The sequence below is a fragment of the Nomascus leucogenys genome, chromosome 6, assembly GCF_006542625.1.
Source record: "Nomascus leucogenys isolate Asia chromosome 6, Asia_NLE_v1, whole genome shotgun sequence".
Taxonomy (NCBI): domain Eukaryota; kingdom Metazoa; phylum Chordata; class Mammalia; order Primates; family Hylobatidae; genus Nomascus; species Nomascus leucogenys.
The window spans coordinates 14,573,677-15,150,392 of NC_044386.1; the positions used below are offsets into that span (position 1 = coordinate 14,573,677).

The 576,716-nt window shown below is 40.0% G+C and overlaps 1 protein-coding gene and 1 long non-coding RNA gene across 2 annotated transcripts; one reads left to right on the forward strand and one right to left on the reverse strand.

The window, feature by feature from the left end:
• The first annotated feature begins 16,525 nt into the window (after positions 1-16,525).
• On the forward strand, positions 16,526-454,892 carry FBXL7 (F-box and leucine rich repeat protein 7). The gene is made up of 4 exons (XM_003263173.2): positions 16,526-17,060; positions 133,039-133,128; positions 443,423-444,034; positions 451,538-454,892. Exons 1-4 carry the CDS (start codon positions 17,024-17,026, stop codon positions 452,272-452,274), a joined length of 1,476 nt encoding a protein of 491 aa, XP_003263221.1. The 5' UTR covers positions 16,526-17,023; the 3' UTR covers positions 452,275-454,892.
• Positions 119,396-132,067, reverse strand: LOC105738696. The gene is made up of 3 exons (XR_001114542.2): positions 132,041-132,067; positions 124,217-124,403; positions 119,396-119,566 (listed from the first exon to the last, which is right to left on the reverse strand). It is a non-coding gene; the product is annotated as an uncharacterized LOC105738696 (long non-coding RNA).
• Positions 454,893-576,716: the final 121,824 nt, after the last annotated feature.

A 576,716-nucleotide genomic window follows, 5' to 3' on the forward strand; every position in this document is an offset into this window, starting at 1 on the left:
ACAAGCACAGTGACGCACAAGCAATTGGGCAGGACAACGAAGTTAGCTTAACTGGCTTTGTCTTCTGCTGCTGCTGCTGGTATTGCTGCCTCCCTTCTTACTCTGGGACAACTCTGGTTTACCAGAGGAGTAAGATCTGTATTCTCAGGGACACACAACCAAATTGTAGGGTGGTTTTACTTATTGGATCAGCCGTCACATATTTTATTTATCTATTATTTTGTTAATTTTTTCTTTTCTGAGATAGGGTCTCACTCTGGTTGCCCAGGGTGGGGTACAGTGGCATGATTTCAGCTCACTGAAGACTTGACCTCCTGGGCTCAGGTGATTCTCCCACCTCCGCCTCCCAAGTGGCTGGGACTACAGGCACACACCACCACACTCAGCTAATTTTTTTGTATTTTTAGTGGAGATGGCATTTCGCCATGTTGGCCAGACTGGTCTCAAACTCTTAGATTCAAACAATCTGCCTGCCTTGGCCTCCCAGAGTGTTGGGATTACAGGCGTGAGCCAGCACACCTGGCCTTTTATCTATCTTTTAGAAACCTAGGAATAATATTGGGGGACTGGATGATTGAGACAGTAATTTACAAATCTTTGGAACCCAAAATACATTACAATGTAAGGGGTTCCTAAGAATTGTATTACCACTTTTAACCTCGTAGATGTGAATATCCAGGAGGTATTCTGCCCCTGGAGTTTGCAGGTCTGTGGGAAGATGTGACAGATGATCCAATAAATAAAATCGCCCTACAATTTGATGTTTGTCCCTGGGAATACAGATCTTCCTGCCCTGGTAAACCAGGATTGTCCCAGAGTAAGAGGAAGGCAGTAACACCAGCAACAGAAGGAGAAGACAAAGTTAAAAGTATAGGTAGAGAGGACAGGGGATGACAACCCCCCCTAAGTCATAGAGGCCAAAAACACCACTTCTGGAAGATGGAAGATGCATAAAGGCACAAAGGAAGAGGGTGACCCAAACAAGAAAATGGACAAGTCATGGAAGATGTGGTACTGGGGAGAAGCAGTTGGGGTCTGGGTACCCTGGGCCTGGGGAAGTGAGCAGTGCAGAGTCTGTGAGAGTCAAGAACCCAGGCTGGGAGCCTGGGAGCAAAGCAGGTAAGAAGTCCATACTGAATAGCAGGAAGAGTGGGCAAATATAGAAATGGCAATTTAAAGAACTTTGGCTGTTATTCTGAGTGAGATGGGAAGACAAGAGCTTAGGACAGTGAAGGGACATGGCCTGACTTGCTTAAAAACGATCATTCTGGCTGCCATTTTAAGGGAATTCATGCTGAAAAATGTATATCAAATGTCAGAAGCAGAGGGACAAGTAAGGAAGCTATGGTGATCATCCTGGTGCAAGATGATTGTGGCTTGGACCAGATAGCAGAGGTGGGCATGATAACAAGAGACTACATTCTTGACATGTTTGAAGGTAGAGCTGGTATAATATTCTGACAAACTGAGAAAAAGAGAGAGTGGGGGAGAAGATGACAATAAAATATTAGTCTAAGCAAATATGACGTTGGAGTTGCTGTTTACTGAGAATATGAGAGAAAAAACAAATTTGTTTATGGATATTCCAAGTTTAGGATATTTATTAGACTTCCAAGTGGCAACACCTAGGAGACAACAAGATACACTGATCAGGAAGTCAAGAGAGAGATTTGAGCTGGAGATGTAATTTTGGAAATAATTATTTTGTAACTAAAACAGTATAACTGGATTGTTTGAAACAAAAAGAATAAATGCTTGCAGTGATGGGTACTCTATTTACCCTGATGTGATTATTACGCATTGCATGCCTGTATCAAAATATCTCAGGTATCCTATAAATACATATATCTACTATATACCTACAAAAATTAACAATTAAAAAAAGAAAATAACCTATTTTGTAGGTGGTATTTAAATCTATGAAAATGAGTGAGATCACTAAGAGAATAAGCAAAGATAAAGAAGATGAAAAAAACAACACAACAAAGACTGAAGCTTGGACTAAGTATCCTAATGCTTAGAGGCTGAGGGATAAGTAAGAACTCACAGATGAAATGGAGAAAGAACTGCCATTAAGGTAGTTGGAAAATAAAGACTCCGTGGGGTTCTGGACTTGAAGAGAAGAAAGAACCTCAAAAAGATGGGGCAGATCAGTGAGTTGACTGGAGTTAACAGGATGAGTGAGAGGAGGCCTGAGCCTGACGGTCAGTGAGCAGGAAGGACACTGACCAGAACAGTGATGGTGGAAGAGTGGAGGGTGAACCCGGCTGGGGAGAAGTCAAGAGAGAATGGGAAGAGAGAAATGGAAAACAGAAATACATGAAACTCCTTCTTGAGGGTTCTGGATGTAACCAGATATAAGGAAAATTATGCAAAATATTTAGGAGATCATGATAAAATTAAGTGAGAATAATTGATGTATTCATTAAGGATTCTCAAGAAACAGGCCCTGAAACAAAGGTTTGAGTGCAAAGTAACTTATTTGGTAAGTGTAGAAAACACCAAAGGCAGGTGGAGTGGGAAAAGCAAAAGCTTGCATTGTTAAGCTAGCTACTACTGTGTATCCCTGGAGCTTAATCCTATGGGCAAATGCTGGGAACCAATATAAAACACACTTCAGAATGGCCCCACCCAGACACAGGAGCAGGGGTATTTATGCATAATTTCCCATTTGTCGTTGGTTGAGGGCTGCTGGGGGTGAGGGAGTGTTAATACCCAGCCAGTGTTCATACTCAGCCTGCCAAATGTGAGGGTAAAGTGGTCTTTCCATTTTGGGAGAAAGACTTCAAGCACAGATGCTTGCTGGCAGTTGGAAATCAACCAAAATACATCAGTGGTAACTGTCAAGGCAGGCACTCCCAGCATCTACTACAATTGATAGTGGAAGAGAAAGAGGCATGACAGTTGTAGCCATGCAGGTCAATGGGAATGTTATCTAGTGTGCAACTGGGAGGGCTGGCCTCAGATAGGAGCAGGGAGAGAACAAGAGGCACAAATGCATGTGAATAAGTCATGATGTGAGCCTGGAAATTTCTCTTTTGTTTGCTTCTGTTTTCTCAGCAGAGTAAAAAAATAAAATCATCAGCTAAAAATGAGGATTGGGGGAACTGGTATAGGTACAGGAGAGAGAAGAAGGTATGAGAGGTCCTCTAGGAGAGGGATAATAACGTGGAGAGAGGCATGGAGCAGGGTTGCCAGGAATCAACAAAGGCCCAGTTCAGGTTAGTAGGCGTGGTCGGGGGCTTGTGTACTTTATGCCAGCCATGTTCAGCTGAAGTAGGTGCAATATTTAAGTAAACAGAGAGTTAGTTTTCTGGGTTACAGTTTAGCCAATTAAGTACAATGACACAAGAGCTGTGCACAGAAGTGAAAATGATTTTTAATACTGCAGGGAAGTAAGGATATCTGGGCAGTTTGAGACACTGCAACGTTGGTCAAATCACTGGACTGTGAGTTCTCAGTGGCGAGCATTGTCAGACTTCAGTGGTGTGAGGTGAGGAAAAATCCAGTTAAGGTGTGGTAATACAGGAAGCGAGCTATAAAGACAAGATGTTACTGGAAATGTGATCTTGAGGTTGAGTTTATAGTGGGTGTCTTAGCCTATTTTTTGTTGCTTATAACAGAATATCTGAAACTGGGTAATTTATAAAGAAAAGGAATTTATGTCACATAGCGTTGGAGGCAGAGAAGTCCAACGTCAACAGGCTGCATCTGGTGAGGGTCTTTCCTGTTGGTGGAGACCTTCTGCAGATTCTTGAGGCATACAGGGCATCATATGGTGAGAGGGATGAGCATGCTAGCTCAGGTCTTTCTTCCTCTTTTTATAAAGCCATTTCAATTCCCATGATTGCCCACTACTCCATTAACCCCTTAACTGATTAACCCATGAATGGATTTCTCCATTCATGAGGACAAAGTTCTCATGACCCAATCTCCTCTCAAAGGCCCCACTTCTCAATACTGCCATATTGGGGATTAAATTTCAACGTGAGGTGTGGAGGGGACACATATTCGAACCACAGTGATGTGTTTAAGTGATAGGTAATGATAAACTCTTGGGAATGCTGATGGGTGAAGTTGGGAAGTTGAACTTGGGAACGTTGGGATGAAGTTGGGCAGAGAACACAAAGGAGATTATGCAATTGAGTGGCTAGGGAGAGGGATCATCTGCTTGTATATTGAAATCACTGCTGATATTGATACAAATGAATGCATGCAGGAGGGTCAGTGAGTATTATCATCTGATGATGTAGGATTCAGAACTGGAAGTTTAAGGAGGGTGGGATAAACAATTCAGAAAGTTTTGCAAAATGGGTGCCATTGAGGATCTTGATAACAGCCACTTAAGGGGATGGTTTGGACAAAACCCAACAGGGGAAAATGGGAAGTGGCAAAGTAAAAACAGTGAATATAGATATGTTTTCAATAATGTTTGAAATAAAAGTGAGAAGAGAAATAGAGCAAGAGGTGGAAGACAACATATGACAAGGGATTTTTAAGAGGCATCATGGAGCAGGTTCCCTAGAAGCTATATCAAGATTGGTATTTGTTTATAGGTGGTTTCTTAGGAAGTTCTCTTAGCAGCAATTACTGTATGGAGGGACAGGAAGGAGAATTGGGCAGAGGGAGAATTTGGGTGGTAATGTAGCTACAACAGCAACTGAAGCAGATCAAAGAGCTCTGAGGCTACGATTCATCTCCAGATACATTTCAAATTGAGGCAAGAAAGTCAGGCATTTGTGTGCTGAATTGACCAGTCATTGGATGTGGGCAGATCTTCAGCTCTTTCTGCCCTCCAGCTGAAGGAGATAAGTTGTGGTTACATTCTATCAAAGACGTGGTGTCTAAATTTGTGATCAGTCGCTCTCAGCCTTTTATTATCTTTCTCCAAGTATCAAAATCCTCTAGTGTCAACTAACTGATTTCATAGACCTTGTAATTATGACTTCCAACTTCTCAAACACCTGAGCTATTGCCCAAGCCAGTTCATCCTCTTCCAGCTGTTTCTCATGCCAGTCCACCACTAATAAAGTTTTTGGACAGTTTTACTAATGCGATATGTCACAGTCTATTGGTACTCTATCCATCAGTAATGGGACTCAGCTGGCTGGTGGGTGATCCAACTCAAACATTTTTAGAGACTGCTTCTTAGGACCACTGTCAAGGTTGAGTTCCCAGAAAGAAAATCAAGATGGAGATATGTGTCCAGTTTGCAAGGGAATTATGAAAACAGGATTGAATAGAGGGAGGTGTTGAACTGAGATTAATTTGTGACAGAGCCTTCAGTTAATCCCAGAAAGAGCTCTGCAACTGTGATACTCTTTAAACCAGTAGATTTCAACTTTCTGTGGTTTCCTTTTCTAGGGGACCTGTGGAAATGTCTGGAGACAATTTTGATTGGTGTAAGTGGAGAGGGGTGCTGCTGGTACCCAGTGAGGGAGGCCAGAGATGCTCCTGAGCATTCTCAGTGTACAGGGCAGCCCCTCCCAACAAAGAATTATCCAGCCCTAAATGCTGATACTGTTGAGTTGGAGAAACTCTGATTTATAGACGTCTCTAATCAAAGCAAGGACCAGAGCCTCTGTACACTTTCAGTGGTTTTGGGTTGGCCCCAGGGAGAGGTAAAATGTTGGACAAGGCAGCTCTCTCACCCTTATTGAAATTTCCAGAGCAAGATGCTTCTGTGAGTGTGGGCAGCCTCTGCTCCTGGCAGTTAGGGGAATGAGGAACTCAGCCTCAAAGGGAAAGATCAGAGTGCATCATCTACTACATGATGATCATATGCTAATGGAATGATTTTTCTGTATCTATTTCTACCAGTTGCTGAGGGAGCCAGAAAGAACATGACCTCAGGTCTGGATTATAGAGCATAAACAAAGCTGAAGATTGCTGAACAGCCAAACAGGTTCAAAGTTAATTGTACTTGCGATGTTTGGCTCTCCCCTGAGCGGAGCAGTTGGCCAGACCTTCTATAGGCTTTGATGATACTGCTCTGTACCAGCTGAGCTCTGGGAAGCAACCCCTGCTGCAATTCTTACCAGACTTTCTTGCTGGGCCAGCAAACAGGCAGCCAATCTCGGTTGGGTGGAACAGTAGGAGTCCCAGGCAGGGATGATAAGCATGCCCTTCTGGCATTGTGCCTGGCTACCGAGCTTGCATATTCCAAGGCATCGTGTGGTAGGTGCTTAGGAAGGTAACTGGATGAGCACAGCCTCCCTTTTCTCCGCCAGACCCACCAACTTACCTGCATCTGATTCCAGAGCCTACCTTCCCTCTGTTTTGATGAAGCACCTATTCTTGCTCCTAATTAAGACCAGTCCTTTCGCTTGTGTTTTAGGTTCCAATCCTTCTCTTCAACTCAAGTATTTTGTTTCTATACTATTATATTTTCCTTTCTACTGGACTATTCCCGTTAATATACAAGAATCACCGAATAGAGCCTGCCCATCCAAAAAGCAAAAAACAACACAAACCTGTCTCTTTCTCCTCAATGCACTCCAGTCTTGTCCATACTACTACACCGAAATGGCTTATGATGGGTCTCCTAGCAGCTCACCATTCACACCTGCTGCCAAACCCATGGTCTACTCATTGAACTTGAACAGTTGGTAGCATTTGACACACTGGGCTGCTTCTTCCTTCCTGAAGCATTTTCCTCTTGTCTTTTCTAAAATTCCATTCGTCTATGTTTTTTCACGCCTTATTAGCCGCTCCTTGCTCCTTCTCAATCTCCTTTGCCAGTTCCCTCTCCTCTGTGAGATGGCTAAATGCTGACACTTATTGGGGTCTGTCCTTATCTTTCTATAATATCTACATTTCATTTCTAATTTCTCTTATCTTGGGCCATAGCATTAAATACGGCCTTTGAGCTGAAGACTCTCAAATTGATACGGCTAGCAACATTCCCTCTTGATACCCAAATCATCAACTCAACTGCTGACTAAACAGCTCCATTTTGTATCTGATGGCTCTCTCAATGTTAGCAGTCCCAAACAGAGTCTGGACACAAAAATCCCTTCCAGACAACAACCCTACGGTGCTTCTCCTTCATCTTCCCAGCTAATTTCTACCCTTTGCTCAAGCAAAAAAACCTAAACATAATCTTAGATTTTCCACTTTTCTTTTCTTTTTTTTTTTTTTAGAGACAAGGTCTTACTCTCTTGCCCAGGCTGGAGGGCAGAGGTGTGATCATAGCTCACTGCAGCCTCAACTTTCTGGGCTCAAGTGACCTGCCTCAACCTCCAGAGTAGCTGGGACTACAGGCACATGCCACCATGCCAGGCTCATTTTTTAAAGTTTTTGCTAAGATGGGGTCTTGCTATGTTGTCCAGGCTGGCCTCAAGCCTCCCCAATGCTGAGATTATAGGCTTGAGCCACCACACTTGTCTGATTTTCCTCTTTTCTCCTACAACACAACCAGGTGAGTTTTGTTTATTCTACCCCCCAAATGCATCTTTAATCTGATCATGTTTTACTTGTCTACTGCTATTATTGTGTTAATTGGAGTCAAACATCGTTCATGTATTCTACTAGCATGGAGATTTCTTAGCAGGTCTCTGGCTTTCCAAGAGTCTCCCCATTCTCCACACTAAATCTTGCTGATCTTTTAAAAATATCAACCAGATCAAATAACTTCCCTACTAAAAATCTCCCTATTTTGTATTGTAATTACAATAAAATTCAGAATGAATTTTTTCATTCTCACAAAACACTGTATAATCTGGCCATTGCGCCTTCTTACACAAATCTGTAAAGTTTCCATTTACTCACAACATTCTGGACATGCTGGCTACAGTGAATTAGAATATGTTTCTTAATTTTTCACTTCCTCCTTCTGTCATGTGACCTTGCAATGCACAAAAGTGGGCCAAGCATCTCCCTCCTCCATTGGATTTGCGTTTGGCCGTGTGTCTTTATTTTGTTTGTGATGCTTGTGGAATTTTCAAATGTGCTTATGAGGGTTGGCTTGGCCTCTGTTAGCTCTAAGGCCAGCCATGGAAGGTCATGCTGTAGGGAGCATTATCCCCTTTAGCCTGGGCTCCAGAAGGACTTGTGGGGGAAACCTAACCTGAATTCTAGGCCAAGCACAGATCATCCATAAGCCTGAATTAAAGCGGCGCCAAGTGATCTACAGAATTGTGAGCAAATACAAAAAGAATTACAATTGCTTGTATCTTAAGTCACTGAGTTGTGGGACAATCTGTTACATAACATTATAGCAGTAGCTGACTGATACCCTGGTCCCCTTTCTTGCCTTGGAATATGCCTAGCTCATTCTAGTCTCAGGAACTTTGTATTTTCTTTTCTCTGGAATATTGTGCCCCCCAAAGTTCCACTTAGCTATATCCTCTTCATTGTTCAAGTCTCAGCACAAATTTCATATCCACAGAAATATATTCTCTGATCATCCCAGCTAACGTAGCCACTGCCAGAAAACTCAGCTCCTGTACACCATTATCTTGATTTATTTTCTTCCTAGCTTTTGTCACTACCTGAAACTATTTATTTGTATATGAACCTACTTATTGTCTGTCTCTACTTATGATGATTCTATCTCCGTGAGAGGAAGGGCTGCATCTACTTTATTCACTGCTGTATCTTTAGGGCTTGAAAGAGTGTTGAACAGACAAACGCATTCTGATGTGTGTACTGCACCAGGCTTCACCATATGCAGGTGATCTGTAAGTACCAGTGATGAGATCCACTGGCTTTTGTCCTGGTGTGGAGTCATGGCTGGAAGATAGCCAACTAGCCAGAGACTACATTTCTGAGACTCCTTTGCATCCAGATGCGGCCACTGAATTTGTTCTCACCAGTGGAATGTGAGCAGATGTTATATGGTATGACCATCCCATTCATGTTTTGTGCCTTCTGCTACTGTGTGTGAATGATGTTATGGTTGGTGGAGGTATATATTTTAAGAAGCCGGGCCGGGCGCGGTGGCTCACTCTTATAATCCTAGCACTCTGGGAGGCCGAGGCGGGCGGATCACGAGGTCAGGAGATCAAGACCACGGTGAAACCCCGTCTCTACTAAAAATACAAAAAATTAGCCGGGCGTGGTGGCGGGCGCCTGTAGTCCCAGCTACTCGGAGAGGCTGAGGCAGGAGAATGGCGTGAACCCGGGAGGCGGAGCTTGCAGTGAGCCGAGATTGCGCCACTGCACTCCAGCCTGGGTGACAGAGTGAGACTCTGTCTCAAAAAAAAAAAAAAAAAAAAAAAGAAGCCTGGATCCCTGAATTACTTTGAGGATAATAATCTCTAACGAACTAATAGCATGTGTTTGGACTATTTTATGAGCCAGGAATAAATTTCTGTTGTGTGAAGCCAGGTCACTAAAATTTGGAGTGTTTTTTGTTACAGGAGTTGACTTTACTTCAACTAAGCCAATGATATGGTTTGGATCTGTGTCCACACCCAAATCACATGTCAAAATGTAATCCCCAATGCTGGAGCTGGGGCCTGGTGGGAGGTGATTGCATCATGGGGGTGGTTTCTAATGGCTTATCGCCATCCCCCTAGTGCTGTTCTCATGATAGAGTTCTCATGAAATCTGTTCATTTAAAAGCATGTGGCACCTCCGCGGCAACCCCCTCTTCCTTCTGCTCTGACCATGTGAAGCTGTTCCTGCTTCCCCTTCACCTTCTGCCATGATTCTAAGTTTCCTGAGGCCTCCCCAGCCCTGCTTCCTGTACAGCTTGCAGAACTAGGAGCCAATTAAACCTCATTTCTTTATAAATTACTCAGTCTCAGGTATTTCTTTATAGCAGTGTGAGAACAGACTATTACAGGCAATAACCCATGCTTACATCACCCCAGACTCATTTGTTTCTTGTTTATGTTTATGCAGATTTTCCATCATCTTTGTAGAGATTTTTCTCATCCCTCTCCCTATTAGGCAACCAGCAGGAACTTCTTATAGCTTCTCAGATATCTTGAGCAATACTCCTAATGCCTTGCTTCTAATTTGCTATGTTCTAAGAATCCAGATAGTTAAGCATATTACGAGTCTGAATACATGCTATCACGCTCTGAGCTAAGTACACAAATTTTGCGATGCTGATTTGGGCTATTATGGGATATTGGGTGGTTTATTCTCTGATAAAGGATAATTGCCTGATAAAGGAGGGATAATAAAAAGATGTGGAATTATGTGTTAAATGTAGAGTTACGGCCGATGTGCAACTGTTTGGAAAGTGTATGGCTACTGCAATATTTAAAAGTAGAGCAAACGGCTACTTTTTCCCCAGAGCTTGGAAGGAACCTTGGTGAGGAGACAAAATTTCAAAAAACTTAGCTATATGTCCTTTCTTTCTGTCTATCTATCTCACGTTTGCTATCTATCTAATCATCTATCTCACGTTTGCTATCTATCATCTATGTATCTAATTTATCATCTATCTCACATTTGCTGTGCTGTAAGCACTGCACATGCTTATATACTTACATATGTACCCATTCTACTACATTATCTATTTGTGTTATACTTATTAAAATGTTTACATTAAATATCTAGCCATTCATTATGACAATAATAAAGATTTATGCTGCATAATAAATGTTTGTTTTGAAATCTAGTTCAGTTTCACAGATGTCAAAAGATGTTTCACTCTCTATTAAATATATACGCTCTCCACTGAAAGCTGGGTTTGGTCCAAAACCAGGGTAGTATGTGAAGGCATGATATTGGTGATAGAAAGTAGTGAGAAATATCAGAAGCTTTACAAACAGACCTGCTTCCAATCTTGCTGTGCATCAGTATTGAATTTACTCAACTTCTCTGAGCTTTGATATCCTCATCCATAAAACGGAGTCTAGAAGTGCTGCCTGATAAAGTTATGAGCATCAAATGAGACATGCAAAGTGCTTAATTCAAAACAGCAAAGAGGTGATAATAAAATAAAATCAGACTGTGTTTTTTATTCTTCTTTATTCTTACATATTAATTAATAATATACAGAATCAGTGTTTGGTATGCGGGATATAATTTATACCTTTATTTTTTGTTTGCTATAAATATTAATTTTGCCCAGAATTCAACTTTATATTTTGATAATAAATCTGTGTTGATTAAAAACAGTATTTCTTCTTTTAGATGATAACATGCATGCATTTAAACACAACTCTACAACTGGGTTGCTATTTTCCACTTTAATTGCAGTAACAGAATATGCAAATTAACCATATTCTGAAATATAAAAATAACCAAAGATAAGCAGGTGATTCAGATTTTTGAAGACAACTCAAGAGAGAAGAAAGTCAAAATAAATGTGAAGAAGCTAAAAGCAGAAGCTCTTATCATACAATGATCTGGTTCATTTTTTCCTTTTACAAACTAATATTTCTTCTTAATTTTTTTTTTTGTACTTTTGTTAAACCACGGATTCCAGCTTTGAATGTTTCCCAAGATGTGTTTCACAGGAGAGTTTATTTTGTCTACAGCATCCCCAAGGAAGCTTGTGGTTAATGATGTGCTCCTGCGTGCGCCTGGCAGCCAAGGGGACCAGAAGAAGAGAATAGGTGCCCTGATTGGCTCCTGGGATTACGGCTTTATTAATGCGCTCTGACAGCCTGTCTGTCACCAGCGCCAAGCGCAGAACATTAACTTGAACCTGACAGCTCCACCCCCAGAGAAAATGGGGGCCTGATGTGTTATAAATCAAGCTGGCTTTTGAAATCAATATTCCTAAAAAAATACTACTGGAAGAAAACACATTCCTATTACTCAGAGTGTTGACATATTTATTAAAGTAGCATAAAGGCCACTGAGTTAGTCACCAAAAAATAGAAATGAAAATGTGACTATCAATTGAAACTTAGACTTTTCTACCTTTATGTTTCTCTCTCTCTCTTTTTTTTTTTTTTTTTTTTTTTTTTTTTTTCCTGTATCAGGTTCACACATTGCAAAGTAAATGGGAGCTATTTAGCAAATGGCCAGTTCCTTTCATCAATGGAGTATGAAATTCTGGTAGCTCAAAGCTCAAGGTTTTGAATAGGCACCATTTTTGGCTGACTACTTTGCCTAAATCATGCAGTGCTCAATAGACCTGAATGTAGATAGACTGTACGCTAAGAAATCAGTTCTCCTGAAGACGTTTGTTCTCCCAGGTGAATGTATGTGTGTGAAGTGCAAACGGGAGGTACAGCAAATAATAGCAGAAAAAGAATATGTAGAAATAGTTCTGATGGAGAGAAAGAAGTTTCTTTCTTCAAAAGAAACTTTATGTTTTGAGATAATTGTAGATTTCACATGCACTTGTAAGAAATAATGCAGTTACCCAGTTTCCTCCAATGGTAACATCTTGCAAAACTGTAGTGCAACATCCGGACCAGGAGATTGACATTGATAACGTCAAGATAAGAGCATTTCCATCACCACAAAGACATCTCATGTGGCCCTTTTATAACAACATCCATTTTCCTCTAGCCTCCAAATTAACCCTTGAGAATCACTAATCTTTCTCTACTTTTATAATTTTCTTATTTTAAGAATTTGGGAAGTTATTAGCCGGTATTTCTTCAAGTACATTTTCAGCTCTTCCCTCTTTCTTCTCTCTTTCTGAAATTCTGGTGACACGAATGTTAGATCTTTTATTATAGTTCCACATGTCCCTGAGGCTCTATTCATGTTTTTCAGTCTATTTTCTCCTTGTTCAGATGGATAATATCTATTGATTTATCCTCCAATTCAATGATTTGTTCCTGTGTCTCTTCCATTCTGGTATTCAGCCCATTCACTGAGCATTTTATTTCAGTTCTATTTTTCAGCTCTGAAGTGCCCATTTGGTTGTTGCTCATATCTTCTATTTCTTTGCTGAAGCTTTCTGTTTTTTCATTTTTTATAAGCATGTGTGTAATTTACTCATAGAATAAATGTTTGTACCATGCTTGAAATATTTTTCATAGCTGCTGCAAAATCCTTGCCAGATAATTCTCACATCTCTGTCATCTTGGTGTTGCCATTTATTAACTTTTTTATTTAATTCGAAATATTCCTGGTTCTTGGTATAATGTGTGATTTTTAATTCAAACCTGGACACTTCCATATCATGTTAGTAGACTCTGGATCTTATTGAAAGCTTTTAACTATCTTTTTCTGATACTGCTCTGCCAATGAAAGGAGGGAGGTCACCTTGTAATTGCCAGGTGGAGGTGGAACCCCAGAATCCCCCTTGATCGCTGTTGTTCCCTGACCTGAGGGGGTTCCTCCTTACTGTTAGATGTCCACTGTGAAAGTTCCAACTTCCCACGTGGTCTCCACTGACAGTGCGGTGGGGATGACACTGCTACCCTTGAGTGATGGTGAAACTCCTGACTCTCCACCAGGTCTCCCCTGACACCCTCTAGCAGGGAAGCAGAGAAGCACTTGCTTCTGTCCTTATAGCCAGGTGGGGGTGGGTGTTGGACTGAGTCAGCCTGGCCCTTACCAGTACAGGAAGTTTACCACCATTACCACGATTGACAAGCTTTCACAGGAAGCCCATGGTTGAAATTTGTATGAAACAGTTTCCCAAAGTACAGGAGCTGGTGTTACCAGACTTCCTTACAGGAAAAGGTCCTGGGTGGAAAAAAACATGAGATACCTAGTATATTCTTATTCAGTTTAGGTAATTTTGAATGTTTATTTAAAAAAATCCTTGTAGTGATTGTGGCCTCTTTAAAAAGGCAATGACAGAGAAGGTAGAATAACATTCAAGTCACATCATCTCTTTGTTCAACATTCACTCATTCTGCTAGTGTTTACTGAGTGAGTACTTTGTATTAGCAGCTGTGCTAGGTATTGGAAACATACTGGTGAAAAACATACCACCCTTGTCTCAAGGAGATTGCCATACTGTATTGAAAGTTGTGAGTTAGGTTTGGAAGCTAGGTAAAAAGCTTGGAATTTTGGGTTAAGACATTGGTACAATATCTTAATTTTGAAAATTAAAATATATAAACATTAATAGGCCTGTATTTGTAGCTGGAATAGTGCTTTTCTTTTTGTTTTGCTTAATTGTGTGTGGCTCTTATAGTGAATAGGACAACATGCATTTTTATCAACTTCTATGATCAGAAGGATGTTTAAAAATCAAGTATTTTTTCTATTTTGTTTTAAGCTGGAATTTCATAAAATGGGTTATCTCCATTTCCCATTAGAGTAGGCAATAAAGCTTTGAAGAATATTTACAGAATTTAATTTCAAGAAAGATACATGTAGCTGGTCACCATAATTTACTTTTCACTGTTGGCTTTAATTTGATATTAAAGACTCTGAAAAGAGACCCAATCGAAAAGGGAGGACAGTGACTCCCAGTTGAATAATGGCCAGGTCCAGAGAGGCAGTGGCGTGGAGAGGAGAGAAAGTGAGAAACTGAATCAATCTGGCACTTACCATCTGGGTGACTCCAGACATTTAACTCTTCAAGCCTCAGTTTCTGCTGTTCGTTTTCCGATTTGTAAATTGCAAGGGAGAGACTGAGACCATCAGGGAAATAATAGCATAAAAAAAGCAAATTGTCAACTGTACATCAAACTTCAAGAAGAGCTTCCTTTTCTACTACTTTACACCCAGTTTATTTTCAAATATGCCTCCAAAATGATCAGATCCAGGGTAAGTTCCCTGCACGGTGACAGAAGAATCACAAAGACCATGCTATACTTTGAATATTTGTCTGCTCCAAAACTCATGTTGAGATTTAATCCCCAATGTGGCAATTTTGAGAGGTGGGACCTTTAAGAGGGGATTGGGTCATGAGGGCTCTGCCTCCTGAATGTATGAATCCATTCATGGATTAATGGATTAATGGGTTAATGGATTTACGGGTTATCACCGGAGTGGGGCTGGTGGCTTTAGAAGAAGAGGAAGAGAGACCTGAGCTAGCACGCTCAGCCACCTCACTGTGTGGTGCCCCATGTGCTGCCTCCACCAGCAGGAAGGCTCCCGCCAGATGTGCCCCTTGAGCTTGGATCTTTCAGCCTCCAAAAAAAAAATTTTTTTTTCTTTGTAAATTACCCAGTTTCAGGAATTCTGTTATAAGCTACAGAAAACTAATACAGACCAGGTGAGCAGAAATTCGCTTTTGCATGAAGATAAAGTACATGTCAGCTCCTTTCTCGATTGGATTTATGCTTTCAGGTAGAATCTGAGATAACTCACTCTTCCAAATTTTTGATATCTCTACCTAATTCTTTAGGGCCTATGACACAGGTTTTAGATATAATTCGACAGACATGTAGGAAGCACATATTATTGGCCACTGTGCTGGATTCTAGATATTAAAAGATGAATTAAAATACAGTCTTTCATCTCTTTGGACCGGGACAGTGGAAACATCAGCACAATACAAAACATTTGATCCTATTCTTGAAAACATTATTATTTTTTCTTTCAATACATGATATCTAGATTTAAAAATCTTGAAACATGATGTTTTATCCCATTGTTACAAAGGAAAATTGTAGCAAATAAAGGAAATTACCCAAATAGAATCTATAAGAAGTTAAATCACTAACAATTTCTGCATGTGGTCACAAGCCTTTTAAGAAATACGTAATTACAAAACGCCTGGTTCTGTATTCACGCATCATATGCATATATCTATTATGTATATCTCTATATACGCATATTTATGTATGTATGCATCAATATACACATTTAATTTAATTTGCAACATCTAACATCTATAAGGAAAAACTGCTGTATGCTTGCCTCACTACAAAGAAATTTGCACGGTGAGTGCCCTGCTCTTTATTAGGATGTAATGTTATAAAATTCTAGGTATTTACATGAAAAGGGAATAAAACATTAAGGAGAATTTCCTTTTTCTGTTTAATGCAGGGAACACCAAAGGGCCTTTTTAAAGCTCTAGAAGTGCCAAATAAATTTCCAAAAGACGTTATAATGTTTTAAACAAAGGATAACACCAACCACAAGAAAAAAAAAAAATCACAGAAACAAGGAGAAAATACATTTCCTGGCTCTGAAGCTGCTAAACATTCTGAGCCAGGAAACCTCCTTCACCGGGGCGGGGCAGGGAATGTCTGGCTCTCCTAGGACCGATTCCCTGCTAAGTCGCCCCAAGTTTTCCCTCCCTCTCTCCTCCATTCTCCGCCCCAGTCTCCAAACAGGGAAGTCACAGGAGAATGCCAACGCATACACCTGAAAGGTGTCAGAATCAGACACGGATGCGTGTTTATTTTAAATGCCCACGCACTTAAAATAGGCTGTACTTGCAGACAAACCCAAAGGATTCCAAACGACGCCTGGAAGTTCATCTTATAGACTGGGGGCCAAGCCTGTAAAAGAACAACAGTAAAACAGAGCCAGCAGGACGTTGCTTCGCTCCGAAGGGTTCGCGCGTGGCGCGCAGAGCCGATGCCCAGGCTGGGGCCAGGAGCCGGAGCCTCGAAAAGGCGCGCTGCCCCTTTAAAAGGCCGCGCATCTCCGGGCCGGCCTTCCTCCCCGGGGCTCCAGCTGTGATTGACGCTGGGCAGCGAGAGGAGGCGCCTGGCGCTAACAAAAGTCCGGCCCGCGGGCGAGCTGCGCCGGGCCGTCAGTGTTCGCTGGCTCCGGGCACCCGCAACAAGTGGCCGCCGCGCCCTCCCCGGGGAAGCCGCGGGCGCGCAGGGGCAGCCGAAGGAGGCGGCCGAGCCGCGGAGCCCAGCGGCCCGCCCGGCTCAGCGCCCACCGGAGGGAATCGGGGCGGGCGGATGGGGACCCGGCGGCGGCGGCGCGGCGAGCCTCTGGGCGGCCCCGGGGCGCGGGCTGTGCGCGGCGCTGCGCCCGCCGGCCCCCAGCGCGGATTCTAAGTGCTGCGGCTGTGCCCGGCCCCGCCTGGAGCCACCCGGGGTGCCAGGAGGGGACGCAGCACCCCCTCCCACTGGAGTGCGGGGACCTCCCCAGGCCGGAGGTCGGCCCCGGAGCGTGGGGGGGGATGTGCAGTTAACTGTCCCGTCGGGCGGGCTTTCCTCGGGCCGAGCGCGCAGGAGGTGCGCCGCAGCTATGGAGTGTCCCGGGAGACGGCGGGCATGACGGCTACAGGATGGGCGCGAACAATGGCAAACAGTACGGCAGTGAGGGTGAGTGGGCCGCCCGTCCTCAGACTCCCGGATCGCGTCCCTCCTCCCCTTTCCCTCGCCCTCCGGGCTGGGAAGGGAGGTTCTCGCCCGCGGCCGTGACGCACCCCATTTGGCACCCTGTCTGGGTCACCACCTTCGCCTTTGGCAGTGAGTGACCAATGAGTAGGTCAGGCGCCCCGAGGATGCTTTTCCGCCGTGGGGGTCTCTTTAAGCAGCTTCCCAGTTTGTCTTTGGGAAGGCTCAAGTTGCATCTCTGCTGTTTCTGAGCACATGTGCCTCAACCTTGCTTCACTGGGCATCTGGGGTTTAGGAGATGATGGTTTGGCAGATGGCGGAAGACGTTTTTGAAAAATAACTCAGTGAAAACTTTCCCGGGCCTTTGTGCTCCAGCCCCCTGGACTCTACTGTAGCAGAAAAAACTTCTGAAAGGAGAAGTTAAGTTTCCATTCTTTGCTCGCTGCCCCTGCTCTGACAGCTTCATGAAACTAAGCACCTATCAGTCCTGCGAGGCGTGGAATGGCTGGGGGCTTTGTCTGGGCTCTTTCGGGGCTGGAGATGGGCAAAGGACCATCTGTTACGTGGGGCTGGAAATTGCACAGAAATATTGCCTGTCAAGTGGGAACTTGGAAGTTGGGGAAACTTTAAACTCCACCTACTCCTAAAAGGATGATGGATGTCTGGGTTGGCTTCTCCCTCCTCTCTCCTACCTCCTCCCACTCTGCATAAAACCTTAGCGTTGTATCCGAATTAACAGCCCCTTATACGCATAAGGCAAAGGCATTTTTCTGCAGTTCAAAAGTTAAGAAGGTTTGTGTCTAGTGGTCTTGGCTGAAGAGGAGTAGAAGAGACTGGGTCAGTTTTACAGCCCGCCCCCAGGGGACAGTTGGTTACAAAGGAGGGGCCAGCGCTTGCAGACTGGTAGGAATGCAGGCTAGCTATTCAGCCTGTGGCCTGGAGGAGACTCTTATCACTCTGTTCGAAACTTTGAGGTGTGGCCACAGAATGTGGGTGTCTGTCCTCGTTTCTCAGCAGTTTTGTGAAATTACAGCAGAAACCGACCCTACAAAAACCATATCCACAAGAACCTTTTGTTTAAGTCATTCTTTTTTCCAGATCATCATGTTTTGACTTCCATTTGTGCGTGTGTGTGTGTGTGTGTGTGTGTGTGTGTGTGTGTGTGTGTGTATATTTCCTTGTCTTAGGCAGTGATTTGAGTTTTTTTTTTTTTTGAAAATTTTTTTTTAAAGTTAAAGCCTGCCTTTTTAGATAGCAAATGTGAAAATATGCCAAAAAAGATTATTGGGGAATCTGGGCCACTCCCCAAAACGTCTCAGAGTTAATATTATAAAAATGTGTGGAAAAGTAAGTGATTAAGCCTTCTTACTGAGTTATTAAAAAGGTTTCAGGATATAATTGCAGCATGTGCTTGTAAATTCTGGGTGTATGCTAGTTGAACACTGTCAGGGGAAAAAGACAGCCCAAGAGGTACATAGAATCACTGCTATGAGTTCTTTCTCGAACAGTCCCCTGCCCCCACCCCACCCCCTCCCGCCCCAGCCCTTCTAATCCTCTGCAACTTGTTCTTCTATCCCAGCATTCTCGTATTGTGCAGTGTGTGGTATATGACGACTTCCTGTCTGAACAGCAGAATTTTCAACCCTTGGGAGAGAAAAGGAGAGACAGGGAACTAATGTTCTCCAGCTGTTATCCTTAAATGCTACCTCTGCATTTTCACTTCAGCCGAAGTGAAATTTCACTGGGATCAGATTTAGATGCACTGTGGACTTTTTATAGGAAAAACCTCTTGTGCTCAGCTGATTCAAGAGGACCAATAGGAAGCTTTACAAGGTAACTGTGAGTTTTGGCTAGAGGTACACACTGTGTTTAGTTTTCATCAACTTTCTTCAAATGCATCGAGATTCCTCTGTTACAGGTGAGGAAAACAGAAATAGAAGTAACATGACCTTCTTTTTTCTTCTCTAACTCCCAGCTATACTGTGGCTCCTCCCAAATAGGGATGTAATATATGTAATGGGTTATGGTCAACTTTGTTATTCCATGGTAGACTGCAAATAACCTGCTGGGCTCAGGTGTGGCAGTACCATCTTTCTTATCTACAATGTTACATTTCAAAGAAAGTAAAAGCAGCCCCTAGACATAGTATCTTTATTATCAAAGCTGACTGAAAATTAAGACAGTTTTATAGAGTTAGTGGATTTTCTGTATGGTATATCTCAGACATAAGGAGGAAATTATCCATGAATGCATAACAATAAAATACAGTGAGAGATTTATTAAAGTAAAATAAATATGGCTTGAGAAGTACTCTGTACTTCTATATTTGAGTCCTTGTGGATGAACTGCAACCTAACTTAATACGTAGGCAAGATTGAAAACCTAACTTAGGCGTATGTACCTGTAACAATAGCTGAGGTCGGGCGCGGTGGCCCACACCTGTAATCCCACCAATTTGGGAGGCCGAGGCGGGCAGATTACTTGAGGTCAGGAGTTCAAGACCAGGCTGGCCAACATGGTGAAACCCTGTCTCTACTAAAAATACAAAAAGTATCCGGGCGTGGTGGCGCATGCCTGTAATCCCACCTACCCGGAAAGCTGAGGCAGGAGAATCGCCTGAACCCGGGAGGCGGAGGTTGCAGTGAGCTGAGATCATGCAACTGCACTCTAGCCTGGGCAACAGGACGAGACTCCGTGTCAAAAAACAAAACAAAAGAAAACAAAACAAAAGCTGAGTCTTGGCCAATCCCAGCAGCCATATTCAACCAGTCATACACTGCTGAGTGTTCAAACTGTGTTTAAATAAGGCAGACGCCAGCCTGTAACCAATCCAGCTGTTTCTGTACCTTACTTCCGATTTTTGTATGCCATTTTCCTTTTTTTGTCTATAAATCTTCTTCCACCACGTGGATGTGCTGGAGTCTCTCTGAATCCACTGTGATTCTGGGGGCTGCCTGATTTGCAAATTGTTCATTGCTCAATTAAATTCTTTAAATCCAATTCGGCTGAAGTTTTTCTTTTAATAGGTAGCTCGACTATAAAATATTAGTGTTTACGTATGTTTCAAAAATCTGCAACTGAAGTATATTTTACTTAATGACAGTTGACATCGCTGTGCAAATGTTTGTTGAATATTACAAATATTGTTGAATTATTAGAACTTTTAACACGTCAGTATTCTGTTGGTAATCTCATTTTCTTCTGCTCTTGGAAAATACCTTTTCATTAAAAACAATTATTCACGAGGCTTACCTTAGCAGATGTAATGGGGCAGAGGCTTCCAACTCAGTGTATTCCAAGGACTAGCGCTGTCCGCTTCACCTGGGAGCTTGTCAAAAATGCAAAACTACTCCATCATTTATCACATGCATGTTAAAGTTGAGAGAACTTATAGTGTAGAGTACAGAGCATTGACTTGGGAGTCTAAAAATTTAATTTCGGCATCAACTCCAGGGTGTTTGTTCTCTAAAGTGAAGAGATAAATTTCTTATTGAAATTACTTGTTATTATCTATTCCTTGAATGTGTAGTCATTCATTTCATTTTGCTCTTATAATGCTGTAAGGGACCACTTCATAGAGATTAAATGTGGAAAGACATAACTAACAGGGAAGTTAAGACTGTTATTGCCAAGAAATCAGTAAATATTCCTCCCACTTTTGTCATCCTTTTTGATCTTTCGTGTCTGTCTTACTCATGAACTCCCGCCTCCTCTTCTAATTCAACCAGTCCTGAAATCCTTGCTTTTCTCCATAGATCAAAGGTATGTGTGAATCTATAATGAGTGTTTCCAAAGCGTTTTGTTTTCCTAAATTGTTAGTGAATATTCAGGTTATTGGTCTAATTTGCAGCCCCATCTTCTAATGCTATTAGAGAGACTTGGATTTTACTCCAGGGATAAAGCTAATGTCTACGTGATTAGTATGGTCTGGTAAATTCTTTTACGGAGGGATTTTTTTGTGTGTGTATATCTTTTCTTTCATAAAGTGTAAGTCCATGTGTAGAAATCTGAAGAATAAGTTGGGGTGCTTCAAAGTCATTAGAACCATTAGCTTTGACTCCAGTTAAGCCAAATAAATCTCAGTTCAAGTAGGAAAAGAGAAGTTGCTCTCCCTGCCTTTTAAGGTTTCTGAGCCTCACCATCACTTACTTAGTGGTTTCAATGTTTTGTTTATTCTGCTTCAGCAGGTCAGAGGCAGTACCACTTGCACTGTTAACAGCTTCTTTGCAAAGCCGAGGACATTGTTGAATTGGGGCTGATGAGAGACCACAGGGAAGGGGCGAGATCCTTGGTAACTGCTGCTCTCCCAAGGGCAGTGAATTCCTTTCACCATCTCAGATCGGTGCTGTCAGATATGAGGAGAGCTAGTTGCCTGAGAGCATAAATCTTCACAAATCCATTGCCACCTCAGGAAACATATCTTGAAATTATAATAACAATGGCAGCTAACATTCAGTGAAAGCTTTCTATGTCCGGGCATAATTCTAAGGACTTGCCATGCAGCGACCCACTTCATCCTCGCAAGGATCTTATGGGGTAGTTACTTGTAGATTCCACATTTTACTAATGAGGAAACATAGGACCAGAGAGGATGATCATTTTCCCAAGGTCATTCAGTGAGTGTAGGCTGAATGGGGACCCAGGGCCAGCTCTATCTAAGCCCAGAGTCATTTATTCATTCATTCAATTTAAATATATGTTAACTTTTTACTTCCCGCTATGGGCCCGGGACTCTTAGATTCTTAGGGTAAGTCAGTAAACAGATGAAGGTCCTATCCTTGTCATTCATAAATGCTTGTGTGTATGTGAGCTTATGTGTTGGGAGGAAGGGGAACTAGGACGGCGAACACCCACACACAGTAATTCAGTAAACCATGTGGTACACTATAAGGGGCTAAGATCCCTGAATAAAGAAAATTGTCAGATTAAGATGATTGGGAATATGGGCGGAGGGTATTACATTTTAATTAGAGCAGGCACCATGAGCCTTACTGAAAAGTTGGCATTTAGATCAAGACTTGAAGGATGTGATGGGCTGAGCTTTGAGGATCCAGGTAGCATGCTGGCTGCTACTTTTAATCACTGTGATAAACTGAGGGGCATACAAGTGTCCCCCACATCCGCTGGCGATGAATTCTAAAAACCCCAGTGGATGCCTAAAACTTGGAGAATACCGAACCTGATTGCAGTCATCGGAACGTTTCTGTCCATTTCTTCCACCCGCAAATTTAATTCCGTCTTAATTAAGCACTTATCATGCATGGTGGCTCTCACTTTTACAGTTTGAGGTAAGACAGCAAAGCTAGCAGGAATTTCTTTTTCCTTGTTCACATTTTATGGATAGAATATTCATTCTTACTGTAGATCTTAGCAGCCTCAGCATACGATTTTTTTTTTTTTCCTGAAGAACTTTCAACTTTTCACTTAAAGGAAGCCCTTTATGACTTCTTGGCATATTTTAATTGCCAGCATCATTCCTCTTGCACTTTGGGGCCATTATGAAGTAGAATAAGGGTGACTTAGACACAAGCACTGCAATCCCTCCACAGTCAGTTTGATCACTGAGATGGCTATTCCATGACTCCAGGGCAGGAAGTGTCTACACTATGGAGGTACTGGACCTCCCAAGATGGTGTGAGATTTCATCGCGCTACTTGGAAATAACTCAAAATTTAAAACTTAGGAATTGTCTGTTTCTGGAAATGTTTATTTACTACTTTTGAAATACAACCATGGGTTGCTGAAACTGAACAGTAAAACTATGGATAAGGGGGGCTTCTGCACAGTTTATGCTTGTCTTAGACAGTTCAAGCTGCTATAACAAAGTGCCATGACCAGGTGACTTATTAACAACAGAAATTTGTTTCTTACAGTTCTAGAGGCTAGAATTCTGAGATTGGGGTTCCAGCATGGACAGGTTCTGGTGAGGGCCCTCTTCTGAGTTGCAGATTGCCATCTTCTCATTGTATTCTTTCATGGCTGTGAGGGAAAAAGAGCAAGCTAACTCTCTGGCCTCTTCTTTTAAGGGCACTAATCTCATTCATCAGGGTTCTACCCTTGTAACCTAATTACCTCCTACAGGCCCCACCTCCAAATGCTATCACATTGGGATTAGAGATTCAGCATATGAATTTTGGGAGGGCACAATCATTCACTCCTTTGCAAAGTGTGAGGGCATAAATTTATCATTTTGCACAAAGTATAACATTATCCGTCTTCTATAGTCAGCTATTAATACAATGCAACAGGGTCAGTCTAGCCACTGGGCATCCTAGATTCTTTGCTAATATGTTTCATCCATGTATAACACATAATTTGTGACTTCATTCAAGGGAAGGGAGGAGAAGGCCCAGGGCGTGCTCTTCAAAGGTAATATCCTATTATTGCTTTGACTACTGAATGCTGCCTGACTTATTGGATATACGCATATTGGCCTAAGATATCTCAAAAAATCACCCTGGTTCTGAGTAGAGTTAGGTGTTCATCTTTTGCCTCTAGTGACTAATTTCATTCTGATGCAAGTCAGAGATAAGTGATACTGTTCCACTATTAGTTTCAAATAAAAGCATTAGTGCAGCTAACAATACTATCTTTGGTCTAACAATGAGAAGATATTTTTCGAGATTTGGGGAATCTTTTTGTACATTTAAAACAAAACAGAAAATAGAGGTAGCTTTTCTTTTCACGTGGAAATCAACTCACATAAGCTGTCTTAACTCTCTTTGCCTTTTGAAACAATGAATTCTGGATTGATTTTGAGTATTAAGATTCACTTTTGTCCTAAGGCCATGTCCACTGGTGTCTCTGAAAGCTGCTTAGATAACTTTGCCTGGCTTTTTGGTAGAACTTTCTAGGTATTATGCATTTTAAGATGGCCTTAGGGATGTAATAAAACATGTGACAGCATCTGGAATAAAATCTAGAGTGAATAAATTTCTTGAATGGATGAAGGGAATAAATAAAGTTTAGATACTTATATACAGATGCTCCTTGACTTATGACAGGCTTATGTCCCAATAAAAAAAGTCTTAAGTCAGGTGGGGCACGGAGGCTCACTCCTATAATCCCAACACTTTGGGAGGTCAAGGCAGGGGATCACCTGAGGTCAGGAGTTCGAGACCAGCATGGCCAACATGGTGAAACCCTGTCTCTACTAAAAGTACAAAAATTAGCCAGGTGTGGTGACGGGTGCCTGTAATCCCAGCTACTCAGGAGGCTGAGGCAGGAGAATCACTTGAACCTGGGAGGTGGAGGTTGCAGTGAGCCGAGATTACACCATTGCCCTCCAACCTGGGCGACAAGAGCAAGACTCTATCTCAAAAAACATATATATCTTAAGTCAAAAATGCATTTAATACACTTAACCCACCCAACAGCATAGCTTAGCCTAGCCTACTTTAAATATTCTCAGAAGACTTACATTAGTCTTCGCTTGGGTAAAACATCTAACATCAAGCCTGTTTTATAATGAAGTACTGAATATCTTCTGTAATTTATTGAATGCTGTACTGAAAATGAAAAACAGAGTGGTTGTATGAGTACTCACAGTACAGGTTCTACTCAATGCATGGGCTTCTGCACTATGGTAAAGTTAAAAAAATCGTAAGTTGGGACATTATCTGTACCTTAGAAAATGACATTTGAAGAGCTATCATGAAGAAAATTAGACTTCAGAGTGCTGAACAAAGAATATATGTAAGTTACAAGAAGTTATATTTGGCTCCGTCTAAGGAAGATCTGTCTAGTGATTAGAGCTGCCCAAATCGTAGCTGGGCTCCCTAAGGAAAGAGTGAGCCCTCTCAAATGGGAAGGTGGTAATCACAGTGGAGGAGGTTGTGCTAGAGGTTTCTGCATTGAGTAAGGGGATGAGCTATCTGACCCTGAACCATGTTCCCTAGGAAACGTTCTATCACATGTGATTATGTTTGACGAAGGGTTATTAGTTCTAAGTCAGGCTGCTACTTTTTCTCGTCAGTACTTCTTTCTCTGTCATATTAGTTACTGATTAGAAAATACTTCCCTCACTTTTTCTGGGCTAATTATGCATGTGAGTGTATTATACATATGTGTTTATATCTATCTAAATATATTTAGATATTAATTTTGAAAATCTACCAATTTTCTTTATTTCCTTGCCTTTGGTGGGAGATAACCTGCACCAAAAATTGGATTTGATAAATGATTTCCTATTTTCAGTGCAGTAATGGATACCAACTAAACTTACAGTGTTATTGTTACTTTTATTGCTGCCCTAAAACACGTAGATCTACTAAACTTGAAGCAAGACCCTTAATTGTGTTTATGGTGAATGACTTGAATAAATTTTTTCACTTCAAGATAAGACTTTTAATTGATGTTATTGGTCAGTGATATTTGATCAGAAGCTACAGACTAGAACCATACAAAAAGGCCATCTTCCTCAGGGAGCTCTGAGGCACTTCTGTATAGCACAGGGTCTGCTGGGAGGGGCAGAGTGGCAGTTCTTCCTCCTGGTAATAAAATCAGTGTTGGCGGAACTTCCTCAGAATGTAGCTTCTTTTTTTTTTTTTTTTTCTTTTTTTTTAATTCCTGCTGTAGCTACAGAAATTCAGATCTCCTCTTTCATCTCTTCCTGCATTAATCTCTAGATACAATAAGATGTACTCTAAGGAAGTTCAGAGTCTAATTGAGAAGCTAGGCATGGAGGCCAGTGATTTCCAAACAAGATAATCTTCCTGATTCACAGAAAGACTCTACTTCCCCAGTGTGCTAAATGTGGACATGAGTGAGAAGTGGGAAGTGTGCCTAAGGATTGAGTTACCCTCTAAATAATGACAACCTTGGACAACGTCTTTAATTCCTGAAATGTCTAAAAGATATGCCTGTTTTCTAAAAACAAAACCCCAAAACCAAAAAAAAAAAAAAAAAAAGTGAGTAGCTGGGAGGAAGTAGAGTGTAGGCTCTTGGGAGAAGCTAAATATTTTGGTTAGAGATTCTCCCTGGTTATCCTCAAAATCATCATATTCCATTTCTCATATGGCTTGGTTCATGGAAGGTAATTCCTGTGGGTTCCGTGTAAGTGAGGACCATGGTGTGCTTCAGCAAAGGGGCAGAAAAACCTGGCCTGCCTGCCTGGGTGCTTCCCCAGCCTGTGTACTGCAGAGAATAATAGTGGAAGCTGGTGGGCAGCTACTTCTAAAATGTGCTAGTTAATACCCCAGAGAGGGACAGCTTTAAAACTTTTGACATGAATAATCACTGACCATCTCTGAATTTTCCTGGGTAATGAAAAACAAGCACATGGTCAGCATTTTCCCTGTTCCATAGTTGAAGAAGTGTAGACTGTTTCTGGAACTGCAAATCTCTATTACGTTGTGAATTACATGTATTCATGCTATCAATTCCTCTTTAAATTCTTAAACCAGTAACAAAATGAAAAACAGTTGTTAGCACTGCATGAACTCATAATTGTAACTGTAGAAGCCTTGAGCAATGTGTAGAAATGTTATTAAAACATTTTTTGTTTGCTACCCTTTCTGTGGTAAATTCCTTTGCTGCAGTTTCCGTGCAGATGTAGCAGTGGAAAGGGAGTCAAAATTTCTAGAGAAAAATTTCAGGAATTTCTCTGATATTTGTGGATTGGCCCTTTTGCTGCAAGTAAGCCACTTTTTGGCAAGGTGGAGAAGTCAGGAAAAGTCTACTTATATGTGAAGCTGAACCTTTTGGTTCCGTTGAGTACTGGGGTCAAGTAGTGGAAGCATCTTGGTTAAGTCCAAGACCAAGGGCAGGTCTTACACATTCCAGCTGTCAGTGGTAACTCAGACCCCGGGAAGAAGAAGAAGGTATGCAGCTGAGGGAGGGGAGGAAGAAAGAGCATAAAAATAAGGCGAGGAGAGAAGAGGACAAATTCAGGGAGATTGGGAATTAGAGCATCAATTGCCCTCTAATGTAAAAAGAACAAAATCAATGTTCTACTTAACTCTCTTTTCTTAAAAAGAAAACTTAGGGGACAAAAATGATTATTAATGGGTATTTGGTAAGCTTGGCTGTTGCCGTTTATTCCATTTTCAATCATTTTAATAATCATAGCTAGCAGTTATTGAGCACTTACTAGGTGCCACTTGCTCCCAGAGCACCTTAAGTCATTGAGGTAGTGCTAAAGACAGCCAATGAGGCTGGCACTGATGATTGATCCCACTTTACAGTTACCCACACAGAAGCTTAGATGCCGACTCCCTACCCAGGGCACAAGCTGGTGTGTGACTGAGTCACACCGGATTTCCCTATGTTTGCTCCGGAGACCACGCCCCTCCTCACCCTGCCCATCACCCTCATTTTGGTTGCAGCCCAAATCTTTCCCAATCTTTGTTTTGTTTGTGTGTTTAAAAGAGTTGCAGCGACTGAGAAGTGGCTCCCTCCAAATGACAGTTTTATGGGCTAGGTGATCAAAAAATGAAAGGCATCTTCTGAGGGAAACTTTTAACTCATTTCGCTCCCTTTCCAGAAGAAAAATTAACTGCTCATTAGGAAACAGTCTGCTGACAAATTGGCAAGTTATCCGGTGTCTGTAATAACTTTAGCATATAAAATGATGAGCATATCCTTCAGAGTTCACAGAGTGAGAGTAGAGCTGAGAGGCTGTTCTCTAGGTTCTCCAGGACATTAGTAACTTTTAATTGATCTTTGCGCTGGAACAGCCCTTTACCTGGGGTAGCCTTTGTGCCTACACACAAGCAAAAGCTCATGGAGGGCTGAGAAGAGTGTACACATTTAACTTCTATTCTAAATAGCTGAGAGTTTATACCTTATATTTTCCTCTGGTTTCAAAGCTACAAATTTAGAACAGCAGATGCTGTGGGGAATTATCTCAACATATATAGGAGAATTTGCCCTTCTTTCTCACCAGTCCCTGGCCCAGGCTTCTCCATGATTATGTCTGTGAAATTGCTTTGTAAATTATAAGGCATTTCAGGAATTAATCTCATTTATCATCACAGGAATGGTGGGAGGGGCATCTATCATTATCGTCAGTTTATAGGTGAGGAAACTGAGGTCTTGGCAGATGAAAATAGGGACCTGCAAAGAACAATGGGGATCCTTTCATCACTTTTGCAGCTCTATTAGGAATAGAGAAGTCTGGGTCCTTATTGGTCATCTCAAAATACAGGGCCACAACCCAGAAGTGCAGCTTTGAAGTGGTAAATTATTATGAGAATGCAGAGTGACTTACTATAAGACAAAAGATCATGACAAAATGACATTATTCATTAGAGTACACTTCCTGGTTAAAACAACTCAGCAGGGGCTCCCTCCTCTGCAAAACTCTGTTTGGGACATTAAGAGAAAGTTATTTTACTATTGGGAATATCAGAGAATCAGCTCTAAAACTGGGGACCCTCAGCATCACCGGAGTCTTTATTCTCTTCAGTCTTCTCCTATCCTTTGTTGTTGAATAACTGCATTTCACAGAGGTCTTTGGAAGTGTTTAGGTCCTGGGGTAAGCCCTTTAGGATGAGTTGATATCAGAACTCATTGCTTTTCTATCACTGTTGAATAGAAATCCATCTTACTCATTTGGTCTTTAATTGCTTTACTTTCCATTCACTATCCTCTAGTTTAATCTCTATTTCTTTTACTGTTTTCTATTCTTTTGTGTTTATTCATAGCTCATCCTTCCATATATGCATACTCATGTGATTATGACCCTCCTCACACTGTAGGTCTTCAATATAGTTTTGTTAAACGAATAAATAAGGATGGATCTATAGCCACGATCTTTATTGAGTCTAGGAAAAAACCCTATGAATAGTCGCGTCATATTTTCTGGGAACCTTTCTTAAACTTGGACATTTTATCCTCGTAAAAAGAAGTTTCTCTGGACATATGTCTTTTTCTGAGGATATTCTAGTTTGGAACTTTATTTTTATCAACATAATTACATCCTCTTATAGATGAAAATAGTTTTGCTTGTATATTTAAGGAAAAATGAATTATGTGTTTTTAAGAATTGCTGAAGACAGTTGCTGAAGACTCTTCAGCCTCACCCATTTGCAGTATTGTTGACCTAACTATTTTCAATGATCAGTATTGAGTAGAATCTACTATGTATTTTTTATTGAAAATTATGTTGTTTTGTAGTATTTGTTTTATCTGACTTGGAAATTGGGTTTATATGGAAACTTCAGTCAATCATTAATCTAGAAAAGATTTGTTCTTTAAATTAATAAAATATTTCTTTGTCTTAATGTTCTTTCTCTGTGTTAAGGAGTCTTAGGCTTATGAATCCTTTTAGATTCATATTGATCAAATGTGGCTTTGCAGCTCTAGTTTTATCCTTTTGTTTTACAAAACACAGAAAAATATTGTGTGTGTCTGGTGTGATTGGAATGATGTCTAGTAGATCTGCCTCTAGCTGCAGCTGCACACATTGCTAAAATCAGAAGCAAAATAACTAATGTAAGAAAAAAAAGAAACAATATTGACCTGTAATATGTATGGACACGCACACATACATGAGAATAAATTTAAATAACCCTTTCCTAGAAATTGAGCAAACTCCGTTGTTTTCATTTTTTTTTTCTATCTGTGGTAAGAAGTACAGTATCTTTCTAAAAGGAATTTAAGAAGTACAATTAAAGTGAAAGTGTTATTTGTGTCTTTAATAACATGATATCCATTAGAGAAACAGCTTCAGATAAAGGATCACCATAATAATCAAGCTAGAGAAGAAGAAAATAGCCCAAAATGTGAGCCTTTGGAGTTGGAACTTGAGGTGAAGGCAACTGCCTTGTGAACAGAGGACTTGGAATGGCTGCATTGAAGGAATCATTCTGTGATGTGGTGTCTGCCTGCAGCTGTATGTTTTAGTTTGTTTCCTGCATGTATGTTCAGATCAGATGGATGGATGTGATGTCTCATTGGTGGAGGGGATTTTACTCTGCATGACACAAGCCTGGGTGACCTTCATTTTGAAGTGCCAGATGTCAGTGCAGATTCATAGGCAACATTCATATTTGTTTTTTTAGTTTTTATTTTTAAAGATCAACAGCTGCTCCACTGGTCAAAAAGATTTATGTAGCCTCATTTGGATAATGTATATTGTGCATACAGCTCTGAAATAAATTTCAAGAAATGACATTTCTGTTCCGAATAACATACTTTTCACATTTTATTTTGCATCCACTTTGCTTATTTAATTATATTTTAATACTTTTCTCTCGGTTTTTTTTCTCTCTCTTGAAAGACCTCTCCTGTTGATTACCCTGCAAGCCTGTTTGGAGAGGCAGTATTTCCTTGGGGAGTCTTTCTGCACTCCTAAAGCCATAAGGACATGAACTGAGCAATAAAAAACCAATTCTCTCCCTTTGGTTGTGCTTCAAATAGTCATTTCTTTGATACTGACTAATAAAAACAGGAAAAGGATCATTTGAAAATGCTTTGGTTGGGGTTGCCTTACTTCCAATAAGGAAAATTGCCTCACAAGGGGGAGCATGGGTAATAAAGATACAAGTAACTGAATAATTGTATTCAATCTAATGTTGAAATTCCCAAGTTGCTGCCTGCAAATCTAATTTAATCTTGGGATAGCTGTGCGTTCACTGTAGTGTGTAGATTTAAATTTTGCTGTCGCTGAAGATCATCTCTGCGTTCAACAAAGATGAACTTACAAATGCTACTGGAGATTTTTGATGGCCCTCCCCTGTTAGGAATACTTGTAAGCTTTGTGGTAGGTAACAAAATGGGACATTGACCAAGAATGAAATACTGAGTAGAATTATGGATGTTATAGTGGTGAAGATGACCTTAGAGCACCTTCCAGACAAAGAGGTTGAGGCGCAAAGAAATAAAACAGCTTTGCTAAGGTCATACAGATAGCAAGGCTTTGGGATACTAAAATTGATTTTCTTAGTCTAGCTGTGTTTCATTGTAATCCATTTCTCTCTTCCCCATAATACTTCTCCCATTTTTTTCCTTACTTCCAGAAGATTTGAGATGAATAGAGTGGCTGCCCTACTTGTCTGTACAGATGGCCCCTTCAGGACTGACATGTCCCTGCCCCCGGCTGCACTGTGTTAGCCACTGAAGGTTTACAGCCCAGTCCCTCTCCAGAAATTACTCTCATCCAAGACAGGGAGGTTGAGGGAGTGGGGAGCCACATGCAGTGATTAGTTTAGGCAGGGGTACAATTTGGGACAATTCTGAAGGGTCATTTTGGGTCCAGAGCGCCCCATGGAGTTTGCAGAGTCCCGTGTTGCAACTACATCATACACCACCTTCTCTCTGTCCAGTTTGCCTTCTCTCCTTGCCTTTCATAAGGTGATCTCAAGGGTGTTTTCCAATCAACCACCTGCACTCAGACCATCTCAGAGGCTGTTTGCAAGGAACCCAACATAAGACAGCAAAGAAATTGGAACAGGATGCCGTTTTGGCAGTGGCCACGGATGGACAGGATGCCACTGTTAAGCAAGTCATCTTCTTCCTGGGAATCTCAGCCATTCTTAAAGGGGAGCCTTCAGCTGACAGTTAAGAGACATGCACTGGTTTTCTGTTAGGGGACCTAGTCTAATTCTTTCATCTTATAGATGAGGAAATCAAATTCTGTGCACTAAAGTGACTTGACCAATAGCACACAGCTAGTTGGCAAAAGAACAAAAAACAAGATTACAGTTCCTGGCTGCTGCCATTGGTGCTGTTTTTGAAGAGCCATCATGGAGTTTTTTCAGAGTTGTTCTGCTACTATAACTCAGAATTGACTGCAGATGGGTCTAGAGACCATTTGCCTGATCCGTTTGCTCAACTCTGGTGTGGAAAACAGATATCTCAATCATTCCTCCATGGTCCTGTTTTACTGATTGTCTGCTGTGCTTTGAAGAATGATCTCTGAAGCTCACAATAGTCGGTGAGTATTCAGTAGAATATGGAAGAAAAAATAGTGAAGAAGCAGCAGATGGTTATACTTGTTATTGTCTGAAATCAGCATTTCGTGTTGCTGGTTATTAAGAGTATTGGGGAATATGCAATGCTTATTAAATGAGGGACCAATGGCAAGTACAGATTCATTAGGTGGAGGAAACATGCAGGAGTGAGTTGAATCATAAGCAAGATGAAAAATGACTACAAATTAATATGTACTCTCATGATTATACTAGTTTGTTAGTCATTTTATTACACTCAAATAACATTCCACTGAGATTATCAAATTACTATAAGCTCAGAATCACTATGATACTGAGAAATTTGGAATTAATTGAAAAACAGATGATTAGCTTATTATTATCACTACTACAGGGATCCAGGTTTTATATAGTTTCCTTGGCATAATTAACCAGCTACTACTTTAGAAAACCTTCTTAGACTTCCATTGTAAATTAACTCAAAATTGTCTGTAAATTAACTCAAAATTTATTTTATTTGATACACAGAGTTCTGTGTGCCAGATTCTCTTTCTTTCAGTCTGCTCTTCTATATTTACTCTATACTCAGGCCAAACAAGGAAACTCATTGTTCCCTAAACATACCTTTTATTTTCCTAAATTTGTGTTTTGTATCATGCTGTATTTTTTCTTGGAATATTCTTTCCATGTGATTACCCATCATGGTATACTCGATTCAAACTCAATTCAATGTTAACACTTTAAAATGAGATTTTCTTTGGTTTCCCTTAGATATGTCTGTTTAAAATACTAAACTTCGTACTTTGAGAAAATATATCAGGTGGTCCTAACTGCATTCACTATGTCTTCCCTCTGAACTACCATGGCAGTTTATTTGTATGGGATTTTTATGTCTTACTTTGCATATAGTTACTTGCATGTCTTTAATTCAATATATTTGTAGATATCCATGTGCCAGAGTCTATTCTAGATTGATATGGTTTGGCTGTGACCCCACCCAAATTTCATCTTGAATTGTAGTTCCCATAATCCTCCCACATGTGGTGGGAGGGACCTCGTGGGAGGTGATTGAATCGTGTGGGTGGTTACCCTCATGCTGCTGTTCTCGTGACAGTGAGTGAGTTCTCACGAGATCTGACGGTTTTATAAGGAGCTTTTGCCCCTTTTCGCCGGCATTTCTGCTTGCTGCTGCCACGTGAGGAAGGACACATTTGCTTCCTCTTCTGCCATGATTGTGAGTTTCCTGAGGCCTCCCCAGCTATGCTGAACTGTGAGTCAGTTAAACCTCTTTCCTTTATAAATTACCTAGTCTTGGGTATGTCTTTATTAGCAGTGTGAGAACGGACTAATACATAGATATTGGGTTTTTTATTTTTTATTTTTATTTTTATTTTTATTTTTTGAGGCAGAGTCTCGCTCTGTCGCCCAGGCTGGAGTGCAGTGGCGTGATCTTGGCTCACTGCAAGCTCTGCCTCCCGGGTTCACGCCATTCTCCTGCCTCAGCCTTCTGAATAGCTGGGACCACAGTCGCCTGCCACCACACCCGGCTAACGTTTTGTATTTTTAGTAGAGATGGGGTTTCACTGTGTTAGCCAGGATGGTCTCGATCATATTGGGGGTTTTATAAAATAAGGAGTTGTTTTTGACTTAAGGGGCCCACAGTCTGGTGGGTAGAAACTAATAAAGTACTGGAGGAACCATAGATGGTAAACTAAAGCATTCAGTGAGAGACACCAGCCTGGCCGTGGTGAGCTTTGGCTGTGGGTGTTTACAAGGACTTTCTATCTGACTGTACCTAGAACTGAATCTGGGAAGAGTAAGAGCTTGCCAGGTGAGGCTGGGAAGGCAGTGGGGGAACAACATGAGGTGAGACAAGGAGGTGGGAACCAGTCATAGGCTCTTTGGGGAGGAAAGGGTGATGTGAGCTGAGCGTCACACCTGGAGAGGCAGACAGGTTCAAGTGATGATGAAGGCAAAATGAAGGCAGGTGGATGGTAGGAGAGTCCGTGGCAAATGTTTAGCAAGGGGAGCCTTGAATAGATTTAGAAAGGTCACTGAAGAGGCATGTGGATTACAGAAGTTATGGGGGACCCTTCTCCACTCCTTATATTTACTTCCACATGAAGGACCATCATTAATTTAACTCACAGCCTGGAGTACTTACCTCATTTGTGAATTTGGGAGGAAAAAAATTGATATCTCAGCTTTATCCTGTTTTCCTCTTGGGAGGGAGCTCCCCATGGGGGAGCTCTTCTGCCCATGGGTAGACTAGCGTTGGCGTCTTGCTACTGACAGGTTCAGTTTTTGTGTGTGTGTGTTTGTTTTTGTTGTTGTTGTTGTTCTTTTTGAGACAAGGCCTCGCTCTGTCACCCAGGTTGGAATGCAGTGGCGTGATCTCGGCTCGCTGCAACCTCTGCCTCCTGAGTTTAAGTGATTCTCCTGCCTCAGCCCCCTGAGTAGCTGGGATTACAGGCCCGCACCACCATGCCTGGCTAATTTTTGTATTTTTAGTAGAGACGGGGTTTCACCATGTTGGCCAGGCTAGTCTGGAGCTCTTGACCTCAAGTGATCCACCTGCCTCGGCCTCCCAAAGTGCTGGTATTACAGACATGAGCCACCATGCCCAGCCACAGGTTCAGTTTTAGCTACTTTGCTGTAGACCTAAAACCACAACCTTCATACTAGACTCACCAGAAGTGAAGGTACTATTTTCCTTTCTACCTGCCACTTCTTTTTATTATTTCCTCAGTTTGTTTTGGATCTGGCAGGGGAAGGGGGATGCTATTCGTGAGCCCCCTCGACACCCTTGTAGCGATGTGCAATGGGAGGTAGGAAGGGCAGCTCACGGGGAGCAAGAGAACGCTTGAATTGTGGCTGGGATATAATGCCTGAAGAGGAGGGTGAGGCTTTCAGGGAAGAAATGAAGGTAGAAGCTACAGGACTTGGTAACGAATTGGCTGAAGGGATTGAGAAGATGGAAAATTCTAGAGGTCTGCATCCTCCTGTAGAGGACTTTGGCTTGGGCAATTAGGTGCCACATTGGCTCCTGCACCTGAACTATCTGTTTGACCTGAGTTTCCCTTGAGTTGGTTGTCGAGGCTGGGAGAGTGAATCAGGCCCTTCATCTCTCCTTGAGACATCCCACCCAGGATCTGAGAGGATTTTTCAGGGACCGATACACTTGGGCATTTGTTCATCTAAATTGTTCATTCCTTTCTTAATTCCTTTGGCTTGCACATATTTATTAATGTCCTTCTATGTGTCAGCACTTGTTTGGCCCGCCCACGAGAAACAGTGACGAATGAGACGTTTACTTGTTCCTAGGAACTTGCAGTCCGGTGAGGAAGCCAGAAGAGCATACAGTGGGAGTTGCTGTTTAAACAACTTCAGAGCCAACCAGCATGAGTTAGAATCTGGGCCCTGCAGCGGAGCGCGGTGGCTCATGCCTGTAATCCTGGCACTTTGGGAGGCTGAGGTGGGCAGATCACCTGAGGTCAGGAGTTCAAGACCTGCTTGGCCAACATAGTGAAACCCTGTCTCTACTAAAAATGCAAAAATTACCTGGGCGTGGTGGCGTGTGCCTGTAATTCCAGCTACCTGAGAGGCTGAGGCCAGAGAATCGCTGGAACCTGGGAGGTGGAAGCTGCAGTGAGCCGAGATCGTGCCACTGCACTCCAGCCTGGGTGACAGAGCAAGACTCCATCTCAAAAAAAAAAAAAAAAAAAAAAAAAAAGAATCTGGGCCCTGCTACTTCCAAGACTGGCTGTCTCACCAAAGTCTCCTTTGTAAAGTAGTGAAGTTGGTATCAACCTCAAATTCTTACTTTGCACTATTTTTAAATTCTCCTGATGTGGTCCAGTAAACTAGTGAGTTGGCTTATGAACATATTCTGCCAGAGACTTAGAAAACTGAAAAAAAAAAAGAATCCTTGTTGAAATTAATTTTTGAGACAGGAACTTCCTGTCTATAGCTCAAAGAAGTTGTCACAGGAGAGCAAAGTTATGCTCTATTTCTTCCTCTTTTGGAGAATCCCTTCAGATCACCATTTGACGGAAGGAAGTTAGAATGTGACTTATTTTTTGTGAAGTTTTCCTTTGTGGGTACTAATTGCATGAAAGATCTGAGAAAGTTTGAGCTACCCTTATGGCAAATTTGGACATTCCTAGAAGGAGGAGAAATAGTGTATTGGTGTAATTTGAAGACAGACCTGGTGGTAATGGAAGTAGCACTCTGGTTAGTAGTTTCCTATTCCCATTTTGTTACAGGAAAGGAGTCCGGATCCAGACCCTAAGAGAAGGTTCTTGGATCTCGCACAAGAAAGAATTCAGGGCAAGTCCATACATTAAAGTGAAAGCAAGTTTATTAAGAAAGTAGATGAGTAAAAGAATGGTACTCCATAGACAGGGCAGCCCTGAGGACTCCTGGTTGCCTATTTTTATGGTTATTTCTTGATGATATGCTAAACAAGTGGTGGATTATTCATGCCTCCCCTTTTTAGTCCATATAGGGTAACTTCTTGTTGTTGCCATGGCATTTGTAAACTGTCCTGGTTGGGGGAGTGTAGCATAGCTGGTGGGAGTGTAGCAGTGAGAACAACCAGAGGTCACTCTTGTGGCCATCTTGGTTTTGGTGGGTTTTGGCCGGCTTCCTTACTGCAACCTATTTTATCAGTAAGGTCTTTGTGACCTGTATCTTGTGCTGACCTCCTGTCTCATCCTGTGACTTAGAATGCCTTAACCGTCTGGGAGTGCAGCCCAGTAGGGTTCAGCCTTGTTTTACCCAGCTCCTATTCAAGATGGAGTTGCCCTGGTTCACACGCCTCTAACAGTTTCATACCGTAATGAACTTTTTAATAGTTCTAAAGTTGGTGGGGGAGAATTTCATTGTTCTGGGAGTCCTCAATTCAGTGGGAAATAGAATTGTATTTATATTGTGGGTTTGTGTGTGTATGGTTTATATGTACATGTGCACTATTTCAGTAGTCACAAGATCAAATTACATGCTATATGCCAGATTCTGGCACATTTATATCCTGTAGTTTTAGTTAGTTCACTAAATCCAACACTTCCAAAATCGAAAAAGCCGAATTAAAAGGTGGTACATAAGTAGTGATCAAGTTTCCTAATGGGAAATATTTCCGATATTTGCTTTATTTAAAATTACCTTTATTTAGCAAAGAACAAAAATGCCTCAGTTTTTTCCTACCAGTTATGTTTTTTCTGTAAATTGAAAGAAATACAATATCCTTCTGCAAGGAATTTAAAAAATACAATTAAAATTAAAGTGTCATTTGTTTATTTAATAATCTGGTCCTGTCCTCCAGGGGTTGTGGCATGCTTTCATTTGTATCAGAGAAACCTAAGTTTTAAAGCAGGACAGACATCTATAAATGACCTAGTTCAGTACTCTTGTTTTGGGGACTAACAAGAAGCCCAGGTACCGAAGGCATGAAAGAGTTTTGCAAAATCCCGTATGAGTTACAACAGACAGCGTAGTTGATAAGAGCAGACTTGGATGCCAGACTTCCCAGGATTCAAACTAGCTGGACTGATTGCTAGTTGCCCGATCTTATGCAAGTTTCTTAACCTGTCTGTGCCTCAATTTTTGCATCTGGAAAAGGGAGTCAAAAGCAGTTCTTCCCTCTAAGAGTTGTCAGGGGGGTGAATTGAATTAGTAAATACAAAGTTATAATGCCTGGCACATAACAAACACTGCTTATTGGTTTACTGTGATCTGCAATTCAGCAAATCTAAGATGCTTTGATGCTGTTGCTTTCTTGATCTTAGAAGCATGACTGGAAGGTTTCACACATTATAGCAGAATTCTCATAGTGATTGTAAGATTATTGATTGTAAAATGAAAGTATTAAATAAGCAATGAGAGATGGTGGAGCTTGGTGTTGATTAAATAGGATGTTACTGGTATTGTCATGATTTAACTTCTGTCAGAGTTGGAACTGGAAGCTGCATTGTCTGGTCTAGCCCTTGTCCATTACTCTGCATTGTGTATTTGGGCGGTGGTTGTATAGATTTAGATGCTTTTTGGGAAACAGAAACTTTAGCTGTCTATTATGAGAATACAGCGCCTACTCCTCTTTGGATTATACCATTTAACTTAAAACTGTCGAGACATTGAAGTGTTTAGATCCAAGACGTGAAGATGAGTAAGTGCAATGCTCTCATTGGAAAAAGAAGGATAAAGAAACTCCCAAATTCCCTTGGAAGAATGTGCCTCTTCTCCTGCGTGTACTTACAGCCTAAGGGGGATGATGGGGCTGCATTTATTTTCCTCGATTTGTTCTTGCTTTATGTTGGATAAATTAAATCCTTAAACAACTATACATTTCTTTGTACTGAGCAAAGATGCAGATTCATCTGAAGCTTTTTAATAGTAATTAGAAAATACCGTTTTCATTGCTGTTATATTTCATCCAAAAATGGAGGCTGGGGTGTCCATTTGTTAAGATTACGAATACACTCACTCTGGGGCAAGTGCCATGTAAATTTTATACATGTCTATGTAAATCCCCCATGGGAATGCCTAAATGAGGGCTTTTGTGAATACATTTAAAACTTTGGGCATGACTTCTCAGTTTGATTGGTTCCTTCATTATTATTTTATTATTCTTCCAGCTCTAGTGGGTCTCTCCTGCCTCTCCCTCGCTCTCACCATAGTTCCCCCTTCTCCCTTTTCCTTATCCTCCCTGTTAGTCCCCTTTTGTCCCCCACAACCCCTGCCCCACCATCTTCTGTCTGCCTCCAAAATCTGTATGTATTTGATGGGTGTTTCTGGGCAGTGTGCCCAGTTTGGTTTATTTGTTTCTCATAATTGTATTCAGAGCTTCCGTTACATGTTTCAGATCAATGCTCCAAATGACATTTGTCTCCCTTCTAACACAAGAGGTTTCCTGGAATTTTGTAGTGTTTTAAAATGCAAATGCACACTTGACCTCTCTAATGTGAAGTTTTACAAAAGGAGCCCCCAAACTGTTCAGAAAATATTCCAGATATCCCTGACTTAGGTTTTACTGCCCCAGGTCTCTGTGTAATGGAATAAAAATGGTAACTTATTAGTTAGCCTGTTCGCTGCTGGCTGTGTTGCATTGATCTCTTCAACAAAAGCAATCTGCTGAGTATAGTTTTATGATGATCATGTGAAAGAACCCCAGGTGTTCTTGTTGAAATATAAGCTACTGTCAGCTTTAAAATGCCAGTGCAACTCTAAACACTTCATACTTTAGTCTCAGCCCAAAGTCTCTTTCTACTTTGAGTCAATTTTGTATAATTCTTACAACATTCTAGCCAAAACTCTAAGGTATGAAATATGGATGTTTCAGTGACAATAGTGGGTCTTCATAGTTGTTTGACATTCATAATTTTAGATGTTTTAGACACTACAATGTCCCATACGGTGGCAACTAGCAACTAGCTACATGTGGCTTTTAAATTTAAGTTAGTTATGTGTAAATGAAATTTAACTTTGGATTCTCCAGGACACTGGCTACATTTCAAGGGCTCTGCTACCACATGTGACCACCTGATGGGTGGCACAGATAGGACATTTCCATCATTGAGAAAGTCCTATTGGACCACACGGTTACAGAGGATTTAAGTTAGGGTAAATGGCACTAACTAATGCCAGATTTCACTGAGTTTATTAGTTAGAGTAAAACAGCTGCTTTAACAAGAGACCATAGAAATACAGTGAATGAAAGGATTTTTAAAAATTCACATAGTAGCCTGGGCGCAGTGGCTCACGCCTGTCATCCCAGCACTTCGGGAGGCCAAGGCGGGTGGATCACGAGGTCAGGAGATCGAGACCATCCTGGCTAACACAGTGAAATCCCGTCTCTACTAAAAATACAAAAAAATTAGCTGGGTGTGGTGGCGGACGCCTATAGTCCCAGCTACTCGAGAGGCTGAGGCAGGAGAATGGCGTGAACCTGGGAGGTGGAGCTTGCAGTGAGCCATGATTGCACCACTGCACTCCAGCCTGGGCGACAGAGTGAGACTCTGTCTCAAAAAAAAAAAAAAAAAAATCACATAGTAGCTTGGAGGTGAGCAGTCCGGATTTCACGTGGGGGTCCTCTCTGTAAGTCATCCAGGGTGAAGGCTGCTTCTGTCTTGGCCGGTTACCCTCCATGGCGCCTTCTGCACATATGTATCCCAGTTTACAGGGAGAACAAAAGAACTCCAGTGCTGGTGGCTTGCTTATAGGTTGACAGTGACCCAGACGTAGACATCATTTCCATTCACATCTTCTTGCCCCAGACGGAGTTGCGTGCCCACACCCAGCTGCAGTTGAGTCTGGGAAATGCGGCCTTCTGCTGGCAGCATGTGTGCAGCTTAAACTAGCCTTGTGGAAGAGGGGAGAATGGATTTTGCAGAAGAATCAGAAGTTTTACAGTATGAGCTAATGTTGCATATAGAGATGTGATCTTTAAGATGACAGTTCATTTGCCGTAGTTAATTTGGGTGTTAGGGGAGATGATATAGGGGTTTAATTTAGATAGTATCTAGCTTTTATTATGTTGTCATCTAACCAAATAAGGACATAAAATGCCACTAAATAACAATAGAAAATTTTATGCACTTTTTTTCCCATCTGTCCACTAAGAAGCCTGTGTGTATAGTGGCTCAGTTTGGATACCGCAGGGCTGTGACTCCCCTGAATGCTTTCTAGTTTTAGATAGACTTTAGGATTGATGACATTGACAATCTCCCTACTCAAAGAACAAAACTTGACGAAAGCAGCCAGGTATACTTTAAAGGAACGGATTTTATCTTCCGTTTGTGTGAGTAAATGACACTTACTTCTTGGGGGGGCTGAAGGGCTCATTTCTAGAATAAACAGACCTCTTCCAAAGAAACCTAAGACATTCATTTCAAATTAGTGGAATTCTATTTTACATTTCCTTTTTCTCTTTTGAATCAAAATGGTAACTGTCATTGCATACCTGTGTGTGTAATTTCTCGGCTACTTCCTGCTGCTGACCCTGACTTCTCTTAGCACAAACTTAGTAGGATTGCAAAGAGTTGGGATACACTTTACAGAGTTAGTTTTTTATTCATTGATGATAGCTTGGAACAATAAATCATGCTGTTACATTAATTGCTGTGGGTCAGTAAGTTCCCTCTTTTTCTTATTGTTACTGACACATTGAATTTTATCTCTTCTTAGATAGCGTGTTAGACTCCATTTTATCCATTTATCGTAGGAGATTAAATTATAATGTGAGTAACCCACAACTTGCCTACATTAATCTTTCTGCAGCTATTGTACATTGAAACATAATGTCCTGTCCCATGCTGAAGGAACAAGGAGTGGGCTCTGGCCGGTGGAAAGAGAAGATGCTCTGCTAAGATGATTGGTGGACCCATGCTGATGGCTGCACCTGTTCCCATTCATCATCCACCCCACTAGGTTCAAAGTTCCCAGGGCGTCCACAGAAGCCTCTCTCCATCACATGTGTTTATCATTGCAGAGTCAGAATCCTGGCTTTGTCACTTATGAGCGATGTGACCTTGAGCCAGAGCACTAACCTCCCTGTGCCTCAGTTTCCCCATCTTTAAAATGAGAAGAGTGCCTAGCTCGTAGGGCAATGGTGAGATTTTTAAATGGATTAAACATTCCCAAAGTGAATTTAAAGTTCCTGGCACCTCCTAAGTTTTATAAGTGTTAACAATTCTTTATTTTTATTCATTTTCGTACACCTTTATGTCAAAAAGTCGTGGAACTATTTCTCTTGGACAATACTGGGAAGGCATCTCTCTTAAAATCTTTTTCTTTTTCATATAGTTATTAATGAATACGAATCTAAACTTTTCCATTTAAAAAATCCCTAACAGTGGTTTCGTTTTATTGTGATACCTTAGTCCTGGACTCTACCTTCTCTAGGATGTCTTGGTCATGTTTTTCTGTTTTGCAAATGAAGACCTTGAAGCTGGAGAAGTGCAATCACCTATGCACGAGTACACAGGTTAAGTGATTGAGTTGTACCTTAGCCAACTAATCTTGCTTTCCAGGATAGGGCTTTTTCCTCCACATGTCTGCATTGCTGTGTGTGTGTGTGTGTGTGTGTGTGTGTGTGTGGAGGGGGGTGGTATAAATACACATATACATATCCATACATACATATACACACAGGCATGCATCTGTAGCCAATGACTCTATTGTATGAGAGAAGGGGATATTCTTATATTTAAGAGGAGTCCGCAAAATGTGATAAGAGACTTTTGAACAATTTGAGCTTTGTCAATATGGATCCCACGTTAAAGATTCCAGCCTATGGCATCTCTCTGACTCACCTCTGAAAATGAGCAGCCTCTTCCCTGCAAAGTATTGCACAAGATTATTTGAAATATTATACAAGTACTACATATGCCTCCTGCTGTTAAAGAGCTCTTGGTTTTCAGAGGACACACACACATACACAGAGATGGGGACCAGTTCTGAGCATGAAGTCACCCACCAGAAAGTAAAATACTGTTCTGTGTCCTTGTTGAAAATGATGTGGGAGTGATGAAAGACACGGGCGGAATGAATGAGGTCATCTGCAATGGTAGGGTGGGGTGAAAGAGGGACTTCTGCGAGGGGAGCCTGGGTTTTGAGTTAATGTGTGAGGTCAGAGGGACTTTGGCTTGGCAGAGAGGATGAGCAACATTTCCTGCCAGGGGGACGCAATGTGTGATGCGGGAGACTGGGTGGGGGGTAAGTTCCAATTGTAGGGAATGGCCGGCAGGGTTGGTGGGCTGGCGCAGTGATCCTGGGCATGGAGGATATGAGAAGAGTCCACACAGATTACCTCACTCGCTTCTCAACAGAAACCCTCCTGAGGATTCTGTGTCAGGGTAGCTCATTCACATACACCTTGTCTGGGAAGAAAAGGAGAGTTCTGTTTGTGGGGAACAAGAATTCCAAAGGCGTCTTTTGGTTGCCCTTAAAGCTTTGGTTAGCATCCAGTCCTGGGAGCAATGATCAAGAAGCCATTTAATCAGTGTACAACAATGAGTATCTCATGTCAGAATCTCAAAACAATTAGAGCCCTTATTCAAAACAGACTGGGGGTACTCATAGGAACATGGCAAGTGCTTGCTGTTCCGCTAGAGGGAAGCCTGCTGAAAAAAAGAAATCCACAAATAGAAGAGGAAAGTGCCTGTGTAAAAGGAAACTCCAGCTAAATGAAGCGAGTATGAGCACATCATCCTCTGGAAGGGGAAGCCTCATAATCATTAAACCTGGACGGAGACAATTAAGGAGTCTAAAAGTTTATACCTCATTTTAGACTGTCCTGAGCACAACTTGTTGCTTCCTGGTGCCTGTGAGGATCATCTATGCCAAGGATGGATTTTGGCCTTCCTAGAAAGTCCTTGAAACTGTTGTAAACTTCCTGGAGTGCTTACAATGCTGGGGTCTCCGTGTCGTTCATGGGTTTATTTCAAAATGAATCTCCATTCTTTCAAGGTTGGGTGGAGTTGGCCTAAGTCTTGCTAACTGTTCACATTGTAGTAGTTCAGTTGGTTTATGGACCTTCACCCATGGTGACTTGTCCTTTTAGACCAGTACACCTAGAATAGAAAACGTACACTGTTTTGTTTCTCTCCATTTTCAGCTTTTGTTTTGTTTTGCTTTTAAGCTAACTTGAGCTTAAAGTAACTAAACGTGAAGTGAAATTCTTGCTAAGTAAGCATTCGTCAGTAATGTCAGGTATAATAAGGCTATTAGGTCTTTTCACTGTCCTACATTTAATTATTATAGTCGAGTATCACAATCCCTAAATTTAATTTAAAACAGCTGAAAGAGTCAACTGAGGAAGAAAATGAAGTTATCTGTGATGGTGATTTTTTTCTTATTATTAGCTTGACAAATGATAAAATATTTGTCTCCAAGAGTTAGCATATACCAGAAATTACCTTTTCAATATTATTATGCCATGATGACTTTTAAATTCAGTTCATCAGAGATTAAAACTAATGTGTTTTTAAAGACTTGTGGCTTATCTACAGCCAACTGGTGGAGTATATGGAGACACAATTTCTCCTTTTACTTTAAAGAGTTTTCTCTAAAATGTTCTAAAATATTTACTGTAAAACATTTAGAGGACGTAGGTGAGCCAAAAGTATAAAACTATAATCCCTGTAATCTCACTACCCAGTAATAATCACTGTCAACATCTTAATCCATTTCCTTCCAATTATATGGTTCATAAGCTTTACTCATAGAATTGCTTTTAGGACATATTAAAAAGAAGTGTCATAGGATCATAAAGTCACAGGGAACTGTAGGTCATCTGGTACAACCTCTTATCCAAGGAGTATTTTCCATAATACTGCCTTAACTGAACATACCCAATATCTGGACTCTCATATTTCTCCTGTTTCAAGATGCTTCCTATGTCAGAACAGACCTCTTTTAAGGGTGGAATGTTTTTTAATTCTTCAAGTATTCTTCACTGAGATAAAAGCTGTTCTCTTGACATTTCACCAGTTGACCATCAGAAACAATATCTAACATGTTTATAATTTTCATATATTACAAGTCCTAATTATTTGAATACGCATTTCAAGTTTCTACTTGGTTCCTTCTTCGAGTAAGTGTTTCCCTTTCCTCTTCTTTGTTCCTGTATCCTCTTTCTGGCTTCGAAGCCCCAGAATGCATGGCAGACATTGGATAGGAAGAGTATCAGGGACCCTCCCTAATCTACTAAGATTATCTACAGGGAAACTTCTCTTATGGACCCAGGAGTTTCTCTTCTGCTCATTTACATAGGATATAAGTCCCTTTAGCTTTTATTTTCCCCAGAATATCTTATGGCCTAGTTTGGTGGAATCTAGTAGGACATTTATGACTTGACTTCTTACCTTTCCTCACATCTTGGTTCTCACATTCTGTATTGGTCCATTTTCATGCCGCTGATAAAGACATACTAGAGACTGGGTAACTTATAAAGAAAAATAGGTTTAATGGACTCACACAGTTCCATGTGGCTGAGGTGGCCTCACAATCATGGCAGAAGGTAAAAGGCACTACTTACGTGGCGGCAGGCAAAAGAGAATGAGAGCCAAATGAAAGGGTAAACCCCTTATAAAATTGTCAGATCTTATTAGACTTATTCACTACCACAAGAACAGTATGGGGGAAACTGCTCCCATTATTCAGTTACCTCCCGCTGGGTCCCTCCCACATCACATGGTAATTATGAGCTACAATTCAAGATGAGATTTGGGTGGAGACACAGCCAAACCGTATCACATTCTTAACTGGAAATATTGAAGTCTGAAGGCTGTTTTTTTAAAAATTATTTATTCATTTAGTCTTTAATTGACAACATTGTATATATTTGTTGCATACAGCATGTTTTGAAATATGTGTAAGTTGTGGAATGGCTAAATCAAGCTAATTAACGTGCATGACCTCAAATACTTATTTTTCTGTTATAAGAACATAAAATCTACTATCTTAGCAATTAAGTATATAATACATTATTATTAACTGTGGTCACCATGTTGTACACTAGACCTCTTAAATGTATTCCACATTTCTAACTGAAATTTTGTGTGCTCTGACCAGCATCTCCCCCATCCTTCTACCCCCAGCCCCTGGTAGCCACCATTCTACTCTCTACTTCTATGAGTTAAAATTTTCTAGATTCCACATGTAAGTGAGGTCATGCAATATTTGTCTTTATGTGCCTGGCTTATCGCCCTTAACATAATATTCTCCAAGTTTATTCGTGTTGTCACAAATGACAGGATTGCATTCTTTTGAAAGGCTGAAGAGTATTCCATTGTGTATATGCCACATTTTCTTTACTTGTCCACCCAATGATAGAAAACTGGGTTGATTCCATATCTGGCTATTGTGAATAATGAAAGCTAAGTGTTGTAACCTAACTTCTTACAGTTTTTTAAAGGCATAGTTGCAAGAATATTATCTTTCTTTTATGTTTTTATTGCCTTCCTTCTTAATGCTCAGTTTCTTCTTTTTCTTAACTTGCACTAGTATGTTGAAGTATCCCTTCCACAGATGGTGTTGTGTATACTCTTGTTGACTACAACATCCATATCCCCTGCCATCTTGCTAGAAGAAACCCAAATTGGGGTGGTAGTTTGCCAAGTAAAATCGTTTCCCCATAACTAGGGGTGGCTTCACAGCAGCTGTAACCAAGGAAGTGTATATTGATATCTGTGTGAGTTCTGGGAAAGCTTAGCTGACATTGCAGTGTTTGGAACTGTAGCAGGCATTTTGTATCTCTTAGATAATACCCTTGATGATGAAATCTGGCATGCTGGAGAAGATACAGCAGAATGATAGAAACAACTTTGTTTCCTGTGGTAACATTGAGTAGTTGAACTAATGTCAACAATTCCTTACCTCCATACTTTACATTAAGTGAGAAAAATTAACTTGTTAGTTTGAGTCATTTTTCGTGAGGTTTGCCTTTGTATTCTGACTGATGCAGATGGTTTAAAAAACTATCAACCATCCTGGTTACCCTTCTCTATACAAACTCCATATTGTTAAAGTCCTTGGAATACAAAGATAGAATAAGACACCATTTATTATTAGTGGCTGGTACATAATGAGGCGTAGTACGTATTTGTCTAATGAATTAATAAATGAGCCTTAGTTGTTCATTAAGGGATCCTAGATCTTGTTCTTAGTATGGTGCATAATTAGATTATATTGGAGTTTTGGTCAACTAAAGCTTACAGATTCCAAGATAAGTAGATATGTTAGGGGTCCCTAAGACCACCCTAATGTTTGGTGATTCACTAGAAAGACTCATAGGACTCAGAAAAGCTGTTATGGTTATGGTTTATTGTAGTGAAAAGACACAGATTAAAATCAGCAAAGGGAAACGTGTATGGGACAAAGTTCAGGAGAAATGAGGTACAAGCTTCTGGGTGACCTCTTCCAGTGGAGTTGCATGGGAAAAATGTGTTTAATTCCCTAAACAATGATGTGTGACAACATGTACAAAGTATTGGCAACCGGGAAAACAACCCATGCTTTGGGGCCAGCTGGGGAAGCCCCATGACTCTGCGTTTTTTTTGCAGGTCTGTCATGCAGGCATGTAGCACCCGTAGAACTGATCTTAGCTACTTAGATTGCAGTCCCCCAAAGAAAACACTGGCATTGACCATAAATCACATTCTTAGAATAAACTTACCTGATCACAGTGAGACAGGATAGCTTAAGGTCTTAGGCACAGATATGCCATAGATCTATAAAACATTTACACATTGGAAAAGAATCAAAAGCAAGTGCATGAAAATATTATCAAGAGCTATCCCTGATTCAAACGTGGCTGCTAGCAAAGCTTCAAACAATATATATGTCCAAAAAAGAAAGAATTGATAAATTCAGTATAGTATAGTATTGTATAGTATAGTATACTATAGTATAGTATAGTATAGTATACTATAGGATACTATTGTATAGTATAGTATACTATAGGATAGTATACTAGTATAGTATACTATAGGATAGGATACTAGTATAGTATAGTATACTATAGTATAGTATACTAGTATAGTATCCTATAGTATAGTATAGTATACTATACTATAGTATGGTATGGTATAGTACAGTATAGTATGGTATAGTATAGTATACTATAGTATGGTATAGTATAGTATACTATGGTATAGTATAGTATACTATAGTATAGTTTAGTAATACCATGGAAGACAATAGAGAGATTAAAATGAATAAACCAGATCTGTTTGTAAAAACAAACATACAAACACACAAATAGAGCTACCTCTGAGTAGTGAGATAGGTGATTTACATTTTCTTCATCATGCTTTTTATAATGTTTCAAAAATTCTCAATAAAATAAAGGACTTGTAATAAAAAAGATTATTATGTGTAATGTAGGATGATATAGAGACTTTATATTTACATGAAAGACAACTCTAAAATTTAATGTCAAAGTTTGCTAATAGAACCCCTGAGAGACAGCAAGCTGAGTGTTTCAGGAATGGATGGTTCTTTGGTCTGGCTATATGGCCTGACCAACTGGCATTGGAGCAGGCTGACTCTGACCATAAGAGGGCATATTGAAGATGCAGCTGGTCAGGTGTCAGTAAATCCTATGACTCTGAGTGGTGGTTTCTTATAATGTAATTTTAATTTCAGTTTTGTAAAAGTTTCACTCAGGATTTTACCCCATTTAACCTAATTTCCTTTAATTACACATTCAGCTTAGTCATAGTTTAATGAAGCCTACTGTGTACCTGGCACTAAATCCATCCTTGTACACTGCCATTTTTCTCTCCCTCCCCTGCCTTTTCTAGGACATGAACTATATCCAGTTTAATTTATATGCTTCCTCTTCTTGCCGTTCCTCTGCAGTGTGGGTTTATGCTTAAAGAAACCCTTTGCTGGTTCAGGGTTAAGAGTGTGTGATCACTGATGAATTACTAACCTCTCTAAACCATAGTATCTTCAGCTATAAAATGGAGGTAATTTTAGTGAGAATAATTACCTATGGAATTCTCATAGGCTTCTGTGATGGTGTCACATGTTATGTATAAAATGTTAACACCATGCTTGGTACACATTGTGAGTGCTGAATAAAAGTTATCTGTTGTTGTTAATGAAATGAAACCATGTCTGCCTGAATATATTTTTACCAAATGTCTGTCATTAACTATGTAGTCATTTACATCTTCTGGCAGTGTCTATTTCTCATATACACTAGAAATGGAGAACCTTGATTCCCTGAATATGCTTAGCCTATAATGGCGTTCCCATTTTAATTTTTAATAATATTGCCCTATGCCCTTTAAAAACTATTTTGAAGTGAAAATTAATACTTCCCAAATAACCTGGACCCGATATTGGTTGTTAAGAGGAAGAAGCTGTGACTGACAGCTCTTTCAGCTGCATCTGTTATTCTGAATCTAGCACTTGGAAAAGGACCACATTTCTAAGATGATTCCATGAGATTGTATTCTGAGGGACAAATTATTGTCTGTCTGTATTCATCAGATTATTTCCTTGGCTAAGTTGAAAGGTAAAACAATTTAATTAAGGTTAGATAGAAATCATCCCTTCAAAAACTTTACTGACCAACTGGGACCAAAGCTGCCGGTGGCCAGAAATAAAATGTCAGTGACCAACATCCTGCCTTAAGGACTCTGTTTCTAGCATCATCCCTCAGCATCTGCTCTGATCTTTGGCTGTACCTTCTAGATCCCTAGCCAGAGAACAGAGAACTTTGGCTTCCGTGACTTTAAGGAGGAAAATCCGAGTGAAAGAACACTGATTTCACATCAGTGCCATGAATCCTGTGCAGCCCGAGCAGTGGCTGTAGTGGTGGATGTATTCAAGAACCACTAGGGCTTCACATTGGCAGAGCTTTGCTGACAAATGGGATATCAGGATGATCAGGATGAAGATGTGGAAGAGTCAAAGATGCCTCCCACATTTTTGATGTGGTTGAATGGTGAGTGGAGTTGCCAGCCACTGAGAGAGGAAATGCAGGGAGAGGATCAAGATTTGGGGCAGGCTAATGTGTTGCAGACTTGTTGAGTTTGGGGTGACTGTGGGAGACCCGAATGGGGATATCTAGTGGACATTCAAGTCTGAAGCTTGGGGAGAAATCTGGGCCAGAGAGGTTTGGGAGCATCATCTTGTTGGAAATCACTAGATTACATGACACTGGCCAAAGGGAGCATTTCCTGGTGAATCACACTGTGTGTCTAATCAAACCACACTCTTCTCTTAATGCTCTGCGTACTGTGGCTGTTCCATAAATATTTGGTAAAAATGATGAAAAACTGATTGACTCGTGGGGGCAAATTGTTTTCTTATTTTGGCTTCATAGAAACGACAAAACATTTTTGTGGTAGGATAAAGAGGGCATGGCGTGTGGTTATGAGTGATATTAAGCATTGTTTACTTGGTGGGGAGCTGAAGGGATTTATGAATGAGTTTCAGAGAGCACACAGAGACTTGAAATTAGATACAGAAATGGGTAAAGGAGACATAATTTTCATCAGATTGTCAAAGAGAGTCAGGACACTTTATAAAAAAAGAACTGATTGAATCAATGCCTGTTATCCTGAAGGCAAATAAGGGGAACAAAAATCACATCAGAATAATGGAGAAAGCCAGAAAAATCGCCTAAACAATGAGGGATCCCAGTTCCTGCGGGCTCTGCTTTTCCTCCCTGTGCCAGTATTGTATAAGATGGGAAGAATTTGGGGTCAAGAGTTTCATAGTGTGGCTTGGCAGAATCAAAGGCCAAAATATGATTAATGCTTGATGTGGATAATCTTGGAAGGATAAGGAATATAGGGAGGATTAGGGTTTTTTCCTAAATCTGGCTACTTTCGAAGCCAGTAGGTTCACTTTCTTGTACACTACAGATAATGAGGCAAAGAAGGATGCTTTGGGGAGTACTGAACAAAACATTCCTAGTTACTTAAAGTAGGAACAGCACCCTTTTTCCCCCTTTTTTGTTTCTTTATTATTAAGTCTGTTTATTACTTAAATCTATTTATGATTTAAGTAGTCTTTAAATTTTAGAGCAGTTTTAGGTTAACAGCAAAATTGAGCAGAAGGTACAGCGTTTCTGTATACTCTAGTCCCCATACGGGCACAGCGTCCTACACTGTCAACACACCCCCACCAGAGTGGTATGTTTGTTACAGTCAGTAAACCTACATTGACACATCATTATCACCCAAAGTCCATAGTTTATATTAGGGTTCACTCTTGGCGATATACATTCTGTGTGTCTTGACAAATGTGTAGTGACATGAATCCACCATTAGAGTATCCTACAGAATAGTTTCCCTGCCCTAAAAGTCCTCTGTGCTCTGCCTATTCTCTCCCTAACTCGTTGGCAACCACCAGTCTTTCTGCCCTCTCCATTGTTTTGCCTTTTTCTGAGTGTCAGGTAGTTGAAATCATGTAGTATGTAGCCTTTTCAGATTGGCTTCTTTCACTTAATAGTATGCATTTAACGTTTCTTCATGTCTTTTCATGATTTGATAGCACATTTCTTTTTAGATTTGAATAATATTCCAATATCTGGAAGTACCACAATTTATTTATTAATTCATCTACTGAAGGAAATCTCAGTTGCTTCCACGTATTGGCAATTATGAATAAAGCGGTTATAAAGTCTGTGTGCAGATTTTTGTGTAGACTTGACTTTTCAACTCCTTTAGGTAAATACCAAGGAGTATTATTTCTGGATTGTATAGAGTATACTTAGTTTTGTAAAAAACTGCAAAACTGCCCTCCAAGTAGCTGTACCATTTTGCATTTCCACCATAAGTGAATGAGAGTTCTTGTTGCTCTACATCCTTGCCAGTTTTTGGTGTTGTCAGTGTTCTGGATGTGGCCATTCTAATAGGTGTCTGGTTGTGATATGGTTTGGCTCTGTGGCCCCACCCAAATGTCATCTTGAATTGTAATCCCTACATGTCAGGGGAGGGACCTGGTGGGAAGTGACTGGATCATGAGGGCAGTTTCACTCATGCTGTTTTCCTGATAGTGAGTTCTCATGAGATCTGATAGTTTAAAAGTGTTTGGCAGTTAACCCATTACTCTCTCTCCCTATCCTTGCTGTGGCCATGTAAGATGTGCCTTGCTTCCCCTTTGCCTTCTGCCATGATTGTAAGTTTCCTGAGGCTTCCCAAGCCATGCAGAACTGTGAGTCAATTAACCTCTTTTGTTTATAAACTACCTAGTCTCAGGTATTCTTTATAGCAGTGAAGAAAACGAAAAAATACAGAAAATTGGTACAAGGAATGGGGTACTGCTATAAAGATAACCAGAAAATGTGGAAGTAACATTGGAACTGGGTAATGTGCAGAGGTTGGAACAGTTTGGAGGGCTCAGAAGAAGACAGGAAAATGTGGGAAAGTTTGGAATTTCCTAGAGACTTGTTGAATGATTTTGACCAAAATGCTAATAGTGACGTAGACAGTGAAGTCCAGGCTGAGATGGTCTCAGATGGAGATGAGGAACTTATTGTGAACTGGAGTAAAGGTAATTCTTGCAATGCTTTAGCAAAGAGACTGGCAGCATTTTGCCCCCGCCCTAGTGATCTGTGGAAGTTTGAGCTTGAGAGAAATGATTTAGGGCATCTGGTGGAAGAAATTTCTAAGGAGCAGAAATTTCTAAGCAGCAAAGCATTCAAGAGGTGATCTGGCTATTTCTAAAGTAGTATGCTCATATGTGTTCACAAAGAGATAATCTGAAATTGGACCTTCTGTTTAAGAGGGAAGCAGAACATAGAAGTTTGAAAAATTGAAGCCTATGTAATAGAAAAGAAAAACCCATTTTCTGGGGAGAAATTCAAGCCAGCTGCAGAAATTTGCGTAAAGTAATGAGGAGTTGAATGTTAATTGCCAAGATGATGGGGAAAATGTCTCCAGGACATTTCAGATCTCTTCAAGGCAGCCCCTCCTATCACAAGCCCAGATGCCTAGAGGGGAAAAATGGTTCTGTGCGCCGGGCCCAGGGCCTTGCTGCTCTGTGCAGCCTTGGGACTGGGCATCTTACCTCCCACCTGCTCCAGCTCAGGCCGTGGCTTCAGAGGGTGCAAGCCCCAAGCCCTGGCAGCTTCCACATGGTGTTGGGCCTGCAGGTGTGCAGAAGCTAAGAGTTGAGGTGTGGGAACCTCCACCTAGATTTCAGAGTATGTATGCAAACATCTGGATGTCCAGGCAGAAGTCTGCTGTGGAGCCCTCTTGGAGAGCCTCTGCTAGGGCAATGCGGAAGGGAAATGTGGGGTTGGAGCCTGCACGTAGAATCCCCCTGGGGCACTGTCTAATGGAGCTGTGAGAACAGGGACACCATCCTCCAGACCCCAGAATGGTATATCCACCAACAGCTTGCACTGTGCACTTGGAAAAGCTGCAAGCACTCAGTGCCAGCCTATGAAAGCTTTTGTGGTGGCTGTGCCCTACAGAGCAACAGGGGCAGAGATGCCCAAGGCCTTCAGAGCCCATATCTTGCATCAGTGTGCCCTGGATGTGAGACATGGAGTCAAAGGAGATCATTTTGGAGCTTTAAGATTTAACGGCTGCCCTGCTGGGTTTTGGACTTTCATGGAGCCTGTAGCCCCTTTGTTTTGCCCAGTTTCTCCTATTTGGGATGGGAGCATCTAACCAATGCCTGTACCCTCATTGTATCTTGGAAGTAACTAACTTGCTTTTGATTTTACAGCCTCATAGGCGGAAGGGACTTGCCTTGTCTCAGATGAGACCTTGGTCTTGGACTTTTGGGTTAATGATGGAATGAGTTTAGATTTTGGGGGACTGTTGGGAAGGCATGATTGTGTTTTGAAATATGAGAGGGATACGAGATTTAGGAGAGGCCAAGGGCAGAGTGATATGGTTTGGCTCTGTGTGTCCACCCAAATCTCATCTTGAATTATAATCCCATGTGTTGAGGGAGGGACCTGGTGGGAAGTGATTGAATCATGGGGGTGATTTCTCCCATGCTGTTCTTGTGATAGTGAGTGAGTTCTCCTGAGATCTGATGGTTTAAAAGTGTTTGGCAGTTCCTCTCTGTCTCCCTCCTCCTGCCTTGTTAAGTCGTGCCTTGCTTCTCCTTCATTTTCTGCCATCATGAGAAGTTTCCTGAGGACTTCCCAGCCATGTGGAACTATGAGTCAATTAAACCTCTTCTGTTTATAAATTACCCAGTCTCATCTGTTCTTTATAGCAGTGTGAAAATGGACTGATATGAGTCGTATCTCAGTTTTGTTTTTATTTTGTGTTTTCCTAATGGCATAGGAAGTGAAATATGTTTTCATATGCTTATTTTCCATCTGTATATCTTCTTTGGAGGAGCAGCATTTTTAAGAAGAAGTTTTTGTCTGAGGCATGAAAACATAGTAGATAGGACACACCAAGACTCCAGACCAAATACAAAGTTTTTAATGAAATTTGAAAAGCCAGTTTTATATAAACCCTTAAACCATTCGCTGCATAGTAGCTAAAAAGGATTGCATTATTGAAGATTAAAAGAGAGAGTACGAAAGTGGATATTCTTAGCAAGAGCTGTTCTTCCCCATCCGCTAGAGGATGGGGTTGGTGAGGCAAGAGAGTATGCACATGCCTCTCCTTTCCCTCAAGGCCATTGAGAAGGCTCCAACACGGCCAATTGTTGTGTTCCCCAAAGGGGGAGGGCTCATAGAAGTATGGGGTTTATTCCCTAGCTGTAAATCTCCTTTCTGGCTAGCTACTTCAGTGTGCAAAGCAAAGGAGAGAGTGTGTGGCAAAAAGGTGTTGATTATTTCTCAAAGACCTGATGTAAGTCTCTCAAGAGCAGGAGCAAGGGGCCACTGGTTTTAGATGGTGTCAGATAGGTTCGCCTGGGTTTGACCAGCTCTCATCAGAGAAAAGCTGGTGGTATCATTGGATCTTTGGGTCATGGAAAGAGTTAGTGGCCAGCTAGAGAAAAGGGCCTCATTTGCATCAAGACAGCTGTCATGAAAGCTCCTGAGCTATGGGGAGGATGGGTACCCCAGATAATCCAGAAAAGTGCCTTAAATATCATCTAGACCCAGGTTTCATCAGTACTAGTCAAATCAGATCTCTTCTGCACATCTTGTTTCTCTTCCTTGTGGGACTTAGTTCCTTGAATTTTTATCCAGGAGCAGGAGATAAATTCTCCCCTATTAAACACATTCTAAGGGGATAGTGGAGGACCAAAATAAATTACACTTTGTGAGTCCTGCTTATTCAGTATGCCAGCTACACGTTGAAATGGTGACCCAATGAGAAAAAGTTTGAAGTTTATAACGACCTACAGGAAAAAATTCCTGATCCCATTTAATACTGAGAACATGATTTTCTTTTGGAAATAAGTAACTGATGTGATACTATTCTTCATCTGCTAACAGTGAGTAGAAATAGCTCAAATTTTGCTTTTCAGTGGTTTGTTATTAGAATATTCAAGGGAGGACTGTTATCTTCAGGGGGTGAACAGAAAATGCCAATAAACCCCTTTCTGTGTCTTGTACACAACACAATTGTATTGGTAGGACTGGAGGAGGTAGAATAATTGTTTTTTTGCTAAATGTTAGGACAGAAATCAACAGATTTAAGTTGACATTGGAAATCAAATTTTCAAGAAGTTACTGGCATTCATGAGCTCAGAATATTAATGGCAAATGTGCTTTGGGAACCTGATACTCTGTCTTCCTTGTCTCCTGGCAGAGCCTTCTATTTAAAAGCTATTTAAATGCATCTGTTCTGATTATGAAAGGCCCTGCTCAGGCCTGTGTGCACTTGGAGGGCTGGTGGGTAGCAGTGGATCAATGGAATTGTTTTGGTGTGATTCCAGCCAAAATGTGGGAGAAATCAGTTTGTTTGCTTATTTTGAGATTTATACAAACTCAGAAAGCATGTCTGGGTAATTCTTCTGTACAGCTTTAGAGACAGCATCTATTAGAGGAGCCTGTGAAATAATGTAGATGGAGGAGAAAATAAAAATCTATTGTGATGAGTGGCAGACAGAAGAAAAAACTTCTAGAAGATAAATAGGAGAAAAAACACATGCACTTTTTATTAGCTTACAGAACCAAAATGATTTGCAGATGGTTGGCTGACTGTTTCACATAAAACATACTTATATACCTGAGCTTTTTTTCAGTTCACTTATTTTAATAGCTGAAGCATCCTTCTCTTGTGAACAGTTTATTCTAATGGCAATAAAAATGCCACAGTACCATCTCCTTATGCCCAACAGCAAATGACTTAGACGGCATCTTAGCTTGGTTTGTAGGGTTAAGCTCCGATGGCTGCAGGAATGACGTCAATAGGGAGTCATAGTTAAATGGCACATCTTTTAAAATGGGACTGTGCTTTCAAGTTTCTCCTCACCTATACGTAAACAGAAAGCCCAGGTTGAGGATGCTGGAAAATCTTAGATTTCACACAAGGGCTTTCCAAGACTGAGTAACCCTTAATGGTCTACACTGTACTTGGCTTACTTGCTTCCTCTTTTTAAGCCGATTGTAAGTCATCTGTGAGTTGTCCATTTGGGCTGTGTTGCTTTTTAGCTTGTTTTGTCTTCAGTAGAAGCTTCTACTGATGATGGAGGCAGACTGAGGACTCACTTGGTCCCCTAGAAGAGAGATTTTACTAGATACTCTACAACATTATTTTAAGAGGGTGTGGGCTGAATATTCCTCCCATAGTTCACACTGCTGTGTCCCTCCTGAGGGGCATTTGTGAAAGGAGCCACTTTTCCAGCTAAATCTCTTGGGCTTTTTTTTCCCCCAATTAAAAAATATTGTACAAATAATACTGTAATTATTTATTACAGTGGCACTCTGCATTTAACTCAGGATTATTCTTCTAAAAACTCTTTTTAAAGATGACACAATTGTTTATAAGAATCCTGCATTTTATTCTGTTTATGGATTTTTAGGAAATACAAAGTTGGGCGAAAACCTGCTTTCCTGGTTGTATTTCTCATTATTTTATGATAATGCCTTTTTCAAAATGACTTTATTCTCCATTTTTCACATGTAAAGATATAAAATAAGTAATTCTGCCCGATTTGACAGTGGTCACTGGAGTAGGATGTAGGACAGTTTTGGGGTGATGCAAATCCCAGGGTAGAAGTACCTTCAGCTTCATCAACAAGGAAAATATCACTCAAAAGCTCATGAATCAGGGTCATGGTTAACCTTCTGTTCTTGGCCCTCTAATCAAATATTTGTTTAAATGAATAAAATACTCAAGGTGTATATCACTGATCAGTTATGTTATTCTTTTGTAGTACAATTTGGTATTGTCCATCAGAATTTTAAATTCGCATGTCTTTTACTCAGCCACTTTACTAGGAATCTGACCTGCAGGAAGACTTGTTCTGAATTTGTTTGTTCATTCTTCTAAGACAAAGTCCACAGGTGTCTTTTTAGATTTAAAATCTCTACAACCCAATTTCATATCTCAAGGTACGAACTCCTACCTGCCTCTCTAACTTCTTGCCCCCGCCATCTCCTACCAATGAGGCCAGCAAGTCCCCAGAAGTTCTTCTAAGCTTGGGGTAAAATTCAGTGGTAGAAGAAAAAGAATAAAGGTAAAATTATTTTTGATGGTGTTCACCTGGTATCTTAGTCCATTCAAGATGCTACAACAAAGTACCATACCCTGGGTGGCTCATAAAGAACAGACATTTATTTCTCACAGTTCTGGAGGCTGAACGTCTAAGATCAGGGAACCAGCGTGGTCAGGTTCTGCTGAGAGCCCTCTGCCAGGTTGCAGATTGCTATTTTCTCCTTGTATCTGCACGTGGTGGAAATAGGATGAGAGAGAGCTCTCTGGGTCCCTTTTATAAGGGCACTGATCCCATTCATGAGGGCTCCACCATCATGAGCTAATTAAATCCTAGGGACCCCATCTTCTGATAGTATCACTTTCAGGGTTAGGATTTTGACAAATGAATTTTGGAAAGATACAAACCTTCAGACCATTGACCCTAGGTTTATTATGTTTTAAGATGTTCTTTCATTTACTTTATCTTTCTTTTCCCTCCCTAGCCATATATGTGTATGTGTGGGAATGTGTGTGTGTGTGTGCGCATATATGTGTGCACATAGGAGTATGTATGTGCATATACATTTTCTTTTGGCTAAACTATTTGCAGGTGAGTTGCACATATAATGATGCCTCACTCCCAAATCCTCCAGCATGAATCTCTTAAGAATGAGACATTCCTATAAATCATCACAATACAAGTATCCCATCCAGTACTGCTTACATTCAAAGATGGAGTTTATTTTTTCTCCTCATTTTGTTCTAATTTAAGTGTATTTTTGAATATGAGAAACACATGGTTCAAAAGTAAAAACTATATATATACACACACACACATACACACATATGTATATGTGTATATATGTGTATATATGTATATTGTATGTGTATATGTGTATATATGTATATGTGTATATGTGTATATATGTATATATGTATATGTGTGTATATATGTGTGTGTATATATATAAAGGTGTAGCCACAGAAGTATTGTTCCCATCTTATCCCCACCCCTATTTACACTCACTCACTCTTTTTTTTTTTTGAGACAGAATCTCACTCTGTTTTCCAGGCTGAAGTACAGTGGTGTGATCTTGGTTTACTGCAACCTCTGCCTTCCAGGTTTAAGCAATTCTCGTACCTCAGTCTCCCAAGTAGCTGGGATTACAGGCGCCTGCCACCACGCTTGGCTGATTTTTGTATTCTTAGTAGAGACGGGGTTTCACCATGTTGGCCAGGCTGGTCTTGAACTCCTGGCCTCAAGTGGTCCGCCTGCCTTGGCGTCCCAAAGTGCTGAGATTACAGGCATGAGTCACCATGCCTGGCCGCCACTCACCTCTCTTGGTGGCCCTTGTCATTACTTTCTAGTTTACCTTACTTAACCCCTGTTTCTTTTTGTAACAATACATGTGTAAAGTGTGGATTCCTTTTCTCCTTTTTTTTTTTAATTGCACAAAAGGACCATGTTATACACACTCTTTAGATGGAGCTTTTTATTTTTATTTTTATTTTCTCCTGAATATCACTTTCTGTCAGTTCCTGGAGATCTTTCTCTAAATGAAGACTCATTTGGTGTCAGATAATACTCTTTAAGAAATAGTATATTTGAGTCAGAAACCAGAGTCAATGTATTATTATACTTTATACCGTGATGTGTCACTGAAAGTTTTTTTTTAAAATACCAATTCATTTAAATGTTTATTTTCAGTTAGTAATAAAACATTTTGGTTCTTTATTTCCAAATAACTGTCTTGCAGATTTGTTTCATTTGCTTTTCACATAATTCTACATGTGATACAGTGTGAGTATGCACATATCAAAATTTTCTTGGTTATCCCATTTTAGCTGATGAATGAATGGAGGTACAGATGCATAGGAGATTTTTTTTTGCCAACACCCATCAGACTTTCCTGTGAGCATTCTTCTATAAGCCTACAATAACAAATGATTTTCAGTCATAAGTGGTCACACATTCTATAATTTCATATTTTTTTCCAGTATATTTACTATAACTATCTACTAGGTTCATATGATCTTCTGTACCTTACAGGTATAACTGTCATTATTCCTTTGGCACAATTTCAACATGTGGGAAGAGCCAGAAATTCCAAACTTCTAATTTTGTATTCCCTAAATCACAAATGACCTTTTGTCATGTCAGTAGACATGGAGTGGAGAGATAAACATCAGAATCTATAAGACCTTTTGCATGTTTTGACTGAGACAAATCTAAAGCATTCTAAATGGGAAATTCCTTTCCTTCTTTTAAAATCATAAGATACACTAAAACATGAACAAGGTTACTCTGTTTTATACTGATGTCCCTATGATTTTTATGCCACTTTACACAAACAAGAGCAGAGTTTTGCTTTCAGAGTACAGAAGAGCTGGTTTCCTGAGCTAAAAGCAGGTTGGGGAATTGGGCAGGCAATGGGGTGATCCACCAGTTGCCCTTTCCATGCTGAAAGGAAATTTAAGGTTCCTGAGTAGTGAAATTACAAATATAGATTTAATAGATGTCCATTTGTAATACAGAAAGTTGTCGTCCTTGGAAGAAAGTAATTTTCTTCCACATTTCCAAAAGAAGGTCAGTGTACAAATCTGTTCTCATGCTACTAATGAAGACATACCTGAGACTGAGTAATTTATAAAGAAAAGAGGTTTAATGGACTCATGGTTCCACATGGCTGGGGAGGCCTCACAATCATGGCAGAAGGCAAAGGAGAAGCAAAGGTGTGTCTTACATGGTGGCAGACAAGAGGGCATGTGCAGGGAACTCCCCTTTATAAAACCATCATATCTGTGAGACTTATTCACTACTACCGGAATGGTATGGGGGAACCACCCCCATGATTCAGTTGTGTCCACCTGGCTCCACCCTTGACACTTGGGGATTATTACAATTCAAGGTGAGATTTGGGTGAGATTTTGGCCGGGCCATATCAATTGGCAACCCCAGTTTTGTTCAACAATCATGTATGCTGTTGTTGATACACAGCAGGCTTCAAGCTAGGCATGGGAATGGACATTCCCTACTCCTAAGAGTAGTCCAGCAAGGGCTAAATTATGCACTCAAATGTGTGTCTCCATGATACTGGAAACATGCAGGGAGAAACTGCTGGTTGATGAATGGGAATTTGACAAGTCAGGGTCTGGTTATCAGTCGCATGCGCTAAACACTAAAAATTAGCTAAGGATCAAGCCAACCTCAGAATAAAGGGCATCGGGTAGCAACAGTTGTTGGGCCATTGAACTATAGATGTTATATGCATTTCTTTTAAAGTCTTCCAACTGTTTTGAAATGGTTCTCAAAGCTAAATAGGCCCGGGAAATAAATGTCCTGTTCTGCCAAATTTGCATTTTCTCTGTGCTCTGTCAGCAGTTGATGAGGTAGGAGGCAAGACTCAACTCCGGAGTTGGGACTGGGGCACCATACCAAATTTAGGACCAGCTAAAACAGGGCGGGAGGTGGGGAAGCAGTTTTCTGTAAGACACGCCAACTGGTGTGCCATGTCATTTTACCATTGCCATGGCAACATCCAGAAGTTACTGCCCCTTTCCATGGTAAGGACCTGACAAGCTGGAAGTTACCACCCATTTCCTAGAAATTTCTGCATAAGCTACCCCTTAATTTGCATGTAATTAAAAGTAGGTATAAATATGAGTGCAGAACTGCCTCTGAGAACCTACTCTGGACACATTGCCTACAGGGTAGCCCTGCTCTAGCAGAGCCTCTGCTGCTGCTGCTCTAACACTGCTCCTTCAATAAAAGTTGCTGTCTAACACAACCAACGCTCCCTTGAATTCTTTTCTGGGCAAAGCCAAGAACCCACCTGGGCTAAGCCCCACTTCTGGGGCTCACCTGTCCTGTATCAGTTAGATTGCCCTTGCTTATCCATCCAGGCTTCTCCCTGGAACCTCACATGAGAACTCACTGGAAATACAACTGGCACAGTGTTATGTGATGGTCAAAGGCGTCCTTTTTAAGGATCATTATTTCATATGGCCATTTTGACAATTACTGTTTTTCTTTGTCTGGTTTGATTTTGCAGTTGCTGTATGTCACTGAGATATCTGGTAATGCAGGCTCACCCATTTTTAGGGTAGCCTGTACATTACACACACACACACACACACACACACACACACACACACACGCACACACGTCCTCCAACCCACCACACATGCTACCAAATAGAAATAGAAAAGAAGGAAAAATAGATTATATTAACTTTAAGTTTTGGGCGTAGGCTGATGCTCATGATTAACCTCAGAGTAGAGTGTGGATACAGAGTTTGCTTGTGAGTAGGGAGATTAAGCAGCCCAGTGGAGGACATTTCTAGCCTGGGAACGTTCATTGTGGCCCTTATTGTTTGGGAGCATAGAATAGTATCCTGTTGACTGCTCAGTACAGTTTGGCTTACTCCATGAATTATGTGAATTTCATCTTCATCTGACTTCATTCTTTTTAGCCCTCTTATTCATTGAGTTTTGGATCAGCAGATCAGCAGATCATTACATATCTCCTTTAGCATACCAAGGTAAGACCTTCTAACATTTTACTTGAAGGTTTCTTGGCATTCTCTATATACAGAGAAAAAAAGAAATGAATCTTTCTAGAGGCAAAGATCCCATATTCTGCACTTTGTTTACAAGTAGAGGTGCTGTCTCCCTGCCTTATTGTTTCTGATCCATGGGAATCTCCTTAGAACAATTAGGAAGACTTAAGTTTATTTCTTCTAACTCCATTCTCAATGCTCACACTGGACCCCTATTTCCCAACACATATATCATGCTTATTTTTTATCATTGGGATTCACATCCCAGATCTGTCTGGTACCAATTCAGATAAAAAACCTTAATTGAGTATTGGCTCTGTGCCAGACACTTTACTAGTTCTTCTCCTAAGTTAACATAAGACTATCTTAGAGGTGGTCTGATATTTTATTAGCATATCTATTTGCTTATGATTTAGAAAAGGAAATTAGGAGCAATGGAGTAAAGAGACTGAATGCACCATGAGCTGAGGATTCAACATGAACAAGACAGACAATCCCTCCTGGACACCACGGTCTACTGGGTGACTTTGCTAAATAATCAGAGAACAACTAAAGGTGTGATAGAGAGCTTCTGCTGAATGTGTCATTTTTATTCAAGTTATTATCTCTAGTTTTCCTCTAGAGTTATTCCTTCATGTTTGGTGAGGATTGCAGGCACAGTTTTACTATGACAGCATTTGAAACTTACACACACTAAAAATACAGGTGAAATTGAATAATAGTGACATTTGGAATGACAATGATATATTTTCATATAGATGATTATTTTCTTCAACTGAATGGCACTGTGTCTTTACTTATTACAGATTTTAATGATTTCAGCGTCACTTTCCCCCTTTCTTTAATACTGACATGTAATTTATTGGTTTATTGATTTGTCATCAAAAAATTAGTTTATTGAATGGATATATCTGGCATCATAATAGATATGCTGGGGACAAAACAGATGTTGGTCTTTATGTGTTTGTAGCCTGGTTGTGAAGACAAAATTTATAGTCATGAAATACATGGAATTAGCTAATTGTGCAACAGTGTGTTTGGTTGTCAAGTTAATGGCAATTCAAAGAAGGAAAAGATGTATAAGGGCAACAAAAACTAGTGAAACTTTCTGGCAGAGTGGAAGAGTTGAGCTACTCTTTGAATGTTGGGTAGAGTTGACATTTGCACTGACCACTATGGTAACTGCTAGCCACAGGTGGCTACTGAACATTTGAGATGTGCCTAATTAGAATCAAGATGTGCTGTAAGTGTAATACACTGGATTTTCAAAACATAGTATGAAAAAGGCAATGTAAAATATCTTCTTAATATTTTTATATTGATTACATTAAAATTATAGCATGCATGTGTTAAATGATATATATTATAATTCAATTTACCCTTTTATACTTTTAAAATATTGTTTATAGGACAGATGCAGTGACTCACACCTGTAATCCCAGCACTTTGGGAGGCTGAGGCAGGCAGATTACCTGAGGTCAGGAATTGAGACCATTCTGACCAACATGGTGAAACCCCATCTCTACTGAAAATACAGAAGTTTTGGCCAGGCACGGTGGCTCACGCCTGTAATCCCAGCACTTTGGGAGGCTGAGGCGGGTGGATCACCTGAGGTCAGGAGTTTGACACCAGCCTGGCCAACATGGTGAAACCCCATCTCTACTAAAAATACAAAAGTCAGCCAGGCGTGGTGGCGGGTGCCTGTAATCCCAGCTAGTCAGGAGGCTGAGGCAGGAGAAATGCTTGAACCGGGGATGTGGAGGTTGCAGTGAGCTGAGATGGTGCCATTGCACTCCAGCCTAGGTGACAGAGTGAGACTCAGTCTCCAAAAAAAACAAAACCCCAAAAATTAGCTGGGTGTGGTGGCAGGCACCTATAATTCCAGCTACTGAGGAGGCTGAGGCAGGAGAATCGCTTGAACCTATGAGGTGGAAGTTGCAGTGAGTTGAGATCACATCACTGCACTCCAGCCTGGGCTACAGAGCGAGACCCTGTCTCAAAAACAAACAAAAAAAATATTGCTTCTAGAAAACTTAAAATTACATATGGGTCTCACATTCTTTGCTCACATCATATTTCTGTTGGATAGATACATATGCAGACAAGATGGGGCATTGCAAATTAATTGGGTGGAGGGACACATAAGGTAGGGGAGAGTGGATAGAGGCCTGTGGTATGGGGATGTAATCACAAAACAAATTGAAAGTCGGGAAGAAGAAGCTTTTTGAGCACATCGTAGTTGATACACCAATGTTTAATAGCTAGGTGGATATTTCCAACAGGGCCATGGTTGAGCAGAATACCCATGTCCTTGATTCAGAGGTGAGACCTGGGTCAGAGGTATGGATTTGGGAGTTGTGATTTTTACAATTAAAGTTCTGGAGTGCATTTGAGGTTGCCCAAGGAGAGGTGCCTTGGAGTAGACCTATAGTGCTCTCGGTTTGTGAGCTCCTTCCCAGGAGGTTTGCATCTGCATACCTGTGCCTCCTGTTCTGCTTATGTTTGCAATCTTGGGGATACCCCCTAAGTGTTTAGAGAAAATGAAGAAAACTGATTACCTCTTGGGAAAATTTCCCTTTCATCTTAGCAGACGACTAAGCTGGTGTCTGGGGAGCCATGCCTAGCAGCTGTGGATGTGAAGAGCCGGAGTCCATGACAGGTGAATGAAGGGACCAGTGTGCAGCAGTGTAAGGTGTGTGAAACAGTTTCATTGTGCACTGATTACTGACTTGTCTGAGTCTGGTGAGACAGGACACCCCCACACACAAGTTACTTGAAGCAGTTTATTAGTGAGAGAGAGGCAGCCAGGAATGGCAGATGCCTGGGATTCACTGTGAGCTGGTTGCTCCAGAAAGGGGCCTGGACTGAATAGAGTCTCATCTGCACACACTCCACTTCCACTGCTGCTCAGGGACCTTAGAAAGCAGCCTGCCCTTGATTTTATACCCCAGGGTAATTGGGCCTGCTGGGCTAAAGCACTGAAGGACATCCTGTTTCCAGAGGGAGACTAGAAAGAGCCCAGGATGTTCTGGCCAGTCCCTCCTTGCCTCAGGATGGTGCATCCCCAGCACATCCTACAGTTATTCTTGTCAACTACAAGTAAAGAAGGGGGTGGAACTAAGTCCAAGGTTACCTAGAGGATTGTGCTTTACTGGGGGAACTTGAAGTTGGCAACATGAGTGATACCACCTGCAGGCATGGTTAGTTTCCTGACCTGGGCTGTCTAGCACTGCAGAAAGATGAGAATGGGGATGATCCCAGGTAAGATGTAGGTGGCAGATCCTGAAATTGGGAAACATCCTCCACTGGCATTTTAATTTCCCATTTACATGAAAGGATACTAGAAGCTCTTCTTTTCCCAAGTCAACAATAGACTATCTTAGGAGTGCTCTAATATTTCATTAACTGATCTATTACCTTATAATTTACAAAGGGAAATTGGGAGCAATGGAGTAATGAGATCAAAAGCCCTCCGTGGAGTTCATAGACCATAGCTTTGAAGGGTAAAACCAAGAGCGTTTTGAACAATGATGCTTTATTTGGAATGCACAAAGCCTTCCAAGGTAAACTCCTTTGAAGGACAAAATTCATTTTGATGTTTATGTTCTGGAATGTACATTAAAATTCATCCTAACTACTTAATTGACGTACCTCATTAACAAGAATAAAATGATAATAGTTAACATTCATCAAACACTTCATACAGGTCCTGGGGAGTAAGGAGGTGCTCTCAGTCTGTCTCTTTCTGTACCTAGGTATTTACCCAGGAGCATTTTGCTTAGCCTCACTGTTCCTCAGTCTCCTCATCTATAAAATGGGGACAAAAACGGTACCTTGTTTGTAGAAATGTATTGACCACTGTCAATAGAGAAAAATCACAAGGCAAGTCTCAATCATTTTAGAAGGTTTATTTGCCAAAGTTAAGGACGTGTGCCCAGGAGACAGGTCTATGCCTCTCTCCAAAGGAGATTTTGAGGGCTCCAAATTTAAAGTGGAAAGGGCAAGATATTGAGAAGTGTACAATTTTCATGTAAGAGGTAGGTAGGGAAAAATAGTCATTTATTTGTTTGGCTCAGAGAATCTGCTTTTTTTTTTTTTTTTTTTTTTTTTTTAAACAAAAGATGACATAGACAAATGGGGCAGAGGAAAAATGCAGAGAATCTGCATTTTTACATAAGATAACAGAGGAAACAGGATAGGGGAACAATCGGATATGTATTTGTGTTTGGTGGGCAGGGGGGTGACTGCACCTGTAAAGATAAGCTATCAATTTACATTGCCATGGTGAAATCTTAGGGTGAAAGCAGAAACACCTTAGGGTAAAGATCTTGCAGGTCACTAGGAATTTCCTTGTGGGCAAAATATGGGGGAGACTTGTAGCGTTTCATCTTGTAGCCATGTTATTTAGGAACCAAAAAGGGGAGGCAAGTTTGTGTGACCCTGTTCCAAGCTTGACTTTTCCCTTTGGCTTAATTTAGATTTAAGATTTAATTTCCTTTCACATCACTAAACAAGCTAATACATGAGGCATAGCATATTCTACACATAGCATAGAATAATTCCCAGCACAATGTAGGAGTTCAATGAATGTTGGTCATTCATTTGTGGAACATGTACAGTTGGCCTCTTTGGAAACAGGAGAAAAGTATATCTTGGAGAAGTGAAGTCAGAAGCTGGCAGATGAGTTGTAGCACTCACATAAACCCAAGCATAGCTAGAATCTCAAGCTTGTGACCGAAACCACCCTGATTTAGTAAATTACATCACGTGGGCCAAATCCTGCCCCTTGCCTTTCTTTGTAAGGCCAGGGAGCTAAAAATGTTTCTTTGCAAGAACATTAAGATCATATTGATGAGAGGAAACACTGATTTTGAATCTCCATTAAGGAAAATGTTATCCCCTCACCAAAAAATATTCACATCTCTCATTAGTCAACTTGTAATTACAAGCAGTTTTAGTCAGTCATTATTGTATTTGAATTTTATGAATACAAATGTAGGAACTTGTTTTCTCTCTTGTTATGTAAGTAGCTACATAATATCCTTGATTCTGACTCCAGGCCCGCAAAGACTAAAATACTCTCTGGCTCTTTCAAAAAATTTTTGCGTGATGCCACTCTAACCACCCTGCATATTGCCTCCATTTCTGTAAGATGCTAGGGTGGTCCCTATTGGAGAACCTTTTGAAACCAGAAATCTTGCCACTGCAGTTGGGGTGCAGGGGACAGAAACTGGATAGCCACGGTGGGTGGAAGGGAATGCTTAGAAACGTAGGCCTGCGGGCAGTCATGGTACTGCTGCATGCAAGGTACCTGCAGAGATTTGGGTAGAAACCTGAGCCCAGCAGAAACTTCTGTACAAAAAGGCTTCAGAGAGTATGTTGCCGAAGACTTGTTGTGCTAGAGAATATTGGCTAACTGTTGAAATACTAACATTCTCCCAGGTTACACTTTTCTTTCCACCTCTCAGGGGTGCTCTAAATAAAAAAGTCCTTGAAGAATGTAAGCCTAGAAACTTGGCAGGACTTTTCGAAGGCAACTTTAAGTATTTTTATTTTCCCTTGAAGGAGGCTTGGAAAACTCATTTATATCACTAAGCTGTTGGGAGACAGCTGGTGGCTGGAATGAAAATCATGTCACAAATGGCTTCTGGGACATACTTAACAGGCTCAGGTAGCTGAGATGGTGTGATTGGTAGCTGAGACGGTGTGATGGGTGACAAGGAACCATGGAGATTTTGATTGTTGCCGAATAAAAATAGGCCAAAGGATAGACTTCTGGAAGGCGCTGTTGGGAAGGTGCTATTGAGGCACCCAAAACTTAGGCCTGAAAAGAACCAAGGAGAACTGCAGGCTGTGTCATCTTCTTTTCTTTCACAGATGGAAAGATGGGGACTCCCCATCTCTTGCCAAGCTGCTGAATAGCCAGAGGTAGACCCAGGTTCTTTGCAAACTTTCTTATTTACATAGCCATCAAACTGCTTTAAACCTTTGTGTTTCTAAAACTGACTTAACAAGTTAAAACAAGTTCAGATCTCTTTGTGGCAACCCAAGTTCTCCCAAACTCTTGGCTGAAAATGCCTTGCTCATTTGGGGACTGCCTAAAGGTAATGAGACCTCTGTCATCTCATCCCTCACTTGTTCCTGACTCCAGTGTGAGTCCTGAGTCCACTGGGCCATGGGCCTGTCCACTCCCCTTATTTCTGACCTCCCCTTTGGAGCAGCTGAAACAGTTCAAGACTTGACTTAAACAGTAGCATATGAGCAAATGTTGAAATCTAAATCTGGGCTTTTGGCCATGCAAAACAGGGTGGGAGTTATTATTTTTTGCCAATTTGAAGTAAATGAAAATCCACTTTTTTTTGGATTGGGTGAATGAGGCAAAAAACCTCCTATTAGGAAGATCCTTCCTTTTGCCCCTCATTGTTTGTGTTGCACTCAGCCCTGCCACAGAATTGTCATGTTATGACATGACAAGGGCTTTATTAGAGAAAACACTGCCTATGTAGGTCCCTGTTGGTTTGTGCCCATGGGTTTGTGTTCTTTACATGCCCCTTGCTTTCTCAGAACGTGTACTTGACCCGGAGTGTCTACGTTGCCATGGAACTCCTTTACTTTAGCTGTTAGGCAGCAACGTTTGAATAGTTCCCCTTTCAAGGCAGAAAGCCTCTGTTCTGTGCAAAGTTCTTTCTACAAAGAATTGGAACACTGCGTTATTTCTGCATAATTATCCAACTGGTAGTCAAACTGGGGGTCTGTAGTGTATTTATTATGTGGGATATAGTCAAGAGCAAGAATTTTCCTCTTTCAGACTTGCAAGGGATTTTTAGCAGGCACAAGAGGAAACCAGTCCTTGGCGTCATTCAGTGACAGCCTGTCTCACACTGTGCCATCACGGCAGCATGGAGTTGGACACTCCTGGTTGGGACTCCTGTGGATCTTTATTCATTTATTTAAATAATTTTAACTGTTTTTGATATGGGATAAACCTTTAGAAATTTATAAAACATATTAAGGAAGTTTTTCAAAAAAATCCGTTTTATGCCTCTTCATTGTTTCTGTATCTGGAAGTGGTGTTATATTTTTGTGTATATCTGTTTCTGAATATGTGCGTGGATACAGTGCTTTTGATCTCTGCTTCTGTCATAGGCTGACACTGGGAGAAGCTCGCAAGTCCAATTTACTCTTGACTTATGTCTCCAGGAAACACCCTTCTTACTTTCAAAGAGTCCCTTTCCTTCCATTCTCCTCTGTCTTCTTGTTCTTATATGGTCTTGTATATTTCATGGTTTTGGAGGAATTTATAAACATAAAACAATGCATCCTGTTTTCCAAAGGGAAGAAGGATTCCTACTTGCATTTGTTGAAGGTCTTATCAGGCACTCTGACATACAGATTGTTTAGTTTGATGTTCACAAAAGTTTGTGAGCCATTAATAACAGTAATCACCGTTTTTTGGGGGTATACTACAGTATGCTATATATTGTCTTAGAGGAGTTTTGTCAGATATTCAGTTTAATTTCATCATTTATCATCTCATTTGATGAATGCTATTGGCCACTTCTTCCTGTCCTGGTAGAAATACTTTTATCCTCTGGCCCATGACACAACAGTCTCCTGGTCTTGCCTCTGCCTGTCTTGTGGCTCATACTCCTCTGTGCCAGTCACTGACCACTGGACACCCTTTTCTTCTCATGCCATCATCTCTCCCTTGACAAACTCACCTGTTCTCATGTCTTTCAGGAAGGCTACAAATTGGTCTCATTGATTCACACATTTGTATCCACGGCCTAGATTTCCCCGATGGGTTTTATCCTCATACGCTCAAGATATCAGTCTCATCCTGGCCATTTCAGAGACAACTCACTCAATACATGCTAAATCAGACTCATATTTTTCTCCTCTGTATCTGGCCTTCAGGCCCTGGGCTATTGCAGCCACCTTCTGCCTGATCCACCCATCTCCACTCTTGCCTCCCACAGTTCATTTTCCACACTGTGGCAGGCATGACGTTTTCAAAGGCAGATCTAACAGTGACATCTTCTTATTTAAAACTCATCACCGATCTTAGGATAAGTACCATAACGATCAAAATAATCAATCCTGGCCAGGCGCAATGGCTCACGCCTATAATCCCAGCACTTTGGGAGGCTGAGGCGGGAAGATCACGAGGCCAAGAGATGGAGACCATCCTGGCCAACATGGTGAAACCCTATCTGTACTAAAAATACAAAAATTAGCCAGACATGATGGCACACACCTACAGTCCCAGCTACTCAGGAGGCTGAGGCAGGAGAATCGCTAGAACCTGGAGGTGGAGGTTGCAGTGAGCCGAGATCGTGCCACTGCACTCCAGCCTGGGGACAGAGTGAGACTCCGTGTCAAAAACAAAACAAAAGAAAACCAACCAAATTAAAAAACCCCAAAAAACAAAATAATCAAGCCTGACCCACACAGCCGTGGTCATTTTGACCCCAGCCCTCTTGTCCAGCTTCATTGCCTATCGTGGTTTCCCTTCTCTCTTCAACACCCTGGCCCACTTATTTACCACGTGCCTTCTCTCCTAGGAGTCTTTGCAAATGATCCACTCTTTGCAGAGAATGCTTTTTCTCTTCCCTCTTTGCCTTTTTGGCCTCTACTTAGATTCCCTCTTAGACTTAATGTTAAGTCATTACCTCTTGAATATTTCGTATTGTATCTTCAACTTATCCAGTTACTTACCCAAGTTGTAATTTTACATTCTTAGGATTAATTTCTTCATTAAGGCTTATATCTTCTACTCGACCAGAAGCTCCAGGAAGGTAGGGATACTATCAGGAATTGCTAACCAGTGTTTTCCTACTATCTAGCTAATGCTGTGCAAATAGCAAGCACTCAGTAGGTCTTTATTAACAAATGAATAAATCTCTGTTTTACAGCTGAGCAAGCTGAGGCTTAAAGAGGTTCACTCAACACTCAGGTTTCTTAGACATGCATTGTTGTAAATATAAAAAATCCAAAGCAAAGGAAAAAAAAAGGTACACAGGGTAATTATGCAGAATGCAAGGGGAGGAATTATAGCTAAGCCTTACAAAGGACTTGAACCAAGATGAAAAATCTCTCAGCCACCTGGAGGGAGGCTTAGTGTGTCTCTTTCTGTCCTTTCCCTCTGCTTCTGTTCTTCAGCTCTCTCTCTTCCTCAGTGGGTGAGACTCTCATCTTTGTTGCTTTGTCTTCACAATTCTGCTTGGTTGAAATGGCCTTAAAGCCCAATTACGTTCAAAGGAGCCACTGATCCAAGAGTCACCAGGAAAAGTGCAGAAAAGTTATCGTCCGATTCAATTGCTGGGAGAGAGAGACAATTGGCTTGATATTGCCTCTGAATCATTTCTGCCTATTAGGTGTCCATCCCAGACCCACTCCATATCCAGTCTGCCCTGAGGGGCCCTGAGCCTCCTGGTTCCCATCTTGAGAATGGGTTTGTTGAGGTGGTAGGCATGGGTGAGCAGCCATCCCTGAGGCATATTCTGTCTCAAGGTCATGGGGTTCTTAGGTGGCAGAGCTGGAATGGGAAGTCCATGGTCTTTATATCCTTCCTCACTATATGTCTCCCCAATTCAAGCAGATCCCTGTCTAATTCACTGGTGAACATTGAAGTCCCCAGTAAAAGTTGTGCTTCGATTTAGAACAGTCGTAACTACCAATTGTAAACACTCCTTATTTGCCAGTCATTCTAAATGTATTTAAATGCTTTCTGTCATTAGACTTCAAAACAGCCCATTGAAGTGTGGGTACTGTTCTGTTTCTATATCCCTTTTGTCAGATGAGAAAACTGAGAATAAAAGAAAGATAATTTGCTGAAAAAATTTGGCTAACTCTAAACATTGTAGTTGCAAATAAAATGTCTTCCTTGCCTTAGAGTTCTTTACAAAGGGAGCGCCTCAGACCCCACCTGAGAACAAGTGGGTCAGAATCAGCATTTCTGCCAGATCTCCAGCTGATCCGTCTGCATATTCAGACGGTGGAAGAGCACTGGGTTAGAATTCCTGGGATCAGATTCTGATTGTGATCTGAGTGAGACTGTCATGGGGAAGATGTTTGACATCATATCGTCCCCTTTCACTCATCTGTAGAAAGGTGATAAAGAGGAATATGAACAAATGCATGCAAAAGTATCTGGTGCCTAGCATGTGTTCTTAAAGGGGAAGTTGAGTCAGTAAAGCACATTTAGAAAAAAAGTCAGAGTCACGCTGTGAAATATTTAAGTCCTTGGTGAAATGAATATTGTTTTAGCTTAAATATGTCTCAAAGCAATTGGACAGCATAGGCATTTCAAAATATATTCTCCTCGTATTCTTGCTTTTGAGGGTGTCAGACTCTGGAATATTGACAACAGAATGTTTTCCATTCATCCAAATTTAACTTATAGTAAATAAACTTTCCACTGGTTCTTCTGGAAGTTAAACACACAAACTCACACGTGTGTGCACACACAGTCACACATACAGACAGACAGACACACACACACCCCACAGAACATCCAGTTAAAGGAAAAATACCAGTTTCTTACTTCTGATACAGAGGCTTCTCCTGTTTCTTAGAAATCAAAGGCCTGTGTTGTAGGTCCCGCCATACAGCAAAAGCACAGCTGTCTAATGGTGTGGGTGTGTGGGTAGCAGTCATCAAAGCTGGTAGCTGTGGAACAGGTGGGATCACTTTGGCTACAAGCAGTAGTTGGGCTCACAGTCTTTAACACAGTGGGGCTTTTCTGGGGATCTTACCTGACATCCTGGGTTGGGCAGTGGCAGCACAATTGTTGCCTAGCTGAAGGTATAGGTCCCTCCATGATTTTCTTGGCTTTGCCCCTTAGACACAGTTGTTGTCACACAATTGTGTTCAGGAGAGAGTCAGGAAAGGAAATTTTAGGCTTTTTTTCAAGAAGAAAATATTGTTCCCCAAACCCTGCACCTCCATTCTCCTTTGTCCCATTGCAGTCCTCTGGTTAGGTCTGTCACAGTCTTAAGATAAGAGCTATCTACTGGTACCTGACAAAATTGGGGATTGGTTAGTGGAGAAGGGTAGATGAGATAGATAGGTGATAGACAGATGAAAGATAGACACAACAGCACCCACAGAAAGGGAGATGCCTTTGTACTTGATATAATGTAATCTCTAGGCATTTTAGTCAGGGTTCTCCAGAGAAACAACCAGTAGGATCCATCTATCTGTCATCTGTCTAACTATCATCTGTCTATCATCTATCTATAATCTATTTATCATCTGTCTATCATCTATTATCTATCAGTCTATCATCTATTATCATCTATCTATAATCTATTATTTATCATCTATTATCTATCATCTATTATCTGTCATTATCTATCTTCTATCTATCTATCTATCTATCTATCGATCCACTGATGGACATATGGAAGGAGCTTTACTCTGAGGTATTGGCTCATGTGACTATGGAGGCTGGGAAGTCTCACAATCTGCTATCTGGGAGTTGGAGGCCCCAGAAAGCTGGCTGTATAAGTCAAAGGCCTGAGAAACAGGACTCCTAATGGTGTAACTCCCAGTCCAAGGGCAGGAGAAGACATGTGTGTCTGAGCCCAAGCAGCCAGGCATAGAGTGAGAATTCAATTCAGTTTTCTCCCTTTTGTTCGTTTCAGGCCCTCCCCCAGTTGGATGGCACCCACCCACATGAGGAGGGTCACCTGCTTTACTCCGTCACCAATTCAAATGCTGATCTTTTCCAGGAACACCCTCACAGACATGCCCAGAAATAAAGTTTTACCAGTTATCTGGGTATCCTGTGGTCCAGTCAAGTTGATCATAGAATTAACTATAACACGAGGTTTGGGATGAATCTAGAATAGTAGAACAGAAAGGATAATTAATGCTGTATTTACTACTGTCATAACGTATGGGAGTACTCAGAACAGAATTAATCATTTGTATTTAATTCCATCAATTTTTAGACTCTTCTTCATCTTCTATTTTCATGACTGTGCCAGTTTCTTAATAAATCATAAGCTGAGAATATTGGCATTTTTTGACTGTGGCAAATAAAAAAGGAAGTAAGGCATATTTATTAACCTGGTTTTGGAACTTTCTCTGATCTTGATGATATCAAGGAACAGCCACTATCTTTTTTGTTTAGAGCTAGAGTTTAAGTGGTGTTTTAAAGCCAGAGCCAATAATCAAGGTAAGAAGTGACTAAAGGAGCCAGACTGTGTTTTTTTGTTTGTTTTTTGTTTTTTTTTTTTGAGATGGAGCCTTGCTCTGTCGCCCAGGCTGGAGTGCAGTGGCACGATCTCGGCTCACTGCAAGCTCTGCCTCCTGGGTTCACGCCATTCTCCTGCCTCAGCCTCCCAAGTAGCTGGGACTACAGGCACCCGCCACCACGCCTGGCTAATTTTTTTGTATTTTTAGTAGAGATGGGGTTTCACCATGTTAGCCAGGATGGTCTCGATCTCCTGACCTCGTGATCCCCCCGCCTTGGCCTCCCAAAGTGCTGGGATTACAGGCGTGAGCCACCATGCCCGGTGGAGCTAGATTGTTAATTCAACCTGAAATATATTCATGCGCAAGGACCTTGTATTTATTAGGCTTTATTGGCCTTGCTGCTAAGCCCTACAAAAATGTTAAATACAGAAGTGAGACTGTAATATTATAATTAATAAATGTTTAATTAAGAGTCTCCAAACTGTATCCTCAACTCATCATATAGTAAAATTTGTATATAATTATATTTAAAGTGAGCCGTGCATCATTTTAATATGATATCCTATGGCATAAGCCTTCTAAAAGTAAGATGTGTAAGGCTAATGAAGATGTTACAATGACCCGATTATACTGTTTCATAAAAAAGAGCCTTATTTTACTTGATATTAGCTGCTCCATTAGTGCTTTGGACGTAAGAGTTGTTTGGCCTGCTTTGCGAAGAGTAAGGAGGCCTGAAGACTGTGGAGATAAATGACGGAAAGTTGCCAGAGAGCCTTGTATTTCAGCCTAGTGGAGCAGGCTCTTGGGATTGCTCTTACTGTTGGATCAGTGGAAACCCAGGGACCCCTGGGGGGGGTGAGATGACTTCCTGGTGGTAAGGCAGTGGGAGAGAACTGGGGTCTTCCTCAGTTCTCACTGCTCTCTGACCACCTGGTGAATAGTGCTTGTATTTAATTGTGTTATGAATAAATTATCATAAAAATCTTAATGTGACACAAATTGTATGGTTTCACTTCTAGGAATAACCTAAAATAGGCAAATTCATAGAGACAAAAAGTAGATACAAGTTTCCAGGGGCTAAGTGGAGGGGGAGAAGGAAAGTTATTGGTTTACAGATATAGAGCTTCTGTTTGGGGTGACGGCAAATTTTGGAAATGGTGGTGATCTTGCATAATTTTGTGAATGTAATGAATACCACTGGATTCTACACATAAAAATGGCTAGAATCACATGTTTTGTTATATATATTTTACCAAAATTTTTAAAAGAAAGAAATACAAAGGAAAAGAAACCACAGTGGAATATTTTACTCAGCGATGATCTTATTAACAGCCCCATGAGCGGTTTGCAGGGCCTGAGCTGTTCTCCTATGGAGCCAGAGAGGATTGGGTTGATTTTTCCTTTGCTTTCCAAGAGGATTAATCTTCACTTCCCTTTTCTTTAACACAGAAAGAATCGTCACTCAAGCCCAATTTCTCTTTCAAACCTTAGAGCACAGGGTATGGATTCTGGCTCATGCCTGTCATTTATTGCTGCTGGGCCAAGGGGAACCAGCCAAAGGAATCACACAGGTGCCAGGCCACATTTGACTCTAAATGGCATATGTGGTTTCTGAGTACCCAGCTCACTGTTCCCAAGGGATTTACTTTGGAAATAGGCAGTTCTCTGCCTCTAGATTCAAAAATAAACCTGAGGTTCCTAAATAAACTGGAGCGGTGCTTCAAAATCCAAGCAATGGCAACTTCTTGTAGGTGAGGCCACATATGAAGCCTTTTGGGTATTTGAAATTAAACCCACATTGAATAGTGTCCAAGTAAGATTCATTTTATAGAGAATTATTTTCTCCTCTCATACTGAGGTTGCTTGTCTATTTTATGGAGTCACATACATGAATCAAATTTGTGTGTGCCCATGAAAGCATCCAGAGTTCTGGCAGCTGTCATGGTAAGCCAGGAGCATGCACTCTGTAGCTGGGCTGTTATTGTCAAATCCCAGGTGCTTTCTGTGGGAGCCATGTGATCTCCATAAGGTACTTAACTCGTCATGGGTCATGACAGGAATCAAATGAGTTAATACAAGTAATGTACCCAAGACGGTGCCTGGCAGAGAGTAAGTACACAATCAATATGAACCATTATTACCACTAACAGTAGTAGTATGTTTGTTTAGACACTGTATAAGAAGCAAGTTGCATTTTGGGGAGAAGAATGCACAGGAACATGAAAGATGGAAACTAAGGACATATCAGGAAGACACGAAGCATTTTCTAGAGACTGTCGAGAGGAGACACATGTCTGAAATAACTGGAAACTCTTCAACCAATTCCATTCAGTTTAAAGTCAGATTGTGAAAGAGTTATGGTCTCATTCAGATAACATAACCATTTGAAGCCTAAGAGTCATGGAGCTCACAATGAAAAATAATAATGTGATAGAATCTCACAACTGTGTGCATATATATGGATGTGCACATGTATCTGTGTGTGTGTGTTTTGTTTAAAAAGGTCCCTGAACATGTAGTATAATTTCCTTATACTACGTTTATAATTTATAAATGGAGATATGGCATCAGAGAACTGATGTGACTTGCCCTGAGTATTATTCTCTAAAAACGATCCTAAAATCTCTCATAGAAGACCATTTTCACTATTCTATGGACTGATTTTCCACATGTTCGATGAACAAGGGACAAAAAAAGTTATTTTGCCAAGTTCCTAATAGATGAGAATATACCTAATATTTAATGAAGCAAAACATCTGTAAAACAAACAAGAAGACAAAGAAGATTAGTGGAGTTAGGGCAAAGATTTGTAGCATGTGTGTAATTGCTTTGGCAATAAAATGCCTGGAGGCATTGTTGATTACTCTATGCATTGATGTTAAGAATCAGAATCAGTACTGAATAGTGTAATGCAAGGCACCATTTAGCAATGCACATTAAGTGTTTTGTGTTTCTTTTTACTTTGCTTGGGAATGAACTATCTCTACTCGTTGTGAATTCATGCAGAATCCAGTTACACGCAATCACTTTCATTGTTTGAAGGTATCCCTGGCACCTACACTTACGGCATGATTGTTAGGTACATGCCTCAACACTAGCATTATAAGCACATTGAAGGCATCTTACAAATATTTGTACCTTCCCTTGGACCTAGACAATATCTTGCGTATTGTTTTTACTCAATAATATTTTGTGAATGCATAATGAATGAACATGCAGTAAACTTTGAGAACAGATTGATCCATGCAGTTATAGGCAGTTGATCCTTAATAGCATCTACCCAAATGACCTTAATAATACTTAATATTTCTTCTTGTCCGTGCTGATTCCTCCTGACCTTACTGATTCTGCTTAAGTAGGGTGAGATTTCTTTTAACAATGCTATAATAGTTAAAATGCTTATCTTGATAATTGACAGTAGCCAGTGAACCATAAGTTAAAAAATACATAAATCAAGTGATGCTTGGAAACCAGTTCCCTCAACCACTGCAAAAAGGAGGAAGCATTCAGGACTACAAATGATTCCAGATTGACCAGCCTCCTGGGCTCCCAACAGCTCATGCAGGTATCTCTGTCTCAGAGTTCTTTCCTACGTGCTGAATTAATCTCTTTTCAGGTGCAACATCCCGACCAGATAATGGACTCCTTAAGTGAATTATGAAATTCAGAAGCATGTTTATTACACATATCAAGTATGAGGAATAATAATAAAATGCAAAACTCTATGCCCATGACCCAGCTTAAAGAATGGAATGTTACCAGTCTCTTTCAACTTCCCTCTGTTCTTCTGCAATTTCATTGTCCCCGCTGGGATGTCTCCATTGTGATTTTGTTGTGCTCATTCCAGTTTTGCTACTTACATATGTATTATAATATTAATGTTGCAGGTTTGCAGTCTAATGCAAATTGACTCATACTGTCTTTTTGGTTATCAAAGAATTTTATATATATTTCAGGTGTACATTGTGATGTTTTATTATATGTGTATACATGGTGTAGTGATTACTAGGGTCAAGTAAATTAACATATCCATCATCTCACATATTTCTCTTTTTTGTGGAATTTCTAAAGCAAAGAGTTTTAAAGTAAAAAGATAAGAGATCTAAGGAGTTCTGAAGTAAAGAGTTTCTTAGCAGTTTCAGTATACAATATTATTAACTGTAGTCCACATACTGTGGTTAGATCTCTAGACTTGATCTGCTATAACTGCATCTTTGTACCTCTTGACCTCTATCTATTCCTTCTTCCTCCACTTTTGTTAACCATGTTTCTACTCTGTGTTGCTATGTATTATTATTTTTAAGATTCCACATATAAGTGAGATCATGCAGTATTTGTCTTTCTCTGTATGGGTTATTTCATTTAAATAATGTCCTCTGGATTCACACATGTTGTTGCAAATGTCAGGATCTCCTTTTTTAAGGCTGAATCGTATTCCATTGTATAAATGCATACCACATCTTTATGCATTCATCCATTGATGGATATTTAGGTTGTTTCCATATCTTGGCTATTGTCAATAATGCTGCAGTGAACATAGGAATGCAAATATCTTTACTAGGAGGTGATTTCATTTCCTTCGGGTATATACCCAGCAGGGGCTACTGTGTCATGTAATAGTCCTATTTTTAATTTCTTTAGGAATCACCATGCAATTTTTTACAGTGGCTGCACCAATCTGTATTCCCACCAAGGCTGTACAGAGGTTCCCTTTACTTCTCATCCTCACCAACACTTATACCTTTTTGATAACAGCCATCCTAACAGGTATGAGATGGTATCTCATTGCAGTTTTGATTTGCATTTGACTGATCACAAAAGATCCCAAGTAGCCAAAACAATGTTGAGAAAGAAAAATAAAGTTGGAGGCATCCCATTTCTTGATTTCAAATTGTATTACAAAGCAAAAGTAATCAAAACAGTATGGTACTAGCATAAAAGCAGATACATAAGCCAATGGAATATAATAGAGCCTAGAAATAAATCCAAGCCTAACCAGTCAACTAATCTTGGATAAGGCCACCAGGAAAATATAATGCAGATAAGAATCGTCTCTTCAATAAATGGTACTGGGAAAACTGGATATTAACCTGCAAAAGATGAATCTGGGCCTTATCTTACACCATACATCAGTTCAGAATGGATTAAAGACTTAAATTTAAGATGCAAAAATGTAACGTCCTTAGAATAAAATATAGGGAAAATCTCCTTGATACTGGCTCCAGCAATGATTTCATGGATATGACTCCCAAAGCACAGGCAATAAAAGGAAGAATAAATAGTGAGGTTACATCAAACTAAAAAGCTGTGCACACCAAAGGAAGCAGTCAACAAAAGGAGAAGACGGCCAATGGAAAGGGAGAAAATATTTGCAGACATTATGTCAGATAAAGGATTGATACCCAAAATATATAAGGAACTTATGTAACTCAATGGCAAAAAAAAAACCTGATTATAAAATCAGCAAGTGACCTAAACATTTGTCCAAAGAAAACAGAAAAATGGCCAGAGAAATATGAAAAGGTGCTCAATATCATGATGTATTATTTTATACCTCACTTTTTTTAGTTGGCATTATATTCATGAGAATTGCCCATGTTGAAGCCTGTAGCTATAGTTCTTTCATTTTCATTACTTTTCTTGCTTGTCTGTCTTCTTCCCTCCCTGTATCTCTCTCCCTCAGTTTCTCTCTCCATCCCTTCTTCTGCTCCACTCTTCCTCTCTCCCTTCATCCCTTTCCCCTCCTCCTTCCCTCTTCCTTTCACACATATTCATTGCATTCTTTCCATGTGCCAGACACTGTTCTAGGTTCTGAGGACAGACACAGCAGTAAATAAAACAAGGTGAAAATCCCTGCCTTAATGGGACTTAAGTTCCAGATGGAGATACAGATGTTAAACAAAATTATTACAATATTCATACATTAGCCATTATGAATTGTTATGCAGAAAGTAAGAGTGAAAAGGGATTAGTGGAGCCTGGTATACAGAGATGGCTTTCAACATTAGAAAGGATGGTTGGGGAATACAGCAGAATTTATTTATCTTTTCTTCTGCTGATAGACGCTTAGTTGTTTCCTTCTGGGGCTATAATGAACAATGCTTTCATGTGTCTTCTGCTGGAAAGGTGCAGAAGTATCTCTGAGGTGTATGTTCCTAGGAGTGGAATTTTTGAATTTCCTAGAAAAATGCAAGTTGTTTTTCAGTGATAATGATTTATTCCTCTTTGTATCTTCAGTTCTTAGTATAGTGCTTGGCACCAAGTTGGGCTAACACTTGCTTGAGCAAGTGGAACTTTGTTGTAGAAACGAGAATAGAGGCTGGCACTCCATACCTACTTCATCACGTTAATTGTGCTCTGCAATTTATACGTTGACCTTGCATGGAAAGCAGAGACCAGACTTTCCTTTATTTTCTGTGCGAAAGTTCTCTTAGGAAATGCCTTCTGACATTTGTTGAGTTCATGCTGGCTGCAACCACTGGGGCTGCTAAAGCGTCTTTCACAGTAGAGGAACACTGGAGGTAGAGTCTAGCTGTTTATTGCAAGTATTTCTCACTCTCCTGTTTGAAACAATCCTCAAGGAAGCCAAGTTCTCTTTAGAGGATGTCATCCCTCTTTTCTTCTCTGCTCCTGGCTCCTAATGCTTGCCTGAAGAGCTTGCTCTTTCCAGCTTCCTCTATAGAGTCAGAAGTCTCCACTTGAACTTGCCCCTTTGAAAGTTCCTGTTGGGCTGATGTTTTGGCAAGCAGAATGTTGCACTTAAAATTGATCCTTCCTTGCTTGTAGAAAATGCATCTAAGGTACGTAGGGAATTATTTGGGCTTGGGAAGGCTTGATGCCTCGTGAAATGAAGCTCTGGGCTGAAATACTGTTGAAATATGTCAAGCTCCAGAGTTGTGCCTTTACTTTCTAAATATTTCAAAAAAAAAAAATGGGTGCTTATATCCAGTCACTTTGTGTATGAGTGTCTCACCAGGTTTTCAGTGTCCAGCCTCAGCATTTAAAATAAATTCATGTCTTACGAAGCCCTTTTATCATTGGAAACCATTATTCCTGGTTCATACATGTAACAGATGATTTGTGAATGTGTTTTCTGCAGTCCTTTCTGGTATATACTGAACCATTTAGTTACCAGCTAACTTTATTAAAAATTAGGATAAAATATTCTGCCTATCAAAGGGCCCTGGAGTGTCTGAGATTCCTATTTCCCTTTCTCCTCCATTATTAAAAAATTCATAATTTACATTGGTGTCATATTAATGGAAAACAACAGGTTTTATGATTTTTGCCATTTTAGTATAGTCATTCTTACATTTTGTTTCCAGCTTTTAAAAATAATTTTTGCCATCAGTTGAGTGAATAGGACAATTATGATGTCAGTAATAGCTGTGCGTGTGTGTGTATGTGTATACAATATGTTTAGTCAACCCCATTCTAGATTTTCTCAAACAAGACAGTAAAACTAAACGGCAGTGTTCATGGGATTTATTGAGTAAATATATTTTAAGTGGATATACACGCCCAATATTAGCAATAGCAGGAAATGAAAAAGGAGTAAAAAAGAAAAAAACCAACAAAACCTTGGACTGCAGTTCAGTAAAGAAAGAAAATCTTATTTATTATTTAACTGCTCTGTGATTTCAGTTTCTTCTTCTCTCCTTTTAGTTTGAATCTGGTCCAGTATCCTGGATGCCAAATGACTTTCAGGAAGGTTTCCGACACTAAATCCACAGAAGTCCATTTAGCCAGAGTTGTGTGGATGGATATACAATTTTGTGCACAATATGGTTGAAATACATTCAAAATGTTATGAGGTTTGCTATTTTGGCTCCTGCGCTAATGATGCACAGCACTGATACTAAAAGCTCCACTAACAGTTATGTGGTTTTTATTTTAAAATAAATAAAACATTTTAAATCTTTCAGCTAGTAAAAATGCTACAATGTATTTGTGTCTTTTTTTAATATAAAGATAAGGTTTTAGAATAGTAAATAAAACCAAACATTTATAGGTGTTTTCAATATGCTGCTATTAAAATAACAGTAATAAAAGTAGATTTTCCTGTTTTAGAAAAAGGCATATGATCATTCCCACTAAAATGAATGGCAGTTGGCTGCATTTTCCTGTCTTTTTGATACAATTTTTCCATGCCATAAAAATATGATTAACTTGTGCTTAAAAAAAGTTTGTCAAGTCTCCATGAAGAAAATATCCATCGAAACCTAGACTGTTTCTAACATAACACCATGTTTTTACAGTAAAAATGTGAGGAAAGGAAATACTCAAATGAAAGGAAACCTTCATCCTCATTCAGCCAAACTAACTCACGGTTGGGTTCTAAGTATTTGTTAAAGGAGTAAAGAGAAAATGGAGTCTTTGTTAGAGACCCTCCAGATCATGTTGTATTAGTCAGGTTCTCTGGAGAAACAGAACCAATAGGAGATATATGTATATAAATTATATATATAATAAAACCAGAATATATGTAATCCTCTATATATTCTTAATTATAATCTTTATATAAATTCATAATCGTGCCAATTTCTTACAATAAATCTTGTTCTCTCTCTATATATATGTATATATATTGCACAGTCATGGAGGCTAAGTCCCAATATCTACAGTCAGCAAGCCTGAAACCCGGGAGAGCTGGTAGTTTTAGTTGGAAGGCCAACAGGCTTGAGACCCAGGAAAAGCCACTGTTTCAGTTCAAGTGTGAAGGCATGAAAGAACTGGTGTCTCAGTTTCAGATAGTCAAGCAAGAGGAGTTTCTTTTACTAACAGGAAGCTCAGTCTTTGTCTTCTATTCCGGCCTTCAACTAATTGGATGAGGGTGACCCCTATGAGGGAGGTCAATCTACTTTACTCAGTCTACTGATTCAAATGTGAATCTTATCCAAAAACATCCTCACAGGAACGTCCACATAATGTCTGACCAAACGTCAGGGCACTCCATGGCCCAACATGTGACATAAAGTGAATCATCACACATGTAAAAAAAAGCTTTTTTTGTAAGGATAGGAAGAATAAAATATAGATGGCAGGAGATTAATGACATTTACAGGAGTCTGTCTTGGAAAATTCACATCTCTTGTATGTCCTGTATTGAAAATAGATAAAAGATGGAGGAAAATGCTTTAGAGATGAGACACTTTTAGGTTTTAGAGAGAGAAGAGGGTGGGGTTCAAGCTTGCTGTTGTCTTGAAAGACAATTTGGATGGGCATAGGACTGAAATTGAGTGGGCTTTCCCCGGCCTGTGCTCTGCTGCCTTTTTTATTGGAGCTTAAGTAGTAAAACTGGACAACCTGCCTTTCAATTATAAGTTCAGTTGGCAGAGAAGCACTGTCTTCTTCTGTTTTATTTAGGCAAGCCAACTTAAGAATACCAAACAATAGTTGAGTAATTTTCCCCAAGGATGTCTGTAAAGCATTTAATTCAGTTCAGTCAACTTGAGTAACTATCATGTGCAGTGCAGTGCACTGAGCTAGGCGTGATTAAAGGGGGCATGACTCAGAGCAGACACTGGGAGAAAAGGACCTTGTCTTTTTTAATGTGAAACTGAATTTTGGGGCCTAAACTCCATTTCCAACATCATAAATTACACATTTCATACAAGAAGCAACTTTTTGAGAAGCATATTTTATCGCAAATGAATAAATAGTACTAAAAGCATTTGGAAAAGCAAATGATTACTTTTCTGCAACCTTTGAAAGATTCAGATGGCACAGACTTCTTAACCTGAGTTGTGTGAAATGCAGGGTACTACATTGTATTTAATGCCTTTCTGGACCTATTTGTGGTGACTTGCCTTCCTGTTGGGGACTTGCAAATCACTTTTGAAATAAAATGTTGCATTTGTACCTGTAGAAAGATTGTCAGTGAAGGTTTATTGCAGAGCCATTTATTCCTCCCAGTTAGACAGTGAGTCACACAGGGTTCTTTCAGTGGGGGATCTGAGAGAACAATCATTTTTGTCAAAGGGATGTGCATCTATTACTGCTCATCTGCTTCATTTGATCTTACCACACTAACAACAATTCTGGACCTGTTGCACCGGGAGGGCAACAGCACCCTGAATTTTAACTCTTCTAGCAGCTCATCAACATCATTTACTGGAGTTTTTTTCCTATAGACCAAAAGACATTTTTAGACATATTTCATTCATATTTGGGCAAACCACCTAATTTTCCTGGCCCCTGTTTCCTGATGTGTAAGATGAAGGGAGTTATTTTAGTACTCATTAACTTTCCTTCCAATCCTATGTTATGATTTTATAGATAATTAATGACAGCTGTACTTCTAGATTTCTACTTAGGTCATAAATTTTAGCAGTATAAAAAGATACTTGTTTTTTCTTCCAAGCTATAGAGTAGAATATTAAATATTTTGAAATCTTGCATTTCGCTTTATTCTTCTTCACAGTGAAACAATGTGAGTTGAATTAATAATTGGAAGAGTGGGTGTCTGCTTGCACATCAGCATTCAGTGACCATTACTTGGGAATCTAGATAATTTTCACTGAGAACCTTTTGCCCTTAAGTCCGTCTCTTCTTCTTTTTTTTTTTATTATACTTTTAGGGTACATGTGCACAATTTGCAGGTTAGTTACATACCTGTACATGTGCCATGTTGGTGTGCTGCACCCATTAACTCATTTAACATTAGGTATACCTCCCAATGCTATCCCTCCCCCCTCCCCCCACCCCACAACAGGCCCCGGTGTGTGACGTTCCCCTTCCTGTGTCCATGTGTTCACATTGTTCAATTCCCACCTATGAGTGAGAACATGCAGTGTTTGGTTTTCTGTCCTTGTGATAGTTTGCTGGGAATGATGGTTTCCAGCTTCATCCATGTCCCTACAAAGGACATGAACTCATCATTTTTTATGGCTGCGTAGTATTCCATGGTGTATATGTGCCACATTTTCTTAATCCAGTCTATCGTTGGACATTTGGGTTGGTTCCAAGTCTTTGCTATTGTGAATAGTGCCACAATAAACATACGTGTGCATGTGTCTTTATAGCAGCATGATTTATAATCCTTTGGGTATATACCCAGTAATGGGATGGCTGGGTCAAATGGTATTTCTAGTTCTAGATCCCTGAGGAATTGCCACACTGACTTCCACAATGGTTGAACTAGTTTACAGTCCCACCAACAGTGTAAAAGTGTTCCTATTTCTGCACATCCTCTCCAGCACCTGTTGTTTCCTGACTTTTTAATGATGGCCATTCTAACTGGTGTGAGATAGTATCTCATTGTGGTTTCGATTTGCATTTCTATGATGACCAGTGATGATGAGCATTTTTTCATGTGTCTGTTGGCTGCATAAATGTCTTCTTTTGAGAAGTATCTGTTCATATCCTTTGCCCACTTTTTGATGGGGTTGTTTGTTTCTCGTAAATTTGTTTGAGTTCATTGTAGATTCTGGATATTAGCCCCTTGTCAGATGAGTAGATTGCAAAAATTTTCTCCCATTCTGTGGGTTGCCTGTTGACTCTGATGGTAGTTTCTTTTGCTGTGCAGAAGCTCTTTAGTTTAATTAGATCCCATTTGTCAATTTTGGCTTTTGTTGCCATTGCTTTTGGTGTTTTAGACATGAAGTCCTTGCCCATGCCTGTGTCCTGAATGGTATTGCCTAGGTTTTCTTCTAGGGTTTTTATGGTTTCAGGTCTAACATTGAAGTCTTATTAATACATCTTGAATTAATTTTTGTATAAGGTGTAAGGAAGGGATCCAGTTTCAGCTTTCTACCTATGGCTAGCCAGTTTTCCCAGCACCATTTATTAAATAGGGAATCCTTTCCCCATTGCTTGTTTTTGTCAGGTTTGTCAAAGACCAGATGGTTGTTGATATGCAGCATTATATCTGAGGGCTCTGTTCTGTTCCATTGGTCTATCTATGTATTTTGGTACCAGTACCGTGCTGTTTTGGTTACTGTAGCCTTGTAGTATAGTTTGAAGTCAGGTAGGGTGATGCCTCCAGCTTTGTTCTTTTGGCTTAGGATTGACTTGGCAATGCAGGCTCTTTTCTGATTCCATATGATCTTTAAAGTAGTTTTTTCCAATTCTGTGAAGAAAGTCATTGTTAGCTTGATGGGGATGGCATTGAATCTATAAATTACCTTGGGCATTATGGCCATTTTCACAATATTGATTCTTTCTACCCATGAGCTTGGAATGTTCTTCCATTTGTTTGTATCCTCTTTTATTTCATTGAGCAGTGGTTTGTAGTTCTCCTTGAAGAGGTCCTTCACATCCCTTATAAGTTGGATTCCTAGGTATTTTATTCTCTTTGAAGCAGTTGTGAATGGGAGTTCACTCATGATTTGGCTCTCTGTTTGTCTGTTATTGGTGTATAAGAATGCTTGTGATTTTTGCACATTGATTTTGTATCCTGAGACTTTGCTGAAGTTGCCTATCAGCTTAAGGAGATTTTGGGCTGAGGCAATGGGGTTTTCTAGGTATACAATCATGTCATCTGTAAACAGGGACAATTTGACTTCCTCTTTTCCTAATTGAATACCCTTTATTTCCTTCTCCTGCCTGATTGCCCTGACCAGAACTTCCAACACTATGTTGAATAGGAGTGGTGAGAGAGGACATCCCTGTCTTGTGCCAGTTTTCAAAGGGAATGCTTCCAGTTTTTGCCCATTCAGTATGATATTGGCTGTGGGTTTTTCATAGATAGCTCTTATTTTGAGATACGTCCCATCAATACCTAATTTATTGAGAGTTTTTAACATAAAGAGTTGTTGAATTTTGTCAAAGGTCTTTTCTGCATCTATTGAGATAATCATATGGTTTTTGTCTTTGGTTCTGTTTGTATGCTGGATTACATTTATTGATTTGCGTATGTGGAACCAGCCTTGCATCCCAGGGATGAAGCCCACTTGATCATGGTGGATAAGCTTTTTGATGTGCTGCTGGATTCGGTTCGCCAGTATTTTATTGAGGATTTTTGCATCGATGTTCATCAGGGATATTGGTCTAAAATTCTCTTTTTTCGTTGTATCTCTGCCAGGCTTTGGTATCAGGATGATGCTGGCCTCATAAAATGAGTTAGGGAGTATTCCCTCTTTTTCTTCCTATTGACTGGAATAGTTTCAGAAGGAATGGTACTGGCTCCTCCTTGTACCTCTGGTAGAATTCGGCTGTGAATCCATCTGGTCCTGGACTTTTTTTGGTTGGTAAGCTATTAATTATTGCCTCAATTTCAGAGCCTGTTATTGGTCTATTCAGAGATTCAACTTCTTCCTGGTTTAGTCTTGGGAGGGTGTATTTGTCGAGGAATTTATCCATTTCTTCTAGATTTTCTAGTTTATTTGCATAGAGGTGTTTATAGTATTCTCTGATGGTAGTTTGTATTTCTGTGGGATCGGTGGTGATATCCCCTTTATCATTTTTTATTGCGTCTATTTGATTCTTCTTTCTTCTTTGTCTTGCTGTCTCTTTCTTCTTATTGTTAGAATTGTGCTTTTCTGCTGAATGTACAATGAGCAAGTCTGAGATAAAGGAGGTGGCCAGGGTCTTTGACTGCTCAGCTCTACGCAAGGTACAGACCTGAGCTGCCTCATCCTGTAGCAGCCCGTGTGTGTGCTAGCAGTAACAGAAGTACCTCCCAGGGTGGTTTTCTGCAGGTCCACACACGTCTCAGCCTGGACTTGGGAGACCAGTTGCCCCTCAGCTGACTGAACTGTGTGTGCTGGTTCCTCTTCTGGTTTATAACTGTGCTTTAATTTTTGTGAATTGAAACTGTGTCTCATGCCTGTAATCCCAGCACTTTGGGAGGCCAGGGCAGGCAGATCACCTGAGGTCGGGAGTTCAAGATCAGCCTGACCAACATGGAGAAAACCCGTCTCTACCAAAAATACAAAATTAGCAGGGTGTGCTGGCACGTGCCTATAATCCCAGCTACTTGGGAGGCTGAGGCAGAAAAATTGTTTGAACCTGGGAGGCAGACTTTGCAGTGAGCTGAGATCGTGCCATTGCACTTCAGCCTGGGCAGCAGAGCAAGATTCTGTCTTAAAAAAAAAAAAAAAAAGAAACTTTAAAATGTCAATGTTTGAGCAGCTAAACATCCTTGTTCTACAAGCGGATTCTGAAATCATAAGACCTAACCAAGAGTTTGACTCTGCCACTTAAGTCAATGGCCTTTAATTTTTTTTTCTTTTCTAAACAATGCCGCTTCACTAGCAGAATAGAAACTGTGATAAATGGTCTCAGTTAGTCATCCTTTCTTTAAAATTATACTAGCAACAATGAAAGGGGCTTTTGTTGGGAATCTCCAAAAACTTCTAAACCTTGACCCTCCAGGGTCCTGGGAAAATGAAGAGATGTAGGATGTCAAAAGATGAAGGTGTTTGCTTTAAGATAGTCAGGTGGAAATAGGGTTAGAGAAAGTGATTTGGATCCAGTGGCTTTTCCCCTTTACAAATGTGTAAACTAAAACGATTTGACCAGGTGAGAGGCATTTTTTGGGAAATATTTTCCCAAGAAAATATCACTGTTTAATGAATTTAAATCAGTGTTTAAATTCATTCACAGTGATTTAAATTCATATGAGTTGGTAGCCTGGCATTGTTAAGCAGATGACATTTCGACAGAGTTGCTGTGGGTGGGTCTGGAGTTGCCCTGGGTCCACCTCAATGCCATAAGGGAAGAGTGCTTGCAGCCTTTTGGGTGAGGTATTGTCAGTCACTGGTGGACGTGTGCCTTCTCCATGGTGCTTGCTCCCATTGCGGAGGGGTTCAGACGTGCCGTCACAGATACCAGTGCCCTCAGGGAGGGCAGATAAAGTGACTGGGTACATCATCTGGGGTGGCAGTGGGGTGGTTCAGACTGTGGCAAACTAGCCCGCACATGCCCCGTCTCTTACCCGGTTATTAACGCAGAGAATTAGCCCAGAATTATCAGAGCTTCCAGGTTCCGATTTTTCAAGCAGGTCTATTAATGTGTATTTGTATGTGAAATATCTAACCTTTAAATATTTAACTTCTTAAAAGACATCCATTGGGCTTAACCAAAAATGTCTCTAAGTCACCAGGTTTATGACTTTGGGTATCAGAGTGTCTGGGTCCATCCAAAAGCCATGAACTTTTACTATCTGAGTATATTTGGCATAGTCATTTAATCTTCCTGAGGCTTAGTTTTTATTTTTCAGAGTTGAAATAATGATACTTGCTCTAGAAAATTATGAGGATAAAGTCAGAGAGGAAAATGGAAATGATTTGTAATTGCAAAGTCTTTTGGTGGTTTAAAATGTTACATGCAAGGACAAATCATGCTCAGGTATGGAGGAGCTTTAGCAGAAACATCCATCTGGTTTCTGCTAAAAAAACAACAACAACAACAAAAAACTCTTGTTCAGGGTTCTTGTTACATACTTCACAGATGTGTTCCACTGACCGAAAGGTACACTGCGCTCAAATGTGCAGGAACCCACCTAGCTCCTCCACTGAAATATCAAGCTGAGGCTACTCACCAGCAGCTCCTGTCATCTTTGACTTTGAAAAAGCAGGTTGTGTCTAGATTGTGGACCAGCAGGCATAAGGGCCTGTGTGTGCCTCTGTGTGGGAATTTAGAGCCATGGCTCCAGTTCTGGGCTTTGATGGGGTGGAGATGGGCCCATGTCATGCTGGCTTTCTATTGTGGAACATTGACTCAGAAAGCAGGTTGCTTAAAGAAGGATTAGGAAGAGGACCTGGAGGCTGCAACCTATAGTCTGTCTTCTCCCTTCATGCCCGTGGCCAAGCAGCGTAAACCATAAACTCTCCCACTGCCCCATACACCCCCAAGACACCAGTGTATACCTCACCCTTTGTGACTGCTTTTCCACAGTTAAAGGAAGACCTCTCTTGCTTTATGTTGAACCAAGTTTACCCCTGTAAGTGTAGAATTTTTCTTGTTGGGAGGAGAATCAGGAAGGTTTGCACGGAATATGTCTCACTCTGGATTTTAGAGAAGCCCTGCCAGATCCCAAACTCATCAGGCAAGGTTAGTCACCTCCCCTTCCCCCAAATTGTGTCCCGAAGTATCTGGACACATCTCTGTGATTTCACTTTTTTGTTTACTGCAGGTGTTTGTCATCCATAATAGACTGTAAAATCTTCAAAGGGAGACAGTACAAATGTTATTTATTTTTAATTCTGTGGCCTAGTAAGCAGCTCAATAAATGCTGGCTCAGTTGCACTGAGAGATGCTGAGTCTTCCATGTCTTTGAGTCTCAGGAGAATGTAGAGTGTCTACAAAATCATGTGCATTCCTGTTTAGAGAACTAGAGAGAGTAGGAGGCAAGGAATATTACAGCACAAAGTTTCAAAGAATCTTGCCAATAAGATGGTCAAACCAGCTCAAAAAAATAGATTTTTCCCTTTTTTAATGAACTTTTGAATCACAAGGAAATGATAGGTTTAATTTGGTAAAATAAAAGAAGGGGGAAGCTATAAGAAGTCTTTTTAATGATGGTGCTGTTGGCCGAAGAAGGGATTTTTATGGGAGGCATCACTCAGTTTTACAAAGGAAGGCAGTGTAGAAGTCACAGTTTGGAATTTTCTTTGTCTTCCTCAGGAAAAAAGATGTTCTTGTTAAGCAGTGACTTCTGCGAACGTCAAGCAGATAGTTTCTGTTGTTAGGGAATGCTCGGGTCACCTAATCAGATACTCTGCTTCAGCCAGTCAGTACTCAGGAGTAATGTCAGTGTGCCTTAGATCTCTGCAGAGCATGAATGTGAGGTCATCGGTACAAATTAATAGTTTATCACGAGGTCCTTGACTTATACTATCATAAATGTAGATAAATGTTAATGAACATCTGTACCACTTCCCTCAGCTCCCCCACTGAAAACAAAAAAGGTAATAGCTGGAAACTTCTGAGTCATATAAACATATCATAAAGTTGATATATAGAACTGAGCATTGTTCTTACATTCAGTATATTGCTGAGCCAGAACAAAACCTGTAAGTTCTTCTTACTTAACTCTTTAAGACTTCTGAATGCAATTCATTTTCCCAGAAGTCCTTTGGTAGCTTTCTATTGTCTATACCTGTCATTATTATTAATTCAAAACCATTACAAATATCCAGCAACTCTTGCAGGTGCAAAATCTGTAATAATATATGTTTTCTAAAATTCAGAAATACTTTATGAATGAATAAACTCTGCCGTCTCCAGAATGGTTTATCATGTAACAGTTTTGACTTAAAAATAAACTTTAATGCCTCCACCATAAAACTACAAATAGATAAAATATGCTTTAACAATAGAAATGCTTATTAACCAGGAATTTACCAGGTTCTATAAAATAACTCGGGTTCAACCTAATATTCAATGTGAGAGAAAGATATTTTTTAGGATGAAATAAATGCAAATCCTAGCAGACTTTGGATATGTACTTTATTATTTTATGTAGAAATTTACAGATAGTAGGCGCAAATATTTCTGCACTATTGAAATTAGATTAAGACTAAAAATAGACCATTTTTAAACATTCATAAACAGTGAAGAACTGAAATAAGCCAGTAGCTTCATTATTCATGGGTATACTGGACATTTATACATGAATATAGTTCTGTTTGCTTCAAGGTAACATTTCACTCTATGCTGGTATTTAGTATGTAATGGAGAGAGTGAGAGAGTAAGCCTGCCTGAGTGAGGTGCTTGGAAGCCTGTATTAAGTATTACCTTGGGCTTTGGGCTGGAATGTTCTGGTAGCTACCAACCTTAGGTCATTTGCTTTAAATGAAATACTAATGCTTGTTGATGTAGGAATTGGAATTATGGAAAGTAAGAAAACAACATAAAAATGAAATCGATCTATTGGAAGCATGATGGGTCCTCAACTAGTTGCTCATATCTCTTAGCCATTCTGACTTGAAATCTTTGTAGTCATTTTCAATTCTTGGCATTAGTTCTCAACCAGTGCAGTTTTGCCTTCCAGGGGACATCTGGTTATCTGGAGACATTTTTTGTTTTCAAAATTGCGGGAGAAAAAGCGGGGAGTGCTGCTGGCATCTGGCATCTAGTGAGTAGAAGTCAGGGATGATACTAAACATCCTAAAATACACAAGACAGCATCCACAACAAAGAATCATCCAGTCTAAAATGTTACAGCTGGGAGTCCCTGGATTAGAAAAAGCCAGCTCCAAGAAATCACATTTTGTTTCTTTCAACCTGAATTACAGAGTAGTCCAGGTTTGTCTTTAACTTATTCTGCCATGGAGATGTGTTTTCATATAAACTTATCTCTTTTTGTGGACTTATTTATTTACATTTATCATTTGTGTTTGCTTGCTTTGTCTTTTCCTGTAAATGTGAAACAAATCTACAGTTTGATTCTTTGATGAGCCCAACAGGGAATTGAAAATCCCACAAACAAGAGTGTTTTCTTGGTTGTTTTTGGTTATAATAGCTTTCTGTTTTTAGTGATCAGAAAAGACAGATCCCCATGAGTTCTGTTGTGTTAGAGGCATAAATGGATGGCCATATTATTTTAGATTAGTTGTTCCCATTCTGGTGGCTTCATATTATAAGTCTGTGATAATAAGTGAGTGTTCCTTTACCTTAAAACATGTTTTTGTTTCTTTGTGCTTGGTTTTTGGACTGCTTAGCAGAACATTTCAGTTGGTAACTGTAGCTTTTTCTTACATCTTATACTTCAACTATTTTCAAACTGGCATGCAATAACATAAGCAGAATGAAATGTATTAAATGTGTGTTTATGTCTATTGGGAAATATGGTGTAATCTGTAGCTACTTACTCCTTCTTGTTTTAGCACAATATGTCTGTCTCTTTGTACACTGTTCTAGGGAGCAAATAACTGTAGTTTCCACAAAGAACAAAGAACCTATCAACATAGAGGTAAATTATTGGCAATTGACATTCCTGGCCTTCAAAAATACATTCTCCATTCCATGCTTTAGTCTGCACTGTGTTTTTTTGTGTTTGATTTATATTTGTAAATGGTAAGTGAGTTTAGTGATTCATTAAATAATGTCAAGAGTAATGGTTGCCAGAGAATCTCTTTTTTTTTTTTTTTTTTGAGATGGAGTTTTGCTCTTGTCGCCCAGGCTGGAGTGCAGTGGCGTGATCTCGGCTCCCTGCAACCTCCACCTCCTGGGTTCAAGCGATTCTCCTGCCTCAGCCTCCTGAGTAGCTGAGATTACAGGCATGAGCCACCATGCCCAGCTAATTTTTTGTAATTTTAGTAGAGGCGGGGTTTCTCCATGTTGGTCTGGCTGGTCTCAAACTCCTGACCTCAGGTGATCCGCCCATCTTGGCCTCCCAAACTGCTGGGATTATGGGCATGAGCCACTGTGCCCGGCCGAGAATCTCATTCTTAATGTTGTATCATTTTAGCATTAGGCTGAGTTTATCCTGAACCACTTTCACAGAATATGAAGGGAGGTGCCTTATGAATCTGAGAAAAGTTTTACAGTAGAATGATAATATTCAAGTAGCTAGAGTTTATTAATGAGCAAGAAGCTATATCTTTGGAAAGTAAGAATAATATTTATGTTGTTAGTGTTCAGCATGTGGCAAAATTCACCAAGCAAAGAAGCAGTGGATATTAAAGGTTTGCTTAACTGAACGGCTGGTGTGGATCACTGACATTGAAGATACCTTTAAAAAGATTGAATTTTTTTTTTTTTTGGTCCTTAATAACTTGATGAAAGCATAAAGTTTAGATGAGGTAGTTGGCCGCCTGAGGTTTGGGTCATTAGCTTGAATGATCATTCCCAGGTGTTTATACATCTCATTACAACAGTCATCCACCATTTTTCTGCTACTCTGATTATCTATTTATCTGTCTGTCTTTCCCATTATTTTGTAGCTGCTCTAAGGGAGGAGACATTTTCTGATCATCTTTGTATCCTGGGCATTCCCTAACACAGTGGTGTGAATATAGCAAAGATTAAATTTTTTTTTAAAGTAAAAGCTGAGTTGAATTGAAAGAAAATAGTATCAATTCTTTTGCCATAAAGGCTTTATTAAACATGAAGATTCCAGCGTCCTGAGATTTTATGTGAAATCTGAGAAGCAGCCTGGATAACAATGGCTCCTAGGAGCCTGGCTTCATTTTAAACTGCCTACCATGAAACGACTTCTGACAGGCGTGGCTCACTCGCTCATTCTTTATGGTCCGGTAACTAGCTGTGTCCCTTCCTGAGACCTCCGGGTCAGCGTGGCCTCTGACAATGTCATCCACATCCACGTGGTGTTAATTATCTACACCATGGTATCTGGGTTCTTCAGAGATTGGCCTCCATTGTCCCCAGGGGCAGGGGGGGAATTTATTTTCTTCCCCATGTGAGTGTGAGCTTCCTGTGAGTGCCACTGTCTTATCAGAAAAGTCAGGTAATTATGGAAAGTGTCTATGTGACAGAGAGTGACCGCTGCTTTCTATTTAGCTAGCTGCATTGCATCATTGTTCATTGCGGCTTCTGGAAGGGATATGCTCTGGGGGACACAATCATTTTTAAGTAAATTAAAATATATTCTAGTTGTTTTTGTTCAGATTCCTATAATGAATCCTTACTGTTACTATGTAATGCATTGTGTGTGTGTGTGTGTGTGTGTGTGTGTGTGTGTGTGTCTATTTATAGATTAAGGAAATAGTACTTTGGAGGCCTTGAGGTCTAAAGATACCTTTTGATCAAATTTGTGTTCTAAAGTTGTTAAGAAAAATGAACCCAGAGGGTCTGGGTAAATATTTTGCAAATGCATTCCATTGTATTTGTCTGCCACTGTCCGTCTCCAAGGAACTCTGCCTTCCTGCTTTAATCTGTGGTCATGTTTCATCCAAACCCCATACATTATAAAAATAATCATAGGTTATTGGGGTTGATGTCCATGTTTCCTACCCATAATTATACCCTTGTAATCTTGTTTGTTATGAAAAGATTGTTGCATATTGCAGATTGACATGGAGCTGTTCTTCTGCAGCACCTGTGGGCTTTGTTCTTTGGATTCTGGGTCCTTGTTTATGGGATGTGTGGTCGTGGATGTAACACGGGAACACAGGGCTATGCAGGTGTTTCCCTTGGCTGATAGGAAGGCTGCAGTTCGTCCAGAGAAATATAGATGTTAACTGGCCATCACCCGTAACATAAAATGCTTCTTTATTATACTGGGAAAGTGCCTAGAGACATTCTTGGGAGAATAGAGAAATTTCTGCAACTTTCTGCCAAAAACAATCTTATACAAAAGAGAGGAGTGGAGAACAGTATGTGGTTCATGTTTTGAAATAACGAATGGATTTCTTGAGATGAGACATAGCAATGTATTGAAAAAAAATCCCCTTTGGGCAACAATTAGGATGTCGTTCCCAAGAGGGAGAGACATGATCTCAAAGAAAAACAGTGGTGCTTGTATCATGGCACCAAATAGCAAAAAGACACTGGGAGTCTGATAGGTAAGCCTTGTGGTTTTGTATCAGCCTGGTGGATTTTGAAACTTTTGAATTTCCTTAGAGAAAGTCTCAACACACTAACCCATAGATATGGCCTCAGGTGTGGTTCTGGAATGTGAGTGCACTAAGTGTCTGCATCATCCAGTGTGTTTAGTATTGGATCCCTCATGAGATTTTCATGACTGCCCGTGATGCTACAAGGGATCCAAAACACTTTCATAACTTGAGCAGGAAATAGCCCAATCACCATGTGTTTAAAAGGAAAGTTGACGCAATTCCAGTCCCTTCTGAAGGAAACACAGGTGTACTAATTCTGCAAAATAAAAATGTTAAACTTCTCCTGTCTCAACCCATGTCCCTCCAAAATAAAAAGATTTGGTGGCTAAATTAACTTGAGATGGAATATCTTTGGATTGGTAAGTGTTTATATATGGTTTTGTCATCTATGACTGGAACATCTTGATGAAAAATAAGTTATTTGACTGTTTTAGTCTTTCATGGATTCCAAGTGAGCCTGCATGTTTGCCATCAAATAGATACATTTAGATATACAGCCTTTGCCAACATGCATTGCTTTTTGGTGGACATTAATGTGCTATTTGGGTGAGATTTAACAGTGTCACGTTCTTTAACTTTCATCTTTCCAGATCTCTTGGTCTCAATGCCTTTAGACTTACAGGTTCCTAAACACAGGTGGGAGGTTGACAAGGTGAGGGAGGAAAGCAGTGCTGTTTCTTACCTTCATGGAAACATGTAGGAAGAGGTTTTCTACCTTCTTGCTTATGTGTAACCACATTTAAGACTTACTCCCCCAGGCAGTATTTGGCCATAGACAGTGTGGGAAGTGGATTTCTGCAGGGGAATTTGAATGTATTACTGTTGGGCTCTGTGAATAATTGGCATCCTAGAGGGACCTGGGACGCCAGATGCTGCTTCTCCCACAGGCCATAATTTGTCCATGAGTATGTGGCTTTAGAATATAGTCCATAATTCCTTATCCAGAAAATCAGTATGTCTGAGATGAAATAATGAAAGTTACGAAACACAGATGCTTCCCTCAACTAAACAATACTGCTTTACAAAAGTGCAAGAAATCATCTTTCCAAATAAGACGATTCTGGTCTGTTTATCATTGTGTGGCAGCATGTTCTAGTTACTTTTGCCACATTCCAGACAACCTCAAAAGTTAGTGACTTAAGCAACAGCCATTGTTTTATGATCTCTTTCAGTTCTTGTGGGTCAAGAATTTGGGAAGGTCTTGATGGAGTAGATCTGGGGCCAGTCAGTGGCTGGAGCTGAAAATGCCAGAACTGGACAGGACCAGCTTTCCCTCTCTTTTGTCCTCCCTGTCCCTCTCTTCGTAGGGTGTCAGGCCTCTCTGTGTGGTCTTTCTGCGTGAGCTACTTGGGCTTCCTCACAGAATTACTGTCTCAGGGCAGCCAAGCTGCTTACATGGCAGGAGAAGCTTTCAAGAGTTGCTTATTCCAGGGAAGCAGCATTGGCTTTTATGACAGCCTGGGAGGTCATGCAGTGTTACTTCTGGGCATTTTGTTGGTTCCACTAGACTGAATGGTTGTGTCCCCCCAATTCATGTGTTTAAGCTCTAACCACCAAGAGGGTAATAATAGGAGGTGGGGTCTTTGGGAGGTAATTAGTGTTAAAAAAGCTCATGCGAGTGTAGCCCCCATGATGGAATCAGTGTCCTTATGAGGAGACCAGAGCTCCCCTCTCTCTGCCGTGTGAGGATACAGCAAGAAGATGGGCCTCTGTAAACCAGGAGGAGGGCTCTCACTAAGAACCTAACCCTACTGGCACCCTAATCTTTAGCTTCCAACCTCCAGTACTGCAAGAAATAAATGTTTGTTGTTTAAGTCCCCCAGTCTATGGTATTTTGTTATAGCCCAAGTGAAATAAAGAGGCAAGTTAAAAGTGAGTGAGGAGCCTGCCTGGATCCAGGGAGGAGAATCAGACTCCCTCTCTGGATGGGGGCATGGCAAGGTCTAGGGGCTATGTGATCGTGTGTGGTCATCTTTGGTCAATATGCCATACATTGGTTTATAATTACTTAAAAACAGAGTTTTAGTCTCTGTTCCTGGATAAGCAAACCAAGAAGCCACTGTCTTTTAGTCTTTAAACAAATCTTGCACTATTTGACTCCTTTCTTTTGTAATAGGCAGATCCACAAGCCATGCTTGCCTGGGAGAAAATATCAAAGGCAACATGAAAATTAACCTCTGGGTCCAGGAGTGCCAAAGGTGCCAGAACAGGAAGGGAGGTGGTGAGCCTGAAGATCTCACAAGCTTCCCTCCTGGTGTGTGTTTCCAGACCGTGAAGGGTCCTGGCTGCTCATGGTCTATCTCAGTTGCCCAGGTGAGCAGAGTCATGGGCCTGGAGACTATCCCAGCGACACTAGTTGATGCATGGCTGGAAGGGACATGGAAGACAGAAGGTTGGAATCCTGCAATCCACTCTTAGCTAGCCGGTTGACCCAACAGAGGCGTTTCTCTAGATCCGGGGATTAGGAGTTAGGCCAACACTAGTCATGGTTAATAGGTTCTAGTACCTGGGGACAGATGCTGCTAGCTGGTGAGCGGAGCCCACTTGCTTCCTTACATATAATTGAGGTCACACTTAAATATTTGGGCATCATATTTGAACAGTTCACAAAAGTCATATTGGAAGCCAGTTCAATATATTGATCCATTTTACCTCGAAGCCTACTGAGTATCACATTAGGCATGTCAAGTATCATTTTTAATGATCAGCAATTCAACCACTGACAGATTCATTGGCTATTTTTTATTATGTCATTAAAAAAATCAACTTATTTTAAATTAAACCCTTTCCCAGGAACTTGAAACTGCATGAAAGACTAAATTCAAATAACCACTGGCTGATGCCTACCACCCATCCTCCACCTCCCCACCCTTCACCCCCGGGCTGTGCCACAGTCAGCCTAGTCCTGCCTTAGCCTGGTGCTGCTGCCATATAGTGCTGCTAATGTTGGCTAGTGGGACCCTCCACTTTTCCTCTGTGATGTGTTCAGCATGCTGCCTTTCAGAGAGAAAACGGCCATTAGGGTCAACTGGAACCATAGCAATGGGGGAAAATTGTAGCAGATTTTGCTTGTTTTATGGAATCTTCTCTCTTTGCTGTGGAAAGTTCTCCCAGAGTTGAAACACTTAAGTCCTACTCAGCAGACTATCCTGATGCAGCTGCAAGATTCTCAGACTTCGGTCTTATAAGTTAGACTCTCTTGTCTTTTGGTCTGTCTCCTTCTTTCCCACTGCTTGTTTATGTGCTTGTGCAAGCATTAGTGGGTGCCACACAGTTGTGTGTGAATTTGTGGGGTAGGGGATATGGATGAGAGGTGGGAAAACAAGCTAGTTTCTGTCAGACACCCGGCTCCCTCCCAGAAGTCCAGACCCCATAATCTGGACATGGGCTTGCTCTGACCATACTCTTTGAGCTAAAATACATTCCAGATAGATGATTTTTTTATTTGAAACAGCATCGTGTTCTGTGTCCCAGGCTGGAGTGCAGTGGCATGATCTTAGCTCATTGCAACCTCCATCTCCCAGGTTCAAGCGATTCTCCTGCCTCAGCCTCCCAAGTAGCTGGGATTACAGGCATGTGCCACCATGCCTGGCTAATTTTTGTGTTTTTAGTAGAGATGGGGCTTTGCCACGTTGGCCAGGCTGGTGTCAAACTCCTGACCTCAAGTGATCCACCCACCTCGGCCTCCCAGAGTGCTGGGATTAAAGGTGTGAGCCACCACGCCCAGCCCAAATAGGTGAAAGGTTGAAATGCATGCACTGAAAATTGAAGAGGTACTAGAAGAACATAAGCAGAGACTTTTTTCTACTCTGGATAAGAGAAATCAGCTTAATATTAGGATATGCTGAATCCTAGGAAGCGATGGATCAATTTGATCTTCTCTGTTCTTGTATGATGGAAAAAAGGAAAGAGAAATCTCCTGTATATTCATACAAGGGTAACTACATATATGCCACTCCATACATGTGGAGTTATCCCATCTGTGACCTCGTTTCATTCAGTGGTTTCATAGACAACATTGCCATGCCAATGAGAGCATCAGGACTTCCTCAAGATGTCAGTGACAGTTTACTTGACCAATTCCATGTTATTTTTCCTCATTTCTTCACTCATATAAATGATTAGATAAACAGCTTTGAGTATAACAACTTTAGAATGTGTGCAGTTTCTTAGGCTAAATTCTGGGAAGTCTTAGGTGAAAAACTCTGCTGGATTTACATTCAATACATGATGTGCAATTGCCCTTCATTTCCATGCTACTAGAGGCTACCAGGTGCTTTAGCCCCCTCACCCCACTAATGAAGTTTCAATCTTTCCAAATCTTTTATAGTCTCACTGACAAAACAATTTCCTTTTATATTCATTGTTATCATCAAGACAGAATATTGGCGACTCACCTAATCCTGTCCTTGACTCATTTTTTTTTTTTGTGGGGATGTTGTATCAGTCTATTTTCATACTGCTATAAAGAACTTCCCTGAGACTGGATAATTTACAAAGGAAAGAGGTTTAATTGACTCACACTTCAGTATGGCTGGAGAGGCCTCAGGAAACTTTACAGTCATGGCAGAAGGGGAAGCAGGCACGTCTTACATGGTGGCAGGCAGGAGAGAGCAGGGGAAACTGCCACTTATGAAACTATCAGATCTCACTCATTATCACGAGAACAACATGGGGGAAACTGCTCACATGATCCAGTCACCTCCCAGTAGGTCTCTCCCTCAACACCTGGGGATTACAATTTGCGATGAGATTTGGGTGGGGACACAGAACCAAACCATATCATTCTGCTCCTGGCCCCTACCAAATCTCTTTCCAACATTCCCCCAAAGTCTTAACCCATTTCAGCATTAACTCAAAAGTCCACAATCCAAAGTCTCATCTGAGACAAGGAAAGTGCCTTCTACCTACGAGCTGGTAAAATAAAACACAAGTTAGTTCCTTCCAAGATACAATGGGGGTGTAGACATTGGGTAAACATACTGGTTCCAAATGGGAGAAATTGGCCAAAACAAAGGGGCTATGGTCCCCATGCAAGTCCAAAATCCAGCAGGGGAGTCATTAAATCTTAAAGCTCCAAAATGATCTCCTTTGACTCTATGTCTCACATCTGGGGCATGCTTATGCAAGGGATGGGCTCCCACGGCCTTGGGCAGCTGCTTCACAGGCTTGTTGTTGAATGCCTGCAGCATTTCCTGGCACATGATGCAAGCTGTTGGTGGATCTACGATTCTGAGCTCTGGAGGATGATGGTCCTCTTCTCACAGCTCCACTAGGCAGTACCCCAGTGGGGACTCTGTGTGGGGGTTCTGACTCCACATTTCCCTTTCACACTGCCCTAGCAGAGGTTCTCCATGAGGGCTTCAACCCTACAGCAAACTTCTCTCTGGACATCCAAGCATTTCCATACATCCTCTGAAATCTAAGCAGAGGATCCCAAACCTCTCTTCCTGGCTTCTGTGCACTGACAGGCTCAGTATTGTGTGGAAGCCAACAAGGCTTGGGGCTTGCACTCTCTGAAGCAGTGGCTTGAGCTGTACCTTGACCCCTTTTAGCCACAGCTGAAGCTGGAGCAGCTGGGATGCAGGGCACCAAGTCTTGGGGCTGCACAGAGCAGCTGGGCCCTGGGCCTGGTCCACAAAATAATATTTTCCTCCTAGTCCTCCAGGCCTGTGATGGGAGGGACTGCTGTGAAAGTCCTTGACATGCTCTGGAGACATTTTCCCCATTGTCTTGGAGATTAATATTTGACTCCTTGTTATTTATTAATTTCTTCCCCAGAAAATGGGTTTTTCTTTTCTACTGCATGGCCAGGCTGCAAATTTTCCAAACTTTTATGCTCTGCTTCCCTTTTAAACATAAGTTCCAATTTCAGACCATTTCTCTCAAGTTCAAAGTTCCACAGATCTCTAGGGCAGGGGCAAAGTGCCACCAGTCTCTTTGCTGAACCATAGCAAGCATGACCTTTGCTCTAGTTTCCAGTAAGCTCTCATCTTCATCGGAGACCACCTCAGCCAGGACTTCATTGTCTACATCACTGTCAGCATTTTGGTCAAAACCATTCAAGTCTCTAGCAAGTTCCACACATGACCACATCTTTCTTTCTCTTTCTGGGCCCTCCAAACTGTCCCAACCCTCTGCCCATTACCCAATTTCAAAGGTACTTCCACATTTTCAGGTTACCTTTATAAAAGTACCCCACTCCTGGTACCAGTTTACTGTATTAGTCCATTTTCACACTGCTATAAAGAAATTCCCTGAGGCTGGGTAATTTACAAAGGAAAGAGTTTTAATTGACTCACACTTCGGTATGGCTATAGAGGCCTCAGGAAACTGACAGTCATGACGGAAGGGTAAGCAGGCATGTCTTACATGGCAGCAGGCAAGAGAGAGCAGGGGAAATTGCCAATCACATACTACTAGTACAAATTAGTTTTGTGGAGTTAACACAGGTGCAGCAAAGCTTCAGTTGGGATCCCTTTCAACTACTCTGCTGCCTGGTAATGCAGATAATTTATGATTTATAATTTATAATTAATAAGAATTAAAATTTATGTTAACTTCTCCTTAACTTAAAATGCAGATCTGTTTAAGCAGTGCAGTTTGGGAGATAGAAGTATTGCTCTCTGTGAAGTTTGAGAGCCTCCAACACATTCTATAAGAAGGGGACACATTTGTAGTTTGCATTAGATGAAAGGAAAGACAGAAATGTATACTGAGACCAAACCATGAACCTAATTGTAATGCAGGGTGACTCATTGTCCATGCTTGTAGGGAGAGAGGAATCCAATTAAATGAGTCATATAAAAGATAAGATTTAGAAATGGTGACAAATAAGAGTCATGTTTGTTCCAGGGAGAGAAGAGGTACCTGCTTACGTGGAAAATTCATCACCTTAACACACCTCAAAGGTATTTTGCAGAGCAAAGAGAATGAACTGTTCAAAATTAAAAGTTAAATTTCAAAAGTGCCAACAGTCATCATTAGCTAACTCACTTTACTATAAACATAGTAAATTACATTTTCAATTGCATTTTTCTTTGGGGTTTTAGTAGAGAAGCTCATGATTGTATGCCTGAGCTATGTTTATAGGAAGAAGGGAAATTTATACTCATTTTTCTTCTATCCAAGGCTCAGATACCATTAACTCTAACTCTATCAAGTTGCTAGCTGTGCCTAATCCTTATGCCTTGTTAAAAGTGATACAGTTTTATGTTAGAGTTGTATCATATTAAATATTTTTTCAGACCCATTGGTATGCGTTACACATGAGCATGTATCTTATTAAACGCAAATCAAATTCTTGTTCAAGGCTAGTCACACAAATGTGATCTTGTTTTTAATTGTTAAATGCCAGTGAATGGCTATTTCTGGAGGAAGCCTCCCTTTGGCTTATTTTAAAGTAGATGATGTAAAAATGATTAACTTAGGAATATGTGAAACTACAAGGCCTGGAGCCAGTCTCCTTAGTAAGATCCCAATAAGCTTAAAAATATGTGCTGTCATTGCAAAGCTCATTTTTCCAAGTTGGGCTCCAATATTTGGCTAAGAACTTTCTTTTCTTTCCATGTTTGCTCTACACAGAATCTGGGGGGTATTAAGATTGATGAGGGAATCAGAGCTTGAGGTTTGGGAGCCAGCGTTAGCACTTCTGGGTGATGACAAATCATGTCTTAACTCCCTCCCTTTTTAAAATTTTCTCCCCTCCCCTCCCCTCCCCCTTGTCCTCTCTCTCTCCCCCCTCACCTCCCCCTCCACCTCCCTCTCCATCTCTCTCTTTCTCCCTCTCTGTTTCTCTTCCCCTCCCTTTCTCAATCTCTTTCTCAATATCTCTTGCCTCCTCCTTTTCTTTCCCAAAGCACAAAGTGATGGGTTGGAATGGAAACATAACTTCATGAAGTGTTCCCTAGTTTAACCTCTGGGTGGAAAGCTGAAAACAAGGTTATTACTTTTGGACACTTTACCAAGAAGCTGTGATGGAGAAACCTCTTATTACTACCCCTGGTTGAACCAGATCTCTAGCTCATGTTTCAAAAAAACTATTCAGAGTTCCATCTAAAGTGAAAACAATGAAGAATTGTCCACAGTCCAGGGATAGCACCATTACACATATTGAATTTACTTTCTAAATAACTGAGTCTTGCAGCTCTCAATCTAAACTACACGTAGAAGTCAGGCTAAACTGTCAAATCAGTTCATGACTGTAAATCATCCTGGTAAACACACTTTAAAAATTTCATGAAGAGAGCTAACTGGAGAATTTTAATAGAATAGAGACCGTTTAAATTTTCTTTTCAGTCGTTTATCTGGTTAATGTTTACGCCTGAGAATAGGTTGCCAAGACAGACCTTTAGGGAGATTTCGAGAGGTATGTCAAGTTCTATCTGTTTCTGTCCATCTCCACAGTGGTTACCTGTGCCAAGCCACCATCATCTCCCACTGGAATGGCTTCTTTCACCTCCCTGATATTTCCTTCTGAACTTCAGTGGTCTGTTCATTACTCAGCAGCTAGCTTCATCTTTCAGAACTAAAACCTGCCATTTGTCCTGCTGGAAAATCAGCCTGTAACTTCTACATTCATGTGGACTACAGACACAATCTCTGTTGCTCCTTTTGGGTCTTGCATGATTCATCCCTTCGCAGTATCTCCCCACTTACTGGAATGCACCCGGCTGATGGTAAGGTCAGGGCCTTTGTGTATTTCAAATCCTTGGCCTAGAATGGGCTTGCTTCTTCACTCTGCCAGGCTGACTGCTCATTCCTTAGGTCTCAGCCCAAAGGTCCACAACTCAGCAAAGCCTTTTACTATGACCCCTTTATCTAAGGAGGCCTCTCTTTCATTGAGTATATCCTATGCATTTTCTCCAGGCACCAGGCAGGATTTGAAATTCCATTTTATTTATTTATTTTTCCTAATTATGTATTCTGTGTCTCTGAAGGTGGAAATCTGGTTTCCTTTGCTCATTATTGCAAACCTCAGCTTGGGCATTGTGTTTGAGACAGAATATGTGTAGTTATCATTGAAGTGTCCTGTGAGTTATGTATGAGTCTTGTCCCCCCTTTATAGATGAAGAAACTAAGGTACCTCAAATTTAAATAATTTTTTTAGGGTCCCAAAGCTATTAAGAGATGAAAACACTATTTTTTAAACATAGATTGGATGAAACAATGAATGAATTGATGAATGTATTTTTATTCATCCAACATTTGCCCTCTAGAGATAATAGTTTTAAAGATTAAAAAAGAAAATCTTAAAATGGGTCAAATAAAAGAAAAAGTCATTAAATAGGATATTTTTCTAGCTAAGGTGAAAGCTCTTCACATCCTTTAATTTCTCCTTCCCCAGCTGTTTAGCATATGTTTTTGTTTTTCAAACTTTTTTTTTGGTTGTTGTTCCCAAAAACTCTCTGAATTCTGGGATCCTTGACAAAGCCTCACTGTTACGCCAGCTTGAAACTCAGCCACCCTTATTTGCTCATTTTGCATCAGATTTACTGTCCAGCAGAGGCAAAACTGAGGGCACTGAGGTAAAACTAGACTTTTTACTTTACAGCATTATGTCTGGTGTACACTTGAATCCAAAGATTTATTGCTCAATGATGGTTGATTGTGGAGACACTGTCTGGTGATTTATTTACTGTCAGAACTGAATGGTCACGTTTTTAACATGAATGCTGTTATTCCCAAAATAAGCTATCACTTTGAAATATTTTAGGCTGATTTTACTGCACATTGTAAATTATTGATGTGTAGATCAGTGACTTCGCTCATCACACAGAGAAACTGTGGCACATGACAAAAGCTATGCTTCGCTCATCACACAGAGAAACTGTGGCACATGACAAAAGCTATGTTGTAATTTTTTTTTTTTTTTTTTTTTGAGACGGAGTTTCACTCTTCATTGCCCAGGCTGGAGTGCAGTGGTGCGATCTTGGGTCACTGCAACCTCTGCCTCCCAGGTTCAAGCAATTCTCCTGTCTCAGCCTCCCGAGTAGCTGGGATTACAGGCTCCTGCCACCACGTCCGGCTAATTTTTGTATTTTTAGTAGAGACAGAGTTTCACCATGTTGGCCAGGCTGGTCTCGAACCCCTGACCTCAAGGGATCCACCCACCTCGGCTTCCCAAAGTGCTGGGATTACAGGCGTGAGCCACCACGCCCGGCTGCCATGTTGTAATTTTGACTCATTAACAGGTTGCATGAAATCGGAATATTTGTATTTAACTTTCTTCCCAATTGTAATGTGTATCTCTGACTTCTCTAGATGATCTGTTTCCATGCAGGTTATGGTAAAATTATTAAACTGAGTTTTTTAAGGTCTATACAATTAGATCCTTACTTTGTTCAAACTGTGAAGATTTTATTCCAACCTCTTTCTTTTTTTAAAACTCAACTCATTTTTGTGTTCCTTCTGACACAACTAATCTGTTTTCTTTATATAGAAATCAGTGAGCTACTGTGGATCACAGAAGCCCTTTTCCTGAGAAATTTCAGATGATTTCTTGTTGTTGTAACTAATAGAATGACCTACAAAGTATATTGACTGAGAAAGAAAGGTGGATGTACAAGAGGAAGAATAGCAAGAAACTCCATGCTCCTGACCCAGCGTCTAGTAACCTTGGGTATTAGTAAGCAAACCATTTGTTGTCTGTATTTCTGCCTGGACACTGTGGATGCAGTGAGGAGTACATCATGCTGTGTATTTGATATGGTTTGGATTTCTGTCCCCGCCCAAATCTCATGTTGATTTGTAATCCCCAATGTTGGAGGAGGAGCCTTGTGGTAGGTGATTGAATCTTGGGGGCAGATTTCCCCCGGCTTTTCTCATGATAGCGAGTTCTTACAAGATCTGGTTGTTTAAAAGTGTGTAGTGGCTCCTCCTTCTCTCTATTCCTCTTTCTCCAGCCATGCAAGTTGTGCCTGCTTCCCCTTTGCCTTCCGCCATAATTGTAAGTTTCCTGAGGCTTCCCCGGCTATGCTTCCTATACAGCCTACAGAACTGTGAACCCATTAAACCTCTTTTTTTTTTTTTTATAAATTACCCAGCTTCAAGTATTTCTTTATAGTAGCGCGAGAAAGGACTAATACAGTATTTGTACATAAAAAGGCTTGATGATTTGCATGATTTATTTTCCTATTAGTTCTTCAAATCAGAAGAAAAGGCTTTGGAAGTTATTATCTTAAGAAGCCTGAAAGAGAGGGTACCTTGGTGAGGTAACATCAGGCCAATGCATGGCCCGAGTAGCTGTCTTTGTTTTCTGGATTTCCCTGTTGGTTTCCCAATCCAGCCATGGCATAGCCAGTGTGTCCTCAATGTCATCATCAGAGGTGATGATGCACAAATGAGATTCAAGCAGTGGCTGTGGAACACAGTGGGTCCACATGCTTCAGTGGCTTCTCCATGTGCTCTGCAGATAATGAATGTTGCTATGAATAATTGCCTTCACTTGATCCTCTGTGTTTCCAAAAACAATGAAGATTGGGACTTCATTCACCATCCCATGTTCCTACCATGTTTTTTCTTAAAAGAATGATCTTTGTTTTCAACCTCTCTTAAGATATCTTTGACCTTGGGAGTAAATGGTGTTAGGAAGATATGCTTGGAAGGGGGAAGAGCTGTGGAGTAATGGACAGACTGGGCCACATTTACTCCTTTGAACACTTGAGAAAGTCATCCTAGGTGCCACCTGGAATTTCTCTGCTGCCTCATCTGTCCAATCACAGATTCCTTGTGTTTCTACTGGATTTACATCTCTTGGATTTATTGATTTATTTTCAACCATTATCGCTACCTCCATAACGGCTTTCTAACCAGACTCACTGCCTCTACTTTTACTACCTCCAGTCTATTCTCTAAGCTCGACCTAGCTTTCTGCAATCTGATATGCCAGTCTGCTTGTTATAATCCCTCAAAGGTTCCTCACTGCTCTCTGGATAGAGTTCAAGTTCCCTACCATGGTCTGCAAGACTTTAGGTTTCACCTCTACCTCCCACCTCCTTTTTCTCTTTTATCTGTCTTCTCTAGCCCTAGTAAATAATCTGTGGTTGTTGAATGCTCCATGTTCCCTTTTGCTTCTGGGACTCTCATTCTCCTTGGGATGCACATTTTCCATTGTGTAACTTTCCAGATCACCTTACTGCCCCTAACCAGGTCTGAGCAACTTGCCTTTATAGCCACTGTAGTGGTGATTACCGTGATCAGATTAGTCCTCCCCTGGAGTGTGGATGTGTTGAGAGGTGTTGAGAGCAGAGATGATGCCACTGTTAGGTTCCCAGCTCCTAAGTCCTGCTCGATAAAGCAGGAACCAGATCAATATAAATTACTGAGTCACATAGCTTTATTGGGGAAAATGCTTCTAGTTAACCTAAAAGTTGTATTATTATTTTATGTTCTGTCTCTTTTTCCTTTTTATTATTATAGGATAAAGAATTCTTTATAAAGAAAGCAGATTTTTAATTGTGTAAATAACAAGTCTAGGACCACAAGGACCATAGCTTGCCCTTTTGATTCCCGTAGTATTTCATAAATTCAGATCTGGTTTTCCTGGGGCCTAGCATTTCCTCAGACTTGAATGATTATAATTCCATTTTGCCCATGGGTGGTAGCAGATTGTGACAGTTTTTCATTAAGACTGGAGAATTTAGGCTGGGCGCAGTGGCTCACACCTGTAATCCCAGCACTTTGGGAGGCCGAGGTGGGTGGATCACTAGGTCAGGAGATCGAGACCATCCTGGCTAACATGGTGAAACCCTGTCTCTACTAAAAATACAAAAAATTAGCCAGGCGTGGTGGCAGACGCCTGTAGTCCCAGCTTCTCGGGAGGCTGAGGCAGGAGAATGGGGTGAACCTGGGAGGTGGAGTTTGCAGTGAGCTGAGACTGCGCCACTGCACTCCTGCCTGGGCGAGAAAGCGAGACTCTGTCTCAAAAAAAAAAAAAAAAAAAAAAAAAAAGACTAGAGAATTTTACAGACCATGGGGCTAGGCATTCAAGTAGAAATTGCACCTTATAAAATGAAAATAATATTCTTGTTAAGGGCTTGGGCACCTAGGAAGGCTGAGGGTAAATGGCCTATGACCAAAGCCCGTGTCGAGAAGTGGCAGCTTCCGTTTTTCTCCCGCACTTGGCAGGGACAGGAGCTCAAATAACATCAGTCCTCTCTGCCCCAGATCTTGTGATGTGAGTCTTGAAATTTGCAAAGAATAAGGTTCGCCTCTTATTTATTTATTTATTTATTTATTTATTTTTGAGACGAGTCTTGCTCTGTCACCAGGCTGGAGTGCAGTGGCATGATCTTGGCTCACTGCAACCTCCACCTCCCGGGTTCAAGCGATTCTCCTGCCTCAGCCTCTCCGAGTAGCTGGGACTACAGGCGCCCACCACCACACCCAGCTAATTCTTTGTATTTTTAGTAGAGATGGGGTTTCACCATATTGGCCAGGATGGTCTCAATCTCTTGACCTTGTGATCTGCCCACCTCGGCCACCCGAAGTGCTGGGATTACAGGTGTGAGCCACCGTGCCCGAGGTTGGCCACATCTTTAGCCATCTGGCTACTGTGGTAGAAGGGTCATTCTAAAGCCCACTACACTGAAGCATCTCAGAGACACATAATAATCTTTGAGCTCAACAAGTCTACATTGGACACCTACTATGTTCATGCTCTGAGGAAATGAGGCTCAGAGAACTTAAGTCTCTTACCTGAAAAATTCTAGAACATGGCCTAGAATTTAGGCCTTCTGTCTGTCCATCTTCTGCCCCAGTTTTGTATTCTTCACCCACAAACTTGGTAGGTCATCTGTTTAACTTTTGATGGAACAGCATCGGCATGGAGATGAGTTTTGGAGTGAGATGGACCTGGCTCTGGGATACAGTTGCCCACTGATCATGGGCAGTTTAAATTCCTGTGCTCCAGTTCTCTCACCTTGAAAATAGAGGTAATAATGCTTAGCCCATAAGCTCATTGTGAAGATTAAATGTCAGATTATATATATAAAGTGCCAACTACACAGCTTGACGCCATCACAAATATTCTTTTTTTCTATAGAGTGCCCGAAACCTACACTATTTTGCAGTTTAAGTTCAGGCTCTCCATTTAAAATGTGAGTACCGCTGAGAGCCTCATGAAAAAGTTGTGCCATTTATCCCTAAGTGTGTTTTATAATAACAGATTTGAAGACCCGGCTTATCAGAGGGAGGAGGAGATTTGTCTACACATCTAGTCCAGACCTTTAGTTTTTGGAGTTGTTTGTTTTCTATATAAATTAAAAATGGAAAATTATGCTCCTAACCTTTAGGTCACAGAGAGAAAAGAAATTTTATTAGTGAGAGGTCATTATTTGTAGTGTATAATGGATAGTCTGTTTACCTCAGATTTTAGCCTCGAGCTAAAATTTTGTTTGTACTTGTAAATGAAAACCAAAAAGAGTAGTGATGGAAGACAGAGTCCAGGATAAGATGCATATCACACACAAGGGAAGTGTGATCAGCTGTAGGCTGCTGTATGGTTAGGCATTTGGTTGAATACTGGGAAATACTTCAGGCGAGGCAGTAAAACCATTCTCCTGATAGAGTACCAGTCCTAGAAAACATTTGAAATTTTAGAGCCTTTAAAGTGAAAAGTGGACAGACTGAAGCCAGTTAACTTTACAGGGATCAGCTGGTGAATATTTGCTTGCCATTTTGTTCCCTGCATGCCCCTTCCTCCCTCTCACTTCCTCTGGATTGTTTCTGCTAGCTGCCTCTCCTTTAGAAATAAGCAGACCTGGGCAGGGCGTGGTGGCTCACACCTATAATCCCAGCACTTTGGGAGGCCGAGGCAGGTGGATCACCTGAGGTCAGGAGTTCAAGACCTGCCTGGCCAACATTGTGAGACTCTGTCTCTACTAAAAATACGAAAATTAGCCAGGTGTGGTGGTGGGTACCTGTAATCCCAGCTTCTAGGGAGGCTGAGGCAGGAGAATTGCTTGAACCCAGGAGGCGGAGGCTGCAGTGATCTAAGATTGCCCCACCGCACTCCAGTCTGGGCGACAGAGGTAGACTCCATCTCAAAAAAGAAATAAGCAGGTCTTATAGTCTTTCTCTGCTTGGTGTGGAATTCTCATTAAGTTTTCTGGTGCAAAGATTTAGATTAGCACTTAATAGCTGATTTTCCTAGCTTTTATAAAAAGCTAAATAGTTTAAGAGATAGACTTAAAAATGTACATTTTTTTTTGTTTTGAATTTGTTTAATTTGTGTAACAAATATTTTTTATCCCTTTTTGGAGTTGGTGAATTTGTTCTCTTTAGGCTGAATATATGCTATTTCTCCAAATATGCTAATTGGCAACTCACTATGGATGGCATTATATACTCTAGAGAAAAATTCAGTGTATGTAACTACATCTTGGGCACTATCCAATGAAGTTTAGTTATTTTCATACTCAATACCAACCTTGGAAGGTAACCCCAAAGAAATGTTTATAATTAGTTTGAACCATATGACAGTGTTGATTCTGAACCTTTTTAACCTATGAAAATGGCAATTTCTTATGGTTCGACATTATACTAAAGATTCATTCTACTCATTTCTTCCCTTAGACTAAATGACTTTGTCCAGTGCTCACAATATGTTCTATATACATTAGACACTTAGTATTTTTTTGTTGGTGGAGTTTATTTGAGTGATTAATTGGGCAAGTTTTTAAAGCATTTGTCTCCACTGCTGCACCATGCAATGAAAGGGAAATATTGTCCTTTTGAATGAGGTTGAGAAGGCTAAACAGGAGGTTTCACATCTTGGTTTTCCAGGCTTTTCATTGAACGTGGAGGGCGGACACATGGTGGGTCAGAGAGGTCAAGAATTTGGTAAGGCATTTGAAAAGTAAACAGTTGAAAAGGTTAAAAGTTATCTGTTCTGATCTTGGGCGGTCCAGGCCAGAAAACTACTCTTTGAAATGGTGTTTCCATTTCTTACACGGTGGTAAGGGAGGTATGTTTTGTGTGAGTGATGGGAGTACCCATTGGCATCTCACCAGACAGTCTGAATTCCTGATGTGTGTCGCCCAGGGCTAGGAACAGGAGCGTGATTGCTACTACCAGCTCACACTGGGGATGGAGGTGGGAGACAGTGGGCTTGTCCTTGGTATTGGAGCTGCAGTACGGCTTCAGGGAACTGAAGAGGCTGCTGCTAGAGAAGGGGCCAGTCCAAAATAGAGACTCACAGACTGCTCTGGAAATGTTCCGGGAATCAGGTTTTCAGAGTTATAGACTGGCTCTTTGCATATAACCTGTACTAGTGACATATACTCTAGCTATTGCTGACAACAATATCAGAACAACCTCTCTTCTTTGCATGCTACAAAAGTTCCTGATTGCAGGAGAAATGCTGTCTCCTCTGATTCTCTGTGTGTCCATTCCCATTGCTAAGTTTAGTTGCCTTGCTATGATCCTCTGTGCATCTGTCATAGTGATGTGGAATCCTAGTCAGCCTTACATTTAAAAATAAATACCTGTATGTGACAAGAGGTTCACCCTGACCTTTTTGCTTTTGTTTCCCAGTATCTAGAACATTGCCATCAGCATCAGTAAACTTCTCCCATGGGCTCCACGCGTAGTCTTTTCGCCAGCTGCAGTGTGTACAAGACTATGATCCCAGGGCATGTAAGAAGATAGGAATGCAGTGCAGTGAGAAAATATACATAAAAACAAATTAGTATAATCCCAAGAGTACTATAAGTGTCAGTTGTGATTATTACTACGTTAAGTGCCAAATGACTGTAAATGGTACAACATTCCAAGTGGGGAAGGGATCTCAGAGACCCAGAAAGGCTGCTGTGGAGGAGTTGAAAATGGATCGGGAGGGGAAGAGATGTCATTCTAAGCAGGGGTATGAAGCAGTGCTGCATGTGACGAGTGTGGGGAATTGCAGGCGGACCAGATCGGCTGAGGTACAGGGAGGAAAGAAGCACCAGGAGAGATCTGGCCTGAATTCCTTAATTTGATAATTAATTCAGAATAAATTATTTAGATTGCAGTGCTGATGGAGGGATTTAATTTGGAAGTATTATACAACTGTATTTATTTGCACTCTTGCAACAGTATTACTAGGTAACGTTTATTGAGCACTTACTATGTGCCAAGCCTCAAACTAGTTGCTTTACATGTGTTAATTCATAGAAAATCTGGGACACCATTTTATAAATAAGAACACTGAGGCAGAGAGTTAAGCATCTTTCCAAAATCAAGCTGATGGATAGTAGCAAAAAGATCGAAGTGCATTGATTCTAGCATCTGGGCTTTTCATCCAAGGCTACAATAAAAATCTAAGGAGATGATGTGGCGTGGTGGTGAGGTCTCTGATGCCTGGAGATTTTTCTTACAAGCTCTGGGATAGTTATACAGTCCTTACCTTAGTTTATTCCTGAGGTCAGTGAGAATAGTCCCATGGGTCCTATCTCAGCAGGTAGATGGGATTTGGTGAAATAACAAGATTGCAGAACACACTCATTGGGGCTGCTGTAAGAGTTAAGGGGACGTTGCAGTCCTAATCCTCTTGCATGACAGAAAGGAAAAATGGAGACTTACAGATATTAAGGGGTTTGTTCAAGTACACAGTTAGAATTAGAATGAAGCACTCTTGTCTGTAAAATCAAGGACTGTTGACTCTATTGCATGAAACCAGTTAAATCAGAATGAATGGTCATGCCAAAACTGGGCTAAGGTATGCTTCTGAAATAACTAAGAAAAAGGCATTTTTAAAGTACATTCTGCCTTTAGACTAAAAAAGCATGGTATAATTCATTTTTGTGTGGTATGTATAGAGTCTTTTTTGTTTTTAATAGATGAGTAATTATTCAGCACTAATTCTTTTCTCCTTTTTTTATATGGCTTTTCTTCACATTAAAATAAAAATAAATGTCAATTCAGAGTTTAGGTAGGCCAAGGCAGGAGAGATTGCTTGAGCCCAGGAGTTCAAACCAAGCCTGGGTAACATAGTGGGACCCTGTCTCCACAAAAATAAGTAAGAATTTGGTAAGGCACTTGAAAAGTAAATGCTTGAATTAAATTAAGAAAAAAATTTACAAAGTTGTGCATACCATATGTTCCTATTCCAAACCCACAAGGGCAGTGCCTGCCTGAACCAGAGTAAAAGACTGACTTTATTTCCCCTGCATTCTGGGCACAGAATCCCCAAGGCAGGGAGAAGGGCTGAAGGTTGAGTTGATCACCAATGGCTAATGATGAAATCAATCATGCCTATGTAATGAAGCCTCCATAAGACTCAAAAGGACAGGGCTAGGAGAGCTTCCAGATAGCTGAATGCATGGAACTTCCTGGAGGGTGGTGCACCCAGAGAGGGCATGGACGCTCCATGCCCTTCCCACATACCTCGCCCTGTGCATCTCTTCATCTGTATCCTTTGCAGTATCCTTTATAGTGAGCCAGTAAACCTAAGTAAGTGTTTGCCTAAGTTCTGTGAACTGTCCTAGCAAATTAATCAAACCCAAGGAGGAGGTCATGGAAACCTCATTTTGTAGCCAGTTGATTAGAAGTATGAGTGGGCGGGACATGTGATTGGCATATAAAGTGGGGGCAGCCTTGTGGGACTGAGCCCTTAACCTGTAAAATCTGACACTATCTTTAGGTAGATAGCATCAGAATTGAATTGAATTCTAGGATACCCAGCTGGAGAATCTGCTGCAGAATTGATTGATTGCTTGCTTGTTGGTGGGGAGAAACCACCATCCGCACACATTTTGGTGACCAGAAGTCACAGAAGCAACTATGTTGTGTTGAGAGCAGAGAATAAAAATACAGCGATTTGGTTTTGCCTCTATTTCCTATATGTTAAAATAGGTGCCAGGGATAGGAGGGAAAACACTTAGGCCCAAATACTTGATTGCATCTCATTTTTATAAAGGATATATAAATCTTGAAGCCAGTAAGCTTATTCTGCCTGTCCCAAACCATACATGTGAAAATATCTCTCTACATAATATCATTTTGGAAAAAAAAAAAAAACCATCTCAAATGCCTGAAATTCTTTTCATTTCAATGAGTTGAAAGCCTATAAATTACGTTCCAACAAAGTTTTACAAGAAGGTGTGTGAAGAAGGCCTAGAGAAGAGAAATATTTTAATGTGTAGATTGAAAGCTTCAATCCCTGGCCCTGTTCTTCCTTTAGACTAGAGGGAAGAGTAGTTCGAATGTTTCCTTCACCTTTATGGATGAAGTGATGCCTTCATGCTAGAAGAGTTTGGGAAAAGAATTCTCAGGAATTTTGCAATTATTAATCAAGTGTCAGTACATCAAGAAAAAGAATGAGAAAAGGAATAACAGCTATCCCTGGACTATTTGGTCTATTCTGGCTCAAAGGCAAAGCTATTATATTTTCAAAAGAGAAGAGAGATTAGCTCCTAAGTTGTTATATTCAAGAACTATTCCAGTTTCAAGCAAGATTTATTTTGCTTAATGTATCTCCTTTTATAGAAGCCAGACCTTTCCCTTCACTGGCTGCTGCAAACCTTAACTTAGGTTATGACCGCAATTTATATGATAAAAGGGCTGTAAATGCAAAATTTAGGGGGAGTGATTTTTTAAAAAATGCATAAAGCTTTGAAAAATACATCATAGATTATAGGTGGAAGCTGAATTAAAGTTTTTCAAAGAGGAAACAGACCTACCAGGTCATCTGTTTATTACCCAGAGTACATTAAACTGTTTTCCAGCCTTATCAGATTCATCATGTGGCTAAGTATAATGCTTCTTATTTCTACTTGGTTATGCTTATTTAAAACGTTACAATCCATCACTCTCAAAATTATTACTTTATACTTATTCAACCTTTCATAGAGTCAGTCTCTAAAATTAAAAAATACTCTTTTCATATGGAAAAAAGTATCGTACCTTTAGGATGAGGACTTTTTTTCCCTCAAATTTGAGATACAGCTTTGGTAAGCATACAATTGCTGCAGTTCCAACGTTTACCACCAGGTGCAGCAGACAGACTGTCTTTTCTTGGTTCACATAACAGAAGTCCAGTGGTAGGACGGGTGTTGGGACCCATTGAACTGGTAATGGCTCAGTGATATCCTTACCTGATTTTTTTTGTCATTGTTTTGCCATGTGCATTTTTATTGAAATTGTTGACTCTCCTTTGTAATAGAGTATGGCGTCCAGCAAGGCCTATGGTTATATCCAGAGGGAGAGAAAGAGAGCATGCATCTCTTTCTTTACCAGTGAATAACTTTGATCATTTATCTGCCCCTCACTCCCCCTCTTTGTCTTCCTGAGCAATCACTGGGCAATGAGGATGGGTCTGTGTTGATGGGCTTGGGGTAAATAAACCTTGATAGAATAGAGGTGACATCAGTCTCACCCAACCATGTGGCAGCAACACAAAGTTAGGGATGAAATGGATTCAGAAGTGAGAGCAATTGCTGCATTCAGTGTACTCTTGTAGCTCCTCCTTCCTACAAATTATAGTAGTAGAAAGATTCTGGTTATCTGTGAGGTACTCTGTAGCTGCCATTTATACTTTCTCTGTTTCTCTGTGCTCAGAGATGCCTACTGGTGGATGTGATCACTTTTACTCCTGTTAAATAGAATTGCAGCTTCCCACCATGGGCCAAAGGAAGCCTCCTGCTGCAAGGACAGTGGAAGAGACAGGGAGGAAAATAATGATGGTCTTAGGGGACATAGCAGGTAATAAAATTGGGACCTTCATTTGGGGACTAAGAAGATCATATTAGATTCTCAAATTCAAAAGTCACACCCCCAAAGAGAAGAGACAGCAGTGAAATAATCCAGCTATGCTTTGGTGGCTGAAATACACATATGTGGATATATATGTGTGTGTTTGTATGTGCGTGTATGTATGTATGCATATATATATATATATTTATGTGTGTGTGTGTACATGTTACACACAAACACACACAAAATTTCAATTTAGGAGGAGAAAGTTGGCTAAAAACCCTATCTTATCCATTCTTCCTCTTAACTTTTAGGTCTTTTTGGATCATGGTTTGGGATTGTAAAGTGGTTTGTAGTTTTGCTAGAAGGTTGACGACATTTTGGGCAGAGAGAAGTGAAGAATGTGAGTGCGGAAAGCTGAAATGGGTCATGAAGATGATCTTCTCCGGTTTTCCTTTCCCCAATCAGAGGTACAGGAATAGATGCTGAAAAGCATTAAGGTAGCTTACTCAGGGCTCCCCAGTTATTAAGGTAGTAAGTGTGAAATTGAGCTGTAGATTTCACTTTCTGCATTTCAGTCTTTAGCTATATTTAGTTTTCTGTGGTAGGAAAACTTGTTTGTTATGTCAGCTGAAAAATGACGAGGTTCCTAAATTTGGAAAGGAGAGGTTTATTTCTCAGAAAGGGTTGCAGCCTGCAGGGTGGCCATTATGATAGGTGGGAAAGCGTAGCCTCTGGTTAGAAGCCAGAAACAGACATGTCAAGGGTGGGAAGAATAGCACAGGGATTTATACTTAATGAGATGGCCAAATACACATATTCAATAAGCTATAGGAGCAGTCATGAATATTGACGAAAGGAGAAACATGCACATGCTCAATTGATGCTGCCTCATAGGACCCATGTTCAAAAAATGGCAGCATTAGGATTATCCAAGGGTGGTGTTTTCAGCCATCTGTTGTCAAAAGGTGAAGCAGAGGACATGAAAACCTTCACTGGGTATCCTCTGTAGACTGGCCAGAACCACTCTGTGGTCAGTTGTCTCTTATCAGGAAGGAATGCTGGTGGATTGGATTATCAGAACCACAGAAGGGAGGGGCACCGTCAGGCAGTTGGTTGATATCAGTGGTGCAGTCTTTTGTGTTTTTTTGTTTTTTTTTTTTTTTTAGTTTAAAATTTATTTTATTTTATTATACTTTAGGTTTTAGGGTACATGTGCACAATGTGCAGGTTTGTTACATATGTATCCATGTGCCGTGTTGGTTTGCTGCACCCATTAACTCCTCATTTAGCATTAGGTATATCTCCTAATGCTGTCCCTCCCCCCTTCCCCCACCCCACAACAGTCCCCAGAGTATGATGTCCCCCTTCCTGTGTCCATGAGTTCTCATTGTTCAATTCCCACCTATGAGTGAGAACATGCGGTGTTTGGTTTTTTGTCCTTGCGATAGTTTACTGAGAATGATGTTTTCCAGTTTCATCCATGTCCCTACAAAGGACATGAACTCATCATTTTTTATGGCTGCATAGTATTCCATGGTATATATGTGCCACATTTTCTTAATCCATTCTATCGTTGTTGGACATTTGGGTTGGTTCCCAGTCTTTGCTATTGTGAATAATGCTGTCTTTTGAAAAGGTTTATTTCTCTTTTAACCCTTGGGGAAGAAAGTGAGGGAGGGGTATAACAAGGCACGCCCACCCTCCCTTCCTGTCACGGCTGGGAAATCAGCTTCCAAGGTTTTTCTGGAGTCCCCTTGACCAAGAGTGGGGGTCTGTTCATTTGGTAGGGGGCCTTAGAATTTTATTTTTATTTCTCAGTTATAATTCTCTTTACCAAAAAGGACTGTTTGAACCTTCTCATTTCTTGATACAGAATTTTGATAGTCAACTTTTGCTTATGATTCTTTGATAAATGGGCAATGAGAGGTGGGAAACTTACCGGGATCTTAAAATTGTTTTGCATTAAATAAGATTAAGATCTTAAATATATAATCCCTTTTTTTCTTATACTGTTGATAGGATTATGCCATGCATGAAAGGAGGAGAATCAATGCCTTTTAAAATTTATTGTTCAGAATTTTCGCTAATTTAGACTGATCTTCAGTGATAAGGTAAATATGCTTTGTATGAAAACCCTCAAAAATAAATGAGTGACAGTAAGGCACAAAGGTCTATAACTGTCTGTCTGTCTTTTGCTGGGGTTGAGCCACATACAGCCACACAGACTCAAAGGATAATGCTGCCTCTCTTTTCACTACATTCTCTGTTGAAAGGCAATACTAGTATTTTCTCCACTGTTTCCCTACTCCCAAAATCCTGCAAGAAATAACCTTTATGGCTGAGATGGCTTGGTCATGGAATTGTGTGTAACATGGGACGTTGAATGAATGAATGAGTGACTCAGAAGAGGCAGTTATGGATTTATTGACACCAGAGGCTCTTGATGCCAAGAAATGAACACATGGCATCTAAGGTGCTCCCAGATTGTGTAGAACCACCAATGAACTTTAGAAAGAACACTGGTCTTTTATTATACATCCAGATTGTGCAAGACACAAGTCTTTTCATGATCGGTGAGATCTGGGAGTTATTGGTGCAAATCTGAGATCTGGGAGTGGTGCAAATTGTAGTGATGTTATTAGCATAAAATGACTTTTGATTGATTTGTATTACAATGGAAATTCTTGTGTTAATGCATGTACCCTTAGCCCATCCAGCGCTCTGATCTTCTCATTACTCTCTTCAGAAACCCAGCTGTGAAGCACCATCTGTCAGCAGCCGCAGCAGCATCTGTCTCAGTGTCAGCTGGCATCTGTGTTAACTTTTGCACAATTGCCTAAAGGCCTGTAGGTGGGTGTGTGGGAAGGGGAGGCTCTGCCCTGGTACCTTTAGTGACATATTGCCTGCTCTTTTAGACTTGAAACCAGACATGCTGGGGTGCCAAGTGCCTGCTTTTTCACAAGCTGGGGGACTCTTTGAGATTTCTAGCATTCCACGATACATTCAATCTTACTTGCTCATCTTTATTTTCCACCCATAATAATACTGCCATACAACGAAACTTGAACAAATGATCATTTGAGAGACTCAGCGTAGGATTTTCTGCTATTTAATTCTGCAGAAAATAATGTTGGAGTATCTGCTGGGTTGCAGAATGTCCTCCTCCTCACCCCACAATGTATGTCCTTCCTGGAACATCAGCATGTGACCTTATTTGGAAATAGGGTTGTTGCACATAAAATAAATTTTAAGATAGGGACATACTGAGTAGGGTGACCCCCGATCTAATATGACTGATGTCCTTATGAAAAGAGACACAGAGGCACACAGAGGGAAGACAGCCATGTGATGACTGAGGCTGCACCTGGAGTTCTGCTGGCACAAACCAACCAATGCCAAGGATTGCTGGCAACTACGAGAAGTGAGGACAGAGGCATGGATCAGAGTCTCCATGGAGCCCTTGCAGGGAGCATGGCCCTGATGACACCTTGATTTCAGACTTTTAGCTTCCAAAACTGTCAGATAATAAATTTTTATTATTTTCAACCACCCAGTTAGTGGAAGCAAATACGGAGGACTTTATAGCATGTCACCATAGGGACTCTGTAGGTAGTGTGGAGGTTCTACACGTAGCCATTGTGTAAAAACGCTCTTGTTTCTTGGTGGGTGGTACAGATTTGAATGGTGCTGGTAAGGAGGGGATAGTGCTTATTAGAAAATGTTATGGACCAGGGATATTCCATTAGGAATAAATTTCTAGTTTATTCATGCAGTTACTTCTCTTATTTCAACACATTTAACATACCCTGCACAGTCCTACTTTGGGAGGGGACAAGGCAGACATGGAGCCTACCCTCATGGAGTTGATCATCAAGTGCAGAAGACAGGCTTGATTGTTTCCAATCAACCTAAATATTTTTATTACCAGTGTTTAAAAAAGCAGTCATACTAAACAATAATGAAGTTTTGTGAAGAAAGTAGTGTTTGGATGTTGGTCAACCCTTTGACCTTGGACAAGTATCTTCAGATCCCAAGTCCCTTTACCCTCCCCCCAAAAAGTAGAATAAAATACTCTTAAAAAAGAAAATAAAACAGTGTTTGAAAATGTCACTTAAGGATCCCATTTTGAAAGTAATCATACTGGATTTTTAGAAATTTATTTTTATTTTTTAGAGACAGGGTCTCTCTGTCACCTAGGCTGGAGTGCAGTGGCACCATCATGGCTCACTGCAGCCTCGAACACCGGGGCTCAGGTGATCCTCTGGCCTCAACCTCCCAACTAGCTGGGACTACAGGTGCACACCATCACAACTGGCTAATTTTTTTAAATTATATTTTTTGTCAAGACATGATCTCGCTATATTGTCTTGAACTCCTGGCCTCAAAAGATCTTCCTGCCTCAGCCTCCCAAAGTGTTGAGATTGCAGGCAGGAGCCACTGCCCACCCTCATACTGCATTTATGTTTCATTCCATTTATTTGTGCTTTATCTCCCTAGCCTAATATGAATTGTGTCTTTTTTTTTTTTTAGTGCTAACCATAATCCTTTGCATACAATAAGTTCAGCATGTATTTGTTGAATTAAATTGAATTATTAAGAATATTATTAGAGAGGATGATTCATAGCTAATTGATTATTTATGTGTGTACCATTCCAAGCGATTTACTTATTTACTTCATTTTTTTCTCATGATACGCGTCTATCTTGACTATTACCCATTTTACAGATGAAGAAACTGAGGTATGCAAAAAGGAACTTCATCAAGCTCAACCATCCAGTTAGTAAAGCCAGAATTCAGGCCCAAGCCTTACTTCTGGCTCCATGCCCTCCAGTGGGAATTCTCCACTCTGTGTAGGCAATGAGGTCATGGCTTATAGCGATTTTAAAGAATTCATCTATGGACTGCATCCTGGATCACTCCAGTTATAGACATGGGTATTTTGCTCAGTGGCCCTGAGGCCACTTGTTAGATAGTTTGGTGTAAAGAAAGTACCAGTTAGGACATTCAGTGACTTGAAAGGAAGAAAGGAAAACATGACTTTCAGCCTTCTGCTACCTTCTCTGGGTTTAAGAGGACACGTGGGGCCAGGTGCGGTGGCTCATGCCAGTAACCCCAGCATTTTGGGAGGCTGAGGTAAGTGGGTCACTTGAGGCCAAAAGTTTGAGACCAGTCTGGCCAACATGGCAAAACCCTGTCTCTACTAAAAATTCAAAAGTTAGCTGGGCATAAGGCGCATGCCTGTAATCCCAGCTTCTCAGGAGGATGAGGCACAAGAAGCATTTGAACTCGGAAGGCAGAGGTTGCAGTAAGCTGAGATCCAGAAGGTAGAGGTTGCAGTGAGGCGAGATCGTACCACTGCACTGCATCCTGGGCAACAGAGTAATACTCTATCTCCAAAAAAATAAAAGGGAGAACTGTGTGAAAGTCATGTTCTTTTCCTCTTTTTATTATTAGCTATTACATCCTCTAGGAATAATGCACAATGGATTGATTTTAATTAAGATTTTTGTTTAAGAAAACCCTTCTCCACCAATAAAAAGTTGGTATGTGGAATGATTGCTGATCAACTTAGATAACTTTTATTTTATTTTATTTGAGACAGAGTCCTGCCCTGTTCCTCAGGCCGGAATGCAGTGGCGCGATTTTGGTTCACTGCAAGCTCTACCCCCCGGGTTAAAGAGATTCTCATACCACAGCCTCTGGAGTAGCTAAGACTACAGGCATGTGCCACCACACCTGCCTAATTTTTGTATTTTTAGTACAGACAGGGTTTCGCCATGTTGGCCAGGCTGATCTTGAACTCCTGACCTCAAGCGATCCGCCTACCTCGGCCTCCCAAAGTGCTGGGGTTACAGGCCTGAGCCACCATGCCCAACAGATGACTTCTTTTTAATTCTTTCTCTGCTTAGCTTTTAGCTAAATCGACTTAAATGATTTCTATGCTTCAGGGCCCTGTATGTGTTAAAATAGGAATTTCCATTTCACATTTTCGTTTTGCTTGTGTGGTGTTGAGTGGGACAGTCCTTCTGGCTCTATCCATCTCAGTTGAGGCTGCAGCTCTGGCCTTTCCCACAGAGAAAGTAGTGAGTCCCCATTTAGGCAAGAAGGGGAATCCCCTAGGCATCCACTGGCTGTTGAAGAGGGGGGCTTTGCAGCAGGTGTGTGCAGGGATCCTGTGATCTGCATCTGCTCTGTTAGCATTTGTGACATCTGCTGCTTTGCTGTTCTGAATTCACTTTGGCCAGTAGCACTGGCCGTACAGCCCTGCTCAGAGGTAACACTATACTCGGTGGAATCCTTTCCCTAAACCCAAGCTCTCTGCCTATCCTGGGGCTGCAGCAGGGCAGTTGCTGACTCAGCAGTGGGACTGTCTCCTTTCTCTCCTGGAAGACTGCTGTGTGCCTTGTTCTCTGCTCTAGCCACAGAGCTGGATCTGATTTCAGCTGGAAACAACAAGCAGTAGAAGTTCAAAAGTGAAAAACCACAAGCAGTCAAATTCCAGCACTCTGTCATTGCAGCAGCATTCACAATAGCCAAAAGATGGAAGCACCCCAAGTGTTCATCAGCAGATGAATGAATAAACAAAATATGGTATACACACAGAGTGGAATATTATTCAGCCATGAAAAGGAATGAAACATGGATAGATGAAACAATGTGGGTGAACCTTGAAGACATTATGCTAGGTGGAATAAGCTAGACACAGAAGAAATAATATTGTGTAATTCCACTTGTATCTAGAACAGGCAAATTCATAGAGATCGAAAGCAGATTAGACGTTACTAGGGGCTAGGGGAGGGAGGAATGAGGAGTTATTAATGGTTACAGAGACCTTCTTTGGGGTGATGAAAACATTTTGGAAATAGTGAAGATGGTTGCATACATTATGAATGTAATTAATGCCATTGAATTATATCCTTACAAAAATTACAATGGCAAATTTTGTGTTATGTACATTTTACCACAATTTAAAAAAATTAAAAATAGCAAGCACCCTGAACCAGATCTTCCTTCTGAATGGTGGCTTCACTTTGTCATTTGGCAATGGAGCAAATGGTAAAATATGTCCTTGGCCTTCTTAGACTGGACATAAACCCAGTAGAATGACAGCATCTTAGGGGAAGAGACCCTGTCCGAAGTCAAGTGCTAATGTGAAGTATGTGCTCAATCATTGTAAAATATATGTGTATATCTGATTACCACATAATACACCTTAAATATGTAATTTTTATCTGTCAATTATTTTAACATTACAAAAAGAAGAGGCTGATAAAATTGACTTAGTTGGTCCCATGTGTAACATGGCATGGTTATTCTTATGAAGGTTTTGGTTCATCCTTAGAAATAATGCTACCTCACTAGAGGGCTATCTTTTTTTTTTCTATTTTATAGGTTTTTTTGATCAGTTTTCTTTCTAGAGGTTTCTTTCTAGAGGTTAACTCTGACCCGTTATCCTAGAAGGCCTTTATCATGTCTTCATGCTGTGACTCTAGCAGAACACACATACACGTGCACACACACACAATGTACATGTATGTGTGTATGATTATGTATATTCTCATGCTTGCATCAGCACAGTGACATAGCAAGACAATAGCTGTGGTGGGAATTCTCCACTCTGTGTAGGCAATGAGGTCATGGCTTATAGCGATTTTAAAGAATTCATCTGTGGACTGCATCCTGGATCACTCCAGTTATAGACATGGGTATCTTGCTCAGTGGCCCTGATGCCCTTTATTAGATGGTTTGGTATAAAGAAAGTACCAGTTAGGACATTCAGTGTAAAGAAAGTACCAGTTAGGACATTCAGTGGCTTGAAAGGAAGAAAGGAAAACATGACTTAGCAGTTTCCCTCCTGTTTTGTTTCCTTTCCTGCTCTCTTTCCTCAGCCCCTGCTTCTAATCTTTGCCGGGTGGAACAAAGAATACCAGAAGCAAAAACAAAGGACACTGTCTCATGTTTTTTGCTCACAAGAAAATGAAGCAGAGTGCTTAGGATTCTCTGCCTCCTCATCTTGCCCCACTTGAAGGCCTCCACCCCTGGAGAAGTCATCTATTTAATCACTCCCCTTTGGCTTGAAAGAGCTAATACACTTTTACAATATGTATTCAGTTTCTTTCCAAAAACTAATATGCACCTTGGCCAGGAATTAAGCCAGATCATTGTTTGAGATAACCGATGTTATATTATGCTGTAGGGACAGACATTGAATTGTGGATCAAAGAAGATAAATTATTTCAAGATACCAGTCAGGAAAATAACAGTGAATTCAATGCACAAATATGACCCACCGTTCCCTTGATCTGATTCTGAGATCTTGAAAAAAATTCCCTTACCTTTGGTATGGACACTTAGTATTAAGTCAGGTTCTCATGGTACACCAGCAGCTGCTTGAAAACAAGACAGTGGAGAGAAGCAGGAAATAAGGGGCTTAGGCCTCCACGTGGGTCCGTGTACTTGTGTGTGGATTTCATGTTAGAAGTCTGCAGCTGTAATCTGTGTGACCAATGCAGTGCGTATGATCTGGAATAGATATCATGAATCGGTTTTGCAAGAGATGTCTTAGAATCTTAAGAGTGTTGGTAAGCATACGACCCCACTGATTTGTTTTCTGTTACACCCTTTATCTTGCTTGTGTCATAATATTAATAAATTAACTGTCTTGAGCACTAGAAATGAGAATAGAGAAGAAACTTAGTTTTGCGTAGTACCTATGGGAATTCTTAAATTAAAAGAAAGTTAAAGTCCCTCACTAACAGGACTCCCCATTAAATGAACATTATCTTCAAACATTAGGAAAACCTGGCACGCTCTAACAGACAGCCCAAAGGAATGCATGACAGGAAGAAAAAACCAGGACATTCTTCTGCTAGCATTGCTGAGTTAATAGTGTGTCCCATTTGACCAAAATTATCGATCCACCGACTGATTTCAGTGGCTCAGAATTGTATGTGTATATATTAGCCTGTTACAGATAACATTTACCAAACTTAGTGTGTTCATTTTCCCTTGCTTTGATGTTTATTTGTATTTGATACCTAATTGTTTGTTCATTTGTCTTCCTTTGGGCCTTTAGCCCACTTGCGAGGAAATTAAAGAAAGCACAAAATTTTACTTTACCAAATCCGACCAGCACAGTTCCAATGTACTAATGGCCCCTAATGGGGGTTTAGCTATTGGTCAAATAACCAAATAAACTTTCATGTATGTAAAGCAGTTAGAGCGGATTTTTTTCTGGATATTTAAATTATGTATGATTTATGTGCTTATATAATATTTATCATTTATGTAATAGTAAAATTATTTTAAATTTCATTTCTTAGTTTATGATATAAATTGAAATAATGGGTCAATATTAATAACTCACAGGGTGGGTTCTCACAGGCATTGGTCATGGTTTCATGCTTTACCTGCCAGGGTTCATTTTTTTCTTATAGCAGCCTCTCCCAAACCCTGCAGGGTGGGTAATGTCCTCCCCGTTTTTGGTAGAGGTAATGGCTGTCTTTTGTTTGCGTGTGCATATCTTCATTTTATGGTTGAGACAGTGCTTGGAAAGTTTGAGAGATGTTCACCTGGGCATGTTGCTTGGAAGTGGTAGCTATGGAATTTAAATCCATGTGGGACGGTTGCTGTGATGGTTAGTTTTATGTGTCAACTTGGCCAGGCTATAGTACCAAGTATTTAATCAAACACAAATCTAGATATTGCTGTGAAGGTATTTTGTTAGGTGGTGAACATCGACAATCAGTGGACTTTAAGTAAAGGAGATTATCTCTGAAAATAATGATATGGATGGGCCACATCCAGTCACTGGAAGACCTTAGAAGCAAATCTGAGGTTTACTGGGAAAAAGAAATTCTGCCACAAACCTGCAGGCTCAACTTCTGCCTGAGTTTCCAGCCTGCTGGTATAACCCACAGGTTCCAAACTTGCCAGCCCCAACTATTGTGTAAACAATTCAAGCTTAAAAAATCATATATATATTCACACATGCATACACATACACATATGTAACCTCCATTGGTTCTGTTTCTCTGGAGAACCTTGACTGATACAGACATCAAAGTATGGGCCGTATGATACCCATTTACAGAAGGTGAAAGGTTTTTATCCCCGTGTTACTGGCAATGAAACAAGACTTAGAGTTTGACAGACTTGCACATGAGCATATGTGTGGCGTGGAAATGGTTGAAGTGGGGTTTGAACCCAGCTCTGCCTCCAGAAACAATGCTGTTTAACACTGCAAACCACAGATCCCCCATCACTCCAATTTCACACGAAGCAGGCAGCCTTGATGGGTGATATAACAGTGGCTGATGTTTATTACACACTCCTTAGTATGCTACTCACTGGACTGCGCATTTCACCTGCATCATCCTGGGTTCTCAGTACAGCTAATGGAGAGGTCCAGCCACTGCCTGCTTCTCACACTTGATGAATCAGAGCCACCTGAAGGGCAGGTTGAGGCACAGTTTCAACCCCCAGAGTTTTCTCCATTTAAGGGGAGGGAAATGAGGCTTCAGCCTTTGAAGTGGGAATGCCAAAGAATTTGTGGACATATTTTAAAACCAGCACAGCTTAGTTATTGCTGGTAGTAGAGTGTCTTTTGTGAGTGAATGTGCTGGTCCTTTATTCTAGTCAAGCATCCTTTCATTCGGTCTATCACTGTGCCAGTGTTTCTTATTGTTTCCTAATGCCAAGGTCTGACTGTGCCTCCCAGTTGGCCCTGACATGGCAATCTGCTCTCTTCCTGTGGCTAATAGAAGCATCTCACTCCACTGTGTTGACTCCCTAAGGCAAGACCCCAACAGACTTTCCTTGAGTTGTGGTCATGTCAGTGTCCCCATGAAATCCAGGTGACTCCAGAAGCTGCAGTGAAGACTGCCCTGAGCTAGACTGTGCTACCCGGCAGCTTGATGTAGCCATCGTTCTAGCTGCTGGCTGAGCAGTCTGAGGGCAGGTGCTCTGCGGCATCCCTTAGCATAGGGAGTGAGGTGACAGCAATTTTACAGCCTCTAGAGTTGCTCTCTGTATTAGTCTGTTTTTGCACTGCTGATAAAGACATACCTGAGACTGGGTAATTTACAAAGAAAAAGAGGTTTAATGGACTCACAGTTCCACATGGCTGGGTAGGCCTCACAACATGGTGGAAGGCAAAAGGCATGTCTTACATGGCAGCAGGAAAGAGAGAGAATAAAAGCCAAGTGAAAGGGGAAAACCCCTATAAAACCATCAGATCTTGTGAGACTTATTCACTACCACAAGAACAGTATGGGGGAAACCACCCCCATGATTCAGTTATCTTCCACCAGGGGTCCCTCCCAGCACATGTGGGAATTTTGGGAGCTACAATTCAAGATGAGGTTTGGGTGGGGACCCAGCCAAACCATCTCTCTCTCCCTTATCCAACATACCCTCTTTTTTCTCAGAAGAATCCCAGAGAGGGAAACCGAAGTCCAATCTGGCTGCTCCCCTCCTGTGCCTCTCTTGCCCCTGGTCGTTTCCAGTGTCACCATAGGGTGGCTTCCTGTGCTCTTCACACCACCTCCCTCTTATCTGGACTTTCCGTATGTACAACTCCAGGGTCTAATCTGACATTCTCACTCTTGATTTTCTAAAGGGGCTGAGAATGTAGGCAGTTCCTTCCTGAGACAATAGCTTGACTTGCAAGAATGTCATCATACTGCAGATTTCTGCTTTTGAATATTAGAAGCTGAATATTCCCCTTGGTTTTTCCCTCTGAAATCCTTCTGTAACATTTCTTCTCTGAGCACCACCCTCCCGCCTCCCTCTCCACTTGAACTCAACAAGGAGATGGTTATTGCTTCCAGAAGCAGGGCAGAAGAGCATATCATGGTATCCAACATAGGAACTTCATTCTACAAAGATTTGTTGGTTATTTCCTAGGTGCTTACAATATCCTAAGTACAGAAACGGAATTATTTTTCTACAAAGATTTGTTGGGTATTTCTAGGTGCTCACACTACTCTAAGTACTCAAACTGAATTATTTTATTTAATTTTCACAATAACCCTACGAGGCAGGAATTGACCCTCCACCCCGCCCCATTTACAGCTGAAGAAACTAAAGAAACTACAATAGAGAGGGTCTATTAATTTGCCTAAAACTAATAATTGGCTAATCCAGATATAAACCCAGGCCTCTTCACTCCAGATCCTCCATGCTACCTATCCCCGTCTACATGTAAGCGGGCCGCAAGCTGCAAAATCACATGTAATACAAGATGACACACTGTCAGTCCTCATTATTTGTGGATTTTGTATTTGAGAATTTGCCTACTTGCTAAAATTTATGTAATCACCAAATTAGTCCTTGAGGCACTTTTAGGGTCACTCACAAATACATGCAGAGTGGTGAAAAATTTGGGTTGTGCAATGCACACTTTCCCAGATAAGGCTGAGCAAGGTGACACTCTGCCTTCCTGTTTCAGCTCTCCTACTATGCAGTGTTCTTTTTGGGGTCCATTTGTTGCCACTTTTTTTTTTTCTGCTTTTTGTACTTTTTGTTGCTGTTTTCATTAAGATGACCCCCAAGTGTAGTGTTGAAGAGCTACATAGTGTTCCTAAGTGCAAGAGGGCTGTGATGTTGCCAACATGTGTCAGATAAGCTTTGCTCAGACATGAATTACAGTTCCATTGGCATTGAGTTCCGTGACAATGCATCAATAATATGTATTAAATAAGATGTCTTTAAATAGAAACACACAAAAACCAAATTGATGTATTGATCAATTCATAAAAATGTGAGCAGAGGCTCTCAGGAACCTAACTCTGTTTCCCTTTGGGGCAATGATTTGCTAATTTAGTGTTTATGGTTACTTTATAGAACCTAAATATCTCGAGTTATGAGAATCAACTGTATTGTCCAGGCATGATGGCTCTTGCCTATAATGCCAGCACTTTGGGAGGCCAAGGTGGGAGGATTGCTTGAGGCCAGGAATTTGAGACCAGCCTGGGCAACATAATGAGACCTCATCTCTATTAAAAAAAAAAAAAAAAAAGCAAAAATGCTGGGTGTGGTGGTATGCCTGTAGTTCCAGCTACTTGGGAAGCTGAGGCAGGAGGATCACTTGAGCCCAGGAGGTTTAGTCTGCAGTGAGCTGTGATGGTGCCACTACACTCCAGCTTGGGCAACAGAGTGAGACACCATTTCAAAAAAAAAAAAAAAGCAAAAATAAAAACAAAATCTTGATTTCCTTAATTACTTAATTAATTAAATTCTCATGCATTTTAAAAAGTTTTACTTATCAAAGGACATAGATTTTCAATGGTGGTGATATTGCTCCTAAGGGGACACAATCCACCCTACCAAGAAACAATGTATTAAGCAGAATCACATACATAGTACATAAGAGATATACAGTATATCTGTGGTGTTGCGATTTCATTGAGGGTGGGGTAGTTAGGAAAAAAAAAAAGTGTAAACAGTTTCCTTGGAGGGTAAAATAATGAGAAAATGATTGAGAAATACTGTCATCGGGCGTAATGACTATTTAATAAGAGAAAGCGTGTAAAGCATTAGAGCGCTCAATGAAACATATGCACTTAGTGTTAGCTATTATTATAAATAACATTATTATTTGTTTCCTCAACCTTATACTCTTTCTTCATAAACAAGCAATTTTTAAATTGCAGTTTGCAGCCCTTTGAGGGATCAGCACACATGTTCTCACGTGCGTCTGAGAATTTTCTCTGAAATTTGTTGTTTTGTGCTTTCATTTTCATGATAATCTTAAAAATAATGAATAACTGTGTACTGGTTCCCCTTTATAAGAGAGTCCTGCCATGAGTTATATTGTCCAAGTTTCCCCATGTTTAAAGGAAGGCGCTCTACTCCAATGTTTGTAGATGGATAAGCAATAAAAGAGCAGTCTTAAAAATGTGCCTGATACAGTCAGACTCAGTGAAGGCCACATGATGCCATCTCTTTGTAGGAGGGAAGGGTTCCCTGAGTTCTAGTAGAGGAAGGTGATATGCAGGTTGAGTCCTCACGCAGCCTGGAGTGGGCATGTGCATGCCAAAACCAAGAGAACATTGGCTTTAGCAGCGAGTACTGTATTGAAATTTTGAAAGACAGTTTAATCTCAGCAAAATAACATCATCAATCATGTTAAACTAATGCTGTTAATTTGAGTGTTATGGATTTTATTGTTTTTGCATTTAATTTGTTATTTTGTTTTAGTTTTATTGTTGAATCAGAGCTAGAGCATATGGAGTTTATTTCTAGCTTTCCATTTGCGCATCACTAAGCAACAATATAATAAAAATAATTTAAGTCTACATATTGGTGTTGCACAATAATGTTATTTGCCTTATTAAATGGAGTAGTTTGGATTACAGAGATTTGAGGAGTAAAGTAATGGACTCAAAGAATTATAGACTGAGCTGGTAGGAATCATTTTTCCAGGAATTTCCCCTACCAGATACGGACACTAGGCCTGCAGAGTGAGAAGTGAATGTCAAAGGGCAGAAAGCAAGGGAGTGGCAGACTGGGGTCGGAGGCCAGGTGGACATACTTCTAACCAGGTGCCCAGTCTGCCATGTCAACCCACTTCCAAAGATGAACCATGGCAGATAAATGGCCACAGCTGCCAGGCCACAAAGGCTGGTTAGGCAAAAACAAATGGAGAATTGCTGCATTGTTTTGGTTAACTCTGAGGGTGGAGGTTGTGGAAGGGGTGGGGACAAAGGGATTAACAGATTTGTTCAGAGCCTAAGTCCCAATGAGCAATGGGCGATAGTGAGAGGAAATGATGGCCATTTTTCTGAGTTCCTTGATATTCCCATGGGTAATATCACCTGAGCCATTCCCTTCTCAAGTGATATTAACAGTCAGCCTAGATTGTTCGGTGACTTTCATCATAAGCAAACAAAACTCCAAAGTCTAAGGAGTTCTACTCTGTATGAATTTAGACTGTAAGTTTATGCCACCTAACTAGAGTTCTGTACTGTCTTAGTCCATTCGGGCTGTTATAACCAAATACCATAGACCGGGGGGCTTATAAACAACAGAAATGTATTTCTCACAGTTCTGGAGACCGACAAGTCAAAGATCAAGGTGCTGGCAGATTTAGTGTCTGGTGAGGATGCACTTCCTGCTTTATAAACAGTCTTCTACTGTGTCCTCATGTGGCAGAAGGGGGCAAGGAAGCTCTGTGGGATGTCTCATAAGGGCACTAAGCAGAGTCCTCATGACCTAACCACCTCCCAAAGGCCCCACCTCCTTATACCATCACCTTGGGGGTTAGGATTTCAACATGTGAATTCTGGAAGGACAAACATTCAGTTCATTGCATTTACCACTGGGAAGAAAAGACTGTTGGAAAATGATGTTTCTCAGCTGCACGTCAGAGTTTTGATCATCACTTGTGGAGCAAAAAGAATTCATCTGTGCTATAACTAGTTGGTCATTAGCAATAGCTTGCTTTCCTTTCTTTTATTTTCTTTTTTTTTGAGATGGGCTCTCACTCTGTTGCCAAGGCTGGAGTGCAATGGCCCAATCTTGGCTCACTGCAACCTCCGCCTTCTGGGTTCAAGTGATTCTCCTGCCACAGACTCCCGAGTAGCTAGGATTACAGGCGTGTGCCACCACGCCTGGCTAATTTTTCTATTTTTAGTAGAGATGGGGTTTCATGATGTTGGCCAGGCTGGTTTTGAACTTTTGACCTCAAGTGATCTATGTGCCTCGGCCTCCCAAAGTGCTGGGATTACAGGCGCAAGCCACTGCGCCCGTCCAGCAGTAGCTTTCTATTGCTGAATAAAAACATTACCACAAACTTAGCAGCTTAATATAGGAGCATTTATTATTCCACAGTTTCCTGGAATCAGAATTCTGAACTGCATTAGCTGGATCTTTTGTTCGGGTCTCACAGTGCTGCAATGAAGGCATTGGCCAGGGCTGGGCTGTCCTCTGATGCTCAGGGTCCTCTTCAGCGCTCACTTGGTTGTTGGCAGAACTCATTTCCTTGTAGCTGTAGAACTGACGGGGGCTTGCTGCTTCAAAGACAGCAGGAAGGGTCTCTCTCTTCCAGGCCCTCTTTTAAGGTACTCACCTAATTAGGTCAGGCCCACCCAGAATAATCTCCCTTGTCATTAATTCAGTTAACTTCTTAGGGACTTTACAACTGCAAAATGCCTTACCTTCACCATAGCCTGTTGGTTAGAGGCCAGTCACAGGTTCAGTCCACTCTCAAGGGGGAGGAGATGATGCGGACGTGGATACCATGAGGGCGTCTTAGGAATCTGCCCACCACAGTCAGTAGGTTTCTCCATCACTGGGCAGTAGAGTGTGGTTCATATTTACAGACTTTCATGTGACATTTGAAGAATGTTTAGTAATATTAATGTATATGATTATATTAAAGGTTAGAAGAGTAGAAACTCAGCCTTGAGCTAAGATTATTTAGACCAGGGCTTCTCACCCTTGGTACTATTGACATTTGGGCTGGATAATTCTTTCTTGTCAGGGCCGCCCTGTTCATTTTGTTTAGCAACATGCCTGTCCTCCACCCACTAGATGCCAGTTGCACCTCCTGGCTTACTTGTGACAACCAAAAATGATACCAGATATTGCTAAATGTCCCCTTGAACAGAAAAATCATGTCCAGTTGAGAACCGCTGCATTAGAAAAATGAAATGTTTTTTGTTGTGTTTTGTTTTTGAAGGAGGACCTATTAAAGCAGGGAATTCATTTTTTGATGTGATGCAGCTATTTGGAGTTAGCAGGCTCTTGCCCCTCTGATTATGCCTTATTCTTTGCTTATTTCCTTTACTGAGAAATGCATAATTTATAGTTGCAAATAAAAAATTAATGCAGATGTGTTCCCCACATGTACTTTCTTATTCACATTTATGCCAAAAAGAGATTGTTATCATATTTGACATTTTATAATCTTGTCTGAGTTTATAGTCAAGCTATATTATAAGAAGACTTTAGTTCTACTATAACATGGATCAGATATTTCCCAAAAGATATTTAATGCATAAGGCAAAAAAAAAACCTTAATAAACTCCATTCTTTGTATTATAGCTGCTTTCTTGGAAACTGGTGATAGGGCTTGGTGTGGGACCGAGTGGAAGGGCATGGTCCAGGTCTGAAATTACAAATCTCAAAAGCTGCTCATTTCTGTTTCTTCCAGGCAAAGGCAGCTCGAGCATCTCATCTGACGTGAGTTCAAGTACAGATCACACGCCCACTAAAGCCCAGAAGAATGTGGCTACCAGCGAAGGTAGGCAGCTGGTCTTCATTATCTCTCTTTTTTCTTCACAGGGTTGGCTATTTTTGGAAGAGAAATAAAGTGTGGGAGCGTCAGTTCTATTCTCCTGAGTGGGAGCATATGAGATCCTTAAAAATGAGGATGTTCAGGGTCTCCTAAGTTTTTTTGTTGTTGTTGTTGCATTGCAGTTACAGTCAAATTGATTTGACGGGATTCAGGTGCCTCAATTATAAGGCAAATGTTGTTTTGTGAAAATGGAATAGGCTGAAATAAGGGAAGGCTTTACAATATCATACACCTTGTCTTTCAGTATAAAAAATGGTATTATTTTAAAATCCTTGTGCTGTAGTTGAATGTTCCTGGAGGAACTTTCAAAATAGGCACACCTGGAATTCAAGATTTTGACAGTGGGAATATCATAGTCATGTTATTTGTAGAACTTGAGTTAATCTCCAAAATTTGGGAGTAGGAAAAAAGGGGGTTTCTTTATTATTATTATTTAAAGAATATGTAAGAGGTCCTCCCTGTCAGGACAAAGATTGGTCGCAGTGATATTCTTGATGAAGAATTTGTATGTGGTAATACATGTTAGAATTCCACTGCTTTTCACTATGGAAGCTTGTGAGTTACTATTTACTTGTTTGGAATTAATTGTTTCTATGGTAATTATTTAGTGGAAAGTTGACCCAATTATAGAATCGGCTCTTTTTATTTTAATGTTAAACATGATTAAATGACTTTCTGTCTGCAAATGAGTTCTTGCTAAACTAATTGTCCGATTAAAGTCCAGTTTAAACATCGATGCCATTGATAATGAAAGACCTTGAGCTGTCAGGTAATTTTCATGACATTGTGTAGCACCTGCTTTCCTAAAGTCTGTGGGATGTTGTGGAAGCACACTTGCAGTTTTTTGTTTCAGATATTTAATTTCTGTTGGTCATAATATTGGGCATGTACCCATGGGCTGACATTGGCCATCTGAGATCCATGATTTCTCTCTCTCTGCATTATAATTTATGTATTGTAATTGTATGTGGTTTACATCTGCTGGTATGTATATGTCTTCTCTTTGATATGTTTTGTCTTAGTGTGCTTCAAGTAGCAAAGAATTACCTCCTCTGGGTTAATAGCTTTTACAACTGGATTATATTCTCCATGCTTAAAACCTTAGCACTGTTTGATGCGTTTTCCCAGCATCGTAAGGCTGGCAGATTAGAGTGTTCTCTTCAGTGTACGGAAGCACCAGTTTACGGTAGCTACCAGTGTACGGTAGCAATCCAGTTTTAATTTTCTGCCTGTTAATTCAGGTATGGGCATTAGATCATTAATGAAATTCAGTTAAGGTAATGTACAAATCTCATTAACTGATTCTAGACATTCATTTATTTATTTATTTATTGAGACAGAGTGTTGCTCTTTTGCCCAGGCTAGAGTGGAGTGCCGTGGCACGATCTTTGCTCACTGCAACCTCTGCCTCCCAGGTTCAAGTGATTCTCCTGCCTACAGGCACCTGCCACTATACCCAGCTAATTTTTGTACTTTTAGTAGAAATGGGGTTTTACCATGTTGGCCAGGCTGGTCTCAAACTCCTGACTTCAGGTGATCCACCAGCCTCAGCCTCCCAAAGTGCTGGGATTACAGGCATGAGCCACCGAACCCGACCTGACATTTACTTTTGAAGCTTTCATTCTTAGGAGCCATAGTGGAAATCATTTCAGTTTAATATCGTGCAATCCTCTCAAGTCAGAAATCTGTTTTGCAAGATTATCAATGTTTTCTACCATTATTTTACAGTCACTCTTGTCACCATAATTTGTCTAATTTGAATGGCTCTCCAAATAGAAAGTTAAAAGCAGGTTAAATAATCTGTGTTTTTTAAGCTCTCTTATTTTTTCTCCTTCTCAAAAACAGAAAATACAAAACTATATCAGCTGTGTTGCAGGGGTTGGGGGAAGGTACTGTGGGACCTCATGCATTTAACAGTGTCTGCTTTTCATGCTTCCAAAGCGGGGAGAAAATTCTGTAGGGACTTTAAATTTTCATTTTCTTGTGCCTTTCCCTTAGGAGGAGGTGCAGGCCCAGCCAATGTTTTATACATTTTGTCACAATGTATTTTCTGTTATTCTGAGGGTAGAATCAGGAGAGAAAAATAGGAAAATGTTATGTTCATATGGAACTGAGTTTTGAGCAACTGGGCTAAATTAGTGAGGAATTTCCTTCTAGCTTTTAAGTAGAAGAGGCTTGTCCCTATGAAGGATGCTGCCCATTCCCTTGCATAACTGAAAAATTAAAAAAGAAAGTATTAAGTTCTGCTATTTGTATGTCTGAATCCTTTTTGCTGTAGTTTTTTAATCAATTAAAACTTAAAATATTAAAAAACATAGAATAGGTGTGGGCACACGTTACATTAAAATGTATTTCAGGGATGTTTGCAGGGATGATTAGTTTCCTATCATCAGGCTGCTTTTTCAATATGGATCCAGAGTAGCCAGTGCTAATTTCCTCCACGCCCAGGAGACATAGTCTCAGGAAGAGACCATTCAGGATAAGTGGTTAGGGCAGCATTCTCTGACCTCCAGAGGGTGGATCTCAACTATGGTGGATAAGTTTCTTCTCACTGGGAAACACCTAGGAAACCACTGAGGAAGAAGCAGAAGGTGGACACTGACTTCTCACTCAGACTGTTAACACTTGAAGAGATTTGAGTTACCCCAAATTACCAGCGGCCTATCCCGACAGGTCTATAGCAACTTCAGTCCTTGCCTCCTCAGAAGAAAGAATTCGACTGAGGGACATAAAACGGAAAAAGAAACCAAGGTAAGTTTCAGAGCAGGAATGGAAGTTTAACTTATATAGGCCTTAGAAAAGGAAAGAAAGAAGGTTCGCTTGGAAGGAACTGAAGCAGGCACCTGAAAGTTAAAGAGAGAAGGTCATGTGCCCCATTTAACGGCGATCCTAGGACTTTTATAAGATCACCTCTTTCCCATGATTCTTCCCTTAGGGCGGTCTTCCCACATGCGCGGAGCCCTCCTTACCCTTGGGAACTGAGCATGTGCAGTGTGTTTAGGGAGTTGTATGCATGCCCATCTGAGGATTTCTTCCTTTTTCCGGTGGCATGGACCCGGAAGATCATACTTCGCCATTTTTGTGTCTTAATATGCATACCCGGGTAGCTGTTTCTCCGTGGAGTCTGCATTCAATTAACAACTTTTAATGTTAACAGCTGTGGACCATCAGGAGATTGTCTGTCCCTGGTTGCGGAATTACACTTTTTAGAGAGACAATGCCAAACCGTCACCGACATTTCTAGTTGGGGTAGGATGGGAAGCCCTCTCCTGCCCTGTTCACGCCTACCTAACTACCTGTAATAAGACTGCAGGGGAGCCAAGCTAAAACTGCTTCTCGGATTCTCTTCCCACTGTTTTCTAGAACTATGTTTAACCTTTGATGTTAAGAAAATATTGGATGTAATTGGCTTTCCGGTAGCCAGTTGATTATGGTTATTTTCTTCAATTCCTTGATCTTCTCATGATTTTTCGCCTCTGAATTCACCAATATCACCTTCAGGGAGCACGGGCAAGATTCTTAGTTTAAAGGTCTGAATGGTATTGATTTTTTAAAATGACATATATTGTAAAGGATAATATTCAGTTTTCCTGCAGTCTTTGAAAACCATGGCTATACCTGTAATAGCCAGGTTGGAAGCATTTTACAGAAGTGTTGGCCTTTTCTCTGATGGGATGAATAGGGAGGGTTCACATTGCTTCCCTGGTTGGTGGTGTGTGTGTGTGTGTGTGCATTTGTGTCTGACATCTACGCGGTAGCTAACCACACAGGTGTTGTCACTTAGTAGAAAACTCATGCAATTGTGCTGGTAAATAAAGTGAGGACACGGGGATAGAGAAAACAGAGGGCCCTCACATAACCTGCCCTTAACCTCAGCTGCAGGTGGGAATGGGAATTAACTGTAAATGGACAGGAAGAATGTTACTGGGGAGACGACAATGTTCTGAAATTGGATAGTGATGATAGCAGCACAGCTCAGTAAATTTAGTTAAAAGCATTGAATTGTATGCCTAAAAAAGTGTTGGGGCAGCTACCACTTCTGCATGATCTTCAGACTTATATCTGAGTCATCACAAACTATTCTTTTTTTTCTTTCTTTCTTTTTTTTTTTTTTTTTTTTTTTTTTTTTTTTTTTGAGACAGTTTCGCCGTTGTTGCCCAAGCTGGAGTGCAGTGGTGCAGTCTTGGCTCACTGTAACCTCCTCCTCCCGGATTCAAGCGATTCTCCTGCCTCAGCCTCCCAAGTAGCTGGGATTACAGATACATGCCACCATGCCCAGCTAATTTTTTGTTTTTTTAGTAGAAACGGGGTTTCACCATGTTAGCCAGGCTGCTCTCGGACTCCTGACCTTAGGTGATTCACCCGCCTCGGCCTCCCAAAGTGCTGTTATTACAGACGTGAGCCACCACGCCCGGCCCACAAATTATTCTTTGAAAATTCTTCTTGCAACTCTGGGGAGAGATCGGGCCAGCAGACCCGTTCCGAGGGGAGGATTGGCTGGTGTACAGGGCAGGGTTGCACGCTGGCCCCAAAACTCTCCTCAGATGCTCTGGCTCTGGGGCGGAACTGGCCTGAAACTCATAGTGAGTTCCTGGACTAGTGTTCCCAGCCTGGCACGTGGTGCCTGGTTAGAACTGACTCATCATGGTAAGTATTTCCTGGAAAGTTCTGGAAGAATTGTGAGATTGTACAGTCGTGGGTTTCTCAAACATTGGTTTTGTTTTTTTTTTCTTGGCTTTTCCTGCATAGTCTCTCACCTCAGCTCCGATTTTATGTGTTCTAGCACCCAATCCTAATGGTAAAGACATCGAATTTATCCACTCCAGTAAGTCTGTTTCTTTGCTAACGACTTATGATCTTCCTGTCTATCCAGTGTTCCAGCTAATGCACTTTGGGTCGTAAGGCTCTTCTCCTAGGCACAGTGGGCACATTTTGGTTTTAATTCATGAGAGAATGGCATTTTTGACCCACTGGGAGTGTTCCATTCCAAAGTCTCATGCCACAGTTCTGGGCATCTTAATTTTGAGACTCTAAAGCCACAGCCCTTGTAAAGAATTGGCAGCCAGCAGGGCTTTCTCCCTGATAAGTGGTGTAGACGTTCTTTACAGCCCATTGTATTTCTTGTTACAGTTTAAGTTTCTAATTTCCTGACGCTGTAGGGGGGGTTGGGTTCAAGTGTAGAAGGCTGGAAATTTTCCATTTTTCCCAACATAATCTACATTCCAACATTGTAAGACACAGCTTAATTCTTTCCAGTTGTGTTACTGTTCTTTCTCTTTCATATTTTTCAGTCGTTCTCATTCATCGGGTATTCTCTCCTATACTGGAAAGGGGGCCTTTGACCTTCAGTTATGAAAGTCACATCCAGCCCATGGTTGGAATAGAGCACACAGCAGAGCACAGAATCAGCTGGATTAGGTTAATTAGGAAGAAGCTTCCTGAAAATAGCAAGCTGAGCCTCAGCTTCTTTCATAGAACTGAAAGGTATGAGGCTATGGCTCTACAGGCGGGTGGCTCAGTCTTTTCTGGAGCTGGGGGAAGGCAAAACTGTGAGTTTAAAGGTCAAATTTGATTGGCTGATAAAGAGTCAGCTTCGGCCAGCTGTTCTTTAAGTAGGACACATATTCAAATATTGAAGCCATTGACAGCATGGGCTATTAATATAATATCTTGGTTCTGCACATTGGTTATCAAACCAGACAACAGTGCAGCCACAGGATTTTCAGAGTTACAAAGGGTCTTGTCAATTTTTGGATCCAATACACTCATTTTTTTTACATTAATTAATGAAATCACCATCTGTTTATTGAGTATGAGTCATTGTGTTAGGTGCTAAAAGATGCAAAGATAAATGAGAAACAATTATTGTCAAGGAACAGCAGTAGAAAGACATGCACAAATAGCTAGAATATGAGGTATCATTTTATTATAAAACATGGTAAAATGTATAATATATATTGCATGTTGTTATTACTTTTTATATTGGGCCTGATTTATTTCAGTATCCCCACATATAGCACAATTGTTTCACATGGTGTATTTGCTCAATAAATACTGATTAAATGTGAAAAATAGAAAGGATATAAACCAAATGCTTGGGCAGGACTTTTCTTTTTTATTTTATTTTATTTTTTATTTTTATTTATTTATATATTTTTAATATACTTTAAGTTCTAGGGTACATGTGCACAATGTGCAGGGTTGTTACATATGTATACATGTGCCATGTTGGTGTGCTGCACCCATTAACTCGTCATTTACATTGGGTATATCTCCTAATGCTATCCCTCCCCCCTCTCCCCACCTGACAACAGGCCCCGGTGTGTGATGTTCCCCTTCCTGTGTCCAAGTGTTCTCATTATTCAATTCCTACCTATGAGTGAGAACATGTGGTGTTTGGCTTTTTGTCCTTGCGATAGTTTACTGAGAATGATGGTTTCTAGCTTCATCCATGTCCCTACAAAGGATATGAACTCATCATTTTTTATGGCTGCATAGTATTCCATGGCCAATACACTCATTTTTATAAATACCTGTAGCACAGAGAAATGAAGGGATTTGCTTTTTTTTTTTTTTTTTTTTTTTTTGAGGTGGAGTCTTAGTCTGTCATCCAGGCTGAGGTGCAGTGGCACGATCTCGGCTCACTGCAACCTCTGCTTCTTGACTTCAAGTGATTCTCCTGCTTCAGCCTCCCAAGTAGTTGGGATTACAGGCACGAGCCACCATGCCTGGCTAAATTTTGTATTTTTAGTAGAGATGGGGTTTGGCTATGTTGGCCAGGCTGATCTCGAACTCATGACCTCAAGTGATTCCCCCAGCTTGGCTTCCCAAGTGCTTGGATTACAAGCTTGAGCCACCATGCCCAGCAAGGGTTTGCTTATGATTACACACCTAATAAATTGTCAAGCAGGAGTTTGATGCAGTATTGTTTTGATCAAATTAGAAAAAACATAATCTTCGCTATTTAATTCTCTTTTGCTGCCTGATTTCTAGCTGTGTGTTTTGAGCTGGTTGCAGAGCTGAAGCAGGCTGTTCAGAATAGTTTGGGAGAGGTTGTTAAGCCCAAATCCTTTGGCCCAAGACCATTATTCCCAGTAGGAGGAAAGGATCTGCCCCATAGGTAAAAGGTTCTTAACTTTCTTCAGTAGATTAGCTGGTTACCTAGGGTTGGAAACATGTTTAAGTCAACTCATGATTTTATAATAGCCTTTCAGTATTCAGTTAATACCGCTTTGTGATATTGTGTAAGTCCTTGCGAGGAAGTCATTTTAAATGTATCATTGGAGGCTTGTGAAATTATTTGATTTCTAAAGAATTTATGGTGATATTTGTTCCATGGAATCTAGAATCACCAATTTGAAGTCATGAGTTCTCATGTTTTCAGTGCCCAAATTAGATCAATTCTAAATAAGATTATTTTGAAAATGCCCAGACATCTGGCTTTGCTTTCGTTCTGTTGTCCTTATATCTTTATATTGTCTTGTTTCTACTTCTTCTTGAATATACTTTTCAAACAAAATTTACATGAATCATCTAGGGAAGGAAAAATGATGCTTTTAACTCTAGGTGAATTCTGTTTCCCAAAAAGCTTTTTTAAACTCTACAACAAATTTAACAAACATTTTTGGGACAATTATTATTTCAGGCTTTCGTGAGCATTATTGCATTCAGCATTGTTTCACCATTACACTTCTCTTGAGAAGGCATAAATGTTTTCATTTTGCAGGTAAAACAGGGAAACTCAGAAAGGATCAGTTGGGCTGTATTTCATGTAAAATTAGTAGGTGGCAAAGATTCTATCAGGGCACAAGACTATGAGCCTTAACATAAGATGTGTACTTAATGCTTATTTTGTCATTGTCGGTGAAACTGTGAATTTCATGCTAATCATTTTTCTAAGTTCCTATGAAAGTATATTTTTACTGTACTTAGGAGAAGTGTGTTTTCCAATTTCAACTCATAATTGTGTTTAGCTTGTCAGTATTATATATGCAGATACTTTTGTGATCCATATAGGGTCTAGAAATTGACTTTAAATCCTTAGTTATTGCTACGGTTTGGATGTGGTTTGTTCCCACCAAAATTCATGTTGAAATTTTGCCCCCAATGTGGCATTGTTGAGCGGTGGGGCCTAATGGGCTGTGTTTGGGTCCTGGGGCAGATCCCTCATGATTACCTTTATGCCCTCTCTCAGGGGTGAGTTCTCTTGAAAATGGATTAGTTCCCATGAGAACAGATATTTTAACTGTTTTCCCATTTGTCCTGAGAATACTCGCCTGCACTTGTTGCTGCAGCATTTACCCCACGATAACTTTGCCACGAAATAGCTTTTGCTTTTATTATTATTTTCGCATCACTCTAGTGTATAGACTTTGGAAACAAAAGATAATGTTCTATTTACAGAATTCTGTTTTTAGTAGTGGTATTTACATTTACAAAATACAGTAATTCTTGATTGCCGAAAGTGTCAAATCCTAGAAAATGTAGCATTCCTACACGTGAGGTTAACATCATTTTCGAGCAGTTGTTGGCCAAAGATTCATCTGATGAATTCAGTTTTTCTGAAATAGATGATTCTGATGATTCAGATGTTTCTGATGTTAGTTTTGTTTAGAAATAACTCCAAGAACAGTTTTTATATTTTATTTTCACATTGAAAATCAGTCAGATTTGCTTCAGCCTCAAAGAACTGTTTATGTAAAATTAAATGAGTGCTGGCAGTGAGGTACATGTTTTTTGTTTTTTTCTCCCCCTAGACGAGAAAAGTGTTAAAAAGAGTCTGGCTTCTTGATCTCTCTCTCTCTCTTTTGCTTCCTCTCTTGCCACGAGATCTCTTTGCACATGCCCTCCCGCCACTCCTGCTTTCTCCCATGAGTTGAAGTATCCAGAGGTCCTCACCAGATGCAGCTTTCATTCAATTTTGGACTTTTCGGTGACCAGAATTATAAGCCCAATAAGTGTCTTTTCTTTATAAATTATCTAGCCTCAGACATTCTGTTATAGCAACACAAAATGGACTAAGACAGTTATGGAAGGCAAATATTAGTATTCTAAGCTGCCTTTATAACACATGGCAGTCAGACTTAGTAAAATTAATATTTAAGTTAGTCATTATATAGGATCTAAAGTATATGTAATCAAAAGTTACTGAATAGTTATTTTACTGATTTTCCCTTTAAAAAAACTGAGCCACGGGCTGGACACGGTGGGTCACGCCTGTAATCCCAGCAATTTGGGAAGCTGAGGTGGGCCAATCACTTGAGGTCAGGAGTTTGAGACCTGTTTGGCCAACATGGTGAAACCCCATCTCTACTAAAAATACAAAAAATTAGCTGAGTGTAGTGGCATGCATCTGTAATTTCAGCTATTCAGGTGGCTGAGGCCCAATAATCCCTTGAACCCAGGAGGCAGAGGTTACAGTGAGCCAACACTGCACCACTGCACACCAGCCTGGGTGATGGAGTGAGACTCTATCTCAAAAAAACCAACCAGCCAACCAGACAAACAAACAAAAACCAAATCAAAACAAAAACCCAACTGGGCCATGGAATTTTTCTTTAATTGGAAATATATGAAAGTGGAAGATACTAATTTCAGCATGTACTTTAGGAGACTGGAAATATCCCTTGAAGCTGTCTATTACAATAGAATGAATCTCAATCTATGACACCAAAAAAATAGAGTAAAAACATGTAACATAGGAATAGGAATAAAAAACAAAGAACGACAGAAAGAAAATGATGCTGAAGAAATCTCTTAAAAAATAGTTCTAAAATGACAACTATTGCGTTGGGGGCCTTATGAAGAGGAAGAGATTCTGAAGTCAGAAATGTGGTATTACGAGCTTTTAGTCTGGGTATGAGGAAGGTGATGACTGATTATTATAAAGGTTTGTTTTCATCTTTAAAAATTAAATTTTAAACTTAACTATCTTTGGAATTCTCAGGATCATTTAGGAAAGCTTTCCAAGACTTTAGCCTTTGAAGCTTAATGTGTTTTGGTGATTCAATGAGCAATTCAGTGCTTCATGACCAAGTTTATTTTATTGTTTAAGCTACTGCCCAATTATAAGTTAGGGAACTTTTGAAAAACTGCACCACTTACATCTGGTGATTTGAGCATGTTAATATTTCAGTGTGCCCAATTTAATAAAGAAGTCAAATTTGCATGCAAGAATCTTTTAAGCAGTGGAAAGCTCATCATCTCAGTGTCCAGAAAATTGGTATGTAAGCCTACAGCTGCACAATAAAATGCTAAATACCGTTTCAGATGCAAGTAATAAGTTTAATTTCTTGAGGGAATTATCTTCCAAAATGCATCATCCAGAATGACCAGAATATCATATGATAGTCTTAGAAGAAAATTAGTTTCGTGTGTGTGTACACCATGCACTTAAGGAAATTGTAAAGTAATATTTAATCGAGATCTCCAGAGCTCTCAGTGCCTTTATGCAGATTTTGGAGAGAGACAGGTTTAGGTATTTAATATTCTAATTCCATGTCCAAAATAATTCTATGTTTATTTCTTTCACCTAGTTTGCCATTTCCAAAAAAAGCACCAAAAAACTAATCAGTATATTTCAGCCATAGACATTATGGTTCATCTAAGTACATCTAAGTGTATTTGTAATGAAAGCTTGCATCATTCCTACTTTTTTATCAGTAATTTCAGTATCTTAATTCAGTGGGAACTTATTATATAGTTCAAATACATGTATTTAGTCTCTTATGGAGAGCTCACAATATGTCAGGGGTCACCAGCTGGTAGCACAGAGGATGATTCCTCCCCTTAGATGTGTTTTCGTCTCTTTAAAGAATTTTCAAAAATAATTCTGGGTTTAATAATGATTTCAGTGGAGCATGCACCCTGCTATGCCTGAATCCCCGCCATTCCCAATTGTCTTAAACTGTCATCTAAATATTTCTGTTAGCTCTTGGGCTCCTGAAGAATTTGATTTTATGACAAGATCCACTACTTCCAGAACTGTAGCAATTACTGGGGCAAGTAAACACTTGTGTAGCAGTTAAATAGCCATTCAGGGCAGGATAAAATTATGTCTCAACAGGTGGTCTAAAGCAGAAGGGAGTGGGTGTGGGTTGGAGAAATCAGGACACCCTCATGGAAGCCTGGGACTTTTGGCTTTTTGCTGTGTGAGTAGTCAGTGGAAGCGTGGAAAGGAAGATAGCATGATGTGTTAGGGTATGAAGAGCTGGGAGAAATCTCACTGGGTCCATGTAGGGAAAATGGAAGCTTCAAAACAACCACCTCCCTGGCAACACTGAATAGGCTCACAAAGTACGTTAAAGTACAGTCTTTAACTAAAACGTGGTTACAGATTGCGTGGCCACAGTGTTCTTTGTACTAGGGTTTCAATGGAGCCCATATTTTTGGTGATGTCAGTGACAAAGAGGCCATTCTGCATTTACGAACTTTCTTTAGTGTATTGGGGAGGTTTTACACTAAAGCACCATCTTCTGAACTCTTCTATAGTGAAGAGAGACTATAGAGGAACTTGGGGACCAACATTTTAGGACAAATAATATGATATTGGAAATATTTGCTCTTTACAGTCACGGACACAGTTTGACCTTAACAATCTAGTTAACATGTCTGTTTACTTCCTCTTTGACTAGGAAATAACTTCTCATGGATAAACTAACTTCCTGAGGAAGTCCGCAACTTCCCTAGGCTGTTAGACTAATTAACAAATCAGCAGAGAGAAGCACTTTAGTTGTAAAGGGTGTCTTTGCATTCTGTATAGGTAAAAAAAAAAAAAATGTAGAAAGACCACATTGTGGAGGGAATAATATACAAGTAATTTAAAAATTGCTTGTCAATCATTTAGAGATGGTTGAAGAATTGTAAGGGGTGAAGTCTATGGGAATTAGGTGGCAACAGAGTTAATTATTTTATATATATAACAAAGAAACTTTCTGTTGTTTATAACGGCTAGTGTTTTTCAAGATGGGGTGGGGCATCTGGTACACTGAGGGACATTTATTCTTCTAAATAGCGAGACATGTTTGGTTATGTGAATATTCAGATGTGGGCTGTAGAAAACCAGATTTCTCTGCCCAGAAGAGAGATTCTGAGCTGCAAAAGAAGAAGGTGTAGGAGGTATCCAAAGGGTGAAGAAGGAGATGGATCCAAAGAAGATGGATGGTGGAGCAAAGATGTTTCCAGTATCTTGAGGGTAGTGGCCCATAAGGTGACATGTTCTGTGTCCCTGAAAATCTTTAGTCAAGTCTATGAAACTCACAACATGCTTGGTGGGGATAGATTTACTGTGGAAATCAGTTTAAGACTGAATTTTGAGATGATTCATTTGCCTTTTGTGTCGTCACCTGACTTTCACAGACACAACTAAAGCCAACTTCTGAATAATCCATCCATTAACATGTCCTTAATATTCAATGTGAGTACATTTAAGCATGCTGTTATATGCTTTTTCTTCCATCATATATAGGAGTGTTTTCTATAACATTAATTTATGCACTCTATATTAACTGCTCTCTTTTGAGTATAATTTTAAACTTAACATTATTCCCATTATTAAAAATTACTATTCTTTTTATGCTTGGCTTTTTACAACTTCTTCTGTGGATAACTTTTAAGCTTCTCCTCTGTACCTCCAACATTATATTTCCTGCTATAAAACCACCCTTCCTTTTGGCCACAAAAGAATGCTCTAGACCCACCCTAGCTATATTTTTTCTGCTGAAGACAGAATCAGTCATGTCCTCAGAGCATCTGGGTTCTTTTAGTAGAGAAATATGGACCAGGCATGGTGGCTCATGCGTGTAATCCGTGCACTTTGGGAGGCTGAGTTGGGAGGGTTGCTTGAGGCTAGGAGTTCAAGACCAGCCTGGGCAACAGGGTGAGACGTCATTTGAGAAAAAAATTGAGAAAATTGAGTTGGGTGTGGTGGCACCCACCTGTTGTCCCAGCTGCTCAGGAGACTGAGACGTGAGCCCAGGAGTTTGAGGCTTTAGTGAGCTATGATTGCACCACTGCACTTCAGCCTGGGAAACAGAGTGAGGTCCATACTCAGAAGAAACAGAAATATACTTGAGACTCAAGTATGGGAGTCAAGCAAAGGGTTCCTGCTGCCGTGGGCTCACTTTTAGCAAAGTTAGAGCTAGAGAATATGTGCTGACTTAAGGAAGCAGTACAAATTGATTTTATCAATTTCTAGTATTGGGTACCATAAATTATTATATGACATGTTTTATTATTTTATTATGAAGCTTCATTGGCTGCAAGGCTTTCTACTACTCAGAAACCAAACATATAACTTATATGGGGTCTTCCTCACCAGATTTGCAAATATGTCCAGACATGCACGATCCATAGCAATGCCAGTACTAGGCCACAGCCCAATCAACATATCCCTGCATGAAAGTTTTGTGTATGCTTCCTGCGATGCCTCAATGGTATCATTCTTCCACTTGGTTGAAGTCTTTTGAGGTAGGAATTGTGTTTTTTTCAGCTCTGTATGCCTAGTGGCTACTGGAGTATTTGTCATTTAATACACATTCGACAAATGTTTATTGAATGGATGAATGTGTTTTTATTCAAGATTTTAAGATGGAATAACCCTCTTGATTAACTTTTCCAACTATAATCCTAAAGATTATGACCTCAAAAGCTGTGCAATATCAAGATAATATATGAAAGACGTTACTTTTTGTAAAAAAAAAAAAAGCTTAATGTTACTGCTAATGGAAGCTTGAAGTACATCATGGGAATATTTGGCAGTTATTTACTCTTAGTTGTCTTTTGTGTTAAGGGAACAAACAACTTTAAGCAGAATAGATACTTTGAAAGGAAGGTGGAACAGAAGATACCATTTCTATTTTACATTTTCATTTTAACATTTTAAAACCAAAAGACAGTTTATTGCCTATGAACTGTATATAGCTCTATAAATAACCAGTTCCTCTCAGAAATGTTTTTAATATTCTGGATCACTAAATGAGATATATTTAGAAGCCTAAAATTCTAAGGCTATTCAGCCCTCCCACATCAATTTCAAGGGCAGAAGAAAAATGTTATTCCTTCCTCAGCAATTTAATTTTACTAAATCCTTTCTCAGTATCTTTTAACTTCAATACATTTAATTGTTTTAATTCTTCATCTGCTGATATCTCAAAGTACCAAATTAGAGCTTGTGATTTTTTAACTGATGAAATTGGAGAAGTAACTTTCATTTTATTGGCACAAAATATGACTGAATTGGTTAGTTTAATATGTGTGCTCAGATTTTTTTTTTTTTTGGTTCACTGATTTGTTATGGAGAAAAAGTTAAAAGAAACATTCTTAGAGAGGAAAATAATACTATTCTTTCCTTGTTTTATTTTACTTTTTAGCATTATCCTAGAACCAACCTTGGCTTCAGATTATCTTTTGCAAGTTATATTCTGTTTCCTAGAAACTGGGACAGTGTAAAGCTCATGTTTTGTTTAGCTGTATTGGAACTGGACAGGACAGAAATTGAGAAATGAATTCATCAAATCTCAGAAATTTACAAAGGTCTAAATTCTGATTAATGGATACACCAAAAAATGAAGTAGGAGGTTGAATTCATCATTTAATCTGGATGAGAAAACAAAAGCTGTGAAACAAAAATTTTGAGTTTTTTTTTTTACTCTCATTTATGTGTGATACAAGTATTTTTTTTCTCTTTAAACAATGAATAATAAAATTACCTACCTCCTGTGTTTTTTGTGAGGACTAAATTAAAAAATTATATCCAGTTCTTCTCCATATGCATTTAGCTTGTTTACTTTTATAACCTAATCACAGCCACTTCATGTAAATTGTGTATCTTTAACTTGTTCAGAAGTGAGTAGACTTCATTCCCATGGCAAAGTCTTCCTTAAATGAATTCAACACAATTCCTATTGAAATCCCAACAGGGTTTTAATGTTGAAACTTCACCAAATTTACTTTCTTTACCTGGAATAATAAATCCAACATCTATAAGTACTTAGCATATATGGGCACTGAATTCAATTCAGTTGTATATGTATGACATTGTATATGTTGAATTATATGTGTATGTTGAATTCATTTGTAAAATGATACATGTACGTGTGAGGATGTCCAGGACAATTTTGAAATGAGAAATGAGAGCAACATTTCCTTAGTGTTGTGAAAATATATTATACATTTATTAAATATTGAATAAGTGTGGGCTGGGCGTGGTGGCTCATGCCTGTAATCCCAGCACTTTGGGAAGCTGAGGCTGGTGGATCACCTGAGGTCCAGAGTTCAAGACCAGACTGGCCAACATGGTGAAACCCCATCCCTACTAAAAATACAAAAAATTAGCCAGGCATGGTGACAGGAAGCTTAGGAAGGAGAATCACTTGAACCTGGGAGGTGGAGGTTGCTGTGAGCCGAGACTGTGCCATTGCACTACAGCCTGGGCAACAAGAGTGAGACTCCATCACACACACACACACACACACACACACACACACACACACACACACAAGTATGGTGTGGTACAGCTTAGTGCAGTGAAAAAGAGAGTTCAGAGGTAGACTGATTTGTGTATGGTAATTTAGGGTGGGGTAAAAATGGCATTTTAAATGGATAGGGGAGAGAAAGCTTTATAACACATCCTGGTCGGAAACCAACTTCTAGTTTTAAAGAAAAATGAACTTGGAGGACCTAACATGTTCCTGATGCCAAAATAAATGCTTAATGGATGAAATATTTAAATGTTCAAATTGAATATAGATAGTAGTTTTAAGAACTTGAGGTAGAAAACCTTTCAAAGCACAACAACAGAGTTATTGTAAAGCTAAAGGCCACCTACACATGCATGCAGTGCATGCTCTAGGAGGTACAGTAAGATCTTTCTGTTGTCAAATGTTTCTTTTTCCATTACACAAAGCTAAACACAGGTTTCCTTTCTATTACTAGACTTTTCAGAGCTTTTTAAATATGTTACTGTGTGTTGTTAATCATCAAATGGGGATATAGTATGTTTTGTTTCTCAAATGTCCTTTATTATACCTTACAACTAGGAAATGCTAAGGAATGTGAATTCAGAGGACCTAGGAATTTCACACTAGAAAATTAACTTTAAAAACCTGAATTTTATTTGTAGATATATGCTTCTTATTTTTATAACATAAAGACATTGGTAAAATATTTTATTGAAACATCTACATGTCAAAGTTATATTTAGCCACTAAAAACATGTTAGATGCTTATACACTGTTGATGGGAATGTGGACTAGTTCAGCCACTGTGGAAAGCAGTTTGGAGATTTCTCAAAGAATTTAAAACAGAACTACTATTCGACCCAGCAATCCCATTACTGAGTATATATCCAAAAGGAAACAAATTGTTCTACCGAAAAGACACTCATATGTACATCACAGCACTATTCATAGTAGCAAAGACATAGACTCAACCTAGTTGCCCATCAGTAGTGGAGTGGATAAAGAAAATGTGGTGTATATGCACCATACCATACTATGCAGCCATAAAAAATAACAAAATTATGTCCTTTGCAGTAACATGGATGCAACTGAAGGCTATTATCCTAAGCTAATTAACACAGGATCAGAAAACCAAATACTGTATGTTATCATCAGTGGGAACTAAACATTGAGTACTCACGGACATAAAGATGGGAACAATAGACAAGGGGGAATATTAGATGGGGAAGGGAGCAAGAGTTGAGAAACTTTGAGGTACTATGCTCAATATACTAAGATCAGTCGTATCCCAAACCTCAACATCACACAATATACCCAAGTAACAAACCTACACATGTACCCCCTGAAGCTAAAATAAAAGTTAAAATTGTAAAAAGAAAAAGAACAATGTTTAATGATGTGGGAAAATATTTCTAAGAAATGCAGATTATGAAGCAATATTTCTTACGTGATCCCAATTGTGCATAGGACTATATTTGAAGAGCAAAAAGATGAGAAGGACATATTTCATGAGGTTATCAGTAGTTATAATCCTACGAGTGTTAGGATTATAGGTTATTTTTATTTTGTGTTTTCCAATATTCTCTAATATATAAAAGTCAAGTTGGTTCATATTCAAGGGTTGAAAGTACCTCTTTGGCCAGTTGTTCTTAGAATTTTGTTGAATGTGACTTGATCAAAATTCAATTATCTGATTTTTTTCAACGTAAGTTTAGATTTTTGAATGATAATCAATGTTTCTATTTCCCATCCCCGATACTCAGATATTCAATACCGACCTGTATAGCAGTCACTTGCTTTCATTGTAAAAAAAATCACCAATCTAAAAAAAAAATTTTAATCTTAAAATTTTTTGCCGTTAGATGCACATACTTCCAACACATTTTTTTCTGTTGTTCCAACACAAGGTTTATATTCAGATGCATCTGCATTTATTTAACCAGTCATGTTCTCACTCATCAAATGTTTCCCAAATGTCAAGTATTGTATTTGGGTAATAGGGATTCACTGATCAGGCAAATAGACTCAGGCCTGACCTTCTGGAACTTTTAATCATGCAGGGACACAGATATTATTATTATTATTATTATTATTATTATTATTATTTTGAGATGGAGTTTTGCTCTTGTTGCCCAGGCTGGAGTGCAGTGGCATGATCTCGGCTCACTGCAACCTCCACCTCCCAGGTCCAAGCAGTTCTCCTGCGTCAGCCTCCCGAGTACCAGGGATTACAGGTGCCTGCCACCACACCCAGCTAATTTTTGTATTTTTAGTAGATATGGGGTTTCACCATGTTAGCCAGGCTGGTCTCAAACTCCTTACTTCAGGTGATCCACCTGCCTCAGCCTCCCAAAGTGCTAGGATTACAGGTGTGAGCCACCACACCCAGCTGGGACAAAGCTATTATGTAATCTCAAAAATAAATTACATGCTACTAAGAATACATTCTTTAATACATGCTAACAAGTAAAAATCTAAGTTGAATTCTGAATAATGAACAGGAATTAGCAAGGTAATATTTGTGTGCACACACCTATGTGGGGAGGTGGGATGGGAGGAAAAGGTCTGTCTTCATTTTCTATTATTGCATAACAAATCAACCTAAAACTTTATATGTTCGTTTCTTTTTTTTTTTTTTTAGACAAGAGTCTCCTTCTGTTGCCCAGGCTGGAGTGCAGCAGTGCGATCTCAGCTCACTGCAACCCCTGCCTCCGGGGTTCAAGCAGTTCTCCTGCCTCAGCCTCCCGAGCAGCTGGGATTACAGGTGCCCACCACCATGCCTGGCTAATTTTTGTATTTTTAGTTGGGGGGGAGGGTATTACCCTAGGGCCAGGCTGTTCTCGAACTCCTGACCTCAAGTGATCTGCCTGCCTTGGCCTCCCAAGGTGCTGAGATTACAGGCATGAGCCACTGCACCTGGCCTTATGCATTAGTTTCCTGATGCTACTATAACAAATGATGGCTAACTTAGTGTCTTAATATATCACAAATCTGTCTGACAGTTCGGGAGGTGAGAAGTCTGAAGCAAGTCTTAGAGGACTAACACTGATGTGTTCGAAAATCTGTTTCTTCTGGAGGCTCTAGAAGAGAATTCATTCTTTGCCTTTTCCATCTAGTTTCATGACCCTCTCCTTCATCTTTAAAGCCAGCAGCATAGCCTGTGCAAGTCTCTCTGACTCTCCTCCTTCTCATAAAAAGCCTTGTGATTACTTTGAGCCCTCCCAGATAACCCAGGATAATCTCACCATCTCATGATCTTGAATCACATCTGCAAGTTCCTTTACCACATAAAGTAACATATTCATAGGTTCATGAGATTAGAATATGGACAGTTTTTTTTTTTTGGAGGTGGGCATTATTCTGCATACCACACAGTTACTTAAAATAGCAACCACTGGATTATATAATAGCTCACAAGTTTTTTCAGTGAGAAATTTGGGCTGGGCTTGACTGTGATTCTTCTGCTGCTTGTGGCATGACTGAGGTCACTGCTGGTTTGTAGCTGGTGGACAGGCTGGTCTAGAGGGCCACTGATGCACCCTGCCTGGGAGGGCTGGATAGCTGAGCTCAGCTGGAACTGTTGCTCAGAGAGCTCACAGGGACTTCAAGGACTCCAGCAGGATGGTCTCTAGGTAAACAGACCCTATATATGGTTGCTTAGGGCTCCAGAAAGAGTCTTCTAAGGGACCGAAAGTGGAAGCTGCTGGTTTCTTAAAGCGTGGGCTCTGAAATGGACGCAGCATCATTTCTGCCATGTTCTGTTAGTCACAGCAGTCCCAGAGTGACCCTGATTTCAGGGAGGGAGAATTGACCCCCCTGCTCCATGGGATGAAAGCTGATGTATTTCAGCTATTTTTAATTTATAGAGTGGATGAGTGGGGCAGGAGTCCATGAAGAGGGAGCAATATAGGGGTAGCCCTAGAGCTGGAGGGAGCTTAGGGCTTTTTCGAGAAATGCCCATGTGTATTTACAGCATAGTGATGAAGATGGAGAAGTAGGCAGGGGACAGTTCATATAGGACCTTCTAGGACATAAAAAGGGTGTGGATTTATTCTAACAGCCAACATGATACTTTGAGAGAGGACAAACCTGCTCAGACTTCTGTATGGCCTTAGGAATGGGCAGTGAGGGCACCTGCCACCTCCTTAGGAGCTGCCTTGGGGCCATGTGAGAGAGAATGTGTTTTGGGCTACTGTGGTTCTGACCCATTTTTAGCCATGTTTTCTTTTTCTGGTAGCTTAAAACAGAGTGGCAATAATCAATGTGAGGTCAGTAGTAGTCTCTGAACTATTTGTCTACAGCAAGGTTAGTAGAGAATTTGAGAGTGACTATAATCCTTTATAATAAATTAACATTACTGCACCATCCACACGAGTGAGCAGTGGGCTTGGCTTTGTATATCTGTTTTTTTTTTTTAATTTTCTCTTCATTTTGTTCCATTTTATAAAATACTTGTATAAATTGGAAATTTTTAAAGTACAGATCCTTTGCAGATCAAGAAATTCTCTTCTAGAACACAATCTCTTATATTACCATATACTGTATCTTTCCCCTGTGTCTCCCTTGTGTGCCCTCAACTCTCCTCATCTGCAGCTGCATGTGCTGAGTTTTTCAGACTGAATTGCTGGTCACATTTATTCTTATTTGCTCATTTAATATATGGCTGCTGAAGACTTGGATAGAGCAATTTTTTTTTCAGTAGTCTATTAACACCTCTAATATGACTGCTCTTTCGTAACATCTTGCCAGTATTTTATTGATCATATATTTCACATTTGCATTTTAGAATTAAGTGTTCTCTGATTGCCTTAACAGTGCAAGGCGTCCTAGTCACAGTAACAGCCAATTTGGCTGATGTTTAGAAAAAGTAGATTAAAGCAGGGAATCATTTATAGTTTAATATGTATACTGTGAGCCTGTTCTTTTACCTCAATCATATCATTTTATGTTTATTCCTCTATCATTTGTAGAAGGGCTAAAACCTTTTTTCTTTGAATATGTGGTTGCTGATTATTTGTGTTGGCTTTTTCTTTCATAAATCAGAGCAGAATAGCCTTTGTAATTTTTAGTTTGGATGTCCTTAAACTCTGTAAGATTAAAATATGCTTTTATTTTTTCAGAAGTAACAGATCTAATGGAAAGAATTAGGAAAATACAATAAAAAATACATACTTAATCAGAAATTCACATAGTTGATATTGGAAGTAGTGCATTTTCATCAGGATGAAAGGAGAAAGAAGCAGAAATGTTTTTTGTTGTTGTTTTGTTTTGTGAGTATCGAGTCTATGAAAGACACAGCCTTGTATTTTGGCAGAGAGGAAAGATGAGTGATGGGCAGCCCAGCTCTTCCAATGACTCCATTCTCATATGCTAATAAAGAGCATCTGTGAAATTCAGACATTCTTTGCTCATGGTTTTATCTGTCAGAAGTTAGAAAAAATAATGATGGCAAAGACTTTAAAATAAAAAATATAAAAAATGAAAAATGAAATTCTAGTCATATAATTGTGGAACTTTCCAATGGGCAGAAATTGGAGCCAGTGTGAAAGTTTCTCCTGTGAGCTCAGATGTAAAAGCCCATATACAAGGGGAATGGCAGGCACAGAGTCCAGGGGCCAGAATACCACATTTCTGGGGATAGTGTCAGTAGGAGGAAATCACAAATGGTCTGAGACAAACAAGAATGAAAAAGCAGAAAACCATAAAGAAGCATATTTTTTGAAATTATATAGGCAGGTAATGTGGGAAGCACGTCAAAGAAAGCAGAAGGCAAATGACAAAAGTGTCATAGAACACACGACAGAGGAATGACAGAGCAGCGCAAACAATTGTCTTCAGTTCTTTCAATGGCAAAGCACATGGCTTTATGCGAAAGGCATGAGGATAGCAACAGCTAACCATTCTATATTGCTTACTTTGTGCCAGGCATGGTTTTAAGTGCATTACATATATTCACTCATTTAACCCCAGAACCAATGAGGCAAGTACTATTATTCTTTTTTTTTTTTTTTTGAGATGGAGTCTCGCTCTGTCTGTTGCCCAGGCTGGAGTGCAGTGGCGCAATCTCAGCTCACTGCAAGCTCCATCTCCCCGGTTCACGCCGTTCTCCTGCCTCAGCCTCCGAAGTAGCTGGGACTACAGGCACCCGCCAGTACGCCCGGCTAATTTTTTGTATTTTTAGTGGAGACGGGGTTTCACCGTGTTAGCCAGGATGGTCTCGAGCTTCTAACCTCATGATCTGCCCGCCTTGGCCTCCCAAAGTGCTGGGATTACAGGTGTGAGCCACTGCGCCCAGCCGGCCAGTACTATTATTCTAACCAGTTTAGAAAAGAAGGACTGGAACAGAGAATGCAAATAATTTGTATAGAATCATATAGTTAAAAGTGCCTTTTACTAAGGCATCATTCTCTGGACTCCATTCTTCATAGTAGAGATCTACGATTTAAAATTGCAGCCCAGGAAAAGTGATGTCATATTGTTAAAAGAATTTCTAAAACAAGTACAAGTCAACAAGTGTGGACCAATCACAATGCAAGGGGCTGAAAGAACTGGAGATTAGCCAATTATCTTTGAAAACTGGGGGAAGTATAAGCTCCTGACAACACAACCTGTTAAGTCTGATTCATTATTCAGCTAACCTAGTTTAACACCTACCCTAGGTCAGGCCCCTTGCAAAGTGTCAAAGATAAGAAGATGTATTTGATGCCAACGTCACCACCCCCCAGGTGATCAGTCTATGACAAAGACAAACAAAGGAAGGAGAACAATAATTCAATTTAAGGTGATACTTAGAAACCACAGTGGACTCAAAGGAAAGAGCCATGCCTGGGAACGAGGGGGATCTTGTAGAGGCTTCACAGAGGAGCTGATGTGTGATCCAGACTTTCACATGCGGTGGAGTCACAAGGGGGAATTGGAACACAGGGTTGTTCCTGTGTGTGAGGAAGGCTCAGAAGTGTGAAAGGGCCAGGGAGTTTGTGAGCATTGGTCATTTATCCCCAGGCTATTCAGTGTGGGATCTGGGATCAGCAGCATCCCATCCCTAGAAGTTGTTAGAGACACAAAATCCAGGCTCTACCCTAGGTCTGTCTAATCAGAATCGGTATTTAAATATAACTTCTCCAAGTGATTTGGATGTAAATTGAGGTTTGAGATGTGCTGTTGTTGAGCCATTGCATAATTCCACTGTTGAGTGCATGCAGTAAGTGATGGAACAGAGGACAAAGTTTCTTGCACATTTCGGGGGAGGGAACAGGTAGGTAGGGTGGGGTGATGCTGACTTTGGACTTTACCCCCAGAGCAATAATGATCTGTCACAAAATCCTAGTGCAAGCTTAGTAAGCAGTTTGTACACCTGGTCCTTGCAAACCATTGGTCTGTATATCAACCTGTTTGTGGTTTCCAGAAATGAGTATGTTGATTGCTAGAAATTTCCAGGCTACCAAGAGTAAATGCTGCCAAACAATGTTAGTAGCAAGCAATATTTCAGACCTTGTGATACTAGAAACTAGATCGAGAGTAACAATGACCCTCTGGAACTCTCCGTTTTTACTGAGCTCAACCCTGAAATTCAGTCAGAGCTACCTAAACCAAAGTTGGAATTCTCTATCTAGTCTGGTTTTTCCTGGTCGAATTAGAAAACAAGCCTTCAGTGGTATCTTCTCAGTAAGGAGTGTTATTTTGTATTTTGGGGATCTCTCATGTCTGAGAAACATTTTGATGAATAGCTGTTGAGGAAAGTTTGTACTTTTTGTTCATCTCTGGCACAGTGATTTATTCTTAGGTTCCCAAATTGCATAGTACACCTGGATCTTCGTATCCAGAAATATGTTCAAGACTGAGCTGGGGCTTTAGACTCAGACAGCCCTGGGCTTAAAATCAGGCTCCTTGATTTATTGGACGCTGATATGGTTTGGCTCTGTGTCCCCACCCAAGTCTCATCTTGTAGCTCCCATGATTCCCAGGTGTTATGGGAGGGACCTGGCAGCAAATCACTGAACCATGGGGGTGGGTCTGTCCCATGCTGTTCTCATGATAGTGAATGAGTCTCACGAGATCTGATGGTTGTATCAGAGGGAGTTTCCCTGCACAAGCTCTCTCTCTTTGTCTGCTGTCATCCATGAAAGATGTGACTTGCTCCTCTTTGCCTTCCACCATGATCGTGAGGCCTCCCCAGCCACATGGAACTGTGAGTCTGTTAACCCTATTCTTCTTCCCAGTCTGGGGTGTATCTTTATTAGCAGTGTGAAAACGGACTAATACAGACACATACAAAACTCAGTTTCTCATTTGAGAAAATGGAGATAAAATGCTTCTCTCTCAAGTTATTGCAAGGATTCGAATATAATACATGTAAGGGCTACTAGATCACTGCCAGACACATGGACAATGCTTAATGAATATTATTCTTAATAAGTTACAGATTTAAGTCTGTTGAAGTACTCTAGGTCAGTAGGTAGAAGGATCTGGAAGCTGGGGCCAGGGGGGAACACAGACAACGCTGGGTTGCTGAGTTCTATTGTTCTTGCTTCCTTGGCCAGCTCTGTGCTGCTTGTTCTTTTCACCCAGCTGTAGACTGTAGAAAGGTCTTGTCCCTAATTGAGTCAGGGGCAGTTATCCTAGGATATTTAGAAAAAGGCTTATTTTTCCTTGGATTGCATTTCACAATATCTTAAGGAACCTCTGTGCATGTGCTTGTCTGGAGTGGTAAAGATTGTTATATTAGTCTATATTCATTTCCTAGCACTGCCATAACAAAGTATAATACCACACACTGGGTAGCTTAAGACAATAGCAACTTACTGTTTTGCGGCAATGGAGTCTAGAAGTCAGAAATCAAGGTGGCAGCAGTCGTGTTCCCTTTGAGGATCTGTAGGGAAGAATCCTTTCTTGCGTTTCTCAGCCTCTTTTGATTCCTGACAGTCCTTGGAATTCTTTGGCTTGCAGCTGCATCACTCCAGTCCCTGTGTCCTTCATCACATGGCATTCTCCCTGCATGTCTGTGTTTCTGTGACTCTTCTTCTCTTTTAAGGACAGCAGTTATAGAATTGAGGGTCCACTCTGCTGCAGTATAATCTCATCTTAACTAATGACATCTGCAGTGACCCTGTCTCCAAATAAGGTCACATTCTGAGGTACTGGGGGTTAGGGCTTTTTGTTTTGTTTTGTTTTTCAGGGAGTCTTACTCTGTCGCCCAGGCTGGAGTGCAGTGGTGCGATCTGGGCTCACTGCATCCTCCACCTCCTGGGTTCAAGTGATTCTCCTGCCTCAGCCTCCAGAGTAGCTGGGATTACAGGTGTGTGCCACCACACCCGGCTAATTTTTGTGTTTTTAATAGACGTGGGGTTTCACCCTTTTGGCCAGGCTGTTCTCAAACACCTGATCTCAAGTGATCCGCCCACCTCGGCCTCCCAAAGTATTGGGATTACAGGTGATAGCCACCGTGCCTGGCCGGGGTGAGGGCTTTAACATATCTTTATGGGGGACACAATTCAATCCATAAAAGAGCCTTGGGAGTTGGTCTGCTCTCTTTGCATCCTTTGCCTTCCTCACCTGCATCACCAGGGTAAGAGGAGCCCATGTAGCTTAAGGACATACTGCAGCGTCTCACATACTAGAGCTGGGGCAGCCCAGCCACTATTGTGAATAGTCCCACAGCTGGGATTTACTGAGTTTCTTGTGACCTGAGCTTGCTAATACACCCCCAGAGTGAAGACACTCAAGGCAAGCCTCCAACGGAATTGCTACACTCTCCAGATATTTTATATCCAGAAATCCATTATCTGTTCCTTTAGGTTCCTGGCCAGTGAACCAAATGTTAGACTTTTAGGGACTACTGGAGTTGACCTAGCCCCACCTAAACCTTTCCATGAGACTGAGACTTGAAAGGGATGAATGCTTACCCTACAGTCGGGTACATTTGTGTAGAGAACCCAAACAAGATGGAGTCCTGCACACCCAATTCCTTCTTCCAGACTCTACAACTAACTAATTCACTTCTTCTCTTCCCCTGGTATGAACACAGGAGGCAGTAGAGACAGGCAGGAAGTTCTTGGTGCATGGAAATTCCTCCACAGGGAAAGCAAGAGGAATGGGGAAGACGGAAGTATCCCTCATAACAGTTATGAATGCCATTTTTTTTTTTTGTGGTGGTGATTAATGTTATGTGTCAAGTTGACCAGGTCATAGAGTGCTCAGACATTGGGTTAAATATTATGTCGGGGTGTGTCTCAGTGTATTTCTGGATGACAGGAACATTTGAATCAGTAGACTAAGTAAGGCAGATTGTCTCTCCCAGTGTGGGCGAGTCTCATCCAATCTATGGAAAGCCTGAATGGAATAAAAGGCTGAATGAAAAAGAATTCTTTCTGTCTGCTTGTCTTTTATCTGGGACATCAGTCTTCTGTCTTTGAAGTTGGCCTTGAACTGGAATTTACACCATCAGCTTGGCTGGACCTCCTCTAGTTTTCTGACTGCAGACCTTGGGACTTTTCAGCCTACATGTTATAATACATTTTATATTATAGATATATAGTATATGGTAACTTAACATAAAACCTTGTGTGTGTGTGTGTCCTGTGGTTCTATTTCTCTGCAAAACCCCAATACATTAGTAAATGTGATGTGATCTCTGGCATATTTTAGCATTCAATGAGACTTTAAAAGAACATAATTCCCAACACATGATTTTGAGAAGTTTAGCAATGAAAACACTTGGTATTTTATGGCTTCCAAGAAATCTCAGGAACATTCTAACCCATCCCTGATCTGGTGATCTCTTTCCACTCCTCCCTCTGCTTTTATGTCCTTAAGTGAGGAAAAATTAACAAAAGGATAACTTCTGATGTATTTTTCCAATATTTTCTGTTTGTTACAAAAATAAGAAAATTAAGCCTCTTGGAAAGTGGCCAGGATATGTAACTCTCCAAGGGTACCCTGCACACACAGCCAACTTGAGCAATTTCCAAGGGTCCCAGATTCCAGAGCTAATGCACCTGTTCAACTCACAACTAGAGTAAGAACGTTATGCCTTACACTCAATTTCTAAAACATAGAAGCTTGCAGCGGTTGGCATGACCAAGAATTTGTCGATATTTGGAAAGTAAAAATTTATAGTCCATGAAACCTGCTCTTCCTTGCACCAAAACCCAAACCCCACATGATGTGAGAACTAACTGAGCCTTTCAGGTGATACTGAGTAAGATGAGATTTGGATTGCTCTAGACTCAGTGGGTTGCCATGGAGCAAACTAGGTTAACCTTTGTACTCTTAGAAGGAGACAGACCTAGAGAGGCCAACGGGGAAGCAGAGTAGGTGGGAAGAGGGGAGAAGGAATCCATATCAAAGCCTTCATCTGGTGTTTGTCTCACATGTCCTAGTCTCCTAAAATTCTTACATCCCACAACAACAATTTGCCTACCTGTTCAATTGATTTCATGATCTTAATTTAAAAATGAACTGTTGGATCTCCCTTTCATAAATTAAGTGCAAAACTCTACTTTCTGCCTTTCTTCTTGTGGCCAGAGTACAAGTTGACTCATCTCAGTTATAATTTGTTTAACAGGTTTCATTTGCTTTTCCCCCTTAATACCTGAACGCTTTTATGTGTTTAACAGTTATTTGTTTCAGAGGGTCTGCATTGCATAATGCCGTGAGCAGCCAAGGTTTTCACGTAATGATTTTTTATGAACCATACAAAGACAGCTCGAGTTATGTAAATCTCAATGAACTCTCTAGCGACAAGAGTCCCAATCCTCAGGCTTCATCACGGAGCTGCTTCTCTCTCAATGTATTTGAATTATTGGTCTAGCCAACCTCTTCTTTTCCCCTTGCTGCAGTATTTTAGGAGGAAGGAACAGGCTAAATCCTAGCTAGATGTGTGCATGCATTCTGGTATTTAAAAGCCAACAAAATATAGCCAGGAATCACCTTGTCTCCTGTACCATACTTGGATTTGTAGTTCAGATCCTCAATGTAGTGCTTATGAGAAACACACACTGGTTTCTCATGGTGAAGTCCAAGGCAAGGGCATAGAAAGACCACTTGATCCTGGATGGAACAACATGTGGAAACCCTCCTTGCCCTCCTTTTTATCTTCTTTACTTCTTTCACTATGGCCAGGGTTGGAAAAGTGGGTGGATGATGGGTTTTACTTTGAAATGTTAAGTATGGAACTTTGAACCATGCTCAGTCTTCCCTGGATTTAGCAAGAATTGAAGGCTGTGCTCAGACAGGTTGAAGGAAGCATCTGCTTCTCTCAATACAAGGTTGATGGAGATGATTAGTGTGGTAAAGGAAGAGGAGATTGTTTCTGCCATGCAGCTGATGGAAAGTGCTTTGGGAACATTGGAAAAAAGCATCTCTTGCTAGAAGACCTTGATCATCTGTCTCTTGGCTGTAGAGGTGGCTCCTTGGGGTTCATGTGAGGCCGTGTCAAACAAAAACAGGGAGAAATTGTGTCCAAATTCATGCTTAGATATGTGTCTGACTCAGTGTTTTCTTCCTTTATAAAGCCAGTATGAATGATTTTTGAATTAAACATTGTTTTGGCACTTTGTACTTTCATTCATTAAGAGGGATAATGAACTTGTCAGGCCATAATAGCTAGCCTGGAATTTTCCTTGCCAAGTCTGTCCTCCTTGATAGTTTGCTGTTTATGCTGATGATTTGGAGCAAGGAGGTAGAAAATAGTCGTATTATTTGTCCCTACAAGGGAAATGATACAGCAGCAATGTTAAAATGATAATGACGCCAGGCGCAGTGGCCCACGCCTGTAATCCCAGCACTTTGGGAGGCCGAGGTGGGTGGATCACCTGAGGTCAGGCATTCAAGACCAGCCTGGCCAACATGGAGAAACCCCATCTCTACTAAAAATCAAAAAAAAAAAAAAAAAAAAAGCCACGCATGGTAGTGCATGCCTCTAATCCCAGCTACTCAGGAGGCTGAGGCAGGAGAATCACTTGAACCTGGGAGGTGGAGGTTGCGTTGAGCCGAAATTGCGTCACTGCACTCCAGCCTGGGCAACAAGAGTGAAATTCTGTCTCAAAAAAAATGGTAATGACTTCTCTCCTGCCACATCAAAGGTGGGACGTGGGTGGTGGGGGGACAGAGAGAGAGAGATAAAAGGGGTACTTATTCATCACTTTTGCCCATTTGAAGAATGCTTTATTTCTAGGGAAACACTCCTTCAGTCTCAAGATGCCTTCAGTTTGACTTTTGCTTTTAGGGAACTGGATTTTAGTACATTATAGGTGTATGAGATGATTGGAGCCTTAATGAATCATGCTGTTTTAATGGGATTACATGCTATCATTGAGGCGCTCTTCACTATATGGTTTTCAGATACAGAGAACCTAGTATATGCATGAGAAAGTATATCTCCTCCCTTCCTTCACTGGAAGGAGGAGAGCAGTTGCCACCCACCAGTGCCCTGGTTGGTCATAGTGCCTTCCCCTTTAGATGGACTCAGAACAATGGCAGAGCAAAAGACAGTGGAAGCCCACAACCTCCCTGCAGATCTGCAGCACCCCTAGGACTTTATATTCACCTATCCCCTTCCTTGCTTGTATGTTGACTGACCCTGATATTTAGCAATTTTCATGGGCTAAATGATATACAAGGCTAATATGGGCCAGGCAGTTTTAACCACAATCTGGACACATTTCCTTATATGGATGTTGATTTTGGAAAATCATTTTCTGTTTTTGTTGTTTCCTTCTCATTAAGCCAACATGTATATTCATAATTACACCCTTATGTCAATTGACACTTTGCTACCTTGGTATGGACCGTGAAAGGAAAATAAACCTTGGGACCCCCAAATCGCTAAGCTAAAGGGAAAGGTCAAGCTGGGAACTGCTTAGGGACAACCTGCCTCCCATTCTACTCAGTCACCCCTCTGTTCACTGAGATAGATGCATATCTGGTTGCCTCCTTTGGAAAGGCTAATCGGAAACTCAAAAGAATGCACCTGTTCTTCACTCACTTATCTGTGACCTGGAAGCCCCTTCCCTGCTTGGAGTTTTCCTGACTTTACTTCAAGTTGCCCTGCCTTTCCAGACCAAACCAACAAATGTACTTCTTAACGTTTATTGATTGATTGATGTTTCGTGTCTCCGTAAAATGTATAAAACTGAGCTGTGCCCCAACCACCTTGGGCACATGTCATCAGGACTTCCTGAGGCTGAGTCACGGGCACATGTCCTCAACCTAGGCAAAATAAACTTTCTAAATTAACTGAGACCTGTCTCAAATTGTCTGGGTTTACAGGACCTACATGATATGAAAGCTGTTTCATGATTTCTCAGATTGTTTCCAAAAAGTATCATTATAGCTCTTCATCCTCTTTGCAATAGGCTTATTTGGTTCAGTTCTATATGAAGTTTTTCAGGTTGAAAGTTCTGCCAGTAACAAAATGACTTGGCTGTGTTGTTCACTTGAAAATGACAATGTTGTTGCCTAGCCTTCCTGTCAAATATTGAATTTTGGCTCATTGAGAGCTTGCTCTCTGTTCTAACAATCATGTGCAACCAGTTGCTTCATTTGTGTTTCTAAAGAAACTCTTGGAGGCATTGAGGTTTAATGTGGGTGGGTAGAGTTGGAGGAGGGGACTGTGTTTGAAACCACAATTAACCCACCAACATGGTTAAGCCACCAACCTCTCTGATTCTCAGTCTCTTTGCTTGTAAAGTGGGGATAATAGTATATGTTTCACATCCCATGCAAGTTGAATATATTAGTTTGGCACACTATAAAGAACATATAAAGAATAAAAATTATTTGTTTTTAAGCATTTACGTATCACTTAATAATAGTTAATGCATAATAAGTAACTACTTCCTTTCTGGAATTATTCTAGTTTCCAGTATAATCCTGACAATATCCTAATGAGGTAGCTTTGTTATTTCCCCATTTTACAGATGAGGAAACTGAGGCAAAGAGGTTAAGGGTCTTGCTTGGGTTTCTAACCTTAGGGTTATATGGCTAGTAAGTGGTCAACTTATGAATTGAACCCAGACAGTCTGGCTCCACAATGAAGAACTTGAAAGAATGCCAGGAAATAATTTTCACCAAGTTGAGCTGGAACCAGGCTTGAAAACTGTCTCACATGCTGCCTCTATGGCTACAGCAGGGGCTGAATAGATACTCCTACATTAATGGAAATTAGACACTCTCTTTGGCTGATCTTATTTCCCAAATTGTTTACAGCTGTTTTGGAGCTTTGGAATTGCTGGAAATGTTTAAACACCACACTGTTGATTTAGCTTATTTTGTTGTTTTGCAATCCCCTAAATTCTCTATGTTAATGGTGTGTTACCATGTGATATTAATGGAGGACTGTCACTCTCACAGGTTGAGACCTTATGTTATGGACTGTATGACCCTCAGAGATTTAGAGTGTGTTATGGTGACAGCCACGTGGGGAGTATATGACAAAGGGATTCTCCAGAAGAAACAGAAACCTGGAGTGGCCTGGTTGATTCTAGAATGTATTGAGGGTTCAGATCACTTTTTGAAGAAGTAGACTGGCCAGGGATAATGTGTCCTCACTGTGTGTTGGCCCAAATCCAGGAAAACCCCGAATTTAGTCTGGTCTTCAAGTATTAAATGGCATCAGCTAAAGTTCTCTGATTACCGTTTCTGGTAAGCTCAGGGACTGTGGAACTCTTATATTAGATTTGGTTAACTTTAGGAAGAAAGCAAGACTGCAATATGAAGAAAATAATTCCAATGTATCTGTGTAACCTTATAATGACAAGAATAGTGTCAGTCATTGACATTTATTTAGCACTTGTAAAGAAATATCATTAATAAGTGCATTTGATCCTCACAAATTCTTATGGTTTAAATTGGATAAGCCTAATAGTTATTCACATTTCTAATGTGGTAAGTAAGACACAGAAAAATCAAGGCAATGAGTGTTCTGCTGTGGACTTAAGCACAAGCTGCAGACACCAAGTCAAGTGCTCTTGTTGCCATCCCATGTAGCATCTCTTATTTCTTATTCTCGCTCAATACTTCAGAGGCCACTGTCAGAGTTCCATGCTGTCTCAAATAGTAGAAATCCAAATAGACCACAGCAATGTCTACAATCCAGGAGACAAAGAGGTTTGATGGCTAGGGGAATGGAGTGCTAATCCAGGACTAATAAGGAATGAGTGGCAGGGGGTTGTGGTGAATGTAGTGAATTAATATAATTTACCCTTTCATACTTACTTCTTTTCAATGTTATATATACTAGTCAACAATTGGAGTCCCAGAAAGAAGAACACTTTTTAATCTAATTTCTTTTGGACCAGTAATAGAGGAAGAGGAAATAGAGGAGCACTAACATTTATCGGAGTATTTTGGCATGTCATGGATGATATATAAAGGTTGTATTCATCTTTACTACAGCTCAAGTAGGCAATAGTTTCTCATTTTACAGATAAATAAATTTAGGATGAGAGGCAGAAGTACTTTGCCTAAGCCCATGCAGCTGACGGTGTCTGCACCAGAATTTGAAACTGGAACATCTGTTGCTTCTCTTTTCTCATACTGCCTCTGTGAAGCCTGAGAGTGAGAGTAGGTGCCAGTAGGCACTGCAGTGCTCCAGGGGAGTGCCCGTGTCTAATGACACCTTATAAACACTTGCCGCCAGCACACATATGTGATGAAAACTTCGATAATGGAAACGTGACATGAAGTGGATAGAATGAATGGCCACTTTTTGAATCAAGCCTCTTCATTTTCTCACTACTACCTGCTCTGCATCTAATTTGTCTTGAGTACACGTTGAAAATGTGTTTCCACTAATATTGAACTCATTGAAGAATTGAGGATGAGATGCTAAATTTATTAGTTTCAATGATCTTATATGGTGTCTCCTTAAACCTTATGCCTCATTTTTAATTTATATGTGTGTTGGAAGTGACTACACCTGCTTGTCACTGAAGTCTGCATTTTTAAGTAAAGGTGAAAGGGTGTATATGAAACCTTCTGAGATACAGAAAATGAAAGAGATTGATAGTCACTTATTAAGGGACACCAAATTCTACCATGAAGGTTTTTTTTTTTTTTCCTCCAGTAGCATAACATGACCATTTCTACATTTTAAAAATCTCTGAAACATTCCTGTGGTAATCATTTCTTTTCCCTGTCTGAACTAAAGCCCAGTAGAACAGTTCAATATTCACAGTGCCAAGTGGATCAGACTCCATGATGGCTTCAACCTGGCCAATTGAAGGGGCCGCATTGCTGCAAGATAGTCTTTGTTACCAGCTTCCCATGTGTTTGTGCAAAGCTTATTTTTTCATTCAAGCTCTTTTAGCCACAGTAATTTTCCATGCCTCCCATCCTCTAGCCTTATGCCGTGTTGACGACCTCAGTTGAATGATGAACTCCAGCTGAAATGATCCTCCTCAGAAACTATGGAGAAATGACCACTTGAACTCAGACTCTAAAACTGTTTTATTGTCTCAGACTGTGCTCTTCAGTGTCCTAGTCAAGTCAATTTCAACTTTTTTTTTTTTTTTGGAGCCAGATTTGTTCTTACGCTTTTAGGAAAATGGCCATATTTTCATTTCCTTTCCTGATCTACTTATTTTCTGTTTTTTGTTTGTTTGTTTGTTTTTTGAGACCGAGTCTCACTCTGTTGCCCAGGCTGGAGTGCAGTGGCATGATCTCGGCTCACTGCAACCTCTGCCTCCCTGGTTCAAGCTATTCTTGTGCCTCAGCCTCCCAAGTAGCTGGGACTACAAGCATAAGCCACCACACCCAGCTAACTTTTGTATTTTTAGGAGAGGCAGGGTTTCACCATGTTGGCCAGGCTGGTCTCGAACTCCTGACCTCAGGTGATCCACCCGCCTCAGCCTCCCACAGTGCTGGGATTACAGGCGTGAGCCCCTGCACCTGGCCAATATATACTTATTTTAACACAGTAAATGTATACTTTGACATTGGAAATCTAATATGCCTTCCTTATTGGTTGCTGAAATAGTATATTACTGGTTCAAGTTATTAATGTAGACAAGTCCTGTAGTTACAAAGCCTATGCATACACCTAGAAAAAATAGAAGAGCTAATAAGATTCATGGGCAGTGAGGACAGTAATGCTGTGAGGTCCACAGAGAAGGGAACAAAAGAGGCCACTGTCTTGTGGCGGGATAACTCTAAGCTAACTAAACTCATCTCAGTCATCCCATTTGTGTATTAGGCAAGTATATTTGTATGGTATGCCATCATAGCTAATGAAGGCAGCAAGATATAACATGTCCTTTTCACATGACTGATCTGCAAATCTTTCTTTTCTTTTTTTTTTTGTACCTCACTATGTCACCTCAGTGCCCATCTTGTACCTGTCTTTCTGTTTTTACTTGTTCATTGCCCATTCACTTGTCTCTGTCCCCTCACTCACTTCTGATTTTCTCCAATTTCTTTGACTTTGGTAGAAGCAGCTTGTGCATTACTTTGACATCAAATGGTTGGGTAAAAAGTGATAAATCGTCCACTTCAGGTGGTAAGCTTTTCCTACATTATCTAAATGTAGTAATGTTTCTATGAAGCAGTGCTTGTATTGATAAGTGTTTTTGTTTTTGCGGCTCTTTGATCAGATATTTACCAGTCCTGTAGATATAGCCGCACTAAAAGTCACTTCAGTGCACTGCCTTCAGACTCATCTTTTCTTCACATTTCTATCATGCTTTCTGGAGTATAAAGGATTTTAACTAAGCCACAGACCAACATCTCAACCTCCTGCTTCACACACAATTGTATGAGCTTACAGGGTTATCTTAGAGATACTGCAGGTTCGGTTCCAGACCACCACAATAAAGCAAGCCACATGAAATTTTTGGTTTCCCAGTGCACATAAAAGTTATGTTTATACTGTACTGTAGTCTGTTCAGTGGACAGTAGCATTGTGTCAAAAAACAACGTATAGACCTTAATTTAAAAATACTTTATTTCTAAAAAAATACTGACGATCATCTGAGGCGTCATTGAGTCACATCTTTTTGCTGGTAGAGGGTCTGTTTCATTTCATCGTTGATGGCTGCTGACTCAGGGTGGTGGTTGCTGAAGCTTGGGGTGGCTGTGGCAGTTTCTTAGAATAAGACAACAGTGAAGTTTACCACATTGGTTGACTCTTCCTTTCATGAAAGTTTCCCTTGTAGCATGAGTTGCTGTTTGATAGCATATTATCCACAGTAGAACTTTCAAAATTGTAGTCAATCCTCTTGAACCCTGCCACTGCTTTATCAACTAAGTTTATGGAATATTCTAAATGTTTTGTTGTCATTTCAACAATGTCCACAGACTCTTCACCAGGAATAAATTCCATGTCAAGAAACCACTTTCTTTGCTCATCCATAAGAAGCAACTCCTCTTAAGTTTGATCATGAGATTGCAGCAATTCAGTCACATCTTCATTGTAATTCTAATTCTCTTGCTATTTCCACCACATCTGCAGCAACTTCCTCTAATAAATGCTAGAACCCCTCAAAGCCATCCATGAGGTTTGGAATCAACTACTTCCAAACTCCTGTTAATGTTGATATTTTGACCTGCTCCTTGAGTCGTGTTCTTAATGGCATCCAGAATGATGAATTCTTTCTAGAAAATTTTCAATTTTCTTTGCACAGATTCATCAGAGAAATTACTCTATGGCAGCTACAGCCTTGCAAAACATACTTCTTTTTTTTTTTTTTTTTTTTTGAGACGGAGTCTTGCTCTGTCGCCCAGGCCAGAGTGCAGTGGCGCAATCTCGGCTCACTGCAACCTGTGCCTCACGGGTTCACACCATTCTCCTGCCTCAGCCTCCTGAGTAGCTGGGACTACAGGCGCCTGCCATCATGCCCAGCTAATTTTTTATATTTTTAGTAGAGACGAGGTTTCACCATGTTAGCCAGAATTGTCTCGATCTCCTGACCTCGTGATCTGCCTGTGTCGGCCTCCCAAAGTGCTGGGATTACAGGTGTGAGCCACCATGCCTGGCCATCATACTTCTTAATAAGACTTGAAAGTCAAAATTATTTCTTGATTAGTGGGCTATTGGATGGATGTTGTGTTAGCAGGCATGGAAACAACATTAATCTACTTGTGCATCTCCATCAGAGCTCTTGGATGACCAGGTGCATTGTCAGTGAACAGTAATATTTTCAAAGGAATATTTTTATTGAGTGGTAGGTCTCAACAATGGGGTTAAAATATTCCATAAACTATAGTAAACAGATGTGCTGTTATTCAGCTTTGTTGTTTCATTTATAGAGCACAGACAGAGTAAATTTAGCGTAATTCTTCAGAGCCCTAACATTTTCAGAATGGCAGATAGCATTGGCTTCAACTTAAAGCCACCAGCTACAATAGCCTCTATCAAGAGAGTTAGCCTTTAAAACTTAGAAGTTTTGAAGCCAGGCATTGATTTCTCTCTAGCTGTGAAAGTTCTGGATGGCACCTTCTTCTAATAAAAGGCTACTTCATATGCATTGAAAATCTGTGGTTTAATATAGGCATTTTCATCATTGATCTTAGCTAGATCAGCTGGAGAATTTACTGCAGCTTCTACAACAGCATTTGCTGCTTCCTCTTACACTTTCATCTTATAGGGACAGCTTCTTTCCTTAAACTTTATGATCCAACCTCCCTTAGCTTCCAACTTTTCTTCTGCAGCATTCTCACTTCTCTCAATCTTCATAGAATTAAAGAGAGTTAGGGCCTTGCTCTGGATTAGGCTTTAGTTTAAGGGAATGTTAAGGCTGGTTTGATCTTTTCTTAAGACCACTAAAACTTCTTTCTGCATATCAGCAATTAGGCTATTTCATTGTTATCATTTGTGTGTTCACTGGAGTAGCATTTTTAGTTTCCTTCAAGAACTGTTATTTTTTGTTTGGTTTTTTTTTTTTTTTTGAGACAGAGTCTCACTCTGTCACCCAGGCTGGAGTGCAGTGGCGTGATCTTGTCTTACTGCAATCTCCGCCTCCCGGGTTCACGCCATTCTCCTGCCTCAGCCTCCCAAGTAGCTGGGACTACAGGCGCCTGCCACCAAGCCCAGCTAATTTTTTGTGTTTTTAGTAGAGATGGGGTTTCACCGTGTTAGCCAGGATGGTCTCGATCTCCTGACCTTGTGATCCACCCGCCTTGGCCTCCTAAAGTGCTAGGATTACAGGCGTGAACCACTGTGCCCGGCGAAGAACTTTTTCTTTTTCTTTTTCATTTACAACTTGGCTAACAGGAGGCCTAGCTTTTGGCCTGTCTCAGCTTTTGACATGTCTTCAAGTGAAAGATGTGTGACTCTTCCCCTCACTTGAATACTTAGAAGCCATGATAGGGTTATTAATAGGCCTGAATTCAATACTGGTGTGTCTTAGGCAATAGAGAGAACTAAGATGGCTGGTCAGTGGAGCAATCAGAACACACACATTTATTGATTAAGATCTGGTATTTGATAGCCCAACAGGGTGACTGTAGTCAAAAATAATTTAATCGTATATTTAAAAATAACTAAATAAGTATATTGTTTGCAACACAAGGGATAAATGCATGAGGTGATAGATACTCCATTTATCCTGATGTGATTATTACACATTGTATGCCTGTTTCAAAGTATCTCATGTACCCTATAAATGTATACACTTACTACATACCCACAAAAATTAAAAATTAAAAACAAAAACAAAATCTCACACCTTTATTGATGAAGTTTGCCATCTTATGTAAGTACAGTTTGTGGTGCTGCAAAGCAATTACAATAGTAACATCAAAGCTCATTGGTCATTGATCACCGTAACAGATAAATTAATAATGAAAAACTTTGAAATATTGTGAGAATTATGAAAATATAAGAGAAAAGCACAAAGTGAATTCCTGCTGTTGAAAAAATGGTGCCAGTAGACTTGCTAATGCAGGGTTGCCACAAATCTTCAATTTGTAAAGAATGCAGTATTTATGAAGCACAATAAAGCAAAGTTACAGTAAAATGAAGTATTCCCTTATTTAGTTTTTGCATGTGGAAGTTTCTACTATTACCCACAGGAAAGAAACCCCCTAAGACTTCACAGTATATATGAATTACTGATAATCTTCAGAGGCTGCTGTCAAAGAACTTATTTGTGGGCCTGATTTTCCTGATGGGAATTATGTTTCTGATAGCAGGGCTATCAAAATTTACCAATTATTTATCAAGGTAACTACTAGTTACCAGTTATCAAATGTTTATCAGTTATTTCATCCATCTGGTGCAATGTGGTCCAAAACCACTTAAGCTTTTGAGGAGGATGATAAAATTGAGGACAATATGTAAAAGCCATTGACCAGTAAAAAGAGAATGATAAAATGTGAAACCAAGTCCAGCTCTGTTAAAATGTTGGCTTTAACGGAAAAAGTTAATGAAATGAAAAGAGCTTGCTTTATTCATTTGTCCTCACTGCACTTATCTACAGTAATCTCATCATTTCCCTTGGGGAGCTCTGCACAGAAGCTACCAGTAAAGACGTGGAGCTTCAGTTTTCCTAACTTTGCATGACCAAACTAATTTTGTTTTTCTTCAGTGTGGTATTTATTTACAGAAACTTGCCCATTTACTGAAAACATTAAAGACTTTGACTCAAACTTGGAAAACTAGTAAACATCATTTAGCAGCAATGAACCTGTCAACACATGGAAATAAGGTTTACGGTCATGCAAATGTCCATTTAACTTTGAGCCAAATAAACATAACAGTAAACTAATTAGACTGGCTTACATCCCCATAGACAATGAAACCAATTATTTCTTAAAGAAGGGTTTGCTTGTTTTTACTCTAGGGCAAAGGTGCATAACTTCTTGTAATACTCCTGAATAGTTCTTGAAATTAGGACAGATAAAGTTGACAACTGATGGAATAGCTACCTTGATGTGCAAATGGTTGGGTCTTTAATTAGGTTCATTTATATAACTGAGAAAGAAGACAGGGAATGCGTTTTTGCAAGGATGATTTTAAAAGAGGATGGTCTGCCTTTTAATTCTGTATGGGAGGAAAATTCATAAAAACCTGAAAGAAAAAAAAAGCAAAACTGTTTTTTCTAACAATCTACTTACCACTAGCCATAGATTGCCTTTGTTACAGTTTGGATGGCTGATACATATTCGGAAGCCATCTCTCCGTTTTAATATGTTTGATATCTATTACTAATGGGTCATTTTTGCCTCGAATTTAGTACCTGAAGGATTCAAGGTTTTTTAAAGTATTCAAAACCTCTAACTATTCCCTAAAGCTTTAATCTCTGAAACAGAGAAACTTCCTGATTAGAAAAACAGGCGCCTGGTTTGGCCTCCTGTAGAACTGAACTATGAGAGATACTGTCCAACATTTTTGGTGGTTTTTCTCTGTGTATATTGGATAAATTTTGGATGAGTGGGGCTAAAATTTTATTTTAGATTTTTAAAAAATTCATGTAATAGGATTCTACCATAAGTCTTACTTTATTTTTACATATACATGTGGGTTCTGATTATAAGTCTCTAGAATATAAACTACATGTTGAAAATTATGAATATTCATTTCTATGTTTGCATAGTATGTACATGCTAGGAAATTTCTCAGAGTGACTGTGGCTCACATGAATCTTACGCTAAATGGGGATATGGTTAATTTGCCCTGGCATGTACAGAGTCCTAACTTCAGAAACACTTGTCTTTCTGATATGGCCATATTAAGATAGCCACCAATCTCTGCACACATCTTAGTCTAGCTCATTTGAACATCCTTGTGTCTACCAGTTGAAGGTACGAAAATAAGCAAAGGTTACACTTCTTTCTGTGGTATCAGAAATGATATAGAAATATAACTTCTGGCTGGGTGCGGTGGCTCACACCTGTAATCCCACTACTTTGGGAGGCCGTGGCAGGTGAATCACTTGAGGTCAGGAGTTTGAGACCAGCCTGGCCAGCATGGTGAAACCCTGTGTCTACTAAAAATACAAAAATTAATTGGGCATGGTGGCACACACTTGTAGTCAGCTACTTGGAAGGCCGAGGCAGGAGAATTGCTTGAACCCGGGAGGCTGAGGTTGCAGTGTGCCGAGGTCACGTCACTGCACTCCAGTCTGGGTGACGCAGTAAGACTCTGTCTCAAAAAAAAAAAAAAAAAAAAGAGAAGAAAAAGAAATACAATTTTTGACTAAATTAGTACTTCCCTATGTATGTTAGCATAGTAAGCGAAGATCCAGACTACAGTAGAATGTCTTCATAAACAAACGATGGTTGATTAGTTTGCCTGAAAGTTTCACAGTGCCTGAAATAATTCTGTTTATGTGGATTCAGATGTGTCAGCTATTTCTCATGGTCTTAGGAGAGCAGCATAGACACTTAGATTCTTAGAACATGAAAACAGAGAGACTTACGTGTCCATTAGACTAACGCACTCGTTTCATATTAACTGCATATCAAGAAGGTAAGTGACTCACAAAGCCTCAACCCAAACCCTGGCCGTTTGACTTAGGTTATTGCTGCAAACAGCAGTACTGTTATTGTATCTGGAGTGTTCTAGTCCTTACAAAGTACTTTCCCTGCCAGAACTCTGCACTGTTGGTGCCTGGACCTTTAGTCTTTATCATTTTGTGCATAGGATGAGAATTATTTTTGTGTGCTGCCATGTGTGTAATCCATGTTTGTTTAAAATACTATGAACATTTATTTTACATAAAACATTTCTTTGTTTATGTGCTTACTGTTAAACTCATGATCATCTGAAATTTTTAGCTCTTGGTTTGCAATAGAATCTGGAACTATCTGCTCCATACAGAGAAACAGATATTTTCACAATGGTTGCTAAAGGCTTACATGTTTAGGCCTAATTCAAAATAAACTTTGTGAAGTTGTGAATGCATGGTGTCATGTGAATCATAGTAATTTATGAACATGTCAGTTGCAAGATGTATTAGTTCATTTTCATGCTGCTGATAAAGACATACCTGAGACTGGGCAATTTACAAAAGAAAGAGGTTTAATTGGACTTACAGTTCCACATGGCTGGGGAAGCCTCACAATCATCACAGAAGGCAAGGAGGAGCACGTTCTGTCTTACATGGATGGCAGCAGTCAAAGAGAGAATGAGGAAGACACAAAAACGGAAATGATAAAAACATCAGATCTTGTGAGATTTATTCACTACCATGAGAACAGTATGGTGGAAACTGCCCCCATGATTCAGTTATCTCCCACCGGGTCCCTCCCACAACAATTATAGGAGTTACGGGAGCTACAATTCAAGATATGATTTGGGTGGGGACACAGAACCAAACCATATCACAAGAAAACATTGTTTTGTAAATAGTAGGTTGTTATAATAAAGACAAATGGGAACTAGAAACCCTAGATGATGAATATCTAATAGCCATATATAATTTGAAAAAAAAAATACAGCTAATGAATGAGAATTTTAATTAGGAAATGGTCATCTGCCTCATCAAACTCATTTTATATAACATGATTAATTTATTAATATAAATCACTCTGGAAATGACTTATGTAAATGGTAGCCTGTATAGTAGAATCAAATGCAGTTAGGAAAATTGGCTAAATTGACACAATAAAAATGGAAATGAGAAAGATCTCATTCATAATAATATTGAAAAAAAAGTCATGAAATATCTAGGAATGAATTTACTGAGAAAGACTGTCTGAAGAGAACTATAAAATTATATTGAAGGACATAAAACAAAACCCAGATAGATGGAGAGACAGACCACATTCCTGGATAGGAAAACTTAATGTTATAAAAATGTCACTTATTTTGAAATTAACATATAAATTTAATGCAGTTCCAATCAGAATTTAAGTTTTTTTTCTTTTGGAATCTATAAAGTGATTATAAAGTGTATATGGAAGAATAAACCCATGAAAATTGCCCAGAAAATGTTGAAATGGAGCAATAGCTAGGCCGTTTGCCCTACTTGATGTTAAAATCTTATATAAAACTACTTTAAACAAAAAAACAGTACCGGCCTGCAATAAACAAATAATTCTATAGAACAAATCGAGATAATTTAGCATATAATTAATGAGGCCATTATAAGTCAGTGAATAAATTATTCATTATTCAGTTAATGAAATTGAGAGAACTGGCTGTACTTTTGGAAGAGATTAAAGTTTTGTTTCCAGCTTGGCACAGTGGCTCACTCCTGTAATCCCAGCACTTTGGGAGGCCAAGACGGGTGGATCACCTGAGGTCAGGAGTTCGAGACCAGCCTGGTCAACATGGTGAAACCCTGTCTCTACTAAAAATACAAAAATTAGTTGGGTGTGGTGATGGGCGCCTATAATCCCAGGTACTCGGGAGGCTGAGGCAAGAGAATTGCTTGAACCCAGAAGGCGAAGGTTGTAGTGAGCCCAGATCACGGCATTGCATTCCAGCTTGGGTGACAAGAGTGAAACTCTGTCTAAAAAAAAAAAAAAAAAGTAATGGACATTTAAAATATTTGCTGACTGGAGAGCAACTTTTGAATCCTTTCATATGCTTGGAGAATTCTTTTCCTTATAAATTCTGCCTAAGGTGGAAGCCAGAAATCCACTTTATGAGCCTCTGTGACTTTGGCCCCAAGATTAAGATGCACCCTGTAAACTTTGATTCAGGAAAGAGTGATGAGAACGAGGAGGTGCTTTGAGGAATTCATTTTGTTGAGGGTGGCAGAAAAGCATACAGCTGTGGGAATCAGTGATGGAATGACCCTGGGGGTTTGGAAGGAGTACAGTGTCCTGTGGAACAAGATGCATCAGAGTAGGAATATTTTGTCCAGCTTTAGATCCAGAGAGCAACTGAGTGCTTCTCCTTGAAACTTTGGCCATCTAATACTCTTTAATACATTTATTTTTTGCTTGAACTAGTAGGAATTAGTTGTGTTTGAAACTAAAAATTTTGACTAAGTGATATTGTTTGGCTGTGTCCCCACCAAATCTCATCTTGAATTGTAGTTCCCATTATCCCCACTTGTCGTGGGAGGGACCAGGTGGACATAATTGAATAATGGGGGCAGTTTCCCCCATCATGTTCTTGTGATAGTGAGTTCTTATGATAGTGAGTTCTCATGAGATCTGATGGTTTTATAAGGGGCTTCACCCTTTGTAGCATGACAAGCTGCAGACAAGAACCCCTCAGACACCAAGTTGTAGAAGGAAAGGCTTTATTCAGCTGGAAGCATCAGTGGACTCATGTCTCCAAAAACCGAGCTCCCTGAGTGAGCAATTCCTGTCCTTTTTAAGGGCTTACAACTCTAAGGGGGTCCACGTGAGAGGGTTGTGATCAATTCAGCAAGCAGGGGGTATGTGACTGGGGGCTGCATGCACTGGTAATCAGAATGGAACAGAAAAGGACAGGGATTTTCACGATGCTTTTCCATACAATGTCTGAAATCCATAGATAACACGAGCAGTTAGGTCAGGGGTTGATTTTTAACTACCAGGCCCAGGGCACCGTGCTGGGCTGGCTGCCTGTGGATTCCATTTCTACCTTTTGGTTGTTACTTATTTATTTGGAGGCAGAAATTGGCATAAGACAATATGAGGGGTGGTCTCCTCCCTTACCTTCACTGGGACTTCTTGCCGCTGCCATGTGAAGGAAATGTTTGCTTCCCCTTCCATCCTGACTTTAAGTTTCCTGAGGCCTGCCGAGCCATGCTGAACTGTGAATCAATTAAACCTCTTTTCCTTTGTAAGTTACACAGTCTCGGGTATGTCTTTATTAGCAGTGTGAGAACGGACTGATACACTGAGTTACCCTTATAAAAAGTTAGATGGCAATTTATTAACTGGGAGAAGATAATTACAATCCAAATAACAAAGAGTGAAAACAACTAAAGAGGAAAAAATATGCAAATGACCTAAACAGGCAAAGCAGTGAAGGAAAAAAAATGCAAGTAGAAAGCTACATAACCTCCCAGATAATTAGAAAAACAATAATTAAAAAAAAAAGTTTTAACTATCAAAGTTGCTGAAACTAAAAATATCGTTAGTTTCAGGGCTTGTATGAAGGTAGGAAGATAACTGATCTTATAGTGTGTTGGTGGAAATGTACAGGCTTAGGGCCCTGTGACCTGATAATATTCTTTACAATTAAAATGTGACTATTCGTTGCTTTATTAGTTTCATTCATAAGGACTTATCTAAAAAATGAAAACAAAAACATGGGGATTTAAAGATACACAAATGCATCCACACATAAATACAAACAAGGATGTTTATCGCAGCTCTCTCTGGAATAGAAAACATCTGGAAACAACTCAAGTGACCATCAGAAGGAGAATGATGGTGTAAGGAGTATAATGCCCACAGTTGAATTCTAAAGCACTGTTAAAATAGGGCTATCTGTATCAGCTTTAAAGTATTTTCTAGATGTATTATTAAAGGAAAACATCCAATGACAGTGTTGTCACCATATAAAAGATTATATGTATAATCTAAGCAAAGTTAATATTATAGAAGATGTGCACCAAATTGCTAATAGTGCTTATATTGTGGAGGAGAGATTGAATGTGGGAGGGAGAAACTATAAACTTTATTTCAGATATTTCTTTATCGTTTACATTTGGCACTTTTACTTTTGTAAACCAAATGACTATGAAAAATGCATGATAGTGAATTCCATACCACCATCACAGTTTCATCCAACAGCTTGTTATTTGTAACATGGAGAGGTCTGCTTATTCACTTTATTTTTCCTGCTTTGACTCCTTGAGGAGTGAGCCACATTTCCATCAGCAAGGGTGTCCCCTTTAGGCAGGGATACTCACTCCTAGACCAGCTCTGGTAGAAACATCTTGATTCTTCCCACTCCCACACCCTCTGTAAGTTTCCTGCTTCTTTCTCAGTTTTGACTTTCTCAAAGAAAGTGGATACTTATCATTACCAATCACTGAAGCATCTCAAAGTTCAGTTGCAAAAGAAAAATTTCTTGGGAGAGAAAATGGTCCCCACTCTAGCTTCATTGTAAATTTTCTTTTGAGATGGAGCTTCACTCTTGTTGCTCAGGCTGGAGTGCAATGGCGTGGTCTCGGCTCACTGCAACCTCCACCTCCTAGGTTCAAGTGATTCTCCTGGCTCAGCCTCCCGAGTAGCTGGGATTACAGGAGTCTGCCACCATGCCTGGGTAATTTTGTATTTTTTTGGTAGAGAAAGGGTTTCACCATGTTGGTCAGGCTTGTCTCAAACTCCTGACCTCAAGTGATCTGCCCGTCTTGGCCTCCCAAAGTGCTGGGATTACAGGCTTGAGACACCGTGCCTGGCCCATTGTAGATTTTCTAAAGCATGTATAGCTTCCAATTTATCTCTCCAGACTCCCACTGAATCATAAAAAGGCATATAAGTTCATGTTAATTTAATGTTATTCTACCCACATATTAGCATGAGGTTATATTTATGACATAGCCAAGGTGGGTTGTTAGATGATGTATGTTCACTTGATAGTACACTGAAGTCCTTCCAGTAATCTAACCACACAGCCCATTTTGCAGAACTTGGAGTGTAATCTAACTATTTTTTAATGATTGTGGTCCCTCTTCTTTTGTTTTTGCAGCATTTCCTATGACATGTTGTGGCTTTGTCTAAGATTGAGCATCTTGTTTTCGTCACTTCAAATTCCTTTCAAGGAATTCACCATTCCAAGGCGAACCACCTGTTATTTTCTTGAAGCTGCTAGACAGTCCATGTAATTTTTCCATATATCTGACTGCTAGGAAGCAGCCTTTTATATTGAGAAAGTCATTCATTTATTTCTACCTTTTTTCTGTTGGTTTTAGGATGACACAGATTCAAATAATTTCAAATTATAAATGTTTATTTCTAGTATATAGAAAAACAGTTGAATTTTATGGATTGACTTGGATCCCGTGTCCGTGCTAAAGTAATTTATTAGCTTTAATAGGTTGTCAGTTCTTTGAGATTTTCTATGTAGATGATCATGTCATCTGCAAATAAAAGCATTTTTAGTTCTTCCTTTCTAAGTTGTATCTTGTTTTTTCGCTTTGCCTTATGGTTAGCTAAAACTTCTGCATAATATTGACTAGAAGTAGTGACAGCATACATGCTTTCCTTGTTCCCAATTTCAGGAAACAAAGCATTGTCTTCAAATAATATATAGTTAGTTATAAGTTTTTTTGATAGATATTCTTTTATTTATTTATTTAATGATATTTATTTTAAGTTTGAGGTTACATGTGAAGGTTTGTTACATAGGCAAACTCGTGTTATAGGGTTTGTTGTACAGATTATTTTATCACCCATGTGTGAAACCCAGTACCCAGTAGTTATATTTTCTGCTCCTCTCCCTCCTCCAAATCTTCACCCTCAAATAGGTCTAAGCTTTGTGCTCATAAATCCTCATTATTTAGCCCCCACTACAAGTGAGAGCATGCAGTATTTGGATTTCTGTTCCTTCATTAGTTTGCTAAGGATATATTATGGCTCTACCTCCATCCATGTTTCCACAAAAGACATGATCCTGTTCTTTTTATGGCTGCACAATATTCCATGGTGTATATTTACCACATTTTCTTTCTCCAGTCTGTCATTGATGGGCATTTAGGTTGATTCCATTTCATTGCTATCAGAATAGTGCTGCAATGAACATTTGCATGCATGTATCTTTTAATTGGTGTAATATGGTATCTCATTTTGATTAACAGCATCTGTTAATTGGTGTGATATGGTATCTCATTTTGGTTTTTGATTTGCATTTCTCTAATGATCAGTGATGTGCTTTTTGTCCATGTGTTTATCAGCTGTATGTATGTCTTCTTTTGAAAAGTGTCCATTCATGTTCTTTGCCCACTTTTAAATTTAAAGGGTTTGTTTGTTTTTCTCCTGTAAGTGTGTGTAAGTTCCTTACAGATGCTGGATATTATACCTTTGTCAGATCCATAGTTTTCAAATATTTTCTCCCATTCTGTAGATTGTCTGTTTACTCTGTTGATAGTTTCCTTTTCTGTGCAGAAGCTCTAAAGTTTAATTAGATTCCACTTTTCAATTTTTGCTATTGTTGCTATTGCTTTTGGTGTCTTTGTCATGAAATTTTTGCCTGTTCCTATGTCCAGAATAGTATTGCCTAGATTGTCTTCCAGGGTTTTCACAGTTTGGGGCTTTACATTGAAGTATTTAATTCATCTTGAATTGATTTTTGTATATGGTGTCCGAGAGGAGACCAGCTTCAATCTTCTGCATGTGGCTAGCCAGTTATCCCAGCACCATTTATTGAATGTGGAGTCTTTTCCCTATTGTTTGTTTTTGTCAGCTTTGTCAAATATCAGATTATAGGTGTGTGACCTTATTTCTGGGCTCTCTATGCTGTTCCATTGGTCTGTGTGTCTGTTTTTGTACCAGTACCACACTGTTTTGGTTACTGTAACGCTGTAGTATAGTTTGAAGTCGGTAATGTTATGCCTCTGGCTTTGTTCCTTTTGCTTAGGATTGCCTTGGCTATTTGGGCTCTTTTTTTGGTTGCATGTGAATTTTAAGATCGTTTTTTCTAGTTGTGTGAAGAATGTTTTTGGTAGTTTGATACGAACAGCATTGAATCTGTAAATTGGTTGGGCAGCATGGCCATTTTAATGACATTGATTCTTCCTATTCATGAGCATGGGATGTTTTTCCATTTGTTTGTGTCTTCTCTAATTTCTTTGAGCAGTGTTTTGTAATTCTCATTGTAGAGATCTTTCACCTCCCTGATTAGCTGTATACCTAGGTATTTTATTCTTTTTGTGGCAACTGTGAATGGGATTGCTTTTCTGATTTGGCTCTTGGCTTGGCTGTTGTTGGTGTATAGGAAGGAATGCTAGTGATTTTTGTACATACATTTTGTATCCTGAACTTTACTCAAGTTTTTATCAGCTGAAGGAGCTTTGGGGCCAGTTTTCAAGGGGTGCTTCTTACTTTTGCCCGTTCAGTATAATGCTGTCTGCAGGTTTGTCATAGATGGCTTTTATTATTTTGAGGCATATTCCTTTGATACCTCATTTATGGAGAGGTTTTAATATGAGGTCTATTGAATTTTACCAAAATTTTACCCTGTCTATTGAGATAATGATGTGAGTTTTGTCTTTAGTTCTGTGTATGTGATGAATCACATATATTGGTTTGTATATGTTGAACCAACCTGGCCTCCTGGGATGAAGCCTACTTGATCGTGGTGGGTTAGCTTTTTGATGTGCTGCTGGATTTCGTTTGCAAGTATTTTGTTGAGGGTTTTTGCATCAATATTTATCAGAATATTGGCCTGCTCCTTTATTATTGTGTGTTTGTGTTAAGAACACTTAATGTAAGATCTACCCTCTTAGCAAATTTTAAGTACACCATACAATATTGCTATTTATAGGCAGGTCTTGCTTTTTGAAAGTCAGTTATTATATCTTTGATGTCTTTTTTTTTCTAATTGGGGTGTTTGTACCATTTACATCTATTGTAATTGTTGATATGGTTGGATTCTTATCTACCAACTGGCTACTTGTTTTCTCATAATCCTCTCTGTTCTGTTTTCCTTTCTTCTTTTCTTGCCTTCCTTTGGATTATTTTGCTGTTGTTTTTATGATTACATTTTATCTCCACTCTCGCTGTTTAGTTATATCTCTTTTAAATTTTTTTATATGGGGGTTTCTCTAAGCTGTATAGTATACATAATTAGCTTACCACAATCTACCTTCAGATAGTATTGCAAGATTTTACCTTATAGCATGGGAAACTCACAGCAGTATACACCCATTTTTCTCTCAATCTTTGTGCTATGTGGTCGTGTATTTTATTTCACATATATTGTAAACTCTACAATCTATGTTACTATGTTACCTAGACATATAATTATCTTTAGAAATGATTAAAATAAGAAAAGCATCTTTAGTATTCATCTTCAGTTTTATCTTTTCTGGAGTTTACCATTACCTTGAGAAGATTCAAATTTTTATTTTTTTTTTTTTTTGAGACGGAGTCTTGCTCTGTCACCCAGGCTGGAGTGCAGTGGTATGATTTTGGCTCACCGCAATCTCCGCCTCCCGGGTTCAAGTGGTTCTCCTGCCTCAGCCTCCTAAGTAGCTGGGATTACAGGTAGGTGCCACCACGCCCAGCTAATTTTTGTATTTTTAGTGGAGATGGGGTTTCACCATGTTGGCCAGGATGGTCTCGATCTCTTGACCTCATGATCCGCCTGACTCAGCCTCCCAAAGTGCTGGGATTACAGGCATGAGCCACCACGCCCAGCTTCAAATTTTCTTCAAGCATCCTACTCCTTTCTGAAGAAATTCCTTTAACATTTTGTTGTGGTTTTGCTTTTGTTGCTTTGGCCTTTGGTAATAAATTTTTTCAGTTTTGTTTTTTTTTTTGGTCTAATAAAATCTGTATCTTGACATCATTTTTGAAAGATGTTTTCACAGGTATAGGATTCTGGGTTGGCAGTTTTTTGTTTTTCTTTAATACCGTAAATATGTTAATTGTCTTCAGGCTTACATTGTATCTTATAAAGAAGTTTGCTGTCATTCCTCTTTTTTTCTTCAGTATGTTGAGGTACTTTTCTTCCCTTAGTGCCTTAAGCCTTATGCTTTTAATAAAAGAGAGATTCAGGGAAATGGGTGATGATTCATGCTTGCTCCCAGCAGTAGCTATCATTTCTTGAATACCAGCACCACTGAAATAGGTTCTATCATTCTCCTTCCATACCCCCCAATTTTTACCATGAGCCCCTGGGGGAGGCCAGTGAAAAAGCTTACTAATGAGTGAAACTCTTCCTGTGTCCTGGACCTTTAGCTTTGTAAACTAACCCTCTAGTCCAAACTTGGTCTTTAAAAAACCATGACACTTTTAAGTGATTTCTCTACCTATCTATACAGTGGCCACTTCTTCCTCCTGTGATCTGCCAAAGTTAAAAGGATTCTTGTCTCCTGTCTCTCCTTGGAATTCAATTTGGGTTGCTTTATGAGCTCAGTTCTTAGATGGGGCTTACAATTTCTTGGCTTTCTCTTATCACCAAAGTGGGAACACTTCCAACTTTCTACACCCTAAATTGTTATGACTCCGAAGTTGTTTACCATCTTAGATGCAGTTTTATTAACAGACTACAATTTGTTTATAGCCCATTTAAATTAGCCCAAAATAAAAATAATCCTTCAGATGAACAGAGTAGAGTAGTTCATATCCACAGCTATATACTTGTCAATGTGAATTCAACTTTTACTGGGTCTCATGAATTATTGGATCATAATGTATTTGCGCTCAAAGAATCTGCCAAGTCATTTTCACGTATTCCATCACTGCTAAGCCATTTGTTCCCAATCTTGCACTTTGGGTTGCTTTTTTAATCCCCTGAGCAAAGTTTTATATCATTTTTAAATGATAGTTTTAGAACTATGTAATCTTTTTAGCTCAGGATCTGTATCTATATAAAGTGAACTATAGAATCAGGATCTATATCTATACAAAGAGAATAATATAATCAGGATCTAGAGGATCCTAATCTGTCACTCAGCAGAGTTGTTGTCCCTTCCATTAGTCATTGATAAAACTATTGAATAGGTCACAACTGAGTCCAGAGACAGTTCTGCCCAAAATAGCTCCTTCTAAATTTGGTATCGATTCATAAATTGATACATTGAACTTGATAAAATTCATTTAATTAATCTTGTTTTTATTTCTTATTATTTTTGGTTGTAATTCTGAGTTGTGTTTTTGTAGGACCACATATATATTTTAAATGTTTATTATATTTTTATTGTGGCAAAATACAGATAGCATGAAATTTACTGTCTTAATTATTTTTAAGTGTACAATTCAGTGGTAGTAAATACAGTCATAATGTTGTGCAATCATCACCATCATATATCTCCACTATCTACTATATTTACAAACTATATTTATTTCTGCAACAACTTTGTGCAAGAAGAAAATGGTGTCAGCTGTACATAGTAACGCCATGCTAGCTATTAATGATCACTACTTCAACTTATAGACACTTTCACACCACCCCTTAAGAATCCATAGTAATATCTAGTTTGGGGAGTGTACTAGATATCTAGTTTGCTCATTTTTTGAAAATCATATCATAACATTGTCTTATTCTTCTGGCATCATTCCCATTTTCCACAACTTTTCAAATGTTATTTTCAGTGATTTTAGGTAAATGTTCTATTGGTACTCCAGAACAATTTTGCCTGAGGCAGAAAACTGGAACACACTTGGATCATATCGCAGGTATTCTCTGACTTTTGGATTTGCAATATTTACCTATTTTTGTTCCACCATTTTCAAATGGTGGCTCATCTGCATTGTTAGAGAAAACAAAAAATAAAGTGAGATAGCTCTCTCTTTGTCATTTCTTATTATCTCTTGGCTCCAAGAAGAGCTTTTAGCCCTGCTTTGGTCTTAGTTGATCAATTATTAATGTGACATCAAGTTTTTATTTTAATATCAGTAATCTTTTATAAGAGTTTTAAGTATTAGAACCTTGTTTGTGGGATTACTATGTGTTGGAAATTGGAGACTTCTGTACTTTAACTTTTTAAGAAATAAAAGAGAAACTTTATGGGGATATATTGATGGTAAATTGTAGTCATTAGTGCGTAATATTGGAAGTTTAGGAAGTGAATGATAGTAAGTATGTGCCAGTAGCAATCCTAGGCTAACATTTCACATTCACATTAATTGAAGCAGGCACACTTTCATTTGGAGTATGTTCTTTTCTTTTTATGGTGATAATGCATGCCAGAACATTGATCTCAAACTTAAATTCATTTTTTTCAGGCCAATTTCATCTGATGGAATCAGCTTTACTGTCTGAAGTAGGCAGACAGTAGCAGGAAAGAAAACATCATCAAATAATAGTGTACTACCTGTGAGGCACTACTTTCTAAAACTTTAACCTATTACTTTTGGAAAAGACTTGAATGTCTTATTCCTGGGAAAGAATACTATGCTTGATATACCTAAGAAGAGTTTCTGGGAAGTTAGGGTGAGGATCACTCTAAATTTGCACTGTAGAGTGTAAATTTCTTTCGAATATCCACCTATTTTGATTCTGTCTAAGAAAGTTGGTGGGCCAGTTCATTTTTTTTGGCATTATCTGTTTTTGGCAGGCCCAGCAATATAGCTGCTAATTCTACTTCGACATTACACACATCCTTTATTTTCTTCTCCAAGCCTACTTCTCTTCTGTTCATTCACCCTATCTTGTAGGCTTAAAATCTTGCTGGGTCTTCATTCTTCCCTCCTGTGTGCCAACATTCAGGTGATATCCAGTCCTGAGATGTGCTCCATATTATTTTCTTTCTAGTCACTAGAAACTTTCATTTGGGCCTTCATTTATTTTTGGTGGTATTAACCTTCAACTTAGATTCGTATCTCTGCCCAGCAGTTGTGTAGCCTTGAATCACCTCTTTGATCCACTGTTTGTGCATCTTAGAAATGTTGACAGTAATATTACCTCTTCATAGGCTGCTGGAAGCGTTAAGTGAGCACAGTATGCAGACTAGTAAAGATTCATTGTTTGTATCATTACCTCTGCCACCGTAACTACTACCATTGCCAACACCTTGCCCCACCATACTGCAGATCCAACCTGGTGAGCCATCTAATCTAGCAGGGGCTCTAATCAGCCTCGAAAACTGATTCTAACTCCTTAGTTAGGCACAAATGCCCTTCTCACTCTCAGCTCCGCTGATAGCCACATCCCTGACTACACTGAATTGTTCCCTATGTCTGTATCTTTGCATTGTTAACTGAAAAATCTTAATACTGACCAGCTTCTACGTTTTTCCTCAAGATCATGTCAAAACCTCTATTAGCTTCCTAGTATCCATTCCTCCTACCCCTTTATATTTGTGTGTGTGTGTGTGTGTGTGTGTGTGTGTGTGTGGTGTGTGTGTGTGTGTGTGTTTTCCTGGCTCTTGCTTTCCTGGAATAAAGAATACATTTCCCACAAGCTGGGTATGGCCATTTGACTAAATTGTGTCCAGTGTTAACAAGTGGATACTGTGCATGTGTCTCCTGGAAAATGTCATTAGATGGAGGGAGCATGCCCATTTTTCCTTCTTCTCCTCATTTTGACTGATGGCTGGATCTTGAGCAGCCACCTTGGACCATGAAGTGGAAAGCCATATTTTGAAAACAGCAGTACAGCAAGATAGAAAGAATTTGGATCTCCATTTGCCCTGGCCTGCTAACTTCCAGGCTTTTTATATGAGGAAAAGTAAAACTCATAAAGTTTATACTGTTATTTTGGATTTCTGCTAGGTGCAGCAGAACTCATTTCTAACTTATGTAAAGACCTAGGTCAGGAGGTATCCTTCGTCTCTGCTCCCAACATAATTTGTATACCATGAAATTATATTTCTTGTCAAATTACATGTCTGCATTTTAGTTTTTCCATTTGTAAAATGAGGATGAAAAATGAAAACCTCTATCTGAGGACTGTTACCATGAGTAAATGAGATAATACATATAAAATGCTTAGAGTGAGGGATCACTAAATATATAGGCCTTATTGTTTCTGCTGCTGCTGTTAGTACTCCTGTGTCACACATTTCACAGTGAGTGCTTAAAAATCCAGGTCTCTGTGTTACTCATCTTTGTGTTCCTTCCCAGTGTTCACGCTCGAATTTGACATATTGAGCAGATGCTAACTAATTGTAGCCTATCAATAATTTTTTTTTAAAAGGAACGGAACTTTTCAAAAGCAATGGAACTTTTCAAAAGCATCCGAGTGTAGAATGTTTTCGTATTGAGGTATGATTGACCTACTAAAAGGTGTACATACTTAATGTATATACCTCGGTGAGTTTGAAGATAAGTTCAGGAATTTTAAGCACTGAGAAAATGCACTTCTCAGATTCTTACTGAGGGGGAATAATTGACTGATGGCCCCAGGTGCTGTGCTGTGACCCACCAGTGCATTTATCCCAGAGTTGTGCTGAGCATGGCCAATGATTGATCATGGAGGAGACACTAGTGTGGGATGCAGGACTGCTCTTACATACGTTTTTAGGCTTAGTGACTCCTCATAGGCTTTGCCAAAACTCTCTTAGAACTACACTCCCGTCTAAGACTCTTCCTACCTTCCTTCCTCCCACCTCTCCACCACAGGGATCAGCCCTGCATTTTGTTCTGACAACTCTCAGCCCTGTGCAGCTCCTTCCGTATTCTTCCTAATGGTATCACCCATGCTCCCTCCCACCCATAAGTTACTTGAACATCTAATCCTGTCATGGTAAGTTTCTCAGAGGACCCAAAGTAACACATACAATGATGATTATTAATGTTATTGTGGATTAATACAGGAACCCTCTTTACAGGAACTTAAATGCTGCAGTAAATTATAGTATTGTTTCAAAATATTTGCTGCGCCTTCTTGAGGGAAGAGCATATATCTCCATTTCATTGATGTCAGGCTCCTTCATGTCACTTCTCCTGCCGTGATATGTGAGTGGAAATGATGTGTCACTTCCAGGTGGAAGCTTTAAGAGACATCATTTGGTTTTCTCATTCTCTTTTTCTCTGCCACAAAGACCAGAGAGTATTGATATGGATACTGTGCCGTCAAGATAGTCTGTAGCAGGTGTGTAACATGAGTGAGGGAAAGCTGGTGTGTTGTTTTGGGGATTATTTGTTACTACAGCATTACCTTGGTTGAGTAGACTGATAAATATGTTGAAATTTCATTGCATAGAGCAATCAACTGCAACAGAAAAAGTCTATCTTAAGAGCTAAAAGCTCTTTCTTCCATCTGAATGAAGCACATAAATTGTTTCTTATAAAGTAAAAATAACTAATAAAACTTCTAATTTCATCATCGACCATATGACTGAATCATTGTTTCTCTCTATTGTTTAAAATTAAAAGTGTTTCTCCATATGATTACATTTGTGTTTGTGATTGGCATTGGATCACCTACCTGCCCCCTCTAACTTTTCCTTCATTACAGCAGAGCCATCCCACTGGTCAGGGGGCACAATACATAGCCCAGATCTTTAGTTTATTGTCTACACTTACCAAAGTCAAAGTTAGTGGAATAGGCCGGGCGTGGTGGCTCACACCTGTAATCCCAGCACTTTGGGAGTCTAAGGCAGGTGAATCATCTGAGGTCAGGAGTTCGAGACCAGCCTGGCCAACATGGTGAAACGCTTTCTCTAGTAAAAATACAACACTTAGTCCGATGCGGTGGCATGCGCCTATATTCCCAGTTACTCGGGAGGCTGAGACAGGAGGATCACTTGAACCTGAGAGGTGGAGGTTGCAGTGAGCCGAAATCATGCCACTGCACTTCAGCCTGGGTGACAGAGTGAGACTCCAGCTCAACAAAAAAAAAAAAAAAAAAAAAAAAAAAAAAAAAAAAACACAGTGGAACAAACAACTCAGTTCCCCTCTTTACACACTCACAGCCCTTTCCTCACTATCTAGTTCTTTATCTGCTGCATCAGTCTTTCCAAACATCCTCAGCTCTTATACCCTGGTGGAGCTAAGTGAAACATGAGTTGCTTTGCCTTCTCCTTTAATTATTCTCTGACTTCATTTGCACAGATCTTCTTTCATTATTATGTGAGAAGGAGGGCCTGAAGTCAAGGTAACTGAGAGTGGTGCATGCTGTGTTCCACTTGAGCTGTACCTTTGCTCAATTTCAGGTGTGTGCTCAGCTCCTCCCACTTTTGTAGTGGGAAGAATGCAAAGTTGCTATAGTTTTGTACTCTATATTTTGTCTGCTTTTTTCACAAGGTCGTGTAGAACAATATACTGGTTCCTAAGCTCTTTCACTGTATCCCTTTAGTTTCAACTAACTAACTCTTAAGCCTTCTTCAATATAAATCGGTTTCACTTGAATCAATAATGCCACAGTGAGCACTGGATATTTTCTTTAACATTTTTGCTCATTCAATAAGGCCTCTGCTGTGATAGGTAAAAATTTACCTACTTATGCTAGATGAGTTAAACAGTTCTTTTTAAATAACTATCAGCTTAGGCTAATAAATATTCTTAGTTTTTAGGACTCATAATTAATAATCCCTAACTCTGATTTTGTTTTTACACTGATCTTAGCCAAAAGGCTGAGAAGTGATGACTGTTTTTGAGATGAAACTAATTTCTCTCTGCCTCAGGATGATTCTATTTTGGTTTAGTTACCACAAAGATATTAGTGGTTATGATCAATGATTATGGTTATAGGTGTAACAAAGGCCAACAGTTTCAGAATTTTGTCAGTGGTGGTACAATTTAGAGGCTTAATGTTGCATTGAAACCAAAAAATTAGATGATTTAGTTCATTTAAGAATGTCAAGATCCAACTTTGATTTTCTTTGTCATCTTGAAGGCTTGGTCTGATCGATCTTGTAAGTGGGATATGGGCAGAGAGAAATATACAACCTTTGAAAGGCATTTTGGGTTCCTTGGGTGAGAGTGGCATCTTATTAACAAAAGAATGTTAAATGTTAAACATAAATGTTTATAGTAGGTCTGAAACGATCCCTGTTACTGGGAGCTTCTAATGCTAATAATGTTAGTTACTGTAAAAATCCTCTCAAAATTAGATAAAAGCAACCTGAACTCATCCCATGACTATACTCTGGGTTGTGTCAATGAAAGGAGCCTCTGCTTTATTTTGCCTGCCTTTTAGGGAAAGAAAAAGCCATGGCACTTACTCTCTGTGTCTTTGTAGGTATCGTTTGACCATATAAGAATACAGCAAGGAGGGATATTTGCAAGACATCTTAATGTCTTTAAATGGATTTCTTCCAGGAACATTAGCAAGTAATGTCTTTAAACTACTTGAAAGAGGTATTATGTTAAAGATCTTTAACTCCTCAAAATATCCTCAACGTTTATTTTATGTGGTTAAAACACCTTTGGCTAGTATTGCATCTCTTTTTCCTCCTATTTAAAGTTGGCTATATTAACAGTGTTTTCATTTAGTTTCTAAAAACGATTCTGTTTTCATAGATTTTACGCTGGAAATAACATTCTAGCAAGTCTTTTAAAATCTGAAGTTGTACATTCAAATATGATTTTGTAATTTTCTTTTTTTTTTTTTTTTTTTGAGACAGAGTCTCACGGTCGCTCAGGCTGGAGTGCAGTGGCACCATCTCAGCTCATTACAATCTCTGCCTCTCAGCTTCCAGCAATTCTCCTGCCTCAGCCTCCCAAGTAGCTGGGACTACAGGCACAAGCCATCACACCTGGATAATTTTTTATTTTTAGTAGAGATGGGGTTTCACCATGCTGGCCAGGCTGGTCTCTTAATTCCTGTCCTTAAGTGATCCACCCGCCTTGGCCTCCCAAAGTGCTGGATTACAGGCATGAGCCACCACATCCGGCCTGTAATTTATTTTTCTAAATTTAATGTCTGTCAATTGTCCACCTGTCTTTTTTCTTCTGTTTTGCAAAATGTATTTGGGTGCTATTTTTAGCCTTATTTGACCGTTCCACCAGATTTTCCAGATGAGTGAAAGTACTTGTTCTGTGGAGTTTCCTTGGATCCTTAAAACCCGTATAGTGGCTGGGTGCGGTGGCTCATGCCTGTAATCCCAGCACTTTGGGAGGCTGAGGCAGGCTGATCACCTGAGGTCAGGAGTTTGAGACCAGCCTGGCCAACATGGTGAAACCCCATCTCCACTAAAAGTACAAAAATTAGCTGGGCCTGGTGGCAGGCGCCTGTAATCTCAGCTACTCGGGAGGCTGAGGCAAGAGAATTGCTTGAACCCGGGAGCCAGAAGTTGCAGTGAGCCGAGACTGCGCTACTACACTCCAGCATGGGTGACAAGAGCGAGATCCCATCAAAAAAAAAAAAAAAAAAACACTGAAGTTAGAGAAAAATGCTAAATAATCAGATTGAAAGTAATACTCTCAACCCTATGGATGGTTTATAGTGCTTTGTAATTAAGGTCATCTAGTAGTAGTTGCTACAATAAAGTTTTGGAATTGAGTCTTGGTGTATAAACTGATTGTAAACATTCACCATGGAACACAGAGACACATTTTTAAGCAGGCGTTATTCTTCCAAATGAATTTTGTCCTTCGGAGTGGTCACATGGTAAGAATGTGCACAGAGCCCAACAGTGTTACCATTGCTTAAACATTTTTGGGTCTCCTTGGGATTGTCTTCAGAGTCTCTAAGCCACAGAAAAAAGTTAATATTGTCCTTTTAGTTATACTTCATTTTTGACCCCTATGAGTATCCCCAAGCCTGATCATCTACTTTATTTGTACATCTTGGCTGTTAATTATTATTATTTTTTAGTATTCAGCCAACACATCTTTAAAGAACAGGGGTCTTCTGCCATTTATGTTTTAAACCTCAAAGTCAACTCCAAAAGGGAAAGATCCAAAAAAAAAAAATGTGAATCAGTGACAGCTTACTGGAAAAAGCATGTAATTCCCTGAGCAGATTATCTTGCAAGTGAGAACGTGCGTTTGGATGTAAATCTGCAGTGTTGGGAAAATCAATCACATTGTGTTCTACTGTTATAGAGGGAAAACTAAGTATAGCCTTTAGAGCCTTTCAGGTTAGCTCAAAAAGAGCTCCACTACTTACCATGTGGTATCAGGTGTCTTTTTGAACCAGCATTTCCTTAGCTTTGAAACAGAAGCGTGATAGCAACCTCATAGTCTAGGTTAAGAACTAGTGATAATTTAGACATGAAGTCCTTGCCCACGCCTATGTCCTGAATGGTATTGCCTAGGTTTTCTTGTAGGATTTTAATGGTTTTAGGTCTAACATTTAAGTCTTTAATCCTAAAACACCAAAAGCAATGGCAACAAAAGCCAAAATAGACAAATGGGATCTAATTAAACTAAAGAGCTTCTGCACAGCAAAAGAAACTACCATCAGAGTGAACAGGCAACCTACAGAATGGGAGAAAATTTTTGCAACCTACTCATCTGACAAAGGGCTAATATCCAGAATCTACAATAAACTCAAACAAATTTACAAGAAAAAACCAAACAACCCCATCAAAAGGTGGGCAAAGGACATGAACAGACACTTCTCAAAAGAAGACATTTATGCAGCTAAAAAACACATGAAGAAATGCTCATCATCACTGGCCATCAGAGAAGTGCAAATCAAAACCACAGTGAGATACCATCTCACACCAGTTAGAATGGCCATCATTAAAAAAACAGGAAACAACAAGTGCTGGAGAGGATGTGGAGAAATAGGAACACTTTTACACTGTTGGTGGGACTGTAAACTAGTTCAACCATTGTGGAAGTCAGTGTGGCGATTCCTCAGGGATCTCGAACTAGAAATACCATTTGACCCAGCCATCCCATTACTGGGTATATACCCAAAGGACTATAAATCATGCTGCTATAAAGACACATGCACACGTATGTTTATTGCGGCACTATTCACAATAGCAAAGAGTTGGAACCAACCCAAATGTCCAACAACGATAGACTGGATTAAGAAAATGTGGCACATATACACCATGGAATACTATGCAGCCATAAAAAATGATGAGTTCGTGTCCTTTGTAGGGACATGGATGAAACTGGAAAACATCATTCTCAGTAAACTATCGCAAGGACAAAAAACCAAACACCGCATGTTCTCACTCATAGGTGGGAACTGAACAATGAGAACTCATGGACACAGGAAGGGGAACATCACATTCCAGGGACTGTTGTGGGGTGGGGGAAGGGGGGAGGGACAGCATTAGGAGATATACCTAATGCTAAATGACGAGTTAATGGGTGCAGGAAATCAACATGGCACATGGATACATATGTAACAAACCTGCACATTTTGCACATGTACCCTAAAACCTAAAGTATAAAAAAAAAAAAAAAAAGAACTAGTGATAATTCATTGCAATGCCTGGGATCACGCCCAGCTCAATAAATGGCACATATATGATGTTAATGTTATCACAATATCTGTACATAGTTCACAGAAGAGTTTAGTTGTTGATAATAACTGTATTATTGAATATCAATTCTTACATTATAGAAGGATGTAGATGTATGATGAAGTTTTATGAAAGGTTTTACAAAGGGCCAGACCTGACTATTACTGATTGCTCAAAAGGTTTTGAAGGAAAGGCACTGATAGCAATGACCAGATTGAGAAAAGGTCTGCAGAGAATTAACATAGCAGATCCAACCAGGTTGGCTATAGGGTTTCTATTCAGAATGCAAACTCGCATTATGAATTATCCTCTTCCTTTGGAGAATAGCAGCACTCTACAAAGTTCATTATCATAACTCATAGGGTTTGTAATTTTACTGTTTAGGTTAGGAGTTTTTGGTTTTAACTAAAAAAAAAACGGAGACAATTACTAAATTTCAGAGCTATAACAGAATCCTTCCTCCCCCTAAAATTGGGTTAGAATTTAGCCCAATCTCTCCTAATCACAAAAACGCAACTGATAATTATCTCAGGCAATTCTGATATTTTGCCGTCTGTGGATTTTAGCGTTTCCCTGTGTTATCAGAAAGAGTTAAGAAGTTGTCTTAGTTAACTGGAAAATTGTTGTTTGACCTGATAAACTCAGAGCATTTCTTCCAGCTAGATCATTAAGATTCCAGGACTGACCTCAAGAAGACCCTCTGGGATTCATAGCACTGCAGACATGTCAGTGGTCAGTCTGTGTTATGTGAATGAACCTGATATCAACAGAGTTTCCCCCAAGACCTCCTTGAACTGCCACAGGCGCGGTCAAATAGATTATCTGCATTTATTTTGGAATCGAAACTAAATCAGCAATCAGATGACTAATGTATCAGTTGTAGTGCCTGGAATGGGATGCCAACTCCCTAAAAAATGCCACTGAGCAAAAATACACTTTATCTTCAAAATGTTATGTTTTATCTTGCTCATATATTAATTGAAAGTATTTTTGCTGTAGTTGAACTTTTAGAATCAGATTTCTTTTTATGAAATATACTTGTATCCTCTGAATGTTAAGAAATCCTGTATATGCAAGGTTTTGTCCTGAATCTAGGCATTGTCTGAAATAAATAATGGAAGGTATACAACTTACTGTCTGATAAACTTTAACAAATAACACAATCTTGTATCATCTAATTTCTTCTAGATATATTGGAACAAAGTGTTGGCCTTTTGAAGGCCTGAAAAGGCTGTTGAATTGCTTCCATTCACCATTTCAGTGAGCTTACATAAGTCTCAGCTAATTTTATCTACTTACTGAACTGAGATATAATGTCTTATTTTGCATGGATTGGGAAGAAATGTGCAGCAGGAAAGCTATTGGCCATGCGGCTTTGCCCTCTCAGGGGGCTTCTATTCCCACCACTGATCACAGATTTGTTGGATTAAATACCTGCTAATATACAGTTTATAAAATTCCCCTTCTCTAGGTTCTGAGCAGTCTATCCTCTTACTAAGGGTGCAATTTGAAAGATTCTGAATGTATTTTGAATGCTTTTAATAGGGCCATTCATTTTATCATACAAATTTTCATTCCCTGGTTTGAGTTAGATTTCTTTTGACACCGAAGAGAAGAACTGTATAATTGTGTTATTCCTTAATTATTTTTCATCTCCTTTTGAGTGATAGAAATTGGCCGTGAGAATGGAGTCTGGTAGTGGCATCATAAGAACACAAAGTAACATTAATGGAGACAGGGTCATTGTAGGTAGAGTTCTCACTGCTTCCAACTAACTGCTGTACGTGCTCTCCATAAATCATGTCCTCCATATCATTGATAACCTCTAAATTATATCAGTCCTGCTTCCTGGATCTCCTCTCCCGATCTGGAATTAAACTGCCCTGCTTAGGCCTCATTTTTTCTTTATTAGGTGTTAACTGCCTCCAGTGTCCTCTCCTTAAAACCATTCACCAACTTGGCTGGGAGGGGTGGCTCACGCCTGTAATTATCCGGGGGGCCCTTTTCAGCTCTAAAATTCTATCTAAACCATCTTTGTAGATGTTTTTTAAGTAATGAGTTGGTTTAAAAGTGAACAAGGGAAGACTAATTAATTTTTCTTTTTCACTTTTCTGCTGTCGTATCCGATTGGTCTAAAAGTTTTTCTTGACCTGACTTTTTGATCTTTAAAATGCAGCAGGATATTGATGCCAAGGTTTTCACTGGACTTTGTAATTTGAGAAGCAGAAAATATGGTTATGCCTTTCAAAAACAACTGCAAAGCTTTTTGTTTTTGTATTTTTTAAAATCTTACTCAAGCTTTTCAAAACAGTAACTTTCTGGTTCTTAGTGGCTATCTCAGACAGTTTTATGGAAAATATTTCTTATAGAGACAGAAAAGATTCCCACCCAGTTAAATGTTTCATCTTCTGTGATTTGCCCTGCAAGGAGCTCACCTGTGTGTTGAGAGGGCGTCTAGCTTTGGGCTCCAATTACAAGAGCAGGGTCATAGGTGGCCATGCTGCAGGGCACGGCTGTTCAGAGGGGGCTGGCCAAGGAAAACACTTTCTTGAGCATTTGAAGCAGAAGATGAAACAGATGCTTTTTAGCTAGGAAAGCACTCATGAACGTGTCCGCAAGTAAATGTTCCATATGTTAAATCCTGACTGCAGTGGAAGCAGCTTGTCATTAAGTATGCTACCTGGGAAATCTCCAGTCAAACACTCCATACCTGCCATTTTATATTCTTTGATTGGAAAACCACACATTAAATATGGTTCTCAACTTTAAAAGCAGCACTTTCTAATGCAGACATTAAGTGCTTGTGGTAAAAATGGAAATACAAACAAACCTCTTTCATGTTGGCTGAATAATCATCGCTCTTATTATCATCAATAGCAATAGGAAAAATTTATATCTCACCAGTAACCCTGCTATTCTTTTTGGGGTAGAGAAGTAGTTATGAAATATAATTCCTGTCTTCAAGAAATTTCTAGGCTGGGCGTAGTGGCTCACGCCTGAAATCCCAACACTTTGGGAGGCCAAGGCAGGCAGATCTCTTGAGGACAGGAGTTAGAGACCAGTCGGGTTAACATGGTGAAACCCTGTCTCTACTAAAACAAAGATTAGCTGGGTGTGATGGAGTGTGCCTGTAGTCCCAGCTACTCAGGAGGCTGAAGCAGGATAATTGCGTGAACCCGGGAACTGGAGGTTGCAGTAAGCCAAGATCGTGCCATTGCACTCCAGCCTGGGCATCGCAGCAAGACTCCAAAAAAGAAAGAGAGAGAGAGAGAAAGGAAGAAAGGAAAGAAGGAGAAAAGGAGGGAGGGAAGGAAGGAAGGAAGGAAATTTCTAGACAGGAGAGAAACAACATGTCAACAGAAGTTGTAAAAGGTGTGAGCACTAACTAATTTCTCAGTGAAATCTTTTTTAGTTTGGGGAGAATTTTATTAAAATCATTGATCAGAGTCAGAAACAAAGTTTTTCAATAAAATGACATATCTCAGGGTGTATCTCAGGCCACCGTGTGTATTTAGTTTCTGAACCACCACCCTGGTCAGCCATTTAAAAAATACTAACATTAGTGGTGGAGGTAAAGGACAGTGGTAAATTGTGAATTTCTAGTCTTTTTAAAGTCTGATTATTACCCTAACCCCTCTTTTTCTATAGCTTCATGTCCTAAAAAAGGTGACACCTTTCTTAAACCACCTTTCACCTTTCTAAGAAAGGCCACCTTTCAGCCCGGAACATTACATTTGTCAATTTCTCTGCAATGTCTTGACCAAAAATGGAACACTCTGACTTTGTTTCCCATCTATCCTTCTGTCTCCTGCATTGGAAATGAAGCTGTCTTTGCTGCCTCTGCTGAGGGCCCCTCTGAGTTGGCCAAGGAGGCTGGAGGGATATACATCACATTACAACCTTCATACTGCCAAGTTCTAGTTAGTTTCAGCAATATATTTGAAAACCTCCAAAGCAAACACAGAGAGAGGAAATCAAAATTAAATTAATCCTCTCCAAGGATAAATAAAGTATGCATGTGTTCCTCTTGAGCTGACAGGGTGGAAATCAGAAAGACCCCTTTGCTTGGACTTCAGTGATACTGATGTTCGGATTCCTGATTCTTCAGCCCAGAAAATAGAAGTGCTATATAGAGCTCCAAAAATCTTAAGTTCCTTACCGGTGTCATATATGTAAGAAAGCATGCCTTGATAGTTGAGAGTTACGGACATCTTCAAGATGGTGTACGTGGGTTAGCAATAGAAGGCTGTCCTGTGAAAACAGCTGTTGTCTTCAGAGGAATCAAACTCTTTCTTTGATCATATGATCTTATCACAGTTTGGCTGTGTCCTCACCTAAATCTCATCTTGAATTGTAGCTCCTATAATTCCCACATGTTGTAGGAGGGACTTGGTGGGAGATAATTGAATCATGGGACTGGTTTCCCCCATGCTGTTCTCATGGTAGTGTATAAGTCTCATGAGATCTGATGTTTTTATAAGGGATTTCCCTTTTCTCTTGGTGCTCTCATTCTCTCTTGTCTGCCGCCATGTAAGACATGTCTTCTGCCTTTCACCATGATTGTGAGGCCTCCTTGGCCATGTGGAACTGGGAGTCCATTAAATCTCTTTTTCTATATAAATTATCCAGTCTCAGATGTGCCCTTATCAGTACTGTGAAAATGGACTAATACAAATGTCGAAGAACAGAAGTGCATTTGAATATCATAAAATTTCAGGCAGCTACAAAGGGCTTTGACTTCTAGTCTTCATTTTCAGCTTTTCTGCAGACTCTCTGCCACCACGCAGCTGAAAATCCCATGTCTCTTTCAATTTTGATGATCACCTGAAATGATTCTGACTAGTGTCCTGACTCTAGTCTTTTGATCAACCTCTGCCAGGGCATTGTAGACAAACTCCAGCTATCTACTCCTCTGCTGGGAGAAGCTGAGTTATTTTTGACCAGCTTACTTGAAACTTGGTTATTTTTTCAACAATCCTCCCTGAAAGACAAGACCAAAGAAAAACCTCATTTGGTTTTACTCAGTGCTGATAAAATGCCTCTATATTGAAACCTAATTTAACAGCGAATAGGCTTTAATGAATCGTGCTTTTGCCTTCCAGCTGCAATGCTTCTTAACATCCTTATTTCACATGTGATTACAATCCTTATTTATGTTTTCTCAGTTTGTTTATTGACTAAGTTACGTACCACACACCATCCTGGTGACTTTGCTGGGAGACTGTCTCTACATTAATTTACATTTGGGGACTATTAGCAGCCATAATATACTTCATTTTTTTTTCAGAATGGTGTCTCTCGCACACTCAAATACACATGCCAAAATGTATTTGTTGACTAAAGTTGTGGAAAATTACATTTTTCCTTAAAAAGAACAGTAAATACTGGAGTACCCCCCAAAAAAATATCCACCGAAATATTCCCCTCAAGCATTGAATGACATTTTTAGGTGGTAACAGCCTACTGGCTCCCTGTTTGTGGTGAAGTCATGGAGAACTTTGTACTAGTCCATATAGAATAAGAGTCAATCACATCTAACAGTTCAGCCATGGGAAAAAATGAGATAATGATAACACTAAGACATGAGTAAAAAATAGACATTTGTACCATTTATGGAATTGGAGGCAAAGAAGTTAGATTTATTTCCATTTTGTAAACATTTGGCCAAATTTTCTCTTTAAATTATTGCAGGAGCAAAAGGTTAGATCACCAAAGTTAAGAGGTGACACAAGTTTTAATTGAGCTTTTGTCTATGAAACAAGTATCTACATTCAGAATTCAATGCAGTTTTTTTCCAGTGCTTTACATATTCACTCCTGCAAATCACTGAAACCACTGAAGGCAAGGGTGTTGCTACCTTACATGGTGTTTTCATATACATTATAAAAGGCAGCTCTTCCCAAAGACATTTTATTTTCAACTTTCAGAAAATTATTCTAAGTATCATTTGTTAGAAAAATAAACCTCATTGGGAATTTTTGGGTAAAATTCTTTTAGTATATAAGAAGGTGCTGAAGTTATAATCAAAAACAGGTGTCTTACATGTGAGTTGAGCCCCTGAGATTTGCTGCACTTTTGCAGTGTGCAACCTGTATAACTATACTGGGCAGCTATTTCAGGGGAGAAGTTATTCTAGGAGTTGTAAATTTATCCAGTTTCACCTTCCTGACTTATAACCAAATAGAGAGGAAAGAACCAGGTTTAAATAAATGACTTGGCCTTTTATCAGTTGGTTAAGTGTTTGGATGTCAGTAGGCTATTAATAACATACCCATAGTAGGGGAAAACAACTGTAAAGATGAGATGTCAGCCAGAAATAGGCAGATCATTGGTGTTCCATAAATGTTTGCCGAAGCCCAGTTACGTCATGAGTGTGAGCCAGCTTTAATCTATGGCAATAACATGGCTCCAAATGTGTGAATTTCTGAAAAAAGTTTTAGGATGCTCTGCCAATGTATTATGTTGTTCAATTTTATTTGTTGCTCATTAGCTACTTTGACATTGTGCCAAGCACTTTCTCTCTTCGTAAATGGCCACGATAATTCCATGTGGGTTATGGTTTTAATTATTCTCACTGCCTAAATGAGGAAAGTGAAGCTTAGAGCAGGATGGAGACACTACTTCAATGCTGACCTCTAAGTTCATGCCATTGATGAGCATGTAAATTACAAAATGATGAGTAGCTTTTTAGTATACCAGCAAGAATCAGTATGGAAAATATAATTGTTAAAAGACACAAACAAATGAGTGTGCATAGCATTTAAGAACAGATATGTCAAGAAATGTACAGATCATGTGTAGAACATGACAAATTTGGTAGGTGTATAAACTGCTGTAACCTTTCTGGAGGACAGTTTGGCAGCTAGTGTCAAAAGCTTTATAAAAAGGCATACCTTCTAATTTTCAACCGTAATGTGAGCAATTCATCCAAAGTATGTAATTAGAAAGTTAGCGAAGATTTCCTTACAAGTTTATTCACTTAAGAATTATGCTGATAATGTCAACAACACAATTGGAAACAACCTATATACTCATCAGTAGGGGACTTTGTTAATAAAGAAAAGTATATTTATGAGCAGCTTTAAAAATGATGTCATAGAAGAAACATTCTGTTGAAAAATGTTCTCAATATATTGAAAAGTGTATAAAGGGCATAACTGAAAATGTATGATTACAGATTTGTCAAATTAGATGTTTATTTATATTCTCACATGCATAGATTAGAGAAAAGACTAGAATGGTTTATATAAACCTGTTAGTAGTATTTACCAGTGGGAGGGACAATCATGGATGACCTGTTTCCCTTTTCTGCTTTTAGGTATGTTTTCTATTTTTATAACAAAACTACTTTTATTTAGAAAAACTGTACTTTTAGTCAGATAAAAGAAGTTTCAAAAAATGTGGATTTAATACAGCCATTTATACTTTGATTAGATTTGAACCAAATATAAAGGTGGGTTAATGCTGGTTTTGATTTTTTGTTTATCTCATTTGTACATTTCCTTTTTGCCTTTGTTAGGAAATAGGAATACGTCAAATAAGAACATAAGGAAATGGAATTTTATTTTTTGAAGAGTGGAACATAATTGGTGTTACCTAGGCAAGATGACTTTTTGCAAGGAATACGACATCTCTGGTTTGTTTCATTTAGTTTAGATTCATGTAAACACAGCATGTCATTCACCAGGATAATTCAGGTCTGCGTTAGTCAGAATATGCTAATGGTTATAACACACACCAGCAATATCAGCCACTTGATATCCTAAATGTTGATTGATCAGTTGTATCATAGACCAAGGTGGTCAGAGGCAGGGTGGGGGACAGAGAGAGGAGGGGAGCTCTGCTCCATTGTGTCATGTAGACATTGGGAGCCCAGGCTTTATCCATCATAGGTGAACTTGTGGCCTGCAAAATTGCCACAGAATAAGAAGAGATACTGTTGAGGTTCCTTCGAGGGAAATAACTGCCAGGTGTCAATGGCCTCCCTCATCTCTGTTCACATTCCATTGGCCAGATCTCAATCACATGACCTTACTAACACTTCACTGCAAGAGAGGCTAGAAAATGTGGCCTTAGGGTATATCCAGGAGGAAAACAGGTTGGGTGAACATACAACATTCATCACTACCACTTCCCCCTAACATAACATCTTACAGAGACAAAAATATTTTTTGTCTTTATAAAGACTGGTATTTCAATATTTGATTTTGTTTTAGCATATAAAAAATATTTTAAATTTTCTTTATTTTAAATTTTCTTTATTTCAGCTTTTAAGTTTTATTCTAAATTACTTGTTTAATACTTTATTTTTATAGCACATTGTTCTAAAATCTTTTTATCCAGGTAAAGAAGTCCAGCTGTATTGATCAAGGAGTAATTGATGCCTAAATGATAACATATTTCCTCAATAGAATTCCCAAAGGGCTCTTGGTTAAGGGGAAAGCTGCTTACAACTACATGTGTGTGCAGGCTGCGTCTTAACTGATGGAATCAGCCTGTTGCCACATGGCTTCTGAAGTATTTATGTCTGATTGGAAACTCTTCAGCTTGTATCAGACGCTGGAAAAACACTTTATTGTCTGAGATTTTCTGTTTGTTGAAGATGACAGTAAAAAAGTTGGAGCATGCAATCACCTGTTCTCATTTTTCACATACAGATAGGTAATGTCCAGTCATAATAAATAAACTGTAGCCCTAATTATCCCCTGTAATGTTTACAAAAGCTAAGGGAAGGTGGTACATAGAATAAGAGAGGGAGATGAAAGCTGAAGGTGTATTGCTTATTCATTTGAAATGGAGGGAGGATGTTTCCATTTCAAATGCAGAATTAATTAATCAACCAAAGCTTCGGGGCAACTAGAAGTAGTCTCTGGAGATCTAAAACTTGTCTCATGTGTTTATTCAAGCCCTCAACTCCCAGGAAATTGTTTATTGTTATTTTTAATTAATCAGCTAAAAATGTGTGTTCAAAATGTTGTGAGTATATTTAGATTCTCTTGGGTCATGTAGCTTTATTCTAGGAATTTTGTGGGAAAGTGAGACTGGGCTGTATAAGGGCTGAGCAGGGACCAGGACCTGTGTCAGGGAGTCACCTAACCCTGCTGGGGCCATGCTCTCCGTCACCCCCAGGCGGAGCTCTGCCAAGATTTCTGCCTAAGTCCTCTTGATACACTGCATCTGGCCCTAGGTCCCGTGAGTAAGTTCCCCTTTAAGGAGATATAAACCATGTATTCTGGGACACCATAAAGAGGGTGGAAATTTTAATGTATCTAGGAAGAAAGGAAATTTATTTCACAATAGACTTCCTCTTCAAAACATATTTGTAAAAAGGCAGGCACAGCAATGACGCGTAATGCTCCCCACCCCTCTACTCCCCGGGGAGGCCCAGACCTTAAGAGAGCTAAGTAGTTTAGACCTCGGAAAATGACCCTTCTCTTTAATTATCCAAGTTAGAGCAAAAATTGTTCAGCACATAATATTACTGAAATCCTTCCCTTTAATGATATTTCTGTGGTTCATATTATCACTTCTTTCACCTTCCCCCTACATGTTTGGATTCCTTTCATGTCCTTAAATTTCCAATTCCTTTTTTTTTTTTTTTTTTTTTTTTTTGAGACGGAGTCTCGCTCTGTCGCCCAGGCTGGAGTGCAGTGGCGCAATCTCGGCTCACTGCAAGCTCCGCCTCCCGGGTTCACGCCATTTTCCTGCCTCAGCCTCTCCGAGTAGCTGGGACTACAGGCGCCCGCCACCACGCCCGGCTAATTTTTTGTATTTTTAGTAGAGACGGGGTTTCACCGTGGTCTCAATCTCCTGACCTCGTGATCCGCCCGCCTTGGCCTCCTGAAGTGCTGGGATTACAAGTGTGAGCCACTGCGCCCGGCCTCCATTTCCTTGTATGAAAAAATGAAGATTATGTGTGGTGCCTCTCAAGGACCATATATAGAGAGTAAAATTTAATCATACAAAGGCCTTTTAAAAATTAAATTAAAATATTTTAATAATTTTCCCACATTGATTGTGATGATTATTTAGATAAATTTCAATATGGTTTAAATTCTAATTTTAACATGCTCCCATTAGCCCATCTACCTACCCACTCATCCATTTCTCCTTTCATCCACCCATTCATTTCTCAAACAGTAATTGCTGATATGGCCCTCATTAGTCATTTGTGCAAATTTATGAGGGTACATGAACGAACAAGCCTATGCACCTGCTCTCAATGAACTTAGGAATGATCTGGTAAAGGAGGAAAGTGAATACTATAATATGATACAGGACATGAGAAAGGTATGTGCGCGGTATCTAGGGAAGAGGTATGTGGTCCATCTACCTCTGTAGGTTGTGGGGGACACATAGATTTGGATGATTTGGGTATTAAAGGGTAAATAGGAGTGTTCCAGGCAGAGAGCAAGACCAATTTTAGGAAAATGAATCAGCAGTGGGAAAATGTGTTAGGCGGAATAATGGCCCCCAAGAACGTGCATGTCCTGCTTCCTAGAACGTTTGAATGTGTTATCTTACCAGGCAAAAGGGACTTTGCAGATGTGATTACAGATCTTGAGATACAGAGATTGGCCTGGATTATCCAGGTAAATCCAGTGTAATCACTGGTGTCCTTATAAGAGAGAAGGAGAAGGGTCAGAGTCAGAATCCAAGAAAGATATGTACAATGCAAAGAGTTGTCAAAGTTCCAATAGGCTCATTGGAAAATTCTTTACTTCTGGCTTTAAAAATGGAGAAGGGGCTACAAGTCAACAAATGCAGGTGGTCTCCAGAAGTGGAAAATGTCAAGGAAATGGATTCTTTGCTAGAGCCTCCAGCAGGAACTCAGTAGAAAGTTAGAGAAAATAAGAAGATACTTCTGCCCTCAGAAATCATACCATGTAATGTCAAATAATCATGTGCTAGTTAAAGCAGAAATAACCACTATATGTTGCTGGGGAGAAAATTTTTGAAATTCTTCACATATTCCATTCGTAGGACTAAGCGTTTCTCTGAATAAAGAGAGTTTTTTTTTTTTTTTTTTTCAGCTTATGACATTTAGTAAGTTGGGTCCCTGCTTATCTAAAACTTTACCTGATAGTAGTGTCCATCTACCTGATAGACAGAAGTATATCTTTCACAACAGAATTGCATTTTCTTGAGCATGAACAAACAGTGAAACTCATGAATGTAGTTGGGGAAATAATTTTTCTAAATTCTTAATTATGTTCATAGTGTGAATATATGCTGGGATGCAGTCTTTGAACATGACATTAAGCACCTAAAATACACAAATGCATCTTGCAGATGCTTTTCGAATACAGGATTTGTATAGAGGGTGTATAATAAAGGACTTGGAAGAAACTGCAGTTACTGCAGTGGAATGGAAGTGATCTCAAGATTGTATGAGGAAGAAGAAAACCATAGGCAACACCTCAAAACCCACAAAGGAAAGAGTTTTACCTGAAAGACATGGGGAGACTGTTTCAGGTGAAATAAATGGGACCTAGTATAGTTCAGATGTGAAAAAGAAATACGTGCAGGGGATGATGGAATATTCCATCTATTTCTACGATACTGGCAAAATATAAAGGCTGATGGGAGGCTGCAGAGAAAAGTGTAGGTTTTTTAAGACAGGCAGAACTGAGTTCAGGTCCCAGCTTTGCTACTTACCATGTGTATAACTTTATGCCACTTCACTGAACCTTACTGTGCTTTGGTTGTCATCTGTAAAATGGGGTAACTGCCTTCCTCACAGTGTTGTCAGTTACCAGGATTCAGTGAAAGAATAGATGTATAGAGCTTAGCAGTATGCCTGGCACATAGGAAACTCTCAATAAACTTAGTTATTATTATGAGTACCTACTGCATTACAACTTGGAGTGTCTTACTATGATCTCTTCTCAAATCTTCAGTCACCAACCTGGTCTTTGAACTAACTAGCTGAAAGCAGAGCAGATGTGCAAACATAGAACAACAGTCCCGGGGGGAAAAAAGCTCCAGTAAGGCCCTGTTGCCCCTTTTGCCATAGAACAGCAACCAGGTGTGGTTTTTCAGAAATGCCTTTATGAGAGGTTTGGACTTCAGGGCCTATGCACTTGATGTACTGAAACCTCCACTGGATGCTAGTTCGAAATGCATCCAGTTAGCTGTCTGGATAACTTTGTTTACTGTTCACCTGGTCACTCTTAGGCCTTTAAATCCTGGGCAGTTGCACCCAGACTTGCTGTCCTGCCCTTGATCTGTAAATGGGATCGACTTCATGGAGGTCCTTCAAGATCATAAAGGAATAAGTTTATCTTTTTGTTTCGTTATTCATTGTGCATTTAGATTTAGAAAGCCCTGCATTTGGTAGAGCCCATTCCTTTACATGATTAACTGCTGTTAGATTAATTTGACAGCACTTAAGTAATCTAGCATCGCACTAAATAGGCTCCATATCAAACCAAGCAATGTCTTCCTGATCCCTCTATCTGAATCACCCCATCTTGTTTGGAAACCCTCTTATCTGAGTTAGGGACTTATTCCCACTCTACTTGTGTTCCTTCTTGTTCCTGAATCTCTGTATAGCCCTGAACAAAATATAGTGATCTCTAGGGATATTATTTTAATTGCTGCATTTTATCCAAGACTTAAAACATATATAATTAGAAAGAAACTTCAATTTATATAATTTTCAATGTAATTTAGAAGGTGAAATGGACTGTTTTTGTTCCTGTATCTTTAGTTGCTAGATTTTTAATAGTTTGGAAGTGCAGCGATGCTTGAAAATATAACTTTTTGGAAGGAAAATGTACCAGAAATTGTGACCTACTTAAGTTTCAATGGATTGGACCACTGTGCCAAGAAGTATGCTGACCACCCACAGGGGCTTCAAGCATGGTGCAGTGATTGTCAAACGCCTGGCCGAAGCTAGTTAGAATTAAGTGAAGACAATCTCTATCTGGGCCAGAGAAATTCTAGAACCCGTCTTGTGGATTTAGCATCTATGTAGTGTTTCAAGCAAACCCGTCCCCATATCCTGAACTCAAGGGCTGGCAGGTTGTGGATCCTACATATTTAAGACCACTTTGTCTTCTCCCATAATAAAGTTTTCTCCTGCTCCCGTTAAAAGCATTACAAGTGAAAACATTTGAGGAAATCACAACTCCAAGTCTTGCTGGATTAGAATAAGTGGTTATAATAATAACACAACCCCTTTATAGGAAACCCTATATTTGGGGAATCGTCAGAAATCCACATGGCTGATTGTAATTCAAAAGCCCTGAGAATAACTACTGCCTTTTCCTTTTCAGACACTGAGCTTAACTCTTGGCATCCTGGTAGTAGTTTTACAGAATCCAAATTGTGGCAGCAGCAAAAGACATTTGAGGTGGGAGCCTTTTGAGCTCACTCCCTACTTAGAACCTGCCCCTGTTCCTTTCACACCTTTGTTCTCCATCGAAGAGGCCCACATGAACTCACTGTTCCCAATGAGTGATAATTCTAAATGCAGTTAGTGCTCTGGGAGAGGAGAAGTGGATAATGATCATTTCGTAGAGCTGTAGGACCTTTTGCATTAGTTATAATAACAATAACTACCATTGTTCTCAACTGGTGTAGCACTGCCCTCAAGGCTGTGAGAATTCAGTGGGAAATGGGAAGGGAAGGTAATGACATGCAAGGCATAGAACAGTCTTGCACAGTGAGGACAGTGAGGAAATGCTTGTGTTCCACTTGACATTGCAGCTCATTGGATATCCATGTAGATTTAAAAAATAAGATCAGTAGTTATTTGGGTCTCAAGTCTAGCACCCATGTCTATGTAAATAGGTATTTTTTGCACAGATTGAATATGTATTAAATTTTCCAAGAATGAAACTAGCATGTGCATTGAGGGATGATAGTACTAAGAATTGGAGCTTTTCCAGGAACTGTTTGCCATCTCAGTCACATCATGGTGGCCATGTTGCTTGTGGTGTAACAGGCAGCGACTCTGCATGTGTGTACCTGCATTTGCAGCTTCTACCTTCAGAGCAAAGCATGCAACTAGCTATTGCATCTTCCTGGATAGAAGAGCCTAACCAATTACATATTTAAATGTATAACATTTTTAATATAATTTACTTCTTTTTTTTTATACAAGGCATTATATGATTTCTTTTGAAATTATATACGTCGGTTATTGTCTGTGAATCTCATTTTAGGATAGTAAAGGGGACATGACCAGACATTTGATACAAAACAGGAGTGTTGGGTTCCACTGGGGATGGGAACCATTGATCAAGTGCTTATCATAGCTTCAGTAAAAAGATAAGGGTATTATGATTAATTGCTAGTCACCATAGGTGGTATGTAGTATTACCCCAATTTATAAATTAGAAGACTGAGGTTTGCTTAGTGAGTGTCAAAAACATTTCTGGATTTGGGAACTGGCATTCCTACATGTGTAGGTCTAGTAACTCAAACCATTCACTTAGCCATCCGGTAACACAAACCATTCTCTTAACCATCTGGTAACTCCAACCATTCTCTTAACCATCCAGTAACTCAAACCATGCTCTTGACCACTCCATGGTCGCCTCCAGTCAGGCCATGTTTTTGTCCCATTTGAAAAGTACCTAGTCTATATCCAAGGGCTTTCCAGGTAGATCAGCCAGCACTTGCCTATAAATGCCCCACTTGAGGAAACATGCATGGGAAACTTGGGCAATAGTATTGTGTCCCCAAGGCTGAAGGTTTCTGACCATCAGCAAGACCAGAACATGCCTGGTTTCATCTTGTAGTTAACATTCAAAGCCACATGACAGTGGGGCTGACTCCGTAACCCAGTATGTTTATGTAGGCAGTGCCTGAGAGTTTTGTTTAATGAAGTACTAACAGGGCTGACAAGGCTCAGACAGATCACCACACAGAGGGGTAGGAGAGGAGGAACCCTCTAATACTGGGTAATTGGTCCAGAAAGAAAGGTCCTTTCCATCCTCAACTGCCAAGGACAGAGCCAGTGAATCAGGCCTCGTCCTCCATCTCCCCAGAGTTGTGAGGCCATGGGCAGGACATCACCACCATCTGCTTCCCCCTGCCCTAGCACCTAGCAGGAAATCCAACGCTGCACGTCATGGGGAATGCGACGGCTACTATTGCTGCTTGCTGAGCTGGCCTGCATGTCACAGTGACATTGAGGAGTTTTCTTCCTTCTTGTTCCAACTCTTTTCTCTGTTCTAAATATTATTACCTTTTGCTGCTTGTCATCAGTTTATTTTCAGTTTTTTTTTTTTTTTTTTTTTTTTTTCAGAAAAATGCACAAGGTAATGTTTTCCAGTGTGATAAAAGGAGAAAATGATGCGTGATTTCTACCTCCTTAGGTTATATAATAGGTCTTGATGCAGGGCTTCTTGGGACATCCTAGTTCACTGTCTCTTAAGTATCTCATTAAGCATCTAAAACCAGTATCAGTGGGATGACATGTAAAAATAGCTGCTACCTATGGTGTACACACTATGTTTCAGGCACTGTGTTCCTCATCTTATCTGCTCTTGACCTTGGGCAAGATACCTACCAACTGTGTGCCTCAGTTTCTCATCTATACAATAGAAAAATAATAATAGTGCCTCAAAAGGTAGGTTGCACTGGTTAACTAAGATAAACAAAGACACTTAGAATAATACTTAACACATAGTAAATTCTCAATAAATTGAACTTGTAGAAGTAGTAATGGTTGTACAAGTAGATTAATCTTAGTTGCTCACAACAGTCTTCTACAATTTTGCAGGTGAGGAAACTGTCTAAAAGAATTTAAATGGCTGTCCCATTCAACTAATAATGAATATGACTGAATCCAGGTTTGTCCAAACCAGGGATTCTCAACCTTGGCTTAACAGAAAGTTTGATCTTCATAATTCTTCATGGTAGGGAGCTGTGCTGTGCATTGTAAGATGTTTTGCAGCATCTTTGGCTTTTACCCTCTGCATGCCAATTGCACACCAAATATAACAACCAAAAATATCTCCAGACATTGCCACATATCCCCAGGGATGAGAGTTATGTGCAAAATTGTTTCTTGTTGCGAACCACTGGTGTGTAAACCAATAGTTTTCTGCCCTTTTTGCTATCCTCATTATGTAGGAAGATCCTTTTCTATATTTTTTTAAACAAATGAGCTAAGTAATGAGGCATTTCTTCATGTTAGAAAACAAGCTTTTGCTTTCCAACTTTCAAAACTAAGCAATTACTTAAAATAATCAGCTTTATGGGTATCACCAAAACCCAATTCAATTAAAATACATAATCCCCAGCTAGGAAACTGTCCCTTTGGTCAATGATTAGAATAAATATACATTGTTCTTCAAAATTCTCCAGTTAACACTATAGATTTGTGAAAGCAGTCCTGAGGAAATATTATTTTTTTAAAAATTTTATTTTTAGTTGACACATAGTAATTGTACATATTTATGGGCTACAGTATGATGTTTCAGTACATGTATACTTTGTGTAATGATCAAATAAGGGGAATTATATTCATCACCCCAAATATTTATCATTTCTTTGTGGTGAGAACATTCAAAATACTCCATTGTAGCTATTGTGAAATATACAATACATTATTGTTAACAATAGAACCCCAGAACTTATTTCTTCTATCTTACTGTAATTCTCAACGTGGATGAACCTAGAGGACATTATGTTAAGTGAAATAAGCCAAACACAAAAGGATAAATACTGAATGATCTCACCCATATGTGAAATCTGAAATAGTGGATCTCATGGAAGCAGAGAGTAGAATGATGGTTACCAGAGGCTGGGAATGTTGTGGGGATGGAGGATGGGGACAGATTGGTTGGTCAACAGATGCTGGATTCTTCAGTGTGTGAGCCACAGGGAGTTCAGTACTGCTGTAATTGTAGGAATGGATTTAGAGGTTAGAGGAAAATGAGTGGTTTTCTGTGCTTGGAGTGTTATCAGTGTTTGAGGATGTCGGCACTCTAAGGGAAAGGATGCCCTTTTCATCTTCATTTAAAATACTCAATTTGTACCTTGAAAAGTGGAATGTTTCCTGTATGTGACATGGCTTTCCCATCCCTCTTAATGAGCTTTCCTATCTGTTGGTGTCACCCTTTCCCTGCCACCCAGCCCCCAGGATGATAACCTAGGGTGACAACTGACTTCTATTCTTGTCAGTATTGAGGCACTGGAGTGCACATCCCGTTTGATGGGCAGGTTTCCCCACCACCTTTCATCAGGACATCACATAGCAGACACACCAAGTGTTGGCCTAACATCACTGAGTGGTATTCCTTGCCTTTAAAGGGAAAATCATGAATCAACTTGATGTTTCATGTAATTGCAACCAACAGTGAGAACAGACCAATTTTCATATTCGGACCTTTGCATCTAAAGCTCGAATGATGCCCATTCCGGTTGCTCCTCCAAGCCTTTGCTATAAAGTGCTAACCTGCCGTCATTTGGCCCTTTCTCCTGCCCTCCATTTCCTGTTGTAGGCAACCAGTGCAGTTGTTTTCTGTGTTGGGTTTTCCTGTTGCTTTGGAGGTTACTCACCCCAGGAGGATCCAGGTGCTGCTCAGTGTACTTCTGGGGCTGACGTTTTCCTCTGATGCCTGTTACCTTTTGCCCACCTTTCTTCTTTTGAGTGTATTTAAATTCCAAGCACTGTCACAGCAGGGGAGAAGAGTTCTTTGAGTCTAGCTGTTATGATTTACCCCAGAGTGTTAAGATCACTGACAGGTGTTGGCCTGGCCTAATTCTCTTAGCCTGACTCAGGGAAATCTAAAGATTTCCTTATCATTTCATCATCTTCTGAGATGAAGTCGACTGAGAAAAGGGAAGTCTGGAAAGTCAATGGTACCTTCAAGGATGGAACCTATGCACAGGGACTCCTGCATCGCTGGATTTATATGGTAGAAGCACAGTTCAGATGAGAGGTGGCTGGTTTAGGGTTCTGATAAACAGCAATCAGACAAGACTGGTGTGTGGTGAGGTAGGACTTTGGCTCTGGAAATGTGCCGTGGCTGAGCGTCTGCTATGGATATGGCAGAGACTCTGCCAGCCACGATGGGGTGAGAGCCAAGGCCGGAGAATGGAAGTGAGAGCCTGAGCCCTCGGAGTAGGCTGCCTCGATTGGAATCCGGGGTCACTTCTCTTTTCTAACTGAAAGATCCTACCAGCTGTTGAATCCCTCTATGCCTCAGTTTCCTGCTCTGTAAAATGGGAATAATAAGAATACCTACTTCATAGAGATGGGAATTAACCGAGGTAATGCATTTAAATTACTTGGAATAGTGATTTGCACCCAATAATACTAAGTATTCGCCCTTGTGATTAACAAAACTACAAAAAGGCTACAAAAAGTGGACCTTTCTAATCACATTGACTGCCCATTCTCCCCACTTAAACACTAACATCTGCAGCAGAACTTGGCCCATTCTGTATCTCCCTCTGTTGTCTTTTACAAGCTATTCATTTAATATCTTTGCTTGCCTCTCAGTTTTTCTCTCTTAGGTGAATGTCATGGCACTGTTAAGCCTGTTCTCCTGAATTAACTGGAAAAGCCAGTAAACTTTCCTATCCCCTTTCTTCTGATGACATAGTTTTTACCCCTGGCCATAGAAGCAGGGACTTCATCCAGGCCTGATCCGAAATGGCCATCAGGCTGCAAATAAAGGTGTTCCAAAGATCGTGCAAATGATCTCGGGGTCACAGCTCTTCTAGGGGTTGTTATTTGTACATAGGGCTAAAAATGTTCTTTCTGCTGGAGTTGCTAAGTGGGTGGTGCCTTCCTGAAGTCTGCTCTCAGCCATCCAAGCAAGTGAGGCTGAAAACAGATGTAAGAAGATATGAGGAATAAGGAAGGGAGAGAGTGGTGACTATGGTGAGTGCTAGCTCCTCCTTCATTTCCGTCACTCACCACCCATCCTTCCTAGACTCATTCCCTTTCTGCTTAGTCCTGTTTGAATTGGGCCCTGAGCCTCTGAACCAGTTGGAGTAATGCTGCTTAAACAAAACAATGAGTTCCATCAGGACCAGACAGTGATGGGATTTTACTCATTTCTATGATGCCTGTGCCTTGCCTAGCGCCAAGCTTGGTCAGAGGAACGATGTGGTCTACATTTGGAGAAGTAGAGCTCCAAATGTCAGAGCTAGAACTGCCTTCTCATGGGGTCTTACTTTGGCAAGTGACTTGGGCCAAAAAGCATCTCCTTATCTCCTGTGAGCTGTCTGCCTGGAATTTGCAGAGCCTGGACCACTAGAATGGGCGATGGTGGATGCCACCAGATGCGGGACTTACAGACAGCCCAAAGCCCTCTGTACACTGCCCCCTTCTCTTATTCCCACAGACACAAGCTCCCCCGGGTGCCTGGGAGGACTCTTCTTTTGGAAATATTGGACAGGATCCATATTCCCTTATTCCATTGCTTCCTTTTAACTTTCTTTTAAAAAGTGGCTTCCCTGTGATACAGGAGGTGGGCAGGGAAGTGCTGTGTAGAGAAGTGCGGGGTCTCTGGTGAGGGCTTCACCCTCAGGCCTGTGCCCATGGACCTAAGTGAGAATAGGCACTCTTGTTTTCGTGCCCAAATGTTGCATTTTCCAAGACCACTCTGGCCCGCCATGCCCCCCATCCTGTGCCACTAAAAACCCCAAGACCCTAGCGGACACATGCACAAGCAGCTGGACGTCAAAAGGAACACACTGGCAGAAGAACACACCGACAGATGCTGGCAGGCCATCAGTGGTGGAACGACACAGATGCCGAGGGAAATTTGGCGGAGGGTGGTTGGAGAAGAGCCTGGCCGCTGGGCAGCCTGACTCCAGGGTAAGACCACCTTCCCACTCCATCCGCCTTCTGGCTCCTTATCCATCTGCTGAGTGCTAGTTCCACCATTCAATAAAACCTTGCACTGATTCTCCAAGCCCATGTGTGATCCAATTTTTCCGGTACACTAGGGCAGGAACCCAGGATACCGAAAGCCCTCTGTCCTTACAATAAGACAGAGAGTCTAATTGAACTGATTAATACAAGCCGCCTGGGGATGGCTAAGCTGAAAGAACACAGTGTAACACACGCCCACTGGGCTTTGGGAGCTGTAAACACTCAACCCTAGACGCTCTGTGGGGTCGGAGCCCATACTCCCCATGACATGCCCGTCTGCATGCTCCGTTAGGGGTCTGAATAATGTTGCACCAAAGACACAAGCCACACCCTTGTTGCATGTCCTGCAAAGGGATAAGGGAAAACTCCTCCCATTTCACCTGTGCCTAAGTGTGGGTCTTCTTTTGACTTTTCATAAACTTACATTCCTTTATTTTGTCTTAGCCTTGTCATAACTAGCAAAGCAGTGGGGCAGTTAACACCAGTGTTAATACAGATGCTGAGCAAAAAGGGTCAAATGCCTGGGCTTCCTTTATCCCTAGCCTGACACAGGCTTGAAGGTAATGACAATGCTGAGATGTGAGTGGCCTAAGAAGACAACATGCATGTAAGTGTCCTCTGTACCTTATAAATCGATTTTACTAGAAAGCGTTTTAATCCTTTAACTAGACCTTGGAAGTCAGCTTCCAGGAGCACAAAACAGATCTTTTCCCAAATAGCTACAGGCTGCCCTCAAGGAATAGCTCTAGGACATAGGAATATAAGCCAAGCATCCTCTGTCATTTTGACACCTTTATTAATGTGCCATGGTAGGAAATGAAATAACCTATTCATACGTGCTTTAGCTAAGCCTGGAATATACATTTTTAAGGCAGGAGCTGGGGAGGAGGTTGAGTGGAAAAAAACAAAAAGCTAAAGGGAACAAAAAAAAAGATTGTGGATGGACTTTGCAACCATAAATGGTAAAACTAACCCTGTTCCACTGCCAGCTAGAAGAACAGCCGAGTAAGGTTTTGATTTACAGGAACAGCTCAGCAAGGGCCTTGTAGAGAGCTTCATGCCTGCTATAAAAACGTGATTAGCTATAAAACAGAGAGCTTTAACAAGAGCATTTAAGCATAGGCAGCAGACCTGCTCAAAAATAAACAAAAACAGATATTGCTGCCTGAGTGTCTAACCCAACTTCATAAAGATCAGGATTAGGAGAACTTTTTCAGGCTTGTGATATAATTAATAACTTTTTACTTTAGAGTCAAAAGAAAGGAAAAGGAAAGATGACCTTGAACTTTGCAAATGACTTCAGTCTGCCTCTCCTCTAAGGCTCTCTCTTCAGCTTGCACAGTTCTAAAGCATGAATAGGAATCCTCCCCCAAAACAGCTCCCTGTGTCAGACCCTCCCTGGACACCAAGGATGGAAGGAAATAGAAGCCAGCAGGCGTCCAGGGCCTCAGGAGGGGAAAGTGTTTAAAGCTCCAAGTCTCCCAGTCCCCTGCCCTTGGCAGTCCCTCACTGCTTGCTCTGTGACAAGTCTGCAGTAATAGCCCTGCACTGGGAAGGTCTGTGGCCAGAGCCTCACCTGGTTCCCATCGACAGTCCTTTTGAAAACAAGTGCCCCTTCTAAGTTAGTCTGAAGAGGTCCATTGGCTGGATAGGGAAAAAGGAACTAAAATGCTGCACATCTGTTAATCACTGGGGTAATTTCTTAGTGATTAGTCACAACAGCCATGATCTATGGATTTCTCCCTGTGTGTCAGTCACCGTGCGGAGGACTTTATACGGATTATCTCTATCTTCCAACAAACTCTCCAAAGTAGGCTTTATTATCTCCATTTTATAGTGGGGACAGAGCATACAACACATGAACGTTAGAGCTGGGATTCAGCCCTGGCCTGTCTTAATCCAGAGATCAAGCTCTTAACCCCTATGCCAAGAAAGTGGTTGTACTGAAAAAACACTCAGGTTCGAGAGTTGAGTTCTCCTGTTTCTGGCTGCAGTTGCTTTCTCTGTTCTGTGAAATACCAGGTGTACGTTCCTCCTTTGCTTAGGCCTGATGCAGTTACAGTGAAGAATTTTCAAAAAATTTGTATCTTCACAGAAGAGGCATGTCCACTGAGTCTGCAGGCCAAACATGAGGTTCCCTTTGCTACTTTTTGTCACTTCTTTTCCTTTGTGTCTTTCTTGCTTATCCTTGTCCTGCTGAATACATTTGGCCGAAAGCTCTTCCTTTCTGGGAGTGAAACAGTGCTTTACTGGAATACATACGGCATGGTGTGGTTAACTGCAATTTCACAGTCTCCTCTCATTTCAGAAAGCAATAGTACATTTAGCCACCCAGAAATTAAGTAAACACCATTGAGGATTTCTTAAATGTAAAACAACGTTGTCATGCTTTAAAGTTGTCTTTCTAAATGTCCATCTTCTCACCCTCATGTCACACCTTGGCTTCAGGGAAAGGGAGAGGATTATTTTGAATTGGAAGGGTTTCTAGACATATCCTAGGATTTAAAATAAATAAAACTGGAACATAACCTGTTTTTTTAATTTTTTAATGTCTTCTTCTGCTGTAAGCTGAACCTTGACCTAAATTCTTGTTAATTAAGACTTTATCCTGTGTGTGCCTTTGTGTAAAAACGAATTCTCCCATTATAATCATCCCACCCAACCTTGCCCAGCTTCCTTGCAATATTGCTTACGGTAAGTTTTTCTCAGTATTGGAGGTTTAAATGGAGCCTTGTATTAAATAAATGCTCAATCTATTTTAATAATGCTGCTTTATAACTAGGGCAGACTTTTCTTTTCAAAATAGTTTCAGTGCTGATTTTCATCAGGATAAGATCTAGATTAATTCCCAGATAGACATTGAGAACCTGTGGAACAACGTCCTCTCCCTGGAACCTCATCATTCTTTCACAGTTACTTATGGGGAAACGCCCGTTCAGTTTAGGGGTATATTCTGTGCAGGCCTTTCCTCACACCCTGAGTGGTGCAAATGCCCCTCCTCGCCCTTTCCCTTGGTGTCTTTGTGTCTTTATCCTCACAAGTTCATCTTCATCATGTAAAGGTTTTCTTAAGTAGTTTTATATCCCCATTGTTTGGCACAAAGTGGGTGATCAATAAATGTTGCTGTGGAGTGAGTGAGTGCTTTTACAAAAAAGCAGAGTGTGCAGGTAACCTAACACCAAATAGATTATGGGAAGTTCTGATATTTGCAGGTACCATGTTATCAAGGTTTTTGTACATGTAAGATTGCATCCTTTTGGAGACCAGAGTGATTTCTAGGGGAGTTTGGTGTTTTTGTTGGGCCTTAAGGAATAGGTCCTCTCTGGTTAGGTGAAGATTTTCCAAGAAACCATTCCAGGAATAAGAGATTTTAAAATTGCAAGGTCTAGAAAGTTTAAAAGCACAAAATTTATAATCAAGAGTACAGTGTGGTGGAAGACAGAGACTCATATAGGAAGAGTGAGAGAATGACACATTTTGAGGACACATTTTGAAGGATCTAAATGTCTGACCAAAAATTATGTTTAATTTTGAAGGCAACTAAAGAGCATATGTAGAGTTTTGAGCCAAAGCATGGTAAGATTGAATAAGTGCTATGAGATTAATATGACCATAATGTGTAGGGATAGTATGTTGAATGGACAGAGAGACTATTTCTACATTCTAGATTCAAGGAGACAAATTGGGAGTGGAATGAGTGAGAACAGAATGATGGAGGTGCCAAAGATATTTTTCTGAAGAGTTGACAGACTGTCTGCACACACAAGGCTTAATTGAGCTATCACAGGAACTCATTTGCTTCTCTCTTTTGGATATTTAAAAAATTTGTCTAAAAAGCAAAATTGTGAGATTTTGTCTTTTTCCTTTGCCCTGACTCTGGTTAAACATGAGCAAATAAACTGACTTTCAACTTTAATGCCAGTGCTACTTTGAATTTTGCCAAAACCAACCAGTGTCCTAGAACTAAGAGCTAAAGAAATGTTATTTTCCAAAATTAGCAAATGCTTCCAACTTGTTATTAGAGTAGGATAGAAATATTCCTAGTGAGACCCACCTACTCACTCATATTGTAGAGAGAAATTTGGTGATGATTCACAATCCTTATAACAATGTAGCAAGTTGCAATGTGCAATGGAAAGCACAATTTTTTTCTGATTTTTAATGCATCTTCCAGAGGTTGGGGCACAGGGAGTATGAGCATAAGCCAGGAGAAGAGGGATAGAGGAGTTCTTTTAGAAAAATCACCAAGAAAAAACCAAACAGATAATCTGTAATCTCTTAAAAAATAACTGATGGCTCTACGGGGTTTTTATGAAAGCATAATAACTCCCAGAACATAGGCAAATTGGTACACATTCCATCCCAGTAGCCACCACCTAACATAAGTCACGTATCTTTAGCCCTGAGTTTACTAAGTTGCATACAAATTGAGCATATGCACGTGGGCATTGGAGGGGCATGTTGACAAAAATTTCATTACTTTAAGGAGTCCTGATACCGAAAAAGAAGAAAAATCTCAGAGCTAGAATAATGACGCCCAAGAGCTAATCTAAAGACCTTTTGTTTTGACCACTCAATAGTGAAATCAACTAAATAGGGATGGTGTGGTATATCTATTTTTGTAATATAGAACACTGTATTTTATGATAGATACTAGTTGACAGTCTTAGGTTGTCTCCAATTTAAAAAGAATTCTGTCTGTCTTTTCTCTGTTTCTTTTTCTCTTTCTGTAAGAGCCACAGAGCTCAAGTGTATTCACAGTGACTTACAATTAGTATTATTGAGTCCAGTTGCTTAAAAAAGAATTTGGACTGTAAGTATAGAACAATTTTCCATAACAAAGGTTAAAATCAAAGGATAGCTTAAATGATGCTTAATTAACTCCAAATCAAATTAATCAGGAAACCCTATTCTTTTAGAGAAGGTTTGCAGGCTAATTATAAGTGCTGGTGTCGCCTAGACATCTCTTAGCTATGCAGATGCTCATTCCCTGCCTGCCATAGACTCTGAGACACTAGGTCATAGATGGAACTCAGGAGCTTGTCTTTCTCTTTTCTTTTTTTTCTTTTCTTTTCTTTTCTTTTCTTTTCTTTTCTTTTCTTTCTCAAGCACCCCCAATTCTTTGTGAGGTAGTTGTCTTCAGAGCACATTTTGATCATCACGCAACAAGAAGGTAACTGTGGCATTTCAGGTGAGAAGAGAATGAGCATTCAGGTCTGGCTCTACCATTCACTCCATGAATCTTGTTTCCTGTTGTGTTATAATTGGGGAGTATGTTCATTTTCTGGGGGCTACCGAAACAAAGTACCATACATTGGGTGGCTTAAAACAAAATAAATGTATTGTCTCACAGTTCTGGAGGCTAGAAGTCCAGCATTAAAATGAGCACAGGGCCAAGGTCCCTCTGAGACTGTGGGTAGTGACCTTCCCTGCCTCTTCCTAGCTTCTAGTGGTGGCTGTCAACGCTTTGCATTCCCAGCTTGCAGCTGCATTGCTCCAGCCTCTTCCTTCGCTATCCCATTGCGCTCCTTCTGTGTGCTCCACTCCTCTTTCTATGAGAGAACCCGTCGTATTGGATTAAAGGCCCACCCTATCCCAACATGACCTAACACTTAAATAATTGTATCAGCAGCAACCCTATTTCAAATGGGACGTCACCTTCTGAGGTTCTTTTTGAAAGACACAAACCCATAATACAGAAAGAAGGAGTATGTGCCTAGAACAGGCTAGGAGTTCCCAAATCAGAGTCAGAAACTGATCCAGCCAGACTTTCTACAGGTCTCTTAGGAAACACACTGCAATTACAGGTTTCACTAACCTGACTGCCAGATCCTGACTCAGTAGGTAGGAGATTGTGCCTTAGAATGTGTATTATCCTTCGGTAGGAAATCCCTACTCTGAGTAACCCTGCCAGATCACAGCCCTAACTGATGTTTTGCTGAATGTCTTGGGTAAAAGATAAGTTATAACTACATAGAACTTATGCAATAATCTGATATAACTACATATATTATACTGTCTTCACAATGCACTTTGACCATATGTTCATCTATTTTGGCAGGAGTCGGGGGATGTGAGGTTCTCAGCTTATGCTTGCTTAACTCATAGCCCATGCTTTTAAGGAAAACTAAAGCTCATTCCAACAATTGTCTTTATAAAATTAAAGGTGTTGTTGATGTTTGATTTTTCCACCATTTTAATTATCAGAAAGATGATGAAAATTGGGTTGTTCCCTCCCATTATGACTGATTTCCTCTCATTAATAGAGACAAAGGCTCTTCTCGAAGTGGAACTAAAATGTAAACATGAGTTCACCCTAGTCTCTAAAGACTTCAAGAGGCCATGCATTTGATCAAAATGGCATGTTTTAAATCCTCCTTTCACGATAGAATACAGATAAAATACAGATAAACTGAAGCCAAAAGTGTTCCTTGCTGCAGACACACTCAATAATACGTACATTGTTAATCCCTGGCTGTTTCAAAGTAATTGTAGGCTTCTGCATGGAACCAATTTTCTGATTTTTGGAGACTAAGATAATTCAAATTGCATGTCCTTAACTATGATAATAAGTGGAGTCTGCCAGTGGTTGCTTGTGTGAGCCGGTCATGCTGGAGGAAAGAATTGGGCCTGCCTGTGTCTTACAAACTGTAGTTTTCTCTTTAGCCCTTTCCTCAGCAAATGGAGTCATGCCAATCTAAGTATTTAGAAGTGTCTCACAGAAACACTGAGTTGCAGATAGAGTGGATTTAATAATTTTTATTACATAATTTGTTGTTTCAAATGACAAATTTTGAGTAAACTTGGTTGATACTTTTTGGAAAATTTATGGTCAATTCTTAGTTTTCTTTGAGTATTTTTAGTTACAATTATGTTCCAATGGGACTTTCTTTTTTTCTACGGTATCATTGTTACTGATCTGCATTTAGTTTGCCATATGCTCTGCAGTATATTTGTCTTCCCTGGTGAGGTTGTATATAAAGTGAGGTACAGATTTTTGATATTCTTAAGTCAGGTACATAAAATATTTGGCCTCAAATTATTACTTCAGAAAAAGTGTTTTTTTTTAATTAAAAAAATCTGAATTAGCCAAATCCTTTAATCAGTACCTATATGTATATTGTGTGTTGCTGAGAATTGAGGAAGAGTGTAATTCAATGCAGAGGACATTTGTGAATTTTTTGAGTCAGGTTGGAGACAGAATTAGAGAAAAATTTCTATTGATATTTTTGATTTTTCCACTCACCACTGAGACTGAACTCATGATTTCCAGGTTTCTAGGAGTCACGTAGCTCTTGAAAGACTGACCACTTTCTGTGTCTCTGGGTCAAAAGTTATGAAAAAGAAGCAAGAGAATCTAAGGCAAAATAACACTTCAAATAGTCCAACGACTATTTATGGCTTTTCACATAAATATTTAGACTTTCATTAGAAAACATTAGATTTAAGCAAAGAGTAGCATATGCAGGTCAGTCTCAGAATTTACCAGCTGTTCATCAGCATTAAGTCATTGGGGTTTCTCCCTTTTGTTGAAGTGGTTTGTTTTTGGCCACAGAGCGTCATCATTGTCATGCTTCAGTTCTTTCATTTGTGTACTATTTAATTAATTAATACTTAAATATTTGTTGAACATTTACTGGATGCATATACTGGGGATTAAATACCTTGAGAGAACCTCTCAGTTGAATTGAGGAGATAGACATATAAAAAAAATTTCCAGCATGGGAACATGATAAATCTTGGAATGGAATGTGATAGAAAAACAATATTCATGCAATAAAAAAATGCATGAAGAAGAACATGACATGAAATTCAGGAAAGTAAGACACCCTTCATGGAATGAGGTTTTTTATCTATAACTGTAAAGATAAAGTACTCTTGATCTTCATAAATCTTCACTAATTTATTTTCCAAATATTTACGACGTATTACAAAGTTTTGGCCACTGTGCTAAAGATGACTGTAAAGTACATGATTCTTGCCTTAAAGACTCCCAGATTAAGAGGAAGACGGCTAAGTCTAAGAAACATGGCTCCAGCCAGGTGCCGTGGCTCACGCCTGTAATCCAGCACTTCGGGAGACCGAGGCGGGCAGATCATCTGAGGTCAGGAATTCCAGACCAGACTGGTCAACATGGTGAAACCCCCTCTCTACTAAAAATATAAAAAATTAGCCAGGCGTGCTGGCGGGTTCCTGTAATCCCAGCTACTTGGGAGACTGGGGCAGGAGAATCGCTTGAACCCAGGAGGCGGAAGTTGCCATGAGCCGAGATTGCGGCACTGCATTCCAGCCTGGAGACACAGCGAGACTCTGTCTCAAAAAGAAAAAAAAAAAAAAAAAAATCACAGCTCTGTGAAAGTGCTGACTCAGAACTGAAGGCTGTCATGGCTCATACAGGAAGTATTGCTTGAAAAGTAAAGTGAGACTTTTTGGTTTGCAAAGACCCAATCCACTCAAATGAGCTCAAATAAAAATGGCAGCATTGAAAGACAGCAAAGTTCTCACAGAAACATAATGGAGCCAGTACTGAGTCTCTGGGAGAACTAGCCATCAGGAGCCACGTGGTATCTGTCTCTCTCTGGATCTGTTAGGTGGTCTCATTCTGCTTCTTTCTGCATGTGCTTTTTTCTATACTGAGTCAGCGCTATTTTATTGAACAATATATTTTTTCAATAGGTTCATTGTTATCATCTCCTTTTTTAAAAAAATAAAATTACCTGAAGTCTTCAAGATTGCACTTTGTGGAAATTGTTGACATTTCTAGTTGACTTTTCTCTGTAGATCAAAATATTTTTAGTTGAGAAAATACTTTCTTTCATGCGCATCCGTGTGAAGAGACCACCAAACAGGCTTTGTGTGAGCAATAAAGCTTTTAATCACCTGGGTGCAAGCGGGCTGAGTCTGAAAAGAGAGTCAGCGAAGGGAGATAGGGGTGGGGCCATTTTATAAGATTTGGGTAGGTAAAGGAATATTACAGTCAAAGAGGGGTTGTTCTCTGGTGGGCAGGAGTGGGGGGTCACGAGGTGCTCAGTAGGGGAGCTTCTGAGCCAGGATGAGCCAGGAGAAGGAGTTTCACAAGATAATGTCATCAGTTAAGGCAGGAACAGGCCCTTTTCATTTCTTTTGTGGTGGAATGTCATCAGTTAAGGCAGGAACCGGCCATCTGGATGTGTACGTGCAGGTCACAGGGGATATGATGGCTTAGCTTCGGCCCAGAGGCCTGACACTTTCTACAGTTACTTACACAAATGCTAAATTTGGAGTAAATACTGCTAAATGGAGCTTACTAATTCTACTTTTGGTGTTGAAATAAATAACTCAGCCTGAATATTTTTACATTTTATTTACAATGTTATATTTGTAAACTGAGGTTACAATGGGCATTCAAAATAATGTTACATGTTTCACCTCCAACAGAATGAATTTCCAAAAATTTACTTTGATTCTATGATGTGCATGAAGAAAACCAAATTTTTCTGGAATTAGCTTTTTTTCATTTGAAGTGTCTGGTAATACTGACATAAAATTAAGATCATTTAATCTTGTGTGAAATTCTTCTGCTAATGAAGCAAAAATATTGACAGTTATTGCTTCACTTTTTGTGCATGCATAAAACAACTTGGATCTGAAAATAAACAAAATTAATTTAGCAAAGCACTGATTGATCTAGGTGAAAAGTCATTAACTTTTGATAGAATATATTAATATTTTTAAACAGATTATGTGTCCTATGAATTTCATGAAGTCACAAAACTTTTTGGTAGAGTGAAGGCTGGAAGCTAGATGATAATAAGTAAGTGCTAATTTTGAAGGGTGTGACAACTCTGATTCAAAATGGAGTGTTAAAAGTTTACTTTTTAAAATAAAATTATAATGTCCAATTCAGACTCCTAATAATGACCTTACTTTAGCTGAAAAAGCACATAGCATTAATGAACTAAAGACACAAAATAATAAATACAATTGTATTTTTCCAGAATGTAAAGATACGGTTGACGTGTGTCATGCAGAGCATCTAAGCAGGGTCACACTCAGCAGTGGCAGGTCCTCATTTCTCAACTGCGTCCTTAGTAGAGGGCTGGTAACTGCACAGAGACTGACTCTTCCCTGTTCTCTGTCCTCCAGTGGCCTGGGTTTCTGCTCCTTCTGCTCCTCCCAGTGGTTCAGGGTGAGTAGCAAGATGTGAAGGGAGAGTGCTGAGAAGGAGGAGGGTGGAGGAAGTTGAGAAAGACAGCAGCTTTAGGTGAGTGCACAGGCCACTCTTCAAGTCACCAAATTCAAATGTTGCTTGTGCTGCTCATTAACATGTTGGGAAATCCTTGACTCTTTCAGGATTCCAGTTCCCTCATCTATTAATAAAATGAGAAATTGCCACAAAGACCTCCCTGCCTTGGAAATTCAAAGACTATAGGCTCTATAATTCAGTGGTAGAACTTTTTTATGGAGGGTATTAGTTACTAAAACTGTAGCCTATTTATTTTGACCTTTGAGTATAGGAAAACTTGTTGAGGTAAAAATATTCTCTTCTAAGATTATTCAGGTAGAACTTTACCATTCAACGTAGGGATTCTGAAAGATGATTACAGAAAAGCAGTATGATGCAGAGCTCCATGTGGTGATGTCAAATCCAATAATTCAATTAAAATCCTGTAAATTTTCCCATCTCCTATTGGCAGGGTCCAATTCAGGACATACCGCATTTCTTCTGTTTCATTCTTTTCTTGGAGTTAAATACTGCTGCAAACTAGTCTGGATGTTTTTATTTATTTTTAAAATCCAGAATGCTCTTTGTCATTTGACAATGCAGCACACTAAACTACTTAAAATACTTTGTGAGTGAAATCACATGTGTGAAATGTGGTATAAGTTACTAGAGCCCTTGAAGGGCAGCACTTGGGTTTAGTTGGCCTCTTCTGTTTTACCTAATTTCTCAATCCCACTTGTTCTTTTTTCTCACTTTCTTAAATCCCAGTAATTATCTTGGGCATAAAGCAGATTTCTATGCGTAGACAGTTCATTTAGATTGGTAACATGGGCTAGGTAAAAAAAAAAATTATATATATACACACACACACACACACACACACACACACACTTAGACAATTTTTATCTGGTTTAAAATGGCTTGAAAAAAACATGGTACTCACAGCTTCAGAGATGCCCTGTCTCCGGATTTTGCATTCTCACAATTCTGTATGATTTACAGGAGCAATGCAGTGAATTTTTGTAAACACAAAACTTCTTCCCGATTTTATGTTTTGACATCGTAAGTATGTATTGACAGCCTCAGTGTTAGAGGCTCAGCACTGTGATGTGCACATGTAAGTTCACATAGGAATGAGAGTTTTCAAGGGCAGGGAGTTATCTTTGTTTACTGTTATATCCCTTTTGTCTACAACAGTGCTTGGCACATAAGCATGCTAAATAGATTAAAGTAATGAATGTGAGGGTAATCCATACTCTCCTGAGGGCGAGAATCCCACCTGTCTTGTACAACTCTGTGTCTGCAATCCTTAGAACAGTGTTTGCCTCCCATTTGTTGAGTGAGTGAAGGTACTTCAGGACTTGGTTCTTGCCATTAAAGAGCTTGAATCTGGTTTGGAAGACAGATTGGCAAAATATTGAAGAGCAGCAACAGTTTGGGATGGTAATGAAAAATTATCACTAGAAAGTCATAGTTTGTCAAAGTAATGATGTAAACAATTGTTCTAGATGTTCAAAGTAGGAAAAGAATATACAACATAAATCAGCCCCCACATTTTGACATTGTCGGATATTGATTGATTGCTCAATTGATGGATCGAATGGATTTTTGAGTGCCTCTACATTCCAGGCAATATATTGGGTGGTGGGAAGTCAATAGTAACATAGGTGTATTTCCTGCCCAAACTGAACTCATAATCTAATGGGTTCAATTGATAATCTTGTTTTTTTAAACAATAAATAAAAAACCAACACGGCACATGAATACATATGTAACAAACCTGCACATTGTGCACATGTACCCTAAAACCTAAAGTATAATAATAAAATTAAAAAAAAAGAAATGCAAAATAAATAAATAAATAAATTTTTTAACAATAAATAAATGTTTATTTTTGAAGGGAAAAAATGGAACATTGAAATACAGAATAACAGGGTATTAGACTAGAAAGGGTGAATTCTAAGGATATAACAATTAAGCTCGGTGAAGAATATTCTAGGTAGAGAAGGAGGTATGCAAAGGCCCTGAGGCCCTAAGGCAATAAGGAATGCAGTCGCTGAGACCTCTTCTACCTGAGTGTGAATAAGGAGGCAGGTTCTGAAGGATTTTAATCAAGGGGGATGATACAGTTTGTATATTTGTCTCTGTCTGAATCTTATATTGAATTGTATTCCCCAGCACTGCAGGTGGGACCTGGTGGGGAGGTGTTTGCATCATGGGGGCTGATCCTTCATGGCTTGGTGTTGTCTTCATAATAGTGAGTTTTCAAAAGCTATGGTTATTTAAAAGTGTGTGGCACTCCTCCACCGCCAACTCTGTCTTGCTCCCACTTTTGTCATGTGATGTGCCTGCTCTCCCTTTGCTTTCCACCATGATTGTAGAAGCTCCCTGAGGCCTCCCCAGAAGCTGAGCGATGTCAGTGCTATGCTTCCTGCAGAGCCTGCAGAACCATGAGCCAACTAAACCTCTTTTCCTTGTCAATTACACAGTCTCAGATATTCCATTTTAACAATGCAAGCTAATATAGGGGAGATGGGATACAATGTGTAGAGAAAGCAAGAACGGAAGTGGTTCAGTTTGTTTTAATAGTTCATCAAATGAATGACGGACAGCTTAACTAAGGTAGTAGCAGTGAAGAAGGCCGGTTATGGAAAGATTTGTAAAATGAATGGATTTGCTGTTGGAAAAAACAAAAAAAAGAACAACTAAACCTGGAAGTGGGTTAAAAGTGGGAATAGAGGATTTTCCCTAAGTGTCTGATTTAAATAATGGGTGGATAGTACTGCTTTTTACCAAAGTGGAAAATGGCGTTGGGAAGAGACAAATCTGGGGTGGAGAAGCATGGATGCCGTGGTGGGTAGGTTGTCTTTGAGATGTCTTCCCGACAAACTCAGAGATGCCAGGTAAGACTGGGGAACTGAATGTGTAAAAGTACATCTCAGAGAAAAGGGCCTAACTAATGATATAAATGTGAAAGTCCTCAGTATGTTGATGGACAGCAGTGGAGAGTCAGCTGGGCATATTAAAATTTAAGCCTTCACTTTACAGAACGCCTACCTGGAACTGTGAGTGAATTCTTCTTTAAGGTATATATTTAACACTGGGACAAGGATATCATCTGTTAGTTAATATTTTGCTACATTAAAAAATATGTCAAGGTAGTGTTTTTTTTTTCTTTTTTCTTTTTTTTTTTTTTTGCAAAGTGAAAGGAAGTTTATTAAGAAAGTAAAGGAAGGCCAGGCGCGGTGGCTCACACTTGTAATCCCAGCACTTTGGGAGGCCGAGGCGGGTGGATCACGAGGTCAGGAGATTGAGACCACGGTGAAACCCCGTCTCTACTAAAAATACAAAAAATTAGCCGGGCGTGGTGGCGGGCGCCTGTAGTCCCAGCTACACAGAGAGGCTGAGGCAGGAGAATGGCGTGAACCCGGGAGGCGGAGCTTGCAGTGAGCCGAGATTGTGCCACTGCACTCCAGCCTGGGCGACAGAGCGAGACTCCGTCTCAAAAAAAAAAAAAAAAAAAAAAAGAAAGTAAAGGAATAAAAGAATGGTTACTCCATAGACAGAACAGCCCCCAGGGCTGCTGGTTGCCCATTTTTAAGGTAGTGTTTCTAGACTGCCCATATACCCGATTCTTTCTGTGCACACATCTTGTTATAGGTATCTCTCATTTTCAGTAAAGAAACTATATAGTTAGAAAAATCTAAAGAAGAAAGACCCCAAATTTTTAAACTGAACATAATCAGGATAAGCACACTACATATTTGTGATACCTAGCCTGGCCAGGGCTTTTGTGATTTGGCTCTATTTCTGTACCAAGGCATCTGAGACAGAGAGAGATGACAGACGTTTGCATCTGCCAGGTTGAAGCCAGGAACTTTGTGAGGAATAAGAAACTCAAAACCTCTTTGGAATCAGAGGAAGAGCAGATGCCTGGAAGGCAGTGTACAAACAAAACGTATTAATTAAGCACCTACTCTGAATGTCCTGCAGAGGATAGGAGGGCAAGGTGCAGACCACAGGGAGGTTTTTCCATCTGATTTTGGGCATAACTTCCTAATCCGGCCTGTGTGTATGCCCCAAATCATTTCAAAGTTTCTTGCAGCATCTGGGTGTGCTCCAGTATTCACTGGAGATCCTGCTTGGCCACATGAGAATGTACAAGTAGCCAAAGCTAGGATGGAGATTTGTTCCTCTCTGTATCTCCAGTCTTCCCACCACCCTGTATCTTTTGTCTCCTTCAACTCTTCTCCCATTTACCTTTATTTTCTATCCCATCTTTATAAAAACAGCGTCTCTCCTTCCTCCTCAATGCTTTATTTTGCTCTCTTCTTAAAGTGGCTGACAGCTATTTTTATTTGTATTTCTATGCCAAGCATTGACGATGTGTTTTCCGCTTCTCTTCTTACCATTTCTCCTTCAGTCCTAGATCATTTTATGCTAGGTTGGTATCCGATCATGGATGGTATCTGGCAACGTTGATTTTTATAGAAAAAAACATAAATCTGCTTTCCGAAGATGAGTCACAGGGCTGTCCATCCTTTCTCAACATTGTCTGCTCACTGCAGTGGCAACTCAAGTAGCCCCATCTTTAGCGATGGAAAGGAATTGGGTCTCTCACTGGGTTTCTGCTTCTCAGTGAATGGGACAGAGGCACAAAACTGTAAAACAAGAAGGTTTCTTTCCAGATGAAAACCAGATGTATGGAATCTCATTGTAGTGCCTGGTCTGCTTTCTGCCTATATGTCTTAGCAGGTGTAAAGGGGTACCCTTACCTAATTTTTCCTACTATTCACTCCTGAGTTCCTTTACCTGAAAAATTTGTGATCCAAACAAACTTGTAGTTACCATAGCTAGAAATGATAACCTCTGGCATGCAAAGAGCTGAACTTGAATGCCAGCGCTTGATTGCAGATGCCAAACACCACATTGCCTGGCATCCTAATGTTGAAGAATTCTCTTTGCTGATTGATTTTTGCTTCAGGGAATGAATAATCAACTCTCAGATCTCTTAACCATTTGTAAATCTCTGAGACATTATCCTCAGAGGAAAAAATTCCTTTTTTTTTTTTTCATTTTTCATTTAAAGGAACTTGAGCCAATAATCCAAAGTGCTTTTATTCTCAGTTCTATTTGCTTGAATGATCCAAGTTGTGTCTTTTTCTTTGGTGTTTTGTTTTGTTTTCAAACCAGAAGAGCATGTTAAGTAAAGTTTGTGGAATAAAAAAAGTGCTCAGTGCTTGGTAATACAGTATTGGAATATTTGAATACAGCTAAATTTGCAGCAATGAGGTGATGTGCTTTAGGGTGTTTGGCAAGGGATAAAGGTTAGGAGTTGTTGTCCCAGAAAATGTTTTTTCACGTAGTTGGTCTTTGACTTAAATGAGGAGTGTCCTGGAATCATGCTTGCATGACGTTGTTGGGTCTCTGAACACCGTTTAGTTCCTTTGCATTGAATGATCAAGAGTGGGTTCCACTGAGAGCACATTCTTCACTGAAAATGGGAGCACCTGCTTTCAGTTAAGATGCTGGGACCAAGGTGGGACAAGTACTGTGGACACGTAAGACCTGGGCTCTGCTCACAAGGAACGTACAGTCCAGTTGAGAAGTTAACTGTGGCCATTAAAAATGCAAATCCTGACTGGGTGTGGTGGTTCACGTCTGTAATCCCAGCACTTTGGGAGGCGGAGGCAGTTGGGTCACCTGAGGTCAGGAGTTTTGAGACCAGCCTGGCCAACATGGTGAAACCCTGTCTCTACTAAAAATACAAAAATTAGCCGGGTGTGGTGGTGCACGCCTGTAATCTCAGCTACTAGGAAGGCTGAGGCAGGAGAATTGCTCGAACCTGGGAGGTAGAGGTTGCAGTGAGCCGAGATTGTGCCACTACACTCCACCCTGGGTGACAGAGCAAGAAAAAAAAGAAAAAAAAAAAAAAAAAAAAAGCAAATCCCATTTGCCCCACCTTCAAATACAGATAGAATCAGACCACTTTTTATTATGTCTGTGGCTATTACTCTTGTCTTAGACACCATGATCGCTCATCTTGATTATTGCCATAACCTTCTGTCTTAGTTTGTTTATGCTGCTGTAACAAAATACCTGAGATGAGATAATTTATAAAGAACAAAAATGTATTTCCTCACCATTCTGGAGGCTGGGAAGTCCAAGATCAAGGTGCTGGCAGATTTGGTGTCTGCTGAGAGCCTATTCTTCATACAGCATCTTCTTTCTGTGTCTTCAGATAGTGGTAAAGTTGGGAAGGTAAAAGGGGCCTAATTCCCTGGAACCCTTTTGTAAGAACACTAATTCTATTCATGAAAGCAGAGCCTGTAGGACAATCACCTCCTAAAGCCGCCACCTGTTAAAACTATCACACTGGGTCTTAGGTTCCAACATACAAATTTTGATGGGATAAATACATTCTACTTTAAGATCTCCTAATTGGTGTGCCTGGTACTTCCACTCTTGTCCCTTTTAGCCTTTTCTCAACATAGCAAGCAGGAAGATGTAGTTAAAAGTAAGCCAGGTCATGTTAGTCCTCTGCTGCCAAAAACCCCTAGGGGTTCCCTGATGCCTCAGAGTAGAGGCAATGTCCTTGCAACACAGATAAGATTCTACATATGGCTGAGCCACGCATACCCTCATTGACTCTCTGCTGTCAATGTCTGCCATATGTCCTCTTGCATACTCTGCTCCTTCCACTGTCATCTCCTTGCTCTTCCTGGAGTACACCAGAAACATGACCACCTCAAGGCCTCTGCATTTGCTGCTACATCTGTGTAGAATGCCCTTTCCCTCAGATGGCTTAATCTCATACACTTAGGTCTTTACTCACAGTGAGACCTTCCAAGGCCATATTATCTTAAGTTAGACTCATACATGCACATGCACAAAAAAACACACTCTTGCTTACTTTAATTTTTTTCACACAGCTATCACCGTATGATGCCATAATATTTTGATTAATGCCTCTCTCTTCCCCAGTAGGAGGTAAGCTCCATGAATGCATGCATTTTGTTTTGTGTGCCATATCTTTAACACCTAGAATGGTACTTGGCCCATAGTGGGTGGCTAATAAGTATTTATTGAATGGTTATTTTTATTATTTTAAGCATGAGGTGGTTTTCTGGGGCTGCCATAACAAAGGACCACAAGCTGGGTGGCTTAAAACAAAGAATTTATCAGACAGCTCTGGAAGCTTGAAGTCCAAAATCAAGGTATCTGTAGAGCTTCTCTCTCTCTCTCTAAAACCTGTAGGGGAGTGATATGGTTTGGCTGTGTCCCCACCCAAATCTCATCTTGAATTGTAATTCCCACAATTCCCACGTTGTCATGGGAGGAACCTGGTGGAAGATAATTGAATTATGGGGGCGAGTCTTTCTCAAGAAATGCTGTTCTCTTGATAAGTTTCATGAGATCTGATGGTTTTAAAAAAATGGGAGTTTTCCTGCACAAGCTGTCTTCTTTTGTCTGCTGCCATGTGAGACATGCCTTTCACCTTCTGCCATGATTGTGTGGCCTTCCCAGCCACATGAAACTGTAAGTCCATTAAACTTATTTATTTTGTAAATTGCCCAGTCTCCGGTATGTCTTTATCAGCAGCATGAGAATGGACTAATACAGGGAGAATCCTTACTTGCCTCATCCAGCTTCTAGTAGCTCTAGAGATTCCTGGCTTGCAGCTGCAACTCTTCAAGCTCAGCCTCCATGATTGCATGTCCCCCAAAGTAGCTCTGTCCTAATTCCTAGAATCTGTGACTATGTTAAGTTACATGGCAAAAGGGACTTTGCAGATGTGATTAAGTTATGGACCTTGAGATGGGGAGAATATTCTGGATTGTTTGGGTGGACCCAAGTGGACCCAGTGTGATATGGTTTGGAAGTGAGTCCTGGCCTAAATCTCCTGTTGAATTGTAATCCCCAGTGTTAGAGGAGGGGTCTGGTGGGAGTTGAGTGGATCATGGGGGCGAATTTTCTTCTTGCTGTTCTCCTAATAGTGAGCGAGCTCTCATGAAACCTGGTTGTTTAAAAGTGTGTGGCACCTTCCCCTTCTGTCTCTTCCTCCTCCTCTGGCCATGTAAGATGTGCCTGCTTCCCCTTTGCCTTCTTCCATGACTGTGAGATTACTGAGGCCTCCCCAGCCATGCTTCCAGTACAGCCTGTAGCACTGTGATCCAATGAAACCTCTTTTCTTTATAAATTACCCAGTCTCAGGTAGTTCTTTATAGCATTATGAGAACAGACTACACAATGTAATGTGGAGTGTACAATGTGGAGTACACAAGGTAATCACAAGGGTCGTTGTAAGAGAGAGGCAGGGCCGGGCGCAGTGGCTCACGCCTGTAATCCCAGCACTTTGGGAGGCTGAGGCGAGTGGATCACGAGGTCAGGAGATTGAGACCATCCTGGCTAACATGGTGAAACTCCGTCTCTACTAAAAAGTACAAAAAATTAGCCGGGCATGGTGGCGGGCGCCTGTAGTCCCAGCTACTCGGGAGGCTGAGGCAGGAGAATGGCGTGAACCTCGGAGGCGGAGCTTGCAGTGAGCCGAGATCACGCCACTGCACTCCAGCCTGGGCGACAGAGCAAGACTCTGTGTCAAAAAAAAAAAAAAAAAAAGTAGAGACCAAGGGTTGGCACCCCTTTCTGTCTAGGACTAGATGGTGAATATGTTAGGCTTTGTGGGCCGTGTGGTCTCTGTCACCATTACCCAACTCCGCCATAGACAATACCTAATTAAATAGGTTTGCCTGTGTTTCAATAAAATATTGTTTGCAAAAATAGGCCGTAGACTGGATTCATCCTTCAGGCTATAGTTTGCTGACACATGGTATAAACCAGTGCGTCACCATCATTTATTGTCTTAATTTGTGCTTCATAATAGCCTGGAATCTGATTCCTATCTAAGCATGCCACGTGCCCACCGAACTAGAAACAGAACATCAGCAATAGCCTACAGTTGGTTCTCTAGCCAGAAACCTTAAGGTTTTTACCTGTAAACATCAAGCCTATTATTAACACTACAGATATGTTTAGTGCCTCAGTATTTACACATTTGCAAAAGCTGTGTCCTAGAGGTGTAAATGGTAGTGCTAAATTACATTGGCTTGATTTGGTCCAAAGAAAACCCTACTGTATTTTCATAAAGCTGTGTCAGTGTTTTTAATGCTAAGAGTATGTACTTCTCATAAAAGTATATTTCATCAAACAATGTCTACGGAGGATTAAACTGGACTATAAAACCATGTTTTTGTGTACAGCTTTCAGGATTGCTAACGCTCTATTGTTTATCCTTGCTCCCTGGGGCATCTCTCTTGAGATGAAGATTTGCTTAGCAGATGAGATGCTGTACAGACAGTGTGATTTTTAGCCAAAGAAATCGCTGCGTGTATGCAGGGATTCTTCCTGGGCTCTCTATCAATACTTGCCTTTGCTTTGTGTATCTGACCCGTAACATTTGTATGAATGTGGCAAGTTTAACTTGCCTGCTTATACCTGGCTTGCCGAATACAATTCTGCCCTCATCATTTTTTATAACAAGATTAAGTAACATTGCCGCCCCCTCTGTGTCTCTGCTGACTTTCTCCTTGGTCCTCCTGGCCTATTAAGTTGCCCTTGAGCCTTCAAAACCAGACTCAATTCTGCCTCCTCTGTGGTCAAGCCTTTCTCACCATTCTTCCTCTGTAACTTCTCCTAACATCTTTCTGGTCTGTATATGGGCTAGTTAATTAAAGTTACACCAAGTTCTAGCATTGACATGATTTTTGCGTGCATCATGTTAAATTGCAGGTCCTTATATTCCGAAGCTGCATTATAATTTGGTTGCAATTCATAATATTTGGGCACAATATTCAGTAAATATTTGCTGGCTTAATGATTGTTGATTTCATTTTTTGCATCCTTTTTGGATTTTAAGTTTAGGTATATGACATTATATTAAGAAATAGTGGAATATAGAATGGAATCATTATTTTTATTTTACACTCTAAGGTAAAGCAACTGTTCACTCCCTCCTTTATATTTTAGAGAAAACGGTCTAGTCTTATTTCCAAATTTGCTTAGTGGTTATAATTTATGTTTAAAAATCCTACTTGATGACATTTAATTAAGATCTTAGAAGCAAAGAATAATTAGGATCTATTCCTGCATATTTTCAGCTTTGGTATGACTTTACCTAAACCATTCCAGATGATTAAAGATCTTATTATCTTCAAAGACTTACAGATAAAGCAAGTCCAGAGTCTCCTGACAGGGTTTGGTTCTATTTAAAAGTATTTGCCAGGGAAGGTCATATGCATTTGCCAGGCCTCAGTGAGTCACAGCCCTTGATCCAGAGAGGTGCGTTTGGAAATGTTTTTCTGGGTCCCTGAGACCACGGCTGCACATATTGTGATGTCTCCTAGGTGTGATACCCACATTGTCAGTCTGGTTTGGCAGTGCATACTTCCAGCAACCATGCAGGTATAAAAAGGAGAACTGCTGTGAGACTCCACCCAAAACAATTCGAAAGATATTCAGTTAAAACAAGTAAGTGTCAGCCACTTAAACCACTCCTGTTTGAAATTGTCTGTCTGCACCCACTCCACTGGAAGTTATCAGAATTTTTAGTGAAGCAGATATTCTGATGCCCACAGGTATTGAAGACCAGGGATCGAGACATTTGAATAATAAGAAACTGCACAAAAAGTTACTGATTGCCCCCTTGCATATTATAATGTTTGGATGAGTGAGAAAAACTGAGCAAAAAGTTGAGAGCAAATGATTATATAAAAAAAGACACAAAACATTGCTGTGTTGTATATCAGCCAAAGATACATAATCTGAATCTAAGTGTGAGAATCAAACACACAACTTCACATGGGGGAACTTTATACAAAATAATTGCCCTGAGCTCTTAAAAAATACCAATGTCATGAAAGATAGAAGAGCCTGGGGAAATGGTCTAGAATAAAGGATCTTTGATCAGATTCTGGATATAAATATAAAATAAAGCAAAAATTCCCAGCTTTATAGATAATTGTTGAGTCAGTAGGTAATATTTAAACATGGACTCTATGTTAATGTTGAATTATTAAATGTTAGTGTTGAATTATTAACTTTTCTGCATGTAATAATTGTATTGATGGGATGTGGGATAATATCCTTCATAGAAGATACATGCTGAAGTATTACAGGGACTCAGAGTCAGTCACAAGATCTAAAAATGGCTCTCAAGTAATTCAGAATTAGAAAATGTATGTATGTTCCATATACTTACTTGCGCACACACAGCCGTGTATATATGTAAATGAGGACAGGGAGAGAGAGAATGTGGTAAAATGTTAAACAATTGGTAGATCTTGATATATAGGTGTTTATTGTACTCTTGCACTTTTTTTGTAGGTTTGACATTTTTCAAAATAAAAAGGTGAGGAGAAAACGGTAAATCCCAAAGGGTATTTCCCTTTATCTTTCTTTAGATATTAGTCAAAGTTCAGCTCAACAGAAGTGGAGAATCCCCAAGCTACTAAAATAAATAAGCTGCTCTAATCTTTTATAAGATTTGGATATCTTAGTACTTATAGACAAGGGCAGCTGAAGACTCACTAAATAAATATGTCTTCATCAATATTTGACCCTTTAAGGGGTACCTCTGCCTGTTAAATAAGCAAGGAAATAGTGTAACTAGGCATGCAGGCATCATGATAATCACAAGTTTTTGATTTGGAAATGTTTCCCAACTTGGGAGTTATTGCTTTCAGCTGTAATAATAACAGGCTTTTCCGCTAAGGAAAAAATACGTGGTGTTTAAAATAAATATCATCAGTACAATTCTGCAGTGTTGAAAAAACATAAATGACCTTTTTTCTTTCCTTTAAACATTAAAATCTCCTGGAGCTTCCAGGAGACAGAATTTGTGTTCATGGAGAATGAATTTCAACTAAGAGGTGACTAGTTACAAAAGGCCTTCACCATCATATTAAGTGGTGCCAAAACCCCTTTTATTTGTGGCCTTTGCCCAAAGATAAACCCAGACTTTTCTCCAAGTATGTTGGCTACACTTTCTCATTGCAATCTGGGATCTGCCTGTTAAACACAATTCAGAGTGGAATTATAAGCTCAGGGGATGTCACTATTTGCATCCTAGGAACTGACTCAAACCAGTGTACTACCAAACTCACAGTACAGTTACAGTTATTGGAAGGCCAGTTTTAAAAGAATTCACACATTTCTCCAGGGGATAGCAAAAGGTTTGAAGGCAGCTTTCTGGTGGGATTTTACACCCTCGTTTTTTTTTCCTTATGAAAAAAATAATAGCAAGTTCAGGCTTTGTTCCTGAGACCTCTGTCTTAACATGGCAAATCCTTTGCCCAGAAGATTAAGTAATTATTCTCTTGTCGTTCTGTATCCTAATTCTATTTTTTTCTTTTTCTTTCACTGACAAAATATCAAGAACTGTAGCAAATATCATTTAATGAGTAACTCTGATGTTTCTGGTATCATGCTAAGTGACCTATATATAATATTATTTGATAGAAACAAGATAGCCTATAAGACAGTTATTGTCTTATTTTGCAAAGAAGGGAAATTTTACAGCTAAATTAGCAGGTGATCGCCAGTCTGGGAATAAAGTCTTGCTCCTGACACTACAATATACGAAGGACAATTAGTTTTCTTTAGTCCATCATCCATTTAAGAATTGTGACAGATAGCATACAGAAAACAATCAAATAGATTGAAACAAATTCCTGTGAGGGTGGCAATTTTATTACTTTTCTCAAACAGCTGGTTAGTTCTTTTATGAGTGTGTTTATCTTTCTAAAATCTTGACAAGGATGGCACTTATTTGTCAATTAAAATCTGTATGGCTGACTAAAGGAAATATCAGACATTCTGTAGGAATCATTAAGGTCAAGGTAGCTTGCCATGATTTAGGCCTAAGATCAATAAAACATTCAGCTGAGTTCTCAAAGAGTGACCTTGGAAAGGAGAGAGAACAACCATGAAAGAGATTTGGAAGTAATAAGGCCAATCAGCTGATAGCCATTCACTGACTTGTAGAGACTTGCCAGGAGAGAAGTCTGCGTATTCCCTATCAGTAGCTACTGCATCCTATTTGTTCAACAAGATCACCAGTTCTGTGCCAGCCGTTGGGCTGTGAGCTGAAGTCATTCAAAGGAATGGCCACAATTGCCTGCATGTCTAAATTTGCAATCTTAGTTGAATTGCTGTGCATAAAATAGGATGTTAGCAATAAACCATAATACCAACAAACAGTAAACCAGTCATTCATTAGCAATCATGACTATTAGCATTATCTTCTGAGTATAGTCGTAATGAGCCCACATTATGGATGCCCCCCGGGACATTTTCCTTGCAGTCTTCTTTTTGGTTTTTCTCTGAAAACATTATTCAAGGATCAGGTGGAAGAGGATAGTGGAAAGGACTGAGGGTAAATTATACAACCAATTAGAAACTTCCAGACTGTCAACTTTCAGCTTTGATTATATTTATCTTGGATGACTGGGTAAATTATTTGGCTTTTCTCCATTCTTAAAATGTCATATAAAACCATATTGTGCCTGATTACATGATTCACTTTATTGTAAGCCCTTGGAAGCATGCATACTGGTTGTAAATATCATTTAATAACTTACTAAAACTGTATGTGTTTAAACTGTATCTAATTTTGTACTTATACCAAGCTAATTTTATTTCTGTCCCCATTTATTAACTTGAGCAATACTCACCATCTGAAATATGTTGGCCGACAATTTTATTTCTTCTAATATGGCCCACATATTAGAAGAAATATGTAACAGCTTTGTAACAATGACATCTTCAGCTACCATATGTATTAGACTGTTTCCTTTCAACCTAGTTTACTGAAAAGAATATAATATAAATATTATCATTATTAGAGTATAATATTATATTGTATAAGAACATATAGCATATTATATAACAAACTGGGTGTTTTGGTAGTGCAAATTATTTGTTAAATAAAGGTAACAATGGGTTAAGAGAGAAATATGTTTGAAAGTGATGTTTTAAATATAGTGATTTTTCTTCTATTAGTTAATATTCATAGTACAACTTACTCTGCACAATAGTGATGTTTGACTTTAATTCTGGAATATTTTACTCTTTAAAAAAATCACATCTTAAATTTCAATTATGCAATTTTGCTCTTGTAATAGAATATTTACAAAAGTTGTAAATGCTTGATAGAGAATATACGTATAAGGTATAATGCTTATTCATATACATCTTTGAAGCTCAATATTTTATTTCGTTATAGGGACTAGGCAAATTTTCATTTTATTTCTGGCTTATAGACCATTTCTTGGATTTTCAAAGATTTTTTTTTAGTGTAAAACCTATGCTATCAAGCAAAACAATCCCTTTCTAAATTCCTTTAGGACTTTGATTTACAGAGATCTGTGAGTATTAAATCCATGAAGGACTTAGTCTCAAGGTTGCAGAATTATGAGATCTGAAGGTAGCGTCACCCATAATATGTGGAAAGTGCCCTGCCAAAAATCATAGCCAACAAGGTTTCAAACACTAAGGAAAATTTTAGTCTTTGTGGGGCATATCTTCTTATTTGTATTTCAAATGAAGCTATTCATATTCTTTCTTTCTCCCTCCCTCCCTTCCCCTTTCTCCTCTGTCTGCATCATACTTGATTCTCTATTAGTTTATCCCCAAGATGATAAAACTATAAATATTACTCAACTTACAAGAGAGGTAATCTTTTTTGACGTTTGAAATTATGCCCTTCCTACTATACCGTTTCTCAGCTCGCCTTTATAGTTTAACTTCTCACAACATTTTCTTTTCATATTGCCTCATTTCCTCTCATTTTTAGTGTCTGGTTTTTTACTTGTTAGCCTTGCTGTGATATTTTCCCAGGCATATTTCTCAGCCCAGATAAGAATCATTTATTTATTTATTTATCTATTTATTTATTTATTTTTGAGATGAAGTCTCTCTGTGTCACCCAGGCTGGAGTGCAGTGGCATGATCTGGGCTCACTGCAACCTCTGCCTCCCGGATTCAAGTGATTCTCCTGCCTCAGCCTCCCAAGTAGCTGGGACTATAGGCACCCGCCACCATGCCTGGCTAATTTTTCTATTTGTAGTAGAGACAGGGTTTTACCATATTGGCCAGGCTGGTCTCGAACTCCTGACCTTGTGATCTGCCCTCCTCGGCCTCCCAAAGTGCTGGGATTACAGGGGTAAGCCACCACACCCAGCCAAGAATACTTTTAAGTAGGATTGCATTATGTACTAACTTTTTTAACTAGCCAGTCACCCAAAAATATACTGTAAACTTACTGATATCAGATTTTTACTATTATAAAAATAGCAAGTATTATCTAAGAATTCATAACTACCCGAAAGGCCAGGTTTGAATTTAGAATTCTAGGATTCTTGGAATCTCACTCATTCCTGCCCGGCCACCTATACTGTCCTATACTAACAGGAAACTTGCATATGTATACCTGGACATAACAGCCTGCATGTGCAGATTCCACCCTTCAGCCACCACAAATAGTTAATCTTGGCTATTCAACAAGCTTTGAGGTACACACAGTAATTGCATAGTTTGGCTATTTTGGCAGGGCATTCCAGGGTTCCTGAGATCTAAGTGTGGGTTGGAATGAAGTGCAGTGGAACACATCCCCTCGGCCAGCTCATTTCCGCTCATATGCACTAGGATAAATTCATAGAAATGTTCATACCAGCATTGGTAAGCAGAAAACAGGCTGAGGCGGTTGCTCCTGCCTGTAATCCCAGCACTTTGGGAGGCCAAGGCGGGTGGATCACCTGAGGTCAGGAGTTTGAGACCAGCCTGGCCAACGTGGTGAAACCCCATCTCTACTAAAAATACAAAAATTAGCTCGGCGTGGTGGTACACGCCTGTAGTCCCAGCTACTCAGAAGGCTGAGGAAGGAGAATCACTTGAACCTCAGAAGCGGAGGTTGCAGTGAGCCGAGATCGTGCCACCACACTCCAGCCTGGTGACAGAGCAAGACTCCGTCTCAAAAAAAAAAAAAGAGAGAGAGAGAGAGAGAAAACAACCCGGAAAAAAATCTCAGTTGGTTGTTGACAAGGGAATGGATAATTCATGTTACACAATCACACACTATAAAGTAATGAAAAGACATACGCCCACATTATAAATATTTTATAAAATATTATGGTAAATTGTATGTAACTCATTATCACAGAATGCTTTTACTGATTTTTGCTTAATCTTGTATGAGTAGACAAGCTGCGGAATTATGATTCAGTGTAGGGTGAATATTAGATTATATTTTTGTTTATGTTAACGGTACAAAAGTGAAACAACAGAGACGTGTTGGAAATTCACTATTTGTCAGAGACATTAGTAACTACTGTACTTTGTTCAATGAGATACTAATTTTTGAATACTAGAAGAGTACTTTTTCATTCTTTTGAAGCTATAGACATGATATAAGGGCTATAGACATGACACACTTTTAAGTTTAATCTGCATTATTAACATGTTTTCCATGACTATATTAAGGCTAGGTAATCCACAAAACAATAGATCGAGTCCTGACTTCCAGCATTGCAAATTTTCTTGGTAATACTCCCACAGTTGCTAATTTCAAGCTACTGACATGGCACTGCTGACATAGAGTTGAGAGAAGATAGGTAGTAATACACATGACAGAGTGTTTCCAGCATACAGGCAAAGGACACAGCCTCAAGAACATGGATTTTAGTAAAATGTAGTAACATAACTGGAGAATGATGAGTTTTGTGTCTTTCTTTTGTTATTAATATAATTTAATTATAAGCCTACATAATTTACTTTTTTATAATGGCTGTGTTTAACAACTGGCTTGGAAAATTTTAGAGAATTTAACAACTGGCTGTTGTAAGCTGGTTCAAACCAGCTTCAGCACAATATTGTCCAAGTGACTGAATAGTCTATGTTGGGTAGTTTCTGTTTTTTGTTTCTTTCTATTTTGTTTTTCTATTTGTTGATTTCTGATGCAAGGTAACACTATATTAATTGATACAGCTTTAAACTTCAGCTTCATATTTGGAAGGGCAGTCCCCTCAGTTTTCGTCTTCAGGAATGTGTTGCCTTGTCTCATTGAGGAATATCTTGGCACTTCCCTCTTCTGTATAAACTTTAAAATTATTTTGTAAATTTCACCCAAAAAACTCTTGAAAGTTTGAAACTTCATTGACTTTTAGGTCAGTTTGGTGAGAAGAGATACCTTTATGATGTTGATTTTTGCTCTGTATTAATATTGTGTCACTCTACATTTTAAGTTTCTTTCATGCTCACAAAGGGGTAATCTTATAATGCTAAAACTTCCTTTTTAAAAAAATGTTTATTTCAAAATACTTTATATTTTTGCTTGCTAGTATAAAGAGTTTTTAATATTTCTTTTTACTAAGTTAACTTTACTGAGGTGTAATTTACATACAATGGAATGCGCCAATTTTGTATGTATAGCATGATAAATTTTGACATATGTTTACACCCCTGTGACCACCGCCACCACAATAAGGATTCAAACATTCCTATCACTCTAGTAAGTTCCTTATTGCTCTATTTTGGTCAAACTCTCTGTCCTGAGCCCCAGGAAACCACGAATTCACTTTTTTTCACAATAGATTAGTTTTAACTGTCCCAGAATTTCATAAATATGGAATCATACATATGTGCTCTTTTGGGGTCTGAAATTTTTGCTGAGCATAATGCTGTTTTCAACTATCACATTTATGAATTTTCTGGTGATTTATAACATTTTAAAGTATGCTAACACTGAAAGAATTATTAATGAATATTGGATATTATTGAATGCTATTTACTATAACTTTTGCTAATCAGTTGTTCCCTTTAATACTCTCTTTGCAAATATATTTATAAATGAGCTTGGATTCATAGAGCAGTGGTGAGAAAACTTTCACAGAGTCAAATGATAACTATTTTCAGCTTTTGGGTCATACAGGCTCTGTAGCAATAACTCAACTCTGTTGAGTACTGTGACAGCAGCTATTTAGTATATATAAACAAAGAGACATGGCTGTGTTCCAATAAAACATTATTTAAAAATATAGGCAGGCAGCCCTCAGACTGTATTTTCCTCATGCCTGTCAGTGAAACAATTCATATACTTATGACATTAGGACTATTTATACTTTCTGTGTCTTCTTGGGTAAGATTTATAAATTCATATTTTCTAGTATTTTTTCCATTTTATCTCTGTTCTAATCTTTATTATTTTCTTCTTTCTGTTAGCTTTGCATTTAGTTTGTACTTCTTTCCATAGCTCTTTAAGTTGTAAAGTCAGGTTGTTGATTTGAGATCTTTCTTATTTTTTAATATACGCATTTATAGCTGGAGATTTCCACTTTACCACTGCTTTCACCATATCCCATACATTTTGGTATGTTGATTTTTCATTTTTATTCATCTCTGTGCATTTTCTAATTTCTGTTGTGATTTCTTTTGTGATCCACTAGTTTATCTAAGAGTGTTGCTTAATTTTCACAGCTTTGTTCACTTTTCAGTTGTAGAATTTTTCTGTTATTGATTTCTAAGTTCATCCCATTGTGGTCACAGTACATATTTTGTATGATATCTGTCATTTTAAATCTATTGAGATTTAGTTTGTGGTCTATCATATGGTCTATCCTGCAAAGTGTCCCATGTGTGCCTGAGAAGAATGTGTATGCTGTTATTGTTGGGTAGATTGTTTTGTTGTTGTTGCTGTTGAGAGGGAGTCTCAGTCACCCAGGCTGGAGTGCAGTGGCACTTATCTAGGCTCACCGCAACTTCCACCTCCCATGTTCAAGCGATTCTCCTGCCTCAGCCTCCTGAGTAGCTGGGATTACAGGCACTCGCCACCACAGCCGGCTAATTTTTTTGTATTTTTAGTAGAGATGGGGTTTCACCATGTTGGCCAGGCTGTAGATTGTTATTTCTGTGTTTATTAAATCTACTTGGCTTATTGTGTTGCATAAGTCCTCTATTTACTGACTTATCCTCTGGCTGGTTGTTTTATCCATTATTGAGAGTAGAGTATTGAAATCTGCAACTATTATTGTAGAACTGTGTATTTATCTCTTCAATTCTGACAGTTTTTGCCTTATATATTTTGATGGTCTGATATTAGATGTATAAAAGTTTAGAATTATTATGTCTTCTTGTCTTGCTAAATTTTTTATTAATATGTAATGTCCTTTGTCTCTGATAACCTTTGACTTAAAGTATATTTTGTCTTATATTAGTATAGCCACCCCCACTCTTTTTTGGTTACTGTTTGCATAGAATATCTTTTCGTAGCTTTCTCACTTTCAATCTGTTTGTATTTTTGGATCTAAAATAAGTTTGTGGCTGGCCATGGTGGCACATAGCTATTGTCTCAGCTACAAGAGGCTGAGGTAGGAGGATTACCTGAGGCAAGGAGTTTCAGATTGTAGTGTGCTATGATAGTACCTGTGAATAGCCACTACACTTCATCCTGGGCAACATAGTGAGACATCGCCCCTTAAAAAAATAAAACAAACACTTTAGGAAGCTGAGGCAGGCAGATCACAAGATCAGGAGTTCAAGACCAGCCTGGCCAATATGGTGAAACCCTGTCTCTACTAAAAATACAAAAATTAGCCGGGCGTGGTGGCATGCCTGTAGTCCCAGCTATTTGGGAGGCTGAGGTGGAAGAATCACTTGAACCCAGGAGGCGAGTTTGCAGTTAGCCAAGATCGCTACACTACACTCCAACCTGGGTGACAGAGCAAGACTCTGTTATAAATAAATAAATTAATAAATAAATAAATTGAGTCTTTTGTGGATAGCATGTAGTTGGATCATGTCTTTTAGTCCATTCTTAAAATCTGTTTTTTGTTTGGAGAGTTTATTTACATTTAAGTGATTACTGATCAGGAGGAACTTACTTGTGTTATTTTGCTATTTGTTTTCTACGTGCCATATAGCTTTTTTTTGCACTCCATTTATTGCATTACTGCCTTCTTTTGTGTTTAGTTGATTTTTTGTGGTGTAAATTTTACTTTCTGTCAGATCCTTTTGTTGTGTATTCTGTAGGTATTTTATTTGTTATTACCATAAGGATTACATTTAACATCCTAAAGTTATGCCATTCTAATTTGAATTTATACCAGCTTGATTTCAATAACATACGAAAACTCTGCTCCTTTACAGCTCCATCTTCACCCCTCTTGGTTGTTGATGTCACAGAATTACATCTTTATACATTTGTTTCCTAAAACGTAAGGTAATATTATTTTAAATGCATGTCTTAAATTAAGAAAAAAAATTGAGTCTCATTGTTACTGTAATACTAGCTTTAAAAATTGCCTATATATTTATATTCATTGAGATCTGTATTCTTCATGTTGCTTTGGATTACTGTTCTTTTATTTCACCCTTCAGGGCCTCCTTGAGCATTTCTTGTGGAACTGTTCTGTTGGTAATAAATTTTCTCAGCTTTACTTTTTTGGAGAATGTCTTAATTTATTCCTCACTTTTGAAGGGCAGTTTTGCCAGATATTGGATTCTTGGGTTGGCAAGTTTTTTTTGTTTTGTTTTTTAGTTTTTTAGAGCTTTGAATATATTGGCCAATGGCTATCCTCTAAAGTTTCTGATGAGAAATCTGCTGATCATCTTTAGGGAATCCCATGTATGTGACAATTTCTTCTCTCTTGCTACTTTCAAGATTTTTCTCTTTGTCTTTGTCTTTCTAAAGTTTGATAATAATGAATCTTGGTATGGGTCACTTTGAGGTTACCCTATTTGGAGTTCTTTGAGGTTCTTAGACATTTATATTCATGTCTTTCATCAAATTTGGGAAGTTTCCAGCCATTATTTCTATAAATATTCTCACTGATTCTTTCTCTTTGTCTTCTTCTAGGACTGCTACAATGCATGTATTGGTTTGCTTGACGTTGACTCATGAGTTCTTTGGGATCTGGTTACTTCCATCGTTTTTTGTTGCTGTTATGGTTGTTCCTCAGGTTCGGTAATTTCCATCGCTCTCTATTCAAGTTTGCTCATTCTTTCTTCTGCCTGTTCAAATCTGTTCTTGAATTCATTTAGTGAATTTTTCATTTCACTTATTGTACTTTTCAGCTCCCAAATTTCTTTTCAGATTTTCCGTATCTTTGTTGACATTTTCATTTTGTTCATATATCACTTTTTGGACTTTCTCCCTATATTTCTCTATTTCTGTCAGCACTTTAAGATAACTGTTTTGAAGTCTTTGCCTAGTATATCTGCCATGATGTCTTTTTCAGGGACAATTTCTGTTGGTTTGTTTTTTTCCTCTGAATGGGCCATACTTTCCTGTTTATTTGTGTGCCTTATTTTTTATTAAAATTGCACATCTGAATCTAATAATACCTTTGCCTCTATTTTTGCAGATAAAATAAATTAAGACTTGGATAAATTGATAGGCATAGGGATAATAGGGGACTGGGATTTGAATGTCCAATATTTTGATTCCAGAGTTTCACCCTTAACTTCTGAATTCTTTGCTACTTTTTCTCTAAGTCTGTTCTTACAAAGAAAACTTTTAATGCACAATTTAGTAACCTAATAAGATATGGCTATTGGAAAGAAATAGTCTATGGAGAAAGCCTGAGTCAATTATGTTCTACAATTTTAAAAAACTGGGATTCTGGTTTGTAATTCATCCTGTGAAATTGATTCTTGCCTAAACTACTAAAATTATGTTTCTGTATGCAACTAAGTGAGGATCAAACCATGAACTCTGCTTCTACTTCTGTATATTTTCTAATTTTCAAAGGCTTGTACAGACATCTCATGTCATCCTCATAATATGTCCTTGAACTACTGATAATTACTTTTTCCTTCTTAGAGATAAGTCAGTTGAATGAAATGGTTTGTGAAACTTGGATGTAAATTAAAGGTCTTTTGACTTTTCTTGCAGGACTCTTCCAGTATAGCATGGATCAGGCATTTCATGAATTCCTTCCTGAACTAGCCAAATGACTTCACTGTTACGTAATCTGATTTAGCTCCATGTCATGTAATTAAGGATTGGATGATGATTGACTTATTGGTGTCTTAGAGGACTGCAATGTTTAAGGCATTTGTGGATCTAATTTAATTAAATGAGAAAAGGAACTTCTACACAGTTAACATATGATGCAAATGCACTGAAATGGGAACTAGAACACATGCAATTAAGAAATTTGTTTCCCCACTAGACATAACAAGCCAGGAAGGATGACAAACATTTTTGTGTTTTGTTTCTCATGTACTATTTCCACATGATCCGTGCCTTCATATATTTGGGTGTCAGTTTTTGAAAGTTTATTTTGCAGTTTCTGAATTGATTGTTCTGGACAATTTAGCATTCCCTTTTTCTTTTGGCAGTAGCAGAGAACTTGTGCATGGATGGCTGACTTCTGATAGTCTTGATATTTCTATTTCCCAGAGGCCTATCAACCCAATGACTTTTTATTTTTATGACCCATATTCCAAATAATGACATGTAAAATTTCTGTTATTAGCCTCTTTTTTTTGACTATGACTACCTTATAAAGAAGAAAAAAATACTGTTATTTCAAACCAGCACTAAATAAATTTAATAAAACTTCATGCACAAACTTCAATTTGGAAAAACTCTGTTGCATAGTGTATCAGTAGTGATGTTTATCTTTTTTAAAGGCAGTGTTGGCATTATAAGTGTACAGTGTTGTTATATATAGACAAAAATTTTTAAGTGTTAATAAAAAGTTACGTGTGATGTATGGAAATAAATGTGAGCCATAAATAGTAATGATAATTTTCATCATAATTAACTTTTTAGTGCTTACTGTGCATCAGGCAGCATCATATGTGATTTAATTTGATCCTCACCACAAATCTAAAAGGTTGGTACTAGTATTATCCCCACTTTACAAATGAGAAAAATGCTGTTCAAAGAAGTGAAGCAAGTCAGTTGGTTAACGCTCCTAGTTAAATCTGTCGGTTCCAGATTTCACGTTCTTTACTGTATGCAGTCCTACTATATGACATATGATCAAAGAATAAAAGCCAAGTTCCCATGAGAAACAAATACATGCTTTATAAAACAACTGCAAAACATCTAGACCACTAGCTTCTTCTGCTATCGAGTTAACAAGTTCAATGGCCAGGAGGACATATGCCCATATTAATAGAATTCTCTTGAACCACGAAATGTAGAAGGATAATAAATTTTACAGATTTTTTTTTCTTGTTTCACATAGTCTCCAGTTTATGAGGACAGAAATTTGGAAGAAATTTATCTCAAAGTTTCGTGTATTTTTCTCTTGCATAGGTACTGTAAATCTCATAACTGATCATGTTTGCCTATTTTCTTTGGCTACTAGGAAGCTTAGAAGAAAATGTGCAGCCCACCTATAATAATTGGATTTCTTAATCATATCTTGGCCTCATATCATTTTCTTACCCTATTTTTCAGAGGCTCTGGTTTCTTGAGTCATTATTCTTCATTCTGTTATATTAAAAAAATTCCTTCACGGTCCCACAATATCTTACTGAGGTATGGACTAAATATACCAAAAATAAAATAAGTATGATAAAAATTCAAAATATATTGTTTTATTTAAAGACTTAGAATTTCTGTCAATGTGGACTGCTGACATTTTCTGTTAAATTAAGAGAAAAGGTTAGATTTGGTTTGGTTTTAGGAGTATAGATATAATCATATCATTGCATGAAACCATGCATCCTACTATGAACATACGTTTTGTTCTATTTTGGAGAAGCTATTTATTTCTAGGGCATATTTTTGCCATGTGCAATTAGTTATATGATACAAAGGGACAGTTTTCTGCTTCCTGATAACAAATATTAAAGGTGAATTTCTCCAGATTTATTCCAGGGCTTATAAAATATTGTTATCATGGATGACCTAGTAACAAATGTAACACCCTACAACCTTTAGTGACAATAGAATTCATTACTCTCATGTTCTGTTGCTTATAAAACAGAGATTGAAACTCCATGCCTATCATGAAGATGTTAACAGGTGTTTTAAACTAGATTGCTAAGCTGTCTTATTACTAATGTCTGGGAGCATCTTATTTTTAATGCAACCAGGAGGGCATGATTTTTCTAGGCAGTTTGGACCCCAGAGACATAACCGTCTGAGTACATTCTTGTTAGCAAGAGGGAAAATGGATAATTGGAAAAATATCATTCAAGTGTTCCAGGGAAGAGGGAAGAAGGATCCTCAAGGGGTGTGTTAGTCTGTTTTCACACTGCTGATAAAGACATACCCAAGACTGGGGAATTTACAAAGGAAAGAGGCTTAATGGAGAACTCACAGTTCCACGTGGCTGGGGAAGCCTCACAATCATGGTGGAGGCAAGGGGGCATAAGTCACATCTTACATGGATAGCGGCAGGCAAAGAGAAAGCTTGTGCAGAGAAACTCCAATTTTTAAAACCATCTGATCTCCTGAGACCCATTCAGTATCACAGGAACAGCATGGGAAAGACCGGCCCCCATGATTCAGTCGTCTCCCACTGGGGACCTCCCAAAACTCATGGGAATTACGGGAGCTACAAGATGAGATTTGGGTGGGGACACAGAGCCAAACCATATCAAGGGGAAGAAAAGAAAAAGGGAAATATTGCTTTGGGATGAAAAAAAAAAAATGAATGTGCAGAGGGCAGAGGACACGGATGACTTAGGTAAGTCCATGCAGAGTATAAGCTTCCTGAAAGCCTTTCTTTAATAATCTCTGATGTGTGATGTGTCACATAATACATGGATTACCTTTTCATGCCGAGAGTTCTGTTAGTAAATCAAGATGATGAATTTTCTTGATGAATCCCCGAGTGTGCTTAGAGGAGAGAGGTAGAGGAGGCTGTGTTCAGGGCTCTGGATTCCCTCAAAGCAACTGGCAGTTGGCTTTTCCTGGCTGGTTCCTTGGACTACATGGATCCTGAGTGGTGCTGTCAGGTGCCAGAAAAAACAACCATGTCAAGTCTCACTTCAGGACGGAACAAAGTTATCTCTGTCCAGCACGTATCCAAATGCAGTGAAAAAAATGCATGAACAGATGGAGGAATTCACTTGTTCCATTTTTCTTTGGTGAATCTTAGGAGCTATTTTGCCCATGATATGTTTGTTTTCCATACTTTTATATGTTTTTCCCCAGATACTGTATAAAATTTAGTATTTGAAGGTTAGTTCTGGCAAAGTTAACCAAATAGCTCTTATGCTAATTCCACAGATGTGCTTATTTATTCATGTCTAGAATACTTTCTGTCCTCAAATTACTGTTCTTTATAACAAGGCCATGCCAATAATTAACTATTCTTTCACAGCTCAAGGGTCACTCTATTGTTAAAAAAAAAAAAAAAAAAAAAAAAACAGGAGAAGCTTGATCCATACAAAAGGAGTATGGTTTATAATTTTTACTACTGGATGCACTGAATAACATGACAGCAATGTTTAACATTTAATGTAACAGCTATTTTTAGTAATTAAAAGATGGCTTTCAGTGTTCTTTTTTTTTCCCTCTCTTTTATTTATATTGTCATTTGCTGCATGGCGTTTGATAGTTTAGGTAGAATTAAGAAACTCCAGCATGCGGGATGCAGAACGTCTGCATTTATTTATTTGCAGATGCATGTGTGATACCAGTTTAGGAAACTCTATTTTAAAGGTAGGATGGTTTAAAGTCAGAATGATGGTACATAGTTCATATATGTTAAGATTACTATCTGTAGAGGCCCCACTTGTCTAAACTGCAATATCCTGCTATTTGGAACTACAACTGATGTTAAAAAGAATTTATTTTCATGGGCAATTTTCTTCTTCAACTTGCTGAAGTCAGATATAGAAAACAAAATGCCATCAAGGGTAATGTTATTGCCCTGGCACTTTAATCTGGAAATGGCAGAAGAGCTTTGCACCTTCAGGACTTCCTCTTTCTTGAGATAAGTGATGTTAGCTTCACTATTTATTATTGTATTATATTATACATTACATATTTATATATTTTATAATATGGTTTATATTCAAAAGAAGTCAAACTATCCAGACATTACAGAAATGGTCACACTCTAACAAGCATGATCGTGAGTACTAAAATAGTATCCACTGCCTTGGACCAAGCATAAATATTAAAAATCATGTTTTTTGTTTGTTTCTTTCTTTTTTTTTTTTTTTGAGACAGAGTCTCACTCTGTCACCCAGGCTGAAGTGCAGTTGCGCTATCTCAGCTCACTGCAACCTCTGCCTCTCAGGTTCAAGCAATTATCTGCCTCAGCCTCCTGAGTAGCTGGGATTACAGGCACCCGCCACCACGCCCAGCTAATTTTTGTATTTCTAGTAGAGACGGGGTTTCACCATCTTCGCCAGGCTGGTATTGAACTCCTGACCTCATGATCCACCCGCCTCAGCCTCCCAAACTGCTGGGATTACAGGTGTGAGCCACCGCCCCTGGCCAGAAATCATTTTTAATGTGAGCACAATTACAAGAAGAAAATAGTGTATTATAATAATTGTTTTTCTAAAATGATTGATGGAGTCCAAATAAAATTCATAAATCTGACAAATACTCATTTAGTATGCCATGAATGGAGCACTGTACTGGGAAGAGTTAATGCAACAAAAATGACTCAAACATAACTGTCCTAATATAACTTGTAGGCCTATAAAAGGGGCAGAGGCCAGAATTTGGAGTCTGACATAAATATAACATGACTGAAGTGTTTGTTGTGGAGGGTGAATGCAGTGGTAGCTGCAAGCTTCTCCAGGAATTGTCATTTATTTACTAAACTAAAAGAAACAAAAAGCTTTGTGATAAATTGCAGGTTAATGTTTTGTAAATATTTATTTTTTAATTTTAATAATAGTTTTATTTTCCTATAAAATACCTTGTTAACGGCCGGGTGCGGTGGCTCACGCCTATAATCCCAGCACTTTGGGAGGCCAAGGCAGGCGGATCACGAGTTCAGGAGTTCAAGACTAGCCTGGCCAACATGGTGAAACCCCGTCTCTACTAAGAATACAAAAATTACCTGGGCATGGTGGCATGTGCCTGTAATCGCAGCTACTCAGGAGACTGGGGCAGGAGAATCTCTTGAACCCGGGACCCGGGAGGCGGAGGGTTGCAGTGCGCCGAGATTGCGCCACTGCACCCTGGCCTGGGCTACAGAGGGAGACTGGGTCTCAAAAAAAAAAAAAAAAAAAAAAAAAAAAAAAGAAAGAAAGCTTGTTAATGCCTTTGCTGCTGCCCAGTCCCTGACCTTGCTGTCCCCAGCTGCGCTGAGCACCCAGCTTTCCACAGATCCTGCTGCACAGGCCTCTTCCTCATTCCCTCCAAAGCCATGTTGCCTCACCGTGGCTGCTGTCCAAATGCTTCTGATGCTGCACACTGTCTCTTCTCTATGGGACCTCAGTGAGGCACATACTGCTCCTCTGGGGCTGGCAATCACAAGTCATGGGTTTAATCCCTGCTCTAAATGTTACTAGCTGATTAGACTTTGGGCAAGGCGTTTAATTTCTCTGATCTGTGCCCTCTTCTGAACAATGTGGATTATTGTAAGACATATAGGAGTGGTTGTTGTAATTATCAAGTGGGGTAACAAATGGGAAAGATTCTCCCAAGGCCTGTCTCAGGCAAACCATCAGTTATGTCCATTAACCCTTCCCTCTCTCTTTTTCCGCCTCCCTCCTCTTCCATCCTTCCTTCCTTTCTCTATTTCTTGCTTGCCTTTTTCTTTAAAGTTCTTTAATTTCCTCTTTCTCTTTTCTGTGATATAATAATCACAAAAGAAAGACTTATGATACATATGTTCAGGTAGTTTAGAAAAGGAAAGAGCGTTTCACAATTGAAAGCATGAGAGAAGTATTCAAGGAGCACTCTTGTAGGTCTTGAAGTGAAAGTAGACCTTATATATACAGAAAAGAGAGAAAGCATGTCCGGACGGGTGGATGTGAAGTCAGCGCCATCATGGAGGTCCTTGCCTTCTTTGTACTCTATTAGACAACATGGAGGCTCTGAAGTTTATTTATTCATTTTTTTGAGACAGAGTTTTGCTCTTGTTGCCCACGCTAGAGTACAATGGCATGATCTTGGCTCACTGCAACCTCCGTCTCCTGGGTTCAGGTGATTCTCCTTCCTCAGCCTCCCAAGTAGGTGGGATTACAGGCATGTGCCACCACGCCTGGCTAATTTTTTGTATTTTTAGTAGAAACAGAGTTTCACCATTTTAGCCAGGCTGGTCTTGAACTCCTGACCTCAGGTGATCCGCCTGCCTTGGCCTCCCAAAGTGCTGGGAGTATAGACATGAGCCACTGTGAAGTTTATTTTTTAAAATCATGTTCTAGGTATTCTGTAAAGGATTGATTCTGAAACAGTGTTCATGATTAATAGACTAGGTAGAGAAGAGAAGTGGAGAGACCATTTCAAAGGATGTGAATCAAAGTAGTAACAAATGAAATGGAAAGGGCTGTTGAGGAATGAATTGCAGTGTCACTGGGACTTCCACCCAATTGCTTCTAGGTGTGTAAGCAGTGATGATGGGGATGCTAAGCTTAGTCATTGGAGGGACACAGGTGCCATGATCATGGAGAGGAAACATCAACGGAAATACTTTTGACTAGGAAGGTGATGAACAATTACATGTTTGAGATTTCAGCTGGAAATTTGGGAAAATGTGTTTAGAAAGTGATGGGAAGTACAAGCCTTGAATTCCACAGCTATTTAAAACCCACTTCCAGGGATTTTAGAATAGAGGCTAAATGTAAGAGGTAGACACATTCAAGGATAATGAATGTCCAGAGAGAAGGGCTTAGAGAAGATGACCTGAGGGAAGTAAGATTTATTTTGTGAATGGTGAATGATGATCCAGAGAAAACATCATCGGAAGCTGAACTGCTGACAAGGTTGGGATAGTGTTGAGAGAAGAAGAGAACACGGGGGTGTTTTGAATAGTGTGGTGCACTATTTGGAGTTTGAGGAAGATGGAGGATTAAAGGCTGTTGGGTTTATCAACTCAGAGGTCACTGGAGACTTTTGGAAAACAGTTTTACAGGGTGATATTTGTTAAAGCGAGAGCAGGAAGAATAGTGGTTCATAGTAAGCCATGGAATTGGATTTGATGGTTTTAAATCAAGGCTCGTTTTCTTCTAGTTGCTTTGAATGTAAGATTTAGTGTCTTTCTGGGAGTTTCATGTAAAGAAAAGATAATTTATGCCAACTTTTGTATTTTTAAATGAATATTCAATGCATTTAAGTTGCAAATTTCAAAACCCTTTTTCTTGAGCTCTAAAGCTTAACTCCAATTTATTCTATTTATAAATGTGATATAGTTTATCAACCACTTTCAAAAGGACCTTTACAACTTAGTTAATTAAAGTCCATTAAATATTTAAACAGCAATCATAAATTTAACATATTCTTTCTCTTTTGAAGCTTTTCAATACTCCAGCAGCTTAGATGGCCCCAAGTTCTAGAAAAATCTACATAAATATAATAAGTTGAATATGTAAGTATGGTGGCCCTTAAGTTCTCATAAACATTACAATATTGTTTATACAACACTACATTTTTCTTATGTTTCAAATTAAAATAACAAATCCACATAAATCACCCAATCTTAAATGTGATAAATACATAAAATAGCAAATATACACAAATTATTTCTAAGTGCAAAAGTATTAAAGCACTGGGCTTGTTGTTGCTTCTTCATCTTTGTCCCTTTTTCTCCATTTGGCTGATTTTAAGGAAATTTATATGCTAGGAAAACAATTCTACCAGTCAGGGTCTGGTTTCCTCAGCTACCATTCCTTTTGTCTTCCTCCAATTTAAAAGCTGAAAAGTGAGATATTCAAATTCTCAGCCTGTCTTGCAGCAGGAGGAGGCTACTTGATACGCTGCTGTCTGATGGGATATAGTCAGGAGTTCCTGTGTATTTTAAGTTGCAGATAATAGGGAACCAGATATCCACTCATGACTACAGAGAGTTGGACCTAGAATTATCATAATATCTGACGCTTCTATAACCCTCACTGTATTCCAGAAACCATCTTCTGTGCCTTCTATGGGCTAACTATAACACCTATAACAACTCATGAGGTAGATGCAGTTTTTCTTCCATTTAATCGCTGAGGAAATGGTAGCACAGAGAGGTCATTTACTTGCCCAGAGTCACACAGCCAGTAAATGACAGCATTTAAGATTTGAGCCCCAGCCCCCTCATTCCAGAATCCTCTTAATCTCTTCCCTATAGTCACCTCTCCCTGATCTCCATTTTTCCACTGGGCGCCCGAAGCTCTTTGTCTTATCTATTCTGCACTGTTTATGACATACTGTTACAGCTAATGATTTCCATGTGTGCCTCCCCTGTTCCACTAAGTGGTCCTTGAAAGCATGCAGCGTGCCTCTTTATATCTCCAGTCACAGCCACAGTCACAGTCTCCCTACAGATGTTCGACAAGTATTTTCATGAACAAGTGACTTCAGATCTATAAAACTACAAATGCCATAGATAGACTTACTTAAAAAACTCAATCTACCAAACCGAATAATTATTTGAAATTAAAAAGAAGTAAACCGGTAGAATAGTGACTATTTTACTCCGTAAAGAGTGTCACTTTGCAGGACTTGGGAATGTTGGAAGGGCATTGCTTCAGGAGATGTTTCAGGCTAAGAGAAAGATCTTTTTAAAATGTATTTTGTTAATTGCACAATAAAGTGGAAGGAAACCAGGATGCTTGAGAAATACCCTGTGCTTCATGGTAATCATGGAGATGTGGCCACATAGTTCGGTAATACATTTTTATCACTTTGTCTGTATACACTAGAGCAGAGTTCGAGAGGACAAGTGCCCCAGTTCTCAATTCCTTTTATACTTAGGACTTTGACCATAAAGAAGCCTCACATTGCAAAGATTGACAGAAATATTCTCTACTTCCTGTAATTACCAAAGCATCCTGGTACCCATCAGTTCTGGACTTCTGTGTTACCATCTTTGCTCATTCTGGCATCATGGGACCCCAGAGAGCTGCTGGGATTGCTTTTCGTATGTAAAAGCAAGTTTCCCTTTTTGTAAAATCAGGAGGCTGAAAATGAGCATCAACATGTGTGCCTGAATGACTTGCCTGTTGGAAATCTGCTCCCAGGACTGGTGCCAATGAGATATTCCAAACACTTGTTTGGGAGGCACCGTAGAACACATTCTACAAGGGAGGAGGCATAGTATGATAATTAACACCTACTCTACAGAGTCACATGGCCTGGATGAAGTCTGGCTCCGTTTAAGTTGTATGACTTTATTTAAATCATGGCTTTCTGAGTTTTGCTTTCCTTACATGTGAAATTAGGGTAATATGAGAAGTGCTTATGATGAGAAGTAAAATAATATAAAGAAAATGCCTTATGAACAACTCAGTGCTATCCAAATGTTTGTAACTATTTTCCAAAAAATATATAATTAGGAACCTATCATACCTAATTGTAAGCCCTGATGTTTCAGTGGGTGGTTTCCCAGAGGTTGTGATGTGGTATGTTAGCTTTACTGGAAGATCTTAGTATACAGGCAGTTTGCCTTCTTGTTATCTACTGGAGGGTGGGAAGAACATGTTGGCTCTTCCCTTCACATGCCTCAGGATGTTTATTTAAAGGAAAACAGTTCTCTTGGTCAAGAAAATCCCCCCTTTTCACTCTCTTCCTTGAATTTTGTGATAAGACCTGCTTACATTCTCCAAAAGAGCAAAGCGAACACCCACTGCATCATATCTGTGTGGTACCATCTTAGGGAGGAAGCTGAGGAGTCCCCCACGATCTGCTAGAAAAGGAGACCTTATGTTGCACGTTTGTGTCTTTCTCCATAAATGGCAGTGTCGTTATTCAAGACTTTGGCAAATGTCTGAATCAAACATTCTGTAGAGAAAGAAGACAGCTAACAATGCCCTGTTCAGATCTGTGATTTTCCTTGAGGAAAACCAGAGTGTGAGTGGTACCTGGGCACCCATGCAGAACTGATGCCCATCCACAGACATCTGAAAGCAACACCACATTGTCACCAGCACTGAGGAGATGATCCACAGAAAAGGAATGTCCCTTACACATTGAAAGTACACGTTCATTTCATTATATGAGGTATCCATTTGGTTTGAGCAAAGTGATCATTATGTAACATTGGTTTCTCTCATCTGGGCAGATGCATTCCTATACCAGCTTCCCGCAAGTCCTTCCACAGCCATCCAGCATCTTGACATCCACTTCAGCTTCCTCTGAGGGTTCCTCCCCGCATCTCCAGCCAGGCCTGAGGGACAGGATTTCAGACTCCTTGCCGCTGACTTTTAGTCGCCTGCAGCCCTTGATTCTGCCTCTTGCCCTTCAGATGTCTCTTGCCCTTCAGGTTCCACCCACCTCCTTTCCAGCTGTAACTCAACATTTGTCACCTCAACCAGATATTAAGCTATTTAAAAGGTATTTTCCTACAACAGCCTTATGGAGCTGTAATTCACATACTGTAGATTTCACCCATTTAAGTGTACAGTTCAGTGAGTTTTAGTGTATTCACAGAATTGTACAACCATCACCACAATCTTAATTTTAGAACTCTTTTTCATCACAACAAGAAATCTCACACCCATTAGTATTTACTCCTTATTTGTCCCTATCCCCCTAGCCTTAGGCAACCTATAATCTCTTTTTTTGTCTCTGTAGATTTGCCTATTCTAGCCATTTCCTGTAAAGGGAATCATGGAATATATGATTTGTTGTGAACGGGTTTCTTTACAAGGTTCATTTATGTTGCAGCATGTATCGATAGTTAATATCTTTATTGTTATAGAATATTCCATTTATAGATTTACAATGTATTATTTACCCATTCATCAGTTGGTAGACATTTGGATTGCTTTCATTTTTTGGCTTTAATGAATGATACTGCTATGAACATTTGTCTACAAGTTTTTGTGTGCACATACGTTTTCATTTCTCTTAGGTATATACCTAGGAGTGGAATATACCTAGGAGTGCTGGGTTGTGTGATAACTCTTATATTTGTCTTTTTGAGGAACTGCCCGACTATTCACCACAAAGGCTGCTCAATTTTATATTCCTTTCTGCATTGTGTAAGAGTTCCAATTTCTCTACATCATCACCAACACTTTTTATTATCTTTTTGATGATAGCCATCTTAGTGGGTGTGAGGTGGTATCTCACTGTGGTTTCTAAGCCCCCTTTTTAAGTCCAAAGTGTGGGAAGAATACCCCATAACTGCTTTCTTAGGTCATGGAGATAAGGCACTCACAGCAAAGCTCTCTCCAAAGAAAATGTATGTGAAGATCATTCTCTAACTTCTAGCCTATGGAACCTTCCATCTCTGAGATGGCAAGGAATTTAGGACGCATTACCCTTGGTTTCCCCCACTTCCTTTCCTGCAAGTTATGGATGGTGGGGTCTGCCCTTTCACTTTGACATACCTGGCCTAGAGTCTTCAGGCTTCAGCTGAAATGTCCATTTAACATCATGTTACAAATGAACTATCTTTAAAAACACAGATCTTCCATGTGTAATATATCCACTGCTCCCCCATTCAGGCACAGACCTCTTCAGATTTCATTTGAAGTGTTTTCCTCTTTAAAATTAACTACATTTGATGCAACTGGCTCCTTTGAAGGAAAAAAAACACAGACTGTTGCACACAGTCATGAATCACAAATGAGGGTGTTTATATATTCAATGAGAAATTATTTTTGCTGGCAAATGGTGTTTTTTTCCAGTCCCCTTAAATCCTTACCTTTTTTAAAAAGTGGATTTGAGCTGGCTAACCAAAATATGTGTGATACAACAGAATAAAACCAATAGAGAAGAAATCAGGCAAAGGGAAAGAAAGGATAGAAAAATGAAAACCCAACTAAGGAATAAGTAACATTTGCAAATGCTAGACATAGGCACAGTTGTCAGAGGTGGTCACAAATGTATCTGAATTCTCTAATTGTTCAAAGAAAGAGAAGAACACAATCAATTTCACAATTTTACATATATATATATATGACATAAAGAATGTAGTTGCTTAGGACAATCATACATTTTCCTAAGAGAAATAATGTCTCTTGTGTGTTCTTACAGTAAGCATATTGTGGACTGAAACACAATATACCCAAATAAATAACACTTAGCCTGATGCTCTTTCTTTGAATATTTCTCAATGCAAACAGGTGGCACAAGGCTAAAGGTGATTTTATTAAAATTCATTATAGAAAATTCATTATAGAAAATCTTTATATAGATAGAAATATGTTAATTGGTAATCTTGCTTTAGACTGTCTAGTCTTGTGTATTTTATGACATTGTACTTACGACATTGCATATTTTCACAGTAGTCTTCAGAGTCACATAGACACACTTTACGTTTGTTGATAAGTATTTCTAATTTTAGTAACAGTTTTACCTGATATGAAACAAGAGATCTACTTCCATTGATGATTTACCCATTGGATACATGTGAGTGTTTGTGTATATTCTTGCAACTTCCCTTCTAAGATAGTTCACATATGAATTTTTAACTTAAAAAAATAATTTTTTTTTACCAAAAGTTGTGGATCGATGGTCAAGGTAAAATTATATACATGAGAGCCATTCTTTGACCTTGTCTACATCTTATAGGAGATTGAAAGATTCTTCCTTGCTTTTTGTTTTTCTTCTTTTCCCTAAAAATGCTGCTCTTGGGTATAAAAAAAGAGTTAAAGATTACGAATCTTTAAACCACATCTGGTTTGTTTGTTCTCAGAGGCCACTTGCTGGAAAAGCAAGGCATGAGGCATAAAAGGAAGGAAAATATCATATAGTACAGTTAACCAGTTTTATAAGGAAAACGAAACTATTCTTAGGACTTATAACACCATTTAAAAATATCAGAAAGAGATACAGGAAAAGAACAACTTCTTGTTTCCTCCGAAGAAACTAGCAGCCCATAGAATTAGCTCACAAATAGAAATCAGACCACTTGAATGCACAGGAATGCCATGGTCAGGCCAGGAGACAGTTATACCATGTCCCTGGCCTCGGGATGGTTACCATTAGATTGGAATAAAAATCAGAAGTAATGGTTTTACTGAGGCGAAATGAGCTATGTGTTGGTGCAAATTCACTGTCAGGGAAGAAGAGGAATAAATTGTTAAATGTGCATATGTGTTACTGAGGTCTATTTCTGCTTAATGGACAGTTTTGGCTGTCTTTAGAGATGTTTTTATCCAAACTACTTAATAAGGGGAGATTTATATATAAATACTCCCTCGTGAGAAATACAAATAGTTTGGTCTTTAATAAATCAAAATCTGAAAAGCACTTCCTAAGTCCTCCCTCTGTGTGGTGGGGGAGAATAATATATCTTAATTTTGAAGCAGTTCAGACATTTTAAAATATAGAGTCTGGGGAAGGAGCAAACACATCTCTAACAAGGAGGATGCAAAAGCTCCTTAAGCCAATTAATTAGGGAATTTGGCTGATGAAATAGTTTCACTGCTTTCAGAAACAGGTGTTTGGAAAGGCAGCTGAAGAGCAAGTCTTATGTCCACTTTGCTGATGCTATATCGTTCCCTCCCAACCCCTAGAACAGTGTAGGCACATGGTAGGCATTCAGTAAACCTGTAAAAGGAATGAGTGAGCAAGGCTAAAGATGCTATCTAGAACTGCTGTAGGTGACCTATGCCGATGAACAGCTAGGACTACATTGTAATTTGCATTGAACATATTTGTTGGTTAATGGCTTCTTCCCTGGTATTTGAGAGTTGGCTTTCCTAAACATTTTAAAGCATTTCCTTTCAATCCTACATATGCTATTATATTGAGTTTTCCACAAAGTTTTATGGTAGTCCATTCCCACACTGCTAATAAAGACATACTCGAGACCGAGTAATTTATAAAGGAAAGAGGTTTAATTGACTCACAGTTTAGCATGGCTGGAGTGGCCTCAGGAAACTTACAATCATGGCAAAAGGGAAGGCAAACACATCCTTCTTCACGTGGCGGCAGCAAGGAGAAGTGCAGAGTGAAGCGAGGGAAAAACCCCTTACAAAACCATCAGATCTCATGAGAACACACTAACATGGAACACCATGGAAATAATCGCCCCCATGATTCAGTTACCTCCCACTGGGTCCCTCCCATGACATGTGGGGATTATGGGAGCTACCATTCAAGATGAGATTTGGGTGAAGACACAGCCAAACCATATCATCCCACTCCTGGCCCATCCCAAAACTCATGTCATCACACTTCAAGACACAATTATGCCTTCCCAACAGTCCCCCAAAGTCTTAACTCATTCCAGTATTAACTCAAAAGTCCAAGTCCAAAGTCCCATCTGAGACAAGGAAAGTACCTTCTGCCCATGAGCTGTAAAATCAAAAACAAGTTAGTTACTTCCTAGATACAATGAGGGTGCAGGCATTGAGTAAATACACCTGTTCCAAATGAGAGAAATTGGCTAAAACAAAGGGGCTACAGGCCCCATGCAAGTCTGAAATCCAAATTGGTCAGTAAAAATGTTAAAGCTCCAAAATAATCTCCTTTGACTCCATGTCTCATATCCAGGGTGTGCTGATGCAAGAGGTGGCTCCCACCATCTTGCACAGCTCCGCCCCTGCGGCTTTGCAGGGTATAGCACCCCCTCCCAGCTGCTTTCAAAGCTTTCACAGCTGGCACTGAGTGTCTACAACTTCTGCAGGAGCACAGTGCAAACTGTTGGTGGATCTGCCATTCTGGGGTCTGGAGGATGGTGACCCTCTTCTCATACTTCCATTAAGCAGTGCCTCAGTGGGCACACATTCCAATCCCACATTTCCCTTCTGCACTGCCCTAGCAGCGGTTTTCCGTGAGGGCCCCACCTCTGCAGCAGACTTCCACCTGGACATCGGGTGTTTTCAGACATCTTCTGAAATCTAGGCAGACGTTCCCAGACTTCAGTTCTTGACTTCTGTGGACCCATAGTCCCAGCACCACGTGTAATCCACCAAGGCTTGGGGCTTTCAGCCTCTGAAGCAATGGCCTGAGCTGTACGTTGGCTTCTTTTAGCCATGGCTGAAGTTGAAGCAGCTGGGACGTAAGGCACCAAGTCCCAAGGCTGCACACAGCAGGGGTCTCTGGACCCAACCCAAGAAACCATTTTTGCCTCCTAGACCTCCAGGCCTGTGAAGGGGGAGGGGCTGCTGTGAAGACCTCTGACATGTCCTGGAGACATTTTCCCATTGTCTTATTGATTAACATTTGGCTCCTTGTTACTCATGCAAATTTCTGCAGCCAGCTTAAATTTCTCCCTAGAAAATGTGTTTATTTTCTATCACATCATCAGGCTGCAAATTTTCCAAACTTTTGTGCTCTGCTTCTTCTTGAACATTTTGCCACTTAGAAATTTCTTCTGCCAGATACCCTCAATCATCTATCTCAGGTTCAAAGTTCCACAGATCTCTGGGGCAGGGGCAAAATGCCGCCAGTCTCTTTGCATACCAAGAGTGAACTTTACTCCAGTTCCCAACAAGTTTCCCATCTCCATCTGAGACCACCTCAGGCTGGACTTCATTGTCCATATTACTATCAGCATTTTGTTCAAGACCATTCAACAAGTCTCTAGGAAGTTTCAAACTTTCCCACATCTTCCTGTCTTCAGAGCCCTCCAAGTCTCTAGGAAGTTCCAAACTTCCTCACACTTTCCTGTCTTCTTCTGAGCCCTCCAAATGGTTCTAAGCTCTGCCTGTTACCCAGTTCCAAAGTCACTTCCACATTTTTGGGTATCTTTATAGCAGCACCCCACTCTCTGTTGGCAATTTACTGTATTAATCCATTCTCACACTACTAATAAAGACAAACCCAAGACTGGGTGCTTTACAAAGAAAAGTTTAATTGACTCACAGTTCTGCATGGCTGGGGAGGCCTCAGGAAACTTACAATCGTGTCAGAAAGGGCTGCAAACATGCCCTTCTTCACGTGTCAGCAGAAAGGAGAAGTCCTAAGCAAAAAGGGGGAAGCCCCTCATAAAACCATGAGGTCTCCTGAGAACTCACTCACTATCACAAGAACAGCATGAGGGTAACCACCCCCATGATTCAATTACCTCCCACCAGGTCTCTCTCAGGACACATTGGGATTATGGAAACTACAATTCAAGATGAGATTTTGGTAGGGACACAGCCAAACTATATCAAGTTTGCTGAAAAAAACCTCAAATGATTATCACAAAATAAGAATCAGATGAGTTTTGAATTAATGCATTTCTCCATAGTAAATTTTTTTTCAATTTAAACATTTAGTTATAAATAAATATTTATTTGGAAACTGTGGCTATGAAAGTGCATTATTTCTCAATAAAAAACTTGAATAAAACAAATGAATGAGTGATAACCCTAGGTAGCAAAATCCTAGTGTTAGCTAATGCACTATTTTTACTCTCTTTGTATTCATGAACATGCTTGAAATAAAATTTAAGCATTTGTTTTGGATCTCTTCTCTGTTAGGCATTCTCTAGATGTGAGAAAATCAGATAACAAGTTAAAATTCATGCTCTCATGGACTTTATATTTTAGGGAGAGGAGAGAGGCAATAAACAAATTTTTAAATAATGAAATTATATTATGATGTTAATTAGTTACAGTGAACTGAAGTGAAATGAAGTAGAATGATTAAGGAGGTGACTCAGGGTAGCAGTGCTGCATGCAAAAGGTTCTCAGAGAAACAAGGGAGTAAACCCTGCATATGTCTAGGAAAAAAACATTTCAGGCAGAGGGAAGCAAAATTCAAAAGTGCCTAATTACAGGAGTGTGCTTAGGGTGTTTACAAAACCAGAAGAGGACCCTGCATTTGGAGCAGCGTGAGCCAGTAAGGCTGAGCACAGTGGGGTCAGGATGATGGGGGAAGTTATGTAGGGTCTAACAGTAGCAGTCCATCTCTGCACTGTGTTCTGTATGATGGAATCCATTGGAGAGTTTAAAGCATAGAGAACTTGATCAGGTTTCTACTTTTAAAAAAACCCAAATGTGGCTGCTGTGGAAGAGAAACTCTCATGGTCAAGCTTAGCAGCAGGGATAAATAGCAGAAGGCCCTTTCCTCTTTCCAAATGAGAGAGGATGGATGGTGGTTTGAACTGGAATTTTGGTGGTGAGGGGGTGAGAAGTGGCTCGGTCTGTGATCTCCATTAGAGCCAGAGCCTTCAGAAATTACTGCTGGATTGGGTGTAGAGTGTGGTAGAATGATACTAGTCAAGAGTGAATCCTAAGTGTTTAGCCTGAAAAGTTGGGTGAATACTATTTAATGACTCAAGGAAGATTAGAGAGGAGGAAGATTCAGGAGCATAAAAGCAAGACTACTTCTAGACATGTTACCTGTTACCCTTGAGATGCTTTTAAGACATCCAAGGGGAGAGGTAGAGTCGGCAGTTGGATATTTGAGTCTAGAATGCAGAGGGGATGTTGAAGCTGGTGATACAAAGTTGGATGCTGGCTATATATAGATGATGTTTGATGACAGAATATCATAGACTGGATGGCTTATACACTATGGAAATGTATTTCTCACAGTTCTGGAGGCTGAGAAGTCCAAGATCAAGGCCCTGGCAGATTTAGTGTCTGGTGAGGGCCCAGTTCCTCATAGACAGCTTTATTCTCATTGTGTCCTCACATGGCAGGAGTGAGGGATTTCTCTGTGGTCGCTAATCTCATTCATGAGGCTCCACACTCATGACCTAATCACCTCCCAAGGGTCCCACTGCCTAAAGCCATTGCATTGGAGATCAGGTCTCAACCTATGAATTTGTAGGGAACATAAACATTCGGTTTCTGACAGTATTTAAAGCTATGGACTAGATGAGACCATCTAAGACAGTGCTTTTCAAAATATATCTGGTGAATGGCCTTTGTTTTTTCTAATTTGCCATAGACTGATGCTTTTAAATACAATAAAAACAAATCTAAGAGAAAACAACATTTAAGGAAAATTGAAATAAATACATACTAAATACAAGTGCCACTTTTTTTTGCTAATAGAGTTAATAGATATAAAATTATTCTGTCAAATTGCTGTAAAAGTTTCTTTTTTTTTTTTTTTTTTTTTTTTTGAGAAGGAGTCTTGCTTAGTGGACCAGGCTGGAGTGCAGTGGTGCAATCTCGGCTCACTGCAACCTCTGCCTCCCGGGTTCAAGCAATTCTCCTGCCTCAGCCTCCTGAGTAACTGAGACTACAGGTGCATGCCACCACGCCCAGCTAATTTTTGTATTTTTAGTAGAGACAGGGTTTCACCATGTCGGCCAGGATGGTCTCAATCTCTTGACCTCATGATCCACCCGCCTCGGCCTCCCAAAGTGCTGGGATTATAGGCATGAGCCACCATGCCCAGCCTGTAAAAGTTTCTTAACACTCACTCTGGCTTCCTGTACTTATCTTGTTATGGACTGAGAACAAACAATTCACAGAGAGTGCTTATTCATGGATCATGCTGTTAGTCACGCCAATCTGGGAATGAGTGTGGAGGGAAAAGGGACCCTGAGCCACAACTTTGCCCTCAGAAAGAAGAGTAGGGAGGTGGGAATTCAGCAGACTGTGGTTCCTAGAATCCAGATGAAGATGTTTCAAGAAAAACGAGGCAATTACATAGTATATGCAAAATAGATCCCCAGGCATTAACTGTAATAATGAAATACCAGAGTGAATGGAAAGATGTTATTTTGCTTTTACTCCTTCCTTCCCCAAGCTTTCATGGTGGTATGCTTCTACCAGTCTTAAGCTTTGTTTATGCATGGCCTATTCTAAGATCATTTGGGGACAAACCTGAATGAGGAAGTCTCCCAAAAGAGCAACAGGATTGCCAAAGTAAAAGTTGCATCAGGGTCCAACCTAAAAGTACAAGCCAAGTGTTTCAACTCTTAGATTGGATGCCGTAGGGGGTCAACCTGGCCATTAAAGTCATTACCACACCAAGCATTTCTGTGTATTAGGGTTATCCTTCTTTATTTGCAGCAGTAGCTATTATTTCAGCCAACACCTATCCAAACCATGCCAACAATATAGGAATACACTTGATTCTCAGCAACAACAGTGATTTCTTCGGACAAAGGAAAAAATATCTATGCACAATGGTTAGTTGGTTCAAATGCACACATATGGACCCAACATAAGATGACTACCTGATGTAGAGCCATAAGGGAATCGTGGCATACAGGTTTTCCATCTGTAACTCATCCTCCCACTTATAAATATTACCCCATCTTTCTTACTTAGGCTGCTGCTTGTCTCTGCTCATCCCTCCACCTCTGTTCCCCACCTGGGGGCAGCTGAACTTGGACTATTGCCAGCTAGATGTTAGGATGAAGGCCCATTCTAGTACTTTGCTGGTAATTCTTTTTAATTATCCACAAATGTCTAAACATTTTCTGGCCCTTACCCAGTCCCAATCTGGCAGCTTTACCTATTCCAGTGGTTCTCAATCAGGAGTGATGTTGCTCCCCAGGGAACACCTGGAAAAGTCTAGAGGCATTTTGATATAACTGGGAGGGGGTGAGGTACTACTGGCATCTTGTGGGTAGAGAGTAGGGATGCTGTTTAACATCCTGCAATGCACAGGACAGCCCCTGACAACAAACAGTTATCTGGCCCCAGATGCCAACAGTGCCAGAGTTAAAGAACCTTGCCTTGTACTTCATTATTGTGTCCTCCATGCTAATGTTTCTCACCACTTAAATATTGTGGATGTTTTCAGGTTGATTGTGTCCCCACCCAAATCTCACCTTGAATTATAATAATCCTCACGTGTCAAGGGTGGGGCCAGGTGGAGATAATTGAATCATGGGGGTTTCCCCCATACTGTTCTCCTGGTAGTGAATAAGTCTTACAAGATCTGATGGTTTTGTAAATGGGAGTTCCCTCACATAAGCCCTCTTGCCTGACACCACGCCTTTGCTTCTCTTTTGCCTTCTGTCATGCTTATGAGGCCTCCCCAGCCATGTGGAACTGTGAGTCCCTTAAACATCTTTCCTTTATAAATTACCCAGTCTCAAGTATGTCTTTATTAGCAGCATGAGAACAGACTAATACAAAGGCTAATGTTTTTTTGTTTGTTTATTTGTTTTGATAGGGTCTTGCTCTGTCACCCAGGCTAGAGTGCAGTGATGCAATCATAGGTCACTGCAGCCTCAAACTTGGAGACTCAAGTGATACTCCTACTTCAGCCTCCCAAGCAGCTGGGACTATAAGCATGTACCACTATACTTGGCTAATTTTTTTCTCAAACTCCTGGGCTCAAGGGATTGTCCTTCCTTGGCCTCCTAAAGTGTTGGCATGGCTAACATGTCTTTAAGATTTCAACAGTCGGCCTCGCACGGTGGCTTACGCCTGTAATCCCAGCACTTTAGGAGGCCAAGTCAGGCAGATTACCTGAGGTCAGGAGTTCGAGACCAGCCTGGCCAACATGGTGAAACCCTGTCTGTACTAAAAATATAAAAATTAGCTGGGCATGGTGGCACATGCCTGTGGTCCCAGCTACTTGGGAGGCTGAGGCAGGAGAATTGCTTGAGCCCAGGAGACAGAGGTTGCAGTGAGCGGAGATCATGCCACTGCACTCCAGCCTGGCCAACAGAGTGAGATTCTGTCTCAGAACAAAAATTCAAGAGTCCAAATTCAACTTGTGAGTTACACTGAGAAGGATTTATTGACAAACTTATTAAAAGTGTTTATCCTTGGCTGGACGCGGTGGCTCACGCCTGTAATCCCAGCACTTTGTGAAGCCAAGGTGGGCGGATCATGAGGTCAGGAGATCGAGACAATTCTGGCCAACACGGTGAAACCCCATCTCTATTAAAAAATACAAAAAATTAGCCGGGCATGGTTGCGGGCGCCCATAGTCCCAGCTACTCGGGAGGCTGAGGCAGGAGAATGGCATGAACCCAGGAGGCGGAGCTTGCAGTGAGCCGAGATTGCGCCACTGCACTCCAGCCTGGGGGACAGAGCGAGACTCTGTCTCAAAAAAAAAAAAAAAAGAAAGTGTGTATCCTCAGTCACTGCACAGCAGTATTGATGCAGGAAGACATCAGTAATGAAAATAGCTGATGGGATGTCTGAATTGTAGAATGGTTTCCATGTAATGCATTGGATTATATCTGAGTACCCTGTGGCTTGACCTACCCAGCTCACCAAAATACCCTCCTGGGGAAACTTGCCTTGACAGAGCCCAGAGCCCTGGGCCTTGAAGAGCCCAGGAGACTCTGCCTACAAAAAGAATCTTCCTCATTAGGCAGATGTCACCTTTTTCTGAGCTGTGTACTTGCAGGTAAGGGACAGGTTTTGGTGGGGACACTGGCTGGATTCCAGCCTTACACTGCCCTCTGGGCCAGGCATTTTTGTTTGAAGCACAACCTGCACAGACGTATGCTTCAGCCTGGCTTGAGTAATATCTTTGAGATAAGGATTCTGTTTAGTTTTTATTTACTGAAGAAACATAAGAGCCTTCTTTGGTCTATTTTAGGTGCTTGAGTACACCAAGGAATAAAATAAGTAAAGATCCCTTCCCTCAAAGAATTTATACAGTGGTGCTTATAATCTAGTGGAGCTTGCATTTTTAAAGTTGATGATGTAAAGCTAATAATAACTATACATTGTAAGTGAAAACTAATAAATTACTCAAGATTTCTTCCTTAGGTGCAGATAGTAGTGACCTGGTTTAAATAGTACCAGTGCCTTGGACTAGGCTTTCTTCCTCTTGCAGAATGCTCCAGCTGACCTCACGCTGGGGAGGAGGGCCTGTGCCTTCTTGTACTACTCGCTGTCACAGTATTCTCTGACCTTGAGTCTTTGCTAGTAGCTTGGTTTAGTGTAAAGGGAAGCATGTTACCCCCTATATGACTAGCACTTCCTGCAGCCCCACCTGTAGTTTCTAACAAGTCTCTGATTGAACATTTAATCTAAAAGCTCCATTCTGAATATACGAGCTGTTTCCTGCTTCTTTTTGTTTTACTTTGCTTTTCTTGCCTTTGGGTACCTAAAGCCTGTGTCTTCGGCCATGTCAGTCAAAAGGTTGCTTGTGCATTTTTTTTTCATGTTTTGGGGGTTTTGGATCACTATTGGCCTAACGTCATGAGCAGCTGCCTTACTCCAATTTCTGTATACCACCATCACTATCCCTAATGGTAATTCTGGAGCAAAGCATACAAGAGCACAGAAAACCAAAAATAAAGTTTCTAAAACAGATAGAAACTATCTATCTGTTTTCTATCTGTGAGAAGCTCGTGTAGGTGGACTGCAGATCTGAAGTTCATTGGCAGAAGTGGGACTCACACTCAGTGTACCTTTGACATCTGGAAAGACACAATGCACAAACCTACATGACATAAATTATTGAATCCAGTCATTCGTATTCTAGGACTGTGACAGCTTTATACCTGTTCCATTAAAAAAGAATGGTGAATTTTTTTTTTCAAAAAGACATAATGCATTCAAACACATTTCTGTTTCCGTGTTGCGGCTCCAAGGTGCTATGATTTCTGACCATTGTGTGCTTTCAGAGATATTTCCATGATGTTCAGTGAAGCTAGACTTCCGTATAATTGGGCTATCATAATTGTTACACTATTGAACACTTGCCTTTTGTTCCCATAAGGCTCTAGCCCAGTGGTAAAAATTTTTCTTCTCACTTTTTCTTTGATCAGTGGTCAGATGGTAACTGGAATTTGGGTTGCATGAAATGGACCATTAGGGGACTGAAGGATATGACATGGTGGATAAAGTTTGAAAGGAAGGATTCTGTAAACATGGAGGTTTAGATGAGAACTTAGTTGATTTGAAGACCAGGCCAGATTTTGGGCTGCTCAAGGGAGTCATTTATAGACTGACATCTATAAATGGTTTTGATTCAGAAAACCCTTGGCTATGTTTGTTTGAAATCTAAGGATTTTGATATCTTCTCACTGAGTTTTGACTCATTTATAAGAATAGTGAATATTAGAGACCATACAACTTACACACAAACAGAAGGGAATCACATTCTTCTCCTGGCATTTTGGAGAGGGAACATTACCATAGTCAAAGCAGGTGAAACTTATGATTCATTGTCAATTTTTAATAATATATGTCAAAGGGAGGAGCGCAAGGGGCAAGATCTGAAACAATGGCTCACCTTAAAAATGCATTTGTATTTGGTGTTTGGAGGATTTGCTCTCATTACTTTTATAGCAGGTTAACATTTGAAGTCATGTTTGTTTTTCTCAGACTAGTATTAAACTGGGTGCATAATAATTACTCAGCAGCAGGAATTTGGTAACAGATTAAGAATGGAGAATCCATAGAGTCAGTATGAATAAGGGACACCCAATATCTCTCTGGAAATATCACAGAATGAAGTAATAGAAAAATCATTTTACCTCACTAAGGAATTATAAGTTTCATGGCTCCTTTTGCAAAAGTTTGAAGACCTTGAGTTTATTTCTCGTCGATCTTCTGAATTTTAATTTCTAGTGCACTGAATTTACACATTGCTTCACATGGAAGTGTATGTACTGGTGAAAACACAAAATAGAATGTTTAATAAAATTGCAGGGGGCTAGGGGAGGGATAACATTAGGAGAAATAACTAATGTAGGTGACATATACCTATGTAACAAAACTGCACGTTCTATACATGTAACCCGGAACTTAAAGTATAATAATAAAAATAAGATAAAATTGCAGGGAAGGGGTTAGAGGCTTTTGAATTAAAATCTTGGGGGAAAAATGGAAGGAGACATGTGCTTAAGATGATCTCTATTTTCAGTGGACAGAGCTAAGTTGTTGAGAAAGGCTGGGGGTCTGTGCCTTGTCAGGTAGTTTTCATGGGGAGAAAATGTCGGGTAAAAGAAACCCAGATTGAGAAATAGTCAACAGACCTCAGTTTCTCAATGCATTTTATTTTATTTTATTTTTATTTTATTTTATTTTATTATTTTATTTTATTTATTTTATTTTATTTTATTTTAATCTCAAGCCATTGGATTTCTGTGACCCACCAGGACCAAGGCAAGTAACAGGAGGTGAGAATATAGCATTTCAAAAGCATTAAGAGTTGTAATTTTTTTTTGAAGTCCAGAAACAATTTGCATCTTGATATGCAATAAAGGACTTTGCAGACTTCTCATTGAATCAGCAGTGCATTGTTTACTGTACTTTTTTATTACTTCATTTTACTAAATGTATGAATACTTATATAGACTTGTATAAATTCACCCCTAACCTCAGTTCCTCAAGGCTTCTTTTACAGTCACATCTTAAATTTATCAACCACAAGTTATCTTTCTAGAAGGTTCTTGGGGAACTGTAAACGACTTCAGGGACCACTGTACTTTCACTATCATTGTTCGTTTTTATTTCAGTGGTGTGTCCAGGGATTTGTCCTTGGTTTAATTAATCTTTGTTTTCAGCAAAATGTTGACGTTAGGGCAAAGTTGTTTTTGTGGCTGTTGTGATAAGACCTTGAACATTTTTGCCACTGCAATTCAAGAAGCACTTAGCTACTCTGTGGCAGGCAGGCTCTGAGCATTATAACTCCTCTTGCAGGGAGGGCTGGAACCTCCCTAGGGAGCAGGCGGGGGCTGGACAGTCTGCCAGACACACGCTCTCTAGGACACACTCTCTCTTTTTTTCCCCCTATAGTGCTTGTGACTGATGAATTCAATGAGCACTTCAATTCTACTTTGTTCTTTCAGCAGACCATTTGTGTCTTTGAGAGCTTATTTTGGCAAATGAATAATCAGCTATCCGAATTGGCTCAAGGACGATCAAGGGGAATATTTGACCTCTACTTTAGTAGATCTACATTTTTAATGTTAGTATTTGTGACTTAGCAGAGCGGTTGATCGTAACTGGCCTTCTTTCTTCCTTGTCTGTGAGCATACATCAAAGGCTCCAAAATATGCACACAAAACAAGTTTAAAAGCCCTCATCATTGTGAAAATTTCTTGTGATTTTTATTTTAATTGGGGGAGAAGGAGGTGTGGACAGGAGATGCTCATGGCTGTTTTTTCTACAGATCAAGTCCATAGATCTACATTGTATTGTTTTTCTCCTTTCAGAACTTTAGTATAAATTCGTTACTTGTCTTATTATTGAACAATATTATTCAGACATAGTGAGGTACTTTGATGTAGTTCTAGTGGCTATATTTGTTTCTTAGAAGACTTAGCTGTCTGCAGGGGAAGTAAAAATAATGGAATTAAGCAGTGGGATCATCCCCCTTCAAAAGTCTTACATTTATTAGCATACATTTATTTTTTTTAAGACAGAAGTCCACAAACTATGGCATAATAAACAATAATGCTGTTCTGGAACATGGGAAGTCCTGGACTGGTCATCAGATATAGGATCTAGCCTTGACTTCACCAGCAACTAGGTGTGAGGCCATGGATAACTCATTTAACTTTCATGACCCTCAGCATTCTCATCTACAAAAAGGGTTGGATTAATTCAATCAGTGGTTCTCAAATTTGAATGTGCAACAGAATCACTGGACCTCATTACCATATTCAGTAAAGCTTGGGTGGAGATCTGCAAATTTGCCTGTCTAACATGGTCCCAGGTGATAATGATGCTGGTGTGGGGAGCACACTTTGAGAATCACTGGATTGGATGATTTCTCTGACTACTTCTGGTATTAACATTGGGTGACTTTTATGCTCTGTGGCTAGAATGATCTGTTTAGAGCTTCTGAATGCATTGGCTGTGATGGGTCCAATGGGGAAGTGCTACGAGTAGAACTGAATAAGAGCAGAAATTTGAATCAATAGAGTCATATGGTTTTAGGATGGCCCAAATATTAACAGTATCTTTGAGTGGTCAAAGCCCCCCAACTAAGAGTTGGTGTATTGGAGTCCAGCAGCAGGGGCATCACATGGTGTGAGCTAGAGCAAGCTGGGCATTTGGTTGGACTGATGAGTTCAGTGTAAATGATGTGACACATTTCAACAGGCTTATGTACATATTGGATACAGGAAAAAGAAGATTTTGATTGATTTCACAAGTTAGACACCGGGCAACCAATAAATGCCACTTGTATTGCTACCATTAATGTAGCTTTTGATACCAATGAGAAAACTGTGCTATTCTAAAAGTAAAATGAAATTAAATAGGCTTTAGTTGTATCTGTATCTCTACTGTCCTTCGGGAATAGTGAAGTAACTATACAAGCACAAGCACGTACAGTATTAACTAAGAATAGTGGTGGCATTTTTCTTTGTTATCTAGACTCTACTAGGCTCTTCTAGTGATTCTGGAAGTCATTAAATCCTTGTTTTTTTTTGAAACCTCACCCACAAGATTTTCAAGTACATTTCAGTTCCTGCTCAACACAGGACAACACTTGCTCACTACAATGACCAAAGTACCTGACTTCTAGATGCAGGCTTGGAAATGAGAGAGAGACTGATTGAAACTATTTTTAGTTGTGATGTTTTTCTTGCATGCTCTCTGATGGGAAAATAAAGGGGAATGGCTTGAGTTTATTTCTTCATATTTAGGAAATCCCTTCTGCCTCTGTTGTTCAACTTCCAAATTATTGAAACACTTTCCAAAACGTCATGCCTCTCAAAATTGTATACTAGACTATTGCCTGAAAACAAGTTTGTAAATATATACTCTGTAAGTCTTAAGAAAGGCTCAGCTCAGGAGAAATTAAATTGTATTTTGTATTTTAGTGGATAATATGGTACTGTGGGCATTAACAAAAATAGGTAATTAGGGAGAATCAATATATTCCATCCAAGAACTTCTCTTATCAAAAGAGAGGGTAGAAGAATTGAAAACAGGGAATGAATAGGCATGAAAGATGGATTTCCAAAGACCAGCTAGCTTTGCTCTGTGTGTGTGCGTGTGTGTATGTGTGTGTGATTTTCTCTCTCTCTCTTTCTCTCTGTGTGTCTCATATACAGATATAAATTGTGTTGTCCCATCTATCTAATGGGTAGGTTAGATTAGATCAGAGGTTCTTTAAAAAGGCAGTTTCTGCACACCAACAATTATAACGCAGTTTGCAAATAGCTATATTTTGCTTGGGCAACAAAGCCGAGGAAGCCTCAGTTTGTAATTTAACCAAAAACGGTTTTCAAAAAGCACATCCAGTAGAAATATCCTTGGCCCCTTCCCTTCTTTCTCCATCAAGGTGAACTTTTCATTACATCTAGAAATAGCCAGTAAAAAAATCACTGGCCAGTACAAATTCTTAGGCAATAGGAACTAACCAGATGTTTTATCAGCCAATTAGAATGCTGTAAAATAACCTGAGAAAGGCTGGCCCTGAAGACGTTTGTGGCAATCCAGTGCCTAGCACAGAAAATACTTGTGTGTATTGCATCAACTGCTCCCAGTTCTCCACAGCAGTGGAGGAGAAGTCAGAGAGAGAAGAGAGAGACCAGCTTCTAGACTTCCCTACTGCCCTAACGGCTGGTTGCATTAAAAGCATCTGTTTAATGAGAGTTTGGCAAATTTACTTATTATTACTAAATAACGTGTAAATTGGTATTTCCAGCTATACTAAGAATTTTCACAGTTCTAGGATTAGCCTGAAAGCAGTTCAATCTAGTTACTGATTTATGTGTTTCTGAAATCTAAAAAATTTTCCCAAGACCCTGCTCAGACTTTTTTTTTCACTAAGTCTAGATGGTGTTTTCAAATATTTTACATAAATATATTTTACTGTAAAAATGTAAACTTTATACATGATATTTAACAATTCCTTATATTAAGAGGAAGCAAAAAAGCAGCTAAGAAAAATGTTTTTACTCTCCGTATTTCTTTCTACCTTCATGTAAACGGGAATACTTTAGTTAGTTTTATGATAACAGACCTGTTTTAAAAATCTTACTTACCTCATCCTTATAAGCATTTCAGTGTTAGCTGAAAGTAAATCTCTTTCCTTTCTCCATTTTCATAATCTATTGCCGCCATTTGGAAATATCTCTTCTCGTTAGTAATTATGGCACTTGCAGCCTAAATGGTCATGAAGTCACTATCCGGACCATTTTTAGGATATCTCCATTGGATGCAAGTAGTTTAAAGCCATATGATTCGTTTTTACTAGCTGTGCTGTTCTTAACCAGGGATAATAAAGGCTTTGCAAGTCAAGTCTGCATGGCAAAAAAGGTGTCCACAAGTGTGAATCGCTCATTTTTAATGACTTGCCAACAGCCACTTGTAGAAGGTGTAATTGAAATTGTTAAGAGATTAGGTTCCAGTCTGCTTTTTCCTCCTTCTCAAAAGTTTTCATGGATCCAGGCTATTCTTAAGCATTGTTTAATACTATAAATAGCCTTTATCGACTAATAATAAGAAAAAGGCAAATTTTAGAAGATTTTCCAAATTCAAAGAAAATAAGTTTGCCAGCCTGACTTTTGATTATCTGTAAAAATCAGGGCCAGTAGTTTGAGCGGAAGAGTAAATATGAAGGTTTTCTAAACAGTTTTTTCTGGAGGAGAGGGTTGGAGGTGGGAAGTTATCCTTTATTCAGCAGCAGTGCCTACAAAAAAAAAATGGTGTTTCTGTGAACCTCAAAAAGTAAATCAGTGGGTTGATGTAGGAATTGGGGTAAATGAGCAATAGCTGCCTTGTCATTTCAAGTTCTGTGTCTTACTCCTATTTCACAATCTTTTCATAGGAGAGAGAGAGAGAGAGAGAGAGAGAGAGAGTTTTATTTAAAGGCAAGGTTTGTGGGTAAGAAAAATTATTGAAATAATGCAGGAATAACTCAAAACCAGAGAAGCCTTTGACTCAGTTCAAAGAGGCTATTAGGAGGAAATTGACTAAAGCTGTACAGACTCTAAGACCTGGGCACTTACATTCCTTTGCATTTCTTGAAAAATGCTTTGAATTCTTGTTCTACTCCTAGGAGGCTCTCGGACTTCAGATACTAATCTCAAAGAGAGTTATGGAGTCCGGAAGACATCAATTCTCTGTGACAAACAGAAAACTAATTTACATTCCTGCTGAAACTATGTACATTTTATTTTCTCAAAAAAGAAAAAAAAAAGATTTGTTTCCAGGTGCTTTCAAGTTGTTGTGATAGAGCTAGAGGTAATGCACAAAAGAATCTCAGATTTTCTCTGCCTTCCAGCTCTGTCACCCAGTAGCTGCAGGATGGCTGTGAAATACTGAACTGCTGTTCTGTCATTTGTAAACTGAAAATGACTAGAATTTCCATGACGGTTCTTTTGAGGATAGAAGTTGGTTACATATGTGGAAACGTTTTGTGCACTTAAGGTACTCCAGAAATCTCAAAGGGCTGAAGGATGCAGCTAAGTGGGAAGGAGGCATAATTCATGCCAACGTCAAGCAGGCTCAGTCAGCCTCTCTGTATGGCATATCCATTTCCTCCCCACAGCTAGATGATTCCTATTTTCCAGTTTACAGATGAGCCCAAATGGTTCCCTTTTCTTCCTGTTTTCTCCTGTTACATTCTCTTTGTCTTGGCACGTGTTCACGGTGAAATTACGATAAAGATGAGGGAGATAACAGGTAGCACCATGGAATCAAACAGCCAAGTAGAGTTGGCAGGCAGAAAACATAATGACCACCAAGTCCAGTGTGTCCCATTTTTCCAAAGATTGAGGCCTCTCTCTTTACCATCAGAATATTTTTAAAATCACCTCATATGTTACTAAAGAAATAAGTATCAAATGCTTAAAATACTCAAATTTCTAAAAATCAGAGAGAAAAAAGTACCTTAAGGAGATATGATTTAATCTTTATATAATCTTAAGGCGAGAAAGGACTTTATAAACAAGGGCTTTTTTTAAAATTTTAGAATCAGCAGGTACATGTGCAGGTTTGGTATATGGGTATATTGCCTGATGCTGAAATTTGGGCTTCTAATGACCCTGTGACTCAAGTAGTGACCATAATACCAGATAGGAAGGTTTTTATCCAGCCCAAAATATCAATAGTATTAAGATCAAAATACCCTGTTGTAAATGAATGTTTTCTAAAGTGCCAAATATACAAAAACAAAGGGCTGGATAGACATATTATGGTGCTTATACATAATGGACCATTTTGCAACAATTAACATGTTAAAGAAATTCATCTATTTATATATAGAAAGCTTTTCACAACATATTTGTTTTAAAAAGCCACTTACAAAGCTTGTGATTTCATTTTTGTTTAACACGGACTTAATAAAATGTACCCAGAGCAAGGTGTTTAAGGAATTGTCTCTGTCTTGTTGTGTGTGATTGTAGGTATTATTTTTATTTACTTTCATTGTGCAATTAACTCGAATTGCTTCTCTATTAAGAAAAATAATAAACTAATTATAGTAAGTTTTCGAAAAGTCATGCTATGGATTTACACTTCAGAGTAGTTATAATTTTAGTGTCCATTGATTAAGAAAACATATGACAAGCAGCTATTATCATTTTATTAAATCTTTAAAGTACATGTCTTTAGAATACCAACTACACACATTTGAAATATGCTAGCATATGTATCTGCCAAGAGGTTATTATACTTTCTTGGATTTGTTAAAATAATCGTGGCCACACATAAGCCTGAGGCACACACCATGAGCCATTGATTAACCAGTAAGGTGTCTGCAAACGTGAGGCTATATTTTATTTAGTAGCAGTTCGTTCCTTTGGCTTTTCCTACTCTTGAAATTGCAATAGGATTGTGTCAGAATGCTGTGTTAATATAATTCTATCAATGGCAAGCCACATTTTTAAAGACTCTTTAAAATGAAAAAGTGTAAATAGTATGGAATCCACAATTAACATGGAATCCAGTCCTATTAAATAATTTCATTTTAACTTTCCTCACTTTTTTTTATTACAACTGAACTGTAAACTTGAAAGAGGATTATGATAATGAAATCATTTTTCATTTTTTTAGATGTAATTTTCCCAGAATTCCCATTGACTGCCTTTGAAATAACTTAGTCCATGATGTTGACAAAGCTTTTAAATTTGAAGAAACATCCTTACTTGTACGTATTAACAAAATACTCACTGAAATTATGCTTTGTAAAATATGTATTTTTAAATTTCTGGACTCGGTCGTGTATATTCAGGAAATGTAAATTATCTGTTAAGACCCACAATCATTTATGAGATGTTTATATTGTTCTCTGATAGGTATAGATGACATTAATTTCAATAGATGTTCATTCATGCATTCATTCATTTATTTTTTGTTCAGAAAATGTTTATATATCACTATGTACTAGACACTGAGAAAATGACAGTGAACAAAATAGACAAAGTCTCTGCCCCCATGGAGATTAAATTCCATTGCATGCTGGTCTCTGGTCATAGGAGCTGAATGTCTAGTTAGAAAGGAGGCAGATATGACCAGAATTATTTCAGAACAATATAATACCTCCTACAACTTTCACCTGGAAAATTAAATATAAGTAAAACAAGGTATTTAACATTTTACTAGGTGGAATCAATGAATGAACCAATGACTGCCATAGAACCATTCCATTTCAAAGCCAGAAGGCATCTTTGAGATTATTTCATTTTTTTTTCAATTATTTGCTTTAATCCTTGGTTTTTTGTTAGAATGAAAAAATGAAGGTCCAGAAAGTCGCAAAGCAGGTTTGAGGCATTGCTGGGAGAAGCCTCCAGCCCCCTATTGGGGTAAGAGTCAGCTGTTCTCTCTAAATTGTCTGGAGAGTTTTATACCCATTATACGCACCTACAAAGCATGCACAAACCATAGCTGATCATTCTGCAGTTATTCATATCATAGGAAAATGATTAGCTGTGGTATACCCTTATATGAGGTAGTGAAAATATATTTTACCTTACAATACATTGATTATATATTCACTTCAGGCACTCATCTACCATATATAACACAAAGTTCACTTGAATTATTTGCATTTTGGAAAAGCAAAAAAAAAAAAAAAAAGTTGAGAGAGTCCTAGATGAAAGTATTCAGGCCTGTCATGCTTCAGCTGTATACTTGCTGAGGTTTTTCACAGGCTCATCATTGCCTAACACATTGAGCTTTACCTAGGAAATAAACTCTTTTTGACTTCTTGTTTGGATTTCAAATAATGAAGGTGAGATGTGAAAACTAAGGGATGAAGCCCTCTGGACCCAGGAACATCTTTGCAGTACAAAGATGCCATCCCCTGAAGTCATGGATTAAGTCTGGAAGGTAGAGAGCAAAGCATTATCCAGGAGTTCACTGCAAAAGTTGTCTCTGTTGAGATAAACTGGTGGAGGGAATAGGATGGCAGAAGTAGTAGTAATGAGGACAAACTTAACTCTTAAGTCATTGATTGTTTGGATCAATAAGTATATTGAACAAAATAATTAACTCCCACTTAGCAAAATGTCAAATGGGAAATATTGCAGAAACCTGAAATAGGCTAACAACAATTAAAGAATGAGACAGAAAAAAAAAAGCAGTCCCATATTTCAGAGTGATCATGGAAGTTAGACAATTACACGAATATTGCATGAATGGGAAAATGAAAGAGTAAGAAATAGGGCAGCCATGACAGTCATTTATTTTTTTTCCGGACAACCACCTTTTTATCCTGTCGTCTTGGGTAGGTACAACATATGTGCCTGTGGACAGAGGAGTGTTTAAAAGGAAGCATTGAGTTGACATGAGAGGCAGTCTGTTCTTTCCATTTCCTTTCCATTACTTCAGCATTGCTTTCTAAGTAATCTACCGCATTAATTTTTTTAGTAGGTAATTTCCTTTTTCCTCTCTTTAAAAATTATTGTTTTTGGCTGTCTTGGTGCCAAAAATATGACAATCCCATGTTCAGGAAGGAGATTGCCATGAACAGGGACTCTGGACTCCCAAAGATGTTCTCCTGCCCTGTGTCTGGGCTTCCCAATTCTTTACAACCTTGAACTTGGAGAAGGTAGGAAACAAAAGATTTACTAGTTTCAGCCCATTGAACCTCTTTACTTCCAGAACTACACCTTTATTTATTTGCCTTTTTTCCTAAAAATATTTAAAAGTCAATCTTAGTTGTAAATTATTATTATTTTTTTTTTTGAGATAGGGTCTTACTCTGGTTGTCCAGGTTAGAGTGCAATAGCATGATCTCTGCTCACTGCAGCCTCCATCTCCTGGGCTCAGGTGATTCTCCCACCTCAGCCTCCCAAGTAGCTGGGACTGTAGGTGTGCACCACCACACCCAGCTAATTTTTTGTATTTTTAGTAGAGATGGGGTTTTGCTATGTCACCCAGGCTGGGTCTTGAACTCCTGGACTCAAGTGATCTGCCCACTTTGGCCTCTCAGAGTGTTGGGATTACAGGTGTGAGCCACCATGTCAGGCCAAAAATTGTTTTAAAAGATGTTTGAATTGCTTTTTTGAATAAAAGTGCTTCATCTTCTTTTGAAATTGTGGGTTCTCAATACTAAAATGTCACTGTATCAAGTTATCAATTGCTGTGTAACAAATAACCCGAAGAAACTTAGCAGCATAATGCAACACACGTTCATTATCTCACAGTTTCTGTGGGTCAGGAATCCAGGTAAGGCTGAGTTGGGTCCTTGGCTTCAGGGTCTTAAGGTGTGGACTAGGGTTGTGGACACCCAAGGTTTGACTGGGAGGGGATCTGCTTCTAAACTCACAGAGCTGATGGCAGGATTCAGTTTTTCACAGGTTGTGGGGATGAAAGCTGAAGTTCTTCTCTGTTGGCCGGAGACCATCCTCAATTCCTTGTCATGGTACCTCTCCAACATGGCAGCTTGCTTTGTCAAAGCCAGAAAGAGAGAGTGTCTGCTAGCAAGACGGAAGTTACAGCCTTTTATAACCTAACCACAGAAGTAACACCTCTTCACCTTTGCCAGATTCTGCTGGTTAGAAGCACCCTTGTAGGGTGGGGGAATGCCTGGGAGCAGGATGAAGGGATCACTAAGATCCGTGTTGGAATTCCACCTAGCACAGCCATTTTCTTGATGAGCAGTTCCAGTCTAGGTTTTTAATTTACTCAGAGTAGATTTAAGGTTCTGTATTCATATCCCAGCTGGGCTACTTAATATTATTAGCTCTGTGACCTCGGGTGTATTATTTAACCTCCCCTAAGCCTCACTTTCTTCATTTGTAAACATAAATCTGTAAAATGAGGATAAAAGCAATGCTCTCTTAGAGTTGTTTTGAAAGTTAATTAAATTAATTCTTGCGAAACAATTAGCGTACTGCTGAGAAAATGAAATATTTTCAATTGTCTAAGTTTTTCAGAATGCCGAAAGGCTTATAAACTTGTTTCTAAGTAATTTTTAATTTAACATTTTGAAACATATCTGAAATGCATTACATAGTGTCTTCCTAAACAGTTTATACTAATTGAATTGAGCCTTGATAATTTATGACCCTCATGTAAAATCTATTGCTTTATGCTGATGTACAGTGATGTACAGTGGCTTTTGAGATGTTTGAAGTTATTTCCCTTCTTAAATGGCCCCAAATTGCTCTGACTTTTGAGTCCTTGTTTTTAATTTGTTTTTTCTCTCTTGCTCTAACACTGCTGTCAAGTACATTTCATTTTTATCACTGGGCTACATCTAGTGACCCTTCCATCTCCCAAAATTTTGGTTTCTAATCTCTTGTGGACCTAAAGTGGAGAGGCAATATGTATAGTGCTTAAGAGCGTAAGATAATCCTAGGTGTAAATCTCAGCCCTTCCTACTTGCCGCCTGTGGATACTACTTAACTAAGTGCTTAACTAAAAGCTTGTAATCCCCCTGTGCCTTAGTGTATATCATCTATGAAATAGGATGCTGTTTTTATTTACAGTAAGTTAGATCCTGCTTATATAACGTGTAGTATATGGTAGACATGTGATAAAGTCAGCTATTGTTACTTAACAGTTTACATAAATAAGTGTGTTAGAATTTTTGAAATATAAGAAGATACAGGCTGCAAATTTGGCCCTCTTTGGACCAAAGTACATTGGCATCTGTAAAATTTTTGACAAGTTCTAGGTTATTGGTCTTTTGTTGAGAGACTACATCGAATATAATTTGTGGTAAGTCCCAAAGGAATTCCTTTGATGAAAGGATATCCATAATAGCAATCTCATAATACTACATAGGTTACATAGAATGATTTTCTTTCTCTCCATCAGAGCATTATTTTTTATCTTGGTTTTATCGGTTTCTATTCTGAGGAAGGTATTTGAACTCACTTTTGAGTTGAAAACAAAATGCATGATGTTCAATTTGATCCTCATTAATAACAATTATAAACTGTATTGGGCAGAGTTATCCAGAGAGAAAGAACCAATAAAAAACATATAGATAGAGCTATCTGAGAAGGGATTTATTATGGGAATAGGCTCCTGCAATTATGGTGGCTAGTCCCACAATATGCTGTCTGCAAGCTGCAGAGCCAGGAGCACTGGCGATGTAATTTGGTCTGAGTCAAAGGCCTGAAAACCAGGGGAGCAGATGGCATAACTTTTAGTCTAAGGCTGAATGGAGGCCTGAGAACTTAGAGGACTGCTGGTGTAAGCCCCAGAGCCTGAAGGCTCTACAGTTTGGAGTTCTAATATCCAAGGGCAGGAGAAGAGGTGTCCCAGCTCCAGAAGAGAAATAAAGCAAATTCACCTTTCGTCTGCCTTTCTGTTTTATTTGGGCCCTCAGTGGACTGGAGGGTACCCATTCACATTGGGAAAGGGTGGATCTTCCTTACTCATTTTGTTGATTAAAATGCACATCTCTTCAAGAAGCACTCTCACAGACAGACTCAGAAATGCTTTAACGGCTATCTGGGTATCTCCTAGTCCAGTTAAGTTGACACCTAAAATTACCTATCACATAAACCAAAGAGTGAGTATCAATATGTTGTTGGAAAGTGTTTCATAAAATGGAGACTGACCTCATATTTCCAGTTCCATAGATCAGAAGCAGGACAACATGATGTGAATGGAGAACATTTCCTGTATTTTGACCACAAGATACTATTGCTATTTGAATACATATCAGTTAGATTAAATGAAAATATAAGTATAGAGAGATGTGTTTTCTCATCATTTTCTCAAACTGAGATGAGTGTCACCTTTTGGCTAAGAGATAAGCATTGTAGAAATGAACATTATAAGCAGACAGGTGTAAAGAAGTAAGAAGGGAAAAGGAAATGAGGAAAAGTACAGAGGCCTCTAGGATCCATAAAGGTTAGAGTGTGTGCCTGTGATGCAGAGGGATAGGAGTTAGTACCTCAGAAACTCCGACGGGGGCTTAAGTACAGGAGCATCAGCCGTGAAGTCAGACCAGTTAATTTCAAATCCCAGCTTTTTCACTTATTAAATGCATGGGCTTGGGCAAGTAATTGACCATCCCTGCATTTTAGTTTCCTCATCTGTGATGAAGGCCACTATAGCATTCACCCCACAGGGTACTGGGAGCACTGAAATAGAAACTGGGAAAATTACTCTTAGTTAGCAGCATGCTGGGCATATTGTAAATCATCTGTGTATTTTGCTGCCTTACCATAATCTAGAGAAGAAGTTTACAAGCTTTTCCTCTAAAGGGCCAGATGTAAATATTTCAGTCTTTGGAAGCCAAGAGGCAAATAGCAAATATTATCTATCTCCTTACATAATAAGAGATAAGACAAATTTCTGCAAAATTTTTATTGATGAAATTCAAAATATAATAATGTAATTGAATAAAATTATTGCATTATAGATCCACTAATGAGAAGAATGGAATTCTTTTGAGGAGGAGATGACATTTCCCTTAAATGGGATTCAAAGTTACTGTTCTCTAACACCAATTTTTCAAAAAATGTTCATCTGTAAAAACACTTCTTGGTGCACAGGTGAGCTATGTACGAACAGGCAGTGGCAGCCAGATTTGACCTGAGAGCTATGATTTGCTGTCTCCAGAACAGTGATTCTCAATTTTTCCTTTATGATCTTGGTACTGAGACATACATCAGTGAACATGGATGACCTTCACAAATGTTATGCACTCCCGAGGCCATACCAAGATTTACCCAATCCCCAGTACAGTAGCTGCAACCACACACTTTTGTCTGACAGAAAAGAACAAGCACATCAAGCAGAGACTTGAGTATTATAATTAATATAGTAACAAATGCCCAAGTTGTGCATCACAACTGATCATACGTAGCCAGTGTGTTATGACACCAGGTTCTCTGAATATTTCTACTCTTCAGAACGAGTCCTCCCATTCACAACCTAAAGTGACAATTCATATCTGCAAGAAACTTACTTTCCAAACAAGGAGGTTGTATTGTAGTGCAAGCAAAGGGAGATTCTTTTTACTCTTTCATGTGCGGGGAATGATAAAATGGAGAGCTGAGTCTAGGGTAAGTGGCACCGTGCTTCCTCCCACCAACAATGATGCCCAGTTATGTACCAGTTAATGACTCTTTCCTGAGTTCCAGGAGTGTGAATCCATCCATCTGCTGGGAATCTCTGCCTGGATCACCTTCGGTTATCTCAAACTCACACTGTAGTACTGAACTCATCATCAAGCCCCACCCCCAATAGATCTTATATCTGTACCTTGCTCTCCAACCCTACTCTCATTTCGTCATCCAGCCTCTCTCACATGACCATGCTTACAGTGTACAGTGGCTTCCTGGTTTCAGATAAATCAAGGTTCGTTCCCATGGTCTTTGGGATCTGAACCAACACTCCAGCTTCATCTATATCTATCTGTCTGTCTGTCTGTCTGTCTGTCTGTCTGTCTGTCTGTCTATCTATCTATCTACCTACCTACCTACCTACCTACCTACCTACCTAACAACATCATAGAATTGCCTGGTATTCTCTGCAAACACCATATTGTTTCTTAGCTTCTTCTTTGCTCCTGCTATCCCCTTTGCAGATAATCCTCCCGGTCTCCAAATACGGAATGCCTTAGATCTGCCTCCCAGCCTTCCATGAAACTTCTTTTCCCTCATCCCAAAGGCAGAGTTGGGGTCTACTCCTCTGTATTCCGCGTATGTCTTAAGCATGAGTTATACTCACTATATTGAATGCAGTAGTGCTTTGGTATCTCTGTCTTCCCACCTGCGCACTGAGAAACTTGAGAACTAGGAGTATGTCTTCATTTTTGTATCCCTAGGCAGGGATTCTTATATAAAGAAAGCACCTAGTCAAGTTTTACTGATTTAATTAGCTCTACAGAACTGGCTTGCAGCCACTGTGTTTATCTGAGCTTTATCACCACAAGGCAGAGGGAGTGAATATAAGTGAGTAGCCAGGAGCCAGATCTAATATTTAAAAGGCTGCTTTGGAGATTTCATTTCCATTGTCATGTACAAGTTCATGATTGTTTTGAAATAAAACTTGTTAGGATTTTAAACTTGACTTTCATTATCTCTGGTATATTCTTCTTTAAAACATATTTGCTCTTCCCAAATAGAAAGAGTAATTCATGACTTCCCTGTCTACTTATTTTGTCTCAGATTTGATTTTAGTTTTTCTCTGTCTTCACGAAACCGAAGAAATAATAGGGAGAATAATTGAAGCTTTCTAATCGTTAGACTCTAATAAACAAACTCGATACACTGTAAACCCACCACTACATTCTACCGTGACAAGCAGAACAACCTGAGAAGAATACAGTTTTTTACTCTAAGCAGCCTTGGTTTTCCTTGTCACACCACTAGTAAACAACTCTGTTTTAAAAATCTATAATTTTCTTTTCTTTCTGTTTCTTTTTCTTCAACTTTTATTTTAAGTTCCGGGGTACCTGTGCAGGATGTGTAGGTTTGTTATATAGGCAAACATGTGCCATGGTGATTTGCTGCACAGATCAACCGTTAAGCTAGTTATTCAGCCCAGCAGCCATTAGCTATTCTTCCTGATGCTCTCTCTTCTCCTGCACTGCTCCTGACAGCCCCCAATGTGTATTTTCACACCCCCATGTGTCCATGCGTTCTCATTGTTCAGCTGTCACTTGTAAGTGAGAATATGTGATAAAAAAAAATCTATAATTTTCATTCAAAAGACTGCCTTAAGCATCTATGAAACAATTTAAGACAATTTTACCTTAAGGTTCATATCCACAGCACATCACAGAATCAAAATTAAGACTGGGCTCAGATTCGCTAATCTGTAGATTGTGCCTGTCTCCAGGAGGCATAGTCTTTCCGGTGTGAGGAAGGCTACAGGCTCGGTGGAACTGCCTCCCCAAGACCCAGAACCACCATGGGTACTTAGTGTGTACATCTTGATTGTAAATGCCCAGGGCTACTCTAGAGGTAAGAAAAAGTGGAGACAATAAAACCAGCAAACATACATGGAAAGACAAGATGAAACATTTAGAGGTTCATTATAGCAAAAGAAAAATATTAACAATTTCCTGGAGAACTTCTGTTTTTATTCCTTATTTCACGCCTTTGCTAACTAATTTGCTATTATTTTTTACAATCTTTTACGAGTAATATGTATAATAATTATACTCCAATGTCATGAAGCTGGGAAGATAAATATTTGATGACAAAAACAAATGCCCTTGGCAAAGCATACACACAGATTATATTTAAGTAAACTTCACGATTGTTCATAAAATGTCTTTAGAACCTAAAACAGGAATGGGTGTGCAATATGGTAAGAAATTTCTTAAAAATCATACATTTTTAATGCTTTTTGTTATGTTTGCTTCAAGAAAAATTTACTACTTTTGTCATGTAGTAAATTTGTCACAATTTTATCTCTTTAACTTCATAATAATAGTATTTGAAATATACAATAGATCTCACTGCTTTGATTAACAAGTCCACAGTTTAGTGTCAGCAGTAGGAATGGTTGTTGTTTGTTTTTACACTGATGTAGAGGGAAACGAATACATTTAAGTGATGTTGTTTTTTTCCCATGTGTTTGGATACCCTACTACTTTACAGGTAGAGTGAATTCTAAAGGCAGGTAGATACCTATCATTTGCCTAAAGAGTAACATTGCCGGCTGGGCACAGTGACTCACACCTGTAATCCCAGCACTTTGGGAGGCCGAGGCAGGCGGATCATGAGGTCAGGAGATCAAGGCCATCCTGGATAACACAGTGAAACCCCGTCCCTACTGAAAATACAAAAAATTAGCCTAGCTTGGTGGCAGGCGCTTGTAGTCCCAGCTACTCGGGAGGCTGAGGCAGGAGAATCGCTTGAACCTGGAAGGCGGAGGTCTCAGTGAGCCGAGATCACACCACTGCACTCCAGCCTGAGTGACAGAGCGAGACTCTGTCTCAAAAAAAAAGAGTAACATTGCCACTGATTTACAAACAGCCTTTAAAATAGAAATTTACTACAGAACCACCAGTGGAAAGAAAAGAAGGTTATTGAGAAGTTTGAGTGTGGGTGAACTGCCTCCTTCTGAGATGGGGCTGGTCATGATGGTACACACAGAGTGTGGTCCACTCATGGTGTGGTGTGTTTCTCCACTAGTGCTGGTCCAGCCAGGGCTCCATTCAGCCTTGCATCTGTGCACAGTGGCCACAGTGCTGTGCAGGCAACAGCTGGGGGATTTGCTATAGACTACACAGCAGAGATGGAGATATATATCAAAGTCTAGAAATGTGGACATTTTGATTCATTTGACTTCCCTTTCAGGGCAGTCAGGGCTCAATTTATCAAAACAACAAACAGTAATTGAGTCAATAAGACGTATCCTGTAGGGAAATGTTCCCAGGTATTGATCCAAAATATTGGCATAATATTTACATCTGTTTGCCAAAGTCATACATCATCCTAATTCCATGAACAGACAGGCAGCAGGGCATAGAGGCACAGAGGCTGCTTGGAGATCCCTCACTGCATTGTCCGCCATCTTCCCACATGGCCTTTGGCACAGGGCTCCCCCTGCCACCAGCTGCCTCCTTCCAGGGGAGTGCGGGAAGACTGCAGTTCCAGCAACTGCACAGTATTCTGCATTGGAATCCTCTAATAAGTAATGCCGTATCAATGTAACTAATTATCATTATTTGAGCATACGACTTGAGTGCGTCCATCTGGAACGTTCAAAATTGACCCTCTATGATATGATGAATGTGTGTATTGTGGGCAGGAAAATCCTCTGTAGGAGAAATTTAGCATTACCCAGGATGAGATGCAGAAATCCTTCACTAATCCGTGCGCTACTCATCTGAAGCTTTATTTTTCTAGACTTTCTCTTCTGAAATGTACATTTAGTCTCCATGCAAATGACTGTTAAAGCAAATCAGCAAGAGCAGATCAACAATATAATCCTCCTGGCACCACATAGTAATGTAATTTTTCAATTCAAAATGCACATGCAAAATAAGTAAATGGCTCTGTGGTAACTATATCAAAATAAGAAAAATGTTTAGCTTTAAAAATATGCCATATCTAGACTGAAGGAGGTGAAGGAGATATGACAAATAAATTCAGTAGGATCCTGGGTGGGTTTCTGGACACGAAAAAAAACATTAGTGAGCAGTTGGTTAAATTTGAATAAAGATTTATAGATTTATTAATAATACCATATCAGTGTTATTTTCCCAGTTTTGAGAATCTTACTATCATCATATAATATTTTAACATTTAGGTAAACAGGCTGAAGGGTATGCGAGACCCGATTGTGCTACCTTTGAAACTTTTTTTGTAAATCTGGAGTTATCTCTAAGTAGAGGTAAGAATATTTCATGAATCACATTTTTTACTGCCTTATTTATCTTCTGGTAGGTCAGTTTAGAGAATTTTTACTATAGTATTGACTTTTGATTATAATTTAATGATCCATATGGAATCACAGACTATTACAGCCAGATGGATTTGCTCTGTTGATTGACGGAGGGAGGAAGAAGAAAGGAATATTTAGCGATTAAGTCACTAGGTGCCAGGCTGCAGCCAACTCTGTCAGTTGTGTCCTGATATCCACTTGCCTCTTGTTTCTTGCCATGCAAACCCTGATTTTCTGAAGGACCCCATTTTGCCCAGCCTGGGTGATGGATCATCCTGGTCTCTGATTTTCCACTCGCCCTTGCAGCTGGGGAGGGCCATGTCAGCCAGTTCTTGCCAACAAGATAAAATGAGAGGATGCAAAAAATATTTCTAGAAAAACTTTGCATTCCTGATAAAAGGAACAAATGCATCTGGTGCCTCCCTATCCACCCATTTTTACCCACCTTGAATACAGCTATTCAAGTGGAATTCTGGCAGCCAACTTACGACCATGAGGCAGAGCCCAAGAAAGCTGCAGAGATGCCAGTGGCAAGGCAATAAACGAATCAGTAGCTACTACCTCCAGACTTTTTCATATGAGATGAATTTAAACTCTTACTAGTTTAAGCATATGTTACGTCTTTTGTTACTTGAAGCCAAAAAACATTTCCCATTGTTGATCCAAGAATTTTACATGAACCATTTCATATTATTCTTACAGGTATAATTATCATTGTCCTATTATACAGATTGGGAGGTTGAGGCTTAAAGAGATTAATTCGCTTCCCCACCATCATACAGGAATGAGTGGGTCTGGTGTTGGAATCTAAGCATGCCTGTCTCTAATCCCTTTCCTTTCTCGCTACACCACACAGCCTCTGTTGATTATTTGTACCCCTGATGAGGCAGGCACGATGTTAGAATAGGAAACTTGTGCAGTTACCAAGCTTGGGGTTATATCAAGACAAGACTCCAGTCTTATTTTTATATAGCTCAGCAAGTTAAGCCTTTTAATGGAATTTCCACATCTCCAATGCACTTTGCTCATCCCATCCTCCTGTTAGAGTTAGAACTAGCTTTCTTCCCTGTTTTGCAGTTAAGCCTTCTCTGTGACAAAAGTTGTGTGACCAGCCTAAGGTCACAGAGTCGGTCATTGGTGGACCTGAGAAGGGAAGTCAGCTTTTCATTACCTTTCAAGTCCCTTCTAATGCACGGCATTTGCTTCTACCTTTTCATCCCTGTTAGCTTTTCCCTCACCATACATCTGATTGACACTTTCACTCTTCACTTCTCTGATAAATGTAGCCTTGCCTGCCTTGAAATGGAAATCAAATGGCTCAAAACAGTGGAAGAACACAGTTCTGAATATTTTTGGTGGGACTCTAGTTTTCATTGTCTTTTTGGTTAGAAAAATATTATCCAGCACACCTTCATGTGTGATATCACTTTATTCAGTACAAACTTATTGAGTCCATGGTGCCATAAGTATATGTATAGGAAATCTGAGATGTAATCATCAGTACCTTGGAGTTTATATTGAAGCTTGGGAAAGGGAGAGACATCAGAATGTTGTAAATGGGATAACCTCTGGCTGGGAATCAGGAGATCTGAATTCCCGGCCAGCTCTGCTTGTAAAAAAGCTGGGTGCTACTCACTGTAGGTCATTACTGAGGAACAGTCTGACATAGTACTATTCAAAAATGTTTGCTACTCCTTTGAACCAGACCTTCCCTGGTTCCAAAACCACAGCTATCTGGACTAATAGAAGGTCAAAGGATTAACAGATTTTTTTTTTTTTGAGACGGAGTTTCGCTCTTATTGCCCAGGCTGGGGTTCAATCTTGGCTCACTGAAACTTCTGCCTGCTGGGTTCAAGTAATTCTGCCTCAGCCTCTCAAGTAGCTGGGATTACAGGCGTGTGCCACCATGCCTGGCTAATTTTTGTATTTTTTTTAGTAGAGATGAGGTTTCACCATGTTAATCAGGCTTGTCTGGAACTCCTGACCTCAAGCAATCCACCTGCCTGGGCCTCCCAAAGTGCTGGAATTGCAGGCATGAGCCACCGTGCCCAGAAGGATTAACTGACTTTTAATAAAGAAACTATAAGTGTTCTAAAAGCCTCAAATAATTGGTAACTGTGCACCAAAACAACAGGAATATTGTAAGTACACGTGCTCTAAACAGCTAAACACCTATCTTTCCAGCAACATCCACTTCCTCCTCTGCTCCACTTAATGGTGCAGGGTAGTTCAACCTAAGGGAGATGTCAGGCACAGTTTACAGGTGCTCGCATCCCTTATGTTTCTGGAAACTCAACTGTGGAATACTTGATGTGTCAGCAAGAAAGAGGAAGGCAGCTTATAAGATTTCTGAACCATTGTCCAAATTCAATAAAAATCCTCCTCCATTGGCTAGAGAGCAGACAAAACCCTCTCTTTCCATGGCATAGAAGACAAATAGTTAAAAGGCTTTATGTACTCTCATCACTGAAAGGCATGATTGAAATAGCAAGGCTTTGGAGTCAGATGTTTTACAGTCAGACTCCCTGGTGCAGCCACAGAAGTTATGTCAACTTGGGCTAGTTACTTAGATCTCTAAGTCTATTAAAATGGAAATAATAATACCCTCTTCATGGCGTGATTCCAAGAATTTAAAAAAAATGGCATAGATTATATAGCACACTGCCTGGCCAGGCTCAATAAATGATTGGAATTAGTGGAGGGAAGAACTAATTTTCACTAATCTTCTGCTCACTCTCCTCAAATAGCCTCTATCATACCCCCTTTTATTTCCATGTTGTTTGTTTCTATCTGTAGCTTGACATACAGTCTTTTAGCTCTTCTTAAGTTCTCTGAAGACCTTAATAGTGACTTAGAGCTATGAAAATTGTGAGACTTTTTTTTTTTTTTTTTTTTTTGAGACAGAGTCTCGCTGTGTCACCCAGGCTGGAGTGCAGTAGTGAGATTGTGGCTCACTTCAGCTTCAGCCTCCTGGGCTCAAGCGATCCTCCCTCCCGAGCCTCCCGAGCAGCTACAACCACAGGTGCACACCGCACCTGGCTAATTTTTTTTAAAGTTTTTGTGGAGGCAAGGTCTTGCTATGTTGCCCAGGCTGGTTGTTTTAAACTCTGAGGCTCAACTGATCCTCCTGCCTTGGCCTCCCCAAATCCTGGGATCACTGGCCTGAGCAAACAAGCCTGGCTGTGACCCTTCTTTTCAAGGTCTATTGTGCCTGACATAGAAAGGAAAGGCCCAGTTAATGTTTTTTAAGTTAATTTACTTGCATTACATTCATTCAATTCCAAGCAATCTTACTGAGCTGGGCGTCCCTTTAAATAATTTATTTTAAAAACATTTTCCTGGCCAGGTGTGGTGGCTCATGCCTGTAATCCCAGCACTTTGGGAGGCCGAGGCAGGAGGATTGCTTTAGCCTAAGAGTTCAAGACCAGCCTGGGCAACATAGCAAAACCCCATCTCTACCAATTTTTTTTTTAATATCTAGGCATGGTGTTGTGTGCGTATGGTCCCAGCTACTTGAGGGAGCCTGAGATGGGAGGATCACTTGAGCCCAGAAGTTTGAGGCTACAGTGATTCGTGACTGTGCCACTGCACTCCAGCCTGGGTGACAGACCTTGTCTCAAAAAAAATTTTTTTCCAAAACTTAGAGAATTTTTTAATAATGAAAGAAATTATCAGTGGCCTAGAGTGCAATCTACACAGTTCCATACTGGATTGCTGCTGTTTATAATATCGTAGGGAGGGGGCGTATAAATGAAGTGTGTGGTTGATATGGTTCTATGTAAACTACTCTACTTGGAACAGGGGGATGAATGAAAGGAGAATATATTCACTGGATGCCCTGGTGAACTTAAGCAAATGAATAGAAGAAAGGAAAGACCTGGAGAGCATAAATGTTCACTGTGGTTCCATGTTCCTAGATTCCCTTTCCTTCTTTTGCACATGGATCCTATTTGCATATATTTTATTACATTTTTTGTTACTGCTGTTGCAAATTACCACAAATTTAATGACAAAAAAAAAAAACCCACAAGCCTCTTTTTTTACAGATCTGGAGGTCAGAAGTCTAAATCAAGGTGTTGGCAGGACTGTTCTCCTCTTGAGGCTTTGAGAGCAGAATCTGTTTCTTTGATTTTTTTTTTTTCAGCTTCCAGAGGCTACCTGTATTCCTGTCCTATGATCCTCTTCTCACCTTGTCATTCGAACTTCTACTACTGACTGACCCTCTTCTTCCCCTCTAACAAAGACTTTTGTGATTACATTGGGTCTACCGGGATAATCCAAGATAACTTTCTCCTCTCAATACTCTTTTTTTTTTATTTAAGTTTTAGGGTACATGTGCACAACATGCAGGTTTGTTACATATATATACATGTGCCATGTTGGTGTGCGGCACCCATTAACTCATCATTTAACATTAGGTATATCTCCTAATGCTATCCCTCCCCCCTTCCCCCACCCCACAACAGGCCCCCGGTGTGTGATGTTCCCCTTCCTGTGTCCGTGTGTTCTCATTGTTCAATTCCCACCTATGAATGAGAAAATGTGGCACATATACACCATGGAATACTATGCAGCCATAAAAAATGATGAGTTCATGTCTTCTGTGGGGACATGGATGAAGCTGGAAACCATCATTCTCAACACTCTTAACTTGAACTACACATTCCATTTTACCAGGGAAAGAAGCATATTCCCAAGTTTCAGGAATTCAGACATAGACATCTTTGGTGGGGGGCGGGAGGGCTACCATATATATTGATGTAGATATGGTTTTATATTTTAGATTGTACTGCCTCCCTATGAGTTTCTGTTTTCCTGGCTATGGCCTTGGTCCTCAGAATCTGTTCCCACCTTTGAGAATCCCACCTTTGAGCTTGGCATATTCCCACCATAATATGGACTCCAGATTTCTGTCCTGTCCTGATAAATTGGCCAATCCATTGTTTTGCTAAGGGTATGCCACTTTAATGAAACCATATTAACCTGATTGAAGAAGAATCTTGATATAAGCTTAAAATTAAAACAATAATAATAGTTTAATAATGGCACAAACTAATTTCAAAGTAGTTAGAGTGACAGTTTTTCCTTGCCTTTTCTGATTCTCACTCTTGAATTTGGAGGTGGAAGTGGGTGCATCTTTGGTTGTTGTCCGTGGTCCTGAACTACCCCAGATACTAAGGTTGTTACTCTTGACCCCTGAGACACCAGGAACTGTTCAGTTTCTCTGTCTTGTTTAGAAATTCCAAAGTAGGTGAGAAAAGTAGATAAGTCTGTGAACAGAGCTTAGTGCCTGAGCATTAAATGGATACAGACTGTTGGAAAGGCATAGCCCTTGACAGATCACAAGGGAGAAAACAGAAAACATTTCTGACATGATTTTTAAATAATTGAAACTGTAAAAATATTTCACAGTTTACCATGTTGTAAACATCAAATAACTAAGCAGCATAGGAAGTGTGTGCATCAAACAATGCAAAGGATGTGCAACCAAAACACAAGCATTGAGCAAGAAAGATAGGGAAGATGTAGTAATAAAAGGATCATTATTAGTTGAATAGCAGAAAAACATTTAGAGTTGGGTTTTTTGTTATTTGCTGGAAAATACTACCTTATGTAATTTATTACTGTATTTTTATGTCATACATTTTTGACAGTTCTGTCATGTTTTTGGAAGTTAGTGTCACTGTCTACTCCTATCCCACCATACACACATACACACGCACACACACACACACACACACACACACACACACACACAAATACCATCACCACACATCATGGGAAGCTGGTGGGGAATGTGCCATTTCATTAATTTCTCCCCAAGCTTCATCCCACCCCATGAAACACAGACCATATTTTTGATACCTGCCCTTATCTTTAGTTATTTATTATGCATTAGCTCTTCATTTTCTAAGGGATGGAATGGGAATTAGGAATGCATTTGGGGTATCACATGTCAGTGATTTACATAATCGTGTAGGAAAAACTACAGATTTCACCAAAACCAGTGATTACACATTTTTGTTTCAGCTAATTCAGAATTTCAATGAGGCATGAGAATGGAATATGGGCCAGGAATGTCTGCTGCACATATTTTTGATAATTAAAAACAAGGATAGCAGTCTTTTTACATGTTGATAAGGTTAATCAAGGCAACCTCATTGCAGTTGTCAAATAATCCTGATTATTCTCCTGCACTCCATTCATTGTGAATCTTTGCTTTGAACACAGGGGAGATTCTGGACCTACAGGTACAACTATAATCTGATTATGTGTTTTTCTACTTGAAAAGACTAGGTTTTTGACTAGTAAGGCTTAAGACAGATTTCAGTTTTTATTCTCAAGATTAAGAACAGATAGCAGCAACATGTCATGAGTTTCATTAATGCAAAATGGGAACCAAAGTTTTGTTCTTATTTTTAAAAATAATAGTGATAATATAACTGGGCAGTAAATAAAGAAAAAATCTGAATCCAGAGCGCTTTGTTAAGTAAAACATTACAGAAAGAAATCAGGGTAGATGCCAGCCAACATTCGGATTAATAGATTGTGAGTGTACCACTCTTGCATGCAGAATTAGCAAGAATTAGTAATCATATAGATGAGTATAGTAAGTTTTAACCTATTTGCTGTTACCCTCCCAAATCCTATTTTGCTCAGGGCACACCTCCATTTTATAACTAGTTAATAAAGAATACTATAATTTAAAGTCCATGTTTCTATGGTAACAACCAATTATAAGTGCAATCTGAAGAGATGGAAGGAAGCTGCCAAACCTCTTAAGGAAAAAAAACATGATCTGGGTTGGCAACCCACAAGAAATGTTGCTTGCTAAGGGCTTTTGCCAGCTTCCCCTAGCATTGGCCTGCAAGTTTATATCTGAACAAACATCTTGCACCCATTTTCTAAGCATTGCATCTGTAATACATTCTAAAAGGATAATTGTGTCTGGGTCTCAACATATGTGATGGTGAGGCAGGAAAAAATTCTCACTTTTTTTGGTATAATTTCTCGCATATGTTTCTTATAACTTCATGGCACCAACATCAACACTAGAGAGAGAAGAGAACCTTAAGTGGGCTAGCTTTTTTCAGAAGCGTATTCATAAGTTTTACCTTAAATATTCTTATGTTCATTGTTTATACATAACAATGGATAATGGTAACATTTATGGAGATAATAATTATAGAACTTAAATAAAATGTTAGCCATCAATTGGGAATTTTAATGTTTAACATATGTATACCTGATTACATATATATCTTAATATCTTCTTCTTAATCCCTCTGTATATTACTGTGCTTTGTTTTCAGGAAGCTCAATATGCACACATAAGGCATTTCCAAAATAGATGAATTAAATTGAAGATAATTCATGTTAAAATATATTTCACATTCATTATTCCACGCATCTTATTAACAACCTAGGGAGAGAGGATGTTTTCATTTCCATTTTACATATAAAGAAACTGAGAAATGGGAAAGTTAAGGACTTACTGAAAGTCACACTTTGTTAGTGGTAGAACTAGGGGCAAACCCCCACCTTGGAGCTCTAGATCCAGGATTGTTTTCACCCTACAGTATGACTCCTCCACTAGCTCAAAATTAAATACACCTGGATATCAGCTTTATTATATCAAATAACTTAGCATTTGAATCTTAACTCCAAAAAGTGTTTATGCTTGAAACTAATCAATTGGTAATATATGGATAACGTATTCCCTATCATCTACCTGTGTCTTTCTCTTATTTGTAGTTAAGTGACTGGGAGGCAAAAGAGTGAAATTGGCAATGATGGAAATCACATTTAATTAGCATGAAATGGTAAACAGCTGCTATGTTCAAATCTTCCTGTTATGAGATTGTCAGACTTATAAAATATTATCCACATGGCGCAGTTTTGAACAGTGAAAGAGAAGTTGAATCAAAATTTAAAAGCTCAGTGCATAGAACTTTTGGGTCCTAGGAGACACACAAGAATTTGCCTTTTAAGGAAATTGGCTACGTATAGTTTGCAAACTCCTATTCTGGTGGAAAAAAAAAAAAAGTAAATTCCAGTTCCAAGGTTGAATAACTTTTTTCGTAGATTGGAATGGTACTCATTTGAGCAGAAAGCACTACTATTACATGTAATCTAGGACAATACTAATTTATCTTCTCTATGGCCATGTTGAGGAAAGTGGAAAACAAATCACACAGTCCCACTCTCCACATGAATACCAGCAAGCAACTAAACATAATAAACCTGCAAGAGAATATTTTTATATTATCAAATTTATTTCCCAAAATATGTATTTTGGAAAAAGGTATGTATTTTCGTTACCTATGTTCAAAATTAGTCAGAATTCATAAGAGCTATCAACAAATAACTTAACCACATTTCCTCTATTTTATTTTATTTTTTATTTTATTTTTTTTTTTGAGACAGAGTCTTGCTCTGTCGCCCAGGCTCAAGTGCAGTGGCGCGATCTTGGCTCACTGCAACCTCCGTCTCCCGGGTTCATGCCATTCTCCTGCCTCAGCCTCCTGAGTAGCTGGGACTACAGGCGTCCGCCACTACCACGCCCAGCTAATTTTTTATATTTTTAGTAGAGACAGGGTTTCACCCTGTTAGCCAGGATGGTCTCGATCTCCTGACCTTGTGATCCACCTGCCTCGGCCCCCCAAAGTGCTGGGATTACAGGCGTGAGCCACCGTGCCCAGCCTCATTTCCTCTATTTTATACCTCATTATGGGGAAGACATCATGGTATAAAATAAATTCATGGGTATCTAAGATGCTCAGAAAATGTATACTTTCTCTATAATAAGGTATCATCAAAGGCTGTTTCTAGTTAAAGTCCTGTTGCATTTTGAACTCCCTCTTTCAAATATTTATCACTTTCTTTAAATCCCCAACTTTGTTCCTATCTAAAGATATGACTCCATCTCTTATTTTACTGAGAGAATGGACTTCATCCTTTCTATCTCAAATTTCCTGCTTCTCAACATCTCTGGCTTGGGGCCTTCGTTCTCTTCATTTGTGGTACCATAGTTCTCAACTCTGGGCGCACAATTAAATAAAAACCTGGAGAGTTTTGAAAACAAATACTGTTGCCTAGGCATCCTCTAGACTGATTAGTTAAGAATATGGTTTGAGGACCACTGACCTGATCTTTTCCCCTAAAAGAAATGTCCCTTCTACCTGTCAAATCCAGTTATTCACTTGTGGTCAAGGTCCTAAGTGAGAAGGCATTGATTCACCACTCCTTCTCATCTCCATCATTTTTCTTTTCCACTTTTTCTCATGCTACCAAGCAGCTCATTTCATCACATCCTCAAAAATTAGTCCAAGAAGAATCTTTAAAGGGAGAGAGAATCCCCCTTCATAGAACATAGGTAGTTGCCGACGCTCCCGCTAGCTTTCCTATCCAGTTGTAATGGCTTAACAAAGCCATACTTCTAGAAGCCAAATAAAACCAAAGATGCATTAGCTGGAAATAAAAAATGATCATGAAATTGATCATGAAAGGATAATCTTGCTAGGGATAATGTGTTTAATAGCAGAGCACCTTCTCTCAAGATAAAAAACACATAGTTTCTTACTACATTTATGTGATAGGAGATTCACTGTAAGAAATGATCTTTAGTCAACTTTGTTGCTTTTCTCTTAGCTAGTGAATAAAAACCTTATTTACTGATAGTTGTCATTACAGTAGATGACATATACGCTTAGGATGGGTATTTCATCTTGAGCGGAGTAGACAAGCCATGCCATTAAACATGTAAAAGAGTGGCTTTAAAAAAAGTGGATCTCGTGGAGGTGGAGAGTTTTAGAGTGGTGGTTACCAGAGGCTGGGAAGGGAGGTGAGGAAGGAGGGATGAAGATAAGTTAGTTAAGGAGCACAAAAATAGTTAGATAGAAGGAAAAAGTTCTAGTACTTAATAGTACAGTAGAAAATTTATAGTTAAGTATAATTTATTATATATTTCAAGGTAGCTAGAACAAGAATTGTAATGTTCCCAAGATAAAGAAAATGTTTGAAGTAATGACTATTCCAGTTACCCTAATTTGATCATTACATATTATATACATGTATTGAAATATCACATGTACCCCAAAATATGTACAACTGGTGTACATAAATAAAATTTTTTTAAAAGCTATCAAAAAAAGGAAAAGAGTGGCTTAGCAGCAGTTATTATCTTACCTCAAGGAGTGCCTTTTCACAGTTGTGGTTTGGTTCGCAGTCGTTGGTTTCCATGCAGTTCTGAGTTCTAAGGAAAATCAGTCGTGGCCCATTAAAAAACCCTTCATATCACCTTGATAAAATTTCATATGGATTAAAATAATTTTGAGCATATTTTTGGGCAGTTTAAAGTCTTTTAGATACAGTGAGCAAATTAATGGCAATATAGTAAGTTTTTGATTTATAGCTTTGGCCTAAAAGTCGTCATGGAAAATCTATTTATTCTGTGGCAGAACTCAATGAGCATTTTATTTCAAAAAGCAATTTCATTTTGAAGATAGAACCACTTACTCTTGGAATATTTGTTTTTCAGCAAAGATTTCTGAAATTTCCATTTATCACTCTGCTCTCTCCAAACCTAATCACCTTTACCTCATTCCAGATGTCCGACTTGTGTTTGTCAAAAATGGGTTTGAAAACTAATTGCCACATCATGTGGGTATTGAATATGTTAAGTGATTTCTCTTTGGCCAGTCCTCCTTTGAAACATGAAGGGGCAAAGGAAGTCTGAGTCTACAAAGGGAGCTGAAGGGGAAGGGCAGTAACTGGACCACGGTTTGCACAACTGTGTCTATATATTTTTTTCACTAAGAAAAGAGCAAGATTAGTGGTAAATATCCAGTATATGATCACTCATTTGAAGTAAAAGGCTAAAAGTTGCCTATGGCAGCTTGTTTACATGTACTGAACTGAAGGAAACCATATTTGTGTTACTGGAAGGAACCTCAGGTAGCATCCAGAAAAAAAGAAAAACAAACCAAAAAACCCCACTATACGTATGTATTTTTTACTTTACAAGCTGATCAAACTCCACCAAATCAGAATATGTCATAATTTGAATTGGAATTGCCCAAAGATTACTGACTGTATTTTGGGGGGTGGGAAAAAACAGAAAACAATTTGTTAGGTAAATTTGACCCATAAACCAATTTCAAGGCTTTTAAGAATTAGGAATGGATTTTAGAGGCTTGACACAGCCATATTGTTTAGTCAATAGGCACTTCTAAGATACGAGCTCAGGGAGTCCTGTGTGCTTATCAAAGCAAGTGGAGTAAAGGTTCTGGGAACCTTTGGGAATGGTTGGAATTCTCTACAGAAAATCAAGTGATGTTTAAATTCAGCCTTTTCAAAAACTTTACCCTTTACTTAACCTAAATTAATACAGTTTTACTATTCTGAAGAATTAAGTATAGAAATGTGTGACCTGAGAGTTAGCATACAAATGAGCAAACTAGAGCAGGCATTGCGTCAGATATTTGGCCACCACCAAAAGCTGGGTTTGCCTTTGCTGTGCCACGCCACCCAGCCAGGAAAATTCTGTTCTTTCTGGTGCAGAAGGCTGTAAAGAGGAGGAGGACTCTGATTCCATTTATCTTGAGATTCTGATTGTAAAGTTTGTGATCTCATTATCACTGCCTTAAACTTCTTGGCCAGGCTCTATGTCTAAGATATGCTGTGGGTGCAGTTGTGACAGTGATTCCCAAGGCCCTCTGCTATCATCTCTCTCCCCTGTACCACGATGGTCCAGTTTGAGGAAGAAGACAGAGGACACGAGGATGGATTTGTCCAATAGAAATTGGAACTTAGAGTTTACCTGTCATGCTTGAATATATTAAGAGAGGTTCTACTGCTCTAAAGGAGACTGAATTTGTGATAAATAGAAAAATAATTGGAAAATTGAAGCAAGTGATAATGAGAGAGAAATGTTCTAAATGTTCAAAAAGTAAAAAGCAGTCATGGTACACCACAGTTTTATTTGTGAATAAAACTTGCATGCCATTGGATGTTAGTTTAACCATCCCCACCCCCAAGAAAAAAAGATCTAAGTACATTGGGAGGATAGGGAAAGGAGAAATACATGTGTGTGTGTGTTTGTGTGTGTGTGTTGAGGGGTGTGTAGTATAAGAGTAAAATAGTATATTCAATAGTAAGAAGCCCGTGTCAGTGCCTGATATTGAGAAATAGAGAAGTACTTTCTGAGCGTGTTCTTTAGAGGTGAATCAGGAGATTTCTTTAGAAGAGTTTCAAGTGGCTGCCTCTGGGGAGAAAAGGGAGCATTCAAGCTTTTAAAGTATTTGTACCATACTTTGATTTTTTTAATAAAAAATACTTATGTAAATGAGAAACCAGGAAGTGGACGCAATAGGCATAGCTAGACCTCTCTTGACAAGTATTGCTATAAAGGAGAGTGTAATGGGGCAGATGTTGAAGAGGGCAGAGGAGTTCAGAGAAGACCTTTTCAACTTTTTTTAAAAAATATACTTTAAGTTCTGGGATACATGTGCAGAACGTGCAGGTTTTTTACATAGATATACATGTGCCATGGTGGTTTGCTGCACCTATCAACCCATCATCTACATTAGGTATTTCTCCTAATGCTATTCCTCCCCTTGCCACCCACCCATTGACAGGCCCCTGGTGTATGATGTTCCCCTCCCTGTGCCCATATGTTCTCATTGTTAAACTCCCACTTATTAGTGAAGACATGCAGTGTTTGGTTTTCTGCTCCTTTGTTAGTTTGCTGAGAATGAGGGTTTCCAGCTTCATCCACGTCCCTGCAAAGGACATGAACTTATTTTTTATGGCTGCATAGTATTCCATGGTGTATATGTGCCACATTTTCTTTATCCAGTCTAACATTGATAGGCATTTGGGTTTTTTCCAAGTCTTTGCTATTGTGAATAGTGCCACAATAAACATATGTGTGCATGTATCTTTAGAGTAGAATGATTTATAATCCTTTGGGTATATACCCGGTAATGAGATTGCTGGGCCAAATGGTATTTCTAGTTCCAGATCCTTGAGGAATTGCCACACTGTCTTCCACAATGGTTGAATTAATTTACACTCCCACCAACAGTGTAAAAGCGTTCCTATTTCTCCACATCCTCTCTAGCATCTCTTGTTTCCTGACTTTTTAATGATTGCCATTCTAACTGGCATGAGATGGTATCTCACTGTGGTTTTGATTTGCATTTCTCTAATGACCAGTGATGATGAGCCTTTTTTCATATGTTTGTTGTTTTCTTAAGTGAAGAGCTTAGAGATGGTGTTTCTTGGTGACAGGAAGGAAGAGTGGAAGTGGAGCTATTGATAACGCAGTAGTGACAGAGAAAGATCCAAGGAGCAACCTTTTTGAGACAGTAAGGAGGGATGAAATCCACAGCCCAAGTGAAGGCATTTTCTCGTGAAAAATTGAGGAATATTTTCTCCATTTTAATAGCAGAGGTTGGGATTGTGGGAGTGGCCAAAGGGTGGGAGATGTTTGAGGAGAAAGGGCACAAATAGTGGAAAAATAAATCTAGGAAATGAATTTTCCTAAATTTATTTAGTAGAATGGCCAGGCCATTTGAGACTTTGACAGTTGCAATAATAAATATAAAGTGACACCAAACAGCTGTGTGATTTTCTCCAGCAACACCAGCTGGCCAGTGTGCAAGCAGAGAGCAGGTAGGAAGTTGGAGCTATGAAATTTGGGGGTTTGACAGGTGAACCCACAGCAGAAGAGAGAAGCAAGGAAGTTGAAGATTTTTGCATGAGAATGACTGTGATGGTGGACATAGAAGGTAGGTTGGAAAAAGAGGAACTGTAAAACAGGTGGTGGAGAAATAGTGAGAAAGTGGCAGGGTGAAGACCAGAGAGTGTCAGCAGCAATGAAGAATGGGAACCATGGCACTGTCATCATTTCTGGCCAGTGTACTGGACAGCTAGGAGGGGAGGTAGGGACCTGCATGGTGCAGTTCCTGGAAATGAGGAGGTCCTGGGTGTGACACTGAGAGGAGATGCCTAAGGCAGAGTGGAAGAAAGGGCTGTCAAAGGTGACATTGAGGTCAGGATATTGACATGTTGGAGAATGATCATTGTAAGCCACCCATGAATGAGATAACCAACATGTCAGCAATGAGGAGGAGAGAGGGTGATACAAATTGTGCATCAGAGCCTCAAAGGAGTAAGACACTGCAAAAACAAAGGGAACAGGAGGTCAGAAGGAGTAGCAAGAAAACCAAGGAGAGTACCTATCAAACCCCAAGCCCTGAGGTTCAGGGGATACCGAAGAAAATACATTGCTCCTGGAGAGGGCTGTAGAGGAATGAGTGTGCTCAGAGGACAGGTCTCAGTTAAGGCATAGAGGTGAAGGGAGCATTCAGAGAAATAGTTAGGGAAGTAAGGATGGGTGCTGGATTATTGATATTATTGATTGAGAGCACCAGAAAGCATAATGGGAAGGCTTAGAGAGGAAAAGAAGAATGGAGTTTTGGGTCAGGATGCACATGTATGGGAACGGGAATGAGGGCTCTCACAGATCTCACAGGAAACTTGCACTTTTGGCAATGGCCCAGGTAAACATGTATGTGGGGCATGATAAATGACTTCTGAGAGTTTCTTATCAGCAGCTGAGCACCCAGGTCTAGCATGGTGGCCCCAATGAGTGAGCTTGGTGATGTGGCAGTGACTGTTTCCCTGGCAGCCTACGTTGCAGTAGTTCTGGGTGGCCACATTCTCTGTCTCTCACAGTAGTTATTACCCTTGGTTTGGTCAAGATTACGTTAAAGAGTATAGCAGTCTAGTGCTTCGTGAACATGAGAGGAAGGGCCATCACGACTCTTGTTGGTCACCTGGGGCAAGTCAGGCAACTCTGTGAGTATCAGATTCCCCATTAGAGAAAAAAAATTAGCCCTGTAGGTCCTCTTCAGATTTGAATTTTTGTTATTATGACATTAAATATATGCTGTTAGGTTTGTAGCATTTTTAAGTGAAGGATTTGGTCCCATATTACATGGAGATGTTTAAGGAGATTGGATTTATAAAGAAGCACATTTGCTGGACTTCCATTTTTGACAGATGTATTATGTTGAAATTAGTAATTTAGAGAATATGTATGAATATTGATATGGTTTGGATATTTGTCCTGCCCAAATCTCACGTTGAAATGTAATCCCCAGTGTTGGAGATGGGGCCTGGTGGGAGGTGGGTCGGAGGGGCAGATCCCTCATGGCTTGATGCTGTCACTTCATGAGATAGGGGTTGAGTTCTCAAGAGATCCAGTTGCTTAAAAGGGTGTGGCACCTCCCCAGCCCCCTGCTCCTGCTCTCACCATGTAACATGCCAGATCCTGCTTTACCTTCTGCCATGTGTAAAAGCTCCCTGAGGCCTCCTAGAAGCCGAGCAGATGCTGGCACCATGCTTGTACAGGCTGCAGAACCATGAGCCAATTAAACCTCTTCTTTATAAATGACCCAGTCTCAGATATTTATTTATAGCAGTGTAATAACAACCTAGCACACACACACACAAACACACACACACAATTAGCTTCTATTTCACTGGCACAAGATTCTATATGTGTGTGTATGTGTTTATATGTCACTGCCATCATTTTTAAAGATACTCCTTTTCTTTTGTGTCTCCATTCGTCTGAGGGTTGGGTGTAGCTATTTTCATGAATCAGGTCTATACTGCAGCCTAGGGCATGATGAGCCAAACTTCTGTCTAACTAGCACAAGACTCTGTGCAGTTATCAGAATTTCAGAAAAACAGCTTATGATTACAAGGTTAAAAGGAATCACTGCTTGGCCTTCATAACTTCCCATTGCCACATGTACACAGACGTTGCGTGCTCTGCATCGCTCTGACCAAACGGCTGTCAAGGCAACACAGGAAGCGAGTGAAGCTGGGAGTGATCTCCTGCAGCAGGTCTTCAGAAGACCTATTTTCTCTTGTAGGTTTCAGGGCCACTTGGTTAATGTGACCATGATACACATTCACGTGTGCATACCTACACACAGACACACACACACCCCACTGTGGACATCTCGCAATATAGGACAGGCTTTCAGCAACAACTGCGTCACCTTTGCATCCAGTTGGTGGTTATAAACTCAGACAAGATACTTTGAAGTGTTTTATACAAAGAAGAAGAGAGCAATGGCAGGAGAATGGTGCCTTCGACCTTTCTGTGCTTTCAAGCATGTAAGCCAATCACCTCGCTCCTCCATCCCCAATTAAAGGAAAAAAAACAGCCCCATACATGGATGCTTGAATTCTCCTAATATTAAAAGTCACATGTGTGATGTAAATAAGATGAAAAGCAATGTGGATTACCCCATTAGAAATGGAGATGAACTAGCAGCTGGTTGCATGAACATATCAAAAAACCTACTGTCCCAGTGATAATTCCTGGACAAAGCAGAGTTAGGACATTTTCCATCAAATCCTTTTAAGCCCCCTCGCAGTTCAGTTGCATCTGGCACACATTGTGCCTGTTGTCTGCTATAACTTTGCAACACAGTGAAATCCCTAGCTTTGATTGCAGCAGCATGTGGCTCTGAGTGGCATCTGTAAAGCAATGGCACTTCTTAATTTTCATAGTCAGAAAATACTTTATGAAAACAGTATTCATATTGGAATGGCTCCATTTATCTGACTAATTGGGCTAGACTGTCATCATAAAGTGAGTCCTTGAGCAGAAAAAAGCAACACACAAAAATGGCTTCTGCTGGTGACCTAATTTTCTAAATCATTTCTTCTGCTAGTGCAAGTGCTACTAAATATATTGGGTCATCACAAGTTCCACACTCCAGGATAGGCATCTCTACCAGTGGGTGAATTCTCAATAATCATTGTACTTTTTTGAAATTAAAATTAGATGGCATTAGAGAGCATTAATGAGGGCAGGGTGTTTCCTCCCTCCCTCCCTCCCTTCCTTCTTTCATTCCTCCACAGAACAAAATAAAAGTGAAATATTATAGAACTTGCCATGATTGGGAAACCAGTAGGTAGAACTGGAATTCAACCTAGGTCTACCACTGCCTGGATTTCACTTAAGAAATTTTAGAGTATCCTTGTTCATTATATTTTTTGATGTTTTCTATTTCTTTCATTGCCTGTTTCCTGGCAGAAATGCCCTGAGAGTATTCAAAACCCTGTCAGTCCTTGATATACTTGCAGTCCCAACTGCCTGTTCTTTTCTGGGAGGCTCATTCAATGTAGAATAAAGTCAACTGGCAGAAATGTAATAGTACACCAGGGAGGGATTGTGGTTTAACATGAGTTTGATATGGTCAGTAAAAAGTGAATTAGAATAGTTTGTAGATACTTTTAAACCTGTGCTAAAAGGTATTATTTGATTAAATTTAATAAAAAATTAATTAGTATATATAATACGTAAGGGACTTACAGGTACGGGTGGATGCAAAGATGGGTGTAATGAGTGAACAATGCCTCTTCCTTCCAAAGTTATGTCCATAGTCTCATCACCAGAACCCATGACTATGACCTGATTTGCAAAAAGGTTATTTACAGATGAAATTAAATCAAGGATCTCAAAATGAGATCATCTTGGATTATCCGAGTGGGCCCTAAATCCAGTGATATGTGTCCTTATGAGACCCACACAGAGGAGAAACACACGGAAGAGAAGTCCATGTGAAGACAGAGGCAGAGATCAGAGGGATGCAGCCACAAATCAAGGAACAGCTGGGGCCACCAGCAGCTGAAAGAGGCCGGGATGGATTCTTCCCTAGAGCCTTCCCAGGGAGTGCCGCCCCACCTTGACTCCAGACTTCCGGCCCCCGGAAACTGTGAGAGAGTACATTTCTGTTGTTTTTAAGGCATCAAGCTCAATATAATTTGTTATGGCAGCCCTAGAAAATTAACAAAGTAAGTAAAAATCAGTTGGCATTGAAGAGCTTGTAATATATAATATGTGACAAACGGTGCACGTGCTGAAGTGAAAGTATTAAAAATATAGACGTGAAGGGGAATTAATTTCAAACAGAGCTGGCTGGAAAGGTCTTTTAAGGAGGTATGCCTTGATCAGGGCTTTAAAGAAGATGAATGCAAGCCATGCAGAGATGGGCCAGGAGGAGATTTCAGGGAGGTCAGCAGAGCCACAACAGAGGAGGATTCAGGGATACTATTGGCGTGAATCTAGTCCTGAGAAAGGAGAAGGTATGATCAAAACAAACTCTAATATCACAAGAAGTTTGATTGTGGTCAGAAATGCAGACAGCCTGAATTCAGCCAAATAGAAAGGTACTCTGTTGTTAGCTTTAAATTATGGAGAAACCTACTCTTTCCATCTTCCTCCATCTAAAATTACATTTAAGAGATAGATTCCTGAAGAATTACTGCAAGGAAGGAAATTAAATTTAGAGAGGAAAGAAATAATTTCAGGGATGTTCTGAAAACTCTATAATGCCTTGGACATGCCCTGGTTTGTAGTATTTAACATGCAGTCATTTCTATTTGTGTGACTGTCTTCATTCCTAGTGGCCTACCTGGGCAGGAAATGCATCCTGTCTTAATTTCCTAGGGCTGCCACAACATATTACCAGCAACTGGGTGACTTACCATGATAGAAATGTATTTCTCAGAGTTCTGGAGGCTGGAGGTCTGAACTAAAAATGTCAACAGGGCTGTGCTCCCTTTGAATGCTCTAGAGGAGATCTCTGCTGCTTCCTGGCTTCTGGTGGCTCCTGGCAATTCATGGCGTTCCTTGACTTGCAGACCCTTTACTCCAATCTCTGTGTCTGCACATGGCCTTCTTCCTGGTGTGTCTCTGTGTCCTCTCCTCTTCTTCTTAGAACACCTATTATTGGATGGGGGGCCCAACGCAGTGGAGTATGTCCTTATCTCAAGCTAACTAATTATATCTGCAAAGACTCTGTTTCCAAAGAAGGTCACATCCTGAGGCTCTGGGTGGACATGAATTTTGGGGGAGCACTATTCAACCCACCACTTAGCCATTTTATGTTTTAACCCATAGAGTCTAGGCTGGAATTTGACATAAAATTGTAACCTCTCAGTTTTTGCTGAATATAGAAGCGGATCTGCAGTGCCCAGGAATGACATGGCATTGCTAAAAAATAAAACATGGGAGAGAAAACAACAGAAGAAAAGGGAATTGGGAAAGAGAAAAGCGTCTCAAATTTTGCTGGGAGATATAAATCCAAAGTTTGTGGCAGGGCCTATAAGGGCTTATTAGATTTGGTCTCAGCCTGCCTCCACCTCCTTGAACCTTAACCTTCTTCCAGCTTCTGTAGGTCCTATGCCCTTTGCTGGAAACATCATTCTCCCCATTCTCTACCTCACTCACTCCAATATTCTTCAGCTCCTGGATTCAATGGCACCTCCTTTTTTTTTTTTTTTTTTGACGGAATCTCGCTCTGGCGACAGAGTTCAGTGATGCGATCTTGGCTCACTGTAAACTCTGCCTCCTGGGTTCCAATAATTCTCCTGCCTCAGCCTCCCAAGTAGCTGGGACTACAGGCATGCACCACCACACCCAGCTAATTTTTTTTCTTTTTTTTGACGGAGTCTCGCTCTGTCGCCCAGCTGGAGTGCAGTGGCATGATCTCGGCTCACTGCAAGCTCCACCTCCCAGGTTCACACCATTCTCCTGCCTCAGCCTCCCGAGTAGCTAGGACTACAGGTGCCCGCCACCACACCCGGCTAATTTTTTGTATTTTTAATAGAGATGGGCTTTCACCATGTTGGCCAGGATGGTCTCTATCTCCTGACCTCATGAACTGCCTGCCTCGGCCTCCCAAAGCGCTGGGATTACAGGAATGAGCCACCACGCCCAGCCAATGGCACCTCTTTAAAAAGGTGACATCTCTGTCAATGCTGTACAAGATTTCATACCTTTTTTTTTCTTAGCAGCCATCAGAGTTTGGAATAATGTTTTTAATAATATTATTATTGCGACCACCATTTATTATTAAAGCCACCCATGCCAGCATTTTTCTCATTTTTATGTCTCACCCTCTGCCAGACCAGCAGTTACATGGAGACATGCTCACTGCAGTCTCTCCAGCCAGGGTGTTTGATAGGTCCTTCCGAATAACAGACTTTCAGATAGTTTAAGACTATTACCATGTCTAACCTCAGGCTTTTTCCACCTGCACAGCCCACCTGCCCTTAAGGCAACCCCATCCCCTTCTCCACCCCATGTCTGCTGAGCATAAGGCGAAGCACAGACACAGGGCAGCGTTCAAGGCAGTCACCCACGACCACACGGGCTGGTGTTCAGGCTGTTTGTGCTCTGATTCCAACATTTGTGAACTCCTGACTCTGCCTTGAGATCACAGCTTTGCACTGTCCTGTAGACTTGCACTTTCCCCATCCTGCAAGGCTCTCCAGTTCTCTTTGACCCCAGTGTAACCCACTCTTTTGGTTGCAATCTTCTTCCCATCACTTCAGTTTAGAGCCAGTTCCCTGGCTCTGTTCCTGTGGCTGTGGCCAGCTCTGGGGCAGATAGTGTGGTAGGCAGAGTGGACCGGGGTGCTGTAGGAAGATCATCACACCAGGCTATGAATTGCTTCCCCGGGCTGATGGCTCACCTCTCAACAAAGGCCTTCTAAAGCATGATGCTTACAATAAAATGCATGTGACCTTCCTGGGTGAATTAGTGAGGGGCAGATTCTGGACCTTGAACTTGCCCTGATGCTGCATAGGCCCCTGTGGCCAGATCTTCCAACACTGCTTGTTCCTATTTAGTTTACCTTCCACTAAAACCTCCAAATCATTTCCACACTGATGCTAAATTATAATTCTCCCCAAACTCATGAAGCTAGGTATTTTTAAGTATATGACCTGATTTTAAAATTTAACCCTACTAAATTTTATGTTGTTACAGTCAATCTATCCTTGCAGTAAGCTGAGATTGCTGTACATGATTTTTAAAGAAAATAGTAGAGTCTATCTAGTTATAAGGATGCTGGTGTCTCTTAGGTAGATGGAAGCTTTCCTCTGAGCACAGATTCTGGAGTCTGACCACCTGGAGCTCAGTGATGCTTCCTCCGCTTTACTTGTCTGATGTTGGTCCCTTGTTCAACCTCTTTGTGACTCAGTTTTGCAACTGTAAAATTAGAGAGTAGAGTTGTCATCGGGGTAACCCAGGTAAAGAGCTTAGTGAAGTGCCTGGCGAATTCTTCCTGCTAGGTAAATGTGAGCCATTATTGCGACCACCATTTATTATTAAAGCCACCCATGCCAGCATTTTTCTCAGCAAATCATTTTGTCAGAGGACTGCGAACCTAGTCATTGGCCAAATATTAGGTGCTAAAGAAAACTTCCTGTTATGAAGATTCCTCTTTCCCTTTCCTTATCATTATCAAATTCTAGCATGCTTTGAAAATCTTACAAATATGGTACATCCTTTTAAAAACAATGTAGTGGTTGAGAATCTGCAATGCACTTGATGTCTAGAGCAGCTTCCCTGACATTTATTCACTGACCCCAGGCGGAATGGTGGGCATCAGTCTTGTCTCTATGAGACAAAAGTCAGGAAACGGGGACACAGAAGGGAAACACTGCATTTTCCAAATGTGAGTCATGGACTCAAGATGTTAATGAGCTTTCTATGAGAATGGTTCTCTGAAGACATCTGTCTGGAAGATAAGATTAAATAAAATTAAACAGACTTGCAGTCAAGCTTCTTAAAGTCCCTTTGGTCATGGGAAGTCCATGAGTACCAGTGTCCTTCTGAATGGGATGGCCTGGTAGGGTAGACAGAGTATGGGCTGTGTAGCCAGGTACACCTGTTCTAGCCTCCTTGCTAGGTCAGTGAGGTGTGTAAGAGGGGGTGGGTTATTGCATGTATCTAAGCCTTATTGTCCTCCACCCTAAATTGGGTATAATACCTGCTTTGCAAGATTCTCCTGTGGATTACAGATGACTTATGTTAAACCTGAGCACAGTGTCAAGCTCTCACTTAGTAGGTGTTCTATATATGGTAGGTAAACTTAGTATTCTAAACTGCAATCAGGATCTCAAATAAACCTATGATTGAACCTAACAAGTTTAATTCTGTGGTTCTTTGTTTCAAATTTTCTGTTGTCTTAATGCATTATCTTCTCTCCCTGAAGAACTTGTTTTGATAACTCAGATAAAAACTGTTTCATGTCCACTGTACGGCAGCTACATGGGGTGTATGTATAATCATGTGTTCAAGAAGGAAATATTACATATTTCATGCTTCGGGTGCCACCTAGGGTCCAGAAATGATGCGCATGTATAGAACATTTAAACAGGGTAATTGGGAAGAGTTTACTAGGGACTTTTACAAAGTTGAAGACGGAGTTAAGAAGTACCCTAAAAAAGATGGGAAGTTCCCTGGTTGGTAGCTCCTGGGCCTGACAGGACAAAAGGAGAGATACTCCTGGGACACTAGCCAGAACTGGGAGAGGGCGGTCACTGTGTCTGGGGAGAAGACTTTGTGTGGCAGAGAAATCGCTGACCTGGGAGATGCTGGATAGTAAATACCCTGACTTCTCTCTTCTCCCTCCCAGCCTGTTTCTGCTGGGCTGCCCGTTACTCAGTTCCAAATAGGAGCCAGAGAGCAAAGGAGCCTTAGTTGTATATATTAATGTAGCCCTTAGAGATCTGGCTTCTGGGCTCCAAACAGGGTACAGAAGGTTCCAAAGTGGATCTGCTGGAACAATCGCAGAAGCTGAGTCCAAAGAGTGTCCCGTGAAAAACATCCATTTAATACCCACTTTGCAAGCACAACAAGTATTTTTGTTTAATCCTTAAGGAGTGAATCACTGTGTCATCTTGGAGCTTTACCAATAGCAAACCACTGTGATATTATGATAATGACCAGAGCCCACTCAATTTTATATATTCCTAAAGGCAGGAAAAATAACAGGGAAATGGTATTGTAATGCACATGATGTCGTAGCTGTCAAGCATTACGTGTTAAAGCAAACTCTTCTGGACCTCGTGATTAAATGATGCCATGGAGTATCTTCCCAGGGGTTTAAGAGGAAGCAGAAACGAGGGCATGTCACATTACTTGTCCTTTCTGTTTGATTCACCATGGATTCATTGTGAACCAAGTTAGTCATGTGCTGGTGGATAACCCAGCAAGATGTATTCCTCCTCATTCCAGCCCATCCTTTCAAAGGTAAGACTCTGCCATTTACATCCATAATGCATCCCAGAAAATGTTTGAAAGCTCAATGTCTGAATGTCAAGCAATTGATTTTGTATCAATTCATGTGGGGTGAGGGAAGGCAGTATTTTCATTCCCAGGGATTTAAACAGTGTGATGAAATTCCTAAAAGCAGTGATGTTGGAGTTACCTTTCAGGAAGGTAGAGACTTTGACAGGGTTCCAATGAGACCTGGACAGAAGGCCTCCAGCTTTCTCCAGGGGTCTGGAAAACTGACTCAAGGACCCTGCTTTGTTCATGGTCTACAGCACCACCTCCCTATCCTCAGCTCAGCTACAGGAACCCAGCTGGATGGATCCATGGGACTGTGTCCTTGGTGCATGCAGAGAAGCAGTGGAGGGATGAGGGCCCCCTCTCCTGCCACAGTAGCATAGACCGAGTGTCCCTTAGGTGACAGTACCCTGATGCTCACACCAGGGGGGTTCCCAACCCTATAGTCCATCTTCTGCAGCACCTGTAGTCTAGCTGGATGACAAAAGGGAAGAATGGAGGAGAGGGGGAGTCAGACCAGGAACTGTGGTGGGGGAAGGGGAAGATTAGGTAGGAGAAAGTCTACTTCCAAGCCAGCCAACCTTCAACCCTCCTGTGTGTGCAAGCTGCACGCCTCTGAGGACAGCGAAGGGAGGGGCGCTGCAGTGCCTTCTGCAGCTGGCAGATGGAGGAGCCTTCCCCTGGTGCAGTGTGGTGCCACCATGTTGTAGCTGGAAGTCCTGGATCCCCAAGTGAGGAAGTGTCTTCCTCTCCTAGGGCCGCTGTACCAAATTACTGCAAATGTGGTGGCTTAAAACAACAGAAGTTTATCCTTTCATGGTTCTGGAAGCCAGAAGTCTGAAATCAGGTGTCAGCAGGGCTGTACTCCCTTGGAAGGCTCTGGGGAGACTCCCTCGCATCTCCCAGATTCTGGGGACTGCGGGAGTTCCTGGCTGGAAACTTCAAGGCTCCTATCATTGCCTTGTCCTCGATCACTTTCTCCTCCGTGTCTGTCCTCTGGTGTCTCTTATAAGGACGCTTATTATTGGATTTGGGGCCCATTTGGATAATATAGATGATCGTATTCCAAGATCATCATTTTAATTATATCTGCAAAAAACATTTTCCGAATAAGGTGACGCTGCTAGGTTCAAGAGGTTAGAACATGAACGTATCTTTAGGGAGGCAACCCACTGTGGGTAGGAACACAAAAACCCTGGATGTGAAGGTGTTTTAGGAGTTCAGTGCTCTGTATAGTAACTCTTAAGTTCAGACCTGCCTAGACTGATTTCTTACAATAATTTGTTCATTTATTCAACAAATATTTGAGCGCCTCTTAAGCCAGATTCTAACAGACAGTGGGTATAGAACAGGGAAGAAGATGAATTTGATATCTGCCCTGATTGTGGCAGAGTTAGAGTTTCTGCAGTCTGTTGTCTTACATAAAAACACAGCAACAACACAACTACAGCATGAAACTTTAATGACTTTAAATCCCTAGCCATGTGCGCCTCTCCCATTTTATCCTGCCCACACTATACACACACTTCATCCTGTTTTCACTTCAGTGGCAACGCATTTTTGGAAACAAAGTTCTCTCGTGCCTGTGACTGCCAAAACCTGTTCTTGTCCAGATAAATCAGTCACTAGGTTTATGATGCCATCTCATTTAAGCATATTTGCATCTTAGCAAGGAGCCACAGCAAGGGGATAAGCATTCTCTTCTCCTATGGAGTGTAACACAAATGTTATCTCTTTTGGCTAAAAGCAGAATAGATAAGACAGTCTACTTGTACTCCAGAATGCCTTTCTGTACATTTGCACCAGTTCCGTAGAAAGTTTTTAACACTCAGACTGTTTCCATAGTATTTTACATTGTTAATCATTTAATCAACGGCAGTGACATCTCCTGGCTGAGATGAGAGATTACTGGAAGACATTTTGTAAGGGAATAGAAAATTACAACAATGTTAAAGAAATAAAAGAAAATTATGTTTGCCAAATGTTTTTGTTTTAAGGCCATCAGCATTTTTTACGCTCCTATTCTAAGTACCCCTAAGTTCAGAACAACGGATGACTGAAATTTTAAAATGTTAGAATTAATAGTATCTCCCTGGACTTAAGATGAGTAAATAAAACAGGAAGAAGTGTTTTAAAATTGGTAAACCCTTGTGGGAAATACTGCCAGAGCCTTATAAATGGGGCAGTGAAGGTTTTTTGCTCACGATTCTGGGGCTTTCTCTTATCTTTGAGTGTGAGTGGGGTGAGCAGCTTTGTGAACATATCACTCATTTTATCTTAACAACTTTGGGATACAAGGCTAACCAGTGATCACACAATTGTATGCTGACGTTAGTCTCCTCTGTTCCTGCCTTACAACAAAAAAGCTATTGTTTGCAACCTAATAATAATGTAAGAGGGGAGAGGCGAAAAAAACAACACAAAAGCTTTTTCCTCTATAGTTAGAAATTTGGTTTCAATACAGGCCAGAGAGCAAGAAGCGTGCATTTCCTGTGGGAAATACTTTTCAACTGTTTTGTTTTGTTTTAGCTTTATTGCTTAGTGTGATGCCTTAGCATGAATTGCTTATGAAACTTTTAAAGATATGTTAAGATTCAGGCAGGTGGACAACAAGCTCAGCCAGAGGAAGCCTTCTGTGTGATTCTGCATCTCCTCTTTGCTGGCTACACCCTATGCCCAGTGTGGCTTCTGTTTGTTATGTTTTGTTTTTCTATAGCCTTCTCTTCCTCCAGACATCCCTCAAAAGCAATTCAGGGGGAGAGAATTCATTGCTCTTACTTGAGAGAATAGAAGACCTCTGAGAAATGATGGGGGTTAGGGCTGGGAGAGGAAGAAATAGGTATTTACACTCACAGAACTAGCAAGATGTTTTCTGTATATCATCATTTGACTGGATTTTTTCTAAATATGTGATTGTTTGCAGTTCAGAATGATGTAGCTAAATGCAGATTCATTTGTTCACACCAGCATTTTAAATGTGCATCAGTTTTGGAAGCCTAATGTAATTATCAGAAGCTGATGCACTTTCTAGGTAGGAATTCTAAAGAAGGTATGCCTACCAGCCCGATATTGCAGTTGTCATCTATGTACCTCTTTAATGATGTAAACTTGCAAATTTATGTCTTATAGCATGACTAATTTGAAAGAAAAAAGCCTTCTTTAAGGACTCAGTCACAGAGTTATCTGCCAACGAATGATGTGTCTGATCATTACAATCAGCTTATGGATTTGGTTCATGGGTTTTTCAGGAAGCAAGTATGGATGCCACATTGTTCTTTAGATGGGGAGGTGGGATACAATAGGGGAGAAGGTAATATGTTTATTTCAATTTGGAAGGAAGTAAGCACACACCTGACATATGTTTGCCTATTCAGAGATCCACATATACCTGAGCATCTCATTGATCTCAGAGGCACACTCATCCAATTGCCACTATAAATATAACAGATCAAGAGAAAAGGGGGCTACATCTTAAAACTGGGAATAATAGTGGTCCAAAAACTGTCAAATTGCTTATTCTTAAATGTTTTCCTAATAATCCATAATCTATTTTGTGTTATATATTTCAGTGCTATATGTTCTTCCTTGAGTTGATTGCCTGCAGAGTAAATTGTTAAATTGTGAATAAATCTTGAGATGTAATAGGATTCTCAGAATCAACTTTGAAAATTTCAGAATAGTTTTCTGCCATAGAAACCAACAATGCCTGGTTCGCTAGGGAAAAATAAACCAGATATTTTTCTAAGAATTATGACGATGATAAGAGCACAATTTCCAATAAATAGCCAACAGGAAAGACCCATTGGACTCATCCCAAAGGGCAGGTGAGTCCTCTAACATTAGAGGTTGGAAAACTGCAGCCCTCGGGCCAAATCTGTCCCTTCCCTACTTTTATAAATAAAATGTTATTGGAACATAGCCATGCCATTTGTTTCTACATCATCTATGGCTGCTTCTGCACTGTAATGGCAGAGTTGAATAGTTGCAACAGAGACCATTTGGCCTGCAAAGCCTAAAATATTTACCACCCATCTCGTTACAGAAAAAAAAAATTGCCAAGCCTTGTTCAACAATTTTATCTCTGTTTAGAATTGGCATCAGTTCCTGATCCAAACTTCCAAAATGAAAGTAAAATCCTGGGTACAGACACAGGTAATTGCAGGAGAGAAAAACGTCAAAGCAGTCAGGTTTTATACCCTGCCATGACGTCCATTTCTCATATGCTTTACAAGTGAGAGAAGCACCCAGAGCTTACAGCACCTCAGCAGGGAGTATTTTCCCTCTCTTTGGCACCATCCAGGACTCATCATGATCCATTGTGTGAGGCCAATAAGGATTACAGAATTCCTTCCACAATCTGAGGTATTGATTAGGTTGGCCAAGTCAATGCTAAAAGTAGGCACAGACTAGGAGGCACGGGATGGATTTTAGAATGTGCATGATGAGATCCAGAGCTACTCATTGGGAGATTCAGAGAAGCACTGCAGAATGGTTGCTTTACCGTAACTGAGTTTTATTTTTACATACATACAAGTGGTAGTTGAAGGGACAGCACATTTATCATAATTCTCATAAACCAATATATATTTTTTCTGGCTTTAAAAATACAAATTATTTGTAGATAGTCTGAATGACAAAGTAAGTTTCAAAAAAATGTGACATAGCTGAGTGACCATCTTGGCTCTTGCCATGTGTGTAGCTTTGAAAGTGATTCAGTTTTGCCTTGTTGGTTCATCTCCTTGCTATGAAAACAGAGGTTGGGCACAGCATACAAGACTAGGGTGACCAATAAAATAGGTCATCAAGTCCTAACATGCTTAACTATGAAAGTACCACTAGAACTAATTAAACCAGATCAACAGCTGTAATGTAGGACCCTCCCAGAGGAACGTGATGTGTGGTCTCGCTATATAAACATGTGACACCTGTTTCTGCCTGTGGTTTGAAAGTGCTTGGCTTCAGAACTGGGCTAGAACATACAGAACCTTTGTGAGAATAGGAAGAAGGTACTGCTTTCTGAAACCAGTTAGCAATAGGATCTCCCGTCTTCTGGACTGGTGCTCTCCTGTTGCGTAGGACATAGCACACAGAGTGATAGAATGAATCTCAATTCCCCAGTTGGGCCCCCTGGCCAAATGTCTGGCAGGGCACAACCATATGTGGCTGTTCGGCTTGGCACCACACAATGGTAATGGTATTGAAAATAGGTTTGTGGGAATGTACGTTGCTCAAAATATGCAGCATTTTAACCTTGATCTAAAATCAGTATTCGTTGAATGGTTACATGTTGGATAGTTGGAAATGACTAGATTTTAATAAAAACAAATTAAGACAGATTTCAGTAATAGCCTACAATTTAGAGAAGAAATTTGTGACGTCTTTGTTTTTAAAAATGTACGTTTATGCTCCTGAAAGAAATTATATGTTCTGAAAACTTGAAGTCATCTCAATCATAGGAAATGCTGGCTTTTAGATTTGCCCAGACCTTTCAGGGGAAAGTAATTTGGATTTTTTTCCACTTAATTTTCCAGATAATTGCTGTGGTTCCTCCCCGTTTCTCCATTAATATAGCCCAGATGACAGAAGAGAGGTAGCAAAGAAAAATGTGAACATGGAGAGGGAGGAATAACACAAAATGGCCATCATATTAAGAGCATTGGTGCCATTTCACGTAGTTCTTCTGACCACAGCTGTAGCAAACCACTCAGCCTGCTATTGTTCTTCATGTTCCTGGCAGACTCTACACTTTGTATTTGGAAAGACTGATCAGCAAACATACCTGTCTTGAAGCACACAGACACCCACAGGCTTGCCAAGCCCCTCTTCCGCTCTGCTAACCTGAGACTCTCCTCTTCCCTTTGCTCAAGGATGTTGGGAAAGCAAATAAAAGCCACTTATGCACTCTACTCTATGCATTTCTTTTCCTCCAGTTTCCCCTTTGGATTAATTTAACTTCTGCTTATGAATCTGATAGTTCTTCCACATTGCTCTGAGTTTCCTTCAGCATTGAAGAATTAACATTTTTAAATTTAACATTTTCCCAAAAAAGGGAGCAGAAATAATTTATGTTTGTATTTGTGCATGTAAAAAAAAAGTCTGTAGGATGCACAAAACTAATAAGAGGTGAACTTGGAAGGCGTTTGCTGATCAGACAAGAGATGGAATTGGAAGAAGACTTCTCACTGTGTCTCTTGTTTTTTCATTTATGATCTATATGAATATGTTACCTATTCAAGAAAATTAAGTTAAAACTTTTTAAAAATCCAAACACAGGCAAAAAGACAACAGTGACCTGAACAAATGCTTCATCAGCCTTCTGTCCCATAGTAGAACCTTGAAGGTCCAGCAGATATCCACTTTTCTGAGAGAATGTGGTCGTCGTTATATCCGAAGTTCTAGGTTCATTTTTTTTTCTAACTTTGGTCAGCCTTGAGGAAGATGAAATTCCCTGTTTGCAAATGAGGATTCTGACTTAGACTAAAAATTCAGTGCAATGATATCCAGGCAGTTGCGGTACCACATGGTGCATTTATACAGCCCCCTTTGCAGGAGGTGATTGCAAATAATCACACATTTTTCTGTGTACTGACAACCAAGAAATAAGTTGTAAATGGGTGGCAGGTGCTCGGGACTGACCAGGCAATTGAATACAAGAGTGAACAAGAGTTTACTCTGCTGAGTGGAGCTCTCAGTGTAATTGAGGAGACAGTAATCTAAATGCACAATGTCCATGCACTGTCACAAGTAAAATGCATGTTGCAATACAAGACAGCTGACTCTAGAGTTCTGTGGATAGACAGGAGTGACTGACCTGCTTTGAGACAGACAGAGGAAGAATGCATGTCTGCATCTCATTCCCATTGGAACGGCTGTAAAAGATCTTTTAGGTGCCTGCCCTAAACCCCTCCCCTTTTTTTTTTTTTGAGACAAGAGTTTTGCATTTGTTCCCCAGGCTGGAGTGCAATGGCGCGATCTCAGCTCACCGCAACCTCCACCTCCTGGGTTCAAGTGATTCTCCTACCTCAGCCTCCCAAGTAGCTGGGATTATAGGCATGCGCCACCACGCCCAGCTAATTTTGTATTTTTAGTAGAGACGGGGTTTCTCCACGTTGGTCAGGCTGGTATCGAACTCCCAACCTCAGGTGATCTGGCAGCCTGGGCCTCCCAAAGTGCTCGGATTACAGGCGTGAGCCACTGCGCCCTGCCAAACTTCTTTCTAAAAAGGAAAAAAGGTCACAATGCTGAGGGTGTCTTAATTCAAAAGCTTGAGGAAAATTGTTCAGTACATCATCACAGAGCACTACACGGATTAGCAGCAAGTCCTCAGCAAGTCTGTTCCATCATCTGGCAAAATGTACTCTCTTGGGGTTTCATTGGTAGGTCATGAGAAAGTTGACCAGTTCCAACTAGGTCACAGTGTTTCTTCCCAACTGTCACTCTCAGCAGTTGAAAATGTGTACTGTCATAAAGTGTTTTGGGGTTTTTTAAATTTTGTTGTTTTAATTACTAAAATCACAGTCCAGCAATCTTGCACAAGCTTCTTTTTGAAGCGGTCAGGAAACAATGATTTTGGGAAGGGTTTTCTGCCTTGAAGTGAGCAAATGAGGAAACATTTTAATAACAATATCTTATCCATTTTTGTAGATTCCTTGAAATACAGGGAGGAACACACAATAAAACAGAGACTATATCAGTTGTGATGTAGGCATCATCATGCTGAATACTGAGAGTGGAAGTAGATTGATTTTGTCTGCTGCAGAATGATAGATATGAAAGCAGGTGTCTGGTGGGTAGCAGGAACTCATACCTCATCTCAGTAGGCTTCACGTCTGAAGGCTCATCTTGCTTCTCAGTTACATGATGAAGGGAGACACCATCCAAGCAGTAAAGATAGGAGCACAGCACTGATGAAGGCAAGGCTACTCCTGTTGCATGTTCTGTCTTCATAAATGAAGAACAGAAGAACAGAAAATAATAAATTTCTGTGGAATGACAGACAGGCCAAGACTTAGGGAATTCATGAAAGAAACAAACCAACTCTTCGCAAAATTGAGTGGGAGCAAAATGGTCACTAACGTTGATTGAACTCCTGCAAGCCAGGCACTTGATGTAAATTATTTCATTTAATCTTCACAACAACCTAAAGAGGCAGGTATTTTATCTTTATTTTGTACGTGAGAAAATGACAACTCAATAAGGTGAAACATATCACCATTGCCAGTTAGCAGTAAATGCTGAAAGTGGATGCGGGAGACCATATCTCAGCATATCGAGGTGTGCATATAGACCACTGTGCTTGATGGAGCCATGTCTGGGGTGTTATCACAGAACTCTCGGGAGGCCATAAGGCCAGTTACCTCGGAAGTTCCTGCATCCAAACCTGAAGGTCAGACAGACCTTACTAGAAGGTGCACATGAACACAACTGTTTTGGGGGATGTGTCAGTCAGGATTCTCCAGAGAAACAGAAACAACACAGTTCTGTTTGTATTATACACATAACCAATAGGGTTCATATGGAAGTTGTCAAGTCTAAAATCCATAGGGCAGGATAGCAGTTTGCGAAGTCAGGCAGGACCTGATGTTATGGTCTAAAGGCAGAATTTACTTTTCTCTGGGAAGCCTTAGCTTTTGCTCTTAGGACTTTCAACTGATTTCATTAGGCCTGCCTGTGTGATCAAGGGTAATCTCCTTTACAAAAGTCAACTGATTGTGTTTGTTAACCACATCTACAAAATACATTTGCAGTAATACCTGGGTCAGTGTTTGATTAAATAACTGGATACTATAGGCTGGCCAAGCTGACACATAAGACTAATCATTACAAGGGATTCATTGGGGCATTGCCACTTAGTAGGATAAAGGACAATGGTAACTTACAGGTTAAGTCCATAGGGCTACTATATTTAAAAGGATTACAAAGGGAGCCACATATATGGAGAACTTTTAATGGAAAGCTAATTGTAAATGATGTGTAATAAAAAAAATCACTGGGTCAAAAGCATAGCTTTCATTTTGACAAGAAAAGCCAAGAGATGGCTTGTCTAGAAAAGTGTTAAAATTTTTCTGCAGTGTAGGCTTTTATCAACTGATGCAAAATCCTTCATCTTGGTATCTGGTGAAATAAGAAAGCCAGAGTTTTGAAATATTCTCTTATGGCCTTATAGATATTCATTGAAGGAGGAGTCAGTGTGTGTGTGGTGTGTGTTTGTGTGTGTGTGTGTGTGTGTGTGTGTGTGTGTGGTGCACATCAACGTGGGACAGGTTGGCCCTCTTACCTTTGGCTGTCTTCTCTGAAAGTGTCTTTCATTGTATCTGCTTAACACTGCTAAAGATTCTAACCCCAAATAGTCCACAATAATAATTTCATTCCATATTTTGGGGGGCCGGGTTTTGTTTGTCAGCACGATTACTAGTACTCTACTGCGTTTGAGGAACTTTTTGAGAGATGTGTATTTATCTCCATTTCATCGATGAAATTCAAGAGATGTTAGGGACTTCAAGTTAACAGGGCATACTTAGTCTGATGGAGTATTGTTCACCTCAGTAGAACAAAGAAAGCCTTCAACATGAGAGAAGGCCCTACACTGCTGGTTAAGCATCCCCAATTCTCATCTTTTCCTCACACCTCCCATCCAGTTCATCAACAAGCCCACTTGGCTCTACCTCCAAAATCTATCTTGGATCTTAGTACTTCTCACCATCTCCTCTGTGACAATCACGCTGAGAGACCATCATCCCTTCCCTCCTTTGGATCTTCCTCCCTCTATTTCTCCCCTAAACAATCCACTTTCCACCCAGTAGCCAGTGTGACCTTTGAGAAGCATGACCCAGATCGTGTCAGGTCCCTCCTTAAAATTCAGTCAAATTAAGGTAAAGTCCATGTTTCTCTGCATGGCCAAGTAGGGTCTGTAGGACCCCCCCGTCCCTCTGATTCCAGATGTCTACCCTTGTGTCTGTCATGTTTGTTCACCGCTAAACAGTGTCTAGCCATGTATCTCTCTCCTTTGACCATGCTAGCTTAGCCCTGCCTCAGGACAGTGGCACTTGCTCTTTTTTCTTGAACACTTTTTCTCCAAACTTGGCTGTCTCCTTTCCATCTCAGCTTAAATGTCATCTCCTTAAAGTGACTTCCTCCACCCTCCCTGATAAACTAGCACTGCTCTCTCTCAGCACCACTACACCATCCTTTTTTTTTTTTTTTTTTTTAAAGACAGAGTCTTACTGTGTTGTCCAGGCTGGAGTACAGTGTCATGATCTTGGCTCACTGCAACCTCCGCCTCCCAGGTTCCAGTGATTCTCCTGGCTGAGCCTCCCAAGTAGCTGGGATTATAGGCGTGCACCACCACGCCTGGCTATTTTTGTATTTTTAGTAGAGACAGGGTTTCACCATGTTGGCCAGGCTGGTTTCAAACTCCCAACCTCAGACGATCTGCCTGCCTCAGCCTCCTGAAGTGCTGGGATTACAGGCGTGAGCCACTGCACCTGGCCCCACCATGTCATTCTTCACCAATTACCCTCTGTTGTTTCCTTTATCTGTTGAGAAATTTCATGTCTATTTATCATTCCTCTGGAGAAAATGAGACCCATGAGGACAGGCACCATCTAGTTATTTCCCATACCTTCAATGCTTTGATCTGTACATAACCCATAGTAACAGTTGCTGAATATCTGTGGACCAGCTGATTTGGAAATCAGCCACAAAAAATATAAGTATTTCACCAACATTTTGTTCCTAAATATAACATAAATATAACCTTGACCTCCTAATCTTATAATACTTACCTATGGAACAATGAGTTTGAGTCATTGTTTGGTATCACCCATAATCAACCTTAGTTTACCCACATCACTTTGTCTTCTTCTTCAATATAACATTGTCTTCTACATGCATTTAAAAATCAAAAAGAAGAGTTTAGAAATGAGTAATTGAAGGGAGGTCACAGTTAATTTGCATGAATCCAAGCATAGATTATCTTGCTATAAATTTCATATTGAATTTGGAGATTGAAATTACATATTATGCCAAATTAAATATTCTTTGTTACTCATAGTTTCCCCTCTCTTTCTTTCTCCCTCCCTCCTTCCTCTCATCTCCCTCTTTCATTCTCCCTCCCTTCTTTCTTCCCTCTCTCTCTTTCTCTCTGCACTCCTTCTAATGTTTTATAATGTGTCACATTTCATGCAACCCCAGATGTAAAAATTTATTAGATGACCTACCTAGCCCTTTCCCCAGAGGCTTATTTTCTTTGGAAAAAAATAGGGATGATAAATTTTGATAGCATCTTTTCCCCCCTCCTCCTGTATTTGTTTGATATCTGCATTCACAAACTTGTCCCTTTACCAGGACAAGGACTCTGTGCAAGTGAGGAAATCAGGCACTCCAGTAGACGTGTAGGGGGTCACATACCTGAGAACCACCATGTTTGAGGGACAGGCCCTGGCATTCCATGGCCGGCCATCAGAACACTCCATACAGGTCCTTTGTGTCATTCAAAGAAGAACCAGTCAACCACGTCCATACAAGTGCTATTGCTCTTCTGCCTGAGCCCGACATCACAGGATTCTTACAACCACATACTGTTATTTATGACTGTCCCTTCTGACCCAAATATTAAAGTAATTAATCTTACACCTTAATAGTATTTGTTAATTCCAGGATATTTTACATTTTGCAATATATTTTTACTGCAGCATTCTTACTCCACTTCTCCACATTTAAAATAAGCCAAGCACAATGGCTCACGCATATAATCCCAACACTTTGGGAGGTCCAGGAGGGCGGATCTCTTGAGGCCAGGAGTTTGAGACCAGGCTGGACCACATAGAGAGACCCCATCTTTACAAAAAATTTTAAAACTAGCCAGGCATGGTGGCATACAACTATAGTCCCAGCTACTCCAGAGGCCAAGGTAGGAGTATCCCTTGAGCCCAGAAGTCAGAGGCTGCAGTGAGCTCTGATCATGCCACTGCAGTACAGTCTGGGCAACAAAATGAGACCCTGTCTCTAAAATAAATAAATAATGAATAAATAAAATGTTTACAGTTGACCATTATATTATTAATAGTTTTGAGATTGCTCTAAAAAAGTACTCCACACTAGGTAGCTTAAATCAGGGGTCCCCAACCCCCAGGCTGCAGACCAGTACCCATCTATGACCTGTTAGGAGCCAAGCTGCACAGTAGGTGAGCACTGGTGAGGGAGCATTACAGCCTGAGCTCTGCCTCCTGTCAGATCAGCGGCAGCATTAGATTCTCACAGGAGTGAGAACCCAATTGTGAACTGCACATGTGAGGGACCTAGGTTGCATATTTCTTATGAAAATCTAATGCCTGATGATCTGAGGTGGAACCGTTTCATCCCCAAACCATCCCCCTGCACCCTTCCGCCAAGCCGTGGAAAAACTGCCTTCCATGAAACCAGCCCCTGGTGCCAAAAAGATTGGGGACCATTGGCTTAAATAACAGAAATATAGTTTCTCACAGTTCTGGGTGTCAGAGGGTCAAGATCAAGATGTCAGCAGGACTGGCTTATTCTGAGAACTCTCTCTTTGGCTTGTAGATAGCCATCTTCTCCCTGTGTCTTCACCTCGCCTGCTCTCTGTATGTGTCTGTCGTAATCGCCTTTTCCTATAAGGACACCAGTCACATTAGATCAGGGTCCACGCTAATGACTGCCTTAGAGATCATAACCTTACTTACCTCTTTCAAGACCCTGTCTCCACTTACAGTCACATTTTGAGGTACTGGAAGTTGGGACTGCAGTGTATGAATTTTCTGGGAGCACAGTTCTGCCCACAACAGCTTTATAGAGACAGAATAGAGAAGGGTATTGTGCTGGATTCCACAATATGACTTGCTCTCTGTAGGCCAGTGAGGAAGGATGTTACCTCTTTTATATCCTCAAATTTCACTCTTCCCTAATAGATATCCACACTCTTTAAATTGGGTTAACTGTGAATTTGGAGTTTATCTTAAAATATCATATTGAAACCTAACTTTCTAATTTTGTGGAGTTTTAATTTTTTTTATGGATTTAACCTGAGATCTACCTAAGGGCCAGGTCAACACTGTGGACGCATATAATGATATCTAATTACAAAGTTCTTTGAAAAAAACTATTTAGAAGTCTATAAAAACTTCCTTCTTATAACTAGTCCACACAGGGACCCAAAGGCCCTGTTCAACCCCTAAGGTCACTGAATATCAAGCCTAATAAGTTCCAGGAGAGAAGTAATCTATTCAGAAAAAAAGGGTATATTTAATCACCAGATTTTAAAAAGAAAGCTAAGTTCTTTATGATAACTTAAGTAGTTAATGGGATTTATTTAAGAATCTGTTTACAATAATAACTCAACTTCTGTGGATATAAAATAGATTTCTTCAATTTTACTAATTTATTTTAACTTGCAGAATTCTTTGGACATTGAAGTAGCTGAGAGGCTTATCTTCCTTTCTCAGGCTATGAATAAAGAGGAAGAAAAAAGTGAAGATTGATTTTTATTGTATAGTCCTTTACATTTCTCAAATTTTAACCTACTTAAAAACCTCATAATCACAGAATAAAATTTTACAAGTGACAGGGCTCTTTAAGATCATCTAATCCAACCCTATAATTTATAAAAGTAGTAAATAAGACTGAAGAAGGACAAAATGACTTAAACTACACATGGAACAATTTAACAGAAATATTTAAAACTTAACTCTTTTGTGACAGTACTTCAGTATGCTTGTTTAGAGGTTATACAAGCCAATTGTTTTTATTCTCTCAAGTAATTTAAAGACTGTCACTTGAGACTCGTTTTTTTTTTAGTCAAAGTAGAAAAGTTAACTCCCCAAACGCTAGCACTTAGTGCATTAATTTGTGGATGATTCATCTCAAAATTACTTTCCCATATATCTGCTGCAATTAACTTTGACAAGTGAAAAAACAAAAAAACAAAATAAATCTCTTCTATGGCCTGAAAAAAAAAATTGTATCAATAACCTAAAAATAAATTATTGTTTTAAAATTGTTTGCAAAAGTAAGGAGTCAGAAGTGTATGGGAAGGCATTTAAAAGATTTTGAGTGGGGAGGTGACCTTAGGGCAACAGCATGAATTAATCTTCCACACTGGGGCACAGTGTAGAGTGTGAGTTTTCTGATAATTATCAGATTGGGATAACAGGTATAAAACAGGGCTTTTCCTGTTCAACTTGGAGGTCATCCTGTTCTTTATGAAGGTTAACCCAGCAGAGGGCAGTGTGATAGACTGGCCCAATCAGGGAGTGATGAATGCGCCACAGGAGACAGGGGGCCCACGTATAGGTAGAAGTAGCTCTTCCCTCGGGAATGCGGCAGAAGCAGCCCAGAGTGAGGTGGACAGCTGAGCTCCGCCTTCTCCTCTCCCTCTGTGACTCACTGTGACAGCTGCCCTGTTGTCAAATGCACACTGTCCCTGTGGCTTCTTGCATTTCTGAAATCTGTGGTACAATTGCATTCTTCTTTTCTTTTCTTTTCTTTTCTTTTCCATTTTCTTTTCCCTTTTTTTTTTTTTTTTTGAGACGGAGTTTCGCTCTTGTTGCCCAGGCTGGAGTGCAAATGGCACGATCTCAGCTCACTGCAACCTCTGCCTCCCGGGTTCAAGCAATTCTCCTGCCTCAGCCTCCCAAGTAGCTGAGATTACAGAAGCACGCCACCACACCTGGCTAATATCTGTATTTTCATATTTCATCACGTTGGTCAGGCTGGCCTCGAACTCCGGACTTCAGGTGACCCACCCTCCTTGGCCTCCCAAAGTGCTGGGATTACAGGTGTGAGCCACCATGCCTGGCCTGATTGCATTTCTAAGCAGTAAGTAATATATTTTATAATGAGAAACAGTGACTCTCTACGTGGTGAAGTACACCACGCTGGTACTTGGAGTTAGGCGACCCTGCCTCTTAGAGATCCTCCACGTGCCTCTTCGGACCCATTGTACTGTGTGCACTGGGAAGGAGATGACCATGGGGAAGGAAGAACTGCATTCTAGAAATCCCAGAGAGCTTGTGGAGAAGCCAGAAGCCATCCCCGCTGGCTGGAGAGATCATCCGGGGACAAAGCCCAGCACATGATGATGATATGTAGGTCAGAGTACTAGAAATGGAGGTTTCTGGCAATACTAAATAGTCAGCACTCTTGATTAGAACTTAATTGCAAACTGTTTCTAATCAAATCCTCCCTAACTACAGGTACTTTTGCCCCAACATTTGTTCATTTCGGTTGTTTTTCTTTTCTTTTTTTTTTTTTTACATTGCTGAGGAAGTTATCATACATTGAACATCCACATTCTCAAACATCATTTCCAGAAATAGCTCTCGCTTACTTCTTCACAAATTACACAGATTTCTAGCAGCAGGGCACCCTCAGAAGCAATTCAGTGTTGATATTTTTGCCAGTGGTTACAAGTAACACCTGAGTTTGAACAAATAAACATTGCAACACAATCCACTCTAAATTTACAGGTTGTCCGGAGCTGAAAATCATGCGGCTTCTCTGAGATGAAGTGAAGCTTGAGCTATGAGGCAGACAGGGCTCTGCCTGTCCACTGCCTTCCCCCGTGACCGTAGACCAGGATTTGGCAGTTGAGACAATACTGCCTCTCCAGGTCTGTCAGCAGCAGGGGGCACATCTGTGTGGGAAATTACTCACATGCCCCTGAGGCCCGGCTAATTTATGATTTTTTTCTTCCAAATAAGCTGAAATATGTACGTGGCAGTGATCTAACCCACTGCCTGCTTCCTGTTGAGACAGCAATGGGCATTTTTCAGATTTCCTTCACTGTCTGTCTTAGCGCCTTATCAAATTCCACAGATCTCTTCTAGGTCAAATGTTTTTTTTACATTAATTTGCCTTCATATTTAAGTGGAATAAGAAGGGCTCCTGAAAAAAATTCGTATATAAAACCATATATTTCCAGTTGTAAATCCTTCCATATCTAGCCACGGACTTGTGATAGCCAATGAGGGTTTTTTCCCAGAACCTCTTCCACACACTCAGCCTGGACTTAGCCCGTTCTCATCTTCAGGCGACACCGTGGGCATGACTGTATTTCCCACTGTGTATCCTGATAACAAGTTTTTGAGTACCTGGTAGAGTAAAAGACGGTGACCTCTGTCCCTTTCTCTTTCCCTAGCCAGAACCAAACGCATAAAGATCACATTACAGCTTCATAAAGTATAAAGAGATTTATCCCAAGTGGTTAGTTTGCAGTGGTGACCGCCTTCTCTTGAGTTTCCCTTTTAAGTGAAAGCGTGGACTCTGCACACAGGCAGGGGCTTGCACGCTGCTAGACTGCCAGTGCTTGCACAGTTCCTGACACACAGCAGGGACTCGGGGTGTGCAATGTAAATATAGCAGGACTCGTGAGCTCATGTAGGCCTATTTTTTTTGTAAATAGCTGTCCTTCAGGTCTCATATGGGCACCTTTTTAAAAGTCTACTTGCACTAAATATATCATTTTGCCCATCCTGAATTTCTGAAGACAACTGGCTATTATTTTACCCAACAAACCATCCAAACCCCAGTCATTTTCCTTAAGTGAAACTCAGCAGAAGGAACTGCCCTACTTTGATATTAAACCAATGTCATAGATTTAACTCTGCAGGAATATTTTCTTGCTGGTGGTCTCCGCCAATCGTCATCATGGGAAGTTGCTAAACCTAAAAAAAAAAAAGGTTGTGCATCAATGTCTGCATATCACAAACATCTATGGACTTGCCTGTTCTCAAGCAGGATGGTGTGTGCCTATTTTTTGGATACCTTACCCAGATGGTTATTTGAACGTTGAACTTTGGGATTGCCTGTGGGAAATCCCCATGCCTTTGAACTTGCAGACTCCTTCAGGGGTTATCATTCCACTTGCTTAATTAGGAAATGATCACTGTGGTTAAAAGCACAGAACCTGGGATCCAACAGACCTGGATTGAAATCCTAATTGCTTTCCCTCCCTAAAATGTATTTCTTTCTACAAAAAGTAAAAGAGAAGACCAATAATAGAATTAACTTCATGGGGTTGTTAGGTGGAATAAATTTGATAGGGGATACATAAAGATTTTGGCACTGAGCCTAATATAGAGTGGACATTCAATAGCTATTAGCCTTTAAGCATTATCACTAGAGTCTCAAAGAACTAATCATTATTAAAATAATCATTCATGCACATAAATGCTTTATACTCCTAGAAAGCACAAATCAATTTAAAGAAAACAAAATAGCTTTAAACATTTTGGTAGACCAGCGATAGTTTACAGCAAAAGAGGGAGTAAGATTATTTAGTTAAACAGTAAACAGAACTGAGGCATTAGGCTAAATGGAAGGACAAAAGATGAGAAAAGACAACTTGAAAATAACTTTGATTTTGCATAAATTAATCAATGTTAACATGCCTGTTTGAAACACAGTATCTGAGAGTTATGATATTTTATCAGCCAAAGCTGCAAATCCTGACATTTTTCCCTAATGTATAAATGGCAGATGTCATTTATATGTGCAACATTCACATGTGAATCCAGAGTCCTAGAATTTCTTTGGAAAACACAAAATATTTTGCTCAGTATTTCAGCAAGTATAACTCTAATCTGTTTTGGTGGGGTATTCATTTCTTTAAACTTTAAATACATATCAGTAATAAAATCAGACAACAATGATCCTTTTTTCAATTTTTTCAACTTATTTGAAAAATAATAGAGGTTAAAATATTCAAAATTGAAGTCTATTTCTTATTTTTATTTTTTTCTAGTTCTTTCTCACCACAATATCAAGAAGGTGAATAAACATGTGCCATTGAATAATCATCAGCGAACCATATTTAATATTAAAAAGTATATGAGCGGGCACGGTGGCTCATGCCTGTAATCCCAGCACTTTGGGAGGCTGAGGTGGGCAGATCACTTGAGGTCAAGGGTTCAAGACCAGGCTGGCCAACATGGTGAAACCCTGTCTCTACTAAAAATACAAAAGCTAGCCGGCCATGGTGGTGGATAGCTGTAATCCCAGGTATTTGAGAGGCTGAGGCAGGAGAATCACTTGAACCCAGGAGGCAGAGGTTACAGTGAGCCGAGATCCTGCCATTGCACTCCAGCCTGGGTGACAAGAGCAAAACTCCATCTCAAAAAAAAAAAGTATAAAACATGAAATACAGATTTGAACCTATTAATATGAATGCCACAATTGCAAATTTTTTATTTGCATCTTTATTTTATCTGCCTTGGATTTGTTCACTGAAAGCTGTTATATTGTTAGTTATAATTCATCTGCCACCATATTTTTCTTTTATAATACTTATCAAAACTGAAATGAAATAATAAATTGTAATAGTGTTTGTTTAATACATTCCTTCTCTTCCCAACTCTAAAATCCATGGGACAGATGTCTCTTATTTATTTTGTATTTTCATTGTTTAGCATAGTTCTTAGTTCCCAGTAGGCACTTAACACATATCTCTCAAATAAATAATCAAAGAAAATGTAGACATAGAAACATATCTGCATTTTTACCCTATCTTTCCTAACAAAGGCAAACACAGAAATTGATGCTCGAGCAAAGTTAAAAGAAACTGCAGAAGGATCTCTAAATTTATAGCTCACAAGCCTATGAGAAATTATGATCTTTGCAGTTACTAACCATCCTACTGATATCAGTAACTACTATGGTCAGATGCAAAAGTAAGATCGGCATGGGCTTGATGTACTCCTCTCCACCCTTTTCTATGATGATGGGAACTTTTGCTGTGAGATCATATTCAGTTCTGATGAATCTTTAAAGTGTGTCTATTAGTCTCTCAGGCTGCCACAACAAAGCACCACAGATTGTGTGTTTAAACAATGGAAATATATTTTCTCACAGCTCTGGAGTCGAAAAGTCCAAGATGAAAGTGTCAGCAGAGTTGGTTTCTTCTGAAGTGTCTTTCCTTGGCTTAGAAATGGTCCTCTTCTTCCAGTATTTTAATGTGCTCTTCTCTGTGTGTGTGTGTATACCTGTGTCCTAATCTCTTTTTATAAGAACAGAAGTCATATTGGATTAGGGCCCACCCTAACACCTCACTTTAAGTTACTTACCTTTTTAAAGACGTTAAATCCAAGTACAGTCATATTCTGAGCTCCTGGGGGATAGGACTTTAAAATATGGTTTTGGGAAGCAATACAATTCAGCCAATAACAGTGTTCCATGCTTAAACAAATTTACAAGAAAAGAAATGACCCCATCAAAAAGTGGGCAAAGGACATGAGCAGACACTTCTCAAAAGAAGACATTTATGTGGCCAAAAAACTTAGGAAAAAAAGCTGATCATCAGTGATCACTAGAGAAATGCAAATCAAAACCACAATGAGATGCCATCTCACACCAGTCAGAATGGCAATTATTAAAAAGTCAGGAAACAATAGATGTTGGTGAGTCTGTGGAGAAATAGGAGCGTTTTTACACTGTTGGTGGGAGTGTAAATTAGTTCAACCATTGTGGAAGACAGTGTGGCGATTCCTCAAGGATCTAGAACCAGAAATACCATTTGTCCCAGCAATCCCATTACTGGGTATATACCCAAAGGATTATAAATCATTCTACTCTAAAGACACATGCACACATATGTTTATTGCAGCACTATTCACAATAGCAAAGACTTGGAACCAACCCAAATGCCTATCAATGATACACTAGATAAAGAAAATGTGGCACATATATACCATGGAATACTATGCAGCCATAAAAAGGAATGAGTTCATGTCCTTTGCAGGTACATGGGTGAGGCTGGAAACCATCATTCTCAGCAAACTAACATAGGAACAGAAAAACAAACCACCACATGTTCTTACTTATAAGTGTGAGTTGAACAATGAGAACACATGGACACAGGGAGGGGAACAACACACACTGGGGCCTGTGGGGAAATGGGACAAGTGGGAGGAGAACATTAGGACAAATACCTAATGTATACAGGGCTTAAAACCTAGATGATGGGTTGATAGGTTCAGCAAACCACCATGGCACATGTATACCTGTGAAACGAACCTGCACATTCTGCACGTGTATCCCAGAACTTAAAGTAAAATTTTAAAAAATTTTTAAAAATTACTGTAGCCTTCTAGTATATAGTTTGAAGTCAGGTAGCATGATGCCTCCAGCTTTGTTCTTTTTGATGAGGATTGTCTTGGCTATACAGGGTCTTTTTGGTTCCACAGGAAATTTAAAGTAGTTTTTTTCTAATTCTGTGAAGAACGTCAGTGGTAGGTTGATGGGGATAGCATTGAATCTATAAATTACTTTGGGCAGTATGGCCATTTTCATGATATTGATTCTTCCTACCCATAAGCATGGAATGTTTTTCCATTTGTTTGTGTTCTCTTATTTCCTTGAGCAGTGGTCTGTAGTTCTCCTCGAAGAGGTCCTTCGCATCCTTCTAAGTTGTATTCCTAGGTATTTTATTCTCTTTGTAGCAATTGTGAATAGAAGTTCACTCATGATTTGCCTCTCTGTTTGTCTGTTATTGGTGTATAGGAATGCTTGTGATTTTTGTACATTGATTTTGTATCCTGAGACTTTGCTGAACATGCTTATCAGCTTAAGGAGATTTTGGGCTGAGATGATGGGGTTTTCTAAATATACAATCATGTCATCTGCAAACAGAGATAATTTGACTTCGTCTCTTCCTATTTGAATACCTTTATTTCTTTCTCTTTCCTGATTGCCCTGGCCAGAACTTCCAATACTATTGAATAGGAGTGGTGAGGGAGGGCCTCCCTTGTCTTGCATGGTACTGGTACCAAAACAGATATATAGACTGATGGAACAGAACAGAGGCTTCAGAAATAATGCCATACATCTACAACCATCTGCTCTTTGACAAATATGACAAAAACAAGAAATGGGGAAAGGATTCTCTATTTAATAAATGGTGTTGGGAAAACTGGTTAGCCATATGCAGAAAAGTGAAACTGGACCCCTTCCTTACACCTTATACAAAAATTAACTCCAGATGGATTAAAGACTTACACATAAGACCTAAAACCATAAAATCCCTAGAACAAAACCTAGGCAGTACCATTCAGGACATAGGCATGGGCAAAGACTTCATGACTAAAACACCAAAAGCAATGGCAACAAAAGCCAAAATTGACAAATGGGATCTAATTAAACTAAAGAGCTTCTGCACGGCAAAAGAAACTATAATCAAAGTGAACAGGCAACCTACAGAATGGGAGAAAATTTTTGCAATCTACCCATCTGACAAAGGGCTAATATCCAGAATCTACAAAGAACTTAAACAAATTTACAAGAAAAAAAAAACCCCATCAAAAAGTGGGCAAAGGATTTGAACAGACACTTCTCAAAAGAATATATTTATGTGGTCAACAAACGTATGAAAAAAAGCTCATCATCACTAGTCATTAGAGAAATGCAAATCAAAATCACAATGAGATACCGTCTCACACCAGTTAGAATGGCAATCATTAAAAAGTCAGGAAACAACAGGTGCTGGAGAGGATGTGGAGAAATAGGAACGCTTTTACACTGTTGGTGGGAGTGTAAATTAGTTCAGCCACTGTGGAAGACAGTGTGGTGATTCCTCGAGGATCTAGAACCAGAAATACCATTTGACCCAGTGATCCCATTACGGGGTATATACCCAAAGTATTATAAATCATTCTACTATAATGACACATGCACACATATGTTTATTGCAGTGCTATTCACAATAGCAAAGACTTGGAACCAACCCAAATGCCTATCAATGATAGACTGGATAAAGAAACTGTGGCACATATACACCATGGAATACTATGCAGCCATAAGAAAGGATGAGTTCATGTCCTTTGCAGGGACATGGATGAAGCTGGAAACCATCATTCTCAGCAAACTAACACAGGAACAGAAAACCAAACACCACATGTTCTCACTCATAAGTGGGAGTTGAACAATGAGAACACATGGACACAGGGAAGGGAACATCACACACTAGGGCCTGTTGGGGTCGGGGGGCTAGGGGAGGGATAGCATTAGGAGAAATACCTAATGTAAAATATGGGTTGATGGGTGCAGCAAACCACCATGGCACATGTACACCTATGTAACAAATCTGCATGTTCTGCACATGTATCCCAGAACTTAAAGTATATATATATTTAAAAAAAAACTTGGTTTTTATGACATGGAAATAAAAATAATTTTTGCATTGTAAAAAAAATTTTTTTAATGGTAGAATTAAAAAAAATGTTCCATGATCAGATTGGTTTGAGAAATACTTCGTGATACCAAATTTAATAATTCCTTTAATATGCCACTATGCATTAGGAATCTCCAAGAAAAACTACAGGATTCTGGCTTTGCTGAAAACAAAAACCAAAAAACTTCTTCCCCACCCCAATTGCTTACACCTTTAACATCCCAGCAGATTTTTCTTGGAACACCGGCCAGGTAGAGCACAGCAGTGGCCTGGCGCTGTGTGAATGGCCCTGCGTTTCACTAGTGTTGTTTGAGGGCTGCTGATTGACCTCTCCCTGATCCTAAGCAGCCCGACTGGTGAGCCCCTCTCTGATGAGCAATTATTTCCAACTCCATACCATGTTCAAAATGCACTCTTAATTGAGGCAGGACTTTTCTTTATGTATTTAATAATTCGTTATTAAATTATGACTTTACATTTTTGTGTTCTACCAACAAGTTGGTACCAATTTTTCCAGCAACTTTCTCACTCCAGTTTTGGAGGTACTATTGGAATATTTCTCTTTCTCTGTAACTATTGGCATTTGATAACATTTTTGCAGCTAATTATCTCATTGATTGAAAGGAATGAAGGAAGGGATCCAATGAGATGCTTCTTGGAGGCAAGGAAACACAAATGTACAACTTTGAATACAATTTCAACATAAAATAGCTGTCCAACCTCCATGGAAACAGAGTTCTTTATGGACTCATTATGCAGGCAGACTTGCTAAGCTCTTTGGGACATTAGTGCCTTTAATAATGATGTTAGCAACTTTTCCTCAACTATTGCATATGTACAGTAGGTCCTTAGCAGAGTGGAGGTTTGTGAATTAATCCCTATTTAATGAGAAATATTTGAAGGTGATGAGAGTCATCTGCTGCTGATGGGAAAATTCTGCCTTGATAGATTATTTTTGGAACATTAAAGAATCTACTCAATCAAGATACTTGACTATTTAGGACAGGACAATTTTGTGAGAAATTGAAATAAAATACAGGATTTATACTGAATTATTTTCATCACCTATAAAATGTCCTGTATTTGCTTTAAGGGTTTTAAATTTTCACACTTTCTTGCTTTCATCAGACCTCAGTAGCCTGTACTAAATCAAATGGCTGGATGCTGAGTTTTGGCTGAAGGGTGTTTTTAGTAAGGTGATAGCCAATGGCTATATTTGAGAAAATTTATTTTAGATTAATTTGTAGTATGTTTCATTTCAAACTGTCTGGAAAGAGCTATGAAAATGTTTATATGTGAAACGTGCTGCAGCATTCTCACCAACGTGATGCAAAATTTCCACATCTACCTAATGATTTAGATAGAAGTCATAATTAAACTATATTAGGTGTTAGAAAATGTTTGGATTCCCAAAAATAAATTATTATAATATAAATTATTATCGTTTCTTTATGCTTGATCTCATCACTGTTAGAAAGTACTCAGAAATTAACTAGTGGAAAAGGAAAAGAAGTTACTATAGGAAAAAGACACCGGCACCTATATGTTTATCACAGCACAATTCACAATTGCAGAGGTATGAAATGAACCTAAGTGCCCATCAGCCCATGAGTGGATAGAAAAAAATCTGGTATAGATATGCCATGGAATACTACTCAGCCATAGAAAAGAACAAATAAGTCTTTTGCAGCAACTTGGATGGAGCTGGAAGCCATTATTCGAAGAGAAGTAACTCAGGAATGGAAAACCAAATACCCTAAGTTCTCACTTACAAGTGGGAGCTAAGCTATTGGTATGCAAAAGCATACAGAGTGGTATAATGGACATTGGAGACTCAGAAGTGGGGAGGTGAAATGGGGAAGGATTAAAAACTACATATCGGGTACATGTACATGTAATGTACATGACTCCAGTGACAGGTGCAGTAAAATTTCAGATTTCACCACTATACAATTCATCCATATAAAAACACTTGTACCCCTAAAGCTATTGAAATAAAAAAAATTAACTGGTGGAAATAAATAATTAAAATATCTTATGTTCCTTTCAATCTGTCTACTACTCTGTTCTGTTCTTTGGAATACAAATAAAAGGTATTTAACCTCTGAACTTTTTGTAACTAAATTTGAAAAGCTGCTTAACTTTTTATTGTGATGGCAACGGTGTTGATAATCTATACACATTTTCAGAGTAAATTAATCATTAAGAATTTTGTCAGAAAATAAAATATAATTCCACTTTTGTCAACAAAACAAATCCACTTTTGTGAAAAACAAATTAATGTCTGTTTAAAAGTACAAACACACCTCTCCAGATTTCTATGCCGGTTGTTTTGTTCCTTAGCTCTGTTCGAAGTTATGTGGCTGATGGTGAGGGAATGGTAAGTTTGCGGGGTTTAGAGCCCAAAGGCCTGGGAGCAGGCCCAGATTCTACTATAAACTTTGGACAAATCGTTTACTCTGACTGAACCCCAGTTTTGCTAACCGTATAATGAGAATGACATCCCTTACAACTTTCAAAACATAGTGAGAGGGAATATCTGAGGCTTTGTTGATGACAGATGGACAGGTCCCAAGAAGCAGACAAATAGTCTTTTAAGGACAAACAATGCAATGGAAACCTTCTTTCCTAAATGCATGACTTTTGCTAACTTTTTTTTTTTTTTTAAAAAAGGCAATGATATTTCACTTATGTCTGAATAACAATCCCTGACTAGCTGATCAAGTTTCCTAGCTTAGTAATAGATAAGGAGAGTTTAGAGTTAGGATATAAGAGTAATGATCAAATAGGTGAGAAATTCTACACTGGAATTTAGAGATTGGATACTGACAGAGTCAATCTGAGAACTAAGGGCTGATATGGGTTGGCTGTGTCCCCATCCAAATCTCACCTTGAATTGTAGTTCCTATTATCCCTATGTGTCATGGAAGGGTCTCAGTGGGAGATAATTGAATCATGGGGTGGTTTTTCCCATGCTACTCTTGTGACAGTGAGTAAGTCTCATGAGATCTGATGGTTTCATAAAGGGCAGTTCCCCTACACATGCCCTCTTGCCTGCCACCATGTAAAACATGCCTTTGCACCTCCTTCACCTTCCGCCATGATTGTGAGGCCTCCCCAGCCATGTGGAACTGCGAGTCCATTAAACCTCTTTTTCTTTACAGATTACCCAGTCTCAGGTATTTCTTCATAGCAGTATGAAAATGAACTAATACAAAGGCAAAGGAAAGCATGTGTCTCCGTGATCCAGCCTCAGATGTTTGTGCTTTTCTTAGAGCAGTTCCATACAAGGTAGAGTCACCTAGTGCTTAGGAGGCATGGAGTGGGTCCATGACTTTTAGGAGCTGGGGATATGGCAGGCATTGCTGTCATTCTTCATCTCCAGTACAGGATGCATTTTGACCCATATGTAAAATGTTAGTATCATATTAATCTAGTAAGTTGTGTGTATGCATGTGTGCATATGTGTTTTTGTACATGTGTGTGTATGTGTGGTGTATGTGTGTTATTTGTGAGGGAGGTAAAATCCGAGAAAACACTTTCTTTACTAGGAGAGATTCTCAGGCCATCCTCCAAAGAGAAATAAGAACATGTAGACGCTAGATATACAGTGGCTTTTTCCTCCTGTTTTTTAAACGAGTGAGAAAGGATCACTTTAAACTCTGAGACATTAAAACAGAAGAGAAAACATTGTACCATCCCTTCTTATCCATATGTCATCTGGGGAAGCCCATTTCTAAGTTTTTTTGCTAATAGTGATTCAGATTTGTTAGAAATTTTGAGTATTAAGGTAGCCAAATGAATCCTTTCTTTTAAAAAATCTTTAATAACCATTTAAAAAGGTAACTTTTACAAAATTTAAAGTTTTAAGTGATATAGAAAAAATAATCAAATAAGTATTTTTAAATGCGTTTCTTATTTCTTAGCTTCCTGTATCTACATGTCAATTTAACATTGGTAATTAAATAAGCATATTAGTAAAATCTACTACATAATACAATTTTATGGGACTTAAATTTTTATATTGGAGTTAATCTGAATGTCCCATTATTTTGTGTGTGTGTGTGTGTGTGTGTGTGTGTGTGTGTGTGTGTGTTATTTAAAATTCCCATGGGATAAATTATAAAAATAGAAATGAAGAAGAACATATTAGTTATTCATATACCTCTGCATCTGAAATTAGCCATTTTCCTCACCGAATACATAATGATTTCCGAGATGAAGAGCAGTTAACCCAATGGCCTCCTAAATACTAAACTCCATTAAGCTTGCCTCAGAGCAATGGCCACAATCATGAGTGTATCCTCTAGAGTTGTTTATCTTTAATGTCCATATAAAGTATACTGATTTACGATAACTTCCAAAAGACAATCGTAGGGAAGCCAATTAGCTGAGGAAAGGAGATGACCTACATAAAGGATTGGCCAACTTTTTCTGCAAAGGGCCAAGTAGTAAATAATTTTCTGCATTGCAAACCATAGTATCTCTGTCGCAGCTACTCCATCAGCTCTGCCTTGTAGCATGAAAATAGCCAGAGACTGTAGGTACAGAAATGGCCTGGGTGGGAGTTGGCCTGCAAGCCTTCATTTGCTCTCAGGGGTCCTGTAAGATAGGTGAATAGTTTTAATTTCTAATTATGCTGTTGCAACTGAAAGAGTTGTGGCTCCATAAAGGTCTGTAGCTGTATGAAAACTGAGAAAAAAAATGTGATCAGTCATCTGGATACTGAGCAAAGGCCAAACATCTGGATGTTTGGAAATGTAAACTAAAATTTAAAAAACACCTATTATGTTATCATTATGATTACTGCTAAGCATTTGTGTACTGCATTCCAAGAGTGATCTCAACATATTTAAAAAACTGGAGACAAAATGAAAGAATACCTTTTTTCTGTTCCCTTTGAATCTGATATTTGAAAACAAAGGGCAAAGAAGGAGGAAAGTGTTTCTAGTAAAAGACAATATATTTTTTAATATCAGATACCCTTTTAAAACCATCACAATGAAAGCCACAAAAGCACGGAGTGCGTTTAATATCAACCAGTTTGCAAATTAAAGATTCTTTGTTAGGACATCCAAGCAGCCCCAAGAGGACACACGTGTGGCCACCAGCCCTGTACTTCACCGCGCAAGCCCTGTCTGAGTTCTAATGCTGGAAAGGAAACCTTCAAAGAGAACAGCTACTTCAGAAGGAGGGATGAGCTGAGTCACGGTATCCCAGCTTGAGTGGTGGTTGTTCATCTTCAGTGGTAGAATAGGGAAACTATGCCCTGCAGCAAAGCTCTTCCGGTGATTTCTCCTCCTTTTCAAAACAATATTGGGAGGCCAGGCTGCCTCCATATTGAATTCTAGAATGAAAACTGACCAGCTCTGTTATTCAGAGTCTAGGGAAAAGAAATATGAGGATTGCAATGCAAAAACACGGAGTCCTTGTTTGTTTGCTGGTGGGATGAACTCCAGCCCCTCACACTTAACATTAGAAGCTCCTTTCCCATGATTTTACGGAAGAAGAAAGCTGTTGACTGCCCAGGCCTCTCGTGGGCACCTACGCCATTCATTGTAGGGCTACATTCACCACACACTCCCACACTCCACCCTTGCCCTGGCTCTGTTCTTGTCTGTGTGTGTCCTCACCTCCTCAGGTACTGTCTTTGGGAGGGACCCCTTTTTCCCTGGAGAGTTCTCCCAGCACCTGATCTAGATCCCATCCCATCCTCTCTCCCAAGAGGGCTCCGTTAATTCTCCCCTGTCTTACCCTCCCTTTCACTGGCCTTTCACTTTTCTCATATAATCACTTAAACTTGGTGCAGCCTCCCCCATCTCTCTTTCTCCCCTTCCGCCTAGGTCAAGCCCCATGCAAGACGCCTCCCGGGCTCCTCCTTGTCTCCTGGATGTTTGTGGGTTTCTTCCACAGCATCCAATTTCAGTTTTCCTGTTTCCTTTCAAGTGAATTATCTCCTCTGAGTCTTATTTATGCTTTTCTTTTTGAGGACTTGACCACACCCCAAGATCTAGTGGTAGTTCTGGATTTCTCCCCATCAAAAAAATGACTGGTTAGGAAAGGGAATGCCTGGCTCCACACAGACCAGTGAAGAAAGGATGAATACCATGGTTCTGGACCCTGACTCTAGAATGAATGTTCTTGTCCCTGTGCAATGCATTCTTGAGAGCTGTCATGTTAAAGCAACCTGGGTACATTCACCCCACACCCCCAAACTCCACCCTTGCTCTGGCTCTGTCCTTGTCATCTAAAGAGCTTTTAGAAAATACAGATGGCTGCACACCCCTCCCCCATCCCGCAAATCCCAATGTCATGGTCTGAGGTATTAAGTGCTGTCGTGGAACTGGGCTGCCGTCCTGCTGCAGTACTGTCTTCCTGATGGCAAGGATACCTCTTATTTAACTTTGCTTCCCCATCCCATTGAATAGAGTCAGACACATGCTAGGTCCCCAGTAAATAGTTTGTTAGATAGCTTCATTGTGAGTTTATCTCCAAAGGTAAGAAATCACTGGGAATTTCACAAATTGGAGTCATTTTACTTATACTACCTTTTCATAAAATGTAGTATAGAAATATCTTTTCATAAAATAATTTATCTTTTCATAAAATAATTTTTTTAGAAATATCTTTTTATAAAATAATTTTTTAGGTTATTAGCATCAGTCTTCCTGTTGTGAAGATTTCTTTTTAATTACATCATTGCGTGTGAGTTACATCTCGTAGAATTCCTGAAAGAGCCCAATCTCAGGTTGCTATAACATGACTGCTCTCAAAAACCCGTCGCACAGGGAGAAGAACATTCATTCTAGAGGCCGATGGCCCCGGCTTGGAATTCCACCCCTGCTGCTGATTGGCAGTTGGATGTTGGGCGATTTACTTAACCTCTCAGAACATCATTTTACTTAGCTGTGAAAATTAATAATTCAGCAACAGCGAATGCGTGTTAAGGACTTGCTTGGTGGTTATCAGTTTATTCTTTCTCTTATCTGAGGCTCACAGCTCTATGAGGAAGTAATATAATTGTCACCATCACCACTATCCATGGTTTACACAATTGGAAATCTGAGATGAAAGACTTTCCAGATTTTAAGCGTAAAGAAATTCCAGAGCCCTCACTCATCCCCACCAAGCCCTACTTCCTCTCAAAGGAGAAAGCAGCAGGACTTTTCTGAGCTGTTGGGAGTATGAGCTGAACATCTCCAAGGTCCTCATTTCCCCCTTATCCTTATGGTGCCTGAATTAGCTAATCTCTAATTTCTCAGTTACAAAGAACTGCCAAGCTCCCAATTAATTTCTATCTCCGGAGTGGACATGAGAGCCTAACATTTGAGACCAAGTTCTGTTTGCTGCCTCAGTAAAAACCATTTTCTGTAGGGTTTGGTGTGGACTAACCTTCAACCAAATCACGTCCCCTGAAACATGCAAAAGTGCAACCCGGTGCGGTGGCTCATGCCTGTAATCCCAGCACTTTGGGAGGCTGAGTCGGGCGGATCACGAGGTCAGGAGATCGAGACCATCTGGCCAACATGGTGAAAGCCTGTCTCTACTAAAAATACAAAAAAAAAAGAAAAAAAAATAGCTGGCCATGGTGGCGCGGGCCTGTAGTCCCGGCTACATAGGAGGCTAAGGCAGGAGAATCGCTTGAACCCGGGAGGCAGAGGTTGCAGTGAGCCGAGATCACGCCACTGCACTCCAGCCTGGGTGACAGAGCACGACTCCATCTCAAAAACAAAACAAAACAAACAAAAGAAACATGCAAAAGTGGAGTGTGCAGACCCAGGCAATGAGGGCAACAGGCTGCTTTCCAGGGCAGCTTGACCAGCCTTTCCTCCCTAGAAATTCTTGTAAGCCCTGGATTAAGAAGTCTGGATATTTCTCCATTCTACATTCCAGTGGGTCTCATTATTTTAATTATCATACTTAGCACAATGGCACTTTTCCCCATTTGTCTATTCCTAAACAGGATGAACATTTGAGCTGGTTGCTCTTTTTTTTTTTTTTTTTTCTTGCAGGGTGTTAAGGTTAGTACTGTAATGTTAGCCCACCCTTTCATGTGGCTTAGCAGGTGCCATGCACTGTTCTCATCACTGTAGATGTGCATTAGCTCGTTATCTCTTTTTCTTTTTTTTTTTTTTTTTTTGAGACGGAGTCTCGCTCTGTCGCCCAGGCTGGAGTGCAGTGGCGCGATCTAGGCTCACTGCAAGCTCTGCCTCCCAGATTCACACCATTCTCCTGCCTCAGCCTCCCGAGTAGCTGGGACTACAGGCGCCCGCCACCGCGCCCCGCTAATTTTTTGTCTCTTTTAGTACAGACAGGGTTTCACTGTGGTCTCGATCTCCTGACCTTGTGATCCACCCGCCTCAAGCCACGCCCGGCCTCATATCTCAAAATAACCTGATTTGCCCCCATTTTATGAATGAAGACACTGAGGCATACAGAGATAGAATAGGGGTTCCCAGATGTTAGCGTGCATAGTAAGTCACCTAGAAGGCTTGTTTAAATAGATCACTGGGTCCCATCACCAGGGTTTCTGATTTGGAAGGGCCACAATGGGGCCTGAGAATTTGCATTTCTAGCAAGTGCCCAGGTGATGCTTATGACCATACTACCATTCCAGGGACCACTGAGATAGATTAAGTTGTCCAGGGCCACGCAGTCAATAAAACATAAAGGCTGGATTCAAACCCAAGGAATCAACCTTTAAATGCATTTGCATTACCTCTTGTGATAACTAGACGGGTCTGACATGCCTCATAAGAAGAATGCCTATAGCCATATAAGCCGTTTTCTATTTTTCTGCATATAAACGTGTGTGTCTTTGTGGGTGTATGTGCTTATTTGTGAATGAGTAGACACATGTACATTATAACCAGACACTCCACTGAGTCCAATGTGTGTCAACAGGGAATATCTATTAGCAAATCCTTTAATCATTCTCATACTTAATTTAACAAGTATAATCATTAGTTTGTTTCAATAACAGATCTCTGAGCTCATCACAGTCATTATAACCTGTCATTTGGAAATAATGGGTTTATGTTTCAAAGCATGTGTAATCTCACACATATTTCCTAGAAGAAAATCAGACTCTATAATTTGACCTAATGACAAGTGTAATTAATGCTATAGATTTGTAGACTCTTAGTTATCAAATCCAACCTCTCATCAGATTCATAAATTTTGAGATCTGTGAATGTGGTGCTGGTAGCCATTACTTGGAGGCTTCCCAAGTTAATCTGACTCAACTGTGGGCAGCTCTGCCACTCTAGTGGCTTGAAAGCTCTTTAGCTCAGTTAACCCAGACCTGCCCTCCTGTGAGTTTCATCTGCCCTAAACCTGTGCCCTCCAGCAAGCCGTATTGATGTCTCGCATGAGACCATCTCAAGTGTACAAAGATGCTACCCCAAGGATTCTAGCCTTCAATCACCCAGCCTCTGTCTTCAGTGACTCCTCAGAGACCCACCCTCTTTCTGCCTCCAGTTCCACCTGCCCTGAGCACACTTCAGCCTGGCATTGTCTCCCCTTTCAAATACAGTGTCCCGAAGTGAATGAAATGTTCCAGAAAATATTCAAGAATGAGAATCCTAGCACTTGATCTGGAAATGGATACTGAGATTAAACGTAGACCATTTTAGCCGGGCGCAGTGGCTCACACCTGTAATCCCAGCACTTTGGGAGGCTGAGGCGAGCGGATCACTTGAGGTCAGGAGTTCAAGATGAGCCTGACCAACGTGGTGAAACCTTGTCTCTACTAAAAATACAAAAATTAGCCAGGCGTGGTGGCGGGCGCCTGTAATCCCAGCTAGTCGGGAGGCTGAGGCAGGAGAATCGCTTGAACCTGGGAGGAGGAGGTTGCAGCGGGCAGAGATCACACCACTGCATTCCAGCCTGGGCGACAGAGTGAGACTCCGTCTCAAAAAAAAAAAAAAAAAAAAAAGTAGACCATTTTCACTGGCAGTTTCCCAAATGCATTTTGAAAACGTGTTGTTCCTACCTGACTGTGGCTTATTTTCTCAGATGCACTCCTCGGCACTTCCCGGCCCGCTCTGTGACGCCGAGGTTTTTGTTTGTTTGTTTTGCTTGTGACCGTGGCGCCCTCTACTGTTCTTCAGAGTTGCTAAAGTGCCTTTCTCAAGAAAGTTCCAGATTGAAAACTTAATTAAAATAGAAAAAAAAAAAATTAAAAGGTTTTCTGTAGCTGAGATTAGCTATTAAAAAGCTAAGTGCAATTCAAGGGAAAACATACCTTCTGTTTATTTAAAACAATAGCAATTTTCTTTTTCATGGAAGACAAACCTTCTAAGCTTCCTTTATCGGTTTTGCTTGGTTTAAAACAACCCAGTCTCACCCACTGAGTCATGTTGGAAAACATTGGATGTTTTTTACACTAGATATTTGGAATTGACCTAGCAGAAGAGTTTCAGGGTCCTCTCAGTTTTTGAAAGCTGTTTCCTGAATCATAAACTTTCATAGCTTGAAGACAGTTTTAAAATTGTCGGGCCAATCTTTTCAGTTTTGAAAGCAAGATTCTAAGAAGCTAGAAGAGTTTCCAAAATGCACAAGCAGTGTCAAAGCCAGTCTGTGAGTTTCAGATGTGAACCTAAGTCATTGTGATATGTTTTTATTTTCATAAATCAAATATATTAATTTTGGAACATGAGATATTATAAACTTTCTGGGTTTTTTATTTTAAGCCAAAGTAAATAATAAACAGTTAGTTAAAATTTCACAGTAATTTAATTATTTTGGCATTTAGTTAATAAAATCCATAAGCTAAGACGGATGCCTTAAAAGTCCAATTTTCAGTGTTTATTTTCTTATGTTTTCTTGTTATGCTTGCTAATATGGCTTCTGACAGAAGTAAATGCATTAATAGAACTGTTGTAGTCACTCTTATTCCTATATGATTACTAAAAACCAAAGAAAGTTTGGAATTTGTCCAGGAATGTTAATATTATCTGAACTTGGTCCAGTAAAACAGTAAAACCATCTTTATTTGGAAGAAAAAAAAAAGCTTTATATGGAATATAAGGTCTCAATTCATTAAAACACCATATACATTGTTGTAAAATATCAAATAGATTTTACAACTCATTGGTAGAGCAACTTTGTAATTTGCTTATTTAGAATTGTTAGAGGTTTTCACCAGCTTCTAGCCAACAGAAAGAACTCACCTGTGCATTTGAATAAAGTAGACCTGTCATATTTGTATCAGAAGTACTAATTATTCTCACTTCTGTTGTAATATATAAAGCCATGGAAATTTTATTTTAAGTGTTTCTCAATTTCTGAATTCCTATACATTAGGATGAGTGGAAGGCATTGTCATCTGTTCCCTGGATACTATCCCAGTTCTCATATGGTTTTTCTAGATTGCCAAAGATTTGAAATGCAACCAGGTAGAAGTAATTCCATCTAACAGCTCAAGTTATAGCATTAGAATTCTTTAGACTAAGTGTCAACTTCAGTTGTCTTATTTTAGAGAGGAAGAAAAGGAGAAACTCAATGGTTTGATTTGCCCAAGCAAGAAACAAAACCAGGAGCAAACCCGGGTTCCACTGATTACCGGGCTAGTGCTCATTGCCCTGTGCCTGAAGTATATCTTATAAGCTTCCTTAAGGAGATTTTTTTGTGAACTTAAAATTATGAGATGGGAGTTGGAAGTTTGAGGACATAGCCAACATTTCTTCGCTAGGTAACAGGCACCAGGCCTAGAATAAGACTTCTCTTCAGGGGCAAAATTAAATACATTGAAGCCAACATTTTTGTGATATTTTGGGATGTCTAACCAACATCAGCTCCAGTTCTTTTCGCAGTCTTTATTTTCACTCCTTAGCGACAGCTTAACATGAAAATACTAGAGAGAGTTCACATTTGAAAACATTTTAAAGACTCCATATCTAATGCTAAATGTCTAAAGTTGAGAAACTCTTAGAGAAAGTATTTAGCTTTAAAAACTTTTGTACTTCGAGAAAATAGCGTCTATAGGGTGTAGAGTTCCATCTTTTAAGTACAGAATGAGGAAAGATAGCAGCAACATTTTCTTTTTTCTTTTTCTTTTATTTTGTTGAGACAAAGTCTCACTCTGTCACCCAGGCTGGAGTGCAGTGTCGCGATCTCTGCTCACTGCAACCTCCACCTCCTGGGTTCTAGTGATTCTTGTGCCTCAGCGTCTCGGGTAGCTGGGATTACAGGCACCTGCCACTATGCCCAGCTAATTTTTATATTTTCAGTAAAGATGGGGTTTCACCATGTTGGCCAGGCTGGTCCCAAACTCCTGTCCTCAAGTGATCTGCCCGCCTCAGTCTCCCTAAGTGCTGGAATTACACGCATGATCCACCACACCTGGCCAGCACCAACATTTTCTGTGACTTTGTCTTTGCTCCATGCAACATACCCTGAGACCTAGTCGTGTGCCTGGGCTATTTCAGCACTATCAAAAATAATGTTAAAATGAGGAGAGTCGAAATAAGAGAGTAAAACTGTGCTTCTTCTCATAGTCTCCTGACATTGCACAGAGCCAGACATTCTCCTCTGGGCTGTACCTGTGGCTTTTTTTTTTTTCCACAAGAAATTTACACAAAGGATGATGGATCTAGCTGCCTAATGATGATGAGAGACAAGGTTCTCTCCATTTTTCTGTCTTCTTCACCTACAATCACCTTCCGCACTTCCTGCCCCATGAACACTTTCTCATTCCTTATGGCTTAGTTCAGCCATCATCTCCTCCACAAAGACATCGTTACAGCCCCCTAAACTGGAGATGGCGTCACCCTGCTCTGCTCTGCCTTTGTACAGATTCTGCTTGTATCTCTATCCTAACATTCAATACGTTACATTTAAATTCTCTCAATGTGTTTTTTTTTGTTGTTTGTTTCGATCTCTGCCTTAGGTATCTTTGGTTTTCCTAGATCTGACGCATGGGAAGTGCATAATAAATGAAATTATGTTAAAACAGAAATCTTCATTTTTGGGGTCATTGGAGCTCAGTTGAATAGCATATGTCAAATAGCAGGTCAAATCATCAGCTATTGTTTTAGTTGATTTTGTTCTTCTATAACAGAATGCTTGAGAATGAGTAATTTATAATAAACAGAAATTTATTGGTTCCAAGTTCTTTAGGCTGGGAAGTTCAATATCAAGATACCAGTATCTGGTGAGGGCCTTCTTGATATGTCATCACATGGCGAAAAGGCAACAGAGTGAGAGAAAGGGGTCTGAAATTACCAATGAATCCACTCCATGATAACAACAGTAATGCATTCTGGAGGACAGAGCCCTCATAGCCCAATCACCACTCAAAGGTCTCCCCTCCCTATACCATTACAATGGCAATCAAATCTCACCGTGAGTCTGGGAGGAGGCAAACATTCAAACCATGGCTGCTACTAAGAGGCATGCATTGCAGCTAGTTTATCTTGGAAGACTCACCCAGAATTTAATTTCTTAAAATTCAATATCCTTATGAGGGCAATTGGTAACACCTGCTGTGAATATTTTCCAGGCTACAATTATACAACAACACTCCATGCCAAAAATTGTTAAGGACCTTGATCAAGCATTTGTCCTTATGTTCAAGCAGCTTAGAACTGTTTTCTGTGGAAAACCTTGGCCCTGCGCATCTCTGTGAGATAGGCAACCATCCAGGCTTTAGGCATTCGGGTGGAAGATACTGAATTTCATAAGACAATGTTTGTTTGATTCCTCTGTGCTTCCAGTTTCACATCATACCTGAAAAATGGAAATAATACCTATCTTATGAGGTTATTGCAAGAATTAAAAACACGTAAAACATTTTAAGTGCCAAGTGTAGTCAGTGCTATGTAGGTGTTGCTGCTGGCTACTATTAGTATAAGATTGAGTTAGAATTGCCAGACTTAGCAAATAAAGATATAAAACACCCAGATAAATTTGATTTTTAAGAAAATGACATAGTATTTGTTTAGTATAAATATATCTCATGCATTATTTGGGACACACTTGCATTAAGAAATGATTTATTACATGAAATTCGGGTTTAACTGAGTGTCTTGTATTTTATCTGGCAATCTTAGGTTGAATGAATGAATGAACCCTAGTTGAGTTTTTAAATATATAGCTTTAAAGGGTCGTTTTCATTAACTGAATAGAACATATAAATCCCCTCCAGCTGGGAGCCTTCTCTATTAATTGAACACCTTCTGAGATGGCTTGTTGACTGTGCACTGTAGGCTCAGGTAACGAGGTGAAAGGCACCTGAAAATGAATCAGGAACTCTGGGAGACCCAGGGATTTAACGTTCTGGGGATCCAGCAGACCTTCAGTGCCAAGGAAGGACTTTTAGATTTAGTCTCTCCCCTGACTTGCCCTGTTGTGTTGGAAAGGCTGAACAGAATTTGGTAGAAATCTTAGATATAGTTGATATCCAGAATATGGCCAATCTGGATATAATTCATACATAGTGTTTGCCAAATCATTTGTCAACCTACAGGAAATAACTTCAGTGGATCTGAGAAACAGATTGAAGACAAGGCAACAAATGGTAATACTTTTTGATTTCTGAAAAGTTATCTGGCCTTTAGGCTATTAGCATTGTTAATTAAATAGCTGAAGTGAAGCATGCAAAAAGATCAGTGTTAGTAATGCACCCTTAATTTGAATGGTGAAAGATTCATGACCTACTGAAGCCCAGGTCACTGCCCCGCATTATTAGGTTTTTAATATAGCTTGGGTTCTCAGGTTGCATTAACTAGATAATTAAATGACAATGGATTCTCATATTCTTATTTAATAGTGACCCTGAATTAACCCTTCAACCTTCAGAGTCATCTTAAGTCTTCATTTTTATCCTTGTCTTCTACAGTAATTGTCTTTGTTGTTGTTGCTGTTGTTGCTGTTGCTGTTGTTGTTGTTGTTTTTGCAGCTCATTGGTTACAACTTCTTTTGTTTTTGCTTGTATTTTTTGTTTACCATTAGTCCCTGGAAATTTTAACTGCAAAAATACTATAGAATTTTTAAATAAGTCTTCTTATAATTATGAAAAGCTGCAGCTGCTGTTGATGTGCATTTAAAAACCATGTTCTATATGTACCCTCTGCATGTAAAATAAAAGTTGAAATTACAAAAACAAACAAAAGCATGGTCCAAAATCATCTCAAGAAATAAATGGTTAAAAATGAACAAGATTTTTTTCCATTCCTACATTTTTTTCGAATGTTGGGAGTTCCAAGTAACATATGGTAATGGTTTAAGATTCAAAATCATATGCAATTATTTTCATCTTAATAGCATTGGCTTTCTTTGCTTTAAAATTCACCAGCCGGCATATAAGTTTGCCTGTCCTCACTCAGTCTGTATTTTCCTAAAAGTGCTCCTGAAAGTAAAGAATATTAATTATTATTCTGCAGTGGGATCATAACTTTGAAAAGTTGAACATCAAGATTTGCTTTTAATATATCACCATTTTGTTATTAAAATAATAAGGTGTGACACTTGGATATTTCCTTTGTAAAGATCCTGAGAAGTGATTGCCTTCAGGTTTTCTGTCTTCTCTAGTACAGTATAATAATTTGGGTAATTTAAAATAAAACTGAAATCTGAATCATTTACATCTTGAGACATACCCAGAGAATTACATGTTGTGATGACAAATGAGCAAAGAAAAACTCATTTAGCATGTTTTTTGCCCAGATCTCCCCGTTTCAAACTCTCCCCAGCAAAGCTACATTTATTCTGAAGCCAGTGAGACTTACACTTCAGCTCCCCAACCTCATCCCTTCCCCAAACCTGGGTCCTTCCAAGGTCTTGAGAATGTATTCACATAGGTTTTTGAAAATTTAGCAAAGGTGGCTGGGCACGGTGGCTCACACCTATAACCGCAGCACTTTGGGATGCCAAGGCGGGCAGATCACTTGAAGTCAGGAGTTCGAGACCAGCCTGGCCCACGTGGTGAAACCCCATCTCTACTAAAAATACAAAAATTAACTGGGCATGGTGGCACATGCCTGTAATCCCAGCTACTCAGGAGGCCAAGGCTGGAGAATCACTTGAACCTGGGTGGCAGAGGTTGCAGTGAGCTGAGATCATGCCACTACACTCCAGCCTGGGCAACAGAGTGAGACTCCATCTAAAAAAAAACACACACACACACACAAAAGGAAAATTTTGCAAAGGTTAGACATTTTTAACACAATCAGGTAAGACTTCAATCTCTTTCTTCTCCAACTTTAGAGGAGACCCTCAAGTTATACAAACCTCAGGCCCCATGAGACTGGGGCCCACCACTGTTCCCAAAGTGTAGCTTATTGTTTTAATTATTACACACATCCTGCATTATTAGTGAGGTTGAACCTTTTCTGATTTATGTTTATTAGTCACGTGTTGACCTTGAGGCCAGTGTTGCTCCCTATCGACTTTGCCCAAAGGGAGAGAAGATGGTGGAGGGGAGTGGGGATGCCAGGGCAGCACCCAGGCTCAGCACTCAGGCTCAACTCCCAAACCTCTCCCTGGAGCTGCCTATTGCCCACCCGAGGGCAGATTCCCTCCCCTTGTACTTTTTACCCCTAGAGTCTACTTTCCTCCAATTATTACATCTGGAGAGTCTCAAGCAGCGAGGCCTCGGTCCTGGAGTCTAGTTCTTTCTCTGAATCTGAGGACAATATGTGAAATCCAATGGCATCCTTATCATCCATGCCTTTGATGAAAATACAGCACTTACAGGGTTAACTGGCATCACTCATGAACTGCTGCTGCTATCATTGTGACTCTTGGGACTGCAACAATCTTCTCAAACTGCCTATAACCTCACTCCTTGCATGATGGAATAAGTAGCTTGTGAAGGGAATTTGGGATTGTTTTGTTCTCAGGTATCTGAGAAGTGGTGGGAAAGGGAGGAGACAGGGCATTTTTCAGACCTTACCACATGCCAGTTCCTGCATGTTACATGGCACAGTCTCTCCTGATACCTCCAGTGATACTCAGTGGTATTCTCCCTATTTGGGGAAGACCTGGAACAGGAGGCAAACCCAGGGCACACTGAATGCATAGCCGGGGACCTGGCCCGGTGGTCTCCAAAGTGCCATTCACACAACAGCTAGCCTCACAGGGCGTCGGTATGATTCCCGGGAAAGAGGTGTCTGTGTTTTAATGGATTTCTGTGGTCCAATACTGTGGGGAAAACCTAAGACATGACCCTGTTAAGCATAGAACTCTTAAAACTTTAATTGGCTAATGTGCAGGGTGAGCCAAGAGGTCTGTTTTCCACAGACTGTGTTCTGTGAAACGCACTCTGGGAAACATTGTTGGAGAGCTCCAGGCTGCTCTCATGGAGCATGGAGAGAAAATTCCCCTTTTCAGAAAGGGGTGTAAATTCTGGAGGGATAGTGGAGGGGAGGGAAGGGGCAGGATATGAGAAGGGGACATGGACAGCATCTTTTCATTAGGAATGAAGACAATAGACAACTATCTGCACCCATGGCAGCCCCAGGTTGTGACTTGTCCCTTGGTAAAACCGCCATGCCCTGCCATTGCCCCTGGCCCTTGCTCTGTCCACACCCCTCAAGCCCTTTTCCAAGGATGGGAAGGACTTCAGGGTAAGAAAGCAGCCATTGGTCTTAACTGCTTCCTCCTGATCGCCAGCATTTATGCTATAAACGCTCTACTCTAAATACTTTAGACTCTGGTTAATGGAACCTACGCATCTTTTTCTTTCTGGGAAGTCCCGGACCTTTCTAATGAATTTAGATTATTCTGGCTTTAAAGAGTCTTGTTTCTACTAAGACTTTTGAGAGCTTGTTCTGAACCTCTCCTTGTATCACCCTTTCCCTGAGGGCAGTACATGGAGGAAGCTATTTATGCTGCCTCAGTAGTGGAGAAAAAAGATAATAGAAGCAAGTAATCTTTGAGAAAAGCAGCCTTGTAATATCATGAAATACTATTTTGTTACATCTGTTTAAATCTTGTTTTTACAAATCCTAGAAATGACACTCACTAGGGAATAAATCAAGCAAGGGAGTCATTTGTTCCTTAACAAATACCAGTTCGTTAGACCTCCGTGTGAAGTTATATATTCAAAAGTAACAGACTTTGGAATAATTATCAGAAATATGACTAAAAACATCTTGATTTCATGTCAGGTTCAACTGAACCTTCTTAATACAAGGCATTTGAGTTAACCATCTTGAAAACAGCTATTTTAAGGAGGTTTTGCAAGTGGCTATCAGTAGAACAAGGAAAGCTGATGAAGACACTTTGGTAACAAACAACATTGAGTTTGTAGAAACTCTCTTTATCCAAAGACAGAGAGGAACCAAGGCAATAAGAGATCTCAGAGGGCTTCGTTCTGCACGTCGGGATGATTGACACAGAAATTCAAAGAGAGTCTTTGTCTTAGTCCTTTTAGGCTGCCTATAACAAAATACTATAAGCTAGGTGGCTTATTGATATGATTTGGGTGTGTCCCCACCCAAATCTCATCTTGAATTGTAGCTCCTACAATTCCCACATGTTATGGAAGGGAGCCCGTGGGAGGTAATTGAATCATGGGGGGGGTTCTTTCCCATGCTATTCTCATGATAGTGAATAAGCCTCATGAGATCTGATGGTTTTATAAAGAGCAGTTTTCCTGCACAAGTTCTCTTCTCTTGTCTGCCCTCATATGAGACATGCCTTTCACCTTCCACCATGATTGTGAAGCCTCCCCAGCCATGTGGAACTGTGAATCAATTAAACCTCTTTCTTTTGTAAATTGCTTCAGTCTCGGGTATGCCTTTATCAGCAGAATGAAAGCGGACTAATACACTTATAAACAACAGAAATCTACTTCTTATAGTTCTAGAAGGTGGGGAGTCCATGATCAAGGTCCCAGTAGGGCTCAGTCTCTGGCTGAGAGATGGCACCTTCTTGCTGTGTCCTCACATCATGGAAGGACAGGGAAGCTCTCTGGGGTCTCTTTGATAAGGGCATTCATCTCATTCATGAGGTCAGAGCCTTCATAACCTAATCACTTCCCAAAGGCACCATTTTCTAATACCATCACCGATTAGTGAAGTTTCAACATATGAATTTTAGGGGGACACAAACATTGAGATTAGAGCAGTCCCAGAGTGCGTTATTTACTCAGCTTTGCTGAGGCGGAACAGCTCCGGTATTTCCCTGATGATTTAATTTCAGCAAACATGGAACAAGACGCTCCTCTCTAAAGCAGTAGTCACATAAGACAAGTCTTTCCAGATTTACCCTCAACCTTATAATTAGCTGATGGGGCAAGTCTTTGCCATTTTTCTCTACGATGCACAGAGACCCATATTCAAGCTAAAAGAGGTTGTAACACTGGAAGGAGGCTTGTTTGTCTTTCTATCCAGGTCGGTAATATCACCTTCAATCCATCACTTTGGTTTTTCAGTACTGTTTAATAGGAAGGGCATGGACATTCTAAAATTTTCATGATGGTATTGACTACTTTGACAAAAATAAGCATTTTCATTTGAAACACATATTTAAGTAACAATTTTATAGGGAAGATCTGATTTCTACTCCTAGAATATAACAGTCATAAGAAGTTGCATCAGAAACATCCAGGTGCTCTTTTTACCATCTAGGCAGTTGTGTAAACTATAAAATGTTGAACTATAGGGCCATCTGTAAATAAAACATTGCTGTATTTGTTAGTCTATTTTCAGTTTCCAGGAAAATGCTTACCAGGAGTTAAGAAAAGTTATCTAAAACTTGGAAATAAGGCAAACAGAGGACAGCATGTCATTTCAATATCATATAGGTGGAGCATTGGTTAACAAATCCACCCAAGGACTGTACGCTTATCTAGGGAACATAACTTTGTTTTAATCACCAATTACTATTAACTAAAAGCCTAGATTATGTGATGTTACATGTTAATATGCAGATTTTTGTCCAATTTTGTATCTGACCCAGAAATCTTATTCCAAATTTTTTTCTTCTCTGCCTATATATTCTTCTTATGCACTTTTGAATCAGCATATTCATCTGGTTGGCTCCCTCCTTAAGGTGTTAAAGAGTATTTTTACACCAGTTCTTTCTCTATTTATATGAGGGTCATGTTTTTAAACTTTGAAAATTATTCTTTGGCATAGGTAGCTTTCTTTTTCTCAGTGGATCTCCATCTTCCATGAAAGACACATACATAAAAGGGATAAAAGTATTGTTTCTGTGAACCCGATGGAGGAGAAGCTCTCCAGACAATCTTAAATGCACATCTTCCTGATTATAAATCCCGTGGCCTTAACTGGCTTCTCTTCAAGAAATTCGTATCACAACTCTGCCACTTAGAATCTGTGTGAACCTGACAAAGTTCTTAATGCTTTGGTGCTCTCATTTCCTTTTCTTTCAGCCTGCCTGTTTTGTAGCCTTGAGGCTGAAAACCTAGACTTCTGGGAGTATGCAGATTACAGAAGTGCTCCTTTCTCAGTAAGATTTACATCCTGCAATTGGTATTGTTAAAGACTTAAGTAGGCAACAAAAAAATTAGCAAATTCATTGGTTGCTGAATTGCTTATCCTTTAATTCCAGAAGCTATGTGTTAATCACATTTCAGTAGGAAATTCTTCCAAGTAATGAGCTGGGCTACTATTATAAACTACAGTTTCATATTTTAATGGTTACTTTTGCTTAGTAATCAAGTCATGACTTATCAGGGATATACACCATTAGCTTCTTGCCAATGTAAATAGTGGGTGATTTGTGAATCATTGCTCTGCCCTTTTAGTAAATATTCTGATGAATGCTATAATTTTTAAGGAACTCAGCATGAATAACCACTCTTGGCAATCACCAGCAGGTTTTGAACTGAGGAAAGAAATGAAATGGCCTGTACATTAGCTCCATTTCTTGTGGCATTTTTCTGCTATGTAGCACCAGTGCAAAATGCAAGAAGAAATTAAGAGAAGAAATTGGTCCGATAATTAGACCTTGAATGAGAAAAACAAAATCTTATTTAGAATTATAATATGCAATTATGCATTATTATGCAATTATAATATGCGATAGAATTTTTAAGAACCAATATTAGAATGGAACCATTAGAATCATGTTTAGAAAGGTCACGGAGGGCAAAGCAGAGTGACTTTTTTTGAATGTCTACTAAGCGTTTTACTTGACACATGCTTCTCAGCTTCACAGGATCCTGGAAGAATGGATATTACTTTAAAATATGAGAAATAGGGGCCCGGAGAATGTAAGTGACTTTCTGAGAGTCACGCAGTATAGAACATGGAGGCCATTTGATGCACATCTGACTCTAAAGCTGGGCATCTCTTATTACCACTCAAGAAAATAACACTGAACAGTGACTGCAATGGAATACCAAGCATTTCTGTTACAGAACAAAAATCATCTTCATGTGCTTTTGCTTTGCATAAGAGGCCCTGTCACTTGTGTTAGGACTTTATGTTAAGTTGTAGTCCTTTGAAGTTCTCAAGTAACTAAAAAAAAATATATGTCTTGTGGCATCCTGGGTAGTTTTATGATCTGCAGGAAGCTAAAGAACTCTGGGCAGGATTTTAGACACGGGAGTACCTCCAGCCTGGTCAAAATAATTTATTTTTCCACTAATACTTAGATAGGTTATAGGAACCCTCCTCCTTCCCAATAACATTTATTCGCTTTTTTACTCATTCAAAAAGTAGAATTATTGGGCACTGTCCTAGATGTTGAGGATGTCAGGGTAAACAAAATTCAGATGGTCTCTGCCTTTCATGGTTCTTGTGTCTGATCATTGTACAATATTCTATCAAGTTCCTTCATTCTCTCTTATTCATCTGTCAAATACTTATTGTTCACTTAGTATGTGCCAGAAATTGTTTTTGAAAGCTTTGGGACATGTCAGTGAACAAAAGAAAGATTTCTGCTTTTCTGGGCTCTAACAAAGGAAGACAGACAATAAGAAACATGAAAAATAAGACAAATTATATAGTATTTTGGAAGGTGGTGGGAGCTATACAGAATAAAAAGAAAAAAACTAGATCATGTTAAGAGAGATTGGGAATATCAGGGTAGCAGGGATACAGTTTACAGTTTGAAATAAGATGCCCTAGGTAAACCTCATCAGGAAGGTACTGTTGGAATAAAGATTTGCATGAGGTAAGGGAGTGAGCCGTGTAGATATTTGTGATCAGAACAGTCTAGACAGGTAGTGCCAAGCTTCTAAGTGGGAGTGTGCCTCGTCTGTTTGAAGAATAGTGAGGAGCAATTCACTAGAACAAGTTGGAAAAGAACAGTAACAAGAACTGAGTTTGGGCGGCAATAGGAGGCCAGAATGTGTGATGCAGTATGCCCCATTTAGTCAGGGGTACTCTTCAAGTTTAGGAGCAGAGGGCGATGTGACTGGCCTCTGTCAGGTTTCAGCCTCCTGTCAACCAAATGCTGTGGCCATCCACATCATATATTATGATGGAATCTTAGTGACAAACCTTATCAAGAGAAATGAGATAAATTAGCCATCAGCTCTGTCATCACCCTTTCTCCAGGCAAGACCCCTCTTTTTAGCTGTTGGCATCTTCTGCTACTTCGCTTATAAGAAAGCAATGAAGCATCCAGACTTTGTGTTTTTAGTCCCCTCCCTTGTGTCCAGCAGACAAATATCCAGAATTAGATAGAATTACATAGCATACGGCTGAAATATTGTGTCATTCATTAATCTATGACAGCAAGATCCCTAATACTTTAGTGACAAGTCTCGAGCACCTGCGCAATTCAGACTAAAGCCATCATAACACTCAAATGTAAAAAGCCAACATTAATTGAAATGTAAATGATAGTCTCTCATGAAGTTGGATACTTACTTTATATTAGAAACTTAAAGAGAATCTTAATCCTTTCATAAAGCAGGTAAATACTTTTAATTGATCTTTAACTGCATATGTAGGATAAAATTAAACATGATACTTGTTCTTTCAAAGTTCACAGAAGAAATTCTAAAGCATTTTAAGGGATCTGAGCCATACAGTTTTTCCCATATGTAGCTGACATACCATCAAGAGGAAAAAAAGCAACCATAAATATGCCTTATTTAGGCTCTAAAGAGCTAATCAGAGACTACAGTTAAGTTTAGTGATGATAAACTTGTTTTAACAAGACATTTATGTCTGGTTACAATTGGCATTTAGGAAAAGCATGCTAGATTGAATCCAGCAAAGTGAAATTGAGCCAAATTCTAGATACAGCTCATTTAGACCACCCTCTGTAGATAATTTATTATCTAATCACTTCCCATTTAAAAAAATTCTTAGTATGTTTAGTGTTAAGATATTATGAGAGCCAAGGATGGCAGCCAGAGGTCAAGTTAGTCAAAGACCATGAACATGGTGCATTGTCCTTGAAAATAACTTGGTGGAGAGAAAGGAATGTGAGGTCTGCATCTGGCAGCTTCAGTTCTCAGGGCTCATTGAAACTCTGTTCTCAGTGGTCATTTATGTTTCTCTCAGATCAGCAGTAGCATTTACTTTTAGAGAGAGTTTTGAAACTTAATCACTCAGCACAATACAGAACTATAAATGGATAAATAAGTTTTGTTCAGGAGCAAAAGAGATATAATCATTTCTCCTGACATTTTGAAGCTGCTTCTGTGGAATTGGGTTGTTAGGCCATGGAGCAAGGGGACTGTTGTCTGGTGTGGTGTCATACTACAGGACTGTCGCCTTACTCTAGTCAGAGTTCAGTATGTTGGTGTCCAAGTGGGAGATGTGGATGGATGAGGCTCCAGGTTGTCCCAGGCAGCTCAGTCCTCTGTTTTAGTCCATTCAGACTGCTATAACAAAGTGCCATATAAGCCACAAGGTGGCTTATAAACAACAGAAATTTGCGTTGTACAGTTCTAGAGGCCGGAGAACCCTAGATCGAAGCACTGGCAGGTTCAGTGCCTCGTAACAGCTCAATTCCTCTTAGATGGCCATCATCTCATTGTGTCCTCACATTGTGGAAGGTGCGAGGGGTCTCTTTTATAAAAGCACTAATCCCACTCATGAGGGCTCCACCCTCATGACCTAATCACCTCCCAGGCACCCCACCTCCTAATGCCATAACATTGGGGATTAGGATTTCAACATATGAATTTTTGTGGGAACACAACATTCAGTCTATAGCACCACATTAGGGATTTAGATAAGCACACCCTAGATGGATATTGAGCATCCTCATTGCTGAATGTAAAAGATCTACAAGGATTTTTATCTTTATATCAATGCATATTTCAGCTATATTTGGCACTGATGACCCTACCTCCTCCTTCTTTTACCCTTGATTTCTTGGTCTTTCTCTACTCCTAGGACTAAGGTTGTCTTCCTTTATTGACATCTCTTCCTTCTTAACTACACATTCAAAATGCTCTTCTTCCTTGCGGAGTCTCCCTGGGCCCCGTGTTTATCTCACACATCCCTTTCTAGTGCACACTGAGAGTTTGAACTACTTGAAAATTAATGACTTTAAAGTTGTTATCTTTACATTATTTTTTGCCCTAAATTCTAAGTATGGCTCTATGTATAGATGTATTTATAACATTAACTGCCACTAAATTACTATAATTATGTATTTGGTTTTGCTTGTTTGTTTCTAAAACCTTTTCATACATTGCAGTTCCACTCAAGTTTCCTCTGCTATGGACTGCTTCTTCATACACTTTACTCATTTTTCTGTTGAGTCATCTTTTTTTTTTTCCAATTTGTAGGAATCCTACTGTTAATTCTCAGATCCTGAGTACTAATTTTTTGACTATCATACAATTTTCTAATTTCTTTCTCCTTTTCATAACTTATCTTTCATTCATGTTCTTTGTCATACAAAGATTTTAATTTTCATGTAGTCAAATTTATCTATCATTTTGTAATTTCTGCTTTTTGTGTTCCTTTTAAAAATAATTCTCTTCCCTGACATCAAGGAGATACTCTCATGTATTTTATTCTAAAATTATAAAATTTTGTTCTTTGTATTTTGGTCTTTAGTCTATTTAGAGTTTATTCATTGTATGATAAAATGTAGCAATCCATCTGATTTTTTTTTAAATGGGGAACCAGATTGTCATTACTAAATATTGAATATGTCTTCTTCTTTTCCATTGAATTCTAGTGCTGCTTTTATTTTTTTATTTTTATTTTTATTTATTTATTTTTCTTTGAGAAGGAGTCTCGCTGTCGCCCGGTTGGAGTGCAGTGGCATGATCTCGGCTCACTGCAGGCTCCGCCCCTCGGAGTTCACACCATTCTCCTGCCTCAGCCTCCTGAGTAGCTGGGACTACAGGCGCCCGCCACCTCGCCCAGCTAATTTTTTGTATTTTTAGTGGAAACGGGGTTTCACCGTGTTAGCCAGGATGGTCTCGATCTCCTGACCTCATGATCCACCCGCCTCGGCCTCCCAAAGGGCTGGGATTACAGGCGTGAGCCACCGCGCCCGGCCTAGTGCTTCTTTTATTTTATCCCAAACTTCTGTATGTGCCCTGATCAATGTATTGGTTCATTCTAATGAATGGTGAAATGAATATTTAATGCACTAAGAACAACCAAATGCATATTTTTGTTGTTGATATTTGTTCTTTTTTATTTATTTACTAAAAAAATAGTAATAAAGGCCAGTTACATTTGGGCTACACGAGATTTAATATTTATTTAATAAGATCATTTCTCTTATTTCTCTTCCTCCTCCTTTTCTTTTTCTCCTCTTCCTCTTCCTCTTACTCCTACCTCTCTTCCTTGTCCTTCTTTTTCTCCCAATGCTCAAGTAGATCCAAGCCCCCCACTTTTGGAAGGAGAGTTGCAGTGTTTTACCCCAACAAGGTGACTGCTTAATAAAAGAAGAAAAAATCTGTTTACTCTTTTACAACTAAATGGTTACATTGATTACATTTAGTAGTTATAACTTTTATTTTTTTACTTGGGCTACGAATAAACCATTTTTTTCCAGAGTAAAAGATAAAATTTCTGCAGGATATCTTGTGTCTTTATGTCCTTCTCTTGTTGCATTTTTATAAATTATTTCTTAAGCTGAAATGACCTAAGCCTTGAAGTACATGCTGTAGGAGCAATACTGACATTTGTTCCACCCCAGTCTTTCCTCAGAGAAAGAGTGTCACAATGTAAATATCCTAGAAGACCTGAGGCTGCAAAGGAAGAACTTTCAAGTGTGCCTTGAAAAGTCTTGTTTATGTGCTTTTTATTCTGTCTCACTGATCTATTTTTCTATCCCTCTGCCAATATCACACAGTCTTATTTACTCAAACTCAGTAGTAAGTTATGACCTCTGTTAGTAAATACCCCTCCTCCTCATTCTTTTCCAAGTTAAGAATAGAGCTTAGCTTTACTCTTTCATATGAATTTCGGAATCAGTTTGTCAAGTTCCACAGATAATTTCATTGGGATTTTGATTTGTGGCCAATTGAATTTATGGAATAATTTGGAGAAGATTAACACCATTATGATATTGAACATTTTCTGCCTCGAATATGATAAATATTGCTATTTAATAATAGATTATTGACTGGGCACAGTGGCCTGTAATCCCAGTACTTCGGGAGGCCGAGCCAGGTGGATCACGAGGTCAAGAGATGGAGACCATCCTGGCCAGCGTGGTGAAACCCTGTCTCTACTAAAAATACAAAAATTAGCTGGGCATGGTGGCACGCGCCTGTAGTCCCAGCTACTTGGGAGGCTGAGGCAGGAGAATCGCCTGAACCCAGGAGGTGGAGGTTGCAGTAAGCTGAGATCACGCCACTGCACTCCAGCTTGGCAACAGAGCAAGACTGTCTCAAAAAAAAAAAAAAAAAGTTATAGATTGTTCAGTAACATTTTGTAATATTTTTGATATAGATACTCATAGGCATTTAGTAAATTTTATTATCGTGTGTTTATACTTTTTATCACACTAGTCAATTAAGACATATAGCAATGTCGCTGGCTTTTGTGTGTCTTATATCTGACAACACTATAGAACTTTCCCATTAGTTCCAAAAGTTTATCTATAGTTCCCCTTGAAATTTTTTTCTGTAGAGTAATGACATTTATCAGTTAGTATAACTTTGCTCTTTTTTCCCAATTCTTATACTATTAACTTCTTTTTTTCTTGTTTTTGTTTGTTTTGCTGGTTGGTTTTTTTCATAGTGGTTGGAATTTCTAGTATAATGTTGAATAGTCAGAATGATATGAGAATCATTTTTTGTTTCTGGTTCATAGAAATGCAAAAGTTTCCCTATTAAATTTGACCTATGTTAGCAGTTAGGAATAAATCTCAGTTTTAAAATGTCCCTCCATTTATAGTTTGCTAAGAGTTTCTATTATAAGTGAGTGTTTTATAATAGAATAATGAAATAAAAAATATAAATAGAAAAAAATGAATTTTGTTGAATCCTTCAGCAGAATCCAGAAAGATGTTCATATTTTTTTTTTCTCATTTTAACCTGGTAAGCTGGTAGTTCGCAGTCGTCGATTTTCTGATGTTGAACCACCTTCTTGCATTCCTGAAATATGTCCCAACATCATCATGATATATTAAAGTTTGTATCCATTGCTTGAACTACTTTGTATTTTACACACAAATATTACCCGTTTTTTGTAATTCGCATCCACATTATATGTATCAGCAGTTGATATATCTACTTACGCAATTTCTCCTTCTAGGAACACATTCTCCTTCCCTCATCTCCACTTCCTACTACCTTGAGTGACTCCTATTTAATATTCAAGATTAGACTCAGAAATCATATCCAGAAAACATGCCCTGAGTCTACCTGAGAGAACTGAGTATCTTTTACTTTTATAGCAACACATACACATACTCACTCCACATACAGGTCAAATCATATTTTCTTCAAACAATAACTATTTTATTCAAATCTCATGGGATACAAAATTGCTTACAAAGTTGTGTGTGTGTGTGTGTTGGCACACTTGCACATACGTCTGTATGTACATGTAGAGAAGTATAAATGGGGGGGGCATTGGTTGGTATTTAGGGGACAGAGGTGATTCTGTGTATTTTATTTCCCAGTGAGATTACATATAGTCTTGGAGGAGATACCTTAGAATAACAACAAGGCATTTGAAGGTCCTCCTGATCAAGAATAATTTTTTAATAAATATCCCTAGTTAGAGATTTTTGAAGAATGCCAATACTTTTTTCTGGGAGGCACAAAAACTCCAAAGAATTCAATGTATAAAAGCCTGTTTATGGGACTTATGTTAATCCGTGACTTCTCAAAATATTTTTGTTTGAATATTTATTGCTTAAAATATGCTACCAGATGCTAGGCACGGTGGCTCACTTCTGTAATCCTAGCACTTTTGGAGGCCGAGGCGGGCAGATCACGAGGTCAGGAGATCAAGACCACGGTGAAACCCTGTCTCTACTAAAAATACAAAAAATTAGCCTGGTGCAGTGGTGGGTGCCTGTAGTCCCAGCTACTCGGAAGCCGAGGCTGAGGCAGAAGAATGGCATGAACCCGGGAGGTGGAGCTTGCAGTGAGCCGAGATCATGCCACTGCACTCCAGCGACAGAGCGAGACTCCATCTCAAAAAAAAAAAAAATGCTACCAGAAATGATTGTGTGTTTCAATAATTTTGAAAAGTTTTGCACGTGTCACTTCCATGGCAATTCATGGTATACATTTGGCACGTGAAAGCTGTGCAAGATCTTGCAGTAAGTTCTAGCCAAAAGCCAAACTATGTTACAGATCCTCTTTTCAGTAAAATTTATTCAATAAAAGTCAATGGATGAAATTTATTCAATGAATGAAAGTCTCATTCAGCCCTGCTGAAATCAACATAACTTGCTAAGTGGAGGTTTAGATGGGGTATGGATAAAGGGAAGCTTCTTTTTGAGTGGAACAGCCAGTGTGGAACGAGTAGTAGCTTCAGGAAGCCAGTGAGAATAGTTTCATTTTCCATAACTCTTTTGAATAATGTTATAGCAAATTCATTGTGTATTCATGATTTAATTCTGATAAAGAAAAATTTATCTTATGAATTGGTACTTGTCACTGTAACAAGGACAAAAAGAACCCTTAGCTTCAGGGGTGGAATGATATGATTTGGCTGTGTCCTCACCCAAATATCACCTTGAATTGTAATAATCCCCATGTAAAAAAGGGTGGGGCCAGGTGGAGATAATTAAATCATGGGGGTAGTTTTCCCCCATACTGTTCTCATGGTAGTGAATAAGTCTCATGAGATCTGATGGTTTTATAAATGGGAGTTCCCCTGCACAAGCTCTTGCCTGCCACCATGTAAGATATGACTTTGCTCCTCATTCACCTTCTGCCATGATTGTGAGGCCTCCCCAGCCAATGCAACTATGAGTCAATTAAACCTCTTTCCTTTATAAATTACCCAATCTTGGGTATGTTTTTATTAGCAACATGACAACAGACTAATACAGTAAATTGGTACTGAATAGTGGGGCGCTGCTGTAAAGATTCCCGGAAATGTGGAAGCGACACTGGAACTGGGTAAGAGGCAGAGGCTGCAACAGTTTGGAGGGCTCAAAAGAGGATGGGAAAACGTGGGAAAGTTTGGAACTTCCTAGAGACTTGGAGGGCTCAGAAGACAGGAAGATTTAGGAAACTTTGGAACTTCCTAAAGACATGTTGAATGGCTTTGACCAAAATGCTGATGGTGATATTGACAATAAAGTCCAGGATGAGGTGGTCTCAGATGTAGATGAGGAACTTGTTGGAAACTGGAGTAAAAGTCACTCTTGCTATGCAAAGAGACTGGCGGCATTTTCCCCCTGCCCTAGAGATCTGTGGAACTTTGAACTTGAGAGAGATGATTTAGGGTACCTGGCAGAAGAAATTTCTAAGGAGCAAAGTGTTCAAGAGGAAGCACAGCATAAAAGTTTGAAAAATTTGCAGCTTAATGATGCAGTACAAAAAAAAAAAAAAAAAACAGATTTTCTGGGGTGAAATTCAAGCCAGCTGCAGAAATTTGCCTATATAATAAAGAGCCAGAGGCTAATCACCAAGACAATGGGGAAAATGTCTCCTAAGCATATCAGAGACCTTCATGGCAGCCCCTTCCATCACCGGCCCTGAGACCTACGAGGGAAAAATGGTTTCCTGGGCCAGATCCAGGGACCCCTTGCTGTGTGCAGCCTAGGGACTTGGTGCCCAGTGTCCCAGCCACTCCAGCTGTAGCTGAAAGGGGCCAATGTAAGGCTGGGGCTGTGGCTTCAGAGGATGCAAGCCCCAAGCCCTTGCAGCTTCCACATGGTGTTGGTCCTGCAGGTGCACACATATCAAGAATTGAGGTTTGGGAACTTTTGTCTAGATTTCAGAGGATGTATGGAAACACCTGGATGTCCAGGCAGAGGTCTGTTTTAGGGGTGGAGCCCTCATAGAGAACCTCTGCTAGGGCAGTGCAGAAGGGAAATGTGGGATTGGAGACCCCACACCACATCCCCACTGGGGCACTGCTTAGTAGAGCTGTGATAAGAGGGCAACCATCCTCCAGAACCCAGAATGCCAGATCCACCAACAGCTTGTACCGTGTGCCTGGAAAAGCCACAGACACTCAACGCCATCAGTGAAAGCAGCTGGGAGGGGGGCTGAACCCTGCAAAACCACAGGGACCAATCTGCCCAAGGTCATGGGAGCCCACCTCTTGCATCAGCATGACCTGGATGTGGGATATGGAGTCAAAGGAGATCATTTTGGAACTTGAAGATTTAATGACTGCCCTATTGGATATCAGACTTGCATGGGACCTGTAGCCCCTTCATTTTGGCCAATTTCTTCTATTTGGAAAGGGCACATTCACCCAGTGCCTGTACCCACATTGTACCTAGGAAGTAACTAACTTGCTTTCGAATTTACAGGCTCATAGGTGGAAGGGACTTGCCTTGTCTCAGATGAGACTTTTGAGTTAATGCTGAAATGAGTTAAGACTTTGGGTGACTGTTGGGAAGGCATGATTGGTTTTGAAATGTGAGGACATGAGATTTGGGAGGGTCCCAGGGTGTAATGATATGGTTTGGATGTGTCCCCACCCAAATCTCACCTTGAACTGTAGTAATGCCCTCATGTTAAGGGTGGGGCCAGGTGGAGATAATTGAATCATGGAGGCAGTTTCCACCATATTGTTCTCATTTTAGTGATTAAATCTCACAATATCTGATGGTTTTATAAATGGAAGTTCCCCTGCACAAGCTTTTGTCTGCCACTATGTAGAACGTTATTTTGCTCATTTGCCTTCCACCATGATTGTGAGGCCTCCCAGCTATGTGGAACTGTGGGTCAATTAAATCTCCTTTCTTTATAAATTTTAATTACCCAGTCTTGATTATGTCTTTTTTAGCAGGAGGAGAACAGAATAATACAAAGCTGTACCACATTTTATTACTACCTATCATTAGCAAAGTTTTACCTTTGCTACAAATATAAGGTTATATACAAATGTACAAATACAAGGTTGTATACAAATAACAGGTTATATTTTGAAACATCTTTATATCAGGCTTATGTTTTTAGGTGATTCTCTATATAATTTTCAGGAAACATCTATCTCTCTTTATTTCCTCAAATTTTCTACCTATGTATAGTGTTAAGATATTTGTATATGCTAATATAAAATGATGAGCAGATAAGCTTTTGCCTTTGTCAAAGTGTATTCTTCTCTTCTTCTAACATACACAGTATAAAATAAACTCCCATTTTTCTGTCCTTATTAGCCCCTCTGGTTCTTCATAACCCTTTCACCACAGCACACACACACATTTGCTGATTGGCGTGTAGTCTTTCTGGCTTTCCTGTCTAGTTGAAAGCTTCACGAGGTCATAGATTTTGCCTCTGTTTTTCACTGCTGTATTCCTGCCACACAGTATGAATTTAGTAAATATTCAAATGAATAAAATTGAAAATATGAATCTTTCCTTCTGTTTGGTTGAGTGATCATAGAATTAAAACTATGCATACAGCCCCATAGTCTAAGAATGCAAAGAACAGTAGTGTTCAGAAGATGAATAATAAATGTCCATAAATTGCTCTTCTCAAATTGCAATATCTGATGAGTGCAATTTAAAAGAGGACTTTAAAATCTCTAAAATTTCTAAGAATTCGAGACACATTACAAATTACTGAATAATTGTTGTGATTTTATTGTCAGGTTTCATCGAAATTTTAAAATCTTAAAGCTAATTTAAAACCCAAGAAGGTGTCAGATGAATAATCTTTAATGAACAATCTACACACAGGAGCAGCAATATAGTTCCTAAATATATAGCTTAGTATGTATATTAAGCTATACTATATATATTTAAATATTAAGTATAGTTTCTAAAGATTAAGCTAAAAAGCTTAGTAACTACATCTCTAGAGAAGTGCCTTTTTTTAAGTTAAAAGCAAAAACAAAAATCTTCATTCCTTTGATGCATCTATTCTTGCCAGTAACTGCCTTGAAGACGCTACTCCCAACTGTGGCAATTTAGCACATGCGGGGGGACAGGCTAAGAAGGTGGGAGATTTGGATGTCTGCTTTTTTAACAGGGGAAGAAAAAGCAATTGCCAGTAGAAGCATTTAATTGCATACAGATTGGCCTTTCATTTTGCTTCAGTCTTTTCAGTTCAAGTGCCAGGGAAGGGGAAGTGCTACCTCCACTGCTCACACCGGAGGTCTGCTTCCACTTAGCTGCTGAAGCAAGCCTCACCTTCTTTCCAGAGATGCCCCCCTGAAAACCCACTGTGAGAGGAGTTGGGCCTGAGTGGCTCCAAATACACAGCAGTAATATTCTGAAGCCTGCCCTGTTCCTAATCCTGCACGGCAGCTCTTGGCACTGCTGGACAGTTCCCCAGGCTTCTTTCCAATTCTTCCTGTGGAGCAGGGGAAGAAAACCAGGTGGGGTGGCCAGGCCATCTCTCATGATCGCTAGAGCATAGCTGAGTATAGAGTATGCAAGCTAATGCAGCTACATGAAGATGAATGGTCAGAAGTCAGGAAGGATTATGGGGCCACAGTCCCCAGTGTCTCACCCCTCTGGACAGCATCACTCAAACCCAAGAGGAGGATACAGGTGGGAGTGTGAGAGAAAACCCAACACCATGAAGGGAGTGTCTACCTTAGGAAACATGATAGAGCCTCAGGGAGGAAGCCAAGGCAGGTGTGCTTGACAGGGAACCCATGCTTCCGCAGAAAAAAAAAAAAAAAAGACAATATTTCCGTACAAGGGATAAATCTCAGTCATTCACAGACCCCTCCTGCATCCTCTCCCTAAAAAAAGACTTCAGAAATAGCCAACAGTCATGAATATAGGAAAGCTCAATGGCCAAGCACCCTGTAAGAAACAACTTTCCCTTAAGCCACTGTAGCCTCCAAATCTGTCCTTCTTTGCATAGGACACATCTCAGCCTCCAGCTTAGCCATCAGCCTTCTGTGTTGTGCTTCCAGACATGAAGCCATCCTGCAGCCTGGGACTGCTTCCCACTTTCTCTTCTGCCTTGCACAAGTTAGTACCTAATTGTGTTGATCCCTCTGATTTAACTGCTGGGTGAAAATTCTTCCTTCTGAGAAACAGTTTCTTTCAACTTGAGGAAGCACACATTTGGACAATTATTTGTAATAAATAATCTTTGATTTTATCATTAAAAAGAAGTTAAGTAATGATATAATGTTTAATCTACTTTTAATATGAAACATGGCATTTTGCTGTATCTTATTTGAATATTGTCATATTTAACATTTAACAGATATTTATTTAGCAATATGAGCTCCTTCCAATTATTTATACTAGATGGGTTAGTCCTAATATTACCAGCATAAGGATGCTGGTAATGGTTATTTCTGTGTACTCTTCTGATGCAGTGAATTGACTGAGCGTTTCTAGTTTGTCTTTCTGCACATACCAGCCAAATACAACTTGAATGCATTCAATAAGTTCCCATTGATGGGTGACATGTAAAATAGATGTTCTGATAGGATTTTAAGTGTCAAGGTTATAGTTCCCCTTTACATACTAACCAGCCCCTGACCCCTAGCCGAGTACTTTTACCTCCTCTTACAAGCTGAGAAAATTAGGACTAACCCATCTAGTATAAATAATTGGAAGGAGCTCATATTGCTAAATAAATATCTGTTAAATGTTAAATATGACAATATTCAAATAACTAAGATACAGCAAAATGCCATGTTTCATATTAAAAGTAGATTAAACATTATATCATTACTTAACTTATTTTTAATGATAAAATCAAAGATTATTTATTACAAAATTGAATTTAAAAATACATAGGCTGGGTGTGGTGGCTCACGCCTGTAATCCCAGCACTTTGGGAGGCCAAGGCGGGCAGATCATGAGATCTGGAGATTGAGACCATCCCGGCTAACACGGTGAAACCCCGTCTCTACTAAAAATACAAAAAATTAGCCAGGCATGGTGGCGGGCACCTGTAGTCCCAGCTACTTGGGAAGCTGAGGCAGGAGAATGGCATGAACCCCGGGAGGCGGAGCTTGCAGTGAGCCGAGATTGTGCCACTGCACTCCAGCCTGGGCAACAGAGCGAGACTCCATCTCAAAAAGTAAAAATACAAATACAGAAATGAATAAAGTAAAAAGTCAAAGCCACGTGCCTAGTCCAGTTCTCCAAATATATCCACTATGGTGTGTGGATATATCTTGGCATGTGCCATTCTGGACATTTTTTAATGAATACACAATTATTCAAATATGTAGATAACAAACATTTGATCAAGCAGGGTATCACAATGAATCCTTTTTTATAACTTGCTTTTCTACTGATTGTAATATTGAGTTCTTCTTTCCATATCCATATCTTATAAATTCATCTCATCTTCTAATGTTTGAAGAGTATTAATACATGTCAGTTTTTTAACAAATTAATGGAGTTTACATTGTTTTTATTTCACTATTATATATTTGTTATAAAAATCTCTCCATGGCAAAAAGAGTGAAAGAAATATAAGTCACAGAATCTCTTAAATATGTGAACCGAGGCACAATAAAATTTTCAAGAGTTTCTTTGAGCCAACAGCAATTTATGAATCAGGTAGCTCCAAGCCAGAAGATGTTCTGGAGTTTCACCAAGAGAACGCAAGGGTAGGGGGACTTTTATATGATGAATTGCAAAGGAAAGCCAAGAAAATATTTGATTGGTTACAGTTATACTGTTGTCTTATTTGGTCCATCTTGTTGAAAAGTCCCTAGTTATACAGGTTGTTGGCTGCTTCTGACTGGTTGAGCTTAAAATCTGATTTTTCTTTAAAAGTGGCATTTATGAGACACAGCTCAAGTTACATTCTTGGGAGAGAGAGAGAGAAGAGAGAATATTTGTAACAGATGAAAAAAGAGAAGGTTGTCATCTGTTATATACAGACAGCTTTTATCAGTAAAAACAAAAAATAAATGACCATTTAAAGTGAAAGCAAATGATATAAAAAGTTAATTCACAGATTTGTGAACACATGAAATTATGCTCAATCTTTTTTCAAAGATAGAGAAATTAAAAATTATAAGAAAAAAATTTTTCTACCAGATTGGAAAATTAAAGAACCAATAATCTTGAGTATTGATGAGGTATGAGAAAATAGCAAATCATACACTCTTGGTGAACTTGTAATTATCCCACCCTCTTTAGATGACAACTTAGCATCCTGATCCAGAGTTTTAAAGGAAGCACTGCTTTACCCAGTGTGGTAGGCAGAATTCCCACATGGTCCCTGAATTAATCCATTCTCATGCTACTAATAAAGACATACCCCAGACTGGGTAATTTATAAAGGAAAGAGGTTTAATTGACTCACAGTTCAACATGGCTGAGGAGGCCTCAGGAAACTTACAGTCATGGTGGAAGGGGAAGCAAACACATCCTTCTTCACATGGCAGCAGCAAGAAATGCTGAGCAAAAGCAGGGAAAGCCCCTTATGAAACCATCAGATCTTATGAGAACTCATCCACTATCACAAGAAGAGCAGCATGAGGGTAACCACCCCCATGATTTGATTACCTCTCACTGGGTCCCTCCCATGACACATGGGGATTATGGGAACTACAATTCAAGATGAGATTTGGGTGGGGACAAGCCAAACCATATCAGCACCCAAAATATCTGTCCTCTGTGTACATCCTGTACATAATTTCACTCCTTTTAGGGCAAGCAAGACCTATGCATATGAAAGAATTTCACTCTTCTGATTAGGTTTCATTATATAGAAAAGGTGAGGGGACCTTGCAGATATAAGAAAGCTCTCAAACCAATTGATTCTGATTTAATTGAAAGGGAGATTATCCAAGGTGGACCTGACCTAATCAGATGAAAGCCCTCAGAAGGGAGACTGGGGCCTTGATAAAGAGAAAAATCCTCCTGCTGACTTTTAAAAAGTAAACTGCCGGCTGGCCGCGGCGGCTCACACCTGTAATCCCAACACTTTGGGAGGCCGAGGCAAATGGATCACGAGGTCAGGAAATGAAGACCATCCTGGCTAACACGGTGAAACCCCATCTTTACTAAAAATACAAAAAATTAACCGGGCGTGGTGGTGGGCACCTATAGTCCCAGCTACTCGGGAGGCTGAGGCAGGAGAATGGCGTGAACCCGGGAGGCGGAGCTTGCAGCGAGCCGAGATACCGCCACTGCACTCCAGCCTGGGCGACAGAGCAATACTCCCTCTCAAAAAAACAAAACAATAAAAGTAAACTGCCATGTTGTGGGAAAGATTATGGGAGCCTCTTGGAGCAGAGAGCGGCCCCCAGTGGGCAGACAGCAAGAAAACAGGGGCTATAGCCTTCCTGCCAGAAGGACCTGAATTCTTCTAACAACACCTAAATTTGAAAGGGGACTCTTAGCACTGGAGAGGAACACAGCCCAGCTAACACTGATTGCAGCCTTGTGAGGCCCTTGCTAAGTGCCCAGACAATACTCCTGGCCCACAAAAACTGTGAGATAATAAATAGCTTTGCTTAAAGCCATTGAGTTTATATAATTTTTTACACAGCAACAGGCAGCTACTCCATCCAGCAGTTGTACTGTTAGAAATATATCGGACAAAAATAGTCAAAGTGTACAATGTTGTATGTACGATTATGTTCTTTGAAAAATTATTTATAATGATCTCTTCTCTCCGTGATAATTTGGAAGGCTTTTCCGATGCTTTGTGTCATCAGGGCTACCTCAATTTCTTAATTCTACCTTTCTTAAAAAAAACGTACAATATGGCAGACACAACATTCTTTGAAGCTTAAACAGTTTTCTGAGTGTGTATGCATGCATGCATTTTGTTTTTGTTTTTTTTGAGATGGAGTCTAGCTCTGTCACCCAGGCTGGATTGCAGTGGCGCGATTTTGGCGCACTGAAACCTCCACCTCCCAGGTTCAAGTGGTTCTCCTGCCTCAGCCTCCCGAGTAGCTGGGATTACCGGCGACTGCCACCACGCCCAGCTAATATTTGTATTTTTAGTAGAGATGGGGTTTCACCATGTTAGCCAGGCTAGTCTTGAAATCCTGACGTCGTGATCTGCCTGCCTCTGCCTCCCAAAGTGCTGGGATTACAAGAGTGAGCCACTGTCCCTGGCCGCATGTTTAATGGAATCATTTAACTAAGAGAGAACTCTAAGTCAAAAGTAAACCTTTCTAATGCAACTAAAGTAACTGTGGGATTTTGTTGTGGCTGAGAGCCCAAAATTTCATGAAAAAGGAAGAGCCCCTGTTTTTTTCTGCAGAAACTTTAGGGGCCTCAATTATTTCAAACAATATTTTTCAGGAGCACTGAATCTTTGACTGTTTAAAAGGAAACAAAGCCCGAGTGAATGTTTTCAAATGCTGTAGTCTGGATTATTGTCTCTTTTGGAAAAGTATATCCAAGATGGCAGCTGCTGAGATGGAATGTTTCTTTGGGTGTTCTTAGCGCTGAATGTATAAATGATTGCCCTAGTAATGTGCAGTTTCATGAACTCCACTGATATATGGTTTGTGCAGGTGATTCTTCCATGCATTAAAACCTTAATAGCCTTCACCTACTCCTTTTATCCTTTGGATTGTGATTTTAATATTTGCAAACTTAAAGCCAAATTTAATTAAAGCCAACTGTGCAGTGAATGCAGTGTGTGACTCCTCTCTTGATCTGCCTATTACACATTGTATCTGAAAGGGATCCTCTAGGAGAGGCTAATAGTCATTTGGTGAATGGATGAATACAATTATCGAATTAGAAACAAATTCTTTGATATGGTTTGGCTGTGCCCCCAGCCAAATCTCATCTTGAATTTTAGCTCCCATAATTACCACCTGTTGTAGGAGGGATTTGATGGGAGATAATTGAACTGTGGGAGTGGTTTCCCCTATACTGTTCTCATGGTAGTGAATAAGTCTCACAAGATCTGATGGTTTTATAAGGGGAAGTTTCCTTGCACAAGTACTCTCTTGTCTGCCACCATGTAAGACGTGTCTTTCACCTTCTGCCATGATTGTGAGGCCTCCCCAGCCAAGTGGAACTGTGAGTCCACTAAACCTCTTTTTCTTTATAAATTACCCAGTCTCAGGTGTCTTTATTAGCAGCATGAAAACAGACTAAGACATCCCTACAAATGCAAAATGCAAATTTTCATGTTTGTTTTTAACCTCTTGAAATGATTCATACTATTATGACGGTTTACCCAAATTCATACCTGTAAAAATGTGAAGTTCATGAAAATCTTTCAGCTTCTGCCTCGACTGTTTTTAGAACTTGGTAATTATTAAGAACTCCTTCAAATCTCCCATGAGTGAAGCACTCTCATTTTTCCCTTTGTACAGATGAGAAAACCGAAGCATGGAGTGATTAATCAACTTGTCTGACATGTGAGCTAGTGGGGGTTGACTTACGACTTGAATCCAGACAGTCTATTTCCAGGTCCTGCTTTCACAAGCACCAGCACTTCTGCCTGTATAGATTAGAGCTTAGATTGATATCTTAGACATCCACAAACTGTAACTTCAAAGCTGGTAAAATATTTTAAATTAAATAAATAGCTATTACTTTTTAGTATGCAAAAACTTTAAATGTTGGGGGGTGAAAAAGTTATGGTAAGACATTAAGGCAATCCAAGCAACAATAGGAAAACATTCCGTTATTATGAAGCTTTGCATTGATAAGTTCAAAAGAAGATCACAAATGTGATTCCAGGCTGAAAAGTAGTAATTTTGTAGAGATATTATTGTACAATATTCTTTCCCAGTTGGGCTCTAAGAATAGCCTCCCTTGCAGAGTAGCTTCTAGCTGTGGTCCCTTTGAACCACAGCGTCCATAGAGAAAGGTGGTATCACCATGTAAATCAGCCCTGGGTCTTTGTGGTGTCACAGCCACATAAACTATGACTTTATCCATGTCATTTACAGGGTGACAAAGGTAGAAGGGCCTCTTAAAATTTAGATGTTTGTTCTAATGATTAGTATTAATGTTGGGAATGATAATGTTTTCATAGAACTTACTCCTAGGCAATGTGGCAAGTGTGTTCCAGCATTGTATCTCATTCGGTTCTTGCAGGGCAGCAGCCCCCTCATTTCCCAATGCTGTCCGGACATGTTCCCATTACCCGTGGGGCTCAGATATCCTAGTTGTGACTTGAAATCTGAATGTCACTTTTTGTTCCAGAGAGTTCATCTACAAAGTAGAAAGACATGCTGGACTTTCCACAGGCTGATCTATGCTTTTGACTTTTGATTTTCCTGAATCCTTTTTCAAACATCCTGTAGTGGTAAAAGTCAACACTGGATTTTCCTTTGAACGTGTGCTCTGTGCCCTGCTCATCTCTTGCGGCTTGGCTGTCACCAGCATGTAAGAACTCCCAACTCCTTCCCCTCTCCTAGAGCCGCTTTGCCTCTTTCCAGACAGGCTCAGCTGAGTGCTCATTCTCTTTCCTTTTGAAAACACGACTCTGAGATGCAGCCTTTCTTAATAGACAGCATTGCTTGTGGAGCTATTATATGTGTAATCAGCAAGGATACACACACCCAGTCATTTCCTGAAGGACGTGTTGCCAGGTCCGTTCACAATCACTCCTTTTATTTGGCATCAGCTTGTCTGTTTGGAGAGTCTGACCACTGTTCAGAGAATTTTTTTTTCTCTATCAAGTACTTTGTGTTTGCAAGTGATACATAAATGGCCTCTTTTCCTATTTTAGCCTGTGTGCAAAATGGAGTGCAAGTTGAAAACAGATATTCTCTTTGTCAGAATCACTCATACAATAGCATGTGCCTCAGGTCGCAATGGCACCTAACCATAGGAATAAAGCCTTGTTCTTCTCTTCTTGTCCTCCAACAGGCTAGAACTCATTTTATCAGCAGCCAGAAATCTACTTAAATTAATGAAATAATGGATCACTCTAATAGTTTGAAATACACTCTGCAGCACAAGGACATGTTTAGCCTCTTATTCTGCCCATGAGTAGGGGTTGTAGTCACCCTGAGTCTCTTAGCATACAGTAATTTTCAAGGCTAAATCCATATAAATTAAATAAATATTATTTTCCATGTCTGTTTGCATTATCATTTTAGTTCCTTCATAATTCTTTCTAAGAGTCAGGTAGTTAATGTAGTTTGGGAGGGCTAGGGAGGGGTAAGGATAAATATAAGCCTGTGTATTGCTATTCTCACGCAAATAAATAGCAAATGGAAAAAAAGATTCTACAAACTAATACACACACACACACACACATACACACGAAGTTCCTTGACTAGTTTTTTTGTAATATATATATTTCCTATGTGTAGCTACCCTGTGGCCTCCCCCTAACGTAACCAGTTTACTTTTTAGTAGTGAAGAATGTCTAAAATATAATAAAGGTATATCTAGAATACAAATCACCAAGCAGGAACAACCCATTGTCTCTCCTTTGCATGCCCTGTCAATGTCTTCAAGGTCAAAGCTAGCTAAGTCTCTGAGTGTGTAGGAAGTTGACATCTTGGTGAAAAGTCCTTCAGTACATGCTAGATCATAGCTGACTTGCACTATCGTTGCAAACTTTGGACTATCTCTCTGGTATTGGATTGGTTACAGTGGAAACAAAAAGATTCTGATCATACAAAATAAAGATTTTCATTTGTGAGCTCAACCATTGGATCTGTCGTCTTTCATTAGTAGAAAAAATGGGGAAATCAAATACTTTGTTTTGTTTTTAACCACGCAGAGAAGGAAGAGAGTAGAGTGTGGGAAACTGATATATCTGCCTTACTCCTCCAGCCCCTCCCTCTGGAGTGTGCAAGTGGTCAGAATTCAGCAAATTACTTTTCCATCATATTTGGCCCCAAGCTACCCTGGTGAGTGAGGAGAAAGGGAATCATTTGATAAGGTTTGGAAAATAGCATCTGTTTTTCTTAGTGTTTCTGGATGAATTTATCAGGCATCCGGTAATTTACACTTTCTGTTGAAAACTATAATAGAATACCCTGCATAGACATGAAACCTTTGGGTATTAGTCAGAAGCTACATACTGACTGCTGTTGGAGAAGACCACATTTACAGTCAAGGGTAGAATCATCTGAAATAGTTTCCCCTGGGAAAAAAAAAAAACCATGGCCATATATGCCTACATAGATCTCCTCCTTGCTTCATGAATTTGGAACTAAACCTGGGTGTTTAAATAATTCCAGTTCTCGGATTTTCTCACCCTGAGTTTATTCTCCTTATTCTTACTAGTTCAGTTTGGCCACTGTACATATAGAGCTTACTAGATGCAAAGCACTCTGTGAGGGGCAATGGATATGCAAATAAGTAAGACTTTCCTGGGAAAACTAAATCCTGACATCAAGGGTGAAGCACAAATACAGTCACTTATGGAGGGCTGTCACTCATGGAGGGCTGACTGTTGTAAGCTTTAGATATATTTGTTTATTTAATCCTCTTCTCTATGAGGCAGATCATGCTATTTATGTCTAGTTTACAAATGAGGAAGGTGAAGCAAGTCACTTGTCTTACGTAATCCTGCTGGCAAATGAAGAGCCAGAATTTGAGCCCAGGGGCACTTGTTCCAGAGTCCACACTCAGAACCACTGTGCTATAGTGGAACACAGCAAATGTGTTGAACATGCAAGCACTGAGTGCCATAGAGCATGGAGAAGAGCCAGCCGGCACACCCCAGGGCCGATTCAGTGAAGTGGGGTTTGAGATAGAGGGGCCATGAGCAGTCTCTGGCTGTGCTTCTGTATTTTCAAGGAGGTGACATCTTGAAGGGAAATTTATGGGATGAGAAAGGGGTTGCTAGTTGAATGAAGAGAGCTGAGGAGCCTACCATGGAGAAGGCATGGCTGGGTAGAGACCTCGAGTTGAGAGATGGTACTTGGGGCTAGTGGCAGGGGTGGCGAGAAGTGAGCGGGGAACATCTATTCCTGGTACCTTAGTAATGAGACTCAATCCTGGACAAGCATCCTTGTGATAGGGATGTTCAACGTGGAGTAACTGGGAGGAGACCTTGTCGAGGAGCATATCACACTGTCCTTCCAGTCCAAGCCCTTCATGCCCCAAGCAGGCAGGTGGATGCATGCTCTGACTTGAGAAGAAACACCACTCACAGGGCTGGATTTTTAAGTATTAATACAAGGCAAGAAGGGGCAAAGCATGAAGTCAAGGCTATGGGCAAGGGTAAGACCTAAAGAGTTTTGTGTTTGTGACCAGGAATATGAATTTTCCTTACAGTGATGGTTTTAGAAGAATCAATGCAGTAGCTTTGTGGAGTTTGAATTTGTTCAGTATACAGCTCTAAATTCCACATTTATAATAATTGGCTATCTTCTTGAATGACATATGGATATTTGATCTTTGCAAGTCTCTTGATGAACAGTGACAGCTATGTAACAGATTGTTTTCATCAACATCTACAAAGGTCCTCTCTGCCAAGCCATTGGACCAAAATATTCAGTAGAATAAAGTGGACCACTTGGGAGTTTCCTTACTCTGATTTCATCTTTCTGTCTTTAGAGAGAAATGGTTCTGTTACCAGAATATTCAGCAGAAATAAGAGGGAGAGGCAAAGGAGCTGTGAAATCCATATAATAAACAACCATCTGTTAATAATTTATCAGACACATATAGGGCCTCAGCACGGTGGGTCCATTTGGACATGCAACACTAAGAAGTGTTTTTTCCTCATAAGTGTGTACGTATGGTAATTGACTGTAATTAATAGGTCAGCCTAAAGGTGAAAAAAAAATCAAATTCCAAAAATACAATTTTGACAAACATCCTGTTAGCCATCATGTTAATTATCCTGTCTTTCAGTAGGATCTGAAGTCTGTCTGGGTAATCTTCAGACTATGTGCCATGTGACTTTACCTGAATGTTAATTACATTAGCACACTTTAGTGGAAAGGAAAGAAGGAAGAAGATTGAGATGGGAGATCTGGGTTCCAGAGCCAGTTCAAGTTCAACTCAAGTGCTTTTCTAGAAATAGGAGAAATTAAACTGTATGATTTTTAAATCCTTTTTTAATTTGAACATGCTTTGGAATTTGAACATACTAGAAGTATAATACCTCATGCTTGCTCACGCACTCTCCCACCTGTTGCAGGCTCATGCTTTCAGCTTGAAACAGGTCATTTTGGCTGAAGCGAGTGACAAACATCCTTCACCCATTTTTAACAATTTCCCATTGCATTAAGTTACCCAAAACTTTTTAGTCAAGTCCTATTTTGAGTAAGCATTTGATGGTTATTCCCTTCTCACAAATATACTAAACTATTCGATCATAACAGACTCAGTCAAACCAAAAAAACAGATGCTAATCCCTAAATAATACCCATCAATTTCTTCATTAATGTGTTTTTGAAATGTTTACAATAAAACAAAAGTAACAACCCACTGTTGTAATGATAAGACCAGGGTATTTCCTAATATTAGAAACAAGTCAAAATCCATTGTTTCTACTTCCTTTGCAGAGTTTAGTTGACCTCATCCAAATTAAGAAAACACTTAGCTTGAAAGTTTGCCCTGCTAATTTTCATAGAAAATTAAAGCAAAATCATTATCAAGGGCCATGGTTTATTTTTCATCGTTGTATAACTCTACATATTTTAGGTATAAACAAAATTTTGTGCATTTTTATTTCAAAAGACACAAATTTTGTTAATGTGTAAAATATAAAAAAGCTCAAAAGAAATTTACTTGTAATTTTACATCTGAAAAATAGACACTTGATGCTGAGGTGCTTTTACCCTTTCAGACGTTTTTCTGCATATGTATATATATATTTCATTTTACACTTCAGAGTTCCAAGCACTGTTCTAATTTTAAGCTCGTTTAATTCTCACGGCAACTCTGTGAGTTGGGTACAGTTACTGTCCCCAGATTGCAGATAAGGAAGCCGAGGAACAGAGAGAGAGAGCCTAAATGACTTTTCCCATCAGCCCATCTCCTGAGAGGCTGAGCCACCATTAGAATTAGGCAATATGGTCCCAGAGTCCATGCTGTTCACTTGCATGCTGTATTTCTATGTTTTACTTATTTTCTATAAAGTAAGTTGTTTCCGAGAGTTATTCCAACAAAGCCACCTAGTGAAGTTCACTAAAATGTGAGCATAAGAGAGCCATAGGCACCATCAAACGTAGAAGATCAGGATCAAAGATTTTAAAGGTGGCAAAAGTAGTAAATGTTTTCTTGTGGTCTTAGGCAAAGTGATAAATCAATACAATTAGATTGGGATCAGAAAACATATTTGAGCTTAGCTTAATTATGCAGAAATAGATTATTTATTTTTTCCTCCAATAAAGTTAGGTATCTTTTTAACTCCTAGCAGATATATGTGAAAATGATTTGCAAAGGGTGACTTCATTGTAAATGCTACAGCATCTGATATATGTGTATATGTGTATAATTATTGAATGCGTGTGTTTGACATGTCTCTATTTTGAGGACCGATAAATATGAGTTGAGGAAATAGAAACAGATAAGTTAAACAATTGTTCCAAGTTGGCACATTTGTTCAAGAAAATGTAGTATTCACCAGTATGCCAGTTTGGATTTCTTTCCAAGTTCATGGCTTGGTATTCCAGTCTTACTCGTTTTTTTCTTATTCACATTAGAATTCTGTAACACTGTAAAAGAATTATTACAAATTTTATCCTTACAACTATTAGAGATGGAAAAAAATGGAGCAGGGAGGAAAAAGTATATATATTTTACATAATATATATAATATATGCATATTATATATAATACATATTCAAAACTTATTTAGGATTTGTCAAACATTCGAACATTTTATCTATCATATAACAAATAACCATAAATGACACATCAGCATTGATAGCTAAGATAAAGTATTATTCTACAGTAAACCATTCAGCTAATATTTTATTCAAGAAAGAGGTTCTTTTGGTATTCATTGGATGAAAAAATGGTTTTCAGAAGAAAGCCAGTAGTTTTGAAGCTTAAGGCCTTCTGTGGTGGGATCTGAGAACTGGAGAATTCTTTGAGGGCATTTATTATTAAGTACTGTGTTTATAAAGGACAGGCAATAAATACTGTCAGATGTCCATAAATTTTATTTGCAAGAGATGCTTTAGTGGGAATTATCTAATGTGCACGTTTGTACTGATATGTCTTCAGTAACTTTCAGCTCTGAATCCACAAGGGAGCAAGCTACCTCGGCCAGATGTTAGTTTTTGTTGATCTTTCTTTGCTTTTTAAAAGAGCCAAATTATTTTGATTTTTTAAGTCTGAATTTAAGTTGTTGCTTCTCTTATTTAGTAAAATCTAATATAGAACTATTTTGCAGATTTTACCATTTTTCCACTTACTATACTCATGGATGCTCAATGACCATCAGAAATGTAATATAATAAAATATTGTTTTATGGCCATGAACTAGAATATAATTAATACACAATATGGTCTGGAAACAGTTCTACTTATATAACTTAACCAATATTTTTATATCTGATATCCATTTTTAATATCTTGAAATAAAACATACCTTGGATCCTCTTCCTCACATTATTTAAAGTTAGGTTTTCAAATCCAATACTTATGATCTAGTGCTGGAGAGAGATCAAAGAAGCCATCCAATTGTCTATGCCCCAGTGTGAAGTAGATGATGCAGTGACTCAAGGAGGTGATGGGTGGAGCTTTTGAGGAGCTCCTACTGTGTCCACCAGGATTGGAGCCAAGAGAGCAAGTGAACTGGGCCCAGGCTGCAGTAGCAGCTTTTTATCCATCTTTTATTCCATCCTCCCAGTGACACAATAAGATAAGCATGATTACCCCAGTTGAGATAAGCATCACAGATCCTCAATCTAGGGTGATTTTGCCCCACAGGGGACACAGAACAATGTCTAGAGACATTGTTGGTTGTCACAACTGCTGGTATCCAAGTGGCATCTACTGAGTAAAGGACAAATTATCTCACCTGTTTTAGTCCATTCCACACTGATAATAAAGACATACGCAAGACAAGGTAACTTATAAAGGAAAGGGGTTTAATTGACTCACAGTTCCACATGGCTCGGGAGGTCTCACAATCATGGCAGAAGGCAAAGGAGGAGCAAAGTCACGTCTCGCATGGCGGAAGACAAGAGAGTGTGTGCAGAGGAACTCCCTTTTATAAAAACAATCAGATCTCATTAGTCTTATTCACTATCATGAGAACAGCACAGGAAAGACCTGCCCCCGTTATTCAATTACATCCCACCCGGTCCCTCCCACGACATGTACGGATTACGGGAACTACAATTCAAGATGAGATTTGGGTGAGGACACAGACAAACCATGTCACCACTCAAGATATCAATAGTGCCAAGGCTGAGAAACCCTGCCCCATTTTACAGATAAGGAACCTGAGGATATAAAAATTTGAATAAGTTGACCAAGGTCCACAATTTGTGAATGGCAGAGTTAACATCAAACTCAGGCTTGACTCATAAGTTTATCCTCTTCATCAATAAAACTCATTCCTTCATAGGTAGTTAGAAACACAATCAGAAAATGCAGATCAACATCCAGTTGCAGACAGTTTTAAATATTAGGGGACTGTACATTATAGAGATTTTAGATCCATTGAATATTTATATCCAGAACTATTAAATAAAAAGCAGATACTTCTAGGAAGTCAAAGTTCAGCTGAGAAGACTTGGGAAAATATATAGGCATACATAGAATTCCAGTTTTCAATCAATTTATTGGTAACAAAATTTCATTCTTTGTACTCTTCTATTTACGTGGACACATATTCTCCTGACAGCCTAGAGTTACCAAAATTTATTAAGTATGAGAAAATTGAATCAGATATTTTATTTTCAATATTATTTCCAGAACTCTTCATGTTTAGTTTATAAATATTGAGAAATGCCCTCTGGTTGTCCTGCTTGATTTATTTTATTCTTTATATCTCTTGTCGAAGAAGTCCAGTGCATCCAGGCTACCAAAAGAAATTCTGATCCAAGCCTTGCACATCATATTGAAAAGTCCTAGTTGCAGAGATAATATTTAATTCTTTGGGAAGTTGGGTTTATTTTAGTTTCTGATAAGCTTATGCAAATTCAGGTTCCTTGGAGCCAGTCCTTGAAAAACACTTATTCCAGTCTTTGTTGTCTTCTTACATTCATCCTCATCAGTGTATTAATTTCCCTTAACCTGGCTTTTTAGTTCCTCATTTTCACAGTTATGAACAAATCCAAGCTTTCTTTAACCAGTTAGATACTTAGGGGTGATATGGTTCTTATTATTGGATTGTCTTGGAAAATTACTGGACTATGGGCCGAAATAATCATAGAGTGTTAGAGCTGACAGGGGATTTAGAAACTAACTGGCTAGACCAGACGTCTAATTATATACTTAGAGAAGCTAAGGTCCAAAGAGGTTAAGTATCTTTCCCAAGGTCAAAGAGCTGGTTAGCAGTTATGGTGGAACCACAGTTCTTATCTGCTGCTTCTCATTTCTAGGCTGTCTGCACCACACTTTTTGATACCCTAGAATGTGCTTTAAGATAATATTTGCTATGTGACATTCCACATCGGTACGTCTGCACCCAGCGTGTATTCTTTAACACTGCATGTTTTGTGGCTTAATTGGCCTTACCAAGATAATAGGTGGTTTCTTAGGCCCAGATGTGGCCATGGTAGTGCTGATATCTAAAACTTGAAACAGGAGTGCCATTGTCATGACACTTTCTTATAAGTCAGACACAGGCACAAGCTCCCAAGGATGGCTGCCTCACAGACCACATATGCAAGGATTTTACCAGAATGACTGACGTTTACATTGTCCCTATATCTGAGGTCTTTGAAAAGAGCAACAACAACCACTCAAACTAGAAGGCAGAAAGCAAATCCTTGAGATCTTCTGTCAAGCCAAAGCCCTCTCTTGCTCAGCCACCTATGTGGTTGAAGGCAAAAGGCGTCTTTGCTATAGCGCAGAGTGATGGGGCATAAGGTAGTGACAGTTGCATGGACACCCAACAAAGGACATCTATACTGACTCAGTGGGAAAGTACACCGTACTTGGTGATTCTGAGAGCCACTGAGCATAGAGGACTGTGTGGAGCAGACCTTATTACCCATACTTCCCAACCTCTGGTTTTAAGACCCAGCAAAGATAGAAACACATTCTCTAGAATATAGCAGCAGGGATATGGACAGAAGAGAGAGAGCTGGTAGCATAGTCCTATTAACATAACCAGCCCTGCTGGTGTCCTGAAGTGGTGGGTTGTTGACCACAGAAAATCAGCAGCCCTCTTCAGGTCACCCTGTGCAATGTGGCACGTTGTTGGGGTCCTCCTTCTGAAAAATGTGGCACATGCTCACCCTGTTATATCCACCATATTCCAACTCCATTTGTCTAAGGACCTAGGTTGCATTAATCTTCTACAAATACATATTTTAATATATGATCAGCTAGACTTCATTTAATTGTTTATTAAACATTTATTTATGGAGTATCTACTATAGGCCAGGCATAATTAGTGGTATAAGATAACATGGAAAATTAAACTTGTGGATAGAGTTTTAACACTGACTGTCTTTGAGAATGGAAAGAAAAGAATGGAGAAATGACCTTAATATAGTTTGGCTGTGTCCCCACCCAAATCTCATCTTGAATTGTAGCTCCCATAATTCCCTCGTGTTGTGGGAGGGACCCTGTGGAAGACAATTGGATCGTGGGGGCGGTTTCCCCCATACTGTTCTCGTGGCAGTGAATAAGTCTCGCAAGATCTGATGGTTTTATAAGGGGAAACCCCTTTCACTTGGCTCTCATTCTTCTCTTGTCTGCCACCATGTGAGATGTGCCTTTCACCTTCCACCATGATTGTGAGGCCTCCCCAGCCATGTGGAACTGTGAGCCCATTAAACCCCTTTCCTTTGTAAATTGCCCTGTCTCGGGTATGTCTTTATCAACAGCATGAAAACAGACTAATACAGACCTTTATTGAACATCTATAAAAACTGGGCATTTTAGTATATTATTGTACTGAGTCCTCGCAAGACGCTTATTAGGCAGTCATTTTTATTCTCAATTAACAAATTAAGGAAACAACTCAAAGATCTGTAGAGTACCGGAGGTTCACAGCTAGCGAGCAGGGCACTGGTGGTGCTCTTTCCCATGCTCCAGTGGCTTCAATGAAGATGCTCTTTCCTGTACTTCAGTGGCTTCAGGGGCTGAGTTGGGTCCCCTGCCATTCACAACAGAAACATGCTGCTGAAGCAGCTGGATGATGTGGCAGTGGGAAGGTGGGCAAGGCTGATTTGGGGCAGAAGCAGGGAGCACTGATGTGCAGCAGAAAAGAACCTCAGCTCCCTGAGAGTCCAGCTGGGGTGGTGCCTCGTCCTTACTGACATGGAGGAAAGGGATTGTGTCCCATACTCCCCATCCTGTGCCACGTCCAAAACCTGAGGCCAGCAGGGCTGCTCATTCCCGTCTAAGAAAGCCCCTGGGGAACTCAAACATTTTACTACATGTGCACATCTGTGTGTATTGAGAGCATATTCTTATGTATGGCTGTGTGTACACTGCACAGGGGTATCTTGGTTGACTGCAATCCCCACTTATGATGTATAGCAAAATGTTGAAACAGCGACCTCTTGTACTATAATTTCCCAAAGGGTACTGTGAAGTAGCAGACTGTCCACTCTAAATTAGATCTCATTTTATTTGCTCTCTAGTGCAGGTAGCAATAAGTAGTAAAAACCTAAGAATGGAAAGCCAGAAATAGAAGCTTTAGAGAAGAACTGAGAAAATCCCTAAAATTAAAGATTTCCAGTATTAACCTTTCCCACTTGGAACATGTGCTTTCTGGTCATCATTTTCTTTTTAAGGGCCCGTTTTTATTTAAGAACAAAAAGTCTTTTTTTGTGTGCTTTTGCCAGAGAATAAAGAGTTATATTCACATAAATCAAGGCAGGAATTTGACAGGTACCAGTCTGGCGTGATCCACATGAGCTAGGGTCATAAAATATCTACATGGGAGCCATGGAGAATGGCCAATGTGACCTCACATTGGTGACAAAATTCCGTTTACCGTCTGGCACCATTTCTGTGTTCCTCTTGCTGTCTCCTATGGTTTGGATATGGTTCATTTTTCCCCACCAAATCTCATGTTGAAATTTCATCAGTGTGTCAGTCCTGGGAGGTGGGGCCTAGTGGGAAGTATTTGGATCATGGAGACAGAGCCCTCATGAATAGAATAATGCTCTCTTTTGGTGGTGAGTGAGTTCTCACCCTGTTAGTTCACCAAGAGAGCTGGTTGTTAAAAAGAACCTGGTACCTTCTCACTCTCTCACGCCTGCTCTCTTTCTCTGTATGCTCTCTGCCCATGCATGGTCCCCCTCGCCTTCCGCCATGAGTGGAAGCAGCTGTAGGCCCTCACTAGATGCCTAATCTTGAACTTGGTAGCCATTAGAATTGTAAATCAATTCTAGAGTTGTAGGTGGTTCCCTATCACCGATGGTCTATTGACTAGAGTTACGGATGGGTATTGAGGACTGCAAGGTGCTAAGCATGGATGAAAATAAGATTATCTGTCAGGTCTCTCAGAGAAGAGTAACCAAACTTGGCAGAAATCGCTTAACATGAGTGGCACAGAACAAGTAGAATAAAGTTACCGGGAGGAACCAGAAAAGTAGTGCAGATTTGTTAATGCTGAAATGTAGCCAAGACACATGGTTTACGTTGCAGTAGAATAAGTCAGCAGGTTCAGCACAATCAGTAGATTCTAATTTCTATCGAAATCCAACTTAAGAAAATATTAAAGAAATATTATTATATCTAAGGCCTTTTCCATTGCAGGGAATAGAATGCAAGCTCAAACTAGCCTCAATTTAAAATGGAGTCTATTGGTTGCTGCAAATAAAAAGGTCTGGTATTGTCTTCCTTTAGGCTGGCTAAATTCAGACATTCTGTGAATGATCTCAGGAACTGATTCTCCCTCCAAGACTTGGCTCTGATTTCTGGCAGTGCTGCTTTCATTTGCTGAAGGATTCTCTTTACATGATGGGAAGGATTACCGTTTTAAACTTAAGTGGTCCTTATAACTCAAAATTTCATAAGGAGAGAAACCATCTCTGGCTCCAAACATCCATTCCAGCCCCCAAAAGGTCTCTGATGGGTAAGTAAGCATCATTTGTCCAGCTTCTGTGGGAGAGAAGTAACGCCCTGACTGACAGCTCCATCTAAATGCTATGAGCTGAAGAAAGGGCTGATCCCAAAGGAAAGGTTGCAAGGAGGATGAATGAGTACCATAGCTATCCATAATGAGACTGATTAGATCCTGGTCTCACAGGGAGAAAACAGCTTAAAAGCAAATTGGAGCTTACCTGGATGTTGGAAGAGGGCTTTAAAGAGAGAAAGATTTGAACTGAGATTATATATGTCAGGAGGATCTAGAAGTAAAGATACTTCTATAACTTAGACTTAACTCCTGCACTGCGTAATGCTGCCTCTCCATCACACTTCACAGACCCATGGATGAAGCTAAGAATTGATAACAAACCTCTCACTCTTAGCACTCTCTCTCCTAATCCCTTTACATCTTCGCTCAGCATTTTGCTTACTCCGTTCTTGGTCTCTGGGTCTCTCTCTCTCTCCCCACCCCCACTTCTATTTCTCTCTCCCTTTCTTTTCCTTTCTTCTTTCCTCCTCCCTTCTCTCTCCTTAAAATACCTTCTTGAAAACAATATACAATAGAACCATGTGGTGAGGACAGTTCCTTTCAACCCACTTTTACTTAGAGCTATTTTCATCATAATTGTTGCTGAGATGAAATGCTGACCTTTCTTTACATGTTGAGAAAATTAAAAGTGCTTCAAAGGTCAGAGAAAACAATCCCCTAAATAACAGCTGCAGGGAAAATGCCCACATAAAGTAACTGCTCCCTCCCTGACACCAGAACATGTAATTCTCTAGTTTTCGTTAAGAGTAGATCTCCTACCCATTCTTATTATCTTTAAAGATGACAACAATGGGACCCCTTAGACCAGAAGGCCCACCATAGCCAAATAATTCTTACAGAAATACAATTGTTTGTATTTTTTCTCCTAGGATAAATCTATATAACAGTTTGTTACTGAAAAAAAAGTCTCCTTTTCCCTAGAAATTGTGTGCAAATGAGACAGAGGTAGATTTTGTTTTCAATTATGGCTGCAGTTCTACATGTTATTTGTCACATGTAGACACAGGAATGAGCCCTGCAACTGAGGAATTATTAGCTGAGTGAAAAATATTACTGGACCAAGATGTTTTCCTAACCATTGCTAGAATTGGTTAAGCCACTGACATCAATGTCTAATATATAATGTGCATATCAGAGAAAACCACCAAAACATTTACAGGTTGTGAATACAGTAATATAACACATATGTGCAGATAGCCAGCCACTCATGATCAGAAGTTTTCAAATGATACTTCTGAGAAATTGTTCCTGTATTCTTTAATTTTATCTGTAGCTAATGCCCATTACTTTTTTTTATTTCTTCTAAAAAAAAATGGGATACATGTGCAGAACGTGCAGGTTTGTTACATAGGCATATGTGTGCCATGGTGGTTTGCCGCACCTATTGACCCATCCTTTAATTTCCCTCCCCTCACCCACCACCCTACAACAGGCCCTGGTATGTGTTGTTCCCCCTCTGTGTCCATGTGTTCAACTCCCACTTATAAGTGAGAATATGTGGTATTTGGTTTTCTGTTACTGTGTTAGTTTGCTGAGGATGATGGCTTCCAGCTTCATCCATATCCCTGCAAAAGACACAATCTCATTCCTTTTTATGGCTGTATAGTCTTCCATGGTGTATATGTACCATATTTTTTTAACCCAGTCTATTAATGCCCATCACTTATATGGAATGGAGTAGAATGAACCAACTTTTGTCCCTGTCTAACTTGAGAGTTAAGTTAGAAACTTAAGAAAGATACATTATGTTAGGAAATAAATTTGGAGGTGAGGCATAGAGCAGCGCTTTTTTTCCACTCTACGTATAAATCCTGATATTCAAATCTCTTTAATTAGAAGACCTTGTAAATTCAAATCCATATCCTTTAGGATAAAGTTTCAGCACTCACTGTGCACTAAAGTCCTCTGTTCTCTCAGACTTGCAATCACTCACAGTCTTCCCTTCCCTAAAGGGAAGAGAAGTCACTTCCTTAGTGACTTTGCTCCAGGCTTCCTCTCTCTAGAAGACTACCTATCATCTCCACCTTCTCCTGACTATCCTTAAAACTTAACTCAAACACACATCCTACAGAAAGCCTGTCTTGACAGTCCTTCAGTCTAAGGAAGATGGTGTCAGTCCCATAAATAACATCTATCACATAGACCTGTCACAGCAGTGACTGGTTTACTTGTGTTTCAACTCCAACAGAATATCCTCGTATCTTCAGTAATTCTGATATTGTTTTCCCAAAATGCCCCTCTGGGAAGTACAATAATGGCCCCCAAAGTGTCTGTACGCCAATCTCTGGAATCTGTGAATAAATTCTATTAAGTGGCAAAAAGGATTTTGCACATTGAATTAAGGTTACTGAACTTAATAGAGGGAGATTAATCTTAATTACTTAAGTGGGCTCAGTCTGATCACCTGGGTCCTTAAAGTGGAAGAGACAGGCAGAAGGAACACAACCACAACAAAGAGGCAGGAAAGATTCAAAGTGTGAGAGGGACTCTACCCACTATTGCTGGCTTTAAAAATGGAGGAAAAGGGCTGGGCGCAGTGGCTCATGCCTGTAATCCCAGCACTTTGGGAGGGTGAGGCAGGCAGATCACAAGGTCAAGAGATCAAGACCATCCTGGCCATCATGGTGAAACCCTGTCTCTGGTAAAAATACAAAAATTATCTGGGTGTGGTGGTGTGCACCTGTAGTCTCAGCTACTTGGGAGGCTGAGGCAGGAGAATCACTTGAATCTAGGAGGCGGAGGTTGCGGTGAGCTGAGATCATGCCACTGTACTCCAGCGTGGCGACAGAGCGAGACTCCGTCTCAAAAAAAAAAAAAAAAAAAAAAAAAAATGGAGGAAAGGGACTATGGCCAAGGAATGTGGGTGTCCTCTAGAATCAGGGAGCAGCCCCTGGCTGGCAAGCCAGCAAGGCAACAGGAACCTACAACCTGCAAAGCCAAGGCCTACAATGGAATTCTGCCAACAGTCTGAATGAGAAGATAAATGAGTTTTCCCCTAGAACCTCCAGAAAAGAATGCAGCTCTCCTGATGCCTTGATCTTAGCCTGGTGAGATCCATGCCAGAATTCTGACCTACAAAACTGTAAAATTATAAATTTGCATGTTTTAAGCCACTAAGTCCATGATAATTCATTACAGCAGCAAAAGGAAACTAAGATACCTTCTCAGGCATGGACTTGGACTCAACAGAACTGTGTTTAGTACCCAGCACCAATGCTACTGCAGTGTGATTTGGGGAACTAAACCTGAGTGGCCACATTCTGTACATGGATAGAATCCAGAACCTGTCACTTAGGCTTCTGTGTGGACAGCATGTGAAGGTATAGGTAAAGCACTCAGAAGATGGTTGGCAAAAATGAATTTTTACCTCCACCTCATTACAAATCTATGCCCCTCAGCCTGGAAGGATCTCCCCGCAGATGTCTATGTGACACAATCTCACCTCCATCAAGTTTCCATTCAATGGAACCTCCTCCTCAAAGTCCTTCCTTGGTCATGCTACTTAAGATTTCAACTCATCCCTCACCCCCAGCCTCATCACATTCTAGTTCTCTTCCCTGCTTCATTTTTCCCCATAGTACTTACCATAAGAGTTAACTATTGCATGTAACAAATCACCCCAAAACTAAGGGACTTCAAACAATATGTACTTACTCTCTCACTGTCTTTGTGGGCCAGGAATCCAGGCACAGGTTAGCTAGGGGACTTTGGTTGTCTCAGAGCTCATTATGAGTCATTGAACGAAGAGCTCCATTCCTCACCAGCTGCTGGTTGGGGGTGACCTCAGTTCCATGCCACATAAGCTTCTCATTAAAATGTACAAGCCTAGAAAGCAAGAGAGAGTGCTAGTAAGACGGGGGTCACAGACTTTGTAGCCTAATCTTGGAAGTGATATCCCATCACTTTGCCTATATTTTCTTTGTTAGAAGGAAGTCACTAGGTCTAGCCCATAGTTAAAGGTGATTATACAAGGGTGTGAATACCAGGAAGCAGGCATTTGGGGGAGCCTTTTTAGAAGCTGCCTACCACATCATGCTCCCCAGGCTAATGGGACAGTCCCTGTTTACAAACACTGCTTTAATGTTGTTATCAGCCGCACTTCATCAGCCGTACTTCCGGCCGACACATGTGGCCCTGGTGTAATTATCAGGTGCACTTCTTTCACGCAAGAATCGTCCAGACTTAGACAATAAATTACATCATCTTCCCTCTTAATGCTTTCCAATATAATATAGAATTTATTAATTTGTTTTGGTATCTTATCCAAATCCTTCTCTAAATAGCAGATCCCTAAGTAGGATTTAGGGATCCCTAAATAGAGATTTTTGTATGTTTTGTTCGCCGCTGTATTCCCAGTGCCCAGATTAGTAGTCGATCTTCAAAACATATTTTGAGCATATATTTTGTGATGAAGTGTTTAAAACTACGCCACTGAGTAAAATTGGTGTTTTGGGAATACATATTGTTGCTATGTAATCTCATGGTTTTCATCAATACTGTTTTGGGGAATCATCAAAATAATAATTAAGCTGGCCATGGTGGCTCACACCTGTAATCCCAACACTTTGGGAGGCTGAGACATGCAGATCACTTGAGTCCAGGAGTTCCAGACCAGCCTGGGCAACATGATGAAATCCTGTCTTTACAAAAAAATACAAAAATTAGCTGGATGTGGTGGCACACTCCTGTAGTATCAGCTACTCAGGAGGCTGAGGTGGAAGGATCACTTAAACTCAGGAGCTTAAGGATATAGTGATCCATGATTGCACCACTGTACTCCAGGATGGGTGACAGAGTGAGACCCTGTGTCAATAATAAAAATAATAAGTTAGTTGCTAGTGTCAAGGTATGGTGAGGGGGGAAAAGAAGGGACCCTACCAGCCTAAACGATCAATGGGGTTGGGATGGGGATGATGTTTTGGAGTTGGTGAGCCAGGGTTGAGTTTAAAATCATAAGCAGGCATTCAGGGGTTGCATGGAGATGGGGTGTAGTGATGTATGAAGAGAAGAGGTTGGTGAGGTGGCACAGACAAAATCAAGAGGCTTAAAGACCATGCTGTGGAGTGTGGACTTATCCCAAAGACTCCAAGGCACTGCTGGAGCATTTGAAGATGGAGAATGGAGAATCAAACGCATGGATCAGAAAAGTCCCTCTCGCGGCAGTAGAGAGGATGAGGTTAGGTACACCTGCAAGGAAGGAAAAGATTAAGGGTTTTTTGGAGTGTCAGTTAGGGTAGAGGGAAATATAGTAAGAAAAAGATGGCGGGGGGGATTACTCAAACATGTTCATGCTGGTTTTGCTGGGTATAGTGATTATAAATTAGTTTTTCTATTACATTTTTATGATGTAGTTATATCACTTGTAAATTAAAGAAGTTATATTAAAAGCGTCCCCACTGAGTTTGGACTGGGCAGAACCCGCCACAGAGCCACAGAGCCACTATAGCCGGACTGCCTCTCTAGATTCCTCGTCTCTGAGCAGGGCATCTCTGAAACAAAGGCAGCAGCCCCAATCAGGGGCTTATAGATAAAACTCCCATCTCACTCGGGCAAGCACCCGGGGGAAGGGGCGGCTGTGGGCGCAGCTTCAGTAGACTTACACGTTCCTTCCTGTCAGCTCTGAAGAGAGCAGTGGATCTCCCAACACAGTGTTCAAGCTCTGCTAAGGGACAGACTGCCTCCTCAAGTGGGTCCCTGACCCATGTGCCTCCTGATGGGGAGACATCTCCCAGCAGGAACTGACAGACACCTCATACAGGAGAGCTCCGGCTGGCATCTGGCAGGTGTCCCTCTGGGATGAGGCTTCCACAGGAAGGAGCAGGCAGAAATATCTGCTGTTCTGCAGCCTCTGCTGGTGATACCCAGGCAAACAGGATCTGGAGTGGACCCCCAGCAAACTCCAGCAGACCTGCAGACTGTTAGAAGGAAAACTAACAAACAGAAAGCAATAGCATCAACATCAACAAAAAGGATGACGATGCAAAAGCTCCATCCAAAGGTCACCAACACCAAAGACCAAAGGTAGATAAATCCACGAAGATGAGGAAAAACCAGCAGAAAAAGGCTGAAAATTCCAAAAACCAGAATGCCTCTTCTCCTCCAAAAGATCACGACTCCTTGCCAGCAAGGGAACAAAACTGGATGGAGAATGAGTTTGACGAATTGACAGAAGTAGGCTTCAGAAGGTGGGTAATAACAAACTCCTCTGAGCTAAAGGAGCATGTTCTAACCCAATGCAAGGAAGCTAAGAACGTTGATAAAAGGTTAGAGGAATTGCTAACTAGAATAACCAGTTTACAGAAGAACTTAAATGACCTGATGGAGCTGAAAAACACAGCACGAGAACTTCGTGGAGCATACACAAGTATCAATAGGTGAATTGATCAAGTGGAAGAAAGGATATCAGAGATTGAAGATCAATAAAGCATGAAGACAAGATTAGAGAAAAAAGAATGAAAAAGGAATGAAAAAAGCCTCCAAGAAATATGGGACTATTTTTGAAAAGACCGTTTGATTGATGTACCTGAAAGTGATGGGGAGAATGGAACCAAGTTGGAAAACACACTTCAGGATATTATTCAGGAGAACTTACCCACTGTAGCAAGATAGGCAAACATTCAAATTTATGAAATACAGAGAACACCATAAAGATAACCTCAAGAATAGCAACCCCAAGACACACAATCATCAGATTCCCCAAAGTTGAAATGAAGGAAAAAATGTTAAGGGCAGCCAGAGAGAAAGGTCGGGTTACCTACAAAGGGAAGCCCATCAGACTAACAGCAGATCTCTCTGCAGAAACCCTACAAGCCAGAAGAGAGTGGGGGACAATATTCAACATTCTTAAAAGAATTTTCAACCCAGAATTTCATATCCAGCCAAACTAAGTTTCATAAGCAAAGGAGAAATAAAATCCTTTCCAGACAAGCAAATACTGAGGGATTTTGTCACCACCCGACCTGCCTTACAAGAGCAGGAAGCACTAAATACGGAAAGGAAAAACTGGTACCAGCCATTGCAAAAGCATACCAACTTGTAAAGACCATCAACCCCATTAAAGAAGCTGCATCAACTAGCCAGCTAGCATCAGAATGACAGGATCAAGTTCACACATAACAATAATTAACCTTAAATGTAAATGGACTAAATTCCCCAGTTAAAAGGCACAGACTGGCAAATTGGATAGAGAGTCTAGGCCCATCGCTGTGCTGTATTCAGGAGACCCATCTCATGTGCAAAGACACACATAGGCTCAAAATAAGTGGATGGAGGAAGACTTACCAATCAAATGTAAAGCAAGAAAAAAACCAGGGGTTGCAATCCTAGTCTCTGATAAAACAGACTTTAAACCAACAAAGATCAAAAAGGAAGGGCATTACATAATGATAAAGGGATCACTGCAACAAGAAGAGTTAACTATCCTAAATATATTTGCACCCAATACAGGAGCACCCAGATTCATAAAGCAAGTTCTTAGAGACCTACATAGAGACGTAGACTCCCACACAATAATAGTGGGTAACCTTAACACCCCACTATCAATATTAGACATATCAACAAGACAGAAAATTAAGAAGGATATTCAGGACTTGAACTCAGCTCTGGACCAAGTGGACCTAATAGACATCTAGAGAACTCTCCACCACAAATCAACAGAATATACATTCTTCTCAGCACCACATAGCACTTATTCTAAAATCAACCACATAATTAGAAGTAAAGCACTCCTCAGCAAATGCAGAAGAATGGAAATCATAAGAAAGAGTCTCTCAGACCACAGTGCAATCAAATTAGAACTCAGGATTAAGAAACTCACTCAAAACCACACAACTACATGGAAACTGAACAACCTGCTCCTGGATGACTTAAGGCAGAAATGAATAAGTTGTTTGAAACCAATGAGAACAAAGACACAATGTACCAGAATCTGTGGGACACAGCTAAAGCACTGTTTAGAGGGGAATTTATAGCACTAAATGCCCACAGGAGAAAGCGGGAAAGATCTAAAATTGACACCCTAACATCACAATTAAAAGAACTAGAGAAGCAAGAGCAAACAAATTCAAAAGCTAGCAGAAGACCAGAAATAACGAAGATTAGAGCAGAACTGAAGGAGACAGAGACACAAAAAACCCTTCAAAAAATCAATGAATCCAGGAGATGGTTTTTTTTGAAAAGATTAACAAAATAGATACACCACTAGCCAGACTAATAAAGAAGAAAATAGAGAAGAATCAAATATACATAATGATCCCACAGAAATACAAACTACTATCAGAGAATACCATAAACACCTCTACACAAATATACTAGAAAATCTAGAAGAAATGCATAAATTCCTGGACACATACGCCCTCCCAAGACTAAACCAGGAAGAAGTCAAATCCCTGAACAGACCAATAACAAGTTCTGAAATTGAGGCAGCAATTAATAGCCTACCAACCGAAAAAGGCCCAGGACCAGGCAGATTCACAGCCGAATTCTACCAGAGGTACAAAGAGGAGCTGGTACTATTCCTTCTGAAACTATTCCAAACAATAGAAAAAGAGGGAATCCTCCCTAACTCATTTTATGAGGCCAGAATCAACCTGATAACAAAACCTGGCAGAGACACAACAACAAAAGAAAATTTCAGGCCAATATCCCTGATGAAGATCAATGTGAAAATACTCAATAAAATACTGGCAAACCTAATTGAGCAGCACATTAAAAAGCTTATCCACCACAATCAAGTCAGCTTCATCCCTGGAATGCAAAGCTGGTTCAACATATGCAAATCAATGAACATAATCAATCACATAAACAGAATCGATGACAAAAACCACATGATTATCTCAATAGATGCAAAAAAGGCCTTTGACAAAATTCAACAGCGCTTCATGCTAAAAACAGTCAATAAACTAGGTATTCATGAGACATATCTCAAAATTATAAGAGCTATGTATGACAGACCCACAGCCAATATCATACTGAATGGGCAAAAGCTGGAAGCATTCCCTTTGAAAACCAGCACAGGACAAGGATGCCCTCTCTCACCACTCCTATTCAACATAGTATTGGAAGTTCTGGTCAGGGCAGTCAGGCAAGAGAAAGATATAAAGGGTATTCAATTAGGAAAAGAGGAAGTCAATTTATCTCTTTTGCAGATGGCATGATTGTATATTTAGAAAACCTCATCATCTCAGCCCAAAAACTCCTTAAGCTGATAAACAACTTCAATTAAGTCTCAGGATACAAAATCAGTGTGCATAAATCACAATTCCTATACACCAATAATAGACAAACAGCCAAATCATGAGCAAACTCCCATTCACAATTGCTACAAAGAGAATAAAATACCTAGGAATCCAACTTACAAGGGATGTGAAGGACCTCTTCAAGGAGAACTACAAACCACTGCTCAAGGAAATCAGAGAAGACACAAACAAATGGAAGAACATTCCATGCTCATGGATAGGAAGAATCAATATCGTGAAAATGGCCATACTGCCCAAAGTAATTAATAGATTCAATGCTATCTCCATCAAGCTACCATTGACCTTCTTCACAGAATTAGAAAAACCTACTTTAAATTTCATATGGAATGAAAAAAGACCCTGTATAGCCAAGACAATCCTAAGCAAAAACAACAAAGCTGGAGGCATCACAGTACCTAACTTCAAACTATACTACAAGGCTACAGTAACCAAAACAGCATAGTACTGGTACCAAAACAGATACATAGACCAATGGAACAGAACAGAGGCCTCAGAAATAATGTCACACATCTACACACATCTGATCTTTGACAAACCTGACAGAAACAAGCACTGGGGGAAAGGATTCCCTATTTAATAAATGGTAGTAGGAAAATTGGCTAGCCATTTGCAGAAAGCTGACACTGGACCCCTTCCTTACACCTTATGCAAAAATTAACTCCAGATGGATTAAAGATGTAAACGTAAGATCTAAAACCATAAAATCCCTAGAAGAAAACCTAGGCAATACTATTGCATGTGCAAAGACTTCATGACTAAAACACCAAAAGCAATTGCAACAAAAGCCAAAATTGACAAATGGGTTCTAATTAAACTAAATAGCTTCTGCACAGCAAAAGAAACTATCATCAGAGTGAACAGGCAACCTACAGAATGGGAGAAAATTTTTGCAATCTATCCATCTGACAAAAGGCTAATATCCAGAATCTACAAGGAACTTCAGCAAATTTACAAGAAAAAAACAACCCCATCAAAAAGTGGGCAGAGTATATGAACAGACACTTTTCAAAAGAAGACATTTATACAGCCAACAAACATGAAAAAAAAGCTCATCATCGCTGGTCATTAGAGAAATGCAAATCAAAACCACAATGAGATACCATCTCATGCCAGTTAGAATGGCAATCATTAAAAAGTCAGGAAACAACAGATCCTGGAGAGGATGTGGAGACATAAGAAAGCTTTTACACTGCTGGTGGGAGTGTAAATTAGTTAGGCCATTGTGGAAGACAGTGTGGCGATTCCTCGAGGATCTAAAACTAGAAATACCATTTGACCCAGCAATCCCATTACTGGGTATATACCCAAATGATAATAAATCATTCTACTATAAAGACACATGCACACGTATGTTTATTAAAGCACTATTCACAATAGCAAAGACTTGGAACCAACCCAAATGCCCATCAGTGTTAGACTGGATAAAGAAAATGTGGCACATATACACCATGGAATACTATGCAGCCATAAAACAGAATGAGTTCATGTCCTTTGCAGGGACATGGATGAAGCTGGAAACCATCATTGTCAGCAAACTAACAGAAGAACAGAAAACCCAACACCATGTGTTCTCACTCATAAGTGGGAGTTGAACAATGAGAATACATGGACACAGGGGAACATCACACATGGGTGCCTGTCAGAGGGTGAGGGGTTAGGGGAGGGATAGCATTAGGAGAAGTACCTAATGTAGATAACGGGTTGATGGGTGCAGCAAACCACCGTGGCATGTGTATATCTATGTAACAAACCTGAACGTTCTGCACATGTATCCCAGAACTTAAAGTATAATAATGAAAAATCAGTGTTCCCATTATTTTAAACTAGATATTTATTATGTTGCATTTAAAGTTAGTTTGAAAATACGACCATTTTAGTTGACTAATTTATAGCTAATGTGTTGATTTTGCACTCAGCAAGGGCATTGCTTTTAAGCTCCATGTTCAAAGGTTTCTCTTCATTTGAGTATTAGACACGTTAAACCTAGAAATCTACCGGTTTCTGCATATGAACATCAAAATAAGAAACTGACTTTACTTCTTATAGTAAGAAACTATTAACCTGTATCTGTTTTTTAACCTTTCTATATTATAGTTAGGTATATTTGTCATCTAAGTTCCACTTATGGGAGTTCTTATTTCAGTTTCTTTAAAATAAACAATTAGAAAACTAAAGTCAGGTAATGCCTTTTAGAAAGTATTTTCATTACATGATGGCTGATAGTTTGCAGAATGAAACAAATTTATCAGTGTGAGGTACTGAGCCCTACTAGTGGGAGATGGTTACTAAGTATTTTGTGGATTGATGAATGAAGAACTGAAAAGACATTCTAAGCCTGGGTTCATTCCTCTAAAGTTTTGTATGTCAAAGAGCAGAGATTTTAAATATTTTAACATCACGTGAATTTGCTTTTTCTAGATATCAGCGTTTATTCCAAATTCAGAAAGGTCAGCTGGCTTATATCTGATCACATAGCTAGTTACTACCAAAGACAAATCAAACCCCCAGCATACAGCATCCCATTTTTCCTGAAAAGCTGTCGCTGGCTTCACGGCATATCTGCAACTCTTGACATTTGCAGCAGTTTTCTCTTCAGTAACATGTAAAAATTGTTTCAAGTCTCCAGAAGTCCTCCTACTTATTCCATGATTATACTTGGCTTATGAAAATGAATGAGCCTATTTGAGAATTTGAATGGAAAACTCTTGCTCAGTCACTTTGCATAGTTTCTATTGACTTTCTAATGCAATATTCAAAGAAAAGTTAGACTAATGTGAAATGGCAACAGAAATAATAATTTCCTTCTTGTTGCCTGTTAATTTTTGTGAGGGATTCATTTAATCGTATTTCAATTCCATAGAGACTGAAGAGATGCAACTGGGATGATACAAACAACCTATCTTTGTCATTCTAATTTTTTGCTGTTTAGATCTATGTACTTGGCAAGGTAAATAACACTGAATAATAAAATAATGTAAAATGATTATGTGGAGCCATCTCTCTGTAGGTAGCAAAAAACAGATTCTGTAATAGAGGAAATTAATAAAGCAAAGAGAGAAAATTAGTAATATCATTAATTTTTACTCTACTGTTATTTCTGCATTGCCAAGCCTATCTGTGATACTGAGTTTCTCTTTTTAAAATAACTCGTAATACTTTCTAAATTTCTGCAGGTCTGATCACCTGTTTGCTAAAGAAATTACTATATTTTTAATATTCCCGCAGAAGAGAAACCTAGCACTTATAACCAGTTACCCTCTGAAAAAATTCTGATCTTCCACACTTGTTCGTGTTCATCTCTCGTGCCCGTCCTTACCCTGTGTCTCTTCATGCAGTTTCTCGCATGACCTTCTAGCCTTACCAGACTTTCAGGCCTAGTCCTAAAGGGGTGAGGTGCTGGGTTTCAGCCCTCTGGGGGTGTAGCTTGGCTACAAATGCAGACCAGATCCCAGACCAATGAGCTCCCCAAAGTGCTGGACTATGAGGACAACGTGAGTGTGAAAAGGCTATGTAAATCCTTCAGTTGTTCTGGCAGGCACTTCACGGAGCACCCACCCTCAAGGTCAGCCACATCTTTTTGAACAAAGAACACTGCAGAAGTTGCAGGGAGTCAGGGATTATAGAGGACTGAAGTCACTTCTACAGTAGCTATAATGGAAGCTGTTTAGGGAGATGTCAATATTTCTGTCAATAAACTCCTGATACTTATACATACGGAAACATACAATAAACTCAAAGTGACGCCCTACAAATAATGCCTTTTTGAGCTGTTAACCAAATACCCACTGATGGCTTCTTTCCCCCCAAATCTCTCTCCATGTTCTCCAGCAACTCTGCATGAAGATGGACCAGTTTGGGCTCTGGATTTAATCTTCACAGCCCAGGAGAGAGAGCCTGGAACTGATCTTCAAACTATTTATAATTAATTCTCAAATTATGATCTAGTTTCCGGATCTCCAACTCCTTGAGGAGTTCTTTAATGTTTGGACATATGTATTTCCTACAGAAAATCTGGAACCCTTTCTAATGGTGACCCTTTTTGTTAAACCACACTGCCTTTCATCCATACTAAAGCACAGCTCATACAGTCAATTAAAGAATGTGATGGAAGCTAGAGAAAATGGAGACGCAGCCAGGCTGAGTTTTCTGTCTATACACTACATTATGGAGATTAAATGCACTTATGATCTTCATATATTCTTTCCTAGCCTCCTTCTCACTTTTCAAGCTGCCCTTGGCTGACCTGAACTCTGGTTACATCTCCCCTAAGAAGGGAAAGCAGAACCCAGAGTCTCCACCAGAAACCAGAAAGCAATGATTCTGTCATTTTGCATTAGTATCAGAAAGCTGGGGAGCTTTTTAAAATCTTTTTTTTATTATTATTAATATACTTTAGGTTTTAGGGTACATGGGAACAATGTGCAGGTTTGTTACATATGTATCCATGTGCCATGTTGTTTTGCTGCACCCATTAACTCATCATTTAGCATTAGGTATATCTCCTAATGCTGTCCCTCCCCCCTCCCCCCACCCCACAACAGTCCCCGGAGTGTGATGTTCCCCTTCCTGTGTCCATGAGTTCTCATTGTTCAATTCCCACCTATCAGTGAGAACATGCGGTGTTTGGTTTTTTGTCCCTGCGATAGTTTACTGAGAATGATGTTTTCCGGTTTCATCCATGTCCCTACAAAGGAAATGAACTCATCATTTTTTATGGCTGCATAGTATTCCATGGTGTATATGTGCCACATTTTCTTAATCCAGTCTATCGTTATTGGACATTTGGGTTGGTTCCAAGTCTTTACTATTGTGTATAGTGCCGCAATAAACATACGTGTGCATGTGTCTTTATAGCAGCATGATTTATAGTCCTTTGGGTATATACCCAGTAATGGGATGGCTGGTTCAAATGGTATTTCTAGTTCTAGATCCCTGAGGAATCGCCACACTGACTTCCACAATGGTTGAACTAGTTTACAGTCCCACCAACAGTGTAAAAGTGTTCCTATTTCTCCACATCCTCTCCAGCACCTGTTGTTTCCTGACTTTTTAATGATGGCCATTCTAACTGGTGTGAGTTGGTATCTCACTGTGGTTTTGATTTGCATTTCTCTGATGGCCAGTGATGATGAGCATTTTTTATTGTGTTTTTTGGCTGCATAAATGTCTCCTTTTGAGAAGTGTCTGTTCATGTCCTTCGCCCACTTTTTGATAGGGTTGTTTGTTTTTTTCTTGTAAATTTGTTTGAGTTCATTGTAGATTCTGGATATTAGCCCTTTGTCAGATGAGTAGGTTGCAAAAATTTTCTCCCATTCTGTAGGTTGCCTGTTTACTCTGATGGTAGTTTCTTTTGCTGTGCAGAAGCTCTTTAGTTTAATGAGATCCCATTTGTCAATTTTGGCTTTTGTTGCCATTGCTTTTGGTGTTTTAGACATGAAGTCCTTGCCCACGCCTATGTCCTGAATGGTATTGCCTAGGTTTTCTTGTAGGATTTTAATGGTTTTAGGTCTAACATTTAAGTCTTTAATCCATTTTGAATTAATTTTTGTATAAGGTGTAAGGAAGGGATCCAGTTTCAGCTTTCTACATATGGCTAGCCAGTTTTCCCAGCACCATTTATTAAATAGGGAATCCTTTCCCCATTGCTTGTTTTTGTCAGGTTTGTCAAAGATCAGATGGTTGTAGAAATGTGGCATCATTTCTGAGGGCTCTGTTCTGTTCCATTGATCTATGTCTCTGTTGTGGTACCAGTACCATGCTGTTTTGGTTACTGTAGCCTTGTAGTATAGTTTGAAATCAGGAAGTGTGACGCCTCCAGCTTCGTTCTTTTGGCTTAGGATTGACTTGGCGATACGGGCTCTTTTTTGGTTCCATATGAACTTTAAAGTAGTTTTTTCCAATTCTGTGAAGAAAGTCATTGGTAGCTTGATGGGGATGGCATTGAATCTATAAATTACCTTGGGCAGTATGGCCATTTTCATGATATTGATTCTTCCAACCCATGAGCATGGAATGTTCTTCCATTTGTTTGTATCCTCTTTTATTTCATTGAGCAGTGGTTTGTAGTTCTCCTTGAAGAGTTCCTTCACATCCCTTGTAAGTTGGATTCCTAGGTATTTTATTCTCTTTGAAGCAATTGTGAATGGGAGTTCACTCATGATTTGGCTCTCTGTTTGTCTGTGATTGGTGTGCAAGAATGCTTGTGATTTTTGTACATTGATTTTGTATCCTGAGACTTTGCTGAAGTTGCTAATCAGCTTAAGGAGATTTTGGGCTGAGATGATGGGGTTTTTTAGATATACAATCATGTCATCTGTAAACAGGGACAATTTGACTTCCTCTTTTCCTAATTGAATACCCTTTATTTCCTTCTCCTGCCTGGTTGCCCTGGCCAGAACTTCCAGCACTATGTTGAATAGGAGTGGTGAGAGAGGGCATCCCTGTCTTGTGCCAGTTTTCAAAGGGAATGCTTCCAGTGTTTGCCCATTCAGTATGATATTGGCTGTGGGTTTGTCATAGATAGCTCTTATTATTTTGAGATATGTCCCATCAATACCTAATTTATTGAGAGTTTTTAGCATGAAGGGTTGTTGAATTTTGTCAAAGGCCTTTTCTGCATCTATTGAGATAATCATGTGTTTTTTGTCTTTGGTTCTGTTTATATGCTGGATTACATTTATTGATTTGCGTATGTGGAACCAGCCTTGCATCCCAGGGATGAAGCCCACTTGATCATGGTGTATAAGCTTTTTGATGTGCTGCTGGATTTGGTTTGCCAGTATTTTATTGAGGATTTTTGCATCAATGTTCAACAAGGATATTGGTCTGAAATTCTCTTTTTTGGTTATGTCTCTGCCAGGCTTTGGCATCAGGATGATGCTGGCTTCATAAAATGTGTTAGGGAGGATTCCCTCTTTTTCTGTCGATTGGAATCATTTCAGAAGGAATGGTACCAGTTCCTCCTTGTACCTCTGGTAGAATTCGGCTGTGAATCCATCAGGTCCTGGACTCTTTTTGGTTGGTAAGCTATTGATTATTGCCACAATTTCAGAACCTGTTATTGGTCTATTCAGAGATTCAACTTCTTCCTGGTTTAGTCTTGGGAGGGTGTATTTGTCGAGGAATTTATCCATTTCTTCTAGATTTTCTAGTTTATTTGCATAGAGGTGTTTGTAGTATTCTCTGATGGTGGATTGTATTTCTGTGGGATTGGTGGTGATATCCCCTTTTTCATTTTTGATTGCATCTATTTGATTCTTCTCTCTTTTCTTCTTTATTAGTCTTGCTAGTGGTCTATCAATTTTGTTGATCTTTTCAAAAAACCAGCTCCTGGATTCATTAATTTTTTGAAGGGTTTTTTGTGTCTCTATTTCCTTCAGCTCTGCTCTGATTTTAGTTATTTCTAGCCTTCTGCTAGCTTTTGAATGTGTTTGCTCTTGCTTTTCTAGTTCTTTTAATTGTGATGTTAGGGTGTCAATTTTGGATCTTTCCTGCTTTCTCTTGTGGGCATTTAGTGCTATAAATTTCCCTCTACACACTGCTTTGAATGTGTCCCAGAGATTCTGGTATGTTGTGTCTTTGTTCTCGTTGGTTTCAAAGAACATCTTTATTTCTGCCTTCATTTCATTATGTACCCAATAGTCATTCAGGAGCAGGTTGTTCAGTTTCCATGTAGTTGAGCAGTTTTGAGTGAGTTTCTTAATCCTGAGTTCTAGTTTGATTGCACTGTGGTCTGAGAGACAGTTTGTTATAATTTCTGTTCTTTTACATTTGCTGAGTAGAGCTTTACTTCCAACTATGTGGTCAATTTTGGAATAGGTGTGGTGTGGTGCTGAAAAAAATGTATATTCTGTTGATTTGGGGTGGAGAGTTCTGTAGATGTCTATTAAGTCCACTTTGTGCAGAGCTGAGTTCAATTCCTGGATATCCTTGTTAACTTTCTGTCTCGTTGATCTGTCTAATGTTGACAGTGGGGTGTTAAAATCTCCCATTATTATTGTGTGGGAGTTTAAGTCCCTTTGTAGGTCACTCAGGACTTGCTTTATGAATCTGGGTGCTCCTGTGTTGGGTGCATATATATTTAGGATAGTTAGCTCTTCTTGTTGAATTGATCCCTTTACCATTATGTAATGGCTTTCTTTGTCTCTTCTGATCTTTGTTGGTTTAAAGTCTATTTTATCAGAGACTAGGATTGCAACCCCTGCCTTTTCTTGTTTTCCATTTGCTTGACAGATCTTCCTCCATTCCTTTATTTTTGAGCCTATGTGTGTCTCTGCACGTGAGATGGGTTTCCTGAATAAAAATCTTGATGTTTAGGTCCATCTAGATCAGTTACATCAGTTGCTCTAGGAATGGGACCAGATTTGGATAGTTTTTTGGGTAACAGTTTCACTTGTTTTCCTTCTCAAGAATTATTTCTGTCTTGATGATGAAAGCTAGTGCATTAATTTTCACTTCTAGAAGTTCATCTTTTTTCATCCTTTTACCTCCTTGCAGAAGTCATGCAAAATATGCTGGTATGCTAGTCGATTAAACTGGAAGCCCAGTATTTATAACAGCCAGAAGAAATCCTTAAAGACAGTAACCTGATTCTTAGTTTTGAAGGGAAAAGAAATCTTCAGGTTCAGTCTCCTTCTTTCTAATTCTAAAGCATCCTGCCAGACGCCAGGATAGCCTCTGCTTGCACTCCAGCAGGAATGAAGAACACGTGTCCCCAGGGTAGCCTGCACCATCCTTAGCCTCTCTGGAGGTTAAAGAGGCCTTTAGCCACCAAGCAAAACATTACCTTTGCTGCCCATTAAATGGCAGGAAGCTTTCACTTGAGCAGTTTCCTATGAGAGAAATCAGCTTTAGGGAACAAAATCTTTGCTTAGTATCACAAAAGAGTGAATTCTTGGTATAAATTCCCCCAGACTAAAAAGGAAACTCTGGGAAGATCAGTTCCTTTCATCCTTGTGACAGATGGCTTGCCTACAAGCCCATGACACTCAAACTTGTCATAAGGTAGTATCAAATTCATCCATCTTCAGCTCGATTTCAGATCTAAACTGAAGGGTATTGTTAGGATGTACTGTGAACAAGACCGAAAAGGAGTAGAGCTGGAGTGAGTACATGAGATGATAACACAGAGATCAATACCAAAGCATTCTAAACATCTATAGGATCCCCAGCTGTGATGAGATGCCAAATGCCAGGATCGCCTATCTTCATGGTTTTCTTTTCTAAATCCATATGAATTAATCCTGGTTCTGAGTTTTCAAGCAATACAAATCTATCGACTAATTTAAGCAGAAAAAAAAAACTTGTTAAAAGAGTGTTAGGTCAATCACTATCCCTCCAGAAGTATCTGAAAACCAGAGAGACTCCACCTTTAGGACAGCAGACCACAACCATGCCAGGATGCTGGTCTGGTGAAGGACCATTCACAGCTGCCTCCCACGATGCTTCTAAAATCATGGCTACTATTACCTCTGGAAGTAGAGGGTGCTGCTGTTGCTGCCTCTACCACTTACTGGACTTGCTCCTGTGTTCTCCCTGCTTCTTCTCATGTTTAGCTTGCATTCTAAGTCTGAGTGTGTCTGATGGATCCAGGTCCACGGCCCTGAGCTGGCCATAGCTGTAAGGAACAGTGAGGTTGCAAGCACCAGACGTTTTTAGCACTGACCCTCAGAGCTGAGCTCCACCTCAGGAGGAGGGGAGTCCCCAACACAGGAGAAGGTGCACATGCACCACAGTCCAGCAGAAACACAGCTGCCTTTTTTCTTCCAGTGCTACTCTGTGAACAGGTGCCCACCTGGGAACTGTGCAACCCAGTGACAAAGACAGAAGTACAGAAATTGAGAGGAAGCATTTAGAAACTCTTCTTACAGCTGTTTAAGCTTAGGTTTTGTATATCTTTGTTTCATTTTATTTCATTTTTCTACTAATTCATTTTGATTATAATTTGCAAAACTATCAGGCTACAATGGATTGCAAACAAAAAACCTGGCCTTTTAATGCAGAGAGTTTGAGAAGCACTCTACTTAGTATATATAAGTATATATATAATATACTAAGTATATATAAAGTAATATATACTTAGTAAACTAAATTCAATTCCTGTAAGCCAAGGAAAGTTGTAATTTTTATGCAATAACAAAAAACTAATATATCGAACACTTTAGTAAGTGTAGTATGCTCTGTAGTATGCTCATTTAAGCCTTATTATTCTATGAGTCTAGTACTGTTTTGTGTTTTGGTTTTAGAGATGGGAAAACTGAGACACAGAAAGATTAATGGACTTTCCCAAGCAATCCGATTCCAGAAATTTCACTTTTTCTAAATTTTAAAATATTTTATTTATTTTACTTCAATATGTTTTTGGGGAACAGGTGGTGATGGGTTACATGAATAAGTTCTTTAGTGGTGATTTCTGAGATTTTGGTGCACCCATCACCCAAGCAGTACCCAATGTGTAGTCTTTTATCCCTCACCACCCCCTACCTTTCCCTCAAGTCTCCAGAGTTCATTGTATCATTCTTACGCCTTTGCATCCTCATAGCTTAGCTCCCACATATGAGTGAGAATACACAATGTTTGGTTTTCCATTCCTGAGTTACTTCACTTAGAATAATAGGCTCCAGTACCATCCACGTTGCTGCAGAGTGCCATTATTTTGTTTCTTTTATGGCTGAATAGTATTTTGTGGTATATTTATACCACATTTTCTTTGTCCTCTCCTTGATTGATGGGCATTTGGGCTGGTTGCATATTTTTGCAATTGCAGATTGTGCTGCTATAAATATGCATGTGCAATTATCTTTTTCATGTTATGACTTCTTTTCCACTGAGTAGATACCTAGTAGTGGGATTGCTGGATCAAATGGTAGATCTACTTTTAGTTCTTTAAGGAATCCCCACACTTTTTTTCCATAGTGGTTGTATTAGTTTACATTCTCAACAACAGTTCGAAAGTGTTCCCTTTTCTCTTACCCACCAAAACGTACTTTCCCTATCTTGTATGACATTCCCAACCTAAGAGCAGCCAAGAGCTAACTCAGTTAATAGTATTCAGTTCTTAGGCCGGGCGCGGTGGCTCACGCTTGTAATCCCAGCACTTTGGGAGGCCGAGGCGGGCGGATCACGAGGTCAGGAGATCGAGACCACGGTGAAACCCCGTCTCTACTAAAAATACAAAAAAAATTAGCCAGGCGTGGTGGCGGGCGCCTGTAGTCCCAGCTACTTGGAGAGGCTGAGGCAGGAGAATGGTGTGAACCCAGGAGGCGGAGCTTGCAGTGAGCCGAGATCGCGCCACTGCACTCCAGCCTGGGCGACAGAGCGAGACTCCGTCTCAAAAAAAAAAAAAAAAAAAAAAAAATAGTATTCAGTTCTTAAAAGTTGATTTTCTTTAAAGGGCAATCACATTCAATTGTAAGATTCACTTGCTGTACTAGTCTGTTCTCACATTGCTATAAAGAAATACCTGAGATTGGGTAATTTATAAAGAAAAGAGGTCTAATTGGCTTATGGTTCTTCAGGCTATATAGGAAGTATAATGCTGGCATCTGCTCGCCTTCTGGGGAGGCCTCAGGAAACTTACAATCATGATGGAAGGCAAAGAGGGGGACAGGCACTTCACATGGCTGGAGCAAGAGGAGGAGTGGGGGGAGAGGTGCTACTAACTTTTAAAGGGCCAGGTCAAATGAGAACTCTCTCACTATCATGAGGACAGCCCCAAGGGGAATGGTGCTAAACCATTCATGAGAAATCTGCCCCCATGATCCAATCACCTCCAACCAGACCCCACCTCCAACAATGGGGATCACATTTTAATATGAGATTTGGGCAGGAACACAGATTTAAACTCTATCACTAGCTTTACTTCTGAGTAGGCTTCTGCAACTTCTGACTAGTCTCACCCAATATACTGAACGTAAGATCCTAGAAGAAGCTGTCAGGAAGTGGTGGTGCCAGGTCATCTGGAGCTGCTGGGCTCAGTGACTAGCCAGAGATGAGTGTCTCAGCACCTGACATGTCAGGCTTTCTTGTGGGACCTAGTCCAGGTTGGTGTTGGGGTTGTAGAGCTTTCTCTGGGTATCTAACCTGTCCAAAGTGTGGTCCCATGAGAAGAGGAATGTCTGTTCACAATGACCAGGAATCAATCCACCTTCCCCATTATTCTTACACAGCCAGGATTTCTATGAAACTCACATTTCAGATCTGACAGAAGTCACTAGTCAGAAACAGAAATACATCCGTGCTCTGAGGAAGGGAGTATCAACAATCAGTCTTATGAAGCCAAATGGCCTTTAATGCAAGAAACCACAATCTCTTCTCAATCTCCTTTGGAAGAAACCCATACCACGTGGGTGGGCACAGTTCATTCTCCTTGAACAGAACCCTAAGTTTAAACTGAAGTCTAATGATTGAGTTTGGAGAGCAGCAATCATATGAGTGCAGGATCACCTGATGAGGTAGTTCTTTTAAGGCCTAATACAGCTCGAATGTCAGAGCTCTTCATGTTGAAAATAATATAGAGTATTTTTTCATTGCAGGGATTATAAATTAAATGTATTTTCCGATATATCACTTTAATCGTTTTAGAAAAAAAATCAATAAAATGGGACCCAACTTGCTCTGTCTTAGCCTCAGACACATTATCAAGAATTATCTCATCTTTCAAAATGGCAACCATCTCCCAACTGTTAAAAATTCTTCATTATAATTAGAACCATCCTTTTCACATTTATCATCATATATTAGGGTGTACCCTTCAAGCATTTAAGTTAGAAAATATAAGGACTATGTTTAACCTACATGTTCAGGGTTGGCATAATTGCTATCTTGGTATAGATGCTGCCTAAAAGCCTTGTGATGGGGCAGCGAATTCAGAGGAATGTACATTTATCTTTGACAGAGAAGTTTTAAGGTTTGATTTGTTTTTCTTTAATTTTCGTTTTTTCTGGAAGATAAAATACTACCAGTTTGCCCCATTCTTATTGAAAAATAGACTATGAGATACTCAGTGGTTTCTAAAACCATGTGTAGAAAAACTTTGATTCACCAAACTAGATTTCCCACATGTTGGTTTCTCATTACAAGTTTTATGCGTAACAATTTTTTAGTGTTGTAAGAATGGGTTTTATAACCCCAAATTGGGCACCACGAATTCACTCACCATTCTTCAGGTGGTGAGATATGTGTCATTTTTGTTGAAAAGATTGGGGCAGAAAGTCCAAAATGTGATCGTAGGTATATTCCCTTAAGTCCCAGATCACTGCTGGTCAAATTGCCAGTTTTATTGATCACTCAGCCTGTTGAACGTCTGGAGACAATTTTTTCAGTGTGTGGTAGTGGACAAGAATATGTGGCTGAGTCATTCAAACTAATTAAATTCTAAAACCCATCTATTTTTGACAGACCATTCCAAGTAGAGATAATCTGTAAATACCAAACTATTTCCTAAAGTGTCTAGTACAATTTCAAACATGGATAACTGCCCAATAAATACTTACGGGATTAATTTTGTATAATGAAAGTTGTAATCTTTCCTCCAAATAACTGCATTTGTCTTCTCTATTATTTTGTTGCTGAAGTGATCAAACAAAACCAGACTGAGAGGGTACAGAAGTCAACTTAGGCTGCTGTAACAGAATCCCACACACTTAATAGAAATTTACCTCACAGTTCTGGAGGCTGCAAGTCCAAAATCAAAGTACTAGCAAGGTAGATTTCATCTTGAGGCCACTTCTCTTGGCTTCTAGGCAGCCACAATCTCCCTGCATGCTCACATGGCCACTGGGAGAGAAGAAAGAGTGTGCTCCCCTGTTTTCTTTTCTTAGAGGACACTAATACTATGGGATCAGGGAATCTTTTTTCTTTTTTTTTTTTTTTTTGAGATAGAGTCTCACTCTGTCTCCCAGGCTGGAGTGCAGTGGCGCGATCTCGGCTCACTGCCAGCTCCACCTCCTGGGTTCACGCCATTCTCCTGCCTCAGCCTCCTGAGTAGCTGGTACTACAGGCACCTGCCACCATGCCCGGCTAATTTTTTGTATTTTTAGTAGAGATGGGGTTTCACCATGTTAGCCAGGATGGGATCAGGGAATCTTATGGCCAAATTTAACTAGAATTACTTCCTTAGAGGCCCCATCTTTAAATATAGTCACACTGGGAATTACAGCCTCAACATATGAATTTTGAAGAGATACAAACATTCAGTTCATAACAGAGGGAAAAACACAATTCATTTACAAGTGAATTCAGTAGAGATAGTTGAAAATATCAAATTCAAGATGTTAATGGAGAAAACACAGTTTTCTAAGTAAGAAATCCAGTTGGTACAAAGTCTTTATTTCACTGGGAAAATTTTTACCATTTGAATCACAGTAATCCTAACACATTCTTTTAGAAAGGGCAAAGTGGTGAAATAACAAATAAAACATTTCCCCTCCAAAATAAATGTGGAAGGAAATATAATAAGCTGTGTATATGTGTGTTTACCCTTTTTAAAAACCCACAGTCTTCCAGTCAATGATGGAGAATGTTTCTAGTTTGAAGTATTGGCTATCTACTGCTGGATAACAGATTACCCCAAACTTGGGTGACCTACAACAACAACACTCATTATCTCATGGTTTTTGAGGGTCAGGAATTGGCACCGCTTGGTGCCAGCTGCATCACAAGGCAGCAGTCAAGGTGTTGTCTGGGACTGCAGTCATCTCAAGGCTGAACCAGGGAAAGATCCACCTGACCTCACTCACGCAGTTGGTGGCAGGATGCAGTTCCTTGCAAGTTGATGGGTTTAGGGCTTTAGTTTTTCAAGAGCTGTTTCTCAGAGGCCTTCCCTGAGTTTTGACCATGTGTGCCTCTCCACAGGGCAGGTCCCAGCACGGCATCTTGCGTCATCAGAGTGAGCAAGTGAGAGGGTGAGAGAGAGGATGAAACCAAGAAGGAAGTAGTCATCTTTCATAATCTAATCTTGGAAGTGACATCTTACCACTTTTTTCAAATCTCATTTATTAGAGACACACCACTGCATCCAATCCACACACTCCAGGGGATGTGATTACACAAGTATATAAATTCCAGAAGATGAGATTCCACTGGCACCCACGTCAGGGAGCACCTACCACAAAGAGCAACTGGCTTCCTCTTTAATCAGGACAAAATGAAATGTGGAAAACCAAAGAAATGTTGAAACTCCAAGGACATTTTCCTGTAAAATGTTCAAAACATACAGATAATTCTCTTTCTAATGCCTGGTTCTGTATCTGTGGCCATATGTATAAGTCACACTGGGCAAGTTAAATATCCATATTATCGTTAGTCACTTTTTTTTTTTTTTTTGAGACAGGTCTCACTCTTCCACCCAGGCAGGCAGTGGTGTGATCACGGCTCACCACAGCCTCAACCTCCCAGGTTTAAGCAATCCTCCTACCTCAGCCTCCTGAGTAGCTGTGAATACAGGTGTGTACCACCTAACCAGGATTTTTAATTCTTTTATTTTATTTTTTGTAGAGATGAGGTTTCACCATGGGTTCAAACACTTGGGCAACTGGGTTCAAGACTAGCCCAGGCTTGTCTTGAACGCCTAAGCTCAAGTGATCTGCCTGACTCAGCCTCTCAAAGTGCTGGGATTATAGGCATGAGCCGCTGTGCCCAGCCTAGTCACATTTTTAAAAATGATATTCTCCTGTTTGATATATATGTGAATAAATTACCAAAAGAGAGCAAGAGGAAGAGAGAAGGAAATCAACTGAGGCAAAAAGCTGTAATGTTCTGTACTAAATGTAGCCTGGATATGGTGTGTTCCTGTTTCTGTTTCTACAAAGCAGTATCAAGAAATAATTTTGAGGTGTGTTTGCGTGTGTGTGTGTATGTGTGCATGCAAATGTATATGTGCATACCTGTGTGTGCGCGTGAATATGTGTGTGTGTCTGCGTGCATGTGTGTGTGTGGCCATGCATATTTTTACAGTGAGAACACAGGCAGGGGAAAGGATCTGTGTCCCTGTGGGTGGCCTTGTATATTTACCTTGCTCTTTTCTCACTGTGGCTGTAAAATTGGGCAAAGGGACTTTTTAGGTTAGAGAGGCCTAAATTTGTCCTGACTCCAAAAAGCATTTCCTTTCTCAGAAGTATACTGTTTTTTCTTTAAAAAGCAGCTCCAGTGTATGTTGCTTAGTGCATCCCCAAAGTTACCCCCAGATAATCCCCATTATCATCAGTTAGTGGCTAATTTCAGTTATCCCTTCTTGGCCCCTCCCTGAGGCTGGTTTATGGATGGTTATCCTGCCAGTTGGGCTTTTCACCCTATAAACCAAGGATCTTCCACGTCCCTTAACTAGCAGGGTACAAGCAGTATACACGGAGCCAAGGAGAAAATCCTTTTCTAATAAAATCTGACAAAACTTTGGAAGCTGCATATGTGTTTGCCCAAGTGTTTGCATGTGCACATATGTGTGCCTAGTCTCAGAAGGACATTTTCCAAGAATCGTGGCTCACAAGGCAACACCTCTCATCTAACAACTATATTCTCCCCAGAATGATTTAAAGTGCCATGAAGATTTCTTTACATTGAGCAAGTTCACTGTGGCTCACCCACAATTACAAGGCCAAACAGTGCTTTGTTTTACTTCGGGCTGGAAAGAGGAAAGAGAAAAAGCTTACCAATTCAAGAGACAGATAAATTGCTTTTTCTAAACAAAGATTCATTGCACTTATAAACATGTATCTCCCATAATTTTAAAAAATCGTTTATAGATGGGATGAACCTTATAAACAACAGAATAGTCAAGGCTATGGTTTTGTCCAATTAAAGGACTGGACTTGACAAGACCACCAATTGTTCTGTTGTGTTTTGGAAACTTGATCCAAGTTTACATTTCCAGCCAATGTTTCACTCCTTATGTTTATGACAGCACAAAAGAGCAGGCTCTGGGAATTTCTTGAGGGGAAGTCATGGCAGTCAGCACTGTCACTGGGAGGGAGAGCGAGGGAGGAACATATGTGGAAGGGCAAGCAGGAGAATGGATGATCCCTTTTGGGTTAACATTTAAATCCCAAATTGAATTCCCCTACATGTCAAAAATGAAAATATTTTCAGTGTTTGCACATACATAGGAATTGCCAAATGGGATTTAAGTCTCAGAAAGCACCACAACGTCAACCATTTGTACAGCTGTTGTTGGAAATGGCTCCAAACCATCGAGGCATGTCTAACAAGTATAAATATTGGCCCTGTGCGCTTCTAATCTTTGTTAAGGTGTATCCCTGAAGATAGGGAGCTAACAAATACCTCAGTAAACACGTAGAGTATTAGAATATTAACTCTGCTACTCATGGGGGTTGTCACTCCACAATCTTGGTATTATCTAGGCATAATACAGCCCTTTTATGGGAACTGGACAGTATCTTTTGGTACACTCAGGAAGCTTGGCTGTGCATTGGTATATGTGAAACTATTTAAAATACATATATGTTGTTTCCAGTAGAGTGGGGAGGAAAAGCCAATGTTAAAAAACAATAAATTTCTTGGATTCTTTGCTCTGCCAATGGCTTCCATGTTCTCTCTCTCTCAGCATAGACCTGCTTTTCCAGAGTCCAGACACCTGACTGGGTCTCCTGTGTCTGACATCATAACAGAACTAAAAGTTCCGAATATCCTTGAACACTTTTCCTCAAAAATCCCCTGATGGACAATCTGAGACAGCAAATTAAATTAAAGGAGATAAGTGCTTTTATAGTAACTAATTCATATTGCACTATCATCCAGGAAATTGTCAATAAGAATCAATTTTGCCCTCCAAATTCTGATGAACTGATTGTTATGATCCCTTTATAAACACCACTTTATTTATTTATTTATTTTTGAGATGGAGTTTCGCTCTGTCACCCAGGCTGGAGTGCAATGGCGCAATCTCGGCTCACTGCAACCTCCGCCTCCTGGGTTCGAACGATTCTCCCACCTTAGCCTCCTGAGTAGCTGGGATCACAGACGCATGCCACCACACCCAGCTAATTTTTGTATTTTTTAGTAGAAATGGGATTTCACCGTGTTGGCCAGGCTGGTCTCAAACTCCTGACCTCAAACTCTGCCAACCTCAGCCTCCCAAAGTGCTGGGATTACAGGTGTGAGCTATAAACACCACCTTAAGTGCTAGTACAAATGCCTTCCAGAAGCCACTGAGCTTTTTCCCCTTTGATTTTAATTTTTGTAAAGTGATTTTTTAAACCATGTAAGTACTTCAGTAGACCATTTGGTCAGGTTTATAAAAAAATCTAACAAGGAAATGAGGTCTAAGACCAATAACTTTCTGCATTTCTCTTTCAGGGCCCACTCTGCCACTCTTGCATATTTCCCTCTACTTTACAAAAAAATGGCAAAATTGGTCTTTTGCCTTTGATCAAGAGTTTATTAACTAAATCCTGATAATAAATTTGATGAAAACATTTTGGATAAATTGAAATTACTTGAATAGTGATATATTTAAGAAGATAATCTAGACAATTAGAAGAACCAAAAAAAAATGTTTACAAATCCATTATCTGTGCAGAGAGAATTCTAGCTTAAGTAGAGCTGTATTATCCTTGGCACTGCCAGTACTGCGGTTCTTCTAAGAGTTTGCTCTTTCTGTGTCCCTGTAGAAATATCTGGACCTTGGTCTCTCCACATCATAAATAGTCAAGGAAGCAGACAAACAACCAGAAAAAAGTGGGGTGGGGAGGAAAGAAGGAACATTCACAACCTCTCAGAGACAAGGAATGGTATAATCCACTAGGAAGGAAACCGGTATGTGGCCAGATCTTATCAATGCTGGCCACAAGCTAATGAAAACACTCCTCTCTGGGCTTCAGTGGTTAAAGATTCACAGGCTGAGAGGTTATTCTCCTCAGGAAGTGATTACCCATTCTTCTGATATACCCCCAAACATCCCTACCTGGGATTAAGATTCCTTGCTGTGTGACTTACCGGAGTGCTCGAACATGACTTCTGAGTGTCTTCCTCATTGAAAGGCAGAAGCTCATGTTTCTTGGAAAATCACTGAGTGGTAGAGATTTTCCTATTGAACCAAAGTGGGAGAATGCAAGAGGAAGTGTAGTGTCTCTAGAGTTAAAACAGCAGAAGCTACTTGTGACTAGAATCAGTGAAACCTGCATTAAAGATATGCCAGTGATGTCTGGATGGCCTAAATCAGCAGTTCACCAACTCTCTGCCATATTAGAATACCTAGGAGCTTGGTGTACCCCATATCAATTAAATCATGATCTCTAGGAATAGGATCCAGGCATCAGTGTTGTTCTAAAACTCCCTCAGGTGATTTCAACATGCAGCCAAGTGTGAGAATAGGTGCATTTGTAAATCACTGCAGGCATATGGCACTGTGCTTTGAACATTTCTGTCTCCAGAGTCCATTTATTCTTTTCTTCCACAGACATATGATCATTCAACAGCTATTCCCAACTAAAAACCAGGACTAAGACTTGTAAGATACAAACAATACACAAACAAAAAAAACCAGGTGCTATATAACCCAGGCTGACTTAAAAAGTGAGATGGGAGGAGATGGACCATTCCTAACGGGAGGGAGATTTCTGATAGTGCTGACTTTAGAATGAAAGAAAAAGTTCTTGGGCCTATCAGACTTCATTCTCTTCATTCAAATGAAGAGCAGAACATTGACAGAGCCCAACTCTGGTATCCTGTAAGGCAGAGGTCCCCTAGCCCCTGGGCCACGGACCACTACCAGTCTGTGGCCAGTTAGGAACTGGGCCACACAGCAGGGGGTGAGCAGCAGGTGAGCAAGCATTACTGCCTGAGCTCCACCACCTGTCAGATCAGCAGGGGCATTTGATTCTTTTTTTTTTTTTTTTTTTTTTTTTTTTTCCTAGGCAGAGTTTTGCTCTTGTTGCCCAGGCTGGATCTCAGCACAATCTCTGCTCACTGTAACCTCCACCTCCCCGGTTCAAGCGATTCTCCTGCCTCAGCATCCCAAGTAGCTGGGATTACAGGCATGACGCCCAGCTAATTTTGTATTTTTAGTAGAGATGGGGTTTCTCCATGTTGGTCAGGCTGGTCTTGAACTCTCGACCTCAGGTGATCCACCTGCCTTAGCCTCCCAAAGTGCTGGGATTACACGTGTGAGTCACCGTGCCCAGCCAGCTTTCGATTCTTAAAGGAGCGCAAACCCTATTGTGAACTGCGCATGCAGCGGACCTAGGTTGCACACCCTTTATGAGACTAATTCCTGATGATCTGAGGTGGAAAAGTTTCATCCTGAAACCATCCTCTGCCCCTCCCCGCATCTGTGGAAAAATTGTCTTCCATGCAACTAGTCTTTGGTGCCGAAAAGGTTGGGGACCGCTGCTCTAAGTAAGGCTCATCTGAAAATGAAGATCTACGTGATTGAAGTCTTGAGATCAGCCCTACCTTTTAACATGTAAACTCAAAATGCCATAAACAAATTCAGGAGGAGATCAAGAGTTTATTAACTAATTTCTGATCATAAATTTGGTGATATTTAGGATAAAATAAAATTACTTGAATAGTGATATATTTGAAAAGATAATCTAGATAATTACAAAAACAAAAACTTGAAAATCTATTATCTGTTCAGAGAGTCTAGCTTAATGATGGCCATATTATCCTTAGTGTTTTCTCTGCATAATTTACCTTTTTTGTGGTATTGTTGGTGCCATAACCTATTATCATTTAGATACTCAGGATGAGAAATACTGAGATGGAGTACTTTTTAAAGGCCTCCAGTGAAACCATCTAATTCATCACTTGCTAATTCTACTGGAAGCACTCAGATATGTCAGGAGAGTAGAATGTTTAAATATCTTCAAGTTCTTGCTCAAGTCAGAGATGTATCAGTTACTTTTACTACAAGCCTAACCTAGGGACAGTCAGGTTTTCAATGATTTTATATCCCATCCTCTCCTTAAATTCTGCTCTGCATGGATCAGAATAGTTTCTGTGTCTATTAGTTCACTGACCTTACCATTTAAAATGTTGGAAAGAAATGAAATCCCCAGTGTAATTTTCTACATTTTAGAATCCGTCCACTCAACAAACATTTATTAAAGTACATATTTTATGTAAACTAGACTCTGTTATAGGAACTGGAGACACATCAGGAAACAAAACAAAGATGATGTCCTTTGAGCTTACAGTCTAGTAGAGGGAGACACAATTAGCAAATATAAATGAGTGTATTATATGTCAGATGGTGGTAAGTACCACCAGGATAAAGTATCATAAATGAGTGAGAGGATTATTATTTTAAAGAGGCTATTGTGGAAGGCTTCCCTCTGGAGGTGACCTCTGAGCCCAGTTTAGATCCCAGCAGGAACAGATGGCACATTCAAAGGAGAAATCGAAGAGAACTGAATAAAGGTGCTATTTACACAGGTATAGACAATACCCACGGACTAGCTACAGTAGGAAGCTGTTACCACCCACAGTCCTGAAGGGGCAGAGGGAGAGAGTGGCGGTGTTGGAACTTAGCAAGAGCTGTAGCCAAGAGGAAAAGTCTGTTGGACTGCAGTAGGGCCAGAAGTAAAGGAACTCAGCCACTGCCCAAAGCACCAGGCAGGAGGGAACAGTCCCGGGTTGCAAGGGAGATTAGTGCCCCCTGCCTCCTCCTGCTCACCAGCCTCCTGCCAGTGCTCCCTGGGAGCCACAGCACTAGGGAGCCAGGAGAAGCAGTTCATGGAGGTCAGCCTCCTGCATCACAAAGAGCAGAGCACAGAGAAAGCCTGGGGGAGAGGGGAACAAACAGAGTGAGCCCTCCCATATCTGAGGACAACACTCCAACCAGAGGGTAGGTCCTGAGGGTAGTGTGCATGGCACATTCTAGGAACAGCAAGGGGGTCCTGTGAGCAAGAGGAAGGCATGTAGAAAGCCAGGTGATTGACATACATAGGGGCAGATGATGTGGAACCATGAGCATTCTACAAAGACTGTGGCTCTTATGCTAAGAGGTGAGTTGAAGATGTTGCTGGAGAGTTTTGAGCAGAGGCAGGACATGCAGCTGTGTGGAAGACAAATCCTCAGGGGTCTACAACGGCAATGGCTGCAGGAGCTCAGAAGTCACAGCAGAAGGTCAGATGGGAGACTGTGGTAGTTTGAAATAAGGTGGTAGCAGCAGAGGTTATGAGCAGGGTTGATGAAATTGATTCCACTGTGCTTTGGGTTCGCAGCTTACTTATTACATTTGAAAACGTATTATATCATATTCTCATTCATTTTAAAGACATTGATTAAGCAACTACTATGTGCAAGGCAGGAATTCAGAAAGTTCCTCAGCTCAAGCGAGGGAGGAAGGGAATGTAATGTGCCTGACCCTTCATTAAGTATTTCACCTGGGCCCATTTGTTTTCTATTTTATTTTTATAACAATGCTGTGAGGTGGAAACTATTTTCCTCATTTTACAGATTAAGAGATCAAGGCTTAGGCCGGGCGCAGTGGCTCACGCCTGTAATCCCAGCACTTTGGAAGGCTGAGGGGGCAGATCACGAGGTCAGGAGATCAAGACCATCCTGGCTAACACGGTGAAACCCCATCTCTACTAAAAATACAAAAAATTAGCCGGGCGAGGTGGCGGGCGCCTGTAGTCCCAGCTACTGGGGAGGCTGAGACAGGAGAACGGCGTGAACCTGGGAGGCAGAGCTTGCAGTGAGCGGACATCGTGCCACTGCACTCCAGCCTGGGCAACAGAGTGAGACTTCGTCTCAAAAAAAAAAAGAAAAAGAAAATAAATCAAGGCTTAGAGAGTTAAATATGTACAAGGCCTCTCAGCTGGGGAGAGGCAGGACAGGGTGGAAATCAGTCTGACCCCAATCAGTCTCTCCCACTAACCATCATGCCCCCACTAATATGGGATGTAAGACACGGACAGATACTGTTTATTCTATAACAATTGGCAAACTCTTTCAATACGTCTTTCAAAGGATGCTATGAAATTATGAAACAAGAAATGGCCAGAGTTAATCTGTATTCATTTTAATAATCAGATATGAGCATAATACTTAGGGATGTTATAAATCAGTTGTGAGTTTATGCACAGAAAATTAGTGCCACTGGGGCCAATGAACGTATCACCTGAATAATTTATGTTAATAATCGCATACATGGAAGAAATGACCATAGTAAGCATAGTACCTATTGAATTTCAGTTAACTTACTACATAAAAGCATGACCTGAATGTACTATTTCTTTTTTAATTTTTAATATGCCTTTGTCTACAAGGTCCAATTAAAAAACAATGACATTGGGTATTCTTTTTAATGTTTCAAATGCAACATCAAGCCAAAATTAGTCACCTGGTTGAAACGGAGTTACCCATTTAGGATCAAAATAATTTAGGTCAAATATTTCATATTAGAACTTATATTTGAAGACATAATGCTATAGGATGAATTAAATCATTTCTCTCTGTTTTACCTTGTATTGAAGAGACAAACTCAGGTTCAGTGCATACTCCTGGTAAACAACCATATGGAGGCATGATCAAACTCCAATCTGGGCAGAAGTCCAGTCCATTAGGTAGGGCTATAGAGAAAACATGTCAACATTTGGAAAAGCTAGGTGCTTAGCCCCAGCCTGGCAGCGTTCAGTTCATAGATTATCAGTCCCGGCCAGGCACGGTGGCTTATGCCTGTAATCCCAACACTTTGGAAGTCCGAGGCGGGCGGTCGGGAGTTCAAGACCAGCCTGACCAACATAGAGAAACCCCATCTCTACTAAAAGTACAAAATTAGCCAGGCATGGTGGCACGCCTGTTTTCCCAGCTACTCACTTGCTACTCGCTTGAACCCAGGAGGCGGAGATTGTGGCGAGCCGAGATCGCACCATTGCACTCCAGCCTGGGCAATAAGAGTGAAACTCTGTCTCAAAAACAAAAACAAAACAAAACAAAACAAGAAAACAAAAAAGAATATCAGTCCCAGTAACAGAAGTGTCAAATAGACTTCTGGAATATGTAGCTGGTTATTGTAACACACAGCCAGCTCATAAAGAATGTTCTAATAACAAAAATCAAAGCTGGTACCATTTTTATTTCAGGGCATATTGAAATATGAGACTCATCTAACCAAATCCTGATGGAAGCACAAACAGTAAATTTCAGTGATAGATATCACGCAGGTTATAAGAACTATGGAGAAGTTACTGATTGATAGCGGTGACATATCACCTTTACATACGAAATTATATTTTCTATTGTATTTTCTGTTTAGGGTTTAGATGAGGTTTTACTGAGGTCTATGGGAGTTACCTAGAAGATTCCTTCTAAGGAGAACATTCTGCCAAATTTTCAGTAGGTGTGTATGGAATATGTAAAATCTTGACACAATATTTATGAGGTAGAGTTTTACTGTTATTAAGCCTCAAAAAAAGGTTGATTCATAGAAGAAAATATCTGGAGTTGGCCCAACAACCACACCCAACTCAATTCTACAGGCCTAGAGAGAAATTTAAATCTTTTTTTAAGTTTTTTTTTTTATTAGAATTGGACAGAGTGAATGCTCATTTTTTAAAAGGTGATAGCAAGTTGCTTCACAGAAGAAAAAATAAGCCTTCTGAACAGTTTAATGGTTTTAAGAATTTGGGTTTCATTGTGTGATGTTTCAGGTATTGACTCATTAATGTCTGTAAAACAAATTACCAAATGAAAGTGTTTCAAAAATAGTTCAAAACTGTCAATATTCTAAAATACCGTTGTCCTATCTATTCTACTAGTTAATCTGTTAGGTTGGCACAAAAGTAATTGTGGCTTTTGCTGTTAAAAGTAGTGGCAAAAACCTCAATTACCTACCTATGTTTGGAAAGATATATATCAAAAAGTTAAAATGATTACCGATGAGTGTGGGGATTATAGATAATCATTTTTCCTCTTTTTGATATTATTTCCTGAATTTTTAGCATTGTGCATGTATTATTTCTAAAACTGGCATTCTATAAAGCTATTTAAACTTTTTTTAATCTAGTTAATTTTGAAGGCAAGGAAACCAAGTATCATGCTTAGCACATGGAATAGGGCATAATTGGCACTGTCAAAGAAAGCCTTAAAAGTCCTTTAAAATTTTCCAGAAAAGAATATGAGATTAAAATATTATAAGTAAAGAAGGTGCTATAAGCTAGATATATTGCATTTAGTGAATATTTCATTTGCAAACATTACAACTTGAACAACTCCAGTTACTTAAACTCTGTTGCCTTACAAATGATCATCCATTTTGATGCTTAGGGCCCTTTTTCATACTTTTAAACCCAAAGCCAGCTGTAAAATTGGGATTTAAGACATGAGCTCAGAGTCAGCTGAATGACTGAGTCTACTTTTTTTTTTTTTGAGACAGAGTCTCAATCTGTTGCCCAGGCTGGAGTGCAATGGCATGATCTCAGCTCATTGCAACCTCTGCCTCCCGGGTTCAAGCAATTCTCCTGCCTCAGCCTCCCAAGTATCTGGGATTACAGGCATATGTCACCATGCCTGGCTAATTTTTTGTATTTTTACTACAGATGGGGTTTCACCATGTTGTCCAGCCTGGTCTCGAACTCCTGACCTCAAGTGATCCACCCGCCTCGTCTACTTTTGACCTTAGATGTTTAGGTCGGAAATGTCAGAGGTTAGGTAGAGAGGCATGGATACTAAAATTGTTGATCTGTCATCTATTCCTCATTTCTGAAACCTACTCCAAATGAATAAGCCATCAGAACGTTCAAAAAAGCCTCTAAAACAACCTATCTCACAGTTCCAGCTAGGGTGTGGGAGAATCTCACCGGGTGTGAAGATGATGGTCTTTAAGCCAATCTGTATATTGTGGGTCTGGCAGACCAACAGTGGCATGTGCCGCCAGTTCTCCAGCTGGAAAGCCCAGATCACAGGCCTAGGAGAATAACTCCTGCCAGTTCCTCCTTCCTCTGCCTCTTTGAAATGGAAATTATCTGGGGATGGGTTACTCAGGCATCTGTTGTTATCGACAAGCATCAGAAAACCAGCAGTCCTATCCCAGGGCTACTATTTCCATTTCTGTGTATGCCTTAATAACTCAATCTGAACATGGGAAGAAAAAAACAACCCAGATTTGCCCAACTTAAGGCATTAAGTCTGAAGAAAGGTAACTATTTAAAGGTGCTTTATAATACGTAATAGGATGGCCTGGCATGGTGGGCCTTGCCTGTAATCCTGGCAAGCCACCTTTTGGGAGGCTGAGGTGGGCAAATCACTTGAGGCCAGGAGTTCGAGATCAGTTTGGCCAACATGGCAAAACCCCGTCTCTACTAAAAATATAAAAATTAGCAAGGCGTGGTGGCGTGTACCTGTAATCCCAGCTGCTCCGGAGGGTAAGGCACAAGAATCACTTGAACCTGGAAGCAGAGGTTGCAGTGAACTGAGACCGTGCCACTGCACTCCAGCCTGGGTGATGGAGTGAGACCCTACCTTTCTCTATATATACATATATATTTTTTTTTCATAAACATAGTTTTCCCTAATTCAACAAAATTTTGAAGGGTCTTCTAAATTTAACAAATATTTATCCAGTCTTCTGTGCAATCACTCACCTTGATGCTGCGAGAGATACAAAGAAAGATTTTAAGGAACTAAATCTAACGCCTTTATTTGTCTTACTCATTTATTCAACAAATACTTATTGTATTTTCCTCTTAAGTGTGAGGCTCTTCTGTAGATGTTGGAAAATAGTTTTGAACAGGATCATCAGGGCACGCATGATCATGGAGTTTACAGTCTGGTAGTAGGCTGAGGAACAAATACCTTAATTAACATAGAACATGCTGTAATAGTTTAAATGAGGCGTACATCAGATGTTGAAGATCCCAGGAGATACTTTATGAAGAAGATACCAATTGAGTCAGATAATGAAAAGATTTTAAAGTAAAAACATAAATTCCTAAGGATGAGAAGGAAGAGGGGACAACATGAGTAGTGCCTGAAGGGTGGGAGAGTTTAGGTCATGCTCCCGGAAACAGGGAATAGTCTAATTTTTCTAGAGGTCAGAAAGGTATAGGAGAAGAGAATGAAAAATTGTGTTGAAGCCCCAGCCAGGCCTGCCTTATGTGGATAGGCAAGAAGTTTGTTTGGAATTCAGCAGGCAATGAAAGATGTGGTGTAAGGGATCCGTGGATGGATAGCAGTTATGTTTTTAAAAAATTAATCCAATGGGAATGGACTAGAGTTGGAAAAGAGTAGAAGGTGTGAAACCCATTGGGAGGCCATCACTATCAATCAGGATATTTCATAATGTCACTGTGACTCATACAAATAATGAGACACATTGCAAAGCCAGCACAAATGTGATAGACTTAGTGATGTATATAGCCAGTTTCCCATTCACTTCCACCTCCTCCTCAATAGAAATCCCATGTTTTCCAAACTCATGACTATGAAGATCTGTCTTCAGCCTTGTTTAGTATAGCTGTTGCATCCACAGTAAGAGAAACCAGGATTTCACCTACAGGCAGAGTGAAGATACTCAGAAAGTAAACTCAGCCCCAGCCAGGGACTTCATGAGCTAGAACATTGGTTCAGCCAGCAACCATCCATCAGCTACTCATTTCTGGTGGAGCAAAAATGTCTGAGCCTCCTTCTCCCCAACCACGTTCAAAATTCTGTTAATTTACTTGAAAACATGACGAAAAGGCCTAAGCAATGGTCACCAGAAACCTGGTAGTGATATATAGGGGTAGTGCAATGCCAGCCAACAGCGAGACTGATTGATAGACACATAACATTTACGTGTGAGAGAGAGAGGGAGAAAGCAGAAGCGATATCCTGCCTATCAGTCAGCACTGAAAGAGAGAAATGAAGAGATTGACTTGAGCACTCATCATTCTCAAGGGAGATTTGTGCATTGATTCCAACAAAATTGTCCTTAGGCATAGAAATGTGAAAAGTGCTTTTATGGTAAAATTTAGATTTTAGCCTCAAGCTAAAACTATGGGTCGCAGGATACAGTTCTTCACCTGAAATTGTTCCCATAGACACGTGGAGAAAACTCAATGTATTCTCGGCTCAACTAATCCATTATGCCCATAGAAAAATGGCAGCTCAGAGCTGTATTATGAACCCGTTCAATACCACATGCATTTGCAGCGCCGTTTCCTCAGTTTCTATTCCCTTTCATCTGGGAAGTGACTTCATTGCTCCTGCTCAGCCTTTGCCAAGTATTTATTTTTTGGCCAGCAAATTACAGGGATTTTTTTTTCTCCTTTGTTTTTGAAAGGACTGAATAAGTCACAGAGCTTTCAAAACCAAGATTATGTGTATATAATATAAATGTGTGTGAGATATATATATATACACACATATACATACACACGTTCTATCAATCGTTACAAAATATATATATATATTTTTTGAGACGGAGTTTTGCTCTTGTTGCCCCGGCTGGAGTGCAATGGCGCAATCTCGGCTCACCGCAACCTCCACCTCTTGGGTTCAAGCGATTCTTCTGCCTCAGCCTCCCAAGTAGCTGGGATTACAGGCATGTGCAACCACGCCTGGCTAATTTTGCATTTTTAGTAGAGACGGGGTTTCTCCATGTTGGTCAGGCTGGTCTTGAACTCCCAACCTCAGGTGATCCACCCGCCCCGGCCTCCCAACGTGCTGGGATTAACAGGCGTGAGCCAATGCGCCTGGCCAATCATTACAATATTTTTAACTTCTAACTTTAATTCTGAAACACTGTAATGATTCAAGTGTACTGCTGATTGAAATGAAAGCATGTGATATTTCTATGAAAAAGGAGTTATCATCATTGAGATAAGCAGATTTGAAAAGCAAAGTTTTATAAGTTTTTAAAAGCTTTGGTCTGAATGACTTAAGAAAATAATTCAAGAAACCAAACCAAACCAAAAAACCCTAGTTTTGCCCCAGCAGTGCTTAAGACCTGGGGAACAACCATATCAATGCCTTAGAGAAGCTCAGAAGGGGGATGTCATGCAATCTCCCCAATCAGGAACTATTCAGAGGCCTGAAAGGGAAATCTGAAACAAAAAGACCCATAACCTAAACTATTAATGGGAAGAAAAAATTGCAGGAGCCCATGAAGACCTTCCTGCAAATAACTGAGAAGGGAAGGAGCTTTCAACAGACTTATTATAAGAATGTTGGTGGTAATGACCAAAGATATGAAACTCACCTTTAATGCTTTTTAAAGATACACACCTAAGAAAATGTCGCCAAGTATTTCTTCAGGGTCTTTGATGCAGAAATTTGCCCCTGGTACCGAGAATTTGTATCAAGATTAACTGACCTTTGTAATATCTGTTGGGGAAGTCTACATGGTAAGTACACAGTGATCCAACTCAGGTCCTCAGTCTGGTCAGCTCAAAATTTTTTTTTCGTCCAGCATATAGGGAATGATCCTACTTGGGGCAGCCTTCTGTTGTCTAAGCTCACAAGAATATAATCAATTTATTTTTTATATGAAGAAATAAATGATTAATAGTACTTTACAAACACTGGATCCAGAATATCCTCATCTTAAACCTGAGGTCACAGGACAGCATCTCTAAAAACAAAAGTCCATTATTGGGGTAAGAAAAAGGAAGTCATCCTCACCACATTCCTCAATACTAAGTGTAATCTTTTCTCACACGATGGCTTTCCACCACCCTAGTAAGATCAATCTACACCAAAGAACTGCAAAGAAAGAAGAAAAACCTACTTTTCTTGGTGTTGGGGTCTGTAGGATCTGTTCGTGGTGCCACTAGCCAAGCCAGCCATGGTAAGAGACAGAATGACAGGTGATGGCATTAAACAACAGAATCACTTCCTTTGCATAGATTTTTCTTTTTTACTTTCTCAATGAAATGCTTTACAATTCCCAGCAAACATATTATTGTGGATTCCTTTAGAAGTCAAGGCAGCATATAAAAACAAATCAAAGGTATAAACTTTAGAACCTTATGAGCAAACATCATAGTACATCATACATACATACTATGGAGACATAGTGCATGTCTCCAAATAACAAATGAATCAATAAAACTAAAAATGATGATTATCAAAATTGAAGTAGTACGGACTGTCTGAAATGTAAACAATTTGGTTCAAGGACAAAGAAAATCATTGCTACTCCAACTTCTGGTAATATTTAGAAGAGCATGTACCTCTTGGCCTAATTTTTAGACTTCCAGTTTTCTTTAGAGCAAGTTTACTTTACAAACTGAAGAAAAATTAAACAGATAACTCATAAAAAGTGCTTCATTGAAATTGAGAATCTTTAGAGCACTCTGGACTCTTGCTGAAACCTAAAGTCTTCAAAAGTATCAAGTAGAAACCTGCTTAACTTCAAAAACACATGTGGAAAAATTAGACAAATCAGAGGTAGTTTCTTTAGTGGCCACTCTAAAAATTGATGCTTCAGTGGCTACCCCAATTTCTAAAAGCTATTAATGTACACTCCACCACTACAGTTCACTGAATGTCTTAGTCTGTTCAGGATGCTGTAACAAAAATACCACAGACTAGGTAGCTTATAAACAACAGAAATGTATTTCTCACAGCTGGAGGCTGAGGGGTCCAAAATCAAGCCTCTGCAGATTAGTGCCTGGTGGGGGCCTGCTTTTTGATTCATGGATGACCATCTTCTCACTGTGTCTTCACATGGTAGAAGAAGGGCAAGAGAGCTCTCTAAGGTCCCTTTTGTAAGAGCACTAATTCCATTCATGAAAGTTCTGCCCACATGACCTAATCACGTCCCAAAGACCCCACCTGCAAATATCAGCACATCAGGAATCAGGTTTCAACACATGAATTTTGCAAGGATATAAACACATTCAGTCTATTGCACTAAATGATGAATGCTGGGAGGACCAAAAGTTCCTTCCCTTGTTTTCATGTTTTTAAATTAATAATCCATAACTTACTTCCCTACAAGATTCTAAGTGACCCACAAGACATTAGAACAAACAAAAATGGGATGAAGCTAAAGTTAGATCTTACTGCTAAATTTTTCACAAAGTATTGCCCTTCTGAGTAGGACGAAGGCCTGGATAATTTCTCTCACTTCAAAAAGATTTTTGATTCATACATAGCACAGTGCACAAAATACTCATTCATGAGTGTTAATACTTGGTTTTTCATTCTTGAAGAGTTTTAATCTGGATATGATTGCCATGTCTTGCTGTATGTTGTATAGGTTTATTTTTCAGGTAAATACCTATTTCAGAATGCAAGGACCTAGGAAATTTAACTGCATCCTTCAACATTTAAATTGCATTGTTCAGACTAGCAAAAGTGATGTGATGATTATATGGCCATAAAACTTGCATATAATAGGCCCCATAAACACTCCACTCCTCTCACGCTGCCACCCCATTACCTGTTTTACTTCCTCAGTGGGACAGGTTCCATGCAGCTGCCTCCCATCTTGTTGCTTTTAACCTCTCTGTACTGGGGAGTACACAGTGACGGTTTTATATTGGTTGTCTTGCTTCCACATGGCTGAGTTTTCCCCCTTCCCCCACAGCATGTTCAATATTTGGGTTGGAACAGGATGTTTACAGCTATGGAGTTATTAGTTTGTTTCCTTTAGAAGGCTCAGAAGCCCCAACCGTGAAGCCCTAGAGTTCTTCCTGTCTCCATAGTACAGAGTACCCAACGTTGCATCCGTGTCCACACAGTCATTACTCTTACTATCTAAATGGGCTGATGTTTTCAGCCAGCATCTTTTTGCCATTTGCTGCCATTATGTTGACATCATGAAGACAACTGAATAATATACAAAGAAGAACTCAGAGGCTTTGATTAAAAGAAAAAATTGTCCAGATGACTTCAGGAAGTTGGTACAATCCAGATTTCACATGTGATATACTTTTGTCTGCTCTTAGTATCCTAGAGTATGGCTCCATTGGTGACAGTGGCTTTCAAAATTTGCCCATGTTTGTGTGGAAAGCTTACTCTTTATTTTATTTTATTTTAATTTTATTATTATTATACTTTAAGTTTTAGGGTACACGGAAAGCTTACTCTTGATGAGAGAATTTGCTAGCTTCTTTTTTGAAGCCCCTTAAATAGATTTCAAGTTGGCTTGGAACCATTCAGGAAGCAGCAATAGAGTTTGTTCAGCAAGTCCTCCAAATTGAGAGAAATAATAGAGCTGTACTCAGAAATCCAAGATCATGTTGTCATTGTCAGTCCTTCGGAGTGGATTCAGTATTTTCACTTCTGGATTTCTAGGTGAGCACAGTGCAGCCTCCTGGCAAAGTTGCAATGATGTTAATGATGCAGGCTTTGAGCAGTAGGTCTAGGCAGTCAGAGCAGGGCAAGCCCCGTGGGACTGACTAGTGTCCAACCCACCATGGGTCTGGCCTCCAGAGCTCTTCTGCAAAAGTGCTTGGGCGGGAAAGATACAGCATCACCACTGTGAGGACCACTGGGAGCCACTTGCAGAAAATCCACTGGGTTGAAGGCCAAGCAAGCGAAATGACTAATTACATTGAGGGGTACAGGCCATTTCGAAGTCAATATTAAACTTCGTGTATAACATTTCAGGACCAATCGAGTAGAGAATGGGGCCCATCTGGGGAAGAAAATGTTTCTTAAAAGATCAGACCCTAAACTCTTTCGTTGAAGGATTCTGACAAATAAATCCTGCCTACCTGGAGTTCACTCTAATTCAGGGGTTGGGAGAAGGGGTTTAGAGTAAGCACCATGAAATCTGACTAAGGTTCTCCTCATTGTTCCAAATTCTGGCACATTCTCTCCAGAAAGACCAGCACCCTCTGGATTGACGTGGTTTTATTGTTTTCTGACCTCTGGCCTATGTATAAATGTGAAAGTCTTTCTGACTAGCAGTAATTATTCCTTCCTTCATACAAAAATAGAGAAGGAGTAGGGAAACCCACAATTTATTCCAACTGGCATTTTTTATGCTTTTAGTTCTTAATTTTAATAGAGTTTTTTTTGGAATATCCTTTAAAGGAGGTTAGAAAACTTGACAGTATAGCAACTTAATGTTTTTCTCTTCTCACCCAACTCAAATTGTGATGGCTATGCTAATCACCCTGATCTGATCATTATACATTTTATGTATCAAAAGATTCCTGTGTACCCCATGAATATATACAATTATTATTTGTCAACTTAAGAATTTTTATTAAATTAAATTAAAACAAACAGATTAGAGGACAGTACCATTAATTCATTCAAAGAAGTCCAGTACAGAGGTGGCAGAACTCTTTTATCTTTCTATCTTCTGCCCTTTCACAATATAAAAATCAGAATTGTAGTTAATGGCTTTCTTTTTATGTAACTTTTGGAGAGTACTTTTTTATAGCCTATGGTAAGGGAAGGGAAGAAATAATGGTTATTTTAGGGATCTAAGTGTAAGGCTGACACCATGAAATACAGCACTGGTTAGTACACCTTACAATAGTTACTACATTTTGAGGCATAAGATAATAGTATCTCTAAATCTTCATAGCTACATTTTTCTATTTTTCTTACTTTTTATCAGTAAAGTCATAAGACTACTGCAAGCATCATTTTTCTTAGCAACTCTAATTTAAAGATGTCCTCTTGTGTTTTGATAGGTTTTCAAGATTTGAGCCAGATTTGTTCCTACTCGGTTATCTGTTAGTCAAATGTAAACAGCAGCAGACCCTTTCTGACATCTTGTGTACTCATGTACAATGAAACAATACAAAACTCATAACCCTCATGTGAATACACAATACACTTTGTTCCCTCTTTTGATTACAGAGCAATGCCAGGCTCTAAAGAGGGATAATTATAAAATCTTTGTTGATTTTGTGGCAAAAACAGAGATTCCTTGCTATGATTAAGTATTAGATAGATTATGGTTGGAATGGGTTGCTTCTAATTTTATTTTGGTCTTTACACAATTCAAATCATAAGGAGAAAAACTTTTTCCAAGGATAAAGAACAACTGTGGTCAAAGTCAAAATTATTTGTCAGGAATGCAAGACACCCACAAAAAACAGTCACATTAATAACTATGAATTTGATATCTTGCACATTAATCTTTGTCAAGATGTTCCTAAATTTTTCCCTTAAAAAACTCTATTTCATATATATTTGGCTGTATTTATATGAGTTATTTTTTAATAATAATAATAATAATATGTGCCCTTTAGTTAACATTAGTAGCCTAAGAAAAATGTTAAAAGTACTAATATCTGGCCACCCATGTCACAGTGTAAAATCATAACTTCCTAGAGGAAACTGGAACTGTAACCAACTAGGATGTTACCATACTAGGATGCTGAATATGCAACATTGTAGTATGTAAAATAGCAACATGAATGATGAGCCAGAATCCACCATTCTTTTTATTTTACGATTGAGTTATAGGCCTTGAATTTGCTTAAAAGGGAACTAAAAGCAAAGGTTGTTCTTTGTGGCCTGTGTTTCTCTGCACTACATTTAAGCATCACCATAGTCAATCACTGGATATTCAGCTGTTATTTCACAAGACTCTTGACATGGCCAAAAGAGCCAACTTGGCCATTTTGCAAGACGCTGTTTTAATCAACTTTTTATTTTCCTGATCCATAAAGCAACATGAAGCAATCTTTTAGCTATAAGCCATGGTTGCTTCCTTCAAATGAACTTAAAATTAATTCTAAGACAATAAAACACTGAAGTTTATCTTTTTAAGCTAAAATTAAGGTGTTATTTTCATTTTATTTTCACTTTTTAAACCATTTTAAAAGATGTGGTCTTTTTACCAAAGAGGACTAACCTATTGCTTGGAGGCCAGCCTGCAAATAATCTGGCCTAGAGTGAGGAATCCTTTTTAAGACAGTTTGTATTGAATGAACCAAAACAATTTCCACCCCAAGGCTTCCATCTGGTCAACCTCTGTTCAGTCCCACAAATAATTAATATGGAAAAATAGGTTTTTGTTTTTTTTGTATCTTCAGTCCTCTTTGCTTTTACTAATTTAACAGAGAGATATTTAAAAACCAAACAAACAAATGTAATAACAACAACAAAATCTTGAAGAAAGCTCAGGCCACCAGCCTGGAATATAATGTGAGACTTAACTTTTGCTGGCAAAAATTAAGTATTTCCAGTTCAGTTCTAAACTTATGAAGATAACAAAGTGGTCTGCCCATCAGAAAAGTGTGAATATTGTGATATGGGTTGGGGGACACATAGGAAAGAAAACAGAAGGCAGGAATGGAGAGGATGGGTCATAATTAATATACTCAATCTACCCTTGTGCCTCCTCTCCGACCCCAACCCCAACCCCACCCCCACCCATGTCACAATGTAAAATCATAACTTCCTAGAGGGAACAGGAACTGTAAGCAACTAGGATGTTACCATACTAGGATGCTGAATATGCAACATCCTAGTATATAAAATATCAACATAAATGATGAGCCAGAATCCACCATTCTGTTTATTTTATGATTGAGTTATAAGCCTTGAATTTGCTTAAAAGGGAACTAAAAGCAAAGGTTGCCTAGAAACGTGATTCTAAATAAAGATCATCGCCAACATATCAAATGTATACTTCCTTCCCTCCTGGTTCCAAACCTCCACCCCAAGCATTTTTTTTTTAATGATATTGCAAAATTTTATTGGGGAGCTTTACACATTGGTCAATGCTATGTTATATAGTTACATTTAAATTTATTTTTTCAAACTTGATCTAAATGCTGTTAAGAAATATAGCCGCTAAATATAAACTTCTAAGTATCTTTCTAAAGAGAAACATGATTCAGAAATTATAGGCTGTTGAGATATGGGTGCTTTGCAGAGTTTGTGATAGGTCCGCATTCTATAGAGCTATTTTATGTAGTTGACGTAGAAAGATTTTCCAGAATTATTTCAGTTTGCTTGAATTCTACTCCACAACTGAATTTCCAAAACATTATTATTAACTTTGAATTAAAATGGGGCTTTCTATTAAAAAAAAAGTATGACAAGTTCTGAAAACTAAGATGATCAGTCTAGAATTAGGCCCATGTTACTCCACCATGAAAGTCCTGCCTCCCACACTCAGGGACCCACTGAAATGCCAGTCTTTGTGCTACTTAATATTGGGTCCATTCACTGGAAAAGCCCTGCCCTAGAAAGGGGCTCTGGGGTCTTTAAAGAAGAGATTATGAACTTAGACTGTAGTAGGCCCAGGGAACTACCCATGCAAAATGTATCCCAGGTCAGTATAAGGTGACCTTTAGAATCAGAGCCCACCATGCTGCAGAGAGACCCTTAGCAGAGAAATTAAACAATGTTTAAGAGTACTAAGTCTCTTTACGTGTTCTTTCTCTATACATTTGATAATATAGAAAGAACAAAATGTTTCTCTATATCCTTGGGTCACTCGTTTTTCCAAGCATTTAAAAATGTTAATGGGAATATGGTATTTATGAGTTTATATTTGTTTAGCACTTAGAACAGTGCCTTGGATATAGTAAGGGCTTTATACAAAACTTTATGTTAAAAGAAATTGTTGTGAAGATTTTCAACAACAGTGGATCATATTTTCAAATGGCTAAGGAAATTCAAGGATTCACTATGCTATGAAAGTATTCTAATTAATTATTGATCTTTCACATGGTCATAAGTTTAGTGGAGATTTCTCCTTTTTTCTCGTTGAAAGTTGAATTTGTGAGCAAGACTATTGCTCCCTGTGGGGCTTGTTTTCTGCTGTGAACTGAAAATGATTAGTATCTTTTTGCTAGAATCTAAATTCAATACTATGCCATCTATTGTAAAGATGCAAACGTTGGAATTTTGTAAGTATTCATGGGGAAATGAGACTAAAGAATTATCTGACAATTGAAGATAGAAAATAATGAAGGCTGCTACATAAAGTGCAACTCGAAGGTTGAAAATTATGGATTGCAAGCCTTTGCATGAAAATACATATATTTCTTCTCTTGTCAAGACAAGAGCTGGCTCCTTCCCAAGCTTTGCAAAACTCTCTCTCAGCTCTCTGGAAGACAGGGAATTAGAAATACTGTCGCTTCCACACTGTCAAAGAGAAGCCAGTTCCAGTTATTACAGTTGGTGTGTGACTTAGTTTGGGGGCAGGGAGGCAGGAATACAAACAAAAGTTTCTGTCACATCTTAGGTAACTAAATTTCAACGGTAGAGATCTTAAAATTCTGGGCCAATGTAAAAGTGTTACTCATTTTTATTTATTGTGGGTTTTCAGGTATCATTGTTATTAGAAATGAGCAGGGGGCCGGGCGGGCGCGGTGGCTCACGCCTGTAATCCCAGCACTTTGGGAGGCCGAGGTGAGTGGATAATGAGGTCAGGTGATCGAGACCATCCTAGCTAAAATGGTGAAAACCCGTCTCTACTAAAAATACAAAAAATTAGCTGGGCGTGGTGGCTGGTGCCTGTAGTCCCAGCTACTCGGGAGGCTGAGGTAGGAGAATGGCATGAACCCAGGAGGCGGAGCTTATAGTGAGCCAAGATGGCGCCACTGCACTCCAGTCTGGGCGAGAGCGAGACTCTGTCTCAAGGAAAAAAAAAAAAAAAGAAATGAGCCGGGATCTGGATAATCTATGATAGCAGGTATTGTGAGGAAAAAAACCACCAAGCATTTGGCTCTGAGATGCTTTAGGTGATGTGGGCTGCATGAGATTGTTTTTGGGTGTACATGTGTTTTTTAAATATCTTCTGAGTAGATTAATACTATTAAACTAAGTGTATGTACTAGCTAAGCCTAAATTAAGTGGAGGGGCAAAAACAAAAGACCTAAAAATGATATGTTGATAAATCACAGAAATGTTCCAACTTCTTCAATCTGAAACATCTGGTTCCTCCAAGTAATTCCTGTAAATATTTCCAACTGCAACCAAAAAGAAAATGAAAGTGATTTGTGGTAGGAGTGAGCGAGCACATTCTCCCCTTGGTGCATTAGTTGAGCAGCTTCTGGGTGGCTGAATCCAGATAAGACTCTGGACTGACTCAGTGATGAAGGAGGCATCTCTTGGCCTCAAAGTGCTCACAGTATACTGGATAGCAAAGGGCTACGATGCAGATATATTTGAATTCAGTGGAAACACTAAAAGTAGCTAAATATTAATAATTCAGCCTCGCTGGATCTGGGAAGGCTTGGCAGAAAAGCTGACTTCTGACCAGGAACTTGAGTGATGACTGAAAATTCAGCAGTTAAATCTGGAGAAACAGGCCTTCTAGGCTGGGAGAACATGAGCATGTGCTCTGAGATGTAAATTTTGGGGAAGAATCTCATACACACTCTAAAAAATGGATTTTGTTCCCTGGGGTAGTGTTCCATACAATGCCTGGCATATAGTAAGCATTCAATACAAAAGTGTGGAAAGAGCTGTACTGGCTTCCTGGGCTGCTGTAACCAAATACTGCAAACCAGGTGGCGTAAAGCAACAGAATTTATTGTCTCACAGTTCTAGAGGTTGGAATTCCCAAACCAAGGTGTTGACAGAGATGTGGAGTAGGATCCTTTCTTGCCTTTTGCAGCTCCTCGAAGCCCCAGATGTTTCTGGAGTGTCGCAGTGTAACTCTAGTTTTGGCCTCCGTCTTCACAGTGCCCTCTCCCTCTGCATATGAGTCTTTCTGTGTCTCTACCCTGTGTCTCTGTTTTGCCTGCTTATGAAGACACTAGTCATATTGGATTAAGAGTCTACTCGAATCGAGCATGACCTCATCTTAACCTAATACATCAATAGACCCTATTTCCAAATAAGGTCACTTTCACAGACACGGGGCTGGTTAAGACTTCATCATATCTTTTGCAGGGGACACAATTCAACCCATAACAGAAGGAATGAGCTAGTCAAGGTTTTGATGCCGGGAAAAATGGTCCATATTTTAGAAAGTGAACCCTGAATGCAGGATGGAGTCCATATTAGTAAGGTGGAGGGTGGGAAGGAAGACCAGAATCAAGAGTCTCAGTTAACGAGTTGTTGAAAGGAGATGAGAGATGATGAGCACTTGAGCAGGGTGGGAGCAGTGCAGAGAGAAGGGAAACAGACGTGAAATCCACAGCCAGTCAGAGACAGGGACTTGGGGACTGATTAGATATAGGTAATGAGGGTCAGGGAGGATTCAAGATGATTCCTAGGGTTCTATCCTGGGAGGCAGACCTGATGAATGGTGATGCCACTGATGATAATACAGAATGTAAGGCAGAACGTTTGTTTTGCAAAGGATGTTGATGAGTTCACCCTTGTACACATTGTATTGGAGATACATCACATTTGTGGGGAGATGGCTAGTTGTCCATAGAACTCCGTGGAATCATTCTATGCCTGTGCTATGTAAAATACTGTTTTGTGGCTGCTGAGCTCTTGAAATGTGGCTAGTACACCTGAGGAGCTGAATTTTCAGTTTAATTTAATAAATTTAATTTCCAATAGTCACCTGTGCCTTGTGGTTACTATATTAGAGAGCACTGACCTAGCAGGTACTTAGACATGTGTGTTTGATATTTGAGAGAGATGCAGAAATAGGAGGAGCATGGTCTGGATTGAAAATCGAATTTGGGGAGTCATTAGCTTATAGGCAATTGCTGAAGCCTTGTAGGCTATGAGGCCGTTTAGCAGGGAGCCAGACACAGAGATGAGTTAAGAGTGCAACCCTTGGGGAACACCAGTGTATAAGTTGTACACCACAAAAGAGAGTAAGCAAACAACCCCTGAGAAGCAGAAAGGAAAAGCAGAAGAGAGGACAGTGTTACAGAAGGCAGAGGAAAAATTTCAAGGAGAAAGCAGTCCACCATATCCGAGAAAAACAAATTTCATTTAATAAATTATGAAAAGGGGCTTTCACAATTACAATATTCTTTTACCAATAAATGAAATAGCCATATTTTGTTAACAAAGACTAAGTATATTGTGCTCTAACCATGGAATTTATTTTTATCTTCCTCCACCTCCAGCCAAAGGTTAATGGAGGCAACAATAAGGAATTTATAAAGATGGGACTATTCCAGGGAATCCAGAATAATATGCCCCTAAAAACATTGCCCTATAGCAGGAGAGCCCAGAATGCATTTCCCATGAAGTCCTCAATAGCAGTTGTGTAGCTGTTTTAATGCCTGTACTGATGGTAGTATCACCTTTCATAGACTCTGCCTAAATACTCTGTGAAGTGGGTAGACTTATTTCCAGTTTACGTAAGAGGAACCTGTGGCTCATGGAGTTTCAGTGTCTTGCCTCAGATGATACAAGCTGCACATAGTAGAGTTAGGAATCCAGGTTTTTCTGTCCATGTTCTTTCCACCTCAACATGTTATGTTTTCTAAACTTAAGACATTGACATTCTGCTCTCATGATTTTTTCCATATACGCTCACCACTTCAACCAATATTCACTTAATATTTTTAAAGTAAACTTAAATTATTATTTAAAAGCTGAATATTATAGTTTTACTTGGAAAACCAGTATCACTTGCCATAAATATATGGTGATTTTGAAATAAAAAAAAATCACACCTGTAATCCCAATATGTTGGAGGCTGAGGTGGGAAGATCACTTGAGCCCAGGAGTTCAGGACATGGGCAATATAGCAAGATCTTGTCTCTACAGAAAATTTTAAAAATGAGCCAGGCATGGTGGCATGTGCCTGTAGTTCCATCTACTCGGGAGGGTGAAGCAGGAGGATCCCTTGAGTCCAGGGGTTCAAGGTTGCAGTGAGCTTTGATCATGTCACTGCACTCCAGCCTGGGTGAAATAGTAAGACCCTGTGTCAAAAATAAAATAAATGAAAGAAAGTAAAGGAAGGGAGGGAGGGACGGAAGGAAGGAAGATGCTAGCGAAATACTACGGCCTGCCAAAGACTTTAAATCAGAGGCTTATGCCTTTTTTTTTTTTTTTTTTTTTTTCATTAAAAAGGGACATCAGCAAATGTTTAAAGATATTCTAGAAACATTCTCTACCATAGGAGATTAACCCCTTGCCTTGTGAAAAAAGTGGCCTCTAATAGCATTGCTACTCTAGCTCAGGGATGAAAATGAAACTTCCTGCTTTCCATTAAAGAATAAATAGTATAGGCCAGATGTGGTGGCTCATGCCTGTAATCCCAGCACTTTGGGAGGCCGAGACGGGCAGATCACTTGAGGTCAGGAGTTCGAAGCCAGCCTGGCCAACATGGTGAAACCCCATCTCTACAAAAAATACAAAAATTAGCTGGGCATGGTGGTGCATGCCTATAATCCTATAATTCCAGCTACTCAGGAGGCTGAGGCAGGAGAATCACTAGAACCTGGGAGGCAGAGGTTGCAATGAGCTGAGATCACACCACTGCACTCCAGCCTGGGTGACAGAGTGAGATTCCATCTCAAAAGAAAAAAGGAAAAGAATAAAGTCCTTCTGCCATTTAAGGAAAAAGAGGGTACTAAGAAGTTGTTTGATAAAACTATGAAGAGTCTGATGAATTATAATCTAGGACTCACACAGTTTCTTTTTTTTTTTTTTCTTTTTTTGAGACGGAGTCTCGCTCTGTCGCCCAGGCTGGAGTGCAGTGGCGCAATCTCGGCTCACTGCAAGCTCCGCCTCCCGGGTTCACGCCATTCTCCTGCCTCAGCCTCTCCGAGTAGCTGGGACTACAGGCGCCCGCCACCACGCCTGGCTAATTTTTTGTATTTTTAGTAGAGACGGGGTTTCACCGTGGTCTCGATCTCCCGACCTCGTGATCCACCCGCCTCGGCCTCCCAAAGTGCTGGGATTACAAGCGTGAGCCACCGCGCCCGGCCGACTCACACAGTTTCTGAGGCCACCCAATCTTTATTCAGACAGAAATTTCTTAGAAGATACTTTCTAGATACACTGGAGGCAAAAATCAAACTATTATAGATTTCAAAAGTGCATTCTGTACATTTCATTTATATATTTATGGATTTTAGAACAATGTGGCTTAAACGTTTCCTTAGCTGTATGAATATTCCCTTCTAGAAGAGCTAAAGGGAAAACAAAACCCACGCTCAGTTCGGATCAGACTCAAAAACTGGGCAACACTGGAAAACTGGGGTTTGTGCCTCAGTAAAGAGCTGAACAGTGGACTGGCCTCTGTGACTGACATTAGATGAGTTCCACCATCCTCACCAAGTTCCCACACATCAGTCACCACAATGCTACCCTTATCACACTGGTCCATGTGACCAAGAAAGTAGGTCTTTTGTCCTTGGACAGGAGTCTCTGCCATCGTCTGATCCTGGGGGTACCAACTTCTGGATGATATTCTCAACAAGAACTCCTGAGTCCTAAAACTAACCCCTCCAGGTGAAATGCAAGATTAACGTCTGCATACATTTCTACTTTATCACAACGAATGCCTTAAGTAGGTTCTAGTTGTATAGATGATCTGAACCACATTAAAAGAAAATATTTTTAAGTAAAATAAGAAGAAAAATGATCGCTCAGATTGTGTTCTTTTCTCACTAGCTAGGTTTTATTGATCTATTTTTTTAAGCTTGAGTTTAAGCTAAGAAAAGAAACCTTGCTTTTTATGGCAAGAGTTCTCGAGGAAAAAGACAACTTATAATAGAAAGCATCTTGCACAAAAGTTTTGGTAATCAGAGGGGGGAGATGAAGAGGAGCTTTGTAAATTTTGACTTTGAATGGCCAGTGTAATGTAAATATGACTTCCTAGAGTGTAAACAACAGTGGTTTGAAAATAAAAATTTGTACAAAACAGGCAGCTATCTAGTTAAAAGAAAATGTGTCTAATAACCATGTGTGTCTGAGATGTCTTGAATATTTTGATACTATACTGTAATTACTAACGATATAAAATTTCCAAGACTTTTGAAACCATGAGAAAGTTTTTAGGATTTTTTTCCCCAGAAAAAGACAGCTATACTTTTTTGGTACTCTACACATTTAAAGTAATTTAAGAATAAAAAACATACTGTTCCCACACAAATTATATACTTGAAAGTATTTTAAATTATTAATGGAACCACAAGTTCTTAAACTTTAAAGAATCCTGTCTCTTAGTTTAGCCAACAGATGATTATATTAACATAAAAAGTACAGTTACATATATTTGAGTTAAGGATCATCATTGTGTCAAGAAAATATTACATTTATATTGAGAAAATCCAAAAATTCACTAAGAATATTGTTTAATTCAAACGTTATATTTATTGTCTTCATCTTGGACTTCTGAAAACTCACTTTTTTCTCAGACTTGCACAAACCATTCTATTCTTTACCATGCTGGGTTTTGCATGATTTAGAGGCATTGTCACCATAGAGCCATTTTTCTCTCACCCTGAAGGACATAAGAAAGAAATTAGAGATGTCAGAACAGTTGTGTGGAGGTACTTTAATGGGACCATGGTGCAGAAAGGAGGTGGGGTAAAAATATTTGCTTTAGGCCAAGCATGGTGGCTCACGCCTGTAGTCCCAGGACTTTGGGAGGCTGAGGTGGGCAGATCACAAGGTCAGGAGTTCCAGACCAGCCTGACCAACATGGTGAAACTCCATCTCTATTAAAAATACAAAAATTAGCTGGGCATGCTGGCGGGCGCCTGTAATCCCAGCTACTCAGGAGGCTGAGGCAGGAGAATCGCTTGAACCCAGGAGGAGGAGATTGCAGTGAGCCAAGATTGCGCCACTGCACTCCAGCCTGGATGACAGAGCGAGACTCCGTCTCAAAAAAAAAAAAACAAAATTGCTTTATAATCTAGTTAAATGCAATGACTCCTCCCTTTCTAGACCCAACTGGGCACTTGGGCAGCAGTAACAATGTATATTAAATGATCCAATAAATGAATGGTCTCTTTTGCCTATAAATCTGTAATGCAAAAATCTGCAGCAGTGCAATTTACTGAATTTTAATGCCAAATGTCTATCGCTGTGTATTCCTTGCCATCTACTCTGTATATCTTCCTGCAGACATCAATGTGGGTTTGTTATTTTTTTGTTTGTTTTTTTTTGAGACAGAGTCTCCCTCTGTCACCCATACTGGAGTGCAATGGCTCAATCTCGGCTCACTGCAACCTCCACCTCCTGGGTTCAAGCGATTCTCCTGCCTCAGCCACCCAAGGAGCTGGGATTATAGGCATCTGCCACCATGGCCTGGCTAATTTTTGTATTTTTAATAGAGATGGGGTTTCACCATGTTGGCCAGGCTGGTCTCAAACTCCTGACCTCAGGTGATCCGCCCGCCTAAGCCTCCAAAAGTGCTGGGATTACAGGTGTGAGCCACCACGCTCAGCCTCTTTGGTTCTTTTTGTGTATTTTGGTTGCATTCAGCTTTCTGATATCATTGGGAGACAGTTAAATCACAAAATACACTAGATATCATTAGGAAACAGTCCACAAAATATATCCTATTGCAAAAGCGTGTGGTCATTTCTCCTTTAAATTCTCCCATTCTGCTTTCATGACACTTGTAGTGTGCTCATCTGTCTTTCCTCAAGAGGAAATTTTATAATTTTAATAAAATTTTACAACTTTATAATTGTTGCCCTTTTCAAGTCTTATATTTGAAATTAGCTGAGAACAGTGGCTCACGCCTGTAATCTCAGCAATTTGGGAGGCCGAGGCAGGCAGATCACTTAAGGTCAGGAGTTCGAGACCAGCCTGGCCAAAATGCTGAAACCATATCTCTACTAAAAATACAAAGATTAGCCAGGTGTGGTGGTGTGTGCCTGTAGTCCCGGCTACTCAGGAGGCTGAGTCAGGAGAATCACTTCAACTGGGAAGGTGGAGGTTGCAGTGAGCTGAGATGGCACCATTGCACTCCAGCCTGGGTGACAGAGCAAGACCCTGTCTCAAAAAAAAAAAAAAAAAAAAAAAAAATTAACCAGCAGGATCCCTTTTGCAGATTTTATAATTTTTCCCTTTTCAGATTTGTCTGTCCATGTCTCCATTCATCCATCCACCCATCCACGCTAACACACAGTAACTCATTGAGTTTACCTTTAACAGATTTCATTTTCAATTCATGCAGTTATTCCCAGGGAAAAAAAGTTTGCTCAAAGACTGCCTGCTGGAAGATAAGGGGCTAATATCTAAGATTTATAAATAACTCATGCAACTCAATAGCAAGAAAACATATAATCCAATTTTAAAAATGAGCAAAAGACTTAAATAGAAATTTTTCTAAAGATGTCATAAAAATGGCCAACAGGTACATGAAAAGGTGCTCAATATCACTGATCATCAGGGAAATGCAAATCAAAACTACCGTGAAATATCACCTCACACCTGTTAGGAGATCTATTATCAAAAAGACTAGAGATAATAAGTGTGGCAGAGGGTGTGAAGAAAAGAGAACCCTTGAAATCTAGATTGTTGCAGCCATTATGGAAGACAGTATGGAGCTTTCTAACTAAATTGAAAGTAGAGTACCATATGACCCAGCAATCTCTCTTTTGGGCACATACCCAAAGGAGATGAAATCACCAGCTTGTAAATATATGTGCATTCCCATGTTCATTACTGCAGTGTTCACAACAGCCAAGATACTGAAACAACCTAGGGTTTATCAATGGATGAATGGGTTAAGAAACTTTTATATTTATGAAATATTATTATATTTAGTATATAATATATACATATGTCATATATGTTATATATATGAAATACTATTCAGCCATTAAAAAGGAGGAGATCCTGCCATTTTCCACAATATAGATGGATCTAGAGGTCTTGGTGGATTTTAAAAAGCCACCTGCTCTATGTATGTTCTGGAAGTTTTTTATGTGTTATGAAAATGTACTGCTGTCTTAAAAATTGGGGCATTTTTTTCCTGATACTTCAGGGAATATTTTATCTTCAAGTAAAATGATCAAGAGCTTTTTATGTATACTGCTTTGCATTGTTTCTTGCCAAGGATGCTGTGGGTGATATCTGCTCCTTGGTGATAAGGATTCCACCTTGGAGAACAGAAGCTGCAGGGAAGGAAGGCGTTTAGAGGAACTATGCTACAGTTTCATCACAATCCCCATTTTCAATTATTACCAAAAGGCCTTCTCAGAATTTAAGGACACTCAAAGCAGGCAGCAATTAATTTAATTCCAGATAGAAGCTTTTGACCATGTATATTTCACCTGGCACTTTTTGCAAATCTCACTTTCCCTGTTCAGAATAATTCCTGGCAGTGTTGTAGCGTTCTTCCAAATACCACTCATGCATCTCACCATCTTGCCTAAGGGAAAAGTGAAGGAAGATGTAGTCTAAACAGCTAATTTTCATATAAATGTATATAAAAATGTAAAATACATTAAAATTAACAATATCCCCTTAGTGTTACTGCTAAACTGTATTTTAGCCCAGTGCATATCACCTTACTACTAAGTAAATGGCAATTTTGCACCAAGACATCAGATTGATGGAAATTCACTTGGAATAGATACTCAGGCATGAAAGTATGTTCATACCTACAAAATATTCTAAATCCATAATCTAAGTTCAAATATAGTCAGCTTTATTTTCTTTCAGCAAATATATTCAGTTTGTATTGCAATGTCATAAGACCAGGAGGAGGGTTGCAGCATTCTTCTACCTCTGTCATCTTAATATTTGTCTCTGATGTTCTCCTCTCTTAGTGTGTGTCCTGGTACCCCTGCATCGGGGTCCCTGTTTCTACTCTCAGAAGAAGCAGCAGTTATTGCCAATGTCCATTCAGCTGCCAGTCTTCTGAAAGAAACGTGGGAGAAAAAAACTGTGTACAAAGAGTACACTTGGTCTTTCTACGTTCTCTTCTGTGAACAAAATATACTACTTAAGAGGTAGAAATTGTCCTTGTTTTGAATTTGAAGCCATGCTTTATTTTCCTGCTATACAGACATATTCTGATACTCTTTATAATAATATCTAGTGACAGTAAATAGCTCCTGATATCAAAGGGTAAAACACATTGTATGACAAGCTATTCATAGTTTATCCATAACAAAATCTATTTTCAAATGTAAATACATATATTTTTAAATTTGGAAATATATTTAATGTGGAAAATATCAAGAAAAGATATTTTGTGACAACTTCTAGGTATGCGTCTCTGTACTTTTTACTTGTCATGCTTTATAATCTTTTTAATTATCAGGTACTATTTATTTGAGACAAATTGTTAACCATCTCTTCAAAAGTTCTCTGAGGTTGTTGGCCTGCTGTAGGAATAGCAGGAAGGAATTAGAGACTCTTGGTGTGTCTTCTGGTAAAAGAGACATCCAGCTTTCCTAAGCGCTTGGAGTATGAAAGAGTGGCAGGTTTTAGAAATCCACCTCACCCTGCCCCCTCCGCCCCCACGCACAGGGTAAGCATCTTTCATTCCTCAGGGGCCACCTCTAGGCAGGTAGTGTCTTCTGCTTCAAGATGAATAAAACCTAGGCAGGCGGGAGAGGGAGTTCTGTGCCCTCACAGCTGCTAAAATGTCAGAGCTCAGAGCCTAGGATTGTCTTTCCCTCCTGGCCCGAAATAAGTTGTTCACCTGCCTCCAAGAAACACTGGTTTCAGCAATAAATCTCTGAGTACCCATAATAATGAAGGTGGGTACCATGGTAACTTGGATGGCAGTTTTGAAGTCCAAAATTGGTTTATATTTAAGATTTTCCTTAAAGATTTGCTATTCATTCTAGATGATTACCAAAGGGAAGTACGATTTCTTTTCTTATGAATGATTTAAAATGCAGCATGTATACCACCTGGAATAGAAAAATACATGCCAAGCTAGAATTATTTAACATATACTTCCATTCAATTCAAGATGTTTGTTGTGCACCTACTATATATCATAAACAATGGCAGGTGCTGCCAGGACAGAAACAAGGAAAGGATGTAATCCTTGTCTCAAAGGAGTTTTTAGTATAATAGAAGGTATGTCCATCATCTGTTGCGACAGTAATACTGTGTAAAAAATCACCCCCAAACTCAGTGGTTTAAAAACATTGTTTATGCTAGCTCATGCATCTGTGGTTCATCTGGGTATTGGCTGAACCAAGCTGGCCTTGGTTGAGCCTGTCTGTAAGGTACAGGTTGGAGGAAGTCCTGTCTGCTTCACGGGTCTCTCATTATTCTTTTTTTTTTTTTTTGACAGAGTTTCACTGTGCAGTGGTGCAATCTCGCTCGACTCACTGCAACCTCCAACCTCTGCCTCCTGGGTGCAAGCAAAAATTCACGTGCCTCACCCTCCTGAGTAGCTGGGATCATAGAGGTGTGCCACCACACCTGACTAATTTTTGTATTTTTAGTAAAGACAGGTTTTTACCATTCCGGCCAGGCTGGTCTCAAACTCTTGGCCTCAAGTGATCCACCCACCTCAGCCTCCCAAAGGGCTGGGATTATAGGCATGAGCCACTGCACCTGCAAGGGGCTAGTGAGGCATGTTCTCCTCACTGTAATGGTAGAAGATTGAGAGGTCGAGCCCAGCTGCACAAATGGCTTTCCTGTAACATTTTCTGCCAAAGCAAGTCACATGGACAAGCCCTGTGTCCAAGATAAGAATGAGGAAATATACTCTGTCTGAGGTGAATTGCAAAGTATATGACAAAGGATATGGGGACACAGGGAGGGATGCAAAATTAGGAAAATATATAGCAGGTGCGCAAATGTCTTGAATTGAATGGAAATGCTAATATGTTAAAAATAATACAATCAACCACATTAGGAAAAGATAAATTCACAAATGTCTATATAACAAAGGGTGGGGGCTTCACAAGGGAAGGGATCCTATCTCAAAGACAGGAGGAAAACTTCTTGAAGGAGATGGCATTTGCAGCCACTCAAGAAAGGTGTTTGTATTTCAAGAGGCTAACATGGGAGGTTGGGGCAGCACATAATTCAAAGATGCTCCATGAGCACAGTGTGGACGCACATAAGCCATTCTCAGTGTTAGGTTATAAAGAAGCAACTGAACAGAAAAATTGCAGCAATAGAAAAAGGAGATCTGTAAGAAAACTGCAAGTAGGGGGAGACATCAGGTCTCAGAAATTTTTGTGTTGCATGTTATTGCTGGAAGTTCTTTGTGTTAATTTCCAGGGTATGAAATATGCAAAAGCATGTAAGCATAGAGCTTTTGTTTAAATCTTGAGAACTATAATTAGAGCTGGAAATGACTTAGAAATTGCTTAGCTCAGTTCACTTATTTTATAGATGAGGAAATATGTATTTTGAAGATAAATTCTCTATGTGTGGATATGTATGTATATCTATATAGATACATACCTATGCAGATAGTTCCTGATTTTACTATGGCTTAAATACAATTTTCAGACTTTATGATGGTACAAAAGTGATACACATTCAGTAGAAACTGTACTTTGAGTGCCCATACAACCATTCTGTTTTTTACTTTCAGTACAGTATTCAATAAGTCACATGAGATATTCAACACTTCATTATAAAATAGGCTTTGTGTTAAATGACTTTGTTACTGTAGGCTATTGTAAGCCTTCTGAGCACATTTAAGGTAGGCTAGGATAAGCAAACATGTTTGGCAGATTAGATGTTTTAAATGCATTTTCAACCTGGGATATTTTAAATTTATGATGGGCTTATGGCCCGAAAACCCCATAGTAAGCTGGAGGGCATCTTCATGTGTGTGGGTATATGTATGTGTGTAAAATATATAAAATATATAAATATATTAACAGAGAAAATACATTTCTTCCTAAATAAAACCATATATGTGGTATTATTACCATATATATCCAATGTGTATATATGTATTATTGTATCCAATGTATATTATTATTATATAATATATATCAATGTATATTATGTAGATATAAAATTTATATCATATTGGATCTAATAATACACATATATACATTGGATATACATGGTAATAATACCATGTATATGGTTATATATAATATACATTGGATACTACATATATATCAAAAATATATAATATGCAATTATATTTAGAAAGACTAAATTCTTCTCCTGTGTAAATTGAGAAAAAGAGAGAGGAAATGAGCCTACTTCTTGAAGTGGTATTCTAAAGAATTCTTAATCCCTCACAAATTTTAAAACTGCTGTGTCCTTATCAGCGATCTCTCTAGTTCCAAGGAATAGAATATGGCTCATACTATTCAAATGCAAACGGGAGGTTGTTAATAAGAAGAAAAAATAAACATGTTTCCAGTTACCCAAGGACTGGAAATGCTGTGTGTAATGCCTGACCTAGGAGAGGCCTTTCATTGGCTCCCCTAGTCTGGGGCACTGTTTTCAACAGAAAGAGGAGCAGACACTGGGAGAAGTGAGCCAAGGCAGCAGGTGTCCTCTGCGCTGACTCACTACTCTTCCTGTCTTCTGAAACTCACTCCCCTCATTTGTAAATGCAACATAATCACCCATGTAACCAAAATATAATTAGGGAGGTAAACCGGTTTGTGTATCTAATATGTGAGGTTTCTCCGGAATAGAAACAATGAAACTTTGAAGTTGTGCCCTACCATAATCCCCATTCATGTAGACTGGAAGTTGTCAAACGATGACCTGATGGGATTTGCTCCCTGGTCTGGACAGGGACTAGTCCAGCTGGTCTGCTTTTATAAATTAGGTTTTATTAAAACAGCCAATCTCCTTTGTTTACACTCTGTTTGTGGTAGCTTTTGCACAACAATGGCAGGGCTTGTCATTGCAAGGGGGACAGAGCCCATGGCCTGCAAAGCCTCCGTATTGCATATCTGACCCTGTTCGTTGCAGTCTGGTCTCTCCTGGTGCAGACCACAGGGAACTGTCGCTTTCTGGAATGGGCGACACATGCACGTGCTTGGTCCTCTGGGATGGCATTGGCAGGAGTCGGCCCAGGGAGGACATATGTGGAATGAGAATGTTGCCCCCATGAATGTTTTGTCTAAGAAAGAAACACGTGCTGGCCGGGAGTGGTGGCTCACGCCTGTAATATCAGCATTTTGGTAGGCCAAGGCGGGCGGATGACCTGAGGTCAGGAGTTCAAGACCAACCTGGCCAACATGATGAAACCCGTCTCTACTAAAAATACAGAAAAAAAAAAAAAAAAATAGCCGGGTGTGGTGGTGCATGCCTGTAATGCCAGCTACTCGGGAGGCTGAGTCAGGAGAATCTCTTGAACTCAGGAGGCGGAGATTGCCGTGAGCCGAGATCATGCCATTGCACTCCAGCCTGGGCAACAAGATCTAAAAAAAGAGAAAAGAAAGAAACCAGTGCTTTCGTTGCCTGTCTGGGGCTCTGCTGAGGCCAGCATCCTTAACCCTTTGTTCTCTGTCCTTTGCCAGACTCCGACCTGAGCATGCGCACACTGAGCACGCCCAGCCCAGCCCTGATATGTCCACCGAACCTGCCAGGATTTCAGAATGGAAGGGGCTCGTCCACCTCCTCGTCCTCCATCACCGGGGAGACGGTGGCCATGGTGCACTCCCCGCCCCCGACCCGCCTCACACACCCGCTCATCCGGCTGGCCTCCAGACCCCAGAAGGAGCAGGCCAGCATAGACCGGCTCCCGGACCACTCCATGGTGCAGATCTTCTCCTTCCTGCCCACCAACCAGCTGTGCCGCTGCGCGCGCGTGTGCCGCCGCTGGTACAACCTGGCCTGGGACCCGCGGCTCTGGAGGACTATCCGCCTGATGGGCGAGACCATCAACGTGGACCGCGCCCTCAAGGTGCTGACCCGCAGACTCTGCCAGGACACCCCCAACGTGTGTCTCATGCTGGAAACTGTAACTGTCAGTGGCTGCAGGCGGCTCACAGACCGAGGGCTATACACCATCGCCCAGTGCTGCCCCGAACTGAGGCGACTGGAAGTCTCAGGCTGTTACAATATCTCCAACGAGGCCGTCTTTGACGTGGTGTCTCTCTGCCCCAATCTGGAGCACCTGGATGTGTCAGGTAAATGGACACTGACCTACCAGCTATGGGCCCTCCTGGTGCACCATCCTAAAACAGTGGGGACAATGCCACCACCGGAGGGTCCTCTTCTTGCAAGCCATCAGAGATGAGGGGCGGGTGGTAGGGAGGCTGGCTTTTGCAGAGAAACTGTCTCTATGGAATCATGACCCTGGAGGCCACAAGTTTCTCTTTCATCAAATAATGTCCACTTCTTAGGGGAGTTCTTAGGGGAATTCTAGCACATTTTGCCTGGGAGTTGAGGTTAGTATGACTTTTAAATGTCTTTACTCTTCATAACTCTCACAGTTACTTCAGAGCAACCATAGATAGTGCAAACAGGGTGTCTAAGTGTAGAGAAATAGGAAACAAATGACTAACTCAAACACAGTTAGCTTAGAAACTATCCTTGTGCCCACTTGCTGTTGGTCCCCGGAGCCTGGAATCTTTGTCCAAGCTGTAAAAATGACCTCTTGTGTTTTCGTACCACGGGCCAGACGGTGCCCACTGTGGGCGATAAAACACTCAGCTGGAGGCTGTGCTCATGATCACTTGCCATTTTGTAGTGTCTCCTTCGATTTCACCAGTACTCTTCTTACATCCGGGTTAATCCTGCATCTTTTCTCAAGCAAAATTCTCAGTTACATAGTGCAAGGGCAAGGTCCATTGAATTAAATCTTTAGTCCTTTTAAAAATTGAAGGAAGTTGGGCACAGAGGCCCACGCCTGTAATCTGAGCACTTGGGAGGCTGAGGCATGAGGATTACTTGAAGCTAGGAGTTAGAGACCAGCCTGAGCAACAAAGCGAGACCCCTCTCTCCACAAAAACTGGAAATATTAGCCGGGCACAGTGGTATGAGACTGTGGTCCCAGCTATTCTACTCAGAGGCTGAGGCAGGAGGATTGCTTGAGCCCAGGAGTTCGAGGCTGCAGTGAACTATGATCATACCACTGCACTCCAGCCTGGAGGACAGAGTGAGACCCTGTCTCTGAAAAAAAAAAAAAAAAAAATTGAAGGAAATCCCAGCATGGCTGCTTTGCTTGGAAACCTCTCTCAGGCAGGAAGAATTAAAGCCCAGACTCACACTTAGGCGCCAGACATGATCTGGCTGGACTAACAGCCCTTCCTTATCTCATTTGCTGCCTAGTCAAAAGCTGAACATTCGAGAGGCTGAAATGTGTAAGATGCATCAGGGACTTAAAAAAAACCAACAGCACGACCAGCAACCTCAGGGAGTTTGGGGGAGGGGTCAAGAAGTAAAAACCACTATGATGGGTGAATAAACAGAATCTGGGATTTACAAGCATCTGAGGCCAGTGATGCCCTCCAACAAAATCCCAGCTAAAGCCGGCTCTCAGCTTGCTCTCTCTTTCGGAAGCCAACATCTGAAAATATTTCAGATGACAGCCCATTACTTTTTGCAGATTCTTTCCTGTGCTGGAGAGCAGCTCGCTGCTCCTCTACTTCAGCTGGCTTCAAGACAAAACCATAGCAGCCATATGTTCAGTTAGTCATGAGTTAGCCAGTGGCATTGAGAAGCAGGAAACCAGGAGGTTTTCTTACATTTTTCCTCCAAGGAATTCTGGAAAGAGAAAATGTTGTGATGTGGTGGAAACAAGTTTCAAAACTTTGTGATTTAGGAAAATTCACAGCTTTTTCTAGATGTGTTTCCTCTTCATTTAAAAAAAAAAAATGGCAAAGGACTGGGTTCTTTAACATCTAAGAATTGGAGCATTTTATAAACATTTTATTTTCTTAGATTAGAAAATGATTCATTTTTGGAATCCCTATCTTTGTTAAAGGTGCTTCCCATGCACTCTTAATACAGGCTGCAAGTAATTGTACCCTCTTTTGGAGGGTCCTTTTGAAGTTCAGAAATGCAGAAACCACTTTTGCTATTTGGGAATGGAAATTCTTGCACTTCTAGCCTGAGTAATCCTGCCTGGCCCCTTGACTAACCATTATTAAGCCTTGATATCTGTCCTGTAGGTTAACCTGCCTACTTTGAAAGTTCAAATATATTTGTGTAGCCTCCTCTGTCTCCCAATGACAATGGTGATCTGTATACATAGAGATAAAAATGAGGGGAATCTGCAGCTCACCAAGTTAAGAACACAGAATCCCACATATGGGAGAAAGTTTCAGATAGATGGTCTTGAAAGACTCAACAGGCCATGAGGATGGATTTGTCATCAGCACCTACTAAGGGTGTCCTCCTGTTCTGAGGGCGTCTGGAAATTGTTATGTTGATGCAGAGAAGCCAGAGGGCTGCCACAGTTGATTTCATTATGCCTGGTTCTCTTTAGTTTTACAGCTGGGCTCTGATAGTGGCCACGTTCTCAGTGGCAGTAGACTTGACTTTGGACGACTCATCACTGGTCTAGAGCTTAGTTCTCCCAAAGGAGATGAGACTGCCTATCCCATCCCTAGCATGCAGAAAATGCTCATCTGGGAAGCTATCTTTAAAGTCACTGAAAATGACTACAACTGTATTGTTTTGTCATTATCACATATTACCTTTTATTAATAGCATTAAAATCAATGCACTATATTGTTGAATATATTGCAATAACGAGAGGAGGTGGTAATAACATATTTGTGAAAGCTGTATGAAATCTGGAATTAACTGAAGAACCCCTTAGGTTTGTTCAACCAATTTTCAAAATGATATAAAATGTGGTAACTGTTAAAAATAATACTGTTTCAGAAAGAACCTCTAACTGGAGACCTGGAATCATCCTTGTTTCTCCCCCTAATCCTACCCAACCAGTAGAGTCCTGTTCAGGTGATTCTACTTCCCCAGTACCTTGAGTCCATCTCTGCCTGCGTGCCTGGCTGCAGGCTTCCCCAGCCATTCCTTCTTATACCCACCTCCATTGCCTCCAGAGGAATTGTTTCATACTACAAGTCTAACCTTCACTTTTCTGCATGAAACCTCCAATAATTGCTCCCTATGACCTGCGACCTGCAGGAAAAATTCAAGTTCCTCCACAGAGCATGTAACAGCCATCATAAGATGCTCTTCTTAGGTGCAAATTTCATCTCTTTCCTGCATACACTCTATGCTCCCTTCTGTAGAACCATCTTATCTGCATGTCCCCAAACACATCTGATCTGTGTATACGATGATGTGTGCATGCCTCTCTGGCTTGTGTGCCTCTCCCTCCTCTGCCTACTGCCCCTCCTTGAGAACTCTCTGAAGAGACTTTTCATTGCTTAAACTCCAGTCAAGCATCCCCTGAATGTAGCCTTCCCCGCCTCACCCCCAGTGAGCTAAGGGTTTTTTTCTGGGTGTCTGTCTGTCTGCCTTTTGGGTACAGAAAGCTAGAGCATTGATGGACTTGGAATTCTCAACTCATGATGAGCTTTGAGCTTTATAAGGGCAGAAATATGTCATATTTCATTTTTGCACTTTTATGACATTGTAATTAAGTGAACACAGGCGTGTCAAAGTTTTAAGTGGGCATTTTGGCCTCTAAAAGGCTTAAAGTTCCCTTTGGTTAATACTCTAAGCAAGGATTTAGGAAGCTGCAGTGCAACAGTTAAAAATTCCTCATCAGTAAAAGTGAGGTGGTTGGGAGGATTAAGTGAGTTAAGACATGTTAAGTTCTCAAACACATGCTCTGAAGGGAATCATGTAGGAGGCACTCAATAAATCACAGCTGTCATTGTTGTCGTCGTATTGTCCTTGTTATTAACCTGCCTGGAAGTCAGCAGTTGTTCTTCATTGACTTAACCATTTTACGCCCCGGTAGAGATATCACCCTAATAATGAGAGGAAGTGGTAATAAAGAGCATATTTGTGAAAGCTGAATGAAATCTGGGATTAACTGAAGAAACACCACAGATTTATTCAACCTATGTTGTCTATTCCCTACTGAATAATATTTATATACCTTACCCTAGATGTCAAAGCAGGCCCCTGATCTCATCCCAAAAGACAATTCTTGCCTTGGTTTTGACTAAATCCTAAGTTTCACCTCATGGATACCCTAACCCTCCCATGGACTTGCCCCTTGCTTTCCTTTCTCTGGAATGTGTCTATTATCTTTCTTACTACCTGGATGCCATATCTATTAATATATATACAAATTGGTTTTCACTCCACATCTATGCATCCAAATTATTTCTGTCTTTCAAGGACCCCTTTGGAAATTATGCCGTGGTGGCTTCCAAGTTTCCAAAGACCCCTGGGTGCCCAGTGTCTGAATGTCTGCTTCATTTTCTACTGTATATCTCTTGTGTAATTTATCAACTCTATGATACATCATAGTCACTTCTTAAGTCCCTTTCTAAATTGAAGTCTTGGAATGAGGAGTCAAGAAACTTACCTGTAGTCTGGTTGTACAAGTCATATAATCTCACTGAGCCTGCTATGCTTCATCTTGAAAAAATGATGCTTATTCTGGATGATTTCTAAGGTTCTCTCCATGTCTATAATGTTTGAATGTGTGAACTAATCAATCATAAATAATACCTGCTGAGCCATGAACCAATTTACTTTCTTTTCAACCCAAACCTAGCAAATCTATAAGAGTTTGGTCAAAACCTAAAATCTAAAATTACTGATCTAAAATAATACAAGCCTATAAAATAGTCTCTTTACCAAAACTGAACTAAACAAGTATTTCATTAAATTTGGAATTCAGTTTCAAAAGCAAAGTATACATTTTCCTGGACCAAATATATTATCTTTCCTAGAGTGTAGCAGATTTTGCTAATTTTGTTTTTAAAGAAAGGAAACTAGAACCAAGAGTTTAAAGAGCGAAGGTTATCGTATGATCTTGAAAAACAAAGTGTCTTTATAGGCGTCACAGATGGCCAATCACTACCACAGACAAATTCAGTGCAAGCAGGATTTTACAGTCAGCCTCAAGAAAGAAACTCAAAACAAAGGGAAATTTCAAAGCTAAAAGGGACTAATTACCTTTTGCAAAACCACAAAGCCCACTGGAACAGTGTGACCTGCCTCTGACAAGCTGTTTTTGTTCTCCATTTTTGGAGTGTGTGCTTCACTCCTTCCTGAAATTCTTTGACTTAGTAACACGTGGTTTTTGAACCTCATTATTCCCAGGGCCTGAGTGTCTAAGAGTTTCTTGGGCAGCCTACCAGGAGGTGGGAGGAAGGTCCTCGTTAGCACTTTTGTGAGGCTGCTGGGAAGCCTTGGATATTGCCTGAAACAGCCAAGGTGCAGAAGTGTCCGAAGTGAGGCGCCTAGCTGTAGAACTGCCCGAAATATTTGAGAAGAGCAGAGAGAAAATGAAAAATATATATACAACCTCGATAGTAGAATGAAATACATAAAAATATACATTTATAAAATATTAGGTTGGTGTAAAAGTAATTGCGGTTTTTGTCTTTTGAGATCAAGTCTTGCTCTGTCACCTAGGCTGGAGTTCAGTGGTGCAATCCAGATTTTCTGCAACCTCCACCTCCCAAGTTCAAGCGATTCTTGTGCCTCAGCCTCCCAAATAGCTGGGATTACAGGCGTGCGCCACCATGCCTGGCTAATTTTTGCGTTTTTAGTAGAGACGGGGTTTTGCCATGTTGCCCAGGCTAGTCTTGAACTCCTGGGCTCAAGCAATCCACCCGCCTGGGCCTCCCAAAGTGCTGGGATTACAGGCGTGAGCCAACACACCCAGTAGGTTTTTGCCATTTTAATTGCAAAAATCGCCGTTACTTTTGCACTAACCTAGTATTTATAGACTATGGATATTAGTTGCATTAATATACCATAAGCATACTGTACGTGTTTTTATAGAGCAATATATAGAGAACTTAAATATGCCATGAAATCAGTGTTTCATATATATAAATATATAAATTATATAGTATGTACATATATAACTTATGTACACATATTTTTTAGGAGATTAGAAACGATGTTTAGAGAGACATCTAAAGATACCTTCCTGAGCATTAATATTGTTCTAACAACCAGGTAAGAAAATGTTTATAAAAGCCCTTTGTAAAATTCGTGATTCAACACAAATAAAAGACATTATCATTAACTATAAAACAGACAACTGTTTTTCAATGTAGGTATACTTCAGCCAAGGTCCTGAAGACTGTTGGAAGTTGGATGATCTCATCTGATCCTCTTACGGAAGACTGTTTCCCTCTATAAACCACTCATTCATTCAACAGATACTTAGCACCAGCTATGAACCAGAAATGAGACAGCAGTGAACGGCCCCAAGTCCCTTTTCTCAAAACTTACATTCCAGAGTGAGGAGACAGCAAATAAATAAGTGAATAAATAAATATATAATGCCACCCAGGGATAAAGACTCCTGAAAATAAAGGGGAGGAAAGCAGGGGATGCTAGTTTGTACAAGCATGGTTGAGGACAAATTTTTCTATAAACCGAGATTGGCTCTGAGACCTGGGAAAGTCGGGAGGGCTAAGGGAAGCCATTTCCAGTGCTCAGAGGCTGGAGAGCATTTGTGGTGTCCGGGAAATGACAAGCCGGCCAGTGGGGTTGGAGGAATGAGGTAAAAGATGCCGTCAGAGAGCCCCGGGGTGCAGATCCTCGGGAGCCCTGTTAGACTCTGGATTTTACACTTGGAGTGAACGGGCGCCATCCCGAGGCTTTGCACAGGGGCAAGCTTCGAGTTCCGTTTTTCAAGACGCCTCTGGCAGATAGGGGTGCGGGGAATTGACTGTAGGAGCTAAGGGCAGGGAAGGGAGTCTGGTTCAAGGGCTACAGCAACAATCCAGATAACACAGTTGTTCTTCCTCAGCTAAAGAGGGCTGAATTGCTCAGAAGTTCTGTTCAATTGACAGAAGGTCACCTTGCTAGACTAATATATTCACTTCCCATAGCGTTTTCAGAGCATATGCATATCTGTTCTCTCATTGCATCCTCATTATATCTGAAGTGTCGGCTCACCACCTATTCATTCCCATTGCATAAAGGACAGTTCTGAGAAGCAGCAACGTTAAGCCTCCTGCCTGAACCAGGTGTGACTCCCAACCCAGTGCTCTTTCTGCTAAACCAAGGTACATGCCCGAGCTTTGTCTTTCATATCTCACTTTGGACCAGGGAGCTTCCAAACCACGGCAGCGCAAGAACTCACTTTTACTGAGCTCCTGGAACTTTCCAGGGCCAAGGCAAGATATTTACACACATCCTCTCATTTCTCCATCCCTGCTGCCTCCCAGGGAATGGGATCCTCCCTATTTTAAGACAAAGGAAATACTCAGAAGGATTGATTTGCTAAAATGTCAGGCAAGTACGGACAGATGACAGATCAGGAATTGGAACCATGGTTTTTCTGATCCAATCCTCTTAAGCTCAGATAATAGAAATAATGTAGTTAAATAATCAGATAAATATGGGGAACCCGTTCTTGCATTTCTTCTCTATAGAGACCAAGACAGGAAGGGGTAACGTCAGCCTCGGACCCAGACTTGGACGAGGGTCAGGAATGCCCCAGGGCATCCCCGGGCGTGGCTCCCCTGCTCGCAGGTTGCTCTGAGCCTGTGTTATGTCTCTTTGTGCAGGATGCTCCAAAGTGACCTGCATCAGCTTGACCCGGGAGGCCTCCATTAAACTCTCCCCCTTGCATGGCAAACAGATTTCCATCCGCTACCTGGACATGACGGACTGCTTCGTGCTGGAGGACGAAGGCCTGCACACCATCGCGGCGCACTGCACGCAGCTCACCCACCTCTACCTGCGCCGCTGCGTCCGCCTGACCGACGAGGGCCTGCGCTACCTGGTGATCTACTGTGCCTCCATCAAGGAGCTGAGCGTCAGCGACTGCCGCTTCGTCAGCGACTTCGGCCTGCGGGAGATCGCCAAGCTGGAGTCGCGCCTGCGGTACCTGAGCATCGCGCACTGCGGCCGGGTCACCGACGTGGGCATCCGCTACGTGGCCAAGTACTGCAGCAAGCTGCGCTACCTCAACGCGAGGGGCTGCGAGGGCATCACGGACCACGGCGTGGAGTACCTCGCCAAGAACTGCACCAAACTCAAATCCCTGGATATCGGCAAATGCCCTTTGGTATCCGACACGGGCCTGGAGTGCCTGGCCCTGAACTGCTTCAACCTCAAGCGGCTCAGCCTCAAGTCCTGCGAGAGCATCACCGGCCAGGGCTTGCAGATCGTGGCCGCCAACTGCTTTGACCTCCAGACACTGAATGTCCAGGACTGCGAGGTCTCCGTGGAGGCCCTGCGCTTTGTCAAACGCCACTGCAAGCGCTGCGTCATCGAGCACACCAACCCGGCTTTCTTCTGAAGGGACAGAGTTCATCCGGCGTTGTATTCACACAAACCTGAACAAAGCAATTGTTTTTGAAAAGCAGCGTATGTAAGCACCGACACCCACTCATAACAGCTCTTTCCTCCAGGAAGGTTATTAGGAATCTGGCCTTTATTTTTCCTCATTTCTCATGGGCAACAGAGGCCAAAGAAACGAAGCAAGGCAAACAGCAAACGGGCATTTTGGTCAGGTCATTTGTAGGCAGTTTCTCTTCTCACAAAAGATGTACTTCAGCAGGCTGATCGCTGTTCCTTGAGCAAGGCGCTTCCTTTCCTCCCCTCAGGCCCACTCGCACACAGGCCACACCCCCACAGTTCCACGCCCCCCCCCCAAGGCCACACCCTCCCTTCCTAGAGCAGCAGCGAGAACCCATCATCAGAATCACAGTGCTCTCCAGACCTCCTCTCTAAACTGCTTCATTGACCTAAGTCACTCTCTTCAATCCCACACCCATGGACATTCTTGTCAACTCAATATCATAGCACTTTGCATAGGCAAAATACTTTTCAGGCCTTTTTAAAAAATTCATTACAGCCAACAGCTGGGGAAAGACATGCAGTCCTCCCCCAGCTCTGCCAATGACTATGACCTTGGCCAAAGCACTTCACTGCTCTGGGCTGCAGCTTCTAGCACTGAATCAGAGGCCACACAGCCCAAAGATTAGCTTCATGTCCATTATAGCATTGAGGGAGCAGAGATACCCATACACAGAAGCACCTTGGCATAGAGCACCCAGGCATCGACCTCTTCCAGGAGAATTGATTCTGTGGATGGATGCGATTTCAGGAGATTGTGCAGTGCCAGGATCAGTGCACAAAGGGTCCTGTATGTCCTTTGGCTGCAAATCACCCACTTCCCTGTGTGTTTCAGTGGGAGAATTTCGTCTCCCACCTCCTCACATCCTCTTTTGCCAGGCTGGATGCTGTCGTTTCTGTACACAAATACTTTCTGCATTCCTCCCTCCACACCATCCTAGCGAGGCACCAGCAAGCCTAATTCACAGCAAAGCCCAGATCACCCCATCAGTTGCTTTTACTCAGTGTTTTCAAATAGGAGTAAAGGCCCTCGCAATTTTCAATTAACAAGCAAGGCCCAAGGGAACACATGTCCTCAAAAGTTTTTCTAATCCCTTGCCTTGCACACCTGGCATGCATCAGGCACATCTGTTCTACAGCTGGCAGAGACAGATGCCTCGGTTCTTTGTCATTCAGATTGCATTTGGCCTCTTCTCGTCTATTTATTTCTTTATGCATCCAGACTTCATCACATGAAGCCTATTGGGGTTAAGTTTGTAAGTGTTTTAATTGTGCAAATTGCCACCCTGTGTACCTCCTCCGTGTCTGTCTGCATGTTTTCCATCAAAGAAAGAATGCAAAGCAGACTTCCAGGTGTTTAAATTCTGTTCACTCAAAAATGCCAGATGAATGGAAGAGGGAACACACTGAGATGACTTAGACTCTGGTCCACCAACCAGACCCTTGGAATGGAATATTAAAATCATTACAAGGTATGGATTTTAAATGGATGAAATTTCAAATTATCTTATTTGGATAGAAGTCTATATTCTAGCCTCATTTGCTTGAAGTCAGATAGCCACAAGAAATTCCATTGCTCGTTTTCATGAAATTCACTTGTCTTTTGCTAATTAATAAACAAACACATGGCCCTTTCCCAGATTATTCTCTAGCCAAGCCCCACCTTCGTTAGGTTGAAATCCCTCATTTATTTCCTTCTCAAAGTGCCCATTATCCAAACACAGAACCTCTGCATCTCCAAGCCAGTTGTGCTGAATTTGTGAAACTTAGACACCCTTGACAACTGCACTCCTACTGTAGGCTCCTGTGCGTACTGTCGTCTTCTGTGGGGGGATGGAGAGGTTAGTGTGATGAGGTGGCATCTGCCCAGGAGGTTTGTTTCATACATCATGGCCTCCCATCCAATCAACATCATCAACTTACTTACATGTGTAATCAAGGCTCTGTGCCATGGGGGAAATGAATCATTTAGCTAGGCCAGGATCTAGTGACAGCCACAGAGTTTAGAACCATGAAAGAAGTTGAAGGTAGCATTCCTCAGCTCTGTGACTTGTGACCCTATTTGAAGTTTCAGGATTTGGGTGTCACAAAGGGTTGTCCCTAATCCTTGGCCCTGGGGTCTTCCGAGTGAGCTGGTTTAATACTCTGAGAATGAGCAGGGAGATCCAGATAATGAATCCCTGACCGCATCACCTAAACTGTCTTCCAAGCATGAGACAAAGCTGACTGTTCACACTGATTGCCCAGCCCAAACCGTCTTGCCAGTTTCTCCCTTTCTCCCAGTCTCCTCTTCATCCATTCTGTTCTCCCTTGGGGTGGGAATCTATGATGGGGGTTACTGGGGAAACAGCTCAGCAGATTTTTAGAGACCAAACCAAAGGTCTCACTAGGAAATTTATCTGTTTTAAAACATTGCTTCCTTCCTGGCTCTGCTAAATTGAATGCTCATTGTTTGTTGTTGTTGTTTTTTAATTCTAATGTTCAAATCACTGCGTGCTGTATGAATCTAGAAAGCCTTAATTTACTACCACCAAGAAATAAAGCAATATGTTCGTAATCGGCCTCAGCTTCATTTTTAATAACCTTTCCAGAGAAGAGTGCTGTTTGGTCGGGGGCCCTCAAAAGTATGCAGAAAACTTTCTTTGAAGGACAGAGCAAGCCAGGTCACTGCCACTGTTGCCTGCTTGGAGATACAGTGATGGTTTTCTCATCTCGTTTGGACCAATGATTTTGGCTTAAAATTGGCAGGTAAGTGAAAAACCATTACCTTCACAGTATAGTTCAGGTCTTCAATTCCTTAACCCAAACCCAGTGAGACTGTGTCTCCAAAAAATAAAAAATTTATCTACGGTGGGTTTTGTAATACCTACCTCAGCGACTGGGACATCACCTTTAACCAGTCATATTAATATTTCTTCAGCAATAGATCTGAATAGTCACATGACATGAGATTATTATAGACTATAAATAGCCTTGCATCAGTTGAGATCTGGTTTTGTCAGGAAGTTAATTTATACCATAAGTAACAAAAAAAACTATTTTTTTCAGAGCTTTCTGGATTTCAGAATTATGAAGAGCTAAGGACATGAATATATTTACCTTGGCACTGGTTACAAACATTGGAGGAAACTTCAAAATTACACTGACCATTCTTTGTTATAATTTGTTAAAGTGTCTTACAGTACTATTAGATTGGTGCAAAAGTAATTATTTCTGCCATTACTTTTAATGACAAAATTGCAATTACTTTTGCACCATCCTAAAAGAACCTGGAAGGAGAAGATGGAAACCTGATCTAAGTCAGTTAGAAAAAGTGAAATGCCAAATCCCTTCTTCCCCACCCAAACCTTTCCATCTGAGAAATCAGTATGGCAAAAAGCAAGTACTGATAGATGAATTGGAAACTTCATCCTTAGCAAGCAGGAAAGTGTTAAGAGATATTAATTTTAACTGTATTTGTCTTTGACCTTCTTCTCATCCTGTGTTAGCTGCTTAAACAACGCTCACATAAACCAATGGGATGCTTAAATGGCTTGCGACATTAATTTGAGGATGCCCCATGCAATTCTTGTCAAGATCCTGGAATAAGCCTAGAAGTAAGTAAAATGCGTTCACCTTTGAGGTTCATGACTTCTTAAATTGACATTTGTTCAGACTTCATTAGAAAAAGTTTTCAGGAAATTTGATATCTAGAGCATGCAAAATGAAAAGAAAGAGGATTGAGTATTTTTCAGGGGACAAGTAACATAATGTGAGTGCTTACTGTGTCTAAATTATCACAAGGAAGTCACCAAAAGTAATGCATTTGTTCAATAGCTGGCAATCATGATTAGTTTAGAGAGAAGCTAATTGGAAGAAATGCTGACTAGACAGTGGAATAGAGAAAGAATATTGAAAGACTAGGTAAATGTTGCAGTGAGAATGTTCACACAGAAAATCTGTGACACAAAATTAGTTTTTCTCTTGCTTTTCTGCTTTTTGATCTTTACACCAGAAGCTGTCCTGCTGTGGTGGGGAGGGGTGTGAGGGTAGGAGGAGTGCCCATCATTATTTGTCCACAGTCAATGTCCATGCTATCACCAAGACTTGCCTAAACACAGCTCCACTTTGCTAAAGAGCAACTCGGGCAAGTCTCATTCAGATGACCACCAGGTGGGCAAAAGCCATTTACCCAAAATAAGAAATACTCTCAGAGACACTCGGATTGGGGGGCACCACATCCAGGAATCACCTAGGACATGGTTATTCCTCCTTTTTTCTTTGAGAGCATCATTATCTCCTAAAGCCACAGGTCCATCCTGTAGGATCCTTTTTACCCTCTGAAATTAGTAGATCAGTTTGCATTTTAAACCACACAGGACGTAAAGACGTCTCCGTTTGGGAACTGGACAAGGCACAATCCCTGCGTGTCAACAGACAGTTCTGGTGTCTCCTGCAGAGCTGTCCCAGGGAATGTCTGCATCTCAGATGCTGATCACTACTCAGGAAGGCGGCCTTCGTGCTCTAGATTATTACTCAAATATAAGCAGTCAGCGTCATCCAGGTGTCACAGGACGGCCTTGAAGGGACATTAAAAAAATCCTTGACCTAAATATTTCCAAACCAGTCATTTCTATGTTGTGTTGAATATTTGTCTTTGCAGCCCTTCAACCACTGAATTTTACTCTGATTAGATCAGTATATCCAAATTTTATCCTGGCCCATGTGATGATCAACATATGATTGTGACTAGAAATGGCAATCATTCTTCACATACAAAGGAAGCCCAAAAAGTACCAATTATGTTTTTAAAAACCTTTAACACGCTGATTGCAGTGGCTCATGCCTATAATTCCAGAACTTGGGAGGCCAAGGCAGGCAGATTGCGAGGTCAAGAGATTGAGACCATCCTGGCCAACAATGTGAAACCCTGTCTCTACTAAAAATATAGAAAAAATTAGCTGGGCATGGGGGCGTGCACCTGTAGTCCCAGCTACTTGGGAGGCTGAGGCAGGAGAATCGCTTGAACTCAGGAGGCAGAGGTTGCAGTGTGCCAAAATTGCACCACTGCACTCCAGCCTGGCAACGGAGCGAGGCTCCATCTAAAAAAAAACTCTAACAATGATTTATTGACCATCTACTCTACGCCAAGTTTTACGACAAGTTCTGAGTGAACAAATACAATATCCTTACCCCAAAGAAACTCCAATCAAATAAGAGTAATGTTATATAGTAAGGTAGGATGGAAGAGTGGAATATAAAAAAGAATATGACAACATTCATTCATTCATCCAACAAGTATGTATTAATAACTTAAGAGATGGCAGATACTGTTTTATCACTGGGAGTTGTGTCCTGATGGAACTTACTAAAAAAATAATGTTCAGCACATTATTGGGCAAGAACAAGGCTTAGGCTCACCTCTTAGAGAAGACCCTTGAGCTGGGTTTTACATACTCAGACAAGGTGGGCTTGGAGGAGTGATGCTCTTTAACATCCAAAACAGAGTACACGGAGCCCACTCAGGGAAAAAATATTTAATATGGTTAGTGAAATAATTTATCTCTACTGTTTAATATTATCAAAACATTAACTATACTAACTATAGGTTAACATGGTCATTGCTTTAGGTTTGCCATGTGGAAACATGGCAAGTTCTTTTGTTCTAGTGTCTTCACATATATATATGTATATTTTTTTTGAGACAAGGTCTCACTCTGTTGTCCAGGCTGGAGGGCAGTGGCACAATCACAGCTCACAGCAGCCTCTACCTTCTAGGCTCAAGTAATCCTGCTGCCTCAGCCTCTTGAGTAGCTAGGGCCACCGGCACTTGCCACCACACCAGGTTAATTTTTTTTCATTTTTTTTGGTAGCGTCAGAGTCTCCTCATGGTACCCAGGCTAGTCTCAAACTGCTGGGCTCAAGCGATCTCCCCATCTTGACTTCCCAAAGTGCTGGGATTTAAAGTGTGGGCCACCCTACCCAGCATTCCCAAAGATTAATACCTGTGTGTACATACGTGCACAGACACATACTGTATACACGTGTGTGTGTATATGAACTGGCAGTCATGATTCCCCAGAATCTTGCTCAAAGAGAAACGTATAGGAACTCCCTCCCTCAATAATCTTGGGATTTTTCAGCCCACATGGGTACTCTTTGATGTCACTCTAATTGCTACATACCTGTAATGGGAATGATCAGAATAACTGAGGTTCCTGAATTTACCATGTTCCTTTACTAAAAACTAGACTATGTCAATAATTTTCAAAATACACTGTGGCTCAAGTCAGATTCATTAAATAGCCTTTAAAATTGCCAAGAAATGAATTTTACTTGCCAACTCACTGAGGAAAAGTTCTTTGAAACCTCAAATTCCATCAGGGTTATGAATGTGAAATTATCTGCCCACAGTAATAATAAACTAAACAGTAACAGCCATTCAGTAACAGCCATTAGGAAGTGCAAGAGAGAGAGAGAGAGAAGAAGCTTTTAAATCCCATTCTCTGCAGTCAGAGCCGACAGTCCTTGTGACTTTTCAGGGCCCCAAGAGTCTCCCAGAATTTGAGTAGGTTCATTAAGCCCATTTCCAGAGAGACATGCAATAGATATAGGAGAGAGGATTTCTAATTACAAAGATTAGCCAATAATTGGTACTTCCTTTTTCTCCAGTCTTCTTCCAACCACTAATGAACACAGCCACCCTCCATAAATAAAACTTTTTAAAAATACAGGTTTTACATCATGAATGTATTCTTCATGGGTGTTTACATTTAAAACTTAAACAAACTTATCAAGGCCCTTTTCATTTATGAGAAAGTAGATAATGGGACAAAACTGTCACGACTGATGAATAAATAGCCTTCTCTATTTCCTCTCCAAGACTGCTTCTGGAGATGGAGACCAAGTAGATATAATTACCTTCGTACAATTTTACATTTTCCACACTTCCAGAGTAACTACACAAATGCCCCAGATTTCAACTGTACAATTCCTCATTTTGCAATCTCACCCCTTAGCAATAGGCAAATGTTGGTTTTTCATACTCCATTGCCACTTAGCAAAGTCCCTGAAGACATCATTTTGCCCAGCAAATCCTTGCTTGAGTAGAAGAACCTGAGAGGGAGAATTCAGACTATTTCTCTTGTTCTTTTTACAACCACTCAGGCAAATACGGATTTATGACATGGTGGATCTGTGCGAATGGCGTCCAGGCATCCATTAGCTAGTCAGGGCTATGGGACTCTGGTTGGCTCTTCTCTACTTTCCTAATTTTAAAACACCCAAAGAGTAATGACCATGGACGTTCTGGAGGGTTAGAGATCAAGAGGGTGTAGATTTAAAGAAAAAAAGCTAGAGAAAAAGAAACATTCAAGTAATGACCTCTCACTCACATAATGAGAAACAGAATCTCCTCTGGATTTCCAAGCTGGCATTGTTTCCCTGGTACCTTTGCCTGTGGGCTCCTGTGTGTAATGTTTCTTATAAAAATATCACACACAGGAAGGCAATGAGAAATACAAACACTGCACGGGAGAGCATTAATCTCCTTTTCTCTTAAACCTTGTGCTTAATCCCAAAAGCAAGTGGCAAAATAATCTTAAAGGTGATCGTGTTATGTAACGAGTCCTTTTGCATTTACAAAAGAAAAGCCACACATTCTCAGGTGCTGAGCATTGAGTATTTCTGTTTCTTTAACTTCACTCACTGGCCTTGTGGGCTAAGGGCACCAATGACTATTTTTTTTTTTTTTTTGGAGACGGAGTCTCACTCTGTTGTCCAGGCTGGAGTGCAGTGGCATGATTTTGGTTCAACGCAACCTCCTCTGCCTCCCAGGTTCAAGCAATTCTCATGCCTCAACCTCCTGAGTAGCTGGGAGTACAGGAGTGCACCACCACACCCACCTAATTTTTTGTATTTTTAGTAGAGGTGGGTTTTCGCCATGTTGCCCAGGCTGGTCTTAAACTCCTCAGCTCAGGCAATCTGCCTACCTTGGCCTTCCAAAGTTCTAGGATTATAGGTGTGAGCCACCGTGCCCAGCCTGATGACTAATTCTTCACAGCCAGTAACTTGTTCCTGCCAAGGAGACAAGTAACCATTTCTATCAGATTTTCTGAATGATGCAAAAGTTTTTGTTTGTTTGTTTTTTGAGATGAAGTCTCACTTGTCGCCCAGGCTGTAGTGCAATGGTGCTATCTCAGCTCACTGCAATCTCTGATTCCTGAATTCATGTGATTCTCCTGCCTCACCCTCTGAGTAGCTGAGATTACAGGCACGTGCCACCACGCCTGGCTAATTTTTGTATTTTTAGTAGAGATGGGGTTTCACCAAGTTGGCCAGGCTTGTCTTGAACTTTTCCTGTACTTCTGGGCTGAGCCGAGGGTTGACAGAGAGGAAAGCCATGCAGCTCCGGGGTCCCGGCAACATGTTGCTTGACCCTGCAGCCATGAGCAGAACTCTCAAAAGCATGTCGCCCAAGCGAGACTCGCCCATCTATCCTATCTATCCTGACCCTTGCCCCCTGGGTCCTAATGACTGCCAGACAAACTTCCTCTCACCTCTCTTCTCTGAGGTTAGTCCCGCTTCTAAAAATTGCTACCTGTCTCTGGTGCTTTTCTAGTTTCTCCTATAAGAATGATTTCTAGTATAAACTCCAGGACTCTGTTACCTTCTTTAGGCACCCGGGCTCACCAATCAGAAAGACATAATTTTTGCCCAAAGCCCCGTCATAGTGGGGACTACCTGGAATTTTAAGATCCCTCCTCAGACTAATAGGCCTAACAAAAGCTATTCCTGAAGCTAGGATATGGGGAGCCTCAGAAATTGTATCCTTCCTATTCATATAAGTGAGGACAAAAGGTGTCACTCTTCCAACCCTGAAGATCCCTTCCCTCCCTCAGGGTGTGGCCCTCCACTTCATTTTTGGGGCATAACATCTTTACAGGACAGGGGTAAAGTCCCAATACTAACAGGAGAATGCTTAGGACTCTAACAGGTTTTTGAGAATGCATCTGTAAGGGCCACTAAATCCGATTTTTCTCGGTCAGTCCTCCTTGTGGTCTAGGAGGACAGGCAAGGGTGCAGGTTTTCGAGAATGCGTCGGTAAGGACCACTAAATCCGACCTTCCTCGGTCCTCCATGTGGTCTGGGAGGAAAACTAGTGTTTCTGCTGCTGCGTCGGTGAGTGCAACTATTCCGATCAGCAGGGTCCAGGGACCGTTGTGGGTTCTTGGGCAAGGGGAGAAGCAAAATAAACCAAAACCATGGGCAGTTTTGTCTTTCAGATAGGAAACACTCAGGCATCAACAAGCTCACCCTTGAAATGCATCCTAAGCCATTGGGACCAATTTGACCCACAAACCCTGAAAAAGAGGCGGCTCATTTTTTTCTGCACTACAGCTTGGCCCCAATATTCTCTCTCTGATGGGGAAAAATGGCCACCTAAGGGAAGTACAAATTACAATACTATCCTGCAGCTTGACCTTTTCTGTAAGAGAGAAGGCAAATGGAGTGAAATACCTTATGTCCAAGCTTTCTTTTCATTGAGGGAGAATACACAACAATGCAAAGCTTGCAGTTTACATCCCACAGGACCTCTCAGCTTACCCCCATATCCTAGCCTCCCTATAGCTCCCCTTCCTATTAATGATAATCCTCTAATCTCCCCTGCCCAAAGGGAAATAAGCAAAGACATCTCCAAAGGTCCACAAAAACCCCAGGCTATCGGTTATGTCCCCTTCAAGCTGTAGGGGGAGGGGAGTTTGGCCCAACCTGGGTACATGTCCCTTTATCCCTCTCTGATTTAAAGCAGATCAGGGCAGACCTGGGGAAGTTTTCAGATGATCCTGATAGGTACATAGATGTCCTACAGGGTCTAGGGCAAACCTTTGACCTCGCTTGGAGAGATGTCATGCTACTGTTAGAACAAACCCTGGCCTTTAATGAAAAGAATGCGGCTTTAGCTGCAGCCCAAGAGTTTGGAGATACCTGGTATCTTAGTCAAGTAAATGATAGAATGACAGCTGAAGAAAAGGACAAATTCCCTACCCGTCAGCAAGCCATCCCCAGTATGGATCCACACTGGGACCTTGACTCAGATCATGGGGACTGGAGTCGTAAACATCTGTTGACCTGTGTTCTAGAAGGACTAAGGAGAATTAGAAAAAAGCCCATTAAGTATTCAATGATGTCCACCATAACTCAGGGAAAGGAAGAAAATCCTTCTGCCTTCCTCGAGCAGCTACAAGAGGCCTTAAGAAAATATACTCCACTGTCACCCAAATCACTCGAGGGTCAATTGATTCTAAAAGATAAGCTTATTACCCAATCAGCCGCAGATATCAGGAGAAAGCTCCAAAAGCAAGCCCTGGGCCCTGAACAAAATCTGGAAGCATTATTAAACCTGGCAACCTCGGTTTTCTATAATAAGGACCAAGAGGAACAGGCCCAAAAGGAAAAGCAAGATCAGAGAAAGGCCACAGCCTTAGTCATGGCCCTCAGACAAACAAACCTTGGTGGTTCAGAGAGGACAGAAAATGGAGCAGGCCAGTCACCTGGTAGGGCTTGTTATCAGTGTGGTTTACTAGGACACTTTAAAGTTTGTCCAATGAGAAACAAGCTGCCCCCTCGTCCATGTCCACTATGCTGAGGCAATCACTGGAAGGTGCACTGCCCCAGAGGACGAAGGTTCCCTGGGTCAGAAGCCCCCAACCAGATGATCCAACAACAGGACTGAGGGTGCCTGGGGCAAGCGCCAGCTCATGTCATCACCCTCACTGAGCCCTGGGTATGTTTAACTATTGAGGGCCAGGAAATTGACTTCCTCCTGGACACTGGCACGGCCTTCTCAGTGTTAATCTCCTGTCCTGGATGACTGTCCTCAAGGTCCACTACCATCCGCGGAATCTTGGGACAGCCTGCAACCAGGTATTTCTCCCACCTTCTCAGTTGTAATTGGGAGACTTTTCTCTTTTCACATGCCTTTCTTGTTATGCCTGAAAGTCCCACAGCCTTATTAGGGAGGGATATATTAGCCAAGGCTGGAGCTATTATCTACATGAGTATGGGGAACAAGTTACCCATTTGTTGTCCCCTACTTGAGGAGGGAATCAACCCTGAAGTCTGGGCATTGGAAGGACAATTTGGAAGGGCAAAAAATGCCCGCCCAGTCCAAATCAGGTTAAAAGATCCCACCACTTTCCCCTATCAAAGGCAATATCCCTTAAGGCCTGAAGCTCATAAAGGATTACAGAATATTGTTAAACATTTGAAAGCTCATGGCTTAGTAAGGAAATGCAGCAGTCCCTGCAACACCCCAATTCTGGGAGTACAAAAACCAAATGGTCAGTGGAAACTAGTGCAAGATCTTAGATTCATTAATGAGGCAGTAATTCCTCTATATCCAGTTGTACCCAACCCCTATACCCTGCTGTCTCAAATACCAGAGGAAGCAGAATGGTTCACGGTTCTGGACCTCAAGGATGCCTTCTTCTGTATCCCCTGCACTCTGACTCCCAGTTCCTCTTAGCTTTTGAGGATTCCACAGACCACACATCCCAACTTAATGTGGACGGTCTCGCCGCAAGGGTTTAGGGAATAGCCCTCATCTGTTTGGTCAGGCACTGGCCCAAGATCTAGGCTACTTCTCAAGTCCAGGCACTCTGATCCTTCAATATGTGGATGATTTACTTTTGGCTACCAGTTTGGAAGCCTCATGCCAGCAGGCTCTTCTAGATCTCTTGAACTTTCTAGCTAATCAAGGGTACAAGGCGTCTAGTTCGAAGGCCCAGCTTTGCCTACAGCAGGTTAAATATCTAGGCCTAATCTTAGCCAAAGCGACCAGGGCCCTCAGCAAGGAATGAATACAGCCTATACTGGCTTATCCTCGCCCTAAAACATTAAAACTGTTGTGGGAGTTCCTTGGAATTACCAGCTTTTGCCGACTGTGGATCCCCGGATACAGCAAGATAGCCAGGCCCCTCTATACTCTAATCAAGGAGACCCAGAGGGCAAATACTCATCTAGTCGAATGGGAACGAGAGGCAGAAACAGCCTTCAAAACCTTAAAGCAGGCCCTAGTACAAGCTCCAGCTTTAAGCCTTCCCACAGGACAGAACTTCTCTTTACACGTCACAGAGAGAGCCGGGGTAGCTCTTGGAGTCCTTATTCAGACTCGTGGGACAACCCCACAACCAGTGGCGTACCTAAGTAAGGAAATTGATGTAGCAGCAAAAGGCTGGCCTCACTGTTTAAGGGTAGTTGCAGCAGTGGCCATCTTAGCGTCAGAGGCTATCAAAATAATACAAGGAAAGGATCTCACTGTCTGGACTACTCATGATATAAATGGCATACTAGGTGCCAAAGGAAGTTTATGGCTATCAGACAGCTGCCTACTTAGATACCAGGTGCTACTCCTTGAGGGACCGGTGCTTCAAATACACAATGTGTGGCCGTCAACCCTGCCACTTTTCTCCCAGAGGATGGGGAACCAATCGAGCATGACTGCCAACAAATTATAGTCCAGACTTAAACCGCCCGAGATGATCTCTTAGAAGTCCCCTTAGCTAATCCTGACCTTAACCTATATACTGAAGGAAGTTCATTTGTGGAGAATGGGATACGAAGGGCAGGTTATGCCATAGTTAGTGATGTAACCATACTGGAAAGCAAGCCTCTTCCCCCAGGGACCAGTGCCCAATTAGCGGAAGTAGTGGCACTTACCCGAGCCTTCGAACTGGGAAAGGGAAAAAGAATAAACGTGTACACAGATAGCAAGTATGCTTATCTAATCCTACATGCCCATGCTGCAATATGGAAAGAGAGGGAGTTCCTAACCTCTGGGGTAACCCCCATTAAATACCACAAGGAAATTATAGAGTTATTGCACGAAGTGCAAAAACCCAAGGAGGTGGCAGTCTTACACTGCCGAAGCCATCAGAAAGGTGAAGGAGAGAAGGCAGAAGGAAGCCGTTGGGCAGATGCTGAGGCCAAGGTTGCTGCCAGGTGGAATCCCCCATTAGAAATACCTATAGAAGGACCCTTGGTATGGAACAACCCCCTCCAGGAGATGAAGCCCCACTATTCCCCAACTGAAACAGAATGGGGACTTTCACGGGGGCATAGTTTTCTCCCTTCGGGATGGTTGGTGACAAAAGAAGGAAAGGTATTTATACCCGAAGCCAGCCAGTGGAAAATACTTAAAACCCTCCACCAAACTTTTCATATGTGTATTGAAAACACTAATCAAATGGCCAAATCCCTATTTACAGGGCCAAATCTCCTCCAGACCATCCAACAGGTAGTCAAAGCCTGTGAGGTGTGCCAAAAGAATAATCCCTTAGTACATCGTAAGGCCCCTTTGGGGGAACAAAGAATAGGTCACTATCCCGGAGAGGACTGGCAGTTAGACTTCACCCATATGCCTAAGTCAAAGGGATTTCAATACTTGTTAGTCTGTGTTGATACCTTTACAAATTGGATAGAAGCTTTCCCCTGCAAGACAGAGAAGGCTCAGGAAGTGATTAAAGTCCTAATTCATGAAATAATTCCTAGATTTGGGCTTCCCTAAAGTTTACAGAGTGGCAATGGTCCAGCTTTCAAAGCCACGATATCTCAGGGAATCTCCAAGGCACTAGGGATACAATATCGCCTTCACTGCTCCTGGAGGCCACAATCCTCAGGGAAGGTTGAGAAGGCAAACGAAACACTCAAGAGGCACTTAAGGAAACTAACACAAGAAACTCACCTCCCATGGCCTGCTCTTTTACCCATGGCCCTGTTGAGAATCCGAAATTCTCCCCACAAAATAGGGCTCAGTCCATACGAAATGCTGTTTGGGCGACCTTTTCTCACAAATGACCTCCTACTTGATCAGGAAACGGCCAACTTGGTCAAAGATATAACTTCTTTGGCAAAATATCAACAAAACCTTAAAAACCTACCTGAAGGATGTCACAGAGAAAAGGGAACACAGTTGTTTCAACCAGGAGATCTAGTGTTGGTCAAATCTCTCCCCTCTACCTCCCCATCTATGGACTCTTTGTGGGAAGGACCACACTCGATAATCCTCTCTACTCCCACTGCAGTTAAGGTGGCAGGAGTGGAATCTTGGATTCACCACACCCAAGTTAAACTTTGGACATCCCCTGAGGAACCTGAGAGATCATCAGCTCAGGAGTCCCAAGATCAGCCAGACCAGCCTTGATACACCTGTGAAGCGTTGGAGGACTTGCACCTCCTATTTCAGAAGGAAACATCCCAGACTGAAAAGGCTCCTACCACTGATCCTGAGGAAAGACCTCTTCCTCCTTAAAAAAGATAAGTGAAAACAGCACACTAACCATACTCTTTGTGATAGGACAATATCCTCTAGCTCCTGCCAGAACGAAAATCCTAATCACATCAACCTCCTTTCTATCTTCCTTCCTTTTGGCAGTAATTTGCTCCTACCTCTAACTCAGACTAGATAAAATGATCTCGTTTTCCAGAGCACCCTCTTTACCTTCCTATTTGCTCTTTGCCTATGTATCCCTCCTGCTTCCTTGGATACCTCATACAATCACCCCTCCCCTTTCACTAGCTCCTAATTACCTCTACAAGACTCTCAACTTAACTCACACTCTGTTAAACCAGTCCAATCCTTCCCTGGCAAATGACTGTTGGCTGCGTATCTCTCTATCAACCTCTGCCTACATTGCCACTCCCATTCCCGAAAAAAACTGGGTCTTTACCAACTTGACCTACCACCCTCATTATGAAGGAAAAGACCCTTTCCAACTTCTAAATATACAATCATTAGCCGACTTCCCCATATCTGATAGGACCAAGAATACCCTAACAGGACGTGCAACCCAACTTTTACGTTCTTACATTTCCAACCTCACCTATTACACAAGCAATGAAAAGTCCATACACCGCCCTGTAACCATGAACACTATCTTAACTTTCCAAGCCCCTTTATGCATCCAACACAACCTGTTATCAGGCCTGCCTCTGGGGCACCTACCACTGCATCAGTGTAATTACACCCTACAACTTCAAGCCCCAACTGATCATAGTAACTTTCAAGTCACCCAAACAGCTCAGATGGCTTGTCCGCTTCTCAGGGCCCTCCAAAATCATCACCTCCTCCCTGATTAACAAACAGTCCAGGTTTTGTAATGACAAACGTACTCCCTGCATGACCATTCACCCCGGACCCCTGCAGCAGCACCCCCCACCTCTAGTGAATGCCTTCTCATCCCCTCTTTCAATCACTGTCTCGAATGGTTCCTAGTGGATACAAAACGTTTTTTTCTCCAATGGGAAAATAGAACACAGGGAGCCACTCAGTTTGCTCCCAACACTCCTTTCCAGCCACTCACTGGAGCTACCTTAGCAAGTACTCTAGGAGTATGGGAAAATGAAAACAACAAACTCACACAGCTTTTTAACATACATAACCAGTTCTGTCTACCCAGCCAAGGCATATTCTTCTTATGTGGAATGTCAACCTATATCTGCCTCCCCACTAACTGGACAGGCACCTGCACCTTAGTCTTTCTAAGTCCTAACATTAACATTGCCCCAGGAAATCAGACCTTATCAGTATCCCTCAAAGCTCAAGTCTGTCAGTGCAGAGCCATACAACTAATACCCCTACTTATAGGGTTAGGAATGGCTACTGCTACAGGAACCGGAATAGCTGGTTTATCAACTTCATTATCCTACTACCACACACTCTCAAAGGATTTCTCAGACAGTTTGCAAGAAATAATGAATCTATTCTTACTTTACAATCCCAAATAGACTCTTTGGCAGCAGTGACTCTCCAAAACCACCGAGGCCTAGACCTCCTCACTGCTGAGAAAGGGGGACTCTGCACCTTCTTAGGGGAAGAGTGTTGTTTTTACACTAACCAGTTGGGGATAGTACGAGATGCTGCCCAGCGTTTACAGGAAAAGGCTTCTGAAATCAGACAATGCCTTTCAAATTCTTATACCAACCTCTGGAGTTGGGCGACATGGCTTCTCCCCTTTCTAGGTCCCGTGGCAGCCATCTTGCTATTACTCGCCTTTGGGCCCTGTATTTTTAACCTTCTTGTCAAATTTGTTTCCTGTAGGATCAAGGCCATCAAGCCACAGATGGTCTTACAAATGGAACCCCAAATGAGTTCAACTAACAACTTCTACTGAGGACCCCTGGACCGACCCGCTGGCACTTCCCCTGGCCTAGAGAGTTCCCTTCTGAAGGACACTACAACTGCAGGGCCCCTTCTTCCCCCCATCCAGCAGGAATTAGCTACAGCGGTCATCGGCTAAATTCCCAGCAGCCGTTCGGGTGTCCTGTTTAGAGGGGGGATTGAGAGGTGACAGCATGCTGGCAGTCCTCACAGCCCTTGCTTGCTCTCGGCACCTCCTCTGCCTAGGCTCCCACTTCGACAGCACTTGAGGAGCCCTTCAGCCCACCGCTGCACTGTGGGAGCCCCTTTCTGGGCTGGCCAAGGCCAGAGCCGGCTCCCTCAGTTTGCAGGGAGGTATGGAGGGAGAGGCATGAGCAGGAACCAGGGCTGCATGCGGCACTTGCAGGCCAGCTGGAGTTCTGGGTGGGCGTGGGCTTGGCGGGCCCACACTCAGAGCAGCCGGCGGGCCCTGCTGGCCCTGGGCAATGAGGGGCTAAGCACCCGGGCCAGTGGATGCAGAGGGTGCACTGGGTCCCCCAGCAGTGCCAGCCCACCGGCGCTGCGCTCAATTTGTCACTGGGCCTTAGCTGCCTTCCCACGGGGCAGGGCTCGGGACCTGCAGCCCGCCATGCCTGAGCCTCCCACCCCCTCCATGGGCTCCTGTGCGGCCCGAGCCTCCCCGATGAGCGCCAACCCCTGCTCCACGGCGCCCAGCCCCATCGATCACCCAAGGGCTGAGGAGTGTGAGTGCATGGCGCGGGACTGGCAGGCAGCTCCATCTGCAGCCCTGGTGCAGGATCCACTGGGTGAAGCCAGCTGGGCTCCTGAGTCTGGTGGGGCCTTGGAGAACCTTTACGTCTAGCTCAGGGATTGTAAATACACCAATTGGTGCTCTGTATCTAGCTCAAGGTTTGTAAACACACCAATCAGCACCCTGTGTCTAGCTCAGGGTTTGTGAATGCACCAATCGACACTCTGTATCTAGCTGCTCTGGTGGGGCCTTGGAGAACCTTTGTGTCCATACTCTGTATCTAACTGATCTGATGGGGATGTGGAGAACCTTTATGTCTAGCTCAGGGATTGTAAATGCACCAATCAGCGCCCTTTCAAAACAGACCACTCGGCTCTACCAATCAGCAGGACGTGGGTGGGGCCAGATAAAAGAATAAAAGCAGGTTGCCCAAGCCAGCAATGGCAACCCGCTCGAGTCCCCTTCCACACTGTGGAAGCTTTGTTCTTTCGCTCTTTGCAATAAATCTTGCTACTTCTCACTCTTTGGGTCCACACTGTTTTTATGAGCCGTAACACTCACTGCGAAGGTCTGCAGCTTCACTCCTGAAGCCAGAAAGACCATGAGCCCACCGGGAGGAATGAACAACTCCAGACGTGCCGCCTTAAGAGCTGTAACACTCACCACAAAGGTCTGCAGCTTCACTCCTGAGCCAGCAAGACCACGAACCCCCCAGAAGGAAGAAACTCCGAACACATCCAAACATCAGAAGGAATGAACAACCCCAAATGCGCCACCTTAAGAGCTGTAACACTCACCGCAAGGGTCCGCGGCTTCATTCTTGAAATCAGTGAGACCAAGAACCCACAATTCCGGACACAGTGTCAAAGAGCTCCTCAGGCAACAGTGCTACATGTAGATTGCTCAATGTCCAGCAGAAAACACCACTGTCAGAACATGAAGGTTAATTTGTCAGAAGCACAGAACATTTTTGGAGATAATCCTGGATAGCTCAATATGGAAAGCCACGGAAATATTCCACTCCATTCCTGGCAGGTGAATTCCAAACTGTATGCAGAGACTTAATTACCCCATAACTATAAATTATGTTTAACAAATTTTGTAGGGGTATTTTAGCCCCAGAAACTTGGTGATCTGTTTGTAGATGTTTATTCATCATTCATAATTTCCTCCTAATTTTCTTGCACCTTGTGCAGCATTTAGAAGGTGAAATTTTGTTTCTGTTAGAATCCAAGGCCCCTCATGTAAATTATTAGTGGCTATCAGCTTGTCTTTTGAAAACTGTTGCTAAACTACAGATCAGCCCTGTGATAAATGTGATCCAATAATTTCAAAAAGCCACATAGGGAAATGTGTCAGAGTTCTTTATGACACTTGTTAGAAGGAGAATATCACAACAACGAGAGATTTGTGGGTATTTTGTTTGGTTTTTTATGCCCAAAGATATTCTTTCCACATGTTCGGCAATGAACTAGAAATACATATAGCTGAACTTTGAGAACATTAAGTTGCATTTTAGCAGTGATCCAATTTTGGTTGAAAAGATTGTAATTAGAAACTTCACATTTCGGTTTCCCTGTGACATGGGACTACCTGCTGATCTCACTGCTTTATATAACTAAAAAACCTTGTGTGTCTTTTTTTGTTTGAGTTTTAATGAATAAAATACACAGGGATAATGTAGTGAAACAGCTCTAGATATTATCTCTATCTTATTCCAAGATACCATAGTATATGAATAAATTTGAGTCTGCTTCAAGTTAGGATCAAGCAGCTCACTTCAGCAGGATTTATGCATATCTGAACACCTAATCCTCCAGAAAACTACTTTAAGCCACCATTCTTCTGTCTTAGCAGAGTCAGAATAAATAATAGAACTTATTTAGGGCCCATTTCCCAACCTTCCTATAAACCCCTACCACCACTCCAACCTGAGAGCAAAGTGTGGACCAGAAGTTTCAGAACAAACACAGTTCATTCATTCTCCACTTCTTTAATAACAACTTCCAAATGTCCTTGCATTTACCATGGCTCAGGAATTGGATTGTCCCCAAGGGACTTTCTAAAATTATAACTTCATGTCTCTCATTAGTATTCCTCTTGAAATTAGAAGTCTATAATAGCAGGGCCTCGATATGGCCTTGTGCTAGGTTAAATTTTCACCCTAAGTCATCACAGATCACAAAAGAGCTAACCAAGAAACATGGACCAAGTCTTCCCCTCATACATGTTACCGACACAAAGCGCAAGAGTTGTCTTTAGCTTTATAACATGGTCAGATCTGATTAAGTAATTATTACATTAGGATTTGACAGTACAGAATTCGCTTCTGGATTCTGCCACTGATTTTGTGTTGTTTGGAAGAATTACTTAATTTCTATATAAGAGCATATGACAACAACAATGGTTAAGGAGTCAAGTTCTTTGGAAGTATTACCATAATTGATATTTTATATTGGGGGCTGGTTTTTATATAAAAAAGATGATAGAGATAGATAGATGATAGAGATAGATGATAGATTAGATAGATGATAGATAGATAGATGATAGGTTAATAGACATACATATATACATATGTAAACATTTGGTAGAGGAGTACCCAGCATTAATGCCATTTCACAAAAGCTTCTGGTGTTTCTGAAATTCTCACTTACTTAGTGTTTTATTTAGCTTTAAAAGACACATTAGCTTTGGGACACAGAACAAAACAGGAATGGAGCCCTATCTATCAAAAACAGTGCTGCATCTGCCCTCAATTTTTATTAAAATCATTCTAAATCTTGCCAATCTGTCCAACTAAAAAGAGTAAAATAATAAGATATTCTACTGATGCTGGAATAAGGACAAAAAAGGTGTTTGACTCAGCCAATAAATTGAAATGCTATAGGAGAGAGCCAAGGGGATAAATAACCCATCTGAATTAGGAAACAGACAGGACATCATGGCATAGATATTTTTCTCAGTTCTAGTTACTGAGACCAAAAATGATGGTATTTATTGATGGCATTCAGATGTCTTCCTTTGCCAAACACAATATTTTTTCCAATGTGGTAGTAGAGAAATGTGTCAAATGTACTGACTTAAAATTTTCTAGCCAGACTTTTTTTTTCCGGAAAAACATAGCAGGATGAGTACCATTGATAATTCAGAAGTAGCCAGCATTCTAGGGAAACAGTGTCCAAAGAACACAACCAAACTTTTGCATGTGCTGCCTCTTAGTGTTTTCTTTTTGATCGAGCAGTTAGAGCTGACTATGGAAAGACATAATTAAAGTGCTAGAGATAAATATTCTAAAGATGTGAAAGAAACACGGTCATGTAAGCTTACAGATTGGGAGACAAAGAGAACAAAGATGACTCCAAGCTAGCTGACACATTTTCTGGCTTTATCAACAGAGACTACAAAATAGAGTCAGACATCATTTTCTGCACTATCTACCTGACAAAAGCTTCAAGGCTCCGTCCCGTTCCTGAGGGGAAGTCCACTAATCTATCCCTATTAGCAATCTGAGTGGATAACATGTAGAAGGACTGTAGCCAAGCCTCCATCACACTGCTTTCTTTGATATGGACATTTGAGCTTTTCTGTCTTTCATAGGCGAGCCTATGGAAACTCATCTTCAGCCAGTTACCTCCCAACCAAACCTCCTTATAGAAATTATTAGTCACCAGCGTCTATCAGTTCTCCTACCAAGGAAATTTCTGGAAAGCAAGATGGAGACTGCTTGACACCTCCATCTGCCATCCTCCATTGGGTCCTGGGCAATCCTGCAATCATCAGATCCCCTGTGACCATCACCTCATTGGCTTCTCCTTGTTGCCCTGCTCTGCTCAGAATTCAGTCCTTGTAAGCCAACAGTTACGAAAGACTTGGTCAATCATTTAACTTATTCAGCCAATATTTACTAAGTACCAGCCATAGACCAAGAATTTTTTTTTTATTATTATACTTAAACTTTTAGGGTACATGTGCACAATGTGCAGGTTTGTTACATATGTGCCATGTTGTTTTGCTGCACCCATTAACTCGTCATTTAGCATTAGGTGTATCTCCTAATGCTGTCCCTCCCCCCTCCCCCCACCCCACAACAGTCCCCAGAGTGTGATGTTCCGCTTCCTGTGTCCATGTGTTCTCATTGTTCAATTCCCACCTATGAGTGAGAACATGCAGTGTTTGGTTTTTTGTCCTAGCGATAGTTTACTGAGTTTCCAGTTTCATCCATGTCCCTACAAAGGACATGAACTCATCATTTTTTATGGCTGCATAGTATTCCATGGTGTATATGTGCCACATTTTCTTAATCCAGTCTATCGTTGTTGGACATTTGGGTCAGTTCCAAGTCTTTGCTATTGTGAATAGTGCCGCAATAAACATACATGTGCATGTGTCTTTATAGCAGCATGATTTATAGTCCTTTGGGTATATACCCAGTAATGGGATGGCTGGGTCAAATGGTATTTCTAGTTCGAGATCCCTGAGGAATCGCCACACTGACTTCCACAATGGTTGAACTAGTTTACAGTCCCACCAACAGTGTAAAAGTGTTCCTATTTCTCCACATCCTCTCCAGCACCTGTTGTTTCCTGACTTTTTAATGATGGCCATTCTCACTGGTGTGAGATGGTATCTCATTGTGGTTTTGATTTGCATCTCTCTGATTAAAAGAGGAAATCAAATTGTCCCTGTTTGTAGATGACATGATTGTATATCTAGAAAACCCCATTGTCTCAGCCCAAAATCTCTTTAAGCTGATAAGCAACTTCAGCAAAGTCTCAGGATACAAAATCAATGTACAAAAATCACAAGCATTCTTGTACACCAATAACAGACAAACAGAGAGCCAAATCATGAGTCAACTCCCATTCACAATTGCTTCAAAGAGAATAAAATACCTAGGAATCCAACTTACAAGGGACATGAAGGATCTCTTCAAAGAGAACTACAAACCACTGCTCAATGAAATAAAAGAGGATACAAACAAATGGAAGAACATTCCATGCTCATGGGTTGGAAGAATCAATATCATGAAAATGGCCATACTGCCCAAGGTAATTTATAGATTCAATGCCATCCCCATCAAGCTACCAATGACTTTCTTCACTGAATTGGAAAAAACTACTTTAAAGTTCATATGGAACCAAAAAAGAGCCTGCATCGCCAAGTCAATCCTAAGCCAAAAGAACAAAGCTGGAGGCATCACGCTACCTGATTTCAAACTATACTACAAGGCTACAGTAACCAAAACAGCATGGTACTGGTACCAAAACAGAGATATAGATCAATGGAACAGAACAGAGCCCTCAGAAATAACGCCACATATCTATAACTATCTGATCTTTGACAAACCTGACAAAAACAAGCAATGGGGAAAGGATTCCCTATTTAATAAATGGTGCTGGGAAAACTGGCTAGCCACATGTAGAAAGCTGAAACTGGATCCCTTCCTTACACCTTATACAAAAATTAATTCAAGATGGATTAAAGACTTATATGTTAGACATAAAACCATAAAAACCCTAGAAGAAAACCTAGGCATTACCATTCAGGACATAGGCATGGGCAAGGACTTCATGTCTAAAACACCAAAAGCAATGGCAACGAAAGCCAAAATTGACAAATGGGATCTAATTAAACTAAAGAGCTTCTGCACAGCAAAAGAAACTGCCATCAGAGTGAACAGGCAACCTACAAAATGGGAGAAAATTGTCGCAACCTACTCATCTGACAAACAGCTAATATCCAGAATCTACAATGAACTCAAACAAATTTACAAGACAAAAACAAACAACCCCATCAAAAAGTGGGTGGAGGACATGAACAGACACTTCTCAAAAGAAGACATTTATGCAGCCAAAAAACACATGAAAAAATGTCATCATCACTGGCCATCAGAGAAATGCAAACCAAGCATTTTTTTAGATTCTAAAATTGTGGACAGAACAAACGGTTCCATAGCCCTGTGAAATTTACTTTGCTGAAGGAGAGACAAATAATAAACAAATAAAAGCATAACATAATAGCAGGTAGTGATGAGGGCTATGAGGAGAACTAAAGAGGTTAAGGGGAGACTGTGTGCCCAAGGGTGTGAAGGGGCTATTTCTGATAGGATGCTCAGGGAAGGCTTCTCTGAAGATGATATTTCAGCAGGAGAGAGAATGTATTTGCATTATAGCAGTGTAAACAATTTTGCAATTGAATGCTGTTATTAGTTTCCTATTACAGATTACACATTATCCCAACATTTGGCAATTTCAAACAACAAACATTTATTATCTGACAGTTTCTGTGGGTCAGGAATTGGGAGCAGTTTAGCTGGGTGCTTCTGGTTGACAGCCTCTCAGTGAAGATACTGGCCCAGGCAGTCATCTTCTGAAGGCTTGATGGGCTGGAGAACCCACTTTCAGCCTCATTCAGTGGCTGCTGACAGTTTCCCCCAGAGTGAGCGATCCAGACAAGGGGCCAAGAGATGGCAAGCTGGAAGCCATGGGTCTTTTATGACCCTGTCTTGGAATGACCACTAGGATATATCACTTCTGCTGTATCCTAGTGGTCCCACAGACTGTCCCTGATACAACGTGGAGAAAACTACAAAAGGCATGAATTCCAAGAGTTGAAGATCACTGGGAAACCATCTTGGAGACTGGCTGTATCAAATACAGAGCATCCCATTCTTGAGAGACATTCAGCTCTTTGTTACCCAGTCACGCCACTGACTGGCTCTTTAATCTCTCTCTCTCTCTCAGAGGCTAAGAGAAGAAAAGGAGGAGGATTGGAGGAGGAGAAGGAAGAGAAATAATATGAAAAGGAAAAAAATGACACAGAAATTTTTGCATTTTCTTTTGAAAAGCCATTCAACTTTGTCAACTCTTAAGCCCAGATCATTTGTAGACATGTCGTTGTGTGTCCAAGGACCCATTACTGGGCTTTGCTGCAATGGGGTGGTTTACTCAGTATCTCAAGGTTTCTTTCTCTCACTAACTGTCATGCCAGATACCACAAAGATAAGTGCATTTTCTAAGAATTTTGTTCTCTCAAAGGTACAAATTATGCCAAATGTTCCCTTTATGAGACTAAAGTTAGATATAAGACAGTTTTTATTATAAATAATTACTTTTGACTGGGTATGGGGGCTCATGCCTGTAATCCCAGCACTTTGGGAGGCCAAGGAGGACAGATCACCTGAGGTCAGGAGTTTGAGACCAGCCTGGTCAATATGGTGGAACTCCATCTCTACTAAAAAAATAAAAATACAAAAACTAGCCAGGTGTGGTGACGCATGCCTGTAATCCCAGCTACGCAGGAGGCTGAGACAGGAGGATCACTTGAACCTGGGAGGCAGAGGTTGCAGTGAGCCAAGATCATGCCATTGCACTCCAGCCGGGGCCACAGGGGTGAAACTGCATCTCAAAAAAAAAAAAAAAAAAAAATTCACTTTCATTAAACCTATTTGAAGACATTGTCTATTTTATGATCCATTACCTTTATTCAACATCTGACACTTTTTTTATTATTATTATTATTATACTTTAGGTTTTAGGGTACATGTGCACAATGTGCAGGTTTGTTACATATGTATCCATGTGCCATGTTGATTTCCTGCACCCATTAACTCGTCATTTAGCATTAGGTATATCTCCTAATGCTGTCCCTCCCCCCTCCCCCCACCCCACAACAGTCCCCGGAGTGTGATGTTCCCCTTCCTGTGTCCATGAGTTCTCATTGTTCAATTCCCGCCTATGAGTGAGAACATGCGGTGTTTGGTTTTTTGTCCTTGCGATAGTTTACTGAGAATGATGTTTTCCAGTTTCATCCATGTCCCTACAAAGGACATGAACTCATCATTTTTTATGGCTGCATAGTATTCCATGGTGTATATGTGCCACATTTTCTTAATCCAGTCTATCGTTGTTGGACATTTGGGTTGGTTCCAACTCTTTGCTATTGTGAAACATCTGACACTTTTAATTCACTTAGTTCTCTGCAAAATGTCTCACACAATAAATTTCTCTTTAGGTTTAGTTCCAGGGAAAAAATTTACCCTGCAGACAAGTTTGCCTGCTTTCTTTCAGCAATCCATGGAAATGACATATCTCATTATATTTTTATCTTCCTTTGTTTCCAGGAAATATAAAAAAATAATTAAAGGCCAAACAGTATAATCTTTAGCTCTTTCCTCGATAACTAGTAGCATCTATTCCTGCTGCTGAATTTCATTTGACTGTTATCCTTTTTTATTATGTTTAAGGTTGTATACCATCTCCAATGCTTTTGCCTTTCTTTATATTTCAATTAAATAGTAAATGATGATAGTTTCAACCTACAGTAAACAATTCTTGACTCTGGCTCCAAAGCTTAGGTCCACATACACAAGGACTATCACTGTGAGGAAGAGCTGTGCTGCTTTAAATCATCGTCATCATTGTCATCTTCATCATCAGTAGTCCCAGTAACACTGCTGAATATGAAAAACTCCAAGCTGATCCCGCTAATATCTTGAGAATGCTGTCTTTTACCTGTTTTCCTTCTTGCAATTCATGGAACCAGCATGTGATTATTCAGATTAGTCCCTCTTCTAAGCTCTGTGTCAACCCGGCTACTGGTTATTAAGGGATAAATTGTATCTCCCCACTTTCCCGAATTCACATGGTGAAGTTCTAATACCTAACACTTTAGAATGTGACTATGTTTAGTGATAGGGTCTTTAAGAGGTAATTGAGTTAAAATGAGTTCATTCAGGTGGGCCCTAGTTCAGTATGACTGATATCATTTTAAGAAGAGGAAATTTGGACACAGACTTGTACAGAGGGAAGACCATGTGAAGACGCACAAGAAGACAGCTATCTACAACTCAAGAACAGAGGCCTTAGGAGAAACTACCCTGAAGACACCTGGATCTTGGACTTTTAACTTCCAAACTGTGAAAACATAAATTTCTGTTGTTTTAGCTACCCAGTCTCTGCTACTTTGTAGTGGTAGCCCTTGCAAACTAACACACTGTTATGTCCTCCCACAGAGGAATAAAAGCTGAAGCCCTCAATTATTTTTATAATCAGGGTCAAGCTCTAATTGGCCACAATTTGGTTTGAAGATACGAAATCATATAGAAACTGAGCACAGGGAATAGAATGGCAGAAACAAATCATGCTAGCAGGTGTCAGTTACATCCCAAGTGAACTTCTGAAAGTGTCAAAGACACCATCAGCCTGATCAACAGCTCACTCCTGTGAACTCCACTGAGGTAAGGTAACAGTAATAGAGGGTGAGGGGTTTGGGTGTGGGACAAATATCCCAGAGAATATTCTTTTCTCTGAAGCTCAAAGGTCTTATTTCTCCATGTGATGCTGAAATACCACAGTTGGCTGTGTCCTTTGTGGCTTGAACCCACCAGTAGTTATCTTCTTTTTGTCTTTTGACATTACTTTAAATCACCGCACGTGTTAAATTACTTTTCTAAACCTGGAGACTGGTAGGGAGGCATAAGGCCTTCTGGCGAAAAGGATGCGGAGACACTCTGAAAGTTGGACGTCACAGGCTGATCTTCACATTAAGGACCCAATGACACATCCTTCTTGCTTCCCCAAGGAGAGACAGAGGAGCACTTCTTGGCCCGGAGGATTTTTACAGTAGTGCAGATCTGCTGAAATCGTAGTTGGATAACATTTCCGGCATCTAATTTGATATCAGAATTTAGCAACGTGAGGACTGTCAGGGAGTGGGTGAGGACAGGTAATGACTAGAAATTCAAGACCAGAAAAAAAAGTTCCCTGTAGATAAGTTAGAAGACACACAAATATTTCGCTTTCTTCTCTTCTTACTCTTAAAAAAAAAAAAAAAAAAAAAAAACTACAGTAGTATTTCCTTTCCAGAAAAGGGATGTGAATATTTATGCATCACATGATGGTATTGCTGGTAACACTCAGCTTCTGTTATCATCTTCAGAATGTGGTGCAGACAGAGTCATTCCAAATATTTCCATGCTGTTATTCCAATGGCCAACTTTGACAAATGAGAACCTGGATCTACTCTTTCCTGATTTCTCCTAAATGTACCTGGTGATATTTTTTTCACAAGACATAAATTGAACCCATCCATGAAAGGATGCAAACCTTTCCGTGAAGAAAATGGAATGTTTAATCTTCTGACTCAAGTACACAGGTGTCAGACATATATACCTCTGAAGCATTGATGACAGGAGTGTTCCTTCATCAGTATCTGTTATGACAGCAGGACTAATAAGTGCAGGTCATCAGCCAACACTTTTTAGCTAGAGGGATCAGGAAGTATAAATAGTGGCTGTGAAAATGCCATTCCCCATCACCATCACCCATCCCCTATAGCATGACTGGCTGCTTCCTATAACTGCTTCCTTCATCATTTATTAGGATAAAAAAGTGGTGGTCAATGTGTGGCATTCATTGCCACCTCCTGAGAGGGCTGGAATCATGGAGACACCAATAGGCTTGGGGAAGAAGTACCAGCTCTATGCCTAATTAGCTGTATGACCCAGAGCAGATCACTTAATCTTTCTATCCTCAGTGGCCTTGAAGAGGATCAAGGGGATCAGAACATGTCACCTCAACATATGCCACTTTTGCATAATAATTATTTTGTGCTGAAGGCATCTGAGTTTCTGAAATCTTTTTATGTGCCTAAAAGCAAAGCCTCCCCAAACAACTCAATTTCCATAAATTTCCTCCCTGAGAGCAACTCTAACCTTCTCAGAGAGAAGTCAGCACCACACCGAGACAGACATTGTCACAAACTGTCACATTTCCCATTTATTTTCATAAGTGACCTTTTGTCTTTCCAAATAGGCATTTTTCTTTCCATAAGTGCCCTTTTCCCCCTGGCCCTTCCCCATTGAGTTAGGTACATGGACCCCACATTCTCACCACCTCTTGGAGTTCCTCCTCTCTGAAAGCTCCCATGTATGTGCATCATGCACATGTTAATAGACTCCTGTTTATTATTCTCATGTTCATCTGTCTTTTGTCAGACTAATTTACAAGATCGCAGGTAGAGAACCTAGGAGAATCATGGGAAAAAGGATTATTTCTCCCCTACAACCTCATCTCTCACTTACGGAATTTGAACCAGATCTCTTCCCCAAGTGATAAGGTGAGAAATGTGAGAGATGATAAATAAAAGTGTTTTGTCAACCTCAAAACCCTGAGAAAGTGTAAGGACTAAGGAATGCATGTGCACAGCCACCGAAGTCTTCAGCCTGCAAATCTAGAAGGCTCTTGTGTCTGTTTTCATGCTCTGCTCCACCAAGCTGTCCATGGTTGTCTTCAGGAATACTCTGCTCACTTGTCTTTAATTTGGATAGATTTCTGGCTGCTAAATCATGTAGTATAGCTGCAGCCACCTTCAGATATCATGCCTGAATTGAGGAACACTGACTATAACTAAAAAATGGTGAGATCTGAATTTAAGTACTGATGGAGTATCGATTTATTAACTTTCTTATTGCAATATGTTTCTTGGTGCATGTAAGACCCTCATCTACAAGCTACAAACTTACCTTACCTACATGAGGTATAAAGTCAGTTCAGTGTAGCCTATTTCCTGAAAAGCTTCTAAAAATATAATACTTTTGACATCCAAATAGCCATCCAGAAAGGAAAATAGTTGTGTCAGAAAACTTTGTAAGAATTCTTTCCATTTATTTTCTATTTTCAAGCACTTTATAAGCTGTATTTCTGAACACTGAGGTGATACTCTTAAAAACAACAATATCAACAAACCCCTATGCCTAATTGTAACATCTTTATGATTCAAGAATGAACTTTGATGCTTAATTCTGCATATCCACTACTGAGTCAGCTCGGTGACCTTGTGCAAGGCACCTAACCTTGTTTCCTCATCTCGTACATAAGAGTAACAGGACCTACCACATAGGATTGTTGTAAGGATTCATTACATTGATACAGGTAAATCAGAAAATCATTCAAGAGAGTCCTCACAGAAAAAAGTGGATCCACTCCAAAGTTACTTAGTCACTACCTAAACAAACACATTGTAAAGGTATTTGTTTTATTTTTCAATTCCACTTCGCCAGCCACCTTTTAGAGACCAGAGCTTCTCAAATTTTAGAATGCATCAGAATTACCTGGAGGGTTTCTTAAAACACAGATTGATGAGCCCTATCTCTGGATTTTCTGATTTTAATGGGGCCTGAGAATTTGCTTTCTAGGAAGTTTCCAGGGAACTCGATATTGCTGGTTTGGGGACCACACACTGAGATCCACTGTTGTAGGTGATCAGCTTTGTTAAATACTCTATTAGATAAACTCCTTTGTTCTAAACAAGTTAAGATCAGGTTAAAGTGTATTAATCTATTTATGACTTCATTCAAATAACTCATTTGAATGTATAAGAAAAAATAAACTTTCCAAGGCTCTTTTAGCAGTCGACTCTTTTGAATGGGAAATTTGAGAAAGAAAAAGGGTAACAAATTTAGGATATGGATATGAATTTGATCTTTATACATAGCCATCACCCAACCTTGCTGAACTTTGGGTATCAGTTATGGCTTGTTTTATGTCTATTGTTTTTATTTACAAAGCCAAAATGAAAAGCTGGGACTCGCTATGTTTTTGGAATTATGAGGCTGTGGAACAGATGGTCTGATCAAGGGCCTAGCGGGATTTTCTTCACTTTCTGCAGAGTACCAGCTGCAAGGATTTCTGAGATCACAGGGAGAAAGAAAATCTCATCCCCTTGATGGAAAATGAAAATCCCTGTAGCATTTATGAGACTTGGAGAGGAAGTGGCTGTTCACTTCATGATACAGAGGAGTACATGGGGCAAGAACCCAAAACTCTAAGCCTGCTTTCCATCATGTTACACACAGAGAAGGGACACAGATATGCCAGATAGTCTATATTGGATACAGATGTCCTGAAAGGAGCAAGTTTGTTCTGTTCAACTGCCACGGCAACACCAGCTGCTTATGAAATTATGAGGAGAGAAGGGTGAGGGGGGTTACGTGTTCAGACATATATTTACAGTAATTTTACAAACCTCATTATTTCCAAAGAAGAGCAAGATGAAAGCAGCCTGTTTATAAACCAGACTCGCCAACTAGGCCTACCATCCCCCCTCCCTTGAACACCATTACTGCAATATACGTGCGCTAAATGGAGAATTGGCCAATTATTCAGAATGTCCAAGAAAAGTCCTCTTTGATTCAATCAAGTGTCTGCTTTAGTAGACAGATATAATTTACATAAATGGAATTGTATCTCATCCCCTTATCAAAGAAGAGGGGCCTAGACTTCTGGTCTGAAAGTGACACCTGGCTGACATCTTTTGAAAAAACATCCCCCACTATCCTCTAAAATTTTGTTTCACTTTTTGTAAGGTTCTTGGCAACAATTGATTAATCCAATCATTAATCAATTAATAAAGACTCAAAACATCTCTGAAAACTAAAACAGATGGTTAAGGTCTTCCATAATTTGAGGGAAATTCCAATGACTATAAAACTGAGGGAAACTGGTGTAGTGTCTGCTTCTGGCTCAGAAAGGGAGGGATGATACCAGTCAGAAAACTGGCCCGTAGTTTCCCATCTACCTGGAAATGCTAGATGAGGCACTCAATATGATTGTGTAGATTTGGTAGTTACTTTATGCTTAAATCAGTTGGTGTCTGAAACTCCCCACAGACTTCTGAGCAACAAAGGGAGGGTTGAAGGTGAACCCCCTGGGAGGGGAGGTCACCTGAGTAAAATGCTCTGGGCACAGACAAGGAAATTGCCTAGAAAGCAGGGCCTACTCGAGGGTATGGTTTCTCCTCTGGTCTATCTTTTTGTAAAGTTTCAGAAAGCCAGGGAGAAAAGATTGCAAAAATAAGTATAAACATATAGCAGATACATTATATTCATACAATGTGATGGTTAATTTTATGTGTCAACTTGACTGGGTTAAGGAATACCCAGATAGCTGATAGACCATTATTTCTGGATATGCTTGTGAAGGTGTTTTCAGAAGAGGTTCACATTCAAATCAATAAACTAAGAAGATCCACCTTTATTAACATGGGGGCGGGGGGCATATCAAGGGCCCACCTGAATAAAACAAAAAGGCAGAGGAAGAGTGACTTCTCTCTTTTCTTGAGTTGGGACACCATGTTCTCCTGCCCTCAAACACTGGAGTGCCTGGTTGTCAGATTGCCGCTCCAGACTTATACCAGAAGTCCCCAACACTTAGTTCTCAGACCTTTGTTCTTGGTCTAGGAGTTACGACATCAGCTTCCCTGGTTCTCAAACTGGGACTAAAATACACTACTGGCTTCCCTGATTCTCCCTCTTGCATTTGACATATTGTGAGATGTCTGGGCATCCTTAATCAAATGAGCCAATTCCCAGAAGAAGTCTACTCATATGTATGTATATGAGTACATATACTCATACACACATACAAGTATACACACACACATATATATGAGATTGTATGTGTGTGTGTATATATATATATACACACATTTTATATGCATATATATTATGCATATATATGTAGAGAGAGAAAGAGTGTGATTTAAGAGATTTAAGGAACTGGCTTACACAATTATAGGGCTGCCAAGGCTATAGGGCAGGCTGGCAGGTGAAAACTCAGGTGTGATTTCTATACTACAGTCTTAAGAGATAATTCCTTCCCCTCTGAGAAGCCTAATTCAGCTCTTAAGGACTTCAACTGATTAGATGAGGCCCACTCACATTATGGAGGGAAATCTGCTTTACTTAAAGTCAACTGATTGTAGATGCTCATCACACCTACAAAATGCCTTCACAGCAACATCACAGCCTTGCCAACTTGACATATAAAATTAGCCATCAAAGGAGGGTTAGTAAAGGGACTACAGACATACCATGTTTTATTGTGCTTCACTTTATGTCATTTTGCAAATACTGTTTTTTACAAATTGAAGGTTTGTAGCAACCCTGTGTCTAACGAGTCTCTTGGTCCTATTTTTTCAAATACATATGCTCACTTTGTGTCTCTGTATCCCATGCCAATAATTCTTGCAATATTTCAAGCTTTTTTACTATAATTATACCTGTACTGATGATCTGTGACCAGTGATCTTTGATATTACTATTGTAATTTTTGGGGGGCACCTTAAACCACACCATGATAAGACTAAGAACTTAACTAATCCAGTAAGTGTTGTGTGTGTTCTGACTCTTTCATCAAAACTGGTCATTACCCCATCTGTCCACCTCTCCTCCAGCTTCCCTATTCCCTAAGACACAATATGGAAATTAGGTTCATTAATAACCTTATAATGGCTTCTAAGTGTTCAAGTGAAGTTAGTATGTCTCTTACTTTAAATCAAAAGCTAGAAATGATTAAGTTTAGTGAGGAAAGTATATTGAAAGCTAAGATAGACCAAACACTAGGCTTCTTGCACAAAACAGCTGATTTGTGAATGCAAAGAAAAAGTTCTTGAAGGAAATTAAACGTGCTACTCCAGTGAACACACAAATGATAAGAATGCAAAACAACCTTATCACTGATATGGAAAAAGTTTTAGTGGTCTGGATAGAAGATCAAACCAGCCACAACATTCCCTTAAGCCAAGAACTCAAGAACAAGGCCCTAACTCTTCAATTCTATGAAGGCTGAGAGAGGTGAGGAAGCTGCAGAAGAAAAGTTTGAAGCTGCCTGAGAATGATTCGTGAGGTATACAGAAAGCAGCCATCTCCCTAACATAAAAGTGCAAGGTGAAGCAAGAAGTCCTGATGTAGAAGCTGCAGAAAGTTATCAAGAAAAGCTAACTAAGATAATTGATAAAGGTGGCTACACTAAACAACAGATTTTTAATATAGACTAAACACCGTTCTATTCAAAGAAGATGCCATCTAGGACTTTCATAGCTAGAGAGGGGGAGACAAATGCCTGGCTTCAAACTTCAAAGAACAAGCTGACTCTCTTGTTAGGGGGTAATGCAGCTAGTGGGTATAAGTCACCAGTCCATTTATAACCATTCATCATTCAAAAATTCTAGGGTCCTTAAGAATTATGCTAAATCTACTCTGCCTGTGCTCTATAAATGGAACAACAAAGCCTAGATGAAAGAACATCTGTTTACAACGTGGTTTGCTGAACATTTTAAACCCACTAGTGGGACCTACTGCTTAGAAAAAACTCTAATGGCAATATAAAAAGAGATTAATGGTTTTTGTTTTGTTTTGTTGTTTGTTTGTTTGAGATGGAGTTTAACTCCGTTGCCTAGACTGGAGTGCAATGGTGCAATCTTGGCTCACTGCAACCTCCGCCTCCCAGGTTCAAGCAATTCTCCTGCCTCAGCCTCCTGAGTAGCTGGAATTACAGGTGCCCACCACCACACCCAGCTAGTTTTTTGTATTTTTAGTAGAGATGGGATTTCACCATGTTGGCCAGGCTGGTCTTGAACTCCTGACCTCAGGTGATCTACCTGCCTCAGCCTCCCAAAGTGCTGGGATTACAGGTGTGAGCCACTGCGCCCAGCCGATTATGCTAACACAACATCCAACATAACGTTCGTGGATCAAGGAGTAATTTCAACTTTCTAATTTTATTATTTAAGTAACACTTTTTTGTAACTCTATAGCTGCCATAAATAGTGATTTCTCTGATGAATCTGGTTAAAGTAAATTGAAAACCTCCCGGAAAGAATTCATAATTCAAGATGCCATTAAGAACATTTGTGATTAATGGGAGTAGGTCAAAATATCAACAAGAATAAGAGTTTGGAAGAAGCTGGTTCCATCCCTCATGGATGATATTGAGGGATTCAAGACTTCTTTCGAGTAAGTCACTGCAGATGTGGTGAAAATAGCAAGAGAACTAGGATTAGAAGTGGACCCTAAAGATGGAGCTGAATTTCTCTGATCTCATGATAAAGCATTAACAGCTGAGGAGTTGCTTCTTATGAACTAGCCAAGAAAGTAGTTTCTTGTGTTGGAATCTACTCCTGGAGAAGATGCTGTGAACATTGTTGAAATGACAGCAAATAATTTGGAATATTACATAAGCTTATTTGATAAAGCAATGGCATATTTGAAGAATATCAAATGTAATTTAGAAAGAAGTTCTACTGTGGCAAAACGCGATCAACTAGCATCACATCCCATAGAGAAACCTCTTTCCTGAAAGAGTCAATCATTACAGCAAACTCTATTATTGTCTTATTTTAAGAAATTGCTACAGCCACCCCAACTTTCAGCAACCACCACCCACTTCAGTTAGCAGCCATCAACATCAAGGCACGATCTTTCACCAAAAAAAAGATTATGACTTTGCAGATGATTGTTAGTGTTTTTTTTTTTTGGAATAAAGTTCTTCTAATTGAGGTATATACATTGTTTACTTAGACATAATGCTACTGTACACTTTAGTATATAATAAACATAACTTCTATATGCACTAAGAAACCAGAAATTTATGTGACTCACTTTGTGGATATATTCACTTTATTGTAGTGGTATGGAATTAAGACGACAGTATCTCAGAGGTGTGCCTGTATTTACATATATGTGGACAGAGTAAGGCACTATGGTTTGAATACTTGTGTCCCCTCTGAAAACCATGTTGAAACTTAATCCCCAATGCAACACTATTAAGAAGCGTGGCCTTTGAGAGGTGATTTGGTCATGAAGGCTCTGCCCTCATTAGTGCTCTTATAAAAGGGCTAGAGAGAACTAGCTCAGCCCCCTTTTCACTTCCACCTTTCTGCCATGTCAGGACACAACACTTGTTTCCTCCATAGGGACCAGCAGCAAGGTGCCCTCTTGGAAACAGTGAGCAGGCTGTCAGCAGACACCAAACCCACCAGTGCCCTGGTCTTGGACTTCCACCCTCTAGAACTGTGAGAAATACATTTCTGTTCCTTATAAACTGCCCAGTCTCAGGTATTTTTTATAGGAGCAGAAACAGACTAAGATACGGGGAATCCGAAAATGATAGTAGGGGTTAAAAACAGCAGGGCTATCATTACCTGTAGGCCTGAAAGGGGAAGGTTTGGGGAGTTTGAAGGTACTAGAATCTGGACAGAGAGAATCGTGTGAGAGGGGTGCCTTAGGAGAATGGTGGCATTGAGTAAAGGGCTCAGCAACCACAGGAACGGAGCCAGAGAAGAAATACCCCAACCATTCTCTCCTCCCTTCCTCTAATCTCTCACTGGAGATTCCTACTGGCTGAGGCCAACTGAAAACCAGAAGCCAACAATGCCCCAAGAACTTCAGAGCAGCAGGAGGTGAAACAGAAAATGTGTGCAGGTCTTTGGCCAGAAAACACATTGGCAGAGCCAGAAAACAATCTACATCCATCCTGTAATTTCACTATGGATCTGATCATGCCTCAAGTTGCTGGAGGATGTGCTAACATTAAACCTGTGATTAAGTGAAGCCAACTTACATAAAGGGAACATCATCCTGAAGACTCAGAGAGACCAAAACAAATTCTTTTTTTTATTTGCTCTGGGAGCCGCAAGAAAACTTTGGAAATCTGGCATCACCTAATGGATGTATGCAAATATGATCCTGACAGAAAAAAAATGAAAAAATTAGAAGGGGTAAAAAGACTGAGAAAAAAAGACAACACAGTAACATGTACAGCAGATGAATGGGATGGAGAATTATTACAAGGAAGCTACCAGTATAATTGCAAAGTTAAATTTTCTACTGGAGGCAGTAAAATACAGAATTGAAAATGTAGTTAAAAAATAAAAGTGGGCTGGGCGCAGTGGCTCATGCCTATAATCCCAGCACTTTGGGAGGCCGAGGCAGGCAGATCACTTAAGGCCAGAATTTGAGACCAGCCTGGCCATCACGGTGAAACCCCACCTCTACTAAAAATACAAAAATTAGCTGAGTGTGGTGGTGCATGCCTTAACCCCAAGGCTGAGGCATGAGAACCGCTTGAATCCAGGAGGTGGAGGTTGCAGTGAGCCGAGACTGTGCTACTGCACTCTAGCCTGGGTGACAGGGCAGAAACTGTCTCAATTAAATAAATAAAAATAAAATAACATAAATAAAATAAAAGTGATATGGGAGAGAATCTCAAGAAACTGTGGAAGCAAAAATCAACGGCATATTTGAGAAAACAACTTTCTTTCTTATATACTTTGATACTTTGCTGAGTTTCAGTTTTAAATTGTGAGGATACAAATTTAAAGGGTTTACTGCTTTCCAGGAAAAAAAAAAAAAATCAATGGCAAGAAGCACCTACATCATAGCAGAAGTTTTGAGTTTTAAAAGTGAAGAAAAATTTCATAGGCCTTTGGAAAAGACTGGATGAAAGTTGTGTTTGGTAGTTGATCTCCTCTGCAACTCTAAGTACCAGAAGACAACTTGCCACATACACAGAGCAAAATATGCAGTGTGAGCATTTTATCACTTGACAATTTTAACGTTGTCAAGTTAAAGAGAAAGACTTATACATCTAGTTGCTCAGAAAATTACCCTTGCATTTTGAATAGTTTTAATTGGATGAGAGATGACTCAAAATTTAAATCTAACATGTAGTCAGCAAACTCTAATGTTCTTTACAAAATAACCTCAAACACGTTTGTCTGACTCATCTTTTTTATCCCATCACTTACAGACAACTGGGCATGGAAGTGAAGGGTATAAAAATTTTGTTAAGGTTTCCCTTCATCAGCATTCATCCTAAATTTAGAATTGAGAAGGTTTGTGTGTTATCAGTCTGTGCTGCAACTCGGAGTGAAGCTTGACCCTAGAGCGTCCCCTCAGTTTTAACTCATTTAGAAACAGAAATGTGTTTTTATGATCATCTTACAGTCATGGTTGATGACACCTGAAACAATTATTGTTTTTATTTTGTACTGGCCACTGCCAACATGCGAAACTTTTGGGTATTTGGGACATTGAATTAGAAGGAGTACTAAAAGTTTTATTTGTATCCTTTAGAAGGAAAAATGTACAAGTAATATGATGCCCATTGCACCACAAGTTACTTGAGTAATCATTTTGGGCCTCTTTAAAATTCATGTTGAAGACAGCAGTGATTGGAGATTTTAAATTAGGGAAGCCTAATAAATCCACTCAGAGGCTGATATTAGCTGCGACCAAACAGTTCTTTACAAAATTTTTCATGTAGGATCTATAAATGTCTTATTAGTGATGCTTAACAATTAGTACACATTGTATAATTTTAACTGTCTCTTAAGAAGTATAGAAACAGGTCACAAGAAAATAAACTCAAAATATTAACAGACGTGGACTTTCAAGGCTTTGAGTATGGATTTTGTAAGTATTTCTAATGTTTCTATAATGAACATTTATAATTTTTAAATCTGAAAACTTGAAAAATTCAGCATATACAATACGTTATATAATTTAACACAACCACATAAATATTCACAGCACAATATGGAAAGAAAATAAATCAAAGTGTTGACAGCGTAGATCTCTAAGTTGTAGAAATATATACAATTTATTTTTTTCATTTTTGCAATGTTTTAAACATTTTGATAATAATCATGTTTTAGATTTATAAGGGAATAAATGAAGGAAACCTGGAAGCATTTTAACCATGATTTATCTTTGTTCTTCAAGGAACAACTATATGAAAGAATATCCCACATGTTTCACTGAGGAGTTTTATGACTGAATAATAATAATAATTACACTCATAAACACAATGACAAGAAGTACTATTTATATGAAGGGTGTTCTGTGCCAAGCATTGTCTAAGCATTTACATTCTTAGCCTTATTTTATCACTAAAACAATCTTATGAGGTGTGTTACTAGTTTGATAAACATTTCACAGATAAGAATTCAGGCTAAAAGGGAGCAAATGGGAGTAAATAACTTGTCCAATAGCTAGTGAAGAGTGAGCCCAATGTTTAGACCAAAATCTCTGATCTAAAAGCAAAAGGATAAAGATTAAAATTCAATATATGGAAAAGGCTTTCTCCCACCAAGGTCAAGATGTGTTTCCCTGAACCAGATTAGCTTCCAAGGGCAAGGGTCATCTTCCAGGGTGGGCACAGCCCAACTCATGAACATCTGACTTTTACACTTTCACATGGTCTTTGCCTGCCCACAAACTCCCCACGTGAGTGACCTACACACTCGGCAATCCTGGCTGGCCCCATTTCTACCAGCGTTTGTGTAAGTTTCACCAATCAAAAAGAAAAACAAATCGAGATCAAGACCAAGACAGAGAGAGAGGGAGAAACCCTGCCCAGGATTGCAGTGCAGTCAGCAGCCTTTCCTAACTTCCTGGTGCAGGTCAATCACCCCGTGATGTGTTATCTCAGCTCTATTCTAGTTAGCCGTTCTCATCCTTGTCAGTGTACAATTATTCGTGAAATAATTTTTAAAGTAAAGGATGTCTTTCGTACTGACTGTTAGTACCATGAGGACCAGAACCAGGAATCTTTTTATCTGTATCCTGGTGGGTCTAGCACAGCCCCACTGTATGCCTGGTTTTCTGGTATATTTATTAATAGTCTCCCCTCTCACTCTCAAACAGATCTGGTTTGGATAATGAATTAGATGGTAAGCCTGTTTTGGTTTAAGAGTATCTTCACTGCCTAGGGTACCTGGCACATTTGGGGAGTTATCTACACGTATGTTGAATGAATGAACTCCCACTCCTGTCCACTGCCACCTGGGAACTCAAGTTCCAGTTGATCATTGTTTCCAGTGCTAAGCGAGAGCCTTCCATGGGAAGGTTTTGTTGAGTTGGTTCTCATGATGATGAATTGAAATGAGAACTCTAGCCCCCTCGTCACGTCCAGTACTTGTCAGGGCTCAACCAGGAAGGTACAACCATTTAAAATTATGGGATTGGGTATTTATTTATTTATTCATTTATTTATTTTTTTAGATGGAGTCTTGGTCTGTCACCCAGGCTGGAATCCAGTGGCCCAGTCTCGGCTCACTGCAACCTCCCCCTCCCAGGTTCAAACCATTCTCCTTCCTCAGCCTCCTGAGTAGCTGGGATCACAGGCACCTGCCACCACACCTAGCTAATGTATTTTTAGTAGAGACGGGGTTTCACCATGTTGGCCAAGCTGGTCTCAAATTCCTGACTTCAGGTGATCCACCAGCCTCAGCCTCCCCAAGTGCTGGGATTACAGGCATGAGCCACTATGCCTAGCCTGGGATTGGTTATTTAATAGGGGAATTAAATCTCACACAACTGTGGAAGAAGCTGGGAAGTAAAGGTCCAGGAGAGATTGGGTGACTAAGGGACTTGGTCAAGCTGTGAAGCCACGAGCGTGTCATCACCAAAGTGAGACCATAAAGGGAAGCTCATGGTAAGCATGTGCGAGTCCCCACAGCCTCCAGAGAATGATGGCTGGGAGTTCACTGCTGCCTTCCAAAGTTCACATCGGTTCATCTGTGCTCAAGACACCTCAAGACCATGCAGGGAATGGGAATCTGGAACACAGGGTGTCTGTATAACCAAGTTGACATAGCACAAACCAGCATGTCTTTCCTCTGTCCCTCTGTCCTTGCATGTACACTACTCCTTTCATCTGTGGCACTCTTTGTCTCCCTATTTCACAGGCTTCTCAAATGGTCCTGCATCCTGGTCCTAAGATGAAATGTCCCGAGTGGGTGGCTCCAATTCTGAGCTTGCCTCTGAAAAAGGAGGCAATATTTGTTCACGTTCTTGGTGTACCCAAACCCTCATTATTGTTGCTGTTTATCTTGCAAGGCTTAATTGAGGAAAAGGACTGAGGCTTAGGAGGGCAGTACTTCTCCTGGAAAAGAAAACAAACCCTTCCATTTATGATGGTGGGATCAAAATTATGCTTACACTGTAGCACCTCATTGTTTCTGCATGTTTTTGGGGTGCCTAATCACCATGTAAATATTGCTTTTATCAATAGGGAGGGAAAATAATTCCTGAGTTTTTAATCAATTTCTAGGGAGTGAAATCAAGAAGCACAGGCACTGTGTCTTTAGGGACCCCAGTCCTGGTTAAAGCTGTCAAACCTCAGATCATCAGATCATAAGAAATGTCCACCCAACCTTTCCTTGGCTATGCTGTCAGATATCCAGTTAGAATTGGGCGAGGAGAACCAAAGCCAGTAGACAAGCATGCAGGAGAGAGCCAGCACAGCACAGATGACAATTTGATCGGCAAGTTTATTATTAGGAGTGTGTGGCCGTGAAGTTGTATTCAAAATCACATAGACAGGAAATTACAATGACCAACTGAGAACAAATGAGAGTTCAAAAATATGGGTACAATTTGTGATAGCAATAAGGTGTAGGAGCTGCAAATCAGGCACAGCATCTGGATTTATTGTCTGCTGTTGTCTTCCTTTATCCCTAGGGCCTATTGTGATCTTGATCCCTCTCTGTCTCTGTCTATGTCTATCATGCTCTTCTCCTTCTCTCTCACTTATCTCTCTCTGTGTGTCTCTTTATCTGTCTCTCTTCTCTGTCTCTTTATCTCTCTCACTTATCTCTATCTGTCTCTTTATCTCTCCCCTCCCTCCAGCAACACACTCACCATTATTTAAATGCTAATGCAGTCTGAGAATAGAATAAGATAGTCAACAAACCAACCCATACCATATTTAGCGAAATACATGCTTCCACCCAATAAAAGCCATTTGAGGGTGCCCTGCCTCTGTAAGACTATTGATGACACTTTGATTTACCATGTGGCATCTACTTATCCCACTGTATGCCAGGCAGTTTGACTGTGTAAACTACCAGGATCACACTTGGTTGATCCAAGTTTGGGACAGTTGTATTTACAAATATATAAATAAACAAATTCTCTAGAATTTCCTAGAGGAAATTCTCTGTCCCAGTTTGTTTCTGTAAGATGAAACTCTCTGTCTCATCGACACAGACTGAGTGTTGATGTCATGACACTTGGTCCATGTTCTATAAATCTCCTTTCTTCATTCTGTGTCTTACCAAAACACCTCATCTGCTCTTCTCTTCTGATATCCAGCCTTTGCTATCATATGCCATGATAATCTATGTCATATCTTCTCTCTCCACTCAGATATAAACTTCCTTTAGCTCAGAATTTATATCAGACTTAACTTTTTATTTATCATCGATATCTGCTAAGTATTCCTGAATAAATCAAGCAATAAATTTTAGGATCTTTACATTGCTTGACAATTCAATTCCATTACTGCTCTAGTCATTTATGTTATGTTTTCCCTAGGAGTTTATGACTTCCTTATATTTAATCCCACTTTTCAGTAATGGAGCCCTTAAAAATAAGTTTTTCCTATTAATTTTTAAAAGAACATCATTGATGTCAAATGTATTACCTTATTATAGGGTAAAGTTATTAAGCTGCCAGTGAGGGGTTAGATGCATGATGTGTCATAGTGGATAAAATATTTTCATTATTTTAGGCAGACGTGTTCTCCCATTTATTAAGAGTGTGACTTTGCAAATCCTCATTTGCAGTGTGGATAATAACACTCATCTCTTGGATTGGCTGTGCAGAAAAAAAATAAGATGCTTGTGGAAAACAGCACACAGTCCACACTCAATTCGTGATTATTTGAAACATGTTTTCCTAATTTTTGCATTAAATTCATTAATTTAAAAAATCATGAAACTTTGTAACTTGGAGTAAATACATTAGAAAGCACCTTGGGGGCCTTTTAAACTCTAGGATATTAAGTTACATATGTTTCAAGAAGGAAGGTATGCTTGGGGTAGATACACATCAAACTTTCTAATGTGACATCAAAGAGAAAACCCTGCCCTTTCACGGGATGCCAAGAGGTCTCTGTGGCTGAGAGTGAGTGGCTGTCTTGCACCATCAATATGTGTACTCCCACGCAATAGGGAGCTGAGACGATAACTTTACATCCACACCATCACCACCCTTTTCAAACTCCTGCTCCAGCTTCCTGTGAACACACCCCAGAGAGATAAGTAGAGTAGATGCCATTTTTATAGCATATCCAGGAGGCCAAGAACTCAAGAGGTTTGAACATACTACAGGCCATAAGGTCCCAGATGAAAGTCTTAGTCATGGTGTCATCTGTCAGCTCACTGGGGCGAATGCCTTGGGGCTTCTGCAGACATGGGGTGGAGTCACAGCACACCCAGGAAAAGGGGAGTCCAGAATGATGCAAAGTGACCTGGAAGTGCTGTTCTTTCCTTGCTCTGACCCTCCCATCACCATCTTTCTGTGTAGGATCCTGATAGCGACAAAGGACATAAAATAGAAGTCTCCTTCACCACATTATGTAACTCTGAGATTCACATGTATGAATGTCTCCACAAAGCCTGGTCCTAGTGACTCCAACCAGGAATCTTTCATATTCCTGCACACCTTCCTCCCTGTGACAGCTTTGTGATGTATCCATTAACTTGGCTAAACTGCACTACAGGCCCCACCATTTTCTTTCTATTTAATAGTATGTTTCCGGTTGGGAGGAGCTACAAGGGATAATCTCTCAGAAGAGATCAAGGACAGAAGAAAGGCAGTGGCCAATTTGTAGCATACACACGCCTTCTCGAAAATATTTGATCAAACACTATTGTGTTCCTGTGAAGGGATTTTTCAGATTTAATTAAAGTCCTTAATCAGTTGACTTTATCAAAATAAGCCTTTAACAGAGACATTAGCTTTTCTGTGAGCCCAGAGACTCCAAACAGCAGCTGAGTCTGCAGTTGTTCCCCTTGTACCCTGTGTTTCCTTGCCTGTTCATGATCTTGCCTTCCTGACTGCTGTCCTCTGGTCTTCAGGGCCGCTTAACCAGCCGCATAATTGTGAAGGCAATTCCTCGTAATAAATCTGCATGTAAAAACCATATCTCCTACTGGTTCTGCTTCTCTGTTGAACCCTGGTATACCCCCTCTCAAAGCCCATTGTCCATTCTCCAAGTTCTGATAATTCTCCCTTCTAAAGTAGTATCTTAATATCACTAGAGATGACACTGCCACCTGGGGAATCCAATTCCAAGTTTTACTTCTCCTGGTGCTAATAGAGAGTAATTTATTTCTGCTGTTCCCACTGTCAATAGTAGAGACCAGATGCCATCAGCTCTTACCAGAATGATTAGAAGGGCCTCATATCCTGTACTCAGCAAGCCATTGATATCCAACCTACATCCTTTGTTGGAGGGAGGGCAAACTTCCATAAATACAAATCTCAACATGTCAGCCCCCACTTAAAACCCATCTGTAATTTCCCACTGGGTGAAGTCTCACATCTCAAACATGCCCTAAAAGCTTCTGCACTGCCTGGTCCTTTCCTACCACTCCAGTCTTCTTTCATCCTCACTCCGCCTTTCCACTCAGTACCCTGGAAAGTTCTTCCGACATTCCCTACAGGGTAGGCAGAATAATAGTCTTCTGAAGATGTCCATGTCCTAATCTCCGGAACCTCTGAGTATTCTCTGTGATATGGCGAGGTAGAACTAAGGTTGCTGATAAAATTAAGGTTGCTAATAAGCTGACCTGTGCACAAGGAGATGATCCTGGACTATGTGGGTGGTCCCAATGCTGTTACAAGGGTGCTTACTAGTGAATGAGGAAGCAGGAGAGTCAGAGTCAGAGTTTGGGAGCGATTTGAAGATATTACACTGCTGCCTTTGGAGATGGAGGAAGCGGCCATGATCCAAGGAATAAAGACGATCTCTAAGTGCTGGAAAAGCCCAAAAACTAGACTCTTTTACTCAGCCTTCAAAAGGAAAACAATCCTGCAAACATTTTTATTTTAGCCCAATGAGATCTATTTTAGACTTCCCACTTATAAAATTTTAGAATAATAAATTTGAATGTTTTAAGCTACCAAACTTTGTAGTAATTGTTAGAACAGCAAAAGGAAACTATTATATCTACAATTGGGAATTCCTGCCAGCAGTAAAATTCCCAAACTGGCAAAATGCTATCTACTTTTTACTTTTTTAAATAAAAATAATTACCATTATACCCTGATTTTCATGAAAGAAGGAACTTTTCACTTTTTATTTTGAAATAAATTTACAGAAGACTTACAAGAATAAAGAACTCCCATATACAATATATCCAGATTCACCAATATTTAACATTTTGCCACATTTCTTTACCCTTCTCTCTTTCTTCATATATATATGCAAAATTGATATATTTATTATTGAAATAAAAATTTCAACACAAAGTTAGAAGGGGAACAATCTCAGAATTAAGCAAATCCCATATTTTTAATAACTTAGCAATATTGTTCTTGCATTTTCTTATTTTCTCATGGGCTAGTAAAAAACTTCATTATGGAACAGCACTGGTTCATGGACAAGCATGCATGTAGAAACCACTCTCTGAGTAAATGCTTATATATTCTTATGCTTACTTTTAAATGACTCATTTTCAGAGAACTCTCATATTCCCACACTAAGGTTGATTCTCCAATTTTGAGTTTATCTTGAAACCTGAACTTCTTGGTGTCCTCCATAACATTTGTATACAGCCCACAGTCTCTGCTAGACTATAAGCTCCTTGAGGGCAGGAACCATAGGTTTGTCTACCGTAGAGCACATTCTCTTCAAAGTTACATTGGTCACATTAAGGAATTGACAAAACAACTGATAGAGAATATAAAGTTCATTTTAAAACTATCATTGTATGAATCTCAAATGCAGATGCCAAACTCAAAAAGCAACATACAAATAATTTTCCTATAAACATGAATATATAAACCTTTGTATATAGCGAGAGTTTCTTTTCTCTTGGATAAATAACTAGGAGTGAATGACTGCATCATAAGGTAAGTGCATGTTTAACTTGTTAAGAAACTGCCTAACAGTTTTTCAAAGTGGCTAGAGCATTTAGAATTCCTACCAGAAGTATACGAAAGTTCCAGATCCTCCACAATTCCCAAATGTAGTAAAAGACATACATATAAGTGTATAAGAAGCTTGATAAACTCCAAAGAAGATAAACTCAAAGAGACCTACACTGAAACACATCATAAACTGTCAAAAGACAAAGAGAATCTCGAAAGTGGCAAGAGAGAAGACTCATCACATACAAAAGATCTTCAATAAGATTATCAGCATATTTCTGATTAAAAACTTTTGAGGCCAGAATGCAGCAGGCTTTCTCTTTAGAACTCACAGAAGTTCTAAAAGGAAAAAAAAAAAACCAGTCAAACAATAATCTTATATCCAGCAAAACTGTCCTTTCACAGTGAAGGAGAAATTAAGACATACATTTTCAGTAAGCAAAAACTGAAAGGGGTTATTACCAATAAACCTGCTCTGCAGGAATGCTCAAGGGAGTCCTGAAAGGTAAAAATGAAAGGACTAGACAGTAACTAGAAACTATATGAAGAAATAAAAAACCTCAGTACAGGTAAACACATGAAAATTATAAAAACTTGTTATTGTAACTTCACTTTTTGTTTTCTACATGATTTGAGAGTAATATATTTTATAAAATTACCAGTTTAAAATCTAGTGTTATTTTAACTTTGGTTTGTGATTCCACACTTTGTTTTCTACATAACTGAAGTGACTAATGTATTAAAAATGATTAACTTGGCCGGGGGCGGTGGCTCAAGCCTGTAATCCCAGCACTTTGGGAGGCAGAGGCGGGCGGATCACGAGGTCAGGAGATCGAGACCATCCTGGCTAACACAGTGAAACCCCGTCTCTACTAAAAATACAAAAAATTAGCCGGGCATGTTGGCGGGCGCCTGTAGTCCCAGCTACTCCGAGAGGCTGAGGCAGGAGAATGGCGTGAACCCGGGAGGCGGAGCCTGTAGTGAGCCGAGATCGCGCCACTGCACTCCAGCCTGGGGGACAGAGAAAGACTCCATCTCAAAAAAAAAAAAAAAAAAAAAAAAAAAAAGATTAACTTATGCTTTCGGACACACAATGTATGATGATGTAATTTTGTGATATCAACAACTGAAAAAGGTGAGAACGAAGCTGTTAAGGAGCAGAGTTTTTGTATGTTATTAAACTGTTCTAAATTCAAATTAGACTTTTATAACTTATTTATAGTTAGTATGTTTAATGTAATTCCGTGGTAACCACAAAGAAAATAGCTATAGAATATACACAAAAGGAAATGAAAAAGAAATTTTATCATTTCACTACCAAAAATCAACTAAATACAAAAGAAGACAGTAATGCAGGAAATGAAGGACAAAAAAGCTATACGGCTTATAGAAAACAGATAGCAAAATGACAGAAGTCCCTTCTTATTAGTAATTACTTTAAATGTAACTGGACTAAACTCTGCAATCAAAAGACAGATATTGGCAGTACGAATTTTAAAAAACACACACACACAAAATCTAACTACATGCTGTCTACAAGAAACTCATTTTAGATCCAAATGCAAAAATAGGTTGAAAGTGAAAGCATGAAAGAAGGTATTTTATGCAAATAGTTACAAAAGAGAGTAAGGCTGGATATACTAATTTCAGACAAAATAAATTTCAAATTTAAAAAGCTTAAAAGAGACAAAAAAGGATGCTATATACTAACACAAGATACAATACAGCAAGAATATATAGCTATCTTAAACATTTTTCAGACCTAATAACAGACCCTTGACATACATGTAGCAAAAATTAACAAACTTAAATGGATAAATAGATAGTTCTACAATAATAGTTGGCGACTTTAATGCCTCACTCTCAATAATAGGCAGAATAACTAGACAGAAAGAAGATAGGTAAAGAAATAGAGGACTTGAACAACACAATAAGCCAGCTAGCTCTAACAGACATCTAAGGAACACTCTGTGCAACAGACACAGAATACACAAGTTTAAATGCACATGGGGCATTTTCCAGGAAATAAGAACCTTTGTACACTGTGGGTGGGAATGTTAAATGGTATAGCTGCCGTGGAAGATGGTGTGCTGAGTCCTCAAAAAACTTAAAAGAGAATTACCATAAGATCCAATAATTCTGCTTATAGGTATGTACCCAAAAGAATTGAAAGTAGTGTCTCAAGGAGATATTTTTGCTTTGAATACCCATTTTCATGGCAGTATTATTCCTTTTTTTTTTTTTTTTTTTTGAGATGGAGTATTGCTCTGCCACCCAGGCTGGAGTGCAGTGGTGCAATCTCGGCTCACTGCTGCAACCTCTGCCTCCCTGGTTCCAGCGATTCTCCTGCCTCAGCCTCCCGAGTAGCCGGGATTACAGGCACTCACCACCATGCCTGGCTAATTTTTGTATTTTTAGTAGAGACGGGTTTTCACCATGTTGGCCAGGCTGGTCTCGAACTCCTGACCTCTGGTGATCCGCCCGTCTTGGCCTCCCAAAGTGCTGGGAGTACAGGTGTGAGCCAACATGCCGGCCAGCAGTATTATTCTTAATAGCTAAAATGTGGGAGCAATTCAAGTGTCCATCAATGGATGAGTGAACCAGCAAAATGTGATATATACCTACAATGAAATATTATTTAGCCTTATGAAAGAATAAAACCCTTCTACCCATGCTCAAGCTATAACATGGATGAACTTTGAAGTGTAAAATAAGTGAAAAGTGAAATAAACCAGTTGAAAAAAGCTAAGTACTATATAATTCCACTTACATGAGGTGCTTAGAGTACTCAAAATTACAGAGACAGAAAATAGAATGATGGCTGCTTGGGCTGGGAGGAGACAGGAATGAGGAGTTATTGCTTTGTGGATATAGAATTTCGGTTTTGAAATATGAAAACAGTTTTGGAGATGGATGAAGGTGTAGAGTGAGCAATATGGATGTACTTCATACCACTGGTCTGTACACTTAAAATGCTTAAGATGGTAAGTTTGATGTTAATTGTATTTTACCACAATGTTTTAAAAATTGAGAAAAAAACTTTATAAACTAATGGTAAAGTTCATTGTCAAAAAGCCGTTTTCCTTCTAAATCTAATTCTAGCTCTTTTATATTCTAGCCCAGGGTAACCAGCAACTGAAATCACAAGAACTTATCTACCACCCCACAACATAATCTACTTCATTAGAAAGTTTTCCACAAGCTGGCATTGGAAACATGGGCTTCTAGAAGTGAAAGAAATCAATTCATCCCCTGCTCTGGGCCATCCTGCCTTACGTGGCTGATTTCTAAACCACCACACAGGCCTTGTTACATTCTCCCCGCCGAGCATCCTTCCAACTTGTGTATGATAAGGAGATGAAGTTGAAAGAAGACATCAATGAACACAGTAGTTTTTTAATCTAAAAAACACAAACAGGCTTTGAAAGACCATATGTAAGTCTTCTTTAGTTTCCAAACCACAATAGATGTACTAGGCATGATTATTCTAAGATCCCTGCAATAAATGAAATCCGAGGTAGTTCCAACAAATGATGAATTCATGGTGGAAAAATAATTTCACTCATTTGCTGCCTTATCCTAGGTTTTGTTTTCTCTCCAAAAAATACATAGTTGGGGTGAGGGGGCAATATAGAAAAAAAAAGAAACGGGGGGGATGATTGCAATGTTTACAAAGCAAAAAGGAAATTTTTTGGTTCTGTGAATGCAAAATGTTTTGACAGTATTTCCGATTTTGCAGGACATCTGGTGTAGATGCTATCAAGGGCATTAGAAGTAAATAGCTAAATTCTGTTATTAGTTCTGTTACTATTCTACCATATGGAAATATTTTTATTTTTCCCATCAGTTTAATTCATTGTTGACTTGGGAGAGACAAAATCCAATTAAAAATGACGTGCGAACTGCTTGTCACCCAACTCTTGGTTGACTAACATTGTGGCCTATTTTTTGTATAGAGACCCCGTTCTTGAATTAGCCTCTATAAATATGTTTCTATGTATTGGCTTGAATTTTATATAGAAATCAGAGTTGTAAAAAATTACAGGTCTGGAAGACTGAGTCTTGTTAAAATGTCAATTCACTCCAAATTAATTTATGTACAGGTTCAATGCAAACCTAATAAAAATCTCAATAAGTCATTTTGTGGATAATGACAAGCTGATTCTAAAACTCATATTTAAAAGCAAAGAAACCCCAATAGCCAAAGCAATTTTGATAAAATAACAAAGATAGAACCCTCACACTACATAATTTCAAGACTTACTATGAAGCCACATTAATCAAGACAGCATGGTGTTGGTGAACGCATGAATCAAACTGATGGGGTCTAGACTCAATGACTTCCCAATAATAATGAACAAACCTACAGCCCAGATATCTGTTTCTAAATGCCATTTTCCAATAGAAGAAACCAGACCTCCTTGTAGAATTAGTTGAATTCCAGGATGGGACAGGGAAAACTTAAGATAAGCCTAGAGCATCCCGTGGTGCCAGAAAGTAAGGAAGTGCTCAAAAAAGAATGGGGGCATGTCCAAAGCTCACAGCAGCCAACACGAAAGAGCTCCCAATGTACCAAGTTTGAGCAAGTTAATGATAGATTTTTACCAAGAGAATACAATAAGCATCCATGAGTCTATGACATAAAGAAATGAATGAATGAATGGGAGATAACAGCTCTCCCAATGAATAAATGTAGAAAGAAGATGGAAATATGAATTCACCAATAGAATACCACAGTAATAGTTGTTGCAGGCAAGATGTACCAATGAAAGCCAAAATTCATCGGTAAAACTTTGACAAGAAAGATTATATGTGCCTAGTGCAAAATTATCTCCCTCAAGATACCCATTAATTGCTAAAGGAAAAATAGTAATTTTAAAAATGGAAACACCTGGCAGATGCCATCTCAGCCAAGTGATCAAGATTAACGTCACCAGTAAAAAGGCATACTGACATCCTACACTTCCTGATTTGATACACTAAGTAGGGCTTATCATTTCTGTGGTACTCTTGGCCAACAATGCCCAAGTAACATTTATTAATTGAAATACATTAGGCAGAACCAAATTGCAGGACATTCTTCAAAATAGCTGTGCAATACTCTTCAAAAGTGTCAGGTCCTGGGAGACAAAGAGATACTGAGGAACCATCACAGAGTGGGAGAGGACATGGAGACATAAAAACTAACTGTGATGTGGAATCCTACATTGGATCATGGACCAGAAGAGAACACTGATGGGAAGACTGATGAAATCTGAGTAAGTCTGTAGTTTGGTTTAAAGAATAATAATAATAACAATAACGGTTTAGGTGCTGGCTCCTTAATAAAATTCCCCTAGTTACTGTAATGTCTAAAAATGAAGTCCCCATGGTGGGCTACTGTGACTATTCACTGCATTTAAGAATAAACAATAATTAAGGATGTGTGAATAGATGGTAATTAAGTTAATAACTCAGATGGTGCTGCTAATACATAACAACCCGAGGCGACAGCATCATGTAACGAAAATATTTTCACACTTCATAATCTATTGAACTCCTCTCTGTTTCTCTCTGGTCTCCCAATCTGTTGTTTTCTCTCTTTTTCTTTCCATCTGTCTCTCTCTTTCTCTCCTCCTCTACTTTTACTCATACTTCTGCATTATGTTCATATACAGTATAGAACTGAAGTATATTTTTAAGTAACTGATATTGTTATCAAGTACCAGAGCTTCTCTACTGAAGCTTTTAAAGAGTTTCTGTCTTCCAAAATAAAAAGTTAAAGCTGCATTATGGTGATTGTTCTTCCATGTAAGTCTTAAATTGATATAGCATGTGTGAGATTACTGGCTCTTGGTAGGAAATGTTTTCTTCTCTATGGCAAAAATCTTAGAAGTCCATTCAGAATGATGCTGTCAGAATATATTTTCATGGGATGCTTTGAAATAGACAAAAAAAAAAAAACTAACAGCACACAGCACACAAAGATTGTATTCTTTAACATTGTAAATCAACTCAGTTTTTACCTTCTTGTTCATAATCATGGTGCAATGTAATACAATATATAGATGGCCAGTTAAAATAGGAGTAATTTCAAAATTTGATCATTCTTTTTCATAGAAGAGTACAATTTCTACTTGCAAAAAAAGAGTTAATCAAATTCTGTTACATTTCCTTCTCCATCTCCACTACATTTTCAGAAAAAAAAAACAAATTATCTTGATTGCTAATATGGTACAGATTAGACAGACAAGAGGTGCTCCCTGAGTTTGCTACCCCATAATTGATAAAAAAAATTAATTTCAACTGGGGCTTGAGCACTTTCAAAATCTGGCTGTCATCCTAAATACCTTCTCTGGGGGATGCAAACTGTTATTTTTGTTTTATTTTGCTATTAATTTCCTTAGTTGAATTACCTCTAATTTAGCTCAGAGAGAGTCTGATCAAAAAAGATCATAAAGATGAAGAAGGATAGGAACCTATGCTTAGAAAGTGAAATCAAATACTATATAGCATTTCTCAAATATATTAGTATTAGGTTTCCTAATCTATTTTTCATTCACTTCCCAATTCTGCTTATATCTAGCCCTGGACAGAAATGAACACCAAATATAGGAAAAGAGAGTAAACTCCAGGTGTGTGTATGTAAGTATGGATGTGTTGTGTGCATGGGTTGGAGGAGTGAAGCCTGGACTACCGAAATATTATTCTATATTTAAAATAGCAGGCTGACAGAAATACCCCAGCTTTGTGCAGAGCTCTCAACCACAGTTTGTACTAAGGAATAACCAAAATAACTAGACACTGGAGGAAATCTGATATGGGAAACAGAAAGCTCAAGATACAAACTTCTATCCCATAGCAAAGAGAGATAATTCCAGTAACTTAAGGACACTTCAACCCTCCAATTAGTCCCTCCAAAAAATACAAAAAGATTTTTTGCATTCATAAAGCAAGAATAGGTAAGCTTTCACAAAATCAAGGTTGCTCAGATTCTAAAAGGTTCAAATAAAGAGTTGGAAAATACATTTAATGGAATCTATAAGAACAACAACACACAAAAAAACCCTGAGAACATGATTATGAAAGATATGATGAGGGACATAGAGATGAAATCAGAAGGTCTCCAGCAAAAACAGGTGGTTGCCTACTCAACATCAACTCTCTGCTTCCTTCTTAATATTTAAGGACCTCTGATGGTTTCTCCTCATCCCCTTCACCCTTCCATCCACTGTCTGACTGGGACACAGGAAGCATAGATGGAGAAAGAACAACCAGGTTGGGATCTGAGGGTGAAAGCTACATGCTAAAGATGATGACTCCGGAAGAGGGACTGACCCCGGATTTTTATAACATCATGGAATTGCCACACCAGACCAAGACTTCTCCCCTATAGATTTCTAATTGCATGAAAATTTAAAACCATATTTTGTTGAATGAGCCATTTCAGTCATATTTCTCTTTATCTGGAAGCAGAAATAATGGTATCTAGAATAACTAGATATTATCTTAAAGTAATACTATCTAATACAACATTCAAGATCCAACTAATAGAAAAGAATAAAGAGGGAAGAAAAAGGGGAAGAGAGGGGAGAGGAAATAGATGAGGGAGTCTCAAAAAACAATAAAAACAATTTCCAAAAGATAAAGGGATGCAAGTGTCTTACATTTGGAAAACTGTCCCAAGGGCTGGTGCAGTTAATCACATCTCCATATTTTGTACAACAAGAAAACAAGAGATCATCTTAAAAGGTCCCAGAGGGGGGAAAAAAAATCAAGTAATACAGACAAATATAAAAATAAAATTGAAGAAACATTTTAAACTAGAAATTTTAGCCAGAATGTCTAATAAAACATTTTCAGACATGCATGGATTTAGAAAGTTTGTATTTCCTATAACCTTCCTTAGAAGTCACATCAGAATGTACTTCGGCAAAACAGTATAAACCAAAAAAAAAAAAAAAAAGCAATTCAAAAGATATTCAACAAATCCAGAAAAGTAGTGAAAAATGGTTTTATGTTGATTGTTCTCTCATTCGCTGCAGAGCCATCAGTCCCGATTGAAGCACAGAAATGAAAGGTAATTAGAAATTCTTGGATGGAAGAGAGTTACAAAATACAGCTATGAGATAAAAAGTAAAAATTAGAATAGAAGGTCAGTGGGTTTTCAAAACAAATATAGTGGATTCTAAGTTACATTTTATGTAACAGATAACTTAGTGGAAAGGTAGAACATTATTTGGAATATGCTGGGGATTGCATATATCTTACACTTCACAAAAAAATAAAAAAGACAACCAGAATGCCAGAGAATAATTTTTTTAAAACCCACCAAAATGTATACAAGAAAGGAATGGAACAAATATAAAGTAGATCAAAACATTACATTATTTTGATCAATTGTGAGGAATAAAAATCAGAATCTGTTTTGGCGTTCTTCTTTCATTGGCCAATAGATTGTGGCTTTAAAACTACAAAACTAAGGTCAGGCGCGGTGACATGCTATTGAGTCCCAGCTACTTAGGAGACTGAGGTGAGAGAATTGCTTGAAGCCAGGGACTTTAATCCATCCTGGGCAACACAGCAAGACTCTGGCTCTTAAAAACTAAAACTAAAACAACTATACTACTACTACTTGATGGTTCAGTAAATAATATTTAATGTAGTCAATATAAATATTGATTTTCAATTTTTAGGAACAATGGTGAATCAATCATGAAATGCTTGATTTACTAATGAAATGCTTGATTTACTAATGCTTGTTTACTAATGAAAACAAAACAAAATGTAAATCTGATTAATCTTGGCCATGTAAAAGTACAGCTGAGAGCAGGTGGCCCAGACAGTTATGCTGTTCACAGACTTGAAGTTGAAGGGTACTGGGCTAGTCTCCTTGGGCAGAAGATCAGTTTGACAAGAGCTTTAAAATGTCTGTAGTGTTTGAGTTAGGGATCCTCTTTTAGGAATGGATAACTGGATGTTCAAAGGTTTACGCATGGGAACCTGAGGATGGTCATCACAGCATTTGTATTAGCAAGAAAAATGTCAATGTGCAAACAGTAGAAAATGCTTAAATGAATTGACATATCTGTACAATAATATATAACATTAAAATGGTAAATTTTAATGATTTGGGAAATATTCGTAATACAATATTGCTCAAATAAATGAGCTGAATGGGACTCTATTTCCATATCATAGACTGGGTGGCTTAAACAACAGACATTTACTTCCCTATAATCCTAGAGACTGGAAAGGCCAAAATGAAAGTGATTTCAGACTCGGTTTCTGGGGAGGGCTCTCTCCCTGGCTTGTAGACAGCCACCTTCTGTGTGCTCACATGGCAGAGGCCAAGTGAGTGAGCTCTGCCTTCTCTTCCTTTCCTAATAAGGAGAATAATCCCATCATGGGGTCCTACCTTATGACTTTATCTAAACCTAATCACTTCCCTAGGAACCCAGCTCCAAATACCATCACATTGGGGGTTACGGTTTCCACATATAAATTTTGGGGGGACACATTCAGTTCATAACAATTCTGAACATTTACTGAGTGTTTACTGCAAGTTAATTAAAAAAAATTTTACATGTATTAATCTATCTAAATCTCCAAACCACCATATGAAATAGATGCTATTAGTGAGCATGTATATATAGAATATGTACATACTTATATACACACACATATACATACACATGTTTACATATATATACATGTCTGTCTATATACATACACATTCTATGTACTATATATATATGTATACATATGTAGGTATAAATATAATTATATAATTTACTCATAATGTCTCCTTCTCCCTCTCACCTTCTATGGTCCCCTCTTCATGAGAGATCGATACTCCCTGCCCCATGGACTCTGACAGATCATATAAGTAGCTTTAGTTTAATGAACCACTAGTAGGTGGGATGGGAGCAGACACTATCAACGAGCTTGCATGGTTTAGGCTTGCTTTGTTTGCTTCTGCCATCACCAAGCTAGAAATAGGCTTCAGGTATTCACTGGGTCCAGAATGAGGTATGTGGTTTAGATCCAAACCTACCTATTGCCTGGAACCAGATCAGGTGAAGTTGCTGAGCCCAGCAAGCCAGTTCCAGCTAAATCATCAACCTGTATACTCATGAGTGATAAAAATAAATGCTTATTATTGTAATGCATTGAGATTTTGTGGCTTTTGTTACCCAACATTATTACAGTAACAACTGACTGATACAATATGTCTAAATAAAGACTTTAGTGGTAATCTCTGGGTAGTAGAATGGAGAATGACTTTTGTTATCTTCTCTACAGTTAATTGAATGATTTTAAAACTATTACCCACTACTTTTTCAATTTTTAACATGTCTTTAGATAAAGCAAATAATTACTGTTACATTAATGTTTTGTGTTTGTATTATATACAGAATTATCTTAAAATCACCATTGATTTGGAACTTTGAAATTATATATTATTCAACACTTACTCTAACTTAATTTTAAAATTCAAATTTTTCCATGACTTAAAATGTTGGAGATTAAATAATCTCTTGGTTCAAAGAACCACTTAGGCTTTTTTAGAAAAACAAATTGAGGAATCTGTGATTTAGTAGTCTGTCTCCTTGGGCATACATGAATTTTTTCAAAATGTCATGAGACTAGTATCATAAGTTGCTCATGGAGAGCCAATTAGACAGAGTCACAGACTTACAGAAAAGGAAATCTTCATATTTTTTAATTTAGCTGGAATCCTGACTAAACTTTAATTTATACAACCCCTGAGCATTATACTTGGACACATTTGTTGAGCTTTGATAAATCATGGTGACTTTTGGGAACATTGGTGAAGCATTTTATGCATCAGCTGAGGGGAGAAAGTCCACCAAGCAAGACTGAATTAGGAACTGGCCAGAATCCAAATTTATTTTTCATGGTACTTCTGGGTTACTGTCCCAAAGTCCTTTGAGCAAGGAAGGCCAAGGCCAATAACTTTAGCAAAGGGAGAAATTAACAATAGGCTTCCCTCCTGCCATTTAGCTGTTTCCTTTAGTCCCTTACTCCCCTGGCTGGCTTAGATCTAAGAGTGACATTAAGGCTGACTGCAAGAGGTAGACCAATAAAAAGATAAAATTCATTTTTATATTGTCATTTTTTATGTTAATGTCTCCAGCAAGACTAAAAGAATCACTAAATGGTAACTGTCTCAGGTGGAAATAAAATAAAGACCCTGAATCTTTTGAATAGTTCAAGTGCCAATGATAATACCAAATTTTATTTGTCATATTTTCTTTTTTTTTTTTGAGACGGAGTCTCACTCTGTGCCCCAGGCTGGAGTGCAGTGGTGTGATCTTGGCTTACTGCAAGCTCCGCCTCCCAAGTTCATGCCATTCTCCTGCCTCAGCGTCCCGAGTAGCTGGGACCGCAGGCGCCCACCACCACGCCAAGCTAATTTTTCTGTATTTTTAGTAGAGACGAGGTTTCACCCTGTTAGCCAGAATGGTTTCCATCTCCTGACCTGGTGATCCACCCACCTCAGCTTCCCAAAGTGCTGGGATTATAGGCATGAGCCACCACCCCGGCCTTATTTGTCATATTTTCTAATACTTTCCTTTATTACAAATAACATCGGGCTAAAATAATGTTTAGAAGTCAAGATTTGTTCATGTTTTGCCTGCTTTGGCCTTCCTTTGACTCAATTGTTAATATTCTCCCCTTAGAAGGCTGCATGAAGCAGATGAGAATGGGAATGACAGAAGACTTGGTGGGGTAGCAAGGGTGTCTTCTTGCCCATCAGGAGATCTTATCAAGGCCTGTTCCTGAAATTAGCTCCAACTGCATATTGTCTCCTAAATATTTGGGCACTGAGGGATCATAACTTCTTGAACAAAGCATCAAAGTGTGTATTCTACCTTATTGATTTTAGGAAGCCAATTGGCAACTTCAAAATTACCAAAGGAAATATGGGCTTTAATTAATTTCCTCATTGGAAGCATTTTTTCTTTGGATATTATATTAATGTTTCTAAAAGTTTCTTAAATAATATTCTTTGCTTATTTTATTTCCTCTTTGCGGCTCATCCCACAGCATTTCTAGTTCAATTTTTTTCTTCTGTTTTTTCCTGACTTTCTTGAACAAGTTCTAACATCACGTCCCGCTTAAAAATGCACATACTGCAAAAAAGAAGAAAGGAAGGAAGGAAAGAAACTTTTTTATTATTTACCAATGTTTGCCTCAGCATCTCAGACACTCCTAGTATCGTGAATAATGATTGATCCTCATGTTTGGATTTGTGAGGGTAAAACCTTGTGTTTTGTGGAAAAAGGAGAGTGATAAGCTGCTCCTTAGGTCTCATTTAAAGGATCACTTTCCTAGTGATGTACTTATAATTGGTATGAGAGCTGAATGTCCTGGTGACCTCAGGTACCTTTTGGTAAATTATGTTTGTTTTAACTGCAATTTTGCCAGATGCGCTTATCCCGTCTTCCCCCCATCTTTACTGAGTTATAATTGAAAAATTAGATGTAAAACTTAATGTTTTGATTTACATATACATTGTAAAATAATCTCCACAATCAAGCTAATTAGTAAATTCATCACCTCACATAGTTATCTTTTTATTTTCTTTTCAGTGGGAATCAGGCTTAAGATCTATTCTCGTAGCAAATTTCGAGGATACAGTACAGTATTGTTAACTATTCACACTGCTATACTTGAGGTCTCCAGAATTTATTCTTCTTGCATAATTGAAGCTTTGTGCACCTTGAACACTGCCCTATTTTCCCCCTACCCCTCAGCCTGTTAATCATTGTTCTACTCTCTGCTTCTGCGAGTTTGACTAGGTTAGATTCCACGCATAGGTGAGATAATGCAGTATTTTTCTTTCTGCATCTGGCTATTTCACTTAGCATAATGTCCTTCAGGTGTATCCATGTTGTTGTGAATGGCAGGGTTTCCTTTTTTAAAGCTGAATAATATTCCATTTGTGTGTGTGTGTGTGTGTGTGTGTATGTGTGTGTGTGTGTTACTTTCTTTATCCATTCATCCATCACTGGTCATTTTAATTATTTCTAGATCTTGGTTATTGTTAATAACACTACACCAAACACATGGATATGCAGATATCACTTCAACATACGGATTTTATTTCCTTTGGACATATACCCACGAGTGGGATTGCTGAATTATATGGTATTTTTTAAAATTTTTGAAAATATTTTTGATGGCCCTCCGTACTGTTTTCCATAATGGCTGTATCAGTTTACATTTCCATCAATAATGTACAAGGGTTCGCCTTTTTTCACGTTCTCACCAATACTTGCTATCCTTTGTCTTTTTGATAATAGTCATTTTAACAGGTGTGAGGTAATATTTGGCTGTGATTTTGATTTGCATTTCCCTAATGATTAGTGATGATGAGCAACTCTTCATATACCTTTCGGCCATTTGTATGTCTTCTTTTGGGAAATCTCTATTAAGATCCACTGCCTATTTTTTCATTAAGATATTATTATTTGCTACTGACGTATAAAATTTTTTGTATTAACTTATCGGATATATGGTTTGCAAATATTTTCTCCCATTCCATGGGATGCCTTTCACTCTGTTAATTGTTTCCTTTGCTTGTAGAAGCTTTTTAGTTTGATGCAGTCCAACTCAACTATTATTTTGTTACTTGTGCAGTTGATGTTATATCCAAAAGATCATTGCCAGGAAAAACATCAAGAAGGTTTTTTCCTGTTTCCTTCTAGTAGCTTTATCATTTCAGGTCTGACATTTACATTTTTAATCCATTTTTAGTTGATGGTGTGAGATAAGTGTCCAGTTTCATTCTTCTCTACTGCATATGGATATCCAGTTTTTCCACCATCATTTATTGAAGAGATTGTCCTTTCCCCATTGTGTATTCTTGGCACCCTTTTCAAAATTGATTGACTGTAGATGCATGGATTTATTTCTGGGCTCTGTATTCTGTTCCATTTGTCATCTACAGGTCTATTTTCATGCCATTACCATATTGTTTTGATTACTGTGGCTTTTTTTCGGGCGGGGGGCAGGTGTTGGGTACGGAGTCTCACTCTGTCGCCCAGGCTGGAGTCAATGGCGGGATCTTGGCTCACTGCAACCTCTGCCTCCCAGGTTCAAGTGATTCTCCTGCCTCAGCCTCCTGAGTAGCTGGGATTACAGGTGTCCGCCACCACGCTTGGCTAATTTTTGTATTTTTAGTAGAGATGGGGTTTCACCATATTGGCCAGGCCGCTCTCAAACACCTGGTCTCAAGCAAGCTGCCCGCCTCAGCCTCCCAAAGACTGTGGCTTCTTAAACAGGAAATGTAATGTCTCCAGCTTTGTTCTTCTTACTCAAGAGTGTTTTGGCTATTTGGAGTTGCATGTCATTCTATATGGATTTTAGGATTGCCTTTTCTATTTCTGTAAGAAATGCCATCAGGATTTTGGTAGGGACTACATTGAATTTTTAGATCACTTTGGATATTATGAACATTTTAACAATATTAATTCTTCTAATCCATGAACATGGGATGACATTCTATTTATCAGTGTTTTCTTTAATTCCCTTCATCAGTGTTTTATAATTTTCACAAGTCTTCAACTATTTAGTTAAATTTATTCCTAAGTGTTTTATTCTTTCTGTTGCTATTGTGAATGAGATTGTTTTATTAACTTCCTTTTTGGAGTTTGTTATTTGCGCATAGAATCACATTGACTCTTGCATGTTAATTTTATATCCTGCAACTTACTGAATTTGCTTATTAGTTCCAGATGTTTTGTTGTTGTCATTGTTGTTGAGTCTTTAACATTTTCTACAGATGCATTCATGCCACCCTCAAACAGGGACAATTTCACTTCTTCTTCTCTTATTTGGATACTTTTTATTTCATTGTCTTGTGTAATGGCTGTAGCTAGGACTTCCACTACTATGTTGAATAAAAGTGACAAGAGTAGGCATCTTTGACTTGTACCATATCTTAAAAGGAACGCTTTCAGTTTTTCCCCACCAACGATGAGGTTAGCTTTTCATAATGGCCTTTATTGTTCTGAGGTTTCTTCCATGCCTATTTAGTTGAGAGTTTTAATCATGAAAGAACGTTGAATTTTGTCAAATCCTTTTCATACATCTATTAAGAAGATCCTATACTTGTTATCATTCTGTTAATGTGGTGTATCACATTTACTGATTTGCATATGTTGAACCATTCTTGCATCATAATGATAAATCCTTATGATGTATGATTTTTTGAATGTGCTGTTGAATTCATTTTGCTAGTATCTTATTGCTGATATTTACTAGTATTTTGCATCTATGTTCATCAAAGATATTGGCCTATAGTTTTATTTTTTTCTTTGTGGTATGTTTTTCTGGTTTTGGACTAATAAAATGAATATGGAAGTGTTTCCTCCTTTTTTGGGAGGGAAAGTTTAAGAATTATTGGTATTAATTTTTTGAATGATTGTAAGAATTCATCTGTGATGCCATTTAGTCTTGGGCTTATCTTTATTGAGAAGTTTTTGATTACTGACTCAATCTCCTTACTTTTTATTGGCCTATTCAGGCTTCCTAATTTTTTTATTATTCAATTTTGTAGGATGTATGTTTCTAGGAATTTATCAGTTTCTTCTACGTTACACAATTTGTTGACATATAACTGTTTATAATAGTGTTTTACGATCCTTTTTTTCTGAGACATCCTTTGCAACGTCCCCTCCTTCATTTCTGATTTTGAGTCTTCAATCTTTTATTCTTCATGATTCTAGCTAAGCATTTTTCAATTTGATCATTTCAAAAAACCACTTCAGCTTTGTTGATTATTTCTATTGTTTTTCTATTCTATATTTGATTTATTTCTGCTGTAATTTTTATTATTTTATTCCTTCTGGTAACTTTGTGCTTTGTTGTTCTTTTTCTACTTTCTAAGGTATAAAGTTAGATGTTTTATTTGCAGCCTTTCTTTTTTTTAAATGTAGGCATTTATTGCTATAAACTTCTTCATTAGCAGTTTTGTGCATCCCATAAGATTTGCTATGTCCTGTTTTCATTCATCTTAAGACACTTTTTAAATGCCCTTTTGATTTCATTTTTGACCCAATGGTTGTTCAGGAATGTTTTGTTTTGCTTACACATATTTATGAATTCTGTTTTCTTTTTATCGATTTTTAGTTTCATTCCATCGTGGTTAAAACTTCACAAATTAGTTAAGACCTAACATGTGATCCATCTGGAGAATATTCTGTGTGTGCTTGAGAAGAATATCTTATGCTGTTTGTGGAAAGTTCCGTATGTCTTTATTAGGTCCATTTGATAGTGTTGTTGAAGTCAGCTATTTCTTTTTTCATTTTCTGTCTGGATGGTCTTCTATCCATTATTATAAATGGCATATTAATGTCCCCTACTATTATTGTATCACTGTCAATTTCTCCCTTCAGATATATCAGTATTTGCTTTATATATTTCGATCTTCTGGTGCTAGGTGTGCGTATACTCATAATTGTTACATCTTTCTGTTAAATTGGCCATTTTATTATTATATAGTGACCTTCCTTGTCTCAACAGATGCTGTTTGACTTAAAGCCTAGTTTGTCTAATGTAAGTATAGCCATGTCTGCTTTCTTTCGGTTACCATTTGCATGAAATATCTTTTTCCATCCCTTTCCTTTCAGCCTATGTATAGCTTTAAACATAAAGTGAATCACTTTTATTCAGCATGTCACTAGATCTTGTTGTTTTTTTTTCCATTCAGCCACTCTATGTCTTTTGGTTAGAGATTTTAATCCATTTACATTTAAAGCAATAATTAACAGGTAGAGACTTACTACTGCCATTTTGTTAATTGTTTTCTGTCTAGTTTGCCATTGTTTTGGCCTTCTTTTCCTCTTTTGCTCTCTTTATTTTTAATTTGATAACTTTTGGAGTGCTTTGCTTTGATTCCTTTTTCTTTTTCGTTTGTGTATCTATTGCAGATTTTGTTTTTTTGTGGCTAGCTTAAGGCTTGCATAAAGTATTTTGTAGTTATAACCACATATTTTAAGTTCATAACAACATAACTTTGCGTATAAAAACTGTATACTTTTGCAGCCGCACCCCAATACATACTTTGTGTTCTTGTAGTCAGAGTTTGCTACTTTTTACATTGTATATCTATTAATAAATTTTTATTTTCTAACTTTTACATTAGAGTTAAAAGTAGTTTATATACCTCCATTACGATGTCATATTATTCTGTATTTGTTTACATATTTACCATTACCAGTGAGATTTATGCTACCATATGCTTTCATATTGCTGTTTAGCATGTTTTCATTGCAATTTGAATAACTCTCTTAACTATTTCTTGCAAGGCAGGTCTAGTGGTGATGAACTCCCTCAGTTTTTGTTTGTCCAATGAAGGCTTTATTTCACCTTCATTTTGAAAGGGCAATTTTGCTCGGTATAGTATTCTTTGTTGGCAGTTTTTTCTCTTTCAGTACTTTGAATATATCATGCCACTCTCTCCTGGCCTGCAAGGTTTCTGCTGAGCAATCCACTGACAGTGTTAGAAGGCTTCCCTTGTATGTGATGAGCTGCTTTTTTCCTGATGCTTTCAAAATTCTCTTCTCTCTTTGATTTTCAGTGTTTGATTATAATATGTCTTGGTGTAGTCTTCTCTGAATTGATCTGTTTCAGAGTTCTTTCAGCTTCATGAATCTAGATGTCAATTTTCCACATAAGATTTTAAAAGTTTTCAGCCATTTTTTCTTTAAATAAGCTTTCTGCCCCTTTCTGTCTCTGTTTCTCCTCTGGGACTTCCATCATGCACCTTCACTTAATGGTGTCCTATAAATCCTATAGGTTTTCTTCACTCTTTTCTTGTTTTTCCTCCACTGACTAGATACTTTCAAATGACCTGTCTTTGAGGTCACAGGTTTTTTATTCTGTATAATCGAATCTGTCATAGAAGTTCTCTATTGCATTTTCATTTTATCTACTGTATTTTTAACTTTAGAATTTTGTCTGCCTCCTTTACATAATTTCTATCTCTTCTAGTTTTGTTCACATATTGTTTTACTGATTTTGTTGAGTTGTCTATTTGTGTCCTATGGAACTAGCATTTTATGAACACAAAAAAATTTAATGTAGGCAGTTGCCTTTGGAACCCCAAAGGGTAGTTCCTGCAGCATTGTTGTGCTGGTAAATATTTGACGACCATCTGTTTAAAAAGTCCTAACTGTAGTGTTTCCTATTTCCAAAGTATAAATTCTCCCACCATAGTCAATTTTATGATACTAAGATTCCCCTCGTTCCCTAACTCCTTGGTTTTATGTGCAAACTGAGTCAAGTAATATTTTCCCTCTCCTTAGAAAGATATCATATTGCTATCTGTTTCTAAAAATGTTACCTTCACAGAACACCTTGGATTCTGTTCAATTAAAAATATAGTTCTTTGGAAATTAGTTACTATTCACAAAGTTATAAAATTCTGGCCCTTTAACCTTATTAAACTTCCTACATTAACAAATCCCAGCAGAGTGAAGAAGACTCATTCTTTCCTTACTGCAGGACTGCAGTTTTCTGGAGTTAGGGAACTAGAGGACTTGCCCGTTGAATGGTCCCTTACAGAGGCAGATTCCAAGCAGATCAAGTAGCTCACATTTTCCAAAACATCTCACCAATCCCCACCAGGAAATATGCTTTCTGGATATTTTGCTTCCAACTGCATATCCTTGAAAGGGAAACAAAGTATCCTGTTATTATTAACTAGCACCTCACCTCTAGAGAATTTCATGACTCATCAATTTCACTGAGAACTTCAGACAACAGCGTCCTCTGGGAAGAGGAAATATAAGAGTGAATCGTTTGGGAGCAGTGGAAGGTGGGCTCAGGAATATGCCTGTAGCAAGGGACATGAATGAACACAGGTGTATGATGTAGATGCAGTATGAAGCTGCTCTGAGGAAGAAGAATTATAGAAAAAAAAAAAGGAGGATACAGAAAATCAGCATCACCAATCTAAATGAGATCATCAGCAGGTGATCAGCAGGGGCTTGGAAAGATACTAAACTTCCTCCAAGGTCACAAAAGTGACAGATTTTGGTGACGTGAGCTCAAATCTAGGACTTTCCTCTCTATGTCTCTCCTCCCTCTCTACTAGGCCTGTCAAAACAATATTTTCCTCTGAGATTGTAAGCTTCTGAATCATGTGAAAGGATTAAATCTTACTCATCTTATTTTTCCTGACAGCACATGGCATACAGGAGGTGTTAAGAGTTGTTTGTGGTGTAGAATTTACTTTTTCTTAATCATGAGCATCCTACTCCTACTTGCAGCTGTGCAAAACCTGTCCTGCCAGTTTTCATAAACACATGCACACATACACACACTCCTCATGAGTTCCAGCAGAATGCCCAGTTCTTGATTCATGGTATATAATGAACCATCCCAATTTGTATTTCTATTTTTTACTGACCCTTTCTGCATTTTTGATTGCCGGTATAGACTATTTTGATGTGAAAATCCTACAATTGCATCAGTAGGCCAAAATTAGCTTATGTACATACACTGAGGAACTTTAAAAATGCTATGATGCTATTGCTCAAGCCCAGAGATTTATTTTTAATTGGTTTGAGATGAGATTCAGGCATCAGGATACTTATATTGTCCCCAGGTGACATTAATGTGTAGCTATGACTGAGAATTACTGATGTAAAATTTTTTACTCTTCCATAGAGAAAACTCCACCCCAGACTAATGAAATCAGAATCTCTAGGGATGAGGCCCAGGCAGAAGTAAGCTCCCCTTGGTGACTACAATGTAGAGCCTGGATTGAGAATCTCTGTATCACAACAGTGGTTCCAGGCCAGGTGCACATCCAAGAAACACCCAAGGAGATTTGTAAAAGTAAAAATTCAGGTAGCACCCTGGACTTAAATCAGGTTCTTTAGTTTGCAAAACTCCCACTTCCATCTGCTACTGGCCTTAGAGGACACCATTAATGGGAGCAGACTACTAGGTTTGCTTTCTTGAAATCTTCACACCCCATTAAAGGTAGAGCATTCTGTCACATGGAGCTCCTGCTGCTGTGAAGAGAGAAAAAAAGATCCCCAGCAAGATTCTGAGGAGACTTTGGAGTGTGGAAAAGCAGATGGTGTCCTGCACATGGGCTGATGTGCTCCCAGGTGGGCCTATGCGTAGTGCTCATGTCTGGGAGTGACATTGTTGCCTAAGATGGGACAAAGTTCGCATCTGCACATTGCAGACCCTCAAAAAGTACTTGTTGAATTAATTAATCTTGAAAAAAGTTTCCTATGGACCTGAATCTCTGGCTTCTGTTGTGTGTATCTGAGCAACACAACTCCTTATGGAATTTATTAAAAAGAGTTTACTAGTCATAAACGGGCTAGACCGGCAGTTTCCGGTTACAATGAATCTCAGTTTTGACATTGAGTACTCTGCTGTTAGTGACAAATTAAGAGAATGTCAGCCTGAGTGTTCACTCTATCCGGTATCTGTCAACTCATTCACTTAACAGGTAGAAGGGAAAAGCATTAGGATTACGATGTGCATCAGCTTGGAAGAAGCATCACTGTTGCTTCTTAGTAGCATAACCTGCCCCCAAGCCAGTTAGTGAGAACTTCGATTTGTCTAATGCAGAACAAGTCCCATGTAATCTCAACAAAATCTCAAAGACATTTTTAAGCATTGCTTTGGGTGCTCAAAGAACATTCCTTATCTCTTTTGGAAATGGCACATTTTACTGGAAGTAGTTAGTTACCCCTTATTTCAGGTCTATTCAAAACTTTCACCTTCACCACCTAACTTAATGTTGACTCCTTGGCCTAAAAATACAGGGAAGTTCTGTTAAATGAGCTAACTGCTAGACATACTATGGCTGCAAACGGAAAGAAATGAGGTGTGTACCACAGACCACATAAAACAATGAAAACAATTTAAAGACAAAACTTACTGAGTAAGAGAAACGGTCTTGCAATATCGAAAGTATATGAGTGACCTGCTGCTTTGGGCAATGCTCTGTAAACTTTAGCGTCCACCCAGCGCCTCCTGGGAGCCCCTCTGGATGAGAGCAGGCCTAGATAGCCAGCACCTTCCATCTTCAAAATCAGGTTTTCTGACCTCTCATAGAGGGCAAGGCAGCCATTACAAACCAGAACTCCCCAGCTCTGTCAATTTCCTGCTGATTCAGAAGGGGGCAAAACCTAGGGGTAATTTGCAGTTGATTAAGTGGCTGATGAACTGTTATTCCCTTTGTTTAAACTTGCCTTTACCCTTTTTGAAAAGCGCTTTGTTGAACAAGAGCTCCATCTATGGGAGAAATCAATTATGTGGACTTCTACCCTTAACATATCAAAAATTGTGGTTCTCAACTGAGGGTGGTTTTGCCACCCAGGGGGCATTTGGCAATGTCTGGGAACATTTTTGGTTGTCATAACTAGATTGGGGATGCAACTACAATCTGGTAGGTAGAGGGCAGTGATGCTGCTCAACATCCTACAATGCACAGGAGAGGCCCTACAGTAAAGAGTTTTCCAACAGTAAAGACGAGATTGAGAAACTCTGCTTGTGAACAAGGTAATTGGTAAGATTTATGCTTACAGATGTGCTCTGATTCTGCCACCCAAGGCGAAAAATAATTTTTATTTAAATCATTCCATATTCCCTCACCACCACTTTAAGCTTCTCATCTCCCTAACTTCACCTATTGACCATGGATTTGGTGTTAATGATTTCATGTATTTATCTTTATTTTGGCTACTTGGGAAGGAGAACTAAAGAAAGAGGAGAATATTTAAGGCAAAGAGATGAATTTATACTGGTAGAGTTTTACGTACCAGTCCCTAAATGTGACTAATACTTTGCCTTCCAATAGGTTGGTCCTACCCTTGTGGCTGGTAATATAAATAAAGCTGTATCACCTGGTGTTCAAGCCATTGTAGTTGATGTTATTGTTGTAAAGGTCTTTACAATATGTACACAACACTGAGAAAAAAATAAAACTTCCTCACACACTTCACTTAACACGTACTGTTCAGCAAGTCTCCATTCAGTACAATGGGCAACAGTTTACTAAACAGCATTGTGAAAGAATAAGGACTGAAAGTCAGCATCTAAGAGGTTTTATTTCTGTCCACTGAGAGGCAGGTATACCCCCTGGAGTTTATAAAAGAGCAGATTTTTATTTAAAATATAGCCCTGAGCCAGGATTTTTTGTCAACTGAGGTCCCCTAATTGTGAACTATGAGTAAAACTTTGAAGACTCAAGATCCAGGATTATCACAACCTCAGGTGCTCTCTCTCAGGGACAAAGTCCAGTCCCCTGAAGAGGAATCTTTGTTTCAGCTGCATAGTCCATTGCAACCCCACTGCAGCCACACCAAGAACAGCAAAAGATCAGCGCATGTGCCTGGAAATATAACCATCTTTCTTTATACGGGTTTGTGTCACAGCTGTCATTTCTAATGACTATGCATTAATTCATCTCACTAAACAACGAGCACCTACGATGTGATGTGTGTAGCACAAAGCTATGAGAATGCAGAGCTGAATGAGAGTCCCACTACACAAGATATGCAAGCAAGAGTATTTAATAAAAACATTCCTTGACTCCAGCCCTTTTTTCCACTGTAGTATGGCATAAGGCCTTGAACGTTGCAGTTAAGGAAAGCAGACATCATTGAACGTTATCTTCTCATCTATTTTGTCATTAGCAACAGCAGACCAATTATCAAACCCTGAAGGTTGTTAAGATCTTGTCCAAGTTTTCTACACAATATCTAAATTTCTACACTACGTAGTAAGCAAAGTGCATAGTGAGAAGTATTTCAGCATCCTGAAAATTTGTATTACATGAGTAATGACTTAATAACTTTTTTCTTCAAGTGCCATCAGCAAGAAATTGTACAGTTTTATGGGAACACTTGATTTATTGGTACTGAATATTGCCACAGCAAGCCACTTTGCCTCATAATTTGTAGGAAAGAAACAAGATTAAAAATAAATTTGAAGGGAAAAATGAGTTGAGAAAAATTGGCAACAGGGCTTGTGCAGTATTAATTGTAATTGAGAAGGGAATGTCTTTGCTGAATCCAAGGCATATTTATGCACCATAAGCACTGATGAAACTAGTGCCCCTCAAACTACCAGATGTATGAGCATTGCTTTTAGTCACATGGATCTGATGAGTAGCAAATGTTAAAATGACAGTTTCAGTAATTGTAAGTGTAAAAATATAAGACAGAAAAAATAATGCAACACCTACTGTGAAAGGTATTGGGCGGCTCTCTTCCCAAGTAGGACTTGGTGAAATGGCTGGAGGAGTGTGAGACGATAGAGGAAAATTAATGTAAATGATATAGATATATAAATAAAATGAAATATTGAAACATTTTATCATATTAGTTCCAAGGACAGGAACTTTCCAGCATATTGAAACACAAATTCTACTACCTAAACATAGTAAACAAAGATGAAGAACTAAGACAACCGGCTAGGGCTGTGTCTATTCCTAGGAGATCAGTTCACAACAATTTAATCAAAGATGATGGAGTTTGAAAAAGATAAAAGTCTGAATGATATACCCATAGTTGTTTGTAACAATATTATTTTCTCAAAAAGGCTGTGGAATTTTGGTTTGCTGGAAAAAAGTAGTTCACTTCTTTTTTCTGTGCAGAGAAAAATGTCTTAATAAATATTAATACTGTGTCTAGATCATGCTTATATTACCAAGAATATGTAATTGCTTTTGCTACCTATAAATCAAGGTTAACAGTTATGCAGTTTGGGGCAATTACTTAGATTTCTCATGTTCCATTTGAAAAAGTGAAGTTTATTAAATCATAACCCATTTGTTATGAGTTTATATAGCACTACACTTTCAGTGCCATACCTATATACTTCAGATATAAAAGGCCAGAATTTCTGCTCAGTCTCTTTCAAGAAAGACATAGTTCTAAGTTCTATGAAATCATGAGTTTTATGACAGTTTCTGCACAATTTTGGAGTTAGAAGAAGTTAAAGATAATGTGACCAGCCCAGACAAGGTCAAGGCAGCTATTACCAGATGGGAGTCCTCTGTGCTGTACATTTCCTACTTGTCCAACACCCATGCCTTTTCTTAATTGTCTCTGTTTTAATGTGCCCAATAATTGTTTATCTCATTGAAGATTTGGGGATTTCCTTAGGCTGTTCATTCTATTTGGAGGGCAGATTTAAATACTAAAACCAATGTTTTTTACATTGAGCCCAACTGTTTACCTTCTATCTGGTAATGATTATTATCAACCTTGGTCCTAGACCATCCCTTAGGACCATATTAAAATATGTGTGTAAGTTTGTGTATGTATGAATACTGATTCCTCACAGACAACCCTTGCAACATCTGTAGGCAGCTACAGCAGTCATTGCCCATGGTTCCATTCCTCAGTTTGAGACTTTCTCAATGGGCTAAATGACTCCATTTCTTCATATAACTGAGAATCAAATCTCCTCTGTAGCTCAGGATTAACTTTGACAATGGGTTGCTTCCTCTCTTCTCTACATACTCTTTGTGCAAAGTGTGACATCCAGAATGACAGCAATATCCCAGTAGTCTTCTGATCTAGTGAGCAGTGATGTTACCTCCTCTTTTATTCATATTTTAAATTCACTAAAATTTTACTGGGCAGCTATGTGCTGAACTCCATGCAGGGTATTGGAGGTACAACATGAACCACAAGACACAGCTCCTGCTGTGGTGAACAGCTTTGAATGAATGTACCCTGGTGGAAATAAATGACAACTCATGATAAGTGAAGTGAAGACAAAAATGTAGGTGCTTTAAATGAAAATAACGAGGAGAGATATGATTTAGATTTTGAGGTCATGGAAGGTTTCTCTAAGGAAGGAACATTGAATCTAAGACCAGAAAAATGAATGAGATTATTGTTGTAACTATGTTGATTAATATACCCTAAGACCAAATAAATTTTGAAGACAGCTATATCAATATTTGGATTCACTTTGATCTCATTCTCGTATTATTCTTGAAATAAATACATACAAACATACACAGATATATGTTTTAAACATACATGCTAAGCTTCATGTAAGACTCCCTCTACTGGGATAGATGTATAACATAATAAAATCCCCGCTCTTGACTTTATTAGTTCAGAAATTACCTTCAGACAAGTAGGGCAGTGGAAGACTGCATTACAAATCATTCCCTTAATGAGTCTTTCCAGGAATCTTGCCCAGGATGGAAGTCAATTGCACTGGCTGCTAGTTTTCAAAATCTACCTTATTCATCTTGTTGCAAATTGCATTAACATTTTCCCTCCTCTTTAATCTTCTCATATTCATTCATTGATTCATTTATTCTGCCTTTTGTCCAGGACCTCAAAATACTTCTGCAAGAGTTAGAATGTTTCCACTTTCAGGCAGAAGACCTTCAAAATAGACCCTCTCTGGGTAGACCAGAGGATTCCTTTCATTTGGAATGTCACTGTGGGGCAGTGACAGAGTTGGTCGTGTGTCAACCCTCACTAGACACCCTCTTTCTACCACCCTTGTGCTCTGTGTCCTTCCTAAGGAGCACAATTCCTTTTCTTTGCAAGTCCTTGAAGATCATGGAAAATGATTTACCATTTTCATTTGCAGCTTTTTTCTGTATAATAGTTCAAAGCATTGATTTTGTCTTAACTTTCATCTTTGCCCCTTGGAACAGGTCATATGACCTCTCTGAGCCTGACTTTTATCATATGTAAAATGAGGATATTAAAGAATGCCAATTCCCAAAGCATTTCTGTAAAGATTACATGAGATAGTTCACATAAAACACTTAACACAATTCCTGGAACTTTGTAAGAATCTAACAAATCATAGTTATTATTACTTCTGGTCCCTGGAAGGCAGCAGTCTAAGCCAAGAAAGTAGAACAGCCAAAGTCTCATTTTCATTTCTTCATACATCCTATATTTCAATCCTCATCTACCACTGGGGGTTCCCTATGTTTAAAATGCAAACAAAACAACAAAAAAATTGCCATTGAGGGTCTTGATTTAACTGCCATCTAGTAATATAACACAATTATACTAAGTGTGCTCAAACAATGAATCAATGATCATTTTCTTCCAAAGAGAATTTAGAAAGCCACTGTTACTGTCTTTAGGGTTTTAGTCTCATTGGCACAGTTCTTCAAGCTTTTTTCTATCCTGGGAATACAACTTTGCTTCCTCTGAATTTCCCTGTGTTGGGGCTAAATGCTCAGAATTTCAGTTTTAAGAGTTCTTCAACTCCCTTGAGCCCTTTCCCCACTCAATTCTCATAGCATGCAATTTTATCCATTTCTTTAAATATAGATCCCACATCTGCCAGCCTTATCTTCCCAAGCAATCAAACATTTTCCAAAGTGATATAGACACTTTATTCAAAGATTCCTCTAACTTCCTCCTCTGCAATTAAACTCCCCTTGTTCATCAGAATTGAGGCCATAGGAGCAATTCTATTTATTTCTTCTCTCTTGGGGAATATCAACTTGGAAGAAAGGCTGATCAAGAGTGTATCAGACATCTTGCCCTTTTTTTTTTTCGGCTTAAACTACAGAAATTAATTTTCTTACAGTTCTGGAGGCTGAAAAATCCAAGGTCAAGGTTCTAGCAGGGTGTGGTTCCTGGTAGTTTCTCTTACAGGCTTGCAGATATTCTTGTTATGTTCTCACATGCTGGAGAGAAAAAGCATGCTCTCCAGTGTCTCTTTAAAAAAAAAAAAAAAATCTTTTGCCTGGGTGCAGTGGCTCATGCCTGTAATCCCAGCACTTTGGGAGGGCAAGGTGGGCAGATCATAAGGTCAAGAGATCGAGACCATCCTGGCCAACATGGTGAAACCCCGCCTCTACTAAAAATACAAAAATTTTCTGGTTGTACTGGTGGGCGCCTGTAGTCCTAGCTACTAAGGAGGCTGAGGCAGGAGAATCACTTGAACCCAGGAGGTGGAGGTTGCAGTGAGCCAAGGTCGCACCACTGCCTTCTGGCCTGGTGACAGAGTGAGACTCCATCTCAAAAAAAAAAAAAAATCTTTTACTGCATTTTATGTATTTAAGGTGTACAATATGATGTTTTGATATGCATATACATAGTGAAATGGTCACTGCTGTCAAGCAAATCAACATGTCTGTCATTTCACACAGTTACCCTGTGTTATTTTGTGGCAAGAGCAAATAAAATCTACTCTTTTGGCAAAAATAACAAATACAACACAATATTATTAACTAGAGTTTTCATGTGGTAGATTAAATCTCTAGACTTGTTCACCCTACGTATCTGCAACTTTATGTGCTTTGGCCTACATTTTCCCATTTCTTCTCCAGCCCTTCCACTCCTGGTAATAACCATTTTATTCTTGATTTCTATGTTTTCATTTTTTGTTTTATTGGTATATAATAATTGTGCATATTTATGGATCAAATGTGAAATTTTGATACATGCGTATAATGTGTAATGATAAAATCAGGGTAGTTACCTCCCACTTATCATTTCTTTGTGTTGGGGGCATTTCAAATCTCTTTCAGCTATTTTGAAATGTACAATAAATTGTTGCTAATTATAGTCACCCTACTGCACTGTTGAACACAAAAACCTACTTCTTCTATCTAACTACGTGTTTGTGCTCATTAACCTATCCCTCTTCATTCCCCTCCTCCGATCCTTCCCTGGTAACTATCATCCTACTCTCTACTTCAATGAGATCAACTTTTTTAGCTCCTACATATAAATAAGAACATGCAAGATTTTTCTTTCTGTGCCTGGCTTATTTTACTTCACATAATGTCTCCCAGTTCCATTTATGTTGCTGCAGATGACAGGATTTCATTCTATTTTATGGCTGAATAGTATTTCATTGTGTATATATACCACATTTCCTTTATCTATTCATTCACTGATGGACAGTTAGGTTGACTCCATATCTTGGCTATTGTGAATGGTGCTGCAATAAACATGAGAGTGCAGCTATCTTTTGATAGTGATTTCATTTCCTTTGGTTTATCCAAAAGAGGAATTGCTGGCTCATGTGATGGTTCTATTTTTAATTTCTTTAGGAACCTCTACACAGTTTTCCACAGTGGTTGCACCAATCTACATTCCCACCAACAGTGTTTAAGGGCTCCTTTTTCTCCGTACCCTTGCCAATGCTTGCTATTTTTTTAATAACAGCCATCCTCACAGGTATGAGGTGATATCTCATTGTGGTTTTAATTTGCATTTACTTAATGATTAGTGACATTGAGCATTTTTTCAGATACTTGATAGTAAATTTTATGTCTTCTTTGGAGAAATCAGGCACTCTGCTTTAAGCCCATTAATATTCCAGGAGGCAGTCTTAGGTTGAATTCCCTCAAAGAATTCTCCTCTAATCTCTACTTAGCTACCCGTGCCTGCAAAATACCTTCTATTTCTTTCACCTAGTAAAGCTATGTCTGGTACGCTAAAACACTAATAGTTTTATTATTCTCTCCCTTTATCTACTCCCATGTTTTTTCTGATATGCTTCCATTTTGTAGATTCCAAGCAAGTATATTAGATTGATTCTTTTAGCAGAAGATGAAAAAAACCCAATTTGAACTAGGTTAGAGATAAAAAGGCCTAATTGGCTTTTGTAAGCAAACCATAGGAAGTACCAGGATGTATAGAATCATGCTATCAGAACTCTCTTTGGGTTTCGTTTCTTCCTTTATCAATAGCACTGGGACTCTGTAATGAATTCTGTGACATGACACCTTTAGGAGAAAAACACTTATTTCTCCAGATGCCCGACTGTCAGCCATCTTTAGGAATTTCTTTGACTAAAGACAGTCACCTAGCCCAAGTCTGTGCCCACCTTCTAGCACAACCCACATCCAGTTACTGGCCAGTGCAATGGTATAAAGACTAATTCTCTTAGCCTTCCTCATTCTGAGCCCTGTGTGTTGTCAGCCAAGGCCATCACTGAGAAGACACTGCAGCCCAACATTGCTCGCTTCTCAGTCCTGCTTTCATCCCTTTCCTCCACAACTATTAACTGCAAAAGGATTCCAAAAAAAAACAAACAAACAAACAAACAAATTTGCAGCTAGTCTTTGTCTCAAAATCTACTTCCCAGGGTCCTCAACCTTCAATAGTTTCCATCTTCCCATCTCTGACAGTGGTGAAGAAAGGTGCATCTATTTGCCAGCTCTATTTCAACAAATCCTGAAAAAAGACTCTCCTTCAACTTGAGCATGGTCCAAGTTTGTGCCCTGAGGGCCCTCTGTATCAGGGCGGCCATACTGGAAAGCACAACTGTGGGCCAATCACTGTGGCCTGGGGTCTGAGAAATTATGACTGGCTAACCCAGAGGTAGGTGTCCACCTTTATCCCAATATCTTTAGGCAGGAAGAGCAAACTGTACCTCCCATTTGCATTAGAGTTGGGGTTGGGAGAAATGGTTCCCTATAACAAGTGAGAAGAATGGCACAGAAATGGCCCTGGGAGGACCCATGGGAGACTAACACTGTTCTGCCTTCCTTTCTATACCCCAGTTTCTGTTTAATAGGTGCCCCTTCTATGACCACATTTCAATCTTGAGTCCTATTCTACCCAGAGTGTAAGTGACCATAGCTCTCTATTCTCAAGCTCATGCTGCTTGTTACCCATAGGCATACATTCCCTCCCATGCAGGTGCATATTTATTAGTTATTCCTCAAAAGGTATGGGAATTTCATTTTCATGATATGGCACTAGTAAAATATTATATTTTTCCTTTCCTTTTGAAGATGTCCGAGGTCTCACCATAGACTTACTACACAGACCAACCTTGGGACAGGCCCATGAATGTTTATTTGTAAATATGTGCCCCTTGGTGGTGACGGGCAACCTGAATTAGGAATGACTATCTTATTGCTTACTGGTCCCATGTGTCTAATTATTATTGTAAATTTTCACCTGCCCCTCAGAGTTTAGCCAGACTATGTCCCTAAACCTTTCCCAATAAATATGTCCAGGACCTAGGCACACAATCTCTTGACTATCACTAGAGAAAAGACCAGAAAAATAGTCTTAAGAGACTCTTCGATATTGAAAGTGCACTGTCCACACAAGAATGTAAACTGGAACTGAGGAGAGTTTTAGAACTAAGCCAGCCATCACATTCTCTGAACATTCAGTCCTCAATGTACTGACTGCTCTTTTCTAAATTCAGAGATCTCCAAAGCTTACGGAGTTTAAGATTGACCCTAAACCCAAATTCAAGAGGAATAAAATTGCATCTAATCTTCTAGCATCGTTTCACTCAATGGATACATTCCTTCTGCCAACTGATCCTTACTCTCTCTGCCCATTTGTCAAAATCCGCACTTCTGAATCCCATGCAGTGCACATTATTAATAGCTGCTAAATTATTTAAAGAGTGAATTTACTTTAACAGATCTCGAAAGCATAATAAGGGGGATGTATCTCTTATCTTATTTGAAAGGAAATTTGGTCATTTCCTCCTAAAATTACATAAAATGAGACCAGCCCTGAGGAAAGCAGGAGAAAGGAAAAGAAAATGCCACCACAAATTATAGAGCTTCCCAACTGCCTCCGATAAGTCAGTTTTTTCAACAATAAAAATAAAAATATTAAACACCTTACATTTACAGAGTCCTTATTATGTGTCAAGGATTGTATAAAGCACTTCCCATGTATTATTGCATTGTTCCCTTAAAACAGCTCTCTGTGGTGGGTAGATCTTTTACTTAGCCTCATTTTGCATATGAGAAATTAACTAAGTGCCTAAGCTCCTGCCTCCCAACCTCAGTTAGTTAATAGCAGGAACAGGAATTAAACTTGACTCCAAACAGGAGCCCTTAATCATCACAAATTGGGCTTTCTTTTGCCTTCCCAGGGTACATGGTTTGTTTGCCAGCTTTTCTAAGGGATTGCATATTCAAAGGGCTTTTTTTCTGTGTTTGGAAGGCTTTCAGCTCCATTAATTTAATAACTTGTTCATTAGAGGGCTGAGAGTTACAGTCCAGGCTGTGTGATGCAGGTAAGGAGGGCAAGTTTCCTTGAACAGGTTCACAGTGTGGTTCATGTTTATGTTATGCTCATTGGACCATGACAGTTAAACTGAAATAGAGAGTAAGTCCTTGTCAGATTCTGTTTCCTTCTCTTTCATGTTTACTGATTTTATCCTTGAACTGCTACAGATACTTAGACCAGTCATTTCAACCTTTTTGGGGTTACTGATCCCTTGGAGACTACTGAAACCTTTGAAATCTTTTTCTGGAAAAATCTTTATATCCACATGATCACAAAAGCTATTAATACATGAGTGTTGGAAGATTTACAGAAGAAGCCTGTCTGTGAAGTTTAAGAATCTGAGGAACCCATATTAAATACTTCTACTTTGGTCAAATAAATTCAGATTCCTCCCTTGTATTCAGCAAACACCAGAAATGAAAGACCTAGAAACCAAAGAAACATCTTCTCCTGGCTCCATCTCTGTGACTTCTCAGGATGAATCCTGGGAAGCCCCAGCCACATCACCAAAGCCACCACACTCAGGCATGCAATTGGAGCTCTGTGCAAATGTGGCTCACCAGGGAGGTGAGTGGAAACTGGAGTCCAGCTCATGTCCTGCTTGCCAGCCCACTGCTAAGTTGGGCTACATTCACCAAGAGTGAGTGTGTTTTTCTAATTTGCAGAAAGAAGTCTGTGTATGGATCCACCAGTGTCCTCCATGACATCTACCCCTGGACCATGTGACAGCCAGAAATGACCTACGGATAAAAGTCCCCCATTCCCCAAATCAAAAAGCCCCAGCTCAGCTTACTCCCCGATAGCTCCCTGTAGGTTTAAGGCATGGCACTGGAATCTCAGCTCAGTCCAGAAAGCCAGTTTCCTTGTGTCCAGTCTCCATTCTGCACGTGAGCAGCATCGAGATGGTCATACAGTTTTTTTTGCTGGGAATCCAATTTCATAGACACAACTTACCAATTGTTATTCATCACAATGCGTGTGAGATTTAAACAATATATATTTCCTCTTTGCTTGCCCACCTGCTTATCCACCACAGCTTATCTATGCAATGTTTTTGAAATGTAAACCATATTCCCTTCTAATAAGAGCCAGACTAGTTTTTGTTTTCCAATAGTGGAAACTTCACAGTGAGGATTTTCATGCCTGGTTGGTCTAGTCTGATTTCTTTTCTTCTTCTTTTTTTTTCTTTTTTTTTTTGAGAGAGAGAGTCTACCTCTGGCACCCAGGCTGGAGTGCAGTGGCGTGGTCTCAGCTCAATGCAAACTCTGCCTCCCGGGTTCAAGTAATTTTTGTGCCTTAGCCTCCCCAGTAGCTGGGATTATAGGCATGTGCCACCATGCCCAGCTAATTTTTGTATTTGTACTAGAGATGGGCTTCTCCATGTTGCCTAGGCTGACGTCAAACTCCTGGACTCAAGTGATCCACCCACCTTAGCCTCCCAAAGTTCTGGGAATACAGGTGTGAGCCACTGTGCCTTATAACCCTTCTTAGTTGACCTTGTCAGCTATGTGGGAAACAAAGATCTGGACCTGAGTCTTTTATTCATGCCCCAAATATTTCTGAAGTACCTACTATGTACCAAGCACTGGAAAGCCCAATAGAAGATAGAGGTAAGAACAGGCGATGATAATCCATCTTGGAAATGCTACCATCTGGGGTCTATGCCATTAGATTAAAGCTTGCTGGTTAGACCTTCCTCAAGAAGACATAAGGCCTTGACCACATATCTGTGAGGGACATAACTTCTCTGGTTTGATTTTTGTACTAATAGCTTCATATTAATATGAAGACTATTCTTGGATGGCCAAGAGAAATCTGCCTAAAGGCACAAGATTAATTCACATGGCCTTTAAGGTCTCTTTTAAACATAATGCTGTAAGGCACTGACAGACAAATCCTCTAAAGTTTCATCATGCACTTGGGTGAGGAGGAAGCTGAAGAAGTCTGAAGGAGTCTTACTTTTATTGAACCCACTTGTTTGAGCTAGAGAAGAACTAGGGTGTGGGATTTGTTCCAAGTCTCCCAATTCAGGACCTCATATCCTTGACTGATGAAGACACCATACACCAAGCTTCAGGGGAAATGGGACAGCCAGAGTACAAGATCACCCTAAATCACTTTATTCTAAACCCACATTTTATTTCATCTTTGCTCTCTCTGTATCTCTGCAAGCTTCCCTTTGCCTCCTGGTTTTGTTTGCCTACTTATCCCTTCAGATTCTGACCTTTCATGTTCTTGTTGCCTTGCACAACAAGTGTTTTCTTCACTCAAGGTGCTCAGGACTCATTTGGGTGCTGTGCCTCTCTGACGTGCCTCACCATGTACCCCAAGGCCAGCACCAGTAAACAGTATTTCCCATTCCCAAAAGCATCTTATCTTTTCCGGATCTTATGCCCAAAGGTTGGATATTATATTCTGGCACATGTGATGACCAGAATGACAAAAATACATTGCACTTCTCAGAAGGCCCCTACCTGAACAATGAATGACCTGTCCCTTCACTGAGCATGACTGCAAAATATACTCTCTTGACTGTCTCCTCTGAAAGCATGATGGTGCTGAGTGCCTGTTACCATCTAATCAATCATTCTGTATAGAAATATCTTCACAGTAAGAAAGTCTTTGAGAGCAGTGAGGGATCTGAATGATTGGCCATCCCAGTGGCTTTTGAGTGAACTTTGAGCCTAGACCAGAGGCCCCCCTAGAGACAGTTAAGAGGACTCCATGGAAACACTGTCAGTTTTCATGTTGGAGGGAAGAAGAATTTTATCACAGTGTAGCAGCCCTCCTGGCAGCTCTTAGGAGGGTGTTGATGTGTCCCTGAGGTGAGTTTCAATACAAATATTCTGTCAGTTAGGCTGTTGGTGAATTGTTCCAGAGCAGGTCAAGCTATGCACACTTAGCATTATTTTTTACTGTTAGGAGCAACTCAACAAAAAGAAAATTTTCTCTCATCCAGGGACATAACACAAGGGGAAAAGAAGACAGAAGGTGGTAGAGAAGCAAACCAACAGCTCCAGTACCATGGCGAATGACAAGAACACAAAGCTCCAAAAACACTCTCTTGGGTTATATACTTTAAATGATAACTGTGTCTGGGAAAGAGAACTATCAAGGGCCACAGGTATTTACAGAAATGCTCCCATCCAGAAGAAAAGATGACTAGTTGGAATGGGTTTTCGAAGATTAAAGCAACAAAGGCAGTTGGACCATTTCCATTATTATATTTTGTATGGAATTCATGTAACTCATTTGGGTTATTGTTGGGTTTTGGTACAGAGGCATATATACCCTGAGGTACATTTTGTGAGTGAAGAAAATAAAAAAGAGGATTTTGAATAGATTTAAGAATGATTAACACTTTTCAACTGAAAAGCCACTGTGCTTGCCTATAGGGATTAGTGAATTTGGGTCTTCCTGAAGTCAAATGCTGTTTCTCCAATGCGTAAAGATATCTTTTATTTCATGTAAAGAATGTGAAGGTAGGATTTGAGAGATGTTAATCTTTATAATAAGCCAATGGTTGATTGAAAAGCTAGAAGAAAATGGGACAGGAGTTATGGAAAAGCAGTTTATGAATGATGAGAAGGAAGAAGAGGAAGAGAAGAAGGAGGAGGATGAGGGAGAGGAGGAGGGAGAGGAGGAAGAGGTATGGGTTGGGAAGAAAGAACTGCCACCACAATAATGCCCTGGGTTTGTAGGCTGCTTTAACATTTATAAAATGCTCTTATCACTAGAATATACACTTCTTAAAGATAGAAATTTGTCTTAATTATCTTTGATTCTTCAATTCTTAACATAACGCCTGACTAATGGTAGTAACTCAATAAGTATTAGTTTTATTAGTTTCATGACTATACTAAAGAAGAGTTGAGTGACTAAATTTACTATTTTATTTAATTTTTACTATAATTCTATGAGCTTGGATTTATTATCTTGGTTTAATATATGAAGATTTCAAGAGTGAATATACAGAGTGAATAACTTATGCGAGGTCACATGAGCCAAAAATAGAGCCAGAATTTCAGTCCAAGTTTTCTGTCCTTAGCCAGGGCCTTTTTACAGTAACAAAGCTCAGATTCTTGGATGACTTAGGATTGGAACTGATTTTGAAAAGAAACTTATATTGGGTGTAGAAATTAAAACAAGAAAAGAGATACTTTGCTTTACTTTTTAAGGTTAATTGCTATATCAGTCAGCGATTGCCACAATAAATCTGAGTCCCTCAGACTCAGTGGCAGACAACAATAAGTGTTTCTTTTTAGGATAATGGGTCTGTAGGTCCACTCAGAGCAGATGGATTAATACAGACTGGGCTCAGCTGGGTGGCTCTGCTTCTAGCTGCTGATTGAGTTGCCCTTGCTTCCTTCTTACATGTGGGGCTCAGAATTCTTCCAAGTGTATTTATTCTGGGACCCATAAAGAAGGGCCATCAGCTACCTGGGGAAGTTATCCTTATGGTGATGATTGAAGAACCAGAGATCAAACCATCCTTGCATGCACATTTCAAGCCTCTGCCTGCATGTCCTGTGCTCATATCTCATTGGTCAATGTGGTAGTCAGAATGACCTCCAAAGATGTCCATACCTTAATTCCTGAAACCTGTATGTCACATTTTATGGCAAATGGGCCTTTACAGATGTAATTAATATTATGTATTTAATATTGTAAACCTTAAAATAGGGGGATTATCTAGGATTGTCTCAGTGGACTCAATTTAATCATGTGTCCTTAAAAGCAGAGAACTTTTTCCAGCTTGAGTGAGAAAGATGCAGCCATAGAGAAGTCAAAGAGACTTGAAGTATGAAAGGAACACAACCCACCATTGTTGGAAGAGGCCACACAGAAGGCATGGGAAGAAATGCAAATAGCCTATGGAGCAAAGACTGGCTTCCTGGTAACAGCTAGCAAGAAAGGGGAGATCAGTCTTAGCATTACAAATAAATGAACTCAACCAGCAATTTGAGTGAGGTTGGAAGTGGATTAATTCCTTCAACCTACATAAAAGATCCAGCCCTGCTGATTTAGGCCTTATAATACCCTAGGCAGAGGATGCAGTAGAGACCACTGAACTTCTGACCTACGGAAACTATGAGATAATAAATGTTTTAAGCTAATACTTTGTGATAATTGTTTTAAGCTAATACCTTTGTGATAATTTGTTATGACAGCAATAAAAAAATTACAGACAGTGAAAGTCACTTAACCAATTCCAAAGCCCAGGGTCAAGGAAGGCCATTCTGGTTACTGTTTGGCCATGGCCAATGTTGAATGTCATACAGCAGGGCAGTGAAAAATTTGGACCAATATTTCAAACTTCTCCAATTAAACTGAAGTGAAAGGAGAACACTCATGTCCAGAAGAAGTTTAGTTAAAATGATTGGGATGTGGGGAGGCTATTAGAAAAATCTTTCTCAAAATACAAAAGCCTAGAAACAAGAGATATTTAAATAAGCTGTCAAACCAGATAAGTTTCCAAGTCTTTTTGGTTTTCATCTGAAACTGGGGTGGGGATGGGTAGGGTTGGAAAGTCAGGTTTGTATATTTCCCAAAAAACAAGAGAGTGTTTATGGTGCTGATGGGGAGTAGCTGTTAACAATGTAAGATTGATATGTTGCGTGAAATCCTAACCAATTAAGGCTCCATCAGTTATTGACCTTTGTAGAGTTTGTCCTTTGAGATTTTCTCAGCAATTTATTAATGCATGCTTGTTGTATTCCAGAGGCAGATTCTAAATATGCATGACAGAAAATCTAGAACCTGGCCAGACGCAGTGGCTCAAGCCTGTAATCCCAGCACTTTGGGAGGCTGAGGCGGGTGGATCACGAGGTCAGGAGATCGAGACCATCCTGGCTAATGCGGTGAAACCCCATCTCTACTAAAAATACAAAAAAAAAAGTAGCCGGGCGTGTTGGCAGGCACCTGTAGTCCCAGCTACTCAGGAGGCTGAGGCAGGAGAATGGCGTGAACCCGGGAGGTGGAGCTTGCAGTGAGCCGAGATCGTGCCACTGTACTCCAGCCTGGGGGACAGAGCAAGACTCCGTCTCAAAAAAAAAAGAAAATCTAGAACCTACAGGCATACCTCAGGGATATTGTGAATTTGGATCAAGAATGCCACAATAAAGCAAATATAGCAATAAAGGGAGTTACACAAATTCTTTGGTGTCCCAGTACCTATAAAAGTTACATTTGGCTGGTCGCGGTGGCTCACGCCTGTAATCTCAGCACTTTGGGAGGCTGAGGGGGGCAGATCACAAGGTCAGGAGATCGAGACCATCCTGGCTAACACAGTGAAACCCCATCTCTACTAAAAATAAAAAAATTAGCCGGGCGTGGTGGCGGGCACCTGTAGTCCCAGCTACTCTGGAGGCTGAGGCAGCAAAATGGTGTGAACAGGGAGGCGGAGCTTGCAGTGAGCTGAGATGGGGCCACACACTCCAGCCTGAGCGACAGAATGAGACTCTGTCTCTAAAAAAAAAAAAAAAAAAAAAGTTACATTTACACTATACTGTAGTCTATTAAGTGTGCAATAGCATTATGCCTAAAATGTACATATATTAATTAAAAATATTTTTTACTGAAAAATGCCAGTGATCACCTGAGTCTTCAGCAAATGATCATCTTTTTGCTAGTAAAGGGTCTTGCCTTGATGTTGATGGCTGCTGACTGATTAGTGTGCTGGTTGTTGAAAGTTGAGGTGACTGTGGCAATTTCTTAAAATAAGACAATAGTGAAGTTAGCCACATTGATTGACTTCTTCTTTCACAAAAGATTTCTCTATAACAGTTGATGATGTTTGATAGCATTTTACCCACAGTAGAACTTCCATTAAAATTGAAGTCAGTCTTCTTCAACCCTGCCACTGCTTTATTAAATATGGTTATTGAATATTCTAAGTCCTTTGTTTTCATTTCAACAGTGTTCACAGCATCTTCATTGGGAGTAGTTTCCATCTCAAGAAACCACTTTCTTTGCTTATCTAGAAGTAACTAGTTACCTACTCAAATTTTACCATAAGATTGCAGCAATTCAGTCCCAGCTTCACAGTCCACTTTTAACTCTAGTTCTCTTGCTTTTTTCCACCACAGCTGCAGTGACTTCCTCCACACTAAAGTCTCGAATCCCTCAAAGCTGTCATGAGTTGGAATCAACTTCTTTCAAACTCTTATTCTTGCTGTTATTTTAACCTAATCTCATGAATCATGCCTGTTCTTAATATGGCATCTAGAATAGTAAATCTTTTCCAGAAGGTTTTCAATTTACTTCACCCGGATCCATCAGAGAAATCATTATTTATGACAGCTGTAGCTTTCCAAAAAGTATTTCTTAAGTAATAAAACTAGATATTTGAAATTACTCTTTGATCCATGGGCTTTAGGATGGATGTTGTGTTAACAGGCATGAAAACAGCATTATTCTCCTTATATATCTCCATCGGAGCTCTTGAGTGACCAGGTGCATTGTTAATAAGGAATAGAATTTGGAAAAGAATCTTCTTTTCTAAACAGTAGGTCTTACCAGTGGACTTAAAATATTCAAAAAACCATATCATAAACAGATAAGCTGTCATCCAGGTTTCGTTATTCCATTTATACAGCAAAGGCAGAATACATTTAATATAACTGAACTGTTAAGAGCCTTAGGAATATGGGAATTATAAATGTGCATTAGCTTCAACTTAAAGTACTCAGCTGCATTAGCCCCTAACAAGAGAGTTAACCTGTCTTCTGAAGCTTTGAAGCCAGGCATTGACTGTTTCATCTACATTGAAAATCTGTTGTTTAGTGTAGCCACCTTCACCAATGATCTTAGCTAGATCTTCTCGATAACTTGCTACAACTTCTACATCAGCACCTACAGCTTCACCTTGTACTTTCATGTTCTGGAAATCACTTATTTCCTTAAACCTCATGGTCCATCCTCTGCTAGCTTCAAACTTTTCTACTGCAACTTCCTCACCTCTCCTCAGCCTTCATAGAATTGAAGACAGTTAGGGCCATGCTCTGGATTGGGCTCTGACTTAAGGGAATGTTGTTGCCAGTTTGATCTTCTTTCTAGACCACTAAAACTTCCCCTGTATTAGCAGGAAGGCTGTTTTCCTTTATATAATTTGTGTGCTCACTGGAATGGGTCTTTTAATTTCCTTCAGGAACATTTTCTTTGCATTCACAACTTGCCAAACTGTTTGACTTAAGAGGCCTAGCTTTCAGCCTATCTTGGCTTTCAACATACCTTTCTCACTAAGCTTAGTCATTTCTAGATTTTGATTTAAAGTGAGAGACATGCCACTCATTCTTTCACCTAAACATTTAGAGGCTATTGTAGGCTTATTAATTGGCATAATTTCAATGTTTTGTGTCTCAGGGGATAGGGACGACTGAGAAGAGGGAGAGAGATGGGGAAACAGCTGGTCAGTGGAGTAGTCAGAACACACATTTATGGGTTAAATTTTCTGTTTTATATGGGTATGATTCATAATGCCCCAAAGCAATTACCATAGGAACACTAAAGATCACTGGTCACAGATCATCATAACAAATATAGTAATAAAGAAAAAGTTTGAAATTTTGTGAGAATGACTAAAATGTCACACAGAGACATGAAGTGAGTCCATGCTGTTAGAAAAATGGCATCAGTAGACTTGCTTGACACAGGGTTGCCCTAAACCTTCAATTATTAAAAAAAAAAAGAAAATAAAGCAAAATGCAATCAAATGAGGTATGCCTGTATTCTGCCTTGCATCTATAATTCTGGCTGACTGATGCAGGCAGTGAGTCACCTAGCAACGGATGCCAAGGAACCAAATCCACCTATTTCCAAGGAGATGGAGTTAAGCTTCTTTAGGGAAGCCACGGTTAGAAATGAGAGCGCACTCTGAATATGTGACACATATTCTATGTACAGCTCTGCCCTACACCACTCACTTTTAACAGATTTGGAAGAACTGGTGGAATCTGAGGCCATAGCAACCCAACCAAAATGGGTTCAATTTATGTGTTGGAGAAATGTGTATCCATTTCACCTCCATGAAAAATGAGCTCTTGTGTCTGAGAAGCCATTTTTTGCTATGGGAGTCTGAAGAACAATGGTTAAGGGGCTCAGCTGGGGGTGTGAATCTCCAGCTTTCTTCATTCCTAATTGTTTGACTTTGGGAAAAGTGCTTAATCTTTGTAAATAAGGGCTATAATAGTACCCACCTCATAGGCAGAGAGCCATTTTGAGGTTCGAATAATAGTTATTGTTATGATTCAGGGTCAAGCAGAATGTAATCAGCTGGATTGCAGGAGAATAGGTTTAAAGTTGACATAAACAGGAATGTCCCTGCAGGAAGAGTTACAAATATTACTGTGAAAATTTATAGAAACTCCTTCCATGAAGACTTTGACAATAATGCTGACTATAAAATTACGTGATGGTTGTTTCTGGCCACTCAGGAATTTACACAGTCAAGTAAGTTGCTGTAATCCCCTCAAAGTCACCACCTTGGAGATTTACACCCTGATTCCAATGATATTGCTTTTGAGCAAACTTTCTTTGGTATCTCATCACTAAAACGGCCTTCAGAGCATGTAATGTTTTCCCTTCAACATCCCTTTACAGAGTAAAACTGTCATCTTAGAGCTGATGTGACTTTTAGAAACAAACAAAAGGCATTCGAAACCAGTAAAGAGAGGGGACTATACAAGGAGAAAGAATCTTATGTAGCACTGAGATTTGCATTCATGCATTCTTTATATGAAGAGATTAGAAACAAAAAGGACTTCTTTACATCTTATATATGATGCTTTACCTGCAAATGCCCTGGAACCTGTTTTGGTTTTTGGATAGTTGATACACAATTGTTTATTATGTTCTCTATCCTTTGTGGTGGGCCTGAAATGTAATAAAAAGTCTTTTTAAAAGACTAATTTTTGAAACAAAAAAACCAATTGGGTACCTGGCTTCCCCAAAAGCCACTCCTTCTTAACTGCCTTCCAGAATCTCATAATTTGCTTCCCTAACTCCCTCAGGATTTGGTCACATCCAGAGCCTCTCTAATGGGAAATATTTCTAATCGCCCTTAACAGATGGATTCTATCTATTTAAGACTCACACCTGATTAGCGGGGAGACTTATCTAGTGAGGATTGCCAATGATTAAAGCTTCCACTGCCTTTGCTACCAGAATCTCACATTTCCAACCAACTGCCACAGGACACACTCACATTCCTGGTGGATATTTAGATGAATACTAATGACTGATCTGTGTGCCAAATCACAGGATGCTAACTGTCCTCTGCAACATTGGTGTTACTGCCATTCTGACGAGCCAAGTTAGTTCATCCCAGAGGGACCAAACCCAAGAGTGAATTAGGCAGATGAATTGGAAGGGAATGCAGAATCCACTAAGAGCAAAAAAATTGTGTGGAGAGTCCCCAAAGTTTTCTAAGCCAAGAATTTTATCCATTTTTTTGGATCTGCTTCTCCAGCTTCTCTCCACCCCAGCATATTCACATTTTCTCTGAAATCCTCCATGGAGCGGTATCACCTCAGTACTTGTGTTCTGGGTAAAGAACTCCCCAATGCAAGCAAAGCTCCCCTTGATCATAATACCCAGGTCTTCTAAAATGTCTCCGCTAAGGTCACTTAAGGTCACTTGTCTGGACAAGTGTCTACACTATGACTGATGACCTGGAGGCTCTGTATGACTGTGCTGACTGCAAAACTGTGCGGCAATTGGTCTGGCTGAGTACTGGCCCTCTGCCCCTGTTGGGCAGAGTCCTGGCTACTTTCAACCTCGATCTGAAGCTCTCCTCAGGGACTGGTTCCCACTAGTAGCTCTCTGTTTGGTGAGAAAGAACAATGCGAGGAGAGGCTCTGGCCCCTAATATTTCTGAGTTTGGCTACAATTTGTAGATGGGTCACACAGGTGGTACCTTCCCTCACTCTTACCCCTGCATGGAAGTCCCTGCTAATTGATCCAAACTATCTTTCCTGGTGAAGATAGAGTCATTCTCTAAATTATACTTGCATAACAGTTTTGGAAACCACAATCAATCAATAGGTGTTAGCACGCAAAGTGGAACCTATTTGCTATCAAGATTCTTGGCCAGATCCAAGGAGCTCAGAAAGCATAAGCTCTATGAGCTGCTTCCTCCCATATTTTTTTAAATGACAAGAAACATATTCACAATATGCATAAGCATCTAGATGTCACTGCTGTAGAATCAGGACTTCTGAAAAGTTAGAACAACTTTGGAGACCAGTTCATTTTGCAGAAGAGGAAATGGAGTCCTAGGGTAAAGTTTCTCTCTCTCTCTCTCTCTCTGTAGCTATTGGGCATCTGAAGCCCTCTTACAAATGGGAGATTCCTCAGCTCATGAGTCTCAGTAGGAAGCAAAGCTTGATTTTCACTCTAGATGCTGAAAACCTCAAACTTTCACCTTCTCAGCCTCCCTTGCAGCTAAGTATGGGCACATGACCAAGGCTGCACTAATCAGAGGTACCTGTCCCAAATTCTGAATTGGGAGCTTGAGATGTAAAGAGGCAGGGAGATTCCCTTCTGATGGTGGGCAGTGGCAGTCGTGATTTCAGGAGCTCCAGGCTTGATGCTGCAATGCAGTATTCTTGCTCAGTTCTGGCAGCAGCAATGGTGTCCTCCCTGACTGGTTTTGTTGTGTGGTTTGGTTATGGTCCTAGTTTCTTCCAGGACCTCATGTTCCTGAGCATTTTCCAGGCCTTGTTCTATGCCCTTCCTGGGTGTCCCAAGAGCTACTTCATGTTTTCTTAATAAAGTACTTACCTGCTTAAGTCAGCCCAAGTTTTAGTTTTTTTGTTCTTATGCTTTTGTTTTTTAGTTTCTTGCATCCCAGACCCCTGACTCATATGTGGCCCACTGGGTACAAATAATCAACAGGCTCTTGTAACAGAGCTGGGGTTGGGGCCGCTTAAACCTCAGCCCTATGTGATTTACTCAGGGCACCAACTATGCTCTTATTATGTTAATGTCATTTCTCATCTGATTCTCTACTTTCTGCTGGGAAATGCTATAATATCTCTGCCTTTTCTCTCCATTCAAAGTGAAGGAATAAACAAAGTAAGATAGAACATAGGATCACTTTACATTTCTCACTAATATAGGCACTTACTGTACAGTAAGTAAAAATTTAGATGCCTATATTAGTGAGAAATAGATTAGACAAAGAGGGACCTTAAACTCAAAATACCCATGATCTAAGAAATTTAAAAGAGTGTTTCTCTTTCCCATAAACTAGAGTGGTGCAGAGTGGGGGGCTCCAGGCTACTGGAGATCCAGGCTCTTTTCCTCTTATTTCTCCTTCACCCTCAGCACTAGGGGTCTGTCTCATGGTGTGTTGTGATCAACATATGGTTTTAGACACACAGCCTGCAGAGCTGAATGTGTTTACCATCCAGCCTTTAAAAAACAAAGAAGCATGCAGACACTTGCTAAATTTCTTCCCCACTCCAATGTCAAAAATTTGAGTGGATGTTATTCTAGGTTCTTACAGAGGGTCTGGTGGGGGCTGGGCTCCAGCAGCACCTACTGTGCAACTCTGACCATGCCTGGCAACAACAGTGGGTGACGCCCTTTAGGGAGGCAAGGTCAGCTCTCAGTTAAAGTTATCAAGCTAAGGTGAAAACAAAGTCCTCCCTCAGAGTGATGTCCACATGGGCAACATAGATATGCCTCTTCTGTGGCAAATGCTGGTCACAGACGCCACAATGCCAGGAGATGGAAGCTTTCAGCTTAAACTTTTCCAGCCAAATTTAATATCTAATCAGATAAAATGATTGCATCATATTTCTTAAGTAGAGGATGAATTCTGACTAGCCTGGCCTTTATTCCTCTTGAGAGTCATCAAAATTTATTCTGTAATCAATGTCACAAAAGTCCCCAGAGAAATAAAGGATCTCATCTATTAAAAGGAGGAACGTTATTTAACATCTTGCAAAGCCAAGATTTCACCCACTAATCATCTTCAACTCTTTCTTCATTTGCTCAGTGATCACCAATTCAAACAAGCAGAGATACCCATGGTAGTAACCAGTATTTTGTAATAGGCTACATTCTCTCACTCCAATGCATATACGTGGTAATTATAAAAAGCCTTCTTTTGAATAGTTTATTACTGATGCTATCCTGTATCCAGAATAGGCACTCTAACTTTTAATTTTTAGTTATCTTTCCTCCTTCGGATTCTGAAAGCAATTCCTTTAAACTATGAAATCTACACTGACGTCTATCATCTTAGAGAGCAGGACTCCCACCTGTTTGAACACATAAAGAATGTTTTTTTTTTTTCTTTCACAGTGGCTGGTCAAGGTTGACATGTAAGTGTTAAAATCACGGCACATTTCAGTAATTGCAACTTCCCCAGTCTGTGGAAGGTCTGATAAATGGTCATCGTGTGAACAACAGCAATAACAATTACTATTTGCAAAAACACTTGGACAATTTCAAAGTGTTTTTGTATGAACTTTAAAAAAAAACTAAATCTTCCAGCCCATTTTTGAGTTGCTTCATCCAGCCAAAATGTCAACCTGGAGCAAATAATGATTATTACAATGATTATTACAATATTTTTCTTTAACAGAAAAACCAATTCTATAGCAGTCTCAGTAGAATTTCAGCAAATGTTCTTAAAGAAAAAAGGGAAAATAGCTCCAGGTCTGCTTGATAGAAATCAAACTACTCCAAATTATAGACTGAGCAGACAAGATTACACAATGGGGATGCTATGAAAATCGAAAGCATTGATTTTTTTTTAAGGCAGAACACAGATTCCCAAACTGAGATAACACCTAATGCTCTAGCTGGGAAACACAAAGCAACCATGGCCACGGTTGGGAGTGGGTGTGGGTTGCAGCTGCGTGTCTAAGCAGGTGCTTGCAAGACCACGGGGGGCGATTCAGTCCCCATAGGAAAAACAAGCCCAGCTCCTCTCGGACGCTGCTCTATATGACATTACAGAGCCTCTCTGCTGGGTTTTAGACCAGGAACGTGCCATCAGATGATGATAGCCCTTTACATCTTTGAGTTCCTAAGCTGGGGTTAGCTCAGGTCAATGAGCCATTTCCTGGAGTGCACTGTGCACTGTGCAACCCAGGAACTCACTGAAGAGAGATGGGGTTGGAGGACAAGTAAATTGGCATATGCTGAAGTTTCCTTCTTTGCATGGTCAACATGACGGACAGTTCTCTCCTGGCCCAGAACAATCTCTCAGCCACAGAGCTGCTGCTAGATGGAGAGGGCTGCTCCCTCACACTCACATCAGGAGGTGGTGGGGAAGGGAAATGCTGTAGGAGGCTGGTCTTCCTCTTCCTTTCTTTTTTCTGTAAATTTTAGTTTGTTATATTTAATTTAGAAACGCCAGAAATAAACCAGAAAGACAAATTGAGTCCACCAAAGTTTCTCTAATATAATATACATATCATTTGACATAACAGTTCTGAAAATACTGGTTTATCAATTACTGTTATTTATTTTTTTAAAAATCAGTTTTGTGGTTTGTTGTAGCCTATCTTGGTGGTTGCGAATAGTATATATAAATACTATGTGACTCTTGCTCTACCTTTGGTCTTCACTTACCCTCTCACTTCTTCTTGCCTTTTCCCCTTCCCTTCATGCTGCTCCAGCCACAATGAACTGCTTTTTCTCTTTATAACACTGTGCTCCTTCCTGTCTTAGAGATTTTGCATATTTCTGTTGTATCTAGCTGTAGCCTCCCCTTCATCTGATCTTTGGGTATCAGCTTGGAAGAAAATTTTCTGTGGGAGGCATTTTTCACCCCTAGATAAAATTATATTCTCTTGCTATGCAATTTTACCACACCTTGAATGTCCTTTGTCTTCATCATAATAATGGTGACTACTTATACAACACAGGGTGCTAGACACTGCTCTAAGAATATACACACGCTCATACACAACACATATATTCATATACCTACATATCTATATATGTATCTAACTATCTATCTAGGTTCAATTGAGGATTGAATGAGTATATAGCAGCAATGGAATGGACAGGCAGATAAATGGGTATGTTGGTAGGTAGGTAGTTAGGGAGATGGATGGATGGATGGATGGATGGATAGATAGGTGATAGATAGATAGATAGATAGATAGTCTTGCACTTTCTGCCATTTCCCTGTGGAATATGAAATGCCCCATAGTAAACATCCAACTGACAATTATAAAATGCCATAATGCTTCTTTAGACCATCAGGCTCCTCTGTGTGTATGTTCTCAGGAGCAGTGCCAGCATAGGTAAAAATAACACAAAACACAATTTTGTGTGCATCCCTCGTAAGATCAGCTATCTCAAGAATTTTGCTCAGTGAGGGTCATGCTTGGCTTTGCCCAAGAAGCACGCAAATAAATCTATCTATCAATAAAAGAGCGATACTATGGGTTGAAGAAAGCATGCATCGGCTGTACCAGTTAGGGTCACACAAACCGCTGTACCAAATCAACCACAAAAGGATTAACAGCTCACACACAGTGGCAGTTTATTTCTTGTTGAGTAGTTCTAGGTCAACAAGGTCTGTTCTTCTCCACACAGGAATTTCAGGGCTCAGGAAGCTCTGCCATCTTCAATGTGTGGTTTCTATGGTCATCAGGGTTTCCTCCATCCAGTCATAAAGGGTTTTAGAAGACCATTGGGGTAGTTTTTATAGATCTGGCCTGAAAGTCTGCCCAATCTGGACACATTTCCTTGTCTAACACTCAGTTACATGGTGTATTAATTTCCTGTTGCTGCTGTTATAAATTGCCACAAATACCATGGATTAAAACAATATACATCTATTCTTTTACGATTTTGGAGGTCAGAAATCTGAAATTAGCTTCACTGGGCTGAAATCAAGATGCTGGCAGAAACACGCTTACCCTAGAGGGATGGAGGAAAACCTGTGCTCAGCCTTCACCAGCTGCTGGAGCTGCATTGCTTACCCCTCCTTGTGCCTGCCCCCACCTCCGTCTTCAAAGCTAGCGGTATAGCTTCTTGCTTTGGTGGTCACCATGCTTTCTTCTTCTTTGGCAAATCTTTTTTAACCTCTCTAAGACACTTGTGATTGCATTTGGGGTCTACCATGACAACACAGGATAAATCTTCCATCTAAAGATTTTTCACTTTGTTATATCTGCAAAGTTTCTGTTGCTGTATAACAGTTACAGATTTCATAAATTGGGGCCTGGATATCTTTGGGAGCTATTATTCAGTCTACTACAGTCTGCTCTCTGGTCCACAAAAATTCACATACATCCCACATACAAAAAACATGCACTCTACCCAAACACTTTGCAAAATCTTAACCCATTACCACATCAACTCAAAGCCCCAAATTCCCTAAATTTACCACACGTGGACATACTGAACTGCAAGAGGATTGGGGAAATGTGCTGTCTGCTGTGGTGACCAGCTGGCAGTCTCTGTTGCACCATCAATGTCTGAAGAGTAGCTCCAAAGATCTTGTTTTTGACCTGGCTGTCAGGATTGAGGCTAAGACATGCCTAAAGTGGTCCTTACTCACAATTACAATTTGGCAGTATGGTGGGGCCCAGGAGTGGGTTTCCCTGGAACTTTACTCCCAAAATATTTCCCCTCTTGTAGCCCTTTTATCTCATCTAGTTAGAAGTCACCACCACTAGCATGGCTCCTTCATATTCTATGGAAAACAGTCATCAAATGAGTCCCAGAGAGAGAGGGCACTTTTCTAATCTTCTTAGTGTGATAATGTGGATTATGTGTCCAGCCAGCCACCCGTGGATAAGACATGTCAAGTAATGATGGGGTGGGGAACAAGGACGATTGCTGGAGGAAGACAAGTTTTCCTTGCATTACTATTTTACTCTGTGAATCCTCATAGATGCCCCTGGTAGTCTTCAAGGCAGAAAAAAAGGAAAGAAATGTAGAAAAGGAAGAGAGATAAAGGAAAAGAGCTTATACAATAAGACCATGACCTCAGATGACCTTCACTGGCATTCATGCCAAGGCTTGCTCATCCCCATTCCGATATTGATGAGAGTAGTACCAGAAGAGGCATTTTATTCAGTGAAGATAACAGCAGTGATGTACCAGACATAACATGGTATTTGGAGCCAGACAGACCCCATTGAAATGTCATTTCCATCACTTACGAGCTATGTCGTCTTGGACAAGAGATTGCTTAAGTTTTTTAATCTTCAGGTTCTTTGTCTATAAAATGAGGATGCAAATGTCTACATCACAGGGTTTTTGAAAGTTAAATGAAATAAAGTATGTTAAAATGCCTTTTAGGTTGTGGACACTCAATTCACATTAATTTATTTTCACATTCCCCTCGCTACCATCCAAAGTTCTTAATTGGAGTCAATCGGCTGATGAGGAAGGATTTTCTCCCACAAAGCAGAGGCTTGCAAATGACCTGCTTTGTGGATGGATGTCATGGCAGCTTCTCTTTCCTGGAAACTCATGAAACATGTTATGTATTCTTACATCAGAATAGAGTCCTTCCTGTTTCACCTTAACTAAGCCAAGTTCTTAGCAATCTTGTATTCGAATTTTTAACCTAAGAGAAATATGGATTTTATGAACATACAGAATTCCTCTAACTCACCAAGTTATTCCATCACTGTAACGTTGTCTTAAAAATGAACTTGTTCCTTAATGACAACAAAATTGTTTAAATAAAATCATGCATATACATGTCTATTTATCAAGCACACTTTATGATATAGTTTCATATATATGGAAACTGTACCAAAAGATGCACATCAGGTGGATACCGCAGTGGTTTGGCAGGCAGTGGGGGTGTTGCAGGTAGAGTGGAAAAGGAAGAAGGCAGATGAGAGGTGAGCAAAAAAGAAGAAAATATCACATACATGCAATCACGTTTAGGTATTTACTTACATTTGTGTATGCAGACTCATAGACATATTAGAAAAATAAAAGATAAAGTTAGAACTAAAGCTATGCATTTGGAGAAGTAACCATGAAATATTGCTAAATAACAGACTATTATTAAGTGGCAAATTGCCAAGTTTCTATGTAGCATGACCCCACTTTAGTGGAAATCAATCAATCAATAAAATCTGGGCATACGTGAAGTATTTGCAGAAGCAGAATGGAAAGGAATGCCATTAATATTTGTGTGAGTGGGTTACTGGGGAATAATTTGCTTTGCTTTTCTATATCTTTCTATTTGATTATACAGGCTTGTGTGGTTTTTGTAATTTGGAAAAAATCATTTTTTTAAATTAAGAAACATATAAAGTTTAAAAAGATAGTATGTTTTATACTCAGAACTGATACTATCCACCCAGTGACTGGCTGGATAGGACACTGTCTAAGGTTCACAACTGCTAACACTGTGCAAGTTTTTGTATTTTAGTAATAAAAGGACTTAAAAGTAGCTTAAAATGTTGATATAGGCCTTGCTTTCTCCACCACTTCCGCAGCCCCCACCACATTACTCTAACCACCAGAATTAGACATTTTTTTCTACCCCCAAAGAGAACATTAACCAGTATTATCAGTTTCCAGGACATTCATGAATTCTCTTTCTGTTTCTAGAAGTGGCCCTTTTCAGGAGCTACATTCAAATGTGTGGGCATCCCCACTCCCACCTAGACAGGTAAGATAGGCCTGGATCTCAATATCTGCTTCAGGTTCCATGCCTCTTGGGCCTAATTCATACACATTGGATAGTCCTTTTCCTACGAACATGGAATTGCAGATTTGGGGTTGGGCTTGGAAGGTAAAGCGGCTTGTTAGGAGTTCTCCACATGGCTTAACTATATTATCAGCACTTCTCATTGGGGTTTGGTGACAAAGTCCCAACAAACTACAGGGTTATTTCACTTTCCATTTGTAAGCCACTGCACTGGGACTTTTTTTCCCTTGATGCTCTTTACAGAAAGTAATGAGTCTGAGGCTAAATGTGGTCATCATTGGATTCCCTGGTGAATGATAAACTTAATTATCTCATGATAGCATCCAATAGTCATGAAAGCTAATATAGTTTGGAGATTTGTCCACACCCAAATCATATGTGGAAACGTAATTCCCAGTGTTGGAGGTGGGTCCTGGTGGGAGGTGTTTGGATCATGGGGGTGGATCCCTCATGAATGGCTTGGACCATCTCTTTGGTGATAAGTGAGCTCTAGCTGAGTTCTTGTGACATCTGGTCATTTAAAAGTGTGCAGCACCTCCCCTCTCTCTCTCTCTCTCTCTCTCTCTCTTCCCCGCCACCCAGGCTGCCTTGCTCCTGCTCCGGCTGTGGCCATGTGAGGCACCTGCTCCTGCTTTACCTTCTGCCATGAGTAAATGCTCCCTGAGGCCTCCCCAGAAGCAGATGCTAGTATGCTCCCTGAACAACTAGTGGAACCATAAGCCAATTAAACAATCTCTTCTCTTATAAATTACCTAGTCTCAAGTATTTTTTTCTTTTTCTTTTTCTTTTTTTTTTCGAGACTGAGTCTCACTCTGTTGCCCACTCTGGAGTGCAGTGGTGCAATCTCAGCTCACTGCAGCCTCTGCCTCCCAGGTTCAAGTGATTCTCCTGCCTCAGCCTCCTGATAGCTGGGATTACAGGTGAGCACCACCACACCCGGCTAAGTTTTGTATTTTTAGTAGAGTTGCGGTTTCACTATGTTGGACTGGCTGGTCTCGAACACCTGACCTCGTGATCTGCCCACTTTGTCCTCCCAAAGTGCTGGGATTACAGGCATGAGCCACTGTGCCCAGCCAGGTATTTCTTTATAGCAATTCAAGAATGCCCTAATACAAAAGTATTTGACATTCTACCAGGGGCGAGGTTGGCATGAGGGTGGCCAGAATCTGTGGTTCTCTTTTTTCTTCTGATTCAAATTCATTAGGGTGTATAGTATTCTTTAAAAGGGAAAGAGAACGTGGATAATGTGGACCAAAATAAAAGTCTACAAGAAAAAATGATGCCTTCAAAATAGGAACAGTTGTCAGATATAGCAACAGTCAAGCAGAGGAAATAAGGACACGCAAAGTATAATATATGCAGGTGAGATTTTAAAAGCTTAATAAAATGAAGAAAGAGCTAAAGACAGAGCACTAGCAAACAGTGCAGGCTTTTTCAAAATAAGGTACCATCAACTTCACATCTGAGGATTTTAAACATTGCTTTTCATCTGGTAACATGAAAATTAATGTGAAAAAAGGGAGCCAAGATGGCTGAATAGGAACAGCTCCAGTCTACAGCTCCACATGTGAGCGGCACAGAAGACGGCTGATTTCTGCATTTCCGTTTGAGGTACCAGGTTCATCTCACTAGGGAGTGCCAAACAGTGGGTGCAGGACAGTCGGTGAAGCGCACTGTGCGCGAGCCAAAGCAGGGCGAGGCATGCTGACTCGGGAAGCGCAAGGGGTCAGGGAGTTCCCTTTCCTAGTCAAAGAAAGGGGTAACAGACGGCACCTGGAAAATCGGGTCACTCACACCCTAATACTGTGCTTTTCCAACGGGCCTGGAAAACGGCACACCAGGAGATTGTGTCCCGCACCTGGCTCGGAGGGTCCTATGCCCACGGAATCTCGCTGATTGCTAGCACAGCAGTCTGAGATCAAGCTGCAAGGTGGCAGTGAGGCTGGGGGAGGGGCGCCCGCCATTGCCCAGGCTTGCTTAGGTAAACAAAGCAGCCAGGAAGCTCGAACTGGGTGGAGCCCACCACAGCCCAAGGAGGCCTGCCTGCCTCTGTAGGCTCCACCACTGGGGGCAGGACACAGACAAACAAAAATTCAGCAGGAACCTCTGCAGACTTAAATGTCCCTGTCTGACAGTTTTGAAGAGAGTAGTGGTTCTCCCAGCACGCAGCTGGAGATCTGAGAACGGACAGACTGCCTCCTAAAGTGGGTCCCTGACCCCCAAGCAGCCTAACTTGGAGGCACCCCCCAGTAGGGATAGACCGACACCTCACTCGGCCAGGTACTCCTCTGAGACAAAACTTCCAGAGGAACTATCAGACAGCTGAATTTGTGGTCTCAGGAAAATCCACTGTTCTCAAGCCACCGCTGCTGACACTCAGCCAAACAGGGTCTGGAGTGGACCTCTAGCAAACTCCAACAGACCTGCAGCTGAGGGTCCTGTCTGGTAGAAGGAAAACTAACAAACAGAAAGGACATCCACACCAAAAACTCATCTGTACATCACCATCATCAAAGACCAAAAGTAGATAAAACCACAAAGATGGGGAAAAAACAGAGCAGAAAACCTGGAAACTCTAAAATGCAGAGCACCTCTCCTCCTCCAAAGAAACACAGTTCCTCACCAGCAACAGAACAAAGCTGGATGGAGAATGATTTTGACGAGTTGAGAGAAAAAGGCTTCAGACCATCAAACTACTCCAAGCTACGGGAGGAAATTCAAAACAATAGCAAAGAAGTTAAAAACTTTGAAAAAAAATTCGAAGAATGGGTAACTAGAATAACCAATGGAGAGAAGGGCTTAAAGGAGCTGATGGAACTGAAAGTCAAGTATCGAGAACTATGTGAAGATTGTAGAAGCCTCAGGAGCTGATGCGATCAACTGGAAGAAAGGGTATCAATGATGGAAGATGAAATGAATGAAATGAAGCGAGAAGGGAAGTTTAGAGAAAAAGGAATAAAAAGAAATGAACAAGGCCTCCAAGAAATTTGGCACTAGGTGAAAAGACCAAACCTATGTCTGATTGGTGTACCTGAAAGTGACGGGGACAGTGGAACCAAGTTGGAAAACACTCTGCAAGATATTATCCAGGAGAACTTCCCCAATCTAGCAAGGCAGGCCAACATTCAGATTCAGGAAATACAGAGAACGCCACAAAGATACTCCTCGAGAAGAGCAACTCCAAGACACATAATTGTCAGATTCACCTAAGTTGAAATGAAGGAAAAAATGTTAAGGGCAGCCAGAGAGAAAGGTCGGGTTACCCACAAAGGGAAGCCCATCAGACTAACAGCTGATCTCTCGGCAGAAACTCTACAAGCCAGAAGAGAGTGGGGGCTGATATTCAACATTCTTAAAGAAAAGAATTTTCAACCCACAATTTCATATCCAGCCAAACTAAGCTTTATAAGTGAAGGAGAAATAAAATACTTTACAGACAAGCAGCTGCTGAGTGATTTTGTCACCACTAGGCCTGCCCTAAAAGAGCTCCTGAAGGAAGCACTAAACATGGAAAGGAACAATCGGTACCAGCCCCTGCAAAAACATGCCAAATTGTAAAGACCATTGAGGCTAGGAAGAAACTGCATCAACTAACGAGCAGAATAACCAACTAACATAATGACAGGATCAAATTCACACATAACAATATTAACTTTAAATGTAAATGGGCTAAATGCTCCAATTAAAAGACACAGACTGGCAAACTGGATAAGGAGTCAAGACCCATTAGTGTGCTGTATTCAGGAAACCCATCTCACGTGCGGAGACACACATAGACTCAAAATAAAGGGATGGAGGAAGATCTATCAAGCAAATGGAAAACAAAAAAAGGCAGGGATTGCAATCCTAGTCTCTGATAAAATAGACTTTAAACCAACAAAGATCAAAAGAGACAAAGAAGGCCATTACATAATGGTAAAGGGATCAATTCAACAAGAAGAGCTAACTATCCTAAATATATATGCACACAATACAGGAGCACCCAGATTCATAAAGCAAGTCCTGAGTGACCTACAAAGGGACTTAAACTCCCACACAATAATAATGGGAGATTTTAACACCCCACTGTCAACATTAGACAGATCAACGAGACAGAAAGTTAACACGGATATCCAGGAATTGAACTCAGCTCTGCACAAAGTAGACCTAATAGACATCTACAGAACTCTCCACCCCAAATCAACAGAATATACATTTTTTTCAGCACCACACCACACCTATTCCAAAATTGACCACATAGTTGGAAGTAAAGCTCTCCTCAGCAAATGTAAAAGAAGAGAAATTATAACAAACTGTCTCTCAGGCCACACTGCAATCAAACTAGAACTCAGGATTAAGAAACTCACTCAAAACTGCTCAATTACATGGAAACTGAACAACTTGCTCCTGAATGACTGCTGGGTACATAATGAAGTGAAGGCAGAAATAAAGAAGTTCTTTGAAACCAATGAGAACAAAGACACAACATACCAGAATCTCTGGGACATATTCAAAGCAGTGTGTAGAGGGAAATTTACAGCACTAAATGCCCACAAGAGAAAGCAGGAAAGATCCAAAATTGACACCCTAATATCACAATTGAAAGAACTAGAAAAGGCCGGGCGCGGTGGCTCACGCTTGTAATCCCAGCACTTTGGGAGGCCGAGGCGGGCGGATCACGAGGTCAGGAGATCGAGACCACGGTGAAACCCCGCCTCTACTAAAAATACAAAAAAAAATTAGCCGGGCGTGGTGGCAGGCACCTGTAGTCCCAGCTACTTGGAGAGGCTGAGGCAGGAGAACGGCGTGAACCTGGGAGGCAGAGCTTGCAGTCAGCCGAGATTGCACCACTGCACTCCAGCCTGGGTGACAGAGCAAGACTCCATTTCAAAAAAAAAAAAAAAGAAAGAACTAGAAAAGCAAGAGCAAACACATTCAAAAGCTAGCAGAAGGCTAGAAATAACTAAAATCAGAGCAGAACTGAAGGAAATAGAGACACAAAAAACCCTTCAAAAAATTAATGAATCCAGGAGCTGGTTTTTTGAAAAGATCAACAAAATTGATAGACCGCTAGCAAGACTAATAAAGAAGAAAAGAGAGAAGAATCAAATAGATGCAATCAAAAATGAAAAAGGGGATATCACCACCGATCCCACAGAAACACAGTCTACCATCAGAGAATACTACAAACACCTCTATGTAAATAAACTAGAAAATCTAGAAGAAATGGATAAATTCCTCGACAAATACATCCTCCCAAGAATAAACCAGGAAGAAGTTGAATCTCTGAATAGACTAATAACAGGCTCTGAAATTGTGGCAATAATCAATAGCTTACCAACCAAAAAGAGTCCAGGACCTGATGGATTCATAGCCGAATTCTACCAGAGGTACAAGGAGGAACTGGTACCATTCCTTCTGAAACTATTCCAATCAATAGAAAAAGAGGGAATCCTCCCTAACACATTTTATGAGGCCAGCATCATCCTGATACCAAACCCTGGCAGAGACATAACCAAAAAAGAGAATTTCAGACCAATATCCTTGATGAACATTGATGCAAAAATCCTCAATAAAATACTGGCAAACCGAATCCAGCAGCACATCAAAAAGCTTATCCACCATGATCAAGTGGGCTTCATCCCTGGGATGCAAGGCTGGTTCCACATATGCAAATCAATAAATGTAATCCAGCATATAAACAGAAACAAAGACAAAAACCACATGATTATCTCAATAGATGCAGAAAAGGCCTTTGACAAAATTCAACAATCTTCATGCTAAAAACTCTCAATAAATTAGGTATTGATGGGATGTATCTCAAAATAATAAGAGCTATCTATGACAAACCCACAGCCAATATCATACTGAATGGGCAAACACTGGAAGCATTCCCTTTGAAAACTGGCACAAGACAGGGATGCCCTCTCTCACCACTCCTATTCAACATAGTGTTGGAAGTTCTGGCCAGGGCAATCAGGCAGGAGAAGGAAACAAAGGGTATTCAATTAGGAAAAGAAGAAGTCAAATTGTCCCTGTTTGCAGATGGCAGGATTGTATATCTAGAAAACCCCACTGTCTTAGCCCAAAATATCCTTAAGCTGATTAGCAACTTCAGCAAAGTCTCAGGATACAAAATCAATGTACAAAAATCACAAGCATTCTTGTACACCAATCACAGACAAACAGCCAAATCATGAGTCAACTCCCATTCACAATTGCTTCAAAGAGAATAAAATACCTAGGAATCCAACTTACAAGGGATGTGAAGGACCTCTTCAAGGAGAATTACAAACCACTGCTCAATGAAATCAAAGAGGATACAAACAAATGGAAGAACATTCGATGCTCATGGGTTGGAAGAATCAATAGCGTGAAAATGGCCATACTGCCCAAGGTAATTTATAGATTCAATGCCATCCCCATCAAGCTACCAATGACTTTCTTCACAGAATTGGAAAAAACTACTTTAAAGTTCATATGGAACCAAAAAAGAGCCCGCATCGCCAAGTCAATCCTAAGCCAAAAGAACAAAGCTGGAGGCATCACGCTACCTGACTTCAAACTATACTACAAGTCTACACTAACCAAAGCAGCATGGTACTGGTACCACAACAGAGACATAGATCAATGGAACAGAACAGAGCCCTCAGAAATAATGCCACATTTCTACAACTATCTGATTTTGACAAACCTGACAAAAACAAGCAATGGGGAAAGGATTCCCTATTTAATAAATGGTGCTGGGAAAACTGGCTAGCCATATGTAGAAAGCTGAAACTGGATCCCTTCCTTACACCTTATGCAAAAATTAATTCAAGATGGATTAAAGACTTACATGTTAGACCTAAAACCATAAAAACCCTAGAAGAAAGCCTAGGCAATACCACTCAGGACATAGGCGTGGGCAAGGACTTCATGTCTAAAACACCAAAAGCAATGGCAACAAAAGCCAAAATTGACAAATGGGATCTCATTAAACTAAAGAGCTTCTGCACAGCAAAAGAAACTACCATCAGAGTGAACAGGCAACCTACAGAATGGGAGAAAATTTTTGCAACCTACTCATCTGACAAAGGGCTAATATCCAAAATCTACAATGAACTCAAACAAATTTACAAGAAAAAAACAACCCCATCAAAAAGTGGGTGAAGGACAGGAACAGATACGTCTCAAAAGAAGACAACTATGCAGCCAAAAGACACATGAAAAAATGCTCATCATCACTGGCCATCAGAGAAATGCAAATCAAAACCACAATGAAATACCATCTCACACCAGTTAGAATGGCCATCATTAAAAAGTCAGGAAACAACAGGTGCTGGAGAGGATGTGGAGAAATAGGAACACTTTTACACTGTTGGTGGGACTGTAAACTAGTTCAACCATTGTGGAAGTCAGTGTGGCAATTCCTCAGGGATCTAGAACTAGAAATACCATTTGACCCAGCCATTCCATTACTGGGTATATACCCAAAGGACTATAAATCATGCTGCTATAAACACACATGCACACGTATGTTTATTGCGGCACTATTCACAATAGCAAAGACTTGGAACCAACCCAAATGTCCAACAATGATAGACTGGATTAAGAAAATGTGGCACATATACACCATGGAATACTATGCAGCCATAAAAAATGATGAGTTCATGTCCTTTGTAGGGACATGGATGAAACTGGAAAACATCATTCTCAGTAAACTATCGCAAGGACAAAAAACCAAACACCGCATGTTCTCACTCATAGGTGGGAATTGAACAATGAGAACTCCTGGACACAGGAAGGGGAACATCACACTCCAGGGACTGTTGTGTGTTGGGGGGAGGGGGGAGGGACAGCATTAGGAGATATACCTAATGTAAATGATGAGTTAATGGGTGCAGCAAACCAACACGGCACATGGATACATATGTAACAAACCTGCAGATTGTGCACATGTGCCCTAAAACCTAAAGTATAATAATAAAATAAAATAAAAAAAATAAAAAAGAAAAAAAAGAAAAAGAAAATTAATGTAAGGTTTTGAACTAGATGATCTCTCCTATTTCTTCCAAGTCTAAGATCCTCTGTGAAATTCAAAATAGCCACGTTGTGATATATTATTTTAAACAGCAATAAAAAAGTTTCAGCAACATCTCACTCTTCGTTGTTGAGACATTTAAGCTAATAAAGCCAGGATCAATACACTCACATGCACACACATAGACGCACACTCAAATGCCCATACTCATGCTCATGTGTGTTTTTCCTGAAACAGCTAGTGAATATGAAGACATTTGGCAAGCATAAAATAGGGAGAAGTTGGTTGATCAGTTAGTTACTGAACACCACCCTTGCATATGAACAGGGTAAAGTAAAACCTTACATTTGGAAAAACATTGATACACTGACGATATCACTTGGAGAAAAATTTTACAGAGTAAGAGTCAATTAGTGTTATACAAGGTGTTTGAGAATGGAAGCATGTTTTCAATTATCCTTATCCCTAGAGTCAAATATTTAAAACATGATGTCACAGTTGACCAATGAGACACTAATGCTCCTCTGATGCTCTGGCTCTTGACTCCATAGACCCTTTGCCTTGGGCAAGACCCGGAGAGGTTCTTTATGCAGCCAGGAGAGCCAAAAATCAGGGGAAGTGAGCAGAGCTCAAGTCCAGATGTGGAAAGAGAAGAAACTGCATCATTTTCAAGTGTGTTTATGGAGCTTGTCAGATGCATAGCGTGTCTCTATTTTAAATGAACAGATTAAGCAAAATGTTCACTTAATGGAAGCATTGCCCGTTGCATTAGTCAGAGTTCTCTAGAGAAATAGAACCAATAGGAGGCATATATACATGGGATTTATTATAAGTAATTGCCTTACATGATTATGGAAGCTGGAAAGTGCCATGATCTGCTGTCTGCAAACTGGAGATCCAGGAAAGCAGCAATGTAGTTTGAAGGCCTGAGAACAAGAAAGCTGATGGCATATATTCTAGTTAAAGTTGAAGGCCCAAGAACGAGGGGAGTCAAGGGCAGTAGATTGATGTCCCAGCATGAGTGGTGAGGGAGAGAGCAAATTCAACCTTCCTAGCCTGTGTGTTCTACTCCAGGCCTCAGTTGTAGGACGGTGCTCACCCACATTGGGGAGGACCATCTGCTTTATTCAGTCAACCCATTCAAATGCTAATCCCTTCCAGAAACCCCCTCATAGACACACTCCAGAAATATAGTTTAACCAGCTATCTGGACATCCCATGGTTCAGTCACGTTGACATGTAAAATTAATGATAACGCCCTTATCAGCATGTTAGGATTTTTAATGTACGGAGCACAAGCACTGAACCTCCCAGAGTTCTGTATGGGGGTCTGTGTCTGAGTGTGGAAATCAAATAGGCAACTCAAAGCTTTTGGATGGATCAAGACATCATTGGTAGAAAAACCAGCGGGGAAGTCTTTCACATACAGATATTGAATCCAATTCGGAGACACAGAAGCAGCACCCCAAGCTCCCTGGTACCTGCTTCTGGGCCAGGCTGGACCAGTTCACCCGACTTTGGCTTTAAAGGTTCTATACAGTTGAGGCAAAATTATTAGTTTAATATCACTGCTCTGAGATTTAGTTACCCTTCTTTTTCCTCCATCCAGAAAAATCTTTTCATGGAGGTCGAATATGGGCAGAGTCATGATTTACATGGACATACATGAAGGTTGCCTACTTTTGACACGTGTTTTTCCTTGGTTTCCAGAGCTGACTTGCTTGATCGTTGCTGAAGGGGTGGGCAAGGAGGGGTCCTTGCTCTACAGGAGCCATCCACAGATAGGTGGCACCTCCAAGGGAAGATAAAGAGGGCTGTATTTTTCTTACAGAATCCCCCAAATTTTAATTTGAAATAATGTGGGGGTTTTTTGCCCTTGAGTATGGCACTTGGCATGTTTATAGTACCAGAATATATTCTCTCATCCCCAATATTGCCTTGTTTTTCCCCAACCACCTCTTTCCTTAAGACATGAATTTCATACAACAGAAAAGTCATTACTAGTTAAAGTATTTTCCAAATTCTACTTGATGATAACCCCTACTCATGACATTATGATGGGTATCTATTAAGTTATGACATATAACATCGAATTAAAAGCATGGCCTCTGGATCCAGACAACCTGGGTTCAAATCCTGGCCCTAGCCCTTGCTAGCACTGTGACTTTGGACTTCATTTCTCAGTACCTCAGTTTTCTCATCTGTGACATCTACTTCATATAACTACTGTGGAAGTTAAGTGAGAAAATATTTGTAAAGTACTTGGAACAGGAATTTCATATGTGTTAGCTTATGAAGACCAACTCAAGGTCTTCTCTTTTTTGCATATGTGTAGATGAACTATGTATGGCTTTAAAAATGTTTTCCTGGCCGGGCGCAGTGGCTCACGCCTGTGATCCCAGCACTGTGGGAGGCCGAGGCGGGTGGATCATGAGGCCAGGAGATAGAGACCATACTGGCCAACATAGTGAAACCCCATCTTTACTAAAAATACAAAAAATTAGCTGGGCATGGTGGCTCATGCCTGTAGTCCCAGCTACTTGGGAGGGTGAGGCAGGGGAATCGCTTGAACCCAGGAGGCAGAGGTTGCAGTGAGCTGAGATTGTGTCACTGCATTCCAGCCTGGATGACAGAGTGAGACTCCATCTCAAAAGAAAAAAAATGTTTTCCCTTTCCTTAACACAAGGCTACTAACAAAAAACTGAACTCTTAAAATCTATAGACTGTACAGGGGAGTTTAGCCAATTTTTAGATTGAAGCATGAGTGAATCTGGTGGCAGGTAAGCCCCACTCACAAAAGCCTAGATCATTGCTTTGTTTTTATTTCCATTAGGGTACAGACCAGAAAAGGACTTCGCTCTACGTGGACTTCTTCACCTGGAATATATTAGAATATTAGACATCAGTTACTCACTAGACGTGTCATTAAAAACTTCAGAAATAGCCCCACACGTCTATAAATTCTGAGAAAATTACAGGGAAGAGAGGTCAAGGAGAATGGAAGGTAGTTGAAGGAAAGAAGCCAACATACACTGAGTGCCTTGTATATGCCAGACACCATAATACACACTTCATGTGTACATCTCTTAACATGGCAAGGGATTACTACTGCATCTTTTAGATGAAGACAATATGTATGGGAGAGCCTGGATTTGAACACAGGACTGTCTGAATCTGGAGAGTATGCTCTTTCCTCCTCTTGAATTTGCCTTGACAGTGCTGTGTGACACGTATATGGTCACCATTCATAATTAAGATAGCAAATAATCAAAATAAGATTATTTCTCACTGTAGGTTTCTTCCAACTCAAGTAAAGATACAGCATGTTTTCAATATTTTTCATTTGAAGCAGTTGCAACAAAATGAATTTTTATTCTTAAAGAAGTGACACGTATGTTTTGAGGAAAGGTCTCTGAGTTTTTTGGCAGTGCAGGATAAAAAACAACGCAGCTAAACCTAGCAGCTGGTGGGTTGTTTTGGGGCCCATAGAACAGGAGGGAGCCTGTACAACTGTGCCCAGCTGTGAAGTTTCTAGAACACCCCCTTGGATTCCAATGCTTCTAGTGACAGCTTGCCCCCAGTGGAAAACACCGGTCCTCTGACACCCCTCTCCCAATCACCCAGAGCAAAGACACTGAAGAGACCCAGCCTCCAGTCTCTGATTATTGTCTCAGCTTGGCCATTCTCTCCTCACATCTCCCTAGGATGGCACAGCAGGTCCAAAACTCACTCACTTCCAAGCCAGGGGCAGGCAAGAGGGGACAGAGTCCCTCAGAGACATCCCCAAGATGCACCCTACTTCACACCTGCACCCACTCTCATCCCCTCCTCCAGAGTGCATGGGCCACTTTCACCAAGGGGGTTGCTTCCCCCCTTCTCAGAGGGCTATCTACAGGGGCTTTGGGAAAATTTGTCAAAGAAGGGGTTGAAGAGAAATAGGTTGAGAATTTTTATTTGCTTAATGAGGTGTTTTGGCACCATGAAATCCTCTGAGATAACACTCCTTTCTTGGATAAAGAAATATACTCTTGTTGTATATCCCAGCCTCTTGTCAGATGGTTCTCAGGAGTTTACTTCTAAATTTTAGTAACTATACTCTACATAGCAGCAGTATTTGCTGAGGCTGAATGAAAGATGAATAAATCTTAGATTGGAATAAATGTAAGATATTAAGGCACTCTGTGAAGAAAATGAACATTCTTTCCATTAAAGAATATAAAAATGACAGAATTTCCTATCAACACTAGAGCTACCTTGGGTAACCTGTGTTCACAGACAGAGGTCAGTAGGAATACCTGGTGGTCCAGAGTTGGTCGAAAGGTAGAGTGTTTTAAATTAGAAACTTTTTACCTAAATCCAATGTCTATACAACCTATCAGACCCCTGGAGATTGCCCTGAAAGATGGGGCAGAAGAGGATGGAACTGAGGATATTTATGCCCCACAAAATAATCAGGTTGTCTGTCTGTTAAAACACATATCACCAGATTCTCACTTTCAAACTAGATTCCTGGCAGGTGTGTGCACAGAGAAAACATTAGGGAAGTATAGCATTTTATAGGTAAAGAAGGCTTTGACCCCAAACTTCCATCTGTTTTCTATTTTAGTAGCCTAAGATGGTTCAGATGTGAGCCTAGAGGTAGATATTTGCCTACATAGTGTTAAAAAAGCCTAGATTCATAGAGCTAATATGCATAAAACAGTGCCAGGAACATAATAATATACCCTATAAGCATTAGTTGCTCCTTTTATCATCATTATTATTTTAAGTGATAGCCATCTTCCTCTCTTAAGCAATCAATATCAGTATCCTGGCCTAGACTAAATAGGTGCTATGCTTTGAATGTGGCCCCCAAAAAGCATGTGCTGGAAACTTAATTCCCAGTGCAACAGTGTTGGGACGTGGGGCCTGATGGGAGGTGTTTAGATCTTGAGGGCTCCACCCTCATGAATGGATGTATTAGTCTGTTCTCATGCTGCTGATAAAGACACACCCAAGCCTGGGTAATTTATAAAGAAAAAGAGGTTAATGGACTCACAGTTCCATGTGGCTGGGGAGGCCTCACAATTATGGCAGAAGGCAAAAGGCACATATTACCTGGTGGCAGACAAGAGAGAAGTGCCAAGCAAAATGAGGAAAACCTCCTTATGAAACCATCAGATCTCATGAGAACTCACTCACTATCATGAGAACAACATGGGAAAGACCCAAGGCCATGATTCAATTACCTCCCACTGGGTCCCTCCCATGAGGTGTGGGAATTATGGGAGCTACAATTCAAGAGGAGATTTAGGTGGGGACACAGCCAAACCATACCAATGGATTAATGTCAGTTAGAAAAGGTCTGGAGGCTGCAAGTTTAATCTTTTGCTCTCTCATTCTTTCTCACCTGCTGCCATGAGATCATGCAGCAATGAAGGCCCTTGGGTGGTGCCAGCACTTTGATATTGTATTTCCCAGCCTCCAGAACTATGAGGAATTAAATTCTGTTATTTATAAATTACTCAGTCTTGGATATTCTATTATAGTAGCACAAAACAGACTAAGAAAATGGGGAAAAGCCTGGATTATCCAAACAGGAAATACAGTCGTATTACAAAGCATTATCCTGATAATCTGTGGTTTTCAATATAATAGTTCTGTTGGTTTGCTGGCTTCTCTGGATTTTTGAAACACAAGAGCAACACAGTCACAACCAAAGACTGGAAAACTGACTCAGCCCTGTCTGGCAGTTAGATTTCTTAAAATGTATAGACAAGCTAGTTTGCAGAGTGGACTGTTCTACCTACTACCCTGAGAAATAATCTCGTATTTAATTCTGAGTATACCAAGTCATAAAGGCGTATGTGTTCTTAAGACAAATATACTTGGGTTTTTGAACTACAAATAGATTTTGGAGCGTAATGCAGGCACAGATAGAGCTATCTATTTCTTCACAGTGGGATTAAACAAATGATGACTTCAAGAGAAATAACATTTGAAGAAACCCTTTCACATCAAAGCCAAATTAGGGACATAAATTGGGAATCAAAGCCCAGATAAAACTGCTGGTTTCATAGAGAAAAAGTCTAGAGGTTTATTGAAGACTACAAGTACAATATTTCTTTCCAAAACAAAATGTCATTATTGTCAGGCCTCTGAGCCCAAGCCAAGCCATTGCATCCCCTGTGACTTGCATGTATACACCCAGATGGCCTGAAGTAACTGAAGAATCACAAAAGAAGTGAATATGCCCTGCCCCACCTTAACTGATGACATTCCACCACAAAAGAAGTGCAAATGGCCAGTCCTTGCCTTAAGTGATGACATTACCTTGTGAAAGTCCTTTTCCTGGCTCATCCTGGCTCAAAAAGCACCCCCACTGAGCACCTTGTGACCCCCATTCCTGCCTGCCAGAGAACAAACCCCCTTTGACTGTAATTTTCCTTTACCTATCCAAATCCTATAAAATGGACCCACCCTTATCTCCCTTTGCTGACTCTCTTTTCGGACTCAGCCCACCTGTACCCAGGTGAAGTAAACAGCCATGTTGCTCACACAAAGCCTGTTTGGTGGTCTCTTTACATGGACGCATGTGAAATTTGGTGCCATGACTCAGGTCAGGGAACCTCCCTTGGGAGATCAATCCCCTGTCCTCCTGTTCTTTCCTCCATGAGAAAGATCTACCTACAACCTCAGGTCCTCAGACGCACCAGCCCAAGGAACATCTCACCAATTTTAAATCAGGTGAGTGGCCTCTTCTTACTCTCTTCTCCAACCTCTCTCACTATCCCTCAACCACTTTTCACTCTTCAATCTCTCCCTTCTCTTAATTTCAATTCCTTTCATTTTCTGGTAGAGACAAAGGAGACACGTTTTATCCGTGGACCCAAAACTCCGGCGCTGGCCACGGACTGGGAAGGCAGCCTTCCCTTGGTGTTTAATCATTGCAGGGATGCCTCTCTGATTATTCACCCACGTTTCAGAGGTGTCAGACCACGCAGGGGTGCCTGCCTTGGTCCTTCACCCTTAGCGGCAAGTCCCGTTTTCTGGGGGAAGGGCAAGTACCCCAACCTCATATCTCTGTGCCCTGATCCCTTATTTCTGTGCCCTGACCTCATATCTCTGTGCCCCGACCCCTTTCCTGCTTTTCTGGAGGGTAAGAACCCCCAAAACAATTCCCTCCGTGTCTCTACTCTCCCTTTTCTTCAAACTTGCCTCCTTCACTATAGGCAACCTTCCACCCTCCATTCCTCCTTCTTCTCCCTTAGCCTGTGTTCTCAAAAACTTAAAACCTCTTCACCTCACACCTGACCTAAAACGTAAATGCCTTATTTTCTTCTGCAATGCCACCTGACCTCAATACAAACTCAACAGTAGTTCCAAATAGCCAGAAAACCACACTTTGAATTTTTCCATCCTACAAGATCTAAATAATTCTTGTTGTAAAATAGGCAAACGGTCTGAGGTGCCTGACACCCAGGCAATCTTTTACACATCAGTCCCTTCCTAGTCTCTATGCCCAATGCAACTTGTCCCAAATCTTCCTCCTTTCCCTCCCACCTGTCCCCTCAGTCCCAACCCCAAGCATCACTGAGTCTTTCTAATCTTCCTTTTCTACAGACCCATCTGACATCTCCCCTCCTCACCAGGCCTCCGCTCCTCCACCCTATAATCCTTTTATCACCTCCCCTCCTCACACCTGGTCTGGCTTACAGTTTTGTTCCATGACTAGCCCTCCCCCACCTGCCCAGCAATTTCCTCTTAAAAAGGTGGCTGGAGCTAAAGGCATAGTCAAGGTTGATGCTCCTTTTTCTTTATCCGACCTCTTACAAATCAGTTAGCATTTAGGCTCTTTTTCATCAAATATGAAAATCCCAGCCCAGTTCATGGCTCATTTGGCAGCAACCCTGAGACGCTTTACAGCCATAGACCCTAAAAGGTCAAAAGGCCATCTTATTCTCAGTATACCTTTTATTACCCAATCCACTCCCAACTTCAAATAAAACTCCAAAAATTAAATTCCAGCCCTCAAACTCCATAACTGGACTTAATTAACCTCGCCTTCAAGGTGTACAGTAATAGAAAAAAGTTGCAATTCCTTGCCTCCACCGTGAGACAAACCCCAGCCATATCTCCAGCACACAAGAATTTGCAAACCCAAATGCCTGAACTGCAGCGGCCAGGCGTTCCTCCAGGCCTGCCTCTCCCAGGAGCTTGCTACAAGTGCCAGAAATCTGGCCACCAGGCCAAGGAATGCCCACAGCCCGGGATTCCTCCTAAGCCACATCCCATCTGTGTGGGACCCCACTGAAAATCAGACTGTTCAACTCACCTTGCAGCCACTCCCAGAGCCCCTGGAACTCTGGCCCAAGGCTCTCTGACTGACTCCTTCCCAGATCTTCTAGGCTTAGCAGCTGAAGACTGACACTGCCCAATCGCCTCGGAAGCCTACAGGACCATAAGAGACATTCTGGGTAACTCTCACAGTGGAGGTTAAGTCCGTCCCCTTAGTCAATACGGAAGCTACCCACTCCACTTACCTTCTTTTCAAGGGCCTGTTTCCCTTGCCTCCATAACTGTTGTGGGTATTGACGGCCAGGCTTCTAAACCTCTTAAAACTCCCCAACTCTGGTGCTAACTTAGACAATACTCTTTTAAGCACTCCTTTTTAGTTATCCCCACCTGCCTAGTTCCCTTATTAGGCTGAGACACTTTAACTAAATTATCTGCTTCCCTGACTATTCCTGGGCTACAGCCACACCTCACTGCCGCCTTTTCCCCCAGTTCAAAGCCTCCTTCACATCATCCTCTTGTATCCCCCCACCTTAACCCACAAGTATAGGATACCTCTACCCCCTCCTTGGTGACTGATCATGCGCCCCTTACCATCTCATTAAAACCTAATCACCCTTACCCCACTCAATGCCAATATCCCATCCCACAGCATGCTTAAAAAAGATTAAAGCCTGTTATCACTGGCCTGCTACAGCATGGCCTTTTAAAGCCTATAAACTCTCCTTACAATTCCCCCATTTTACCTGTCCTAAAACCAGACAAGCCTTACAAGTTAGCTCAGGATCTGCACCTTATCAACCAAATTGTTTTGCCTGTTCACCCCATGGTGCCAAACCCATATACTCTCCTATCCTCAATACCTGCCTCTACAACCCATTATTCTGTTCTAGATCTCAAACATGCTTTCTTTACTATTCCTTTGCACCCTTAATCCCAGCCTCTCTTAGCTTTCACTTGGACTGACCCTGACACCCATCAAGCTCAGCAAATTACCTGGGCTGTACTGCCGCAGCACTTCACAGACAGCCCCTATTACTTCAGTCAAGCCCAAATTTCTTCCTCATCTGTTACCTATCTTGGCATAATTCTCATAAAAACACACGTGCTCTCCCTGCCAATTGTGTCCGACTGATCTCTCAAACCCCAGCACCTTCTGCAAAACAACAACTCCTTTCCTTCCTAGGCATGGTTAGCGCAGTCAGAATTCTTACACAAGAGCCAGGACCACACCCTGTAGCCTTTCTGTCCAAACAACTTGACCTTACTGTTTTAGCCTAGCCCTCATGTCTGTGTGCAGTGGCTGCCACTGCTTTAATACTTTTAGAGGCCCTCAAAATCACAAACTATGCTCAACTCACTCTCTACATTTCTCATAACTTCCAAAATCTATTTTCTTCCTCATACCTGACGCATATACTTTCTGCTTCCCGGCTCCTTCAGCTATACTCACTCTTTGTTGAGTCTCCCACAGTTACCGTTGTTCCTGGCCCGGACTTCAATCCGGCCTCCCACATTATTCCGGATACCACACCTGACCCTCATGACTGCATCTCTCTGATCCACCTGACGTTCATCCCATTTCCCCACATTTTCTTCTTCCCTGTTTCTCACCCTGATCACACTTGGTTTATTGATGGCAGTTCCACCAGGACTAATTGCCACTCACCAGCAAAGGCAGGCTATGCTATAGTATCTTCCACATCTATCATTGAGGCTACCGCTCTGCCCCCCTCCACTACCTCTCAGCAAGCTGAACTAGTTGCCTTAACTCAGGCCCTCACTCTTGCAAAAGGACTACGCGTCAGTATCTATACTGATTCTAAATATGCCTTTCGTATTCTGCACCACCATGAGGTCATATAGGCTGAAAGAGGTTTTCTCACTACACAAGGGTCCTCCATCATTAATGCCTCTTTAATAAAAACTCTACTCAAGGCCACTTTACTTCCAGAAGAAACGGGTCATTCACTGCAACGGGCATCAAAAGGCGTCCCATTGCTCTAGGCAACACTTATGCTGATAAGGTGGCTAGACAAGCAGCTAGCTCTCCAACTTTTCTCCCTCATGGCCAGTTTTTCTCATTCAAATCGGTCACTCCCACCTACTCTCCTGCTGAAACTTCCACCTATCAATCTCTTCCCACACAAGGCAAATGGTTCTTAGACCAAGGAAAATATCTCCTTCCAGCCTCACAGGCCCATTCTATTCTGTCGTCATTTCATAACCTCTTCCATGTAGGTTACAAGCTGCTAGCCCGTTCTCTTAGAACCTCTCATTTCCTTTCCATCACGGAAATCTATCGTCAAGGAGATCATTTCTCAGTGTTCCATCTGCTATTCTACTACCCCTCATGGATTGTTCAGGCCTCCTCCCTTTCCTACTCACCAAGCTCTGGGATTTGCCCCTGCCCAGGACTGGCAAATTGACTTTACTCACATGCCTCGAGTCAGGAAACTAAAATATCTCTTAGTCTGGGTAGGCACTTTCACTGGATGGGTAGAGGCCTTTCCTACAGGGTCTGAGAAGGCCACCGCAGTCTACCAATCAACATTTTAAATCATAATAAGGAAAATATGGCCTCTCCATATATCCACCAAACTTTCAAAAATAGACGTTGATCACAGTTTCAATATCCTGATATTCATGTAGCATCTTTATTACCGCACTCTAAACCACCATCTAGTTAGTCCCCTCACCTGTTCTCTTCCAAGTTTCTATATTCTGTTTCTGCCTTTAAGAATGCTTCACAGGCCAGGCGCAGTGGCTCACGCCTATAATCCCAGCACTTTGGGAGGCCAAGGCGGGCGGATCCCCTGAGGTCAGGAGTTCGAGACCAGTCTGGCCAACACAGCGAAACCCCATCTGTACTAAAAATACAAAAAATTAGCTGGGTGTGGTGGGGGGGTGCCTGTAATCCCAGCTACCAGGGAGGCTGAGGCAGGAGAATCGCTTGAACCAAGGAGGCAGAGGTTACAGTGAACTGAGATTGTGTCATTGCACTCTAGCCTGGGCAATAAGAGCGAAACTCCGTCTCAAAAGAAATAAATAAGTAAAAATAAAAGTTTCACATCAAACTATTCAATATAGCATCTACTCCATGCATGATACTGAATGCAAAAAGGAAACCTGAGGTAGACATATGTGTTTTAAAAAAGACAATTTTGAAAGTTGACACATAAGTTCAAGATTTATTACTATGTTAGCAAATATAATGAAGCATTCTTCAAAGAATTAAGACATGAATCCCATCCAAGTACTTACCAGGCCTAACCCTGCTTAGCGTCCGAGATCAGATGAGGTCAAGCATGTTCAAAATGATATGGCCGTAGATGAGACATGACTCATTCTCAAATAAAATAACTGCATACATGTATGTTTCAGATCTTGGATGGGCAAGTTCTTCTCTCTGTAGCTCTGTTTCCTTGCCAATAATAGCACCTAGCTTACTGTAAGCTAGAGTTGCTGTGAGAATTAGATGAAATAACATGCATGAAGAATTTAGAAAGAGAACCTAAATCAAAAATGAGTGCTATTACAAGCTGAATTCTATTCCCCCAAAACTCATATATTAAAGCCTCAGTATTTCTGAATGTGGATATATTTGCAGATAGGGCCTTTAAAGAGGTAATTAAATTAAAATGAGGCCATTAGGGTGGGCCATAGTCCAATTTGAATGGTGTCCTTATAAGAAGAGGAAATTAGGACACAGAGCAAGACACAGGATTGCCACCTGAAGGCACAGCAAGAGTGGCCATCTGCAAACCAAGGAGAAAGGTCTGGATCAGATCCTTCCTTTATGGTCCTCAGAGGAACCGACCTTACAGGAGCCTCGCTGTTGGACTTGCAGCGTCAAGAACTGTAAGAAAATAAATTCCAGTTTTTAAGCCACTGGTCTGTGGTATTTTGCTATGGCTGCACTAGCAGACTAATACAAGTGCTCATATGTGCTTGCTATACAGAGATGAGAAGTGCAGGTAGGGGAAAATGAAAATGTGCACAGGACACTACAGATGAATTGCACATGGCTGCAGCTTCCTTCTTGGGTAGATCTCCTTGGACTACCTTAGGTAGCTCTATCTTTGCTGCACCAATGCAGTGTTGTCGGATTGTCTTCTTAAGCCAGGGAGGAAATTCTGGAAAGAATCACAGCTACTTGCAGACAGAGCAAGCGCAGAGCATCTCCATCAGGATTAATTTATGAAGTCCGTGTGGAAGGACACTGAGTTTTGAACGATACCAAAAGGAACACACCAGCCAAAAGGAGCCCTGATTCCCCTTAAAGCTACTGTCCTTTTTACAGGTATAAATCAACAGTGTGTTTTCAAAATGTGTTGTTTCTTTTGAATGTCTTGATTTCTCCAGGCAAAGAAATTTAGAGTCTAGAGTTAAATTGAACAACCGAGGACAATATGTATCAGCATCTATTCATAGAGTCCTAATCAGTGTAATCATGAACAATATGTTTCCCGTAAATCACTCACACTGGGTAATGTATGCAAATATGCAATTCCTTGCTACGGACCCAGACTGCTAATGTGCCCTTCCCCAGTGAGGTCCAGGAGGCTAAAGGAGATCGTGCTCAGAGCTATATGTCTTTTCAGTGCCATCTCAACAACAATAATTTCAAAAATTCCACAGGGATCTAATAGTACATTGCTGCCAATAGCTGGATCTTTTTATTGCTAAATGTTCTCTTTCTCCCTGGCTTGTGGCATAGTTTTAAAATCACGTAGTGCAGTTTATACTTAGGAGAAACCAGATGATATCTCTATATCCTGAGGTCAGACCCCAACAGCCCATCAGTTAGTTCTGGAATGCTGAGGGCTGTGTGTGAGACGTTTTAAGTACTTCATTAGTCTGGTGCCCTGTTCCCCAGAGCTCTCATCTAACAAAAGGTATTATGAGTGCTTTCCAAATGTTCAGTTGTTTTAAATCATTGCTGTTAAACATCGGCAGGCTGTGTAAGGAAGAGAATCTTAGGATTTTGATGGTACCTTTTTAAATCTTCCAGACCAGAGGTGGCAAATAGATTTTATTTCAACTGTTAATTCTTATTGATTGATGGTGGTTACCTAGAGCATGACACTGATAAATGTGCCAAGGTCAAGGGCGGGCTCAACAAGAAACAATGCTGGGACTGATGTTGATGTCTGAGGTGGGCACAAGATTAGGGAATGGCAGTAAAATGTGCTGAGGATGTTCCATGTGAAGTCCAACCCTTTCTTCTTATAGATGAGAAAACCGAGCTCAAAAAAACCTAAAAGATATTCACAGGATCACTTAATTAGTTACAAAAAAGCCAAAGTCAGAATCAGTACATCCGAACTCTCTTTTCTCCCACACCATTGAAAAAAAAAATCCTAGCAACAAAAGTAGAACTTAATTCTGCCCTCCCAATGGTAATTCAGGTCTTCATACTCTAATGAAACTGTAATCCAGAAAATAGCACCAAAATTCTTCCTTCCGTAACACAAGTGTACCTGTTCTTCCCTCAAGGGCATGTCTACTTTACATTTACTTAGAGATGTTTTCTGCTGAGGCTCTTTTCATGTTAGAAAAGCCTCTTTTCATGAGGTTCTTGTCATGCTAGAAATTCCGAGATGTGTGGCTTCTTGCCACTATTTACTTACCTGTACGTTTATGGGAGTAAAACCCAAAGTTGGAATTCTGCATGTTGAATTTAAGTCTCTAAAGCCCTTGGAGTTCTTTAGAAACAATTTTAAAAAATGAAAGTTTATTTAGTTATCAATATGCCAAATATAGATAAAAATATGAATGTATATATGTAAACGTAATATGTTCTGCACATAAATTGGGCAAACTGTAGGGGAAAAAAGTAAAAGTGATACTGAACTTGTTGAAGGAATAATAGCAAGGAGTTAAATTCTAATTCCTTGTAGCAATTATTTTTCCCCGTTGGGGAAGGCCATTAAGAACTTTTGTGCTGCAATGCCATCTATTTTTTATTGCGCCAATGAACACTGCACCTTTCCAAACTGCCACTATTCATCGCTTTTAAATAAAAATAGATGAGTCCAAAAAGATATGAAGACTCATTAGTTCCAGCTCTTAATATTGCAGGTGAAATTCTTTCCATCCACTGCAGCCTACTGCAGACTCAGAGAACAGTCAAATAACACACTTGAAAGTTTTATTACCAAACAATTTGTCCCTCTTTGGATAAATGCAGAGGCAGCAAGACATCAGCCCCCTGTTCACTAAATCAATCTACCATGCATTCTACTAGATAAAGAATAACTTCGATCTCCATAAGAAGGGGTCTTTGCTATGTATTGAGAAAATCAAAAAAAGCCAGGGGAGGGGGGATTTGATATTGATACGGTTTTTAAAATAAAACCTACTTGGTAGGAAAATATTAAGATCCACTTCCTTCCAATCACGTTAACTTCCAGAGGACAATAACTGAGGAATTATCAGCTCTTTGGAAAAAGCTGGCATAGGGGTTCATTCATGAATTCTACTGAGTGCCTGATTGGTGATCTACATGTATTACCATATTAATTGTCATAGCTCTCCCAAAGGGTAGATATCATGCTCTGTAATTTACAAATGGGGATGTAGAGACACTGAGGGCTTGAATGGATTAGTCAGTGAATTAGTGATCATGTATTCATAGTTCAGCACTCTGGAAGCAGAAGTAGGAGTTGAATTGTCCCATTGACTCCCACTAAACCAACTCGAAGCCTGTTCCGTGCCATATTTCATGACCAAGTAGTATCTGTAGCATCCTAATTCCTCCCAAGGTCTTCTTTGAAAACAAAACAACCTCTACTCTGGCATTGCCACCTGGTTTACCTCTCCTTTGCATGCCCGACTCCCAGATGGGACTATCTAACTCTCCCATGCACAGTAAGAGCTGGCCCTACTTACTTTCTAAGGGTGGTGTTTTGAGCATGCCTAAAATGTACACACAGATTAATACATGATTAGGGAAGGGTTACTCTACTTCATTCACGGCACTCATTTCATCCTGCATTTAACTAGATTTCGTTACTTACATGACCAAGGGCAAGAACTATGCCATGCAGTCTGAATCCCCCACAGCCTCCTGCCTGGTGCCTGGCTCATAGTAGGTGCCCAGTGCATATTAGGAGAGTGACTGTTGGAATGAACCCATAATTCTCACTGATGGAGTGTCCTTAGCTGCCTATTTGTTCCTACCTTTTCACTCACCTCCTACTGCATGAATCACTTCCTAGATAAAGTCCAACCCCCTCCCTCCCCTGCTGCTCACCTGACAGGCCCTTTGCTGTCACCCTCCATTGACTTACCCCAATGGAAGGAGGGCCCAAGAAGAGTTACTCAGCTCAGGAGGACATCTAGTTGGCCATGACCTTTTGTCCTTCATCATTTACCTCCTTGCCAGTCTGAGTGATTCAGCTCGTGGCTTAATGGAAGTAGTGTTTATTGTGTACTTAAAATTTCTTACATAAAATATTTTTTCAGAAGCTCTCCCACAGCCACTATCTCACTTGACGGACACAGCACCTACTGGGACCAGCAGGATCCACCTCCTGGGTCTCATCTTACAGAGAGGAAAGAAAGGCAGAAAGCTGTCTTCCCCAAGGTCACGCAGCTGGTTGAGATAGTTAATGGCAGATGCACATCCGGGGCTCTTTTCACAGGGCGTCAATCCCTTCAATTGCTGGTTGACCTGGTTTCCATTCTCAGGGCAAAGGCTTAACCTCAATGACTCAGTTCCAGCTTAGAGCAATGGATGCTGCTGAACTTGACTGTAGCTCTTAAAAAATGCACTTGGATCATATTTTAGTTCATAGGGCTTAAGGTACTTATGGAAACATATTTTTGTTATGAACAAAAAATTTACCTAAAATATTTAATATTTAAGTATTTAAGTAATGCTACCTCACTGAAATCTCATCCAAATGGATATTCCCCATTCATTCATTTGTGAGGATTTGAGGGAATAAAGGTGGCATAAGAAGCAAGTATTATGGGGGCTTCTGGCTTCTTCTGTCCCAATGAGGGCTCCTGAAGACAATCCCACAGTCACTGTGGGTGGGGCCTCCAGACTAGGTAAGCAGCTAATGGTGTTTGTTTCGAAAGAGGAGGAAATTTGTCCAGGAATAAGTGGTGGGTAAAAGGATTCTTAATGGGAGAAAGAGGAGGGGATGCCTCAGAGACACGGGTTGAGTGATGTCAAACTGCTGGGCCCTGGGCACTAAATTGCTGTGTGCATCTGTGGGTACCATGCAGATCACAAACACATGCATTCATGCATAGGTTTTTAAAATTTATTTTTAATTGTTTGAAAATTATTTTCTCCTGAATCCACTTCCTTGTGGAAATGGGGTTAATTAAACGAGGACAAATTTACTACTTCTTGGCTATGTGAAACAGAACATTTATCTGAGCCTCGTATTTCTGCTTTTGTGAAACAGAAAGACTTCAACCTGCCTCACAGTGTTGTGGTGAGGATAGATGAGATGACCTACGTGAGGTGTCTAGGACAGTGCTTGGCATAGAGTAGTTGTCTAGTAATTTATTTCCTGAGTGGTTCTTCATGCACTCCTGTCCCTTATGCCTGTAGTAAACATACGCATTTCCAAAAACTGTCTTGCTCCTCAAAGCCCAGGTGTCTTGGAAACACTCTTATGGTCATTTTTTTCAGTCTGGAGGCACAATACATTAATTACATGAATAGATAGATGATAATAGATAGGGAAAGAGAGAGAGATAAATAGATACAGATAGACAGATAGATGTTAGATACATGCATACACATATATGTGGCTGGAGATTAGGTAGACAGACAGACAGAAAGATAGGTAGAAGGCCAAATAGGCAGATATATAGAAAGAGAGAATTGAAGTATCATTCTTGACCCACCCAGACCTCTATGAGACAGTAGCATTTAATCTTGCTGAAGCCAAAGCCTGAGTAATTGCAAATGACATTTGGACTTAGGAGGTTTCACTGCAGGTCCTGGTTATTTATAGAAATATAACAAGAAACAAGAAATTGTTCCTGGGTAATGAAACATCACAGGAAAATGGAAGTTACGGATAAGAGAGAAAAATTGTAAACCCCTGCTCAGATACTAAAAATAAGCTCAAATAAAAATTGGAGAACAAAGAACATAGATTTTCCCCACTCTAATTGTGCATTTTCATCCCCCTAACTCTGACATGACTTCAAGAAGGCCTCCTCCCCTCATTTCCACGCCTCCTCTCCCCTACCAAAAGTGCCCACAACCTCAGCTTTTACTGTGTAGCTTGGAGGAAAGTAAAATTACTGTTGATGTGGAATCTAGGAATGTGAAGGTTTAAACTGAGTGAATGGAGATAGGGGCTGCAGTGGGTAGGGTTCTTGGAAGAAAGATCACAGGAGGGAAGAGTCCCTCAGGACTGGATGTGCTGGAATAATCTGCCTGTGTCTCATACACCTTTGTCAAAGAAGAGTCTCAGGCAATGCATCTTCGCTGATCATTACCAATGTATAGAGAGCACCAGGAGCATAAGGAGTGAACATGACAAGATTGAAGAGTGGGCCCAGGCATTGCTGCCTTAGGACCAGGGAGAACAACTTACAAGATTTATGCCCATTGATGTAATTGACTCAGTTCTTTCCAGCCAGACCCCTAGAAATAAAGTTTCACTTCCAAATTTTCTCAGTGTCTGAGCCTGCTTTTTGGTTATTTATTTTTAATTGATACATAATAATCGTACATATGTTTGGGATATATGTGATATTTTGATACATGCATACAATGTGTAAAGATCAAATTAGAGTATTTAGGATATCCATCACTTCCAACATTTACCATTTCTTTGTGTTGGAAATAGTTCAGATCTTTTTTCTAGATATTTTGGAATATGCAATAAGGTATTTTTAACTACAGGCCTTCTACTGTTCTATTGAACACTAGAACATATTCCTTCTAACTAACTGTATATTTGCACCCTTTAACCAACGTCTCTTCCTCCCTTCCCCCTTTATCATTCTGGTAACTGTCATTCCACTCTCTACCTTCATGAGACCAACACCTTTAGCACCCACATATGAATGAGAACTTGCGTGTGTGTGTGTGTGTGTGTATGTGTGTTTGTGTGAGGGAGAGAGAGAGAGAGAGAGAGAGAGTTGCTGGTGATGAAGCCAAAATTAAAAACTAGAGCCCGATTTCCACCCATGTTTTACTGTATAATGCCCCTTCTTCCAAGTGGTTATCTTCCAATAATCACCTTGCAGAGTTGAATGCCAAGACAACTGGCAGAGCCCCAGCACTGATCAAACAGAATGATCACCAGCATAAATGTCCACCATGACTGTAGCTAGGCATCAGACTGACCATCAGCCATAAACTGATGTTCCAGAGACTCTATACCCTTACTACACCTATGGCCAGAGGGGAAGTATATGTGTTATCTTGCTCTCTGTGTCATTAGACACAGACATCTTGGCCACAACAGATTGTACCAGAGATTTGCTTCTCAAGTAAATGCCACATGACTTATATGGTAGCCCTGTGGTTGACAAGGTGGTCAAGTCTGGATATTTGTCTTTCTGCACCTGGCTTATTTCACCTAATATAATAACCTCCAGTTCTATCCATGTTGCTGCAAATGACAAGATGTTATTCTTTTTTATGACTGAATAGTATTCCATCATATATATGTATATATATACACATATATATGTATATATATATACACTATATATATGTGTGTATATATATATATATATATATATTACATTTTCTTTATCCATTCATTCGTTGATAGACACTATGGTTGATTCCATACATTGGCTATTGTGAAGTGCTACAATAAACATCAGAGGGCAGGTATCCCTTTGATGTGCTGATATCTTTCCCTTTGGATAAATACCCAGCAGTGGGATTGCTGGATTGAATGGTAGTTCTATTTTTAGTTTTTTTGAGAAATCCTCTTACTGTTTTTTGTAATGGCTGTACTAATTTACATTCCCACCGACAGTGTGTAAGAGTTCCCTTTTCTCTGGGCAACATATGTTATTTTTTGTCTTTTTCAAGATAGCCATTCTAACTGAGGTGAAATGATATTTCCCATTGTGGTTTTGATTTGTATTTTTCTGACCACAGCCCATTTGAATCCACAAAATATTGTGTGTCTCCCCCTACATGATTATAACCATAGCTAATGTTTTCAGTAGACCTATCATGTGCCAAGCCCCACTTAAGTCCTTTCTGCATATTAATTCTATTACTGTTTATCCCATCCCTATGAGGTAAATAATATCATGCTGTTTTACAGATGAGATACCAAGGCACAGGGAAGTTAAAGTAACTTCCCCAACATCACAGCTGGTAAGGGGGAATGAGGTGTGCACCAGCCAGGCCAGCTCTGCAATCCTTGCTGTTCCTCCTCATGATGAGAGTGCTTTCACCAAAGAATGAGTCACACAGAACAGAAGGTTTCTACACATCTAGTACACTTTTAAATTCATCTCATACAGTTGAAAAATAATATGCCTGTGGATTTAGCTATTCAACTAATAAACACACTTGAAGCAGCACATGGGTGTCTGGATGTCTTATGATGGCCTCCTTTATCCTGGTAACATATAGTTAGACCCCCCCTCCCCTCTGCCCCCACAGTCCTAGGGCCTACTGTTCCCCAGACTTCTCATACTTTCTTGGACATAGGCTGCATGTTGGGTGTGTCCTTGCTGTCAGAGACGGTAACTTCTTCATCGTTGTAATTCATGTACCCATCATGTCATGCCTATAATAGGTGCTCAATCAATATTTTTTTTGAATGGATAAATACATAGTTCTTTTTTTTTTTTTTTTTTTTTTTGATGGAGTCTTGCTCTTTCACCCAGGCTGGAGTGCAGTGGCATGATTTTGGCTCACTGCAATCTTCACCTCCCGAGTTCAAGTGATTCTCCTGCCTCCCAAGTAGCTGGGACTACAGGCATGCACCACCACGCTAGGCTAATTTTTTGGTATTTTTAGTAGAGATGGGGCTTCACCATGTTGGTCAGGTTGGTCTCGAACTCCTGACCTCAAATGATCCTCCCACCTAGGCCTCCCAAAGTGCTGGGATGACAGGCTTGAGCCACCATGCCCAGCCAGAATGGATAAATGCGTAGTACTGTTTCTAGCTCCTCCCTTCTCCTACCAAGGATGTTTTCAAGTACAGATGATTTGGAAATGACTAGCCTAGACTGTGAAATTGATAGTAATGCAAGGTCTTCAGAGAGAGGGGTACAGAGGAGAAGTAGGGCTCTAAGTGAGCTCCCCTAGAGGTGCCAGTATAAAAACACACAAGGTTGGTTCCAGGAGCCCTTTTCATGGGCTCTGATTGAGCAAGTTTTGGGGGACAGTCATGGACATTATATTCAGTGCGGAGGGGTGAGTGGTCAGTGTAGGCAGAAACCTTCGGTGAAGATAGCAGGGCTTTGGCTAGTCCTGGCCTGAGGCTGCTGCAGGACATGACTTTCATGTGGTACCTGGCACAGAGTAAAAGGCACTGTTCCCAATGCTGTAAAGGCCACATCGGCTATCCAAGGATGAACCAGACATACCTAGGGTGTGGGCAGCCTGCCTGGGCTGCTGATCCCAAATGGCTGTATAACAAAGATTGGCTCCTTCAGCTCAAATTCTGGCCAAGCCACAGGGAGACTCTCCCTCTCAAGCTTCTTCTAGAATAAATTTACTTGTTGCTATTTAAACTGAATAAAAAGACACACTGGCAAATTTCAAGTCTGTCATTGTGGGTATGAAATTGGGCATTAGGGCACAAAAGGAGCCCAGGGCATTGGTGTTTTGAGAGTCTGGGGTTGCTTTTTGTTCACACATCTTGGGTCTACCAATCGGGTGTTGTAGACTTTTAGGCAGGCCTTTCTCATTCTAAGGAATAGTTAAGAAATCCCAGAGGGCTCAGTCTGAGCCCAGTATGGGATAAATAAGAGCTCCCCAAGGGAAGCAGGTTCTGACTTACGTCGTTGGAAAATGACCCATGAGTATCAGATAGCAAATCATTAGTTTCAAGAGGGTCTTTGATCCTGAATTAGATTACATGTGTGAAGCTCATTCCTTCCTTTTCATAAAAGTCCTTGTGGCCCTCAAGCATTAAGATGGGGGGTGGGGGGCACAGAGAGGAAGATACAGAGAACATTCTCCAGTAGTTTGCCAATAAGGTAAACTAGGAGAGAGGACTCCTAGCTCAGAAAGGTCATCCTGAGGTGATAACTTGGAGAATGGACAACTTGCTTCTCTTTCTGGTTATTTGACATCCCTCTTGCTTTTGCACCATGCTTTGTGACCTTGACCTTCGATAGTTTTTCTTTACAGAATGGATCCTGACGCCCACCCTGTGCAGTCAATTCAGCAGTAAAACAAACAATGAATTAGCCATCATGTGTTAACACTGTAAACTTCTCAAAAATGAGAAATTTACAAAAAGTGCAAGGTAATAGTGTGTCAGATATAGGCATAGAATCAACTTTTCTTGCTGGGTAGAAATAAATCAAAAACAGACACTTCCCTTGATCATAGATGAGGAGGTATCTGGGGCTGGATAACAGCAGGTTGCTGAGTCTAAAATGCACATAAAATCCAATTGTAAATTGGCTGACTACAGAATGGGACTGGATTCATTTATTGCTAATTAGGATGAATAAAAGGAGACACTGGGAGACGTGAAGCTTGGGATTATGGGTAGGGGAAGCCATTTGATGGAGGAAATGTATTTTTCCTGATGTTTTGGAAAATCACTTCGTGTAATGTCTGGTTCATTACTTTTGCCCTGAAATATGCACGAAGTAAGAACCAAGGATATTTCTGATAAAACCACATTCCATGAAACCCAATCCAAAGGGGC

Bases quoted from the DNA above. Each gene is read 5' to 3' on its own strand.
- FBXL7 (XM_003263173.2), top strand. From the start codon at position 17,024: ATGGGCGCGAACAATGGCAAACAGTACGGCAGTGAGG. The intron at 133,129-443,422 runs GTAGGCAGCTGG...GTCCTTTGCCAG, and splicing joins GAATGTGGCTACCAGCGAAG to ACTCCGACCTGAGCATGCGC. The intron at 444,035-451,537 runs GTAAATGGACAC...CTCTTTGTGCAG, and splicing joins GGAGCACCTGGATGTGTCAG to GATGCTCCAAAGTGACCTGC.